Raw genomic sequence first — 533,365 nt, forward strand, 5'->3', positions numbered from 1 at the left:
TCAAAGCCTTTTATTTAAATGGCTGCTGATAAATGAGGTACAGAAAATGGCATTAAAGAGACTCATGATGTCAGCAAACATTGCTGCTTGGAAATGTCACATTACTGTCATTGCACGGAGAGAAAGGGACCCAGCACTGGCTGGTGTGTACAGTCAGTAAGGAGAGCTGATTCCTGATCCTCTCCTGCCCTTTGCAGAATAGAAGTTCTTTAGACCAAGAGAGATAAGGAGAGAAAAAGAAACATATAGCTGCATTTTTCTTTGTTAATAATTTTTATATAAAACAGAAATAAATATTTTTGTGACCTAAAATATAGTGCATTGAAATGTTTCCTGGTGAGTGATTAGAACAGCATGTAATATTGTCTGACGAGCAACATGAATTCATTGACAACCAGCTGTTGAGTCTTACATATTTGATCTGTTTCTATTCCTTATGTTTTATTAATGCCATCCTTCAGTTCTAATAATGCCTGATTCTGTGCTTCTCAGTCAGCTACTGAGAAATTAATTTTCTGGGACTTGTTCCTAAGGAAGAAATGATGTGGAATTGAACCTGTCATTCCTGAGGAGCATTAACCAGGCTTTGGTCTTGGGAGAACTCTTTTAGATCCCTCCATGCAACAGACTTTTTATAAGGATTGTAACATACAAGAAAGAAACATATTTTGGGAGCATTGGTGCTTTATATTTTGCTACAGTGGAGTCTGGTAGGAGAAACAGGACCACAGTTAGGTTATCTCTCTGTGTTAGAGTGTATGGGTATGTGTGGGGCCAGCTAGGGAGGATGCAAGGACCCCCAGCTCATTGCACAGCAATTAATGGGCAGAAATACAACCAATCACCAGTTGTGATAATGTATTAAAGCTTTGTAGATTCAGTGCCTCTGGTCCATGTGCAAACCGTGATGACCAGACCTCTGGTCAGCACAAAACGTAAAGATCAGGATGAAGACTTGCTCACACCTTGCACCTCCTTTGCTGCTAGAGGAAATCTGAGGATGCTGAGAGGAAGCAGAGGAGCTTTGGCACTGGCTCCATCAGCTGGCCTGGCCCCAGTGGGTGTGGGGGTGGCTTTTGCTGCCTGCACAGCAGAGCATTCAACAATCAGTGCATGGGCTGTTACACCACAGCCAGAGCCTCGCAACAGCCCAGAGCCACTGCCACAGACCCTGCCACCAGGTGTAGAGCTCTGCTTCTATTGGATTTGGTCTATCCTGATGTCTGCATACAGAATCATTAAAAAACATGTTAGGGGGGAAAGGACATATGGAGCCTGACCTGATGAGCTTTTCATTTCATTTAGATTGCTTCAGCTACAGCAGCCAGGCTTTGCAGAGAGGGAGGGCATATAGTTCTTAGAGTTTGTTTTTTTTTAATGTGCTTTTTTTCCGTGGCCTGACCTGATGAACTTTTCATTTCATTTAGATTGCTTCAGCTACAGCCAGGCTTTGCAGAGAGGGAGCGCATATAGTTCTTAGAGTTTTGGTTTTTTTTTTTAATGTGCCTTTTTCCCCTACTTATTTTTTTTTAATTCTTCTCTTTTAATTTATATTTGTTTCAAAATATAATTTATTTAAAGCTAACAGATTCTTCTAGTGGGATGATTTCTGGGGGGGAGGAGGGGGGTTCACCATTAAGGCAGAATGGGCAGCCCAAATTTAATGAAAATAAATGGCATTTGCTCATGTGTAACCATCTCTTGTAGAAACCCTACCTAAATGTGCCTTGATGTTTCTGGAATAAAATAAGCCAGCCAAAGTCTCCCCTTCATTTATCTTAAAAGCAAGAGATGACACTTCAGATATTGTTTTCTCAATTTGTCTTTAAAAGCGAGCATTTGAATGGGGTGTCTGTTTCTGCAGTAGAAATGTCACAAAATTTGGGCTGCATGGGTGCAAACAGCAGACTGTAAACCTTATGCTGTTTGTCTTTGGGATAGCCTACCTTACAATGTCAATATGTGTTCTGCTAATCAGATGAATGCTGTGTCCTTGTGCATGAAACATCCATAAAGTATGCATATCCCTTTGTGTTTTAAAAGCAGTTTTAGCCTAATGTTTTAATACACAGGCGTATTGCAGAATTGGTGTCACACAGCATGTCTTCATTTGTAGTTACTATGTTGCACCACAGAACTATTTTGTTTTCACATTGTAATGTACATTTCTGAGATGCTTTTCTGAAGGAAAAGTACACAATCAATCCTTTAAAAAATACTGCTTGAGGAAATAATTGTATTAATCCTACACACAATATCCTTCCTGTCATATAGTGGAATTTAGATGGCAGAATCAATAATGTAGTATTCACATGGGAATTGCTAATACACAAATTAGTGCATGGTGCTTCTGCACTTGGTAGAAAAGATAGCCTGTGTTCCCTCAGCCTTTTATTGCTGTGCAATCAAAGAGAATTATGGACATAAAAAATCCAGTAGAATATAATGGCATATTTCGTGAATTGCAATGTTTACTAACAAGAGAAAACGTTGCTCTTTTCAACGTGGCTGAACAGAGCAGCAAGCAATATTTAGAGTAGTAATAAAAGGCAAATTATCAGTGTTTTCCTTTAAAGCCTATCATGGAGGTAAACTAAAATCTAATGCAATCTGGTAACATTAATGCGTGCTCTTTATGGCGTAGAGTGTGAATACTGGAATACTAATTCATCATATTTATTCCACCTAGCAATATCCTTTTGTGTTATTGAAAATATAAAGGAATATAAATCAAATATAATGAAATAATTTAATTTCTGATGGTTACAGAATGATCTAAATATACTGAACAAGACCCTGTGACTGCCTGCTCTAGTAATTGCTCAGTTGTGTGCTTATTTTCATAATCAATGCATTACTCAGACTATCTTTGGTGGAATTTATTACCACATTTTCAGTTTCATGGTACTTAAATATGCAGTACGCAGTCCCACAGAAAATTGTGATCTGTAGAGCAAAGAATCATGGTGTCAGAGGTCAGAGTTCTTTGTTTTCATTCCCTTGAAATCGCTCTTTAATATTCTAAAAGGGGCAAAAAGCATGTAATTTGCATTTAAAGTACAGCTTTCCTGCATTACATCCCCTTGAATGTATCTTTTGGGTAGTGGACATTTATCATAGAATTCCTCTTGACTCTGGAAACAGTGCAGAAGGTAGCTGAGGAACCTTTGTAACTGTGCAGTACAAGGCAATAAATCTGAAGCTGCCACAGGATTACTATGGTAACCATCCAGCCTGTCGGTCTTCCAGCCTTACTGAAAGGTAGGTTCAATTTTCAGCTCGTCAACTCCTCGCCATGATTTACTTGTTGACACTGCACGTTTGATGTAGTAGTGTTAATGCCCTCTTGCAGCACAAGGGACTAATACTGACACTGTTTTATATGGCAAAGCACAGGAGCGGCCACAGGAAATCATTTAAAATTGTCGAATTGTATTCCTGTCAGCAAAAGCACAAAGTGGCATAAATTGCCAGATTTCGAATCCTGTTTTAAGCTGCTTCAACTTTGTATGGGAGAAGGAACTGTCTTCACATGGCAGCATGCAGTATGAGCTTAGAAATGAGGTTAAAATTGCCTGCTTACTAAAACATTTATAAGAGGGGATATGTGCAGGTCATCCTGGGGTGTGTATCCCTCTGCTTGAACCCTTTTTCAGTTCCTTACTGCAGAGATGGAGAGGGTTTTGGCATGCAGTGGGGTGATTTGTCTTTTTTGTCTTGTAGTATTCTCCATGGAAATGATCTGTGGTTTTAAATAAGTATGGCAAATGCTGTTATGCCTCAAAACAGATTACTAGAAATGTAATGTTTCGCATTTACACACCCACTTACTTTCTCCCTAGGGCAGACAGGCTGTCTCAGGTGAGCCAAAGAACCCAGGGACTGCTGACTGACATCTTGATATTTCTGTTTTTGAAGCTGTCCCCCAGCTTTCTGGGGTCAATCCAAATAAGAATGGTGTTTAACTGAGCTTAAAGTGCCTTTGTTGCTGAAGAAAGGAGAGAAACGTGTATTAGTTTTTAACACTGAAATACATTCGGGAACACTGAGGCTTGTGAAGCCTGGTTTACTAAGAGTATTTGTGGGTGTGGATGTGCATGTGTCATATGGAGTGTAGTTGGATCCTTTCACATCTAGTTAGAGGTGAAATCTGGTTTTCTGAATGGGGATAAAGGCAATTTAGTCTCTGTTATCCTATCTTTGATATGAGTGGATTCTTTTTTGTGTATTGAAAACCAGAGCCAGAATTTAGCTTTTCTCTCAATGGGGGTGCTGATCAAATTTAATGTCCCTGCTCTGATTTCTGTCTTCAAAAACACTGTAGAAATTTAGTAGATTTTTTACTTCCTCTCTTTGTCAAATTTGGTGGAAACTGACTGGTTGTTGCTAAAGGTAGCAGAAACAGGAGGGAGTTTGTACCCCCTCACATATGCCACTCTGTAATCATCTTTGGAAAAAACCAAGCGGAGAAAAAAACTCGGCATACAGCAATTGATATGCTTTAGTCCAGTGTCCTTTGAAGTGGAGCTTCTTGACTAGAAAAGGTGTGGCCCAGTTTGAAATAACTCTCTCAAGCCAAACCTTTCAATGCCTAATCTTGTCATTCACCCCATCTTTGATTGTAAGGAGGATTTAAAGATGTTCAGCTTGAAGGATCTTTAGATATGCATTTCTTCCTTTCCCTAAAATATTCCCTAAGATTCCTCTCAAAACGATATATTCATTTTAAAGAAATAAACCGACCAAAGCACGGCTGATAGTAGTGGTGATTTGCAGCAACATATCTGCATAAAATGTTACCCTTCTCCTGCTGTGAAATATTCTACCTGCTGAAAAATATTTGTTTGCTCTCCTTGGGACACTACTGCTATTTATCTGCTGGTAATATTCAGTTTGGTTAGTGTGAACACCAGATGAAGATAACATGGAAAACCACCAAATTGGAAGTGTGCTGTGCTGTACTCCTTCTCACAGCTGAATCTGGATTGCCTTCTGAGTGGTAAGAGCAGAAGCAGGAGTGGGTCCCTCATCAGACAGGCAGTGGCTCAGCCCACATGCTCAAGTTTCTGTTCACTGAGAGCTGGAGTAAATGACCTCTAACCGTCTATACAGGTGTGTTTTTGGTTTTTATTTCCACTGGTCTGGATTAGTTGCTATTATTGGGAAGCACAATTTTGACCTTGGCTGGCTGCTAGATGCCCATCTAGCTGCTGTCTCACTTTTCCTTGTCAACAGGATGGGAGAAGAAAATAAACTCATGTATTGAGATAAGGAGAGGGAGTTAACTCATGGATTACCGTCATGGGCAAAACAGGCTTAACTTGGGGGAGATTAATTTAATTTTTTCCTAGTTCAAATGGAGTAGGACAGTGAGAAAGAAAGGACTAAAAACCACTTTCCCCACCTCCTCCTTCTCAGTCTCAGTTTACTCTTAGGTGTTCCACCTCTTCCACACCCCAGCTGGTGCAGGGGGATGGGGAATGGGGGTTGTGGTCACTCCATAATATTCCATCTCTTCTCCTCCTTCTTCCTCCCACTCTTCCCCTGCTCCAGCCTGGGGTTCCTACCACAGGATACAGTCCCTCATGGACTGCTCCAGAGTGGGTCCTTCCCATGGGCAGCAGTTCTTCACAAACTGCTTTGGTAATACCAGTCAAAGCTTATAGTGATCAGCACAGAAATGAAGACCAGCACATTTCCCTACAGGGCAATGACTAAGACGTAAGAGAAGTGGTGGACATGAGAAGGTGTCAACTTTTGACTTTATGCTGGCACCATATACACCTTATATCTGGTGAAATTATGAAGGAATGTGTTTCTTCAAGGATGGCCTTCAAAAATGTCATGTCTTCCTTACCTTAATTAGACAGATCACTCCATCCCATGTGATGACTTAATCTCTTGTTTGAGAATCAGTAGCATATTGTAATTAAGGACGGTGGGCTTTATGAGGAAATGCTGGAAGAACACGAGAATTGCACTTTTTAAGGGATAGCAAGAAGGAAAATGTGAGAAAGGAGTAATGTGTTTTTGTTTAAACATTTGATGGTGATAGATGTTGGCTAGTGTTGCTTTCCAGACCACAGCTGCTTGAAGGCAGTAAAGCTGACTTTTTCTGGCAGGCCACAGCTAGAGCTTTGTTTGAGACATTGTTTCTTGGCTATGCTATTAAATAGAAACTTAGTAAGCATCCATATTTTTACAGTCCTAAAGCTCTTTCTGGTCTGAGATTTAGTAGATATATGTACCTCTCTGGAGTTGGATTCAGTTCTTCTTGGAAAGCTGCTCATAGTTTTCTCTGCATATTTTATGTATATCTCAAATTAGGAACATGCCTAATAAAAATGTGGTACCATTTTATAATTAGAGCTGTGTTCAAATAATCTTTTTTAGAAAGCTGCTAAGACTTTGAAAATAGTGCTGATTTCCTGGCATGAACATGGTAGATAATTTAGCAAATATCTTCTATTTTCTAGAATTGTATGTCTTCAAAATTTATCCTTTACCATAGCATTTGGTTCTGAAATCTGAACTTTTGTTTAAAGAGAAAATGGTCTCTTGACTCTTATTGCTGCAAAAACAATATTAAAAAATGTGAAGGGAAGTGTGCCTTCCTTCATTTTCTTGACAAGGTGAAATATGAGAACCTAATTTGAGAAGTTATTAACTCTGAAATTTAGTGCTTTGATATTTTTAATGCTTGCTCAACTACTTCACAAAGGACAGTACTGTCCTTTTAGTGGATGCTGCTTCTTTGCTGGCCTATGGTATCATCATTAATAGCTATATTGATTCAGTCACTTATTTTTGTATTTAATTCATTACAAAATGCAACCACTGAAGAGGTTACATAATCCAGAAATCTCAGTGCATTAAACTGGAAGTTGGAAGAAGGAAGCTATAAAATGCAAGGGACCCTTGCTTCCTCTTTATCACAGGAGTTGTCTTTGTTTTCTTGGTATTTCTGATATATTTTATTGTCATTTGGGTAGCTTTTGAATTTTCTTCTTCCCATCTCTATGTGTAGCTGCTGGGAATTTTTTGTTTGTTTGTTTTGACAGTGCTATTGGCTCTACGCCATCAGATTCCTGCAGTACTGCAGCAATAGGAAACCAGTGACTATATGGAAACCATGGGTGAAAGAGAGACGACATCATTATTTTGCATGTTTTTGCAGTTACAGAACTCTGCATTCACTAGTGCTATTTATATATGTGCCACTAAGCAGTCAATAATATCTCAGTTTATAATAAAACATGGCTTAAAAAATCTGTAATAAAACCAAATGTGCTGAGATGTGGAAGAGAGTTTCTTTTGTTTAAACATAGTTCCTTTTGGTTCCAAAGACTATTTTGTCCCAGTGATGGAGCTGGGAGAAGTAAGTGTTTGCAACACAGATTTACGACAGTCCTTCTTCCAAAGTGTAAAAGTTCGGAAGGGGTGGAAAATGGAGGTAGGTGGAGATTTGAGTCTTAAATCATGTGGTATATCAATAGATGGCTGAAGCATTACAGAAGGGGGTTTAGGGGGATGAAAAATGGAACAGGTGTTTTACAGTGCATGCAAGCATGAGCTGGCTCTCTTCAGGTTGGGGATAGGACTCAGTGCTCTGAGGTAAAGGATGCTTCTAGCAAACAATGTTTCCCATGCTCAGACACTTCACAGAGTGGGCAGGTGGCATGCAAGTATCCATGCTGGCCTTGGTTCCCTGGGAAGGACTGGCAAGGCCAGAGGAGCCTTACTTTGAGGACAGGCTTAGAAGAACTCCATGGGGGATAACTCGTGCCTGAAGCACAGTGGTTGTCCTCATAATGGAGAAGTACATGAGGAGAAATGCAAAGGGTATCTGGGAAGGGATAAACTCCAGCATGAGCATATAGTCACCTGTAGATTTCAAAAAATCCAATAGCTACTTCTCCTAAGAACACACAATTAATCTCCCTCTATAACAGGCAGATGAATATCACGTTGTGTATGCTAATTTGAAGTTTTCTTTATAACTTACTTCATTTGCAAATTGTGCCATTCAATTTCCCTGACATGCAAACCAAAGCTCCTGAAAATGAAATGAAATATGTTGTTTTAAGAAAAGGTGGACAGCAGAATAAATAAAGTATGAGAATGTCGTTGTTCCATGGCTCTTTCCCTTTGGAGAACATACAGGAATGAGATTTAGAAGGGGGAAGTAGTGCTTGCACTAGAGAAATGCATGGTGGTGACTGACAGTCAAAACATGAAGAATAAAGAGACCCATGTTTTCAATTAACTATGTCCAAGATCAGGCCTTGAAAATATGAGATAGTCTCTATGTAAACTATGTATAATTTTTACCAGTCTCTGTCCAAATGAGACAATATCACAATGTGCATTAGAATGGGTTGCCAGAGGCAAATGCTTGTGTGATAACTCCCCTAAGGGATTAAAGAAAAGAGCCAAACTTCCATGGTGTCAGCTGCAACATCTCATTTGTTTGGCAGCCATTTGCCATTTGGGAAGCATGCTCTGCAAGCATTCAGAAAAACACCCTTTACACCCAAGAAGAAGGGGCAGAGAAATAGAACATATTAGGCTATATATTTTTGTATTATTCTAATGGGTTTTTAAAAGTATTTTGCTTTTGGGGATCTTTGTCACTCATATATATATATTTTCACTAATTTCATACATTGCTAGTCAGTACTGCAGAGTCTAAATTTGTATCTGAATTGCCTTTTCTGTGATATTTGAATGATCTATTACAGTAATCTATACATTTTTCCATATGGATCTCTTTTATTGGTAGGAATAATAAAGTGTTTGATTTGTACCTGAATCAAAGATGGATTCTGCTTATAAGGAAAATCCAAAATAGCTAAACTATAGCTTAATATTGGCTGGTGGGTATATCTGACACTTGACATAGTACAGAGTATCTTGTGGATGCTGCAGATGTTTCCTCTCAGTTCAGAGAGGTGCAGCTAGTGAAAGTACCTTGTCTTTGAAGGTATTTCAGCTCCTCAGTTGCAAAGAGCTAAATTTGCTGAGCTTGTTGATTTACGTGCAGTATTGTGCTGGAAGATTCTTCTAAAGTGAAATCAATTTTTTAGACATAGACTGACAAATTTTCTTTGTGGAAGTGTGTATTTGCTCTGCATTTAGGTTCCAGTTTCAGAAGCTCTGTATTGGTCTGAAGTCTATGCTTTCTAACAGCTGTTAGACTGCACCCTCTCAGTAATGGTCCCAGTAGGAAAATGGCACTTTCTTTGAGATAAATCTTGGTTATTAAGTAGTTGCAAAGACTGACGTATTTGCCCCTCTAGCCCCTATGAACATCTCAGTGTGAGGCTTGGCTTTGTGCATAACATGGCTTGAGTAGAGGCTGTGTTCAGTCCCACGCTTCCTCCATCTCATCTGTTCCTCTGGCTTACGTTGTACTCGGTTGAGCAATCTGTGAGTGCAGAGTGAGTCAGTTCAGCCAACTGATTGGCTGGAAGACCTTTTGGCAGATGAATCTTCTGCCAGGCAGGTCACTGCGCCAGCTGGTGCTGCGCTCACATGGCTGCTCCTTCTGATGCTAGGGCAGAGTCTGGTGGGAGAGAGCTTCTTTCCATGGCAGCCCATGGTTTCACCAGCCTGGGTGTAACTTTGTACTGAATTTCAGGATTGCTGCCTGGATTTTGAGGCCTGGTGAGCGGATTTAATGCAGTCATTTGTTATGCAATTCATGCTGAACTGATTTTCAGTCTCCAGAAGCACTGAACTGTAACTGCCAACAAGCTCTGAAATTGCATTGGTCTTTGTGAAGGGATTTTTGTCTTTACATATTATGTGTGATTAAAAGCTACAATGAGTACTGTTAAAGGTTTTTTTTTTTTCTCCGCTGTTCATTGCTACCTGTATTTGTCAAGGTATTGATGTAAAGTTAGCTAGTCTGTAGTGTCCTGGATTCTCTGTGCATTTTTCTAAAGTTCATTTCTCAGAAAGTGTTTTCTTTTGCCCATGGACATCTCCTCTGTTTATTTTTGTTTTGGTTATTGCCCATAAACAAGTGAAGGAGAATGAATGTAAGCAGGTGGCCTTTTGTGTTGCATGAGAGAAGAGAAAAGTGCTCTTTCAGAACAGACCTGCATAAGCTCTCCTGCAGCTCTTTCCAGAGCAGCAATTACTGGGAACCATCACTGACAAGCACGTTACAGAACACAGAGATAAAGCGGCTGTTCACTCAAGGCAGCTCCTGAGCCCAGACAGGAACTTTCCTTCTGATCCCTGGGAAATCCTGAGATCACTGTTTAGAGTGATTGGTTGACTCTGTAAATGCAGGTCTTTCCCTGTGGGATGGATGATGCTCCAAAGTTTTTGGGTGCATTACTCTAATATTTGATCCCATTTTAGTACCTCCTTAATAGGTTTTTGGTGGAGAGAGGAAAGAACTCCCTCTAAGGAGAGGGAAAGAACTTGCTTTTTCTTATGTCATTTATCTCCTTTGGAAATTTATTACTTTCTTTCTCTCTTACCAATTTTGTTTTTCTCTTCCATTAATACTTTTATCACTTATTTTAAGGATTCTTGCCATCCACTTTTCTTATTTGTGCTGGTATTCATTCCTTAATTTGAGGTTAAGATATTTCACTTCCAAAGCCCTTCCAGTGGTGTATGGACTAATGTCTTTACAATGCCAGTTTTAAGACACTTCTGCAAAACTCTCATGCTATCACCTGAGTGCTTCCTCCACCCTTATCTGGTGACAGTCCCATAAGTATCTGCAAATGTGTTTTGGGGGTGTGTGCTGTGTATGTTTGTTTTCCATCAGATCCCTCCTGTTGTAATGTTTTAAAACCAATGGCATGCTGGTGTGTTGTCTTGGCTAGTTGTCAGACATACTTTCTCTGTTGTTTCAATATCTCTTTCCCCTCCTTTCTCATCTCTTCCCACATGTTAGCTCTCTAAGGCAGGAAAATTAATTTTGATTTCTTTTGAAGATAATCAGGCCCAATGGGGGCTTGGTCTATGATAAGGATCACTTAGTTGCTTAGGTGTGTAACTACTAACTGATACCATTAATCCATGGAAACCTTTCCTGCAGTACCTGTTCCTCAGCCTTAGTTCTTTATTTTCCTTCCAGCAGTTTTTTTTACCCCAATCTAAAAATTACCACTGTTGTCATTTACATAAATTTTGGAACACAGTCACAACTCAAAGAAGTCTAATTATTTCACCCAAAGTGAAAAAAAAAATTAAAAATCAAGTATCTTGTGTGTTCTTAGTTTGTTATAATCTTAATAATGGTAACCTAATTACAGTCATTGGTATTGGAACCTCTCTCATATGGAAAATTATGTATATACATGTATGGAAAACATGTAGAAGTAGAATTAGGATTTTGAAGCTGACAGGCTGTGCTTGAACAACCCAGCTGAATAAATGATCTGATTCTTGGGATGGCAAGTTTATCTCACCCTCCCAGATTTCTCTTTTTTCTCAATTTTATGATCTTCTGCTCAGTAACAAAATCAAAATATTCCTCCTTTTCTCTTAGTGTTGTCACAGTTCTATACTATAGAAATATATTTCTAAGGTCACAGCTGCACTTTTAAAATGTTCATTGCTATTTAGTGAAACTTGTTTCAAATAGCTTGATGAAAAGTTGTCTTAAAGGATATTGGTTTCTAATATAACTGGCTAAAAATGTGAAAATATTTATGACTAAAACATAGTTACTAGAGAAAGAATTGTGTAAAGCTGCAAAAACAAGATCAACTCAAAATTTCTTCAGTAAAATAAGAAGTCATTTGAAATCAACATGTATATAATAGAGAGTAGAAATAAATTCTTCAATTAGGAGCAAGTTATTTCTGATAAAAAGTAGTAATAAAACACAATATTTTCCTTTCTTTTAAAATATTTTTTTTTTATAAAAGGGGCCATGTTTCACTGTGATCATTGTACTTGCCTTGTACATGTATGAAATCAAAGTTTTTATTCAGAGAGTGCTGCTTAAGGCTCTGAACCCTGGAAAATCCCATATTTAACCTGAAGCACTTATGTAAGAAAATCTCAGTAATAAAGCTTAACTGCCTAGTATCTCAGTATCAAAATGTAACTTTATGTGAAAAACACTGCTGCATTTGGAACCAAATCTTGGACAATATCAGATGATGCCAAAATGCTGATCAAGTAACAAAGGCAGTGGATAATTACAAAATTAGTCAAGATCTGTGAGATACATTAGGTGATTTCCCAGGGCAATGTTGCTTATTTTATGAAGATGGTATTTGCTGAAGATTTTTATATGCATGTATATTAGCTCTTTTTTAGCCTTTCAAGCCCTTAGGACAGTTTATAATCCTTTGGGTTGTCCTTTGCTTTGATTTTTCCTTTCCCCTTGTCACATCTCACTTGAATCAAGTGCATAAAATAAATTTTGGATGCATGCAATGCTGATTCCATTCTTTTGTTCAAGACAGTCTTTCTTGCTTTATACAATGAAAGTGGAACATCCTCTGCTGGACCTTGAAAGACATTTCTGACATGTTGCACACTATTCCCTGATGTTGCGTACTCTATATTTCATAGTATCTGTTTCACTGCCCAGTATTATTTAATTCTCTTTACTGATCTCCATGTTCTACTTTGTTGGAGTTCTGGATGCACTGCTTGTTTCTTCTTGCCTGTCTGGTTGTTATAAAACCTCTCTTTTCCTCTAGCAAATAGAAGCTGCTCGAGTTCAGTAGTTAACTGATGCACACCAGATCAAAGAGCTGAAGATGGGTCTTTAATCTGAAAGTTCATTCAGTTGCAGTGTATGAAAGGCTCCTGAAGCTTCCTGTATCAAAACACTGAGATAGTTGCTTCATGCTATTTTTGCAATATGTTCAGGTATCTACTTGTAAAGAATCCAGATACTGACACAAATCACCCAAATACTTGAGCAAGGATGAAAGATATTCCCTCATAGTGTATGACAGGAAATGTGCTGGATGTGATTTCTATGCCAATGGGAGATCTGTTTCCTAGAGTCACTGACATTCTAACCAAGGCATTGACTCCTTAACTGAGGCCACTTCTCTCTGTCCTGCCCCAGACATCATAACAACAGATTCTTGGCTGAAAAGGATGGTTCCAGGTGGAAAACAGAATTTCAAAAGTTATATGAACATGAGTGGCTTGAGCCCTACAAGAAGCATGTGCATTAAAGTGCAGAGAAGGTTTTTAGGACAGTCCTCCAGGAACAGCATCAGTGCAGAGGCATTTTCCATCATCAGTCAATATAGCTCTAATTGTGGTTTAGGTTAATAGAGGCTTCAGTCATGAACAAGACAACTGTAATAATACTGTACATATTTTTTTATCATATTCCCTGCAGAGCAGAGCTCTTCCCACCACTTCTTTCCCTTTTTATCCAGCTTATCCATGTTTTCAGGCTATGAAATTCATCCTTGACTAATAATATTGATAGTGAAAAGACTATGTTTAATACAGTTCTCTGGTTGGAACATTAGACACTGGTTTTCAGCTTCCAGGAAGAAATAAAACAAAACGGTGTTGAAATCATTTGTGACAAAGCAGGAAATGGCTTGGGCATGCTTTCTTACTCTTGTCCTCAAACATGATTATGTTCTTCTCCTTATTGTATATTGCCTTATCAGCATGAGGATTAGACTTAGCAATGAATAAATTACGAGGAGAAAAGTATACTGCTGTCCAAGAATAACCAGTCTTCTGGATAGTGCATTCAGGAGGATGCTCAAGAAATGTTAGAGGTTGTTTCTGACTTCTGTGGTGTATTGTTGTAAGACAAGGGTACTGTCCCTCTGATTTTTCATGTTCTCCACTGTTACTGCTGTGTTCTTCTTTGTGTAAATCCGCTGGAAAAGTTATAGCTCCACGTGAAGCACGTGAAATATTTCTGCTCAGGTGTGTTCCTGAGGTACTGGCATCCCAAACTTAGCATATGCACAAGTTGGTACACATAACCTGTATGCAAGGATGTTGACAGTAAAGGTTTACTCCTGTCACTGTCCCTGGGAGCAGCCAGGCTCAGCCACACGTGATGAGACATAGGGACCCAACAGCTTTGTGGGCTGAACCAGGTTAACTCCCCACCACTCATCACTACTGGCTGTACCAGCTGTAGGAATTCTGTTCTGTTCTAGGAGAGCAACATTTCCAAACCAAACTGTTCTGTGATTCTGTAAGGTACCTGCTTCCACTCCCATGGAGTTTAAGCAACAAGACAGCCCAGGCTGGGGGGCTTCATGGCTGTAAGAAGTTCCAGTGAGGGTTGGCCTCTTCTCTCAAGCAGCTAGAGAAAGGACAAAGGGAAATGGCCTCATGTGGCACCAAGGGAGGTTCAAGATGGATATTGGGAAAGAATTCTTCACTGAAAGGGTGGTTAAGCATTGAAGCAGGCTCCCCAAAGAAGTAGTGGAGTTACTTGGGAGTGTCCATAAAATGAACAGGGCACTTTGTGATATGGTTTAGCAGGCATGGTGGTATTCAGCTGGAGGTTGGACTGGATGGTCTTGGATGTCTTTCCCAACCTTAGTGATTCTGTTCTGTAACACTGGAGGATTGAATGCTTTCAGATGGCTTCACCCTGCAGCTTCATGTAAGAAAGGGTGACTGAAGTCTCTCACCTTTAAGGGATGTCCAAATTTGTGCAGGCCACTCAGACACACAGCACCATACACTGTGCCTCAGAAGACTCTGTGGGCAGTAGAATGTCCTGGCTTAAACCCAGATGAAAACCCACATTTGTTTCTACAATGAGAAGTGTCAGAATAAATGTTTGGCAAGGGGAAGCTGCCCCACTGAGGGCAGTGGCAAGGAAGGAATTGCACATGTGGTTGGTACTTTGCAGTCACTGAGTGGCAGCAGGCGCCCTGTGAAGTTCACAGCTGCTACCTCTAAATCCTGCTTGTGCTTCCCTGTGGTCTTACTCAGGGACTCTGTTTCCTACAAGTAGTGCTGATTCCTCAAGGGATGCAGGGGCATGTGGAGGGAGAAAGGAGCCATCCCTGGCACAAGAGAGAAGCATCATGCTCTAACTTGGATCACATGAGTGTTTTCCAAGAGGGAGCTGGAATCATGACCCCATCTATCCAGCCTTGAAAGAGAGCAGTCTATCCCCAGTGATTTTAATCATGAAGGAAAGAGACCATTTAACATTCTTCCTCTGTGCCCTGGAGTCCTTGTAGAGAGGCCAGAAATAACTACCCTTCAATGGTTTCCAATGCAAATTTGATTTATTTGTTACTGCCAAAATGTGTACTCTCTGTTTTGTTTACATTTGGAGAATTGTGGTCTTAGACAAATTGTCATAACTTCCAAGTAAAATAACCTATTTTTTGATACTGCTTTTAAACTTCAAAGATAGACTGAGGGGCGGGAAGTGTCAATATGTTATTAATTTTACAGTGGCAAGTTCTTGGCACTAGTCATTCAGATGAAGAGCTGTGATAAAGTGGAGCAGTTTAAAATTACAGCAAGTTCAAGGCAGATGTAGTACCTCATTCACAGTATCTTCAGGCAAAATACTGAGATGAAATTGGTGAACTTTGGTTGATTGTTTGTTAATCCCACCAATGGACCGAGTTGATGAAATAACCTCTCCTTGCAAGGCAGCGTGCAACCATTCATTTCTGTCTTATCATTCATGCAGTTTGTGCAAGAAGTAACTTTTAAAAATTAATTAAAATTGATGCAAGTAGTAGGTAGTGCAGATGCAACTCATGTGAATTCCAGCAATACCCATTTCACAGGAGCAGGGGAGACAAAACACACTTTCATTATCCCACCAATCATATTTGATGAAGATGAACTAGATTAATGTGGTTATAGACAGGAAAATAGCTCTGAGGGAAGGGTATAACCTTCCCTTGCAGTTCAACCCCCTAGAGTGCTGAGCTGTATTTGCTCATGCCCATGGAGAAAAGGCAGTGCCAGTACAGCAGTGAAGCAGCAGTAGTAGTGTGTCCCTCCTCATGTGTTATACTGAAGTCTTTTTACATATACTGGCATCTCAGCACCTCTTTTCACACAAATTTAATGTGAAATGTTCATGTTTCAGAGCTTCTCTGAAGCAATGTGATTTTCCTGATTTTTCTGTGTAGTTACCTTTCACTGCCCCTATAATAGGCTTCCAGTTCATTACAGTGGTCAGAATGATGCTCTTTCTCGAGTTGCTGAGCCTGTCTGGTGTGTTGCTGCTGCCTGGAGTGAGAGCCGTGCTGCTGTTCTCTCCTGTCCCATTCCCATGAGTTCATTATCTACCCCTTTCTTGCAGTGGGTGTGCTGCTTTTTGACACTATAATCCATGGAAATTGCAGAAGACTCCCAAGTTTTCCTGCATGAAGTAGTTGTGTGACGTTTTGATGTTCACACACAGTGCTCGCTCTCACTGAGCAGGCAGTGCTGAGGGAGGAGGTGGCCCGAGGAGTTGGGGACACCTTACCTGGTGGGCCCATCTGTTGCTCACCCAAGTCACCTGAGCTCAGCTGACTCTGCTGAGCTAGCTCGGTACATCTGACATGTGAGCTTTGCAGCAGTGTCCAAGCAGGGTAAAGAGGTGGACACAGAGAGAGACCGTGCATTGCTCTGGTAGTGCTTGCACAGAAAGGGGTTGGACCCCTTCCTGAAAGTATTCCCATCTCCTTCTCCAAACAGCAGAAAATACAAATAATAATTCTTTGTATGTGTACTTGAGGAAGGGCCCCAGACTGCTCCTATTTCTACAGCTGAGGAGGGAACCACATGTGATGCTGAGGAGAGTGAGGGTGGTTGTTGTGTATAGATAAAGCTTTATAAAGTAAGGGCCTTGTTACCCTAGTAGAATCGTGGCTCAGGTCTGCTGCTTAGGCTAAGTAGAGGGGAACTATGGGAGAGTGACTGGAACAGGGGTAGAGAGAAGTGAGAGATGTAAGAGACATGAGAGACAAGAGACGTGCTGTGCGATGGCTGCATGTCCACATCATGGTGTATGGTGGTTGGTTGACTTGGGTTTGTTGTGCCTTAAAACTGAGCAGACTAACAACCAGCTAACTGCTTAAAAAGGCCTGGTTTTTGGCAATAAAGAGCACTCCTTTGCACCTGCCTGGGGACGTGTGCTGCTCTGCTTTGTACAGGTGGTGTGTGCTGGTGTGACCTGGGAATAGCAGCTCTCGCTCTTCTGATGCATTTGGAGGACATGACGGAGTACTGTGCAAGAGACAGCCCTGAGAAGAATTTGTGTTGAGAGTCCGTGTTGAATTTGCAGTACTGACAGCACAAAAAGTGTACTTTGATTTGCAAATGGCTGCATTCTACATGCAAATTACTGGAAAAAAGATAAATGTGGAACCCCACAAAGTTGCTTTTAGTTATCGTCAGAATGGAATCCAATTTTAATGAATACAGCCTAAACTTTTAAAGAGTTTTCACTTAATTGGAAAAATGTTTATTTGCTGTGTTCATCTTTTTTTTTTTTTTTTTTTTTTTTTTTTTTTTTTTTTTTTTTTTTTTTTTACCCATGGTAGTATTTTTCAATTAATTCTTCAATTTGAAAAAAGAAAAGTTTTCTTCTCCGACTATAAGAAAGCCTCTAGAATTAAACCACAAAGTGTTAGAGCTATGTGATTTGTCACATTCACGTTGAAATAAGGTTTTATTTTTGAACATAAAGGAGGTGGTATCAAAAGATCTTGTTATCTACTCAGTCCTCCAGTCTGAGTTTTATAAGGCTTCTAATTTTTTGATAGCAAGAATGGCATAATAAAACAATCATGAAAACTATTTAAATCAAACTTCCACCACTGGAAAGAGACAGGTATAGGACAATGTTTCAATTTAATTTAATTCTAATTTTACCAGGAATAACTGAAGAATTTTTTATCCAGATCCCCATTATTATTGAAGTTTTAAGTAAATATACTTATTGCCTGTGTCTGCCAGTAAAATTCTAATTTTTTTTTTTTTTTTTAATTCAAAAACATTGTGGTTATGGCCCTCCAGATTTCTATGGGAAAGTAAAGTATGATTAGGCAGGCAAGAAACCATCTTCCCAGCCAAATGAAATGGGCTTTCATGTTAATTATAAAAAACAATACTGTTACAATAAGATCAAAATTTCAAAAAGAAAAAATAAATACATTTATTCATTAATAAACTAAAATGTATGTGATGGTTAGTTTAGCAACAGCTGGAGATGGTTAGTTTAGCAAGTTTCTCAGTGAGTCTTCTGGCACCCTGACATTGAGGTCTCTAATGATAGATACTCTGACTCAGACACCTTGAGTTTATTGAACTGAGGATATAGATAATGAATTGCTTAAAACATGGGGGAAAAAAAATGTTGTATGTCCTCACCTCCTCAAAATGGTCAATCAGTCCTGAGTGCTATTTCTCTTATTTGGTCACTGCCTGGAATCTATCCTTTCTAATTTTTTTTTCTCCATAAATTTTATCCTCTTTCAGGAGCAAATTAGAACACAGATTTGTGTGAAGAGCAGAAACTGCTAATTTATCTGGGCAAGGGTGAGAACTTAGAAGGGTGAGAAGCCACCACACATTTTAGTTTAAAACTCCATTAATTTGTTGACTACTAATGAAGCTTTTCAAAGCTTTGTATCTGTTCTTTGTGTTTCTCCATTTTTGAATATTCATCTTAGAGGAGTGCAAAGTTTGAAGAGGTAATGCAAGTTAAGGTCATATGAACCTATTTTGAATATGCCCTTTGTGCACCATATTTAATGAAATATCTCAAATTAGCACATCTCAAATATAGTGACTTCTGACTGGCTGGACATTGCAAAAAAACCCTATTTAACTGCTCTCACTATTCACATACTTCTGAATCCTACATGCAAAGGTGGGATCTGACAGAGACTGTATTTTTCTGGTAGGTGGAGAGGTTTTCATCTTACACAGGCTGGGGTTTTAATTTTGTAGGGCAACACCTGGTTCTTGAAATCAAAAGTGTAAGAAAAATTAGAATGCAGAAATATTGCTTGAATAGCAGAAATGGATAATTTATCTTGGAAAGGATTGTGATTAGCAGCTGCCACACAAATGTACAAGATATGATCAAATGGTAATATGTGAACTCAAGTAGGTGTTTCAACCTCTCTAAAACATGTTATGAATGAGCTCTCCTGTGACTTAATCAGGTGGGTCTTATATCCTCTTTATCATATTTCACAATAAAATAAATAGGTGTTTCCTGTTGCTGATGAACTGTTGAAACAACATACTCAAGTGCAGAGAGGTTAAATTATCTATTCCTTATAGCACTTGGGCACTTCTTGAAGATCTAAACATTATAACTTGATATTAGCAATTTCTTCTTTTTATATAACCCAAAAATTGCATAAACTTGAGATGTTATCTGAACACACTTGATAACAGCTTTGCCTCACACCATCCACTAAGAAAAATTAAATTTGTAACATTTCCCTGCTTATTTCTGTCCTTACCAGCTGCCTTTGCTAGCACCAGTGGTTTTGTGTCAGCTTCATGAACCAGCTGGGGAAAAAAGCCCCATTCTCTGATCTGATTCATCACAAGCCTGTTGAGTAAGTGGCTAAAAATGGGAAGACCATGTAGGGAGTGAAAGTAATGGCCAAGGGGGATGAAGATAGGGGAGGACTGCTGTGTTTGGCAGCTGTGATGATGAAGGTGGTTGCTGAGCACTGTAGGTTCACGGGATAGTCCTGCTTCTTCTCCATCCCTACTGGTTGTAGGCCAAGCCTGTGGAAAGAAAACTAACCTAAATAGAAATTCTACATTAGATCTGATCTTTAAGTAGACTTGTAACCTCCTCCTTGCTATACCAAAGGCAGGTAGGAGTAGTTTTACCAGCAAGGTACGGGATGTGGAGAGGAAAGGTGATAGCCTCATGGTGACAACCTGTGTCTATGAACTGAACTCAACAAACAGCATGTGTCACTCCTCATTCTTTGCTTTACATTACCTGCTGAAGGTCAGAAGTTCAGTTGTCTTAGGTAGTGAGGCTCCATAGGATTTTTGTTGTCATTTGTTTCTCTGACTTCCTGGATTTTATTAAAATTTTTCATATTGGAGCTATAAAATATTTGCTGAAGAGCTGTAGACTGCTTATGTTGGTTCTTCCAAGACTTTAAATATCAGTAGTACTGTTATAAATTGTACCCACCAAGACTGACCTCCATAAACTAGAATACTAAAGCACAGTAAAGATGAACCCTGCTCTTAGAGTCTAACAATTTAAATTGTAAGACTGAAAGTTAACTTAAGACTGTTAAAAAAGTTAAAAAAATTTAAAGTTAAAAATTAATTTAAGACTGAAAAAGAAGTTTTATTCTCCTGATTAAAGGTGAATTGAATCTCAGTGAAATTAAAGAGGAAAATTTCCTTCTGCAAAAGTGAGTCAAATAGCTGATTTCTAACAAAAACCTTCCCCTTATTGTGGACTTGCTCAGAGAACAAAGCAAAGAAATCAGATTTTCTGAATCTCAGTCCTGCATCTTAACCAGTCATTCGGGTCATCTCTCTTTACTATATTCTTTAAAAATAATTAAATTGCCTTATTAAGAGAAGGCAGAATGGCTTCGTTAATGCCACAGAAACTGATTAAATTCCTTATGCTGGGAGAAAGGTGCATTGGTTATTATTAAACATGTCCTTGATGCAGCCTCAAGCTCAAAAGGTCATTAAACTATTGCCTGGAGCGGCTAAAGGAGAATTTCTCTATTTGCCTTTTTTTACACCCTTCTTCGAATCTATCCTTTCTAAGACCCTTAAAAAAAAAAATAAACCAAAAAAAAAAAAAAAAAAAAAAACCACACACAAAAAACCAAACCAAAACAAAACAAAAAAAACCAAAAAAACCCGAAACCCTATACCCTTAAAGCTGTCTCTAATTATGTGAAAAATAAACTCTGGAGAGTTTTCTAGAGAAAAATATTACTCTGTAGGGAAATGAAATAAAATAAAATTAAAACTCCAGATAATTCTCCAGACAAATGAGACCAGAATGAGTGTCACTAATTGTAATCATTATACTGGACTAAATTGTCATTTCGTTGGGAGAAGAGTGTGTCTAGTCTCAAAGTTTTAAATCAGAAAATGTTGATGACATTGATCAAGGAGCCCTAGAAGGCCCTTTCAGTTTGCCAAGGAAGATAAGCTCCTCTGACCTTCAGTAGGAAAGCATCCCTTTGATTTGTTAACATTTGTGTGCAGAAGCTGTTAATCTTGATTAACTGTTGCAGCCTGATTTAATACGGTCACTTTTAGATCAGTATGCAAGGAGATGGTTCCTGAGCGGCAGAAGGCAGGAAGAAAACCTGTCTGACTTTGTCTTTGTTCTCATATCATCCCTTTCAGAACTGTGATGTCAGTATTTATGTTTCTTCTTGAAACATAAACCTTGCCAGAATGATGACCACTAGTGTGAAAAGTGTCTTAAGAAGAAAGTTTCCTGTTCCCCTTTAGCCATTATTTCCTTTGCCTATTTTTGCATAGGTTGTCTGTACCAATCTGATTGTGACAACTGGTGGTAGCAATTAGGCTGCAGACTTCTGTCTAAGTGAAACCTGTTACTCATCCCATTAAGTCTGCAGGATGTGTTTTGCCTCATTAATCCAAACTAGGGCTGTAATTTCTTCTGCTCATTCCCCACCCCACCGTGAGCCGGGCATTAGTGCAGATCAGGACCGGCCTGTGCTATGTGCCAGGTGCAGAATTGGCTGCTGACGGCCGCTGCTTTTGTTCGTGTGAGTGGGAGCTCCTGGCTGCTCCTGGTCAGCCGGAGGGAGCCCAGGGTCTGGTAGGGTGGCATTTGTTGCGCTCAGTAATGGATGAACTCTCGGTGCCCTTGTTGGTCACTCAGCACTAAGAATGGAGGAGTTTGGCAGCCAGCTCACTCTGTGTGGAGCCCGTGTGGTGTGTCTGAGCTACCTGCTTTTGCAGAAGAAGGAGGGCACCTCTTCAGAAAGGCCCGTGTGCTCGGCGGGCACGGGAGACTGCCAGCCCTTCTTTTGAAGGCCGGAGCTGGGACTCCCGCTCGGAGGTGGAGAGGTGTCTCTGTGCCATTATAACTACCTGACAACTAAGGCACGCTGTGTTCTGTGTGCACCGGCTGGAGTTGCTCTCGCTGCTGTGCTGTAGTGCGGTTTGGGGCACGGAGCCCCCGGGGGCTCTCCGGTGGGCCCGGCTCCTTCCAGCGCTGTGCCCGCTGCAGAGGCGCGGGCTGAGCGAGCCAGGGCTTGCCAGAGGTAGGGAGGCAATCTGTCTGCCTTGTGTGCTTAATGCTGGCTCCTACCGACCCTCCCCATTCCACCCTGCCTCCGCTTTTTTCCCCCTGAGGAATCACTGAAAGTGCCTCTATGCTCTTTGGTGGGCTATTGCGACAGATTTTTGTTTTCATCTGTAGCTGGTGCTGACAGAGAAGGCTTACGTGGTTCATTCCTGTAAATTTGCTCTTTGTTAGTGCTATGGTGGCTTTTTTTTGTGTGTGTGTAATTACAGATATATTTACCTAAATTTATGTGACAGTAATGTTCTGATTTGCAGTAAGATACTCGTAAATCAGGAAGACTGTGCATTGCAAAGCAGCTGAGAAACACAACATATTTTCAAAGAAGTTTCATAATAGAGTATATTTTTTATGGTGTTGGAGTATATTTTTTGCCACAATTCTACAGAGAAAGCATTAAAATAAGTTAGAATGGTGAAACTCCTGGCAAGATGTTTATAAACGGTAGCTGTGTAGCTGTACACACATCATGCTCACTTTGGATCAATTTCCACTGTCACATTCTTCTGACTGCAGGATAATATAAAGCTTCGAAAGTAAAATAATTTTCATCACAATGTAAATGACTTTTGAGTGGAAAAAAAAGAAAAAAAAAGAAACTGTATAACCTGGAAACTCCAGTGTACAGATTTTTGGATATCAATTAAGATGAAATAATGTCACTTAAACATGAAAATGAAAATGCTGCCCCTTTAAGGTAGCATTTTTCTTCTTTACTTTGTCAAAGACAACTGCAGTCACTGTGCCAGTGCACCTTCAAGGTGCAGTGGTAGCACTCTGAAATTTGGCAGGTTTAAGTTTGGAGTTGAGTTATAGTGGCAACCTTGGCCCTTTATGCCTCCCTTTAAGGTAGAAATCCAGAAAACAGTACACAGTTAATAATAATTGTGTATGTTGGCATAATGTATATGCCTGAGAGAAAGGCAATTGGGCTAAAATGTCATGAGGCTGAAATGAACTGGCAGAAATTGGTTGCTTAATAGATGTGATTTTTTTAAAACTACTGGTTAAACTTAACTACCCTGGAAACTTTAAGGATAATTCAAAATGATCTTTTAAGATGATAGGCTGCCTATAGGGGTGATGATGCATGTGCTTTCAGCACACGAATTATCTGTTACCTAGACTGCTGCCTTTCAAGGGTGCAGTCAACTGAAGGTCTAATTTTGTTGGTATATGGAAAAACAAGATGCTAGATAAGCTGTTTTTCTACTCAGAAAACCTTTGCAGGGGCAATGAGGGCTCACCATGTCTGGGGAGTGTGATCGATGGCAAAAGAAAAGCAGAAATCATATGGCTGAGTAAAAACTTCCAAGCTCTATAAGAATAGCAAGGTTGGAGAGGGTTTTGGTTTATTTGTTTGGTTTTGCCTTTTTTTCTTTTTTTTTTTTTTGGTTCCTGGATGTGTGGGTGCTGGGCTTTTTTTTTAAATTATTATTATTTTGGTAGTTTTCTGTTGTTTATTTGTTGTTGTTTTGTAGATGCCTGGTCCTTTAGGATATACTCAATTTACACCTTTGTGGTTTTTTCCTGCTTAAATAATGAGATCCAGAAATCTTCTTTTTAAGTGGAAATATAGGGGTGTTTGTAAGCTGTTTTTTACTTCTATAATTACAGGTAGCAGATGATATGGAAAAAAATAGTATTTGGTGTCACTTAAATTATGTTGTCTAGCTTGGTCCCAGCTCCATTTATTTGAGAAGACTTCCTAGCATCTGTTTTGCTTTGGTCCTGAGACCCTCCAGACAGCTTTTGTTCTGCAGTGAGTAGGCTGAGAGCACGGGGAGTCAGTTGGTAACGCGATCCTGCAGATCCAGATGCAGGAGTAAGTTTGTGAGGGCAGCAAACGAGGCTTTGCCAGATGCTCTTGTCATGCATGTACTTTTAACAAGACCCGTTTTCTGGTAACTTCAGCTGTAACCCCCTGGGCTGGGCCAAGCTCTCAAAAGGCTGCTCTGACTGCATGAAGTGTCACTCTGCCAGCCAGGAGCATCTGGAGGAGTAGGCTCATGCTCTGCTTTTCATTGAGAGTCTTGGGGTTCCAGGGCAGGTGGGTGGGATGGTGGGCACAAAAGTCAAACTGTGGCTGGATGCAAATTAAATTTAAAATGTGTCAAGCTAGTCATAAAGCATTCTACTTCATATTGTGGATTGTGCTTTTAATTTAGTTTCCAGTGGAATAAGTATGTGCTTATTTCCAACCATGATGTAGACGTGATCAGAAATTTCATAAGACCATCTGCTTGGATTTCATTCTAGAGTATCTCCCATGTGATAATTGGTCTATTTATTAAGCTTTCTAGTAAGCTTTATTCTTCCTGAAGATAAAGCAGCACTGAAAAAAACAGCAGGTAGACTGTGCATTTGTAAAACTCCCTGTCTTAACTGGGAGCTTCCTTCTGTTTTGGTGGAGTGCCAGTTCTGCCATACTCTAAATAGCTTTTCATTATCACTTAATACCCATGCACATGACAATGTGAAAAGTGCTTATTTTTATGCTTTTTATCACTGCTAAAAGCTTGTTCTGTTATATGTAAGTTTATTATTCTGAACACATGATGTACATGAAGCAAGTCATGACAGCACTATAGATTTTTCCCTATTTCTCACCTGTACTGAATTTGAAGGAACAAACTTCAGGTTCTTTGAAGTCCATAACAGTGAATGCTAGATGGTTAAGGATATATCTGGTTGTTTCCTCTAAGTGTAGACAACATATGTATAGGAAGGCAGAAAGAAAATGGGAAAATTCTTGTCCAAAATCTTAGACTCAAGAGACAAAAATATTAAAGATGGTCTTATTTCTTCCTCCTAACTTACATTGTTAGTTTAAGTATTTCTCAGTGTCATTTTTCCTCTCCTCTATTCTCATGGGAGTGCAGGAAATATCTGAGATAAATGTGTGTTTGGAGCATTGCAGATCTAAGGTCCCAGAGTGAAATCTGTGTTTGCTTCTGCAGGTCCCAGAGCCCTCAGGTGAAAGGGTCCAGGGGGATCTTCTGACTTTCAGTTTAGCACTTTAGCGAGGCCACAAAGTGAAAGTCATCTCTAGGCAGAATTCAGACTGCTTTTCACACGTGTTGGTGCTCATCAGGGAGCAGAGTCTGTTGGTGGAATTACCTCAGCTACTCTGTGGTAATGCAGTCCTGATGCAGGAATTTGGACAGCGTACAGCCCTATTGCGTCTTCTCTGAGCCTGTCTCACTCAGAAGAACCACCCTAAAGTATCAGCTGTGGCATTTCAGCCTGCTGAGTTTTTGAGTACAAGTCAGAGATGCTCTGGCTCCACTGGAAGTAGCCCTGAAGTGATCCCTATGGGTTTCACCTCCTCCATGCCTGGGTTGTGGGCCAAAATGTTAGAAACAGTCCCTCTTTGTGTTCTTATTTCATTTTTTTTGGAGATCACATGATTCAGGTTTTATCTAGGTTACAGAAGTAATTTCTGGGCTTAATACAAGCTTCTTGCACAAATTTTTCTGGTTTTGTATGTGGTTTAAGGCTAATGTGTTTTCTTATATTTTGTATACACTAGATGGGACTAACTTGTTAGAGAATTTCCAGGCAGGACTTAGTAAGATTTTGGATGGTTACAGGCTCTCCAGAAGGGAGAGGAGAGGAAGGAGAGTTAGTGGGGTGGCTCTGTATGTTAGGGAGTGTTTTGACTTTATAGTGCTCAAGGACAGTGATGATAAGGTTGAGTGCCTTACTTGTGTAAGAATCAGGGAGAAGGCCAACATCCTGGTGAGGGTCTGTTACAGATCACACAACCAGGATGAAGAGGTGGGAAATGTGGTAGTCTGAGGCCATCTTGGGCACAGCCCCCACAAAATGATTGAGTTTTTGATTCTTGATGAAGTAAGGAAGGGGGTCAACAAAACTTGTACTTTAGACATCCAGGGTGGACTTTGGCCTGTTGAGGACACTGGTTTGGAGAGTCCCTTGGGAAACAGACCTTAGAAGCCAAGGGGTTCAAGAAGGCTGGGCATAATTTCAGAAGGAAATCCTAAAGGCACCACAGCAGGCCATCCTTTTGTGCCCAAAAACAAGTCAGAAGTGAAGATGAACCTGTCCGAGCTGGAAGCTTTTGCTGAAACCAAGGGGGAAAAAAAGAGAGCTTAGTACTTTTGGAAGAAGGGACAGGCAGCTCTGGAAGAGAACAAGGATGTTGCTGGCTCATGTAGAGGGAAAATTAGAAAGGCAAAAGCTATCTAGAACTCAGTCTGACCACCATTGTAAAAGGTAATAAGTGTTTTTATAAACACACTAACAACACGAAGAGGGCCTCCATTCTTCATTGGATGCAGAGAAAAACATAGCTAAGGATGAAGAAAAGGCTGAGATAATTAATGCTTTCTTTGCCTCAGTCTTTAACAGAAAGCCCAGCTATCCTCAGGGCAGCCAGCCCCCTGAGCTGGTAGACAGGGATGGGGAACAGACTAGACCCCCTGCAATCCAGGAGGAAGTAGTGACCTGCTGTGCAGGTCACAAGTCAGACACTCACAAGTCTCTGGGGCTGGATGGGATCTATTTGAGGGTCTGGAGGAAGCTGGTGGACAGGACAACCAAGGGATCAGGCCCAGCCAGCATGGGATTAGGAAAGGCAGGTCCTTTTTAACCAACCTGCTTTTGTTTTGAGACCAGGTGACTCACCTAGTGTGTGAGGGAAAGGCTGTAAATGTTGTCAGCCTGGACTTCAGTAAAGCTTTCAGTACTGCCTCCCACAGTTTTCTCCTGGAGAAGTTGGCAGCCCATTTTTAAGTGGAAATATAAGGGTGTTTTTAAGCTGTTTTTTACTTTTATAATTACAGGTAGCAGATAATACGGAAAAAGTAGTATCTGGTGTCACTTAAATTATGTTGTCTTGCTTGCTTCCAGCTCCATTTACTTGACAAGACTTCCTAGCATCTGTTTTGCTTTGGTCCTGAGATCCTACAGACAACTTCTGTGTCTTGGACAGGTGCACTCTGTGCTGCATGAAACCATCTGGGTGCTGGGCCCAGGGAGTGCGGGGGGATGGAGCTGCATCCTGGGGGCAGCCAGTCACTATCCTCTCTCCAAGGACCTGGAGGAAGGCTGTAGCCAGGTGGGGGTTGATCTGTTCTCCCAGGCAGCAGGGACAGGACAAAAGGGAATGGCCTCAAGCTGCACGAGGGGGGGTTCAGGTTGGACGTTGGGAAGAGTTTTGTCCCTGGAAGGGTTGTCAAGCATTGGAACAGGCTGCCCAGAGAGGTGGTGGAGTCACTATCCCTGGAGTATTTGAGACGCTGGACATGGCACTTAGTGCTATAGTTTAGTTGGCATTGTGATGTTTGGACAAAGGTTGGACTCAGTGATCTTGTAAGTATTTTCCAATCTTAATTATTCTATAATTTTGATTTTACAATTTATTTAGGTATGATGGTTTAGTGTCTTCGGTCACTGGATGAAAATTTTTTAAATTCCTCTTCTTACTTTTCTGTCTGAGATAAATAACAGTATTTGAGATTTCTGGTTGATTCAACCACCACAGCTCATCAGATAATCTTTAGGCATACCACTAGCAGATGAAGCAGGTACTTCACAGGCAATTTCATGGCTCTATCCAACAGAAGATTTTATCTTGTTCAAATAAAAATCACTCAATTTCAACATTGAAGAAAGGTGGTAGTGACTGCTGAACTGATTAAAAGAAAAAACCATAAACTGATTTTTTTGGTGGATATGGGTGCAGTGTTAGAATTGCCACTTATGCTGTGATATAATGGACTTGGCTCTTGTAAAATCAAAATCTCAGAATGAATGCTGGAGGACTGTATTCACAGTATTTAGAATGCAGTAAGCTATGCATGTGTCTTTCCTGGAAATGTTTACATCATATTTGTATAAATTAGCTTGAGTTGTGCTTTAAATATAAATAATTTTAGGCATCATAAATGGGGAAAACTATTTTCAACCTTTTCTGTTAGAAGAGAGTTACATTGTGTTGTCATGTCTTAAGTTGCTTGAAACTTTTCTGAATATTAAAGTTTTTGGTAAAATCATCTATGGCTCCTATTTGTCTCAAAAGATCTCTGAGGGCAAGAGGTTTATATGGAAAATATAGCAAAAGCAACTCTCCCATTTTGTAGAGCAAGTGTATGAAAAGTGAGTTGTTTTGCCCTTGTTAGACTCCCATAGGAATATTGCTGAAAAGCTTTTCTCTTCCTGAAGTGTTTTGTTTGTGTTTTTTTTTTTTTTTGTTTTGTTTGTTTATTTGTTTGGGTTTTTATTTCTGTGAAGTCATGTATCTTTTTGCCATTTTCTGAGGGGGCTTGTTTGTTGTGTGGGTTTAATTTTTAACAATAGCTCAAAGCTGATTATGAACCTCTGGAATCTGTTTTCACAGTTACAATATTACAGCTGGTTGAAACTTGGCATGCCTGTTTTCAATGAAATGCCAACGCTGAATTTTCTTTTGAATGAGGATGAAAATAAACATTAATTTGTCCATAAAACTGATTTTTCAAAACACGTTATTTTAGCTTCATTGAAGCACTATTTTAAGGAAATCAAAACATTGTATTCGGCTTTTGACTCCTCTAATTGTTCTATATAATAAGAAATAACATCCTAAATGATATATCTTTGAATGAAGCATGGCTTTTCAGAAAGAAGACAACCATAGGACTCAAAATTTTTTGACATTCTACTTCTGTTTGTTAATTTAAATCCTTAAAAGGAATCCTTGAAATTTCAGTTTCACCAGAATGGCCATTTCCACCCTTGGTTCTGAACATAACTGAATCATAATAATGTTCAGGAAATGATTGAAATTTCATCTTCATGCGACATTTTCCAAGTCAGGAAGCATTTACTGAACGAGACCTCTCTGTAGCTGCTTCTGTCTGTGGCCAGGAGACAGAGCTCAAGAATATTTCATCTCTCTGCTGTTACTTGTTCCTGGGCAGCAGGAGAGAATTTAGTTATTAAGGATTAAGTGTTAAGAGGATGTAAAGTACTTCCTTGCATTTAGGGAGCTGGAAATGGAATATTTGAGGTGACAGTAGACTACCTGTAGGTTGAAGATGAGACAATGGGATGGGTTAGGAGTGAGGGGCTGTGCTGTGGTGTCAGCAGTCACCCTGGGTTTGACCACCATCCTGTCGTCAGCAAGGATTACAAACGCCACTGACGAGGCATGTGTTGCTTCCCTTTTGTAGCTCCCAAAAGAGGGCTGTTTTGGCCAACCCAATGTGCACTGTGGTATTGTGGATCTAGCTATTTCCTCTGCTCGTGTTCTTCCTTGGGGGAAGTAAATAAGGAGCAGGTATTTCACTGTTTGCAAGGGGAGATGTGTAGAATCTACCCAGCAGTAAAATCTCAAGCAAATGAAAAACAAGTCTGTTCTATGTGACATGGTGTAGAATCTGTTGCCAGACAGAGTTTCTTCTTTTGATATTTTTTTAGAAGTCAGTGTCCCTATGCTTTGCGTTCTTGAAATTTCTAGTAGTTGTGACTGAATTGTTGCTTTTTTAAATGTATCATTTATTCCTTAGTTTTGCTGCTTTTAAGCTTTGTTTTTATTTTGCCAGTAATCATTCTCATTATGTTTTCCAGAATTCTTCTAGAAAGCTTTTAAAGCTAGTGTTTAACTTCTGTTTCAGAATTTTCATCAGGAATGTTTGAACATGGGCAGTATTGAATGCAAAAACTACTCTTTTACTTTTCTCAAAATGATGTTTGCATTTACCTGCCCTTTCTCCAAGTGTTGAAGGGAAAAGGGATGCGTTTGCTGCTGTATAAATGTGGCTTTGTTTTGCCAAATTCATCCCTTCCTTGGCAGGAGAGCCCTAGGGAGGCAGTAGCATCCCCGTGATTGATTAAATTTCCTGCAGTGTATGCAATGAGAGATTTGTGAACGTGGGGCTGTGTGGTCCCACAGCCCTGCATGTCTGAAGGGCTCTTGGACAAGAGACTCCCTGGGTAGCTGAAGGCTTTGAAGAGGAGAGAAGTGACATCCACAGAAGCAACTGCCTTCCTGAGCTGCAGCCAGACCTTGCTTTTCCTCTTCAGGTGGCACATTTTAAATATATATTCAGTTGTTTTCCAGGTCCCTTGATAAAAGCCACAGGGGAGATTCAGTGGCCACTTCTGGAGGAGTGTGAGCGCTGTCAGTGACTGCCTGTATTTGGTGAATTACAAAAACCAGGCAAATTTCTGGTTCACCTTTGCACAAAGGTGAAAATAAAATTAAAGGAAGCAGAGGTAAAAAAATCATGTGCAAATGAAGAAATAAAACTTGTGGGAATGTAATTCAAATTCCTATTTCTCATTAATATTGAGAGACAAGATATAGCCGCAAATCAGCTATCTAAATTAAACTACAAATGAAATTATAATGAAATTTAACATGGCAATAAGAACTAAAATGCAAGATTACAGCGGCAGTGGTAGATTGTAGATACATTTGCTGACTTGAAATCAGGTTTACAGCTAGAGGTTTTAAGGTGTTTTTCTCCAGTGAAGATACAAAAACTGTGTGAGGATAGATTGCTGGAATAATCTCTCACAAGTAAACCTTGAACTATGCCGAGCCCTATAATCATTTTACCTTAGGCTATTTTTTAACTAAGATTTATCAGCATTATTCAACAGCATTACAAAGTGTAAAGCTCCCAGGCATGCTTATGAACGATGCATAGTAAATATGCTGCCAAAGTGTTTTCTGCTCCCTTATTCAAACCCTCCAACTCTTCAAGTTGAAAAATAGTTTTCTACATGTACTATCTAATCCTTTGTTATTTAAATAGAAAGTGGTAGGGGCTGTATTTTTCTATTGTTTGTATGGGAAGTAGATTGCATTTCCGTGAGATTTGAATTCAATTTATAATTATTTTCCAGCTTGGCAGTTGGTGCATATCTCTGGATGCTGGCCAAAAGGGAAGGTGGGACAAGGGGTGCAAGCTTCTAAAGAGAGAATATTTGGTTTTAAACACCAGGTAACCACCCCTCCTTTCCCTTATCCTTATGCGCTAATATATCTTGGGGTTGATTGCAGTTTGAGACTGGTACCTGAATTTTAAACATTTATTGTTAGTTCTTACATGTGAACAGGGTGTCTGACTCCTGTTACATGGGCGGAATCTCAGGATTTCCTGAGCAGGCACCCCTCAGGCCTAGCACTGGGCACCCCTTGTGGCCTTTGGCTGTTAGTCCACAGACATGGGAGTCTTCCATCAGCCCCATCTGGTGTCTGTCATCCCTTGGGCACTTTAAATGATGTGAAACACTGATGGCAAGCCAAACTGCATTGAGCTTCAAGTCAGGACAGGCTACAGGGTCCTAGAGAGTGATTTGACTTTCCCTGAAGTAGGTACTTTAAATCCATTGCCTTGACTAGTGACTATACTGGGAGCTTGAATGCTTTTCAGAGACTCTTAAGTATGGATGTTTTAATCTTGGCTAGATCCCAGTCAGAGCAATTACCTTGCCTCCGATAACAGCTTGGGATTTTGGCTGCCTTAGTTGTTAATTCACATTATGAGAACTTAATTTTTGTAGAACATCAGCTTTCGCTAATAACCTTTAATAAGATTTTCTGTTTTAGTGCAGGCCTTCTTTATTATTAACTACATAATGTTGTTGCTAGAAAACCTATATATAGATGTGAATACCTAGCTGGAGAATACTTAGTTCAGTAATTGTTTGAGCTGAAAGTGGCTTGCTGGGAATAATTTGTACGTGGGCATGCATATAGTCTCTCTGTGTACGTATGCACTGAGAGCAGGTTTCTCGTATCATCTGATTTAATTTTAAATTATCCTAACAGCACTTAACATTATTTTACATTGTTTCCACAGAATAACTTATTTATAATATTTATATAAAGTATTTATTGATTACTTTTTTATGTGGTCTTGGTTAAAATAGTACCTGCAGCAGTAGAAATCCATCCAGGAGTAGCCTGCCTCTTAATCACTCTGACTTCAGAGCAGCAAGGCATATCTCTTTACTAGTAGTTTCCTAGGCTGCATATCACATGTTGCCTGAATTGTTGCCAATGTAGGTCCTATTTTATTTCAACAGTAAAGTTATTTAAAAAAATCAAAGAAACAACAACAAAAACCCCAATAGCAGCATGAATATGTAAACCACTTTATTTCCTGTTTTGTATTATTCTAATCACAGAGTCATTTAGGTTCAAAAAGACCCCCAAATCATAGAGTCCAACCACTGGCCAATCATTGCTTTGTCAGCTGAACCATAGCACTAAGTGCTGTGTCTGCTTGTCCTGAGCGCTTCCAGGGATGGTGTCCAGTGATGGACATCTCTCTGGGCAGTCCATTCCAATGCTTGACAACCCTTTCTGTGAAGAAATTCTTCCTGATGTCTGACCTGAACCTTCCCTGGTGCAGTCTGAGGCTGTGTCTGGTCCTGTGGCTGGTTGCTGGCAGAGGAGGCTGACTCCCACCTTGCTACAGCCAACAACATTGCTTTGTTGACTGTGTTTTACAGAAGAGCTGAGGTAATTTGTCAGTCATGGAATCTAACAAAAAAGATTGTCATTTAAAGCTGTAACAACAGAATCTGGAAGTCTTCGAATTCAGGGTGTTTTAAGTATGTTCCCTATTAAGTAACTAAAATCAGGTTTGTGAAGGGGGGTAGGAGAAAAATGCCATATAGATACAATTAAACCTCCAGCCCTAAAGAAGGGGTCTTGAATTTTCCCCTAAATATAAAGTAATACAGGCTGAAACATTTTTGCTAGTAACTAGCAAAAATAGAGGGAAGAATTAAACTTGAGTAGGATACTAAGGTTTCCTTTTGAGTTTTTTAAAACTTGATTTTGAAGAAACACAAAATAATTAGGAAAATGGGTGGAAAAAATGAAATCTTCAGTGATGAAGTTGAGTGAGATATTTAAGCATATGCTCAGCTTTTAACATTCATTATATTTTTGGGCTAGATCCAGCAAGAAAGCAAGTAATTTATTCTGTCTAAACTAAAAATTTAATATTTCAGATTGCTTGCTCAGTTACCATCTATCCTGGAGGGAAACAAATTGTATTTGCAGAAAACGTCAGTATTTTCAAATATTTCATATGAGAATGAGACAATTCATTGACCAGAAAAATGGTATGAATTTAAACTTGATTTTGCCTTTTCAGATTTTAATGCCATTTGGGTTTGGAAGCTGCTGTCCAATGTTAAATTAGGATTTATGGTTTAGACTGTACAGCTATCTGCTGCTAAGCTGACCCTTCCTTCACCAAAGTGTAAGTTCATTTGGTGCATAGCTCACTGGAGTGTTAATTTGGGCTTGCAGATATTTTATTTTTTAATTGAAAATTTTCTAATATTTGAAATAATCACATGTAATATAGCTTTATCTTTTTAGACTTAGTGCAGTAAATGCTTTGTTTACAGTCAGTTGATTTTTTTTTAATATTTTATTATGAAAGTTATGGTTTTGCATAAGGATACAAGGCAAAGGATGGTAGAGAAGTAAAGACTGACAGTGGAAAAGTAATCTGGCGTGTTGTTCAGAAAAATGCAGAGATATTTGTTTATGGAACATGCCACATTATCACACCAGTGATAAAATACAGCCAGGAGGAAGGTAACAGTTCCAACAACCTGGGTCATTCATTCAGCTTCTGCACATAGATCCCACTGAATTGGGAAAGGTATTTCTGGGCTTTCTGTGGCTGAACACGCACAAGGTGCCGTCTCTGGCTGCAGAGACCCAAGGAAGAGTTGATGGTTCAGGTTGTAGCTGAGGTAACTGTGATGCAGCTGGTTTGCAGAAGCCTGTGAAGTGCAACTTGTGTGCTTAGCTGATAGTCAGCACAAGTCAGCACAGCTGTACTTGGTTCAACCATGTTTCCTTTTGGGCTAAGTGAAGTCTTTAGCCCACACCAAATTAAAAAGCCAGTTAGCATGTGCAGAGATAGCTGTTCATCTTTTGAGCATCAAACTAGTAAGCTGCAGTAACTTGCTTTGTAAGTTTCCTTGTTTTGAGCCCTCTTTGTACAACTTGTGAACTTGTGAACACTACTTGCTTCTTCAAACTTGTAACTACCTTGAGAAGAGGGTCTAGAAAATAGTATGCTGACAGGGCATCTTTTCCTTAGGTTCACTCAGTGAGGAAAGCCAACAGATGTGTTCCTTGCAAAAAGTTCAGCATTTCTCATTTTAGAAAGTACTAGTTCTTCATTCCATCCTCACCACTGAAAGGCTCTTTAGAAACTGGGCCAGGATCCTTTGAGATCTCCCTAGAACTTTATTTTTGAAAGTCTGCTTTCTGCAGATTGCTCTCTTCTTTGCTGTAGCTGACTATACTTACCTTGTCTGTTTCTTGTCAAATCTTTGTCACATCTGTCTTTTCTTCTGAGTCTCTACTGTGTAATTTTTCAAATTTGTTTTTAATCTAACAATTATTTAAACTGTCCATGATTCAGTACATATGTGTGTGGGTCTACTTAGGAGAAATATCTATTTCTTCAAATTTTTGCTGACTTGCTATTCCTACAAGGAAGGTGGCCATCCTAGATTTTACCCGGGCATGACTTTAAATTGCTTGGGTTCAAATAGATCCCGAGTTAAATTTGTTATCTGACAAACGTGGCCATTCTTCCCTTGATTGCTGGTCAGAGCAGCTTTATTGGAGCAGGCATGCTGTTCAGTATTGAGCCTTAAACACTGAAGGAGTGTGATGCTCTGGGAATCACTTTTTTTAATGCAGGTTTCATAGCTAAGGTTGCAATTGGAAGCATAGTCTAGCTGCACTACAAATATTAGAGTAACTAACTGACTGTGCAGTGTGATACTGTAGAAGATGAATACAGTGTCCATATCCTAGCACATATTTAGTGTTTCATGTGATGCCCTGACTGATGCCGATGATGGTCAGTTATGGATGATGATGAATGACTGATGTCAGTGATGGAACAATATTTTCATTGCTTCTATACAGATTTCACTTGCAGACTTTTAACCTCTTTAAGCTTTAGTGCCTTTGAGAAAATAGTTGCTCAGCCTTTTTTTAGTCAGGTTTATGCCTGTCCAATCCATGAATAAAAAAACCTCTCCCTCAACACAGTTCTGCTCAAGTTCTGTTTTGTTTTGCATTTTATGTCTCAGTACATGGTGTTTGGATTACAAAACAATCCCAAGCCCTCACAAAATTCAGAAAACAGCACCAGGAAGTAAAATAAAATTTCCAAAGGTGGTGCAGAAAACAAGGATGACAAAACTACCAGCCATACTTTGCTTATAAATCAGGTGGCCTTTATATTCATGCTCAGCAATCATAATCAGGTTTCAGTGTTTCCTTAATGAATCATCTCTGATTCAGATTCCAGGTTTAATATGACTAACTCATGCTGCACCTCCATAATGGTGGGTTTAGAGAGGCAGAATGCTGCAAAGGCTGTCATTGCTGAGAAATTACTGATGCGGTGCCTCTGTGCCAGCAGAGTCCTTGTCACACTCTCCAGTGGTGGGGCAGTGATCGTGACCGTGTGGGATACCTGTTCTGCCTGCTGAGCTCTAGTACTGAGGAGGATACTTATCACAGAAGGGGTGTTGAGGACACATAAAGGTGATACAGAGACTCCATCAGAAGGCATGAAAAGACACTTTTTTTATTAGCAATCTACAGTTAATATAGAAACAATGGTGGATCTAAGACCTGATTGGCCTTTAGGAATCTTCTCTCACACTATTAGTGCACTATGAATAGCACACTCTGGAGAATCATATCTATAAAAAACAGTTACAGAAAGAGAGATAAGTTCTTCTGTGTAAGCTTCCCACAGCTTCTCACAAGAAAGTTTCCCAGGAAAATCTTGGGAGAACTATGTCTCTCTCTGTTCAGAGAATATGTGATTACCACAGATACTGTCTTCTACTGTGGAGCACAGCTTTGTAGTCAGGTCTTCTTGTCAAGCTGATTCACCTTACTCTGATCTTATTTTAATTTGTCAGGGCAAATAATGTCAGACTTCTGTGAGCAGTGCTGCTCATAGAAGCTGTGGATTTGGACATCATGATGGAATGAACATGTCCTTCTCTGTGCTCACTGATGATGAAAGACAGGCATAGTCTACAAAGATGAGATCCAACTTCTCATACATCTCAGTTCTAGAAGTGTTCTGAACCAAGGCTCTTTTTTTGTGGACCGTCTCTGTTGTGTGCTGGACTGCATGCCCAGTGTATGAACATATAAAATCCCAGATTCTTGTCTGTGTGCTGCTCCAGCTGGGGCCTGTTAATCCCATAAAATAGTGCACTTCTTCACCCCTGCCCTTAGGAGAATGTAAATCCTGACTTTCTCCTGTTCCTGACTACACTAGAGCTAGCCATATGGCCATTATTGGGCTATCCTGCAATACAGCTGGACTTAGAAAAAGTTGGAGTTTTTCAATGCCCTTCCCTCTCTGCAATCTTTACAGCAGGATAAAGCTAAAGCTACCTAGTTATATATAAATATTGGAGCCCAGATGTCCCACATGAGCCACAAAGAAAATTCTCTGAGGCATTTCACTGAAAATATAGTCTTTACTTTCTTAGACTGCAAGAAATTTTAGTCTGTGCAGAACTTAGAGTATTAAAATTCAGCATAGCATAGAATTACGTCATGTCACACATGCTCTCAAAAATAGCATCTTGTTGATGGCATTAAAGTAGCAGTATTTAATTGTGTATTTTTTCACAGATTTTCAAGATGCTTCGTGGAATTGTACATATTATAAGAAAGCCAAATCCTTTTTCGCTCTGTTTACAGAAAGAGATAGACTGCAGCCCAAGGATGGGAGAGGACAAAGCATTTCATTTTGCCCTCAAAACTTTATCTGCTCTATTTTAATTGGCAAAGCTGTGTCCAATCTACATTTCCCTGCCTCTCTTTGAAACCTTCTGGTTAGTAGAAAGCATTTGAGGTTGTAAGTGTTGCCCCCAGAGTCAGGCAGCACTTCAGCCAATATCTGCAGTGGCTAAAATTGTGACTTTTTCATGGGGGATATTGCTACAAGTAGAGATTTTCTCTGGCAAGAGCCAGGTTTTACACAGTGGGAGTTTGTTCTAACTTTAACTCTTCAAATAGCTCTAGGTCACTCGAGTAGGATCTTTCAGTAACAAATTTCTGCCATAGAGGAGAGAACCAATATGTTCTTTGTTCATTCCAAGCACGTTGCTCCCAGTGCAGAGCAGAAAAAAAGTTGAGACCAAGGCTTGGCACTGGCAGGTGTATGCTAGCAGGAAATCTCCTGGAATAGGGTTTTGGCTGGTGAAGTCTGGCAGGGTAAGAGCTTCTTTTTGCTATCTCTGTGTGAAAAGATGATTCGTGCTTGGGAATATGTCCCTGTGCCTTTTGCTGCATATGTAGGCACAGAGCAGTTGGCATATAGATTGTACCATCTAGAGATCCACACATGCAAATTAGCATGAACTTAAATACAGGATGACTCAAGATGGAGGTGCCATGTACCACACACTTGGGAAATGGTATTGCTTCCTGGGGAGTTCTGCTCTGCACGCTCTTGCTCGCTCTTCCCAAACAGATCTACTCTTGTCCTTAGACTAGGGCAGCAATTTAAGCCATCAGACCTGGTGTATTTGGACAAGGTGAACTCATATTAAAAGAATATTTATTTCATGGCTCTTTCCTGGATTTGGAATGTAGGCATGCACTGAGCACCTACTGGTTTGAATAGTGGGCAGGTTCTCCTGTTCTCTCATTAACTACCTAATGCTTCACACATCAAACAGTGAGGTAGTTGTAAAGAGCAGGAGAGAGGCCTTTTGATCATATGATCTCTGTTGGTTGCCTAAATATGGTGGACTCCATGTTTAGTTTTTGTTTACATTAGTGTTTGAGCTTGAATTATGGGTACATTTTTAAAATCAGTATTTCCATTTTGGTTCACAGGGCAGTATTGGAACACTTAACTCCAGGATGAAACTACATGTTCCAACCACCCGTGTGTGTTCAGTCCATGGAGTTACTTAGAAATAGCCACCTTCCCACGCACTGTGTGTGTACCATGGGTATCATATACTCAACACCAGCTGCTTTGCACTGCAAATCCTTTACTGGGATTTGCTGCTTCCTGATACAGCCCTAGAGCTCTGCTGACAGGAAGAAGGATGGGTCCTCTGACTCAGGGCACCATGGTGGGGGGAATGTCTCATCCTGGAAATACAACCTGCTTCTGCTTTGGGGTCTAAACTAACAAAACATCACTCTCTTTCTAGAGGCAGAGGGCTGGCTTTATGATCAGCGGAAGTGATAATCAGACTGAGTCTAAAAATCTGCATTCAATACACAATCCCTAATTTGTGAAACCCATCAGTTAAGGTCAGCATCTTATAGAACTATGCCTTGGCAGCTTAGAAATCTTTTAGTCCCAAAACTCCTTTATGCAACTATATATACCTATATAGTAGTGAAATTAAATGAACAATGTTAATATTAAAATAGAAGCACTTTTAAGACCTGTGGCTTGCAGCACCTCTGATCCTTTTGTCACAGTGTTAAATATTTGGCTGTTTTGAGCCTGTAGTTTGAGAGCCTGGCAGAGCTTTATTGTATGCCCAGGTAGATAATAATTCAGTTTCAAGCTTGCCCAGCTGTTTTTTGACCGCTTCACAAGTGCATATGACAGGTGAGTTCATCTCTCCATGTATCTGCCTGATTTACCAGTGCAAGATCATGTGCATTATATGCATTTGCTGATCTTACTTTTTCTCTCTCTTTATGTCCTTTAATGAATATATACTTCTCAAGGGAAAGTGGTGACGATAACAGCCCTATGTAGGGCAACTTTTATGCAGTTACAGGAAATTGTAATCCCTAATGAAGCTGAAAATTTGCACTTGTAGGTAGGTCCTTCTTTCTACTGGTATGTTCGTTGTACTCATCAAAAAAAAAGTCAGAGGTGGATTTTCCTCTTGCCATCCTTATTAAGAACTACTGTGGTGAAACCCTGTATTACTTGATTTTACTTTTCATTATTCTTTTTAAGCTCTTTACTTCTAAAATTCTGGGTCCATGGATGTGCTGGGTCTGAGGGGGTCTTGCCTGTATCAGAGGGGATAACATCTCTGGACTGGCCACCCCACAGTAGCTTCACAGCCCCACTCCCACAGTGACCCTGTCTGTCTTTCATTCCCCAGTGCCTCTGCTCACATATAAATCAGAGCAGAAGTGTGAAAATGCTCAGATGACTTCTGAAGACTTTCTGGCACATCCATGCATTGCTCATACCTCCAACCATGCCTGTGAACCCTGAGTGTTAATCCTGGGAGCTGCTGTTGAGTTGTGCACTCATCTGTGTGAATCCCATATGAATGAGTGCGTGTAACCTGTCAGGACAGGCAGAGCAGGGGGAGAGGAGCTTGCTTGTACTGCATGCTCCTCTTCTTGCCTTGCTGCTGCTCTAATCTTTACTTCAACCAGTGACAAACCCTTGAGCCTTCCTGGGTTTTTGAGTGCTCTGATATTCCTATTTGTGCTACTAATGCAGAACCAGGACTGATCAATTCAAAGCCTGACCCCTTTTTCTACTACAGAAAGATTATTTTTTACATAACCGTGCATTATTTTTACTTTTCTGTCTGGTAATGGATTTTTTGCAAATTATACTTTTCATTGCCACCACTGTTGAGCCCCCTATTCTGTCACCCATTGTCACATTACAATGTGATTATTGCATCTTGTCTCATCCTGTCCTGTAAGTATTGCAAGCCTCATCCCTTGTTAATGCCACAAAATCTTGATTGCTTTGGAACCTCTGTCTATTACCATAATGAAAATATTAAACAGTAATTTCCTCCTCAGAGGGCAATAGGTGTAGCATTACTGGCACTCTTGAACTGCTTATCAAATAGAAAATTTATCTTAGCACCTGTAGCTCAAGTAAAATACTTGGTGGTTGCTGTGCTAATGTTTCCACAAAGGAAAAAAAAACTGGAAATATATTCAAAACCAGTGATAATGTGTAGTATAAATGTTTATATCCAACTTTATGAATTGATGAGGGGAAATACTATTCTGAAGTATAGTTTGATACTGACATTTTTACAGAGGAGTGATTTTGATTGGCATTCTGTTGAGAGAAGAAACTATCGAGCATGTTTCAGCTGTGGGTTAAGATAGGATGATATTTCCATCTTTCCCCCCCACTCTCTTGCTCTTCTGCAAAAATTTTATTTTTTGATCAGTGCAGGAAAGGTAAATGCTGTCTGTAGTGCTGTTGGATTATTCCCAAGCTAGCTGATTCTGTTAAGGAAATTATTTTAAAATATGTCATAGCGTCTGAACAGTGTTGAAACATCTTTTGAAACTAGAGCCATAACTCTGCCTTTACTGGCAGACATTGGTGGTTCCTCAAGTTTGTGGTCTTGCTCAGGTCTAAGAAGCCATTGTGTCCAGTGAATGCAGTGCAAGGGGATGGTCTTTGAACAGGTACCTCTGCAGAGTTACTCACCTATTTGCAGACAGCTTTGCATTGTCTGCAGCAGCTCTTAACTTTAATTCTCCCGTGGTGTCGAGATGCACAATTTAAATACTATTATACTTTGATTCCTGTTTTCCCTGTCATATTATAGAATAGTATTTATGATGCTATGGCAAGAACATCTTTTATGAGTATCTGCTGCTCTGGGTGTATTTCAGTGTTTAATCATTCTACCATGAGCAGTATCCTTGAAAGGGTAACAGGATGTGAACATCTTGGTTCATGAAGAACATATGCAACGAGATTATTAAGCAATTAGTCTCCATAAATCATATTTTCTTGGTGTATTACTATAAGTTTTAAGCCTGTTCCAATGCTTGACACTCCTTTCCATGAAGAAATTTTTCCTAATATCCAATGTAAGTGTTCCCTTAAGGCTATGTCCTCTGGTCCTATGGCTTGTTACCTGGGAAAAGAGACCAATTCCCGCCCGGCTACCAAGTCCTTTCAGGTAGCTGTAGAGACGGATAAGCTCTCCTGCAAGCCTCCTTTCCTCCAGACCAAACAACCTCATCTGTCCCTCACAAAATATGTGTTCCAGACCCTTCACCAGGTGTGCTGCCCATCTCTGGATACGCTCCAGCACCTAAATGTCCTCCTTTTAGTGATGGACCCCAAACTGAACACAGTGCTCAAGGTGTGGCCTCATCAGTGCAGAGTACATTCGGAGATTCACTGCTCTGGTCCTGCTGGCCACACTATTCCTGATAAAACCAGGATGCCATTGGCCTTTCTGGCCATCTGGGCACAAGCTGGATCATGTTCAGCTGGCTGCCAACCAGCAGCCCCAGGTTCTTTTCCACTGGGCTGCTTTTCAGCCACAGTTCTGCCACTCTTCTGCCAGCCTGTAGCTGTGCACAGAGTTGTTGTGACTCATATTGCAGTATTTTCTTCTTCCCCACTTCATCCTTTAAATGTATGTAGCTAAATTCTTTCTGTGTCTTCCAGAGTTTTTAAGGGAGAAGAGCTCAGAAATTGACTGAGTTTTACATGGAATATTGCACCCTCCTTCTGAAATAATCGGTTTCATAACTTAAAAGAATGCCAAGCCTCTTAAACCTTTTGAAAAAATAGACTTGAGTATCTTTAATAGGAAACAGTATTAAAATTCCATTATACTAAGATGGCCAAAGTTCAGCTATCATTAATTATCACAGACCTTCAGTGAGCAAGTCCCATCTAAAAGTCTATATCAAAATATCATTCATTATTAAAGCTAACTGCTGTTTAATTATTCACAGAACTGTCATGGATTGATTTATCTACAGTCCTGGGCTAGAATTTTACTCAAATTTTAGGAAAATTGTACAAAACATTTCTCTAATTTTATTTGCAGCCTATGTAATTTTAAAAGTGTTTGTTTCGGTTCTTCCTTGAAAGCATTTTGGTTTGCCTATTAATAATCTAAATCTCAAAAATGAAGAGCACAATTCCTATCTGTGGATTGATTATGAAGTTTTAATTTGATCTATTACCTGATATTAAAAGACAGTTAAAGGAAAATTACAGGGCTTTGCAGTAACTTCTATATTTATGGCTTTTAAAGAACAATAAGATAACTTGATAGTATGGTAAATGTAGATTGAGTGGAAAAGTTGATATATATATTAAAGATGTTAATCCTGTCCCTCTCCTTTATAATTTGAGTGTATATTTATGTCTGAGGCTCTCAATGCAGTATTCAAACTGTGAACATGCAGTGTATATACATGTATATATACGTACATATATGTATATATATGTAGAATTACCTGCTGAAGATTTCATTGTAATTCTTCCCAATATTCTGTTGTCCTTTGGAAAGCCATCAGACTGAGAAATGTCTGTGGGGTGACTTTGGTTGTGTGGGGTTTCTTGTAGTTACTAAAGTGTTTCTTTTTTCTTATGTTAGCTGGTACATTTGATAGTGGATCTACATTACAGTCCTGCAATGGTAATAGCAAGTTTAGAGTTTATTATTGCTTTTGACAGCCAAAGCAAGTCTTGTTTATGTGCCTTATTTTGGTACTTGAATTTCACTTGCATTTTATTGCCCAGTTTCTCAGTACTGTGGGAGTTTTTTCTGTAGCTCTTGATAGTTTAGTTTTTTGGGAATTTCTCAGAGTTACTAAAGGTCCTTTTGATTCATATTCCTTTTATGATTAAGCACATATTAATCTCTGAGTTGATCTTTCCTCAGTTTCAAGATGGTCATGTTTTTCATAGTTTTTAATCTGTAACCTTGCTGGTTTTGTGACTGCTCTCCTGCTTCCTGATCAAAGGCATTTTGTAAACCCATGAGATCATCTTTTATTTACATGCTAGCTATTTCCTTCAAAGAGTTTTTAATATTTTTGTCTGTTATCAGTTCTCTTGCTAAATCTAAGTTGGCTCTTCTCCTGTATATCATGGATATTCATTAATCTAATGATGCTATTCTTTACTGTAATTTCCAGCATTGAGGAAGATTTAAATGATTGTACAAATGAGATATTGCACAATGGTTATGACAATACTTTTGCAATTTCATATAAGTCCTTCAAATCTCTCGGGTGAAAACCATCTGGCCTTGAAAATTTTTTACCATTTTTTATCAATCTGTCCTACAGCTATTCTACTGACACATTAGTTCAAGATGACATTCTACAAAAAAAAAGAATGAATTGCTATGAGATCATTCAAACATCTTCTAGGGCAAAAAAGTCTTGTAACCATTTTGCAAGCCTTACAAGTTCTCTTGTGCATTTCTCATTCACTTAATTGTATTTGAGGGAAAACAGTTATTGCTGCTACATCATTAGTAAATTGTCTAAAAATTATTTACTAATAAATCACCTTATTTTCCATTTAAGTTGCCAGAATACAGTGTGTTTTATTTACTTGTAACTTCTGTGACCAGTAGCTGACTTCTGTTGTCTTATTGAACAGGCAAACAAGATGATTACTTTGGGGTTTTTCTGGTACTTCTGTAGGGGTTTCTTGTTTGATTTGGGGGTTAGTTTACTTGTTTGTTTGCTTCTTCCCCCCTTCCAGATCCTTGTCTTTGATTCTTCCTTTTGTTGTGGAAATGAGCACAAGACTTGTCCTTACCTTAGCACTTCTGGACAGATATCTAGACATGTGGAGAGGTGCCCCCTCTGCACCCAGCAGTGCAGTCTGGGCTTCACTGGCATCGCTGGCAAAGCGCTGACCCTGCTTTGCTTGCCTGGGACTTGCATGTTACAGGGCAGCTTCAAGCATCCTGTTCAGCAGAGTGAGCCAGGAAATGTGTGAGCTCCTGCTGGGCTCGTATTCATGTTTGCTTTCACCAGTGGATTTTGAAGTTCTCTCTGATTTTTGTGTTTGTTCATTCCCTCTGTTCTGTTTCTCTTCTGGCACAGTGCAGATCTCCTCCCTTGCTTTAGTTTATGGATCTGCGGTTTTGTTTGGGTTTTGGCTCAAAGTCAGAAGCAAAGGTCCAATTAGTAGATGCACAATTTCATCTGGTCACTTGGGAAAGTCTTGCTATATGAAGTTTTTGTTTGTGAATGCTATCAGAAACTAAGGCTGTTTTACATAATTTTTTTGTGTTTTCCTTGCTGTTTTTTTTAAAGCTCCATGTTCTTGACGGTTGTTTTGTTGCTTTAGCAGAGCTTTAGGAAGAGAGTTAGAATTCAGTTTGTGTAAAGGTTTAGATAAAATTAGAAGTTGCCTTAGAGGTTCAGAGCTTTCATTTCAAAAAAAGAAAGGAGGTGTTATCTAAGGGGATGTGTACAAGTGATGTGCAATGCTTCAGGAGTATCAGACAATGCTTGAAAAGGTAACAAATGAAAACATCATGGGATTAATACTCATGAAATTAAGAGCAGGATATTATTCTTTGTATTCCAAATTACATCAAATATTTAAGTCTGATTCTTTTGTGATGTGATGGACACTTATCCTAAATGTGTTTCCTTACAGTGATAACATTTTTCTCCTGGTCCTTTTCTTTTATAAAAACCTGGCTCTTCTTTTGAGACATTCAGTAGCTTTTCAGATGTTATTACTGGAAGTATGTTATGCCAATTAGAGAAGGGAGACAGAACCATGTAAAATCAGAATGATGTACATAAAAACTTAGATATTTCTATCTAATCTGCTATTGACTTTTAACACTTAAAAAACCCATCCTCTCCCCCCAAACCATTGATGAATCCTATTTAAAAATATATCTTTATAGACTCTCTTTATGAGGTATCTTCTTTGTTGATGCAGCTTGTTACAACCCTGTTAAGTCCAATGACTTGCTTCAGTTTATGCAAGGTGAGGCTTCGTGTGTGTAAATCTTGAACTGTGGGAAGTGTTTAATTTATTTTTCTGAGAAAGCCCTTGCTGCTGTCTGAGCACAAACCATTCTTCTTACCACTGTCACTGGACTAAGGGCAGCAGGGCTGCAGAGTGCTCTTGTGGAGTTACTGAGAGCAGCTGCAGGACTGATGCAGAAAATTACAGTTGGTGGCAGGTTGGAGCCAGGACACATGTTTGAGGTGCTTGGGGAATTCAGTTGCCAACTCTTAGGAAGCCTTTGAGCATGCGTGAACTGATCCCTTTCACTCAATGGGGGTTTTCAGAGATGAGAAGTTGTGGTCCAGTCAGCAGAGATGCTGCCTGGCTATTTTGAAACCTGTGCCTCTCAAACAGCAATTCTCAGCTTGGTGCTGCTGTTGGACAATGGGATCTCCACCCCATTCATGGGATGCAGGATGCATGCCCATTCATGAGAATTTTTTGCAGAAAATCTGTGTCTTGTTGTGTGTGAGGAGTGTCCAGGTAATAATGGTTTGGATATAACAGATTTCACAGTTTTTCTGGTTATCTCTTATCCTACCTGCTCCTCAGCATTTTCTCACCCCTCCTGTTTCTCAGGGTGTTTCTAACCTTCTTCTCCCATCCAGTGGGTGGGGATGATGGTCTGGGACTGCAGGGAAAGGAATAGGTGTGGATAGACTTTGCAGACAGAGAAATTCCTCTGGTTGGCAAAGAGGGTTGTAAGCAGAGGAAGTCTTCCTCAGATGCATGGAACGCTCTTCTTTCATGCTTTAAATAAAAATTAAAAATTTAATTAAAAATGCTAGAGTTCCTCAGCCAAACCACTACCAGCTCATTTGGTTGATTTTAGCAGGGCTTTAGTAATGGAACTGCTAAGTCAGAACTATCTGGAACTCTGTACTACCATGTTAAATGAATGCATCCTAAAGTAGGTACTCTGGGTAGACTATTTCAGTTGAAATAGTTCAGGTTGTCAAAGATATAATTGATCAAAAGCAGTCTTAAAACAGATTGTACAATTAATTGAAATTGGTGTTTGCAGCCTCACCTCTGTGCATATGCAGATGTCTCTGAACACTTCTTTAAAAATAACAGCATACTAGTCCATAACTGCATAGCTCCTCCTTCTAGAGGCTCAGACAGCTTTGCGATCCAGGATGGATGATTCTTCAAAGTCTTTGTGAACTGGATAACTATCCAGTTTATTTTATGTATACCACATAGAAGTGGGCTGTCTTCATCATCTGGCTGAAGATTTCACTATAGAGTTACGTTTTTATTAGTAATGCTGTCATTAGTGAAAGTGCCAAGTTGTTAGTGTTTTGTGGCAGTGTTTGGTGAAGATATTTGAGTGCAGTGGAATTCAAGCAGCTTTTTAGCTGGAGAAAGATGAGGGTTTATAGGATTTATCATTTAGAGAATATTCTTATATCTAATAAGGGCTTAACTAAGACATTTGTCAGTCCTTCAAGACATCCAGGTGCTCAGATTTCAGTTAAAAATTAAACAATAAAACACATACCAAAGATAATAGGGAGCATTTAGAAATGAAATGTGACTATATCCCATGTACATGAATATATTCAGTTGATGTTAAACACATTACAGAAGTAAAGTTCAGTAGTAGTGCATACTGTCATGTGAGCCAACCAAAATATATTTTGTGTCATTACGTTTTTCACCCTCACAGTTTCTCTAATGCTACGGACCTTTTGTCTTTAATTTGTCAGGAGTGTCTTAGCAAAAAATAAAAAGGTACCTTTAGCTGAGAGGATAAATGTGCTTTAAAATATGAAATATGGCTACAAAAATTGCACCTTTCGGATCTCTATATTTTTTCTCTGTTTCATTCATTAATTTTAATGACTAAAAGGTCATATTTCACTGGGTTTTATCCCAGTAGGTTAGTAAACTGTCATGTAGCGAAAAATAGATTTTATTTTCCTTTATATTTAATCATTGGAGTTGATTGCTAATCCTCAGCTGCAGGGCCGATTTATTCCAAGTTTAGTCAGTCAAATTCCATAGTATAAATTCTCTTAAATGCTGGAGAACTGCATTGGAATAGCTGCAGATTAGTGGTTTTTTTTTCCCTCCGTGTAAGTCTGATAGCCTTAGCTGGGCAGAAAGGAAATTAGCTTCCTTCAAAACCCACTAGGCTGTGTTTTCCAGCTGCTAGATATGTACTTCTACAAAGAAATTCTTTAAATTAAGGCAATTCAGTCAAAATAATTGAGGTATTCCCACAAGCATCTTCAAGAATAAAAGCTAAGAAGAGGCGGGACTGGTTCATAGGACTTCAGTGGGCTTAGGACCATTCTTATGAAAACATTCTTAACTAGTTGTTGACATCATAAATAAATTTGCCTTGTAGTTGTTGCTTTCATGAGGTTTTCTGGGGCTGGCAATATGGGTAGGGTTGACATATTCTTAATTAATTTTTAAGATTAGATAAATAGTTTCTACTGTCTACTGCTGTTTTGACCACAAATGAGAAACTACCATAAATTAAAATGTATACTTGTGTTTTTCATTTATTTTTAATTTAGGCTTTCAAAGCTTTGCTTTTTTTTTCCTAATTTCCTGCTTCTGGTGACCTATTTTGCTAATATGCTTACCATCCTGTTTGTTGATTAAAATGACTCCCAACTAAATTTACTTTTATTTTATGTTTGTTTAAAGTCTTATGAACAAAAAGCTGTTCTGGTTGTTCACAGTGCTCACAAAGGGCTCTTCAGACATGGTTCAAGCAATGTCTTTTATGGAGGAACTTATAGATGCACGTAGGTTGAAGGCATTGCATTTGGACTACGGGATTTTCACTACAGTCCTTCTCCTTAGTCTGTAGAAGGGGATGTGGTAGAACTTACAGGTGCCTGTGCATTTGCTGCCTTAACACAGATGTGTTACTATGAGAGCACAAATTGTACCTAAGGTTGCTCTTGGAGTTTCTGAGTAGTGTCCTGAGATTTGTGTTGGCCAGCATTTGAAAGTTAGCAAGTGTCTCAGCTTCCTGCCCCCTGTTCACCAGATACAAATTGTTTTTCCCTTCTGGTGTGAGAGGTTCTGAGAAGTGAGAGTGAAGGGCTGTGGAGGGAATCTCATGTTTTCTTTGTTCAGAGATGTTGCTTCTGTTGCCTGACTTGAAACATTCAAAGGCCATTCTCAAACGGAGAACTGGGAATTGTTTTATCCTTTCCTTATTGGTATATGGATTATGGGAAAAGGGCAGACCTTGAATTTGATATTTCTATGTTTATTTTGTAAAGGTTATATCTGTACAAATTTACAGAAAGATCTTACTGATTGCTTCTGTGGTACTCTTTTGCTGGATAGGGAGCCTCTGACATGGAGAAATGAAGTTGTTGCGTGGTGTAACGTTTGTTGGCCTGGAGACAGGAGAGTTCAGTAACATAATTTCTCAGCATGTATGTAGTTAACCAGAATAATCAGATTATTTTGTTTCAAGGAATATGTGCATGTAATATAATAATGTAATTCATACAACTATACAACATAGAATAGTTGGTCGATTAATATATTTTTGCCATAATGAAGCTTGATTCAGTTATAACACTAATGTCTAGATATAATATCCAAGCAAGAAGTTGCTACTTTGATGTGCAGAGATTCTTCACTACGTCATTGCCTAACTGCTGAATGTTAGAAAAAATATTTCAGTGGCAGGATTAAGTGTTGGAGAGTAATTAGAGACAAAACTTGCTCTCTGTTATTCCCATTAACTACAGAATAACTGAGATGTTTTACTGAATTGCAGGGGTGTAATCTATAGCCCAAAATATTCTTCAGTGTTCTCTTTAACTAGCAGAGATCAGTTTCAGGTCTGTGTCTGTCTTCTGGGGCTCTAGAGTGGTTGCCAATGTGAATATTTGAAAACTGCATTAATCCTGTGCTGGCTTTTCTGCTCTCGAAAGGTGACAGCTACTGATGCTCAGAGACTGAGGTGGCCCTGGTACAGCTGCAGCAATCAGGTTCCTGTGTCTGCAGGCAGGTGCATCATCTCAGTTAGCATGGGAACCAGAAAAAATACTAGATTAATTGAATTCATTAACTGAATTTTTCCAGCAGCTTGCAGATAATTGGGTAGGAAGATATAATTGAGGATTCAGGGGTAGGTTTCTGAAGTGTACTATAATTTGACAGGTAATTGATAAACTTGGTTTGGCAGATCTGTTTTGTTTTAACAAATGAGAGGATACTTCTTTCTTCTGGAATTAAGTGATAGCATGCTCAATTTCCAGTAAAATAGCAGCTGTTATCTAAAGCATCTATACAAGTGTGAAGAAATCTTGGTAATATAGCAATATAATTTCTACTTTAATACCAAAAATTAGATGGCTTAGTTATTAAAACCAAGTCTTGAAGATAGTTACCTTATGTATGTAAATGCACATCCTGGAACTCCATGCTGAGATTAGACATTCAGATTGGCTTCAGCTGATTTACTTAACTTGCTAATTTATGCAGCAGCTGTGCTCCTATAGCAATCAGCAGAGGAACTCTGTAGGAACCTGCCTTTGTTTGGACTATATAAGGGAAATGTGGTGGACCAGATTAATTCCTGCTCTCGAGCTACATGTAGAGTTACTCTGTATCATGCAGCTGTAGGAATTGTTCCTATTCATGAAGCTTGAGATATCTGGACATCTGGGGAGTAGTTCTGATGAAACTCCCTAAGAATGCCAATGTGTTGTTTTGTTACAGAAACCTATTGCAGTGTGTAAAGGATAATCTGACTGGCTGCAGCCAGTGCTGTGGCCAAGGGCGTCACACAAAATGTACCTGCATACAAAACGTGATTCAGTGGAAACCTCTGGCAGCTGATTTGTAAGTAAGGAAAAGGAGCAGAGAGGAAAACAAGTGGGGTTTGGCTGGAACTAGAAGGTGACAAGAACAGTGGTTCCTGCAGTGGGAGCTGCAGGATTGAGACAGGAAGGGTCTGGTCAGAGGAACCAAGAGGACTTGGGTATTGCTTCCTATGGCCTTCCATGTACACAGCTCTCTCAGGAGCTGCAGACCTTAGCATCAGATAAATGGAAATGGTGCTGGTTTCTTTCTATTTGTTGTGCTTACCTATTAGTTTTGCCTCCACATGTTTCCTGTAATTTGCCCTTACTATTTTTGCATTTTGATTTTTAGTATGGAGAAGAGGAAGTGAAGAAGTCCCTAAATGCTTCAGGTAGAGCTGTTGAAACGCTAGATATGTAACTATGTGTCCTGTTACTACAGGCTTTAAATTATAAGGCAGACCTGTGTCTCCTTTTCCAGTTCTGAGAGTGGCTGCTGGGAAATCAACCCAAAAAAGTAAAATACAACAGATGAATCATGGCATCCCTTTCAGCATTCAGTTCTTTCTTAATCCGAAGTTATTCACCACATTTATTCTGAATTTGTATACAGTTCTTGACCATCTTAATGGTATTTCTTAGTGAATGAAAATCTATGTGGAAGCATTCTTTCTGTATAACTGACACTGGGGATCCTAAAAACAAATCAGGTTGGTATATAATTTATTTTCACAGAACTATCTGGCAAATGCCCCAGATACTTCTAAGTTCTCTACAGGCAGTTTGACAGACTACTTGGTTTTCCCACTGTAATTCTGCATTACTGATTTCTGCATAATTCAGCATTAGCCTCTTAATCTGTTTTGGTATGTCTTACTGTAATAGCAAGGCCATAAAAGCAAGACTTGAACCATGAGCATTTGGTTCTGCTTGTCAGGCATCTTCTCTTTTTAAATTTTATTTTACTTTAGAAGAACAGATATCTAAAATGGGGAGGGTAGAAAAAAATATTCGTTCTTTAGGTGTAGGACTTGGGTTCTGAGTTTTAGTTGCTGCAGTGTTTTAGAGGTAGTATAATCCTTAGAATTTTTTAAGAAGTTTTGATACACTTTGTTGAATGCATGTAGGTGATTTGGGTCTGCTTCCAGATCCTGTACTTTCATCTGCAAGGCTGACCCTGTGGATGAACTGTTGAGGATCCAAGTTTTCTCTCCTCAGGCTGCTTGCTGCTCTGCCTGGAAGTGGCCCCAGTACAGGACATTGATTTCCACTTAGTCTTTTCACAGGGATGCAAGTGAATGTCACCCAGTTAAGACTGAAGGTGATTTCTTTTTGTTTCTGTCATTTTGTAGGTGACATGTAGGTGCAGAGGAAATGGTGTACCTTCTATTCACATGTGCCCTATGTAGATTTGGTGCACATACTTGAGGTGGGCAAAGAATTCATATCTACATATAAGACCACAAGATAAGTTTTCTTTCATCCTGTTTACAAACCCAAGTTGTACTTTCTGCAGGTCCACTTGGTTTTTAAAGGTTATTGCAACCGTTGAAACTACAGTGGGTGATGTGGAGCTTTGTTTCCTTGTGGCTTGTTTGTGCCTAGGAAAGGCTGGCTAAGCAGGGGGAGGCACGTCTGGAGCAGTCTCCCTGTATTTCCAATTACAGTACCAGCAGCATACTGGAGGGTTCCTCCTACCCAGTTCTTGTCCCCTCTGCCTTCCCCCCACCCTGCCCCTTAAGAGGACTAGTTCTTGCCTCTTAATATTTCTTTAAGAGAAGATCTGGTTTCATTTTTATTGTAAAGTATTGTATTTGAAAATCATTGTGTGATTTTTATCCCTTGCTAAGAAATCTCTCTGGAGGCATAAATTTGTGGAAACATTTAATTTTTCTGAATCTATCTTTAGCCTATATTTTTTGAAAATAGTACTTTCACTTTGAGTCTATAAAAGCCTTTGTGTTGGTTTTGCCATCTTCATTCTCTGTATCACCTTTTTTTTTTTTTTAAATTTGCCTGTATATTGAAATAAAATTTTCAGCAGTGGAATAATGATGTTCTACAGAAAAAAGAAGCATTGGTAGAAATGGATCCTTAATTTCATGTCAAAATTTTTTAATAATTTTAAAAATAGATAATTATTAAAATTGAATGTATGAATCATTATAAAACAAAAAGAGCCTTTAAAGGTTGTAGATACTGCTTTTATTTAGCAGCATGTGTATTGGCAAAACTACTAATGCACATTGTTAGGATCAGGAGTAGATGGTTGCTGCATGTGTGATAAGCACTGGTATTTGGACTGATATGGAGAGCTCCTTGGAGGCAGCAAGTGGGTGCTCCCTGTGACCCATTTCTGTCATGTGAGAGGAAGAATTCAGAGACTACCAAAGCAGTTCTGGAGTAATGGCTGGTTTTGTATTTGTGTTTTTTGTACATTTGTATATTTTTTATTTTTATTTCTATGTTCCCATCCCTAGGAACACCATCAGATCAGAAGACATCTTTACATTCGTGGTTCTTTTCATTTTGGCAAAAGCCCTGATTGAGAATAATTTTAAATATATATAGGAGTATGCTTATAACAAAAAACCATTGCAGTTGTCAGGTTTTAACATTGGGTAAACTATAATTAAATCTTACGACTATTAAGATGTCGTAAGGCACACTTCATGCAGACACGTGTGGAATTATGGCTCAGTATTTAAAGGCAAGAAGGAAAAAAAGAAGTCAGGAAAATTCAAAGTGGTGGTTACCAAAGCAACTATGATTCTTCCACACTTGTACTCTTAGTGGTGTGTGCTGCTCAGTGCTGCCGAGTGCTGATGTGTTAACACATGCATGCAGCATAGCTGAGTTACTGGGGGAACCGAAGTTGTGGGGGATTTTAGATTAAAAATGTGTGCAGGTCTCCTAGCTCAGCAGTCAGACAAAAGCACAGGGTAGGAGAAGTGCAGCCTTTCACATGGCAGAATATCATTATTTTCTTGCTCCTGGTAAAGAAAACAAATTAAAAGATTAGATTAAAACCAATACATTTAAAACTGTCAGTTTAGAAAATGGGAAATGCTTTAAAGAAAAGGATCTAGCTGGAAGAGTGACACACTCTTCCCACCAGCAGGAGGCTGCCAAAGCATGGCACTGGGAGGCAGATATGATGTTGCCTGAGCTCTCCCTGTTCGGTAGAAGAACCATTCCGGACCAGTTTCTCCTCCGATGTGGTGCAGTGAGAGCTCCCCCTCCTGTTTTCTGCCTTTCCTGAGCTTTCAGATAGCACCAACCTTCATTAGCATTGCAAGACTATTTTGGAAATCTGTGAGGAGCTATGAAGCCTGCGGCCAACACTTCTGCAACGGGATAAAGGCCTTTTAGCCAAGAGAGAGCGTGACCCCATGGCACGCTGTGCCTTTGGGTCCTTGGGGCACCACAACAGGTGCTTGAGCTGAGCAAATACAAGCCTGGCAGTGCCATTCGACAAAACAGTTAACAGTTTTTGTACAAAAACACAGTACCTCTGTCCAAGAGGGAAGTTCTTCATGTTCTGTAACCAGAGAGCCTCTGCTTTTTCAGACTACTTCTGCTTTTGAGCTTTCCCCAGTCATCAACCCTATACAGTGAATGATTGTTTTCTTGCTGAGCCTGGCAAACAAGACTAAATAAATTGCTGTAGGAGAGGACATGATATGATGATGGGAAGAAAATCAGGAAGCTTGCAAGACAAGCTAATATGCCTGCTTTCTTGTATCTCAAACCCTTCAGTGGCAGCTTTATTCAAGCAGATGCATTGCTTTTGCGTTAGCTAGGAAGTGTGACTGAATTTTAGTCTAGCTTCATGGTTTTTGTGCCAGATAAAATACCTGATAAAGTGACAGCATTACTGAAAGGGTGATACTTTATCTATTGTAATGCAACTGCACAATTGAACTGTCACAATTGTTTGAGCTTAGATAAAATCAGTTATTTATGTCATGTAGTCATTGTGGTTTGTGTCCAGACATTAAAGTTGGATTTTCTGTCCTGTCAATTCAAATTCTGGGAACAATCACAAGAAAATAGGCAACTTAAACTTGCAGGCTGAGTCAGCGTTCTTCACACCTTTATAACTCAATTTTTTGGTGGACTAAGAAGTCAGGTAATCTTCATCTAGTGTGGCATATCCTTCATGAAGATGATAGGTTTTATCAAATATTGAAATTGTTTCATGCTAACAAACTGGAATTTATATACTCTGCTTTTTAGACTTCCCATGTAGGCTATAATTCCGTAGAGAAGTGCCAGGCAATTTGAACTTTGCCTTTTTATCTGGATTTTTTGTTCCTGAAGAGAAATCAGAAAAAGCTATATTGATGCCATGGATGCTGCATAAGATCCAAAATGTCCTTTAACATTGCTGGAAATAGACATCTGAATAAACAGCAGTGGTCTTTTCGACCATGATAAGCAGATTACAATAGTTTGAGAGCGGTTACCTTGTAGCTGTGCTTGTAAGGTAGGAAGTGATTCTTTGTCAGTACATAAGTGAATTTGCTAAAGGATGCTTCATTCAAGTGACATAATCACCTTAATGCTTCTTAAGTCAGCCCGGGATACCTTCTTCAGAGCTGCTCTTGATGCAAAGTGGATCACCTAACGCCATCCACGTTTAAAAATATTTAAATAACAGTTGTTTGCTGCCTTGTAACAGGTTTCCCTCCTCTTGATTTATTTTTGGACACAGCCTTGTTCTGTTTCTTCTTGAGCAGCACAGTAGCATTAATTCCATAAATAACTTGGCACTTTTGTACAGCATGTCTAGCAGACAGATTTTTTTTTTTTTGTTTCCAGTGAATATATTCTTGTGTGGGTTACCATTGCTAGGGTTTCTTTTTTTTTTTTTTTGGTGACTTTTGAATGAAGCCACAGTAATCTGATATTAATTTAAATGTCAAATTAAGAATGCATCTATGGGAGCCAAGTATCCTACCCTAGCTAATTATTCACTAGGGCGTCTGCATTCTATGTTAATGAGGTATAACACACAAAAGACAAAATAGCTGAATATCAAAGCTGCTATAAGTGAATATACAAGTGACTTAAAACTAAAAAAGCCCTGTACAGCACTTTCTCAATGTGTAGATAAAAAAGGAGGAATGTAGATGGCTTAAAGCCATAATAAAATATTAATTCACATCCCTATATGTCTGTGCAGTGAGGAAAGACTTCAGCTATCCACAAATCAGTGTATAGCACATATATGTGACAGCCCAGACATAAAACTGATAGAGCTATGTAGATGTGGAGGTGGTATTACCAATTTCCAAAGAGGGTAGGCCACTGTTCTGAATGGGTATGACATTTAAATAAGCTGGATGTACTGTAGGGAAACCTGCAACAAAACTGCTGCTAGAATCCTCATTTTCATGTTAGTGTTTGGCTTAGCAGTTTTTTTGGATAACCACTACAAAAAGGACTATGCATCTTTTATCTTCCTGGAGTGGAATATTGAAAGCTGCTGTCTGTTTTTCAGGTTGACCTTTCTCTGGTCCTTCATGTGTGTCTGCCACCTTGCAATCACACTGATCTCATGTGTTAGGTAAGAGCAGCAATTTCTCAGTGGCCTTCAGCAAAGCCTGCCTAAAGCAGTGGCTTGGGAGCTGTTCTGGCAACCTGCATGTTTCAGTAAAATCCCTGTTTTTTTTGCAATTTGAGAGCTTTGAATTTTTCCAGATTTAGTTAAGAGGGACAATATCTAGGCTGTTTTTGATAGCATTGACAAAGACAACAGTACTTTGGTGAACTAGAGCAGGCAGTTATTGAGGTATTTTTGTGAAATCACTGGAAAGGATATGGGAGTGTTTATGTTCCCCTGGTGCTTTGTTTGATCTGTAGACCATTATAGGGCTGTTTAGTGAGCATGGAGCAATTTTCCGTTTGTTGCAATGACATTGATTAGATTGTGATTCTGTCTGTAGCACAGGATTCTACACCACAGAAAAGGCCCCTCCAGAATGCCTGACATCTTCTATAAATCTAAAGAAATAATAAAAATAGAAAATGTGTGTTGTGCCCAGAATACACAGACAGTAACAGTTCACCTGGGAAATACCTTTTGACAGATTCACTGATTGGTAAATTGCTGATGGGATTAGAGAATAGTCAGGGACCAGTGGTGTAGAAAAGGAGGAGTTTTCTTCTTTGAACTTTAAAATGTTTGTCCTTTTGGGCCATTTAATCATAAATCAGAAGTCTTTGTTTTCTACAAAAATTGTTATAGATAAAGAGTATATTTTTTCTTTTATTATGAAAATTCTTTCCTGTTATATCACTAGGTCTTTATTATAAAGTGTACTGGTTTCAATGTGTGTGTGTATATATATGTATACACAAGTTTACATTACATTGAACTGCAACGTAATGAGGCAGTGGAATTTTACTAGAGACTCTGGTGTGTTTCATGCTGAAGTAAAACAATGTGAAACAGAGCCTAGCCCTGGAAATAAAGACTTTCCTTAGTAGAAACTTAGAACTGCCTGTGAAGGATAAAGGATATCCATGGACAGCCAAAATATTACCAGAATCCTGTCCTTGCTGACATGCCTTTGAAACATTCCCAGTGTTGTCTGACATCACAGGTAAGTAGCTATAGCAAGACTGATATCTGGATCAACAGACACATCAAGAATGCTGCAAGAATATAGTTGCTTTGCAAAGTTTTATTCTAAGCAGTAATCAGTAGTGTGGGTGCTAGTACTTTGTCAAATTGTATTGCACCTGAAAATTTGAAGAGTATAATAACCCTTTGTAGGATCACATTTGAGGTACCCCAGTTTGGTTTTGACACCTCATATACCTGAATGAATATTTACTCTTGCCATTCTACATTTTGAATTCTGATCTCTCTCCCTGGTCGGCATGGGTTGGTTATGAATTTTTCTGATGGTTTCTGCTTATCTCATCATTTATTGTTTTCTAACCTCATCCTTTCATCTGTCTTTCAATGCTTGGTGTTCTCACGTTATTTATATTTTCCCCCTCTACTTCTTCTTCATTGCTTCTTCATTGCATTGTCCTTTCACAGTATCCAGTGATTTTTAATCCTTATTTTCTTTTCAAACCCTTCTTAATTGTTTCTTTATTTTTCTCATACCTCATAAAATGTTCGTCCTCCTCCTTCCTGCCTTCTCTCTCCTTGTCAAGATGTTCACCTCTTCTCTCTAGATCCAATATCCCCTATCCTCTCTCTGTGAACTTGTTAATTTTTCATTTCTTCCCTATGGTTACAGTGTTCAAATATGCTTCCATGTGCATCTAAGAGATGAAAAAAAAAATTCAGTTCTCTCGGTGTTAATTATGAACCTTCTTACTGGTTCTTTCTATCCTTCCAAAGCCGAAAGTGCTTTGTGTGTGCACATAAAGTTGCACTGAGCAACAAGACTGACTCATAATATTCCTCTGCACATTCTCATTCAAACAGTAAATCAGATATATATTGAGGATTGGAGGGTTGAAGGGGAATAATATTAGGCTCTTTGTTTTCCACCTCCTGTTTTGAAATAGCATCTAACCTTTCTGGCCTTCTTTGGTAATATGTTCTTGAATAAATCAAAACAAAGGAAAAACATTTAGAAGGGGGAGTGAGGTTGAATGTATATTGCACAAAAGAACAACAAAAAAATCCACTTCTACTGAGGCAATACTGGATCTCTGATTAGTTTCAGCAGTGTTTTTTTCTAGCCATGTGAGCTACTGTGAGTGAGCCAGGCTTTCAGATATTCCACATGCATATAACACATTTTCACAATTTTGAGTTGTACCTCGCTATGTACATGTCTTCTCAGTGATGGAATTATTGACCTTGAAATTCAGTGAATGTTGAAGGAGACATATTTTTTCCCTTTTTTATTATTATATTTTAGTCTATTTGTGTGGTCTAAACCTCTGTTCATTTAGCTTTATTTATTGAGATGATCTGAGAAACATGTGAGACTCAACATATGAACCAAAATATCTGATTTTTATTATGAACTTTTAGAAACTAATACTTGTGCAATTAGTTGCCCCCAAGTTGTAAGCAGATCACAAGCAAAAATATTTTCAAAGGGCCTTAGACATACCAGCAGAAACTTATATGTAGATACTGATACACTGATTCAAATGTCAGAGGTCTCAAAAAGTTGCTGCTTGAAGCTGGCAGGGCACAGCTTGCCATATAGCTGGTTTGCATTATAGCTGCAGTGATTTTTATTCTGTGAACATCTGTTATTGGATTTTGCCTCTAAAACAATTCTTACTGTGAATTTTGATGAGCTTTTCTTCAATAGTTGTGTGTGACATCTGTTAATTAGGACATATTGACAAACCTGTCCTTATAGGCTACAAGATGATATAGGAGCTCTCACTGCCATATCTGTAGTTTGCCTATGAGGTTTTCTAAAACCCATCACAGATCCTAGGATTAAGATAAAAATGTAGGGTTGGCAGCACTGGGTAAGGTGTGGTAAGTCTGACTTCGAAAAATTATGGACACTCATTTGTTTTCAAAGAGCACCATTTTTCCTGTTCCATGGCAGTGATGAATTACAGGAGCTAGAGGTCATACAGGACAGTGCCTTATGTGCCTCAGCCTGCCTTTCAAGCTGACAGAAACAGTGTGTGCTCTGTAAACACTGTATTGCCTGATGATGCTCATTTCCCAGTGCCTCTAAAGGAAGGTGAGGGTCCTCAGCCTCTCTGGGGTGATAGATTTCTTCCTGTTAGCCCAAATGTGCCAAATTGTAGCTCTTCAGCCTTGCTGCAGAGCAAGGATTGTAAACTGGGGTGTAGGATGGGAGCCATCAGGATTGCTGTCCTGGTCCTCAGCAGTCCCATTTGGGTGCTGTTACAGAGCTCTAATGCACGGGCTTCAGCTGAGACAACTCCCAGTCCTGGGAGGTGGTGCAGCCCATAAGCAGATCTGTCACAGCCTCTGCTATGATTAGTTGATGCTGTGAAGCATGAAATAGCATTTGCTTGCTGTGCTACAGCTCTCAGATGGTGTGCCCTTCTTATTGCTCAAGAGGTATGATAAACAACTGTATTTCATGAACTGGCATTTCCAAAGAGGTCTTGCTTGTTGAACTGAAGCCCATTAACACAAAGTATAACCAGCAATGACACATAAAACTCTAAAGCTAATTAATTCTAATAGTGAAAACCCATCTTAAGAATGATTTGATGTCTGGATCATTAAAATATTGCATGCTTTAGTTGAATTTTCTGCAGACCTGCTCACCCTGTTGGATATGAAATTTTGACCTTTATTTAAAATGGAATTACTTACAGATGATCATTAGTTGAAGACAGGTTATAGGGATATTATATAAGGGTTATAGCTAAAATAGCATCACATTGGTATGATGGGAAGAACTGAGGGTCTGTAGTAGTTGGAAGATGCACCTGTAAGTAAATAAGGGGAAAAATGAAATAAATCTTGGTTTCAGTTGGCTGATTTTAACAGAAGCATGTTTTAGAGAGATAGGAGGTTTTGTCCTTGCCAACAAATTATTGCAATGAGCTTTCTTTTCAAAACACAGACTACTGGACAAAATCTTTAGCACTGAGCAGATTTTCAAATACCATTTTTGGTATTCAATCACTGTTTGAATGACACTCAGTACGTGTTTAATTTTGAAAATTTTATTTTGAATTAAAAGCTACTCTTGGTTTTGTTTAGGGAATGGGTCCATTAGGAGGATCGCAGCAGCAATCAGCCTCACCTTTTTCTGGACAATGCACTTATCAGTTGTCAAACACAGACAGAATATTACAACTTGAGCCTCTGTATATGCTCTGTTCACGCTTGGTTCTGGGGAACAACTACATTTGTTTTAGTATAGAAACACAATAACAAAATCTGATCATCTATTCACATAGAATGATTTATTTACATAGATTGCCCCTCTTGAAGGGGAAACCCTTATTGCTTTGTCTGCTAATTTTCTGTCAGCTTTGCTCATGTTTCTCCTATAGTGAGTCAGTTATATAAAAGTTACAGTGAATATTTGCCAAATTATTTTTTTAATATTAAAATAATATACAGCACAGTAACTTCTGATCTACTTAAATTCCTGTGTCTTGAATCCTTCAATTTTTTTTCTCTTTATATGATATAGGACTTGCTGAGATGATTACATTAATAATGCATAACTATAAAAATTAAAGTGCATTGCAGAGAACATACTAATAGGTTTAATTGATTTAAATTTGTAAATGGGTGCCAGCAATCAGAAGCCAGGTGCAAGTCTGACTTCAAATGAACTGATAGTGATAACAGTGCCAAAATCATTGGCAAGATTAATAGTTCTGGTGTTGAAGGGAAAAAATAGTTAAATGTTATGGAGTTACTTAAAATTAAACCTGAAGAAAGATGTGAAGTATATGCACTGAACTTGTACACTGATGCTTTTTATTGCTGTTATAAGTTTAAACCTCAATTTAAAAGTCTTACCCTTTTCTATTTAATTTATTTTTTAATTTAGTTTCATATTCTAAGATTCAAAACTAATTGTTGAGTAAGAGTAGTTTTATGCTATGCAGATGGTTAAAGTAATTTTCTAAAGAAGTAATTTGGATTTCAAAGCTTCAGAAAAACAGTGAATATTTAGCACCAGTTAAATGCAGGACTCTGCCATTATGTGTTATTAGTCTTTCTGCTTCTAGATGCTCTCTAAAAGCAGGGGGAAATGGTAATATCCTTCATCTCATAGAAAACAAAGCATTTACGAAGCTTGGCTGTTATTGACACGAAAGTATTTTTCTGTTTTAATAAAACAGAAACATTTGTAGAGATCTGGAGTTGTGATTTTGTGTGTCTCTAATTTTGATTTATAGTTGCACTTTAAGGTAACTTTGCACTTGAAACTGACTTTGAACTTCCTAACTTGTGTATGTGCTCCTGTTAAAATTTGGTCATGGAGACACTATTTTAAAATCAATTAAATATGAATCTTCAAATGTAAAGTTTACTGCTGCATAGTGGATTTCTTTAAGAGTTTGCTCCTGTCCAGATTGTACCATGTTCAGTATTGTGTCGAAGAGTGGAAACTTGAGGTCTGGAAATGAGGAAGTTGTCAGATGTTTTCTGACCACTTCAGATACTATGACTCAAATATTGGTTTTTGTTGTTTGTTTTTTTCATGCAGACCTCTTCTACAGCTTTTGTATTGTACCAATAACTTTGAGAAAAACCTACTCTTTGTTTACAGTATCCCTTGTTTAGGAGGTTTTCTCCATGGATTTTTGCTTTCCTTTATATTTTTCCTGTCTGTGCCATAGCATAATCCTTCAGAAAGCTTATCTAGAATCTCTGCAGCATGCAGGGGAATACCAATATCTTAAATGTACAGACCTGAAGATAAAAATGGAGGCTTGTGGAAAATCATGGAGGAAACTGGTATCAGATCTAGAAATTGAATCCACATTTTAGCACATAACTGTATACATCAATTGGCTGCTATCCATGTCCTTATTTCCTGCAAATTTAAATTTTAGACAGGAAGCTTTGCAGATCATGGGCAAGATTATAGCCTACTGAGATTCTTGTGGCTTTGTATAGCAGCACTCTTCTTTTTGCAAGGGATAAATCAGTACAAAGGTCCACCCTGTGAATTTGCCAAGTACCTGACCCAGATGTGCATTGCTATGCAGACATAAACCAAGAAACTCTTTGAAGAAAAGGAGAAGGGAAAAGTGAAAATAGAGAAGAGAATCCAGCAAAAGCAAGTATTGGAGTAGGCAGGTTAAATATACCTTGAAATTTGGTGGTTCATTAATTACTTAAATGATTGGCCTTGAAGCCTGCTTCACTCAAGCTTTGTAAGCTGCCTGAGAGGCTGGAGGCATGGAAGTGGGGGGTGGAATTGCAGAGTGGTAGGAATGAGGATGGGCTTTCAAAGACAGACAGTGAGTGTTAGAACAATATACTGTCTCTAAAGTCATGCAGTATTTAGATCCTTCACTGCTACAGGAATAAGTCTCAATTAAAGTGTTGTGGTCTGTATTGCTATTTAATTCCTCTGTTTGCTCTCTTGCCTGTGGTGGGGCTGCAGGAAAGAGGGCAGCTGCCCATTTGTCTTATCCTGCAGGCTGTGTGCCAACTTTGATGAAGACTCTGGAAGGAGGATGATGGCTTCCTCCCAAGGGGAAAAATAAATGTGCAGGAGGATGGCAATTCCTGGGAGCAACAAGGAGGAAAAACATGGGGAGCAGCTGGGGAGACTTTCCATGGACCTTTGGGTCTCAAGAGAGCCTGGTGAGGGAGGTCGAGGGGAGCAAGAAACCTCAGAGAAAGTGTAAGCATGAACAAAAGGGTCCTTTTGGAAAAGGCAGGCTGAGGAGAGGGATTTGAAAGTCTCCCTTACTGTTATTCTATTTTACACACCAGAGAGGAGTTCCCTCTGTTTTAAAAGGCCCTCCTCTTTATTCTAATATAAGCCAGCATGGGAGACTCAAAGCCCTGCTTGTCTTCTTTGGGATGCTGAGTGTAAGGAAAGGTGTAGCCTAGGTAATCTGAAAGGTCGTGACTCAGTCAGAAACCCAGAGGGCAAAGATTCCTTATTTTTCAGACCTAAGTCTCAAAGTTGAAATGACTCCAAAGCATTGCAATTGGTGGTGACATAATTATCTGTGGGTACCATACATTATTAATGAATAGTTGATTCAAATTATATTTATTTCTGCATCGGTTATTTATCTAGAAGCATACTTGAAATTCAGATCAGGAAGCAACATTTTCTTAATCTTGCCCTAGAATGGATTTTCTGATTTTCTTCTTTCGTAACTGGGCCTTGGCTAAATGGGAAAAAAAAAATAAAAGGTACTTGATAGTACATATTAGAAAGCTATGTGTGTAGTGGGAGATAAGCTGATGTTTGAAAAAATGCAGCAATTAATTACACGTCAGGTGGTGGTGGTGGGAGACTATAGAGGGTTGATATATTTACCTGCAGACTCCTGTTTTCTTGTCTACAATACACAAGGGAAAGAAAATTGAAAAAATAGTCCACAAACATATTTGTTTTAAAAAATGTTTTCCTCAGAAGTCTGTCAGATTAATTTCTAAAACAGGAATGGCAGTAGCATTATATATGCTTTACATGTCTCACTTGTCCTTTTTGCCTACTGTTGTTCAAATAAGAATTAGTAACTCAGTCTTCTTTTTTTTATCAAGATTTTCCTTCAAAAGGGGTTGAAAAACATGAACTCTAGTCATGAATTTATTATTATCAAATTATACTCTTGTGAATTCTGTTTATGGCACTGACAGAACAGAATAACATTACTGGCCTTTTAAAGCAGCACCCTATTATTATTATTATTATTATTATTTCCCGGTGTATTTAATTGTCATTTTTCTTACAGGTTTTGTGAGATGTGGATTAAAGGTAAAAGTCTCTGGAGCTGAACTGCCAATAGTCATCCTGTGGGTTTCAATTATAGAATAATTTCTCCATTTATTCTGCTTAATTTTAGGAAGCAAAGGTCACAGGAATACATTTTCTTTGTATGAATAAACACTGCGGAAATTGAGGACCCAACTGTTATCATATGAGATGACAGTTCTATCAATCTAGAAATATTCAGGTCATGGTGATGGCAAATCTGTGCAGTTCTATTAGCAATGATGCTAATGATCAGAAATTTTAAGAGAGGCTTTGAAAATGCTCTCCCTGGGGGTGGTTGCTCCAGTAAAGCCACTGCAGGATCTGTAGGCCTTACCATGAACCCAGATACAACAATGATGAACATTTTGGTGAATTTCTCCCTTCTTTTTTCAGCAGTGTGGGAAGGAATAGAGTAGTGAATGCTACAGATGTGTGGAAAGTCCTACAGCTCCTAAGACTGCATCAGTAATGTCCTTTCAGCTCTGTCTGATTTTACTCACCCTTGATTTAAAATTTAAGATAATTTCGTACTAGAAAAGATGGGGTGGGTTGGTTGTTGCTTTTAAATTGTTGACAATCTCCAAGGAATGTCTACAGCATAAGAATAGTGCAGAATATTGTTATATTTTGGTGTTTTAATCAAAGGTCATGGAGAATTCCTTTTGAGTGTCTAGAAATCCTCCTCTGCTTCTGTTTTGCTTGAATGTTAAGCAATCCTGTAGACACAGTAGTTGCTACTTGTTATTTCCACATCCATTAATCACATAAATGTAACATGTAGAGTGCCATGATGTCAGAAAACTCTTCAGGTGTCTTCTGCAGATACTGTTCAGTTCCTTGGACCTGGAGGGTGCCACATGTCATTGGTGTCTCTGAGCTTGGAGAAGGGGGTGGCCAGGGGAGGCTGGGGTGCCATTGGAGGCCTTTGGAACACAACCTGGCAGGACCTGAGCAGTGTGGCCTGACTTTGAATTTCCCTTTGCTTTGTGCACGGGGTCAGACCAGATACCTCCTTTCCCATCTGAGTACTTTTATAATCCTGTGACTTGGCCTAGAGCATGCCTTGCCCCACTTCTCTCTGCCCTCTGTTCTGCCTTCCTATTTATTTCTTATCCTATTTCCTTGGCTGAGGAAAGCATCCCCATCAGAACCACCAGACTGGAACAGAAGTGTAGCTCTCTGTTGTCTCAATTAGCTTTGCTGTGAATGCTGTCTCAGCATTGTGGACACACATACAGAGAGGTTTGTAGGGGCTAATGGAATACATCTGAATGAAAATAGATGATGCTATAGAAAGACTGATACTTGGGAACATGGGCAAGGATAAATTATAAAAGGCTTGCACTTTTTCAGATGAAAAGCTATAATGGAGATCTGTCAAGACAAGGCCTTAGGGTAGGAAATGAAGAACAGTTTTATTCCTGTGTATAAATAGAATCCAGAGCTCCCTGACACAGTGAAGTAAAAAGGCAAAGATTTGTCACTTGGATGTAAAGGAAATGTGGGAGATTTATGTTCCTCCACTAAAAAATTTCATATATATAAGCCGGCCAACCATTTTAGTTTTGTTGAATGAGAGGGAAATAATTATTCATTCTGGTTGATGTTCTATAAAGGAATGTGCTTATTCAGACTAGATGCATCTGATAGAAAATGAAAAGCTTTGCCTTTTTAGTCTATAAAAGTCTGGTTCCCTTTTTAATGGTGACATTTTAAAGGAAGAGAAAAAAGTTAGCAAGTGGTAGCCAAAAAGAACCCAACAAAACCCAACCCAAACCTCCAAACTGAAAATCTTTTGTGGCAGGGGAAGGGGGGAATTGTAATTAATTTTGTGTTTAAACATAAAAAAAATTAATAAATCCTGGGAAAAAGAACTGAAAGAATTGCAAGTGAAACTCCATTATCAAGTTTCAAGATGAAATTGTTTGGTTTTGAATCACTACAAATTGGGATGAAGATCTTAATCTCTGTTGAGCATTATTTTAGTTTTCCTCTGAATTATTCAAGTATGAATTCATTTACACATAGCTGGGATAGGAAGTCTTAAGAGAATTTTATGAAAGATGGACAGGATCACGTTAACAAAGGTGCTGTCTGAACTTGTAGCAAGTGCTCTAAAGTAACTGCAGATGAGGGGAGGCCTGGAGTCCAAACAACCTGCTGAGAGCCTGTGGAAGGGTGTTGTAAAATCAGACACAGCTGCTTTCCCTCATTTTCATAAGGGAAGTTTTAATAAGACCTTGTCAATCCTTAGGTTTTTCTTACTGGTCATTGTCACTTGACGTCTCACTTCTGTATGTGTTTGTGGTAAGGGAAAGGTTGCTCTTGCCAAACTTTAGCATAGGGGAAAATTAGTCACTCTGGAGAGGGAACTCTGTTTATGATTCTCCTGTTACTATCAGAGCTCCTACACTTCCATATTGCTGAGGCACAATTTTAATGCTTCTAGGACTTTTACTTAACTGCTTTGTTTTTGGAGTCAGGATTCAGTTCTGGCTGGTTTTCCTAGCAAAAATATGTACTCCAATATGATTTTTTTTTGTCGTGTAAGAGTTGTTAGAGGGAAAAGTGCTTCTTACCAAGACATTGCACTTTTTTCCACGCCTATATTTCCAAATCTGGGTATGTGAAAATAATAATTTTTTCAAAGTTTTGTGCATGCGATTCTTTGATGTATTTATTTCCTGTTTGAGGTGATGCCATGTACTAGGAGATATACAAGCAGAGATGGGATATTGCTGTGCCTCATGGGGATATTACATCATCTTATAAACTCATCCCTCATGACACCAAGTTCAGGTTGTGTTTCTTTTGTGCTGCTTGAATGTGAGCCTCACTGTGCAAGTGAAATCTGTGAATCAGAATATAGATAGCTCTGAAAGTGTTTATAAATGGAAGGCATCAAACTAGTTGCTAATAGGTGTGTTTAATATGTAATAGGTATTTAAGTGTTCTTATTGTTCGTTTAGATAGGCTTTAGTGGATGCTGGGCAAAGTCTGTTGCGACCTCATATGTATAAGAAGCCCAATGAGATTAGTGGGGAATTATGTTAAAAGAATGAACAACTTCAATTTGAAGGAGACATAAAAGACTTCCTGTGACTTCCTGGAAGCTCTAATGAGAGCTCCTTCAGTGATTCCTGTGATCTGGGGAAAGGAGAGAAGGAGGAGGAGTGTGTAAATGTCTGTGAAGAAGTGATAAAAATCTCTCTCTGAATTCCCTAAAAAAAACCAGCCATATGTCCAGAAATAATTTTATCAACTTGTTCCAATGTGTTTCCTGACAGAATGTATCTTAAAAGTGGAAACGCTCTCCCATACCTTTAAAAGATGAATTTCTTAAAATATAATTGCATTTTTAATGGCAGTGACACTCTTCTAATATAATATTTCTCAAACTTTAGATTTTTTTAGTAATAATTTTGAGCAGTTTTAGAAAAGTACAGAGCTTTCTTCCTGTTTCTTAGCATCATAAAATATATGATTAACATAGTTACCATTGTGCATAGATGACACTTTGATTTTTATAGCTATAGTTCAGTGTCAGAGCCTACTTTAATATTTTATTTCTACTTTGGAGAAAAGGAGAAAATGTGCTTATAAAACCTCATATCAATTATATTTTACCTTACTTAGGAGGATTGAGATGTGCAGGTAATATATGACAAACATTTTTTAAGTGTTTTTTTTCTGTCTTTTACTTCTCTCGAAAAGTCATTTGCTGTCATCTGCCTGGCAGCTGTGATCACTGTTATAACAAAGTATTTCAGCATTCTCACTCTTCAGAATGTTTCCGTGAATCTGACAGTTGGTACCCAAATAAAGTCATTTCCGAAAGCAACAGCAGAGAAGAGAATGTGCTTCTGCTATTACTTTTGAAGAGAAGATTTATTTTTAAACTCTGATCAGCCTGCTATTATGTACATGCTGGTTTTACCTTGTTATTAAAATATCACAACGGGGATCAAATTCAGCTGTGAAGAAGAGCCATGCTATCTGTATGTAATCTATTGCTTAAAAGTATGGTATGGTAATAGTCACCTGATGGAAAAATCCCCAGAGTCTAAGAATTTATTCAGCTGTATAAAGATGAGGCAGGGCTTAAATATTAATATTTTTTAGTTTTTAATTTTATTAAGAGATAGAAAGGAAATGCAGGTATCTGGGTCAATTTTTCAGGCACACATGAAATGTACTAAATGCAAGTGGTGTGGGGAGGTATCTCACCCTTACACACAGGGCTAAGAGGGATTTGGTTAGCTCTCACACAGCATGTGGTGGCTGAAGGCAGTTCTAGTTGATGCTGACAGTGACAGCCCCATCAGGGCTTTTGTTGGCATGTGAACTGAGATGACTTTCTGTCCCACATATATATTTCAGGAGTATAGAAAAGAGACTAAAACCCACTACTTTATCCTTTCTCTATGTTGTTTTCCTATTCTTTTGTGTTATATAGATTTGTATTTCAGTAAGCTGCCCTGAAACATGTGGAAGTTATTTAGGTTGCCCTTTTATAATCCAGGAAATGACTATTTCTTTATGAGAGGGGGTAGGAGATAAGGAGGGATGTGAATCTGTAATTCCCCAATGTTCTTGCAATCTTCAGAGGAATAGCTATGATAATATAATAAGCAAAGCAGTGTAATACTTCATCTTCTGTCACTGGCTATCACTGGCTGTCTTATTTCCTTTGTTTGCCAACTGCAATGCAACATTCTGGAAACTTGATTAAGGTACTCCATAGCCTTTTAGCACCTTTTTAGGAGTGAAGCTGGAGGATTTTTCACTCAAGACGCAGTAAATGTACCAATAATGGCTGGAGCATGGCTGCCTTAGTCTTCAGAAATTGTATTTGTGTGGGGGAAAGCACACATCTCAGTCAAATAGTCCTTTTCTTTCCCTTGGGCATTGGCATGCCTAAATGTTCTAGTGAGCTGGGACAAATGGGAAAGCTATTGTTTTGGTAGAACAGCTTTGATCCAGCTCTCTGTGAAGTCTGTGGAAAGAGTCCAACTGACTTTCCTGGGAAATACAAAGTGGATGAAAAACGCAGTCCATGGGAAGCAAAGCTATTGCATTTTCCTTTTCAAATTTAACTGAGACATATTAAGCATTTCTCTGCTCCAGTTTTCTTCAGAGAGCAATAACGTTTGTCACCCTCCTTCCCTCTTCTGCCTACAGAAAATGTGGTTTTGCTGGTGTCTTGTTCAGTTGGGTTTTTTAATGGAAGTGTGATGATACAGCATATACCTGCCTTATTTGCAGCATGACTGTGTGCTCTGTTCAGATGAAAAGGCCTCATTCAAGTTATTAAACAGGAAAAAATGTTAGCATAAATTGCATTTTTCTCTCTACCTTGTGCCAGTGGCTTAAAACTAGGTTGGGAGCTATCAGTTCTAAGTGTTGAAAACCTTCTAACCATTCTTTCCGTGGGTTAACAGAAGTGTAGCTAAGAGATGGCTGTAGGTAGCATTTACTGTCTGAAAATGCAAACTGTGCTTGTGTGTGAGAAAGCAGGACCAAATAAAAGCATCCATTGCCTAGAATATGGCACTTCACTCACTGGATACAAAACTCCATATTATCTTCCTAGTTGAGCAAGGCAGGCCTGAAAGCAGTTTGGACTTCTGGCTGGCTGTCTCTTTCAAGTGTGTAGCTGCTTGTGTCGTTTTTTGATCTCAAAGGCCTTTTCCAAACTAGTTGAGTCTGTAAAAATGAGGAGATGAGCCTTGAGGGTTCTGCAGGTTGAATGCTTGCATGTACTTGGACTGACCCCTCCTGATATAGTTTGTCAACAAGCTCTTGAGCTGTTCCTACCTATCCTTATCTGAAGAGGCAGGAAGGGAGTATGGAAGTCAGCAGAGTGTAGGCCTCCTTGGCCTTGCATTCTCTTGCTGTGACTAGTATGTTCCTGGAGAGAGCAGAGAGAATGAAAGGAAGGTGTGATTTCTCCTTCGTACTAGAGGGCTAGTACCAGGCAGGTGGCTGTGAAAATCTCAGCCTTAGAATAAGAAATGTCTGGCATTGTTAGTATGTGCATTTGTTAGGCAGAGAATAGGCATATTTCTGTGAGACCTTCTAGTTCATCAGATTGCCAGCCCTCACTGGCTCAAGATGGAGAGCACTTACCATCCCCTGGGCAGCACCCTTGCTGGTGCTCATTATGAACCTGAAACACAGCAAACTTCTCTTGCCAGACATAAAACTAGGTGGCTCCACAAACCATGTGCATGATCTCATTTGTCTGCAAGACTGTTACGTGCAGATATCACACTTTGAAAGAAGAGTATTCTCTTTCCCCTCCTGGAAGAGGGGAGAATACCTCTGCCAGGTGAAGACACCACCCTTCCTAACCTTCTAATTCCTCATTCTCCCTGCTCCAGTGCTGTAATTTAATGTGATGGGTTTAACACCGAATTTCACTAAATGCTGCAGCAAAAATTGCTGGGCAACTCTGTAAAGAATGCAGTGCATGGAAGTTCTTGTTTCCTACACAAGAATGTTTAGTGAGACTTTCCCTTATTTATTTATTTGTATTTGTAAGTCCTGGGTGTTTGGTTTTACTTTAAGGGAAAGTTAAAATCCAGAACACATAATCTTGTCAATTGTCAGCTCATTGAGTTACTAGAAACACTGCTTCATATTTGACTTCCAAACATCTTGGGGATGATGGGGAGTGAGAGAACAGCTGTGAAAAGGTCAGTCTTGGCATCATCATCATAATTAACTTTTGTTTGTTGACTAGCAGATGTTCCTATCATCTGGAGACAGAGGTGTATTGGTAACAAATGATAAAGCGACAGAACAAAGTGACCTGGTAGGGCCTGACAAGAGATTTGTTAAATACCTTCCCTGTAAAGATTTGTTTCGGTTTATCTCATGTAATTTCCATGTGTATAGATAAAACACAGTGGTGAACTTGGGAAAAGGGAAATTTCTCTCACTTAAAGTGTGTCACTTACATGAGAAAATAAGGAAGGACAGCAAAAGCTGTATGGAAAAGACAGGAGGAATCAGTAATACACATTTCCTGTGAGTCTTAAAAGGGAGAGCCCTTTTGCCTTAACCTTCCCAGGGAGCTTCACCAGCTTAATTTCCCTTTTTCTGGTTGCTGGCCTGTTTCTTATAAAGGTTTTGTTAAGGTCTCCCCTAGATTCTCTGAGCAATTTCTCAGCAGATTTGGAAGTTCTTCAGAGCTTGGTGAGTGACCCCTGGAGTTAGATTGTACCATAGATTACAGGACAAAAGCACCTACTTTATAGTATTAAGACGGTAAAATCACTTGTTTTCCATGATGCTTAACTTTCTGTTAACCTCGGCGTCTCTGCCAAGTTCTGCTAATAGCTGATATGACTGGGTCGGGTGGGTTGGAAACCCAGGCTTCTGCGGTGTGTGAATGCTACAGGATACCTGTCCTGGTAAACAAAGCAACATTCAAAATGTTGAGGGCAGCTGAGCTACAGGTTATGATGTTTGAGGGCATGGCACCCTAGCTGCTGAAAGGCACAGGCCAGTATTGCTACAATGTGAAAATGCTTAGTGCAGTATTGAAATTTGTCTGCCCTGAGGAGAACTTTGATCATTTGCTTCAGTCACTGAAGACGAGGTGAAAGAGTATATTTGGCAGCCAATTAAACAGGGTACCGTGAGAGAAGCAGCAGCTTGAACTGTACAGAAATTACAGGTAGTACCATTTGTAGTCTCTTAAATTGAGAACTTCTGTTTCAAAGGGGTGCTGTAAGAGGGTACAGATGTTGGACAGCATAGCCAGATGTAACCAAGTTCTGTGAGCTGAGAGCCATGATGAGCTTCTGCTGCTCTCATATGTACAAGTGTGGGGTTTTATTTCTTCCCCAATAAGTTTCTGATATTATCTTTGCATTCAATTTAACATTAATTTGATTGTAATGTTACTGACTGTAGTTCTTCTCTTGAGAGTGATAACAACAGGTATGAGGAGGACTTGATCTTTATGTAAGACCATATAGTGGCAATACAGGAGTCTACTTAAAATGACTGGTGTCTTACCTATCACTAAGCGTCTAAATTGGTGGATTTTAGAGGCTTTTTCATTAAACTAGGCTATATAAATTAAATTATCCTCATGTTTTCCTTTATCTTGTACATAGAATTCACCAGTATTTAAGTGGACTATAACCTCTGATAAAAAAATTAAATAGAAACATTTAGAATTTGCATGAAGATGATGTTTGAAGGAAATCTGTAGTTTTTAGATTACCTTACCTGAAGTAAACAAATACCTCATTAAACATTTCGATTTCTCTTTATTTTCTGAGCTGACTTATGATTCAAGCAGTGTTTGAACTGAGGCTTTAGGGATTTCCTGCATACAATACTTCAAATGACTTCCAAAAAGTTAGTTTAACTTCTGAGAAACTGGCTAAAAAGTAAAAGCTTATATTTACTCCTACTTGGTATATGAAATTGCTCCTACCATGTAACAGGGAGTTTTAGTAAGTGATAATGCAGGTGAGTGGGTTTTTATTATAAATGATTTAAATTTTTTTCTTTCCAATTTAGAAAAAGCCTGATTTCTCTTCTGTTCTACTTAACATGTTTCCAAAAGCATGCAGTAACACAGTTATAATGTGTTTAGGGATGGGGGAGGAAGGAAATTAATAGGATAAACTTTTAACCACTTGCAGCTTGCTTGAGCTCCTTTTATTTAAGAAAGGGAATGTAAAGTTCTAAATTGACCTCTTTGCATAATGCCTGTTTATTTTGGAACCACTTAACTTAGGTCCCAAGTAGTTCTGAAACATCAAAAAATATTTGGATAAGCGTTTTTCAGAGCAGATTTTAGGAGTTTCCCTGAACAATGAGGTAGGCAGGCTAGGTAGTACAGGGCAATATCCAGTTTGGGTGAGGAAGCCTTTCTAAGAAGTTCCTTGTGCCACCGTGAGTAGGAGTTTACCAGTTGTTCACTGGTATGGTGGGAGTCCTGTAGACATTGGGCACTGAACTGTAAATGAGCTCTATGGAAAAAAGCTGAGTAAAAAGTAGCACAAAATAAAGACGATTTCCCCTTTTTCATACATTTAAACATAGTTACATGAGTTCTTTGAACAAAGATCATTAGCTTAAGCAAGTGGATGGAAGTGTCTCCATAATACTGTATATTGAGTTTCATTTAAATGTCTGTGCAAGTACCTAGTAAAACTGTCATATGTAGTTGGATAAAATCAGCTGGTTATAATGAGCTGCTATGTTAATTTAAAACATATTCACCATGACAGAGACATGCCATGTAATTGTTGAATCTCCTTTGTATTTCTTATAATTGAATATTTAATTATAATTTTTAAATGATAATATAATTAGCATAATTTATTTTTAGAATATCCCTATTGCTGTCCTTAATTACATTATTTCTAACAATACTGCACATTAAAGATAGTCTGATAAGGGTTCACATACTTCTATGCCTTGGTACTTGCCCTCTAGACATCTCATAGTAATCCTTACATTTCTGAGGGAAAAAAAAATCTATCATTTCAACATTACAGAAATTCATGTAGTTTGACAAATCAATCCCATTAACCTCCTTTACCCCATTGGTTTCACTATTCAGAGTTTTTGGCATGAAACCATAAAAGCATAAAAATAACAGTAAAGTAGGTTTAAATCCTTCAGTCTGTTCTGCTTTCTGGATGTTTGTATCACTGCAGATGTTCTGAAAGAATGTAATCCAAGTAGCGGGTATATTGGATTGTTCACTTTTAAAGACTCATCTTTGAAGAACTGTCTGTTCAGTGGTATAAACTCCTCGTTGAGGCAGATGTCACAAATGTTGAACTGAACCAGGGTCCTTCTACGGCAATTCCTATTTATATCTTGTATAAACTGGGAATATTTGGGATATAAACATGTGGGGAAGCACGGACAGTGTTCTTGAGGGAGCTGAGGCTGTGCTGGCTGTATCCCTCACAAAGGGGCTGTCTGTGAAGGACTGCAGAGGAACAGCCAGCTCTCACACCAGCTCCCAGCAGTGGGAGCCTGGCTCCATGTGCCAGCTCTGTCGTGGCCAGGGTCACATTGGGAGTGAGCAGCTTCCTGCACGTCCCTGTGCCCTCCAGCTCCTGGGGGCACAAATGATACCCTGGGAGCTGTTGGCCAAATGTGGGAATCTGGTGTGTGAATGTCCCTGCGTCACCAGTCCATGCCTCTCTGCCTAAAGGTAGAGAATCTTTTGCCATTGGTACCAGGGAAGTGGACAAAGCTTTTCTCTGTCTATAAAAGATATCCATGTATAAAATATTTATTGCAATTAAGGAAATAAATGGTTCTTTGTCTGATTGAACTGTTCTGTGTTCTCTCTTTGCATCTTTTTTCTGGTTTTAGTATTTTTTTTTTCCTTTTCATTCAAATAGAAGCTATTTTTAGGGAGAAATATCAGTGAAGTCTAAAGGAATGCATCAAGTTGTCTTTGGAACTTAAAAATCTTGGCTGTGGCAGGACTCAGACTGTCTGTGTCTGGTGATGCTGGACAGATTTTAAGCATCTGGCCAGATGCTGTGGTTGACTGAAACATTTTTATTTCGCAACCCTTGCAAATTGTTGGTAATTTTAACTTGATGCTCCACTCTTCTCTGTGCTTATACAGCCCAGTATGAAGGAATCTTTTTTTTCTATTTTGTTCTACCACTACAAATAGAGGATCATCACAACTCATTAGGGAAATAATATAGTTTAACAATGTTATATATGTGCATGCATGCCACTGGAACAAATCCTTTATACTTCTTATTTTTGGTATGCTTTGTGATTATCACTGATTTTCTTTATTATACCATACAAAGCAACAAATTCAAGTATTCAGCTAATTCGGAGTATTAAACATGAATTAAATAGGAGAAGAAAAAAGCTTAAAACATATTTTGAGAAAATAAGGTTAGATAAAATAAGAAAAGATCAAGGTTTATTGGACAGAAAGTGAATTGGTAATCCTGTGAACTAGAGAGGCTGAGATAAAAAGTACAAAAGCAGAAGTAATGAGCATAGAAAATGAGTTGTTTAGGTAGGGAAAGATCCAGGTTGTATGCAGAGGTGGCAAATGAGGGATTAGGGAGTAAAATAAGCCAGTTACTGGATCAAATGTTGAGGAACCTGGATCAGTACAAAGGAGTGAAAATCTAGGCTGCTTGGGAAAGGATTAGTATTGAAAAGTGATAATTGCAGTTGAAAAGGAAGACAATAAGGCTTGCACAAGAGGGGAAAAAAGGATAAAAATGAATCTGAAAAGCAAAGTAGAAAACCCAGGATTTTGTGAAACAGACGTCTACTATATAATAGAAGCCTCTCATTTAATCCAGGAGGGGATGGTGATAACAAATGAATAATCAATTTGGTTTCAGTTTATCTCACATGGTGTATGCCTCACAATCTTTCCTGGAGGACAGAAGCAGGGAAGTCACAGTTGTGATCACAGGAAATTGATTTTGACCACTTATCATTTTCAGCTGCTGCCAGGTATGCTCCAAGGGGTAAATTTTCAAAACTACAATTGGAAGATGTGTGTACAAAAGCTTGATATTTGCTTGGAGAGGATGGATTTGGGATGCATCTCTCTTCCACTGAGTTTCAATCCTTAAATTTGTCAAGAGACCTCCCATTCTTCCCTAGAGTTATGCATTTATTTATTTAAATATCTATATTTGGATAGTGGTAGGAAATTTCTATGTAACCAGTGTGAATTTTGTTTTCTTCCCTTGAGCAGGAAATTGTAGTGGAAGAATAACTTTACTTGCTAATAATAGAGTTTGGAGAAATTTTGGCATTTTTCTTCATGGAATTTAGTGAAGCAATAATGCACAGAGGTAGACTAACACTAGTGAAAGTATGTAAATAATTCTCTGATTAGAGGAGTTATCATTGAATGAATTATTCATAAGCTATTTTTCACACACAGATTAAAGCAAAATGTATTCACATTTTATTTGAAGCAATAATGGGAAATTAAAATATGTTTGCAATTAATAACTTCAACAATTGTAGACATTGTTCATGATGATTTTTAACTTTCTTCTGTAACTAATATATGAAAAGGAGTAAGTCAGCTCTAGTGATCTGCAATGAAAATGTTTGTTTATGCTGCAGATCTGACCTCTTCCAAGGGAAAGAAACCACTGAGTCCTTTCAGAAATGTTCTATAACATTTTCACTTTTGTGTCCAAAGTTGATACTGTTGCTGCATTAATCTGCTTCTTTGCATGGAATAAGGTTATATGTAATGCTTTTGGTGCTCTTCAAGTAACATCTTGTAAGGGAAAGAAACCACTGAGTCCTTTCAGAAATGTTCTATAACATTTTCACTTTTGTGTCCAAAGTTGATACTGTTGGCTGCATTAATCTGCTTCTTTGCGTGGAATAAGGATATATGTAATGCTTTTGGTGTTCTTCAAGTAACGTCTTGCTTTCAGGGAAGACATAACCTCTCATTCTCTTCTCCTCTTGTCAGGTGTAGCAGTGATGACCCTTTTTCATTTTGCTGCAGAAGGCCCTCTGGTGTTGGTGTGCAGTGGAATAAACAATTATGTGAGTGGTGTGCAGTGTGTCCCATTGCTCATCCTCCCCATACTGTGCAGCAGCTGGTGGCAGTCAGACATCTCCTCCACCCCATGCACCTTCAGCACCCAAATTTTCCTCAAAACCTGTGTCTCCCAAAGGGGTACTAAAGACTAGGACTCGGCAAGCTGACATGGCATACATGGAGCACAAGGCTTGGGAGCTTGGGGCAGGATGGGACCCGGGGCCTGGTCAGGCCTGTGTCTTGTTGGGCATTGATAGGAATGTGACAGCTTGTACACGCTGACAGTGCTCTCCCTAATGCCAGTGTCTGGTGTGTATGTCTGCACACTTCCTTATGGAGTGCTTCTGGGCTGCTGCTGCAGTCTCACTGCTCAGCCCTGTGGCATCCTCGGGAGCAGGTGCCAGTCTGCTGTCAGTGCAGGTGGCCCTGCTGCATGGAATGGCAGCAGGAGCTACTTTTCTCTTTTTCTTTTCTCTTGGTCTCGTCTTGTAACTAGACACTGTAATTTGAAGTTAAAAACCTGGATTGTGTCCAGAGACAGACAACAAAGGTATTGAAGGGTCTGGAGTACAAGTCTTAAGAGGAGCAGCTGAAGCAGGTGGAGTTGTTTACCCTGGCGAACAGGAGGGCTCTCACACCTACCTGAAGAGCCTCTAGCCAGGTAGGGACCAGCCTTTTCTCCCAGTTAACAAGTTATAGGACAGAAAGAAATGGCCTCAAGTCGCAACAGGGGAGGTTTATACTGGTTGTTAGGATAGATTTCCCCACACAAAGGCTGGTCATTGGAACAGGCTGTCCAGGGAAGTGGTTGAGTCACCATACCTGGAAGTGTTCAGAAGACTTGTAGATGTGGTGGTCAGAGGCATGGATTAGTGGTGGGCTTGGTAGTACTGGGTTAATCATTGGACTCTGATCTTAGAGGTCTTTTTCTGCCCTAATTATTCTGTGGTTCCAAAAAGGCTAGCTGCAACCTTTTTAAATACAGGGCATGAATCCACATTGTGGTCTGTTAATCAGCTAGCTTTTGTGTCTTACTTACCTTATTTATTCAAACCAGGTTTTGTTTTTTCTGAGTATTTAAAAATTCATTCTTGATGTTGACACATAAACTATTGTTGTTGCCTTAGACGCTGTTGGTCACAGCTAAGTGCTCTTATACCTGCTCTTGCCTGGCTGCACATGCAGGGAAATTTGAGTTATTCTGCCCAGTGAAACTTATTTTTATTATTTAGATTTTCACTGTGCCATTTCTGAACTGTTGCAACTGGCTCAGGATATATTCTAATTAAGAAAACTATTTCTGCTCAGTTCACAATGGATCTGTATCTGAAACAGGGAGAATCCAGTGAAATTTATTCATCTTGTCTGTGAACAGCAACACTATAATGAAACTAAATGAGTTGAGGAAAAGTAGCTCTTCCTAGTAATGCACTGTGGCTAAAAGAAAACATGTTTACTGGCTTGCTTGGTTAAAATTACATGACTACATAAAAATAAAAGGTGTTTGAAAATTGAAATTTTTTTCTCCTCTTTTTTTTAGATACCTCCCATATTACCAAATTGAGAGCTGTATTGCTAGCCTCTAGCTGTAGGAAGTAATTTTTTTAAGTGATCTGGTGTTCTAAAATTAGGCTTTTCTTAGATTTGGGTAAAATGCAGTATTTCAGAATAATTAATCTGTTTGTGTGGAGTTTATTCTGGGGACTATAGCTGTATTTTAAAAAAGAAGCTATGAGGTCATAACACTTTTATGAAATAGGTCATTGATGGAAAAAGCATAGGATGAAGCAGCATTCCTGTAGGCAGTGTTGGGAGTGATTTTGGCACAGAAGCAGCACCCACAGCGACTGAAGATCAGCGCATCTTCCATTCTGCTGTCTTGGAGCACTGCTTGGTGAGGAGATACCAGCTGCCACTAATCAGGTATTGACACTTCTAAAATTCAGGGGTTTTTGGTATTGAGAGCTTAAAAAGTCTGTGGCTAAGTTCTTGTCTTCCATAAAGAGGAATCTTATCAGAAGTGGTTAAATTGTTCTCCCATGTTCTTTATTCTCTGTCTCTGTTAGCAGTATTATTTGTTGTTAGCAGTATTATTTGTTGAGTCCAGTCTGACAACAGTAGTGAAAGAGTCACATAGTAGTCTAGTACTACAGTCATGCATGAAATGGCTTGTGAAAGCGCACTGGAACATCTAAATAGCCTATATTTGTGTTTTGTGGGGTGTACTGGTTTGTACTGAGGAATGTCAGGTGGCAGTGTAGATAAATGGTTGTTATCCTGTTATTTTAGACACAGAATAATAATTAGACACTTCAATATTGGGCTTAAGCACTTAACAGGAGGAGAATAAAAAACCCCTAAGCATCTGAGAGAAATTTTTATTCCACTCTTCGCTTTCTTATGTACAAGCCCTTTTTCACATTTAAATTTTGCTGGCATTTTAACTTTCACCCCTTGCCTGATCCTTTCTGCCTGGGTCTCTCGATCTGCTTTGGTTAATATGAAATCAGTTTTTTCCTGTCTTGTTTTCTTAAAAAGCCTTGGTGAGGTTAAGTCTGTCTTTGGCAAAATCAATCTGTGTGATTTATTCAGTTGCTCTATTTTTAAATTTCTTCCTGCTCTGTGGGAGATGCAACAAGCAGAACCCTCATTTCTATGCAGAATCATAAATTCTGTAGCATTTCTAGTGCATATGTTCCAAGTCAGGCGGAACAGGGAATTGTACCTTTGTCTGCTACATCCAAGCTTAAAGTTGGGCTCAGCAGGACACAAACATATGCTTTTTTTTTGTTATTCCCCCCAGCTACCTTTGGATATGAGTGCTGGATGAATAAAATCAGCTTCAGAGTCTGAGAATTGTGGGGACTTGGTTGTCTTCTGGCACTTCCCTCAGAAGTGAGGCTACCTTAGAGAGGTGTTTTAGGTTTTTTGGATCCTGTGAGGGCAAGAAATTATTGATGTGTAGAAGGACTTGCAAACTTTGACAGGGAAAAACTGAAATGCCCCAGAGACTTAAGAAGTAACAGGGCGCTGAAATGTGGACAAAGTGTTTTGTGTGATTAGATACTTGTAAGTCTCTGCAAATCTCATTCTCCCTGTAAATGAATGTCTTAAGTAGCCTGAGGTGATGAATAGGAGCATGGATAAGATTTCCATGCATAGACTGGATTTGTCCATGATTTACTGAAAACTGCTAAAATTCTCAGAAAGGAGACTTAGGACTTTATTATGTAGCACTTAGCCCAGGAAATCATGGTCTTGACTAGAATCTTATGGCAGTACCACAGAAAAAATATATTATAATAACTCTTAACCAAAACAGCATTGTAGTCAATGCTTTCCAAACCACTGGAGAAAATGTTATCCCAGAATGAAGTAGAGAAATCCTGGTGATTTCAGCAGAAGCCATTTCTTGCCAATGCCATTGAGAATTGCAGACTTACAGCTTCTTTAATCAAGCTGCATAGATACAGTTTTAGCTTGCATTTTTTGGAAATGCTTGCATCCAAACACCTGTAAAACTATTGAACAGCAAATTATTTTTTGGTTCTTGTTGTAGCAGATAAAATGAATAGCCTCTTATGCTTACAGAGTATTAATCAGTCTTGAACTTGTGAGCTATAGGAGTAAGTTTTAAAGGCCTAAACAATTAGGAGCTAACATTCATATCTGTGAAACATCCTTCATATCTGAAGTCCTTCACAAATTTGAATAGTAGCTGAATCTGCTCCTGGGTTTGGTTTTCTCAGCCAGTTATCTTTAAGTGAAATGGTGTGTAATTCAGATCCTGAATTCTAAAATACAATTGTTGTTCGCAAATATCATGTAACTTGTTCCTAAGAGAATTCCTGGAAGCTTGTGCCATGAAAAAGTACACTGTGTAGGTTCATACTTCAAGCTCTTTTACAAGTATCTGATGGCATGAATTCACAACTGCTGGTGTATGTTTTTGTGGTGTCACTAGACCTTGGTTGTGTCCAGGTAAGTCTTCAGTGCTTACTATTATGCCTCTCTTGTATCTTTTCTATTTTCAACAATCCAACCTGTACAAATAATGATTTGGTTTTGCTGGTATTGCAGTGATACAGCTTTTGTTGGCACCTGCCTTCTCCTAGTTAGACAGGCTATAGACTTTTTTTGCTTCTCTTTCATACAGCCAACCTAAATAACAACAATAGTAATGTTTGCTAGGGGCAGAAGGTAATTTCTGTAATTTTTTGAAAAAGTAGAGTTACTGTGATGCTCCATATGCTATTCTGTTTATGGGAAATCTACAAAACTTGCTCAGAGAGAATCAGAAACATTTCTGAGATTTTTTTTTTCCTCATATTTTCTTTTTTGTTGATTACTTCATTTGGAAGATAGCTCTCTAGCAGGTTAAGTGCAGTTGTTTTCTGACTATGCTGCTTCATGGTTCTGTTTCAGTTTAAAATCTGAGCTGACTGAAGAGCTGTATTTTTGTCAGTCTCCTTGTGTTAATTCAAGCAACTGTTTAAAGATGCAGTTCCACAGCACAAAAGGCATTGGACTTTCTGGTGGAAAGGCTGAATAAGCAAACCTGAATGTGTCTGCGGTAATAATTGTGATCAATTTCTGTGCCTGCTAAGATGACAGAGGTTAGATTAGCATTGGATTCTGCCACAAATTGTGGCTTTGCAACAGGGTTTAGTAATATGAGCGTCTGCCTGTCTGTCTGTCACACTATTTGATACGTGTCAGGCTCTTGCATAATCTTTTCGTTGAATAAATAGGGCACTTGAAAATGTGTCAGAGAGAATAGTCACTCCACACACAGACAGAGTGATTGACTTGGTGATTTATCAGCCTCTTTGCTGTTGTTATTATACTGTGGTTTGCCCTATATATACATAGCTTTACTATCAAAATATGTTCTATTGTTGTAATTCATATGCAATTAAAGTTGAGTGATGTAATAATATCCTTATGCAAAAGATGTTTTCCTTCCCTTCCCCATAAAAGGAAACTTTTGAATTAGATTAAAACTGGTTTTTTACATATTGCAGTGCTTTCTGTTCACTTAAACACATGCTTAGTTTTAGAGAAATTTGTTTGCAGATGTCACAAAGCTTCGCTTCTGAGAAAGGTGTTTTGCTGGCTACCAAGAACACTGACGATTGGTTGCTTAAGGCCCTTTTCACATTCTTTTTTTAAGCTTCATTGCAGATCAATTCATGCAACTGACAGAGTAACAAACCTTTAGCTCCTAATTATAGTCCTATCAACCAAAGGGTTGTTTTTGAGAAGAATAGAATGCAAGTGACGGACCCTATTTTGTGCAGAGCCACCATTACATACAAAATTTTATTTGTGCAATTGTAGTGCTTGTATATTTGCGTATGTACTTATATCTGCATACAGAAACAGATCAGTTGCATTTTCGGTTTTTTAAAAAAGACGTGGCTCCAACATGAATCATATTTTATGGATGAAGTTCATTTGCATTAGGCTTAATTTTTGTTCATTTGCCTACCATTATCATTGTAATTTCCTGAAAATTACAGTTTAGTCAAGAGGGACTTCAGGATGAATAATAGAGGGGTGAATGAATGCAGCATGTATGTTACTGTTCCAGCCATCTGCTATAGGTTTATCCTGGTTGTTTCCACTCTGATTGAATCAGTACTGTCAACTTTGTGATCCCATCCAGTCTCTGACTACATAAGTGCAGAGAGAAATTCCACTTTTGCACACATCTGTGCTTTTCAGGGTTGGGTAGCTTTGTCTGGTGTCCAGTGGTATACCAGTCTGAGCTCCAAAGTTGCTCCATGTCTGTCTCTCAGTGTGGACATTTTCTCTTAAATGAGCTTTTTAACTTCCAGTCATGATTCACCTTCTTGGAAAGAAGCTGCTTGCCCTTCATAAAAATAAATTTCTTGATTTAATGGAAGGGAAACAGACTTTGAACTCTCTGCTTGTGTCAGGACACACTATCTGTTCTGGTCCTTGGATGGTGGGATGTAACATCTTGGAGCTGGACAAAGTATGGAATTGCTTAAAATGCATTATATTAACTTATTATATTAACTTTTGCAAGGAATTTTGCTAGGGAGCACTTTGGTTTATGACGTTATGTCCACAGATTTTGTTTTTGCTCTGCTAGGGGTTTTGCAGAAACTGAACTTGCACATCAGATTTCAGGGGAAAGTCTGATCTCCTGACACCTTCCATCCCTTAAGGGGGCAGGAAGAAATTCAACCATAACAGCATAATTCTAAGGGATAAAGGGAAAGTCCCTCAAAGCCAAGAAGCTTCTTAATATATGTAAAAGTATATAAAATAGCAAATATTTCATCTCAGAGTCCAAAAGTATGTAATTATATTTGGGACTGTAAGCTCATCTCTAAACTTAGTTGTGTAGCTGCCATGTACTTGGAAGTTGGTTATTTTCCTGTCACATTCACTAAGAATTGGCCTTTGTAATTTTATGTTTTTCTTTAGCCTAACAAATGTTTATATGCAGCAAGCATAATGAAGCTGACTTCACAAATCACAACAGTACAGCATTTAGCCACTGATTACTGTTATGGATCTCCCCATTTTTTGCCATGTAGCATTTACTCATTTCTTCTTGTCAAGTCTCTTCCTTTCTCCGAAATTTTTCATATTTTCTTAATGTAGTTAAATGTTTCCTAAATCACATAATGGAATTCTATTGTAATAGAAAATTATCATCTTGATTAAAATACCTGATTAAGCTATGTTCTTGGTCTTCCACTGTGTCTGATTTTTCACTTCTAGAGGTTTTCATGAATTAATAGATCTGCTTTTGACACATTAACACTTCTTTTGCATGTGATGCAGAAGCTGAAGGTAATAATAACTGTGAGAGCAAACACATTTTGCAGTGAAATTTAATATTTTATATCTTTCAGTTAGGAAAAAAAACCCCAAATAGTGTATTTTTTATCTATATGGAAAGATGCATTTCAGCTTCTTCATTTTCACTGTGTTGTTTGACAGGTGGGCATTGGTTTATTTTTATTTTCATGATAAAAGCAAGCTCATATGAAGTTTTCTTGCAGCTGGCTGTTTTTGGTTCTATACAAATTCTTGCTGCTTCTAGCAAATATACAATTGATTACAAATGAGTGCTGTCATAAAAATTACTATGATAAAGAATAATTGAAAATCTAGGTAGCCAAGAAAGTATTGAATCAAGAGAGAAACAACTTCTCAAAACTTGAAACAAAAGCATACCAAAACAATTATTAGGTCTGTGCTGAAAGACTCACAAAATTGCTCATATTGAAATTTCTTAATGTAAGATTATCACTCTTTTGTAAAATTCAACTTACTTTAATTGCTTTTGTCCAAGTTCTTGTTCTTTCATGTGGTTTGCCATGTAGTGCAGCACTTATTAGAACTGTCTGGCTTCAGATATTCTGCAGGTGAAGTAACACATCAAGAACTGCTGAGCTGTGTTAAGAGTAACTGATTCTCATGATAACTCAATGATTTTTTTTCCTGTGCTCTCAAATTAGAGCACTAGTTTAGCTTGAGGAAAGCAGCATTAGTGTAGGTATAGAGCTAAATACTATTATAAGATTCAGGAACTTTTAACTTATTTCCTAATAAGAAGAATATTCTTTAATCAGCAGAAATACATGCTGAGATATGCATGTGTGCCTTCTCTTTAGACCACTTTCTTGATTTTTGCCTTGAGGGTTCCTAAGAAGTATTCTTCCATTTCATGCAGACTAAACATTTCTTTGCAACAAGAACTTTTCTGTGCAAAAACCTTTGTCTGCCTCCTTAACAGCATTTTTTTTTTCAAATGTAAATATATAAATAAAGAAAGCCTAAGGGGAAAATGAGACAAAGTCTCAGGAAACTTTTGAATGTCAGATATATCCCTATAGCAACATGAAGGTAGGGAAACCAAGTAGAATGTGTAGTCTGTCCGGAGAGTAGTTTTATTTCTTGCTTTAGCCTAACTCCTGGATGGTCTCTTCAAATTCTTGCAAGCTCTAGACCAGAAAAGACCCTGGTTGTGCTGGTGACAGCAGGAGCACCTCATAAGCACTGTCTTCCTCATCAGCTTCACTCTTGTACTCTGTTGTCACACTGTTCTCAGGGAAATGTCACACTGAATCCCAGTGCACGGTTTTGTTCTGCAGGTGCAGGTTATAAGCTGGCAAAACTTGCAGAACTGTTGCAGAACTGTTAGGTGGTGTGGGAGTCTGCACTGCTGCTCTAGGCTTTGCAGAAGAGCCTGGGAGAGGCATCTTTCCTTGAGACTCCAGCAATGAGGTTGTTATCACTCCTTTCTCATGATTATTTGAGAACAGTGAATGTTTTAAAGCAACTGTCATACAGTGGGGCATATTAGATATGTGAAAAGCAGAACGTGCAAATTTTTTTGTGCACTTACTTTTAGCTGATTGTTGGGCTTGTTACTTTTGATGTCCTATATCCCCTGTGAACTCTAAAAGGAGTCCTCCCAAAGCACCAGTTAGCATTTCTCTTTCCTACAAATACATGCGTAAACATGTAGTGACTTTTTTTTTTTGAATGGCAGCAGTCACTTGTGACAGTAATTGCTGCTTATGGCTTCTTATAAAAGTATAAGAAGTCTTTTATATGCTTAATTATATAGAACTATAACATTGAAAAGTGTGGTCTTTTTCAAATTGTAGCTTGGAGCTGATGTGTCTAATTGGTGGGGAAATACAGTAATAGCTAAAAATGTGTTATTAATAAATCTGAGGATCTGTAAAGACATTCCTTCAAACAAATAATTTTCTGTTGGGAATTTTGTTTTCACTTTTGTTGTTGGATTCTTCCCTAGTAGAGATCATGCGAAAATGTGCTGGTTTACCCTGGTATGAGAACAGCTCTGAGTACATAAATGAAGTTTTGTGCTTAGCTGAAAATAAGAGATAAGCATTATTCTCTGATAGTTCACTGTGTGACTAATATGGTTTTTTAAGTACTGATATCTTGTAGAAATATAAACAGATATTCTTCTTCATTGGAGCTATGAAGCACCATCCAGCCAGTGTGTTATGAGCAGCAAATTAATAACTTTTTTACTAGCCTGTAGGATAATGCTGTTGTTTACAACTTTGTGATTTATTACATGCTTCTTGATTCCTGAGTGAGCTGTCAGAGGCTGCTCTGTGCCTGTTAAATGAACATATGCCATGAAAAGACACAACTCTATCCTGGTAACATGACTTCATTGTTACTGGTAATTTTCTGAATGCTTGTGGTAATACAGAGCTGTCTTTTTCTCCTTTTTATTTGTAAGCTTCTGATACTAGTAGTGTGTTCCTTATACTTTCTCCCATTGGAACTAGTGAAGAATGAATTGTTCTATGATGATATTCTGAAATGTATAAACATTTGGGGTACTGCATCACATCTGACTTTCCTTCAAAATAATTTTCTTTAATTTTATCACATATCCATAGTGGAGATGGGGGAGGAGGAGGAGGGAGGGAAACTGTCCAGATTGAAATGCAAGTCTGTGTAGGCTTTTAATTAATTTCCCAAGAGAATGATATTGCAGAAAGCATGGAAGAGAAATGCTGCTAATGGTCCTATTTGTGACACAGGAGAATGTAGTGATGGACTTATAACCTGCAAACAAAATGGTGGCATTTTGCTAGGGGTGAGCTAGTTTTTGGGAGCTGAACTTTGTTTTTACTATAATCAAGATCCCAAATGGACAAATCTTCCTCATTCCAGCCTGGGGCTGGATATCTATCCAAAGAGCAGACTGACTCCATAGGCATAGAGCTGCTAGTGGATAGAGATTGTGCACATCACGAGAAGAGACTCCATGATTCATCAGTGTAGTTATAGGACTGATGCTGGCAGCAGAGAGCAGTCCTTCGATGCCCTTGTGGGGAGAATGAAGTGGAGACAGTCTTGGACATGCAGGGTTGTGTCAGGTAAACTGTTGAACTGTTGCCTTGCTGCCTGTGGTCATGTGGCAGGGTTTGATTTTCTGTTTTTCTGTTCATTTTGGAGCTTTTACCATTGTAGGAATAAAAATGTTGAAATAAGTTGATTCATCTTTGCACATAACTGCACTTAAGGCTATGAGTCATGTGTCAGGATTAAACAATACCAGTCCTTCAGGCTCTGTGCTGTGCATTGTGCTACTTAATTTTTCAGCTCTGTAAATATTTCAGTCGCTTCATGCTAAATGTCTGTTTTCCCTTCTGCCTGTGACCTTAGCATTTATAATCAAATTAAGTTTTCCAGGACGGTTTTGTCAAATTGATCTAGATGTTGGAGGCTCCGGGATGTTTATCTTCAGCAGGCTCTTTGAGAAAACACCATTTGTTGTAATGTCTAATACTAACTGCTTTGAGAGGAGTAATTAGGAATATTAGGAGTCTCCAAGGAGGCAAAGTATAAATATGCCGTAGTCCAGGTTGGCACATGAGCTTCTGCAGAACAGAAGCTGTGGGAGCGTATGGAAAGACACATCAGTGTGAACAGCTCACTGCCCACAGACTCTGGGAGGTACAGGATAGATGTGTAGGCTCTTGTGCAGCTGAGCTTTTAGGGAGTTTCTGATAAGGCTTATCACTAAATGAAAACAAAGTAATTTTACATATTTTCCTAAAGAAGGTTTTTAGCAGTATCAAGGAAAAAATATCACTCTGATGTGAAAATATATGAGGTGCTGGAGGAAAGTTTCATTGCTTTCTATGGGTACTTGTTTCTGGAATAATCCTTCTGCTAAGATGGGACTAGTCCTCTATTTTCAGACACAAATGAGAATCATAAGCAACTCTACCAGATGTGTGGTGTTCTTCTGTTTCCTGAAGCATGAGGAGACTAATAGTCAGAACATCACAGACTAACTCCAGATGTGTTGTGGCAGTAGCACTGTGTGCTTGGGTGGTGTACAAATCCCATGTCATTAAGTAGTGGCAATAGCAATGTAGTGATGTGGAAAGAAATTTGTATGCTTCAAAATGATCAGTCCTGTGCTAAGATAATGCATCATATGACCTGTTAATAGACTGGTATAAAGCTTTTCAAGCAGCAACTCAAACTAAAAACCAATGGGCAAAGATTTTGGTATTTTTCTTTTCAGCTTTTCTTGACAGCTTTTCTTGTCCTCAGCTGTGTGCATTGACAAAGGCAAACAAAGCGATGACTTTTTACATATGTTAGGCCTTAAAAAATGCATGTGTATGGATGTTCTGCAAGCATAGCTGCATGATGAAAATAAAATGGCTTACAAGACAGTTGGATGGCTTTAGAGACTTAGAGGATCAAGACTCTAGTCTTTTTGCTGGAAAAGTGATCAATTCTGTACATGTGAATAGGCCTTTGAGAAATGATTCAGATATATTGAGCAGAGGACAGAATGGGAAAAACTTGTTTCCCAGGGGTGGACTGCAACTCGTGAAGTGAGGATTGAATAGTTTTCCATGGAGCAATAAACAAGACTGTCAAATCATCCCAATTGTGTGTTTCTCACCTTTTCTGAAGAAGCAGTATTTCAGAATGAAGCAAATTATATTTAATACATAAATTCAATGACTTTATGTGTAGCATGTGCCCCTGAATAGAAGATACTAATAAAAAAATTACAGTTTTACAGTATCTTTATTTTTTTTCATTGCATATGTTTTGGTGCAGTCACTACTTCACTGTCAGAAGCTGTATTATCTCCCTCTCAGTGTATTGTGTTTCATTTGGCCAATTAAACCTGCCAACTCTTCTGCCAGTTCTCTTTGTTTTTTTTAGATCTGAAAATTTAATAATCCAGAGAGAGGATGTTGCTAATTAACAGAGTCTTTTTCAAGGCAACCTACAGAATCTATACTTAAAGGAAGCCTAGTGGTGGCAGATGTATTAATTAAGATTTTAAACATAATTCTGGTAACTCTTCCTTCAGTTATAACTCAGACTATTGGTTTTCTGCTAGGAAGATCAGCAAAAGATGGATCAGTTGATTTATTGGAAACCAAGGGCAGGTGTGTTAGAAAGATACTGTTAAAGGCAGTAAAAGAAAGGATGCCAAGTAGTAAAGAGCTTGAACTTTTGGGGTGTAGTGTGTTTTCCCTTTTTAAGTTTTTTTTTATGCTGTGTTTCTAGATGTCTCTGTTCTTGATTGTCTATTTCTGCTGGTATGAATGCTCATTTCCTTTCTTTCCTTGTGAAGTTTCTGATGTACTGAAGTTTTATTTAGCCACTGCTGTTTGCTTTGATGCACTTCCTTCAACATTCTACTAGATACTGAAAACTTTCTGATCTTAAACAGCTTTTCTTGGCTATTTTCACTACAAAGTATGCCAAAATAATCCACTGGAAGTATATTTACACTTGTACTACCTTATTTATGAAGTCAGAGATTAGTGGGTTTTAAGTTTCATTTTTTCTATTTTAGTAATTAAAAATGATTCGAATATTCTTAGTCACCAATATTCAGTTTACTCATCATAATTTATCTCCTAAAGAATCAAAATACCAAGAGACCTCTACCTGGCAATAAATGTTATGGATGTAGAGCATTAGTGTAGCAGAGCACTAGTGTAGCATAGCATAGTAAGTGCCAAGTCCAATTCTACTCTGCTTTCCAGAGATGGAAATGTGGTAAAGACAAAACATTTGAGTTGAAAAGAAGATGCTCAGGCAAGACCCTATCACTATCTACAACTTCCTGTAAGGAGATTGTGACCAGGTTAGTCTCTTCTCCCAGGCAACCAGCAAGAGGACAAGAGCACACAGTGCTCTTAAGAGGACTTAAGCTGCACCAGTGGAGGTTTAGGTTGGACATCAGTAAGTTGTTCTTCACAGAAGGAGTGACTGGGCATTGGAATAGGCTTCCCAGGGAGGTGGTGGACTCACTGCCTCTGGAAGTCTTTAAGGAAAGACTGGATGTGGCACTCAGTGCCATGGTGTAGTTGACGATATTGTGTAAGGTCATAGGTTGGACTCAATGATCTCAAAGGTCTTTTCCAATCCAGATGATTCTGTGATCAGTTGCAAATTTATGAACCTTTCAGAAAAGCAATTATCTGAGGTTTTAGTAATAAGTTTCCAACAGCTATTTGATCTCCCTTTTCTTACTCATTTTCCTGCAAATGTTACGTTATAAAAACAGTCTGATATTTGATGGTCTGGTTGGAGTACAGGAGTGCATAACACAGATTTTGTCTCTGTGGCTGAATTTCAGGAGGTAGGACTAGGTGGAAGATGAACCTCATAATTCTCCCTCTACAGTTTGCATATTTCATTATCAAAGGGCAGACTGAATGTCAACAGGCAATATGGAAGAAGGCATAATAAATGTGTTACAGCACTATCAGTGATGACTCTGGAGATTTTGATGAGGAGGATGGTAATTTCTCTCTCAATAATTCCTAACAGACTGGAATGAAGTTGCATTCTCCTTAAGCAGAAGTGTAATAAAATATAGGCATTCTAAAATTTGTTTAGTTAAAAAACCCTACAAAACCAACAACAATGAAAACCTGAACACCACAGGAGTGTGCGATTTATGAATTTTCTAATCCTCTGTATTAGAAATATAGCATGGTAAGGAAAGGAATTTATAGAATAGAATACCCTGGAAGGTAAAACAATAGAAGCTAAGGTTGATTAGTCTGAGAACAGATTAGCTGGCTCACACATTCATGAAATAAATTGCATTTTCTGAAGAGATCTTTAAATGAAGCAAGTGTAAGGGAGTGTTGATGGCAAAGCAGGGGAAGGCTAGGGTGAGATGAAACCAAATAAATGGGTACATTGAAGCAAAAAAAAAAAGTGTATGTGCACATATTTCTTCATTTTGCTGCTGATTTCTAGATTTGGAAGTCTGTTTTCAGATTGTGAGTGAAGCTTCACTGGGTTGTGTTCCTTTTTGCTAAATTTTGATTTTGAGGAAAGAGAAGGAAGGCAGCATGACATCCAGTTGGAGGATTGCTTTACATGCATGGATTTATTGTTTCTTGATGTGATTGAATGCAGCAATACTGAGATATCAAAATAACGATGCTGTCTTGATCCAAAACCCACTGAGCTAAAACAGGGAAGAAAACAGAATGATGACTTTTTGGTCAGGCCAGAAAACTGCCCCTTGTAAGCTTGAAACCCAGATGTTTTCCCACTGACCTCGTGCTAATAGATCTGTCATTGCAATATCTTGGCTGCAATTACAGGGCTTGTTGGAGGTATTATTGCTCTGTTTCTACTGTGTGGGTTATTATCTTATGTCAATTGGAGTGTAATCCCCATCCTCATGCACAGTCTAGTAAACCATGGTGATCTGTGTGATGTGGGTTAATTGAAGGGAAAGGAAGTCCTGTGAATCAGTGGTAACAGGCATTAGCAGATTATAATGTTTTATTGGCTACTCATTATACAAGCTTTGAAATCTGGAGATTTCATTTCGGGGGGGGGCTGGGAAGAAGGATCGGCATTTGATATCAGCTGCCATACCAAGCTACCCTCAGGCTACCTTATTTGCCCTTCTTTTTATCCTGATGCATTCCCCCCCCCCCCTTTTTTTTTTTTTTTTTGGTTGGATATCTCTTTGTCTTAAGAGCCGGTTAATTTATTTTTGTGTTGTAGCACTGTTAAATTTTGCCTTTTGGAATAGTTTGAATGCAATGTGTGTTAAAAAAAGGCAATGAGAGCTTGGTTTTATTTTGGATAAGAGCTCTTGCTCTTGGGGGAGGCTAAAGAAAAGACATCCTGTAAAAGAATTACGATTCATCAGTTTTAGTGACTGACATGTATCTTAATAACCCTTTGCTCTAATTGGCATTTTAATTAAAGATGACATTTTAATTGGTTATTTTACCAATTTAGCTTGGTTATTAGCATCAGCTACTTCTTTCATTATAGATAATTTATCTATGCCATCTCAATATCCATACTAGATATTTTAAAACAGTTTTTGCTGTTTTGACAAAACTGAAATCCTTTTTTCTTGTTCCTCCAATGCACTTCCTAGTGCTTGACCTAGGGCCTGCAGTGTTTGCCATTGAAAAAAGTGGAATAAATGTATCATAAATAGTGCAAGTGACCAATAAAAATATCTCAATAGCAAATAAATAGAAATTCATTATCATTGTTAGTACATTAAGTCTTTGAAATGCAAACCAACAGTGCTATATTACTTAGAGTTTACCTGCCAGTTGTTGTCTGGCTATGGATTTTTCAGGCATTTAGAAGTATAGTCTCATAATTCTTTCCTTCACTGTTCTTACTCCATCCTGGTTTTGTGTATGATTTTAATTTCATATTTTGAATTTTACAAGAAGGTCAATAGAAAACATACTCTGAAGTCTGGCATATAGTAATAGGATATCCTTCTAGAAAGTAGGAAAGTGCAAAGTAATTCACAGGGAACAAAAAATGCCCATAAATACTGCACAGAGACTTCAAGAAATACTCAGATAAAAAAATGAAGCCAGGATGGGGCAAAGATATATGCTTAATAGCGTTTAATAATATTGAGATTTTCATTTATCTTTGAAAAAAGATCCTTGGGTTGATTAGGAAAGCTAGAAGCTTCAAAGAAGCCCACAGGAGCTCAGCTGGGGCCTTGAATAGGCTTTGAAAATTCAAGCTGAAGAAAATTTACCCTCAGCAGCTTTAGGTTCTCCATTATTATATTTTGCTTTTTAAGTAGCTGTCATGTTGTTGTCTCCACATTGTGCCACAGAGGATAGAAGTGTGGATGAAATGATTGTCTATTTTTTAAATATGCCTTTTGAGAGCTAATTAATATTAAGCACTTGAAAATTGTCTGGCAAAAGGGCACAATAAAAATTGACTAGATGAGAAAAAGTTTTTTTATCATGAAAACAGCAGACTATTTTTAAATACCTGTGCAAGAGAACTGAGGGCTCCTCTGAGGTGCCAGACTGACAATGTTGCCTGATCCTGTACCCAGAGAACATATGCACCCTGGGCAGCAGGAGGGCAAATTATCCTGCCTGTGTGTCTGCCCTGTCATAGATGGACTGCCTCCAGCTTCCAGCTTGTCTCCTGGCTCTGCTAAAACTGACATTTAATACCTGCTTTTGTGATCATAGCTTTTTTTTTTTTTTTTACTATGGGCAGTTGCCTGCTGTGAACAGGATGGAGTCTATCTTCTCCATTTCATTTTTCATTCTGTGCTAATGAAGGACATGGTGTTAAATGGTTTATCTAGCACAACAACAATTTTTATATAAAGGAAAGAGAGCTCACTAAACAAAGTGATGAAATGTGAATCTCATGGTCGTTGTCATTAATTCTTTCACCATTTCATGTGAAGATAGGAAATTGTGTTCTTGTAAGTGTGAATGGCTGCTAAGATGCTTTTTAACATGATTATAGGAGCAGGACCAGAAAGTGGTTTGCTTATAAAATGTTAGCATCGTTTTGATTATGTTTTACCTTTGAAAATATTATGCAGAGAAATGTTACTATAAGTACTTAATGAAAACAATTTCACGTCATAAATAATAATATGGGTCTCTGCACTTTGACTGTGTTATTGCTAGTAACATCTGTTGTAAACTGCACAGATAACCTTTGTTACTAGTCCAATTTTTGTGAAGCAGTCATGAAAACTGGCTATGTTTATTTGTTTCAATTAATTTTATTAAGGGATAAGAATAAAAAAGGGGTAAGGGGGTGGGGGGGGGGGGATGGGATGCATGACATTGTTCCCTTGCTCCTAGAAATTAGTAGCATGTTGAAGGTAAACAAGTATGTTCATAACACAGAGACCCTACAAGTTTAACCAGATTTTAAAAATTGCTTTAAACACAACTTTAAAAAAAAATATTTGTGAAGAACAAATTGCTTTTTTGGCTCATCAGAAGAGAGCCTGATATTGCTCTCAGTGATGTTTTCTGTATGTATTAATTCAAATATATTTAAAGCAGAACACAATTGTTCCAGTTGAAGGTATTGATGTTTAGTGTGTGTGTCCAGCACTGCAATGGAGTGCTAATAAAACTTGCTGATCTCAGAGCAATATGTTCCTCTAGACTGTAAATACTAGAGTACAATTTGAACTTACTGAGAAGTTATGCACAGAAATATCTAGCTGAGAGAGCTAGCAGAGGCTTTTTTTGGGTTATTATTTATTTACAGTATAGCTGAGTATATGTTTTACTGCTTACAAATTTTACTTACCTAGCCCTATCTCAAACTCTTATGGAGCACACAGCTTTTTGCTTGGTTCAGTTACATTGAATGACCGGCTTGTGAGTTTTCATGATGATTCTTGTGCAAAAGACTGTGTTCTGCTTCCTATTATCTAGGAATGTTGTGTGCGTAAATACTTAGTTGCTGAGTTAGATTGGTTTTCTTTCTGCTGTTGTTTTGGAGAAAGCTTAGTCAAATGCTTCTGTAACCCCAAATGTTTCACAGCTTTCCCCTTTATTTCTCTACTCAAGGGTTCTGTATTAGAGATCCACTTTCTGTCAGAGGACGTCTGTGCAGAATCGTCTTGCAGCCAATCGATACTGCTCCTAACGTGGCAGGATAAAGCTGTCTGTTCCCTTCCACTCCAGGGAACTGCCTCTGCTGCCTGTGCAGCTCCCCACTGCCTGCCAAGACCAGACTTGGCTTGTTGATGTAGTGGTATGGGGAACTAGGCAGTGGGCTGTAAAGGCTAACAGGCTCAAATTAAACAGAGGTGTTCTCAGTTTGTGGTACTGAAAAATACAGAGCAGTCTCTTTGTCTGAACTGCAGTATCTAAGCCAGCTTGGTAGGCTGCATGATTATGCTACTCTCTGAAGACAGCAGGTATCTAACGTGCTGAGGATTTAACACTCTCAGGCAAGTGCTTTCCTCTGTGTATCAATTTCTGTTAAGGATGAGCTGTCACCACTCTGTGTGTGGAGAACAGAGGTCTCCTGAGATAAGGCTTCATTATACTTCCTGAAGAACCATTAAATTTCTATCACTGCAATATGACCCCCTCCTTTGGGTAAAGACATTGTTTTCTGAGCTTTTTCTTCTGTCCTAGCCTCTACTTATATGATTTTTGTTTTAAATCTACAAACAGCAAGAATATAGAAATATATAAGTAGTAATAATTCAGTGTTTTCACAAAATCACTACATTGGAAGAGACCTTGAAGGCCATTTAGTCCAACCCATGCCCTAATATGTGAACTAAACCATGGCACCGAGTGCCAAATCCAGTCTTCTTTTAAACACGTGCAGGGATGGTGACTCCACCACCTCCCCAGGCAGACCATTCCAGAACTTTGTCACTCTTTCTGTAAAAAACTTTTTCCTAATACCCAACCTATATTTCCCTTGGCACAACTTAAGACTGTGTCCTCTGGTTCTGTCAGTTGCTGACTGGAGAAAGAGACCAATCCCCAGCTGACTACAGCCACCTTTCAGGGAGTTGTAGAGAGTGATACGGTCTCCCCTGAGTCTCCTTTTCTCCAGGCTGAGCACCCCCAGCTCCCTCAGTCGTTCCTCACAGGGCTTGTGCTCCAAGCCTCTCACCAGCCTCGTTGCCTCCTCTGGACGTGCTCAAGCATCTCAAGGTCCTTCCTAAACTGAGGGGCCCAGAACTGGATACAGCACTCAAGGTGTGTCCTCACCGATGCCAAATACAGGGGGAGAATGACCTCCCTGCTCCTGCTGGCCACACTGTTCCTGATACAGGCCAGGATGCCCTTGGCCTTCTTGTCTACCAGGGCACACTGCTGGCTCATGTTCAGCCGGCTGTTGACCAGCACCCCCAGGTCCATTTGTGCCTGGGCACTGTCCAGCTGCACTGTCCCCATCCTATCACGTTGCAAGTGGTTATTGCAGCCAAAATGCAGGACTCTGCACTTGGATTTATTAAACTTCATCTTACTGGGCTCTGCCCATCCATCCAACCATTCCAGTTCTCTCTGCAGAGTCCTTCTCCCTTCCTGTAGATTGACACACGCTCCCAGCTTGGTGTCATCTGCAAATTTACTGATGAAAGACTCAATCCCCTCATCCATGTCATCAATAAAACTATTGAACAGAACTGGCCCCAGCACAGAGCCCTGAGGGACACCACTGGTGACTGGCCCCAGCTGGATGCAGCACTGCTCACCACCCCTCTCTGGGCCCAGCCATCCAGCCAGTTCCTAACCCAGCAGAGTGCTCCTGTCCAAGCCGTGAGCTGCCAGCTTTTCTAGGAGTGTGCTGTGGGAGACAGTGTCAAAGGCCTTGCTGAAGTCCAGGTACACAACATCCACAGCCTTTCCTGCATCAGGCAGGTCACCTGGTCATAAAAGGAGACCAGGTTGGTCAAATATGACCTACCCCTCCTAAACCCATTTGGCTGGGTCTGATACCCTGGCCATCCTGTAAGTGCTGAGTGATGACACTCAGTATAAATTGCTCCATTATCTTACCTGGTACTGAGGTCAGGCTGACTGGTCTGTAACTGCCAGGATTCTCCTTCCCACCCTTTTGGTGAATGGGTGTCACACTGGCCAGCTTCCAGTCATCTGGAACCTCACCAGTGAGCCAGGACTGTTGGTAGATGATGGAGAGTGGCTTTGCAAGCTCATCTGCCAATTCTCTCATCACCCTGGGATGGATCTCGTCTGGTCCCTTGGATTTGTGAACATCCAAAACATTTTCATGCAGAATCTTACAGTGACATGATGAAAAATCATACGTTCTTATTTCATCACCTGAACAACATTCATATCACATTCCTTTGTATAAATTTGGAAGCAGTAGTGCGCTATTTTTAAAAAAAAAATCAATATTGTACAAGTATTTTGATGTGGTTGCTAGTATTATCCAGTAATAACTGGATTGTGTGCATGCTCTTTAATAACAGTCATTGAATTGTGTGCAAATTTACATTGAGTGTGTAAAAAAAGTGTGGAGTATTTTTCTGCATACAAACAATATTCTGTATATGCTGGCTGTATTTTTAGATGCAGTAATATGTTCAGGATTACCCTTTTACACTGAAATGTTATTAGCTGTCAAAAATTTATAGGACAGAGACATCTTTTTGGGATGAAACATTTTAATATTTGTACAAAAAATTATAATGCATTTAATTACAGAAAGTTCTTCAGGTAGATACTATTTTTGTGGTAGAATACATAATACATTTTATAGAACTGTTTCAGTCGTCTTTTTGCCAGTCTGTGCATCTGGCAAAATAATTAAATTTGAGTTTTTAATTTCAGAAACCAGATTTTCTTAAAAACCTGGCTGCTAAATTTCTCTCTGAGTTTTTTCCATACCTGATTTCTGATTCTGTAAGGCTATTGGTAAATTTGGATTCTTATTCATAGGAGATGCAGATATTATACAGCTAAATAATGTTCACAACTCCATGTGTGTTTTATCACATGAAGCAATTGTGTTTTTTTTGTTATTGTGGATGATCTCTGACCTTTGCATTTCTTTATCTTGAATGATACATATTCTGTGTGTTGGTTACCAAGAGTGTCTGGGAGACTGACAGTGTTTAGATGTAAATACAGCAGTGCAAGCAGTGCACATTTGTGGTCTAATTCAGCAGTGTGTTTGTGACATGAATCACATTTTAATAATTGGAAGGGCAAATTATGAGACAGCTGTCTCAGCAGAGAAAATAAGAATTGTTTGCATTGATAATTAGCATTTCTTTTTTCTTTAATTATTGCACATTTCAAATAGAGTTAATTTTTTGGCACTTTTTGAAGGGCTGGAACATGTGTTTGATTAAAAAGAGGAGCAGAACTTCTGGTAGCTCACCTCAGCTGAGTTGTAGATCCATCAGTTTTATTATCAGTTTTAACTAATAAACTGTTCTTATTTCAACATAAAATTTTTATTTAGATTTCCCATTCCATTCTGTCAAGGTGGGAGGGAGGAAGAAAGAGAGGTTGAGCAAACAGCTGTACCATGCTCAATTTTTCAGCTGGTCTTAAAATCACAACAACCAGAAATTCACTGTTACAATTTAGCTTTTAGGATCTGAGGAAAGTTTGATGTTAAATGTAAGATATTAAAAATTACTTAGGTATGAGAAACAAAATCAAAAGTGGTGCAGACAATATAATTCATGCAGTAAGTAACGGAAGATATTACAAATGGTATTATAAAATATGTTGCAAACTGAGCCTTTGATTTAAATGTCTTGAATCTGACAAATGTCTCTAATGTCTGACAAAGAATCACAGAATCTCTAAATATGAGCACAGGATATGGGTGAGGAGGGAGCTTGTAGCTAGGTCAGGGATCCATGTTACTCAGATATAAGGAAGGGTATTGACACAGGTAGAACTCATAAGATTGTCCCAGATATTGTTGTTTTTTCAGGGCAAGTAACTTGTATGATGCAATAAGGAGATTGTCAGTGTTATGTTACAGAAATAGGTCAAGCTATGTCTGCTAAGAAAAGACTGTGTCAAAAAAATGTTCTGCATATTAAGAGGCAAAAAAATTCTCAAAGCTGTTGTAAGGGTTTGAAAGAAAATAACCAAAGGCCTGCTTTCAAGTGTCCTACTTTTGGCTAGGACAGAGTTAATTTTTTGTAGGAGCTGAGAAGCTATGACTAGGAGGTTTTTCTGTATTGTCTCACAGTCAATGCCTGGAGTTGGGAAAAGGGTCTCTCTTTTGCTTTTGAGAAGGTTGTTCCTTCCAGTGGGAGAAAATGTAGTGGGAAAGAGCTGATTGGTATTTGATTACTGTCTACTATTGCAGGTTTTCTTTGGAAATCCTTTCTTTGTCTTACACCTTTCCTATTAATATTGTTGCTGTTACTGTTAATTTTCTTGTCTCATTGCTCTTTCTAGTAAACAGTTTTATCTTGACCCATGGTCTATGCCTTTTGTGCACCCACTGGCAGAGGGAGAGGGAAGCAACTGTGAAGTGGTTTTAGCAGGACTAAATTGGAGAGCACCATTCCTAAACCACAACAACAAGGTTTATTGTTGATTTGAATAGCTGTAGAATACACTTTCTTTAACATAAACAAATGAAAAACAGAAAAAATGGAAAGTACTTGAGGTGTATTTGTGTCTTTCCTACTTAAAAGGAATCAGTTTTTATGAGACTATTGAAAAGCTCTCTGCCAAGTCAACATTAAACTTTTAAGAAAAAGGAGGCATAGCTCTGAGTGAAGCAATTGTTGTAGGCAACTTTGTGTGAAAGGAGCAGATTCATTTCCCCTGGAGTAGCTCAGTTATTGTGGCAGCCAGTATTTACACCTGTGACAAACCAGAAAAATCTGTTGTTCTTGCACATCCACTCTGAATGAGGAGACAGCTGGTAGATTACTTGGTAGATTGCTCCAGTAGGACTCGATTAGATGTGTTGGCTTGTTTAGACTTTGTGGTTTTGTTTTTGGTTTTCTTTTTTTTTTTAATGGTTTCCTAGCATTTGTTTGAATGAATGAGCGTCACATATTCCATCCCTTAAGATGGAATATGGTTTGAGGGAAAAGATTCCTCTCACCTGATTTCATACATACAACAGAAGTCTGTGCATTACAAAACCACTTAGGTCATTGGTCCCCTAGGTCACGATTCATCTCAGCTAGTTTGAATGAGAAGAATTCCATTCTAAAAATGCCATTTATTTTCTCAAACTACAGAGAGACCACCAAGCCATGATTTTAGACTTATGCAACAATGTTTGTTCAGATGAATCCCACTCAAGATTGTCCCACGGACACTGGGTAATTTGGTGCACCTAGTGATGCAAATCTCTTTACAAGTGGAGTGTGACATTCTTTGAGTATGTTATTGTCTTGAGACGCAATTTAAGCATTCATGAGTGAACATATGCTGTAGGTAGACACAAAGACCTTATATTTCCCATAACAATTATTTCTTACATGTTACCTCAAACTCTTTTTAGTTCTATGTTTTCAGTAAAGCTTAGGACTGTCTAGGTATTCCTGTATTTCCAGTCCATGTTATTGTTAGTTAAAATTCTTTTAACATAACCAAGACGACTGGGGATAAAAGCATCATATAGTCAACCCAGGACACCTGTGAATAGACGTCCATCTTTGAGATTCTTGGGAACAACTAGTAAAGTGCTTTGACATCTTAAAATGCAGTTGTATATGTGATATTCTCAAGGTCTGTTTGACTTTCACTTGAATGGACTAAGACCTAAGATAAGTCAAAAATGAAAGTTTGCTTAGATACCTGTATTAATAAAAACAGATTTTTAATGTGTTCCAAATTGAGAGGTTACAGTCAGTATATAAAAATATATGGTGTTAGCAATAATCTGTGTTGGTAAATACTGAAATACTGAGCTTGAAGAATGTAAAATTCAGCTTAAATTTTAAGTCAATATCTTTTGAGAAACTTCTTAGAGGATTCCTTTCTATTGGGCTGTTTAACATTCTCATGTGGGAAGCACTGTGAGCTGTATCACTTGGGAATTTAGGGTAATAGCAGAATAAAACATTAGAAAATACAATGTAGTAATGTATTCTGCACTGGCAGACCAGGAGACAATTTGCCCAGAAGGTCTTTCCCAGCCCAAATTAAACTAGTTTCTGATGCAGTGGTTGTGAGGAAAAACTTCTACCATCAAAGGTCATCTTTTTACTTCACAATTAAGACAGCACTGCCTACTGATGCTTTTTGTTTTCAAATATTTGAAATATTTTTTGTCACTTGGGACTTTCTATAAAAAATATTTATAGTCCATTTTCATCCCCTTTTACCCCCTCCCTTTACCTCCTTCCCCTATCCTAAATAAGCAGTCTCATTTAGTCAATTATCTCTGCTCTGCAGTCTCTAGGAGTTGTTGTTTCAGCCACATATTTGCTTGAATCAATTGATTTAATTGCAGGAGAGGTCTGGACATGGATTGAATACTGAGGTAACAGAGCACTGTTTGCAGTGTTTGATCAGCACCTATATGTAATTTCTTGTGATGAGCATGGGGCTCACCTGGAAAGGCTCCCACTAAACAAACACTGATAGAATGAATTGGCAGCTTTTGAAGCATCTGTGAAATTGTCTGTGAGCATAGGTAGGATTTTTTGCATCACTTGTACCAGGCATTGAGTTAAAATTGTTCTGAAAATGCAGCTGAATCTTTTATCCAATTGAGCTATTTTGCAGTCCTTGACAGATCAAGAGAGGCTGTGTAATTTAATGATATTCTTAAGTTACAAGAACTTAGATTTATCAAGTTGGGGAGAATAAGTTCTTATTTCCGGTAAAGTAGGAGAGGTGGATTTAGGTGTTTCATGTAAGAGTAACTGGCAGCCCCTTCAGTATGCTGTTTTTGTGTTTGAATATGTAAATTGCTCAAAATAGCAACATATCTGAAACATTACATGTGCTCCTGTTGGTCATGTTCACAGCCTATGAACCAGAGAGAAAACACCTCCCCTTGGACTGCGTTCCGTTCATGGATGGTAGCAAAATTTTAACATACATGGGGTATTGCAATACATCAGATGCTTTAGTCTCCATTGGGCTACCGTATATCAACATATTTCCCAAAGCCCAGGGGCCTTTTTCTCCCTAGAAGTTTTGTAAAGTGCACTGAAAAAAGTGTTTAGCAATTTTTCTGGGGTTTTTTATGTCTTGGCAATCTGATTAGAGCAATAGCTGTAAATGATTGAAACTCCCAGAAGATCAGCCACTGCTCAGACACAGGTCAGCTGCATCTTTTTTCAGCATGCCAGTCAAAACTTAAAAGCAAGAGAAATGAAGGCTTAATAGCTCCCTAGGAAGCAAAATTTCAAAGGTATGTGAGCTCTCTTCTATTTTTGATTAGCCTTTCTCTTTCTCATGAGCCTCATAAATAGTTTTCTTGCATAAAAAGACTACTTTGATTAATGGGTCAGAGCAATTTAAGATTCTTATAGGTGTACTTGCATTGTTTGATTGAATTGTATTTTCTTGTTTTCTCTTTCTATTGCACCTAGAATACAAGAACATGCTTTCCATAATCCCCTTAATTTCCACCTTAGTGTTGTCTTTCTCTCTCATCCCATCCCATCCAGGTTTTTGGTAGGTTTTGGAGAATATTTGCCTATCTACTTTTTTAAGGTAGCTCTTTTGTTATACATGCTGAGTTATAAAAAATAATACAAATATTGCAGAGTATTTAGCATGTAAATAAATAAGGAATATTCATTCTTCCTATTGTTTTCCAAACATGAGAAATGTAAAAGCTACACCATGCTGTTATCATCTATTTCATCAGTAGTACAGAGGAACATTCAAAACAAGTTTGGACAGAAATGGACAAATATTCCACTGAAACTGGAGCTGGAATTGATATAAGGTGGAATTTGTCCTTTGCAGTATGTCTGCTGTAAGGCACAGTGACATGTAGACATTTCATGAATCTCTTAAGAGGCTGCATATGTAGCAGGGCAGTGCTGGGTAAGATAACCAAATATTTAGGTCTGATGCTCAGATCTTGGCACAGAGTACTGTGCGTGCAACAAAACTGTCATCCCTCACAACAAATCTTTAGGAGATAGCATAGTAAAAGGCTAGACTGGACTATCTCTTAAAAATAGACTTTGTATTCCCTTTCTTATGCTTCTTTATCTCTGATACTCAGTGGCAAAAGCATTGGATGATGGAAGAGAGAAGGCATTCCTGTCTGGTACTGATTCCAAACCTGAAATAAAATTGTCATGTCATAGCAGCTCTAAATTCTGTATAGAGAATTCAGCCTGTTTGATGGAGGCTGCTATGTAAGATAACAAGGATTTGAGAAAATATGAAAGATCTGAGTTGCTGTACCATTTATAATAATGGTTTCTGAATACAGAACAGTCTCATATAAATATGTATGTGTGTATTTATATATATATGATTTTTATTTTTTCTAATCCATTATGTGCACCAGTGTTAATTTGTGCATTGTTTGATGATTTTTGAGGCAATTGGCATTCTGCTTAGCAGAAAAGCATTGTAAGGATGTAAATATTAGATTGCCCTTTATCTTTTCCTTTAATCCATACAAATCTGAAAAGAAATGTTTTAATATGTATTGACAAGAGCCAGGAACAATGCAAACAATTATAATTCTATCCTCACTGATAATGTAGTGGCTCCACATAGCATTCTGTGCTGAAGAGGGGTTTTGCCTTATGAAGAAATACCGAGGATAAAGTGACACCACTTACAGAAATAATGCAAAATGTTTGAGCCATACATGCACTTAATAAAGGAAATATCATCTCTGGACTTGTCCTTATGGGGTCACTTTTTATCTAAGTTAAAAAAGAGCTGTTTAGAAAGAGCTGTAAGCACTGCAGCTTTTTGTATTGCTGTGAATCAGGCGTGTGTTTGGAGCAGAATTAATTTTGTATCAGAATAAATAATTCTGTAGGCAAGCCTCAGTGCTTAGAGATATGTTTTTGGCTCACCAGCTGCCTTCCCAGACTGCTTTTATCTGGTGCAGACAAGCCTTTCTATGGCACTTCTATCATATGTGTGTGCAGAGAACAGATACTGGCTTCTTATTCTGAATGCTGGCTAAAAGCAATGTTCCCTGGAATTGCTCTCAAATCCTCCAAGAGTCAACATCATCTTCTTTTTCTGATAACTCTTTGTGTGCCTGATCATAATGTTTGAAGTTAGACCCATACAGAGGGCCTTAACGCTTTCTCCCTGTGGGCAAAGACTACTAAGAAAGATGAGAAGCTTTCATGGTTAGCGGTTTTTCAAGGCTATTGTGAAACTATTGCTATGGGTAAGTTATTAGAGCCATACTGGGGTGCCGCATCACCTAGAAGATTCATAGGATCATGTGAAGTATGGAAGTTATACCCCTGATATTCCTGACCTGCCTATCTTCAATGTGAAGCTGAATCATTCTGCAGAATGTTAGTGGTGAGCCTTATCAGCGTCAAGGACAGTGGGGCAGAGTGTGCCTTGCACAAGATGTGCCCTTTGCCAGTCTCAGGGGAGTCATAGTGTCTTCATACTCTCCCACCATTTCTCTCAGCCATTCTGCCATCCCTGGGAACAGAACAAAGGCTGGTTTGTATCTGGGATCTCCTTTACCTGTACAATGAGGTCTACAGATGGTACTTGCTTTTGGTCCTGGTCCTGACACTGTCATGTTTGAAATCAGTAAATGGGTATTGTCTCCAGTTTTTTCTCCCTAGCAGCCCCAGAATTCCACATCTGTTATAACTGCACATAAACCATAAGCTCCATTTTAATAATGAGGTATTAGTACTGAAAATTGATATTGTGTCCTTCTAAAATTTGCATGGCATTTCCTATCAGCACATCCAGAAAATAATTTTTGTATCTATATTTCCAGAAATTCTTTAATAAAAACATGACTCTTATTAAGCATAAACCATTTTCAGTGCAGCTGATAATACCCAGGATACAATTCAGTAGACTTACCCTGTACACAAAAAAGAAAATTTGAAGAGTGCAAATTACAGTCATAGTTTTATAGCTGGACCTGTCTCAAAATTGCTTTAATGGTATGGCAAAAATTGAGAATGTCCATGTGGGCACAAGAGGATTTTGGAAAAGAAAGTAGTCTGTTGGGTTGCTAACATAGCCCTCATCCCCATCCTTGCCAATAATAAACACAGAGCAATGTTTTGGTGTGAAGCCTCCCAGGTAGCCATCAGAATGCCCCTTATGTGGTCATGGAGTTTTAATACACCTGAAGGCCAATGACAATGGGAAGTAACCTAGGGGAAAAAACTCATTATCTAAAGTTTTCCTACAGCAGCTTTTTCTTTGTAGATTTTGTAGAGCTATTAGAATTGACTAAAACAGTAGTTGCTTACGACTCCCCCTCCCTGAACATTCTCCTCAACCAGGTCGATTTGCAACATCCAGACTCTGTAAAGATATTTGCGTTAACTTCCATGAAATATTTAATGAATGTGCCACTTACAGGAGCATATTATTATCATTATTACTACTGCTACTACTAGTACATGGAAGAGGCTGCAGGGAGCTTGAGGATTCTGGTTGCTTTCTGAAAATCCTGTCAGTGTAAATGTTTTGAGAGCTATCTGTGATGACAATAGGGGCAGTATAGAAAGGATAATTCTCAGAATATATTCTGGGGCTGTTCCCCACTAGTCTATCAGCAAGCTGTAGCTCACAGAGAAGTAGAAGACATTTCAGACACATTTCACCTGACTTAAGTCCACCTGAATTTAGGCAAGTATTTGAGATACTTAAACCAGAAGCTTCATCACCCTGAATGCTTTCCATAGTTTCTCTAGAGGAGGAAGTCACTAACCTCAACCCCCCAACCCCAATTACAAATATTTTCACATAGTATTTTCTTCATTGTGTTGTTTAGCAAGAAAGTCTAAGGATGTTCCTGACTTGGATAGCTTGCTTCACTTCCTTTAGGCTTGTGTTTGCAGTGTTAAATGCATCTGGAAGACTATGTTACTATAAGTGTCTCAAAATTATTAAAAATTGTTATTGAATAACTTTTTTGTGTCTGTTAGGAGAATAAAATTGTAAAAAAGCACTAACTCACCTTGACTTTTATATTTGTAGGTGACCTACTGACAAACTATTATTTAGTCTGTGATCATCATGCTATCTAGGACTATGGATACTTTATTCTGTGATTGTGTGTTAAATATCAGTGTAAAATAGTGAATAATAAATTTGGTTCCACTGTAAAAAAAAAAAAAAAAAAATAAAGCCAGTGAAGAGCATTTAATTATAGCTGTTTATATTGAAAAGGCTGAAGACCACGGAACAATGTGCTGAATGGAACAAGCAAGAATTACCACCCTGTGCTTTGCATGTTAAAAGTAATGAGGGCAGTCCAAACAAAATTATTTGCATTCTGTCCAACTTTGGGTTGAAAACACCATGCAGTTCCACAGAATAGCTTAATTGCCTAGTTTAGCATAATTGCCAGGCATGGGAAAGTAATATAATTCACATGTCTGACCATGAAATGAACCAGAGAAGCTGATGGGTTTTAACAGCTTGGTTTTGACTTACCTTGGCTTTACAACTGTTATAAGCATGAATCCAGATGTTGATCCCTGCAGCGGTATCTCATGTTTCATCTTCCTGCATCCTGGCATTACAGTTTTGTGGATCTGTGAAACTCTCAAATGCGGGAAATCACAGGTGGGGGTGGGAACAGGCTGCACCTGAGACTGATATCTGGCTGTGTCCTGCTGTGCTTCAGATTATGTGAAAATGGGGTGAGAAAAGCTATGTGTGCTTGGGAAGGTTGTAGTATACTATTAAATCTGATCTGCTTCTTAATCCAATGAAATCATAAATTTATGGAAGATTTTAACAGCATAGTTTTAATGACTACTTCCTATTTTATGGGCAGTTAACGCCTTAGTCTTGTTTTTATTTCAGTGGCTCTCCCCAGGATGCTCTAAATAATGAATAGAAAAATGGTCTCTAAGCATTTTGAGTTTCTTTTGGTGAGTGTGTTTGTAATACACTGCTTATCTGCAGAAGGAGGTGATTCTCAGAATAGCAAGGAAAATTCAGTGTTTGGGTAACAACCTGTCTGGGTATGTGTTCTCTCATATAGTAGCTTAGTGTATGATTGTTTATATTCCTGTGATTTCCTGAGGCCAATGAGTCTTCTCTTTGTTTCTAGTTATTTTTGTAAAGGACTTGTTCTTATTGCTTGATTGGTCCTTTATTACTGTCATGTACAATTGGATGTGAAGATAAATATGAATAAGAATAGGTGCCTCACACTGTGGTGTTGAGAGTAACTACCATTTTGTTTCTTGTTGGAACACTCTTTAGTCTGGGGAAGAAATGGTATCTCACAGGGTACAATGCTTTCAGAGCTTCTTTGTATCAATAGTGAGCACTTGATTTTCTCTCATTTTTGGGTATATCTCACCCTTGTGCCTTTCTCCTATTTGTAACTGGATCACAATAAGAAAGCTTGGGGGTGGGAGTCGGCATTTTAAGGAGGATATTTCGGTCCATTTCTAATTTAGTGTTTTCAGCATTTTAGTCAAATAGTCTTTGCTTTTCTCTTTCCTATAACTTTTCCTTTACATTGGTAGCTGGAATTCACTAGCTGTTCTCAGTGAATACTCTGTGTGCTCAGAGGGATGTAGAGGGGAATGAACGGGATCATATATTACTTCATCCTGCCACGTACTCAATGAAACTCCAGTACCACTTAACAAAAACAAACAAATCTGAAAAACCAAACCAACACTAACCAACCAAAAAAAAAAAAAAAAAAAAAAAAAAAAAAAAAAAAAAAAAAAAAAACACCCGAAAAAACCAAAACCACACAAAATCCACATGCAGTAATGAAGACAGATAATATGAAGAGTGTCAGAAAATTGTAAATCAATCTTGATGTTGTTTTTTTTTTTTTTTATCTCAACAGGTTCACAGTCAGGATGTAACCTCCTGTAAAATGGAAAACTGTGAAGAAAGATACAGATAGCAGTTGGAGTTAAAAGTGGTAGATGAATATTTCTCTTCTTAAGCATCAGCTTTTAAAAACGCTATGGTGATTTGGAAAGTCTCAAGAGTGAACTGCAAAGTTTTCCTCAGCTCAATCAATGCATTTCTTAGTCATTTCTCCAAGTCATTGATGTTCAGAGATGGTGTGTGATGGAAAAAAGCACCATGTTTCTGCGTTTGTAGCCCCTGTTTTTTGGATTAGTTTGCTGTATTGCTGAACCAATTTCATTTTGAAGGGCAAGGAGTGAATGTGATGGATTTATCTTCAGAGATGAACAAACATGGAAGGAATCCAGTAAGTCATAAACTAGAAGATCAAAAGAAGGTAAGATTATTTTTAATTGCTTAATTATATTTGAATGACTTCCAAACTCTTTGATGATTTTCAGTAAGCTAGAAATGGATGTGTTTCGAGGATAAAATCATTTGCTATGCTCATATGATATTGCAATACAGAGAACTCCCTGAATTTGTCTAGCAAACTGTCTGTCAAAACCTGGACTTGCTGACCTGAAGCAAAAATCTGACATCAGCCTGAGACAGGGTGAGGCCTTTGTTTTTGACTGTGGATGCATAGGTAGACCCTTCTTATTCTGTCCTACATATAGTTCTGGATAATGTATTTTTTATCCCTCAGTATCTAAGGCAGTTTAAGCATGTAAATTCATGCTTCCATATATGGGAAGTTCTTTCAGAAATCCCACTTCTGCAACAGACTCTCCTAAAAATCTCACCTTCCAAGTTTGTGTCCTTTACTTTCTCATACTATGGTCTGGAAATATTTCTAATGCTTATTTCATAAACCTCAATTTGATGTCTTAGGCTCTTTGGGGATAATAGAAGGACCCATGCTTTATTGGTCTTTTGGTATTACATTAATGGATTTTTCTTGAAAAAAGCTTTTTGCTTGCTTTGTCTTGTGGGTTTTCTCAATCTCTACTTTATTAAAAGTTTAAAACACTCTAATTTTTTTTTGCCTGATTCTAAGGTAAGGCCTGCACTGATTGGCAGCCAGCACAGAGAATATGTTCTGATATAACATCTGAGGCTGTGGTGTGCTTCATACCATGCCTTGAAGTGAGATTTACTGGCCTCTTTGAGTTATTGCATAGGTTCAGTGGGACTGTCCAAATAATATATTGAAGTGCAGGTTATGTGCTTCATTATTACACAGACACAGTATATACTTCTGGCTTGGGTCTTTTTTTTTTTTTAAATTTTTGTTATGAATGTTTCTGTCTAATGTTTTAAGTATTTTTGATCTTATTTGGGAAAATAAGTAGAAATTGATGTAGTTTATGGACAACATAAAACAAGACCTATAAAATCAAATACTTGGTTTTAGTGTCTCTGAGATTTGTATATGCTAATCTAAGTCATTCAGTCCTAGCCAATAACCCTCTAAAGTGCAGAATTATAGGTAAGATACTATGTAACACACATGATAAAATTATTACAGAAAATTATTCAGTCTTTGAGCATTTTTTGCATAATGGAGGAGAGAGGTATATGATAAATGATAATTAGTTTAAAACATGGTACTTTCTCCATGTCATAATTCTCACCCTTGTGTGGCACAAAAGAAAAGCTGAGAAATGTTAGCATTAATCTCACCATCTTGTGAACTGTTTTCTGAACCATTAGTATGTGACCTGGAACCCAGAGTCCCCTTTTCCTCCAGCCCCCCCTCTTATTTCAAAAGAATTTTTTTCCTTTCATGCCTAATACCTGCAGATTCACTCTTAGACACGAGCTCTTTGGATTGCGTAGGAGGGGAAGGTTTGTTTCAAAGAGGATCTGTTGTACCTCAAGGTCAAATCTTTTCTTTGAGCCAGACTGTAGATATTTTATCCATCTGTAGAACTATGCAATGACCACCAAAGGCTTTGCAGTTGATAACACAGCTCTGCTTTTGTGCTGTGGTTGATGCTGAAGAAGTAAATGTGATGATAATAAACAGAAGTCTTGTTAGTTTTAGTTTCATTCAGGGATCTTTACTAGCAATTGAATATCATTGATATGCTAATGTCATTATAGAAGGCTAATATTTAAAAAAAAAGGGTTTATAGGTGGTGGTGAAACATAAGAAGTAGTAGTAATCTGGCTATCCCTTTTTGCTGCATTGTCTCTAAATCAAATATTTACATAATTTTGCATGTTACCACTTTAGGAAATATTGGCTGACTTACTGGCTGACATGAGTGCCTTAGCTGCATTCTACCTGGATCACACTAGGCAAGAGTCAAGATGTATTTCTTGGATACCTTATGTCCTTTCAATAAATAAAAAATATTGTATTCTGAAAAGACTCAACTCTTGTGATGCTGCAGAATATATTGTTACTGTTTTCTGCATGAGCAATTTAGGAGAAAAGCCAAACTGAGAAAAAAGCTTTATGTAAGACTTCTCAGGTAGCTTTAAAAATGCAGACTGTGCTTTGGGATGTAACTTTTCCAATAATTTTCGTAGCTATGCTAGATACATAATAGCATAGGGTTATTTTTCTGTGGTCTGGATTTAGGCTTGAACAACTATATTTAAATAATTTTTCATGTTGCTAGTATGTACGACATTCAAATATACTCCCTATCGCAAAACCCATCAAACATTATCACTTGCATTTTAAATAGGTGCATACTTCTTTTGTGGCTGCAGGACTGTCCAGTTCCTTGTTCTTCCTGTAGCTGCAAGATGCAATGACATTTTTATTGATTTCTGGCAATGGCTTGCTTATATTTGTGGGACTGGCGTGTGTCACTGGGCTGATGCTCACAGCAAAAGATGGACATTAGTCATAGGTTCATAGAAGTTAGAGTTTTAGTTTAGTAGCCATGTGGAAACACTAGTCTGATTTTTGTGGCTGAAATGTTGGGAAAAGGAGGGAGGTAGGCTAACAGTGCAGAGAGGAAAAAGGTTTTAGAAAGATCATTGTAATTAATTAACTTGACCTCTTACAGAAAACAGGCATAGGCCTTCCCTCTGCAAATTCTTCTGTCTGGATGCAAAGCCTCAGGAAACTGGGAATGAGCTGGAACAGGTAGTTCTAGGATGTCCATCATTTCTATCTGCCCAAGGACCACGTGTCCATGGTAACTCTGTCCAAAAGAAGCCTTCTCTTCCTCCAGGCTTTATGTGCCAGCCATACTGCTTCATCCACATAGATACTTCAGGTTAAATGCTCTGCCTCTGCATCTGTTTGCCATTTCCACAGTGTACTGTAATTCCTTATTAAATCAGTATGATGAAATTCAAGGCTTTAGGACAGACATGTCAGTGAGTAGCAGGTCCATATATTGCTGCTTACAGTATGGTGTGCAAGTTCATGATTTTAGCACATGGCAGAGAGAGCCACAAACTAGCCTTCTGAATAACAGATTTTTCTAGGCAACTTGTTTAAAATTACCATTTTAAAACCTGAAAGGGGCTGTCTTATCTATCTGCATTTCATTGTTCAGAAGGGTTCTTCTGTTTTCAAAATCAACAGTGCAATTTGTAATATTCTGCCACATACATGGTTCACGCTAGCCAATCTCCAAAACGCACATTCAAAATTTCCTGATTACTCATATAGTTTTAATGTTTTCCTTACAAAAAAAAGTCCCATTGTGGCCATTTCTTTGACAGGCTATCCAGGTTGCATTGTATCTTCAAAAAACACCTGCTTGCTGCAGGCAGGCAAAGCCAAGCCTTAGAATGCTGCTGCTGCTGCGGCACTGTTGAAGTGCGGAGCCTGGGGGCGGGAGCCTGGCTGTGGTTCACTGTGGGTGTGCAGATGTCTGTGAGGCAGCACACAAGTAAACAACACAGGTGGCTGTGCCCCCAAGTATCATTTATGCACTTGATCATGTGTAAATCTGTGAAATTGTTTCAGAAATACAGGGATGTACAAAATGTTTCCCAGTAACAGTAATAGTCTGTGCCTTAAATGTTTGGTGTATCTGCTTTGTCTGCCAACTAATTTACTGCTTTCTGTTCCACTATGTCTAGGGTGTTTCAGACAAACCCTCTGAGTCCTTATCCTGACTCACAACAAAAGATGTGTGCCTGGATTTGAAATCCATTATGCAGAATACAGTAGAAATTATATTCTTGCAGACTTTCTTGTTTCCAAAATAGGAAACTTTGTACCTCTGCACATCTTGTCCATGTCTTGGAATTCTGCACACCCAGAGTGGTCACAGGGTTAGACTTTCATCACATTTCCTTTAAACTCTCTTGACAAAAGGCTTTGATTTTTCTGTATAGAGACAGACCCAAACCAAATGAAAATAGAGGAAAGCTTTTAGCACTGCACCACCCCTCTGCAAATATGTGCTTTGGTGCTAAATATGAGAAAGTATAACAACCTCTGTTGTTTCCAGAACAAATGACATTGTTTTCTTTTGGTAGGTAGGTGAGCTGCTGTACCTGGAGAGCCTCTCAAATATACACCAAGGCTGTATTTCTGGATAATAATTAAATATAACTAATTAGCAGGAATGGCAAGCAAGCCTTGTCTAGTATTAGATGTTTTGCCATGTTTTTTGTTTTTGTCTTCCTGGTAGCCATTTGGAAATTAATTAGAAGTCCAATAATCAGTCAGGTTTTGCTCTTTAGGGTAAAATAATAGTTTACTGTCAAAAGCATCATGCAGTCTTGATACACAATTCTTTAAAACAAAAAAACAAGAGAGAAGGTATAGAAGGGACAGATATAACAGGAATAATCAGCATGTACATCACACTGTTCCTCTGTCCCCTGTCTCCTTTTTCCTAGTCGATATTCAGTGCACGGGACAGCATTTCAGGAAAATCAGATGTCATCCTCATGAGGCAGTTGGGCCAGAAGCATAATTTATTCTCATGAACACTGCTGTGTCTGTGCTCCTCATTTTCACACCTCAGTTTTCATTTTTATGGCTAAATCTGTAGTCATTCAACAACTGTTTTAAAAAATAATGGCATGAAATCTTGGGCAGGCCAGAGTTGTTGCTAATCTTGTTTAATAGTGCATTTCATTTGAAGACCTAGGATCTGAATGATGTTGCTTGTTATGTCAACAAAAAGGGTGATGTCTCCCCTTTTGTTTTTATTTCTCCAAGGCTGCTCTGAGCTTTCTATCCCTTTTCCTCATACACCCCAGTCCCTCCTATACATATGTGCATGTACATGTATATTCTGTGCAGTACTTGTCCATCTGCTCATGTGTCTGACAGGGCATGCTTTGCAAACAACAGAGGTCTGCAGAACTGCTGAAGAATCAGAGATTCATTAGGCTCAATGTTCACTCTTATCCCATATTGCACAACAACTGTCAGGAATTTTGTGGGGTGTTTTTCAGGACATATAAGTGTTATAACCAAAAATAGTGCAGCAAGGGAATGGTGAGGGGTCATCAGGGCTGAGGGGAGATATTTGTTCTTTTTTTTCTCTTTTACTTTAATGCCCTAGAATTAGGCACAGATAAGAAGAGCCAACACAGCTGATAAGAAGAAATGGACTGTAGGGATAAAACTACAGTTGCTTTTCTATATCAGCTTGTCATATATTACCTCTGTCATTCCTTCCCTTAAGCTTTTTCCCTCCTCCATATTCCATGTGTTTTCTGTTTCAAAAGTTTTGCTAGAAAGACTTGAGTTATCTCCCTGTCTATCAAACCTCCCTGGGGCCCCACCACCTGACTCTTCGCACTTTCTGAAATTGCTGCGTGCGCACTGCTAGGGAAGTTCAAATTCAAAAAAAAAACCAACAAAACCACACAACCTTTACAGTCTTAAATGAAGTTAAATATCATTTTATGGAATATAAATCCATATTGAACAATTTATGAAGTAAAGTCATGTCCTCTGCTGCATATTAACAGGGCTTTTTCATCCTTTTGGGGAACCATGATGTGAATAAGACTGTACATGTTTCTCTTTTATACTTTTTCATTGCCTTCCCTAAGCCACTATGTACAAGAAAGACTTGATTACAGAGAAGTATTTTGTTCCAGTGCTTCACCAAAACAGCTAGGAAATTAAATACTGATTAAATGAATTATTTCCTTAAAATGATACTGGCTAGCTGATGTAATTTTTAAAAAATATTTTGCTAGTATGCTTTGGTTTTGTAGATGGTTGCTTTCCTTCTCAATCGCTATCAGTTTTGTCTTACAGTTGTTGCTGTTAATGTGTGCCTGATAACTGAATAATACTTGGTTTTATTCAGGAATACCAAGTAAAAGTTGTGCAGGGTGTCATCAGTGCCTGGTTGGAGGGAGATCAGCTGCTTTGCAGCTGTTACTGGTGGCAGATTTTTGTGTAATCAGATAGCTGAAATGAATACTATTCTAGCTGTATGTACACAGCATGGCTTGGGGTATGCACTACAGAGTTGAGTGAGAGAAGAAGGTGGCTTCTCACTTGGGTTGATTGCTTCCCTCCCAGTCCCCACTGAAAAAATAAACAGACTGACTGGCCCTGCTCTTCACTTACTGCCAAAGACACAGTTTCCAGTCTCTACCAGTTACATTGCAAAGGTAGATCTAAGTGTTCTGTCTCAAATGGTCTTCTCTGATTTAGAGTAAGATACAATGGCTAAGAAGCAGAAAACAGCGAAATTAATGAAATTAGTATCTTATGATTATACAATGTTCTGTAGGACACCTTGGTGGTTAAAAACTACCTGCAAGGTTTAAATATGTCAAGTAGAAAAGAAAATTAAAGACTTTATACTATTAATCCTGTTTTTTGATTGCTGTTGCTCCTACTTTTTTAAAACAAAGCTTTTATTAGCCTCAGTACAAAGAGTATTTTAAGTGATAATAAATAGCTAAGTGAGTAAACGAAGCTTTCTTTTTTGTTGTTGTTTCTCTACAGTGGCACTACAAAGCAAGGAAATCACTGTAATTATTATTTACTCTTTTCCTGCTCTTAGCATTGTTATCTTTCAAACTGTTCTCAATAATATCTGTTTGGTTTTGTCCTGAAATCATCCTCTGGGAAAATGTTATGAACCTCAAGGATGAAATGCTGAACAAATCTGCAACCTTGTCCTATCTTTGTCTTCTAAGAAGGAGCATTAGCTTGAGAAGCAGTTGCATAGAACACTGCATAGTCTGAACTTGGCCTTCTAGCTGATCCCTTCTCTGGCACTGTGACATTGTTTTGGGAATTTTATCACCCAGCTTCATGAAGATCATACCTTCAAAAGGTGATTTGAGGTTTCTGCTGCTTGAAATCTCATCTTTGTGATACGTTCCGTAATGTGTGTGTTAGCACTCAGCTATCCTGCTTGCTGATTTTGAAAGTATTTTCCTAAATTTTATTGATTATCCTTTATCAAGCCATGCATTTAGAGGAAATGCCTATTTTCTTGTTCCCCTTCCCTTGAACTTGCACTTCCTATGGAATTCTTCACCATGTTGAACAGGCTTCATATAATAAAGACTAATAAAAGAATAGCCAGAATTCCTCCCAAAATGTTGGAAGTAAAAATCACCTGAACCTCCTGCTTATTACAGTTCTGGACTAGATTTGAATCTCTGAAAGACACAAAAATCACTAGAGCAAGGTTGACATGGATGCAACTAAAGCTTTGTTCGCTTTGATAATTTTTCTACTTTAAGTGAAAAGTGCTGCTGTGTCTACAAAGTAGTTGGGAAAACCTGCTGCTGCTCCTGTTGTTGTTATTTTTACCATATTTGCATCGAGTTCCTTGAAATCACTCTGTAATGGTACCTTGAGATTTAAGTGGATCCTAAATTCAGGTCAAGGACTCTGCAGCTTCCTAATTATCTCTGCTGTCTTGCAGTACAAGTAATGCATTGTAAGTGTTGTTGACTCTGTATGTCACATGAGGAAGTCCTACTGTTTGCTTCTCTAATTCCCCTGGAAGGCTAATTTTTGAAATTGGAAGGAGAAGCATCTGCTGCTGCTGCTATATTAGAAGTAAACAAGTGAGGGGCTGTACTGCAAGTGTGCCTTTGTGGGAGGGATATAAAGATCTTTTTAAGATTGCATTTTATAAACATTAAAGCAAGAATTTTCTTGTGAAACTGCACTGTGTGTCTGCTTATAGAGCATAGTTAATAACCTTTTAAACTCATTCTAGATAGGCCTAGCCTAAAGCAATATATGACAGGACAACCTTGCCTGGTACTGTGGCTTTTAGCTTCTGAATGAAATCATCTGGTGGAACATTGAGTGATTGCCAACAATAATTAGTAGTCCCAAATTAAACCAGTTCTTGTTTTCTTAGATACACTATGTAAATACACACTCTGAATAGGGAAAATGAGAAAGGCTTGTATGAATACAGAAATGATGCACAAAAAAATCTAAAGCCTAGCTTCTGAAAATGAGTTTTTTCCTAGGATTTTTGCATCCTTACTGAAAGAAATACACGTGAAAACCCTCCCAAACCTCAAAATTAGAGACAAGGTATACTGTGAAGGTTACATTAGTTTGTTACATTAACTTCATAGTGCACACAGTCCTTGAATGTGAATCTCTAGAGTCTGGGTATTGTGCCACAATGGAAGACTATGCTTTATTACAGCTTAACCTGAAGCACCAAGGTGCATTCATGCTGTGCATTCATTCAATAAAAGAATGCTGCTGGGAAGATGCTTCATTTTTATCTTTTTAATGGCTAGGTACTGATGGTGGCTGTTCTGCAGTACTCAAGTTAAAAGAATGCAAATTCAGGAAAGTATTCTGGAAATGGTAATCATTTTCTTCCTTCCTTTCAAAGCTAGTTACTGGCAAGCACATATATATATATTTTGATTTAAATATGTATAAATATGTACATGTACAAAGTAACATAGTTATGCTCTGTTTCCTGCAGGTGAATGAGAAAAGCTTCTTTGCTAGAGGAGAATAAAAAGCTCATAGAGCTACTGAGTTTAATATCAATGTTTCCTCTATTTCACGTCTAGGTTTTGTGGGGTTTGTTGGTTGTTTCTTTGGTTGCTTTTTTTTTTTTTTCTTCAGGATACTCTACAGTTAGTTAAGTGAGCCATAGAATATTCTTTTTGTAACATGTTAAGGTGTAATAAAATTGTATCTCAGTAGGTACTGGTGTATGCAAAATCCCTATAATTATTTTATACTAAAAGTCCTTGATGTCTTCCAGAATTGTCAGTATTGGGCACAGAAATGTTTCTTAATGGCACTTTTACCTAAGTGGCCGAATGTAGATTTTACCAGAGTGAGGGACAGCTTCAGAATACAGGGATATATCAAAGGTTTCTAGCAAAGAGCTGTTGTACCAGTTTAACATTTATTATTTTTGATGGAAAAATAAACCTGTAGTTGAAATGCAACTCAGCAGGCTGTCTTTATTACTTGGGCTTTTGGTATTATTTATTTTGCCTGCTTCTCCTTTCCTATTGTTGTTACTGTTGTTTTCTCCTTTCTCTGTCAGGAGTATTCTCATTCCTTGTCATCTTCCCTCTATCCTTGCTGCATGTTTGTTGCCCTCTGTTTTGTTTTTGTTTTCCTTCTCCTGAGCTCAACTGACCCCAGCTTATCACTTTTTTCAGTATGATGTGCACATACAAGCATGACGATAGCTGTGATATGCGTGTATGAACGAGCATAGCTGCATGTATATTTTTGTGTACAAGTATTTTGAGTGAGTGCTTATGTATATATACATGTAATATGGACAAAAATGCATAGGAAAATCTCTAGTGTGATTGGATCTGAAAATGTTTTTCTTTCTCTGTAGTCCATTTGTTGATTTTTCTGGAAAATAGTATCCTTAGTGCAAGGTCTTTGTCACACTGTGTACCTGTGAGCACATTTGTGCACTGCTTAGGACAGGAATCATGGCTGAGGGCTCTTGAGTCTTTTAAAACAATTGTAGTAGTAAGTATATGATTTAATTTTTTTTAATTGTATTTTTTTGGTTGTGGTGGTGAGGACTTCGTGTGTTTACTTGTTTCCTCTGATAGATCCTGTCAGTGTTCTCCACCTTAGTCAGAAGCATAGTTGTTGCTCTTAGCCCTTGACATAAGAGGTGCAAACTTAAAATACTCTTGGTCCCTGTACCATCTGACTGATATGGATTAAGAGGAACCTGTGCTATCTGACTGACATGGATTAAACTTTCTCTTCTGTCTGAATCACTATACTGATGCCACTAATAAGTTGCATGGTATGTACATGACAGTGAGTAGTAATTAGTAAGTACGGTGGAGGCATGGTGCCAAAAGAGGACTGGGGGGAAGATGCCAAAAATATTTTTTGTTGTTGTTTTAAATTGCCTGATGTAAACAGTGTGTCCATAATGTGTAATTTGGAAGGGATAATTTTCAGCAGGTGCTGTTTTTGGCTTGGTTGCAGAGGTCAGGCAACTTCAGATTTATTGTTGGCATTGCAAATGGGAAACAAAGGGAACTACAATGCACAAACACAAACCACCCCTGCAGATCCACTGTCCCCCTCTACCAAAATCTGGCCACACAAATCCAATACAAGGTTGCAGATCAATATTAAGTCACAGTTCGGGAAGGTGGTAGTTTAGTTTGCCTGAACATAGTCTGTATCTAGAGTGGAGCAGTTCCAGCTTTGTGAAATGTCATTTCTAACTGTAGGTATTATGCAATAGCTTATTAATAATATAAATATAATATAAATATTCTTGTTGCTATATGATAGATGCTGCATTATTGCTTTTGGGAAGGATTATGTATGTTAAGGTTTAGGCAAAAGACTGAAGATCTGTTTCTCTTCTAGCTTTGTCAGTTTTCTTTGTACCCTCAGGGAAGTTGCTTAAACTCAGTTTTATTCATCTGTAAAATTGAAAGATCTTCTGAATCATTTATAATTGAGTTTTCTCAGAGCATCTAGATTCTCACATTGAAGGTCAAATATATTTACCTAGTGTTTAAAATAAGTATACTGCACTTATGGCCATTTATTTGCATTGCAGAGTCTCAGTTATGAATCAGGATACAGTTCTGCTGCTGCTGTAAGAATACAGTAAAAAAGACTGTCTCGTTTAAAGACCTTACAGTTTGCTTGTAATATCCCTTATTCCATCATTGTATTTAATCCCTAAGAGATTAATGTATCTCTTTCTTGGTAGAATTTGATCTCCTATACAAAAACACATCATTTAGAAATATGTGTGAGGGAGAACGGAGAAGATTGTGCACAGAAAAGAGGGAATATACAGGCTTTTTGTCATGCCTTAGCTGTTACTGCATTGTATCTCTTCTTTGTCCTAATTTCCCAGTTGTAATCTACATATGCTCTCAGGAATACATGAACCTGTGTGATTGTGCATTAGATAGGGGAATACTTTCTTAATTAGTTCCATTTAGTGATAGCTAAAGTAGATGGCACTTTCTTGTCATTGTCTACTGCAACACAGCTACCTTTTACAATGCCACTTCTCTATGGATTTCCAAATGGTCACAAAAAGAAATAATTTCAAGATGACCAAATGGGTCAGTCAGAGAAATGGAAGATAGAAATAATAGAAGAAAATTACAGGATTTTCCTAATGTTTTCCTTTGTGAGTGTAGACAACTGAGATTGTGTTCTTTTTTGAAAGCAGATGGAGCTGGTTACAATTTGCTCTGGAGTAGCACCAGTCCTGCTGTAAAGTGAGACTTCTGGCTCAAAATTCAGAGGATTTCTGTTCTTAAAAATACACCAGTAACACAACCTGATGTTCAAAATTGACACACATAGGAAAAAAAAACCAAAAAACCCAACCCAAAACTATGCATGGAAAACACTCATAAGCTATAGCTGTCTTTTAGGAGTTAATATTACATCAAAATTTTATTTGCATCTCTTGCAAAAAAGGAGTTCAATACGCCATGCTATCCCATGTTCAACAGTAATGAGCTAAAATGGTATGTAAATATTATAAACAAAAATGATCCCAAGAGACAGATTCCTAAGTAGATCTATAATCCAGAAGTACCAAAGAGTGATTATGGAGACCTCAGAGTTCATTTTAGTCCATCATAAGCAAAAATAGTGCATGTCTGCTTTGCTCCCTTCTCCTCTCCCCTAGTGTTTGTGTTTGCTTTTGATTAGCATTGCTATAAATGAACTATTAACCAGTAAAACAGATGCAAAATGCCTTTACAGTAGTTAGTCTTTTCTTGCTCTTTACTTATCTGTGTATTTCTATCAAAGGATTAAAGCAAACCAAGTCATTCCTCCATAACCTGTATCTAATAATTGTGGCCAATCCAAATTTGATCTGTCAAAAATCTGGTGTTATCTTGATATGTCACAACTAGAAAGAAAGGAGGAGTTGTCATTCTGCTAATGTAGAACAGCTGGCATAACAGAATCCAAGTTGTGTGTTCCAGGAATTAATTTATTACGAAGGTAAGTTGAGTTTTTTAAACTGTTAAAACTGTTAAATTTTCAGCTCTGACTGTGCAGCTGGCCTGGGTGACAATAGAATTTCAAAGGAGATAAAAGGGAAACCATGCAAGATATGTTTGAGTGGTGCTGGTCTTAATTTTTTTCCTCCCCTGTAAAGGAGTTTTCTGTGACTGAAGTTGATTGCTCTGACAGCTGTGCAAGGAAACCAAAGACTCTACTGTGTTGTAGCCAGCACATGTATCCTATATGATTTTTTTTTTTAAATCTTTTATTCTCTTAGGAGAATTTTTCATAATAAAGCAACAAGTGATGCATCATTAAGGAGGAAAATAAGTCCATTGCTGCTATTTAATATTGTCAAAAAGTACTTGTTTCTTCCTATCATAAGATCCTTGTGAGAGGAAAAGGAGAGGCGGACAGTGATCTTGTCTCTGTGGTGCCCAGCGACAGGACCCAAGGGAATGGCCTGAAGTTGTGTCAGGGGAGGTTGAGGCTGGATGTCAAGAAAGGGTTCTTCACCCAGAGGGTGGCTGGGCCCCGGAACAGGCTCCCTAGGGCAATGGTGACGGCACCAAGCCTGTCTGGATTCAGGAAGCGTTTAGAAAATGCTCTCAGGCACGTGGTGTGATTCTTGGGGTGGTCCTGTGTTTTTTTTTTTTAAATCTTTTATTCTCTTAGGAGAATTTTTCATAATAAAGCAACAAGTGATGCATCATTAAGGAGGAAAATAAGTCCATTGCTGCTATTTAATATTGTCAAAAAGTACTTGTTTCTTCCTATCATAAGATCCTTGTGAGAGGAAAAGGAGAGGCGGACAGTGATCTTGTCTCTGTGGTGCCCAGCGACAGGACCCAAGGGAATGGCCTGAAGTTGTGTCAGGGGAGGTTGAGGCTGGATGTCAAGAAAGGGTTCTTCACCCAGAGGGTGGCTGGGCCCCGGAACAGGCTCCCTAGGGCAATGGTGACGGCACCAAGCCTGTCTGGATTCAGGAAGCGTTTAGAAAATGCTCTCAGGCACGTGGTGTGATTCTTGGGGTGGTCCTGTGCTCCTGGAGGATCCTTGTGGGTCCCTTCCAACTCAGCATATTCCATGATTCTGTGAGATGCTGGTTGTCAGTATTTTTTGTATTTTTGGTAGGCTGAACTCCATTTTTCTTCTTCCTTATTTATTGCAGTGTGTGTTTGGGAATGCTGTGGACACAATATTCTTAGAAGTACACCATTTGAATCCTGAGGATTCTAGTAAAGAAAAAGAATAAAGGGTTGCTAGTTCTTCATAGTAAACTGCCCACTCCCCTCCCCCCATTTTTAGACTTGAAAATTTATCTATCTGTGTGGTTTTTATTGCTGTTTAAGATTTTTACCATTTAATAACATAGCTAGTGATTGAAGGGGCAGGTACCATTTGTTATATTTGCAAGACACTTGTGAAAATGTTGGTACTGTATCTACAAATGCATCCTGGTAAGTGGTTTAGGCATGTGCTATGAGTGTTTCTAACATCATGTTTCTCAAAATCAAATAAGAAGCTGCACATGAATTTTTTAAAGAGGTGTAGTATTGTTGGCAATGTTGTGGTTTGGGCTGTGCTTGGATTTACATTAAAATACTTCACAGTTGTACTCTAAAGGTGTAATTACTCAGACCTCTAGATAACAGTGGGACTCTTTCCAATGATTTTTGGCAGGCTTTCTGTAGAAAACTTTCATTTCAATTTTTGATGGAACATTTTTTTTTTCAAGAGACAGCATATTGGTTAATTTTTTTCTGGTTGTTTGTTTGTTTGTGTTTTTAACTTACCAAACAACCCAAAACTAAAAAAGCAACAGGCCCAAATGTGTCTAGTCACAGCAGGTGAGAGTTACAATCCCTATCAGTTTCTAGTTTATGTGGATGCATGCAGTGTGTGACAAAACTTGGGCTCTGGGGTTACATTAAAATAAGATATTTGTAGCTGTTAACTTTGTTGAGAACAACCTAAATTCAGTTTGTCAGGCAAAGACATCAATCTGCCAAAGCTATTGCAGAGCCATTGAAGTCCACAGCCTTGTGTTACCTCTTGGAGAGCATTAGTTAACTGGATTTGAAAAAAAGAAGTCTTAATAACAAATAATAATAACAGTTGTTATTACAATATTAATAACAATTAATATAATCCAAAAGTTAGAAAAGGAAGTTGCTCAATAGCTTTGTTTTTAAGGCAACAATGCAGATTGCTTTTAAAAACTGAAAATCTTCCAAACCATGTTTTGTCTGAATGAGGCCCTTAAATGAGACTGACTCTTCAGACAAGGATTGAATTGGTTGAATTGCCTCTAATGTTGTTTGGAACAAACACATACTCTCTCTTCTAGAGCAAGCATTTTAGTGTTTCTTAATATTCTTCACTGAATGTAGTTTGCTTTTTGATTTGTTTAACAGAAGGTCCAGAAAGCAGAACATGAGCTGGTACCTAAAACCAAGATAATACTCTGATCTTACTTAACCATTATTCCTCATATAGTCACTTTGCTGATGAAAATTTAGACTTTCAGACTTCTCCAGATCTACTGACTGCTATCTTTCCAGAACTTCCCATCTCATGACTTAGAGTTCACTGTTTCCATGAGCAGTACACCCAACCTGCCTTGATGGAAAAGGGCAGCCTGTGAGTTAAACTGAGCGGGTTGACATCGCTCTGCGTGTTATCAGCATTCTACCCATGGAGTCAGCTGGGGGAGCAGACTGCTGGTAAGGTGCCTGTGCTCTGTTTTCTGGGCTGTCCCATCGGTGGCTGCCTCACAAGGCATCTATCTGGTCCTGTGTCTTGGGGCGTAGTCTCTTTAAGATAGAGAGTGTAGATGACAGCAGGGGGAGCAGCTTTTCCAGTCATTCCTCCTCTTATAAACACCTGGGAGTTTTTTTTGTCAAAGGTAGTCTAGCTGTTGGGTAGTGGATGAAGGAGGTTGATGAGAAATTGATGCAGATGAGGTTTTTTTTATTTGTTTTTAGAATTTATATGGAAAAAATTGTTGTAAAAGTGATTATACAAATTTCAGGGTAGAATAATGAGACTTAGACAACTATAATGACCTAGTTGACCTATATGACCATAATGACCTTATGACCAACCATAATGACCTTAGAGACAACTATGATAATTCCTTATATTCTCAATATCAAATCAAACTTTTTGTACAGTATTTTAATTTGGTTTGTGCTCTGATGCTTAATTTTTTTTGGCTTGTTTTATATCATGTTTATTACCTTTTATTAAAAGTGTGAGCTTTTAGCACTGTAGAAGCTCAGTTTCTGAGTGGTATTGACATTACCTTGAAAAAATTCATGCCACCAATATAGAAACAGCCGATGCCTTATTTTTCAAATACACATGCATTGCACGTTAGCTTTGAAAACCCAGCTGCAGTAAAACCCAGAGCTTTGGTGCTATAAATTATTCTCCTCATGAAAATACACTGGCATATTAATATTTCTAGTAATTTCAGATGCATGCAAATGTCAGGTTAATTTTTTCTACTTTCACAGAGTTTGGAATTGGGGTTTTTTGATAAGTTGTAAGTGTCCGGGTTTCCATTCATATGGAAATAAATGAAGAATATGAGAATATCTGTTCTACAGTTTCATGAAGCTGACTCTTCAGATAGTGTGGCTCTAAAGGCCACTGAAAAGAAAATCAAGCAGAAAAATTACCAGGGAAAAAGTACATATTCTCTTCCTTAAATGAAAATCTAAAGAAACTGTCATTTAACATGCATTTCATGTCTTTATCTACAGCCTGGAATTTTCAAATAAGCTTTTATCTTTTTTTTTTTTTTTTTTTTTTTTTTTAATTTATTTTATGTTCTTAACAGAAATAAAGAATCTTCTGATTATCTGGTTTGAGTAACCTTTAGGACTTGGTTGTGAAAGGAGAATTTTTTATATTAAGAGGCAATGTATACTTGCTTTTTCTTGCAGTTCACTATTTTTCAGAATCATAAATGCCTATAAATGTACTAGTTTTAACCAGTAATGTTGATATTATCTTACATTCTTTATGTGGTATCCAGTTTTTCCATTGTACAGTATTTTGACTGATAATTTGAGAAATAAAAGTTTTGGTCTTCATAGATAATGGGAAAAGATATAATAGTGAGGGAGAGACTGTCTACTCATAGAATCAAGCAAGGAGTGAATGAAAAATGAGAATACTAAGTGTTAAAGTGGAACCTCTGTGTTTGTGCACAGTACCTTGTGTGCTGGAGGACACTGACAAATTGAGGAAACACAACAATGCCTGTATGCTTCCACCATAGCCCAAACCCTTTGAAATTACTGAAATTGTGGTTCCAGCTGGGATTGAACTTGTTGATCTCCTTAACTAGCTGACTATTGCTCATCTTAAGAGTATTAGTCTCTTGTTACTACATAGGTTTTTTGCCTGTGTTTTCATTTATCTTCTTTTTTCTCTTAACCCCTACTCTGGTACTTTATCCTAAACTGAGAGCTCTTTGGGACAGTGACTTTTTTTTTTTTTTTTTTACAGTATGTCTATGCAGTGCTTGAACTAAATTTTCAACTTAATTTTTCATTTGTAGGTTAGCTGTCTTAAAGTTTAGAAAAAATGATTTATTTATTTATTTACATGCTGATAAGAGAATAAAGATGATGTGACTCATAGCACAGGGTGGAGATCCATGTATGCTAGTGCTGTCATTTTGCAGGTGAGCACCTGCTCGATATTTGTGTGCCTCTTGAGAATGAATCCATGTTCAGCTTGGCCTTGACAGCAAATGCCCCAAGGAAGAACAAATAATTAGTAGCATTATTGTTATTTCATAGTAATTTATATTTAAGAAGATTTTAGAATTAAGAGTCAGGGCCAGAAGATCCCATGGTAGTAGATATTCCTTGTATACATACAAATCGTAGGTTGAATTGAAAAATTGTCAGTCTAAAGCAGCATAAGTAAGGTAAGCAGCGTATTTTGAGTAGCTAGTCTACTTTAAGAGGTTTCCAAAATCAGACACCTTTCTTAAAATTGAAATTATGCATACTCCCACGGTAAATGTCCTGAATAAATTGTAGTATTTCAAGGCTATAAATCTATCAATAAACTGAATATGTTCTAGTATATTTTTAGTGTAGAACAATTTGACAGAATTATATTAGAAAGGTAGAGTGCTACTGAATAATCTGATTAGGTGGTGCTCATTAATAAATGAGTCTCTGTATTTCCATTTAGAGACATGATCAAAATGTAATAGAAAAAGTAGCTTTTTTGGGGGACCACATCAGGTGCTGTGTTCAAGACTAACTTATTACACTGATTTTCACTCACAAAACCTTGCTTCAATATTTTTAGCATTTATTCTACTTTATTTCATAAAATAAAACAAGTAGCTTAATCAAAGTGTGAGTTCCTGCATCCTTCCTGTATTCCCTCCTTCCCTCCTCTTTGCTTTGTGTCGCACAAACTTCCTAGCATTTCATCTCAGGGTTCAAAGTGAATGCTTTCAATCACAGAAGAGATTTTTTCTGTTGTTGTTTTTTCCAAAAAAATACATATGCTTAGATGGTATATAAATTACAGCAATGTCTTTCATGTTTAAGTAGTGCTGTTAATTAATGTTGAGATGCTATGGAAAGATTTTTTTATCTTCCTTTTACCCTGATTTAAGTGAGACTAGGTGGCAATGACAATTAGACAGAAATAGACTTTTGGAAGAAGCAAATGGTAATATGCAGAAAGTCCTAACTATCTTTTTGTGATTTTTGTATTACTCTTGCAGTGTTTGTGTTACAGTAGTATCTACCAGCCATGACCTTAAATCAGACCACTTGGTGCCTGTCACCACACAAAATTATATGGAGTAGTTTTTTTGCTTTGAAGTCCAAGTACCAGGCCAGAATCTGTGTGAGCAGGTTGGGAATTTGCAATTATTGTCTGTGATTCTACAGTACCTTTGTGTTTTTTTTTTTTTTTCCCCAAGAGATGGATTGTCCCAGTCATGATACAAAGGTGTGGTTGTAGTTGTAGTCTTCTGAGAAATGAAAATGCAGAGGACTTCAGGCATTCCTGATTTGAAACCCGTAACCATTCTCTCTAGCTTGAGCTAGAGAGAAGAGGAGGAGGGGAGGAAATCTTTCAGCTATTGTCAATAGACAGCATATTTGAATGTACTGAAAGGAGCCATGTAATTTATCCACTGGAATACAAGATACGGTGTGATGGCTATACTGTATTCTCCTGATACTTTGTCACAATTAAAGTGATGTCTGCCAGAATATCAGCAGGTTTGATGAATTTTTTCCTGCACCAGTATGCAGCTCTTGTGTTTGAAGGGAGATGATCCCAAACTGGAAGCACATATCGAAGTTTCTTGAGAAAGTCAAGTGAAGCAAAGCTTTTTATAATTAATAAGAAAATATCATATGTTGTTATGTATTCTAATTTAGCCTGAGAGTCTCTAGACAGCACGAGAGAATCATCTTGAGATGGATTATGTTATTGTCTTCTAGGTTTTTCTTATGAAGGATTCTTATTCCTCTTGTGGTTCACTTTTTGAGCGTGTAGTCTCAAAAGCCTTTATTCAATTTCCTTTCCTTAAAAGGAGGCATTTCTGTGGCTTGGGGCCCACATAGCAAATTCTTCAATAAGTGATTTTTACATCATTCTTACCACATTTTCTTCCCAGTGCTCTGAAAGCTGGTGATGTCAAATAACAAATAATATAAAGTTATGTTTAGAAGAGGTCACCATTGTGAAGAATTAAAAAAAGCACTGGTAGGTTATCCCACAATACAGTTGTGGTGGTCTACTGCTTGTAAGAGAATTTGTCCCAATAGCAGAAGACAGAGGCACCATTATTACTTGTGTTTACAACTGTCTGAATCTTTGTTATGTACAAATTTTCTAATTATTTGTGGTTGTACAGTTACAAATGCAACCATATTAATTTTTTTGGTTTAGGTATTATTATATAGCCAGTGTATAGAAGATAAAAGTCAATGGACTCTGTAGAATTTTTGGTACTGCTTTAAGAAAACTTTGCCTTTAGCTATATCTGTGCAGTTGCACTGGAAGATAAGAGCCTGTTGTCAGAGAACAGCTGAAGTCAAAATGTAAAGACCTTTAAGTCACACATCTGCCACTGAGAGTAAAATTTGATCAGCAGGAGTTGTTTTCCACAGTTGGCATTACACCAGCTGAAAAGAAAAAATGCTTGATTATCAGTTTCAAGGTGAGGTGGAAACCTTCTCTTCCCTCCAAGTACATTTGATCTGTGTATCATGGGAGAAGTCCAAAATGTTTTACATTTTGCTTTCAGAAGTGTCAGTAAGTGGTGTGATTGAATGCAGCAATATAAATATGCAGTATTTAGTGTTTCTAGCCCTTCCAGCATACATGATCAGCCACCTTACACTGCTGCTGCTGCAAGTGAACTCATGAATGTTGTAGGTTACACAGCCTGCCTGTGAACCATAAAAAAGTTCAAAAGGAGACCACTTCTGAAGAACCTTTTGGGTAGTTCTGTATTTTTAATGTTGTCCTACACCACTTCTCCCTAGTCAGGAAGATAAATGTGTATGTCTAAAGATTGCTTGTTAGAATTTAACTAGATGGCTACTGAATTAAATGAATAAATGTACCTTTTATCATTTCCCTGACTCTTTTCCTAAGAAATGAGACAGTACAAAGGAAATAAGTTTTAAATGCACTTCTAGCCCCCTAGTACTTAGAGTAGTATTTTTATGACCTTTCAGCAAAAGTAGTGGGCTACTGAATGTTCACACACTCATCTGTTTTAACAGGATTTGCTTCTGATGTAATTAAATTTTGGAAACAGCAGTAAGAGAGGGCTCCATACATTCAAAATAAAAGTTTACTAGATAGTATTGAGGTAGAGATACTTTTTTCATCTTTCTTTATAAAATTCGGTCTTTTGATTTTGAAGAATTTTATTATCTCATGGGAAATTTTTTCCCCTCTGGGGCTTGATAGGTAAGTCCAAATTGTACTTTGTCAAATAAATTTAGCTATCAATTTTCCTTTTATCATCATTTACACTATATTTGAAACTAATCTGTGTTTTTGATGAGCATTAATCTAGAATATTCCTTTCTAACAAAGATATGGTGTTAACAAGCTCCTTGTTATAGTTGTAATCTATTGTATATTTGTTCAGTAAAAAGAGTATTTTTCTATTTTTAATTTTTTGCTGATAGCCTTTCTGATTTAATATTTCAGATTTTACTGTTGGCTTAAAAATGTGATAAACATGGAAATAGAGATTAAAATTTTAACCATATAAATATTAATTTAATCTTTCTGGAAAATTATTTTATAGCGCCTAAAATGCTTTGTAAATGCTGTAATTACTATAGTACTGGCTAAATAACTAATTGAAATTATAATAGGGATATAAATTGAACATTAGCAGTCTTGTGATAACCATTTATCATCTTATTCTGTTATCAGTGTGCATATAAATTTATGAATATATGCACTTAGATTTGTGTATATATATGTAAATCTATGTAATATTTCTTTAATACTGCAGTAAGATACAGAAGTCAATTGTAGTCTTTCAGCATAACTGTGCTTCAGTGGATAGTGGTGGGTATTTGTACAGCACCAGTTTTTATTTAAATAAACACTTCGGAAGCATTTTTATCATCAAACTTGAAAAATAAATAAATGCATATAAAGAACAAGAACTGACAAAAAAAGACTCCTTCGGAAGGCACTGAAGGAGCTGAATCAATTTGCATATTCATTACTACTATTCTGATCTTGGTATTTTAAAATAACTTTCAAACAAGTAGCAGATACAGTGGGAAATTAATGCAGTTGTATCACATCAGGCCTACTCACAATGTACTCTCAAAATTAATAAATGTGATAAAACTCCAGAATTATGCCATTCAGATAGCATACTGTATTTTAACAGGTGTGCAGATAGGATGTTCAGGATCATTGCTGTGTAATGTCTGTGAGCCACTGTAAATAGCAGGGATGTCCCTGGCTATTAGAGGTTGTCGGGCCATCTCCTGCTGCCTCAGGTGGAGAACGGCCACACTGGAATGAGCCACAGCATTATCTGTCGTGCTCCCCTGATAGTCCTTGTCTTGGAATCAAGACAGGGGACCCCATGCACTGAAACACCTGGAATTTATCCTACTGTGTACTAGAAGAAACTGGACAATTCCTTCCACCCAGCAGACGTGTCTCTCTGAAATACTTTTAATACAGCCGTGCTTTTCTATGAGTACACCTAACAGGCCAGGTGGAGGACACCCCGTGGTTTTTATCACTTTGGCAGTGAACAAAAAAAATAGTGTTGACTGAGATGTTTCTGCGAAAGTAAAAATTTTGTAGTTATTTCCACTGTTTAGCTGACTTGTTTTGATTTTGAGCTTCTAAGCTGCAGGTGCTTATGTCCAGGCACACCATTCAGACATAAATTCAGTGACTTGTCTCAGTGAACCATCTCTTCACAAAGTCTTTACTATTAAGAAATCCATCTTGTTTAGAAATCCATCTTCCAATCTGTCCTGAAAGGCAGCAAATTGAGTCTCGGACATGGGATGCAGTAAAGGGATAGAATATATAGCTGTTGGGTTTGCAAAATGAAGATTCTGCAGGGACATTACATTGTTTTTATCTGAGAGATGTTTGAGTTTGGCAGTATAGGTAAGTGAGAGAATTTGGAAAGGGCTGGGGAGCTTTAAAACAAAAGAGACTTTGTAGCTATTCCTTATGTCTTTAAACTCCAGCTATGAAGCCTTGCTTTTCAAATAATTGTAAGCACTGTAGGAAATGGAATGCGTCAGTGTAAAGTGCTTTCTGGACCATGGTGGCTTTTCTCTCAAACAAAAGGTTGCAATCAAGGAGCAAGAGATAAAAATCAGAAATCTCTTTAACTGAGCACTCAGTTTCCAAGGAAGATCTAATCAAAGCAATGCAGAAGTACTGGGCTTTCTAGAAGAGCTGATGTAGTACTTATTGGGTACTGAATCTTTTCTTAGGCTGGCAAAAAATATTTCTCTAGTATTAGTTGTTCTATTTAATACTGTTTTATTCCTTATTTTTTTTTCCAATTAGTTTTCATCAGTGAATGAATAGTCATATAAATTTTTTCTAAATCTGAGTCAGACATTTGTCTTGGAATGGGTGTTTGACAGAGAATTTTTCTTAATAAGTGGTCACATTGGACAGTAAACTAAATGCTAGATTTGCTATTAAAATACTAAAAATAACTAATTTTTTCATTATCAAGTGCTAAATATATATGCAAGCCTATAAAGTGTTTTAAAATGTGTCCCTCATCTGGAAAATGTACGATTTCATATACATTACTTTCAGCACAATCAACTTAAAAGTATGGGCTTTCTACACCAGGATCTTGAGTTTTGAGTTACTTTTGATCTCTCTATTGTTCCTAAAAGGTTATCTTTGATTGTGTTTTTCTTGGGATAGATTTGTCTCATATTTGTTTCTCTTTAGGTGAAAGCTCTCACATTCTTTACTTTTCCCTTTCTGCATCTGTGCCATTTTATTTTAATGTTTAAATAATCACTTGGGCCTGAGCAAATAACTTTGGGCCAAAACCTTTGTTGTAGGTGTTGCTGTAGCAAGACATTACAGTTCACTATCATTGTGTGCACCTGAACAAACCCAAATACTTTTCACATCCAAAATTCAAGATCTTCAGCTGTTAAGGACACCTGTGTCACCTCTCAATGGTGGTAGCTCATTGATGTCTAGACCATGAATGCTGTTGTGGTCAGCAGGTCTGCTTCTCTATGTTGTCTTTTTCAGACACCTTTCTGAAGGCATGGCTACATATTTTGTGGGGGTTTTTTTTAATGCTTTAATCTGGTAAGATACAGCTCTGGATTACCATGGCACGGTGCCTGTGTGATTGTCTCTGGCAGGTGTGAATAGGCTTCTAAATGCCATCTGGCAGTGCTAAGGGGACAAATTATATTAGAGCATCCAGACAATGAAATGGAAAAGGTTTCATAGTAACCTTGCTTCACCTGGTTTTGTGTGCCTTGTATGCAGACATCAAATAGATTGTAATGCTTATTCATGCTGGACAAATAAGAGCATGGTGAGCTGCTTAGCCAGCAAATGTAACCTTTAGCTTTTCTCAATTCTGCAAAAATATTCATAATTTAATGTTGCAGTTACCTCATTTTATGAATTTAATTCCTAATTATTTTTTAAAGTGCTGCCTGCCTGAAGACCCAAAGCTTCATCTGCCTACTGGAGCTTATGGGTTATGATTCATCTGAAACCTGAGCTGTGGCATGTACTTTTTGAAGTCTTTGAACTGAATACAGCTTTAGTTTGAGTTCTGTCTGCTTCAGAGGGAAGGGAAACACTTTCCTATTCTGCTCACAGACAGCCTATGCTGGAGGGCTGCTGCCTCTCGTCTCACGACTGCAGCAGCTAATCATGTGTAATCCCTGTGTTACTGCTCACAAAGAAAATGAGTGTCATTGGGAAAGCATAAATCGGTGGATATACACATTTTACATGAGTAGATGCTTATATTTTATTTTATAAACCACATCCTTTCGGATTTGTCATTATTCTGCTTTTTATGTGGCAGGTGTCAAGATTTTGTTTGTACAACTTTGCTGTTGTGGGTTCCTAAAACATCATTGTAATGAGAGGCAAATCAAGGGGGAGGGGAAAAAGGGGAGTTTTCATTTTTGTTCTTTAAGAGAAAATGATTAACTGTTATAAACTATATAAAAAAACCCTATATAAACTGTATGCTTAATAAACAGGATGTTATATGTCTCAGTCTTTTTTCCCACCTTGTGCAAATACTGTTCATGGATATCTCTTTGCCAACCTGCCAAAAAATCTCAAAACCTTGGACAAATAGCCACTACAAGTAGATGAAGTGATTTTCTATTGCAGTGGGTCCAGTGCAGCAGGGCTTGTCAGAGTATGTGAGTTATGCAGTGCATTTTTCCACTGTCATTTCCAGAATTTTCCAGGTAGGATTTTGAGTCCCACTGAGTGTGATGGATTGCACCTTGACTTATAATATCAAGATCTGGATGGTTTGATGCTGCAAAGCAGATGGGGGTGTGAAGTTTCAACATTTGCAGATGATGATTTAGATGAGATTGCCTGTTTCCGTTATTGTATTCCAAATTGACTTGAGCACAGTTATATTTTTTTATTGATGGTTTGATAATTTAGCTCACTTATGGTGTCAAAGTACTAGCTACAAGTTGGCACTTAGGCATTCACCCTTGCTCACTATAGAAAAGTCTGAGACAGGTTTTCTCACAAAGATGAAGGGAACATAGATGTTTTGGGATATTCTTTTGTGATTTTTGTTAAATTCTTTTACACGTTAATTCTGGTATTGAGTATTAAAAGGTAGCAGAATGGTGTTTAAATCTTTCTGTTCTTTTATTTTGAAGGAGTTAAAGCTTGGTGACTTTTCTGTTCTACAAGCACTCTTATGCCAATTCAGGATTTAATTTTTCACCTCTTCTGGTGACAATAGTAGGTCAAATATGTTTCTACCCTATAATTATATCTGTGAAACAATTCTTGGAAGGATTTTGCTTACAGCTGAGAGTCTGCTTGAGTCCAAATTTCCTTTTGCCAAAAGCAGACTTCACTAAATATGGATTTTGTATTATCTTTATGAAATTAAGGCAGAGATAAAATTTATTTCAGCTTTAGTCTAAATCACGTAGAAGAATTTTTGACATGTGTGAACTGTGTATTTGTAAATGACAGTAGAGTTATGTTTCATCTACTGAAAGATGTTTCCTAGCCACTTTTAATAAGCTGAGAAGTTTATTAATCTTGATGAATATTCCCCATATATTTTTCTAAAATAGATGTTTTAAATCTATCCTTATCTATGTTATCTATGTTAGGGTGACCTTTTCTTCCAGATCGGCCTTTACAATCTTTATCCCTAACTTTGTCACAGACAGATTGAATCATTGTGTTCTAGCCTGAGTTTAGCAACATCCAAAGGGCAGTCAGAAATTCTGTTAAAAATAAGTAATTTTTCTTACTTAATCATGTCTCATATAGATCTGTACTCTGTAGATAGTATAGCTGATAATTCATTTACAGCCTTTAGAATGTCTTAGTAAAAGAGAGGGAAATCAGGTTTTTGAGATTCATTGTAAAACAACTAAAAACACTGGAAAAAAAATAAAATGAAAAGTACACTTGGTATGTATTTATTTATAATTGAGTCTGCTATTCTGGGTAATAAATGAGGTGGGATAGGGAAGATAAAGCAAACCCACAAATTAAAAACATATGTAAAATAACTGCAAGAGCATTCTGTACATAATTTTTATTTAAACATAAAATGAAGATATGGAGTGAGGTTGAAAATGAAAAAGAAAACGTTCAGGATCTTTTCTGCATGTATTATGGTTAGTCTGAAATCTGGATAGTTTTTCCATGAGTAATTGAAAATTGACTATGCTCCACATCTGTTTTGGCTTAACTGAAATATGTCGACTACTACTTCCACTCAGAGCACAAGTTCTTTGTATCTTGTTCAAAGGTGTCCTTTACCTGTGGCATACTTGTTGTATTTTGCAGATTGTAGTTGAGGCCCACAGCATAACCAAAATGATTGTTTTAACTGCTCTCCCTGATCCTTTTTTTTTTTTTTCCTTTTAATTCTATAGTTCTAATGTCCTTTATAAGATACTAAAGGGATTCTGTGTTTCCTATTAAGGCCATCTTTACAGTACAAAGATATCGTGAGAATATTGGTAAGGAAACCTGACCATTCTTAGCTTTATAACCAGGCAGACCATACAAATTTGCTTTGTTGATTTACTCCTGTCTTTTAAAATCACTCATTGTCTCTTGTTCTTTAGATGCTGCAAGTAGTGAAAGACTGAAAGGTAAATTATCTTAAAGATTTAGACTAGGACTTTTTTGTTATATTCTTGACATGATCTGATTTGATTTGTGCTTTCAGATGCTTCAATCACAGTCAGAATAAATTGTGTTACTGTTTGCTGTTCAGCCCAGATGTACTCCCTCTGTAATACAAAATAATACTCTTTAGATACTCTTCAAGCTATTCTTTTAGATAGAGAATATACATAGTAATCATGAGATTTTTTTTAAAAAAATTGTTTCAGAGAATATTTTAGGGTGAATTTCAGTTCTGTTTTAGAAAGAGACTTACGCTTTATGTGGAGATTCAGAATTTGCAGAAAAAGAGCAACCCTGCATTCACTTCTGCTCCTGTGCTACAGGGATAGGTGTGGTGCCACATTTTGCAGGTGAGTGCTATCCTTAGAAAGGATTGTGAAAGAGGTGAAGGAATCCTTGACTGCTTAAGGGATGACATCATGGGTTTCCAGCTGCTGAATCCTATTAAAACTGCCATGGCCCTATTTAACTATTTCTTGCTGAGGTGTTGTCTTTTTATGTGTATTAATCTACTTCAATATTTAACTGTATTCATGACTTTTCTGAACTTTGGCATACTTATCTGGTATTCTGGCAAGTTGCAGAAGCTTCTTTGCTTCCTGAACACCATTTCCTATAAACAGTCCAATCTTTGCTTGCTAGGGATCATGGCCATGCAAATGTGGATATCTGTGATTTCAAGCTGACTCTGCAGGGAAATGTGAGGGAGCTGTCTAAATTAGTCATCTCTTAGCAACTGTTGTATCAGACATGTAAAATATTTCTGAAAAGATCTGGGGGAAGGAGGTGGGGGCAGATTCTGACACTAATTGCCTTTACTATGTCTTTAAATAAGGTGCAAAATCAGCATCTGTACTGCAAATCTAGTTCAAAGAATAGAGGACTGCTACTGTTTTAAGGTTAGGAAAAAAACCAGAATCTTCGTTTAGAAGCAAAAGTTAAGAGGTGGTAACTTGTCTGTTCTCCAAGCTGTAGAACAACTTGAATTGTTCCTAATTCCTTATGCTCTCAGAAGGAGCACAGACCCACTTTGCCCAGAGCATGTTCCTTCATCTCCAAGTCTTCACCATCCTGGGCAGGGCTCATGAGTACTGAAGGCTGAAGGGGAGGCATCTTCCTGAAGAATGGCACCTGAGCACTGTGGCTGTTATCACAGACTGAAATCTGTGGTGGGGCAAGACAGAGAAGAGCTGAAGACCTTGTTCTTCACCACCTTTGCAACATGTCAAGATTCTGTAGATGAACAAAATGTGCAGTCCTGTGCTCACAGAAACGCATCTGTTTCACTCTCATTTTTGGTGCAAAAACATTTGTCTCTCATCCTGTATGGTCCCAGTTCAGCCTCATCCCCTTCTGCTACAACTCTGCCATCCCTCATCGCCAGGGTGGTCTCTGAAGTAGTCTGTCTATGCTCCCATATAACCCAGACTTCTGTTCAAAAGTACACAGTGAAGAAAAGATGAAGACAGGTTTTGGTGCGTGTATGTAAAAAATGAGGATCTCTCGGACATAAATAGCTGTACCATGGTTTGAGTTTTTACAGAACCCAGAAATCATCAATCATCCAGCAGGTGTGAAAATTGCTTTAACATTAAAGTTCTTCAAGGATCAGAACAATAATATAAAAGCCTCTCAAAACTTTAGTTCTTTGTTTTTACTCTTGGTGCCAGGTTATGGCTTTAATTTCAGTCTGACTTCCCTGGAATTATAAATGTGCCTCAGTCATGTTACATGTAGAGCTTAGGTGAAGCCTTGTAGGAAGACTGCCCTGCTTTTTGTAGCATCAATTTTTTGCAGTATGTTTTAATTCTGTCCCAAATAAACAATACTATAGAAAGCAATTAATTTTCTTCAATCGCTACCAGAAAATCACAACACTGTCATTTATTTTTGCACTTACAGACATAAAGTCTTTTTTAATATAAGCTTGAAATCCATAGAAATTATTGTTGTGTATATTGCTTGATCCATATGATCTTGGGCAAAGGCCATGGAGATGCTATTTTCAAATTCTAGACATCTTAATATGTCTGAATTTAGCAAGTTCTTCTTTAATAATTGACAGGTTTTAGAATGGAAAGATAGTATGATTCTGTGAAAGAATATTTCTGGGCAATCTCTAGATTTATCATAAATTTTTCTATGTTTTTGGAGGCACTATCTTCCCCACATGCAGATCTCTTTTCTGAAAGATAGACTCACAAATCCAGAGGTGAAGAAGTATTAATTGTTGGACTCTGAGATAAGTTTTTCACTTTCATTTAAAACCAACCCTTTTTGTTTATATAACAAATGTGTCCATATAGTTGGTAGTTATTTCCAAATTAAACTTTTGTAAAGGTAGTGTTAGAGGCCTTTCTGGTGGAAAAAAAGCAGAAGTCCTTTTGTATCGGTGGATGGGTATCCAGTCATCTATCCTACATACACAGAAAAAAGTTGTCTTTTTCCACCCCTTTCCCCAGGGGACTTTCTCCCTTTTAACAATAGATCCTGGTGGGCAGATAAAAAGCTGAAGCTGACTGCTCCAGTGTTTGTGAAGTTCACAGCATTTGGAAACTTGGACATTAAAACTGCGCAAATATCAGGGCAAATATTTTTTGATTCATCCAACTCTTTGCAGTACTGACACTAGCACCCCAAATTTGATTTATTTCCAGCTGTAATTGCTCTGACTGCTGAGAATGGAACTATTAATTTATTTGTTTTATTTGGAGATCCCTGCCTACTGAGATTAGATGCTATGGGAAATTAATTTTAATTCTCTTAATACTGCAGGAAACAGTTTTTTAGAAAGTCAAAGGTTATCCAGAGTCCTGGAACTTGCAAGGAGGAATTCTAGTATGGAAACTGGACCACAACGCCAGCTGAAATAGCACAAGAGAAAGTGCCATTTTGCAAGTGACAGCTGGAAGAAATCCAGGATGCAAAGTCAACAGCTGTCTTCAGTTGTCTCAGTACAGTGATTTCATCACTGGTTCACAGTGAGAATTGTGATTTTTACCAGCCTCTTGGTTTGGGAGAAAATGACTATTTATTTGTAGGAATGCTATAGCTGAATGATTTTGTGTCTTAAGAAAAAATATAGCGTGAGAGTAGATTTTTGGCAAGGCTTTTGATGCTCTCTCATACAACATTCTTGTGTGAAGGTGTTTGAAGTCTGAGTTGCGGTCTGAGTTGTGGTGAGGTGTGGTCTGATCATTGATCAGATCTGTTTGATCTGACTGATCTGATGTCTGTCATCATCTATCTGTTTGGATCATTGAGCCCAGAGAGTGATTTTAATGGGTCATACTTTGCTTGGAGTCTGGTGAGAGAAGTACTACAGGATTTTGTTCTGGTTGTGTTCAAAATCTTAATCTATGACTTGGAGGAGGGAACAAGGTGCTGCTCTTGAGTGTCTTGCTCCTGGGAAAAACAGTTCCTTACAAAGGTGCAGGCTGGGGTGTACCAGTCTGTGGAAAAAGTACTGGGGCTGTGGTAGGTAGAAAGGCAAGCGTGGGACAGCAGTATCTGCCTGACAGCAAAGGCAGCAAGAATCTCCTCAGCTGTGTGAGGAGACATACAGCCTGAGATGAAGGGAAGCGATGAGTCCTCTTTACCTGGCATTTCTTATACCCCATCTAAACTACTCCTTGCAGTTTGGGGCCCCTCTGGACAAGAAGGGCTGTAAATAAATATGCTGTAGGGAGTTCAGCAGACTGCTGTCTGTGATGAGAAGCCAAGGAGCTGGGGCTCCTTGGCTTGTGTCTGGAAGAAGGGATGACTTGAGGAGCAGTCTGTCAGCTCCTACTAGGAGGCCATCAAGGACATGGTACCAGGCTCTTTGTTTCTTGTTCTCACACCATGTTCAACAGGAGTAGATTGAAAAAAGAGGAGCTGTACTGAAAGGAAAAGGTTTTTCACCATGAGGACAGTGCAAGTACTCTAAGAGATGGCATCTCCATGCACTGTGCAGAGAGTCCTTGGAGATTTTCCATCTGGGAACAGCTCTGACCAAGCTGACCTGAGCAGACTCTCCTTGGAAGAGATAGGAATAGAGGGCTCTCTTGACATCTCTTCCAGCCAGTATTATTCTGTGATTATCCAGAGGGGGCAATTTTGAAATTATAGAACAGCTGCGTCTTGGTCTCATGACTGAAAGAGAAAAAGCCCAAACAAATCTCACCAAAAAAGTCATCAAAACCACCCTCATCAAAAACTCAAAACACTCCCCCTCTTCAAATATTTCCTATATAAAGACAGGGGCATCAATAGACATATATATCCTCAGAACAGAATGAAGTGCCCATTCCTCCATCCTGTTGCCAGACATGCAAAACGAGAAACAAACACAGAAGGGTTCTGTATGTGACATCTGAAGAAGAGATTGAACAGAGGCTTCTCCCTCAGCTAACTATTCCATGGGCTTTCTCTTGAAGAAGGGGCTTTTCGTCTTTGGTTGGGACTCCTGTTTTATTTTACTTTTTAAAATAGCTTTGATCATTACCATTTGATCTGACAAGAGCTTCCCCCAGGGCCTTTTCCAGAATCATGACAATGTATTAGTGTCATCCCTAAGGAAGAGGGAAACTAATATGTGTGTGTATGTGTATATGTGTACTTCCCGCAAGTGGGGGGACAAAGAGCGGGATGTAGTGATTGCAGAGAAGATGAACACAGAGAGCTAAGGCAGTCAGTCACAGACACTAAGATGCATGTTCAATCTCATCGCAAAAGAATGTTAAATAAAGATGACCATAAGAGAAGACAAGTGCTGCCACAGAAAACAAGATCCAGCTCTTTGTGAAGCATCTTGGGAATGCTGATCTCATACACAGTCATGGCTTAAAGAACCACTGTTCCCATGCAGCCCTCTCTGATCTCTCTCCTACCCCTTGTCCAGCTTAAAGCTTTGCCTCTCTTGGTAAGGTCAGAGTCCCATCAAATGCACCTCTGGACAAGTAATGCAAACCCAGGAGCACCACTGATTAATGATGAGGAAAAGTGATTTGTCTGTGAGAAGCTAGCTGTGCATGGTGGAGCTGGGGTAATAAAGGACATAGGGAACTACTGTTGCAGAGGCAGAGCACCAGTTAAAGAGAAAGCAATGTGTGGGAGCAGTCAGTTTTAAGAGTTACATCTTTCTCCTGGTGATGACAGGTAAGAGACATAAACACCAGTTATGTGGAAGAGGTATGATCAGACTGTCTGAATTACAACAAAAAGAAGACAAACCCAAATACTTGTTACCTGGATAGAACAAAATTCCTTACCACAATGTTTCATTTATCAGCTGTGTGATGAACACAAATACTTCCTCAGTGTGTTGCAATGGAATCTGTGCCTGAAATTTTCCTCATTTCATCATAAGTAATTCTTACAATTTCTTGACACATGACAATAGACTACCTTGTGGCCTTGTCCAGCTATCAGCACTGAAAGTACAAGACGATTATTTCTTGTGATGTTGCTTTCCGTTGCCTTCTATTGCCACATATATTTTTTTCTGCTTATTTATCTGTACATTTTCCACGGATCCACAGTAGACAGAAGACAATATATAAATCATGCTTTTCACACTCCTGGGTAGAGCTGCTGTTGGTGAACACATTCATAAGAAAATGACTACTGCTTCACAAAATCTTAAAAGAAATGAACCACTGAGATTGCTTTTTTTACTTGAAGCAATTCTGACTATCGCTAGGAAAGCTTTTGGTGGGTAGGCCAAAATGGTTGTGTTTTCTACAGTACAATAGTAAAATAATCAAAGAAGAAATATAGTGTTATCTGCCAGGTATTTCTGTAATATGTACCATAATTCCAGCTTTCCAGTCTCACAGAAAACAACCTTTAAACCTGTGTTATTTTTCTCCCTGCCTTATTCCAGAGACACATGTGGGGGTAGTATTCATATTCTATTGTGCTGCTTTGTGACAGCATGATTTTGACTCAGAGGTTATTATCCATCTGGGAATTTTTCTCAGGTTAGCTCCAATGTTATGTCATCAGTTTGATAAAGTAGATTCTGCCATAGACAAAAATCACTTCCCAAAATAAATTCAGTACAGTTTTTCTTGTTATGTATGAGTTCTCTTTCTAGAAGTAGTATCAATATCAAAGTGAAAAGTCAGGTCTCTGTTTTTTAGCCATTCAAATTCATTAAAACCTTATCCTATGTCCTCTGATGCTGATCCGCGTGTGCTGGTTGTTGCAGACACCCACTCTGTTCCTCATTACTGACATTTTGGGTATTTAGACTATGTTTTTTGTTTTTTTTCTGAATGAGAAATTCACAGCTGTACAAATCTTATTGTAACAATTCTCTAGACCATGGCCTTGTGTAGAGAGCAGATGCATTTTATCTGAATTTACCTCTCTGAGTAGTCAAGCCCACAGATATGACCCAATTCTGTAACAAAATCTTTATTAATCATTGATGTCCAAGTAATTAGTTTGTTGGTTAATCAAATTAGTTTTGTATTCTTCAGCAGGAGAGACTGAAATGGATTACTATTGACAAGTATTTTCCAAACAGTGAAAAAAACCTTTCAACTGAAAGATATTTTATATTCATCAAGTCATTCCTATTTGCCATTGACAGACTGATTGCTGTCCCCAAGGCTCAGGGAGACCAGTGTGTCATTTATAATGTATGTCTGGAGTTTGTAGCTGGAGGAAAGAATTTTCAAGTATTCGCATACAAGTATGTCATTCTGTCTGTATGTAAACCTCAAACATCTCTGGTTTATTAAGAAACAAAACAAGAAACATCAGCAAGCAAAAACAAACAAAAGGGTTTTGTTTTTTTTAACTGTTTTCACTTTTTTTTTTTTTAAATGATGAATATTTTTGTGTTTCTCTGGTTTGGTGTTGTATTTGCCCTACAAATACCTCATTATCCATAAACCCTTAATCAGAACATGAAAGGATCATTTTATCTCCTGTACTACTTTTTGTGCTCTATTTCCCAAGGCTTCTATTGATTTTTAAAAAATGCAAATAACTTAAAAGAATTTAATTTCAGTTGTTGCAAAGCAATTACCTTTAGTTAGAAAAGGCTTAATTGTGATTTTATTTGAATGCTATATTGGAATTTCTTCCAGTGGTTCATGACATTTCTGTGTTTTAAATGAATTAGTTATGTGTGTGTAAAAATACTCAAGTATTTCTATTAGATTTTTAAAAAAAAAATCTTATTAGAGTTATACCAGGACTGTGTAGAGATTCCCAAACTGTCAGCTGCTTTCTGAAGAAATTTTTAATGGCTGTTTCATAGGTACTGGGTTTTTTCTTTATAGCCTTCCACAAACGATCTTGTAAACAAATATATTTAATGTAGTAGGAATAGTTAGCATTAAGAAGTCTGAGGGTAAAGACTATGAATATATTTTTAGTGATACAAGAATGTGGGGATTTTTTTTAAAGTGTATTTATTTCATTATACTTCTGAGACAACTGGTCATATCCTACTTCCAGATGGAGAATTATATAGTGCCTGAATTGCAGGGTGATGTTTTGTGACAACTGATGTAACTGTTTCTAATGATATGAGTACATTTAAAGTTGTATGGAAAGCTTTCATTGTTCCTCCATAGGGATCAAGTTTCTTAACTGGTTAATGTTCCAGTAACTTTGGGATATTTTCATATAAGCACTTATATTTTCATATAGGCATTCCCCTTTGTCTTTTTAGCTAGATCTAATTCTCTGAAATTACACTATTGTTCTCCAGAATCCTCATTTCTACAGGGTTAGAAAGCATGGACTTCATTTAGGACACTAAAGGGCATTAAAGATGTTTGTCTGTGTTTGCATAGTATGAATATTTTATGTTTTAGCTTTCCAAAACTTTCTGGGTGATTTACCTGTGAAATAAATCTCCCTCTTAGTAGACTGCGTCAATGCCATGGGTTTGAGAATACTGAGAATATACTTACAGAGCTTGTTTCTTCTCCTGTACCTTAGTCTTATGTTGACACCCCTGTCTAGTGCTGAGGGGCTCTCAGTTTGGTGCAGCCTAAGGAGACGCAGTGATGAGGGGACGCGGCAGGAGGAGGCTGTATGGTGTGCGGGCAGCCCAAGGTGCACTTGTGGCTGGGTACGGAGAGAAGGCACAGCAGGAATGGCCTGTCATCAGCTGCTGTGCTCCAGCCACTGTCAGCTCTCTGCAGTCTGTGCCAGTGTGCAGCCATGGGCTGTGCTCTGCTGCCCCAGCAAGCAGGATGGTTGTCCGTGGGACAGGAGGGCTAGACAGTGCTGGCGGCTGAAAGCGCTCATGTCAGACACTGCCTGAAGTGTGCGTCTGTCTTTTGGTAACCGCTCAGTCAGTTTCAATGTCTTTTGATTTGTGCTCAACACTGTGACCGGCAAAGTTGCCCATGTCAGTGCTGGGGCACTCTAAATTGTGCCGAGAAATTTAGGGCTGACTACATTCTCTGTAGGTTACCTCCCACCCCCTTCCTCCAGGCTGCTATAGCACCTCTGAGTGCCTCACCTTTTCAGATCCCAGAAGTGACTGTAAGGTAGAGGCAGTTGCAAAAATGCCTTGAAAAGGCTTCCTAGACTGGGCTGCAGATCCTGTGTGCTGAATCAGACATGGACAGTACAGAAATGCAGCATTTCCATAATTATTAATCGGGGTTCTGTGAAAGGAATGGGGAAGATTTTTAGTGCAAAGGTTCAGTTTCAGGAAGATGTGGTAGTCCTGCTCCCCTGTGTCATCTGCTCCAGCAGCAAGGCAGACAATGTGAGTCAGAGCTTCAGGACAGATCTCTCTATCCAAGCTAATGGCAGGAAATAGAAGGTGCACTTTCTTTCTGCCTCTCCTCTTACAGCAGTTTGTTTCAGAGGAAGCCACTGATTTTGCACTACATTTGGAGTCAAGGCTCCAGGGATCCCAGTCTATATAGTCAGTTCTGTTTCTCTCTGTCCCTCCCCTTTATTGTCCCTTGCTTAGCCTTTTGCTCCTAAACATCGTTGAAACTGGGCTGAAAGGTCCTGTGTTCTGTATACATTCAGGGACAACTTTCTCAGGCAAGGAGCTGTTTAATCCCAGTGTGGGGGGTGAATAATAGAGGAATTTTTCTACCTAACAAAAGCTCTCCAAATGTTAGTGTTATCTGAGCAGTTCCATCCTTGATGAATCAACTGTCCCTCTTAAAGGGAGGGCCTCTTACTCTTCTACGTACTATTATTATGTACTTTTATTGTTGTAGGAGCATTTCTTGGTAACCCTTGATGTTGCCATTCTTCTTTATTTAGATGTTTTGACAATATTAGTGGGCTTACTGTTTCAAAGACAGCATTTTAAGGCAAGTAACATCTTATTCTCTTTGAAAATTGAGGTACTGTGCTATTTGTAGCTAATGTTTACTTTTCTGCTTAAATGCAGTTAGTCTCATTTTGAAATGACCCCATGTTTTCATACAACAGTCTCCTTGACACGAACCAAATGCATAGCACATGTGGGTTTTATGTATTCTTACAGAGCAGGATCACATCCCTCAAACAAATAACCTCCTTCACTGAATACAAGGAAAGGCTGAAAATTTAACTCTCTGCTGCTTGTTACTGCATTTATCTTCTATTTGTGGTGTACAACTGAGAAACTGTAAGAGCTTAAATAGCTTTGCAGCTGACCTCTTGATCTCATGAGGCTTTTTTTTCCTCCACCTCATACTTCTTATCTTTGATTATGACAGTGAAATGCAAGTATGGCAGGACAGTCTCAAAATTTTTAAGGAGCCTGTGAGATGCAGAACATTGGGGCAGGTATTTGCTTCTGCATTAGAAAAGCTATCATTTTGCTTCTGTTATGTACATCATATTGTTTGTGCTCTATGAAACATGGTATTTAGTATAATTTTTTAAAGTTGTGTGCATGTGTCAGCTTCAACTCTTGTTACATCTTGATTTTCATGTTATGATAATGATATCAAGGAGAGAGAATAGAAAGTTCTTTCCTTCTTTTCTGTAGTTTCACTGACTCTCACACAACAGCAGAAATTTATTTTTGCACCTTTTGCCCTTCAGTCTCTCTACGTAGCAGAGATAGTAATTAACTTTTTCTTAGTATTTAAAGAGATTTAATTTGTATCATATGCACTTCCTTGAACATAGGTATGCTGTGGGCATATGCTTGATCTATGCACATTTCTCTACTGGTAGCTGTGGTAAGTACTCTTACTTGAATTCACTGAGATTTTGTTTGTCATGTAAATGAAAGTACACGTGGGTGTGTAAAGATGTCAGCTGTGTCTGTTGCACACATCTAATGTGGCAAGACAACATGTATTTGGCACAGAACTGTATGCGACGTTTAGGTAAAACAGGAGAGTGAGTGCTTTTAGTGTTGCTCGCTTAGTGATTGCGTTGGCTTTTCTCAATATTTAAGATATAATATCGTCTGAACATGGGATTTTCAGAAGTGTTTGTGTTGGTGTAAACTTTGTTATTGTGCAAATCCTAACTGTGGATTTAAAAATTGTCCGTGTTGCTCAATATTGCTTAATAGTTTAAACTTCAGGAAAAAAAAAATCTCAGATGGGTGAATTCAACAAATTGGAAGAGAATGGATCCTTGTTCCCTGTACCAGTTTCTGCCAAGGGAGAGACAATTCTGTAGAAGGTAGAGTATGTTTCTGCTAACTTCTAAGCCCATTTGCATACAACAAAAACTTGTTAGCACAAATATGTTTCCCACTACACTACCCTAAAGATCAAAACCCGGTTGTCCCTGAATGGTGGTATTTCCTTACAACCTCCCTGCTTGTGGCTTTTAAATAGACACTTACATCATCTTCAGAGGGGAGTACTTCTGTTAGCCTAGAAGAAATTATGGGGGAGGACCCAGACACTTGTCACTGTGTCCTAGTTTTAGGAACTGCCAAGAAAGTGAGGACTTAATGATCTTTGGTTTTGATTGCAAATGCCTTGTTTTCAGACAGATGGTTGAGTCAGCCCTGATTCCAGCCCAGTTGAGGTGAAATGCAAAAAACCTCAATTTTTTTTAGAACATCAGAACAGTTAATCAGTTTAAAATATTTGATCCAGATATGAAGAATTTTAAGAAAATATCATTTATGTATCTGTATTCACCTGTATAGTCTGAGATCATCTAAAGATGGCACTCTAGGTTAGACATGGCATGCATTGTTTTTGATTTAAATGAGCATGAGAAAGCAACGTGGGGTCCGTTTGATTTATACTGGTTATGGAAGAACAGATCATATCTGGTTTGATGTAAACCCTGCTAGTATAAAGCTGTGTGTTCACACTGAATTTTTACAAGTATCTGTGTCTATGTGAAAAAGGGAATTTTGAGATTACAGAGGCACTAATCTGTTTTCAGATATCCTCTTTCTCTCCCCTCGTGCTGTAAATGAAGTTCTGACCATTGTTCATGATTGTTTTTACTTTCACAGTACAATTCCTGTTCAAAGAAATAAAATGCACAAAAAAATTATCTGTGACACTGACAGTGAATTTGGTCAGAATACTCTCAAGTGACAGTTGATAAATAATTTTTATTTATAACTATACTACAATTTCCTAGCCAACTGTGCTCTTTAAATGGAAGTTTTTTATTTTTAAAATAAAATCTTTAATGAAGATTTATGAAGAAAGTAAGTTCTTAAATTGTCTGCTCACAATTTATGAGCAGCAGAAAATGCAGTATAAAAACCTTTCCCTGTGTAAATAAATGTACGTCTCTGTGTTTAACACTAAGATTGCTATCAGTGACTTTTCTCTTAAAGTAAGTGGTTAGATAATTTATTTTATGCAGGTTGTCAGGATTTGATAGATAACAGCTGTACAATTATTTCTCAAAAGTGTAATAGAAGGTATCTCCCAGCTGGTCTGCTTGGTTTGGGAGTAAGTTTTGGGAGGTCACTATGAAAAGGGATTTTATAAATCATGTGCAAGTAACTGTGCTTTTAGTGAAACTCTGGTAAATATTTGGACTTATTCTGTGATTTAGTGAGAAAAACTTATATTTGTAGAGGATAAAACCCCTTCAGTTCTGTGCTTTACTACTGGTCATGTGTTGGAGTGAGGAAAGCATGAGGACTATATAAATCAGTAGCTAATTTAAGACCACTGGTTTCAGAGCAGTAAGTGGGAATGTTGCTTCTCTGAAAGATCAGAATACAATAGTTCAGCTGTTTTTCATAAAAGTACTGAGATAAAGCTATTACTAGTTTTATGAATAGAATGAAGTATAGTATACAGCCCTACCTTGAAGGATGAGTACACTGAGGTAGAAACAGGGAACTCCACAGCTTTATTTTAGTTTATTTCTTTATCTACAAAATGTTGCTTATGTTCTACATCAGAATTCAGCTCATATCATCTGCCTTTCTGAGTGGCTCTGGTTTTATCATTAAATACACAGATGAATAGCAACCAACTACTATAATTTGCCTGAGGAAGAAGTCCATAATGAAGAGTGTTTTGAGCCAAAATCTGTGCCCCTACTGACATCATGGGAATTGCAGTCAAGGCTAGAAAATGCCACTGATCACAAGGTCACACAGTATAGGTTACTGATCTTTAATGTAGTCCTTAAATCTTCTAAACTTTCCCGCCAGGTTTAGAACCGCAAATTACATTGCTTTGTTTAAAAATCTGAAGAAAAATATTTCCTGCAAGCATGAAAAGAAAAATTTTGTGTGAGAAAAATAAGAACAGCTGCAGCTAAGCTCTGCTTAATAAACTAAACAAATCCTGATTAAATGGAAAATCACCTTTGCGTATAGAGATGTACTTGTACAGAATTCATCTTGATAGGAAAGTTCAGTAAACTGGATATTGTGAAAAGTTGGGAAATGTATTAATCTCTGACTACCTGGTTTGTTTGGTTTTGGTTTTTTGTTTTTCCCCAGACTCTCAAGATACAAAAAATAAAATTAATTTATCATTTCCCCCCTACGTGCCTCACACATATCAACATACGCACCTTATGCTATCTAAAAATGTACTATTTTATGAAAGTATAAAAATATATAATAGTGCACTAAAATCACTGGAGAAAAACTTTCTAACAGTTGCTTTTCAGTGTTAGACACAGCAGAATTACTCATTCTGTGGTAGGATCATGTTCTCTTTTTCCTTTTATATTGTGTATCACTCAAGCATTTTCTTTGTTTCTTCAGGCTCTCCTAAGTTTTATCTACATTTTATGGAATGCTGATTTCACTGTGGGACAGGAATTCTTAATTCAGTCTTTTGGGACTCTTTTAAGAATCTGGGAGTCTGTAAAGGTAGAAGAACAATTCCATGTACACTTTATGGTATTTCACACTTGTCAGAGGCAGATCTACCTTTTGGAGTGGCAGTAACTATGAAGTTAGGTCAGGACTAAGCACTAAGTCTCAAATCTAAATGTCCATCTTTGGATTTGTGCCTCTGTTACCATCCCTAAACACATGGGAATAAGGAAGTTTATCATATTATCATGTACATTTAGAACTTTAAAGATATGTTATATGTTTTAGTTCTGAGTACTTTGATGATAGGCCCTTTAAAAATTCTTTGAATAACCATACCTGAATTTTCTGCCAGACAGAAGGCAAGTTGCACCACTATGCTTATTTAAACTCTCAGACATATTGGGCACTGGCAGTTTCAGAGAATGACAGTTTGTTCTTTCAGGATATTTAAGATAAAAATGGGAGCTGCTACACTCAACAGGCGTGAAAATAAGGACAGTTTCAAATTATCTACTGATAAGTGGGTAAAAAAACATGTCTTCAGACTCCTGGAGGTCAAAGGGGGGAGTCAGATCAATGGTGGGAGGTTGAGACTTTAAATGTGAACATATATTTATATACATATATATATATATATAATTTTCCTTAGCATATTAAAATAGGTATTGCAGATTCTAAATTATGCATGGAACAAATCAAAAGAAACATATCAGAGGTCATAAAGCTATGACTCTAGCAATATTTAATTGTTGAATATCAGTCCAGATGTATTCTGGTTGCATCTGTCCTTTAGAGGTTAATAGGGCAGTCTGACCTTCTCAGAAGGGAAAGGAAGTGCACAAAGAGTTCTTGACTATATTTTTCTGCAATACAGAATATCTGGTGCAACCCAAATGAGAGAAGTCAGTGTTGTATGTTCTTTATGACTGTTTGGGCTTCATGGCGTGAAGGTAATCTTGATTTCAGATTGAAAGAATTGTTAAGACAGTGTTTGTTCACCCTGTGAATTTCATCTGATGCATCCTACTGTTGAACTCAGAACTGTAGTTTCCCAATGTCATTATAATCTTGTCGACGTTGTTTGCAAATACATAAGTCCTGTGAGCTTTGCTTGGTGATGTAGTCTGACTCACTTTTAGCATGAGATCAGGTAATACATTGGCTGGTTTTTATTCTACCTTTCTAGAAAATCACAAATCCATTCATTAGCTAAAGTAAAACATTGAAAAGATACTGTATACAAAAGACAAAAATACCATTTGCTTGGTGATAATTACTAGTGTTCATTTTCTCACTAAAGTGATAAGGCACATCACACTGTTGCCATAGCAACCCTGATTCTGTCCCATTAACTGCCTAATGTGAATTTATGAATGCAAGTTTCAATGTATGGAAAGCTGCTGAAAATAGGGAGTGATTCATCATGTACAGCACAGACAGCTGAGTTGCAGGCTAAGTCAGGGCTGTCTGATTTGGTTTTCAGTGTTAAAAGGCTATGCTGTGGTGTAGGTATCCAATTAAAGATGAAGCAATTTGATATTTAGTGAGATGTAAAATGATGGTTGAATAGCTGTTTTAATTTTTGAAATGTTCTATACTGCATCACAACACTAAAAAAAATAAAATCTTTCCCAGTCATGATACTGGGAAAGATAATGACTCTTTCACAATGATTTTTTGAGATTAGAGATATTTCTAAGGTGTACCCATTTCAAGTTAGCTTGATAATGCTGAATATGCTCTAGGATACAGAATTGTAATGGGTTTATTCCAAGCTTTAATTAGCAGTTTACACCTCAAGAAAACAAACCTGTGGCTAAGGAACTGAAAAGATATCTTGGTTCACATCCTGCCTATAGACTTCCCTGATTTTGTGGTACATGTTTAGATCTGTGCATGCTTTTCTCCTGTGAAATAGAAAAAAAAAAAAAAAAAAAAAAAAGAAAAAAAAAATCCCCTCTTTACTTTCTCTTCTCTATGTCATAGAATTGTTAAGGTTGAAAAGGGCCTTGAAGTTCGTTGAATCCAACTCTTGACTCATACCAAGTCCACCACTAAACCATGTCCCTAAACCATGCCATAGCTATTCAGGCTCCAACCCTGTGCCTGTTTGCAATTTTCACACTTGTGACAACTTTTAGGAAATGCATCAGCATTTATAGGAATAGTCTTCTAGCTGAAATAGAAAATATGTCTCTGCTTACAGTCTGCCTACTCAGTCTCAGTGTGCTGTGCCATTCACCAGCTTTGTTCAGTGCTGAGGGCTGCTATGGAATAGATGTATCAAATGCAGAAAAACTGCATTAAAGAAATTATAGAATGGATATGAAGCTAATCATGTAGAGGTGGAATTAAGGTAGTTTATGCAATTTTATTTTGCATTTGTGCATCTGTATCGTGTTGCAGTCCTTTATTACATTATTATAAACGATTTTTAGCAGGTTCTTTGGAGTTACAGAAGTGCTGTATGTCCTTTCTAAGAAGCATGTTATCATTGGGATAATGAGTGTTTACTTGAGATAAAGAAATGTGCTTCCTTTTAAAATATAGCTAACTTTTGGAATTAGATTCATACTGTGGGGCTATACACTCAACCTTTTTTGAATAGCATAGCAGTGGAGTCAGACTCCAGACTTCATGCTTTGCTTTCCTGTGTATTATTACATTACCCTGAACATTCAGTTCCAGAGAAAGATTTCTGCTTTATTGTAGTTGATAAATTTGCCTTTGAGGGTTGTTCTGTATGGAAGCAAAGGATTCATTATTTCTGCTGTCGTACTTCTAACACATACAGTCAAACATAACTTACCCCATTCCTCTTGCTGTTTTTCATGGAACCATTATGGTCCCTCTGCTCCTGTGTGCCCTACTCATCTCTTCCAATCACTACTGGCAGCACCATTTAGTGAGGACATTCCCCCCAGCATTACTAGTCTTCCAGACAGAAAGGCCAATTTTGCTTACAAATCCTTAAACACAAACTTTCAATTATGTAGGAAAGGTTTTGTTTTCTTTAATGCATGAACTAGGACTTACAGCAAGTGCTTTGAAACCTCTTGATGTCAGGATATGCAGTGGAAATGTTTAAAGGATTAAAAAGCCTTGTAGTCCTAGGCAGCCATTCAGATTATCAATTCCCAGAAGCACAGATTGGGTCAGGTTGGAAGGGATCACTCTGGGCCATCTGGTCCAACCTCTCTGCCCAAGCAGAGTCATCCTGAAGACAATTAAGAAGAAATACTTATATCTTTGGTAACTTGTTGCACAAACCCCATGATATTACTGGAAGACAAATGCATATGGCATGTTTAAGCCACAAATCTACATTTACATGTGTAGTCTCATATATGTACATGCTTGCTGATATAGATGATCTACGCTCATCATTTTTAACAAAGGAAAACCAAGGAATTCATTGCAATTTATTGGCTTCTTAGGAGTTTAATTTGTTAAAGTTTAGTCCCAGTTCATAGATGGATATTCAAGGTAATTCAATGGTTAATTATCTTCTTATTATTATTATGGTTAATGATGTTAAAGAGAAGCCCACTATTCTTACAAATAAAATGTCACCCTTTGCTGCTGATTGGGTGGCCTTCTGAAATGTGTTGACCTCATAACTAAAATCCTGACTCCAGGCAGTTCACAATCAGCATCTCAAGGAGTTGTTGAAAGTATATTGAAGTTGAAAAGCTGGGAGGGGAAGGAAGTAAGCTTTGTAAGCAATATCACAGAATTTCCTCTATTTCAGTTAATGGAAATTTTGTAGAGCTGGTTGACAAGAATGTCTGCTAAGGATATGTGCTTGACATGGCTTTTATTTATTTTTAATTATTGGAATTGACATCAGGGTATAAAAGTTTTGACATTTAAAGACTGGCAAATCAATTGATAAGTTTTAAAGAGCACATTTTCTACTAAATGCTGTAAATATATGTAATATGAAAGCTCATGAAAGGTATTGCAGTTGACTAACAAATATTTGGAAAATGAAAACTTGAGAGGAGGTTTTCTACATTAGTTGCATGACTCAGAATTTGAAGCTTGATGTTTGGGGCCCAGAATTAGAAATATAATTAAAACATAATTAAGCTTCAATTGCTTCAATTTTAAGTGCAACTTAAAAATATTTTAAAACTTAAAGACACAGTAAAGATTGAAAAAGCACTGTTCATGCAATCCAGTAAATTACATTCTCAAAATTACGTTTAAGGACTAATCTTGAAGGTTCTTAGATGAGGTAGCCATAATGACACCCCAAACAATACATATTCTGAGGAATGTTAAATCTGAACTCTAAGGCTTGGTGAACCTGAGGCTGCAAAGGAGGAAAGCAGCAAGTAATTATTAGCACTGAAGTTGTGAAAATGTATGGCCTCTCACTCCTGCAACATTCTGTCACAGTTTTTTCCTGGCTATCTTTCCCAATTGCATCTGGGTTTAGAGCTGCCTACTTAAGGCAGCTGATGTTTTACCTGATTTAAAAACAAACTAATTTCTGAATCCAGTTGACAATAAAAGTATTTAGAACTTGTAGGAGGATTGCTTGAGAGGTCACACTATAACACTTAGATGGATCTTGGTGCTTGCAGAGACTGGGAGCAGACTTTCTCTCCAGGGACCCTGAGTTGAAGTTACACCTAGGCAAGATGTGCTGTAAAGGGCATACATATTTGGGCCATCTCCCTTTTCAGTGTGTGCTGCAGGGTTTTGCAGAGCGACCACAGCTGTTCAAATGGGTTCACATCTTCCAGTGCCCCTTCTGTAAGACTTTGATGATAATATGATGCTCTAATGAGAGATTTGTGTGGCAGCAGAAGTCCTTTATTTTCGGGTTTGAACTGAAACTTGAGAGGAGCCTATACTTTTTTAAAAAAATCAATATACTGGAAGTAGCCACATTACAGATAATTATCTTTATTGAAGAAATTGTACAGCAGTTTTTCAATTACAAACAGTAAATAAAAGGCTTTCACAGACAATAGGTTTCCTTTGATAAGCCAAGAAGGACCTTTGTCTTTCTGCTTTGTCAGCTTTTGCCAGGTTTGTTTGTGTAGTATAGAGTAACACAGACTAAGGGTTTATTCAGCTAGTGACCGTTAATTGAAAAACTCATTTCAGATAATCCCTATGAGTGAAATTAATCTCTTGGTTGTGATGAAGTCACACATGACCAATTTCATTTAAAAATGAATCAGTAATACTTTCCATTTCTTTTTAAATGTCAGGTTTGAATGCTTATTTTTTCATTAGCTAATATGACATAATGTTCCTGATAATTTAAGAAAGAATAGTACTATTGCTTCTATAAAATAAAAGCAGGATCTAATTTTTATGCCCTTACTTGCCTCACAAGCTTCACAAAGACTGTCTGCCCTTGTTTATTTTCTATCCCAGTAAAACTGTTCTTGAAACTGATTGACACAGTTCTCAGTCTGTTTTAATCTTATTGTGAATTAATTTTTCCACTAATAAATATTTAGAATTTGATCTAGAGAGGCATTTTTAACAATTTTAGCATAAGACAGAGTAGGGTACTTAGGAGGATCCCTCAAAAACCTGTAAGGAGAACTGATGTCCTGAAGCAGTTCAATGACATGTAATTATTTAGTAAACTTGAGCAGCAGTGCTTTCTTCTTCCCCTGATGTGTTTTAAAACATGTTAATTGGTGTACATTATGCATAGATTTAGTATCCAGTGTGGTGTTACATGGCTGCTTTTTGTACCTTGCAGGTGAGAGACCAACAAAATTTGCTTTTTCAGGACCATAAATTATATAAAAATCAGTACCATTCTAGTTGCCATATTTTTTTAATATAAATTAATGTGTTTACACATACATACTCATATTAAGAGCATTGTCAAAATAGCATTATCAAATAATCATGTTAGTAAAGACAGAAGTTGAAGGTGATACTCCTTAGAAATTGGTTGCTTAGATTTCCATATACCAGAACGTGCTCTCTGGCAGCTCTCTACAATTAATGCAGAAACTAGTGAGGAAATTTTCAAACCAAATAGCTGAATTTTGACAAAAGTACATACTATTGAAATAGGGGTTTTGTAACAAAATTCAGGTAACATTAATATGCCATGCTGCCATTCCTGTGGTTAGTATGAAGTTCAGTCTAAACCACAAGCTCCTGTCAGCACGATTATCTAATAATAAAGATTTAATGGAGCTGGTTTGGGTAGCTTTACCCAGTCATTGGCATAAGTGTCATGCTGTGCCCTTTGAAACAGAGGCCAAAGGATTGATTCCCAAACAGGTCCTGACTGGTAGATGCTGCTGTCTGCACAGAAGCATCTGAATATCAGAATTTCCACCTGACTTCAAGTATTAGTATGTGTCTGAATGGTCACAGGATATAGGGATGATATGGTTTGCAACTGCAAGCATGATTTGCAGATAAAGTAGTCTAGTCACTGTCCATTTAATTTTTCATGCTCTTCGACAGAAGAGGCTGAATTAGGTATGGACACTATGGGCTCTCTGAATATATTTTATCAGTATGTATGTTGGAAGAGGAGCAGTTTTGCTTAAGTATAAATGCATTATGAGCCCTAGCAAGGAAGATGGAAAAAAGGCAAGAGAAAAGTTCTGTAAATATTATCAAGAAGATTACTGTTGTCAGTGATATACATCTGACTTGCCTCAGGCTTGCCTTCAGTAATTTCAAGGCTTGTAAAAATGACAGACTGAAGTGATTACCCTCCATGAATGAATGGATGAAGTGATGGAGATACTCCTGACTTAAAATTGTTTTGGCTATGCGGGGAGTAAGACAGATATCTCACTTCCTTTCCATGCAGAAGGTTGTGGCATTCCCAACTTGCTAATGCTGGGAAGACAGTACAGACCCCTAGTTAGTAAACCTAATTAGAGAACTGCTCTGCTCCCCTCTCAACTGCAGGGTAGAGGCAATCTCATTAGTGTGACCTGCTGAATGCAGACAATGTTTGTGCCTTTTCAAGCTGGAATGCTTATTTTGCTGATAACATATTCTTCGTAATTATCCTTTTCTCCATCAATTTTATGTGTCTAGGGCTCTGGGATATCAGCTCTTCTTTAGTCTGTCACTGTTGAAAACATCTGAAAGAAATGCAGTGTGCCAGCCTTTGGTGCAGCTGGTACAGCTTCATTGTCTCTGTCTAGTCTGGCTGTGCTGGCAATGCAAATGCTCCCAGCTTGATAGGTGTAGGTGTGTGCAAAGGTTTTGCAGCACTGAGGATCATTTTCAAATGTTGTGAACTTACTCCTACAGTTTGTTTTTGGATACTTTAAACGGAAGTAGTCTTAGAATCATGCTGCAACTGGGCTTATTGAATATTTTGATGTTTATTTCCAATTTTGACTTCAAAAATAACAGGAGGCATTTTCTAAAAGCACCTGATTTCTTTAAAAAACCCCTCATAACAAGAAAATAACTTATAAGTACCAAAACAAAAACAATGCAGAAAAAAATGCTAGAAGAAAATAATAGGTTTTGCATACCTTTTAATATTTCTCTAGTACTAACAGCTGTTTTTAAAAATTGCACAATGTTGTTGACACAGCAAGAATATATACTTACAAAATGAAAAAAAAAACCAAGATACAAATTCCTCTTCTACTAATAGCTACTCTAAGCTCCTTTCTGTGTGAAAATCATACTGACATAATTCTTTTGTTTCTATTTTTTTATTTAGTTGGTTCTTTACTGAAGGGACAGAAAGTGGTATTTACAGAGCTAATTCAATTTAAAAATAGTGGATTAATTTCTTAGTGGATTAGAGAAATACAAAAATTGGAGGATTTCAGAGGGAAAAGATAAAATGTTATTAGTGTCATAAGAAATATATAAACCAAAAGCAATTTTATAGTAATTATTTATGTAATTATAATAGACATATGTATTTTCACTATATGCAGCAAAAATCAGTTCCTTCTTCTGAAGTCTGGTTTCCTGGTTTTCAATACCTCATTTCTCTGAGCTAATGGAGAACCAGTTTTGATAATTAAATGTTTCCAGAGATTCCTCCCTTGTAGGATACAGACTGCAGGTGTGCTCAATTTGCTCTGGTATTTCTCATGTGGTAGAAATTTATTAGAAGCTTAAAACAGGCACTAAAAAGTAAAATTAAAAAAGAGAGATTCCAGAATTATACTTTAACCTGATATGTTAATTTGTTTTTAAACAAATGCTTTTGAGACAAATACCTTTTACAACTCCAAGAAAAACCTAGATTTTAATTTAAAATCTTGTTAATTTTATGGTATTGCTATTGGCTGCCAGTGATGAAAGAATTACTACTACTAGCAGTTCTGATCTCCTTTATTATATCTGATTCTTTTAAAAAATCTATCTTTATAAATGAATCAGGTTCATCAACAAACTTTTTATAGCATATTAGAGAATTGTTCTCTTAAGCCCCATGTTCCCTTGGGTTTATAATTTTTTCTTTTACTTAGGTAGAAATGTAGGTGGCCTAAGCATAGCTGCATAAAAATTAGGTTTCTAGTCTGCATTTGTTGTCTAGCATCTCTGAATAGCAAACACAGAAAAAGGGAATCTTTAGAAGGTGAGTCACTCCCACTCCTCCTTTCCAATATCTGTAAGAAAAGCTCAAGTATAGATGCTAAAGATGGTTGAAATTTGTTAAAGCGATGCTGTCATTAGTGCTGGGCTCTTCATACTGGTATTTTCTACATTTCCCACCTAGCTTGAATTAGCATTGAGTAGATGTAACACAGCTTGCTTTATCTTTCCAGAACAGACTGTTTGCCATGATGATTTCAGGGCAGTCAAACAGAGTAGCTCCTGTGTTCTGTTTTCAAGCTTTCTTGTGATGCTGAGCTATCTTTTGAATTTTGCCTGGTCTGTCTTGGCTTGCTTAGCGGAGCTGATGATATGTGCTGTGATGGTTTACAGACCAGACTTTTCCTCTCTTTCCACACTGTGAACACTATAAACAAGCGAACAAACAAACAAGATGCTGCAGGTGATTAAAATAAGTTTTAAAAACTCTTGATTCAAATAGAGCAAGAACATAGTGCCTGAATTCTTTACTAAAGTTTGGATGGAAAAACAATGCCAGGTCCAGGCAGATTTACTTGAAAGTTCCTGTTTATGACAAGTAATCTTGCTGCTTCGCAGTTGTATCTCACAGTGACTTTAAAGGTGTTTTTATTCTTCTTTACCCATTGTGTAAGTTTGTTAACAAGATAATGACATATTTTTAAGAAAATAAATGATGGCTTTATTTAAATATGGGGCCAAGCTTGCTTTTAAGAAAATCGGCTTTATCTTCCCCCCCCACTCCATCCTCCCTCTCCCCATTCTTTGTTCAAAATCATACTCAGTCATATAATTACCTTGAGTTTTCTAATGGGTGTATCTTCTGAAAAATTATTAGTGAGACCAAAATCCTTCTGAGAAAATATGCCTCTTGCTTTATCAGAGGGACAAGTCCACTCCCTGAAAAGGCTCCTTACCTCAAGCACTTGGGGGGAGGTTGCAGAGTACTGTCTGCTGGTACTTCTGTCTCCCTTCTGGGACACAGAGGGCAATCCCAGAAGGTAACACCGCCACCTTGGGCTCCAGCTCTGTAAGAGCACAGGGAGGAGGTTCTGCCGAGAAAATAATTTTCTGATGCTGGAGAGCTGCTTGTTATCTTAGCGAAGGGAAGCACAAACCCTGATGTTCCTTCTAAAGCACAGTGCCCCTTCTCCCAGACAGTAGAGCAGTGACTCATTGCAATGAGTTTTTCTTGCTCTAACTGTAATTGGTTTCTTCTGGATGCTTTGTGGTGCCTTTAAGAATTTGCTCCTCAGTGGATGCTTTCAAAAGGAGTTCTAAAAGCTGTCTCATTTCCAGTAGCTCCGTAATTTAAGAAGCTTTATTTTCATGTACCTTCTATAATTTCATGTTTTACTGACTAAAAAAAAATTGCCTTTCTTCTTAAACACAATCTTAGCTTGTTTGCCTTCAGTTTGTATTAATTGATGTTTCAGCAAATGCAATGTGAATAGGCAGAAATTTGTATGGTTCTGCTTTCTAAAAGGTTTCACCACGGGAAAAGAACTTTTTTTTTGTAGTGAATTGTCCTATATATACTTTGGTGACATATTTCTATGCCAATCCCATATGAGAGTATGAAGAAAGAAAAAAGCAAGCTAACACATCAAGATTTATTTATTTTTTGTATTAGACCCTGAATTATGTCTCATCAAACTACTCCAATAGTTAAGTGTGCATCTAATACTTCCCTAATTATTAGAAGATATGGGAGAAATTAAGGATTAGCATGTCTTTCTTACAAAACAGCCCTCACATGTATGACTAGAATATAGAAGGGTGCACCACTTCAACTCCATGTTGAAGATGTTTAAAAATCAAATCCAATTCACCAGTATAATTCTTCTAAATTTTGCATACATATTTTTTCACCACTTGTTACTTGCACTGTTCTGGTTGTTATTTATATCTGTGAATGATCAAGGACAAAATAAATGAGCTGTCTGCAGGGCAAAGTAATTATGGGAAGGGTGTGCACCTGATGCAGCTGGGGAAAAGAACTAAAATTTTAAAGGTCAGATATCTAATTAAAGATACCAATTGCCTCTAAAAAATGGGGAAAACACACCTTTCCTCTGCATATTAGAGCATTCTCTCCCATTACTCTGGGTAAAATAACATAAATTATTTCCTTTCATAAAATAAGTATGTTTTTCATGCACTGTATGTAAATGATCCTTCGAAATTGCCTCATCTTATTTAAAGAAGTCTAGGCATGGATTCTGTATTTACCTAAATCATACATTTATATATATATATATATATATATATATATATTTGTGTTATATAGAAATAAAAAATACTATATGAGTAGTATAAAAACATTCTGCACAAATCTTATGCAATCTATTCCATGGCTTTATTATTCCTATTTTTTTTTATACCTAATTGTGCAATTATAAAGAAAGTGAGCTACACCCTTGTAGCTGGAGTGGTGATATAATAAGAATATGTGTCTGAAACAAGAGATCTTAGATACATTTTAAAGAAAAGAACTAACAATTGAATATGAAAAAGGTAAGCATTTGTTCTGTATTTTGGGACTTGTATATTTCAGGCAACTGCGAGAAAAATGCTGAATTAGTAATGAGGAGTTTTGACCGATGGCTTGTGAAGCACTCTCAAGGGAGTTAATAAACCATTAATGTGATGTTCATTTTTTTTATGCTGGTCATCTTTTCACTTGAGTGCCCGAGACAGTCTGTCCCTATGTCACTTCAATAAACAGCATGTTTTATTCATTCTCTTAAAGAATAAAGGCATTATGGTTACTCTCATGTGCAACAATAGTGGTAGTGACCTTTAAAAAGTTTTTTTTACAGTGATGGAGATGTTCAGTCACATTTGTATGATTAGATAAATACTACAAGACATCCAGCCTATAGTCTGAGATAAGTTATGTTTGTGGGTAGAATACCAATTTGGCATCTTGGCCATGGTAGAATGGCAAGGTGACTGTTCATGGGAGATCTTTGCGGAATTCTAATTTTTCCCCCTGTCTTAGAGGAGATTGATCTATGGTTATAGTTACTAATTTTTCTTACCAAATGAAAGAATTACTTTCCTGCTCAAGCATCTCAGTATAATCTAGCTCCTGCGTGTTACCTCAAATGTAATCTTGCGCCCACTGCTTAACAAAATTGTTAGCTACATTGCAAATACAAGAACTAATCTTCTCTCTTTGAAAAGCTGCAAAAACAGCATGGATTTGCTTTGAGGATAAAGGGAAAAGAGTACTCCCCAAAGCTGTTTGCAGCAAGGAAATCTGCTCTTTAGTTGCTATTATGCTCCAGGAGCTTCTGCACCCCTTGCTGTGGCCTCAGGATTGCTTACATCTAGTGCCAGCAAGGCATTTAATTGTGTGCTTAACATTTAATTCAGCAAGACCTATACACATAGTTAACTTCAACACTTGCCATTATTGTAAAGAGTGGTTTGCTCAACTGAGATTACAGGAAGGGAAGACAGATTCTCCTGATAAGGTAGATATATGTGGATGCCTGCATTTATACCCACATCCAAGAGGTCTTTTTTCAGCTCGGAAGCACTCAGATCAAAACCACAGTGCTTCCTTTCCATGATGGGCATAGCAGAGGAAAGAAAACAGCTCTTGCCTCTCTATAGAAACCTCTCTTGTCATTCCACATCCTGCATGTTCGTCAGCAAAAGTGAGGGTGCTGCAGAATTGCCTTTCTTCCTCTACTTCTTTCCACCACAGAGTGACTGGCATTGAGATGCTATTTTTTCCATATTGCCTCATGCCCTTGATGGTGCCAAAGGTAAGGGTGGAAGGAAGGCTGTAGTGACCTTTGTACAAATTACGTTATTTCTGTTATTCTCTCAGAAAATGTCAAGTCTCAACACTGTACAATCTCAACATCACAACTTCACAGATGCTTACTCAGTGCCTGTCCATTTCTGTACTTAACATTTGTAGGATAGAGCTTACTGCTTAAATTATTAACAAAAAATTCAAATTAACAGAACCAACCTGCATTGACTTACAGTCTAATGCAGCTCCAGCTCAGCTGCCACATATTCCCTTGGGATTCACCTGAACTGCTACTATAGTCAGCTCCCTGCCGAGCATGGAAAACCACAGCCACAGAGATTTCTGACAAGGTAAAGGCTTCAAAAGAAGATCAAGTGTCAGGGATGCCACACAGTGAATAATTGGGATGGAAGCATATGGTCATTTTTAGTGATAGAGGCTTCTAGCTGATTCCTTTAAGGATTTCTGCTGTTCATGTGAAAAGGTCTGTGAAAGAGAATCAGCACTCAGCTGACAGAAATTTTTATGTGATACAACATTATATACTGTAATTCATTGCTGCTAACTTTATTTTCTTTTATTTATTTATCATTGGTGTAAGGGGAACATAGGCATTTGAATTCCTCATATTTTCTAATTAGAGAGTTTATGCATCAGAATTCAAACATAAGTTATAGTTTGCATTTTGTTGGCCAATTATTCAGAAACTATGCCCAGTCTAACAGCTTTCCTACTGGATCATCCTGTATGAACACCCCAGATCTTAGGAGCAAGCTGTCCTTTCGTTTTGCAGTGCTGCAAGGAGTAGGTTTGAGACCTGGACAAGCTGGCACCAGAAAGTTGGAAGGAATTCAGAGAAAGCCATCAATGATGATTAAAGATTTAGATTTCATGAAGACTTACTAAAAACTAATTATATAGAATTCATCCAAATGATGAAATAGCAATATGCCAGTGCAGAATTATCCTCACAGGAGAAAGGTGAGAATCAGTAATGAAGAAGATCAATTTCCAGTCCTCAACACCCTGCCTCCCCACCAAAAAAAATAAAAACAAACAACCAGCACCAAACCTTGTGGAGTACACCACTGCTTTCCAAGTGTACAGAAACGGCTTGCTAGAAAGCAGCACCATTTGCAGGAAGCAGCGTCCTTGTCTATGTTACTTTGTAAAATCAACTTTATGTTACTTAATTTGTAGTTGTATTCTCATGTCCATTGCTGTTTCACACTTCTTTCACAGATTCTGAGAGTGAAGTTCATAGTAGATTAGCCACTCAGTGTGCACTGTGATTGCCTGCTGCATAATTCACAAATGTCAAACGACTAGACAGTCAATGTAGTGGAGTTTTAAGCAGTCAGTTGGAAGTTGGAGTCCCTCAAACCTTGCAACTCTTGATCAGGGGAAAAAAAAAAAAAAAGCTTTGTGCAGCTATTAAACACCTCCAGGATAACAGGATTTGACTCTGATTAGGTGCCTGAGCCCTCGGAAGTATCGAGTGCTTGTATTGGGTTTTTTGAATGGATTAGTGCAAGTACATAGGATCTTGAAAATCATAGTGTAACCACAAGCTCAGTAAGTAGCAGAACATTGTTTGATTTTGACAGATCCTACAGAGTATAGATGGAAGATCCCATAGATTTTACTTCTATGAACCAAACTCCTCAGTGATAGCTGCTCTCAGCCTAGACTCTTCCAACCTGCAAATGAAGTCTGCGATGGAGGGTATACCCCTGCAACCCCAATCAGCCCAATAAGTAGGTTTTTCTCTACTCAATTAAAAACGAAGGATTTCACTTTTTTTTTTTTTAATTTCTAAGATGTTTTTTGTTTTGCTTTCAGTGTGAATGGGTTGCATATCTCTGAACTGTGGAAAAAAAAACTTGCATATTTCTGCCTTTGTAAAAGCTCATTTTCATGCACATCGACTTCCTAAGGGATAAATCTTTTTAATAACTATATTATAGTGCTGATCACAAGCCCTGGTGAAGATCAAGGATATGCTTTCCTTGCTTGTCTTTTTTTTAAGAATATGGTCTGAAGGAAGGTAGCATGTGAATGATGGCTGATGAAAATTAACCCAGGTGTCTTTGCTTGCGTGAGATTTAGCAAAAATAAAAAGTCTCAGCTTTGGAAAAGTAATGGGCTGTCTGCAATCCACTTGACAACAGCTGCCATTGAAAATGAAGACAGCACATCCTCTTGCTTGATTTACAGGTTTCCGCTCTGCTTGTATTATATTCCGCTATCCTCCTCCAATTGTAATGTTAGAAATGCATACCTTCATTTCTTTTTAACTTGTGAAATATAAAGCACATTCTGTAAGAAGCTGATAATCAAACAGCATGGGAAGTGAAAAACCTAAATACTGTACCTCATGATAGAATAAAAAAAATATTTAAAAAGGAAAAAATGCAGTGAGGAAAGAGCACAGTAATAAGCTTTTAGCTGTTTTACAGACACTCTCAGAAGCATATTAGCATTAGCCTAACGCCTGTGTACACATACCAAATTTCCTCTTGAGCACTGCATAGATGCCCATGAAAACAGGCATGACTGAAAAACAAAAGCCAATGAAGAGCTACAAAGGCAGCATGGAACAATCCCGTTTTTACTGGTTAAGTGAGTTAAAGCATGAAAGAGGAAGCTGAAACTATAATAAGGTGAAAGACATGCATGAAATAGCAAAGAATATTTCAGAATGCTAACAGTGATGAGTAGGCCAAATGAATAGTTCAAGCAACAAAAGAAACAACCTTTAAAAATCTGCCTGTTTAATATGGTTTCCTGTAATTATTTAATCTGACCAAGATAATCCACTCAATGAATGCTCACCAAATTGCAATTAATGTCAAATACCATTTAAATAAAATCTTGAGTCTTTAAATTTAGGACTTCTTGTCTGTCTTAATAGTTACTTATGCCACCAATAGTGCTCAGAGTCCATTAATTTTTTACACAAATTTTATAGTGCTTCAAAGCAAGGTTTATTCTTTAGCTCTGTAAACTGTTTTGGCAATACATAGTTGTACAAAACCATCATCCAGTGATTCAAAGTATCATTCTTCAAGAAATACGAAACAAAAATCATAAATCATATGTAAAACTTGATTCCTTTTGCCTTCTAATTTTTCAAACATGAAGAAGCACCCTCCATTTCACCAAGCCAAGCAATCCAACTGCACTGAATAAACACCTGATTAAAACCTTAATATCTAATTCACTTTGTGAGAGGGGGAGAGGATAAAAAAATAAGCCTGGTTTCTAAATCTTTAGATCTCCAGATCAGTGCTTAGCTGTCAATGTGAGCTGCATCTTAAACAGACAGGAAGGACTTGATTTATCTACAGTGTCTGCTTTGTATGATAAAAGAGATCATTTGACCTAGCTAGAATGTGTTCCTGAGACACAGAAGATGAGTGTTGCTTTAATGGCCTTCAAAATTAAAAATGAAATACAAGTGATGTGAAAAGTACAGTAGTCCTTGCTTGTAAGTAAGCTCTCAGTATTGTTACTGTAGCTGATTTGACTTAAAAGAGAAGGGAATACTGGAAAGCTGAAGTCACAATAACAGCAAGGAAATTTACAAGTCTTACCTCTGATAATGGAGATGATAGCTATGACATTAGAAGATCTAGTTGGCAGTGCAGGCTAATGAAAGGGCTGGTTTTACGTTTAAACCACTAAATAGCAGGATGGGCAAGCATAAGTTTTGTGCAGTGTTTATTGTGTCCTCTGGAAAAGTCACTGTGTGGAATTCAGGATAAAATTGTTCAGCTTTATATGTGACATTTTAAAAACTTGGATATCTACATAAATTTTCCTCTGACCCCCTGTACGGCAAATAATCTCTCTTGTGTGGAAAATGGGCAGAGGGAGTCTCCTCTGACTTTTCCTCTGCAGTGTGTTTATGCTACCTTCCTCTTCTAGGGAGATGCCTTCTCACCCTCTCTTCAGGACTGGCAGCAGATTCTTTAAAGAAAGATGTATGGAGGTGTTTTGCCCCCGGGCCACTTCCAGTCCTCAGACCATTAAATACACCATCCTTGGGTCAGTCTTTCTCTTCTTGGCTCCAATTTATTTGTCAAGGTATAGTCCCTAGACACCAGGACCCCAACACAAATGGGTTTAATTTGTTCAAATTGGAATGGGTGTGACATGTGAGATGTCCTAATTCTTTACATTTGTGTTTCTTAGCCCATGTTTTACTTTATCTAATTGAGAATTGTTTTTATTTCACTACAGTACATAGTGTGGCACTGTAATGTCATCTGCCTTAGTCATTAAAGAACTTCAGTGCTGGAATATGCTTGACAGACATGGAAATAATACTTACATCCATTAGATCTGTTTGACTTATGGTTAATTTTAAGTGTTTGCTCTCTTGAAAGAACTTGCTTTTTCAAATGTGTACACAATGTATTTTACTTTCACAGCTGCTTCCTTTTTTACCTCTGCTGTATATTGGTGACTTTGTATTTATATTTTTTTGGCCTTTATTTTCCCTTCCTGTTCATTCTGTCCCCTTATATTTAAAGAAGAAAACAATTTCAGGAAATCAGAGCAGAGCTGCAGGCACCATATTTGAATCCTTAAAATGTGACAGAACTTCTGGGAATTGGCTTATTATTAGCTCACTTCTCCATTCATTAATATGTATTAGAATTCTTAATTTGGTAATCTTTTCTTTTTCCTTTCTTCTTCTTACGTCCTGTCCTAATGCCTGCCATAGTTTACCATCAGGATGGGTCCTTTTCCTCTTGAGGCAGTGACTGATGGTCAATGGTCACCATGTTCCCTTTCTCCCACTGCAAAAACATGGGCAATCTCTCATTATTGCCACACGTGAGAACCTGTGTGCTAGATTTATCAATACTGTGATGAAGCCTTGTTTCATGCCATGAACAGTGCTGAATGTTGTACTAGCAAGAAACATTGTAAAATTAGCATCTTAAACCTTTTTTGTTGTTGTTGTGATGAAATAGTGGAGAGACCTCTTCAAATGTGGCTTTTCGATTATAGATGTGGCCATGGAGAAACTGTCCCTCCAAAAGATGGATAATTGGCTATGATTCTCTCCACTCCAAGCCTGTTATTATAACATAATAAATCTCAGGCAGTACTACTGTAATGTCTTTCCTTTTATGAAGAGTGCACTGATTAATCCATAAATGTATAACTTAATTTTTGGGATGTCAGCTGTATATGTCCCTCAAGTTTTACTTCTGTTCTCATCGGGTGACAGTTTATACTTTAAGAGACTGAGATATGTTTATTGAATTAAACTGATTTACAATGTGATGCGGCTTTCAAATGCAAACCTCTGGGCAGAGAGGTGCTCTGCCTTGTTTTGCCAGTTTCTGTATTTTTGTGTCCTGCAGTGAGAGCTCTGCCAGGCTCCCCTCTCTGCATTTCCTAACACACAATCTATGTTTACTGGCATAAAATATTTTTGACATCTTACCTTGTCAATGTCAACCAATATGAAGAGAATGAGGAGAAAAAAAGGAACAGGTGTCTTTTCTGAGATTGCAGATGCCTGAGGTGTAGATGCTTGTATGACCTTTCCATGTATTCCAAAGGTCCCTTGCAGGTGCTCGCTCTAGAACACTAGTAGGTGGCCATGTGCTCAAATGATGACAAAGCAGAGATGAAAAAAAGAACTTTGTAGGCCAGAACTTTTTCTTAATTAAGCCTGGTGAGTTTAGTGAATCTCATTAACCTAACAGTTCAGTAGGGACTGAAGGAGATTACTCAGCATTTTGTAAGAATGCATTTTTAATGTACACATACAGTCAGCTAAAGTCAGGTTTTGTTATCTGCAATTTTCAGTATAATCTGCAGAACAGTGCTTGGATAAGTGCAGAAGCACACAAGGTCTGGAAAATTCTAAACAAATAACAGAAAAAAGTTAACTGATACTGAAAATGATAGTTTTAATCAACAGGCATTTGTTGAATAAGTACCACTTAGTATATCCACTGGTTTTATTGTCTAAGACTAAATGAATGTCTCGCTTCTGTGAGTTCTTTTTAATGCTAAAAAAACCATAGTCATATCCTGAATCAAAGTTGATACCTATGTGCACATACATTAACTTAGACAATGTGGTGATAACAACTTTTGGTACAGTGATTCCAAAATTTGCATTCCAAATCAGAGTCAAATTAGGATTTACAGCAGACTCCAGAGAGAAGAGATTGAATCTGAAAATGAGAGCATTGCAGGTGACTTTGGAAAACCCATGATCAAAAGAAACTGGTGGCAAGGCTCTGGAGAAGCAGAGCTGAGAGCAGGAGTGGCACTGTACCCTATGGATTCTGTACAGTGCTGCTAAATGGCAGGAGGGCTCAGGGAGCCAAAGCACCACAGAGCAGATCAATCTGATGGGCTTGCCCAAGCTGCTCCTTCCCTACAATCAGTACAGCCTGACTCTGAGCAAGAAAGACTGAACAGAAATCACCAGGCTTTTCTTCCAGCCTCCAATTTAGCTGGCAAATCACTGTTCCACGCTTATTACAGCCTTTGCAATTCTGGTTTTGTGTGTCTGGGCTCTGGCTGCATGATCTTGTTGAATAACTCCCTACCCCTCTGAAGGGCATCAGAAGTGAAAATATGGATTAAAATTTGCAAGGCTAATTAAGGATTTTAACCTAATGTGCTCAGTGATTTTTTTTTTTCATGGAATGTTTGAGTATATATCTTCAAGGTACTTCCTTCAAGAACAAGTTATGAGCTGACAAAAAATGGCTTTTACCTTTTCTTTTATATGGGTTATTCCTGTTTGCTATTCTTTTCTGGCCTATTACTATTCTTCATATTTCATTCCTTCTCTTTTGAATGCAGTAAGATACAAAGTGATACAAATTTTCACTCTAAAATGTGTGGCAGCACTAGAAGCATGTAACTTACTGCGTACCAGTTGATATCCAGTAGTATTATTGATTGATTGATTTGGGGGAGCTTATTGCTTAATTTATAGGTGCAAATGCTATAGTTGACCTGAAGATTATCAATTTAAGTGTCAGACATATTGCTAATGAGACAGAACACCCCACAGGAAGACTTTAATGATGGACTTTGATAACAGGCTCTTGCAAATGAATTCTTAGACTGTGGAGATGTTAACTCATCAGTGTATGAACCTTTGTATTTACTGCTGAGTATTATCTGGAATTATGAAATAATGTTATTGTAGGGCAGGAATTCTGCATATTGGAGGTATTGCAGGGATGGATTCAATATCTTACATATTTGAAGTAGAACATTGCAAGGCCACAAATGAATTCATCATGTCAAGAGTAACCTCAGATGTACAAAGAAGAATACAATGCTCAGGGTAAGAAATTTAGTAGCATATAATTCCCTTTCTTCTCATTCTCCTTTAAGGTACCTTAACCAGGTAGATATGAATAGCTCAGAAGCTATGCTGATATTTTTTCTGTCTTTCAGAGACATCTCCATAAAATAACAATGAAAGATAACAAATATTAAATATGCCTATAGTACACAATAATTTGTTACATAGTAGGATTTAAAAAAAAATCTGAACAGTTGATACTATATTAAATATACATACACTGTATAATGGTCTCTGTAACATATAATGTTTCCTCTCACAGAAGTTTGAGAATCTTAGTTTCTACCTAAGGATATCTTTGTATTTAAATGAAAGATAATGTATTCTTACGTATATTTCTGTATGCAGCTGGATTTTTTTCTGTAAGCAACAGTTAATTATGAAAACACTATCACCAGCTTACTGGTGTCTCAATTTTCTCTTGCCGTCTTGGTTTGTTTTCCTCCTCCTCATCCCTCCTCCCCCAGATTGTAAAAATAAATAAAGGATGAGCTTCTGGTGTTTTCCATAGAAAGTCAAGCTTCACTGACACTGAGTAATTTCTTCTACAGCTCACATGCACTTTGAATTTAAAATTTAATCTGTTCAAATCAGCTTGCATTACCAGGGAATTGTGCTTAGCATGTTCCATGAATGATTCAGTAGATCTTAATAGCTACCTTAGTAATTTCTTCTGAATCATTGAAAGAGATCACATTAGTAAACATCACTAGTAAGTGCTAAGTGCATTTTTCATAAAATTGTGTTTCTCGAGTACTGTTAATTCCAATATCTGTTGTGTAGCTTTCTCAGAGTTGTATGTTGTACCTTAGATTTATTGTGGTTGTAAAGAAGAGTACTTGATTAAAAAAAATAAATTTAACTCTCTGCAACTGAAACAAACAGTCTAGCACAGCCACCATGGCATTGTGATGGCTAGCTCACACAGAGTGCCACACTCCATGGACCAACTCAAAAAGTGATATGAATGTACCTCTGGCTTCCATGTGGAGCTTTTCTTATGTTGTACTTACCACATACACTGGTTCTGATTTCTGGGAAGACAGAGTGCTATTACCCACTGGAGAAATAAAAATAACATGTGAAAGTAATATGTATAAAGGGAGGTGGATGTTTAATAAACTTTATGTCCCAATGACTTTGAAGTAGCTCCTAATTCAGCAGTAAGAAAATGGAGTGATTTTTCTTAATTATGATTCCCTTGAATATTTAAATTATGAATGAAGAATGCCATTGTTTCTTGAACAATGGTAATACTTATTTAAATTCAGTCCCATTAATAAATAAACCCAGAAAGAATAAATATTTTCACATTCAAAAGCTTCATTAAACTGCATACTCACAGTTGTCATGTATTAATGACACTTAATATCTTCACTTTTATTTTGAATTTATAGAAAACCTAATACAAGAAACTTTTAAGAGCTGTTTTTATTTAAGAAAGATCTATGCCACTATGAAGGAATGTGTGGGCATTATTATCATCTATTATTTGGATGTTTTTGGTGAACTGTTTCAAGTGTGATTTTAACATTATTATTGACTAAATACATGAGCCATAAAGCTACAAGAACACAGAATGGATAATTATAAATTTAAAGCCTAGGAGTGTCAGTGAAACTATCTATGTATCTTTTGAACATTTTTTTGCTTAGAGTAATTGCAATAAAAATTAACTTAAAAACACAAGCATATTTCTTTTTGAAGTGTGAGATGGGAGGACAAGGATCCCAAACCTGAGGACAGAGCTCGATCGTGTCTGTGCTCACAGAGTTACCTGTGGTCAACAATGAGCAGGATCAGAAGACTGAGAGCACATTGAATCGCTCTACTCTTCTATAAAGCATCAATAAATATATATGTAGCTATTTTTGCATTCTCATAAATATCCATCATTCATAACAGTCCTGTTTGAATTTTATAGTTCTTGTGGTTTCATAGCATCCCAGAATGCAATTCAAAGTATGCAGAAATAGGTGCATAAAGGATTCTGACACATACACACCACTGGCATACATCAGCCTGTACAAATAAAAACAGGGAAGGAACTCTGGCAAGCAGCTCTCCTAAACGTCCTGCAAAAGAACAATCGGGACATGCACGTATGGTGTGAATGGGATTCCTTCCTTCTCGCTCTGCAAAGTTGTTCTGTGGGTAGAGACTTCACAGTTTTGTGGTTGTCCTCTTATACGACTCTCAATTAATTTAAGCATGTATAAAAGTGGTTTTGTCCTGGTGATAATGTCTGTGTTTTGGTAGTGAGAATACATCCTGGTAATGAGTACTGTGCGTGTGACTTATGGTTTGGAAGATCTGGCTCTAATGCATGATAATGCATTAATTCCTAGAAGGGCACACAAGCAGGGTGAATTAAGGTGGGACAAATAGGCATAATTTTGACATTTCCTAAAATTTTTAGTGTTTGACTTCGCAACTACAATAATTTTTATTAGTAAAGCCTTTGGTGAAGCCAGAAAAAATCATTTTTTTGGAAGCTGTTAGAAGTTATTTGTCAGGTGTGAATTTTCCTCATGAACAGGAGCTCAAACTACACTACAGGAGTAAAAATTTTCCTTGATTTTGAGATGTAAATAGAAATTTAAGTTAAATGAACCATGTGTCAGCTGACACTCAAGAAAGTCTGCCCTTTTCTAAAAGAGATCCATTGTATTTAGCTTGAAACCAGGCATTATATTTCATCTTTTCTCAGGAATTTCTTACGTTTTTAGTTTCTATCTTAATTCCAGACAATAAAAATAGTGTGCTTTTCAAGTAAAATTCATCATGTAGCTGTGTAAACAGGATTATATTTAACTTTGTCTCTGGAAAGCTTATGCTGGAAACCATTGATTTATATAGGCATAATAAAGGTTAATGTAAGCAGCAATAACATTTATCTCTGACCATACAGAGTCATCACTTTTTTTTAATAACAATATATACACATATTGTTGACATAGTAGTAAATCAAAGACTTCAATAAGGATTGGATTGGAACAGAGAACTGTACTGGAGTACAAAAATTTGCTACTTTTGGAGGAACAAAATAAAATCATAGCATCAACAAGGTTTATGACAATATACAGGCACAAAATAATGTGCAAGCAGAACTTTTGCCTTCTTTTCCTGTATTGTCAGCCCTTGCAAGGGAGTTTCTGTATAGCTGAGTACAAAATAGGAGTGTTTAAGTATGGAGGCTATATTAAAAAAAATAAAAATTGTTTTAGTTGAAAAAAATGGATCTCATTTCAACAACATTTCTTGCAGTTTTTTTTTTTTTAAGTAGGTCAGTGTTGAACTAAAAATCCTTTTCCAGAACAAAAGGTTGAAACATTTTGTTTAGAAAATTGCTTCTAAAAAGTCAAAAAGCTGTCCCAGGATTTTCCTTCAGCCAGAATTCTTTGCCAAATCTGACTTGAAATTGTGAGTAATTTGGCCATGTCCAAAAAAAGCATTTTTAGTTAGACTTACTCTCAGCCAATAAATTGTTTCCAGCTCTGTTATTGTGTCCTTACTGTTAGCAGAATGGAGACTGTTAAAGCCAAGAAAAACATCTCTGTATAGTCTTCTAGGCCACTTAAAACATGTAGGGCACCACAGCCTGCAAAAATACCTTAATAATGTTGTTTAAGGAACAGTTGCAATTAGTTTTGATTACTGTATATAAAACTAATCAGAAGTAGTGCCAAGTAAAAGCTTATACATACACAAACCTTTTCAGTGTTTCAAATATGCTGAAGCAGGCATGAAAAGCATGAAAGATAAAGGAAAATTTGGGGTATTTTACAACCACATTAATTTTCAGAACAGATGCAGGGGCTTTCTTTTTTGTTGTTTGTTTTTATCGAAGACGTTTCATCTACAATGAAAGAGCTGCTTTTCCAAATGGCATTTTTTAAGGTAATTAGCCTGTGATATTTCTATACTTCTTGTTGATATTTCAGAAATATTTTTAAATAATTCAGCATTTATTGTTTTCAAAGTCCTAAGACTAGGTTTTTTTCCGTGCATCTATTTCACAGTAATAAATTACATGTTACACTATCAGCATATAAATTCTGTTTCATTTATTTGGAATGATTGCAGGCAGTGTGGAATTGAATGCACCTGCTAATTCTTCTCTCTCATACTCCCTTGCATGTGCGCTCATAATTTGCATATTTTTAGAATTTGTTGTCCATAGTATCAGAAGTTTTCTGTACATGGATGCCTTGAGTCATACCCCTTCATCTTGGAGCTCCATGTGGCATGGGGAGGGTCCCCGTGTCCCTGAGGAGCAGTGCTGCAGGAGTAGCTGCTCCTCATGGGGTCTGTGGTGCCAAGCCCCTCACTTCTTCGCCTTGGTAGTGGGTGCCTGTGTCACGTAATACTGGCAATTAGAACATGCCTTTAACATTTTTATCTTGCATTTCTATCATCCAGCATGTATTTTGAGTAGCCTGTGGTTCCCCTTTTCAGTCAGATAGCTTGAGGATTACTGTAGCAAGAGCAGAAGCTTGTGGTGCTTGAATTAATTCCTTTATTTTAGAAGGAGCATATTCAACTATCAGCCTGAGATGCAGATTGGAGAACATGTTACAAAGAGTCTGACCTTGGGAAAGTACATTCTCACATGTGGTGTCTGAGATTGATATCACTTAGAGATAATGAGCTGTGTGCTACATTTTCAAAGGAATGACTCTCATTTTAGACATTTACCTAAAAAATGTTACATGTCATTTATTTCCCAGCTCACGAGCGAGAGAGGAGATGTAAGGCTCAGAGAACTGTAATTTAATTGTGGTTGTCACCTCTTGCCTTCTTGTTGGGAGGAACTCTGAGCTGTTAGCAACCAAAAATTAATTATTATCTTGCCAACTGTCTATTGTGTATAAAATAACTTAGCAATTGTGCTTCAGTTTTCAGTGCCAGGTATCCTCACGACACATACAGTGATGCCAGTTGGTCTAAATTGTCAATTGTCCATATAGTCAATTGTTTGTAAAGTTTGGACTTTTAGAGAGAAGAAAACCGAGGGAAAGAACTGACCTGAGCATAAAACAACAGGTTGGTCATCTCTGTTCATCACAGAAACTACAGGATGCTGTTGAGGAATACTAAGCCATTGATCTCTTTTGATCCCTTTGAACGGATCAAAAGTGAAGAGCTTCTTAGTTTTCATAATTTTGTAATTTCTTAAGCAATTTTGATTATACTTCTTCAGTACTCCTATTTATTTAAAAAAATATTTTTTGTTTGCAACACTAGATATTTGTGAATGTCAGTATCCCAAAGATGTTAAGTTACTTTGCTGCTGGGCTGATTATTTCGTCATGTTGAAAATAAGGAATCTTGCTTATTAAAAGTAAATTAATTATTAAAGAGATTTATCATTGACTTCAGTTTGCTGAGCAAAAGATTATATCATTGTATTTCTCACCAAGGAAAACACATGCTGTACTTTATTCAAATTTGACTTTTTTTAGCCTCTAGCAGCTTAGAAACATCAAAAGCTCTGTTCTTGAAACTGAGAAAGTTGTTTCTTTAAGAATAGTTTTATATAGGTCTGAAAAAAATATTTAGAAGCAGAAAGAAGGCAAAAAAAAAAAAAGAATTCAGACAATTATTTTTAGTCCTCCTCCTCAAAAACCCTTAGGCTCAAGGAATTTTGATGTATTTTAATTTTTCTTCACCTGTAGCTGCAAAAATGTTTTTATTTCATAGACTCAAAGGTGAGCTTCTACAGAGTAGCACATAATTTCTGATTTCAAGCCATGTTAAGAGTTATGAATTTTGTATTCTGATACATAAAAGCAGATCTTTGAAGAGTCTTGATGAAGACAGTATTAGAAGCCTAACACATAATCTGATCTATGCAAATTCTTAAAGCAGTTTTCCTCTGCTGAAGGACAAGAGGCTCATTAGGGTACTAGAAGCTGGAATAACTTGATTAGTGTAAATACAAGCCATAAATACATCAGCTGAAAAAAAGGTAAAATACTGATTAGTTAGATATTTTTTCCTCAAGAATAAATTTGCTTAAATAAATACAAGCTAAGAAGCACTGGCAAACCTTTATTGCAGAGTCTTGTACTCACAGATGAAGACATAAATTCAAGATTAAAACTTGGTTTTGGAAGGCTCTAAAAATGGAGAAAATGTGGCTTCATCCTGTCTTTCCAGTTGGGAATATGGACAGGTGGTATGGAGAGTCAGGTGGGATTTGAGAATTACAAAGCCTGATTACACACAGACATTTAAAAACTCAGTTAATGTCACGAGTCATGCTTGGACATGGACAGTTACAGTCTGTGACCTTCCCTTTTTGATTTCATCAGTTACCTCTGCCCACATTAGCCTAGTCTTCATCTCCAGCTATTAAAGAATAGTTATGTTTTCATTTTAAATGGAAAAAAAATTGTGACAGACATCCCATGTTGGCACAATTCATAAGACTGTGTACCTCTTTTTATATAGACAGCTTTTCAAACATTAAAGATAACCTTAATGTTTTAAGACCCTTGAAAGTAAGTGAATTTATACTTTGAGTGAAATTTCAGGGGGTTTTCTTAACAATTTATGTGTTTCATTATCCTTTCACAAATGTTACAAAATCCTGAGAATGAATATCAGGTTTTATAAAATCATTATATTATCAGTTTTTTTATTTAGTGTTCTTTTGATCCTGAGAAAGCACATGGTGAATTGTGCCTTGTACTGAAAACCATTGTGTTTTAAGAAAATAAAAGAAAAAAAAGGTTTCCATTGTTTGAAAGAGCTTTTAGGTTTGTGCTTCAGCTTTACATGTTAATTACATTGAGATTACATTGTTAATTACATACTTCGGTACTTTATACATTTAAGAATTATGTATAAGGACAGGTTAACTTTTTTTAACTATTATCAATGTTTTTTCAGAGGGTCTTTTTGCATTTCTGTAATTTTACTGTATTGCATGTGGTATCTGCCACCTACTGGATATTGTCAGAATTGCCAGTTGTTTACATACTCTAAAATAATTGCAAAGTGCCTTCATCCCCCAGCTATCTGTTACAGAAATGAGTACAATGAATATCCTTGCACAGGTTAATGCATGAAAGGAAGTAGCCCACAATTCTCAGCCAGCCACTTTAGCGGTGTGTAGTGGTTTTAGATTGAAATCTGGTCAAGTTTTAAGCAGTGTTTACATGTCCTGCATCATTCTAACAAATTGATTGTTGCTCTAAAATAGTTATGCATTTTGACCAGGCAGTGAAAAGCAACATATGAAATAAAAGCAGTAAGCGATCAAAAAAAAATATCCAAACCAACCCAGATGAGAAACATACAGAGTTGTTCTGGTGGGAGGACTGTGCTCATGTTACATAAAAATTGGAGACATGAGGTGAAACCTTTTCAAATTTAGGTATAAAAATTCTGAAAATAATTCTCAGATTTTATGTGTAGCTGCTGATAAAAAAGTGGGATTTGATTTACTGAGTCTAAAAGTGAATTAAAGTGCCTTGCCGAGTCTCTATAACTGCGGTGCCCTTTAGTCCCTGCCATAATTCATTCTTTGTTCCACATGCATTAATTTGCAATAACCTTTTCCCAAATAGAAATATGCTGAGTCTTGTGCACTGCCCTTCACAGTCCTCTGTTGGTACTGGAAAATTCTTGTTCTATGTCCCAATCTCATGCATGCAAAATGACCACATGCTGCCTTCTTGCTTAAAATGACAAACAGGAATAATTTCTTATGTGCAATAATAGTTGAACCTAGTTTTCAAATTAGGCTGCTACCTAATTAGGGCTTTTTGTCTGGAAAAATTAAAGTTCCAGCTTTCTCAGTCTCCTAGACTCCATCAGTATTTAATTCAGAGTAAGCAAGATCTTTGTTTGCTTCTACTAAGTTTTTTACTTATTTTCATTTGTTGCTATTACCAGGCTTAATTTTGTCTTTGTCTAGTTTCCAGTATAAGCTGTTCTCTTTAATAAGATTTAAGTTCTAAATAGGATTTTAGATTTCATATATGGGTTGCATACAAGCTCAAAGATAATTGAAAGATGAGCTTTTTCAAGTCGGATGGGTAGTGAAAAGGAAGCCTGGACTTTATAGCAAAGCTTGTAGCTTGACATGATACAGCAGAAATTTCAAGAAGAAATGCATGAAAATTATGTCAACTCTCAAGGCTGTCCCTTCAGATATTCTTTCTCCAACTGCTGTTTCTCTTAAAGAGTTGCTCTGTGCAGGCTGTTGAAGTCCTCATGGCAGCCAGGAATTAATTCTTTTAAATCCTTCCAGAATATGTCTTCCTGGGGGAATTTCAGCTTCCAGTTCAGAAAAGCAAAATGCTGGGTTTTTCTCCTCAGTTTCCTAGTGTCAGTGTGTTGGCTGATGAGCTGAAGGAATTTTACACCCCACTAACTGCAAAAGAAGGGGGAAAAAAACCTCTGCCCTTGAGATTTGACTACTGAACTCAGTTAATTTTTTTAAAAATGCAAAATAGGAAGCTAATGTAAGACTAAGTGCCTTAAAGCCAAGCTATGTGTGTCTCTGCTAGTTTAAGCTTTTAAAGCTCTAGATGTACATTCTGGATGAGATGGAAGGAGAATTAGGAAAAAATGTAATATAAAGAATAATAGCTTTAAAGTGATTGGTATGTAATTGGAGCAGAACAAGTAAACTATGAAAAAGCTGCACTCAATACTCAGCAGTTCATTTCAGGCCACAGTCAGTTACTGCTCTTGAAGAGATTCTAACCTGAGCCTACAAGAAAATTAAGCACTGTTCCATGAACATGGAATTGAAGTAAATATCATAAGGCAAACCAATATTCAGGTCAGATTTCAAAGTACATCCTAGACCAAATATTCCTTTAAGTTTCTGCAGTACGACTTCAAGCATTTGCTTCTTAGGGAAGATTTTCTTGTTCTTTGGGTAGAGTTCTAACACTTTAGGATACATAGAAGACAAAAGACCCTTAGAAAATTGTGCAGCACATCCCTGCTTTCTGACATGTGATTCATTTATGTGGCAGCTTCTAAAATGAAAGTTGGTTTGAATACACTTTTTCCAGAACGTTTGGTTGCATTCTTCTTCACTCAAATGCAAAACAGAGTTCATCCCCAAGCATTGTTAGCCAAGGGATGCACAACCATGAAATGTAAACAGTTTAAAACACGAGGTTAGAGGGTGAAACCAGAAACATATCAATTCTCAGCCCTACATAGTCTTCCTATCTCAGGGGGGTGAAACAGTCACTCAGAGTTGTATTTTGAAATCCTCTGGAATATAAAAGCAACTTCAGAAAAAAACCCAAAACCACAGCTCAAAACCTGTTCTCAGAGGAGTAGCCAATAAATATATATTTTATATACAGTCAACTTGCTCTCCATTAACACTTTTGATGTACCACATTAAAGCAAGCATATGGAATTAGGTTCACTTTCATGTTATATTTAACTGGTATTTCCTTTAAAAGGAATGTTTTCCCTCTTACCCTGTAAAAATTAAGGGACCCATACTTGTCTCCACTAACTCTTTTTCCATGTTGCAAACAACAAATACAATGATTAAAAGGGATTTGAGTCACACCATCATATAATGAAGCATTTACAATTACCTTTTTAAAAAAAACTTTTCTACACTAAGGTTTATTTAATGACTCGATGGAAAGGACTGTTATGCTTTTGTTTGTACCAATAGACACTGGGAGATAAACTTGATAAAATATAAAACTGCACTCCTGGTAGAGCATGAGCATCAGTTGCTACAACTTGCTATTTCGTTTTCTTCATCTGATGACGGTCCATCAGAGGAATAGATTTTATCTGATGTAGCTCAGATGAAAATCTCTGGGTAATGTCAGCTGGGATTTGTTTATGTCATGAGTGTGGTACATTCAGAATAAACAATTATACAAGCCTAAACTGCATTCACAGAAATGGGTGCCTTCATTGTGGATAGACTAGAGTTCTGGCTTTGGCATAAATAATTTTAATATAAAGAGAGGGAAGAATCAGGTAGTCTTGCAACCCATTTTTATGAAGTAGAAAGGTGGCAATTAGATGAAAAGGGGCTGTCATTTTGACAGAATGAAGTAGCAAATGTAAGGAAAGCAAATATTTATGTGACTTTTGAGGTAAAATGCATAGATAATGAAAGGGCCGTAGTTAGAGTGGCCTGGAACTGACTGTGCTCCACCAATCACAGCTCAACGGCTTATGCCTAAATGTGAAAAATCTGGAATTATTTTTGACTTTGAAACCATGTATTGTTTGTTGAATTAAAGTATGGTTGAGGAACTAATACAACTGGCAGAAAGACTGAAGGATTTGGTATGTATTACTGTGGATGGCAAAGAGGATAGATAAAATAAATTTACTTGGATCAATTTAGATGAAAATGGGATAATGAAGACATACAGATTTTAATGTACAATGTGGTACCTTTAGAGTTGTTAGAGAGAAAAATACTTCTGAAATGTGAGTCAGTATGGAAGATCAGTCCTTAGTTATAAATTTGAGAACAAACTTTCCTAACAAATGTGGATCCTAGTGGTCTCAGAAATGAGAGCAGTGTTTCTCACCACACTGCTGGTGAACCAGCAAAGAGAAATTTTATACTTTTGATTCTGTTAAGTTGTGAAGACATTGTAGAACTGTGAGCAGAAAAGATCCTCAGCTAATGTGATCCCACATTGATACCATTTAAATGAAATATAGACTTCTATCAGCTTTCATTTGTAACATAGCAAATTTTGGGGAATTAAGGAAGCTTCCCAATAAGGTTGGTTAGGCTTGAGGTTTGGAGAACTTGGGGGTTTTTAGTCAAAACTGAAGGATTTAGAACTTTTACTCTCCCTCCCCTTTCCACACCCCCTGACTTCCCCCCAAAAAAAGAAAAAAGAGGTTTGTGTCTTAACAAAATAATATGAATGTTTGAAAGAGGTATCTAGATATGCAAAGAACTTGAGCAAGAAGTACTGTATGTCCATTTTAAAAGTCAGGAAGTACTGTGAATAAGTGAGATTCCTAAAATGAAGGTGATTAAGCATTTTTCAGGAACTTACGAGAAATTGTGGTAGGGTCTTTAATCACTTGAAAAGAGAGAGAAGAAAGGTGGGAGATCATTACACTGTGACATTAACATCCTCATTAAAGGCAAAGTCAGTGTGACCTCACAACTCAGTGAATACTTTGAGTCACTTTTCAGTAAGGACATTGATGTTGAACAAGTGACCAGAGGCCAAGTGACTAAATAACTGGAATGAGTGTATAAAATGAAAATTACCATACCCAAGAGGCACGAAGGACTGTATTCTCAGTAAATGGACTGGAACCTTTTGGTCATAAGGTACAGAATAGGGTGAGAAGGAGGTGGGGGGCAAATCTGGCATATATGAAACTGCTTGCTTTGAGTTGTACTGGCTATCAAACCAAGGATGGCACCGGATGAACAGACAGTGATGAGTGTTTCACAATATTTTAAGAAAAAAATTAATTCAAGAAGCCATAAAACTTCATAAAGTGCTCTGTGAAATTCTTGAGAAGAATGAATGTGGGGGTAAATGAAGGATGAGGAAGAAAGTGACGTGGATTTAGCAAGGTAGGTTATACCTTCTTGTCTTGACTAGACATTTGCCCCTCTCACTGAGGGATATGTAATAGACCATGGAATGTGAATAGTCATCTGACAAAGTATTTATCAAGACAGAGAAAGTTAAAACTAGTACACGATTAAAAAGATGTGTAAGGAACATTAATGAGGAAATCTCATACTAGGGTTTGAAGCAGATTGCTTGAAGACTTGCTGTAGGATAGGTTTGGGGGTGGATCTTATTTAACATTCTCATTAATGACTATGGCACAACAAGGTTTTTACCAGTGGCATTTAGAGATCAAAAAGTTGAGATGCGTCATCAGAGGAGGATCAGAACATCATGAAAGAGTCTCTAAGGTCTGTGAAATAACTTGAAATGGGGCAAACTGACTCTGCATTTAAAATTTATGAGCTGCTTCATCAGAAAATAAAAGAAAATTATACCTATTGATCATAAGATGAATATGACCTCTAAGAGGGATGAAAAGCCTAATGTGATCCTCTATCCAATGTTCAGTGAAAATAATGGCATGAAAACTTCCCTATCTGTGGTGCTGATAAGGTGTCATTTGGAATGTTGTTCTCAGTTCTAGCCTTCATAGTGCACTTACTAGAATACGACTAAAGGGCTGCTGGGATGGTCAGGAGAATGCTCAATTTATCTTGTCTATTTCACAAGAGCTTGTCTAGCCAAATGAATCAGAGGTTGAGAAGGGAAATAATTTCTCTTTATGATAGGGAGAAATGAGCATTAGGGAAAAAGAGAAACTTAATGACTCTTCCAAGAAAGAAAATTCCACATTAAATGATCCTAAAAAAAATCAGGGTTAGAAATTAGAACCATAAGAGAAATGAAGTTATGGAATAGTTTTCAAATTTATATACTTGGGGGGGAGGAATTACTTATTTCAAAATGGAGTAGGGTAATAATCTATGAAAGGGATGTTGTGAAGTGCTTGATCTCCATCCTCTGAACACAAAAACAAACAAAAAAAATAAAATGTTCATTCACTTAAGTAACTGTTATATAACTTTTAAAAAATATGCATTTATTTCAGTAGGACTCTTATTTATACCAACACATGTAGTCTTTTTTCCTGTTGCTTCTATAAATGAGTTTCTGCTTGAAATATTAAAATTTTGGCAGTTTTAACAAAGAACTCCAACTTTCTGTTTCTGTAATCCTACGTTTATGTCCATAATCCTGTTTGTTTCTGGAAGTTCCATTTCTGTTATTTGAGTGCTGGTAAACTTAGTTGTTATGAATAAGGATGTAAACACCAAGAAGAGAGTGGAGTTATTTCATGTTGCCCTAGGAGAAAGCTGATAATAATAGGATAAAACTAAGCAAAGCAAGAGAGGTGAATACCAGAAAGCTCAGAAATCCCTATCATAGAACCACATAAAACTCCACTGGAAAAAATCCCTAATATAAAGTGTAGAGAAGAAAGATACAGTCCTGTGGAAATGAAAAATTGGACCACCTGATTTTTCGGTCTAATCTTGATTTTTTTTTTTTTTTTCCTTACTACTTTTCTATTTTTTTTACCAGTGCATTGTTATGTTATTACAATGTACATTTCCACATGGTGACCGCTCATAACACTGTACGCACTAACACAACTGACTCATAACAAAATGTGACAGGAAGAGAGGAATTACCCTGTAAGATCATCAGTTAAGCTACAAACAGCTTTACTGGTTTGACCACCCTGTTGCTCCTGATACATATTTTAATCACTAGTCAAGATGCAAATGAAACAGCTATTCTCCCTTAAAATCTTAGAGTAAATTAGTCCCATAAGAAGTCATCAGTTTGTTGTCTTGCCCCTAAACCTTCAATACTTGTTTTTCTGAATCATTACTACTGCGTGTCAGTGCTACTGTATGTCATTGTACTTTGTTCCTGTCTGCACACTGTCCTGTCCTTCCATTCTGCTTTATTTCCTTTCCTGGACTAATTCAGAATGAATGGATGAAACTAAGCTTAGTGGATTTTTGTTTTGTATTGATGTGGATTTTTCTGGCAGCTATTTTCATCTTATTTGAAATGTCTTGGCTTTGTTCTTATTTGGATTTTCTCTCTTGGCATGAATATTATACTATTATACTGGCTAGTTGATTTCCAAATCAAATAGTTTATGAAATAATTGAAGTAAAGTACTCTTATAATGCTGAAATACTTTGTACTGCACAATGACATTTGGAATGAGCATAATTGCCATTTCTGAATACTCCTTTGTTTTGGGACTAATTGTGGGTTGTGGATTTTTTTCTCTGTAATTTTTATAAAGCAAAGTAAAATCATTGAAATTCTGGGCATTTTAAACTATATATTAGCTACCAAAAAGAACCTTGTATGGCAGCAATGTCAGCTTCCTTGTTTTATTCTGGTTTGGAGCATCGTGGTTTCACCAATCTTCCCTTTAAAACTGTTTCTGAAGATCCTAGAAATAGTCAGGGGTCTTTTCACCAAAGCATTTTATTAATATCTGAGTACAGACTTTTCTTCTTAACAGTTTAAGCAACAAGCTGAGAAGAGTTCACTTCCATCTTAGAACTCATCAAAATCCCAGCAGGAGAAACTTCAGAGCAGACAAGAAAGAGCCTGAATGAAACCGTGCAGATAGAGCACTTGGAGGAGAGGCACAGGAAATGCTCAGAGCCCTGGCCTTTGCTCTCTGGGGTTTTTTTGTGTCATTATCTGATGGAAGTCTCATGTAAAATACATGCAGTTTCCAGGAAGCTGGGTCTGTCTTCTCGCAGTTGAGTGTCCTGATCACATGGTCAGGTTTTAGTTGATCTGCACTTCAGCTGATCACAGTTTTTGCTTGCATGGTGGACTGGAGAAGAGACTGCTGTGTACCTGCAGGTGGCCTGGAAGTGCAGGGTAGTCCTCTGTGTTACAGGAGATCTAATTTCATTGCTGTGCAAACGGAATACATCTGAGGCCTAGACCTCCCTCACTCGGGAATCTGCTCTTCAGCCACAGTCTTGACCTTAGCTCTTTTGCAAGGACCTTTCTGAGCAATTGGAGTGCAACGCAAGCTTGTCTGGGTGAACCTTGGCAGGAAGAGAATTTTGTCCTTTCGGGACACACTCCCAGTTGTCCTATTGATAAAATTCAGAGACTTCTTGTTTAATCAAAATGTTCAAAATGCATATATATATGTTTTTCTCTTCTTTCCACCATTTATTAACTAATGTAACACAGCATTTTTTGCCTCAAGCATACTCTGAAGATGGAGAAACTATTAATCACTTTAATACAAGTAAAAACTGTGCAAAATGAATCCAGGCTGGCCAATTCTAACAAACTGAGGTCTGAATTCGTAATGGTATATGTCTGGATTTTACACAAAATGAAATAGTCCTTATTAAAAAAAAAAAAAAAAAAAAAAGAATCCCAGTGAACTATTATACCATTGTGCATCTTTTAAAAGCCATTTTTTGGTTAGAAATGGTGTACTTTAAAACAGAAAGCTATTTTACAGTATTATATAACTGTCTTAAAGAGCACTATGGAATTAGTGCCAGTAGAGGATAACAATAAAAGTTAAAATGAGGAAATTATGGCACAATTATTTTGTATATTTGCATTTCATCTTTCTGTTGTTTTTTTAAAAAATGATGGTTTCATAATAATATAGTTCTTTTTAATGCCCAGTGCTGCAGGTGGTTCTGAGTTTCTTGACATTTGAGCTTTTATCAGATTTTTTTTTTCCTTTATGTTGCTTATATTTCTCTGTGGGAATGGCAAAAAAAAAATCTGGCAGAAAATAAAAGGAAATGTGCCCTGAAAGCTTCACCAAGTGTGGTATTAGTTTAGATGTCTCAAATAACATAATCTTTTGGCTGGAAATATAGCACAGAATCAGAATTACTCTTCTGTCCTAGGGGGAGCTCATGTGATTTTTCTGTAACCTGTTGACTGCTGTTTTGGTTGCTGTCCTGTGGGTTTGTGTGCTCTGGGACTGACACAGGGTGACCACAAGTCTCATGACTTGTCACTTGCTTCCAGCTCTCAGTATTTACTGTGTATGAGCAGAGCAGGAGAGGATGGAAAATCATGACAGTAGCTATCATTTTAGTAGTAAACAAAGGTAGTAGAAACAATTAGGCATCACAAAAGAGCTATTATCAACTTGAAAAGAATTTCTACCGTGGTGCTTTACAATCAATCAGGAAAAGAGGAAAGAGACATTAAAGCAGAGGTGCAGTCATTCTATGGCAATTCTCTTGATGTAAGCAATCACATATGACATAATGAATAGAGAAATAAGGCAAAGATTAAGAAAATGAGGATGTTCAATTTATCTTAAAATTAGCATCAACAACAAGCATGAAAGTAAACGGCATAAACTAAAAAGCTCCAAGTTTCCAACGTCCTGTCCTCCAACCAACACATTTTATGCCTATGTGTGTATAAATGGATGAACACATTACATTGAATAAACCCCTTCTTCTCTGTTTAACTTCATTAAAACGCATGAGCACATTAACAAATATGCCTGCTGTCATGGAAGCATCACAAAACTTGATCAAGAATTGAATAGCTAAGCATAATGAACCATAAATCTTTTCCTTAATAAAAGTAAAAATATATAAAATTATTACAGTGTAGAAAACAATATGAGTATTTTAATAAATGAAATAGAGCTTGCTATTGCCAGCAAAAGGGTTTTTTTTTAAAAGTACACATTATTGATGAGCTTTGAGATGGTATTAATTTTTTTCTGTTAGTTTTTGTTAGTGTACCTCAGGCTTTATCATTAACTAGCTAACTAGCTCAGAACATATGGTCTGAATATTTGCTGACATGGTTCTCTTCATTTCAAGTATTTTTGTGAACAGCCATATGTGAATTCTGCTGAGAATGAAGAAGTGAATTATGATAAAGTTCTGTTATTTTTCCTGGAGGACTCAACTTGTTTACAGCCTGATAATGTACAGTTATGCCAAAAAACTTTTGTTTACAGGGCCTATTTCAGCTTCTATAAAACAGAGCATCAGTAGGAGAACAGTGCAAAGTTCAGGAAAGGAGAGTAAAGTTAATATGTATTTACAAGACCTAAGTGCAGCAAGCATTTAGTCTTTCACAGCACAGCTTTAGAGTGCTGGTTTAAAAGTCTTCACATTTACATGCTTGTCAGAGGTATGAGTCTCTGTGTAATATATTTATCTTGTATTTCTTTGTTGCCCCTTCAAGGTCCCTTAGAAGTAATGCAGAGTTCCCTTGAGTTTCTTGGACTTGCTGTTGACAGCCACTGCTTAGAAAACTAAGACAAACACTTTAAAAAGAAAAAGATGTCTACCAAGAACTGAAGTCGTTTTACATACTATAAACAATGGTAATATTAGTATTTATATAATTTCTAGAGGAAGAGAAGGTTTTAATCTCAAATTATACAGTCACATCAAGATATTGAAGCTTATGAAAGTCACTTTATAGTAACCTGCACTATTATACCTACATCAACTCTCAAATACAGAATAATTGGCAAAGTCAATAATGTTTAAAAAAAGGATCAGTCTCTTCCTACACAGTAACAGACGTAGCATAAGGTGTATGCCTGTAGAGATTACTCACCCAAATTATGGGTTAACTACAGACAAGCAAACTAGCAAGTATGGGAAAACCTGGCTGAAAGCAAATAAATATCAATCAGAAAACATATTTTCTTCACATTGTTTGAAAACTGTGATAAGTTGCTTGTTTAAGTAAGGATTTCGAAGCGTGCTAGAGGACAACCTCCAGTGGGATGGAATGTAGCCTTTGTGGTGGGACTTCTGCGTACAAGCCTCGTGCCCAGAAGTGGTTGACTCAGGAGCACACACTGTGTAGCTCTTGAGAGTTTCAGTGTTGCCACTACAGTTTAGAAAGAGTTGAGGGTAAATTTGCTCAGAAATAAGATATGTTTTCTTGTACATACAGTTTCCATTGCTCTTGGATACAAAACAGATGGACTCTCAATAATGAGATGATTTTACAACTAATTCTTGACCTCACCTATATAAATACTATTGTGTTTTAGTTAATTACCTTTGTTTCTATGATAGATATGTGACTAGATGGTAAAGAATTGGAAACCTCTAGTTAATAAAATTTATGTGAGGAGATGCAAGAATCTGATATGAAGGTCTGTAGTTTGAAACTTCTTGCTGATTATACTAAATAAATAAATATCTTAGATATTCTTCATATTAATGGTACATTACATTAGGTTTTGATTAGCCTTAATGAGATTTACTTCATGTCTGCAACAGTGTTCAAATTACATCAAAATTACAGAAATGGAATAAAATGAAAATACTCTCCTTCAATTTGGTTGAACTAGTCTTAATTTATGTTATTATGCAGCCCATTGAGCTCTTTGAAGAACATCCAAGCTGTTTCCACACTTATTTTTATAGGGGTATGGTTTAAATAAAAGAACATCAGAACTGTTCTTGTATTCAGCCACATACATTGTCATTACTGGCAGAATATCATCCCATTCCTTTAAAATTGGAAATGTTTGTGAGATATCACAGGTTTCAGCCACTCTTCTCTATGAATTTTAATTAACATGCTATGTTTAGTGAGCTGCCCTGAAGTATTTGCCTTGTTTCTGTTACAAGTATTTCCAGTGCCTGCTTTAGGATTCAAAACCATGATACAAGGGTTTTCCTAGGAGTTTTATGAGTTTTCTGCATTGATTCTCACTTTTTACCCTTTTGATTATTTGTTATAACACTGTTACCTGAAGTTTGAGCTGATCATTGTCCATTTTGCAGGATATAGTGAAATGGGGAGAAGAACATAGCCCAAACTGGTCTTTAGAATCAGAATGAAAAAAGAAAGAAAAAAGCTGGAAAAATCCCTCTCAAAACCCAGCAGACAAACAGTAGGCAAACATTAATGCTAGAGTCCCATGGCAGCCTAACCACAAAATCAGCAAGGGGCTCTACTCCCCTGACTTGCAGATTGGATCCAGCACACTGGCATATGTTTCCAGAGAGGCCCCACGGGCATTGGCAGGGGTCGGTGTCTGAGCTAGCTGATCTGGTCCCATTGCTTTTTCAGTCACCTTGTCTCTTCATTTCCCAGAATTACATTCTCCCCAGCTCCTGACCAGGGTTAGCTGCGCATGAAAACAATTTCAGGTCCCTGGCTCTTCTGTCAGATGAGAGGGTTTGCTTGCTCTGGGTTGCCTGACAGGTGCACACCCAAGTTTGATGGTGAAAGGAGTGGAAGAACTTAGAAATTGGTCCTGCAGACATCATGTCTGGTGGACATTGAGTTTGAGAAAGTCTGGTCTAAGAAACAGTCTTTATAAACATACTTCCAGGCAGCAACTTTGAGAGTGCCTTAATATGTAGATAAGACTGGGAGGACCATTTAAATTCTCTCCTCACCTTGTCCATTACACAGTGCTGTGTATAAAGTGTGTACACTTGATATTTAGTTGGGAGATAAGTTTCTCTAAGATAAATTGCTTGAAAATATTTTTTCCATTCAAATTAATTTCTATTTTGTTTGATATTTTCAAAACATGGCTGCATTTCCAGTAAAAGTAGTTCTTTTTATTATACCTTTCGTACAGTTATATGGGATTTTAACTGAAAAGCAGAACTGAAACTACATTTCATGTAGTAAAATCAAGTATTTTCAGCAAAAATCACAATCTCCTTAGAATTCTGTCTTAAATTAAACCATATTTTTAGCCTTGAAAGCTTTTGTAGAGAAAACGTTTTCATCAGCTTTGCCTGCACACAGGAATTTTGGAAGAACAGACTGTGGTTTACACTGAAAGGAACATCTGCACCCATACAGAGCATGGCAACCTGCGAGTCCATGTGAGCGCTGGTGTAGCCAGCACAGTGGGGAGGGTGACAGATGTGCCAAGCTGTTAACAGGCATACATTGATCCAAATTGTCTGCTAAGGGGCAGCAACTACTATTTCAGTCCACAGCCAGCAAGAAATTGAACGGAGGCTGTGGCCTTTTAGTTGCTTATAGACCAGTTAGTTTGTCTTCACATACAGAAGGGTGGATTTCAGCCACAGTATGTTCTTTGGATATTAACAAAACATCAGCCTCTTGCTATATTTATATACAGCATTCAATTAAGATTCACGTCTTTCACTAGAATTGCAAGATGCTCTTTTCTTCAAATTCATTGTCTCATAGATTTTAATGCTGTCATGAAGTGTCCTAACTTCACTGCTGGGAACTTGGGAGGTACACTGAGCTGTTACAGCAGATTTACTCATAGAAGACAGGGAACTATTACCAATGTGGAATTACTGGATATTGTTGCTAAAAGGAAACCCTAGTCCATTAAAGACAATTAAATTTAACCACAAATTATTTATTCTCATGGATATTTTCAAAATAAAAAAAGATAATTTACTCTATACCACTGTCTGTGTACGCCTATCCTACCTTAAGATATGACTACTGCAGATTTTTAAAATTTTCAATAATTATCTGTAATTTTGTGGTCTAAAGAATCTTTTTTTATGGCAGATAGAATGAAGCACACGTTGCCCAAAATGTGATCAATAATTAAAGCAGGTTGCATTATTTAGACTTGCTTTAATTCCATTTAAATACAAAATAGCATATTAAATTGTAAGGATGGTCAAGTTGTGACACAGGTTGTCCAGAGAGATCTTGGAGTCACCAACCTTGGAGATATTAAAAACTGGACTCTGCATGGAACCTGAACAACTTCCTTTAGTTTGGCCCTGCTTTGGGCAGAGTGTTGGACTAAATGATCTCCAGAGGTCCCTTCCATCTCAATAACTTGGTGATTGTGTGAAATTTTAGAATTGTAGGCCACTACCTCTTTCATGTAACTTAATTCACTGATACAATTCTTCATAATGGAAGCTCTGTAAAGTTTGATAACCAGCAGAATAAAAGGCAGGCATTTCTAAGCTCAGTAATTTCATGCACTGTCTCCTCCTCATGGCTATCTCAGCATGCTTAGTCAGTTCAATTTAATTTTGAATAGCTTGATTTATTATCCTGTGCTAAAACATAGCATCTTTCTGTTCCCTTCCTCATACTTGCCTGGCTAGATAGTCGTCCCAAAGTGGTTCTTCACATAAAAATCTGAGAAAAGGGATGTGTTTCTAAATGCTGTTTATAGATACTGTATTATTAGCCTTTCACTACACCACTACGATCAACTGTGAAATCAAGAAATTTCAGGTTTATTTGTGGTGTTTTGGGGGTTTTGTTTACTTGTTTGTGGAGGTTTTGTGTGGTTTGGGTTTTTTGTTTGTTTTGTTTAGTTTTGTTTTGTAAATAGAAAAATCTGTTTTCAAACAGTTCTTCCCTTGCAGCTACTGCTGCTAGGCAGAGGTCAGTAAATGAATGTGTGAAACTAGCATAACATAGCATCTTTATGTTCCTATGTAGAATATAAGTAGCTGCGTCTACATGTTTCCTGCTGATGACAGTGTAAATTCTCTTTTGAAATTTTAATAATTAGAAAAGGAGGAATGTGGCAGATATCATAGGCAGTATACTATTCATTATATTGATGTGGGAACCAGCAGTATATGTGTTCAAGTTACAAGACATCTGTGTTCTTGGGAACACTAAAGCTTGGGAACACTGAGATAGAATTTAGCCAAATCGTGCTTCATTTTAATTAAATTTTGCCTTTTCATCTTCTGTCAGAAACTGGTCCTGAAAGTTTCAGTCGGCCACTCATGTTTAGAAAAAACTGAAAAAAACATTTTCTTTAGAATTGAAATGATATTTCAATTTCAGTAATTTAAAATATGGTAGCCACGTGACCTCTGTGTCGAGCCCATGATGTTTTCGTAGTTGTGAAAACCTGTCCAGATCTGAGAGATTAATAAGTCTTTGAAGATTGTCATCAATCAGACATGTTCAGTAAAGGCTTCTGTGGCCTGTTCTGTGCTGGCACAAGTTCTTGTCTGGAAGACTTTCATGTGTCCACAAACTGCACAGGAACTATTTGCCAGAGTGACTCTGTTGTTTTCAGCCCAGGCAGGTAAAGCAGGATTTTCCTGAAATGTTAGTGTTTTGTGGAGGCCATCAAGCACTCTGCAAGTTTAGGCAACCAATCATTCCTAAATTCTCAACAATTGTCCTGTTCCTCCCTCTGCTAAAGCAACAGTCTGCCTTAGTTAGAGGGCTTGGATAGGGGATGAGAAGACTGGGACCAGAAGATAAGACAATGGGAAGAAAATAAAAGGTGAGGGGCATTATGATGGAGAGGTTTGGAAATCAGCAGCAGAGATTAGTAGAACTGGGACTGGTTTTGAGTGGGAAGGAGAGAGCTGTGAGCCAGCCACGGGTGAGGGCCCTGGAGATCACGCAAGCCTAGAGGAAGGGGAAGAGTGTGGCTGGACAAACAGAATATCCCTTTACAAAATTCCTTATTCCCTAGTCCCCTATACATGGCATACATGCATGTCCCAAGTAAATTATGGTTGCAAAGGATGACTTTTTCTTCCTTTGCATTGCACATGTACATTTACATTGTCTTCTTTGCAGAATTGCAACCCTTTTTTTTTCCTCATGTCTGCTTAATAGATGGCAATTCTAGGTTCAAAATATATTCTTTTTGTTTACAGGGAGAAATCACTAAAAAATGAAGCAAAAAAGAAAATAATACTAAGTCCCTTTTACCATTTAGAGCTTTCTCAGGTCTCTATGTATTTTTGCCTTTTAGGAAAACTGGCAACATTGGTGCAAGATGAGATTTGTGTCTTTGCTGTGATTTTTCTGGATACTTAGTTTTCCAAGGCATCTTTGAAATGTCATTACTTTGCAGAGGCAACCACTGCCCTTTTAAATGGTTCTATTAAAATAAATTTGAGGTGCCCTGAAGCTTTCTCAGACAAATCCCAGCAATAATAAATTGAGCTCCCTTAGTGAATGATTGATATGATAGGCCTACCATTCAAAGTAACAGATTTTTCCTTCTGCTTTTAAGCAATACAAGTAAATACTTGTCTTTTTCTTTTTCTTATTTTTTTTCTTTATTTCAGAGGAGTAAATTTTAAATAAAATCGATAATGACATCAAGAGATTTGCCTTGGTATAACCTTTACGTAAGGCACCCTTTTGGTTTCTAGTAAGTTACAGTACTAGCAATGAGAGTCAAAGTATGATTTGATTGAAAAAGGGAGCTCTAACCACAGCTTTATTCATGGTTCTGCATTATTAGTATGTAGGATTACTTGTAATTATTTGTATTATTTCCCTTTCTACTCCACAGACAATAGCTATTCTAAAAAAATTTGTGGGGAAGGCATCCTTCTCTAAAGTCAAGGAATTTTCAAAGCTGGCTTTTAAAAGGTCACTAAGACATTCTAGTGTCTCAGAGGCTCAGAGGATCTGTCATTCCTACCCACCCCCCCACCCGCCCTCCTTTTTTTTTGGATCCTGACAGAAATATGGAAGAAGAAAGGGAATTCATTTGGATTCCTACCATGTGAAATTCAATGTAATTGAAGACAAAACCAGTACTTTTTATAACTGTTGACATTAATAGAAGCATAGAATGAATTTTTCCAGAAAAGCTGTATTCAATTTCCTTTTCCTTATTAAAAAAACCCAGTTTTCAGATGGTTGACGATGCCCAGTTATGAGCAGCATGTTTCAAGAATATTATTCTTAAAATAAGATCAATAACCAGATTTGTTCTGATATTTTTCAGATAAATTTCAGTTTAGTGAGATATTTAATTCTGTAGCTTTTAACAGATACATGATCGAATTCCACTGCTTGAGCATCTAACTAGCATCTTTACTGGGAATTGTACCAATAGGAATACATGTGTGTAGGTACTCATCTGAATACACGGTGTAGGGCTTTCCCTGACTCAAATGGTAACTGTGGAAAGCAAACCAACTTTGGCATGAAATTTCAATAATCTCACCTAAAATATCATTGGAAGAAATATCATGGCACCAAGCAGCATACATTTTATTTACATGCAAGTGAAACTCTCATAAGTCATCCGGAAAAAAATATTTTTCCTGCAGAATAATTGCTAAGTGCTTCGTATATTTAAGTACCTATTAATTTTTGGATAGGTATTATGAAAAAGTATGCCAGAAAAATGAGTAAGTAATATAAGTCTTCATATGTTCTCTTTTTTCCCTTTTTTATTTGTACCACTGAATTTAGATTTGAGGTTTGAGCAGAAGTAATGGCCAATTATGGTAATAGTTTGAAGATTGTTACAAAGCTAGTCATTCAACTGCTAAAACCATCACCTCTCATCTCTGTTGCAACAGCTTTTTGATGTTTGTTACAGACTTTGAAATTATTTTTTTAAATGTTACAAATCACTTCATATATTGCTCATAGAAAAGCTGTTGTATGGCTGCAGAGATTTAAAATTCTCCTTTCAGTTCATGCTTATATTTACTTAAAAATAAGGTGTTAATGCCAGTATTTTGAAAGGAAAAATATTGGCTTAGCTGAAGACTGCGTCTTCTTGTGCATGAGACAAATCTGACTCCATCTGGTAAATGTCAAGGCTGTCATGGAGTAAAGACAATTCAAAGGAGAGTGAAAGATGCAGTTGTGCTCCCTCTCCCTGCAATTCTAATTGCATGTCTGTGTGTCATTGTATTTTTTGAATATCTGCCTCAAGGCCGACATGAGGAGAATGTTGTTTTCACCTTATCCACCAATATATCCAAACATATTGTTGGCTTTTCTTTCTTTATTTTTTTTTTCAAAAAAGAAATCCCTGACATTTGTGTCACTGGAAGGTTAGAAACATTTTCAAATCAGCTGCATCTTTTAACTCTTTGTGCGCTGTGTGGATCCCAGTGGGAGGAGCCGATGAAAAACATAGAGAACATTGGCAAGGAATTTACAAGCCTAATGTGATGAAGGATATATATTCATAATGTGAGATGACTCGGGCATGGCAGGCTGCCCATTATACTGTTCTTCGTCTCCTCTTCCCTTCTCCCACCTTTGTTTTAATGATCAAAGAGTGAACTTTTGAATCGGTGAAACAGGCTCTCTGAAGACCAAAGTGGCTTCTCTTGCACAAAGTGCACATCTTGAATGACAAGAATACCTATGCAAAGGTGGAAAAATATTGCTGAAAAGCGTCACTCCTTGATTTGGTATTCTGCATAGGAGTAGTAAGAAAGAATGACTTCTTCCCTTCATATTTTTAATATAGACTTTTGTTCCTTTATTGAATATGTACCCAGATATGTATTCCAAATTACCTTGCTGGAAGAAGGTCCATAGGCATTTGAGACCTTAAATGGTAACAGGGATTTTGATGGCAGGCCACTGCTGCAGATGCTGGAGCAGATGTGTCTGCAGGCACCTTTTTCCACTCTGCATAGTAAGTCAGAATAATGTTTCAATACTCCATCTCATGGTGGAGAAGAAGGGTTTGTCTCTTGGACTTGATTGGCTTGTTTAATAACTCTCTTCATATATTTGTTTTTGTGGAAATGTGTTGGAGATAAGGTAATTTCTACATATTCTTGGCTGAAATACCAAGTTAAGTATCTCAGAAGGTACTGGACTTGGATGCTTCATTACTTTGTAAAACCTTGAGCCATTTTATAAATAAGAATAACTTCAGAGCTCTGACAGACAGTAACTGATTTGTCTCTGCTGTGTGCTACAACTTTCATCCAGGCCTGTGCTGTCATTTTGCTCAGCAGTAAATGGGTAACTTTGGGCAAAAATTTGCAAAATTAGTTACCATAACCTCAGCCATTTGGTGGGCCACTGGGGCTTGAACAGACTTCTGTTTTTCAAAGCTGACTTTTTAAACCCAAATCGTGCCACTGCACATGATCAGGTTGATATTTAACTGTGAAACTTAAGATTGCAGTGTGCCTGTGCTCTCAGTTCTGCATCTGTCCTACTTCAGGCTCTGCTCAAGAAACTTGCCTTTGACGGTCCTGACTCTTGAGGATGTGGTACTTTTTTTTTGTATGTTTACTAAATTTTACAAAATATTTTATATACTATACTCGCAAATATAATGCCATCTAAATGCTTGATCTTATCCTTGAATATAACCTTAAAAAAACCCAACCAACCAACCAAACAAAAAACCCTTTAAATAACATCAGTAAGGAGGAACTGCAAGTGAGTTAATACAGATGATTAGGGTAATTTTATGTCTTCAGAAATAATTTATGGCTTTTAATAAAAATGGACCTAATGAAGTATGACCTTCAAAATGTATTTATTAGTTTGTATTTTTCAGTTAATTTCGTTTACCAACATCATCTAATTGGGAAGATGCTTGTTTGTTGATTTTGCTGGGAAATATTTATATTTGTGTGTCTTCTTCTCCAGTGTCTGAATTCATGGTGTCTCTGCAATCCAACTGTGAATGTTTCTGCTGTACTAAGTAATATAAGGAGGGAGGTAACAAAGTAGAAGGATGCAACAGAGTGGAGCTCTGGGGATCAGCACCCCAGTTGCTGGCACGTCTTTAGGGACCTTGCAGCACCCAGACAGTTTCTCACGTGGCACTTGTAGCCACTCAGCACACCAGATGTGCCCCTGCCCAGCAGGGCAGTCCACAACCCAGGCTGGGGCCATGATGTCAACGTAACACTTTAATGTTAGATTTAGAAAAAGAAAATTATACATTTTGCTCTCTCTTTCTTCCTCCACTCCCCAGATACTGGAAGTGCAAGATTCATGTCAATATTTCCAAAATATTTTGGCCCTATTTTTTTTCTTAATCTGTTCTGAACTATTTAGGAGTTGTTACTTATTTTTTCTGTCTTGCTTGTTTGCTACAGCAATGAGAGAAAACTTTGATGTATGAATATTCACTGCACTGTACAAAAAAATTATGAATCATTGCATGTATTTCTGCTTCCTAGAGTACAAATATCTTACTCAGTGTATTTCATAATGAAATATATTATTACATTTGCCTGAAGCCTACAGTTCCACTAATGGGAATCATAGTTCCCATATGAAAAGTTGACAGAGTTTCTGTCACAAGCAGGTTTTAAGGGATTTTGAAAGAGTCTCTACATTATTTTTGTATCTGTGTATGTTATTTAATTGTGCTTTGCTCTACAGTAAAGTACTGTTAGTAAATGTTATTTTTGTGTGTGGTGGTAGATGAGAAGATGTCTCAAAGAAGATGGTGATGAATTGACTTTGGCAATATATATGTTATTTGCCTCCTTTTTGTTATAAATCCTACCTCATTTTCTTTATTCTTGGGCAAAATCACCATTGCTTCCTAGCATTTTGCTGAAACATAGCACTAGCATGTCACTAGATGAATAGGAGTTAATTTGAGTCCGAACATAGATACACAGGAATATGTTTCATAGCAATTTGTGCTTCATCTATATATTTATTCTAGTGAGAAGAAGCTTCCAAATTACTAGACTTTTATAGGTAGTCTTAAGTTTAGTGTGAAAAGAGTGTAGGAATTCTAAATAAGGATCAGTCATCACCCAATTCTTGCATTCTTTGAAAAAGAAACATCAGCTAAGTCTTCAAGTGTTTATTCTTCCATCAGAATAGTACGTCCAGCATGCACTTTAAAGTATTGTCCCACATTTTACAATGACAAAATTTAAAAGTAACCTGTTTATGGTTTTTGTTTTATTTCCATGCAGAGAAGGAAGTATTAGTAGTTATTATCTGAAAGGAAAAGTGACAAGTAATTTATAAAAGGGACTTACCTGGATTTAAGACAAATTACTTGAAGATCCAATATTTCGTATCCTCTTGCAACACAAATCAGCATAGTACCTTTGTGTCCCTAAAGGCATTATTGTGCTCATATCAGAGCTGTGAAAAAACTGTTGTGTTTCTGCCCCCAAGGCATTACAATTCACTGCCCCCTTTTGCCTACAATTCAACTTCTCACTCACCTGTGAAGTAGGGTAGCTGAGGTGTAGGTGCATGTTTGCTTCTGTCAGTTCTAGAGGTGTGATAACCTCTGGCAAAGGAATGAGTAAGATAACAGAGAGATAACGGCAGTCGTGTATTTGAGAATATGTAAAATGAAATTACTAAAAGATCTGCTAGGAGTTCCAGAACTGTAGAAACTGTCAGAGACGTGAGGCAGGATGTGTTGGTGCTTGACTCTTTCACTGCTCCTGACCAAGGTTATAGTACCTAATTTTTTCTTACTGTTGAATTTCCTGTGATTATATTCCTGCCAGGCAAATGAGTAAACATGTTTATAAATGACACCTTATGTGAAGAACAAATCAGGATGAAAATCTTCAAGGAGAAGAAATAAGAAAATTAAACCAGACTCAAATTTTCTAAATTCTATGAAAAAAAGTAATTTCCTTTAGAATTGTTCTTATGTTCCTAAGAAGAAACTTAGTATCTAAGGTACCTGGAGCATATTAGGAGTTTTCTCTATTTCTTTCTTTAGCTTACTCTTCTTCTCTTCCTCCATTCCTCCCTCCCTTGCTCACTCTTTATATCTGTGCTCTAATAATTTGGTCTAAAATGCATATTGCAGTTCAAGGCCAGTCATTTCCTACTATTCACAAAGTAGTAAACTATTCCATGACATCAACTATTTTAAATGATCCTTCTGCTTGATTATTTGGTTGGTTATTTAGGAGTAATATTGGAAATATTAGACTACTTTGAGAATATAAATCATATACCGCCAGACAGACGGGAGTTTGCCTTGTCCAAAAATATAAGATATATATGACTCATTTTATCTTTGGTTTTCCACTGTAAAGAATGGGTGTCAGCTTCCTGTGTAATTTTGATTTGTTTATCCAGCAGTTTTGTTTGTCCATGCAGTTTTCTCTTTGCCAGTTGTGGTCTATATTTGGTTTCCATAAAAGGTATGTTTTCTTTGAGGCTATCTTTTTTTTTTTTACTATTGCCAAAACCACAAGTGATGCACCATTACTTGGACTTTTGTTCTTAATTTAAACTTGGCATAGTGTCTTCCTCTGGTGTAAAACATGAAATAAAATCCTTTCTGACATAAAATCTAGGAGGTAACTCCTCCATTTGAGATTGAGTGTGGGTTCTGTTGTATCGAGTGAGCTTTTCTACTTTCCTTGCATTAGGAAGTGGGATATAAGGGATAAGGCAAGAATATTTACCTGATGGTTGAATATTTACTGGGGTCAATTTGTCTTATGGAGTATAGGGGGAAGGCTGTAATAAGACATATAGAAGTTAAAAGTTGGGGAGAGGTAGTTTATTTTGACAAGGGTGTTCCATCAGAAAGCTGTACCGATTCTTTCTTACTTTTTTCCCTAGTCTGAATGACTTCGGTGTCTTTGAGCAAACTGGAAATATGTGAAAGTGGAAAAAATTGGTTCCAGTTGCTAAAACATAAACACATGTGGGTTTGTCCAGTAGCAATGGTAATAAGAAGTTCTGATGTAAAATATTTGTTAGACTATGACAGCAGTTGAGAAAGTTTCTTTTCCTTTCCCTGCTTTTTTATCCTCCTCCTCCACCCCTCGTCTCATTCCTTCTCCCCTTCATCCCCTTCCTCCATTTCCTTTTCTTTTTCTTTACTTACTCTCTTTACTTCTTTTTTGTATTTCCTTCCTTATAAGACCAAACTTGAAATGCCAAATTGGTGTGAAGCATGACAAATATGGAAGAGTGGACCGCAGGGAGGTAATAGATGTGAAAGTCCAAAAGTTTCCTGTATTTCACCTTGTATTGTAAATGCAATTTATTTATTCATCCTGGAAAGAAAGGAAATTGCAATATCATATTTTATGTTATGCAGTGTTAGCCAAGCATACCCAAAACAATCTGTGAAGAGCATATACAAAATTTCTGTGGGTAAGATGGTGAGCTTGCTTACCTCCTGCAGGCTATGGAGACCTCTTATTTTGTCATGGTTGTCCCATCTATTTGCCCACTCCAAAGATGTGTCACTGCAATCTCAGACACCACCTGCTAAAGTTTTTCTGAGAAGGGGCTGTGAAAGTACAGCCTTTGGCTTTTCTCAGCCCTTCACCTCTATTGAAATTGGTATGAGTTCAGTCTATGTTTGTTGCAGTACAGAATATCATAAGCTAGTTTCTAATTATTTACCTTTCTGCCCTTTGTTTAATAATTTTTGTTCTGAGAGAAATAGCATCAAGTTAGAGGCCAACACAAGGCTGTTGATTTATCTTGTCTTAGCCACACAGAAGTTGCTGTGTTTGAGCTCTTTAGTGCCGTCTCTATCTGGGATACAGAAGGGAGAAGACTTGGTTTATACAAGCTATGCTGCTTTGTCACAGAGTCTCTTTTCTTGCCTAGTTCTGAAGTGAAAAATGTTGCTATTTGCCTTCAAACAGTGGGGAAAAGAGAGTATACCTTTCTATTTGTTAGAGCAACTCAGTTCAGATATAAATAGTATCAGCTTGGAACTTCAGAGGGATGGTTCAGCTACACTTTATAAATAAAGGTGAAAAAACAAATGAAACAAATTGAATAACTAACCTAACTCCTCCTTAGAAGAAGATCAAATACTGTGCTACTTGGCCTAGACATGTAAACATGAATCTCCAGGTGTCTGTATCCTTGCTGTTGGGATGTTTGACGGTGCAAGTCATTCCAGCTTCATTCCTACTGACACTTTTAACTGATGCTTTTCTGAAATTTTCAATGCAAAACCCGCAAGTGATCCTAGTACTAGCTATACCAGATTTAATATTGTCACATGAATACAACAGCAGGGTGGGATCTATTGGAAAAGCAAAATTTCATTTTGTAGTGTACTAATTTCTTCATATCTTTATCAAAATTTTCAGTCAGGTATAGTCTGCATTGAAAATAAAGGAAAGAAGTCTCCCATTTATATAAGAGCACAGTTAAATAGTGCTTTTGGCATGCAGGGTGTGACTTGTCAGTGTTTGAATCTGAGTGATGAAGAATGCAGGTATGCAGTTCAAAATCCCCATTTCTGTGCACTGCAACTGAGAGGAGCATGCCTGAAAAGTCTGGGGAAGGCAGCACTCTGTTAACTATAGTTCTGGCTAAAGTCTCACAATTGGTATAAGAAATTTCTGTTGCTTTAGGGTTCTCAAGTGTAAACGTGGTAGTTTATTGCCTTCAGTACAAAATACTGAAATGGCTAATTTTTGTAATGATATCTAGTAGTAAAAGAGACGTAATACATTGAAACTATTGAAATTCTCTACAAATTTAGATTTTTTTTCCCCAAAAGAAAGGCCTGCAGTTTCTATGGCACTTTGATTTCTTCAGGATTTCCATGTACAGTTCATTGGAAAAATCACATACAAACCACAGTTATGTAGCATAGCTTATTAGATCATTTCTTTTTTTGATAGGTTTCTATATATGATCTAGTAGAGAATCCATGAGAGCCGCATTATATCACTAGGTATTTCTATTGCCACTTACAAGAATAACAAAATTGAATTTTTTTTTTAGCAAGGATCAATTAGAAAAATGAAGAGGTAAGACTTTAAGCACAAGTCAGAGGATGCTGTAGTCAAGTGAACTCCCCAAAGTATTAGAAGTCTGCTTTGTTGCTCTTAAGTTCCTTGAATTTTTTTTCCTCTTAATCCCATCCAAGATATTCTCCAGCCATATAAAATGAACTTTTGTTTTTATGCTGTTCTCAGGGCTTAGTTGAGAAAGAGGAGTGCAGCTGTGATGGCCTTGGCCATAGACTCCTTTTCACTGAGACACATTCCTTTCTCCTTGCCTGCATCACTGGGCTCTTGTCCAAAACCAACTACATCGTGTTTATATTGTGTCCTCCTATGCTTTAGCCTTCCTTAGGATCCTGTCCTGCTCAGCCCTCACACTATGTCACATTCATTACAGCAACTTCTTTATTCCCCTTTCCTCAGATTAACTTATGAGAACTGTGTCACATCACTTTGTGCTGAGAACATTTAATATTTTTTTGGTTAGAAAAGATATGGACAAACTGTTACATGGATACCATGGGAAAAAAAAAAAGTCTTCATCAGCAAAAATTATTAATACTCTTCATAATTTTAGCTTCAGCTTGATTTTCTAAGGATGTTCAGGTTCTGTCAGTCAGAATTTCTAAAAGAGCTAAAGCTTCAAGTGCCAGACTGTCATCCAAGACTTGTCTTGGATTGCATCGTGCCTTTCTCCACTCTTCTGCTTTGGATATTGCCACCCTTGGTCCAGTGTTCTTAAGACTGAGCCATTTGCTTCTTTCAGCAGAAGTACATGGCTGCTCATGCAAAGGCTTTTTACTGGCTGAACAAAGTAGTGAATACAAATCGACAGGTAGTTCCATTTTCATGTGCCTTTAAAAACATTCTTAGCCACTTTACTCTTACAATGAAAAAATTATGTGAAACATTCTAATAAATTTGTGTTGATGTGTCTTGCTGCAGAAAATTAGGTTAATCTCATTTTCATTAAAAAGTTACTCTTTCTTGTGTGGTTCACTTCTGGGTGTTTATTGCAGTTCAGGTTTTCAATAATGTGACAACTGCATGCTTTCTTTATGCAAAAGTGGAGAAAACAAAACTGCCAAAGGTTATTGAGAGAAATGCATATAGCTTGCACAGCCCTGCAATTTAATGTACCAGTGATTGATTTAATAGTTTGAGCCTTTCCTTCCCTTTCTGATCACCTTCCTTCTTTTCCATTCCCTTTCCTTTTGATCAAATAAAAATTACATTGAAAATCTAAGTCTCCCTAGAGTACTAGGTCACTTTTTACCATGAAAGCCAATGATATTATGAAAATATATGAGGATCTCCCTGAGGCCCTATGTTATAGTTTTGTATCTAGTGTTTATCAGTGATTTATTTGTCTGTTATGCACTGCTCCATCTCTAGATATTGCAAATATCTTTTCCAGCTGACATGTCTCTTGGCTCATAAAATTTTCTCTAAATGAAAAATATTGCAGATCTGGCCACAGTAAATAGCAGGGAAATAATTTCATGGTGAAGGGTTATCCATAAACAAGTTATCCACCACATCTTCCATCAAGTATCACAAACATAGCAGTGCATTTTCCTATCTACATATGCTGTGTGTTTTGTCAGAAGCATATAAACACAGCCAAATGCAACTTAATGAACTCTTTTTTTTTTAATTTATTTTTACTTAGGAAAGAAAAATATTTCTTCCCATCCCTTTTTAATATAAATGACAAAACACATGAGACTTCTTAATATTTTCTTTTTTTCTTTTTGGATGTAAGGGAGGAAGAGCATCTAATGTTGAAATTTCAGTGACACATCATGGCAAGTGTATTTACCAGAAGTTTTTATAGAATCTGATTCACTACACAAATATCTCCTTTTGGTGTTTTTAAAAAAATTTTTGAGGTAGTTTTAAAATCCAGTCACTCAGTGACAGTCCATCAGGCTATAATCTGTAAAGTGTAAAGCAAACTGGGTACACTTGGAGTTTTTTGAAACTGAGGCAAAGATTTTTAAAAGTGCAATTAGCATGTAGCTACATATAATTGTGTAAAAGCCCCTTCTGGAAATTGCCTAGAGTGTACTCTGCCTAGATGATCCACTGGCCTTGAGTGCTGGTGTGTCTCTGCAAACCCAACTGCATGGCTGAGATAATGCGAGTAGTCCACACCCATCTGTGTATCGTCACCCAGGACATTTGAATTGAGGGCTCACAAGAATTTTTAGAATAAGAATTAGACAAAGCAGTGTATCATTTAGTGAAAAGCCTGATCTGGAAGACATTAATGTTCCTGATGCTTTACTATGTCCTTTACTGTGACTCCTGTGTCACTGTGTTAATGCCACTAACAAACTGGATGGAGTCTCATGTTCTTGTGGCAGCAGTTCTGCTTCTCCTGAAGAAGACTGACTCCTGCTTCCCATTCCAGCTGTACATGATGCACTCATCCACTTAAGGTGACTTTTAGCACTTTTAAATTGACAACCTTTTGGCAGTTTGCAAGATGGAAAGTAAAGAGAAAGAAAATGAAGAGTATAAAGTTTGAATTTAGATTTTTGAAAACAGATTTTTGAGTCCCTGAAAATTTATCCTGGCCACCAACTGACACAAACAGGCATAAAATACCTGTTGGGGAGCACCTGGCCATAAGGACATTACCTTATTAAATACAAATTTCTTTTAAATGTTGCACTTAGATATTTTTTGGATAATTGGATGGAAGACATAAAGCTGGGTCATCCCATTGGGCTAAAACTGCTGGACTTCCTGACAACCATGGCATTGTTCACAAGGTGAAACCTCGTTTGAAGAGTCAGGAAGGTTCAGACTCTGGGTGGGAAAGAGCAGGAATTTCCTGTGTTCTAGACTTAAGCTTCAGCCATGGGATTATAGCTTACCTGTAGAGGTCAGTGTGTTAATACATGTTATTTGATTTAAACTTAAGTAATATTCATGAGTTTACCTAATTTCTTTGTATGCATGAATAGTGCTCAGGGCCCTCTGCATCTACATGTACCCAAATACACACATTTTTATTATTTTTATGTGCATGGAGTAGCACAATTTTCCAGGAAATTCCCAGCTAAGAAATGACTTCAGGCTGCAGATCACTCTTCTGATCTTTCTTCTTCTCATGAATTTTAAACCTGCAGGAAATGCATTCTCACACAGCTGAAGGGTGAAGTAATTATAGGTTTTCTTTGCTTTGGACACTCTTATTTCTCTGGGGGTTCCTTTCCTAAATGTGGAGCACAAGAACCAGCTAAATAAACCAGGTGTCAGAACTTGATTCACACAATCATTTTTATACTGAACTGAGTAGCTGAGCTTTCTAGACTCCTGAACTCTGCTAAAGCTATAAGGATTCTCCTGTGTAAAATTAGGATGTGAGGCATTTAACATTGCAAAAACTGTTTTTCATTAAGTTAGGCCCAAGCATTGCAGGATAAATTCATGTGTGTTAGGAAAATTGTTGTTTGAATTTGATGTGATTATGTAGACGAACAAAACATTTCTTTTTCATTTTGCCTACTCTCATTTTTGGCAGTCATTATTAGATTTTAAGCTGGAATCTTTTCGTTAATAGGGAGTTGCTGAAGTTCAACCCTGAATTTGTATCAGTTTTTACTTTAACAATTATGAAAAACAGATTTGAAAATCTCTGGCCCATGCTAGAAAGTGCTCCATCATTCTTATCTCATGATTAGCTGCTGTCTTATAAAGAAAACAGCATATTGCACTTTACACTTGAATGGCTATAATTTATTAAATAAGAAATAAGGTACATTTTGTACTATCATCTGCATTTTGGACTATGCTGTACTTACCTACACGCAAAGGCTTATCCTGCGGCTTTTAAGAATGGTGGGAACATCACTTGGTCTTGAAAAAGTAATTTAGGTCCTTTTGACTTTCATGGATGTTATTTCCATGGTTACCCATAAAAGAAAGAACTTTGATAAAAATACTCCTTAGCTGAGGTGTTGTCTCAGGTTGAAGTAAATAGTTTGAAAATACTAAAAAAATAGACAAAACAATTTTCCCTTGTTTTACAGTTTGAATGTGAGTTTTAGAGGAGAGAACTTGCCAAAAGCAGACTGCTGGGAACAGAAGAACATAGCTAAGAGAGTGAGTGGCTGTGCAGGACAAGAACTGGGTTTTGGGATACATTTCTTAATTTCCAGTCTGTTCCTCTGAAATAAGGCTCTGATCCTTCAATTCTATGCTGGTTTTCCCACTACAGGATTGCAGTATTCATCCTGAAACATTTGACATGAAACTGATGGGTGCTGATGCTTTTCAGGAGGATTGATGTAGTAGCACCAGCTACAGCACACTTAGAAGTATTTCCATTTCTTGATTAGTAAAATCTACATAGGAGTTCTACACTTGCCAGATAGAACTGGCAGCATGTCCTAGTGTTGTGTCCATTGGTTCAGTTTCTTTAGTAGAAACAGCACTGACCCCAGTGTAGAGCCGGGGTAGCCCAACAGTGATGCAGCCAGTGCTGGCTGCATGCTTATAACATCTGTTGATAAAAATATTTCAAAAATCAAAGAAGTAAAAGTGTGTGTGTATATAAAAGCAATTCAAAACATTACACTGCTGCTCCAAGAATAGTGGTGCTATTGGCCATTTTGTTTTTCTGAACTGTGTTGCTTTTTAGTCAGGACATACTAAGTCAGGATATATTAAGGCAGTGTTATATTAAGTGGTACAGCCCTTAAAACTGGCTCTTAAAATAGTTTAATGTAAATATAGTTACAGGTAATAGATTCTTCTCTCCCTTTGAGGAGTGCTTGTCTTAAGTTCTTTTTAGAGGAACTGTAAGGACTATAAAGGGATGCTGATTTTCTGAACTCTTACTTTCTTCTTAAAGCTCCAGTGAGTTCAAAATGCTTCTCCTTATTAAAAAAAGTCATTGTGTAGTGCATTGAGCAAACTTTAGTCCTAGAAGTAGGACATCAAATATTATTCTATTATTAGAAACTTCTTTATTATTTAAGAAGCAGGAGTAGCACATTCTTAATGTAAATTATGCATGGGAATTAAAAAATTCCTGGGTGACTGGAGGTACAAAGCCAATTTAAGCTCTGAATTGTTGAGGTAGTTTGAATATCTCATTTTAAATGAAGTACAGAAAACAATTATGATCTTGTGGTAAAGTTCATGAAAAAGCTGCAGGGATTTATAATTTCTGGTTCTACTGTAAGGTGACTTGTTTGGTTTTGGAGAAACAGTTTTCTCTGTGCCCAAGTTCCATACCATTAAAGGAGAAATAGCACTGCAGAGACAGGCTATGATGATAAATGTGTTGGGTTTTAAAAACAGTTCCTGTGCTGATTGCAATTTAAAAAAAAATTTAGAAACCCTATCAAAAATGCAGTACAATGATATCTCATTATCTCTCTTTTTAAAATCAGTCTTGACATAAGGCTGCTGTATGTTGGCTTCAATTTCTTAGTTTTTTTTTAAAATCTCCTTGGCACATACAGAATGCTTGATTGCCAAGAACAATCAATTTATAGAGATGAGAATGGCTTCCAGAACTGTGAATATTAAATGATGTCTTAAACATTTTCTGTAAAAATATATTGGTGGTTATGTTTGAATGGGTGAATTCTGACTGCTTCGATCGCTCCTTCAATAGTTATGTAGTAATGTAAAACTCCTCTTCCTTAGTTCTTTTTACTCTCTAAAGACCAAATCCAGTTCTCATTAGTGGGAGTGTTAAGAGCAACTGTTTTCAACAACTGCAGATGAGGTCAGTGAGGGCACGAAGTTAAAAAAAAAAGTTGAATTGCAAATTTGAAATCCCAGATTGTACTTAACTGTTTGGTAAAGATGAATGAAATGTGTGGAACATTCAGCAATCCCTAGTGGCAAGATCCTCAAAATTGTCAGGGCCTTCTGTTTCCCTCTTTCTGTGGCAGTAAGGCATCTTAATGTTTCTGAGAATTTGGATTTAATTGACATATCTAAAGCCCCAGTTTACAAATAAAGGCTAGGTTTTCAAGGTGTCTTATCATGCAAATAGGAATTTGTGGAGTTTTGGAAATACCCTTAAGAATTTACCAGCATGCTAGGCAAGAAATGCCTTTAAAAACCAGACAGAAGTGACTTCTAGACTAGAGTTAAACACAGATGTTTAAGATTATTGACTCCTTTTTATGTCAGTGGGAGTTAGTTACAGATGCTTAAGCACCTTTGCAGATTTGATCATTGGGATGTGAGAGTACTTTATACTTCTGAATCCATGTCTCTGTATGCAGTCATCTAAATATCTATCCCTAAGGATGAATACATGCTTCATCCCATGTGTATTCAATGGCTTCCTGTGGGTTCAATTTTAAACTGCAATAAATTGCAAGCTTCCAGTACTTTTTATGGGAATTAGATGATAAAACATCTAATAGTTTTTCTGTTTCAAGATGGATTGCAGCATGTTCCAGATACAAATGAGCTCTGCAGGTTTCTGAGCTGTGTAGTTGAAGTGTCAGGAGTGGACAAACTGTTTGTAACTTGGTGTTACAAACTTTTAACACCAAGTTCTACACAAGTTACATTGCTTTGTCAAATATGTTAACCCATAGAAAGAGCCATACTGCCCTGGATCACTTAAAGCAGCTGCAGTCTCTTTTAAAATAAATATTTCAGTGCTTTCAAATGCTTTCTTTGTTTCTTGTATTTGCTTAAGCACCACTGTTATGAGTGCAATGTAAATCTGGAAGTATTAGACATGTAATAGAATGACTCCATCTTGGCACCACTGTAAATGCAAATATAGTCATTTGTCACCCCTGGGGTAGCTAAACAATAGGGTGGGTCAATATTCTGTGTAAAAGGAAAAGAGGTGGGCACAGAGCACCTGTAACTGCATTACTGAGGGTATATCAACAAGGCAAAATAGTCAGGAGTCCTCCTGAAAAATTAGAAATGTGAAGAGAAATCTACTATTATGCCATTAGGGGAGAAATATTAGATGAATATGGAAACTATAAGCAAGAGTTCTGAAAAAAGATTTCTGGAATCAGAAGGGTTCAGAACACCACAGGAAGGACCTAAAATCAGAATTAATATTAAAAAACTAAGGAATTGATCTTGATCCAGAACTTCTACTAAGGAAAAAATTACATAAAAACAATTGACCTAAAACCTAAAATCTTGCCTTGCTTAAGACAATATAAATCTTTTAGAAGGTCCTGATTCTGCATATATTGGATGCAAGTGAAGATTCCTTTTGTGTTTAATGGATTTACAAATCGGTTTTAGGCTGCTAGATCATACTTGCTTGCACTATGGGATAGAAAAAATTCTTGTTCTTGGAAAAGAGCTAATGAAAGCAATATCAAGAATACTCTTGAGAGTTACTGGGACTATGCATATGAGTGAGTGTACAAAGACTTGTAGGATAAGGACAGGGAAAGTAAATTATGTGGCTCTCCAGTATCTCTGTGTAAACTCAGTTTTAATATGAAGATTTTTGTTTTTCTTGGCCCTTCACAATTTCTTGCTTTGTTTTTGATAGGTTTTTGAGTGTATTTATTTTGGTTTTAGGGGCAGTAGTTAAAGTAGGGAAAGATGTAATTGTCTTTTCTTTTTGCTTAATATTTTAAGTCTACAAAATAAAACCCATAATTATTCAGTTGGCTAATTGCATATTTTTTCTGGCTCATTGTTATCAGTGGACAGTAATTTGTTGTCATAGATGGTCTGTTGGGAAAGAGAGTTAGTCTAGTCCAGTGGTGATAGAACAGACAGGAAAATGAATTACTGAATTACCTCAGCACACATTTCTTGACTGCTTTGAAGATTCCATGCTTGTTTCTTCACTCTGTGGAGAATGGCACAGAATATTCCATGGGTAAAATCAGTGAGAAACAGTCCTTCAGCAGGGCCAGACTTGTGACAACAAACTTAATATGCTTAAAAACCCTTCTTTTTAAATAGAGTGATATTGGTTTTGTGTACTAATTAGGATACATGTTGTTCAGAGAACTTTATACTTTGAACATTTCATGTGACAGTGTTTAATTGTCACAGATGAGGATTTTCACTCTGTGGTCTGTGGTTTCTTGAGGTGGCTTCCAATATACTACACAGTGGTTGAAGTACTTCCAGGAGGTCCACACAGAGGCCTTTACTGCTAGCAAAGTATCAATTCTTAAATCTTTTGTGGCTCCATTTATAATACTTTAAGTTCCAAAATAATTTTTGTACCCTGCATTTTAAAATAGGAATATTTCTTAGCCTGCAGATCAAGTTCTTCAATATTAGGGCTATTGCCATCGAGATAACTGTAGTCGTGCTTTTTCTGAAAAGTCAGGAGAGGACAACCATAGAATATGTAAATATTGGTGTGAGTGCTAAAGTAGAATCCCATAACCAGGAAATGAAAAGTTAACATTAGGAATACAAGGAAAAAAGATGGGTCATAACACTTCATAAGTGTTACCCCCATTGATTTAAGCCTGTTGCATCTAACCCCCTTCGCACCATTCTAATGGTAATTTTAATACAATCATGCATGCACATATCCAAAGAAAAAGTGCATTGGAATTGGTGGCTCTGGGATAGGCAACTTTAGGATATTTCCTTCTTAAAAAACGGTCTTCAACGTGACCACAATCGAAAAGCAGTACTCCAGGTTATCTTTGGCCAGACATTGAGTATAACTGAAAGAAAAAAATATTCTGTGTTAAAATATGTGGCAAGGAGCAGAGTCTTGGCTAGGTCCCAGGCAGTTAGTGGTCACAGGTGATCCTACTATGTAAGAGCATGAGAACTATGAGTTTACTCCATCCCCTGAAAACCAGCAAGGGATTCTCCATCTTGCTTCATGAAGTTTTTTTTGTGTCTCAGCATAGGATGGCTAACCCAAGGGTTTCTGTGCCTCTTATTTCATGTTTTGAGGGTTTGAGCAGGACCAAAGTAGAGACTACATCTTCTCTGACCTCCTGTGTTAAAGTAAATTTCACCCTAAAGGCCTCTTTTGGAATAAACAGCTTTTATTTCCTTAAGTAAAAACAGAGTTTCTTCTGATTTGCTGAAACCAGATAAAAGAATCCAAATCCATTCAGTTCTGTTTGGTTTGGGTTCTGAAGAAAGGTTTCATCTCAGTTGGGTTCATACTGCAATTTATTTTTTTGAGGATTTTTTACATTAGGGAGAAGAGAGGGGATGTGGAAGGGAGAGATAACTATGTTAAATCAGAAGCAGCTCTTTTCTAAAAAGAGTTGAGAGTTCCTTTTTCCATAATTAGCACGGTTTTTAAACTGCTGACAGGGCTGCATTGCTGCTTATTATGAATAAAAGCTGGACATGGATAAAGTTGGGTTGAAATCTTGCCCGGAAGGTTTTGAACACAGAACTATATTTTATGTTCAAATGTTATATTTTTATCTTAATTTTATGTCCCTTTTGACTACTATTATGAGATTAAAGTTAGATGGATAAAGTCATTTGAGAAGCTGGATAAAAGTTAAATTGCCTGAGTCAGTTCAAACAACCAGAAACAAAGATGCATTCTTCCTGGATTGAAAGGATTACTTCTGATCATTAAAATGGTCTTTTGTGACATTGAGATGAAGCAACATTATATGATAGTGCTCAGACTTGATTCTCCCCATTCCACTGGAGTACTCTTTCCTACCAGCTGTTACTATCATCAGTTCATTGTTTTCAGGTTGGCTCTAAGGATCTCCTCTCATTAAAGAAACATCAGAATGATCCTTCTGGGCATTTTCGGGGTATCAAGACATGAAATAATTTAATTAGTGTCATAATAGAGAATGTTTTTCTGTAGTCTGGCAAAACATGATAATTAGCAGAAAGGCTGCAACTATACAGTGCTACTGTCAGTCAGGCTTGACATAGAGTGCTGTGGGGATGTTGTGTGCATCGATTTGTATCTGAATGCTAGTGGTAGCAGTAGCAAAAAAGCCCCCAATGGCAGTATTTAAAGCTTGGGTCTGATTTTTTGCTTTGTATCTTTGCATCACTCACCTGCAGTTTGAGGACAGAGAAAGTTTGGGGTTTGTTTTGTGAAGATATGTTTCTATTTAATCAAGAACTGTTGCTGGGAGTGTTCAGGTGTTCAGTCAATATTACACAATTTATTTCCTATTTAACTTATAAACGGAGAATGTTTGATTGTTGTGTCATGAGCAAAATGCATGGGAGATGTGGAGACTTGACTGAATACCTGAGAAAAAATGGAATCCGTCCCTGCAGAAATGTCCTCTTGTCGTCCCATCAGTTCAGCAGAAGTGTATCTAGTAGGTGAAGGTGCAATAAAAAGTTCACTTGCAGATGAAAGTACAAGAGACACTTCTCATCCCAGTGTGTTGTCTCTGCAGAGAACTCTTAGGAATGGAAAACCTGGGAGTTGCAAGCTAGAGGTGTCACCACTTCAGGGATTTCTGTCCAAGAGGTGTCTTGATGGCTCATATGGAGATAGCATAGAATGAGAAGAGAAATGTAGCAAAGAAAATGTGCAGAATGCTAAATGGTTCAAGTGTGTGTATATATATATATATATATATATATATATATATATATATATATATATTTTGGGGCCTGTGTTATATTTTTTTACCCTTTTGTTGTTCTTGATAACCTCTTTTCTAGCTCCTTCATTTTGTGTGTATGGGAGCAATAACATTTCATTGCAAATTGTGCATTTTAGTCCAGATGAGAGTCATTTTCTTCCTACATGTTTTCTGAGATGCTGAGGACAGATGTCACAAACAGTTCTTTGCAGTGGTTAGCTTAGGCAAATCATTAGAGCTGTGTCCCCTATGTGCTATGCACAGCAGTGCCTCAGTGCCTCTTAAATGTCCTTTAGTAGGTCATCTGTCTAAAACCTGGGAGAACTGTGTTCTTGTTATAAAATTTATTTCATCTGTGTAATGAAGAGACAATTTAAAAAGAATGCTTTTTGAAATGCTTTTATTTCACTGTAAATCTTGTCATATGAAATGCTGTTTTGTACACTTGTGCAATGCATCAATAGAAACATAGTTCAAAGACTGAAGATAATTTCTTCAGTGTTTTAAGGCTGCCTATACTGAGCAGCATTCTGGATTAAGGATATTTTAATGGAAACTATTCACCTAAATTCAAAATCTTTGCTGCAACTATTGCTAAGCATTCCATAGAGCCATCTTTTATCTTTTCCCAGATCATAAGATAGATACTTTTTTTCTGTATTACTTGTTCAGTATTTCAGATATTTCAACAAGGATATCATTAAATGGAAAATCTCTCAGTATAACTTGTACTCCTTATGTCTAGCAGCTGTCAGTCTAAGGAAAACCCCAAATATAGAATCTTCTTTACTCTTTGATGAGAATGCTTTCCTCAGTGACCTTATGCTCCTAATCAGGAAAATTGAACTAAAATATTTCTTCTCTTTCTTCTTCTGTTTCTTTTTTTTTTTTTTTGGTTGGTTTGTGTTGGATTGGGGATTTTTGTTTGTCTGTAGGGTTTGGGGTTTTTGAAATTGTATAACTTTCCAGATGCAACTGCTAGTGCCCAGGAATTACAAGATGTATTTCTGCTTCAAAGTAACTACTCATATGAGATTCAGTATGAAAAAAGTAATATTGCAGGTGCCTGCAGATTAGCCTGTGCATTTTTGAGTAAAATATCTTCTATAGGTACCGAGAAGTCCATAACAACCATCCGTGGGAGTAGGCCAAAAAAATGGGGTTAGAGGATGTCGTGCATCATGGCAGGCTATCAAGCTTTGCTTTGCCTGCTTCTAGCACTGCATGACATGTCAGGTGTAAATGCAGGTGTTGTGGGAGGTTGTTTTTGTCTCTTAAAATAGCTAACATTAGAGTCCTATGGGTAAGTTTTGGCTTTTCTTGCTATTTTTACACATAATCTATGACACTTTGCTCAGTGTTGGTCTTTTAATAGTGAAAGTAACTTCACTACAGCTAATGACTTTGGAATAGGTATCTTATCAATATCTGGAAATTGTAATGCTACTGTGAGACAATAAATCGAATTTTTGGGCTTTTCTGTATGTGTAGGTATGAAGACTGAAATTTTTGAGATGAAATGTCAAATATATTCTGGGTTTTTTTCATGGAAACACCAGATTATATTAAAAATGGCAAAATGTTCTGTAATGCTCTCAGTAGTAATGGAGCTTTTCAGAGAACAAAACGCTCATGTTCAAGACTCCCAGCAGGAAAACACTTTCCACTGTGTGATCTGGTATCACCTGCACCTAGGGTAAGACACCTTTTTCTTGCTAGGAATCACTGAATTACAGAATAGTCAGGGTTGGAAGGGACCTCTTGAGATCATCCAGTCCAACCCCACTGCCAAGGCAGGGTCAGCTAGAGCAGGTTACACAGGAAAGCATCCAGGTGGATTTTGACAAATATACAAACGGCTCATGGGCAGCACTGCAGTTATGTTGCTGCTTCCCTCCAGGTCCCAAATCACTAAATCTCAGCAGATGCCTCTTCTGCCCACGCCTGAGTGCTCCGCTGGTGCTCCTGGCTCTGCGTGCCATGGGGCAGGAGATGCCACATGGGATGTGCCTTGTCCAGAAGCAGCAGCTCCAACTAATTCACTCACTGCATAACGACCTTGGTAAGTGCAGCTTAATGGGATTTTAAAGGGATTTGAAGCAAGATGTTGAGGTCTCATTTCAGTGCACTAGAACTCAACGGGAGAAAACCAGCAATATTTTCTTTTCATTTCATTTGTGGCATACTTTTCTAAATTATCAAAGCTGCACCCTTCCAAGCTGAAATTTTGGGGAACATACCTTCTGGAAGGCGTTTGGATAGAGTGCTTCCAACTGGAAAAATGTTTTGGCATGTCTCTAAATTCTGGGTCTTGATAGAAAAATAGTGGAAAAGCAAGTATTTTTTTAATGTGGGTAAACTCCTGGTGAAATTCTAAAATAGAACCTTTCATTTTATTTGAATTTTATCATGTTACAATTTGTTGTTCTAGAGGAATAGAAGGCTAAAGTGAGAAAAAAAAATTCTGGAAGTTGTTCAGTGTTCCATTAATAGTCCCTGATTAGGAGAAAATGTAAGAACAATACAGTAACAATAAATTATTCCAAGAGTGGCTGAAAAATGTGCATATATTCATGGAAAATCAGGGACATAAACTATGATACTTCGGATTGAAGAAAATTCATTATTTACTGTTTTTAATTGGGATTGGCACACTGCGGGAAAGGCAGAAATTCACATGCATGGAGAGAGGAAAGCTATAGTTTATACAGTCTTAAGAAATATTTGTGACAGCATGAATTTATGCACTCATTCCTAAAATGAGACTCAAGTAAGACGTAAGAAGTACACAAGTCTTGTGCCAGCTCTCTGCACAGGGGTGAATTTAATCTAGAATGAATAAGGGTCTTTTACTTATTTTATTTATTTTTCGCAGTCTCTCTTGGCCATTTCCTAACACTGTTTTTTAGACAGTATTTTGGAGAGCAATGCACCACCTGTAAATCAAATACCAAGGGCAGTGTTTGTAGGAAAGTTAATATATTACTTTAATCTAAATCAACATCTTGCCTTTATGGCTTACTGAAATGTTAATAAATACACCAATAATTTTTAAATGCTATAGTTTAGAACAAGTGCTTAGCATTTACAAACTAAGCCAAAAGACAAAAAGAAATATTTACTAATAATTGGAACAGAACTGGACTTTTTTCCCATCAGGTGTGTAGCTTGTGGTGCAGCACCTGATATTTTTTACTAGCATTATTTGTTCTGTGAGAGCATTTTGTGTGATATCCTGTTTAGTGCAACATGTGGCTGCAGATTTTGCCACTGTTTCACCATTAACCCTTGTTGTGAACTGTGATTTCAGCATGCTGAGATGTAAATTCAGCCATTTAAAGATTTTAAATATTAGATTTCTGAATGTTCATGGGAGTAATCTGGTTTCTTTTTAATATGACTGCTGTAAATGTTGTTAACACAGCAAAATTTTATTTTAATATTGATTTTTAAAATGCATCCTTAAAAATGTAGAGCATGTGAGAAACGTATGGGTAGTTTGAAGGTAATTTGCCTTTCATCAACAATTACTTTATGCCTGGTGTTAAACAAAGTAGTTCGCACTAAGGGCCTAGGGGGCAAGTTTGGACTTTTTTGCTTGAAATAAGGTATTAATTTTTATTATGAAGGGAAATATAATGGCCTTCAGTAATGGAGTTGGATCACAATATATCTCACATATTATTCTATTTGGACGTTTCTTCTGTTCAGCTGAGCAATTACTCTTTTAAATTACTTATCTTTGTGTGCATTTTGATATATGTGCATGAATGCATGTGTTTTTAATTTCTATTTCTTCAAAATTAAAGTTTCTTGGTAGATGCACTTTTGTAAAGACAGTTGTTATATACAATTTTATTTTGTCCAAAGTTACCCAGGGTTGGAACGGTCTCCAATATACCCGTAGGCACAAAAGTCACAGAACTTTGTAACGTAGGTCTTGCTTTCCTTTTGTGGCAGACATGTTTTCATATTAATTCATATTAATTCTTTGGTTGATTTTAAAAACTGAAATCACCCCTTTTTTTCAATGCATGTAGTTCATACAGATTGCAGGGGGGGGGAAAACTTTTGGCTATTTTTAAGCAATCTTAATCTGTACACATGCAAGCAATCTTCCTGCTGAACTCTGAAGATAAAGTCTAATTTTTCAAGGGAACTCTCATACTTGAGGTGGAGGTATGCATCTGCTTTTTTTTTCAAATATCTAAAAGCATCTTGACTTTATGGATGTTAGAAATTTTAATGTAAACATTTATCTAAGCAATGGTAAACTTTGCCTCAAGCATTTTTTCAAAGAAAGTTATTTTCATCCTGCAAGGATACCATACCTTAAAAAACAAGTGCATACAGCTGTTTGTGGGGGGGACTGTATTCAGGAAGACCTTTTGTGGCACTAAGAAACTTAGCTTTGGGGCTGCTTTCAGGTTACCTCAGTGCAAGAAGTAGTGTAAATATTTTGCTTTCCTACTGTGCTTTACAAACAATTCATAAAATGTTGTTATGTGAGGATGAAATGCACTTGTCCTCAGGCTTCTTCATGGAGATCAAAATGGCCATGAAAAAGGCATGAACTTTGAGCTTTAGGTTATCATCTGTAGGATATAAATAAGGAGGTACAACTGTAGTCTTGTAGTGGATACTTTCTGCAATTCTTTTTGAGGAAAGTGTGCAATGCCTTGTGGTAACTTCACAGCTACGACAATGTCTGTGATGGATGTGATGCAACCCTTTACACTTTAAATAGGGGGTCAATTCTTAAATAATGTTACTTGAAAGCTCTTTCTGTTCAGGCTTATGTAATAGCCACTTTAATGACACAGCCAGATCAATATTTAAGAAGGTGCTCAACCATAGTGATTGGTTTGCCGAAGTTTATGGACAAGTTATAAAGGTCTGGATGTAGGAATTTAAAACAAAAGGACTGGAAAATCCTTAACTGTAATGGCCTCCATGTCATCAGGCAGCTCTGTCATGGTTAGAGACGTGTTTTACAAATGGAGGTAATTACTTATTGGTGACCTTTTCATATCCTCTTCTTCCTTGTGTTCACACATCATATTATTTTCCTTTAGTGATCTTACATCCAAGTTAGTATTGGGAACAAACCTCTCAGATAGGTGCCAGCTAAAGTAAAGGGGAGTAGTATATGTGCTACCCCTAGAGTTGAATACTATTTTGTTTTAGAAATTCTAGGTTTTATACTAGGTCACAGTTGGACGTGGAGTCTTTTCCCATCTACCTCCAGCTGTATAATTATACAAACTCACAAACATTCATAGAGTGTAATACTCTTTCCTTCCTCCTCCCACCACTCCCATCTCCTGTCACTTGAAAAACCTATAAATTATCTCTCATCAGACTGCAAATGCATGACTGCTTCCTCCTATCAGAAAACATACAGTCAAACCTGCCAGATTTGATGGGATTATCAAGAAGCAGGAGTAATCACAGAGGACATTTATTCAGGTAGTTACCAGCTCAGTGCCATAGCTATAATGCTTCTCAGCCCCAGTATTTCACAGGAATCCCCAAAAATTCTGCCAGTAGCCTAAAGTAGTTATTCTAGTAAACTACATAGGATGAAAGTGGTATATTTTCTTCTCCCATTTTAAGGAAAACCCACAATGACAGCTCCAAAGCCATAAGGGTGCTCATGGTGTCTGTCTCCTCTTCCTCAGATTGCACAGGGTAACCTGCTGTGACCCAGACCTCTCTGGAGGTGGTGGGGTGGTGCTCCACTACTGGGAATCAACCTCATACCACTGTAAGGGGGGAGCAAGGCACACTTATTATGGGGTGTGAACCCTGCTCCTTCTTGTACTGCCACAGGATCACACTGATTACACATCATATTTTTCACACCTTTTAATATTTGTGAGGCTTAGGTCCAAGCAAGGCATTTGAAACAGTGCTGTTAATGCACAGTATTTCCAGCTGCTGCTGGATTAACAGGCCTTTGTGGCCTGGTGTGTCCACCTGCAATAAGAGTATTTAGCTCTTCAAATGCTGTTGAATTTGGAGGTAGAGAAGATACTGTTGAGAAGCCTTGATTCCTCCAGCAATATGCACCTAGCCTTGACTCACCTGAGGCTGGATTGAAACTAGCTCAAATCACACAGAAACTGGGACCAGACAATCAGAAAACCAAAGCAGTCGAGTGTCTGCCTAGGTTCTTTTTTAACAATTTTTCATTTGTTACAGCTTTCATTTTTTCTTTGGCTTCCACTGATATCTGCCTTTGAGATTTTTTTTTTTTCTACAAGATCTCATCAAGTTGTTGAATGCCCAACACTTGTTTCTTTTCAGCCTTCTGAATTCAACATTTTCCTTTGTCAGAGGGAAAGTGGTGCTTTCAGCTACAGATATTTCAGCTCTCATTGATGAAAGCAGAGCTTATGGTGTATAGGGAGATGTGCTATCTTTTATTATAACAGCTGATACAGCTGAAGGAAAAGACAAGCTTTTGAGCTCACAGCCCTGCTCAAGGACAAGCTTGTGAGAAAAAAAAATTACTCCCTGCTTGATCCACATTGAATAGAATGTGGATGAGTACAAGCTAGGAAAATATCTGAGCAGCAACAGCTGCTCAGTGATTTGCAGTAGTTCAATACAGAAATGTTATTTCAGCCCCAACTCCCCCTTTTTTTAGCAAGTAGTCTTGCTGTGTTCACAAAAGGAAAGAAAGTAAATTCCCTTCCACCTTCTTCTGCAAGTCTCCCAGTAAATGTCTAGGTGAAGACATGAAAATGTTTTATTAATGTACATTGTGGTTTAGATTACTGGAGAGATTGTATGTATATAGAGACAGGTAAATCCCATGTTTACTGTGGTCATATTTGACATTTAGATAAACCAAGCAATATCTGCTTGCTTTGATTCCTTGATAAATCAAGCAATTGGCCTCACCATCAGTAAATAAAATTACTGCTGGGTCCTGGGATGGAGGTCAGCCTTGTGGCAGCTGTAGTCATGCTAGAAACACCACAAAATCTCTGTAAAGCAGAAGTAGCCCTTCCCTGAATCAATCTCTTTTTCTATGCCCAAAGCTGGAGCTGGAACACAGCCCTGTCTACCTCCAAACATTCAGGATGAGGAGTAACCAACTCAAGGAATTTCCCATCCTATTCAAAGGACAGAGAACAGAAAACACAAAGGGGAGAAACTCCCATCTTTCATTCTCTGGTAGTTGGGATAATTCAGTATCTTGGGGCTACCCATGTTATGTCAGTTGCCTTTTTCTCTTCCTCTTAGAAAACAGGCTGAATTTGAGGTCTGCACTGTCAGGGCTATTTCTGCTTGAGGAATATACTGCATGCACATCTAGCTCTCAGTCTCTCTCCTTTACATTTATAGTTGCTGATTGGCTTTATGGTCAGTTTCTTCTTAAAACTGAGGTTGCCTTCTTAAAACCGACACAATAGATGATGGGAATACTATTTGATATCTGGTCTGGATTTCTGAGTCTCCAATAATTATAGCTGAACTATGGTCTGTCTTTTCATCAAAAATTTAGTGTTACCTAAAAATTTGCTGGTAATGAAGAGATCATCACAACCGTTGAATATTACATGTTTGTTGGTTAATTATTCTGACAGTTAAGACATACATATCTATTTTCTGGTTTTAAGCTGGGGGCTTGAGCTTTCAGCCCTCCTACACCTTCTTTCTACTTCGCAGTAAACTGTCTACAGATGAGCTTGTGTGGTATTTGCAGCAGCCCACTTATCTCAGTTGTGTTAAGTCCGGCCTTGGGAAGAGGATTTTTCTCTGTGTCTATTAATCTGATCACAGCCTATAATAGGTTGAGACAGCATCTTCTTTTTTATGTTAAAAAAACCCAAGAAAATCTATCAATCTACTCAAAGTATTTATTACTTTAGAAGTGATAAAAATCATGACATTTGGAAAAACATACTTTTATTAAGTTCATTATATGTTGGAAGTAGCACTTATGGTGATCTAGAGTTTAATGCTGGGAACAACTGGCCTATTTTTGGGAACTGGTTTGCTTTGATCTCTTATTTCCTGGGGATTTTCCACAGCTTCTGTGTCATGAAAGCTGCATTGCCTCTTTGACCTTAGTGGAAGTCATATAGCACGTTGTTTCCTTGTGTTTGTATAGCCTGAAGTTTCTCTTTTTCCCCCTACTCTTTCTGTTATGTAATCCTTGTCTACTTTTTTTCCTTACATAAAATTTTCCACATATCCATTCTAAATGCCTCCTTCAAATTAATAAGATCTGTCTTGTCTTCATTCTTCTTCACTAAAATGGCACTCATTTCTATGCGCTGTCAGTGGACTAAGGCTTTTGCAAGAAGACAGAAGACACTGAGTGGAATTTGGCAAAATTCTGGCCTTTTTAAACCTAGCTGGAACATATGTAAGAACCAAATCCATGGCATTTGTTTTGGGCTAGTTCCTCAAGTTTTAAACCATATATTTCAGACAGTTCATTGCTTTGCTTCTCTGAATCTTGCTGTACATCCCCTTTTTGTCTTTCAGCATGACATATAATGATTCTGTTGTTTTGACATGAATTTCCTGTTATTTCTTCCTCTGTGTATTTTGAGTAGCAACTTCTAGATAGAGAGAGATATTTGAACATGAATATGCTTTTGGAAAAATACAAATATCCTGGATGAAATAGCCAAGAAGGTAATTTTGTATTCTGTTAGAAACTCTTGAAATTAAATGCAATTTTGACCCTGATGCTGCCATATTTATTGAGACAAGACATTCCTCTGGAAAAAAGTGCTACTGTAGTCAAATTTTTTCTCTTGTCCGTGGCTTCTGTGCACACACTTTATCAAAGCTTTAAGGAACCAAGTTATTCTTTTGTTCAGTTAACATTTCAAGAGTTTTATGTGATACAATGGCTGTGTGGGAATGTACAGTTTAAGGAAGGGGTGATTTTTCCCCCTCCTTTTTTTGCCTTAGTTTTTGCTCTCCTGAGACAGTTTTTTCTTTTGGTTGCGAAATATAATAAATCCAAATAAAAGACAGTTTCTTTGCAATGCTTTAATTTTATTTTTTTTTTAAATCCTTTCATTTTATTTTATTTTTTTTTCTTTTTCTCTTTTTTTCTTTCTCTTTGCACTCTGTCGCCAAAATTGCATTGAGATGTTCAGTCCTACTTCATAGCAAACCCACAGTTTTGTAGCTTTTTCCATGGTGAATTACAGATCAGTTTTTCTTTCAAGGATGATAGACATGGACTTGGTTAGACTATTGTATCTGTCTTAACTTGGGTTCATTATATTCCACTCTAGAAAAAGAAAAGACTTGCCAAATATTTTTATTGGCTTGTCCCCTTTACTGTTATAAAAATGTTAAATTGAGAACCTATTAAAACCAGATTTTAAAATGCCTGAAAATCATAAGTATGTCTTGCAGTAATATGTATGGGGTAATTTTAATGAATGTCTGATTTTTCATTAAGTTTTTGTAATTTTCAAAATCAGCCTGCCTAATTTAAGAGTTCCTTAGGCACCACAAATGCTGTCTTTTACTGTTTTATGAGGGAATAGATAATTAGTCTGAAAGCTGTGAAAAGTTTCAGCTAAATTTTCTCTCTGAAATGTCAGGGGAGGACATGGTAGGAAGCACTGCCCTTTGAGCAAGATGATCAGCAGTGTCACATGGAAGGCAATGCCATATGTCTGGCAGAAAGGCTCCAGGAGACAGACACTAGGTCAGATTTTCAGAAAGGGAAAAGGTTGTAGGGAGCAGGAGTGTCTGAGCCATTTGAACGGAAATAAAATAAGAACGAACTGGAGAATTACAAGTTGTCTTTGTATTTTGGATGGCATATGGACCTGGATACCTCCTAAAGTTGTGGTGGACTTGTCCCCATTTACAATAATTTGCCAAAACATTAGAGACATATACAGTTTAGTAAAACTGAGTCTTTGTATAATATATGCGAATTTTGATTTGCAATACTCTCCTGAGGTGCACTTTTTGATGAGGGTTATGATTAAATGGAATATCTTTGTATAATAGCAGAGGTATTAGCAGTGGTTTTTTCTTCCTTCGTGTCACAGAGGTGTCTCTAGGCCACCAGGTACTTTTCTTATTTTCTTCATTTTTCACCCTTTTGCATTGGTGAAATCAAGATTAAATTACCCAAGAATTAAATAAGAGGAAAGGCAAAACTGAGTATGTTTTAGAACATTTTTTAAAGTTAAAAATAAAACCAATTTGCACACATGCATATGTTTACAATCTCTTGTTGATATATAAATTAAATAAATACAACCTGCTTCTTGCCTGTATGCCAAATTCACTTAATTCGACATTGATGGGAGCCCAGGTACAACCCAAAAACCAGTAGACCTGACTACCATAGACTAACAATTCCACTTGTGCTCAGGTCTGCCAAGAACTGCAGAGTACAACCAAAAGACCAACCTTTATTAAAGATATCTTACATTGCTGTATAAAATTGTTGCAATCAACTCTCAACATAGTAGTCTTATCAAATGTTTTTTTTTGGCTCCTTGACATGATATGGTAGGAGAAATTCAAATGGATTTTTAAGTTCTCTCAAGAAGATTTAGTTGCACAGCTCCCACAAATTAATTTATTTTGCCAAAATTGTCACTTAAATTGTAAAAGAGTTAAATATACAAATTTTTTTTACAGAATCAAGGACTTTTTTTTATGTATGCATTTTAAAAAGTGTTTGTCCTTTATCTGGACAATCTTTTGCTTAATTTTATTAAAAACTGGTTTTGTTTGCTTTCTGTGTATATTGGTAAATTTTCTGTTGAAGGGCAGACTGTAGTAACATTGTATGAAAAGAAAAGTAGTTAGTGGATTTTTTTTCCCCACTCTGGTCTGAAATACAGTGGAAAAGTTGCCATGTGAGGTGTGATAAAATCAGTACCCAGGGATTTAGACTATTTAAAAACATGATCAGTGACAGGAAAAAAAAAAAAATTACTAAACTTACTGAGGTGTTGCCCACAAGTAAGATTTTAGGGCAACTTCCCAAGTTACAAAAGCAACAGCCCTAATACTCCCTGCTGCTAAAGGCCGCTCCCATACACATGCTCCTTTGCCATCCAAACCTTTCCCGAGCCAGAACTCATGCTGTTACCAAAACACCACGTGCCAGGAAAAGCTTTCTAATTGCTTTGAAGATAAAATACTGGAACAGGTTGCTTAACAAAACTGTATTATCCCCTTCATGGGAGATGGTGAAGAAATGCTCAGGCAGTGAGCTGATGTGTGTGGCCCCTATATTTAATCCCTCTCTGTGCTTGGTGGTTGACCAGGTACCCTCTGGAGAACACTTCTTAGGCAAATTTGTAGGATTTTTGTGATGGCAAACAGATGTGATGGCAACAATTAGTAGATAATTGGCATTGGTATTCCTCATATCATTAGTGTTAGAAGGACTGACCCATTACTTGGATAGAGTGGAAAATTTCCCCAAAGCCCTCAACACGGACCCAGTTTGACTTGTAAATCAATAAACATTTCAGTTAAGGCTACACACAGCCCTGTGATCCTTATGTGCAGGGAGTGACAGGAAGTGGAACTGTCCTTCTAGTTAAAGTAATTGCAGTCCTTTTTTTGTCTAGATAAAAATGCAGATAACTCAGGTTTTGCCACCTGTCACTTCAAGCCAGATGAGGTCACATGAGCTCATAACATAACATATATTCCATATACATCTGTGCTACTTTTCAGCTGATATCCTTGGAGATCTTTTACCCTGAGGGCAGAAAACCTATCAAAGAGAGGAAATTAAGAGTGACAGGAGCCTTTGAGCCATCCATGAGCCATCCATAAGCCATAACACTGAAAGAGAAATTTGTGATAAGATACTTCATAATTTCAACTCTATGTGGCTGCATAAGCAACTGTTTTAAATATTGGGGTGTGAACAGAAAGAATTAAATGTGTAAAGTACAACCTAAAGTGGAAAACCACTTATTTGATTGACTATTTTTAATTGCTTTTTTCCTGCTAAACACATAAAAGCTGTTCCCAAAAAGGCTTCTGGTTTTTATATATGAATACTTTTTGATGTGCTTTAATGAAGTTTGCCTATAACCTGATGTCCTTCAGACATGTAAATTATAAAATAAATTTATGCCATTCTGCTGTAATATTCTGGAGCTAAAGTACCTAAATAAACCTTAAAGATTTGACAGATTGTTTAAATGCACAGAGCTTATGTTGTTAAGTGTGCCCAGGTACAGATATTCCATTTGCTGCATTATTAGTTGTTGAAATTCTGAGAAATGAACTTGTATTTTCATATATTGTTGCTATGTGGCTAGCAGTAGATGGTCAAAGACATGAAGTACTGGATGGGAAGCACTTTGGGAACAATTTTCCTTAGGAATTAAGAGAAGAACCAGAGATTATTCAATTCATGTATGGGTTTCTTGTGTTTCACATAAAATTGTTAATCATCATTGAAAGATAAGAGGTTGTTGCAAGGCTATGTGTTTGAGTTCACAGTTTGACCATCAGAACCAATTATTTACTTGCCAAAAAATATGTCTAAATTTGTGGATATATGCAAAAGTTGCTGAGACTTGAGATTGATTTTATGCTGAGACTAATTTTTCCTCCACAGGAAATGTGCAATGGCGCAATTCTCTTATCACACTACAGTTTTATCTAACAGTATTCAACACATGAATAATCCCATATGTATGGTGAAGAATAAAATAATAACACTGTGGGTTTGTTGCTGTTTGGGGTTAGGTTTGTGCTTAAGCAAACCAGTCTTGTCGTGCTACCTGATTCAGAGCTGTAGCTCTCAGATTATCACAGGGCTTGTGGCAAAGCCATGCTTGTGTTCAGTGTTGGTCTTCAATAAGTGTTTTGTGTTCTGATCCTTGTTTTCATAATCAGGATACATGGAACTCTGCAGAAGGACTGTAGGCTAAGAATCATCCAGAAAGCTTGGAGACCATCAGTTTAGAGATGTGCAATATCAGCTATTGACCTAAGGAACTTGCAGTCTAAGTGGATGCAAGGGACCTCCTGTGTGTGGCAAGTGGCACCATTTAGTCCCATCTTGGCTTTGGATGGAACACAATCACTGTCCTTATATATGGGACCAGTGCACAGTCCCAGCCTCAGAACATATCTTTGAGGACTGGTGGTATAGGATGCTTCTGTCCTTAGCACCAAAATTTGAGTTGTCATGGATGATTGGATTGTAACCTGAAGCTCGTGTATCACTGAGTATGTGATCCCCCCCCCCCCCCCCCCAAAAAAAAAAAACAAAACAGGACAATCAGTGGCATCTTTTTTTCAGAGTCAGCTCAGGAGATGGGGTGTTTGTCCTTGTTCTGGCTTGTCCAGATTTAATTCTGTCTTCTATCAGGCATGATCTGAAGCCATATTTTCCATTCTTCACAAAAAATTGTTGGCTGTTCTGGAGTTAGATAAGGTAAATTATCATACCCTTAGGAAATACTAAAAAAAAAAATAAAAAAAAAAAGAGAGAGAGAGAGAGAAAGAAGTCCATGGGGGAAAGAAGGTTTGTTTAGAAATGGATCAATTCAATTGATAGTCACAATTGGCACTGCCAAGGAGAAGAGGCCTGTGGCATACAATTGGGAGTAATGTTGGGGTCAGGAGGTGTGAATAGTCTAATTGAGTAATTCAGTGGTTTTGCCTCATTTTTTGTAACTTGAAACTGTAGCCTTGTCATACCAGTCCAGTCAAACCTACAGGAGACTCCTAGTGTTTGGTGGAGGGAGCAGTCATCTTGGGAGGCTGCTTAGTGTTACACTCAAAGCAACCTCTAGTTTCTCTCTGTTGAACATAATTACAGCTGGGGCTGGCTTCCTTGGACATAGATCTATGAAGATGCATGAGATGAATTTTGCATGTGTCCTAGAACAGGCAAAACCTTTTCTGCCTCTTTAATCCTCTTACTCTCTTGTGTGATTCCTTTCTTTCAGTACAGACTAGATCTTAACTATGACTTCTACTGGTCTTCTCAAAGGCTCCCTTTCCATATTGAGTTGCCTCCTCAGTTCTAGTGACTCCTTGCCTAGCATTAAATATCTGTTATATGGGATAACTTTAGTCATCTGTCAGACAGATGAAGTAGACTTAACAGTTGAAGAAGTAGGCTTCAAATTGCAGTTTCAATGGTTTTTCAGTGTTACTGTCCCACTAAGATGTCAAGCATCTTTTGCAGGAAGGGCAGCTGTCTGGCAAGGAATTTGATAGGTTTGCTTTGGGCAAGATTAGACATGTGTTCTAACATAATACAAAATGTAGTTCATAATTTCATAGAGACATGTTCCTCTCTGTAACGGATACAACAGACAGATGGGGGAGCACAAGTTTCAAGAGACACAATTATGATTCATTTGTGAAACAGGCGTGTTGCACAACAGCTGCTTGCCAACATCAACTATTCTTCTTTTGCCTTACAGCTGTGCAACTCTATTTTAATTTTTTTAAATTGTTTCAGAGAGAGAAGAGTATTTTGTTTGATCTAGTATGTCTTAAATGCTTTGTGTAAATAAATAATCTAGAATGTTTTGAAATGAAACACTTTCAAAATTAAGAGTAAAATATCTGGAAGAAATGTGGCAAAGATATGCTTTTCAGTGCTTTTTTAAAATGTAATTAGTCGCTGAAATTTATCACTCTCTGATTTAAAATGTAACTTAAACAGGTCAGTTTGAAAGAAGAATTTTGAAAGAGAACAAAGTAGTTTTCAGACAAGAAGCAGGACTACTTCTAAAAGTAAAGAAGGAGTAATTTTCAGTCGGGAATTTATATTTTCTTAATATATTTTACCTGGTTTTTGTTGAAACATTTCTTTTGTTGCCATCTGTCTTCTCATCTCATGTTTATATAAATTCTCTTTGTCAAGTCCCACTCCAGATCTGAGTCTCTGATGGTCATATGTCTTCAGAGTTGGAGGAATATCTAAATCAATTTCCTAATAAAATCACTATTGTCTGAAATGTAACAGCCTGTGTTTTTACAATTATTTATTAAGTGCTCAGTAGATACTTTATTGCTCAGTGGATTACAACCGAACACAAACTCTGCTGTTATACTTGTAAGTAGAAAGTTTATTACTCCTATTACAATTTTTCTGTCTTTATTAGAGAACTGACTAACATCTATACATAAGGGTAGTAGCTTTTAATTGTTTCAGAACTTTCCTGGAAATGTGGGATGATTTAATATTTCATGTGGTTTTCTTTCCTGCTTTTGTACTTCAAAGGATGGCGAACAAATTAGCAAAAACCTCAGAGCCGGCTACTGTCCTATATCTGCACAACTCCCACCAGCTTCAGCTTGCAAGTTCTGCTTAATGACTTGAAATGGATATGGCTTTGTAGTCTACATGTGATGACTGAACTCACGATGGTGATGAGAAATGAGTATGTGCTAGAGCTGCAGGATCAAACCTTTAGGAAGTACATTACCCTAGTGTGCAGCTGAAAGCTTCTAGTATGCCACAGCTTTTTTCACTACAATTGAGCTCACGTGTTTTAATCAATACCTCATCATATTTGAATAAATGTGAGAAAGAAAATTTAAAACTTGCTCATTAACTACACGTATTTATGCGTACATCTGACAAACTCTATAGACACATTGTTTCAAAACAGGTTCAGCTGCAAGCAGAAAAAATGTCTGGTGACTCTCAGTTCTCCTCTTTAAGAGCTTATAAAACTTGGATTTAGTATGGAATCTTTAAAGTAAAAAAATTATGGTGAGTTAGGATTTTGTAAAAGTGGAAAAAACCCCAAGTATTAATTTCAAGCTGGACCCATAATAGTTATAGGGTACATTTTCAAATCTATATAATTAAGGGCTCTAGAAGGATTAGAAGGAAGCTTAAATCATAGGATTTTTTAACTGAAATGCAGTCATAGGCTATGCATAATAACGTGGATTTTTTCCTACGTTGATCAGCTGAAGAACAGTAGAATGGGTAATGATGAAATTACTGTCAAGTCCAGGTCATGACTCATAAACACCCATTACTGTAAGCATAAGAATACGACAGTACTGTTTTCGTTTTCAAGAGATAGGTATACAAATAAAATGAACGTGAGAATAATGAGTGGCCATAATATTTTTGACATAGATAGATGCATGGATGGATGAATGGATGATGGATAGTGATAGGCTCTCATCTTGCCTTTCCTGCAAGTAGATACTTTTTCTGAGTATCTACTCTGTTCCATCTGAATTCTACTAACTATAAGATCATAATCTCTCACAATATTTTTCTTAGTATCTAAGTTATGATGATTTCCTGATTTGACAGTTCAGATCTCTTCAAACAGACTAGCATATGTTGAGGTATTACTAGCAAAATCTGGGTGATGTCTCTCACCCACTATATTCCCTAAGGGTGGACAGACTTTTTTGTTCTCTGTACAGATCTTGGGGGTCCTGTGGTTGTGATTCTTATCTTGAAACAAATAGAAAAAGACTACTGAGGTTTAATACTGCTTTCCATGGCTATATAGTCTCATCTGTATAAAATTAATAGCTATAGGAAGGTTTCTAATAGACTTCAAAAAGACTCTGGGAGCCCTGCCTTTAGGGTCAAAACTCCAGGGCATGAGACTTGAAATTTGGAAGGCATTTGGGAATAGACAATTTACTCTTATATCATGGCAAAAAAGCAATGGCTTCTCTCAGTGACCTCTCTCCAGAAGGGAGAAACCAACATATTTATATGGATTCAAAATAATTTAAAAAGTATCTGAGGCTTCCAGAGTCTAAATCCTTTTCTGACTTTTCAGACTAGCACTATCAATATAACATTCACAGATTTACTTCTGGGCAAAAAGGCTCAGCTTTTACATAACCCACTGACATTCAAATGACTTTTTCCAATCAGAGCTGAGTTTTGACTTCAACTTGGCTGCCAGTAGCATAAGAGAATTTGAATAAATAAATCTTTAAAACCAGCCTTGATAAGTTTTTTAATCAGTTCAGAAGAGCTTCTACTTAAGCCAAATTTGTTTCAAAGAGTTTATAGAAGTGATGTTGAATAGTTTAGCCTGCCAATTTAAGCAAATCTCATAGTGGTCCTAAAGTTTATACCATTCCCACTAATTTCTACATTTTCTTTGAACTCATTTACATAAGTGAATAATATAATCCCAGCCTCAGAGTCCTTGAGTGAGAACTATTTAGCACATGTGGCCACCAAAGTCTACGGAAAGATTTCTGTCTGTGGAAAGATTTTTGTGGAAATTGGGCTTCGTTCTTGGGTTCCCTGAGACCACTGCAATTAGGAATGGATTTTTCCTCTCCCTTTCATTGAAATCAGTGAGAATTGCTTACTCAGAGACCTTTAAAGTAGAGACCTTTAAAATTCTAGCCTTTCAACAGCCTAGCTTGAAGCCATATTTGAGAAATAGTTGTTCTGTAAGATTTTGATTTCATTTGTATACTGTAAATCCAGATATTAGTGAGAAATTAAGGTGGCCTAAGCTGAAGTTTAAAATGACTGGATACTTACACCCTGCTGAGGGCATGATCCAAAAGATATGGCACTAAGGTTTGGCTCACTTTATCTCTGTTTCCTGTTGGGAAATTCTCCAGTTTAATGTTTTTATTTTTTTTTAAATTAAAACCAACTGTCTTTCCTCAAAGAGCAGGAAAGTGTAGGATTCTTGAAACCAAAGATCAAAGAAAAGCAATTCTCTAGTCACAGTAGGACAATGTCAGAATTTCTGAGCTCCAGGTACTTTGGTGTTATGTGAACAAACAGGGTGGGTTGAAGCCACTAGCACACTCAAGAATATCTCTGAGACCCTGCTGGCTTCTGTGAAGAGCAAACAAAGGGTGACATTATCAGCAAAATTGTTTTAAAAAAAAAAACCCTACTGGGATACATTTTTAAACAGAAGTTATAACATAAGAAGGATTCACATTTTGTTAAATCTAGCAAATTGTTGGCATGTAATATAAACAATAAATTCTTTCCTGCTGGAGGAAAACTCACTGGAATTAATTAAACTTTTACCAGGGATAAAGTTTATGCAGCACTTAGAAAGTACACTTAATTGAAATAATTTTTATTTTTAATGAGTTCAGTGGTTACAAAATAGTTGTGTAACAGTTTAAAGATATAGATTTAGTGAACTTTTTGAGCTGCTTGCTATTTGAATAATATTAGCAGTCTAGAGAATAATAAATAATAACAGTTCTGCAGAATTGAAAAAAGAGCTGGACAGTCATGCATGCAGCCTGTGTCAGCACAGAAGAATGCTTCTGTATTGTTCTTAAAGATTTTCTCTGAGGAAAAATAAGCTCCTCTTGATACATACTTTCTCAGTAGTTACATTTTCCCTTGATTTGGAAGTAAAATATTTCCAAATATGATTTGTATTAAAAATTCCAAATATTGTGTCAACTTGTAGAATAGCTTAAAGAAAAGAAGACGGGGCTAGGGTGAAGTTGAATAGTCACAAGTGTGTTGGAGGATAGAAATCTTAAATAGTATAATATCTGTGAGCGACCAAGAGGCTACATTCTGCTCTCAATTACTCTGGCATAAATCTAGAATTACTCATTGGAAGTTCAAAGTTCTTGCTGCAGATTTACACCCATATAATGAAGAACAGAGTTCAGTTATGTAAGGGTGGGAAAATCAATTTGGCCGGAATGTAACTAGCCTGGAACGCAAACTCCGATCACAAAAGGAAACCTTTTCCAGGTCAGAAAGCAGACTGCACACTGTGTATCCCTCTTTTATTCTTCCCCTCCTCCTCCAGCGTCTTTAGCTAATATATTCAAGCAAGTGCAGGCTCCTGCTCCTTGCATTAACATCCCATGGCATTAGGCATTGGACTGCTTCACCTTTATTATGTAAGGCAGAATAAAAGTGCTCAGGTATATTGGAGTCAAGAAAATCCATAGAAAGCTAAAAAAAATAGTGCAATATAAGCAAAAGTGGCTGGATTGTAGTTTAGGTGAGTAAAATATAAAGCTAAAACCAAAATAATGGGATATTGGGAAATTTCCTAAATTGAAGTAGGTTTCAGAGAAGACCAGAATCTTTTGACAGGTTATTGGAGGAGATTTTTTAATAGTCTCCTAGTTACACATCCCAGTGTTACTCAGGTGGTTTGTACTGCAGAAATTGTAATGCTGTGCTGCAATGGTTTCTGAAAAGATAATAAAAATACTGCACATCTTGTTCTTATTCTGGAGAATATTTCCTCACTGTGTGCAGAGAAGGAAATGGAATGAAAAATAAAACTTTCAAGGAGAATATAAGAAAAAAATAAAGGAATAAAAAGGAATAATGTATGGAATGTAATTATATATTTTCTAAACAGAGAGAGAGACTGTACTGTATGTCTTGTACTTGGCCTAGAGAAGTAGTGGGAATCACACAGTTTTGTACCAATAGAAAATCTTCCTGGATCTGTCAGGAAAGTTACTGCATTGTTGGCTGTGGTGCTGCATGAAAGTGTAACAAAGACCTTTTATTTCTAAAGATATGTCTATCTGAAGAAAATAGCTTCTGCCTTTGTCACCATTGGAGGTGCACGTGCCACCAGTGACATTTTCACTAGTGGCTGTTAACTTAGTTCTTGCTGATTTATACCTAACACTGTCTGTTTAGCTGCATGCTGCAGCTAAATAACCAGTTTAGTCTCCCTTCTGGTTTTGATAAAACTCTGCTTTCTTTGTAGCTCATCCTAGGGTTATTGTAGGTGGAAAAAAAATATTTTGGCTTTCTGTTTTATTTTTTAATTTGTGAATGCTGATGTTGCTTTTATGGCTGCCAAATGCTTGTTACATATGTCAGTTCTAAAAGCCCAAGTGATGGATGAAAGCTGGGAGAGGAATTGTATTATTTGTCTCCCATCTAGCACTTTTCTTGCACTGGAAGGTAAGACTAATATATAAACATAGCTGCTTTTTTTTTTTTTTTTTTTTTTTTTTAATAACATGCCACATCTGTAAGGTAATATTTCTCCCCAGTATGCAGAAAAGCAGGAAGGAAGCATCTAACATCTGCAGGATTTGAAGTTATTTTTGACAGCTGTGTGCTATTGATGGTTTGATGGTTTCTATTTTCTTTTTTTCTTTTTTTTTTTTGGTGAAAGATAAAACAACCCAGGTGAATTGCTCAAAGGGCATTAATGTCTGTCTGATATGTTAAACATGTGTACTCATGTGTACATAGAGATACATGCAAAAGATAAAATCATGCATCTATAGACGGAGTAGTGGTGAGGAAATACAATTTGCTGACTGGAAAAGCTGCAATTGTAATTTACTCTTAGATTTTTTGTCAGAATGACACAAGGTGTATGGTTTAGCATAGATGGGAGATGTTTGGTAATGAAGAACAGCAGTCCCTTGACACTTCTTGATCAAGAAATGGGAAGGTTTAGTCTAGTGACATACAGAGCACATTTCAGAAGTTGGCCTGGAGCATGCTCTGATCACAGCAGAATGGAGAAAGCACAAGCTTTCAAGGCTCACTGTAAGAAATGTTCACATATGGCCAACAGGAGATAGAGGCAGATGGTTGAGATTTTTAGTATGTGCATTAGGCCAATTTTTATTTGAAAGAAAAGAGCACCCACTTACATCTCAACTATACGTGGTCAAGGTTTTTCATTCATTGACACACAAGGCCTGTCTGCTTAATATTTCACAGGTAGAGATGGGTGACTATCTCTGCCAGAGTTCCAAGTTGGCCAAGCACAAGACAAGAGCAGGAAAACCACAGCATGTGTAGTGATATGCCCTGGTGAGGAAGCACTGTTGAAAAATGTGCATTCTGAATAGTGTTATCATAACTCCTCAATGAGAGCAGGCAAGTGGCACAAAACACATGGTTAAAAGAGCAGATCTGATGATGAAAACAAAACAAAAACCTTAGAGTGACTTCAAGGTACAATATCTGTTCTTCATGTAGCAACTTGAGATCCAAAATGAAAGTACTGGCCGCAGAAAAGATCCAGCACTCAGCATGGTGCCTCTGACCATTAGCAAGAGATAATGTGTAATGGAAGTGTGCTGCAATGGGGCTATAGAATCATACAATTATTTAGAAAATAATTATTTAGAAAAGACCCTTAAGATCATAAAGTTAAGCTGCAAATCTAGCACTGCCATGGGGCGTAATGCTTCACCAGTACATCCACCCAGCATGAGAGCACTGTAAATGCCAGATTTTCTGATGGGAATTGTGTTAGGGATCTTGTAAAGCTTCACCAAAAACTACAAGGTTTTTTCATTCTTTATATTGAGGTGTTATGTTTGCCAAAGAAAATCTTGCCTTTAAAATGTGTATCAGTGTCTCCTGAATTACTGCAAATCACAGGAAATGTAGGATAAATATCAAATATTTATGTGGTTGAAGAAGATGAAAATAATATGAGCATTGTAGGAAGGGTTACTTGATAACAAAATTAGTTATGATGACTATCTGCAAAGGCCAACAGGAAACCAAAAACATTGCTGGGATCATTCCACTATACTGATAAGCAGTGAGGAATAACAGTAAGTATTATGCAATAATTGCTACTTAGATCAAGGTCTGGGGTAGCAGATAGGTAGAAGTGGTATAGCTGTAGGAGGTATGAACTGTGGGGGATGCAAGTTGGCATTGAATGATTACAGTCTCAAAGCAAGAAGGAAGCAGACAGTAGATCATCAGTCAGAAGTGCTCCTCCATCTGCAGTGCAGCTTGCACTTGTTTAAGGTCAAATATCAAAGCTAATCCTTTAAAATATATCCATCTTCGTTTTCATGAAGTATTCTCTAAGTATTAATGTAGTCTCTTTTTTAACACCTATTGCTAACCTTTCACTCCTAACAGTTTTCATGATAAAACAATTGTTCTTTTCTTCATTACTGTCTATATACACTTTTGGCAGAGCAAGTTTTCTTCATATCTCCTAAACTCTCTGTGCAGTAATTTCCACTGGCTGCAGGGGTATCTGCTGGTGATAGCAAAGCTGATTGACTTCAAAGTCTCTTACTGTTGTTTCTGCACTTGGCCAAGAGTCTGATCATGACTGTAGCAGATGTTTCTAAGCTATTTTTCTACAGTAACTTTTTTTTAATAGACCAGTGGGAACCTTATGTAGAAGTTTTTCGCTGCAATGCTAAAGTGAATGCCAACATAACTGTGATTTTGAAACCCTCTATCAGATCCACAGTGCTCATAAGAGGAAAGTTTCCTGCAGATGAAAGCATAGGTTTGCCACTCTGCCAGCCACCTGATGGCAGATAATCAGCAGATTCCTTCCTGCTTAGTCGCAGTTTCTTTTTATGAGTTATTTTTTACAGTTTGCTAGGAAATTTCATCGTAAGTAAAGCAAGTGAATTTCTCTGAAGAAATTTTGGATGAAAGTTCTGAACAGTTCACAGTATCAAGAGTCAGAAGAGCTTTGATTAACCACAAATAACACCAATTTTCTTCTCATCTAATGTCATCTAGTGTCTCATCCTTCTCTTATAAATGTCTCCCTAGCATCAACTGAAATATTCCATCAAAATTTTGGGGTATATATACATTGGGAATTTTTTTCCAGGGGAATTCGTATTGAAAGTAGTAGTGATTGCAGGGAATTCATGAGGACCATGTTTTGAGAGGAGCACCAGATAATTTAAACTGATCAAAAGTTCAAATGGAACAATACTTTTTCCATCAATATCATTATTAAAACAGGCTAGGAATTCTGTTCCTCAACACTTCCACTGAAAGTAATGTTATCACTTAAGAGTCCATAAATGTCTGGTTTTGTTGTGTCTACCTTAGACATTTCTCCAGCAGTTCTATAAAGAGCTGAAGCTCTTAATTACCCTGATAATTGGGAGAAATACTCTTTGACAATGCAGCACTGAAGTCATGTATTCTAAGACAGAAAAATATAGGGCAAGCAGTAGAAATCACAACTCACCAGGGCCCACCAAAAGTGATACAAAGCCAGAAATCCTTTCAGAGGAAAAAAGACAAATTTTTATTTATCTCCAGAAATGGAGAAAGGCGAAGATACCTGTCAGTGTCCAGGATGATACTGGAGAAGCCAATGTACCTGCTATGACTGTGTCCTGAGAGGCTTTGTAAATGAAAAACCAAGAGACAAGGAAAAAAAAGATAGAAAAGCTATCACTTCAATCCTTAGGATGACTGTTAGATTTCTGAACTGTTTATGGTGATTGTGGGAATAGTTCCTTGTTAGCTGCAGTTAACATCAACTTTGAGAGTCTTCAGCATTTGTTGTTTGGGTCATTTGCTTAGAAATGAACAAACAGAATATCCTTTTCTTTCCCTTTTCCTCTTTCACCTCCCAAAGAGAAAAGCTGATCCTTTCATTAAGCTTTACCAGCTGGCTGTGTGGTCTAGCCAGTAGATCAGTATGTAAATACTTACATAGTGTGTTCAGTTGCCATCAGTTCTTTCTTATCCTCATAAAATTTTAGTTTATGTTTTCCAATCCTATAGTCTTTAAGCTCAATTCCTTTAAGCCAAATACTTCATGATTAAATACAGTGGACAACAAAGAGAAGAAACCATAATTTTTAACTCACACAGATTTACAATTGAAAAAAACCCCACTACTTAAGAAAGAAAGTACTGAAGCCCCATATGGACCTGGGAAGGTCATTTAGCCTCATGGTTCCACTTGACAATATTTTAATATACCTTACATACTTCACAGGGTGGTATGGTACTGAATTACACATGAAAGTTTGAAACTATCTGGTGGAAGATGCTGTAAACGTATAGCATGAATGAATTATAGAAGAACTGATCACTTTATCAGTCACTGCTTTCAAATCCTTAAATTCCTGTCTGAGTTTTGAAAGGCCAAATTGTTCAGACAATAAAAATATATCCTTATTTAAAAGTTGTCCTCTTTGAAAAACTTCCTCAAACATTCAGCCAAAGCAGAAGGATTTCCTTTAGGAAGCCGGATGCACTTTTTTCTGTGAGTGTAACTGGGCTTTGGATTATATATATTTTGAAATACAAAACTGTTTAGAAAAACAACATCAGCTTACTCAGTAGCATTACATACTTGCAGATAGGATTAAATACTTGTTAAATGTCTTGCCTTGAGACTAATGGTTTCACCTGATTTTTGTAATAACAAAAATAATGTCCATAGAAATTTGCTGTGAAAATGAGTCAGAGCTGAAGGATTTGTCTCATCAGTATCTGACAGGTTGAACATATTTTGTTACACTAAACAGACATGTGGTGTTCATCTTATTTGCATTTTTAAAGCTTAAACCTGTCTTATCTGGAGTAAATAAATAAATAATCTTGCTTCAGGTACCTTCAGTATTTTAGAACCATTGGTTGCAGTTTCAAGAGTTGTCCATCCGCAGCTCTGGAAGACTTTCTGTTCAACCTGAAATCAGTGAGCACAGAATCTTGAGATTGTATGGGCTTACTCCAAAGTTGGCCTGGCTCACATAAACTCTATACACAGCTGCTACACCAGTGGGATGAAGTGTGGAGACAGCTCAGAACAGAGCTCTGCAGTCTCTGGACCGCTGACATTTCCTGTTTGACCCTCTATGCATGCAACAGCTTCCTCGTTGAAGATCATAGAGCAGAAGGAGCAAACAAATATCTTGGCTCCACTTTTGAGGCAGGTGTCCCCTCTCTTGATATTTCCTGTGCTCTGGGACACACTGCCAGCTGTGTGTTCAGTTCATGCGAACAGTTTGTCTGAGGGCTGGGGGTGCAGAAGGGGAACAACCTTCATGGGATTTGTACTGGTATCAGACTCAATGAAGGAAAGGGAATATATGCTGGGGTGTTGTGCTGTGAACAGTTATTTCTGTTCAGTCCTGAGAACAAAAATTCACCATAACATTACAAGTGACTGATACCTTCTTTTATGAAGTGTTTTAGACTTCAGGTGTGTCAGCTCTTGCTATTTGAAATAAATATTACTTTTTCTTTTAGGATGTGGGGACTATTATACTGGATGCATACATGCTGTCTTACTTTGAGGTACAGCTCATTAATATAATCTATTATGTCTGTAAAAATGGGTTGTGTGACACTCACAGTCATGTTTTACAGCCAGATTTTCACTATTTTATCAGCAAAAACAATGGCCCTACCTTCAACATATCACTGGAACTGCCACTGCCATTGACAAAACTACTAAAAATTGTGTTTTGACCTTTGCTCTGTTTTCCTATTCTTTTGGTTCCTCTTTACACTTTTATCTTCTTTCCTAGCATCCCAACTGAAATGTTGCCCTCTATTTTTTTCCCACAACTCAGTTTTCTTCTAGGTTCCTTGTAACTCTCCAGCCTTTCCTGCGCATCATTTCCCTTGTGTCAGGACATCCTCCTGAGTCCTGAATCCAGATGATGTCCCCTACCTGTCTGGCTGGAGGATGTCTACTCTAAAGTCTAAGAGGATAAGTGATAAACCTACAGTTCCTCTCTGAACAATGCTTAGCCTGACCTGTTTCTCTGCAGTCCCTTTCTAGATATATCAGTTTAATGGAACCAAGTGAATATGTGTGCCCCTTATTTCTGTCAGTCATATCTTTTAACTCACTGCTTTCTCTATCCTGACTGTAATACTTTTGACCCTCATGCCAGAATGTTGTGTTTGATTTCATGTAACTACAGGTTATAGCCTTCTCCACCCCTATTTCTCACAGATATGCCTTTTTTTCTGTTTGGACATTATTCACACATACCTAAATCATCCTCATTGTGACTTAAGGTTCTCCCTGTCTGCCTTGCTTGACAGTCACTTAGCTCTCCACTACAGAGATACTGAGGAAAATATTGCCAAACTCACATGGTCAGCTTGATGCCTGACAATATGCCCTTCTTTGCAGCTTCCAACTTTGCCCTTTCCCCACAATTCCTTCCCTTACAGAATCTTTGGACACCTTCTGCCTGCAGAGTGATCCCACCAGCACCTGCATCTGGTTACAGTTTGTGTATGTTGTCCACAGATGCTTTATCCTGTACTTTCCTATTTGTGTGGAAAACAGTACTGAAGCTTAGTTGTTAAATATTCTTTCCCCCGAGATAGCCTTCATAAAACCCACATTCACCATGAGGTACACAAGGGCTTTCCAGCAAAAACTGTAGTTAAGTGATTTCAAAGAGTAGCAGATGTTTGTTTATTTATCTTTTTCTTAGAATTAGAGAAAACAAGAAAAGGAAGACGAGGCTTGTAGCTGCATTCTTACTTACAGAGTAAAATTGTTTTTCTCCATTATTTTTCATGATTCCTGCAAAGAATCTTCCATACTCTTCTTCGCATCTTCAACACATCAGAAGCACTTCTGTGTTTTATCATTGTACAAATTCTAGGTAGATGGGGTTCTGAAGTTGATGGCCCTGAGCTGGTACTAGCTTTAAAGTCAACATATAATGAAAAATTATTTCAAAAGAGTAGCAGTAACACCACCCTCACATCATTGTTTCCAAATCCTGTTGGTTATGTATTACAGATGACTCCTAGTAAGTTTGCTTACTTATTACTTTCAGGGTTTCTGTGCTGGGAAAATGGGTTGCAAAAGAGACTGTGGGTATCATGACCTCATCATTCATATTCAAAAGAAGATCAGCAAGATTACCAAAGTGCATTACTTTGTAAAATTATAACCCCGGGAAGTAATAAGATTAAATTACATTTTTTTGGCAAAGTTCTTTTAAAGAAAGTATCTGTCTCATGGCTGTAGTTTATTCTTTGTCTTGATCATTGGGTAACAGCTCTCATGAGGATTTTTCATCTTCTCAAACCTTGCAAGAGATAAATCCCTCTTTTCCTGTGGTCCACTTCAGTCTTTGCATGTGTGCATTTTCTGAAGCGTTAACTGTTAACAGTTGTGCCTAAGAAATCTAAATTCCTTACACAGCCTCAGTGCTTTATAATGCTGGAAAACAAATGCAGACTGCACAAGGAGCTTTCTTCCCCTTTGCTCTGCAGAAGAGCTCAAATACCACACTGAACAAGAATATTCCAATCATTGGAGCAAATTGATGTTTCCTGTGGGCTGAACTTGTCTGAAATGCAGAGCAGCTACCTTGGTGCATTCTTGCACAAACCCCATTGCATCTATTGTTAATGGTGGCAAAACCAAATGGCAGATAAGCAGAGGATGCTGAAATGTATTTGCTGATTCTCTGTATTCTCTCTTCAAAACTCAGGAGATTACCACCACAGGTTAAATTCACTCCTACAAACTACAAACAAGAATGGAGTAGTTTGTAAGTCAATACAGAGAGCTGAATTTTACTGTGTCAGTGTCACCTTTGTAAATGAATGACAGAGGACAATACTGCAGGTATCACATGTTTGTTCTGCAAAATAATTTTAAAGCATGATTTGAGATCTTTTTAGTCTGCTTCTCATTTACATTATTTTCAATGCTTTTTTAAACTTTTGTCATCCTTGTTTTGAGAACATAAAAGTCCAGAGGGCTCTTATTTTCTCTTCTGCTTTTATCTGTGGTGGTAATAGTACATACTGTTCAAGGAAGGTATAGTTAATACCATGTAGTATGTTGGGGAAGAATAAATCAAGTCATCTTATGTTTTATTTTGGAAGACATAAAAAACCCCCATGTCTATAATGCTGGGTGATAAAATCCCATAGGAGTTGAGTGGTGTGATGTTTCTGCACAGGTTTTTTCCTCATGTCAGTTTAAAAGGGTTTCCCCTGCTACAGAATCTCAAAGGAATTTACAGTTGTTCTTTTAAGTAAGTGTTTATGCTGCTCAACAATTTGGACTGTCCATCGTGACTCATTTTGGAGCCTGCTCTGCTTGCCTGACTTGTATTTCTATGTGCAAGGATTTGAGGTTGCCAGAAAGAATATTTCTGTGTGCAACAAGCAGAAATGATGCTTTGGACATGGACTTCATGGAGCTTTCAATGTTTTTAGAAAGGGAAGTGTTAACACTGAATAGATGACGTTAACACCACCAGCAAGAAAGAAAGAAAAAAAAAAAAAAAGCTCTGAAAGCTGTATTGACTAAATCTTCTAACAATGCTTGCAATTCTCCTATATCCTGCTCTGTTTTTGTATGGATTTTTCATAGCACAGACAGACGCTACCCACAGTGTGATTCAGCGTCTGTTTCTAGCCACGCTCTTGCACGATTTTAACCTGATTTCACGGGAGGAACAGAGAATGAAACACCGTAGCTCATGGTTGTCAGTAGTGAAAAATAGCCAGGAATCAGACAAACAGCTTCATTGCTGAGATTATTTCCGGGATGAAAACTCGTCCAACAGCTGTTTGCTTTGGCCACTACTCAGGTCCTTTTTTTTCCCTTAAACAGAAAAAAAAAAAAAAAAAAAAAAGAAAAAAGGAGGTTTGTTTTTTTTAAGATGTGGGCTGGTTATTTATGTAGTCAGGAAGAGGTCTCTGCTTCCAGTGTTGTGGTCTCTGAGCTGTTTTGACAGTTGGAGTACAGGGAGGTTTCCTCTCTTCTCTCTCTCCTTTTCTCCCATCCTTCATTCACTTAATGCACAGACCTGGAATGCTGTAGGAAGAAGAGAAAGCGAATTTATGAGTTCTTTAATCCCAGACAGGCAGCTCTGTGGCAGTTACCTTCAAGAAAAGTTCACGCCCCAAAGGAGCGTTTAGTCTTACAGAGCCACTGACTCACTGAGCAGTGCGTGTGAGTGGCTGCGAGGCAGAAGGGGAGAGATGAAGGAAAAATTCTGCTTCCTTGTGAAACTCGCAATATTATTGTTTTAAGACTTTTTGAAAAGATGACTGCTACTTTTGTTTAAAGCATTTGCTCTGAAATTGCTGAAGCTGGAGCCTACCAGACTGAGGTCAGGAGCATTTTCTTTGGCAGAAGGAAGATACTTTTATAGAAGCCATGCCTGTGCTTGGGGTTGCCTCCAAGCTGAGGCAGCCAGCCGTAGGGTCAAAGCCTGTCCACACTGCCCTCCCGATACCCAACCTTGGCCCCGCCGCCTCACAGAAGTACTCACCAAAGTCCTTGGAGCTTACTGGGGCAGAGAGCTCGATGCTTTCTTGTCAGCTTACGTTAAAGTCAACCTGTGATTTTGGAGAGAGGAAAACGCTTCAAGGAAAAACCCAGGAGATCGAAGACAGCAAGGTTAGTTATAAACTTTACCTGTGGAACTCAATTATAAAAAAAAATTTATTTGCTTTAAAAATAACCTTTGATATAAACTTTCTGCATGCAGAACTTGGGGGTAAATGAGTAAATAGACTTTTGCTGTCATCACTGAACTCCCACAGCAGCCTTGAAAATTTGTTTTGCTCAGTGCTGCTGTCTGAATAAATATTCTGTTTTTAAATGTTAGTGTTATTCACTTCAGAGATGAATTTTGATAAGGATCAGTAGAATCATAAGGAGAGAAAAATCATTCTGGCACCCAGTAAACAGAGTATTTGAAAAAAAAAATCTTGGCAACTTTATGTTATATTATGAAATTTAAAAAGAGATCTCACGCCCACACCTATTCCCACAGGGAGGCTCTTTTAAAATAAAAACATGCAATTGATTTTCTTTTCAATTTTCAAATGATCTGGCTATTCTTGCTGCAGAACTGCTGAACCAGAAAAACAGCTTCTCAGTGAAAAGTACTTGTGCTTTTCTCCTCTGCAAAATAGCTTCTTCCTAGCCCCTATCTAGCCCCAATTCATTGTGATTTAAAAAAATTGATTATCTGAAGTAGGATGCCACAATATTTTTTAGACTGCTTAGGGTTCTTTTCTTTTGTAAGGGGATTATTTTTGAGTCCTAATTAACTTTTAGGAACACTTTTGCTTGGTTTTCAAGTAGGCTTGCTGTCGTAGTTGAAAACATTTTTCATGCTTTGTACATGAGTACTGAGTCCCTTCTTGTCAGCAGCATATATTTCTGTAGATCTTTCAGTCAGTACATTATGCCTGCATGTGTGGTTTACACAGCTTCTGCAAGCTGTGAGGCTACTTCCTCTTGCTTTTCTAGTACTCTTGGTTTGTGGAACTGATTACCACCCTGGAAGTAAACATATATATTTTTAATTGTGTCTTAGTTTGAGAACACTTAAATGCCATTGGAGTTGTTACAGTGACAAGATGCACATATGTACTTGTTTTTTCTTTGTTTTTAGTTACTGGGTTAATTCAATTTTAGTGAAGAAAGTTGGTTTTGTGGTTAAAGCATAGAGTTGGGATTCTGAGCATTTGGTTTCCTTTTTAAACCTTGCCACATATTTGCACATGAGATTTTGGTCATGCCACTTAACTTTTCCCTGGAGTTTTCTGTGTCACATCTCCCTGTCTCCCAGAGATGATGCATTGGTGGTGTCAGATATCCTATACAGAAATGTAAATAAAAGAGCAAACTGTTCATCTCTTGATAACCACAAGTGATGAACAGCCTCTTTCTAGAATGTGAGTATGAAGATAAGTTTGAAGATAATAATTTTTCAACACAATGCAATTCCTGCTTGTTTACTTATTTTTTATAGAAAATATCCTTTGCTTGTTTTTTTAATGGTGTTCCTTAATGGATAGCCCACTAGATTAGCAAATTAGATTAGCAAATACTGTTTTCCATGAAAAAAGCAAAAGGTTATGTTGGCTGCTGAGAAGTGTTTCTTGTTTACTTATAAAAGTGTGGAGAAAGATATAAAGCATCTTGCCTTCACTATTTAAACCACTTGGGAGCTATTTTGTAATTAGTGTGAGACCAATTGGGAGTCATAGCCTTCCAAGGCATCTGGTCCTGAACTCTGCTGAACTTCCAGTGAGTAAAATAACAGCCTGGATGGACACAAACTGTGATACCAATTTGCCATTTCATTGGTTTGACAATACCTGTCATCTCAGAGACCGTTTTTCTAAAGAACAAAAAGCAAACCAACTTCCTAAAATCAGCCTACCAGCCGTGACATCCTTCTCTATGTATGCTGTCAGTGCAGGCTGCTGAGCAGTTTTAGATGATGATCCATAAAAAGTAAGACCAGACTGTGCACATGATGGTCTGAAAACTTCCCCCAGCCACCTGGATTCATAGAAGTGCTGAACATTCAAAAAGTTACTAATTTCGGAAGCATTTCTGTGTTACCCCATTGTAAGTCTGACATTCCCAGTAAAGCTTAGCTGGCAGCTCTTTACTCTATTTTCTTCCTGGTACATTTTTTAAAAGATGCTCTTTTATTCACCTTTTAAGCAAGTTTCAGGAAATCTTTCTGCCAAAGGGGTTTGGACTGTAAGGTGGATGGGTATTTATGAATATGACATTATTTCAATGCTTTTCTTACTAGTAAGCTTCAAAGGATCAGCCTAAAAGTGTTAATGCTGTTTTCTTCATCAGTGATGGAGATCCATGCCACCTGGGTAGCCTCAGAAATATGTGTAGGTTATTTAAACGGTAGTTCTAAGCAGAGATCTGAGGGAGCTGTTAATGTCTCTTCAGGTTTGCTGAGCAGATGCAAGTTCTTCACTACAGGTTGTGTTGTCCCAAAGCTTGACCATTTCTAAGTGCTGATTTCAATAGACCTTTTGTTAGCAAACACATGAATCCATGTGATATCTCCGTGTGACTGTTGTATGCAGCACTGTACATTGGGACTGTGTAGCTATAGAAATGGTCAGATAAAATGTTTTCCATCAAAATGTATTGAATACCTAGTCTGAGTTTCCAACTGAGAATCAAATCTGACTAACGTATTTCTTGTATGCTTATGTTATATATATCATTGCATATAAGGCAGCACTGATTTTTGAGGGAAAAATGCGGATCTCTATCTGCAAAAGACAATGGAACATATGAATTCATCACCTGGTTAACTTTGGCTCTTGTCTGCTGAAAGCAGTGCCTTTTGCATTGCTTGCTTTGGTGTTTTACATTTGCTGCACTGCAGGTCACAAGATTTCCCATCCCTTCTGCAAGGCACTGAGATTGACACGTGTAGTCACTCTGACATATCCTGTTGCTATCTATTAAGTGCTAAGAATTCTAAAATAAATTTGGGTTATACATGTCAATACAGTAGGTCATTGCCACACAGCTGTTTCCTCTATGAACTTCACTCTCACCAAACCTGATTGTTTGAGAATTTTGTTGCTTGTGTTGGCATTCTCACAAGGCCAAGGCTGGTTGGGAATACAGCAGCAAACATCAGTTCTCTTTTCCCTTGCTGTTTCTCTCATTTTATATGGTTTTGTTGCACTTGCACATGTAGTCTTGGTTGTTTTCTTGTTTGTGGACATGATGAAGTTTGAGGTTTAATAAAAGTGATATTGTCATAAAAACTGTGGTAGAAAAACTTTGAGGTGATTATTTACCTTTTTTCTTAATTGTATAGAACTTAGCTAAGCTTACAAAAGCAAATAATAAGTTGCTAATGATTTAAATTATTCTGTGTATAGTTTATTCAAATGCACTTTTGTTCAAGATTTTAATAATTTGTGCTAAGTCTCATACAACAGGTCCATCTGCTTTCTTGCTAAACCCACTAATGTTTAGGCTGACTGCATAAACACTTTATGCTGTGAATAGTCATGCAAAATATTTGAACACAAGTATTCAGAGCACATTCTTTTTCCCTGAGTATCATATAGACAAAAGTTTATTCCTATATATGTACACAGGAACAGAGTCCAGCTGCTGGATTCATGAGGTGAAATGCTGGCTGTCTTTGAAGCAGATGGAGTTTTGCTGTTCAGCTGGACCATAGACTATTTTTATGCAAAACCATGTCTGAAATCACCACTATATTTTCCAATATTTTTCTAACTGTGGATATAGTATTCTTTTTATTTCTTTACCACCATTTTTATACTGCTTGCGAAATTATTCATCACATCATGGTAGGTTGCTTTTTGCTTTTGAGCCACTAAACAGTAATAAAGTGAAAAAATATCCATTGATATTGTAGAAAGGTAAATTAAACAATGACTTAAAACTATAGGAATGAAGAAAGAATTTCTTTGCAAAACCAACTTATTTGGCCACTGAATCCTATCTCTGCACTGTATTATTTTAAGGGTGGGTGTTGAGAGGCTGGGGCCAGACTGTTCAGTTGTGCCTAGAAACAGGGCAAGGATCAAAGGGCACAAACTGAAGCACAGGAATTTCCATTGAATTTCAAGAAAAAAAATCTTTACTTGGAGGATGACAGAGCACTGGAACAGGCTATCCACAGAAGTTGTGTGTGAAGTCTTTTCCTCTGGAGACATTCAAAACTGTATAGGTGTAATCCTGTGCAACCTGTTCTAGGTGAACCTGCTTTAGTAGGGGGGTTGGACTCCAGGGCACTCCCTTCAGTGACTCTGTAATATTGACCTGTAGCAAAACGCAACAGTGTTTTACTCCAGGTCACCTGAAAGTGTGATTGATTTCAGCTATTCACACACATTTGATGGTGTAGTCACAAGTGTGTTGCCAGGAGTCCCCTCCAGCACAAAGCTGTGCAGCTGCTGGGAGTCAGCAACCCCTGCTAGGCACACTGGTCTTCTGCTCTGGCTTCCTCAGGCTGATCCTTGCAGTGCTCTGCTTTATGTTCCCAGAGTTTTCCTCCCATCATTACACTTCCTTCTTTCAAGTGCCCTGCACCATCATTTATGCTTCTAAAGTGAATTTTCTCTGAGATTAATCTGATATATTAATTGTAGTGTTTTGATTGTATGACTTGGATGATAAGATTTTAGCCTTCTTTCTGAGTTAATGAATTTCTTTAGTGTTGTATTATCATATTTCTTTTGGGTCTTTTTTTTTTTGTTTTCAGTTTCTCTTTGTTCGTGCTATCTGTCTGCTGCTGTCTGCTTTATCTGCTTCTTCCTTCCTGTTGGCAGACATCTTTACAGGCTACTGAATATGACTTATTTTTCTCTGTATCCCCTAATCAAGTCTTCCTGTCTTGCCTGCCGCATTTTTTGTATCACTGTTCATTATCAGAAACTGCTAGTCAGCCTTCCCAGCTGATCCAGTACACGTATGTAAACCTAAAACTTTGCTGGATACCTCAGTTGTGGGAGCTTGCAGTAAGATCCTAGTAGTATGGAGATACTGGTATCCAGAGGATGAATAGACAGTTGTTTGTGACCTCTCTCACAGGGGTCCAGCCCCACAAACTTCATGAAACTATTCAATTTTTATATGGGAAGATCTTAGGGGAGCTCTGAAAACTGATCTTCTGCAAGGCCTTCTGGAAGAAAAGACAAATATCGTGTGTCCACCTGAGTAAAGAGACACAACTAATTTCTTTAGAGCACAGAAATCTGAACAATTAAGCTGGGGAAGTAGTCCTCAGTAAATCAGCAGGACAGAGCAGTGCTACCTGGGGAGCATGTCCAACAGAGAATGGGGTCCAAAAGACTTAGTTGTAGCAAGTGAATGTTGTTAAAGTAATCTAAAATAAATGTCAATGTCACAAAACCAAGCTAAATACTTTAATCTGCTTAGGCAAAAGCCTGTGCTGGAGCTGTTGAAATGACTCTTAAAGTCCTTTTAATTTGGCATCTTACCATTGCATCTCAGTTTTACTCTGAGGCCTTCTAGTGTCATTCAGCCAGCCCTTTTGCACTAGGTCATTAAAATGCGCATGGAAACCTCTCATTTTTCCCTCATCAATTTTAAGTAGTTTGTCAGTGATGTGGTAAATCCTGCCCGTCACAAGACACCAAACTTGGAGAACTTTTTATAAAGATAGATCTCAAGACAAACATGTTTGTTTTCCATACATGGGTGGAGCTCCTGTTCTCATCAACGGGAGTGCTGTGCACATTGGAATACCAGATGTGTGCCATAAATGACTTCCATATCTCTGTCTTTCCTCAGCTAACCCTTCCACACCACTTACTTAGGTTTCATGTGACCCTTTCCCACCATTCCCCAAATCTCTCTAAAGCAAGACATCTGTTGCAATCACACATTTCTTTGACTTTTCAATTTCTTGGATACATTTTTGTCTGGTCTCTGAGGGCCAAGCTCCTCAGAGTTTCTTGACACACTGATTTTAGGGAACATAAATAAATGAGTTTCTTTCCCCATTTTGTCATACCCTTGCTTTTCTCAGTACTAGTGCCCTGGAGGTATCTGCCTTGTGGGTTGGCAAGAAAAGAGGCTGCTCCTTGTGCCGGGTGTTTCATTTACAGCACTACAGCCAAGGCAACAGAAAGAGCAGTAGAAGCAGCCAGAAACTGCCTGTCTTCTCCCCATAGTGACCACTAGTGATGGGAAGCCAGCAGTGTATCAAAAGCATTGAACTAGCTGCCAGAAATTTCAGTCAGCACTGTGGACACCTGGGACTATGTGTGTTTAAAATTCACACAGCCCCAGTGAAGCCAGGACAGTTGGCAGGAGTTCAGATTGTCAGCAATTGCAGCTTCTTGTCTAGTGCTCTGAATTATTTCTTTATCAAACAGATAACACTGTCTTTAATGTGCTTTATGTATCCAGTACCATCTGTCTACACTATACTATAACTGATTTAAGAGCTTCATTCTGTATGAGCTTGGACTAAATTTCACTGTTACATGTTTATTGTCTAATCATCTGTATCAAGCACATTTTCACAGAGTTGAGATTAATGAAAATCTTTTCATTAATCTCCTAAATCTTTTGTATTTGTGAACAAGTTGTATTGAATCTAGGTAGAATGATGTTTCTCGTCTGTAATTTGTACTTGGGATCATGGATAGGAGGGTGTTCATCAACCTGAGCATAAGAACTCTGCCTAAATTTCTACTGCTTTCATGTTATTTCAGTTACAAAATAAGAACATAGAACTCAGCTTACTTCATATCAATTGGTGAGTTGTGAGTTGGTATTACACATCACCAGAAAATGATCACACTTACCCTTTTGTATTGCATTTGTGCCTGGGGAAGCTGCTTGGGGATCTTCTGACCAAACAACTATTCAATAAAAAATCCTTTCCTCAAAAATGTGTGTCTGCAGGATGATGCACTGTGAATGTACCAGCAGAAGTGTGGTACAAAGAAGCAACCCAGCAACATTTGCTCGCTGCAGCACTCTTGCAATCCCCTGGGATAATGTGTTCTTCGTAACGACGAATGGAGATAAATGGTCTCCATCTTCAGATAAAAATTATGGGCTTATATTGTACCCCAGGAGGTTCTAGTTAGGCTTTAGTAAAACTTCCCAGCCATAATAGTAGTTCAACAGAGGCACTTTGCCTGTGGAAAATACAGTATCTCCATCACTGGAAAACCCAATGTGTACACTTGCCAGTCATAGTATTATTAGCAGAGATTCTTTGTTGTGGAAAGGAGTTGGTGACAACCTTGATGGTCTTCTCATTCTCTTCTGTCATTCCTTGGTTCAGCTGACTTCAGGTGCATGGTAATGAAACCATACTTCCCTGGGAACCTGAGCTGACAGCACTCTGGCCCATGGTGATATAGATATGTAAGGACTCTCTGGAGACAGATTTACTTCCTTAGAAAAAGTGCCATTGTGCAGTGTGAGTGTTTGTGTTTCCAGGGGCATTGCACTGAAATATTGTTCCTGGTAAGTTTCCTGAAAGCACCAGTAGGGTGTTCTTGGAGCCCAGAAAGCTTGGAAACACTCATTTCCCTGGCATGTCAGTATTGGAGTGTCCTCATGCCTCAACAGCCTGTGAAACAGTGGAGTGACTCTTGGGGGCTCAGTTCTTCATAGCAAGGAACACAGAGGCCCTATGAATTTTAAAATCTGTAATTTAAAATCCCTTCAGGAGCACTGTAGTGAATATTTCTTCTAGCTGCATTTTATAGGGGGTTCCTAGAAGACGAGAGCATCCCAAAGTACCCATCAGAGTGAGGGATGCCACTAAGATTAGGGAGTTTGGCTGCACTGAAAAGCATTTCTTCTCTCAAATAAAAATAATATTTCTGTGGATTTTTCTGTTTATTTCAACCTACCTTGATCCTAGAAATTTTTACTAGATTGATGTCCTATTATGATAGGTAGTGTGCATGTGTGCAAGAGTCAGTCTAGCCCTGTAGAACATATGGCTGTATTATATGGACTGTGGGAGAAAGGGAAAAACATTATCCCCATAGTGCAGAGGGAAGGGAGAGATTAAAGGGAAAATTAATGATTTTCTCACACTCAGGCTGGGACTTTGTGGCAGGACTAGGAATTTCAAGTCATATATATCTCAAGTTCCAATCTCCACATCATCGCCACAAGCCTTTGTCCTTCCTAAAGGATCAGTTAAGAATGAAACATCCAAATAATGAGTTATTTTTCCTGCTTGCCTCATAAGGACAGTTTTGGCTTTGTCATCATTTTAATGTCAATAGCTAGCATAAGTGTGGGCCCGCCTTTGAACTGGAAGTTGAATTTTACTCCACTAGACATATTCTCTTGATTTTGATGTATCCAACCAGCATAGACTAGCACAATTTGTTAAAGATGCAGAATATTTTGTGCCCTTTGTGAAGCAGTATAACACTCATCAATGGTCCTGTGTGTAATGATGTTGATAGGCTGCTGACTTGTTAAATATGATGTAGAAAATCTAAGTATTTGTGAAGCAGGCCTGTTTTGAAGAAAAATGGCTTTTTTTGGGTCCTAATTTCTGCCTTTGACTACACTGCCTAGCTTCTTTGTAGCAGAAACTTGTATTTAGTAAATACTAACGGCATGAATTACAAATGAGAACTGCTAATTTTTTTGACAAAGTGTTCATTCTGGTCTAGGTCCACTGTCCCTTTTTGTCTAGTATACTGGACTATTTTTTGAGTCCCACAGTTTTTCTTGCACTTACAGGGCACGCAAAGAGCAGTTCATTTAAATCAGCTCTGTGTTTCACTCTGACCTGATTCACAGGATGTGGTCTTGGAGGAAGCCCATGCCTTAACAATAGCCTTTTGACAAGTGAGGGTGTTTGGGGATTAAGCTGGAAGAGGAGGAAGCATATATCTATTCTCAAATCTAGTAGTGGACTATTTTGTGTGAATCTTCACTTGCCCATGATGTTTTTAAGGTCACAAACCTTCCTTTTTGTTTTTATTGGCAAGAGGATGTTGGCTGAAAGATAGCATAACTTCTTTAAAATTCAGAAAAAGAATGCAGAGTGTTTTGTCTGGTAAATGTGAAGGGATAATTCCCTCAAGTAAGATGTGCAGATTTCTGATGGCTCTTGTGTATGTTCTGTGTAAACCAAGCTGAAAGAACTTGGAAAATAAGCAAATCAAAGGGAAGCATAATTTTGAAGTGGTTAGAGCTGGATCATAATATTTCTGGATATATAAACTGAGAAGGTGCCAGCCACTAAATGTACTAACTCTGCATAAAACATGAGAGAATTTGACCAAATATAATATTAGTATTGTCCTAACCTACTTTCAGCATGACATTTGGTCTGACTTATCTTTTTAGTTATAGTTTTTCCTTGTAAACCTTCCTTTCCTGCTCTGCCCATATGATCTTAATTCAGCAGAAAGCATTTCATCCTTTAATATATCTCTCAACAGTTGATCAAAATATTTTGTTCAGGTGAAACTCTCCAACTGCAGCAAATGTGAAAACAAATTGGAACAAAAATAGTTGTTGAGCTCTCTTTTGTGTTTTCTATTTCAAATTATCTCTCTATGACAGTTTTAACACCTGGCTGTGTATCTTGTTGATGTTGTGTTAAGCTCCAAAAGATTTGGCAGTGAAAACTTCCTGTTGTGCATCAGGATTTGAATTACAGGGCATGAGTAAAACCATCACAGCTTAGTAATGAGCATGGCCATGCACGGAAAGATGACTTCCTAGCAAGTGTTCTAAAACATTTGACCACTTTCATTAATCAGGAAAGGCTGCATGGCTCATACGTGATTTAGGGGTGAGTAAGACATAAGTCAGGGTGCAGGATTTTTACTCACTGCTACAACAATGAGATTTCCTGGCAACACATTTATGCAGTAAACAAGTTGGTTCCTTTTTTTTTTGGGAGTATTTGTGTTTTGGTTTGGTTTTTGTTTTTCAGGCTCTTTTTTTGTAAGCTGTCTCTGTAGCGGAAATAAATAGGCATTAAATAAGAATGTGAAATAACAAATAAAAGTTCAAAAGGAGTTTAGAAATTTCCTCAGCTGAGCAGTCTGCCTGCTTTCGTCATTGCTGGCCAGCTCACCAGCCATAGACAGAGTGCTGGAAGGAAGAGCTGAAGGAATCTGTTTCTCATGAAGGAGCAGCACAAATCTAAAAGCTTGAGAGCTGCAGGTTCAGATTTACTTTTGAAATGCTTCTGAGAGGGAGTAAGGCTCAGCAGCTCACATGGGAATTCACAATCTAGTTTCATTTCTGGTTACCATCAAATACTCCTTGAAATCAGCCCATATGTGAAATGGTAATAATGAATGGATTTTTGAGAGTGAAGTTGTTTCTTGACTAACTGTGTATTGATTATTATTTTTAAAATACTGAAGAAATAATCTAATTATCTACTTTTCAAAGTGTTATTTAAGTTACTTTTAATTATCATAGAAAAATGATTTTTTTTTTAAACCTAATCTGCTACTGATGTTTTCAGCTTCCTGTCTGTCAGGCTAATAGTGCATCCATTCTTTTTTCCTGCTTGTTATAAGAAGACAGAAGTGGAAGGCATTTTATATACAACACACAGTTTTTCCTGTATATCCTTATGAGATATCCTGAGAAAAATAAGGAGAGAATAACAGTGTCTTTGCTGTTTTATTTACCTTGCTGCTTTATCACTCTGAAAACTGGTATGGTTCTATATTATTAGCTGAAACCTAAGAAATAGGTTGCTCCACAAAGAAACTGTTGTAGTGATTGACAGTCAAGTAGTCTGTTCACAGGTGATGCCATCTCCAGATGGGAGATGTGTGGGAGGTTAATACAGTCTAATTTGCAGGACTTTCACATCCAGACTTCTCTTTTGCAAGAACAAGTTTTCTGCAGCTGGGTGTTGGGAATGGGTTGGTGTTTGTGTTACCCATGAACGAGGGCAAAGCAACCCTCCCATGTGTGACAGCTATGTCAGTCATAGCCTAAAGAGTTTTGGTTTATAAGATAAGCTATTAGCACAAGGGAGTGGGGAATAAAAAAAAAAAAAAGTGTGGAAATGAAAACAAGGCTTTTTCCCAGGGCCCCAACAAGTCAGTGCAGGATTTTTTCTGAGTTATTCAGCCTTATTTGTGGACATGATACAGAGATATAGAGTACTGAGGGGAGCTGATTAAGCAACTTTTCAGAAAAGGGAGAATGCAAATCTGAACACACTGAGTATTGGTGTGTTGAATTGAATAATGTCATTCAAAAAATTATTTAAAGGTGATTTGGCAAAAAAAAAAATATTATACAGGAGATTCAGATCAGCAAGATAGATACTAGCCTCCTAAAAGCAAGGGGATTATGGATGTATTTCCATCTATGGAAAATATTTTCTCTTTTCCCTGGACAATTAATAGTCTCATTTATTTGAGTAAAGTTGCAAGATTTTATTTTGACATACTTATATAAATGGCAGCAAAGACAGAGTGACAGTAGTCAGATTTCAGTCTAAGGAACAACACTTCGCAGTAAAAATTTTACTTTGCATGACAATAAAGTGAGTATTTTCAGAAATAATTTTCACTCAGATGTACATTTGTCTTTAAAGGTCTCAGCAGCCTTTGCACAGAATAACACAAGATTCACAACACCATTTGTTATTTTGTCCTAATGATTTCAAGAAAAATATTACATATATCCATCAAGCGACACATATCAGTGTCATATCCAAATATTAGTCTTTTGGAAGGTATAGATGAATTTTGGTTTCTGCCATATTGTAAGCCTGTATTTGTAATTTAGTCAATTTCTCAAAAAATTCTGCATGGATGCAGTAGTTAACCTGACCTGAAGGTTGAGTAGAGCCTTTTTACAATGTATGAAAACTGCCACTATTTCAAAGCAACAAAAGGTTTTGGATCATTTTGGAAAAGGCTGGGGTATTACTTCACATAGATCCACTATGAGGCAAAGTGTAATTTATTAATAGTTCCTGAGCTGCTTGGTAAGATTAACATGGATTTATCACTAGCTGTGTGATTATATAACTTTTTTTGTTTTTAATGCTCAAACATTTTTACAGAAATATTCAAGTAGAGCCTTATATACAAAAATAAGAAATTCCAAGTGCAACAGCACTCTTCTACAATTACCTTTGGTTTTCTTATTTAGACTTTAGGAATGATGATATTTCAACTAATATTTGATACAATTCCAATTGGATGCTTAAGAACTATGTAAGGCAACATTATTATAAAGTGCTTTTTAATTTGAGATCAACAGAGTGTCTTCCTTTGAGTGCAGCTTGGGTGTTTTGCCCTTAACAGTGAAGCTCTATAGAACAGCTATTTAACTAATAATTTTTGTGCTCATGTGATTAATTTTGTTCTGCAGCTGCTTTTAGGATACTTTTAAATGTGTTTCAGTGTGGCAAGCATTGGTTTGCCTCAACATTTCTGGAGTAACACGATACAGCTTGGATGTGACTCAAAGTGTTAAACCAGCAATTCATGGAATAGATTAGTACAGCTCCTCTAAAGCCACCATGAGATTTAATTTTTTAGCACACAGATAATAATCATAGCCTTAGCATTTTGGCACCAGCAGTGAATCCTACATAGAGTGAAACCTCTCTACATATTCAGTCTATGGTTCATATTAAATACAGAGATGAGTATTTGTGCTCATATACAGATACCTGTTAACATTTATCTGTGTATTTACAGAAGTTTAAAGTGTAGTCTATACATTTGTTTTAATATTGTGGAAGGTGGTTTAGAGATGCATATATGGACGTTACACCTGTGCACATATATCTACATATACATCACATGTCATATATGTTCTCTTTTTGATAAAGAAAGGATAGAATTTTGAAAGAAAGGATAGAATTACTGCTTATAGTAACGTGCAAAGAAGTGAGATGTAGAGCATACCTTTTTGTTTGTCGTTAATTGTAGCATTAACTGATATGTTCGATACTGACACAGGCAAACCCAGCAGAAGCACTGATTCCCTGCGCTGCTCAGACCATGTGTGTCAGTCAGTGCACCCCAGCACCCAGCAGCAACTCAGCAGCCCACAGTCCCAGTGACAGGCCAGGCTCTGGCAGGTGCTCTACTCTGTCCCTCCACTATTCCTCTCCCAGGCTGCATTACCCCTCCAGCTCCTTCCAGTGCCAGTTTCCAAACAGACTAGATTCTCTTACCCTGTATTTGTATGATTCTGCAGCTCTCTTACCATCTTTGTGATGTCTTTTAGGAAGATGTCTGTTGTTTGCTCCATCACTTTGAACTCTTCATTCTAGACACATGACAAAATAATCCATCTGAAATTAGAACTTGCTGTGTTCTTTAAATCAGTGGGAGTTTTTCTGTTTGCTCACTGGAGTAACAACATGATCCCATTTTGTTGTGGTTAAACAATTTACAACCTCTTACATTTTCACAAGGTAAGATTTTCAAGCCATGATTTTGTGTCTCATTTTTGGGAATGTTGGGCTATGTTTGTATCCTGTGAAGTTTTATGTCAGCTGACTGGTACTTTTTGGTAATCATTTAATCTGAGATTTTTATTCAGGGAAATCATGCACTTAAAAAGAGGAAAGAAAAGGAGGAACTTCTACTTCTTTACACACTGAAAACATTCAGAATTAATTGTTTTATGACAGCTGGGCTTCTTACAGAATAAAATAAAACTGTGTCCTTTTAATATTTTTAAAAATTCTATCTGTTTAGATGACCTATGGGATTTGGTTAATTAAAAATTCCCAAATATTTAGGTTATCCTTGTTGCTGAAGTATTTGGACATTTAGATATTTCTTATAAGTGATACCCTGTTGTGGTTTTGAACAAAAATTTAAGAACTATGATTGGCATGTCACTGCCTTTAATTTCCTTGTATGGTACAGTATGCAGTTCATGTCCATTTTATGCACTGTATAGCCAAACTGCAGTATGCAGAAACAGTATAGGGAAAGGGTAATCAATCTGACTGCGTGAAAACTCTGAGGAAATACTGATAAGTAAAACAGCTCATAAATTCTGCAGAGAGAATTGTTCACAGACATGGCTCTAAAGATTAAAATTGAGGCTCCTTCTGCCCCACCCATAAATGACTGCTAGCAGTAGAAATGTGGTCAGCTAATCCATGTCAGCTTTCTCTGTCTCATTCTGTGTACCAAAGAGTCCACTCTATATAGGACCATTGTCCTAAAATACTGTATTTGTTGAAGGAAATCTTTCTTTCTGAGGTCAGTAATAGTCCTGATAGCTGAATGTTGCTGTTAAGTCAGGACTAAGTGTGTGTGATTAATGGTCAGTATGAATAGAATATGTGGAGCACAGGCAAGAGGCTTTTTAGGACTACTTTTTCCTGTCTGCAGATAGCTTGGGACCAGTGGAAAATATTAGGAAATTTCAAGAGAGTCCTAGCACTTTTTTACTGCATCGTAGATCACTGACGTTTAGAATCAACAAAGAGTGGGGAGCACAGAACAAAAACTGTTTGAAGAAAATTGTTAATTCTGTCTTGTAATTTTTGTATTCATTGAAAATTAGAACCCTATTAATTATATTTGTCAGTTTAGGAATGGATGGAGGTCCTGCTGAAAACTGAGAACTCTCTACAGCTACCTGAAAGGAGGCTGTAGCCAGGTGGGAGTCAGCATCTTCTCCCAGGCAGCCAGCAACAGGCCAAAAGGACAGAGTCTCAAGCTGCGCCAGGGAAAATTCAGGATAACCATCAGGAATTATTTCTTCACTGAAAGAATGGTTAAACAGGGTAGATGGTGGATTTACTATCTCTGGGAGTGCTCATGAAACAACTCAGCGTGGCACTTAGTGTTATGGTTTAGTTGGTGTGGTGGTGTTTGGTCAAAGGTTGGACTCAGTGATCATGGAGGTTTTTCCAGCCTTAATGATCCTGTGATTCTATGAGGCTTCAGTCAGAGTGGAATTCATCTTACTTCATTAAAGCCAGTTAAAATGTTGGCATCTAGTCTGAGCTCCTACTTTATCCAGATGGCAGAGATAAATACTTCTTGAGGGCAATTCCTTCATTTTTTCCGAGTTGTTTATGTAAATGTAGAATGACTCACCCTCTGGCAGTTTGTGCATCTATTGCTTAATTAAGGGGAGATGTACCATCTAATTTAAATTAAACACTTGATTTTCTGTGTCTGAAATTAGCTGAGATAAATCTTACCTGTAGTACAGAACTTCTGTTTGTGAAGTTCTTTTCAGGTACTCACTAATGTTATCATTATTATGACAGATTGTACAATTGCATTTCAAAGTACATTATTTAAATCTTTTGAGGCTACTTTGAAAGCTAGTGGAAACATAGCCCTCATAAGGGTAATGGATCTGGGCATGCTTTTATCAGAGGAACATCCTCTTTTTGATTCTTAAAACAGATTAGGAATATGAAGATACGGAAAGTCCCTGAGAAGAAATAGGCAAGTAAAAATAATATTCAAAATGAACCATTGCATGGGAGATGGAGACATCTCTATGAAGAAGACAGGTTTCATTTTGATATATTCTCACAGCTTTCTGCTTAATGCTGCAGAGATTGTAGAGATAATGAAATGGATCATTAACCAGAAATACTGTAATGAATCAGTTTACTGAATGTATGGCAGTCCAACTGTGTATATAAACACATGACATGTGCACACACAAGGAGAAATATTTAATGAGTTGGTGGGCAATCAACTCGCACATGTGAATGTACACATGAGTATACTTGCACAAATGTTGAAAGTTCTCTGCTATTTCTGCAGAATCTCATACAGCTGTACACAGCACCTGCATTCATCTGCCAGCATTAGAGGCCCTCCTTCTTCACCTTGCTGTCACAGTCCTTCTGAGGAGAAGGGTGGCATTAATCTAGAAGCTGCTCTTATACTTAAAGAGACAGAATCTGAAGACAAGTAATTCAGCAAGTTTAAAAATGGGATGTTTATGAATGTGTTCTCAGCCTTACAGAGTATTGCATACATCATTTTAGGAAAGTTTTTCTTGAGGATTACCACCTCCCTCGTGAATTATTTTTCTTCTTGTTAGGAGCTGAATGACATTGCTGTAACTGTTACAGCCATTGCTTATGGGAAAGGATATCATTAAGGAATTGTGGTTTCTGCTTACAACTTGAAATAAGCAGGAAGACTTATAGCAAGTGACAGGGCTACATGCAGGCTTAATCAAGTTGGATGTGTGCTCTGCAAAGGGTGCTGCTCGTTGGCTGTAGTTGCTGTAATCTCTCTGGTAAATCCCTCATGAGCTGTAAGCTACTTTGCTTGGCAAACTGTCATGAAGTAGAAATGTTTGGCAAGCATTGGAACTGTCACCTGTCTAACCAGTCTGCTTATTTTAATTTTGGACATTGTGTTTGTTGTCTTCACTAGAGGGAATATGCAGATTTTTTTGGTCTGAGTGTGCCCTGCAGGTGTGTGCTGTTCCTGACAATTTGGTTGCTGCCATTTGTATTTGAAACCAGGCAGTCCCAAGAACACAGATGCAGAGCCTCATACCAGTGTAAGGAAGAGAAGGCATCAGTCAAATTATGATGATATCTTGAAAAATAGACATCAAAAGGTAGCTAAATGCCTGCCATTTCAATAGTATAAACATTTTGATGTGTAAGTGTTAAAGGTGTATGGGAAATGGCTATATTAAAGGGGTGACTGGCTTTTGTATCTGAGGGTTTAAGGTCTTTACAAAAGCACAGAAACTCATTTCCTTTTAAAATTTTTAAGTTGGACAGTCTAATATTTGAGGCTATACAGTTCACTAGATACATCTAAAAATCGCTTCTCTTCATTTAAAGCACTGCTGATCCTGCTAAAGAACGTGCCTACTACTGTGTTAGTTTTCTCATGTCTCTTTCATTATGTTAGAAGTGAAAATAAAACATTAACTCAGAGAAAAGTAATTCATCAAGTTGTTAATATTTTCATGTTCTTTGGAATCAGTTTTAAACAACTAATTTACTTTAAATTGTAGCAGACTGAACTTAATCCTTTTTGCAATTTCTCCAAAAATGTTTGGTTACTTATGGGAAACTGGTGATGTTTTTCACTTTTGTCCACTGTGGCAGCTGTGATACAACTACTGTACAGCACAGCTTATTCTTAAAGGACTACAGTGCTTATTCTTAAAGGGTTCCAGTTCTTGCTTTGTGTTCTCGTATTGTACCTGCTTCCAGGGTATTTCTTAATAGATCTTCCAAGCTATCTTTTTAAGGCTGAGGAAGTTATATTCTTTAGCTTCATGATAATAAATTTGAGAATGTATCAGAAAATAAATATGGCATACTGTAGACAAAAGTTCAATTAAAAAACCCCCACCTTTTATCTTCTACCATCTTATGACTTAAAAGCTATTAAAGCACTTAAAATGACAGGATCAGTGATACTAGATGCTATACAAGCGGAATAGTGATCTAAATTCCATTTGCATCATTTGTGATGTAAAAAATATCTCAAGTGAGGAGAGAAGGAAGCAACTCACAGATACATAAAATTTTTTATCTATGTTTATGTTAGAACATAAATGTTTAAATGTTGAACTTCTTTTGGCCCTGCTGTAGTATGCTAACTTATTTCTTGTCAAATACCTCAGCAGAAATCACTCTGTGGAAGAGGCAGTCAGAGTCCTAGAGGCTTTCAGGGCCCTGAGGATGGGGTGAAAACTGCATGTATCTTTGGGTGAAAACTGGATGAGTGAGGAGCAAGGCTCTGTTATTACTCTGAAGACAGTGGAGCAGTGTTAGCAGTTGGATAGCTATGTAAGGGCTGTGTCTGTTTGAAAGAGCCTCAAGTTAAAGACTAGAAAATTGAACTCCACTCAAGTGAATCGAAGGAAGGATGTTCAGAGAAATGGACAAAAAAGTCTTCACAGCTGTCTCTTCTGTTTGGCATGTCCTAATTGCTATGATTGTTTTTTTATGCAGTTCTTTGATGATTAGGGGAATCTTTTCTAAACAAAGTACACATTGAGGCTGATACTGCAAAGTTATCTGAAACTGTTTGTATGAAAATGGCTGCAACACAAATGCCACAGTCATTGCATTCACTTGCTTGTTCAGGCAGCTTTTACATTCTCATTGAAAGAGAGCTTTTTTTTCCTAACTCCACAGGAGGGTAGAAGCAAAGAAAGCAGAAAACTAATAATAGATTCTCCTATCTTATTTGTCCTGTGTCTGAGTGACACTGTGCTTAGAACTAGCATGTCCTTCCCAAATTTTGCTTGCAAGGCTCAAACTCATCACTCAAAAAGGATTTTAAGGAGGAGTGAGCAGGGAGAGAGGAAGATGGGGACCTTGGCAAGACAGGATGGGATTATCAGCTACAGAGGGTTGTACATCTCAGTGATCAGCATAAAAGGCTGACTCAGTCTCTGCCATGACAAGTTTCACAGACACAGTCCAGCAAGTTTTCTATGTGCACTGACTTCATGTGCATTTAGTTCCCTCACTTTCTACATTCCTACTTAGAGACCTTATGACCTTAATCCCGGAAATGCAGGATATTTGAAATGTATTTCTGTACATTTCAAATGATCAAATGATATTTGTAAAGGAAATTACAACTTGACTCTTATCTGATTGCTTACAAGAACTGAAATTCAACAAAGGCAAATGCAGCGTCCTGTACCTGGGGAAGAATAACTCCAGGGACCAGCACAGATTGAGGGCTAACCTGCTGGAAAGCTGCTTTGCAGAGAGGGACCTGGGAGTCCTGGAGCACAACAAGCTCTCCAAGAGCCAGCAGTGCCCTTGTGGACAAGAAGGTCAATGGTGTCCTGGGATGCATTAGGAAGAGCATTGCCTGCAGATCAAGGGGATTGATCCTGCTCCTCTACTCAGTCCTAGTGAGGTGAGTCTGAAGTGCTGTGTCCAGTTCTGGGCTCCTCAGTGCAGGACAGACATGGAGCTCCTGGAGCAGGTCCAGCAAAAAGCAGCAAAAGATGATGAGGGGACTGGAGCACCTCTCTTATGAAGAAAGGCTGGGAGAGCCGGGCCTGTTCAGCCTCCAGAAGAGACGGCTGAGAGATCTCATCAATACAGAAGGCAGGGGTGTCAAGAGGAGGTTTCCAGGCTCTTCTCAGTGGTGCCCAGCAGTAGGACAAGAGACAATGGGCAGAAACTGAAGCACGGGAAGTTCCACCTGAAAAAGAAGAACATCTTTACTGTGTGAGTGACTGAGCATTGGAAAAGGTTGCCCAGAGAGGTTATGGAGTCTCCCTCACTGGAGGTATTCTAGAACTGTGTGGATGCAGTCCTGCACCATGTGCTCTAAGGATGACCCTGCTTGAGCAGGGGGTTTGGACCAGATAACCCACTGTGGTCCCTTCCAACCTCACCCATTCTGTGATTCTGTGAAGAGTAAATCTACCCATTTATTGGAGTGTTTTACACTTCTATAGCTGACCTAATTAGAGTAACAATTTAACTGAGCAGTCAGGTAAATACCTTTTGTTAATTCTGCTCCTCCATTTCTTAAAAAACCCTCTTATCCAAGGTTGTCTCAGAAATATATTATGAATCATCTTTCAAAATTTACCACTAAAAGAAACAAAACCTAACTTTTTCCTTTGACTTTACATTGGATGGTGTTTGTATGAAATGGAGAAAACGGTAAATTTTCCCAAGTTAAGGACAGGTGCTGTAAAATGCAGAGTAATGAACATTTTCTATCAAGAGTACTGGACACAGCTGCTCTAGTCTTTGCAGGTGAATGTCCTTTCTGATTCTTCATTTGCCCATGCACAAAGGAACCAGATTGTGGTGCCATCTCTGCTGCTCTGGAAAAAATATTAGATGGGGTGGTTCCCGAAGCACCTCAGTGAGCTCTTGGTTTGATTGGAGAGGATAACTTGGGAAGAGCACCAGATGAGTCATCCTCCACCCCTGCCTTCATGGACTGAATATTTCCCTTACCCAATCCTGTCAGTTCTTGTTAGGCTACTCCTGCTGAGTAGAGCTGTGGGAAGCGTTGCCAGCATGGGCTTCTCTCTAGGAAGCTCTGATTCTGGAAGACTATGGATGTCAGTTACACCAGATTTCCCTTCCTGAGGCTAGTGAAAATTTCACTAGTTTGTAACTGTGGGGCCCTTAACATACAGGAAAGTGGCTGACTGCAGTGTTTGAAGTCTGTGTCTTACCTGACTGGAATGTAAGCAGTCATTGGTGCTCTGCTGGATTCATCATGCTGCTTCCAAAACTGGATATAGTTTCATATACTTCTTTTTTTTTTTTTTTGGCTTTTTAAATCCATAGATATATTTTGGAGTATTCATTATTCTGCCTATACATGGTAAAACTGTATGTAGTACCAATACGAACAATGCTGAGCTAAATAGGCAAACTCCAGCTTTTAGGGGCAACTATTCAATTTTGAACCTAGAAATAAAAGCTTCAGTTGTTCAGTTGTACAGTTCCTGCGTTTGAATACATCAGCATTATGCAAGAAGACAGAAAAACAAAACAACATAAACTGTTTGGCATACTTTATAGCAATTCAGTTGAAGACGATGAATTTATGGTCAAAATATTAGAAGCAGCTGTGGATACCTTAAGCAGGTTTAAAATTTTAAGAGAAGTGTGTATGGCTTTAAAAGGCAGCAGGGTGTAGCGTTGGCATTGGCTCATGCAATTTTTGAATGGCAGAGAACATAATATTTCAGTAAGTCTTAGTCAAACTGTTTTAATTAGCCTACAAAAGAAAAAAGACCTTATGAACTGAAAACATCTTGCACTGAATGGGTAAACTTGATCAGTTTAGTCTGAATTATTTGGCTTCAGTCTACATGTCTCATTTGATGTTTGTTGGCCTTTGTACAACTGCAGAAGAGTCATGTAGGAGAGAGGGGCTGGAAGCACTGTAGACTGTTCTTTTTGGAGACATTTGTCCCTCAAATTTGTGTACTTGAGCCAGAAAGTTCAGGGTAATGCTATGAAAAATAGTGCTTCTTGAAGCATAGCCATATTTATCTGGCATTAATTCATATACAGTGGATACAACACTGGCACAATTACAAAAAAGGAACTGATTACAAACGTGTATGGAGTGGTGATTTTAATAGAGTCACAGTTTATTAAAATCATTACAAACAAAAGAAGAAAACTCTTTAGAAGTATTTTCTTATTTCTCCTCCTTCCAACCTCTCTTGTATTTGTATTAATCTATTGCTATATACTGTTTTTTAATTTTAAATCCAAAGAGAAAAAAATATAGTATCTTTAAATGTTTCATTTTTTTAAGGCTTTTCAGCCATCCAAAAAATCAAAAGTTCACTCTACCACACTGTTTTCATTTGTGTCACAGTGATGAAGGCAAGTTCTGGAAGATTAAAATTAATATTATGTAAAATGCTATCAGTTGTCCTTCCTCAGAATCCATACCTCAGAAAGCATTTGCTGCTGTGTAAAATCTGGAGATACTCTGAATATTACCTAGTTGATCCAACTTTTCTAGCTTTTTAGAGCTTAATTTAAATCACTGGTGAACAGAGGCCAGAAGTCAAATATATATATGCACATACATAAATGCATTTTTGATTCAGAAAGGACTTTTGGATGTCTGCAAGTGCACAGACACTGTTTGACCTGAACTCTTCTGACATTAGCCACCTGTTGCATAAGCTATACGACTAATAAAATAGAGTTGCAGAAGTATTCTGTTCATTTTACTTTCAAGACAGCAAAGCATTGCAGCCAATTTTTGAAAACTGAGCGGGAAACAGAAAGGAGGCAATAAAAAAAACCCTCTAGAGATATGGAGTGTTTTTCCTCATGGTTGTTTATGGTATTGTCAAAGGTATAATTGTTCTCTACAGAAAGGAGTAAAACTGTGTTACTTGGAGCCATTAGAAAAAATTGTTGTTTGGACTCCGTCCAAAAATCTGCTGCTAATTACAGGTAGACCGTTTTTTATCAAATACTCAAAGGAGAAACTGTGTCTGAAATGATTTTAAAGTAAATCTCCAAATCATAATATAATTCACTCTTAATTCCAAAATGTACTTATATTTACTGAAAATTTAAATTTTTTTTCTTTCTTTTTCCAGTCTTTCTGGTGTTTTCTTAGTAGACATTTGGTATTCTTGCAAGGTTTTTAAACTTGGCTTTCTGTAACTCAGTTTTCTGTAACTCTTAAGGGGCTTTTCCAGATGTTGGATGCTCATTAAAATGAATTCTGTTCTAGTTCAAAAGTCTTTGGAGAAGCACTGAGTAAGGCAACAGTCCATTGATTCTCTCATATTAGACTCAGTGTTGGGTTCATTTCACGGACTTAAGTTCAGCAAGTAAAAATGTGCAGCTGTTAGTTCATTTCTCAACAGTGTTTTTGGCCAAAGAAGACTTTTATGTACTATTGCAATGACTTATAGGTTTCTCTCTTTTTGTGGTAAAGGATGCTCCTTGCTTCCTTTGATCATTGTTGTGTGAATCTGATGCACCAATGATGAATTGCTTTTAAATACACACTGACAAAATTGAGTTTTCTGCCATTGGTTAAGAAGCTAGAAACAACAACATGACCAGACTTTGCTGAGTGTTCTGAGTAATTTTAGCATGTTTAGATTGGCTTATTTTTATGATTGGGAGAAGAAAAAAGAGAACAAGAGTCAACTTGAAAATTCATTTTAAGAGCAAGGTAATCCCACATAAAGTCAGAACATATTACAATGGAAGGAAGTAAATTCAAGAACACAGAGGCTATATCCTACTTCCTTTGCTTTTTATACTGGCACATAGTAACTTAATAGACTGTACTAGAGAAGTTGATAGGGGAAATATCTTTTTTATTTTCCTAGGGAAGACAATTTTTTTCAGATTTGACTGCTAACTGCAGCCTTATTTTTTACCTAACACACATGAGTTGCTCAGGTGTGTTATTTTTGGGTTAGTAAATTGCTTATCCCAATAAACGTCTTTATTTTTAACTTAAACACTTTTTTCCATCTTTTGAAACAAATTGATTCTTGCTATCTTGGTGAGATTGTGTCAATGCCAAAAGAATTGTCCCTTTTAAAACATTTCATTTAAAAAAGTTTCTAGAGTGTAGGGAATAACATGAGTTACTTATAATTAATACTCAGGTAGTTTTAATGCCAGTTTTAAGTATTCCCCCTGCAAAAATCACAGATTGTTGATTTGCCTGTGAAGTTTGTTTTGATCTCACTGTTCCACTGCCATCAAAAGAAAAAAAACCAGTTCATGTTAGAGCTGTTGCCATCAAATGATAACTAAAAATTTCCTTTTTGCCTGATAACTGAATTTAGCTATGACTGCTCACATTGTAAACTGGATAGTGTAATATTCAGTCTGTCTGATACATTAAATCTTTTAGTATGCTAAATCTTACTGCATTAGATATTCTTTACTTTTGGCCTGCTTTTACTGAATAGAAAAACTTTGGGTTTTCTTATAGGGAAAAAATATAAATTCACTTGATGCAAAATATATAAGATGCTTCTGGCTGGCTGACTGCTGACAGCATTTGAGGACACTTTTAAAGGCCTATATGGCAGAAAGATAGTTGGAATATGTGCAGAAGGAAAAAAATTATTGAGCTGAAAACATTTACACTTAAAATATATACAAAGAAAGTATGGGAAAGGCACCTAAAATTAAGAAATGTCAGCTTTCAGATTAGCTTTCAGATTGAACAAGTGGTTTGAAAATAGCTTTCCTATAGCTTACCCCATTTTCATGGTTTACTAGAAAAATCTTGTAATTACTCTGTGAAATCTATGGCAGATAATCTTAAGGCCTCCTTGCAAATAAGGCCTGTATTCATTAGCCCTGAAAACTTCTAAACATTAACCTATATGAATAATGACCACAATGCTAATTACCATTAATCCAAGGATTTGGATTTATATTTCATTGTTATCATGTGATAACATCATGTGCACGTTTTTCTCTGTAACCTAAATGCAAGGAATAAAAACCACCAGCTTACTTCACAGTAACTGGTTCTTGTTCCCAACCTTAATTACAAATATTACTTTGGTTTTATCAGGGCACACGGGAGGACAGGAACCACTGTTACTGTGTGTAACTATCACCAATATCAAAGGCATTTTTGCAGTAGCTTCAGGGGGGCCCAGATTAAAGCAGATGTGAGATGAGGCAAAATTCACACCAAACCTGACATCACTTTGGGCTGAGTATTTTATCTGTGAGTACATCTGGGATCCATGCATATCCAAGGACAGAATACCGTCCTTTATCTCTTTGCCAGAAGTTAAGGATTTGAAAGTCCCATTGGCCTCATGGTTGTTATTTATTCTAATGAAGCTATCCTAGCACTTAAAGAATATATTTATAACATATATTAGGAGTTATCTTTCTTCTTCAGAAGACTGCACATGTGCACAACAGCAGTCTTATAGCGGTTGGCAGGTATCCTTGCCTCACTCAAGCATCAAACTGTTGAGTTTTTTTTTCCTGAAATTCCTGCACAGGAGAAGATTATACTCATGGTCACCATCTGGTTGGCCACATTCTTTTATTTTCAGATGGCAGGGAAATCTGTATTAACTGCACAAGGAAAGTTTTTGAGACCTGATTTGACTGTACTGATTGTTGTGTGTAGGTCTGTTTCCAGTCATCATATCTTTTAAAAAAAGTTTAATGTTTGTATTTGAAAACCTGTTAACATCTTAATATAATAGACTTGAGCATGAGGATACATATTATAGACCTACCCATAAGATGGAGTTTCCTTGCAGCCTAATTTTCTTGGAAAACTTTATTCTCTTCTTTGGGCAAAGAATTGCTTTCTGATAAATATTAGGGTAAAATCTTAATATTGTTCCTCTCTGCTTCCTTCACTGGGTCTTTTGGTGAAACCTGTGTTCTTCTGCACTTCAGCAGGGTGTAATACTTTCCTTTGCTGTCAATGTATGGCATCCACAACGAGGATAGGATGTGATTCAGCTTACTGCTGAGCCACAGATATCTGTACCTTTCCATGATTCTCTACTCTGAATCTTATAGAGAGAGAGAGGGAACCTATCTCTGCATGCATGACCTTTGGGTGTACACCAGGATGCCAGGAAATGCAGGTCTTTGTAAAAACTGAGCAGCTCTATAAGGTCTTGATGTACATGATCAAAGTACTGCAAATCCTGTGAGCATAATAACTCATAATTCTGCCTAAAAGACTTTGGAGCAAAGTCTTTTCCCATTCCTTAGCCAAAGAATAAAACTTTATTCTTAACAATTTCTGCATGCCTTCTTGAACAGAAGGAAAACTGCAGTTTTCACAGTGATTGCCATTGCAGAAAATTAGAAGGGCTGATGGACATTGATGCCCATAGTAGCCTTGGGATGGAGCAGTAATTCAGATTCTCATTAGTTCATGCCAAGTTAAAAGATGGTGCACCTCACCTCACCTCACTGCAGATGGGAAGATGGATGATCTTAGCAGACATCAGCTCTTCCAGAGTTCCTGTGTGCTTATGACATGATTCCCTCCTCTCTACCACCCACTCACATCTGTTTAAAAATTTTGTATGATTTTATATATCAGCACAGATCCAGAGACAACTCAGAGCTTCCCTTCATGATGTCTTGTGGGCTAGGAGTTGCTTTGGCACCTCTTATACTTGCTCCCTATGCAACAGCAAATAAAAGAGGCCTCAGTAAAGGTGTTGTCTGTTTATCTGTTTTTGTCTGTCCCGTACTGAAGCCCTCTGAGGAAGCTGACATTGATCTTGGAGATGAAGCTAGTTTCTGGGTCACTAATCCTAATTTAGACTTTGTAAAGCAGACTTTCTGAAAGGCAGCATGAGGCATCATTATGCATTGTAAATAACATGGTGATGAGGTCTAAAACAAGAAAGAGGGCGTGCTTTGGGTTCAGTCTAGGTATCTCTCTTAATGTTAAGTATTTCCTCCTAGATAAATAGTGTTTCATTTTCATCTAGCTTTATTTTACTTTCTTTTCCTTTACATGGGAAAGGATACTACCCTGACAGTTGCAAAAACCCACTGAAAACACTCAGTGTTGTCATTCAGCCAAATTGTAATCCATTAAAAGTGTGGCAGAAATGAAACACAGATTAGATATCAAATGCAAAAAACATGATTATTGATACTTAGGTTTAAGTCCCTGTATTTCTGTTTTCTTTTTTGCCAAAGATTATACTGAGTTATGGATGGTCCTGCTCTTGAATGGTCTTCATGCTCCTCATAAGTGGGCAGGTGAAAAAGACAGTGTAATAGGCTGGTAACCTGGTTCTGTTAAATCATCCATTAATGTCTATCATTACAGAATTTGTTCAAATATAAACACCTGAGGAAAATATGGTTTTGACCACTTTGATCAACTGGCATTTTCTGAGTAATATGTACCACTTCTGTCATGCTGCTGTAGATACAGAAAGAGGATGCTTATAAATGGCCGCATCTGTTTATTTGAGGACATTTCTGCTAGTTATAGGGGAATATGTAGAAACTCACTCATGTATTATATTATTTTTTAAAACTGAGAGGTCTGTTTGATTTTAACAGGGCTCTGCTGATACCCAATAAATTTTATTAAGCAATTTACTGAACCCATTTTTATCTCCTTAAGTGTTTTATACCTTTCAAGTCTAAATGAATTTAATGTCAGGTTCTCATCAGCACACATGCAAATCAGAAAGGCAAGTACTGAAGGTTAAAAAATTTTCCAAAGAGCTACCCTTAAAAACAAGTTCATATTTTTGTAGATTGGTCTGTGCCTCTTTGAGAAAGTTACCTAATATTAGGCAAAATGGTTTTATAAATGAGAGCTTAGGAAATTCCCTGGAAATTACTGAAACAGTATTGCTTATTATGCTTTTAACTACAATATCCTACTGGATGTCTAGTGTGTAGTCAAAGTTATGAAGAAAGAGCAAAATGGTTTCATTCCTAAAATTTAAATGGTGCTATTTTCAGTAACATTTATTTCAAACGTACATGTTGGACAAATAGTTTCATAATCAGACTATGAACTACACATCTCCCAAAGGCTACCTCTCATCCACAAATTACTTTGAGTATTTCCTGAAGTCATGTGCAGTGCATAAGGCATTAGTGCTTTTCCACCTGCATTTTCTGGATAATGATTAGAGTCTCTCCAGTCCTGCTTTTGTAAACACTTAAGTATGGCTGTTATTCTCCTTTTGACTACTCTTAGGCACAGTCTTGAGCTAGCACAAGTGTTTGAGTAGTCATGTAGACAAATAGATCAGAATTAATAGACTTTTACCACAAGTTAAATAAAAAGCATGACTTAATCTGGATCTGTTTTCTAGTACTGTTCACAGACTCTTGTAACAGGAGATGGAGGAGTAAGCAGTGGGTGTAGGAAGTGGATAGGACTTTTGAAGCAGTTGTCAGTTTATATCAATTTTAAGCGTACCTTAGAATAAGACTCAATAGCCTCAGATTAGAAATAAAAGCACCTAAGATGAATAGGGGAGGCTTTTAAAAGTTTGTGTTTATTTCTTTGATGGACAGGAAACTCTTATTTGAAAGTACTGTGGGTAGACTTAAAATCACTGTGGTGTTATTTCCTATATTTATCTAGAATCACTGGAAGATCATCTGCTGATCAGAAAATCTGAACCTGAATATTTTTGGCTTGAAAATTAAGCATTATATTTATACAAAATAAAGCCATGGAACTGGGAAGTTGTATGTCAGAAATAAATAAGAAAGGAATTCTACAGATGATGCAGGATACTGTGTATTGCAAGCTTTTTATAAAATGACTGCCAGATGAAATTACAGCTCTAAAATGTCTGGATTTTATTTTATCTATGCTAATTTACATATCAACAGAACTGCATTACCAAAATCACCTTTTTTTTTTTTTTTTTTCCCTATTACAACAAACTGTAGTTGAACCTGTGCTAGGCCTTAGGAGTCAAGAATAAATTTTCCTGTGGATCTAACATATTTAAATTAGCGTTCATAAAGTTTTGTGCATTTATATAGTTTTGTAGGAAGATCTGTAAAAAAAAAGAAGGAATGTTAAATTCTGTTTTAAATAAGAAACATGATGATGCTTCAAAGGAAAAACACACATAATTGGAAGGAAGGAAACATTTAGTTGACTGAAAATTTATTTTAAATTAGTGCCTAACAATGAAAAACAGGTATATATGTATATATGTTTGGGAAACAAGAAGGGACTTATTTCTGATCATTAAGAGCAAGTCAGCTATTTCCTTAGCTAATCAAATTTATCTCCCTTTTTTATTGTCCTTTTTATGGGAGCTACTAAGCAGATTTATGAAACAAGTAATCCTTTTGAAATTTTATTGCCAAATCAAGATGAGATATTTCCGAAGACAATAGAATTATTATTATTATTGTTAATATTATATTTTAGTATTGTCTGACCAGAGGTCAGCTTGTTTCTTCTGCTCTACCCCAGGTTTCTCTTTTTATTGTCCCTATGATGAATTGCTCAAGAAACTCACTTTCTTCAGTTTGTCTTTCCCTCCATTCCTCTTTTCTGCCTTAAGATCCTCTGTTGCTTCTGAAATAATTCTCTGGCTTCATCCTTTATCTCCTCCATTGTTTACATTCCTTTTGTCTTGTCACACCTTTCTCTTTCACCTTCATGGTGTGCCTGAGTGTGGAAGAAAAGCAGAGCAGTGCTGATGGGGTGTTTGAGGAGAAAAGGGTATTTCTGATTCTGTAAGAGCTTTTTAATTTCCCTAGCATGTCAGTCATAAGAGGAGAATTATACCATCTTGGAAGTAATTTTAGAAATACAAGAGAGACAGAACTGTGAACTTTGGCTTGTTCAGATTTTTCCTCTTTGAGTTAATATGGAAGGAGGACTAGTCAGTTGCATGTACTACCTTTTTGTCCAAATAATTGAAGCATTCTATTCCACTCTTCATCACAGACAGTAACCGCATGATAAATACCTTATGCAACAAAACATTTTTCACTTAAGCTTGTAACTCTTATGTGCATAAAAGAGATTTGAACCACAAAATAATCATTATGGTCTGTAATCTTCATAAAAAATATAAAGAATATGCACTGTGAAGAGGAAATATTAAATTATGTATGAACATAATTTTTTAATTCATATGTGTTTTTACACTGTGGTAAAAATAATGCAAAAGACATATGTGGGATTTGGGCATAGAATGTAGTTACTTTATTTTGTTACAGCTGTGAATAGAAGTTATGGAAGGGAGAGAAGAAAAGGCTTGAAAAGGAGCAGAATAAATTAGAGAGTCTGTCAAATGTAGAGCTCTTTTTCCAGGAGGTGAAAGATACACTATGGAAGGGGAATTAATCCCATTCAGTGGCCAGACAAAGAGAGGCATTGGAAAAAGAAGACATCTGTTGATGAAGTAGAGCATAGATTGGCAAGAGATGAAGTGAGATGACTGAAGGAAAACTTTTTAAACATCTCAGAGGAACATATTTTAAATGATATTTTGGAATGGAACAGACTGAAGATTGTAATGCATTTTGATCTGAATATAGAAAGACGATGCCAAATGAGGAAAAAAACCCAACATTCTGTGGTGGAATTAAATATTGAGGAATTAATTTATTCTAGATGAACAGTGGAAAAAAGTATATAGTTTTTTTTTCAAAAGTAGGCGTGTGATTGTGAAAGTGAAAACTGAACAAGATTCTGATTGTCAGATAAGGATCCATGCTCTGAGCCTCAGGTAGAAGGCATTTGAAGAATCTCCTTGATTAGAAGTGCTGACTAACAGTGGCAACATTTCTAGCCGCTGGGACAATGATTCTTGATACATTAAGCCAATATGAGCTCATCCATCTTGATGTGAGGGAGGTGGAAACAAGGGATGTGTTTACAACCTCTTTGAGATTATAATCATCTAAATAAAGGACATGATCTTAAGAGCAGTCTTGAAAATAGTTTAGAGGTAGAAACAAAGAACACAGTAGTTAAAGCTAAAAGATGCTATATTAACAGTGAGATTACAAATTCACAAACTGGTACAACCCCCAGGGATTTATCCTAGCAATTTTGCCTCATCTTCTAGCCAGTGGCCGGCACCCTTTAGTTTTTCCTCAAAGAACCTAAGTGCCTAAGTGAAAAATTCTGTTAGTCTGGGTGCTTCAGAGAGTGTCCCTGTGGTCAAACTGAAAAGCTATGTCCCTGATTTATTCATGTTGCTTTCGGGGATTTGCTAGTCCCCAGAAGGTTTTAGTTCTTTGACTAAACTCCAAACACATCTCTTATTTTTCTTTCAAATTATTGTAAAAGGAGGATATGTTTACTTTGTGTTTAATAGTTGAATATTGTACTTAAATGTTATACCCACAGCAAGAAACAGAAGACATGAATTTTAGGGATTTCTCAACTGAATTCACAGGCCCCCCATTTCCTTTAAGAGTGCCCTATTCACTTCCTTCTGAAAGCATTAAAAAAAAAGTTTATATTCTCTAAGTGAATAAGAATAATTCCTTTTGAGAGGATCAGCCTCTAGGATCAAGTTTGAGGTAAATTGAATGCTATCAGATTACTTGATGAGAAGGTTAACAAAAGGAAGAGACATGTTCCCCACCAGGCTGCATCTATGGCCTGAGCAATGAGAGTGAGATGGCTGCTGCAACTTGCAGAACACAGACCTGAGAAGGAGCTGTAATTAACCACTGGGGACTATTCAAAGTATAGCTGGTGATTAATTAAAAGGTAAAGAAAACCCATTGCCTTTATATATGCTCCCTACAGTATGTAGAAAGGAAATCAGTTTATTTGAATTTCAGTGTGATATGATCCTCAGGTTCCTATTGCTTTACTTCTACAGAGGATGAAACATGTTCCTAGGGACTCAATATATTAAATTGGTCCAGTATAATGTGTCTATGGAGAAATGGAGAAATAGGTGCCTGAAAGCCAGATACATGAAATAACAGGATAAAGGCCCTTAAATACTGCTCCTTGTGAAAGCTGGCTTTGCACAGTAAAAGTGAAGAGGCAGACCACCAGTGAACAACTTGATTTATAGATTTATAGCAAACATTACTTCTGTGGGATTAGATGACGTGACAATTTTTATAATACTCTAAACTTTTTAAGAAAATACAGAAAAGAACCACTTTTTTTGTGAGAACAGGAATTTCCACAACCAATCCCTTAGTTTTCTGTTTTATTTTCCAAAAGAGCAAAATGGATTTAATATTAGAAATATGTTCTCTCTGGATCCAATTTCATTCTCAGCCACACTCTCTAAATAAGAACCTATAATCCAACTGACTGCTCTCACAAAGTTCCCTCTAATGCATCTGTAAATGAAAATATGTGTGCTAGAACAGACTGCATAAGTTTAACTAAATTGGCTTGAAACACACATATTTTAGCTGAGTGAGTGCAGGATTTTGTGCAGACAATGTCTATATCACCTGCCTATGTGCTCTGTTTTAGTTAGGAAATATAAGAATGGAATGTCTGTGGGGGGAGAAAAAAATTCAGTTATAATCAGTCATTAAAGGGTTTTTAATGCAAGCCACATTATGGAGGGAATAGCTACCAGTTTTCAGTTGGTTAGTATGAAGGTTACTGTAAATCTGTAAACTTTGTTACTGATTTTTGAAAAACCGAAACAAATCCCTTTCTTGCTGGGAAATATTTTTCCACATTAATAGGAGGAATAAAAAGAAATATCCATTGAGATAAACAGAAAATAATATTTGAATGTTTAGCACTATAATTTAGATCCTTTCAAGAAGAAAAAAAAAGAACCAAAATCTGCTCTTGATTATACATGATTTTCAGTGAGTCAAAAAGGGGTAGCACAAGCACATCCAAAAAATAGGATTTGGCTCATGGGATGTAAGACAAAGAAGAAACTTGAGAAACAAGCATCACCATCATTATTATAGTAACACACATTTGAATTTTAGAGATTATTTGAAATTACTAAAAACAAAACAGCAACTAAAAACTATTGCTGTTCAATAACAGGCACATTACAGGGTTATCTGCAAATTTACATGAGGCATATATTTTGAATTGAATTATTCCAAGTTATGTGTCATTTGCCTTTGAGGTAGTGGTGTGGCTTTGTGGTTTTGGTTTTTTAATATATATTATGCATTATATTTAACTTATAACTCTTACAATAAATTCTTATTTAAATGTTCAAAATTCAGAATTGCTTGAAAGGTGAATTTTTCCATTAAGAACTGCCATGGTAGAATCAAAAGAATGGTGAAAGCCTTTGAGTGCCACATCTTTGTAACTCACGTGGCACCTGTGCAATTTCAGACCAAGAAGGAGCTGCTGTGTGTCTGGTTGTGCTGCACAACAGTAGTTGTACCAAGTGTCCATAGCATTGAAAATTTCCAAGCTCTAGGGAACTAGAGTTGTAAAAGTTGTTGGCAGAACTGTACTTCCTTCCACCACTTGCAAATGAAGAACACAAGAGAGTGGAAACTAAATAAATAGCTGTTCTTTTCCCTGCTTGATAGGTTGATCCTATACCAGAAATCTCCATGACAGTGCAAAGTATTGGAGACAGGAGGAAGGAAGGTGTCATGAGCTCTCATAATGTGAAAAAGTTCCAAAAAAAAAGGTCATCTGAGCAGGAGGACTGTTGGTGAATAAATATTGCAATATGTTTTTGTGGTCCTAAGGGGAAATTATCATAGTTCCTCTTCCTAGAAAAAGGCTGGATACTTCAGAATAATGTTTGGTAAAAGTAACATACACTGTTACTTTTATGTAACAAAAAAAATCAGATTATAGAGAGAGAGAGCTTCTCCAGAGGTTGATTTTCTGTCCATTTCAGTGTCCAGCAGATCTCAACATCAATCCTCATCTTGATTGCATTCACTGGAATCCTGATTATTTTTATTTTAGAAGTCAGGCACACAGAGCTGGTAAAGCCTAAGATTTGTTTCTTTTATTTTCTTTCATAGATTGTAGTGCTATAGTCCCATTCATCAGGCTAACCTTTATTTATTTTCTGAGACTTGAGTCAATGCATTTCATTCCACATTCTTAGTCAGAGCTGATAGTGACTTGTGGAAGGGAGTAGGTTTCTGCTGATGATTCAGAATTAAAAAAAAAAAAAAAATGGATAGGTCAGTGAATACTCCTACATGATTCATACTGTTCTTTCAGGATTGGAAGAATGCTTGCCACACTTGAAAGGAAGATCAGAGACTTGGAATGGAAAAGGTTTTGAATATTTATTTCAAAGATACTGGAACAGAGATAGCAAATAACAACCACAAGTCTCTAACTGCAGTCTTCCTTTCACAGAGCTCTCTCATTGCTAATAACACCCTGGTTTTAAAAAGTGTTTGAACTTTGGATGTCTAATGGAATGTCCCTACTTGGACCACACCTGTTGTTAATATTTTGCTTGAAATAGACAACATTGATGTGAATTCATGTCCAATCTAAAAAAAAAATATATATTCTTCAAGAATATTTGTTATTGTTTTTTCAAAGAATGTTTTTTTTTCTCTTCATGCCTACTCTCTGTCAGTGCCAGGGATAAACGCTGCCAACTCTGCTGGAAACTCTGTTTCCTGCAGGAAACACAGACCCCAGCAGAAACACCCATGTAGATCACTGCTATTTCTCCCTGTTTGGAGTCTGAACTGCATGTGTTAGTTCACATACTATTCACCAAAGCCAAGGCTTGCAGGAATGCACCATGGCTGTTTGAAATGTCAGTTATGGCTGGGGACAATTTTACTCTTTAGTTGCTTTGTAGAGAAAAAATGCATTGGTCTGGCCTTGCCTCAGATCAAAAATACTTTTTTTTTTTTTTTTTTGCCATTCATTACAACAGCACAATGTTGCAAATAAGATAGGTAAAATAATTTTCCCAATAAATTACACAAAAAATGCTGAAGAATGTTTGTACTATTTAAAAACATTGCAAAACCTCTTTCTTTGAGGAAATAAAAAGGCTGGGCCCAAGCCAAAATATTTGGTGTTATCCTGATGTGTATTGTACCACTATATTCTTTTATTCAAATAATAATTCAATTTATTGTGGTAATTTAAATCATTAACATGCAAGGAATTTTGAAACATATTCACCATTTGCTGGCTTTTTGCAGCTAGAGCTGCAAAGGAAATGCATGAAAATAGAGACAGCCCCTAACAATGCATTGGAAGGACAGTTCATAAAACTTTGGCTGGGCCCTTGCACAGTGGAGAAGCTGATCCTAGGCAAAAGTTATAGATTTTATTCATGCTGAAAATAGGTTGATTATTTGTAGAATCCTGCTAGATAATTATTTAAATGAGACAACATTTGTAAGTGCTAAGAGCTGCCAAAAATATTTGCAGTTCAAATTGCAGTTATGAGTGTGCAGCTAAAATCTGGAAGTAATGCTTAAGTTTATCTCTGTATGTGATGAGAAAAGCTCACAATATTTTACAAAAGACATCAGAAAGACTAGTACGACAAGATTTGGTGTTTTAAATTTTTTATTCAATTTGAGTAAAAGCTTGTTTTAATTAAAAGGGTAGGTGAATCGGAGTAAAGAAATTCTGTTCATTAATTCTATACCATTCTTAGTGCACTGTGGATTACAGATGAGTTCTGCTCTGAACTGGATGAAAAAGTTCCCAAGAATTTTTTCATATATCCTATACGAAAAGGTGGCTTATCCAAGTTGAATATTTCATTGAAATTTTATCTTAATCTCTTCCTTAAGTAGGACATTAATTAATTTCTGAAACTGAATGCTTAATCAAGACTCATAAGTGCATCTGTGGGCTGATTTGTCTTGAAAAATCAACTAAGAGAGAAAATTGAAAGTGTGCACAAAAAAGAGCAGTAAAGTCAGATTCTTAGTGAACATGGGGAAAGACCCTTTAGTTTGCTCTTAGTAAAAACATCTTGATGGGTAGATATTGTCAAGCAAGGAATTTTTTCCACAGAAAGACCCTTTAGTTTGCTCTTAGTAAAAACATCTTGATGGGTAGATATTGTCAAACAAGGAATTTTTTCCACAGAAGATGGAAAGGATTGTCGGGCTAGAAAAAAATAAAAGATGTGTCTTCAGCAGGGTTATTGAAATCTTTCAGCCTAAGGTTTCTTAATATCTCAGCCTTGAGTGTCTTAAATTTACCAGCTGTAAACATTAGAGCCCACTGTGAACATGACTTCTGGCTCTGCAGCAAGCCCGGGCTGTCCAGCTCTTCTGCCTGCAATGAGTCAAAGACTAAAAGCTGAACAGAAGATCCTGTGTCCTGCTCCAGGAAGGTATTCCCACCAACCAAAACCTCTGAAACACGCATTTTGCATTTTTAATGTGAGTGGATTGACCACTTTTGGTGAGGGGTTGTTTTAAATAAAAAGGTGTGAAATGTGGCACTCATCCTCTTATAAGAGTCTGATGATTACAGATACCTGAGAACAAGAGTCTGAAGTTTTGAGCTGAAATCACTAGACTATGGGCAAATGTAGCATGAGGTTACTCATCTATTATTTTTTTAATTACTGCCAATAATGGAAGACTTGGGAAGCATATCTCACTGAGTTCGGTTTTTTTTTTGGAAAAGGTGGGCCCTGAATTCCAATCTTGCTTTAAGCCTGTTTACTTAGTGTCTGTTTAATGTGCAAGTTAAAGAAATACAGGGAAAATGAACATATAAATGATTTCAATATACCAACTACTGAAGTAAACACCATCTTTGCTACCTCTGATGTGACACAGAAATGTAAGCCTTACTTAGTTCACAAATCCTGTGAGAAAAATTCTCAAGAAAGTGGAACCTTCTCTGAGCCTTTTACCTGAGTTTCAGTCTTTGAACATGCTATGCACTGAAGTATTTCTTTAGGCATTTGTAATTCCAGTATGTGGATTATTTAAACTGGTTTTTGTTGATGCCTAGTTTTTCACAAGCACTGTACAAGTAGCCTGGGTGACTCAGAAAGATTTATGGATTCTTCTTTGTAGCAAAATGTTTAAAGTTAGGCAATTAAATATCTGATTTCTTGTACATTTTTAACAGAACTGCTCTGCTTTGTTAGGGTGCTCTATATCTCAGCTTCATCTCTTCAAATATGCTCTTTTATGAGATGGAAAATAAACTTCCTTGTATGAATCAGTACATATTGCTGACTCTGAAAAATGCTTAGGAGACCAGGAGACACAATGTTCCTGCTTAATCCAGAAAACTAGGTCATTGAGAAACATAAAATATTTATGGTTATATATGGTGTGGAAAGAGAGGTACAGCAGATGCCTATAGTGGGACATGATGTGGAAAAATAGGTGCAGCAGATTTTCCCTTTGTAACTGTTGAGGTGATTCCTGGAAAGTCTGCATCAGTTTGAGCTAGAGGCCACCCAGCTTCCCTAATGAGTCAAAAATCTTGTGAGAAAACAGCCTAGGCTGTTCTAATACAGCGTTTTATTTGCTAATGAGTCTTTACTATCATGTTCTCTTTTCTCCTCACTCCAATTTATCAGGGTTGAATTTAGTTGCTGTGATCACTGAAGGGAAAAGAAGGATAATTTGATGCCTAGTGTTCTAGGTTAAATCAACTAATGCATATTAATGACTTCATTCTTCTTTAATCAAGCTAATAGTGACCTCAGACCCTGCTAAGCATGGCAAAAGCCAACTAAAACAGACCTCTAATAATTTTGTAGACAAAGCAGAGTTTTCACATAATGTAGGAATTCCATTTGGCGCCTCTCCATTTTGATGAATTTTGCTGAAGAATGAGGAAGAACACAGTATTTCTAATAAGGATGTTTAGTTGATGAGTTTTCTTGCAATCTCTTTTTTTTTTTTTTTAAAGCATTAAGGATTCTTACATGCTTTAAAATATCTTCCTGTGTTTGAAGAGATTCTCAGAGAATATTTTAAGAAAAATCTCTCCAAAACATGTCTGAAAGAGGAAAAAAAGCTTAAAAACGGAAAATCAGAAACTAAAATTAGGAATTTAAATGGATTTAATGGGAAACAGTAACTAATGAAAAGTCAAACTAATGTGAGTATTGTAGAGACTTTTACTTCTAGGAGGCTGTGATTCAGTTTAAGTCCAGATCAGTCATAACTGGCTGTATTAGGCCTATGTAGGATAAGTGTGTGGTCTTGCATGTGAACAGATGTTGATATTCCAGAAGTCTACACTACAACTGCAACTAATTAATACCATGCTGAAGAACACAGCGAGGAGGCAGTGACTGAGATAACTGAGAGACTAAGCTGTCCTCTGACCCAAGAGATGACTTTGCCTGTGGCAGCTGATATAGTCATCATTAAGGAACTTGCTGTCCTCTGCATCATATGCATGCTTTGGGTAAACAGCGAACTTACACATTTTTAGGTTTCAGAGGCCTTTAATGGTTGTTACACTTGTATAAAAGAGGATATGTAAAAATGTTGAACACCAGTGTCCTTGTTTTCATGCAACAGTGTTGATAGTAATGATTTGCATAGTTAAAGTAGTGTTGCCAGATCTTGTAAAGCCAATTAATTATAAATCCTTATTTGTAATGATGGTAATAAAAGGCCCATGGATACTTTACCTGAATTAAAATTTATGTTACTTTTTCAAACCATGTATGTGTACAGAGAGGTGGAAACTGTAGAACCTTAATAGAGATCCCTTTGTATCCAGAGACATTAAATGCTTAAATTATATGGCAGGAATACCTGTTCATTTAGGGAACAGCTTATAGTCTTGTGGAAGATTTCAATGTGGAGAAATTAAGGTGCTTGACTAAATAATTTGTGTACAGTTCCATACAGTTACTTTGAAATTTTGGGACCCATTTCAAAAAGCAATAGATGTGTAGGGTACCACACTGATAGCAGTTCATTGTCCTGCCAGTGTATTAAATTTCAGCTTTCTCATTGGAATCTGAGGTAATTTGTGACATTTTCAAGATGGTGAAGAGGTGTACATCAATTTTGTGTTTGTGCAGTGAGATGCTGTCTGCCAGTGGAAAGCAGATGTGTGACAGAAGAGGAGCTGAGTTTCTGTGTTAGATTAGAAGTTACAGGCTTCTCCCCACTTGGGCCACTGATTGTCTTAAGCAAAGGTGATTAATAATTGCCAGTCTTAGAGCTGTCAGAATAAGGTATGTAATTATAACTCTGTAAGACAGCAAGTGTATGCACGCATAAAGAAACTGTGGGAGATTTTTAAAAATAGTTAGGACTATAAAGTGACTTTCTGAAATCTTCTTGAACAACCTCAGTTTTGAGGACAGGATTTTCTAACCAGTTTGGAAAATTTTGGTCATTGCATGTAAATGATGCTAAAAAACTATAAAGTTACTATCTCTAGCATTATTTAATTTGATCTATAAACATGCAAACACTTATTTCCTTCTACTTTGAAATGTTTCTTCAGTCATGACAGTAATGACACAATAGGTCCTCAAGTCTCTCCTTTTGCCTATTGGAAGTGTGTTTCTTAGCTTTTTTTTTTTCCAACTGTTTGGGAAAAATTGCTTACCTCTGTGTGAACATGCTTTGCTCTTTTACATAGATAGTGACTAAAGATGCATGTAAACACTGAAAAGAAATAGATTTAAAGTGTGGTCTGAGTCCAGCACTTCCATTGCTGACCCATCCCAAGGTCCTTGTGTGAAGCTCTAACCATTTGTGCAGTGCTGGCTGGTCATCAGCAGTGGCTTTTGGGCTCTGTGACAAAATACTTCAGAAAATATCAAAACAATGTAAGCTTATTTCAAAGGACAATGGTATGCTTTACCAAAAACTGATAATAATAGACATAAGGATACAAGAATGCTGGTTTTATGGTAGGTCCATCTGTAAAGCCATCTAATAGAAAAAATTCTTTTCAAAACCCTGCAAAATACATTTTGGATTTTCAGATTGCCATTACTGCTTCTCATATCAGATTTTATGACTTTGTTATAAAATACGTGCTGAATTGTTTTACTGAAGTTAGATCTGAAACTGTAAGTCTGGGTCAGTGCCATACACCTGGCTTCTGTGTTATTATAATCTGAGCTTTGAGACGGAAACCAGCTGAGTATCGTGTTTTAGGGTACATCACTGTTTACATGGCATATGTTTATTAACTAGCTTTTGGTATTTCTTTCAGAATATCAAATCAAGCCCACAGATCAACAGAAGTCAGTGACTTAAACCAGTTGTGTCTTACCCAAAGCTCATTGAAATCCTTGAAAAAATTCTCCTTGACTTCAGCGTGCTTGGAAATAGTGACGTTTAACTAAACATTGAGCAAAACTCTAATATTGTGTTTCTGAGACATCTAGATTTTTACAAGCAGTTGTACATGGGAGGTGGTTATGCCTTTCAGTGCAAATTGTTGTTTGACTTAAAAAACCAGAGTTTTTTGGGTTTTTTTAAATGCTCTGGGTCACTGCAGCACGATAGCTAAAGGGTCCTTAAGATTCAGAAATAACATATGGCAGTTGCTGGGGTTAAGCAACAAATTGGGTTTGATTGTACATAGTTAGTCATCTGTTGGGTTGCATCCCATCCTTTCCAACAGAGGAGCCAGAGAGAGAACAATTGGGTGGAAAAGATATAAACAAAAGAGTCAGAGATGGCCCTGAGGCATCCCCATTTAATTGGTGTGTGCATTTTGGATACACATAGATGCTGTTCCCTCTTGCTCGTGTGCATTCATTATGCTGCACTTCACAACATTTACTCAAGTGTGTTGACTACATGTTACCGTGCAAGGATCAGGACAGGAAAGGTAAAATTTTTGTCACTTCCAGTTGCTAATAGTCTACAGAAATTTCATTAGCTACTACTGTTAGCTGGCTTTGATTTGATTTTTGTCTCTTTTTAAAAAATAATAACAGCATGCGAGCAAAGCAGGCATTGTATATGTTCGCCCAGTTTAACTGGAAAGAAGGTGTGGCTTAAAGCTTACACACAAGTAATAGTCACTGTATTGTGAAAGCCTGTATTTAAATATGTGCCAGTGAAGATTGAGCATATGTATAAGCCTAACTATTTAAATGTTATTCACAGGATTCTTTGCTACTTACAATGTTTTATGCCGTTTACTGTGTGTTTTCCTTACGAATACATTCTTTTCTGGTGTTTTTCTGAAAATTCTTTGAAGACATAAGCTTTTATTCGCCAGAAATTTATACTCTGTTGTTGTGACCCTTGACCTTGCTTCAGAGGTAAGTCTGAAGCTAGGAAGACCAACAGTAAATAAAAATTACATTGTCCCAAAATAGTGTTTAATGATAAAGCTCAGCAGAAATCATGTTTGTTAATGAAGAGGACATTTTCCTGCTGCCTCCTTTCCTGCTCAAGACCACATACTCTCTTCTTCTGCCTATGGCCAGCACTGATGCTTGCCAGACAGCTGGATTGATTCAGCTTGCCCACCTTTTCAGTAATCATTTCTCTCTGGTTGTCAGGCTTGTTTCTGCTGTATTAAATTTCATTTGTTCAGCAAGGTGGGTGATGGCTATCCAATTTTGGAGAAGACACATGGTGGCAATAGGGTTACAGGAACAGGTGACAGATGAATAGAACAAGACATAATTCTGTACTGTATCATTTGACATAAGCCTTGATGTTTCCTCATGTGTCTGTGTGGCTTGATAGCCACAGTTTAATTGCCTACATGTAATGTTCTTTATTTGCTATATAAACTAAAGGAACGTGAGGAATTCCATCCATACATCACATATCCATTTTTGATGTTAGCTGCCTACCCATCTCCTTAGTAATTCTTACTTTCATTTTGTGTTTTATCTGCATCAATATAGGTATTTGATATTAATTTATTGTAGCAGTATAAAGTCTAATTATCTTTCTAAGAGAAGACAAAGAGAATTTGAAAAAAATATCTGTATTTTAGTAACTTAAAGTAAGCTTTCAGCTTGATTGTAAAAGGGAAAAGATTAGCGGGCTGTGAGTATAAGAGTTACTCCGCATAAGGTTATATAGGCAGCTTGGAGTACCAAGTGTGCTGCAGTGTTTTTTCCCAGGTAGAGTTTGATGATGGTTGAAAAATTCATGCAGAGTAAAAGGGTGGTTTTAGGTCCCAGCTGAGAAGCAACAAAGGTAAGAACATTTGTGAGCAAGCCATTTTATGCTAGCGTAGGTTTGCTGACCACTTGGAGGTGATACAAAGGGAACTTGTATCTGGAACTACAGATACTGCTGGAAGCTTAACATCAGCAAGGAGCCCAGAAGTGCTCCTAAATCAGGTCTGAATTGAGAAGTTTCACTGCGACTATAAATAATTTTATATGTGCTTCCTTTTCTTTTTCCTCCTCCTTGCTCCAGCTGATCTTCCCATGCAACAGAGTACTCTTCAAACAAGTGTGACTCACAGAATAAGTGTCCTTTTGCTGATACTTTTGAGTTCATGTTATGTGATTAGTGCACACAGATATTGCAAATGTTTGGCAGCTGTTAGAATTCCTCTCCTTGTGATGCCTTAACGTAAGCCCTTTAAGTTGGCAAATGGTTGAGTTTGGATTTTTATTTGTGTTAAAACTCCCCATTTGCCCCAGGTTTCAGAAGAGTTTAAAACATTTCAATTATCAAATTATTCCACTTTATGAAGTAAATCATGTTCCTTGTCTGAAGTTCTGAGCTTTGTACTCTTGTAACTTTTCCTTCGGAGCTTATTATATGTTTTTATATGATTGTATCCAAAGATAGATAATGTGTGGGAAGAGGTTATCAGTGGAGATATTTGTATATCTGTAAAGTGAATTCAATGTCTCCAGATTGATTCTTTTTCTTATCATCTTCTCTCAGTTTTTTAATCTGTTTTTAATGTTTTTATTTAATTTGGCTTGGGATATTCTTGAGATATTAACAGAACACGGTGATTCTGTACTTTCACATTTCTTTCTGCATTATGTATGAAAATTAGAGCAGTGCACAAGTGTTATCTCTGAGCTCACTTGGATGTACTGATCATTTAATCACTAAGTAATCCAACTTTGGAAATTACTAATAAGCAGTTATTTCTGTATTTCAAGACCATGCCAGAGTATTGTTCAGAGGGAATAATCAAGCACAGATTTCTTTTACTTTTTGTGCAGAATGAAAAGCTATGTTCTTTTGCTCTTCAGATGCTGTATAAAATGCTGACTGTGAGTCTTTCTATTCCAATACAGCATTTTTTTATCATTTCCTTGTACTTTCCATCAATTATAGTCTATGTTTGATGTTCCTCTCCTGCTTTTATGTAGTATCTACAGGTGCTGTCATCAAAATACCCATTTAATGCCATACAGGTAAATTAAGACTGCACGTCAAAACTTCCTTGCCAGCTTTTCTTCCCGTTTTGTGTTTTCCTTGGGATAAACATTTGTCATTCTTTTTCCCTCTTCTCTCTTTTTTTTTTTTTTTATAGCTCAAATGGTATACTTACAGACTTACAGTATATTGCACTTTCTAAGGTATACATTCATTTGTGAGAGAACTTTCTAATGACTATCTAAATATCAGTAGGTATTGGTTGATGTTCATATTATTCTTATAACAATTAACAATGTTCTTGGTGACTGCATGTGAAATTCTGTTGTTTGAGCCTCAAAGGACTAAGAGCTTAACTGCAATTTAAAAAATCTTAATGAGCAGCAGAAAGTGTAATGGTTTAGAAAGAAGTATGGTAAAACAATAAGCACAAGGTGACTCATTGCTCTTAAATCACCTTAAAATTAAAAATGGTGACTACTGGAACACTGCATGTCCAATATTCAGTGAATAATAATTAAAGGAAAGAACATAGGGCATTGAGATTTTTTTTCAATTTTCATCACAGTACTACCTACAATATGCAATAATCAATAAGTCTCTACATAATATTTTCTTGATAGATTTTTTTTTTCAACAGAGCCCTATATCTAATGCTGCCCAAAATTATCTGCTTACACATATTGTATTTGTGAATATTAAAAAAATGTGTTTGAAGACTGGCTTTACGCTTTCCCTTAAGGATTACTTTTTAATTACTAACAGAAATTATACAGCTGTTAATATTTTTATTATACAACTGTGGAGAATTACATGGAAGCTGTGTTGCTAAAATTGCAACAGCACGCAGTCTTCTTCCGGTTACATCATTGTAAACATGAAGCACAGATTTTAAGAAGTTAGTTTCAGCTGCAAAACCATGTACCTGCAGAATACAGGTACTCTTACTTTAAAAAATCACAAATGAAGAGTGACATTGCATATGATCTTCCTAAACTAGATGGCCACAAAAGGACAATGAAAACAAATTTAATTCAGGAAATACACAGTCCCCTTTTTCTGCTGAACACATAAAGCATTTCATTGACTTCCATATGGTTTTGTGGTTCCCCTTCCCCCCTTACTTTCATATAAAAGAAGACGGCTTTTATGGAATTTCCGGGTTTATTGCTGTATTTTTAACAACTGAAAAGCAATTATTACGAAGGAAAAGCATAACAGGAAAGCAGATCCGAATACTCTGAGCCTGAGTGTTGGTGGCTCTATTTGAATAAAAACAAACCCAAAACCTTCCTGTGGCCACAGTCTCATGCCTGCTTTTGCTTGAGCATTGTTTAAACTCTGAGGTTACTGTGAATACTGTAAAACAAATGATGCCAAAAGTGAAATGACAGCATGTTTTTCTTGAAAAAAATTGCTCCCCACTGTTAGAATCTACCCATCTCTTGTCAGTCAGTTAATGGCATAGAGTAGCTAACGCTGCATAAAGATCCTAGCAGACTTCACATCAGATAACAAATGGCTTTAGTGATTTCCCCAGTAATGACCAAATTCCTCTAACATATTTATTGGGCTTTTACAAACTGTTACTTCTGCCCTCTTGTGCTTTCAAGAGTTTAAAGTGTATGCTTGCCCAGTTCTGCTTCCTTTTCCTGTCTTCATTCTTCTCCTTAAGGGTGACTTATCCCCTCAGGCCAATATGTTCATCTCAAGTTCCCACACAGACCTTTACAACGTTTTAGTTGCCCATAATATGTTTTTTTTTACTTCAGGTAGTGTTTGATGCTGCAAATAATCTACATTCAGAGAAAATAATCAGAACTTGTGGTGCCTTTCATATAACTGGGGAAAACTTTTTATTGCGGGTGTTTTCATTATGAAAACAATAAATATTTTGAGAAAGGAGCCTTTCTGAGAAGGCTACTTCACTTAGGCAATTGTTTCATTTATAGGCCTATTTTATAGTTGATTGAGAAACTTGAAGAAATGCTATTTTTAGAATATGGGTTGTGGTCTGCTGGGACTGACAGAAAATTATAACTCGTATTTTGGATGGAAAAAAACCAGCACACCCTTTATATTAAATGCTTAAAACAATTAATGAAATAATTTTGCTGAACTATGGATTATACTTTGGGACTGTGTTACTCCATTTCTGAGTGCCATAATGTCCATACCCCATAGCAAAGGGGGGTGCAGTTACCTCCAGCTCAGAGGGCTGGGCTGGGGCCTCTGCTGAGCCTGCCCAGCAGCTGCAGGGTGCTTCTGCCACATCTGGCTTCTGACTCAAGGGCTTATTTATTATTGTTCCTCCTTCCAGCCAGCTCATTAGCACACCGGACCGTTCGTGTGTTGTGGATTTTAATTCTGATTCCGTCTTTTTCCAGCAGAGGATTTGTGACTGCAAATAGATGATGCACATGCTGCAGTTAAAATAGTCAGGTCCTGGAGGTGAGACATCTGATCATGCAGGCTCACTGAGGTTCTGTACACAGCTGTCCTAAGGTGGGATGAAGGGTTTCTGAGAGACTTTCTGAAAGACTAGAGTCTCTCACTGACTTTATACTTTAGTGATACCCACCCTTTGAAGTAGACTGAAGGAAGGAGACAAGAACCCTCTAATCTGTCTCTTTATTTCTAGAGAGGAGATAGTCCACCTTCCCCATACATGCCATAAAACCTCCCAAGAGATATAAAGCTGAAGTAATGCTTCTGAGCAAATTTTCAGAGTGATTTAGGGACCTAGCATCTAGGGCTCAATGAAATTCAGTGCCATTCTACCAGATATATTAAAAGTTGTAAGGATGATGAATATCTCTGTTCATCACGAGGCCTTGTTTTCAGCTGTTTGTAGCTTTGACAAGTTTGAATACATGGGCTAGTACTTTTAAGGCAAGTATTTGCTTTAAGCAGAAGTTTTAGAAGAACAGCAATCAAATTATATTTCACTTATTTAAAAGAATGAAGATGGAGATAGGCACTATGGTGCTGGATACAATGAGGAGAGTCTTATGACTGTTTCACTGTGAAGCTATGACAACTCTGTTTTGGAGCAGTCTTCAGATTTGGCAGGGGAATGCTGGAGGGTCAGCAAAATGCTTTTCACTCCTTCCCTGTGAAAAATCCTCTGCTATTTGAGCAGGATGTGAGCGTTGGAAAGTCTCAGTTCACACAAGCTTTCTAAACTTGGAGATTAGAAAATAATCTACCCATAATTATACTTGTACTGAACACACTCCAGTGCTTGGGCTTGCTTTTCCCAGCAACCAGAGGTCACTGCAACACTGGACGTGGGCACTGAGACAATTAAGGTTCTGCCCTGAGAAACAGGATTTATCTTCCTCAGGCCTGGTTGGCATCTGGGGGAAACAGCATCAATGAAATAATAAAGAGATTGTGGTTTAGAGCTCAAACCTATTGAGAAGAGAAACTAAGTTTATGAGAAAGCTGGGGCTAAAGAAATGGCTAAGTGAGGAGAAAAAAAAAAAAAAGAGGTCTTGAAACTTGGATGAGAAGTCAGAAGGAGTGCCACCAGTGAGAATTAAGTTATAACATTGATCTTAGCCATTTATAGTAGGGTCATACCAGGAGTAGAAAAGGAAGCAGTCAAAACTAAGTTTTGGGAACCCTAATTTGTCAGAATAAATGTCCTCAGAGCCCATGATATTCAGGTAAATTAAGAAATTGCTAAGAATCCTTATTATTGAACTAGAGACTGAACTGTAAAAAACAAGAAGGCTGTCTGAGGCACGAAATACTGGGAATGCATTAACTGTGGCTCCCCATGGTGCCTGGCTACTGTCACCTGGGCAGCACAGGACTGCTGCTCTGGAAAGTGCCTCTGTCCCTGCTCCTGGGGGCTGCCCCTCCTCACCTGTCAAGCACAGGACCCTTCTGCATACCATTAATGGAGGTTCTCTGCTAAAGTGATAAGAACATTCTGAAACTGAAAAAGAAGGACACGCAGATTTTTCTGAACACCAGATTAAAGCCCTAGCTAGGCTTTGTAGGATTCTTCTTAGTCATGTTGCTTTTAAATTTTGTAAACAATGGATAAACAATGTAAACAATGCAATTAAAAAAAAATCATTGTACAGATAATTTTTTAGTGGCTTCAGGCATAGTCTTGACACTGTTTCCTAATTAAATATAGTTCTGGTTCACTCAGCTATTTCTCTGCTAACACTAAAAAATCCAGTGCTTCACAGTTTGGCCACACATCCATAGAGCTCAAAACATCATAAAACTTTTCCCCTTTGCATAGTGATTGCCTTCACTTCTAAATGGTCAGTACATCCAGCTGTAGAGACTGACCTCTAATGCCAAATATTGAGAGCAGAACATGTGCACACTTTCTTTACTACCTTGCTGCACTACAGAACCTGTTTATTTTCCCCTCAGAAAAGGTAGATGTGGATTTTACACAGCAGAGTATTTTGAACACTACATTTATGTTTGCACATAAGTCATGGATAATTTGCCTTTCAGTTAACCTCATTCACTCTGTGAATATTGCAAACATTTTCTTTTGTAAACTGTGCATTTGCAAGAGGATCTTGAGGCCCCTGATGGGATTCATTTGGATCTGCATGTAGATAGTAGTGATTCAGAAGAGTGTAAAAATAGGGTAGCTCACAGAGCTGTCTCTGCATAAAACACCACTGGGATTGTGTCTTGTAAGGAAAGGGGTGGAGTTGCAGAGAAATAAAAGCTCCCTTATGGCTATTTAAATCACAGTTTTTGCCCTATTCTTACTTTATTTTCTGAATGCCCTTTTCTACAGTCTGGTGCCTAACACTTGCTGAAAAGTGAGTGTGATTCATTTTTCTTGATGTTTTGCATTTTTCTTGCTCCTCTGCTCTTTACACACATTTCTCTCAGTTCATTGCCCAAGGCCCCATCTCCACTTCCCACCTCCTACCTGCTGGAGGAAAAGAGGATCCAGTCTTCACAGTTTTCTGTCTATTGGCAGAAAGTCAAAAGTACCAGTCACAGCATGTCTCTTAATTCAGAACTGTGGAAGAGCTACAAGGATGAACAGCTGCTTTGGAAGGAGGGAGGTGCTTAAAAGGACAAATTTGTGAAAGAATTTAGGTCTTTCTGAAGCAGTTACTTTTAGACAGCCATTCTCCAGGCAATTTGAACTCTCACATTCACAAAATAATTCATCCTAAGAATTCATTTAAGAAAGAAAGGGTTGATGGGGTGTTTTTTTTGTTGTTATTGTTGATAAAGAGTTTCAGTGGGGGTGATTTCTTGGATGGTGTATCAGCTGGTCATTTAGATCTGGGACAGGTACCACTGCTATGGAAGAGGATTTTCTCAGAATGCAACAGCTTCACAAATTTCTTTTTCAGGAAGCTTACTGTTTTAGAAGGACTGCAATTGTTGTCCTTTTGCCTTTTCCTCCTTGCTTTTGTGGCACTGGATCAATAGAGTGTTCAGCAGAATTCCAGTATGTTACTTTTTGGAGAGAGACTGTAAAATAAGATATATTTTTAATTAGATGACATACTGATGTGAATAAAATCCTATTCTAGCTTCAACTGTCAATATTTTCAAATAATAATTAAACTACTTTCAGTGCCAAGCCACACCTGATATGAGAATCTTTAGAGTGAAGAAATTTCAGAAGATGAGTAGCATGGTTGTAAAAAATCTGAGCAGTCGTTCTCAAAAGGGCAAAATATAATTTAAATAGCGTTGAAAAGTAATCCAAAAGAAGTGAGGCAAAACAGGAATTATATTGGATAGATCATTTGAGAAGATTAATGTGTTAAAGAATACATGGTGATTACTCTAGTTGGAAAAGTAGAAGCCTCTTAGCTAGAAATATGTTATACACTTAAGTTCCAACAATATAGGTATGAAGTAGCTTCCTTCCAATATCAACACACCAAGAGAAGGACTTTTTGGACTCTGCAGAAAAGAAGATATAAACCATTTGGCGTTTTCTTATATTCATCATATTAACACTGAAAACTGCCTCCTTAGCAGGCCAAATAAGCTATAGAGTCTTGTCTGAGCCTGCATGACCTGAGTCTTAAAACACATGGAGTGTAATGCCTAAAGTAAACCTGATGTTCAGTGTGCTGGTGATGGCAGTGACTGTGTCTACTCTAGTCACCCGTGTTAGTGTCCCATGCATGCCCAAAGACTGCTCTCCTTGGCAAGGCAGACACCCCATCCCAGTGAGCTGACATGGTAGTTCCACATCTTGTTGCACTTTGACCTGTGCATTAGTGCTTGTGCACCAGCAAAGCATGAAGATATCACAGCTGGAGGCTAGGAGTCATTCCCTGAGGGACAGGACATTTACCCTTCAGGAGTATTTCCAGGGTGATACAGTTTATTAGAGTGTACCTGCACTTACAGAGTGGGCATGTCTGGTGTTCTCCTAAAGATGTCTTTTTCTATCATTCTGCAATGTCCTCTCCTGTAGATGGATCTTCCACTATCTAAAGCAAGAAATAATTTTTTATTCCTTATTTATGTAGTTGCATTGAAAATCCTGGAGTGTAGGAGGACTTCTTGATGCTGTAGTACTTTAATTAGTAACATACACAGCACTTTGTTCAGCTGCTCTAGAATATTTTTGAATCTCTGTGTTGGGGGAGTGTTATAGTTTAAATCATTACAGCTGCTGTTCTTTCTGAAATGCATTTCGGGAGCAGTGCAGTGGCTGAAACTCTCTAGATGTTTCTCTTCATTAGTGGTGCTGCACTGGCTCTAAGAGCCATTTGGGGAGTGTAACAGGTGCCAAAAAGAATGGACTTGCTGGTGGAATTGCAGAGATTGGGCAGGCTACAGGGAGAGAGAGGTAATATTTTTTGGTGTAAATTTTACATGCTAGAAGTGGTCTTAGTTTCATTAACAATTTTCCTTCTGCTTACTAAGCTGAGATACTTTGGGCTGTCACTTGTTCTTCTTTGGGAGACAAAATACTGAATTTTTCGTTTTGTCAGCATTTTGAAAATGTTGATTTGCATTACAATATACTGAGGAAAGAATTTAAAGCTCATACAAGACTGTATAAGCTGGCAGAAAAGAAATAATGTAATCAGCACCAAATGTGTTTTCTCCAACGTTACTTATTTTTTCAGTGATTCTAGCATATGTTCCTGAAGTTTTACTTTGAACATAGGATGCAACTACATCCTGAATGCTGAGAGCTTCCCCCAGGCTCTGTTTGCTGCTGTGCTCCCTCCTCAGCACCTCTCCTTATGCTGTCAGCTCAGTGCATCTGAGGGGCTGCCTAAGTAGAGCTGGCAAGCCGCTCTCACTGGAGCTCAGGCTTTCCTTTGCCTTCAGCTTCCACACAATTAAAATGAATGATACACCTCGATGCTGAAAAGGTGCAGGCTGTTCCTGGGAAAGCATCCTGGGCAAGCTGAGTACATTCAGATGGTTCCACAGATTTCCAAGCAGAGGACATGGGTCCTGCCCTTAAATTAAAGCTGTTCTGCTGCCAGTGCAAAGTGCTCTTAGTGATGAGAAAGGCTCAGGAGTTTTGCAGCAGCTGCTTAAGGAGATGTGTCTTTCAGCTGTGTAAGGAATCTCCAACAGTCAGGAGCTGATTGATGCAGAGTGGAGGCTTTTGGGACAAATGGCTGATAGGATGAGGGTCAGAGTGGGCTAAAAGCACATACAGAATGTTATTAGTTTGCTCCAGCAAACATCTGGCCTGCTTTGAGAGGTGTTTGAATGCAGCTATTGTGAAAAAAACAGGATTAATTTTTTTTATCAAAAACACATTCCTGGCATAGTGGCCTAGTTTCCTCCCCCTGTTCTGATTTGTTTTCTTACTGAACTGTGAAGTTGGTGGTGTGGGTGGGACGAGATGTTGCTTTTCTTACCCATGTGCACATGCTATTTTTAATTTTTTTTTTTCAATTCCAGTTAATGCATTTTGGTTTTTTCTCCTTAGTTGACAGGTATTCTGATGACATTACAGTTCAATGAGTCCAAGTTAAATAAGAGTCAAAAATATAATATATCTCTAGTATTTCTAGAGCAGGATTTTCAGCTCAGTCTTTGCTGCAGTGCTTTGGATTTCCATCATATTTTGAGAGAATAGAAATAACAAATTCACATGTTATTACCTGTACAGCACATATTTCCTCATAACCAATTAATTTTTTTTTCTGTATTTGAATATGCCATGGTATTTGACACTTTAAAGCATCGTATACTTTGTACATTGTATACTTTGGTAGTAAGATAAACAGGCAGACCTGAGAACAAGTGCAAAGACTGAGGTAGAATTTTTAGTTGGTAGACCAGCCAGCCAGTTTGTAGTTTTTCTCACATTTTTTTCCAGAATTTTTCCCTGGAAAATTTTCATGATCCCAAATGGAATAGTATCCAATGGAATAGTAATAAGGAATACAGAAAAGGCAAACAGACTGGGGTCTGCCTCTGCCTAATGGCAAAACATTCTTCCCTGTTAGTTGATAGCAACTACACATGTAAGCCAGGAAAGATTTTTGAAGCAGAAAACTTTAAACAGCTTATACTGATTATCAGAGTGTTTTTACTTGCTTGCAAGACTGTTCAATTCCTATCACCAATATGCAAATGTGAAATATGTTTCCTGTGATACAGACTCTTATGTGATACTTTAGAATAAGAGATCAGGTGATTTTACAGTGATCCTTTCATGATGTGAGTCTGATTTCTTTCACATTCTGATCTGGTTTGGGACAGTTTTTTCTTTCTCTTCCTGCTCTATATTCTTATTGACTTTTTCCAAGCAGAGAATCAGGTGCTCTTCTAAATTTTAACATCATCTTAAAGATTCTGGCTTGCAGTATGTCCTGGGAGGTTTGTAATAGATTTCTTCATATGCTATTTATGTACTTTTATTAATTCTTTTAGCCTTGTGCAATACAGTTGATGATCTCATTTTATACTTGTTTGATGTGATGGAAAAATAAATGTTCCACATTGAAAATAAAATAGATTTTTTAACAGGATGTCATGAATGATATCTGGATTGATTAAGTTGCAAGAGCAAATAGATGCTATTGGCTGTTTAGAATACACCGTGCCTCTGGCCTGCTTATAGATGCCACATATTTTGTTTGCATAAAGCTCCTCTTGAAAGAGTCCCTTTAGAGTTAATAAACATTTGTAACCACCTGAGACTTTGAAGTGCAAATGATTTGACCAAAAGTGCCCTTGAAGCAATAGTGAATGAGAAGGTGGAGACAATCAGGTGAATGAGAGTTTGGCAACAAGCTGAGAGTCTGGAATTGCTGCTGTAGAGGGGACGCCAATGATTTAAAAAGAAAATTGAGGCTAGGAAAAGGGTTACAGCTGCACATCAGCAAAAGTCAGGAGGAAGTTACCTGTTGGTTTGTCTTGGGATAGTAGTGCCATTCTTTCCTGCAATCTGAAATGCTTTACTGGTCAGTGTAAGTGGACGTCAACACAGCCTGTAAGCAATCCAATATAGTTCTTACTCCATGTGAAACACCCTGCAATTGAAATTATGTACAGAGTCAATTTTTTTACCAAAAAACCTTTCCAAATTCTTTCTGCCAAAAATGCAAGTCAAGAAAACACACCACTCCCATAACACTCTAGGCTGCTGCTTAGCAGTGGCATAACAGTGGCTTTTATCATACACCTTCCAGTTTTCACTTTAGACATTTGAGTGACTCTTTCAAGAAACAACCACAAGTTGTATGTAGTTTTCTTTTACACAGTGTAACAAACAGTGAGAATCCTACAATTCCTTTGGAGACAAAACATTTGTCTCCAAAGACAGTAATTTTTAAATGCTCTTTGCAGATTTTCCTTTTGTAAATAAAATATGTGCCTAGAAACAAATGGCCTACAAAACCAGGCTGAGAACAATTCTCTCACTAAATTATTGATTTGTTCAAAAAGTTGATGTAGATATTAGAATTGATGGCAGCTTATCACACTGATAATTTCCTTCCCTTTTCTCTCACTAAGGATTTACACTAAAATAAAGCTCACCAGCAGCTTTAGTTCTGTATGTGTGAACTGTTTAATTGGAACTCAAAACACCAATCAAAGTATGACCCTTTCCCTCAGTATTTTCCCCCAGTGCCAGACTCTTAATATTCCCTTATTGTATAGCCAGATGAGTAATGATACATACAGTTTAGGTCAGACTTGGGAGGATTCAGAGCAGCACTTTCACCAGGTAAGAAGGTTGTCATTTGATGAGGGTCCTGCTGGGGGACGCTCAGTCTGGTGGGCCATGGAGAGCCATGGTAGGGGTGGTAGAGCAGCTGTAACTTGGGACTGCTTCAGCCACTTAATTCATGAGAACTGTAGGACAATTTAGTCAGCTGGAACAAGGTGGAGCATTCTAAAGGCTACTTTAATTAATGCCAAAACATTGGCCTGATGCAGAGTTGGGCTCAGGATCAGAGGAGAATGAAAACAATTTATTGCATTCATCTGTATATGTCATATAAATGTATTAATAGTGCTTGACATATTTATATTTTTACATTGAAAGGATGGATAACTCTACAGTAAATTACTGCTATTACTTCATTTCTCATATGTAGGGTTTTTTTAATTTCCATAGATGGAAGAAACTGAATTTGCTAGAAGCAGTTGACTGCATTTCTATGCTCTATCAAGTTATTAGGCAGCTGCTTAGGTATACGTTCTCACTTCTCTCTCCATATCACCTCCTTCAGTGAGATAAACCCCCAAACAAAGGGTTTGCCACATTATGAAATCTTGTTTTCAACATATTTTTCTGTATTTTTATTTCTGTCCTTCAGTTCCTACTCAATATGTGATCACTTATTTGGAAGTATGATCAGCTTGTTTGTAGCAATTTATGTGCCAGGCCTGGTATACATTTTGATTCTGCAGGTAGAAAAACAAAAAGGGAACAGTGACACAGTGAGATATCCATATTCCAGGAGTGTGGCCCTCCTGGAATACTTGCATCTCCATAAGCTCCTGCTTTGCAAATTCCTGCTGTCCCTTTGCAGGAACAGAACAGATGTACTCCATTCAGTCTTGCTCTGGTAGAAGTCACCAGAAAAATTAGCAAAGATTTCTCTAAAACTGTGAGGAAGAATGTCTGCTGTGCACTTTTTCTACAGACCCTCCTATTCCACTTTCTCAAAGAGATGCTCCAGAGTCAACCATAAAATTAGAGTTTAAAGATAGTTATGCACTACATGTGGAATTAGTCTCATCAGTTTTTGTCCTCTAAAAAATAGGAATTTTACTCTGGAGAGGAATTAGTACTTCTTATATTAGGCTCTCAACCTGCTTGGGTTAAACTGTTTGCAGCTTCCTGTTTCTGTCACTACTGACTGTCGATGGAGGCTAGATGCTTACCTCAGGCTAGATGCCTGCATTTTGGAGGAAAATATCTGTTTATTAAATACCACCAACTTTAAGTGATCATCCGTATTTATTTCCATATCAGACAAACTGGTATGGAATATACATATAAGTATAAATAAGTTAAATATGCAGATATAATCAAATATGCGAAAATCAGAAATACTGCAGCATAGTTATGCAAGGTTATTATAGTATTTGATATATCCTGTTTCAATTAGTTGGTGCATTCATCTCTGTGAGCCCCTCAGGCGTGGGAGCAGCAGAGGTCACAGATCTGGGCTGGGAGTGTGTGCCACTGTTGGATGCAGCCCTGCTTTTCCGTGGGTCCCTTCCTGTGTAGATGCTGGCTGTTAGTGCTCTCCTGCATCCTCTGTTGTCACTGAGCTGTGGGGTGAGTGGCTCCCATGGTGTGGAGGTGGGAGGTGACGCTCCTTCTCCAGCAGGGTTAGTCACAGCACGTCCTGCTTTCCCCGACTCACCCGTGGCCTCATGCCACCCCCTGTTCCAAGAGCTCCGACTCAAGAGCTGTGCTTCTGGCAGTGCTGGGCTTCTCCTGCCTGCCTTGAACTGATTTTTGATGCCTGGCAAGGAATACAGTGTTAGAGAAAGCAGTTCATTCCACCTAGTTCCACATGAAAAAGGATTATGGCAGAACAAAGTTTTGAATGGCATTAGTGAAGCAACTGATCCAGCACAGAAACAAGGCGGCTTTCTAAGTATCTGCAAACAAGACAGAGCATCAGATACTCATTAGTACCATAAGCTTACAATAAGCTGTGATGAACACTTCAATTTGCTCAGCAGTGCCAAGGGGGGATGTGGTTGGTTGGGTGGTTGGTTTGTTTGTTTAGCTCCAGGCCCTACTTCTTACTCTAAATGCAACAATTCTTCTCTTTATATGTTGTTCTTTAGACAACATATAGAGATATTTCTGCTTTCTTATGGTACAGGTAGGGGGAGGCCAAACCCCAGAACCTGTAATAAAAGATCCAGCTGAAAATGAATGCATTTTAACTCCTTTGTGGGGAGAGGAATGTTATTTATTTTTCGCATCAGTATATGCTGCAGTTGGATGTTCTTGAGGGAAGTGAAGATTTTGCCTGTACTTGATGTCATGACATTGGGTATCCTGCTAGTAAACAGATTTACTGAAGCACATTCCTAACCCTTTGTCTGGAATAGCAAGTAAAAAATTTCAGATTTTAGTAGGTTATTCCTGGCTGAAGGAAGGAAAGAGAAATTTTTAAGTTCCATTTTCTACCTTCCATGATATTAGGAAAACTTCCTATCTTAAGAAGTAAAATATCTAAATAATCCAGGCTGATCTCCTTGCCTATATCCTAAGATTATCTTAGCCACAATCTTAACATGAAATGTTTACTTATTCTGCACATTGATACTATTCAGATTATTCTGTGATTTGGGTTTTTTTCCTGCAGTGATTTTTCTAACCCTGAGTTTTGTTTCTGCTTCTCCTAGTCAGCTCATTTTTCTTTGTTCCATCTCAAGAAAAACAATTTTCACGAAGTCATTCTGACAAATTTATCTGAATCCCTGAAAACCTTACAATTGCCTTTGCTCCTAGCAAAACTCCATGCCTAGCTGTCTCTTACAGATATACCTTATCTCTTAATTTAGATATAACTTCACAGAGACAACTTAAAACATGTCAACCTGCTCTCTTAAGGGAAAAAGCAATAATGAAAAATATGATACAAGAATATTTTATGAAACGATATCTTCTTTCCTAATTGTTTCCCTCCTTAGTTCTCAATATTTGATGTTGTATGAAATATTCCCTCCTTATCTTAAGATTTACAAACCAACATGCAGCAGACCTACATGAATCAGTGAACTGTTTTTAAGGCATCTGTGAAAAGGAGTTGAAAAAACGCTTACTGTAAGTCACTTTATATTGCTTTACAGAAGATAAAATGGTTCTCCAGGAAAATGTTTTGAGGCCATCAAAGATTTTGACAGCCACTCAGGTTCTGGATTCAAGGTGGAACCATATACAAGGTCTGTCAATAATATAACAAGAAGTGACGGGAAAAATGATCTTTCATTGAAAAACAGGATAAGTAATTATATGGAAATATTTTCTGTCTCTGCTCTCTTCAGGCTGAGAGCAATTTACTCTTCCCAAAGATGAGTGCAGAGAGTAAGATTAAAGGGCATCTTAAAGCTTAAAAATGATGGTGCTAGGAATCAGAAGCATCAGTAGGAGCTTGTAGGTACAGAAAGACAACAACAGGATAAACACTACTTTTGAAAGGTTGCTGTTTTAAAGGGACAGAGCACTTTCAATCAGCTTACACAGGAGAGGTGGATACAGAGGCCCTGCATCTCCTGGATCCACATGAACTGCTTCGGGGTTTTAGAGAGCATTTCTACTTCAAGGAGTCCAGTTGCAGGCTTGGAACGAACGAGACCATGTTGTGTCTGTCATGGCTCTCTAAAAACCCCCCAGTCACAGTGACAAGAGAAAAGATGCCGGTTCCTCCCAGCCAGGAACAGAGAACAGACTCAAGTGACTTTATAAATGCTTTCAAGGAACATTGAAAACAGGCAAGGGGAAAAAAAAAAAACCCTGTTTGTGGCTTTAAGCCTTTGCTCCTGACTTCAAGTGAATAAATACATGAAGTTTGTTTAGAAGTGTTTGGGTTTCCCTGCAAAATTTGATTCTGACAGCTTTCCACAAAAAAGGATCACTTGTGCCAAAGTCAGATGGTCTGGTCAGTTGAAAAAACAACATGAGAAACTGAGCATGCCACAGGAACTTTGAGGTGTTTGCACCACCTGTTCCCATGAAGGACACCAAGAGGGGTTTGTAAATAGCTGAGGATTTGCACAATTCTACAAGTTGTGCATCAACATCATGCCTTCCCTAATTTTTGTTGCCTCTCTTCACATGGCTTTGCTGTTCATTTAGTTGTTAGATTCTTCAGGAACTCTGCCTACATAGTGTGTATTCAGTGACTGAAATATATGTAGCTAAAACAACTAAATAATAACCATATTGTCTTCCTGTGGATTTAAAACATTTTCTCAGTTCTTGGCTTTCTTCCTGTGTATTTGGGGTCATTCCATCCAAATGCACACTGTAGGTTTTATGGTTTTGTGCTTTTTTAAAAGAAATTTTACCTAGTTACTGCTGAAGGACATGGGTGAGCCTCTCATGATGCCAAATAAACGCATAAATTTTGTTTTGCAAAGAATGGACAGTGTGCAAATACATGTGCATGCTACTGCTTTTAAATAACCTTTGCTTCCTGTCAGGTACATTCAGATGGGTTCCCCACTCTATGGGCAGTTTGGTGGTTGAGCATCATTTCAAAGCTGATTATGCAGAATTGTCCCGTGCCCTCTGTATCACTGTGGCTGTTTTGTGATTGGAATTTGGAGTGTGCTGACACAATTAATTGAAATACATTGCTCTTAAGATAATTATTTACAAAAACGTGTTGTACCACTGAATATCACTGTGAGCATTTTAAATACCATTTTTAGGGTATAATACTTTTAATGGCTTGCAGTACAAGACAGTTTATTATTTTTATGCTGAAATACATTTTTTACTGCAGTATTTTCATTTTAGAGTGTTCTTGGGGATTCAAATCCTGCAAGCTTGTTTGACAAAGTCATCTATTTTGCACAGTTGCTTAGAAGAGAATGCTTCCGTGGACTGGAAGTTGAAGAAATACAGTAATCCATATATACATATATATATGTATATATATACATATAAAATATTTTATATATATATATATATATATATAATTATGGTGAGGCACATTTAATCTATCTAGCTGAGATGGGACTTTTTGTCCTGTAAAACCACAGACGAGAGAATCCATTTGCCCACTTTCATTCTTCTTTAATGTATGGAACATCTTTTTTCGGTCAAAGGGACACAGATGAACCTTAAGTAGTTCAGCAGATCTACTCCAGATCAGAGCTTGAGACTTAAAAGAGTTTTACTGCTGTTACTCAAGAATAATTATTAGGCAGATAATGCCAATACCATTACAACCTGTAACAAGATAATGACAGTAACATAAAATGAAGCTTTGGTGTAAGTATGGGATTTTATTCCGTAATGATAGTGAAGTAACATTAAACTGTCCAGGGAAGGTGAGAACAAAGCCATCTGGTGCAGTGTTTGAGAAGCCTCTCTGTGGGACTGAACAACTTGAGAGATATACCAGTTTCATAAAATTTCAAACTTCATTTTCCACTCCAAGTTCCCAAATGTAAAAAAAAAATGCATTAGGGTTCTTTATGTTCTCAGGAAGTTCCTTCCAAGGCATTTGTCCTTACATTTACATCAAATGAGAGATATTCAGCAAGTGCTACTAAAAATCTGCAATCCTCTGTTACCAGAGACCTTCATGAGCAACTATAAGAATTAAAGGAAAAACTTGTTTTAAGGACTATTCTATTATATATTTATGCATTAAATAATGTAGGAACTGGTTGGACTTTTAACAAAGGATATCCTTTATACAGTAATTCCTGGAATATGATCTTCCCTCCTCCCCCAAAGAATTTATGTTCCTGTGACCTATCTCACTTGCATTTTAGGTGTCTATATCCATCACTCTCATCCTCAGAACTCCCACTCAGCAGCTGTCAGTTTTGGCAGTGCTCATGTTCCGTCCATAGCCATTGCAGGTTTTTACATCAAGGATCTGCACAGACATGAAATTGTACCTCTGAGAATGCTCAGAAGCTGCATTGGCTTCACAAAGTCAAGCACCTTGCCAGCAAGGTTTATTTAAAGGGCAGGTGAAATAAGCACCTGCCTACTTTAACAAAATTTAGAGCTGAGGAGAAAATAACCTTTCCAGCATTTCAGAATGAAATATTTATTATTCATCAGCAATAAGTATTTCTGTTAAAAAAAAAAAAAAAAAAAAAAAAAAAAAAAAAGCTTGCATGTGTAATTTATCTTTTTTCTTATGTTATCAGGGAATTAGGAGGTTAATGGGAAAAGGTCCAAAAAACTCCATTTTTCTTGTTGAAAAAGGTAGACTAAATAGAGGGGTGTCAACAGAAGTCCCCAAAGTAATACTCCATGTCCCTGTGAATGATTGAACTGTCCTGGATTGGGCTATCCTGGAGCGCCAGCCTTCTCAGAGCTACCTGAGGAGCCAGCCATTGGTGCCATTAGTGCTGTGCAGCACCACAGTGCAAGAAAACAACTGAGCCTGACGTGGGATGGGACACAGGGTGGTAGGCAGCTGCGTTAGGGACTCATTTGAGAGGAGACATGATGCTTCTTTTACTGGATCATTTCCGTTTCTTACTTACATTAGTAGGACAAAATATAAAAAGGCTCTTGGAAGGAATGGCTGGAGCATAGTTGCCTCTGTCCAAAGTAAATGCTATTATCTCTAGCCAGCAAAGTTATTTGTTTGTGTTTTCAGTGAGTCCTTTTCTTCCTTTCTGCTTCCTGCTCACAACTTCCCAAATCTTGAATTATTTTCTCTTTAGTGGTATGGCTGCAGTGAGAGTATCCCCTTCCTAATCCTTTACAGAAGCCTTTAGTCCCAAGGGGTGAATGTGTGGGAGGTGGAAGATATGGATTTAATTAAATTTACAGGCAGTGGCCCTTTAAAGTGAGTTAGTCAATCCTTATCCTTCATTTCTAGTCTGTCATCCAAGACACATGGTATCACCAGAATGTGTATTTTAAAAGAAAATACAGGACAGTGAATGAAGAGTTGCAGATGTGGAAAGCAGTCCCCTGAGGAAGAGAGCCCTGTGTATGGGCAGTCATGAGGACCCAGAGAACAAGCCCCAAACACTAAAGCACCACTTTGTCTCACAAAAGAAGGGGGTTTCATTGTCTTCAGAGGTAAATAATGTGTGAAAAAATTTTGAGGCCTGGATCATATATCTTTGGGGCTATTTTGAATGGTGCTGTGGTCCTGTAGAAGGGTGTAGGAGAATCAAAATCTGGTAGAAATGTGTGCATGGGAGACTGAAGATTGAACTGTGAACGAAAACCCCCATGCCCTAAGGTCCTCCCTCTGTGTGACACTGCCTCTTCTCATGCAATGTGCAGCCAAAGCACTCACTAGAGGCATTTAGGCACTTTTTATGATAGAAAGGAAAAGTGTTATGGGCATTTTTAGCAGGAATCTAGAACCTTTTACTTTCCATTGTAGGAGCCTTCCAAATCTGCTTGTGTTACAGAAGACGTGAGACACATCTTTTATTAAGAAATGAGAAAGATTAGAACACTGATTCCCAACTGAGATGAAAAGTCTTCTGTTGTCACAACTCTGATAAGATTATTTTCTCCTCTTAATTGCTTAAGAATATTGACTGACAGAATTTACTTCATACATAAAATTATTTGTCCTGAATGATTGCAAATTTAAGTATTATTATAATCAGAATGGGTAGGTATTATGGGCAGTGCTTTCAGTGTTGATCAGAGGAAAAAAAGAAAGTGTACTGAAGTGGTATCCCTATTGTACCAAGCTGCATTTTTAAGCTTTCAGATCTTTGAAACACTGTATTTCTTGAGCTGAAGAGATGTAAGTATAGGCAGTCATCTGTGTAAGCATAATTTCATTTTCCTAAGCTTCAGATAGGTAGCAAAAGGCTAAGGGATTGCACACACGACCACTCCAACTCTCACACTCACCACCAAGACCTGTTTTAACAGAGATTCCTGACAGTAAGAGTCTCAGATCACAACACTTCAAATCATTAGCTTACTCAACATTACTGTGTTACCTATAGCACCTGAATGGTGTTCTGAATGTGTACAAGACCATACTTGATATTAAAATCATACAGTTGGTGAAAAACAACTTTTAAACAACAAGGCACAGAGAAGAATTACCCAGGAGTTAAAATATCTTCTTATAAAATATGTAGCTCAGAAAGCAGTGTATTCTTTTAGTTTGATTTATAAAACTGTTCTTCCACATGAGAGGAACCTAGACAATTTAAATTCGTTATCTAAGCCTCAAAAAGTGCTGAAGACTCTATATGTAAAGCTGTTTATAGCCTTACTTGCTACTGTTTTCTCACAAGAAGAAAACAAATGTATGTCTTAATATTTTTGTATTTTATATATCAGAAATTTGCCTTTCCACACTTAAAAAGAAGTGCTGGCAAAGAGGGTTATTTTGATCCCTGGGCCAAGTTCTTTAATGCCAAATTGCAGTGTGGAAAAAATCTGCCTGTCCAAGTTATAAATCCTTAAAATGAGCTTTGATGGAAAATCTGGAGTAGTTTCACAGTGGAATCTTCTCAGCTACATGCGAGGAGCCCCATTGCAGATTTGCAAAGGCAGGTGTTCACCCAGAAATGGTCTGTTTTATAGCAAGAGTGGTTTTTTGTTTGTGAACAAAAACAAAAAACAACAAAGCAATAATGTTTTTGTTCTCAAAAATTATTTCATGCTTTCTACGAAGATTGTAGAAGTCTGGTGAGCCATAAAGAAAACCTGTTCAGATTCAGTTAAATTTTCCCTTTATAGGAAACTTAACTCTGCTTACTGTGGGTTTCGTTAATACATATATGAGACTGGAGATTCACACAAATGGGGTTTCTGTTATCCTGGAAACCAAGAAAACTAAAACATGGCTTTCTTGAAGCACTTTTTTCTTTTTATTTTTTTTTTCCTCTCTTTTTTTTTTTTTTTTTATGTGAAGGGGATTTTTGAGAGAGTCCAAGTGATAGGAGACTTTACAATCACACTGCTTATCTGAACTAAAATGTTGACACCTTATTAGTGGTGTCTCTAGGTGTAACACTTATGCTCACTAGGTAATCCTGGTCTTTCTCACTGTAATAAAACCATCCCAGATATTAGTTTAAATCAGTGTTTTAGATAAAAGCTGCATTGAATAATTTTATTTTGCTTTCACTATATGGATGCTGAAATACACTTTAAATACTACATATATATATGTGTGTGTGTGTGTGTGTGTGTGTGTGTGTGTGTGTGTGTATGTGCATCTATCCATATCTATATCTAAGAAATAGTTCCAAGGTTGTATGGACAAATATCTGGCATATTTATAACAGAAAGTCTCCAGGTCGACTGCTTTGCAGGATTGCTTTGTATGGGTGGCATTTAATATTGCCTCCTGATAATTCAGGAAGCTTGAGGCCAGTGGTGTTAATAGCCGTGGTGCTGTTGCTCCCTTGACAAGCACCACTTCCCCAGAGCCCCGGCCTGTAGAGAAGCAGCTGTCTGTTCAGGGTCCCCGCAGCTACAGGACGAAGATCTGGCTCCTTCCAGTGGCATTTTATTGCTATTGCACAAGACTGAAGCCAGTAAATAAAATGATATTATTAAACTGTAAAGCAAATCAGTAGGATTCTTTTCAAGGTACGAACAAGTGAATTTATTCTATAAAGTGTTGGATTTTTATCTCGGCCAATATACAAATTACTCAGTGAACCTTACACATACACACACAAATACACATTCAAAGAAGCTTATACTGTTACCTTCCATCTGGCACAGAAGCATCAAAAGCATTGCTCCTGTGCCATTGGTGAGTATTGGCCTCAAACATGTGTGTTAAATAAATTCTGAGTTGGGGTTTGGGAAGAAGTGAGTAGAAAGGGAGCACAGTAAGCCAGTACTAATGTTACTTCAGTGACTCGATCACAAACTGCCTGTGGAACTTGGAAATATAAAACAGCCCCTTTAAAGTTGGGTAAGTCATCTAAAGCTTGCCAGTGATTGTTGAAGAGTATTGTTTCTACTAATTTTCTTAGCTGGGATTAGTGGAGTTTTGTTTAATTGTGTTTTTATCTGTAAACTGCTGAGTAGTGTTGATGGATACATGCTGCTATTTACAAAATAGAATTGTACTACAGGGATTCTGACATTTTGGTTAATTGGCATGTATCCCTCTAAGTGGTTTCTATTCCTTAACTCATAATTGTTCTCATTTGCTCAGTGGGATTCAGAAACAGGGTTGGTGGAATGTCATTTAATACTAATTTCATTTTGTTAAATAAAGTGCATTGGCTTCCATCTTGCCTATAAATTAAGTCATTCTAGTTTCATTTTCTGGCTATATATTTTTAATTGTGTAAATATTTTTCTTCCTCATGTAATTTGCTTAATGTTACAAAAAGTGCCACCCCCAGACCCTAGATTTACTTCAGAGTAAATTAATTGCAGAGTATTTTCTATAGCCAATTAAATCAAGACATAAATTGAAGGGCTGATCTGTCTTTTATGGCAGTCTAAATGTGAACCATTGTTTTCAAAGTTAGTCTTTTTACTTGCTAAGTGGAGGACTGAAACTAATAAATTATTCTTCTGCATCCCAGAGGCATAACCTTCAATAAGAAAATATTTAAAAGGTCAGATCCTGCCTTCCAGTTGAGATTTCCTTAATGTACAGGCAATGGGAAGGAGAAAGGCATCTCTCAGCAATCCGATTTCCTCACCCTAATCTAACACTAAACAATGTGTTGCCCAGCTTCTCTTTACACATACAAACTGCTTCAGGGACACTCTAACACATGCTTTGCTACCCACAATTTATTAGCAAGAATAGCTAAGTGGAAATAAAGTTGTGGTCATGCCCTCTCCTCTGGCAAATCCTCTTCACAGGGACTCTGGGACCGTTACGCGGGCTCTGTTGGGTATTCAGCATCCAGGGTAGGCCACACACTGGACACCCTCCCAGGAAACAGATATACAGCCTTTACAGCTCATTTTGTAACGTACTGGGCAACAGAAACCACTCATTAATCTCTTCTTTTTCAAGGGGAATTTGAAAAAGTGTCCATGGGTGAAAAGTTCCAAGTGCTATCAACTATCAGTTGTTTCCAATGGCAACATTTTAAGTAGAGTGAAAACATTACACTAGAAGTCACATAACACTTTTATAAAGTTAACAGTGCCATATTTCCATTTTGGCTCACTGTTAATATTCTAGTCTTGAGGCTATTTAATAGTTTCATTTTCCTTTACCCTGTTTTTTTGTAAAGAAAAAAAGATTATGAAATGTACTGTTATAATCCAAACACAGAATAAAGGACAGACTCTCCCTGCTCTGCTGAAAAGTAGCATTGTGCATTGCTGTGAAATATGGCAACCCAGGTATACTGCTAGCAACGTTTTTTTTTTTTTTAATAGATAAATTTTCCTTCCATTTGTCCAACTGTTATTTGCCACAAAATAAACACTACAGACAAATGTGTGAGAAGCTTGCTCTTGCCTACAGATTCGTTTTGGTAACTGGAGGTGTTAAAAAGCCTCCCCATCCAGAGGACAGCATTTCGAGTCTGCCATGCTAATGAACAGGGATACCATTGTCTCCTGCAGAATATTTTAAAGGACAAGCTGGATTCTGTCTGTTCATTTCACACGTCTTTTTAATTTAGTGGAAAATTATTTAAATATTTTTGAAAATTAACCTATGCTCCTAAATGGCATGGAAGTCTGTCATGGTCTTATTGTACCTCAACTGGCAGCAAGTGCTGTTCTCCCTGAGCAGCACCGCAGGCACATAAGGGAGTGACAGAGGCATGTGGAAAGACATCTTCTTGATAGCAACAGGGGACCATTTCAAGAGCTTAGATTCTGTATTCTGTAGCCAACAAACAAAAATTCAGGAAGTATCCGAATTCTTGTAATATGCATTTTCCCAGCAAGCATTTTTCTAAGAGTACCTGATATAATAGCTCACAGAAGAAATTATTTTCAACTCAGAATATCTGGGATGTAGTTCCAACTGTTTGTCCTTGAGTGAGCCACATCAAAAACCTCCCTCTATGCCTCAGTTTCCTCACATCTACCGAAATAATAAATAGAAGGAGTGATCTCATTTATGCCTGGAAAGCATGCTGAGCTCATCTAGTGAGAGACACTGACGAAGTGTCATGCATTATTATTGCATTAGGCTGACTGCACTTCTGAAACCCATCTGACATTTCCCACTTGGCCTCGATCGTGGGCGGTAACATTTCTGTATTAAAGAGGATGCTTTATATCACTGCCTGATGTAAATTACATGGTTCATGATTAAACATTTTCCAAAAAGGCAGTAACCTGTGAGATCCTCTCCCTTTCTCACTTCATTAAGCTACCACATTACAAAGTGTTATGCTTCATTACGGATCCTGCCAAAAAGCTCTACTGTGCTCCTTGTAGCTACATGTGAAGTATCGAGGTGAAGTTCATAACTATATTTGGGTATCAGGGTTTATTTCCTCTACTCTGTTGAAGGGGAGCATGACGAGCAGCTGAGGAATGCTAGGGGAAACCGTCGTTAGCATGAGCAGCCCGTGCCAGGGCGCGGGCTGCCCCGCTGAATCCCGTTTGTGGTGCGAGCAGTTCAACCAGCAGGCTTTGCCGTGGGGCTCGGACCACACAAACACACGAGGATCAGGTCTGCTCCGTGAGCGTGCTCCTGACACCGGTGCTCCGCACGGCAGGCAACACTGGCTGTCCCCTGCACTGCCAGCTGTCACAGTAACAGCGGCTGTCCCCTGCGCTGTCACAGTAACAGCGGCTGTCCCCTGCACTGCCGGCTGTCACAGGTAACAGCGGCTGTCCCCTGCGCTGTCACAGGTAACACTGGTTGTCCCCTGCGCTGTCACAGTAACAGCGGCTGTCCCCTGCGCTGTCACAGGTAACACTGGCTGTCCCCTGCGCTGTCACAGGTAACAGCGGCTGTCCCCTGCACTGCCGGCTGTCACAGGTAACAGCGGCTGTCCCCTTCTCCTCCGGCGGCGCTGGGGCGGGCTCTCCGGCCGGCCGAGCCCGCGGAGCAGGGCGGCAGCAGGGCGGCAGCAGGGGAGGCCTGCGCCGGAAATGAGTCAGGCCCGGCCCGGTGCGTGCTGCAGCGCCGGGTGACTGGGGCAGCGGAGAGGGGAGGAAGTGTTGCAACAGCTAACACTCGTGTCTGTATTTCTCTCCGAAATAGCCTCGTTATAGAAAAATCTAAGATAAGAGGATTTTGGGGAAGCATTGCTGCACAATTAATGCAAGATGTCGTGACCTATTGCTAGTTATGGGAAGAGGGAAAGCATGCACAGCTGCTCCTTCGAGCTGCTCTGCACCCAGTGGAAGGGGAGCACCCATAAAAAGGAGACTTTCATGAAGTTACTGATTTTTGATTTTCTGTTCTGAGTTTTCTGCCATGATGGCTGAGTATTGTGAATGATGAAGCACACTGGAGCTTTATATTTTTCTAGAGATTTAAAGATAAAACTTATGAGGTGCATTGATACTTGAAAACTGTGAAGGGGAAAGTCTCTATTTCTCATTACTTTTACGTGAGAGAATTTAGTGTAAAAAGATTATAGTGGCATGTGTACATTCTTATAATTTCACGTGTCTTTCTTCATGCTTTTCATTTTTTACAAGTCTCCTGACCAGTTGGGTCCCCAGAAGAATGAGATGAATGAGAAAGGCATCCTATGGGGAAGGGGGTGGAAACAGAAGCAAGTGGTATTTCCTACAGAAAGAGAGGAAATAAAGTGTGACATTCCACTGCCAACTGGGTGTTGGTTTGCTATATTGTCTCCATCAATAAATCTCTGACTTCTTGATTTTCTTTATAATACATCTGAAGTGTAAAAACTTCTCTTTTAACGCAGGCTCCTCCCAGTATTGTTTTTGTACCACTGCATGACTATTAAATGCTGACCATCAGAAAAATTTTGGTATGATGTGGATAATCAGCCTTTGCTTACAAAATGCTGTTTGCATTCTTTATGCTTATAACTTTTAAATTAATGAAAAAAGAAAATTATGAAGGGGTGGATGGATCAGTGAAGTCTATTCTTTGAGTACTAGACACTTGCAAAGCAGCTGCTATGTTGAAATTTCCTTGTCTGCTTAGCAGGAGGATAGTTCAAATTGTAGTCAGAATTAGGACTGATACACCCAATTATGTGAGGGTGTGACAAATGAAAAAGGAAATGCCTGGTATTTTTATTTGTAATATGAAACTAACCTATAATAATACTAGTGGTATTAAATTTTGTGTGTTCCAGTGGATCAGTTTCATTGGAATACAGAAAATAGTTCTGCTTATATTAATAGAGAGTATTTTTGAAACATTACTTTAAAAGTATGACTGAAGTTGAAATACTAGTAGTAGGAATATATGATGCTATGGGTGAGGTATGTGTCTTTTATCATCATGGTTTCATATTATGTTAAATACGTGTTCATACAATCTTTATAGAGACCCCACATTCGCTCCATATGATTGTATGGCTGAATAAACACTTTCTTAGCTACGGTTTGCTTTAAAAATCCCCACATTTTAATGGAGTCTTTTATGTTACTCAGCTCTAATAGAGAAAAAAGAATATCAATTAGGGAAAACACTGATTTCAATCAGTGAAAGCACAGGAGATTCAAGTGGACTTCTGGGTGTAGCAGGGAGATTAAGGGTCCCATTCAACAGCAGCATCCTTTGTCTATAGGAGACCTGAATGCACTTCCACAGTTTAATTCTGTGGAGTTATTTAAAGTTCTAAATCTGTCAAGAAAGCTATGACAAATCAACTGGTGATCCACCTGCAAGAATATGGGAAGAAATAGAGTAGATCAAACAAGTTCTATTTTTCTGCCTTTGAATAAAGAGGGAGAAAATCTGTGGCAAAGGTACTCAGGTAGCAAACGAGCCCTTGGCAGGTGAGCATGAGCTAAGTGGTTATACTTTTGTGGGGTGGAAAGCAGGTAATGGTTCTCTGGGTTAGGCTCTGACCTGGGAATTGCATCTGTTTTCCCACCCTGGCTCTGCCACAGATTTGCTTGATGAAATAAGCAAGCTGTTAATGGATTTGGCCTCTGTTTTCCTCTTCTAAAATAGGATTCTGACCCCTTCCTCTCCCAAGGGTCTATGAGTTTAAATCAAAGGATGTTTATAAAGTAAACTTATATTTTATTTTTTTAATGAAAAATATGCAGTTTCAGCATTTTCAAACAATATTCTCAGCAGAGAAAGACTCTTGGTTTTTATATTTACTCACATGGTGGTGCTATCATACATGTGTGCTTTCTCTTAGAGGTATCATCCCACAGCAGTGGGAGGCTTGGGAGGTTCTGTATGAGTCCTGTTTTCTGGAGTGAGGAAAGAGGTCACAGACACCCTGCAAAAGGGAGCCAGGGCTGGCTGCCAAAGGCCACAAGACCCTCCTGTTGTGTGGCAGCCCCTGCCAGTCTCCACCTCTGTGAGCTTCTTCTGCATGCTGGGACACCCCAGTAAGGTGTGAGAAGCTCTTGGGGTGCACTCCCCCTTCAGTGTAGAGGGGAATGTGTCCCTCTTTTTCCACCCTAAGTAAACCTGGTTCTGCTTGTGTGTGTGCTGTAGGTGTTGCCAAATGCTCTGTATACATACACGCCTTATGAAATGCCTCCAACCTCTCTCTTCATGCCCCTCTCCTCCCTTATTTTGGAGGATATAATTCAGCTGGTCATTTTCAACTTTTTGTTGATAACTGCCATTTTTGTGCTGCCAGTTGCTAAGTATTTGGTGCTGCTCAGTCTCACTGTTCCTCCCATCCTCTTTGGGGCACAGCATCTCTCCAGAATATATGTACTCTAATTTCAGTGATATGACTACTGTGCATCTGGTGCTCTCAGTCTCCTCTGTGCTCATTAGAGCCCTTTGAACTGTAGGCAAGGGGTAAATGACCTGTCCCTGGGCAGTGGGACACAGTGGTTACTGCATAAAGTGTTACAGAGGCATCACCAGGTGCAGGAACACCAGTGACACCCCAATTAATCCTTACTCAAACACAGGCACATGTCTCTTCTATCACTTTCCCCAGAGTATGAATGTTGTTGGCGGGGCATCTGTGGAGATAGAAATGTGGTGGGAGGTGGAATTTTGGTAGATGTGATTGATTTACGACAGGAGTTTCCTTTACAGTCATAAGGGGAATTTTGCTTGGTCACAGCAAGTTTGAACCCTCGTGAAACAGCCTGAATCATTTGAAGCTAAAATAAAACAGAGGATGGCAGGGGGAGGGGCATGACCGTTAGGGAGAAAAAAAAAAAAGTCAAAAACACATTAAAATTGTTTCCCTTGGTGCTGACTTCTTAAATGGGAATGTGTTCCAGAATAGTTCTGCTATGTAAGCCAACATTTGTTTTAAGACTTTTTATTGTCTTTTTTCCTCTCTTCCCCTTCTTCCCCTTGCCCTCCCTCTCTGCTCTGCAGATTTACACTGACTGGGCTAACCACTACCTAGCAAAATCTGGCCACAAGCGGTTGATCAAGGATTTGCAACAGGACATTGCAGATGGAGTTCTGCTAGCAGAAATCATCCAGATCATCGGTAAGACCAGGGCTGAGGGAAGCACTGTGAGCTGACTCCTTGCGTGGGGGAATATATAATTCAACTTGAATGTATTTAACAATAAGATGAACCCTGAATAATACAATTTGACTGCGTCCATATGTCTCTGATATTTGTGTGGTTCATCCTTGTCTTAATTAAAAAATATGTTTATGTGAGCATGTTTGGAAGTTGCTGTTTAACCATACTTTAAATGGCCAGAACTGTATCTTACACACTTTGAATTGTCAGAGATGAATGCTCCATTAAACCATATGTCTCCCATGTGTGCATTTTGTTAGCTGGAGTGGCTCATACTTTCTGGGATGCCTTGAAACTGTATCCTGACCCTGCAAAGACAATTGTGGAAGATTTCATGTCAGCAGTTATTTTGCAGGGGCTGAAGAATTAGCAGCGACCTCCTTCGCACTTCCCCCTTTGTATGATTTGGCATATGGAAGCAACTGCTGCTAACAAGAGTGTTGTTACTGTACGACTGAGCTTTACTTAGAAAAGAGCTCTCTGTCAACAAAACCCTCTGCATTTTATTGCTGTGCCTTTTCTGCTTTTCTTCAGGTTTTTTTTTTTTTCTGTTTTGATTTTTAGGTTTTTGGGTTGAGTTTTATTCTTTTCTTTTTTTTTTTTTTTTTGACCAGGGGTTGGAAAGGAAAGTTTTATCTCATTGTTTACCTTTGCTTTTCCCCTCACTGTTTTTGTTTAGCAAATGAAAAGGTTGAAGATATCAATGGCTGTCCACGGAGCCAGTCTCAAATGGTAAGAATAAAATATATTTTTAGTTTGTGTTGGCACCACTCCACCTCCCTAAAACGCTTTTAATAAGGATTTATATAGAATATGAATATTCTGTCCCATTTTTACCATAAAGTCCTAATTCTCATACAGGTTCCTGATACTTATTTTTCACACATGCTTAATATTTTTAACTTTGTTTCTGTGCTAACTTTGGATCTTGAGATAACCTGGCAGCAAAACTTCATCACTTCTAATTAATCCAGAATTGCCTTATCAGACCTGTTCTTCTGTGGATCCAAATAATTTCATTTAGCTTCATTTTAAGGACAGTGAATCCAAGAGTAAATTATTAAGTGGAGTCTTTGTGTCTGGAAAACTGGTTTGATAAACAACACTTGCCAAATTATTTTTAAAATATAAATAGCCTTTTGGATTGTCCACTGTGAAGTCCAGCTTGATGAACTGACTCCAAAGCTTTCAGAAATAGCACTTTAGTCATATAGCTCTCTGAGCTATAGCTGGCAGCTGTCTAAAGACTTTTTAATACTCTCAGACAAGAAGCATTTAGTGGCTGTGATTCATATGGAGTCCTATTAATCTTGTACTGTGTTAATGGCTAGTCAACTACATTTAATAAGATGAAACCTCCTTAGAATACTGTGAAAGTGACAGACACAAAAGCTGAGTCTCAGTAAAATCACCATGCATTTATTGAATCATTTGCAATCCAAGTCATGTTCTCCCATGCTGAGGACTTTGCCTTTCTGTTCACATTCAAATAATATATAAATAAGGTGCATAATTGTGTAGCTGGCAAGGATTTTGGAGTATAGTGATTTGCTTGAACTTGCATAATAGTAAACTGCTGAAACTGGGTTTAAAAATGGAAATGAAACAGAAAAAAAAAGTCCATTTTTTCAGTGCATTTTTAAAGGTGGAAGGTGTTTGCAGCTTTCTTCTCAAAGCATCAAAAGGGAAAGGGAAAATTTTTGAGTACTAATGTAGTGAATAATGGGGTCTTTTGGTTCTTATTGTTCAAAAAATTTACAGGTTTAGAATAAGTTTTTTCTCTGATTTTCAGACTTTTTGAAACAGTCCATAGAAAGAATGCACACAATATCCTTAATAATAGGTATTATTTTAATTACTCATATTACAGCAGCACCTAGTGGCCCTGGCTGAGAGCTTTGGGAACTCCAGCATGGAACTCTAATATTACACACACAGATCAAGAGATAATTGCTCTCTACTTCAATCATGTTAAAACTTGCCATTCCAGACAGGCAAGACAAACAAGGAGACACAAAAGCACAGGGAAGGGGTGTGATTTTCCAAGGTTGTGTAAGTGGTTAGTGGCCATCTAGGACTGCTTAGGGACCCACCACTCTGTTGTGTGTCATGCTTCATTTCCATGACAGAGATGAGCTGCAGAGAGAACTATCCATTCTAGCAATGTTTGCATCTCCAAAACAACACTGGTGTATGTTCCCTGTTGCATTTTTATGTGGAAAAGGGATTCTTGATTTCATCTCTAGCTCCATGCTGCTATGGAGGAAACGTGGTCAGTGCATGCCCATGCTGCAGCAGTACTTGTGGCTCTCCTTGTGTCCATCTTTCTCCTCCCATAAGCCCATGCCACAGCTCAGCCAGGCCAAAGAATATGTCCCAGGTGCTCTGGGTGTCAAATCAGCTTTGAAAGCTGCTGTGCATAGTCATAGATCAGTATTTGCACAGAGACTAGCTACTTTAACTTCATAGTAATATATTTATTTATCTGTCCTGTGACACAATCTCTTTACTGAATTGTTTTATCTCGACAGACTGATCAAATTATTCTCCTGACTTTGCACATGCCAGTTCTACACTGCTGATTTCTTAAACGAGTTAGGAAATGTAAATTGTACTGAAGTTGAAGTTATCCAAACTTGTCAGTTTTTCTCTCAGAGACCCCAGGTTTTGAGCCTGCTCTCCATTTGTTTCCTTTGGGCTCTGCACTGGTCTAACCTAGCCAAAGGCTCAATTTTACCATATTTTCAGGTAACTTTCCTTGGCAGTGCTCAATTTTGCTAGCCTGCTCAGTTAATTGTAGGGCAATTCTCTTCTCCTTATAGCAGTGGACTCTTGAGGTGTTTGTGATATGCAGGGTAAAAAAAAAATCTAAAGTAGTCAAAGCTAGTTTGCATGTTGTATGTTTGTCATACACCAGTATGTAGCAATATGTCCTGTCAGTGCAAGCTAGAACATCAGCCATTAAACCAGCAACAGTCAAAATACTCCAATAACATGTGTTAGCCATTCATTCACTACTTTAACTTAAAAATTTTTAGTTAATAAACCTCAAGAATCCCACTACCCTCTTCTTGAACATATATTTTCATAATCCTTGTTCTCATAACTTGCAGTTAAGGGGAAATGTTTTCTCTATTCATCTGCCATTTGATACCCTTTCCAGGAGGCCTTTGATACCCATTTTCAGGAGGTCTAAGATATTTTATTATTGGCTTTAAAAAAGCTGGGGAGCACTGATATGGATTGTCTGCTGTTGGAAATTCTTGATGCTCTCTGTGGATGATATTGTTAGCAGTTCATAATTAATCACTACCAATATTCCCAAAGTCTGTTTCACTCATAATTTGGTTTTCCTCTTGCCAATGGCATCATCTTTCAAGTGAATGATGCCAATGGCATAATCTTTCAATTGAGACGTCTCAATTCAGCTGTTACTGAATTAAATTGTAAACATATTTTAATATTTATTTTAAATGTATATAAAATGCTTAGTTTTTCTTTAGTTAGTTCTATTGCAATTGTGCACTATGCTCATTTTGGCATTGACGTATAAAGTACTTTCAGACAAGTTGAATTGGCTCCATAGGCCCAAGTTCATAACAACTAAAAACCTGTGAAGCCCAGCAGCACCCAGCTTCTGCATAGTTAGCTTTACCAGGATTAATTATGTTTACCCTTTTGATGTTGCACACAGAACCTGAGTATCTGAGATGTACTGGGGGATAAATTATTTCATATTCAAATCTCAGAAGCTTTAAATGAATTAAATTAGTAAGAAAATTGGGGAAGTTTGCTTTTTTGCTTGGTCAGTCTACTGTGCTGAGAAGATTTTAGTATCTCTTATTAACTGTTTTTGTAAATATAATAAGGATTTAAATCTCTGTGTATTACAGCATATGTCTGTCAATGTGTCAATGTAGACACATTCCTTACAGCTATGCTTCCAAGGAGCAATATAGAACTTGTACTTTTTCATCATCTCTTTGAATCCCTTCAATGGAAAATAATGCCACATGAATTTTTATCTCTTCCTTGTATGAATTATTCCACAAATCTGTCAATTAAGGACATTTCAGATCATCTTTATTTAGAAAATAGTGGAATTTCAAGGGTTTACCTTTTGATAAAATCTAAAGCTAATTCCTTTTTGCTTCTTTATATCCCATTTGTTTCTTTATTTTCTGTTTTAAGTTCCCCCATCATTAGAGAAAGCGAGATAGCCTTCTGGGTAGAAAATATATATAGCTTTTATCTAATTGTTCAGAGAGAAGGATTTCAGGTTGTTTTTTTTTTTTCCTCCTGAACAAATAATAAATATAATGGAAAATCTCCAGTGTTTCAGCTTTCAACACATCATATCAAACACACAGTAAGCACACAAAACATACCAATTCTATCCATCCTGGGGTAGTTGGAGAAAATGCAAGAGAATCAAAAGGTGTTGAACTGAAAATCCTCTCATGGTGCGATTTTCAGTTTTGTCCCTAGTGACTTTTAAAAAGCTCATGTTTCTATTCTTTCCTCACATAGTTTACAGTGCTGTCAGCAGCATAAATTGTAAAATAAATTCTAAGTTGACAAAAATTTTTAGTTTATTAAACTTCAACTTGATTTTTCATTCAGAGATTAGTGCTGCCTTAATAGGTGTTTTTTAGAATTAGCTCTTGCTGCTTCCCACAAGAACTGTCTCTGCCAATACCCATCTAGGTACAAAAGCATCCTTAATTTTTGTTGGTAGCAGGGGTTTACTCATAGTTGTGATAGTGCTGGAGAGACCTTTCCTATTAAGAGTTTCCTGTTGTTGTTGTTTGCACTTCATGAAGACTATTTTTTATTTTGTCAGTCTGATCTTTGGCACACTTTTCTACCAGTTTTTACAACCCAAGTTATGCATCAAAGATAATTTTTATGATTTAGAATACAGATATGCTGCAGTCCCACAGAGAAAGTTGAGTTCGCTAAAAATACAGGTCTTGTTCATCTGGAAATCAGGGAGTGGAGAAAAGGTGCTGGAGCTTTAGAACATTGCCAAATGGATAAGAATCTTTAGTAAAAAGCTTTAGTTCTCAGAGCTAGCACCAATTTTGGGTGAGCAGCAACTTATGTGATAAAAGTGGGAATTGGTATGACTTTATTTAGAACTAATAAGATAACTCCTACAACATAGTTCTTGATTTCATTAATAATGCCTTTAAAAAGACGCTAATAAGTTTAACATGTTTTGTAGAAAAGACAGAAGAATGCCAAAAATGTTGCTTTATTGTTTGAGACTGAAGATAAGTTGTGTACATTAACAAGAGGAAGGTAACAAGAGTAGGTGAATCAGTCTCTGCTTTTAACCAGGGAGCTTTTTCTGTGAGAGAGAGTTGAAGTGTATGAAGCCTAAAGACAGACAAAGTTACAGTGTATCTACTGGTAGATATTGCTTTGTAATTTATTGTGCTAGATGTGCTCCATAGTGTTCCTGTGGTCCTGCAGAAGCCCATCGTGGCTCCATCTCTGCTAATATGCTTGGATTTTTCTCTGGAGGACAACAAGGTTGCAGGACGATGGGGTGCATGCAGATCTCTTCTTAACAAGGAGTCAGCCCGTGGACAGGAAAAAGGGGTGGAAACTATAACTGCTAAATGTGCCATGACCCTCTCTCTTCAGACTTTCTCTGATACAGATGTGCTGGGCAGACACTGTGGAGTAGCAGCCATCAGTGTCCAGCAATGTCAATATCCAGGGATGAGAACATCAGCATGATATTCTGTGTCTAAAAATTGTTGGTGAAAAACAGGATAATTGTGTATAAAGAATGGAGGGTTCTACTAAGGTCCATGAATTCCCTGTGAAAATGTGTGTGATATGGTTGTGTGTAGCTCTTTGAGTAACAGGAAGGCTGAAAATGTCATTCCTGTGTTCATTGTCAAATGGGCCCACAAATGTGAGCTTTTCCTGCCTGCACAGTTTTGAACTGTATAAGGATTTCCTGGTTTTACTGGTGCAGTTGTTGGTGAGATAGGCTGTATGGGTTCAAGATATACTTTCTGTATATCTTTCTTATAGAAAGATGTACTTTCTATATATAAGCTTTGGAGAAGCTTCAGATGAGCCTTCCATGCAAGCTTGACAGATTGAAATATGTACAGAAATTTGGCTGGGTGAAGAAATATGGTCCCTTGGGAAACTGGGAATTCAATCTCAGTTTTGAAAACTAACCCCAGCTCCTTCAATGTGTAGGCCAGTTTCTTCCTGCAGTGACACCTGTATGACCACTTTTGACATCTGTATGACCCCCGTTTTTTAAATTCAGACCATATTGTCTACACTTTTGTGCAGCTTCAAGCCAGGTTGTTGTCCAGCTGGGAATTCCATGAGGACATTTTGCCCTCAGTGTAGATGAGCCTGTCCCCAAAAGTTAGCAAGCTCCCATCAATTGCATTTCTTCCTTGGACTTTTTAAGTGGTGGCAGAAGCATTATGATCCCCATTCCCTGGGAAAATTGGGTCATTGTAATGCACAGTTTATATGTTCTTTGGTGTCCTGCCTCACAAGGATTTACTTACCTGTTAATTACACATTTCTGAATCCAGCTCTTGTGGTTTGGCAGAATTAAGTCTCATGCAATAATTTTATGGGGGGAACTGTGGGTTAAATACACATTAGAGCCACACTGGTAACAAACACTTCTTTTCACAATTTGTTCTCTCCTGTTTTGCAACACTGGCAGTGCTAGGTGGAATAGCAGACAAGGCTGATGCAGCTCCATTATGAAAGGATATAAGCAGATGTTTTTCTGTGAGGGAAATGACACTCCTCAACCTGATACATATTCAGATTTCCCATTTTCAAGTATATATTTTTGTTTAACTAGCTGTGCTTTGTGAGTTTCTTCACTAGGTAGGTGATTTACATTAAACTTTTAACCTTTCTGGGATTCCCGGAACCCAAGGGCCCAATACTGTCATAGCCAGGAGCATGTTGTAACTAGCCTTCTGAAGATGTTTTCCTAGACAAGTCCTCTCATTTCCTAGGTAGGTTCAGGGTGTGATCTTCTTTTTAGGAACTAATCCCATTCCCACATCCTTCCCCAGTGATTGTCCTTAGCTGTTTGAGGGAAGACTTTCTGGAACATGTTTGACACATCCAGACACTTTCAATCCACTGTTCAGTGTATAATGTATGAGATGGCTTCAGGGCATTTGTAACTTGTTTGGTATTCAGTGAATGCTGAAGCCAACTATCACTAAAGTCTCCCATATTCCAGACTCTTGAATCATGAACGATGAGTGTGGGGCAAAATTTTAGAAACTGAACTTCAGGATTGGAGTTTCTTTGTTTTAGACATCAACAAAGCTAGCCATTTTATAAACTTGTGTATGACTTACAGGGGGCTCATGCCTTTAAAAGTAATCCTCTGTGCCAGAGAAATTTAAAAATTCTCTGGAAAAATCAATGCATGTAGATACAACAACAGTGAAAATATGCAAATAGATAATGCAAACTGAAGGATAGTTACAGGAAGTAACATCTTCATTAGTGTAGACATTGAAGTTTATTTTTTTGTTTGCAGGTGAAATTAACTTGACATAATGGCTAGACTAAAAATGAAAATGAGTGTATCAAGACTAGAGATATGTGTAACCTCAAAAGAAAAAAGATAAAGAGAATAATGAAGGTCTGTATAAGAATACATTTTGGGAATACATGTGACTGTATGAATGGAGAGACTAAAGAAAGGAAAGAGAACAATTTCTCTAAGGGTGAGGTTAAAGGTGTAAACGATGGTTGAATCTCAAGGATGTAAATGTTTGAATTCTTGTTTCAAGTTTTGTTGATAAGAGATTATTAATGTTATTAACACAGCCAATTTGAGTAAGATGAGAGGCAAAGAGGTTTAGCATAGAACTGGAACAGGAGGAATTCCAAGTGCTTTTGTAAACAAACCCTAAAATTTCCAGGAACTGAAGAAATTTAAGAGAAAATATAGATGGGATGACAGCTGGACAGACAGAGTAACAGTTGCCTTTTTGTGGTAGACCAAGCATATTTTTACTCTGAGAGAACAAGGAAGCTGAGGAAAGGATGGAAGAACTGCTGGAAGTGTGAGATTAGTAGAGAATAAAGAATTCATCTTGCCTAAAGAATGTTACTGTCTTAGAAAGGCAGGGGAGGAAAAGGCAACAAAATAATTTCTTTTTTTTTATATTGTTTGATTCTAGTTTGACTTCTTGTGAGACCTCTTTATTTTACACTGAAACAAGCTCTCTTTACATTTAGGAGAATTACATTACATTTGAGAACATTAAAAGTACCACAAGATTTCTAACAATCTCTCTTCACAGAATAGCTCCGAGTTACTCACTGGTATCAGGGACTGAGATTCATATTCCCCTGAGTCACTCACATTTGACTGTCTGAAGCCATAAAAGAAAATGCTGCAGGAGCACATCTCAAATTATTTTACTGGGCTAGAAGTACATTATTCATGAAGGATAAATCGTGCGCTGTTATTAGGCATTTTGTTTATACTTTATACAAATCCCTTGTGTTATTGCTGTGTAAGATCATAAGAGAATAACTCATCTAGATGTTAATGAAATAACCATGTAATGAAAAGTACATATATTGTGATGAATACTTATACAGTCTCCAGGAAATCTAATGAGTCATTAGGTTATAGTTGAGTTTGCTTGGTTATGGCTGGAATTAGGGTTTTGCACACTTTGCTTCTGTAGACCAAGACTACAGAAACACTAAAAGATCTTTTTGTTCCTTAAAGTCACCTGTTTTCCCTCAAACACTGCCTTTCTTCTCCCTGTCCCCCCTGCAGTTCCTTGAAACCTACCTCTCCTCAATCTCAATCTGGAACATGCCACTGGAGCCCCTGAGATATGACCATCTCACCCATCTATCTCTTCTCCTCATCCCTCAGCTGTGTTTGTCAGGAATGTAAATCAATCAGAAACTTGACTTAAACTGTATTGGGAGGACATGCAGAAATTAAACGCTGCAGTATACTTGAAAACTAATGAGTGATGCACACTTTGAAGTATTTATTGTTTGAAGAGATGCAGTTTACAGTCTCTCCATTTCACCCATCTGTAATTAGCTTTCCATGCTCTTCAATTTTAGTTGGTTTTTTGTGGGTTTTTTTCCTCCCCCCTCAAAAATGTCATGTGAACATTCCCTGGAGACTTGGAATAGGACAAATATATATTAGCAGTGCATATGCTTAGACAAAGAGGTGAGGAATAAATGTCCTTGAAATCTCCATTAATAGCAATACACTGAAAAGTCTTAACATAAACATGCAGTTAAATACATACACACAAATTGACTATGACATACATTCCAGAAAGCACCTGTGGTTATAAGACAGTAACAGATTTTTCCCAGATAGCAGCAGCAGATTACAGTAAATATGTCTGCTTCGTGATGGTGTATTTTTATCATCTTCTATAGGGAGAGTATGTTATAAATACCAGGAATGTCTAGAATGTTTACTGGACTTAAAAATAGAGAAGAAAGTGTGTGATATTTAGCTGAACAGCAAAAATGCATATTTAAGCTGAACAAGAAAATAAACAATGTATCTGAAGTGGTTTTATTTTACAGTATAACCAAACAAGGCTTTCTGGTAATGTTGAGATTTTGTCAGCTTTCTAGATTTTTTTCAAATGTCTGATTATTTTGGAACTGTGGCAAAGTGCCAGTTCTCTTATAGTTGAGGACTTCTATTTAAATATATTCTAACTACTCCCACTTCTGCTTAGACTTTGATAATTTTGAGTGCTGTATGTTATTTCGCTAAGATTATTGTTCTATATCTGTGGAGCTTTGAGTTTCCATGTAGAGGTAGACTTTTCACAAAAGAACATTTCTTTATATTGAGGTGAAGTACCCAGGCCTTTCACTCATCCTTCTTCCTAAAATAATCTGCCACTGCCTTTCCTGACAGTGGAGAATTCTGAAGCTTCAGTAACATGCAAGCCTCTTGAGAAACAGTGTGACTGTGTGTTTTAGTGTGCGGCTCACACACATGGCTGTACATCTCTGTAAAGTACCTTGTGCAGTTCTGATTGAACTCTCAATGATTTTATTCACTTTCAAAGGCATTTAAGCCCCTCTGCCTCTCATCTGTGAATCAGCTATTGGAATTTCTGTATTATCTGGACATCTGTGAGAGCATGAGATAGCCAATCTTCTACAGATTTGCCAGAACTAATATCTCTGTTCCTTAGAGTGAGTCCAGATAAGGTTTAGAAAAGAACTACTAGAGAGATTTTGAGAATTAAACATACACATCTATAAACAATAAATGAGGGCACATACCAAGTAGGAGCATCATCAGCTTTTACTTGGTTGGGCTGGGAAATGCAACTACTGGCAAGATGTTTTATTGGAGACACAGGAACTGTGCAACTGTCCATAAAATGCTGACTGTGGTGTAATGTGGAAAGCAGCAGAGGGTGCCAGAAAGCAACAAGTTGTGGCTTCCATTGTAATTAAAGGAATTAGCAATGTTAGGGTGGAACAGGGTTTGTATCGTGAGTTTAGCTGCAGAAGGGAAGAAAGAATACACCCTTCTTGTAATTTTAACCACTTATATATGTTTAAAATTAAAATAAGCACTATCCAACAAATGATCAAACTTTTGGAGTCATTGTGTGGTTTATTATGCCTAGGTGACAGTACTGGTCACTCAATCATCTTTTAGCCACTCTACATACCTGGTATTTAAAACTTTGGTCTTACAGCAAAGAGACTGCAAGACATGAGGCTAATAAAGTAACACAGAATGTCCTAATAATCTAGTTGTTAATTACAGACTGATGTGGCAACAAAATTTATCCTGTCTTACTACATTTAGAATTATGACGTACATTAGAAAGTCTTGACACCCTCTCCCGGCTCGTTAGAAAGTAAAATATCAAAAATTTGTTGCCTCAAAAAGTTTGAGTTTTTTCAGCAGTATTGCATTCCAGCATATAATACAATTACAGTGTTAGAAAAGGAATAGAAAGAATGAAAGTAGGTGCCTATTGAAACTACTGTGATCTGTCCAGATGTATTTTCTCACTCTGTCCTTGATCTTTGCTGGAACAGAAGCTGCCTGCATCTGCTGCAGCTTAGTATGAGCTGGTTTCATGGAAAGAATGCCAAATCTATTGGATTTTACAGTGTCTTTTACATACTCACCATTTTGGAGTTCCTTGACTTTTATGCACACTAACCCACCTAACCTTGTGCTTTTATTTGCCCTTAATTTTATTCCAAGAACAAACTCCTCTTTGAACCCTGCTGCAAATCCCTTCCACTTACAGCCTCTCCCCAATGTGCTGTTGCTGGCACACGTGACTAGCACACAGCAGTGGTCCATCAGGTCAATATTCCCTCTCTGAGAATGACAATGTGAGGGATGACTTAAAAGGAACAATTGACCCTGGCATTTTTTTTCCTTCATTCTCCTCCTCTTACCCCAATATCTAAAGTTACAGTGTTAGGGAATTAGAATGTACTTCCTTGCCTGCTCTTTCAGTATATATTTATGCACTACTGTTGTAATCATCATATTTTCTGTGAAATGTCAAAATGAAACATGCTGTATTTGTCAGAAAATGTCTCATGTCCTTCACAATCATGTCCACAGCCATGAGACCAGATGGAGACTAGTTAGGGATTTTTCACTCATTGAAATAACTGCTCTGGCAGCCGTCTCCTGCTGTAAGAGCCCATGGATCTGACCACTCTGGAGTGGCAGCAGATAGCATGAGGCACCTGAAATCCTGAATTAGTAAAAATTTAGACAAACTTTGAACTGGACTTAAACACTGATGTTAACTCAAAATACAAACTTTATTACAGCTGGTGACCCTATTATAGGCAATGCTATTAAGCATTGTAAATTGGCTTAAATTAACAGTAGAACAAACAAGTTATCAAAAAGACTGCTTATTTCAACAGCATTAACTAATCGCTTTTCATGTAAAGGCTTTTGATCAAGTGAATTAAGATATTAACACAATATCCTTTTTTTTTTTACTGTAACTTGTCTGTTTAAATCCACCGTGACCTGAAACTTAATACATAAATAGTTAGAATACAGTACAACCATTTTTGTTTCAGCAGAAATAAATAGTATAAATGTAAATATAGTAATCTATTTGGCAGCTATCTGATGTGCAGGAATTATTTAAAACACTCCTAGTCTGAGGAGGCTGCTGACCATATGATCAACAGATGACCACATGACATAAATCAGAGGTATACTTATTTAGAGTTGAACTTATTTTAAGTTGGCCCAGTGTCTGGATATCTAATAGTCTGGGCAGGGTTCATTTTCACTGTCTGTCCAAGATTCTTTTTTTTTTTTTTTTTTTTTGGGATAAGGTTATAGTCAATCTCACAAACTGATCACAAATATTTATTGCCTTTTTGATTGTTTATATCAGCTTAAAGCATTTGTTTACCTATGCAACTCTTTGTATACCAAGCAATGCTTTCAGTTGGCATCCAAGACCAACACCAAACCCACGAAGTTCTGAAAGGTAAATCTGAAAGTCTTCCTGAAAGTGAAATATATTTGTATTTTAGCGTGTAGCTTTTGGCAGTCTTTAATTCTACAACAATTAGATTATATTTTGTTTAGGTTTGTATTGGCAACTAACTAGAAGCTTGTTTGGATTATTCATACCTTGATTCTTCAGTCTTTCTTTGGAATTACAATGGGACTGTGCAAATGGCTTTTTCCTCTAGGGGATAAAAGCACCACAAGAATTTTCTTTGTCCTTTGTTTTCCATACTTAAGAACTGAGACCTATTTGCATGTAATAGTTCATGTTATTTTTTTTTCATAAATAGTAGTTCATGGAGTTAGATAGTTATAGTCCTCTGTATTCTAACTGTACACATAACTAACCAGCATCCCAGCCCTGTGAGCTGTTTTGCCTGTCACACAGATTTTCTCAGTAATTCCTCCCAATAACAACTTTAAATTAGGTGTTTGTTTTTTTTTCTCTTCGTAAGAGTTCTTACTTAGTTCATGGGCAGATCAGCAGTAACACTCCAGGGTAAACATATGTGTAAGGGTGTTTTCACAGTTCTTGTATATATATTCTTGTATAAAGCTTCTATTTAGTTTTCTTTACATAAACAGTCTTGAAAGATTTAGATTGTTGCATCGTACAAATTAATGTATTTGAAGATATGTGCTGCCTCTAAAGCCCCTCTAAATTTTTTTTTTTTCCAAGTAATGCTGGAGGTATTTTGGAACTTTAAAACACTTGGATGACTATTTAAAAAATTGTTTCCTCCTCCACTTTACACTTCATTGACTACAGTTGGGAGTGATGTGACAACAAGCCCTAAGTGCTTGTTAAGGCTTCATTTTATAGGCTTGAGCACTTGGGATATTTCTCTTATAGCATTTGGCTGAGAAGTCAAGAAAAAAAATCGGACCCTGTTAAGCTTAGAAGCAGATATCCCACTGCCTTCTCTGGTTCCAGGTGCTTTTATTGTCCCTGACCAAGAATCTAGGCTCAAGATCTTGTGAAAATGTGGAAAATTCTTAAGCATAGTTATGCAAAAAGGGCAGAGGTAAGCAAGCATGAAAGCTGTTTGGAAGCATGGCATGAAAACATATACAGCGTGGGCTCACATTCCCATGTCTGCTCAACATGGTTTGAAATGCAGTGCTCAGGTACACTAGCAAAAGTGGAAGCCTGAGTGTGAGTCTCCTGTATTATCCCTGTGGGTTTTAAAGACGTCTGGTTTAACCTGAATTGTTTTAATAACCAGTGATGTCAATTCACCATCAGGTTTTCTTGTCTTTTTCTTTAGGGCTTAGATCAATTTGAGTAAGTAATATGAAAACTAAACATAGAGGAAAACTAGTAATTTATGTTCTCTAATGCATAGCTTCCCAAGGAATTTAATTTCCAGCTGGAGGACCAGCAACATAACCTTAGTCCTACAGAAAACTCTGTACTTTTAGAGGGTGCTAATAACAAGTATTTTTTTATCCCTTTCATTTGATGAGCTCAATGTTCTACGAATACTGTATGTTCTATACATTCCATAACTATTCCCAGGGTAATATGAAAAATATATCTAATTTTAAAAAACTTAGACTGTTTATAAAATCAAAAGGCCAGATGGATAAGAGCAAACTGCTAGTGTCTCTCCTGCACAAGCTGTAGCATTGACTTCTGGTGCAGTCAGGAGGGAGGGTTCAGAAAGCACGCAGTGCATCTGGGTGGATTCCAGTTGCAAAGTTCAAGAGATGAAGTGAAATGCCTCGTAGTTTACTTGTTTACTTATTTTTAAAGGATTCATTCTGTCACTGCTTGTACTGTCCTTATTTCTAAAAGCTGCTTTTTTGAGTGAGCTGAATGAAGTTCCTATGCTTTAAGTAGTGGTGAAGGAGAGAACCGGAATTCTTTCAAAGGTTCAATTAAATCTAATAAATGAAGACTCTGTTGTAGACTCTCTTTTGACCTAATGGAGAGAAGCTCCTCTGTTTTAAAGAAGCGTGCTTTTTCACATTGCACTCCAGTTTTCAGAAGTTGCCAAGTTCCACAAATATTTAGCCAGTGGTACCTTGCTGACTCAGAAGTGTTGCATAATTTAAAAAAAAAATCGTAAAAAGTCTCACTAGAGTAGAGCATTGCTTTAGGAAACACTGTGTTTAAACACAGAGTTCTTTTTATCGTTGCCTTAAAAACAGGTATTCCCAGAATAGTATTTATCTTCAATTTTGTGTTCTTAGTGCATGTATGAGTCTCTTTCATAGTGGGGGCCTCAGGCCTATAGAGATGGGTCCTGAAGTAGCAAGTTATTTGCAGACACTGGAAAAGATTTTTGCCCTGTCTTTTCTTTTGATCCATTCTGGTGGGCAGCCATAAGCTCTCTAAGAAATTTGTGCAATGTATTGAAATACTTCCATGGTTTTCTGAGTTCGAAACCAGCACCATATTCCAATCAAAAATCCAAGACTTTCTTCTCACAATTTCTATTACAGTAGCACAAAAGCATTTCAGAAATTACCATTACTGTATTTTGTGCCTTACAATGTCTGCTGCAGAGACTACTGTATGAAAATGGGGAGAGGAAATGCAGACAAGACAAGGAACAGAAAGAAGAGTGAGTAAAAAAGTGGACAAGCAATCTGACACCAGTATCACACCATTCTCTTATGTGGTGGAGGGTTTTTGGTGTTTATGGATAGACTATTTTTTGGTTTTTGGTGTTTATGGATAGACTATTTTTTGGTTTTACATGAAAATGACCAGCAGATGTTTATAATGATCTGTTTGGCCATCTAAAAATTATCATTAATGTTGTTTTTTATTTAGAGTAATTAAATTATTCATTAACTTGCTGGTGTGTACAGACAGAAACAAACAGACAAACTGTGTTCTGTATTTGCCATTACAGAAATTATCTCACATTCACTCTAAGGTTTCCAAGCACCAAGTGAGGAGCTAGGTGAAGAAATTGCAGGACTAATTGTTGCTTTGGTCTTCCTGACAGGGCTGACAGTAATTTATGCCAGAAGGGATCCAATTCCCACTGTACCATTTTCTTAAAAGCAATACACACCCCAGCTTATGCTTTGACCTCAGTAGTGACCTCATACATTCTTTTATCAGCAGGTCACTACATATGTCTGTTGAATTCTCCAAGTACTTGAGAAGTTGATTTGTTTTCACATTTCTGGGTTTACTGGTCATATTTCATGTTTGGACTGCACGTTGGAAGTATTTGATGTGCATGTTCCTTAATATCTCTTGGAAAAGGAAGTGGAAGCTATTTCAGTTTTAAATAAGATTGTCATTTTTTCCTCAAAAAATAACTAATAATTAAATAACTCCAGCATCATTTCCTAAAAATTTTTGCCTGGGAGGCCTTCTACATACCAGTAGTTATTATTCTCTAAGGTAAAATTCTCCCCAGATGCCTCCAGTAAATCAGTTTTTAATTTGCATGTATGGTCTCTTATTGCAAAGTCAATGCTTAGTTTGGAACAGTGTCCTGGAATGAAGCTACATGGTTCACTGATAGATATTTTTATTAAGTGCTCCTTAAATTATTCTATTGCAAAGAATGAGGAGTTTGCTACAAAAGAGTTAAGCCGAATGTGTCTGCGTGTCAGTGTATTCTGCTTAACCCCCTAAAATGTGTCATAATTTTGATAGAAACATGGAATGTTCCTAAATCTAGGCCACGTGCAACAGCAAGTCAGCAGAATGCACGAAACATCTCCCAGCAGGACTGTTAACACCTGTTTTGTCTGGGTGGGTTCCCTAATTTACACCACCCATGGAAACTTGACATTACCTTCCAGTGTAGTCACAAGAAGTTATTCCAGTAAGCTCCCATGGTAGGAGCTTATAGGAAATAAATTACCAGAAAATAAATAACATGATTTTTGAGAGCTTGTTTATCTCCCAATTTTCTCTTTCTTCAAATTTCCCCATTTCTGCGAGGGAAACTGAGAATTCATGGCAAATTTCACTCAGTCTCAGCAGTCTGTGGCCAAGGGAACTGTGTAACGTGCAGCCTGTCCTACATCTTCCACAGAAACTGCTAATTTAAAGCTAAGCAGCTTCCTCAGAAGAGTCATTATAAGTTTTGCATTACTCTGAGCCACATTTCTTCCCGTTGCATTTACTTTCAGATTTGGAAGAATTTGTGTGTATTTTCTGCTCTTCAAAGTGTCTTTATTATGCAGTATTAGGAAAATAAGAAAATTATTACATAGTAATGCTTTGTACACTTTCTTCACAAGGAGTCTTGGTGGAAATATACAATTTTTAGACAGTCTTGCTTAAAATTAAAAATCTGTAAATAATTTAGTATGAACACATTTATATGTTAATAAGGACATACAACTATGAATATGCAAGAGACAAGAAAGCAGATCTCTTTCTGACACTTGTGTTTAAACTGCACTATATATATATAAAAATAATCAGCTTGCTTCTTCAATTATAATACTTGCAAAATGAGCCCATATGAGTCTGTTTCACATTGTTCCCTTTGAAACACTACTCTTAAATTTGTAAAAGGATCCTCCCTTTTAGAGTACCTATGAATCAGCTATTGGGGACAACATACAACATTACAGTGTAGTGAAAATGGTACTACAGTTTTGCAAGTACAATTTCTTGACAGCTTTTCACAGAAAGCAGGTAAATCAACAACAGTGTCAAAGGGAATGGAGTACATGGCATAGAAGGTGTTTCTTATAATGACTGAGGTTACTGATTGGTACTTTTGCAAATAATTGAAATAAATCTTACCATGTGTTGCAACAAATAAATCATAATTGCATACTTTTTATGGATTAGATGCATTTTATCCCACAGGAAATGTACAATTATGAAGGCATTAGGGGTTTTTTATATTTTAATTGTATTACCAGTTGCACATCTTTCTAAAGAGATGAACAGAATTTCAGATGTGCTGAACATCTGTCTTATAGTGAAAAACAGGGAATTCTCACTACTGAATATTGTTTAAGCAGTCATTTAAGAATCACCTTGACTCCCAAACAGTAGCATAGTTGAATATGTAGCATTTGAAGAGTGGATAGGCAGGTGGATAAGGACATTGGTCTGGGTAATCCATTTCTGTATACCAATTTTAATCTGGATGGTGCTTTTGACCTCTTCAGTTGGACCTCTTCAGAGTAAGTCAGCTATCAAAAACGTACTTCTGCACCAAATGCCCAGCCTTAAAAAATTATGGTGCATATAGATATGTATAAAGCAAGCATGCTCATAAGTAGTGAGCAGTGTATTCCGTTATCACTGAAATGGAGCAAGTTCTTGACTTGCTTGTTTATTTTTTGGTGAAAGAAGTATTTGACATATGTCCATCTGTACATAGTTTAAAAAAGCTAAATGTCCACTGGCCTAGTTTATGAAGCCTGGTTTATGAAGCCTGCTTTTGTTAAATAATCTGAATGATAAAACTGAGGTTAAAAACATGGCTCTATAGAACAGCAAACATATTCTATTTCTATTTCTCTGTCTTGTAACTTTTTAGTTCTTTGTTTTAAAGACTGGGAGAACATAAATACAAACTAGTGAAACCAGCTGGGAGGAAAACCCATAAGGAAAAAAATTACAAAGTGAACCGAAAATCTGGGTGTTTCCCACACAAGTGAGTTGTCAACAGATCACAATGTGTGCAATGGATGAGTCATTTAAGAACCGAAGGTGAAATAAAGTTGTCCTTTTAAATCTCTGAGAACACCTATGGGCATAGCAGGCTGTGAAAGTTTATACATTTGGCCAAAGAATAGTCTGTTTAGGGAGTGTGTGTACGAGGATTAACCATGTGTTTGTGAGCATGTACATGACCAATTCTCTTACTGCTATTAGACACAGGAAAATCAGAGTTTAGGCCATTTCCACCTTGAAATACTTTTCAGGGTTTCCCAGAGCATTCTTTATAGCTAAATCTATATGGAAAGTTTAGTTCTCTTACCAACTCCAACATGTGCATCAAAAATGATTTTATTTACTCATGAAGGTGTCTTGGTTGCTTGCCTGAACTTCTGATCTTTCTAGAGCCTGCAATTGAGACCAGATCACTGGCACTTCACCTGCTGAGTAAGCAACCAGATCTCAAAAGCTCGTGCATCTCCTTACGTGACTGATTCCTGTTAAAATCAGACAAATAGTATCTGCTTTTACATTCTTTAATTTTTAATAATTTTATGCAACATATGAATTGTAAATATTTAGAGTCCAGGCTGCTATCTGTGAGGCCTGAATTTTATTTCATTTTGGTTCTACTAGTGCACCAGAACTTGAAAGAGAATGAGATGTGTAACAACAATAATATATTTTCTAATTCTGCATTCATTTAAATCCTCCACAAATTGTATTAGTGAGGAATATCCATACCAGAGGAACATTCAAATGTATGTCTCTCAACTCAGGTTAATACTCTGGGGACATTTAGGAAGAAACATGCTGGTAAAGTGTGTTTGAAATACAGATATTGTGACACATACTATCTTCTACCATAATATCAATTTCAAAGGAGTACTATTTATTATATGCAATTAAAAAGCAAAAAAAAAAAAAAGCATCAAATACTAAAGAGTTTTGTGGAGTTTCTGTTCTCTGGAAAGTGAGTATGTATGTGATTCTCTGGATTTCTGTGGAATATTATTTCCATGGATGTCCTTAATCAACCGTCAGCAACATTACAAAACTTCTACAAGGAAAATCCTTTGCCAAATTTGATCTGGGAACTGGGTCACGAATCAGAATGTCAAAAGACACATATGGAACTGTGGAAGATAGCGCTGAATGAAATGCTAATAGAAATTATTGTTTTAATTTTGCTGCCAAAATAATCAAGAGTATTTAAGAGCACATATGTATAGAAACTCTGTGTGGTTATAATAATTTGTTGTTTTTATAAAGGTGTCCCATTCTTCAGGAAGAATCCAGCTCAAAGTAGGCGAACAGTAACTAACTTTTGTGTCTGTGTGTTCTTGTAAACTCTATTGTCATAAACTTAATAAGAGGGAGTTAGTCAAAGCAAGATATTTTTTGAGCTTCTTATACACACAGAGAAACACAATGCTGTGTTAGTCATAATTACATGTCTTGTGAGCATCCCACAATTAAATTTATTTTTGCATGTGAAGAAAGGGTCTTTCAGACAAAGGAGATGAAAACTAATCTTGGCAACAGCAAAAATAATAGGAATAAATAGACATATTCTATGTGTTGAGTCACTGGTGAGTACATCCCACAAATGAGCTCTTCCAGTAAGTCAGCTGGGTATTAAGTACTACTGCTATGCAAGTCCCCCAGTCTGATTTAATTCTCACAATAAATTTCAAATAACTTTCACTCAAAAGCAGGTTACCCACAACTACGCAATATAATATGTGTCAACATATTTCCAGTGTATCTTCTTTGCATGCTACCATCTATTAATATTATCAGAGCTGTGATATTTCTACATCATCATATGAACTGTATCCCCTTATACATCAGTGTAAAAATATGTTGGAGATCACTAATATTTATGGTGTTAGGTATCCCAGGTACTTTTTTGTTTATGTTATGTGTATGAATACTATCAAAAGGATCAGATTTATGAAGAAAGCTTAACATATTGTAAGCATAACCTATTAGGCTTAAATTAAAAAGTATCAAATGGTATTATTTACCTGATGATGTCCACAAATTAATTCCTAAATTATCATAATCTTCGCCAAGCGTATCTTTACCCTGGATGCTACCCTAATGCTGGAGCTACATTTCAGAATTTGGCATAATATCCTGGAGTTTTGGCAAAGAGGTGATTGGGTTTCCATATTAGGTTTTTGTTACCTCTGAAAAGCAATTTCATGTAGTGTTGATTGACTTTCAGCATGTAATTGAATAGCTAAGTGGCAAATGTCTATATGGCAATGAAGGTTTATTATATTGGTAATTATTTAACCTATTTATAGTTGTTAAAGTTTTTAGTATTGAAGTTTCTGCTATTCAATGTGCTACATTTATTCCACTCTTTTGAATCTTTAATATAAAATTAGAGCTTTGGAACAAAATAAAAATCAAGGCTTGACAGCGGTGGAGAACTTTATCAACAGCAACAGTCTGATCTTGGCAACATGTACCTGTACAAACAAATTTGCAAATGTGAGACTCTTCTCTGTCATGATATGTAAGATTTGGAGTCAATCTGTATATCCTGAATTCTGTACTATAATGAGAGATATAATCTGCTGCAATACTTTGTAGTTCTCATTATACAACTCACTATAATGATAAACATAATCTCTGCTAAAAACTAGTTCTTTTTGCAAGCAAAATTCAGTACAGAATTGTGGTCATATGAAGGGTACAAAATTTGTCTGGTGTCTATGTTGTGTTACACCACAAAATCTTCAGCCACTGATATATAAGCAGCACAATTCTACACACACAGTGTCAGCTCTAGGAGGAGTTTACCCCAGTGAATAACTACTTATATAAACATGGACTTCAGGAATTCATACCACTCTTGATTGAAACAGTACTGAGGAATGGAAGCTGCTTGAAAACTCTTGGAGCTTTTGTAATTGCAAAATTACTCTCATCTGTGAGTGAGTTTAAAGAAAAAGTGTTTGGGGCTGCTTGGGTTCGAGTTCAAAGAATAACTGTGGTTTGCCAGGGCAAGAAGTAGGTAATTAAAGCAATATTTAGAGACACACTGAGAGCTTCAAAATGGGACAGTTTTAAGGCTAACATTTTCTAGACTGGAGTGGAAGGAAAGTGAAAATAATCCAAAAATGTATTAATGCATGTCTCGTTGAATCCCCTAAGAGTTTCTGAGAGTTGTACAGTAACTGCAGTTATTATCAGAGAACTGACTGCAAGAGTTGTTTTCTGACATTTTCAGGGTATTATGGGTCTGTGAGTTGCCACACCAAACTTGCTCAATTCACAAGTCAAAACAAGACTTTATTATAAGGCTAACAGTGCAGCCCCAGTCCATTGTCTGAAAGTTGGCCACTGCTATTGCTTCATACACCCCTACCAAAAGGGTGACTTTGGACTCAGGGTTTCTCTTACACTTCTCTTGGTGAACTCTGAAGCCAAACAGAATTTGCTTTGTAGTTCTGCAGCATACTGAGTCATTGGTGTTAGTGGTAATGATTAGTTTTTTTTCTGAGAGTTTAGACACATGACTTCAAAGACACATGCTGTAAAAGTAAACACGTAAATTAACCAGGTGCTGTTTCTGTAGGATGTTATTCACTAAATGTATGTGAGGGTTTAGGTAGTAGGCTTGTTATTTACTATTATTTGGTTTGCAGATGGATATTGAGATGTTTTCACATTAGGGCTTAAATATTCTCCAGTGAACTGCGATTTTGTTATATCTATGGTCTCCTGAACTACTGCAGAGGGGACATGCCCATTATCAAAAATTACTTGATTAAGCTAGAATACGTGTTAGGAAATATTGTTCCAGTTATTTGAAGATGGATGCTACTGATTTACTGTACTGATTTTTCTTTATTTTCTTTTTTTCCCCCCTCCCTTTGGCTTCTAGTACTTATAGAGCAGAATTTCGCATCTTTGAAGTAATTGATAGTGCATTATGGTACATTTGAAAGTCCAAAGACACAATGAGTTATTCAGCTAATAGCCCACCAAATCTTCATTTCTTTTCAATTTTTCAGAGCACAGAAATTTCCGTTCAAATTTTTTTCTTACGTGGTTGACATTGTTTAAAGGTTGAGTAGAAATATTCTCTCCATGTGCACTGTTTTCTCAGCTGATGCAGGGGTTTGGTTGAGCATCAGGGTTGAGCCAGCCCAGTGCCTTGCCACCGCCTCCAGGAGTGGCACCATCCGCCTTGTCCCTCCTTCCCACCTCCCCTTTCCTCTCCCAAGCCATGCTTTACTCAAGCTGGGACACACCCTCCCCTCTGCTGGCTCCTGTGCTTCTCTGGCTGCATGGAAAACTGGAATGACTGAAATCCCTTTGCCTTTTTGCTGGGTGAGTTCTCTGCGCGGAGCCAGTTCCTGGTGCGCTCAGAGAAGCGCTGAAGCCCAGCAGCAGCAGGGCCCTCACACCTGGGAGGAAGAGGAGGTGAGGAAGAATCAGATCTTCCTATTTTAGCCACAGCCAACTTGCAACTGATTTAGCTGTGTCACCTCTCTATGTATTAACAAAATTACCTAGGTAATTTGGGGGGTTTTCGTGGTGTAAAACTACGTAAACATTTAAGAAAATGACAGTTAATGCCTGGGTTGCTGCAGTGACTGTGCTGGGCCAGAGCTGGAGTAATCCCACTGATTTTAGGGTGGTTATTCCACATTCTAAGCTGTGAAAATTGGTGACACCCACCAAACTGATTTAGGAAAACTTTATGGTGGACCCCAATTTTTTAACAAATTTCATTGGTTTAACTGCACATTTTGAGTTTTGGTTTCCTTCTGTAATTGACTCAGTAAAAAATTGTTTATCATTCACTGTAAATGTTCGTATGTTCTTGAAATCAAGGTTTGAAAAGTCTTCTAAAAATGTGTTTAGTAGTGTATCGACCTTTATTGTCCTTGAAGAGTAGATCTGAATAGTTTTCACGTATTTATAAATTTATATATTTTTACCCATGGATCAAGACAGTCTGTAGACTCATCATACATATTTCTAGGGTCAGTAGTAAAAAAGGAATATTTTTATTCTTTTAGCTACTACCATTTCCAGAGAACAATGGCAGAACTCCAATATAGAAAGATGACACTAGTAAAAGACTTTCCTGGGTGAGAAAAGATACTGCCAAGGATGAGGTAGCTTTCATTCAAGGAGTGAATTTATCCCTTATGTTTTGATGGTTGAAAACCATTGACATGAGACTTTGTAAAATGTGTAAACATTCAAATAAAATAACTGCATGGGATTGAGCTTCTGCAGCTTTATGTTTTTAGTGTTGAATATTATTTGCTTTATTTTTGATGTTCTCCAGTGATAATAGGCATTTAAAATTTATTGTTCAAATTTTGTTTTATTTTTGTGGTCCTGATTGCCTTGAAATAAATGCGTCAACCTAAAATAGTGTTTTAAAATCAAACCTGTTGAAACCACTTGAAACATAACACCTCTCTATACATAATTTTTCTGTTTTCATAGAAGCATATTTATAGACAAAGATAGTAATTTTTACATTTACAGCTGATTATTCCTTCAGAGGTCCTGGAAGGATTGGGGTAATCAGCTGAGGATGGTGACTTGAGAACGTTTTGGAACACTCTGTCTCCATCATTTATTAGACACATGAAAACAGTCTAATACTCTGATTATTCATTTTATGGGCAGAAGCTTTATCCTTTTATTGATCTACATTTAGGCTACATTTTTGTATGTAAAGCTCTCTGTGGTAGCTGTAGATTTCTTCTAAATCACCAAGAGAAGCCAGCACCATGTTCTTTACTAAGCAACAACTCTTCTGAGGAGCATAAACAATAAATAAATTAAATTTATTTATTGTATTATTTGAAGGAAAGAAATTAGAGAAACAACCACTAAAGAGAGTAATATCATTTTCATAGAATCCCACATCATCCCAAGCAAGTACCTTTGCTTACACCGTTTTTGCTTACATTTTTTAGTAAACTGAGCTGCTCACATCTCTAGACATATATTCAGTGTCCAGTTCTCTATGAGTGCTTTCACTGCTGCTTGTTTGTAGCATACAAATCCAGTTTTATGTTAACTAGGTGGGTTGTTGAGTTGCAAGCATGCCATTCTGGATTGGGCATTTGTGAATTGTTTTTAAGCACCAAAGCAGACAATGAAAGCTTTATCTCGATTCCCCAATTAGCAGTAATCATTCTTGCTAAACTTTGATAAAGAGCTGTAGTATGCAATGAATGTAAAGTATTCATTCCTGAACAGTTTTTTTTGGGTTTTTTCCCCCTCTCCCAACATTTCTGTGTTTTGTAAAATAGGCTTATCCTTCTTGTTATTTCTATTCATGTTGCAGATTGAGAATGTTGATGTCTGCCTTAGCTTTCTGGCAGCCAGAGGCGTAAATGTCCAAGGTCTTTCTGCAGAAGGTAAGAGAAACAAATCATCAGAACAAATAACAAGATTTTCTTCTGAAAGCTGAATTTCTTAACACAAATCACTTGCACCTAAATACCAAGCTCCAGCTGTCTTGAACAGCATGCAAATATAGATTAATGATAACAAGTGAGAGAGTTTCCTTTTAATTTTCCCTTGAAATTGAATCAAGAAATGCAATGTTTATGAATCTTGAGACAATGTTTTAAAACAATATTTTTTCAATGGTATTAATCTTTTAATGTTACCTCCACAATACTAGATAGGCACAGAACTTCCCGAGCATACTTTTTTTTTTAACTTGTTCATATATTTGATTCAAAACAGCAAACAAGAACATAAGAATCCTGCTCAGTTAAATAAACTCAGGGAAGACTATTTGCTTCAGCAAATTTATTATTAGTAGTAATGCTGTCCAGATGAGTCTGAAAATTATAGTATTCCTTTTATGTCTTCTATTAAGTCAAAGAGTGAATGGTTTTGCTGCTTCAGTTGTTCTGCTGTATTAGTCACCTGAAATGATTGCCTAATGTGGTTGCAACTAAATTAATATAATAAATAAAAACGATTAAAAATACCAGTTGTCTTAATTATTACATAATATTGCCTTGCTCATGTAAGAGGCAAGTGAATTAATAAAATGTATGTCTTTGTCCTGTAGCAAATTAAGCAGTTCTACAAGGTATTGCACACCTTCAAATTCCCTTTGACCTCTATGGCAGCTGAAGATAACAGGTCCAGAGATGCATCCCTGTATTTTATTTTGCTTATAGCATAACTAAAAGCTGGAAGGAATTTTTTTTTCCAGAGATGGTAATTTCAGTTGAATTCTAGAAGATTCATGGAGAAAAAATTTAGAATGCTAAACACTATTTTATTTTTAAATTAACTCAGAATTACTATCTTTCACCATCTGAATCTATCTAGGTTTTTAAATATGCAGCACAGACATGATATGTACTATCTATTCACCTTGATTGTCAAATTGTGAAAAGCTTCCTAAGTGATTTAGAAGAACCTTTGTGTCTACTTGTAGATATCTTGTACAAGATATCTTGTTGCAAGAGAATACTGAAAGTTTGCTTGCTCTCATTCACTCAAAGCTATTTAGAATCAGAATTTTTAGAGCAGCCTATTCTTACTTTGATATAAAGTATGAATTAAATGTTTGAATTTATTTTATGAGGATACTCATAATTCTTTAGTACTCTGACATGGTAAGTGACATATTTTCTGTACTTTTTAAAATCAGAATCCGTCTGCATTCTGCAATGCCTTTATTCCTACCTTTGTTTTGCTTTGGACAATAATTTTAATAGGATATATGCTTCAATTGTTTATCTTTAAGTTCATATACTACTAAAAGCAATACTACTACACAGGACTAAGTGCAAGGACTATGATTTAAAATGCTCTTTATTCTTCAAAACCGAATTTTAACATTTAGTGCTGAAGTAAGATTAAAATTAATTCTGCTGTTATGCAGTTGATCATGAATCTGGAGTAAATCCACTACTATCTTCATAATGATATTCTTCAAAATACTGCAGAGTTGTGATTTCCTTAAATATACAATTTTTACTGTGTATAATCCTGAATATTACAATCTTTTAGGGGGAGAAGAAATTGAATTTCTTGTAAAAAGCTTTGGTAAATTTGTCTTCTTACTACGGGGTCATTTATTAATAACCACAGAGGTTGTGGAACAAGAAACCATTAGCTTGACAAGTTTTGAGGATTTCACAACCAGTTTATGACCTCATTTTGACAATTGAACAAAGAGGTCTAGAAAAAAAATAATTTTCAAATCTTGGCTGCCAAATATCTGCTTGAGAGCCCAGTTGATAAATAATTGTCCAGTTGCTACAAAGAAAAACAATCCTCTCATTTTCAGAGTATATGTTTAGTACACATTAGAAGTTCCTGGATTTTTTGCTTTTGAGAAATATTCTAACTTTAACTCTATTAAAATTAGGAAAGAAAAAGTTACTGATAGCATCTTTCCCTAAAAATAGTAAAAAATATATTAACGCAAAAAGAGCAAAATTTTAAGATTGAAAAATGTTGAGTGAGATTTAACAAAGGATCCTTCTTCTCAGCATGAAGTGATGCAAAATGATGAATAAACTGGTGTCTGACAGTCTTCTCAAACTAGAGCCACTTAAAATGGATAGTTACTTGGTTTTTTGGGGGTGTGTTTAAGATAATTTTAAATACAAATTTCCTGTATTACTTGACAATGATATTCCTTGAAACCAACATGACTGCAAAAGTCATACTGCCTAAAAGGTTTACTTGTTGTGGGAAAGTTCTACATATCTCTCATGGTCTCATTGCTAATCAAAGATCCTGCAGCATCTTCACAGGGAAGATGAATAACTATGGCTGCTTAGAACAAATTTACATTTTTAAAAGTATATTCCAGTGTCCTGGATTAGGTTTGCTTTTGAAGAATAGGTTGTAAGCATAAAAGCTCCAGTGTTTGCTGCCTTAGTATGTGTATTAACATTTCACCTAATCCTATTGAAAGAAAATCAATATGGTTTAAGAGACATGAAAATGACAGTAATTTTGTATAAATTCAACTTGAAAATTTGCCTAGGAAAGCTGTGCAGCACACACAGCTCATTATTTTGATTTGCAGGAAAGGCAGAAAGGTTGTGGCATTGCATGTCAGGTTGCAAGTATATAGGTCTAGTAAAAGCCTTTTACAAGGTGGTCAGTGCCAAAGAAAATTAATAATGAGATTATGAACAGACCTACATGCTGCAGATAATTTCATTAAAGTCTTCTGAGGTTTCTTTTTGACACTGAGATCATTTATCAGCAAGGAATGACAACATCCTTGTAAAATCTTCATCTCAGGCTGGGAAAAAGCTAAAAAGTGATGGGAGTCATAGGGATGCTGCTGGGTTTCACCAGAATTGTATTCAGGTAGCTGTATAGCCTCATCAAAGCTGTCATTTTTGTCTTCATTATCAGTAATAGCAGTATAAAATGGAAAGCTATAAAATCATGTCATTCGAAAGTTCAAAGATGTAATCATGAGCATTACAGTCACCTTTTTTAAAAACAACCTTCCATTTATTTTCTTCTCTCAAGTTCCCTGCGCACATCTGTATGAATGGATAGATGCTCACTGACAAGAGCCCTTACCATGCAGTCTTTTTGATTTTTCCAGAACTCACTGTTTGTTACCAATGTGTATTGCTCCAAAAGCAAAAAGAGTAATTTAAAGTCATAAGGTTTGAAGGGATGTATATTTAAGACTAGAAAGAACTCAGATTTTCTGAATGAGCTTTTCCTTAACTAGAATATTTGTACTTTGTTGGGACAGGAGTATTAATTTCAAATTATGTGTCTTATTTAAGGTTTGATATACTCTTGTTTATGACCATGCAAAAGACTCATCACAAAGACATTGTAGATACAGATGTTTATTGCAACACTGACAAATAAAAACCCAAAAATTATAATAAAAATATAATATCAGTGACACCTAAAATGTCTCTGATATTACAGGTAAATTAAGAGCTATAAGACATAAACATGTATAGCTATAGGTATGTACAGACATACTTTAGTATGACTTCTACAAAACTGAAGTCTAAAACCAAAGTGTTTTCACTTCCTTTTCTCTTTTGTTTTTTTTTTTAATAGAAATAAGGAATGGAAATTTGAAAGCCATTTTAGGGCTGTTTTTCAGTTTGTCTCGGTATAAACAGCAGCAACATCATCAGCAACAGTACTACCAGTCTTTGGTGGAGCTACAACAGCAAGTCCCTTCAACTCCAGCTGAAATCAGCCAGTCCAAAACACACCAAGATATGCAGTCAAGGTAGGTTAAAAAGTTATCTTTCTCAGGTTCAAAAGCTTTTTATTTTTCTGTTTGAAAAAGACAAAATTGTGTTTTAAAAAAGGCTATTTAATATTTTTTTAGCTATTTACACAATGGTTTCAATGTGTTTTTTGATAGTAAGCCCACATTTCTTGGGCGTAAAGTTAGAGCAAGAGCAGAGAGCAATACCAATTAGTTTTAGTTCCAATTTTAGTTAATTGCAAGCCTTTCTTTTACTTTATTATTGATTTTTCTGCACATTGCACAATAAGAGGCTGCTAGCACACCATGTGGTTAGTGTACTGGTTATTTTCATGTTTTCTTCCCTTTCCCAGTTCCACATGTAAATGAGAAATTTCCAATGATCAACAAAACAGATGGGGAAAAGGCACAATTAATACTTCCATTTGTTATAGACTCTTTTTGTCCCCACACATTCTGGTTTTTGAGTGCCTAATTCTATTCAAATGTTTTGTACAAGGGAGAAGAAATAGCCTAAATCTAGTTGTTTCTTTTAAGAGGGCAGATTTTATTTAGTTTTAAGAAAACAAAGCACTCATTGGAACTCAATAATTGCTGAATTACATTGCTTTCAAACTGTATCTGAAAACATTTTCAGAAGGTAGTTGCTTGAAGGCCACTATAGAAAAACGAGTTAGAAACAGAAATATCTGTTTAAATGGAAAGAATGTCAACAATGTATATTTTATTGGGCAAATTTTAAAAAAGTCAACTTCAGATCATCATGAAGAGTTTTATCTGTTGCTTTGTTTGGTTCAGTATTTGTTCCATTTTTTATATCCTTGTTCAAAATGTTTTTGTGGACTTATTGAACAAGTGTATGTCAAGAGTGTGGTAAATCAATGATCTAGATTGGATTAAAAGTATCAGACTAATACATTGAGATTCTGGTTCTTAAGTCTGTTGATATATAAATTACACTTTCATGTATATAATAAACATATTTCTTCTTTAATGGACAAAGCTTTAACACTTCAACCTGATAGAAATCTGTGTCTTGAATCTAAAAATGTTTTAAAAAGATATTTTGGAGCAAAGTGTTGCTAATAGCATGTTAATTACCTCATTTGATGCAAAAATTAAGATACATGTGTTTGGCTGGGGCATTATGAAGTGCTTCTATTTTCTCTGCTGCTGAAAATTAATGTCTTTGAAGGTTTTTCCTGTGAAGTATACAATTAACATGTAATCTAGGAAATTATGGTGGGGTCGAGAAGAGTCTGACCATTCTCAACATTTTCCAAAGCTTAATTTCTGCTTTTTGGAGGATATTTAATACTGCATGAGAGACAATAACATCTTGTTATTCAGGAATTAAGTGTTCACAGCTTTAATCAGGGGAATTAAGAGCTTAGCCAGCTTCCTATAAATACCTTTGGTTACTGTATTTTGTTTTTAATTTAGTGAAAGAACTGAAACATTTCCTGATTTTATAATTTATCCATGGTGAATTGTTATTAACAAAAAAATATACATCTTTATACATCTTGACTATTGTCAAGACTATGTCTTGACTATGTCTTGTTCTTTATACATCATGACTATTGCAAGAGTTTGTCCAAAAAAACCTGGATAAAGCACGTTTTTTACTGTTCGGATGATGGTGATTCCACATGGTAGGCAAAGAGGTGTTGAATGTTTTATTAAGCTTTCCATTATAATTCCTTGAGATCTCATGGTCTTTCTGCACTTTTTTATTGTCTTCTATTTTGCTATGTTAAATCTTGCTTCTGTAAGAAGAGAAATTATTCCATGTCCCAGATTCTCCACATTTATGATTTTGTCGAGTGACATCTAAGGCTGGTTTAAAAAAATTTCAACTTCCATCAGTGTGCTTTAAACATTCCACTTTAATCTAGGAGTTTAAAATAATTTAATTATTTGATTGAATTTCTGTTCATAGCTAGGTTTCAGATGTAAAATATTTCTATGTAAAAAATTACCTGACCAAGATTGATGACATCATTCTTATTTCTTATCTTAAAATTGAAAGCAAGATTTTTTTCTATGTGCTTTCACATACAGAGAAGTTTGATGCTTGTTACTGTAAAGCCTGTATTGCCTGAGGGAGTATGGTTTCTTCTATCCATATATTTTTCATTTAAATCTTAAGGGATAAAGGCGCCTGCCAGAAATTTTCTCCTATATGAAAATTTTCTATCTTCCACTATAAGTATAAATATATCTAGTATTGTGAGCTGCTAGCAAAACAAGGAGCCCTGGAACTTAGAAACAAACAGAAATACGACTTTTTTTCAATGGTGATTTTCTTTTTTCTTTATTTGTCAATTTTTGAAGTAATATAAAGAAATTAGCATAAAATAATATTTACCTTCCAAAGAAAAATGACTGCATGTGAAAACAAGTTTTCTACTAATAGATGGGCATATATAGACATACACAGATGTGAATTCTCTCTGGTGGATTTACCAACACTTCTTTTCATAGCAGCTGTTTATTTCACTTCTTGTTTTCCCAATAAAATAAATATTTTGAAATATTATTTAAAAATATGTACCAAATACCTTTCTAGTTTTAAAGGTGATATGAGTAAATAAAAGCTTATTTTTAGAAAGAAGCCAAAACATTAATTAAGAAAGAAAAGATTGCTTTGTTGAGATCTGTCTTGCCTCTTGCTCACTTTTTGCTGTCTGTAATGTGGACAGGTAGCTTACGTGATTCTTGTGATTGCTTTCATGTCAGGTGTGTCTCAGCAATAATTAGAAATGCAACCAACATAACCGAGCTGGGGGAAGCTCATGATTTAGAAGGTCCTTAGAAACTCACATGAGTGCTGTATCGAACACTTGAGATCTTTAGATATTTTTGCAAAAAGTAGTTTCATACTAGTACTGTAGTACTGAAAACTACACATTTCCCTGTATGGAGAATTTTGGAAAGTGATAAAATCTGAAGTGTATATTAATGCACATTCTTCACACTGTCCATATAAAATTAACTTAATAGATAATCTAACTGCTATCAATCAAAAATTGAGTAATTTTACTTTTTTTCTGAAGTGCTGTTGATAAAAAAGTTGTTTTATCCTTTCACAGTAAAAGTTAATCTTTACGACTATTTATTATTATACAATTATTGTGCAGGTATGTCTTTTTTTATTACCATGTTGCAGTTCTGAATATGTTTTGAAAAATTCTTAATTCTTTCTGTTTTCTAACATTTGTAACATAACTGTGGAAAGGTTTGGTATGCAGAAGCCTTAAGGCAGAATATCCCTTACGGTGTATATTTTGGAAAAAATATTTGGCAAATGCACAAAGCAGATAATAGTTTCCATTAAATTGACCTGTGGTCTTTTAGAAATAGTTCTTTCAGGTTTTTGAATAGAACAAGAATTATCTTCTTATTATGGCAGAAGCCAGATAATGAATGTAGCTGCTAACACGTGAATGGGACATTCGTCTTTTTTTAAAAATGGCAAAATGCTTCAAACCTAATTAGAGTAAATTTTCAAGGGTAATTGGAAAATCATCTTCTTACACGATGGGTATCTTATTTTACTGGAAGACTCACACATATTTACTTTTCATATTTACCTGAGAAATAAAGATGTCGTTTTGACGCACTCTGTACATTTAAGTGAATTTGAGATCCATGTGCTTGTATATGTGCCTACATGTAAGCAAAAGCAAAATATATACACTGAATAAGGTGGGTGCTTTTTATAGACTTTATACATTTTTTAAATCTTCAGTAATCAGTCACGTCATTTTGTACTTTAAGTATTTGAAACTATGTCTTAGTTTGTATTAATAACTGAGGTTATTTTAGGTTAGAATATTCTATGAGAAAAGTTACCTTCTTCATTGCTTCCAGCTATTGTATACTAAGCATATTGTGTAATTTCAACTTTATTTCCTAGGAGGTAAAAAGTTGTTGTATCTTCTGTATTACACAAATATGAGAAGGTGATGCCCTTCACTTTTTTTCCAAGAGAAGTAGAGATTATACATGGGAGAAGGAAATACTTCTGAGAAGTCACACTGAAAATGGTCAGATTACAGAGGTTGCTGAAAACCAAGAAAGTTTTGTCTTTGTATGTGCAGAGCTAGCATCTCACTCTCCTGATTTAAAAGACTGGTCCTGCTGGTGATGGTGGTGATGATGATGATGGTGATGGTACTCATCCCCATTTCCAGGTTATGATGTCCTCAGTAATGATCAATGTCTGTGATCATTACCATGTTTGAAAATTTCTGTGTGCCGCTGAAGACAAGCTACTTTATACAGTGTTTAAGCCCTTTGTCAACAAAAACTGAAACAGGCACCAAATTATATTAGGTCTCTACAGGTTTCATACACAGGTTGTTTTGCTGAGGTAAACAAACAGAAGCCCCAGGGGAAGGTTATAATCAGAATATCACAAGACTGGACAGGTTAGATTTGTGCAGAAATGGGGAATTCAGGAGACTGAGCCACCACACTTATCCTAGTGTGACTAGGAGACAACACAGACAGGAATGTAATTAAACCAGTTTCTGGAGGAACCTCTCTTTCCTAAGTGCAAAGTTTGCACGGGAGGATAATGAATATTCTTTCACAGGCTCCTTACAAAATTATCCAAAATTGGTCAGTGTGGCAATACTCTAACATTGCTATTTCCCATGTGAGCTGTCTGTGACCAATGTCACAGGATTGTGAAAGCTGTTCATACAGAAGGCAAGCAAGATTCTGCTTGTGAAAGAGTATTATTTGCCTATCTAGTCCTGTGGCTAACAGCAACATTTCAAATTCAATGTGAAAGGAAGGAAAGGAGTTGATTCATTATAAGTGAAATTGCCTTGCAAAAAACTGCCTTGCAAAAAACATTCTTTCTTTATGGAAGATCATAGTTTTGTACTAGTAATGATAAAAACTCTGAAATTATTAGACTATTAGTGAAAAAAATCTGCAGTAAATAAATAGTAACCAAATGCAAAGAATAGTTTTAGATTTGATTTCTGATTTCTTTTTACCCTAAAATTTCTTATATTCTTCCATTACTAACTGTGGGAATTGAATATTTCGAAATCTGAAGTTGGCACTTCACTCTTTCCTTGTGACTTTATTGCAGCTCTCAGATTTATTTTTAAAAATACAGTGCTGGTGGCCTTATTTATATCTGTCAGTACAGATAGATGACAACAATGGCTACATTATATTTTTATGCTTTGCTTTGGTAGTGGATTCCATTATCAGAGCAATACATCTGTGGTGATGATCTTTCAACCACCCAGATACTAAGAGAAAACACATGTGGATGAAGGAAGTTCTGTCTCATTTACAGATTAGACAGTAACTGGTTTCAGTAAGCTGTCAGAAAATTTCCCCTAGACAGACAAACTATTTTATCATGTACAGGAATGATGAGCACAGCTTGAGGTCCAGATGGATTTTGTTAAATTTGTTATATTAAAAGTGCGCCCTGGTTTTCCTGAGCATATAAACAAAGTTAGGTAGCTGATTTCTGCAGGCAGTTGCATATATAACTACTGCAAGGAACAGGGTTTCATGTTGCCTGCTGCTCAGAAGTACTAAGGAAGAAATTATGTGTGTTGGATGCAGAGCTTGTGCTGTGTGAAAGACAGTAATGAAAATGTAGTGCTTATGATTATGAATTGAAATAGATCCATGTCAGAATAGTGGGAATCTGCATAGCAATCTTGATTACATCACTCTGTTTAGAAAAAAGGCCTTCATTTAAATATTCTGAAGGTTTAAAATATGGTTTCAGCAGTCTACACCAAGTGTGTTGCACTGACATAGGCTGGAAAATGGAAGGTGTACATAGTTGTGTGTGTTGCTTGTTTAATGTACAGGGAAGGGATGAAACAAGTCCCTTTGCTGTCCTTAGCTCATGCTGTTGCTAGTCACTTGGTTTTGGTGAAAGGAAAGAGGCAGGTAGTTCCTGCTTTTCCCACTGTGGAATCATTGTCAAATCACTGATTCTGAAGAGAAGAAAAATTAAGCAAATATTTATTCCTTCTTTCTGTTCTCTTTTTGCTAGTAAGGGTCTAAGTGCTATTAATCTAATCTGATGTATTTTTATATGTCTGGGAGATAATGCAGAATGAGTTGCTTTATGTGATTGTTCCAGGATCTGCAGGAAGCTGACCTTTAAATGGCCCTTAGGTATTTAATTTTCTTTTAACCTTTTCTTTTACCTTGCCAATCAGCTGTGGCTCCATTTTGTTCTACTCCCCCAAGATGCAATCATTACAGTCCTCAAGGTTCCAAATCACAGAAACTTCAGAAAGGAGGCTTTTTCATCGTATTTGTCCTGAAGTCCAAGTAAATAAAGCATTTAGTGTGTCTCAGTGGCAAATGACTAACCTGTCTAATAATCTTCCCACAGAAAAGATAGAACAGAGCATTAGTAAGAACATATTTTTCATATACTTCTTCCATGTAACCCATCCTCTCTAAGAAGATATCTAATAACATTTCTTCAGCTTAAAATAATGGGGGAAAGGGTGTTTCAAAGTGACATTCAGGTTCTAAAATAAATGGTCTTTTCCACAGTTATAATCCACCAATCTAGCAGACTATTGCATGCCTAGAGAGAAAATAAAAAATATAAAAAGCATTTTTAGTCTCTTAATAGCATTTCAGATTTTTTCAAACGGTTCATCCTCTATTGACCATTTCACCACAAGTCCTTCATAAACTGCTTGTATCTTTTACCTTATTAGCTATTTCTATGGGTTGGATCCTTCAAACTTGTCCTTTACTGATTGGTATCTCCCCTTGCTTGTTGCACACAGTTTTTTCTCCTTGCAAAGTACCTGATGTATATCTGACTTTCTTTAGGAACCTGTGGCGTGCAGTTACCCTGGGTTCTTCTGTTTATAAATTACCTCTGTTCAAGAACAATAATTTTTCCCTAACTTTTCTGCTGTTTGCAGTTCAAAATGCAATGGTCATCTTTTCTCATTATCTCTTCTTGCAGTTTTCACAAGAGTGTTTTAAATCAGTTTAGTGGAAATTTTAATTTTGTTCATTTCAGATATTCTCATTGTCTGGCCTGTGTCATCCTTGCCACTCATTACTTTTTATCTGTCAGTTTCGATGCACTTTGACCATAATTCTCACTGTTGCTAATCCAGATCATGTAGAATTTAATGGGAAGTGTTCCATTCATCCTTGTAGCACTCGAATCCAATCTTTTATATATTTCCTTCTGAAGGAATAGAAGCTTTATAATGAAGTTATTTTCCCTTCAGACATTCTTTGTTGCTTTACCCTCACTTTCTACTGAGATTCGTTAGATCTCCTGATTCTTTGAAAATGAAATCTGATGCAAATGTACATACATTTATTACTTTCCAGGACCTGCCACCAGTTTAATTCTGACACCTTGTGAACACTGGAGGTTGCTTGTAATTATTTGTATATGGCAAATTAAATTTCAACACATGTAAAATGCAAGGGTAGCCATATTAAATTAGCACAGTCTTCATTCTTTTTTTCTTTTTCATCAGATGATAGGTAGCAAACCTATTATGAAGCAAATTGTTCTTTCTTTGTTCCTATTTATTCCTTAAAAAACTCCTTCATAGCAATGTGTGACCCAGTCTTTTCCTTGAATTTTTACATTCATTTAGGTCATAGCTTTATATTTGTACTTACTTTCTTTGCTTCTGTCAGTCCTTTTAATATCTATTATATCTTACTATTTTCACAGACTGTGCAACAAATTTGATATTCTACATGTTGTGGTTTTCTGGGTGTCAGTTAATGAAATAACATTACAGTTGGAAGTTGCTGTGAAGGAGATGACTTTCTTTCTTAATTTACCAAAAAAGCTCCAAAATAAAAATCTATACAAATTCCAAAGAATCCTAGGCAGCGCTGTTTGGCAGTCATTGCCTGTGGAAAATAGATTAAATAGAAGTGAAAAGAAAAGGTTTTTTATATTTATGATTCACCAGACTTACAAGAATTTATTTGTGTTTTGAAAATACTTAAGGAAAATAGCTGAACTGCTGGTAGAATCTTGTATTTTCTTCATATTACAAAGCCATTTTAAAGTCAATAGGGAGACTCTTTGCCATTTTAAAGTCAATAGGGAGACTGAACGAAATGCTTACAAATGTATTTTACTACTGTCAATAGAGACAGTTAACCATGGGATACTTTTTTGACTGATGCAGGTTTATAGCAATCCCAACCATACATTAGGTGTGTTGCGAATGTGGACTTTCTGGAAATCTATGCAAAGATTCAAGAGATAATTAGCATAGATTTGAAGAAGTAAAACCATCAGCATTTCTGTCACCTCCATTTTCATTTCCTCTAGGAAAAAAACCTTTTTTACAGTTTTATTGCATCAAACTGTAAAGTAGAATGGTGGCATATGATTCTGTGAAGATACTCTGATATAATTCTGTTCTAGTATAAGACCATAAATGACATGGAGATAAGGTCATAAAATGGTACATTTGGTTCCTAAGGGCCTAATCCTAGTTCTGGCAGCACACTGTAATCCATTTGTCTAATTTGCTCAGAGAAAAATAGTGAGGTTTAAAAGATGGCATTTTAGGTGTGCTGCAGGTTAGCTTAAGCACAGTAGCGAAGTAACACAGTCTCCTAAACCACAAAAAACAGTTACTGCTAGGTATCCATTTTGTTTCTTTAATGTTGTGGTTCTTGTACTCCTTCATTAAATTCCACAAAATATCTGTACTACAATACTGGGACCAAAGCAGAAAAGCTATGGTCACTGTGTATTCGTTCTTATTAAAAGGCTCTGTATTCTGCAGGAACATAAATATTGATGCAAAACTGGGTTATCTGCATTTTGGTTTATGAGTTGTGAACAATAGGAAAATATTGAAAACATAATTTTGCTTGTACCTTCAAGCATGAATCATTTGGAGACAGACTACTTGAATAAGATGCCAGAAGCTCAAAGAGCGGAAAGGAGTAATGTCCAAATAATTTAGAACAGATGACAGGGTGTGAGCTAGAACTGCCTGAGCCATAGATATTTCCTCTTGTGAATGAAAAAAAAAAAAGTGTATTTATGTGTTAAATATGTAATATTTATCTCTATATTTATATCTGTCTTTACCTATATCTATATCTTTATATCTATATTTATGTCTATACTTATATATTTATATATATATTTATATTTGCCTCTATCTGTAGATAATATACCTCTATCTATAAAATACACATTCATAAATAACGTTTATATAAATGTTAAATGTTTATTTATTTATAAATAAATAGGTATAGGTATAGATATATGTAGTTAAATAGATACATACAGGTGGATATGGCCATATATTAATTGACCAAGGCTGGACTAAAGAGGGAAAAGAAATGTCTGAAAAATATTGTTTGTACAGAAAATCAAAGTTTTTTTGGTTTCTTCCTCAGTGTTCCTTGAAAGTACATTTGGGGATCAGGGATCTTCTACCTGTTCAAACTGTTTTATAGTGTGAGGGCTTGGAAACTTTTGTTTCCTGTGACATCTTTCCAGGCACACTTGGAATTTGGAGTCAGGTTTACCTTAGAATGTTATCTTTTGTGCTTTTCAATCAGTAGGATGATGAGCAGCTAAATAGAAAAAATTAAAGAAATTTTTTTTTTTCTTATTTAAGAAAAATACTTTAAAAAAAAATAGGCGCACAGGGCAACTGAGACCTTCTGGTAAATTTTTTACATTGAAAAAGCATTCTTTTTAAACTAGTCTTTTCCAAAGAATTATTCTAATACAAAAGTCTTGAACAGCTCTGGAGTGCATTCAGACTAGAGACTAAATGCATTTTGTAAGATCAACAGCATATTAAAATTCAAGTAAGCCAGTAAGGAAGAAAGACTTTGATTATGTTCTACAAAACCCTTTCTCTTTTTCTAATTTCAACATAGTGCATAGTTGGCATTTTAGAACCACCATGTGACTCTTAACATTATAGGAAAAAGACAGTGTGATGTAACATGATCCTATTGATCCTTTGGAGGACTTAATAAAAAGTATATGATATTCAGGGTGTCACTGCATGGGTTACTTTTTGAAGACAGAGGTTAAAATATTTTTAGCTTGATTCATGCTCTTTTCAGGTTTATAGAAGGTTCATGGTTCAGCTTTATGTGTTAACCCACTTTCAAGGGCCTGCTTCTTTTCTGACATACTGTATGGCAACAAGTTAGAGTTTCTGGTAGTTAAGTCCAGTGTCAAACAATCTGTTGCCTTCCTTCTGCATAGAATCATAGAATGATTTAGGTTGGAAAAGACCTCTAAGTTCATCAAGTCCAACTGCTAACCCAGCACTGCCAAGTCCACCAGTAAAACCTATCCCTAAGTGCCACATAAAGTCATTTATGTTGTAGCCTACATTGATTTCCTAGTCTCCTCTACACCTTTTAGGACCATTTTGTAACCGTGTCATGCCTGCAAATGAATGACCCTGTCAGCTCCTCATCCTGATGGAGCATGGTGCACAGGTCCCCGGTGCAGCTGGCTGTGCTGCACAGCCACGTGGCACTGTGCAGAGCCCTGCTTCCTGAACCACTCAGCACAATGCAGACATGGGGTTCTCCATCAGCACCTCGGGCTCAGCAGCATCACTGTCCCTTCTTCTCAGCTACTTTTGTGCTGAACTGCCTTTCTGGGCAGCCTCAGGATGTTGCTCACAGCAAAAGAAATTTCCCAGTTGTCGCCATTTCATATCTGCTGTGTTGACTAGTGTTTCCCTGGTTTGTAAAACAAAATATTGATGACTTCCACCTGGAAGACAAAGTCCATATTATTTTGCAGAGTCCAGATTATTTCTAAGATTTCAGATGCCTATATGCCATTTTACCTGTTTTGGACAGCATTTACTTGGCTTCCCCTATGTGTTATTTGGAAGACGAGAGTTAAGCGTGATGTCCGCTCCTGTGTACATGACATAGCTGATTGCTGATATGAGTATTATAACTGTGTAAAGGGTCTTGTAAACCCTGAGAAAGGGTAGTAGACAGCTGAGAACAAGACGCCTTAAAAATGCCCCTTTCCAGCCCTGTGACAAGTAAATCCTTCCTTGTCCTGAATGCTGTAGCATTAAACTGGTATTGTCTGATATGTTAAGATCCATTTACTGCTCTATTGCAGACACACACTTACTATATCGTGGTGTGGATTTTTAGACATTATAAATAACTGTTTTAAGCAAAATGGGTTTATTTTGCTGACTGACAAATACTACCCAAAGACAATTACCTGATAGGATAGAGGGCAGTATGTAAGTACTTGTTCATACATTTAGACGAGTGGGTAGGTTAAAGTCTAGTCTGAAACAGCATTGCAGTTGACATCCATGAAAGCGAGATGAGCAACTGGGAAATGCATTCGTGGAAAGCTTTCATGGGCTCAGCACGTCCAGAGCTAATTGACAAGGAAAACCTAAAGTCATTAGAACTTGATGCACCTGCTTTATGAGTTAAATTCTCTTTTTGCCTTTCTCTTGTCACATTTCTTTGGAAAATAAATTTAATCAGTCACAGTGGAAATCATCCTTTACAAATCATGTTTTACTGATATTGACACGTTCATCAATGCCTGTCAAGCCTGTCTGGAAAGTTTGAAAGTAGTCTATAGGCTGGTGTTTCATGAATTTGCTAGTGGATAGAGTCCCAAGCCACAGAAGGGAAGCATTCTAGCAAGCATTATCAGACAGGTATTTTATGCATTTATTGCTATTAAATGTATGTGGGCTAGTTTATCAACACTGAGATTAAGGGTTTTGATCTTTCAGTTTAGTCTTGAATGTATTGTTTGAGGTAGAAATGCTATGATACACTAAGGCACTGCAACCTACTCACTCTCTTTTCCCATCTTACTTTCTGTGTTGATTGTACTGTGCATCATTCCACCTTTTACAGCATAAATACAAAGAAGTTTTATTTGACAACAATTTTTCTCACAAATCTCTTATTTTAGTCAACGCAGGTAACCAGCTATTAATTTCTAGATTCCTTCATTTTAAATATGTTGGAAAAAAAAAAAAACATAAGAGAAAGATCTCATCAAAAGATGGACTATTATGCCAGGCACAAATGTAGCAAATTCAGTAAAACAAATTATGTCACGTTTGCATTGTAAGTCCAGGCATTATTAAGAAATATAGCCATAAGTGAGATATAATTCAATGTACTAAAAACTAGATAGATAAAAATACATAAAGTGTGATTATTATGAATTTTGGTATTATTATAAGTAATATATTATATTAAGTGATATTATGTATTATAATATCCACAGAAGCGATGGTCATATAGAAAAGCAATTTGTCAGCATTATTCTGAAGATATATGTCAGAGAATTGAATGCTGCTTTTACATACTGAATGATTCCTTTTTGCCCTCTTAAGACTGAAGTACTCTTCTTACTTTTATATTCATCCTATGCAAATGTACCATTTTTAATTGGCAGGAACAGAGGCAGCTCTAAACACTTTGTTGGGGTTTAATTTAGTAAAGTAGCAATAATCTCACATCTCATTCCAGTCTCACATTGTCCCTTGGTTTGTACCTCCTTTTCACCCCTTTTCAGCACTGCAGTACTAAGGAAGGGAAGACCTTTCTTACCTGACAGCTTCTGCCATCTGGTTTACACTCAGTGTACTGGCAGAAATTGCTTAACACTGTTCTGGTAGACTCAACACCACCAGGTGCTTCTTAAAAGTGCTGCTGGTCTATAAACCTGGCACTAGAGCACTGAGGTTTTCTGCTGCTACTCAGAAGAATTGCTGGAAGATGCAGAACTCTGAGAAACAAAAGAAATCTCTGACTATCAGTTTCTGCTTCCTCAGTTGTCCATGACTTCCCTAATAATTCAAGGAATTTGATGTTGTGATTGCACCTGGCTTAGGCACCTCTCTACAGCCTTAGACTGTGTGGATGCCAAAGGATGCACCTGTCTATGAAAACTGAAATTGCCTGACAGAAAGCTGTACCTTGGCCATGCATTTGACATATCCCCTATGCAAATGTCTAAAAGATTAGAGAAAATAATTTGCTATCTAATCATGCCAGGTTGTTGGATGTCAAAAGGAACATACAGTTTTTAGTCCTGTAGCATAGCATGTTTTCTGTTCCAGAAATGCTACTTGGATGCCTTAATAGACAAAGGTGCATTTTCCTATGAATTCCACAGTGAGTCTAAGCACATGCCAGGACTTTCTTAATGCAGCCTCTGCTTCATTGCCTGGGTCATCACATATGTGACCTGTGCTGTAACAGTAATAAAATTTGTGACAGGGTACTTCGTCCATATAGCTCTACTGTCAAGAAAGTCACCTTGCTTTAGTGGGATTTTTTCTGAGTCCACATTAAATTTGGTATAGCAAATCTGTTCCTAAGAGCCCTACTGTGAATCCAGTCAGGTTGCTGGAGAGACCAGTAGGAGTGTATTTGTGCTTAGTGCATTTCATGGGGAAAAAAAAAAAAGCAGCACAATGTTTTGAAGTTCACATTCTGTGTGAATTGAGCTATACTTCAGGAATTCAGTCACTGTGGAAATTTGCTCACTTTTTCTATTGATAAGATAATTTCTAGCAAATGAGACATTTTATAACAATATCCATTATTTCATAACCTGTTCATTGCATCTCATAAAAATCTGCATGTTTACATTGTTTCATATTGTTGCCAGTTAATTTGCATTTTTATCCATGTTCAATTTGCATTCATTAACTCATCATTTGCTGGTAAGTGTGTTCTTTCTATACATATTCAAAGAAATTCTTTAATTCAATTTCTCTGTTTCTTCTCATACAGTCTCACAGCCAGATATGCAACTCAGTCTAATCACAGTGGAATTGCAACCAGTCAAAAAAAGGCTTCTAGGTCAGTTAAATATCTCTAATTTATTGCTTGTTAGTGATACTCAAGCAAGTATATGCCAATTGATATTTTATCCTTTGGACTTAAGCAGACACTAAACAATGTGCAATTTTTGTTATGTGAGCAAGCTTTGGAATGATGAGCTTTGCCACAGAAAAGCCTTGTATTCATTGGCTTTTGGCCAATTGGCTGATTTCTACTATATATTAGCAATATTTCTGGTTGTTATGTATCCTGCATCTTTGTATTCTGCATGTAAAATATTGGATGTGAAGGATTAGTTGGTGATTTTAGTGCTCTGTTCTTTCTGGCTCAATTCCTGACTTTAGTTATGAGTGAAAAGAAGTTTGGGAGTCCACCCCAGTTCCAACTAGATGTTTTGCATATATATCAAGCCCACCTGAAAGTCTGAGTTCACAGAGTCAAGTTTACACAGAAGCAAAACAGAGCAGAAAAAAAGCATGACTTCTCAGACTTCTGCTCCATCAAGAGTAGCCTGCACACAGTCCCCATTAATAAGAGGCTTTGTTTTGGCAGGGAATTTGACAGAGCTGTGTGTAGGAACTGACTTGTTTCAGATTTTGTCACTACTTTTAGTCTGTCATTTCCATGAGCACTAAAATCTACATACCAGATTACAGAAGAAAGAAGCTGAGGTCTAAAGCTTACTCTTTTTTCTAGCTTTTTTTTTTTTTTTTTTTTTTTTTTGAGGGGGGATAATTAATGTGTTCATTAATTATACCTTTTGCTTTACAGTTCATTGGTGAGACCGATGAACTCTAAATTGCATAATCTCCAATAAAGATTGTGTTTTGCAGTGTAGAACACTAACACAATGGGTGTTGCTGGTGATAAGTTGAAATGAGCTATACCACGGTCCAGTTGCTTTGCACCTGCATTTATAGGTCTTTGTTTTCCTTATTGCTGATGCTCCTGTCTTGTCCACATTCAACTTGTCAAAGTTAACAGTCTTATTGTCTAATACTTTAAATCTGTGGCAGTGTTTCCGAAGCCTGTTCAGAGGTATGTGACTTGTCCCTTATTTGTTATACTCTTCTTTGCATTTCCTTAGCTGCTTAACATGATTCTGCAAGAGCAATTTAAAACCTGAATTCAATTAAGAAAGTCAGCAGATGAGGTAAAGTGGAAAGTGTGTAGAGAAAATGACCTCATGCATTAATGTGCTTATTGTAGCAAGTTCTTGAATTCTGGCATACAGAATATATGCAGAACTATTTTGTATTTTAACAGATCAGATGAGTTTCTAGTGTTGCACATGCCTTTTCATTGCTTTTGTCATTACCTTTGACAAATGGTCTCAGGGCTCTTACTGCCTGTCAAATTAGGAAAATGAGAAGGAGCAAATGGATTTTTAAGTTTGTTTTAGTGCATTCTTCAGGGAACAGAAGATCACTCGAATTCACGGGTCACGGTAAAGGTTAGCACGCGTACTGCTGCAGAGCAGAGACTGTCTGCCCTGGGCTCGGCACAGACACTAGCAGGGCAGGCTGGCAGCCAGAGCGAGCCATGAAAATAACCAGTGGATTAGTCCTCTGAGGTTTAAACTGGTAAAGAAAGAGACTATGGAGTTGTTTACATATGTATGCAAATGAAAATGAAATTATTTGAATATTTCTGTATGCTAGTGTATTAAACAAACAAAAAGAAGTTTGAAAAAAATCAAATGTTTTGTACTTTTCTGTAATGTGATTTTTTTTTCTTTCCTTCTAATGCTGCTCTTTCATAATAAACTGAAATTAACAGAATTTGATAACGCTGGTAGAATTTGCACTGCTATTATTAAAATCATTCCAATAAGCAAGAAACAGAAGAGAGATGCTCTTCTATGTCAAGAGCCTATCACTGATTTAGCAATTAATTTTATCTAAGAAATAACAAAACTAGAAGGGACTGGGGGTGCCCACAAAGATGCTTCAGAAAGTTTGAAGTAGGCACATATTGAGGAATCTTAAAACACAAAACAAATTTTAAAAGATGCAGGCTTACACATGCCAGAAACAGCAAGAATCTACATTTTTTCCTTAGCATAGCCACATAGTAAGGTTCAGATGGTGGCAGCAAATACTAAGAAATGAACTGTATACTCTACATTGTATAGTTCTATCTAAACGGTATCTCTATCTAAAGATCTAAGGTTCTATCTAAAATGCATCTCTATCATCTAGATAAAATAAGTATTTACAATATTTTTCATTTAAAATAGTAAGGAGGAAGTATTTTAGTCAATAGTCTTCTGAAAAATAACTGAAGATGATAACTAAAAAGCTTTTATGCTAAACACAACTGTGAAAAATTTAATAGAGTAAGAGATACAAAATATTTATTAACTATGTATTGCTGTGATTTTAAATCTATTTCTTTAATATTTCCTTTCCAAAAGTGACATATTAATAAAGGTTGATATTGCACTTTAATATTTGATAGGGTGAATCTGTTTTAGCAATGTTAATGGCAAATGCAAAGCATCTTCTTACATGTCTTGTGACTCTAGAAAGCATCTTTTTCCCTTATGTGTGCATAAGGATAAGTTTAAATTTTCATTTGTGGAGTCTAACTAATTTGAATCCTCCTGTTTGTTGTTGCTTCCTGAATTCATTGGGTTTAGTTGGTTTAAAATTGTGATCCAATATTTGCACACTGTCTCGGCTATATGTTGTCTTACATAAAATGTACAGATTTCTCACTGGTTCCTCACTGATTTTCTCACTATTCCAGGCTTCCAGGACCCTCAAGGGTGCCAGCTGCAGGCAGCAGTACCAAAGTCCAGGGAGCTTCCAATTTAAATCGGAGAAGTCAGAGCTTTAACAGCATTGACAAAAACAAGCCTCCACAATATGCAAACGGAAATGAAAAAGGTAAGGGATTAAAGTTACTAAGTTTACTCTCCATAATACTCAAGAAGAAAAAAAAAAGAACCTTCCACAAGGGTCAAAGAAGAAAATGTAGTATTTAGACTTGGTAAGGAATACCTATGGGAATTGGGGCCTGAATTAGGACTTGTGTTTCGGTTGGGATTTAAGTTCAGATGCAAAAAAGTTCCAGATGTATAATCATATTTTATCAATCTTTGATGAAAATATCACAGGGTGACTTTTACAAAGTAAAAGTTAATCCATATTGGATGCCTGTAATTTTATTCCATAGTCTTCTCTTACCCGAAGGACTACTGCCATCATTTTCAGGGGACTTGGCATCTTAGCCTCTAATGGAGAAGAATCAGAATATTATATTTGCCTCAGAATGTTACCTGTATCTATTCTTTCAGAACATGACCTAGTGTGTGTATAATACTGAATAAAGGATTGCAAGTGAAATGAAATTTTGCAGGGATTTGGAGCAGCCATTGCAAGAATTAGCTGAGTACCCTGGGTCCTTCCATTTCTCTCACCCTGACTCTGTTTTCCTGGAAAATGTGCCTCTTCAGGCTTTATCTCAAACAGAATAATGCAAAAATACAGCTTTCTGAGTTGTGTAACTAATCCATCCCCTTCCTCCCCTTCTTTTTCCCTTTGTGTAATGAACAGCATTTTATTCATATCTCTGGGTTAGAACCGAGTTGAAAATGATACAATATACATAGTACCCGTTTGCATCCTTGGGGTCTGTGGGAGGAACAAGTATGCAATGAATGTTCTTCATCCAAGCAACAGGCAGCTATCCAGATTTTTTTTACAAAATTCTGATGACCATGCTTTGCCCCTAGCTGTATCTGAAGATATAAAACCATCCTTTCAATAGTTATTCCTTTATTTTTACTATCAGGATTGAATGTTTCACGTAGTTCTATAGTGGGTTTTATTTTATCAAGGAATTGTTTGTGTCAAGACATCCAATCTAAAACTAGAAAAAGATCAGTGTGAAAACTGAGCATACACTGTATAATTAAGAAATACAGTAGTGAAGTTATGGAGCAGGAAATGTGACTACTTGAGTGAAGGTATGTACAGCAGTTTAGGTTTTCTAATTGCTTCATAATGTTGACATGGTTGCTACTGAAATGTGTGAGAATAAAATGATTCAAGGTGAGACATGAATGTAGATAATATTCTTAGCTCATTACTTGGAAAATGTCTTTTGACTTCTAAGGCTTGCATTGCATTGTACATTTATGTGACTTTTTGCATGATGTATTTCTTTACTTCCTCATTTTTTACAGCAGAGAATGAGAGCTTTGATGGGGTTTTTACTGAAGTCACCACTTGCAAGAGGATAAGGGGTGGCTTTTTTTGTAAAGTCAATCAATTCATTTTACAGAAAATAGAATAAGTAATACTGCATATTTACAGACTACTGTATTTGATATGTTTCCATGTGGGTTTTTTCCCTATCAAAACAGCAGAATAGATGAAAAACCATTAATTTTACACGATAATCAAAGATACATATAAGTTTGTTTTAGGGTATAAAGCAGAAGTTTATTAGAGAAAAATATTTCTGTGAATGCAAGCGCAGCAAAGTGATATTCTTTCATAATATCCTGAAAGAACAGAAGAACCTGTATTTGAATATGCTGTGCTCTGCTTTTCCTAAACAGAAAAACAACCATACCATGCTATATTTTAAACTTAGTTGTTATAGTGACTAATTTTTGAATATTATAATGAGATTTCCAGGTACTTTTTTCTATATTTTTAAAAGTATTTTAGTATGTTCTGTAACCTGAAATTTTTGAAGAATTTGTTAAGAAACAAACTTCAACCTTTACAATAGTAATAATTTAAAACCCATCTTTTTAAAAAATAGACCATACAATTTTGTGCCACCATACAATAAGAAACTGATTGTTTCCCTACAGTGCAGCACAAATAATAGACCTTGTATTTAATTTTTACTTCTGATGCAGATACTTGGAGCAAGATAACTTTATCAGCTTTTTTTGAATAGATGCACAGTTCATATACCTTAATTTCTAAAACAAAGAGGTGACTTGTGCCAATTAAATAGCTGTTAGATATTGGGACCATCAAACTTCTTCAAGGACAGACCACTGTTGTTCTGTTCCCTGCTCTACACCTTCCTGTATATGCAATAAGGAGACCTCAGAAAATACATACAGCATAAGATTTTTTTTTAAATCCAGTTGTAGGTAGTACTTGTAATCCATTCCTGCATAACACAGTCACTCATTCACAGTGGGGACTGAATATGTAGTCACAGAGTTAAAGAAGACCTGAAGGTGATCCAAAAGAAGTGATATCAGCCTCTTATTTAGTATTCCATTACTTAGCTCTCATTGATATTACCTCCTTTGAACGTTGCTTAGGGAGCAGTTCAACTCAGTAAGAAACCTGGCTCCCCTGAGCAAACGCCGGTTTGCTCTTTATTAAGCAGAGCAGTTTTCACCGACAGACCCGATCCATTGTGTGACACAGGTGACTGAGTGTAAATCTGGTTAAGTCTGAAACACAGAAAGCACCAGAACATTAAACAAGCCATTAGCTGAAACTTGTTTGTGGAGCTTTAGTGCAACTCCTTTTTTTTTTTTTTTTAACTGAATTTTGCAGCTGACGTATCAATTTCAGAGAAGATGCGTGCTTTTCAGACATGTCAGATTTATCTGCCACTGATTTAATAACATAAAAGAAAATTAAACTATTTAAATGAAGTAATTATTCAGATTGCTAATAAGGTAGAAAAACAGTGCATTTTGAGTACAGCAAAGAAATAACGTTCTGATTCACGCATTTTTAAAACAAATCGTAATCCCTTCAATCTTAGAAACAGTGTATTGGAACACTGATGAAGGTCTCTATGTCATGGAGTTCTATTTCCAGCTTTTCAGTATAATTTAGTAATATAAGATGGTGTTTCTGTTTTCTCCAAACTCAGTTTTAACAGTATTTGGTTATTTTGCCCATATGAACTCTGAGAAACTCTGTCCTGGAGCTCCATTGTGTGATGATGCTGATGCAAATTGTTCATCTCTGGCCAGTATGTACATCTATAGCTAGTTTGTGTACGTTTCTTCTGGTGCCACTGTTTTTCCAATTGTCCCTGGTGGTGTTCTCCTCTTGTGCTGATAAGGGGTAGCTACTTTCTCAGGGACAGCTACAAAGGGAGAGTTGAACAAGCTGAATTCTTTTAATCTCACTAGGTAGACCTCCCATTTCTTCAACATTCTTACAGTAACCCTTTGCAACTCTTACATTTTCTACTAACCTTTTTTATTGTGACTGGCTAAAAATGGATAATCTGGACACCTGCCTGCTACAGAATATTTAGATTATCATGAGTAATTTTGCTGCAGTGGAGGAGCTGTTGTTAAGAGGTTGTCTTCTCCAGCAGCACAGAACACAGAAAAGGTCACAGATGAGAAGACAAAATAGGTTGGTTATGTACTGGCCCAAGTGCAGGTCTTCACATGTCCTTTATTTGTACAACGGCCTATGAAAAGTGGATTTGAAAATGTCCATTCGGTCATCATGGTCTTGCTGTGTTATGAGAGAAGTTCCTCTTTTTGCATTGAACATCTGAGGGTGTTGTGTTTCTGCTGTGCTTTTACAGTGGAGGTTGAGCTCTGAAGCACTGAGTTTTCAAGCAGAATGCAAAACTGTTTTTACCAGAATCTGACTATGCATCTCAGAAATAAGGGGTTAAGCCCAAAACAGAAGACTGACTTCTTGTAAAATTTAGTTTACAGAAAGAAGAAATCCTTTTCATAGGTTGGGTTCACTCTGTCTCAAAATCACCACAAGGTGGGGACAGGTTTCATGTAATGAGCAGCTAAAGCCAAGCCCAGTTGAACACAGAAAGTAGGTAATTGTGTGCAGCTTCAAGTAATGCAGTTGTGCTGGAGGTGGAGGGGGAATAGATCTTTTAATACCACATCTTTGAACATACAGATAAGTTGTCAATATTTCTTGAGAGCATTCAGGTCACATTCCTTGCAGAAATATTAAGGATGCCATTTAAATTGAAGATTAATGACAAGCTAAAATTCTCTAATTTTTTGTTGCTGTTTATGATTTGTGACATAGGGATCAAATAAATACCAGTGGGTCTAGGAGCCTGTATTTTTTTGCTATGTATATAGCAGAACAAGCTGCTGTTGAAACAGTAAATACTCTTCTTTTTACATTTTTCCCTCAATGAGTTCAATATTATACAGCTGGAAAATATGGCAAAGCAGGCATTCTTCCTTGTAATCAGAACAAGGATTTTCTTTTTTTTTTTTTTTTTGTTTTTTTTTTTTAGTAGTAGTAAAACTAATAGCCTGAAGCCATAAATATGTAGCATAACTAATACAGTAGAACATAGTGGCATCACACTGTTCACAGATTGTTACATGTATTCTGCATTAACTTTGCATATTCTTATGGTGAATTGTTCTTCTGCAAAACTATTGGTATAGCTTAAGACCCCAATCCTCCTGTGTATTTAGGGCTAGCTTAGCGCAAGGCAAGATGTGTGCAAGTGCACACCCACTTCTGAGCTATCAGCCCTGTGGCTGATTCCTGGTATAAATTATGTTTGAAAAAAAAGAAAGCCTGAGGGCTGCAGTAATTTCCAACAGCTGTGACTGGCCCCAGGCTCTCTTACAGCATCTGAGGCTCACTAGATGAGAACAGGGGCCCAGCCATAATTCCTGCCTTGCTCCCAAGGGATCAGCTATGCAGCTGCCCACCAAAGGTGCTCCATGGTGATAGCTGGAGCCTGGGAAATATTCTGTAAGTAAGCCTGTCACAAAAAATACTCTGAAGCAAGCTTTACCTGTTCTTGCTTAGAACAGGACTTGGCAGAGCTGCATGAAACCTTTTGTGAAGGTGGAATGAACTCATCTGCAGAATCACAGGATTTGTCAGGTTGGAAGGGACTACAGTGGGTCATGCGGTCCAACCCCCCTGCTCAAGCAGGGTCATCTCACAACACATTGAATATGAGTTCATCTACATGGTTTTGTAGTATCTCCAGTGAGGAAGACTTCATAACCTCTCTGGGAAATCTGTTCCAGTTCTCAGTCACCCACACAGTAAAGGAGATCTTCCACATATTCATGTAGAACTTCATGTGCATCAGGGTCTTCCTGTTGTCTCTTACCCGATTGCTGGCACCACTGAGAAAAGCCTGACTTCACACCCTCCCTCTAGATACTTGTACACACTGGTGAGGTTCCCTCTCAGTCATCTTTTCTGGAGGCTGAATAGGCCCAACTCTCCCAGCCTATTCTTGAACGAGAGGTGTTCCAGTCCTTTCATCATCTTTGTCACCCATGTAGCACTGTGGTATTTGCATACCAGGCTGAGATGCACACAAAAAAAACGCTGGGCAGATGGAATTATGTAGCATCTGTTAAGGTGGAGGTGGTTTGCTCAGTGGAACAAGTTACTAATAGAGTTAAGCAAGTAAAAATTTTACTTGTTGTCATATTACTTTTATTCAGACTATTTTTTAATATTTTTCAGCTAGAACTTCTTAATGCTATTCAGAGCAGTAAATTTTGCTATGTTTTCATTCTCTTTGTTAAAGGAAAAACAGCTTAACTTTCAGCATTCTCAAAGTGCTGCCTTTCCTGAATGTATTAGCAGACTTCAGACTTCCAGATGGGTAGTTGAATCTTTCCTTGAGGTTTAGGGCTGAGACTGCAAAAATGAAAGCAATGCATAACTTTGTGCTGAAGGGGCAACTGTCCTCAGCCTTCTCATTTATGGTATTATTCAGACAGGGGGGCCCCAAGGTATAACATACTGCATGTATATGCAAAGCATCAAGCACTCTTTTTGTCATTACACAAACTATATTTGAATTGTATGTTTCATGGGCTTTTTGTAGTGCAGAATTCAATATGCTATAGACTAGCTTACATCTAATTCCCCAATAGTCCCAATACTGAATGGCACGGCAAGATGCATCCACTAAAAGAGCATATGTCAGCTGCTGAAATAGCTGTGTACCACATGATTTGATTGCTATTACCGCTTCATTTCTCTGGTGTTTGAGAGTGATGGTGTTTATATACTCAGATGTGTCTTGGGAATCTGAACTTCATACAGAAGAGTTTAACCCTTTCATGCATTGGTCTGTTTCGCTTAATAAGGCTGGGTGACAAAAATCACAGTTATTAATTGGCATAGTTTGATTATTGCAGAAGGAGCCTTGTTCTCATTTATTCTGAAGATCCACTGAAGTTCCTGGATGATGCAGATGTAGTGAATGTGCCAGAGCCTTCTTTGCCTACCTAAATACAGTTCATTGCTGTACCCATGCAGATGATGTATCACTGTAACTTTCAACTACTGACACTGGTGAAATTTTTGATTAAATTTTTTCCTACCTATGAAATTATACTGATAAGTTCCTGAAGTGGGCTGCTAAATATTGTTAACAGTACTTAAAACTAAAAAATTTATTGCTACCAGCCTTTTTCACTTTTGTGACTATTGATTTTATGCAATTAATTTCAGTATTACTAAGAAGGATCTCCTCTTGCCCAAAACCTTAGCTTTTTAGGACATATTTTTCTTTCACTAAACATCAGACTCTCTTTGTCCAGTTTTGGTTTTCTGCCATAATTGTAGCATATTTTTTTCTTCTTCGGTGTTTTGTTATGAACAAGTGATTGGAAAAATAAAAGATTAAAATATTAAAAAATAAAATCTTTACTTGGAAGGCTTGATTGGCATAATGCAATTGTTGTAACAAAGATGTTTCTGAGGCTTTCTTGGACTTGTGGAAGTATCAAACACTGTGATGATGGAGGAAAGAAAGGTGTATTCTATTAGCATCCTTCATGTTCCATGCACATATAAATCATGTTTATTTTAGATCACATGTAAGTATGTCTTACATGCCAGGGAATATGACATCACCCTCAAGCATGAGATGGGAGAATAACTATATCACCATGGCTTTTTTCTGTTTTTTTAAGCAGATTCACCAAAAGGCCCTCACCCCTCTTCAGGCATGAATGGAAATGTGCAGCATCCCACCACCACCGGGCAGCAGCAGGTCTCTGCCATACCCTCTCCAAGTGCCAGCAAGCCTTGGCGCAGCAAATCCATGAATGTCAAACACAGCGCGACCTCTACCATGCTGTCTGTGAAGCAGCCCAGTCCCGCAACCTCCCCTACTCCAACTTCAGACAGGCTCAAGCCACCCCCTTCTGAAGGTGTGAAGCCCCCTTCATCTGGACAAAAATCTATGCTGGAAAAATTCAAGCTGGTTAATGCTAGGACTGCTCTGAGACCTCCTTTGTCACTGAGCTCAGGACCCAGTGACAGTGGGAGAGAGGATGACAACTTTTCAGAGTGTGGTGAAATGGATGTCTTAAGTGGTGGGGTGAACAGCGGCGGCTCCACAAGTAGCAGTCCCAAAGTATCACCCAAGTTAACCCCTCCGAAAGCTGGCAGCAAAAATCTCAGCAATAAAAAGTCTTTGCTACAGCCAAAGGACAAAGAGGAAAAGAACAGGGACAAAAACAAAGTTTGCACTGAGAAAGCAGTCAAGGAAGAGAAGGATCAGGTCATTGAATCATCTACAAAGAAGAGCTCGAAAATTGCAAGCTTAATCCCAAAGGGAAGCAAGACAACATCAGCCAAGAAAGAGAGTTTAATATCATCTTCTAGTGGGATCCCAAAACCTGGATCAAAGGTGCCAACAGCAAAGCAGAGCACTTCCTCCGCATGCACAGGGAGTAAGGAGGTTGAAAAACTGAGGACTACAAAAGGAAACCAGTCCCAGTCAACACCAAAATCTCAGCTTAGTGAGAAGGCTTCTCCTTCCTCTGGTCTTGCTTCTTCTGAAGGGAAAGAACCAAGTGCTGCTCTCACCCCAGGATCCTCCATTGGTCTGTCAGCCTCGATGGCTGCAGGCAGTGGCCAAGGCACAGGAAATGGTGTAGTCCAGCTTCCTCAGCAACAGCAATACAGCCACCCCAACACTGCCACGGTAGCTCCTTTCATTTATAGGTAAGAGCATGGAGAAAACTGGGGTTCGTGCTACTGTTTAGGCAAGAGAGCTAAAATGGATAAAGTAATGGTGGGTCATGCTGTTATCCCCCAGCACACTGGGGATAACAGCACTGCTGTGATTCTGTCACAGCATCATGCCAATGTTTTTCTAATATTATTTTTTAATTAATGTTACTGTGTGAGCAATTTCTTACAAGAACTCTGAGTCTTTACCTTGTACAAAAGCAATCCACTGCAAATATTTGCTATTTAACATTCAGGGTGTTTTGATTAGAAATAGATCATGTGGTACATTCTCTGTGCTGCTTTTGAAAGGTCACAGCTGAATCAGGTTTCTAGTGTGAATATTCTTGTTTGCATTCTAAGGACCTCATCATCTATTTGCTGATATTCGATAATATTTGCTTAGAACTCACCATTCTTTTAAAAGATCATAAAATAAACTCCTGATGTTTTCAGAATGCGTAACAGTACTGGTGGATATTTGAAGAAAAAACATATACAAACTTCTACAAGTATTCAAAAATATTTCAACAGTTTGTGTAGACAGAAAAGGTTGATGTTTGCAGTTCTTTTCCTGTTTAGTTTTCTACATTAAATAGGTGTAGATGAACTCCCTGCAGATAGTTAATTTTTACAGGCAATAGTAACTCTTCAGAGGGCCAAGGTTCTGGAAAAGAAGAATGAACAGTTCTGTATCAACAGAACTGTATCAACATTTCTCTGAATTTAAAAAAAAATCTATTTTGCTAAGTGATAGAGCAGTTGAAGAGAAGCTGGGAGATTCATTGTTGTACAACTCAGAAGATAGAAAAAGTATAGAAAGATTGACAGGCTTATTTGAATAATGTTTTCAGTTGTCAGCTGTTGGAGGGTTTTAGCTATAGTTGTGAGTAAATTTAACATCTGATAAAATGACAAATACATTATTAAGCAAAATACACTGCCCGTTTTTGTTAGTGACTAGTACTCTGGATAATCTTGGCTAAAGATTAAAGAGGTGATGAAGTAGGCTCTGAGGAAGTATATATATCATTACATGCAACTAAATAGCTTCAAAACCAATCTGGATGACTGATAAATTCAGAAAATCATATGGAAGGAAGAAAAGGCTCAGTATGGGTAATATTTTTTCTAATATGCAGTGGAGCCTCTGGAGTTTCAATTATATGTGTCACTGGATGCACTTAATATGCATGTGATAATCTGGAATAACCTCAGTGATACACAGGATTTCTAGTGTGGTACATGGGACAACCTACATATGTGTTAGGGTGCACATACAAGGAGAGAGAAAACAGAGCTATGCTTTGCCTTCAGATGTGTGTGCTGCTCAATGGCTGTTTTACTACATATTGATGCCATTTCACTGCATGATGGAGATGTCTTAATTTTGTTTTAAGCTTCGCCTTGAAGCAGTATGTATTTTGAATATTAAAGGGTGATAGAAGCATGCATTTTCCAGTAATATTTCTTATTCATAATTGTCTCTTCGATTCAAACAAACAGCAAAGGAGTATTTGAAGTTGAATCTCAGATGAAAATAAAATTCTCAGACCCAGTGTCTGATCTCAAAATGCCATAAACTCAGAGCAGAAAACTGACTTTGATGAAGTTGCTTCAATGTGTATCTCTCTAACTGAGTGCAGAATCTCTCTAAAAACTAAATTTCTTTAAAATCTTCAGGGGTTTGTAATACCACACAATGATTTAATAGAAAAATATAACTATAACCAAGGATAAAATACCCAAATTTTTAAAGTCAGCACAAGTATTTCTGTGGATATATGGTAAGTACAAATGAACAAGAGGTGGGGTACTATATTTACATTTTTGTTCTTCAACATAATTGTTTTCAAAGCAGTCACCACATTAATACACAGAATTTTCAGGTGTGTTTTCTAACAGCACAAGTAAAGTTACACTTAAATTAGTAAACAATGATTACCATTTAGACTATCATGAGCTATTTCTTACACAGGTACAAGGAATATCTAGGCTCTGTTAGTTTGTGCTTCACTCCTTGTGAAAAATGTCAATAAAATTTAGTAAAAATACAGTGCATTTTATCCAGAGTTCTGCAGAATCTTGTAATATACTTGTGTCATCTATTTAGTCTGTTAACACAAGCATAAGTAAGCTAGTGCTTTCTTGATTTGTTGCTGATACCTGCAGACACCATGTATTTTGAAATATTTTTTTGTTGACCAAGAGGATATTACTGTAGATTACTGTGAGGAAAATGAGGTATTTCAAGGACTTTTTTTGAGACTGCCATGTATTTTCCTTAAGTAACGCAAACCTATAATAGTTATTAATAGTCATGTTTTCAAGAAGTCTATATTTTTATTGACGGACTGTTTTAGTGGTAAGGTCTCAAGTGGGATATTGCACTATTCAGCTTTGCAGTCTTGCTGCTTTGCCCTGTCTGATATCACATGGTATTTTTATTCCTCTTAAACACCTGACATTGAAATTCATATGGGATTAAAATTTCTTAAAAGATTAGCAGTAACTGTCAGAGTTGCATTTGAGATTGTCTAAACTGGTATAATTTAAATTTCTCCATTCTGCCAGGAAGTGATTCTTTATTTTCAAATGTGGCTGTGAATATATTATTTACAATCCTGTATCTGTCCCTTCTGAAGTTGATTGCAGGGTCCAACTGATGTAAGACTGAAGAAGATACAATTTATTTGCCAGAAAGCTTGATAAGACAGATACAGTAGGAAGGTATAAGAGACTTTATAATTGTTTAAAGTACCCCAGCTGCTACTTAAAATTACACATTCTTCTACTTAGAATTGTAGGAGACTGGAAATTGTACAATTTTCCTAAGTTCTTTAAACTTGTATTGAAATTGGTCTTAGAATTTAGCTGTATTCCTAGTAGTGCTTAAATTTCAAATGGAGAAGACTAACACAGCAGTTTAGTACTTAGTAGGCTACAGTGCAAACAGGAGGGAAAAGGTACATTAATGACAAAAAAAAAAAAAATCCTACTGAATTTCAGTAGGAGAACATTGGGATGTAACTGTACTGCACTTCTTTTATTTTAGCTTTTATTAGCTTTATTTTATTAACTCCTCCAGTAACCACTGTAGGGGTTTAGTAAGTCTCTTTCCCATGGCTGAGATACAGAATCTAAAGCTCTCAAATCCCAGGGCCTGTGTTGCTCAGGAATTGCTTACTGCCCAAAATGTTGAAAGTATAGAAATTGCTGCAGAGAATTAGCTGACCACTCATCATCCCGAGCTGCACTTTTATGTTGTGCATTGCTTAAATTTCCATTTTTCAGCTTAGTTTTACTTTGATGCTAGCAACATATGGAAGATGTTTCAGTAGTGTCTGAATTGCAGTCCTGCAGAGGTATTCTTTCAGTGCTGGACTACAAATACCAGTTTGGCACTTCTTTTGTCCCTGCAGAGTAACAAACTGGTAACTTCAGCTACCTAATATGTTGGTGTAGAGAAGATGTTGCCAAACTCTTCTCTGAAATGCAGGGTGAAAGGATAAGAGGTAACAGATGCAAGTTACAGCAGCAGAGGTGCTGATTGAAAGTTTAAAAAATGGTTTCGTTTGAGGGCGATGAAACACTTGCTGCAGGCTGTTGAGCAAAGTGGTGGAATCTCTGTCCTTGGGCATGTCCAGGATCCAACAAATGAAGGCTCTGAGCAACTTAATGTGACCAGACCCTTTTTTAAAAAGTCGTTGGACCAGATGGCACCTAGAACAACTTTCTGATCTCAGTTACTTTATGATACTGTAAGGACTAAAGTATTCAATAGATAGGGCAGAAAAAGGACATATCAGTGTAATAAATAAACATGGGAATTTTTTTTAAATAAACTGGTTACTAAAACTTTCTTCCCAACTCCATTACTATATGGTGATTAATGCAATTGTTTTACTAGGCCGTAGTCTCAAAGGTGAGCAGGAGGTTCAGAGTAGTGACAGATGGGAAGGAGGATATATCTGGTTGTATTTCTGAAAGTACAGTGAAATACAATTCCAGATGCCTATTCAGGATGTTTTTGTATAGGCTTAGGATAAAAATTATACTACTCTTCAAGGATCCTGCAACCATAACATGTGCAGGGTTTCTTGAAGCCATATTGACGCCCTGTTTTAATGACCAGAAGCTACTTCTGTGTCACTGATTGTGGAGTTGAAACTAAGTGTATATAAGAAAAACTTTCTGTCAGTTGTGTTTGTTAATAATAGATTATGCTGCTAAATATACTTTCTTCAATAAAGTGAGGACTCAAAGTCATACTGCAGTACTTTATTGATTCCTGTTATTTACATTGCTGCTGAGAAAATAAAGCAACTGTCACTACCAAAGTTTTGCAGGCATAGGTAGTGCTAAAGATTGCCACTCACCAGTTTTACTTGTAATAAATACATGGTCTTTAGACACATCCTCCTATTTTTCCATGATAGATTTTCAAGTAATTGTGCAAGAAAAGTTCCCTTTGTAAAGGTGTTAGTTTAAGAGATGGGAAGAAGCGTAATAATTGAGGAAATCATTATCAACACGTATTTGATTCATTCAGTCCTTTGACTGAAAAGATGTTTTCCTTCTCTTTGATTGCTCTTTTTAAATATGTAAGGGAATAATCACATTCTCTTCCTTCTCTTTTGTGAAGCTAAACCAAATCAACTCTTTCTGGTTTTGTGTTTGTTGGTTTTTTGGTGTCTTTTTTGGTTTTTTTTTTTATTTCCAGAAGGGTTTATTCTTCCTCATGAGCATCCTAGTAGCCCTTCATTGCATCTGTTCCCAATTTAACTCACAGTTCTTGAACATGGGTGATCGAACTGCTCATATTGCAGACGTGGTCCTGCCAGTCTGTTACACTGACAATGATACACATTCAAGACAGCTGCATCTCAGGGAGCTGTTGGAAAAATGCCATCATATTCATCTGATATCTTTTGGAATGTCAGCTAAAAAGCAAACAAATCTTTCATGTTGCCTGTGTTTATCTAAGGTTGGCTGTTTCTTTAACGACAGGAAATGACTGACTGTGTTAGAGACCATTTATTAAGTAGTGTTTCAAATTCTGTTCTTAATTATCCTGTACAGGCTCATTTTAATCAGAATTAATAAGCTTGTGCAGGTCTGACTGAAAGAAGGATTTGTACTATTAAGTGAGTTTGATACTCTTACAAATAGGTAGCATGTAACTCAGTGGGTTAGGGATAAATACATTCTTTGATTGCCATGATTGAAATAGAAACAGATTGTCATGTTTTCATGAAGGTTGCCTAAATTAACCTCCACTATACATGCGCAGCACTGGAAGAAATATCACTGGGCTGGCTTTGATTAACTGAAATTCTTTTCGCTTTTTTTTGATATCAAGAGAGATGCAAGAATTTAATTCTCTTTAAGGCAGTGGGCTGTGAGTAGGTAGAGCATAGAGGATCATTCATTTAGGCCAGTGTGCAAGGCTAATGAGAAGATCACTTAATTTACTGTTTACTTGCTTTGTGCTTAATCTGTGCTGCAGTCCTGCAGCAATCACTTATCCTGTTCATAGGATTAATATGTCCCACTGAAAGACATTAAAGCCAGAAGTATGGAAGACAAACCTCACCATTTCATTTCCCTTTTTTTTTTTTTTTTTAATTAGAAGAGGCATTTATATTCTTGGTCCAATGTATCACAACCCAAATTGGGCCCACAGCAATGCAACATGAAGTTTTAGGTACCCAGTGAGTACCTGGGCCTCCTTGTTTCCCAAGAACCTCAAAATCCAACATCATTTTACTTGGAAATCTTCACCCCTAGTCTAGTCTTTCAGCATTCTCAGTGCTTCTGGGCTAAGCTCAACTCTAGAGAAAATCAGGGCCTTGGCCATCTTGCATGAAAAGGCAGGACTGGTGTGTAAGTGCAGGCACCCAGCATTCTCTTGGAGACCTTGTAGAAAAAGAGCTGTTTGTGAAAGACCTGTTCCCTGTTCCCTCCCTGTGGTATCTCCATCACAGCTATCCCATGGCTGGTGCTTTCTAGTCCATCTGTACCACAACAAATAACCTGTTGTCTCAAGCAAGCAGAACTTAGGTTGCTGCGAAATCCATAGCCCTCCATGAGATTTCTGTTGTTTCCTCAGCCAGTTAAAATTGTAATGATTTAAAGCCCTTTGGAAAAGCAAGTGGGAGTGTGGAGTTTCAGAGGGTGTTCACTGCAGAGGGATAGAGTGAGCTCTTTATTTACTTAAGAGACTCTCCTCTCAAGCATCAAATGTAAAACTGCATTAAAGGTTGGCAGGACATAGTTAACCTTGCAACATGTACTGAGCTTGTGTTTCCAGTAGTGTGTGACAGACAAGAATCAAAAATAGGTTTTTTTATAGAGCAGGTCTCTGTTTCCAGCGTCAAAAAATACAGAAGTTGGTAAGAAAGCATTGCATCTGATCAGGCATAATTTACATTTCTATTTCTGAGTTAGATGGCTCTAATCAGTGGATTCCACCATGTCAGTACTTGTGCTGCTCTTTGTGCAGATATGTTTCCTCATCTATTGTTATGAATTACTGAACAAATTCATTCCGTAAATGTAAAGAAAATATTAACTTAAAATATATTTAATAAAATAAGTTGCTATAAAATTATTTTGATAGATAAGTCACTGTTTTTATGAGTTTTATTTATAAAATACAGATACATCACACAGTTAAATATTTCTCTTTTAAGTTTGGTTGGTCATTGGAAACACTTTATGGTAAATTTTGAAAATTGAACTATAAATGTCACACTTTAAGATTAGGATATAAATATTTCACTAGTCTTTTAATAAATCAGAAGAGTGGCTGCTATTCATGTCAGGAAAGCTGGAAGAGCTTAAGCTTTAAATGAAGATCTTTTAAAATTTTATTTCAAAAAGTGGCTGTTATATTTTTAGATGTGTTCTTTTACTGTATACACATGGTGGTACATGTTGCTGTTTGATGACATCATAGTTCAGCAGTTCCAGGGTAAAGTAGATTCCTCAGCTGTTCTGTAAGAAAAGGCAATTGGTGTGTGAGATATTTTTTATTATAACCAGTGTGCTCATGTATTTCTTGCTATTTACCTTCATATAACAGAAAGTAACTGTATTCAGTGAGGGGTTCCCATTATAATTTATCATTGATATTCACAGAAATATACCCTCAAAGCAAATATGAGCTATTTAGTAGCAAATTAATTGAAAAACTTATATTATCCTATTCCCCAGGGTTTTATAAGGGGCATTATCAAAAGAAGCTGCACGTAGATTTAAATATCTGGGCCAAATTTCCATCCAGCCTTGCATAAGCTTTTTCCCACATGGCCTTTCTCATTTAATATTTCATCAATTACAAGTTTTTATTTCCTTTATGTATGTGCAGGGATGCGACTTAACCAATGTAAATGGATTCTGACTATATCTGATTGACAAATCCTTCAGAAAAAAAGTGAGGAAAAAAAATGGCCTCAAATGTTGCATAATTAACTACAAGTTGTTTCTGCAGAGAGAGACAGAGAGAGAGAGGGAAAGCCGAGTTGCTTGTATATTTGTGTAGCTGGACTTTAAACTAGCACAATGAGAATGTGGCAAAAATTGTATTTTCATCTTATAGTGATATGATTCTAGATGGAGCTGCAAGTAGCACTTTTTTCCATGAACACATGAATGATAGATAATGATAATCAATCTTCTTGCTTGATTTCAGAACTCTCTCAGAAAATGACAGTACCTCTTTACCACCTGCTGACTCCTGTACCAGTCCTACTAAAATGGATTTGTCGTTTAGTAAGACTGCCAAACAGTGCCTAGAGGAGATATCTGGTGAGTAACAATGAGTCAGGAGAATGTGAACTTCTTTATTTGCATCTGTTTCTTACCAGGAACTTTGTGATGGGTTGAAATAATACTTCTGACCTCTAATCATGAAGGGTATTAAATACACAGAAAGTTTAGGTCATGCATATTTAGGGCTTCAAATCCACTGTTATCTATTTGAACTTGTTCCTTCTGCTCAAATACCCTCTTCACCATTTTGCAGAAACAAGGCTTTCACAATCTAGTGTTTCATGTAATTGTTATTTCATTCAATCGTACTGAATTTTCCAATATGAGCAGTGGAAACTCAACTTCAGAAAGTTTAACACTCTCATTTAATAACATCAAATTATATCATAGCATCAGAACTGAGACATAAATTACATAATATACATATTCCTTTTATTAATGAATCTGTATTCAGAAAATAAGCGGTTTGTCAGGTTGTGCCTGACTTGTAAACTGCTGCTAGAGCTAAGCTGCTAAAGATTGTGTTACGAAGAATTCCTTGTAAACGTGGATTAAAGTCCTTACTAGGTTACAAAGCTGAAGGCATGGGGTATTTTAGTCATATTGGAATAATTCCTTTGAAGTCAACAGAACCATGCTGAGTTAGATCAGCATTGGATTGGGCTGTGACTCTGCCTATCCATGCAAAAAGCAAAGTGTGCCACACCTCACTTTCTCATCAGGAATGAACTGTGCTGCAGGGTTGTGTACAAGTTGTTCCAAAGGGACTCTTTGCAAGAGCTGTTACTTGGGGGTTTAAAGGTGTATTTTTGCTGTTGCTTTGTTTTGTGTTTCATTAGCATCCTTAGTCTTATAATTTTACAAAAATTAAAGGTGATATCCTATCTCTGGTTTTACCTACAGTTTTGCCGTTCTACCACAAATTGTCAACATTTAAATTGATTTGTAATGAGTCTTGGTTCTTCTCACACAGGATATAACTCACTTAAAGCACTAATTTGACACATCAGTCTAAAATTATCTCTCCACCAGAAGGGAAATCAGATGCCCAAGATTTATGGGGACTGTCTTGACATTTAGCTGACTCCTACTGAAATAGGTTTTGTCCTGGTTTGTCTCAGTCCCTTTGGAAGTTTTCTGACATCCTTTATTTTCACAGCCAACTTCTGTGATAAATATGTCACTCTGAAATATGGTGTAACGTTCTTTGGAGGTGATTCATACCTGTTAAACTATAAAGGTATTTTTAATTACTCCAGAAATTGGTCTCCTTGGTCTAATATAGATAAAGATTTTAATTGAAACACTTACCACAAATCAAGAGATGCTTCAAAGAATCATCCAGAGAGAAGCTAGAAAAACCTCTAACAATTCAATACCTGCTGAAATGATCAAACGGAATATCATGTCTGATGACCTTTTACTGTTCTGAAGAGAAACTAAATAGCATCAAAAAGAAGAAAATGAAAAAACTAGACACCAGAGGTGTTCCTAGTCTGATTATTTAGACTCTGGCATTAGCCATTGATTGGCCTAACAGGCTGTAAAGCAGAACCACTGGGAGAATGTGGTCAGTGATTTGCTGTGTGCATAGGGACACAGAGGTGTGTCACCTGTATTTAACTGTTAGCAGCAAAAGGAATAAATGGATCATGTACTATATTTGCTGACTAATCCATTTCCTATGTGGATGAACTATCACCAAGTCATTGGTGATTCCGTTGTTAGATACGTGTGGATAAAAGCTCATGTGATCGTTGCCCAGAGGAGTGTTCCATCATGGATTAGCTATAAGAAAGAACAGTTCAATTCTTTTACTTAAGAGCATCTTTATTCTGATATAATCAAGGGGTTACACTAGTAGTAGCAAAGAGATAGCAAGGTTAATTTCCGTGATCTGGTCACTTATTTTCAGGGTATTAAGCAATGAATCAAGTTTCTTTCATTTCGATATTACCTTTTTCCTGAAATTGCCAACTCTTGCTGTGGGGGAGCATCATCTTTATCTTATCTTGATCTTCTTTTGAAACTCAGTAGCCACCACTCTAGCACAATATGTTTGTAAACAGTAAGGATCAGTAAGGATAATGCAGAAGAGTGAACATCTGGGGAAATCACTAAACAGCTTGGAGGAGTGTGTTCATAAAGTGCTGTCCCACCTGTATTGTGTTTCTGCTTCATTGATCATTATTATTTTTAAAGTGCCAAATATATAGAACTAAGGCTGACATCCTCAGGACTAGAATATTTTAGCCAATATTGTTGTATAAACTGTTTCTCTACTTTCTGAATATTTACACATTCCTGTTGTTATTGCTTCTTGGCTGAAGATTACTGCTCCCATAACCAGCCAAGCTGTTCATATCAAAGCTCCTAATTCACTTCAGAGCAGTATCAGCCAACTGAACCTAAACTTTAAGCCTGTCTAGTTCAAGATTTCTTTGTAATAAAGACAAAAGTTGAATGCAGAAAAAAAAAATCTTAAAATTATTTAGGAGTGGTTGGCCAGGCACCATTCTCCTGGTGTAATTCAGAAACCAAACCCAAGTTAATTTCCTTGCTGTAGTGGTGAAAAGTCATGGCTCTGCTTTCTGCATCCAGCAAGGCAGTTCACACCCTTTTGCTACTGTCTAAACAGTGGTGCTGGGAAAGTAGAAAGTAAAGCAAGAATCTGTAGAGGGAGTTTTCAGCTCTCTTCTGCTCTGTCTTCCTCCTCCAAGGGAGGTGGTTACCTTTATAGCCTCTCCGGTCTTCCAGCTCAGAGCTGGTGAAAGGTAAAGTCAGAACTCAAACCCCATGTTTCCTGCCCACTGCTTTGCAAGTGATTACCTGGCTTTTCCTGCACAGTCATGAGAAGAGAATAGTGCTGGAAGGCAAGGGAGGTGGGGAGGCTGGTGTAGGCATGGACTCAGAAGTGTGGCTTGTGGTTGTCCCGATAAACTGGAAACCCTCTTTGTTTTTATATTATCACCAATAATCTGCTGCTCTTGGTGATTATATATATGGCTTATGCCTAAAGCCAGTTCTGCATTTTGGTAAAGGTATTGTAAATCTGTTCCCCTGTCTCTGGTGGGAATTTGTGCTAGATGTGATCTGAAGTGCTTTTGACTTTTTCCTAATTTTTTTCCCCCTTTGAATATTCCATAGCTCAGCCAGAGCAGCCCCAAGTGTTTCCACAGTGCACATGCAGATCAGCACTAGAGTACACCTAGAGCAGTTTTTCATCTTCCTGCACACCTTGAATCCCCTCTGTGTGCACAGTTCCAGTGATACATGTACTCCCACTGAATGAGCCCTGTTTGTAAGCATGAGACACCTGAGGAGTAGTTCTGGTGTGTTCTGTGTGTGGCGGGCTTATTGCTCACGTGGCACACAAGTGTGCAGACCTCTGCCCAGGAAATCCCAGACAGAATCTGAGTCCCCTAAATAAGGAACAATTCTGCATTCAAGTATGAACACAATTTCTTGTGTGTGCTTTATGTACCATTTGCCTAAACAAGATTACTCAGTATCTATCCACTCAGTTTCTACAAAACTGGAATATACCTTTATAAACAGAATTATAAAATGATCATGACAGTAAAGGTTAGTAAAGTAACACAGGTTGGTTGTTGTTATTCATGGTATGGCTGGAAGCAAGTTGTTCAGACTTTCTTACCAACTATTGCTTCTTAAAGTAGCTGTGACATTTATCACCTTCTGCAGCAGGTTTATTGGAGAAGGTTGTCAGCAAGTTAATTAGTTAATAATCCATTGTAAACTGTACATGTCAGTAAACTACAAAGTATCATTTTATGAGATCAGTGATAACATTTGGCTTTCACAAGTGCTGGAATGTTCTAAGAGCTTAATGCAAAGTGTTTGATTAAGTAATTATTAATGAATTTATAAATATTGACTAATTATTTAAAATCTGAGGGATGAAGCAGAAATGAAACAGTACTTTTAAAAGTTATAGGCCTATCTCAATGGCAGGATTAGCATAAAAACATTCAAATTTAAATATTTTATATTTATTGTGCTTAATTTTTTTGTTCTCAGAAAGAAATAATTAATACATGCAGGAATAGTTTACATCTTTTTTCAAGTAAGCTTAGCTAAAGCGATTCATAATCTTATGCATTTCCAGATCTATTACATAATTCATTTGTAGGGCTCTAAACCATCCACTGAGACTTCAAAGAAAGTCTTATCTGACAGCAAAATTTGCCCAAAGATTATTAGTTCTTAAAATAATTTTTATAATTCCTTTTATGAAAGAGACTGTGAAAATAAAGTAGTATGTTACATTGACTGTGATGGATTGAGGAAGTTCCCTAAGATGTTCTTGATGTAAACATACTCCTGCTTGGTGGGTGGAGAACACACTGAATTGCAAGGTAGTTGGGGAATAATGCTGTCATGACATTTGCTCTCCTCTAGGTCTCCTATACTTTCTTCTTACCATAGAAAGATGTATTTTTTGGTTGCTATATCTAAACATTTTAAAATGGAGAGCTGAGATTTAGAAAGTTCTTTTTCAAGAAATAAACCTAAGAATTTTCCACATTTCAATTTTATGTTTTGGCAAATGACACCCTGCAGAGAGATGTGGTAAAGTAAAAGGATAAATTCAGTGCTGTTTCTACTGAGTACTTGGTCTAAGAGATATAAGTATTCACTGTATCTGGGGATGATCACAATGGCCTGTCAACCAAGTGAGGCAATGGAATTAATGGGAGAAAAGTTCATATAACTTTCTAATTAAGAGATGTAGTAAAATGTCTGTACACAGGAAGGCTGAATGAAGGTTGTGTGATTAGCCTCAGTACCTCTGAAGGAAAGCATTGGACTCATTGTGTTTTCAGTGTATTTCGAAGTGAGGCAGATGTGTGCTGCAGCTGCCAGCTACCCTCACATGGCTCTCACACAGTCCAGGTGTCATTCCCTTTTCAGTATGATGGTCTGTGGACTGGAGCTGGGCTGCAATGAACAGCTCAGCTGGGAGGAGTAGCAGGTCAGCAGAGACACTGAGGCCCACTGGGTGGCCCAGGACACAGCTGTGCCACTACCAGAGACCCATCCAGCCTGGAGAGGTGTGGCGCCTATGGACAGCACCGTATGTGAGGTTTGGTGTGGCTCATTGGGTGAACATTTTTCATCCCATAACATTTTCTGCTCCCAGCTCGAAAGAGGACTGACTATACCTGCCCAGTTCTGGCGGGCTTGTGTCTGGTTTCTCGTGTTGGAGCCTCGCAGCCGTGCCATGCACTGCTTCCCTAGCAGAGCAGTGCTGAGCACAAGGGCTGTGCCCTGCCCACAAGGGTTCCTGAGGCCAGCTGCAGCTCTGCAGTGCAGACTGCTCGTGTGACCATGCGTGCTGGGAACCTGGAAGGAGGCAGAGCAGGTCCACATCTGCCTACAGCTTACCATGGAGAAAGTCACTGCCTGCAGATGTTGGGGTGTGAAAGGGAGGATGGGGAAGTTATTCATGGATTTGAAATATCAGGGAGAGATTCAGACTTGCTCTTTATGGTAAGAAAAGAGCCTGTTCTCTTGATTCCAAGACAATCACCAAGGGAACTTTGGCATCACAGAGCCAAATCATGGAATCACTGTCTGATTTGGTTTGGAAGGGACCCAGAAGGATCATCGGTTTAGAAGGGACCCAGAAGGATCATCAAGTCCAGCTCTTAAGTGAATGGCCCACACAGATATTGGATCCATGACTTTGCACTGTGCTCTGGCCAACTGAACTAAAAATCATTATCCTTCCGGTTAATTCAAAACATAGCAATGGAGAATACTGTACCAATTTGAGTATAAATTTAGGATATAAAACCAGTTAATGCAAAAAGAGTGAGACTGCCTTTCTTTTTTGAAATTCTCTATTGTCAATACCTCCCTGTGAGGACTTTCTAGTAACCACAGATTAATCAGGCATATTGGACAGGCTGGCACAGCCACATGGCACTGTCAGTGCACACCAACACAGGAGTGTGCAGGCAGTGCTGGAACTCTGTGACAGCACCAGCACCACAGCAGCTCTGAGACACCATTGGCATCCACACCACACCTGCTCTGCTGCAGGCAGGCACCAGCACCTTCATAAAAACCTTCCGAGCCCATATGTCACTGCAGCTGGCAGACCCTGGAGTAAGCACAGCAGTCTTATCTTTTGTTTCCATGCTGAAAAAGTGATAGGTGTTTAATATCTGGGACAGTTTTGTGCTTGGGCAGACAGACCATTCCTCTTGTCTCCTCTTCAGCTGTGTGTTCTAGGTGGGGATGGGAGTGGTACCTCCTCTTGATGTGGAACATGTCTTTCTCAGAATTCCAGTGCTTTAATATGGAAAACCACCATTACTTTAGACTACTGATTTTTTTTTTCTGAGTTATTCCATGTTTCTGAGAGTTATCTAGGAAGAAATGTACCTTTCCTTTGAAATTTCTGAGAATTTTCCCCTGTGTATCTCCAAAAACTGTAAACTGAACCTGTGAAAGGCAAGAAATACACACTGAGGCTTCTGTTAACATTTGTTTATTCATACAGGAAATCTGTGAACAGCTTGTAATTCCTAGGGTGGCATTTTTAAAGGTTATTTTTCTGTCAAAGTTTCTCAGGTTTCTCAGAGGCTTGAGATGAGCATATTTTCACACTGACAAAAGCAGTTTATTTTTATGCAGCAATTTTATTATTTGTAGATTTCTATATAATGTTTTGTGAAATTAATTTTCCCTGGATAAAAAAGTTTGTATCTTAAAAAAAATTACAATTAAATTCAAATTTCTTTGTTCATCCGTCCATTATTTCTGGGACTAATATCTTTTTCTTTGTGAGAAAATACATACATTTTAGTACAAGTCTTCTTTTTCTCTGGATAATGAATTTAAAAATAGCATTCAAAATTGCTGAACTTAGATCAGACACAATACCGATTTGCTTTATTAAAAAAATTACTCCTCCAATAATAGGTTTTCTTCAGAATATTGTGAAACGATGATTTTTTACAGATTTTATAATTCTGTACTAGCCTCTGAATCTTACAGAGGTACAGTGTAGCTTTCTAAGGAGAAAGAAATTAAATATTTCCTTTTATGAATCATTTTACCAGACAAATACTATTGCGTTCCATGTCTTATCTTATGATATTAAATTACATTTATTTTTTTATTTAGAGCAGAAATTGCAAGGCTGAAGGTCCTTTTGCAAGTCTGCTTTTAGCTTCCTGCATAGGGAGTAACAGTGATAAGGAAGAAATAGTTTTTCATCCTTACCTTTCAGGGAGAAAAATAGGATTTGACCATGAGCTAGATCTGTTACTGTAGCATCCCATTCAGGTGAAGCTTTGTCTTGAAACCTCTGGCACTGTAAACTGGGCAAAGGCTTCTGTGTCTCAGGTTTAATTCACCAGGATGTTTGCTGCCATGGCAGCCAGCAGCATTCACTGCAGTAGCAGAGAAGAGTCATATATCTGGGAATGCAGGTTGAATACTAAAATGTAAGGAGGCTTGTGCTTCAGTGGTTAATTTTGGCTCTTTATTGAGCTCTGACGTGGAGGCTGTACTTGCAGCTCTGTGTCAGCCCATCTGAAGTGAAGAGCTGTGCACTAGGATCAGTCATGAGCTGGTGAGAGGGAGGGAAAAGCCCGAGACAGTACTTGTGCCTACTTTGGATTTCAGAAGGCAGCAGCTGTAGAAAGAGATGCAGGCCCACCGCTCCGATGGGACTGGTGATTGGATGGAGAGGGGAAAACACAGTTGGCTTTTGGGATTACTTCTGTGCTGGAGCAGAGTGTTTGATCAACTCTCTTCTGCTTGAGAGAAACCGAAGTGAAAATGACTGTAAGTACTGCAGATTAATGTGACGGACGAGAAGTGGCTGAGCAGAGACTGCAGCGTAATTTTAAAGAAGATGACTGTGCCTGTCTAGTCCCTTACAGTGGCAGAGTGCACGTGGGAGCTGTGCTTTCACTGCGAGTGCAAGTGTGTGCTCCCTGGGCTGTGCGGCGTGCGGCGATGCAGGGAGCACTGCCCGCACCTTTCAGGGGAATTGAGCTGCTGTCCATCTCAGGAATATGAAATCCAACTGAGGTGCAGCCCCAGCCAGAAAGATGCAGCGATCTGCTGAATTGTCAGTGTTTAAAGGCACGGAGGTTAGAAGAGGGTGTGTTCGTCTTCAGAAGCAGAAGTCTCTAACCAATCTCACGCTCATCAGTGAAGGGGAGACCAGACGATACTCATACAGGGAGAACTGGTTTGGAAACGCCTCCAAGTCCAGCCAGAGTTACCAACAGCGGCATGCAGAAGCTGGGTGCAGAGGCTCCCTGTCCAAGGCATTCTCTCAGTCAGTGCACTCTCTCTGCCACTCCGGCTTCACCACAACCCAAGCATTTCAGGTGATAGCACCTGCTGGAAGCAGGACATCCAGGAGGTCAGGAGACCGGTGTCCAGGTGAAGGCTTTCAGACTGACAATGAGGAGAGCAAAAAATCCGATGATGAAAATGCATCCTGCACATCCCATTTCCCCAGCAGGACCTGGCCAGAGGAGGAGGAGGAAGGGTGCTTGCGTGAAGGGACTGCACATCTGGATGAAGATGTCATAATAACAATGCTGGGTGACCTAGAACAGGTCCTTTATACTGATATTTTAGGTAAGTTAACTTTGGTTTGACATCAGGAAGGGCAGGAGGAGACCCAAGTGTTAGCACATATCTGCACGGAGCAGATTTTTGATCTTGACAGTGATTTCCCAAGACAGAACTGGGTTTATTTGCAGTAGTATGCAAAAATAGGGTCTAGCCATTTCTTCTTTCTTTGCTTACTATGACCTCTGAAGACTGTGTGAAATGAAGACAATTGTCTAAATGGCTTGTGATGGGTGCAGGGGCAGCAGCAGCAGTTCAGTGAATAACTGAACATAGTTTGCTTAGCTTTTTGAAAAATAAGGTGAAATATTTAAGTGCTATTAGTTTATTGTTAAATATTTAAAATATTTAATAAATATTAAATATTATTGTGCTATTAATAAAAATATTTATTTAGCACTTAAATATTAAAAATTTAAGTGCTATTAATTTATTGTTAAATAAATCTATTTTAGTTATATTTTTCCTCATTAATCTGAAATTGATTTCTTGAATCCAAGTTTGGGTGGGACAAAACACATCTCGGCCTTCCTACAAAGTGACCCTCCAGTATTTCTTCCCCCTTCTCTACCCCCCCTGCAGATAACTGCACCCCTACATGTGGAATTGTGAGTGCCAGGGTTTCAGTTTAGCTTAAATAGCCACTTTTGTTGTATCTGTGCACGCCAGTGAGTATTTGAAGTCCACAGCCATAGATGCTTCAAAGGCTTCTGTGCTACTTTTCATCTCTTAGCCCTTTAAGAGTGCTCAAAGTGTTCATTTCCAAAGCTTTGTTCTTCAGTCAGTTAAATGGTTGAAGTAGCTGCTTGCTTTTTGAAGGTTATATGCCATGTGTCTAGCCTGGAGCTTCTTGCTGGTTGATATGTTAGCCCTGATTGTGTTTAAACATTAAGGACAAAATTTTTGCTGTGTATGTAGTGTAAAAAGCTGTTATCTCAAAACCAGAAAGAAATAAGAATTCTCTTTGTATGCATTCCTTTTATTATTAGATTGTACCAGTAGGTTAAAAGGGCTTTTGCTAGAGATCAAAAGCTTGCTAGCACAGAAGACTGAGCTCTAGCCTGCCTCTGCTCCTTTTCAGCTGTTTGTCACTGACAAATCCCTGCTCTCTTGTAAGCCTCAGTTTCCCTGCTTGCAGGGTAAAACTGGTACTTTCCTTTCTGAGTTAATATCTCATAGTGGACAATTCTCTGGGGAAACATTTATTATTTGTGAATCCTTTCATATAAATCAGACAACTGATGGAATTGTTACTCTCCCATTTGATTTGGGCTGTGCTTACATGTGCAGAAGAACAGGAATTATTATGAACAGTAGTATTGAATGTGAAATTATGAGGGAGCTTCAGAAATGTGAATGTAAGTCTGACCTGGGTATCTAGTGGTTTCTGTAAAACATCTGTTTTGATTTCCTGTGAATGTATCTCACACAATGTAAGAAATCAATGTATTTTTCAGAAATTTACTGAAGGACTAATGATTCACTGTTTATAGTCAAAAAATGTGGGGACAATATTTTGGAATATTCACATTTAATATAAATTATGAAGCTACAAATGAATGGAGAAAATGGCCTTTCTTATAAGAGAAACAGAATTTTGACAGAAAGTTTCAAGTTACCCTAGTTTTAGTCTTATCTCAGTCCCCCATGTGTGAAACAGAATGGTTTTTTTTGTGTACAAACCAGAATCACTTGAGATAACAAGACCGGGAGCTTTTCTGATATGTTAGGTCCTGCAAATATGGGCAGACTCTATGATGACAGTGTGCCATAGTATAAGAAACAAGGTACCCAGAGGAGTCTGGGATCCCTTTGAACCCAGTCCTGGTGAAATAAGCACCACAGTGTCTCCACTAGCAGGCATGGGGTGGCTAGTTTTCAGAAAAATTAACATATTCATCATCCCTGTGGTCCTCTTTACAGAAGGAGGCTTGATGTGGATGGGGAGTCAGTGCAGTCATGAAAACATAGGATCTTGTACTCAGTACAGAAAATTTCTTCACTGTCAACTATACTTTCTTACTTGTTCAACCATGGTACAGCAGGATTCCAGTGACATTTAGAGAATGATGGAAAGAAAAAAGAACTATTCCTTTCTAATCACTCTAGCAGTTAGTGTGAGATATTTTAAAAATAGTACTATGTAGTATTTTAATATAATAAAACTTCAGTTTTAACTTTTTTTTTTTAGTTAAAACTGGTGGAAATTATCTGCTGTGTCACTGAGAGATCAAAAGAGATTAGGTCTCAAGCTTTTCACCTCTGCAGGATAGAATAACAGCAATTTTATGGTATAATTTGTCTGAAAGGAAAGTATTCTTCCCTGTGAAAATATATTTTGGCAGCTTGCCATATATGTACCTTTTTTATTTAATGTATTGCAATTATACCTCAAGGCTTTGTTATGCCATTTACTGTGCAATACTTATTTAAAAAGACAGCTGCTGTCATTTTTGCTGCAAGAATTTGCAATGTTAACATACAGCAAAGGACAACTGACAAGGATAAACAAGGAAGGAAAAGGGCAACATCACTCTCAAATATGAATTGTCTTCAGTTCCTCAAATAAATACAAAGGTAAAGTATTGCTTTGCCTTTAATTCTGCCTGCATAGACCCCAGAATTTGTTTCTGTGTAAATAGATTTTCTTATACCGTCAAGCTACTTTTTCACCTCTGGTTCAAGGCAGGGCAGGTAACATTTCCTGGATCTTCGCTATATGGGTATTATGGCAGGAATATAACATGCTCCTGGAAGTCAATTTGAATGCATTTGGCAGAGCAGGGAAGGCAAAGTGCAGTGACTGAGGATCTGAGGGCACCACAGACAACTGGCTGGAGGCAGGCATGCACAGTGTGCCTGGAAATTGTCTGGGCTTTAAAAAGCAGTCTCAGTCTAATAGGATGTAAATGTCTTCAGCCTAGCCTGGCCATGAGCCCTTTTGCCTCACAGGAATCTCCAGGGTGTTGCAGAAACTTCTGCAAAGAACTGCTGGGGTCCATGAGTACATTGATTGCCAGTGCTTTAGCGAACACATCTAGCTTGAAACACAGGAACAGTTGTAAATAATTTCAGTGACTGCAGACATTTGTCTCCTGCAAGACACTACATGTGAAAACCTACACAGGTAGTTTATTTTATGAAACTAAATATTGTGAACAGACATGGCCTTGGGGTGTGGCTTGAGAAGAGAGAATTTGGCAGCAGTGCAGGGCCTGTATTCCCACTTCTTTTTTCCATCCTGCCCAGGTGTTGATCCCACTGTCAGTTCCATGGTGCCAAACCAGACGTTTATAGACATTAGCATCATTAAAGCACTGAAGAATTTTTTTGTCAGTGATGAAATAGGCAAACATAATTTCCCAAAGGACTGTTTGGCTGCAGCGAAGAAGACAAAAGATAACCAGGGCAGGGTAGATGGGAAAACGTCAAAATGGCATTGCTGTGAAAGCTGGTTTGACATTAAGCCACAACTGCAGGCTATGTTGGCTAGTTCAATGCATTGTTTGCCTGTTGAGGAGCAATTAAAGTTTATATGGAATTTATATGAAATAATTTATTTCCATTTAATGTCAGGATTTTTCTTAGCAGCCTACAGAGTTTGGGCAATAGGACCTGACTGCAGAAGGTCTGTGAGATATGATGTGAAATTTGTAATTGATAGAGTCAAAAAGGAATTATTTGCACTTCAAGTTCAGCATTTTACATGTAACTCTAATACTGATGCTTCTTGCCAGCCTTCTCACAAGCAACAGATACAGGACATGATCAGAAGTATGACACTAACCTTGAACAAATCAGAGATTTTTGTCATGGAATTTATTTTGAAATTCTCTTGGTGTTCAAAAGTAAAATGAATTAAACTTCCTTGATCTATGAATTCCCTAGAAAACCTGCATTTCTGTTTTTTTGTGTATGACCACTGGAGGCTTCTTTGAGGTTTATGACGTTTCTCTTTTGTAACATATCATATATAACTTCTCTCCTTTTTAAAATTTATTTTTTAATTGTATGAAGTAAACATTGTTCTGGATGTGTTCCAGGTGAAGTTCTGAAAGCTTCATTATCTGAGATATGAGACTAGCTTTTCACAGTGGATCCCGAAGGCTGTTGAAACATCTAATTGTATAAATGATGCGTGTGCTTAGAGTGTTCAGATTGTATCCCAAGAAGCATATTTTATTTTATCCCATATGAACAATAATGTCCCTCTTCAGAAAAGCATTACAGTCTAGGAAAGATGCTTTATTAAGTGCCTTACTTAAGAAGTACTTTCAAATAGCCTGTGTTAATGTTAAGTGAATGCTGAAGAGTTATTCTAAGAGTCATCCCCATTTTTTCTGGGATGACAGATCACAGATTTACTGTGGCTTTTTTTCCTACTGAGTTATGTAAAATGTCAAGGACTAAAAAGGGACTTTATAATGTATCAAGTGGTCTGGGGCTGCATCATGCCTTGATTACACAGGATAAAAATCCCAACACTGTAAATCAGAGTTTCATTAATAGATTTGGGACTGCCTTAACAGGAATACTGTGGTGGTTTTTTTACATACCACATGTTATTTATGAGTGTATATGTGAAAGGATGAAGTTTTGTTTTTTTAAAAGATTAAAAGATTTTTACAATCATATGTGTGCATTGTCAGCTGGATACACATGTGCACTTTATTCAACCTTTCACATGCTAAAGTGTATGCTGGTTTTACTGTTTTCTTCCAGGGGAAGACCCTGAAACAAGAAGAATGAGAACAGTCAAGAACATTGCAGACCTGAGACAGAATTTGGAAGAAACCATGTCCAGCCTTAGAGGAACCCAGATAAGCCACAGGTATGCTGGTTTTGTGTAGACTAATAAAAATATGGACCATGGGAGAGTATTACTCGTTGCTGAATGTATGAGAGACTTGCAAGGGAAAATTAGCTATGACACTAAACTGCCTTAGCAACTTACATGTGACTTTAATATACTATATTGTCAATATGTTTTATACAATCATTCATAAAGACAGTTGTTGTTTCATACACATTTATTTAGAAGCTGATAAAATTGATTTTAGGTAATTTTGTAAGTAGATGTTGGGGATGAAATCAAATGCAAGGAAAAATCTAAATTTAAAAAATAAATATGTCAGAAATGAGAAAAAGACATTGGTGTAGTGTTACAGTTTTGAGCTCTCCAGGTATTTTTTTCCTCTCCTTCCCTTTTCTTCCCACATGAGCTCCCTTTTAATTTTGTTACAGATAAACCACTGCCTTCTGATTGGTCTCTGCTAATTTTGTAACATGCAAAACATGTCTCAAGCATTCCATGCATGTGATTATGTTCAGTCACACACTCGTGTGGTGTATTTTTCACCAAAATAGTTTTCCCACAGCACCTTCAATCACATGTAAAGATTAGTAAAGCCTCTAGGGTCAATATTCTCTTGTTCTAATCTTGGTTAAGATACCAGGTGTTTGGCATGATTTCCACAAGTAGAGGAACCATAAAATTGTTTAGTTTGGAAAAGACCTGTAAGATCAGCAGGTCCAACCATTATCCCAGCACTGCCAAATCCACCAATAAACCCTGTCCCAAAGTGCTGCATGTACAAGTCTTGTAGATACTTCCAGTAATGGTGACTCCACCTTCCCTGAGCAGCCTGTTCCACTGCTTGGCAACCCTATCTGTGAAGTAACTTTTCCTCATATCTACTGTAAACCTCCTCTGTTACAACTTGAGGCCATTTCCTCTTGTCCTGTCACCTGTTATCTGGGGGAAGATGCCAATCCCTGTCTGACTGCAACCTCCTTTCAGGCAGTTGTAGAGAGTGAGAAGGTCGCCCCTGACCTCCTTTTCTCCAGGCCACTCCCTAAGCCACTCCTCATCAGACTTGTGCTCCAGACTCTTCAGCAGCTTCTCTGGACACACTCCAGCACCTTAATGTCTTTCTTGTACTGAGGAGACCAGAACTGGACACAGGATTTGAGGTGTGGCCTCACCAGTGCTGAGTAGAGGGGGAAAACAATTTTCCTGCTCCTGCTGGCCATGCTATTGCTGATTCAGGTCAGGATGCCATTGGCCGTCTCCGCCACCTGGGCACACGCTGGCTCATGTGCAGCCACTGTCACCGGCATCCCAAGCTCTTTTTTTGCTGGGCTGCTTTCCAGCCACTCTCTCCCCAGCCTGTAGCACTGTGTGGGGTTTTGAAACCCAGGTGTAGGACCTGGTTCTTGACCTTGTTGAACCTCAAACAATTGGCCTCAGCCTATTGATCCAACCTGTCCAGACCCCTCTGCAGAGCCTTTCTGCCCTCCAGCAGGTCAACACTCTTGCCCAGATTTCTGTCATCAACAAAATGACTGAGGGGGCACTCAATCCCCTCATCCAGGTCATTTGTAAAGATACTAAACAGGACTGGCCTCAGTTCTGAGGGCATATACAAGCATATGTGTGCATATGGTGAAAGCACATAAACACAGAGAATTTTTGAAAACAAATATACTTTCCTCCAGCCTTCACTTTTCTTGATTTCTCAGGAACATAGAAAGCACAGTTCACTGACTTCTCCATTCTGTTTGGCAGCACATTGGAGACAACTTTTGACAGCACTGTGACAACTGAGGTGAATGGGAGAAGCATACCAAGCTTATCCAGCCGTTCGACCCCTGTGACTTGGAGGCTGGGGCAGGCCAGTCCTCGGCTGCAGGCAGGAGATGCTCCATCCTTGGGTGCTGGTTATCCTCGCAGCAGTGCAAGTCGCTTCATACACACAGACCCTTCTCGGTTCATGTACACCACCCCGCTCCGCCGAGCTGCTGTTTCTCGCCTTGGAAATATCTCACAGATTGACATGGGTGAGAAGGGAACTGGTGATTTGGACATATCCTCTGAAGCTGATGTTGGTGGCTACATGAGTGATGGAGACATTCTTGGGAAAAGCCTGAGGACTGATGACATCAACAGTGGGTAAGCATCACTTTTTCCCCGTTTGAACTAATGCATGATTGGTAGGAGTAGAAGGATTTTTCTAAAAATTTTGGCACACAAGCAGAAGTTGCGTTATAGTTGGAAAATTTACAACATATACATATAAAAAAATAAAACTCTAATCTGCCAGTGATACTCTCAACTGCCTTCAAATTCTGTTCTCCTTTAACATCAAAATTACTTTGCTGTGAACTTTGAGTTCCAATATTACCTACTGGAAAATTCTAGTTGTCCTGTGAGCCATCATTTTGCATCACTTTCCCTGGGTTAAGTCTTCTTTTGGTATTTTTATGTTTTGTTTGAGATGGTATGTATGGCATTGGATGCAGCTGATGAAAAGCAGTTGTTGACAGCACTGACTTTCTGTTCCCACTTCAGATACTGTCTAGCATAGTCATTGTAATGGGCCTGTATTGTAGGTTTTCAGCTGTGCATATCATTTGAGCACCAGCAATATCTTTTCATTAAAGACTAGACCAGTTACTCTTAGTGTATCCAGGAGGAAGAATCACAATTTTTATTTTTGTTTGCTCAGGCAATTGGGGTACTGCAATTTGAGGTGCTACATTCTTCCCTGTGTTTCAAATTCAATTCTTATATCAGTCTAGGAGCACAAGTCACTTCAGTCCTGTGTATGTTAGTGCTCCTAGAACATCATTAAAAAAGAGTAGCCATGTTACAGTTTTACTCATACTTAAATTACTATTCACTGCTGCTGTTGGCATCTCAAGGCTGCTTGCTGACTGATGTAACAGTAGGTTAAATAGAAGTTCCATGGAGTACCTGGTCATGTCACACCACACTGCTTCACTCTATAATTTTAGAATTCTTGCTGTCAATCTAATCTCTTAGTTTGAAGCATAGCTGTGATTAGAGAATAGTGGGGGATGAAACTGAGTATTATACATTCCTAAAGGGAAATCTAAGTCTGTGATCAAAGCTCTGTCTAGAGCAGTGTCTCATCTAAAGCACCATCCAAAGACAGATCTCTAGAAAAAGCATCATTTTAAAGAAAGCATATTCCTGTATCTCCCTGGTCTACTTTTTCAGTGATCTGTGTATAGAGCACTGCTGACAACATTGTCCACAACACATCATTAATGACTGTCAAGTAGGATGCCATATTTATATGTGCTACAGAAGAGAAATACATATGGAAAATATAATTCTTTAATGTCTGAGGACCTCTTATCATAAAGGAAATATTAATGCTGTCTTCAACAGATGCATGGTTTTATTTAAAATTTTAAAAAAGGGAATCCTTTGCAGTGCTTCATGAGTTGTATTAATTAGCTTATCACATTAAAGGGTGAATATAGTCATCTTATGTGACTTTTCTTTGCATCTGTAATAAGGATAACTCAACAGATAGTAAGTTGCTCTGTGCTCACTTAACATTTTTAGGTGCAGTAAATGTTAAAAACAAGTTGATAAGCTCTGAAATTTCAAGATTTACTGAGGCATGTAAAGTCTTATCTCCTCTATGCCTCTTCCATTATCAGTTTAATTACTTTAAACACTTGGGGAAAAGAATGCAGCAGTAATTAGAAATTAGTGTGAGGAAGGCCTGTTGCACTTGTCAAGTCTATCCTTACTTATACAGGAAAAAAATGCATATAGTCTGGATTGCATTCAAGCCACAGCTAAATTTAATATGCAGTTCTAGAGTCATGGAATCTACTGGATCATTCACGGCTAACTAAATAATCTGTCAAAAAAGTCTGAATTTTGTCTTTAATAAAATATGAATATAATATGTAAATGTGACTGTTAATTCACCTTCGCAAACAAATGTGAAGTTACCTTCTCAAACTCCAGATACCAAGGCTTCAGAAACACTTTGTAAATTGCCGGACAAATCTCACCCATGCATTAAGTACTGTCAAGTAGGATGCCATTCAAGTTTTGTTGAAAATAATCCAAGGAACCCTTTGTGTTTTAATGCACTTGAGGTTGCCTTCACCCATACTGCCACCCAGGACATGATGCCTTCTCAGGCTGGAACTACCACTCAGGGCTCCACTACTGCAGCTTTGCTCTCAAGGCCTGCCCCTGCTCAGCCACTCCCAGCCACAGGGATGGAGGCAGAGGCAGGTGCTCCCAGACTGCTGGATTGGCCCTCGGGTCTCTGTCACTGATGATTTCAGTTAAATCTGCTCCCAGAAGGAACCACAAGGAGAGGGCCAACAGAACAGCTGGAGTAGCAGCAGTGTGTCTGTGTGTCCATGCCTTGGTTTGTGCCTAGGATTCTGTGTAATTACTAAAGTTAAATGTTTGTGTGCTTGCATACATGCTTAGACTGAAAGGTGCATTTGTGTGGCACCATTTCATGGCTCAAGGAAAGCTTGTGTTGAAGACTGAATCATAAGTAAACTCTGGGAGATCACTTTAGCCATCATCCTAACATTGGGACTACACCTATTTCAGTCTGTGTTTTGAATAGGTTCAGTTAGGTACAGAATTTTTTTTCTGAATATGTGTGCTTCTATATTCAGTGCCGTACATGTATGTGCATGGTCCTTCAAAAATAAATTTATGCTAACTTTGTTGGTAAATTAAAGTTATCAGAAAATACCGAAGGGAAACAGAAAGAACAAGAGCCTAAGAGGAAGGACAGTTTAACAAAAGGTCCTTTAGGAACATATTGGAGGGGTCCTGTGGGTAAGACAGGCTGGTGATGCTGCTCCATTGTAAGAGCTAAGACATCTCAGAGAGACAGACAAACTGTAGGCAGGCATTCCAGAAATTATTGCTGGTACTTTCAATTCATAAACTTTTAATGGTTCTCTAGTGAGTAAACAGCACTCTACTCACTGTTTCACTCATTAGACATGCATTAGAATGTGAAGTGGTGAGAATCAAATAGAAGGAACACACATTAAAAATACTCTTAAATATCATTGTACGGTCTTCAGTGAATATCTCTTTCATATCTGAATAATTGCATCCCAACAGGGACTATGAATTTGGGTTCCTAATCTCGGTTCCCATTTGGATAAATGCAAATAATTTTTTTTTTTTTTTAAGCTGGAGTGATTTTTCTTGCACCTGGTGCTATTTTTTGGCAAAACCACAGTATTTAAAATGTGCTTTTGAACGTAATTGAGGGCTTCAGTCTAAAAATATTTTAGTAAAAGAGGCTGGCCTGTAAGCCATCACAGAAAAAGGCAAATGATCCCAGAAGACAGGCAGATACCCAATCTCCCTGTGCCAGGCACATAAAGTGGGAATATTTGGTATAAGTCTACCATCTAATAAGACAACCTGTGCCTTAAACATTTGAATTTCACAGACCATTAACTTTAAAGTGCAACACATTGCCAGATGGCTGCATTTCCCATGCATTGACCACAAATTTATTTTCAGGTACATGACAGATGGAGGACTCAACCTATATACAAGAAGTCTGAACCGAATACCAGACCTTGCTGCCTCTCGAGACGTCATCCAGAGAGGGGTTCATGACGTGACTGTGGATGCTGACAGGTAACAGTGCTTTGCTAAGTAAAAACCTGTCTGAGCTCTATAAATATTTTGCATTCTTCGCACTTGCTAAAATATCATATAAGGAATTGGAAGCAAGCTTCTGAGGCTGCAAGTTTTCTGAGCACCCAAAATAGCAAATACCACAATGAGTGGGGGAAAAAAGTGAATTTCTCACACAGGAACAAGGCTCAGGAAGAGCTTCTTTTTATAGATGTAAGAGAAAATAGTAACAAGCCCAGACCTTATTTGCAGTCTTAAACTTCTGAAATGGGATGTGATTTTTACAGGTCGCCTTATCAGTTGATGAGCAAAGGTAAATCCACATGGTCTCTGGGCAGCAGACAATTGTGTGTGCTTGGTGACATGGTTCAAAACATACATTTGGATTTGGCTGGAACTAGAACAATAGTCTTGTTCACCTGTTTTGCCCTTTGCAAGTATCGGAAGGCGGCAGTACCAACAAGTAGTGAGAATTGTGGTTCTATCTTGTTGTTTGTACAGCGTGAAAAAGCAAACTCCATCCTGCCCTTATATATGGGTGTCAGCCTAAAAAACATGCTCCCACTAGTACGTCTGTTCCTTTTCCTAAAGCTTAAAGTAGATTCATGTTGGTGGCTTTTATCCACATCTGAGAAATAAAAATTCATAACCCAGCTTTTGCAGAACTTGGAACTGTCAGCTCTGAGGTTTTGGTCAGACCATCATAGAGATAAGGAACAGCTGTGAAATTTGGCAGTCTAAAATGTTTTGGGGTCGATTTGAGTGCCCTTGTTTTAAAATAAAGTTTCTTCTAGGGGGAAAAAAAATGTATTCAATCACAAAGGGGGCAAAGGGGGAAAAGGTTCATGGAGTGGTTCTGGTTTTATAAACCTGGCAAATTAGTTGAAGAAGTTCTAGGATATTTATCTAGGTATGAAATAATTTTTACTTTTCACACTTTCTGATGAAAATATGCCTGTGATGTAAGTCAGGAATAGTCTGCATAGGTCAAACAGTGTAAGCAATGCATTGGGATAAAGGACATAATTTTCATCTAGGAAACCAGTTACTTAAGAAAGAAGGTTGCTTTAGCTGACATCAGAGCATTTGTTGACCTTGCAGAAAAACCATATTTTAGATAGAAATTCCAATGAACACGGATAGGTTCTTTGGAATGCAAGCACTGACATGATGCAAAGACCAGAGAAAGTGTACAGTAGGCGTTTAAGAAAATAATTTGGATAGAACTCAGGCAGTAACAGAAGGAAGAAACGAGATGTGGGCAGGAGGGACTTTTGTGGAGCTCCATATGTGAGAACAAGAACCTTATGCTCAAAGTGAGAGAGAGGGTGGAAAATTTAGAGGCTGGCAGTCATGTAATTAGAGAATGTCACTAGTGCCCACGTTTTTGTATGTGTCTTTTTTTTCCTTGTAAGTGAAGTTATTAGAGCTCTTCCCTCCACACAGTATTCACACCCAGGTTTCAAACCATGCAGATTTCCCCTGGGGAAAAAAAAAAGGTGCAAAATAAGGGATTTTTAAATTTTTCTTAGTATTCCTCAAGTTCTAGATGCCACTCAAACACTGTATGCTTATTTGTGCTTACTTGTCTTAATATAGGTATTTGTTTGTTGTGTACAGTGTGCAGGTTCATACATATTTTTCAGAGTCTATCATCTACAAATGTGAAGTAGAACTTCAAGTAATGACTGCTTTCCCTTACACAAAGAAAGAAAGCTGGATTCCTGTGTTCTTCTAGACCTTCTAAATGAGGCTTCATGAAACATACTATGTTAATATTTAATTGAAAGGTTTTTCATAAGGCTCAGGCATAAGGTATTTAAGTTATGGCTATTCAGACAATATCTGGCATTCCCTGACCTTTCAATACACTACTTTTACAAACTTAATCATTCTTCGTGGACATAGTGGGGAGGTTTTTTACGTATAAGTGCATGTTACCCCTTGAAAAAGCAAAAGTTATTTAGGAAATGTAAAATGTAAATAATTTTACGAGTTCTGATTATAATAAAACCCATGCTTACCAAAACTGGTTGAAAAAAAACCTGTGGTGGGTAGAAAAAAATTGTTTATGATGATCTTCAAGAATGTGTGCCACATTTATGATGTGAAATCAGGGAAAAAAAGCAATAGAGATTGCTGAGACCTCAGCAGGGTAAGCTTCGTTCCTTCACAACAGTGTGAGTACCTAAGATTTCATCTGATCTCATATAGCCTTTTGCAACATTTTTTGTCTACTCTAAACAAAAAATAATAGGGTTTATGTCACAGCTTCAAGGTATGCCTTGCCACTGGGATGATGAACTTCTGTGAAAGAGGATTATTTTCCTCACTGTCATCCCCATAGATATGTGAAGGACACATGCATTTTCTCTGTGGTATCATTACTATAAGCCTTTTTCATAATTGGCATGATCTGCCCTTGCCTTTCTGTTGTAAAGGACTCTTCTGGCATCTTTTTTCAGCAGAAAATAAATTATATGCTGCAAATATCTGATTTACATTAGCAAGGGGGAGAGAAGTTTTGGTATTTTGCCCATTACTAGTGGCAGCAACTTTTGCTGACAGCAGTCCCATGTTCATGAAAACTCAACCTGGGTTTTTTCTGACAATTTGAGTTATATCTTCTGCTTATATTTTAAAACTTTTTCTCCTTGTGAGCTGGCAGTACCATATTCTTTAGAGATGTGGACTGATATCTCTAAGGGTAATGCCATTTCTGGTAAATTTATACTTTCAGACTGATTCTCATTTCCTGGATTGTGTAAAAAGACAGGAAGGTCCCCAGTGTGATGATGCTAAATTGTTTCAGAGAGCACCTGGATCTCCACATCTTTCCAAAAAGCAAACAATTGAAGGACTTCCACATTGGAAACCTAGCCTGAGAGAGTTCATCCCCATAATAACATTGAATTGCTCTTTGAACTTCATAGAAGTTAAATTCAGAAAGTCAACCTAAGCCAAGGCTTAAGTGTTGCTTTCATAAAGCACTGCTTGCATAAAGCACATTGGTGCAGAAAGTAGTACAGCAAACTTGCTTGTTCTGGTGAAGGAATTGTAAAGGCTGAACGGACACTGGCAGCATCAGATGTCAACAGTTGTTTCATTAAGTGTAGATTTTTAATTTATTTGTGGGTGTTTTGTTTGGTTGGTTTTGTTTTTGTTTTGTTTTGTTAGTTGGACACTATTTTGTTTAAATAAAGGCCTATTCCTTCCAATTTACCTTGTTTCAGTTACCATAAGAAATTAATCAGAGTGGAAGATGGATTTTCTTTATCGGGTATAACATGGGATATGGCTAAGAGAGTTCTCAGTGATATTGTATTACATTTCATTTATTGTCCTGTTACTTCCTCTACACTCTAGCATTTCCCTTCTGGGACTTGTAGAGGGAGTATTTGAGGAACGTTCTTGGATTTCAAAGCCTTTTTCAAAGTAAGATGAGCCAAAAGAGATTAGATATAAGCACAGAGAATGAATTATGTTCTTCGGAAGAATAAGGTTTATTGCAATGTAGGTTGTAACATTTCCAAACCACCCTGTGATGTTCATGAAAACTGTTAAAGAAGTTTAAAGTAAGCACTATTAAAAGGGGATATAGCTCCACTGAGTTCAAACATTATCCTTCCACTCCCTATACATGCAGTGTGTCATAAGTCACAGCTTTCTTCACCTTCACGAGTCAGCATGTACAACCCCTTTCCCCTCACTGCTTCCCTTGAATGCAGTATTCTTTCTCTTTCACCTTTTTTTTTTTTGATGAAACCCAAAGATTTAAAGTTTATGCTGCTTAGTGTGCTTCTAGCATGGTCCACTTCAGCTACTTTGCTGTTGCATTGAATCTGAGCTCCTGTAATACAGAGTTCTTATGCATAAGGAGACTCCCAAAGGCTTCCACCATCTGCCACATGTGCAGAAGATTTGGCAGTTATCTCAGACTAGCTCAGGCTGGCCTGGTTGTTCTCAGCCAAACCATAATCACCATAATACATTATTAATTATAATAAAATAATTCCAGATTTTGCCTGTAGTTTATTAGCTAACATCCTGCATGAATGACTATGAGTCTTCTGGTGTTTGTCTGAGTAGATGAGCCTTGAGTTGGAATACTGTGTGTTTGAAAAAGGAACTTTTCTAGAGATTGATGTGCATTGAGCTGGGAGCTCTGTTTCATAAGGTTGGTCATATCAGAAAAGGCTGAGACATTTTGAGCAGTAACTTGAAATCCAAATAGAATACAATGCCTGTTCTCATACTGTACAGTTCTAGAAGCACATTAAAATTTCTGCTGTCATTTGGAATTTACCCCATTGGCATGTTGCTCAATGGAGGAGCATACTTTGCTTTCTATCCAGATGAGTCTGTGTGATGTTTGTTTCATCACTGTACTGTGTTTTCTGCTGTGTGTCTCTGCAGTTTCTTATTGATATGACCATTTTTCGGCCAAGTTGCAACTATTACCTGTTGAGCTTGCTGCTTCTGGTTGCAGAGCAGGATTTACTATGGATAAAGGAAATATATATGCCACAGCATTGAACTATTCACTGTGTGCACACATTCAGCTATCAACCCTTTCCTTTGTCTGCCAACATTCCAGGTCTCTCCAACACTGGGTTCCTGTGTCTATGGCAATTAATACAAATATCCATCCCACAGATATGAAATAATAAATAATAAAACACAGAAACAGATATGCCTTCTTCTTGCTGTCTAAGGTTTTCTTGGGCAAAACTGAGTTTTGCTGTAAAACTTCACTGTGTAGGGAGGCTTCCAATATCTTTGCATCTGCCTTCACCACTCAGTATGCCTGTGACTTGCTCTGTTCACAATCTAAAAAAAGTTATTGTAGGTCTTAAAGTCAGCATGGTTCATACAGTTGTGTGATCTGCTATCATTTTCGTGGTTGTGATTTTATAGTATTAGTAAATTCTTAGTATGTTGGTAAAATTTAAGTATCTATGCCTCACTGTTTTTGCGGTTACTATTCAAATACCTATAGAAGCCGTAATTATAGAATCTCTTATGTGAAGCAATTTAAATTTTAAAGAGTTTTTACTATTATTGTTCTCGTCTATACTTTTAATCTTCTCTAATTTCTTTTCACAGCTGTTGCTGTTAACATTTCCCACCATTTACTTCTTTATTATTCTCAAATGATCCTGCATTTTCATAGTCTCTGGTGTAAATCTTTCCTTATCTTGGCATCTGCTAGGCTATCAAGAAAGTTACTAGTTAGAAGTATCTATTTCAGTGTGTATCTTGGCTTTTATTGTTTCTGCAAAGTATGGGTGCTAAATTTAAGTACCTAAAGCATAAATATGTGTGTATCCATGCATGAAGGGCAGAATAATTGTGTCAAAAGGAGCACTCCTGGAGTTTTGGCTCATTATGTTGTTAAGTATTCAGAATTCTTTGAGGATGAATTCCTTATTTTCAAAAGCATAATGAGAAATAAATTTTTCAGTAATACAATTTTGTACAGCATTATTAATTTAGAAAGAATGTTATTTGAATTAGTATGATTTGTTTCTGGTCATGCCTTCAAAAGTCAGGATTTGAGCAACATAAAATAGGCAAAGCAACTGGACTTTGATCTAATTTTGTGAAGTTGACCCTTCCTTACTCATTTGAAACATCTACTGTAATTGCCCACAGAACCACAAACCAAAACATGGAAACATTTACCAGCTGTGTGGTTTTAGGTTCAGATACCATATTCGTATCAGTGACATAAACAAACTGCATTGTTAGCATGCTGTCATTAGTATATTAAACTGTCATGATCCTGCAACATCATGTCTGCAGACACATTTTTTTTCACCCAGCTTACATAAGAAAATCACACTCAGAAAAGGCAAATGTGAATGGCAGATGTTTACCTTAAAACAAGACCAGGCTGCAAATGACAAATTAAGTTTTCTCTTTTTAAAATTTTTAGTACTGGAAGAAAGAGGGACAGCTAGTTTCAGTTTAGATTAAAAAGGAATTATTAAAAAGAAGTATTTAAATTTTTGCAGGATTACAAGACAAATACATTCTTATGCCATGTGAAATGAGTTGAGCATATGGTTTGCTGCAGGTTTATTGAACCAAAGGCTGGCTCTTTATAGATGACATGTATAATATTTTCATAAATGTACTTTTCAAAAGTGGATGGTGTGGAGCTAGGTATTACTGACATGCAGTATGTTGGCTTTTCTGCTTATTTCAAAATTTGGTTTAATAATTTAAAGCCATTTGAAGTGAAGCAGGACTTTATCTTTTATTAACAGATTTCTAATTCTTGACTTCAGGCAAAGTGTAGATGGTTTATTTTGATTGCAACCTACTTCTGAAGAGAGTATCAATCTATTTAATAAAAGCTTTCTAAGACTCAGCTTACAGTTTTAGCAGCAGCATTTTGGTCCACTACTGTACTTCACTGTTACCAGCAAGGACTACTGTACTACCTCTTTGTGTTAGAATAAAACATGGATAGCAGGATTTAAATCATTAACCAAAATTCCCCAGGCTTAAATATAAAATTCAAGAACTTGAATCTCCCATGTGATACCTACTTGCTCCTGGAGTCAAGAAACAAATTAATTTCTTTAAAATGTCTTGACTAATTAGATGGCTGGAGGAAACAAATGTTGTCATTTTATTCTCCTGCATGGCTATTTTTTTAGAAATCATAATGAAATTTGTAATAAAATGGTTGCAATTGATATTACAGTTCTAACATTAACAAGCACATGGTATTTTAGACAGAAGTCTCATAAAACTGGACATAAAAATACGGATTTTGATGATTTATTACTGGAGATAAAGCAGCTCATGATTGCTAAGCTGTCTTTTGTTCCAAATTGCCTGAGACATACTTCTTTCTTGGTTAAGTAATTTTTTAAAGAACTGTTTTTATAATAGTTGCATTCCAGACTGAGGTATTGCCTGCTTGTCAAAATAAACATATGAATTATCAGAACATTCCAATTAACCCTTTCATGGAAAGCAATTAATTTGTAACACTATAAAAATCCTTTGCCTTGGATTTATTGTGTACTTATAGGTGTAAGTAGTTTATTTCAAATAAAATATGAATTTGATAAATTCAGCCAATCTCTAGTACAATGAGAAAAAGGTAAAAATGGAGAGTCCCATCAGGATGGGCTTTTTACACTCATGAGATGTCATGAAAAAGGGGTTAAATGTACTGTTGTTTTGTACACCTGGACTTTCTCCTAGTTGACAGGTGGAAAAATAGTTAAGTGAAAGGAAGACTAAATTTAAGTTAAACTAAACATCTAAAGTGCAAGTGCACTTTGCTGCCCAGGCTGTAGGGCTGCTTACAGTGCACAAGAGGAAAATGGAAAGGTTTTGACTCTTTCCTTTGCAGTGTGCTGCTGTTGAAGCAAAACTGTGCTGCTCTGTGCTGGGCCTCCAGGGAAGCAGTGATGTTCAATACATTTTGGAACTGAAATTGCATTGCAAGGTAACTTTATCATTAGTGGTTAAAGATAGCTGGAATCCAGATGGAAACCGGTTATGGGTTATCTACGATTAAATAAAATGAAAAGAAGGATGTCTCTAAAGGTGTGCAGGTTAAAAAACATGGGAGCCTTTTATTTTCTTTGACAGAGAAATAGACTTTGAGCACTGTAGGCTGGCTAAAGAGTGAGTTCAAAGGGAGAGAGCATGAAGGGAAAGCTGGAAGAACACCACGTGACTGACAACCTGCCAGCCAGCACATAGAATACCCTGTGCTGCAGAGCACAGCATGTGTTAACCTTCCCTTTTGGAAAAAAAAATCCCTCCATTTGCTTATATCAACATTTTACTTATAAATCTTAATGATGTCACCTCTGAGTCTTCTTTTGATGGAGAGAGAAAAAGACAAGCCTCCCTCATCAATCTGTTCTCCAAGTGCTGTTGTGGAGGCTTCCTGCCCCTCCTGAGCCCCTTGGGACAACCTCAGCTCCACGCAGGGAAATGTTTGGTGCAGCAATATGCTAGGAGTTTGTTTTCTTTTGATGTTACAGCACTAATCTCATCTGCATCTAATTGCTAAAATATTACGTCTTCAAAGATTTCCTTTGTAAACAAAAGACTGTCATAACAATTTAAGCAGGATCAGATGTATAAATTTAGAGTGGAACCCTCAATGAATTCTACAGAAGTTTTTTTGCAAAAGAATACAATATACTTATAATTCAAACCTGCTTAGTGGATTGAATAATCTAAAACAATCTGAAATACATTATTTGAAGAAGATTTAAAAACCAGATTTACCTAATTAAATTTACCTTAATAAACAATAAACTTTTAATCTCTTACCTATGTGCATTAGCCTTAATTTCTGACGTGCTAAATGTTCCCTTTTATTCCTTTTGAATGTATTACACTCTAGCATGTTTCATACTGCAGAATAGAATGTAAAATGGCTGCTAGCCCTATCAACTGCTGTGAATGTAAATTCATAAAGACAAAAATTGCTTTACTGCAGTTTAAATATATGTGTGATGTTGGAAATAATTGCATTGCCCTGGGAAATACAATAACTGTTAAAACAGGTGTTTGTCATTCCTGAAAGTGCTTTTTCTAGAAACAAATCTTATTGATATAAGCTAGTGTTTTTTATGTTTAAATACCCAACAGTTTTTGATCAGACACTTGGTATACTGATTTAAAAATGAAATTAGAGTATTTCAAATGGATAGGATTTCAACCAGTTTCTGGAAAAGAAACTACAGAGTCAGAAAACACTAAGTTATGTATTCCATATCTTCTGAGAGTTTATCAGTGAACAGATTCATACTGATAGCCAGGACATAAAAGCTGAAAATTTTGATTCAAACTGGAAATGCACACAAAATTTTAATAGCATTGTGAACTTTAGGAACAAGATATGAAGTATAAAGGTACTTCATTGTTTAAAATCAAGCCTAGATTTTTCTCTAAGACATTTATTTACTGATTTAAGTACTAAAGTAGACAAAATTCAATGTGGTCTGCTTCTGGGGTGACTGGAGGACATGTAATGCTTTCTGAGAAGCCTGAGATCAGCAAAGGTGTATAATCTTCATGTTTCATCAAACACCATCTGGAAGCTCTTATCTCTGTCAACTAGCACATTGCTAGACATCTAGCTTTTGTGTTATATTTCGATGAAACATAACTGTTTTGAAAAATTAAAAAAAAATTTTCTCTTAATTTTAAATAAAAAAAATTCTAGTAGAGCACTGCAGTGAAGTGATAGCCTGTCACCCAGTGATAGTTCCTTCGTGGAAGGAGTTAACTTTCAAGGGTTTTTAAAATGATTTTCCTAAAATGGAGTCTTTCTCTATACATCAAAGTTATTGAAAGAGAAATCAGCATGTTTTTTAAGACTGAAGAATTATTCTTTTTCCTCTTTGAGTTAAAATCATTCCCCTTCATGAAAAGAGTTGACTCAGTCTTCCACTTTTAACCCAAATGTTCTGATGCATAGTAAATAACTGAATTGCTCTATTTTACAAATCTTTTTCCTTTATTCAGTACAGAAAGAAATTTATGATCCCTTCTTTAGCACATCTTTCTTTCTAGTCATTTAAATTAATGATACCAGCCATACTCTTGGGAAATGGATTAATATCAAGTGGATAAATTCAATGCAAAATCATGTAGGAAAAATAATTTTGTGTATTAAAAATAATAAGTGTTCACAACAACAATTTAGAGCCTTCCAGATAAATTTTGAAACTTAATATCCTAACAAGATTTTCAACATCTTTCCCTAAACAGCTTATTTTCACTAAAATTATCCACATTTTCTTTTAAAATACATCTGTTGGATTGGAAATGTTGGAAACTTTAAGACAACCAGGCTTTTGTGTGTGAGTGTGTCACTCCAGCAAGCCACTGAGCTGCAGAGTAGTGGTAAGTGAGCCCCAATAACTCTGAATCAATTTCTGCAGCTTTCCAGTAAGAACAGCCTACATCACAGAAAATTGATGATAGATAGTTTATTAATTTTGGATTGCTGCCTTGGTGATGTTTTGTCAGATTCTTGGACTTACTGCAGCTATTTGGTCCAAGTCAGCACAAAGGCAATAAATACTGAAAGTAGCTGGTCAGCAATGCCACATGTAATTTTGGTTCTCAGTCTGTAGCGGGTTTGACTAATGCTTATTGAGGTAACCATAACTATTTCCTTGACAAGTGCTCCTTTCCTTTAACTAGCCATAACTCTGCTACAAGGGAGAACTGAACAATGTGATATTTTCTGTCTCAATGCTGCAAGGAAATTCTCCTATTTCTGCTACCAGTTTCTGAGAAACCACCTTCTTGTATTTGAGTAGCAGCTTTGTGGGTTTAGTTCCTGGTATTTGCAAGGAGAAGCTGGGATAAAAGCTTGAGATAAATCCTAGGAATACTAATCCAACTTAAGTATCTCACATCTGGTTTTATAGGATTTTTATTTGAAAACCTGAGCTAGGTTATCAAGAAATAGGAACCGTCTAAAAAGAAAAAATAGGAAAATTTAGGCAAAATAAATAAGAATCCTTTGATTAAAAAAAAAAAAAGAGAATTGTTTCAGGATGGCTTACACTATGGAGGTAGAAAAGCTGTAAATAAAAATAAATCTTCAAGGACAGTGTTAAATCTTTACATATTTACTATTCATCTTTTAGGCAAACAGAAATGCTCCTGAGTTAACTTTAAACTGAATCTTTCCCAGTTAATTGTTTTCTATTTCACCTTTGAATGTTTTTCCAAAATACTGTTTGCAGAAGTTTGCCATAATGTAGAAATTATGCCAAACATGTTGTCAGGTCTTTCTGAATGGACATGATTAGATTCAAGAGCTGAATGCTTAAGCTGTAGATTTAGCAAATTACATTCTCTTTTCATTTGACCCTCGAGAATTTCCTCAAGAGAAATTTGTGGATTAATGTACATGTCATAGAAAGCCATATCTATTTAAGAAAACTCAGTTAGATATGAATGTTTCTCTCCTTCCCTGTCTTTTTCTATTTCTGATAGGAAAATAAACCCCGTTATGTTGAACAGCTATGACTTTAGAAGATGTGGAACAGTCTGATGAGAATATTATGGGTCTCTAATGTATTTAAACAGCCTAAATTTGCTATATGTATTTTACTACTCAGTCCCAGTGAAAAAGATGAAACAGTTCCTATACTTCCTCTCCAGTGCATACCCTACGTGCAATACTACATTTGTCATTCAGATATTTCCAAAAAGGATTTTATTAGCTCTAAATACTCTTTACACATGACCAAAATTATTCAGTGCTTTCCTTAGCAGCTCTTCAGGATGAGTTTATGTACAAGGGCAGTCAGAAAGTGACCTGCTGGCTGGGCTAAACCAGGAGCAGGAAACTTCCAGAGAGACAGCAGGGAAGGGCCTTCATCATGGAGAGGATGCAAACTGTGTTGCTAATTATGTATCAAAGCAGAATTATTATATATCTCCTAACACCTCAAGGTCCTCTAAAGAGACTGCTGAAGCTGTGCATAAAAGATATCAGAAGGGTACTGAGGAGACTGCTGTTCTCAATAGGCACAGTGTGCGTGCCTGTGTGGCTGCCCTTCTGCTCCAGTTAGTGTGCCAGCAACATTAGACCCTGCAATATCATCATTCAACTCAACTGGGATATTCTCAAATTATTTTATAGGCTGTTGACTAAAAAAAAAAAAAAAAAAAAAAAAAAAAAAAAAAAAAAAAAATCAAGTATGTGTTTTCTGTTTGGCTTCAGCATGGATGCTTTGACTTCTTTTAGAGACACATGATTGGTCTTTTGTTGCAGGGGATGTTGGCTGGGTGCAGAGAGAACCCTGAGCATCCCTGCAGTGCTGCTGGCTGTTCAGAGAGGCCTGTGAGCTCAGCAGAGGTGGTCTGGCTCCCTGAGCTTCATGCCTCAGCACTTGCCAGTTGCTACATGTAGCCAAGTGATTGCAGAAGAACCCTTTGCGATGCTCTCGATTACAAAAAACATTTCATTAATTGCCAGTTACCCCCAGATTGTGGAAATCCAGACATGGCCTGGAGGCATCATTGTATTCTGTGTGCAGTTGAGATGGAACAGGGGATTTAACCTGCAGTAGTTGAGTATGTAAAACTCAAATATATAGTACATGAGAAAAATTGTATTAAGTCTAGATAAATATCTGCTTATTGTGTCAGGAATGGAAAGACATTTATCACAGTAGTTCTTCAGAGTAATATCCTATAGTGGCAAAAAATTTACTGTTAGTTTTTCTTCGTACTACATCTTCAAAGTTCCTTGATACATTTTTAGCTGTCAGTTCCATCAGGACTTCGTGCAAACCCTAGGAATCAGCTGGCTTCTTATTCTAATCAAAGATCTCATGAAGCTTATATCAGAGGCTCTATATAAATATATGGCAGCAACAGTTTTTAAGAAAAAATACATAATTGAAGGTGTGATGTGTAATAAGTTGCAGTCTTCATACATCAATTCACTTTAATGCTTGTGTCGCTTTAATTTTCTGTCGGTTAAACAAGGGAAAGACTTTTTTGGTTCCCAGTATATTTTCATTTTTACATTTTTAAAGGATTTATTTTTAGCAGAGAAAAAAATAAATTTTTGGACAAGAACATATAGAATCATTCATGCATTTCCTGAAAGCTAGTATTATGTTGGTATTTCTCTATGAAGCTTTTCCATCTGATATTTTCTGTAAATTCCAAGAGAAATCTTAAAAAAAAAAAATTTAAATTGTCACTGGTAAAGCAAGGATTCCTTAAGAACAAATTTTTGGTTTTAAGAGTTTTAATTTTTTTCTTGTTGGAGATGGATATTTTAAAATAAGCAGCTACCTCAGTTATTTCTGAATCACTGCTAATTTAAAGTTAGACCCCCTTCCTTAATGGGTTTCTCTTCCTAGTGCTAGTTTTTTCTTCTGATATTTTTATAAAAGCCTTCTGTATTCCCATTTGGATAGCATTACTTCACGATGCTTCTTCTCTGGTGTTATCTCTTGCCTGCAAGACTTTTCTGAAGCCATAGTACTAATTGGTTTCCTCCCCATTTTTCTGTTACAAGAAAGGACTTTTTTAATCTTCGAACTTTTAACTCATTTTGGTCATTTCTTTTTCCTTGCATTTTTCCTTTTGAAGAAGTACTGAATTCCATTACACCTCCTGGGGAGTCTTTTTTAAGTTTGACCGGCTTTCCTGTATTCCAGTAGTTATTTGGTTTTTTTCTCATTTCCCACTAGCTTCATTCTTATATTCAACATCTGTTGTTTTGTTTGCTTGTTTGTTTGACCAAAGAAAAAAGTACCAAGCTCTTTCCTCTAGTTGCACCTTTCTAGGATAGACTATAATTCAAAATAGACTCTGATTCTCCATTTTAATAGGTATTTGATTCCATTAGTTACTCAGCAATTAGCTGTAGGCCTTTCCATAGTAATCCTCTCTTTTAAATTTATTGCCATAATGTTTTTGATGGTGAGATTTTAGGTCACTGATGATTCCATTTTAAAATGTCACTATTTTTTCTGTCCCTTTCTGTCTCTGCAGTAAATATGAGAACCCACTTTTGCTGTTCAGTTACATTTATGAAGATGATTACTGTTTGTTTTCCAGATTGGTTTTGTTGTCTCACATTTTTTTTTCCCAGTGTACTAATTTTCAGTAGCTCTGTCCTCTTCCAGCTTATCTTTCAATCTCTTCTAATATCAGAGTAAACTCAAGTGATAAACACTGGCTGGACTTTGGGAGAGAGGAACAGTAGTCAGGAATGAGAAAGAACTGCAAAAGGCTGTTGTCAGTGTTCAATTTGGAAAAAAGTCTTTGACATATTGCTGCTGATGTGGAACATTCAGAGAATTATTACCTTTTGCAAAGTGGGTGGTAACAAACATGACAGCCAAGAAGTCTGGAGCGTGAGACGAGGACAAAGTTTCCAAAGATGGCAGAGACTTAATTAATTGCAACAGACTTCAAATGTTTTTGCTGTCTGCAGCTATATTTTTATTTCATCTGTCACCTGCTAGTCTGCTCTCCAACTTGAGTATTACATCTATTAATGTAGGAAGTGGGGAAAGTATTTCATTGTAATGGGGAGCTTTTACATTTGGATCTTTTTCACCCTACATAGTGAAGCCATTTATGGCCACCTTCCATCTTTGTTAGTGGTTCACTAACTCAGAAGTTTAGTTGTCTAACTGGAGTAATTAATAGGCTAAAAGAGATGTGCAATATTGCTGGTATGTCTTCTTCAATATTTCTAGCTGATAAAGGGGTTTTAACATTTGTTTTAGTTTGGATTTGGGGTTGTTATTTTTGTGTATGTGCACAGCCAAGCAGTAGCCCTGCTTTTTTTGTCTTTTCTGGCTTTAACTCAAGATGACATTTATGGAAGATGAGAGAGGTTCAGGATGCTGGGGTGAGATCCTGGGTGATTGGCTGCTGTTTGGCAGTGATTTAATAAAGCAGCTTGCCTTATCTCCCGACTGTGATCCTGGTACATTTACTGCTATAAACACAGGTAGCCAGAGGTCCCATTACCTTCTCAGCAAAATTCTGTTGTGTCATAGACTTAGTCATTCAAGTTCTTAGCCTATGAGATATTTAATTTTTAATATAAAACATTGATAAGTTCCAACTAAGCTGTGGAAGCAATCAGCTATTTTGTATGCACATTGCCATTTTTATAATTTAAATGCAAAGTCTGCTTTGCTTTCTCTGACAAAATAGCATATGTTTTATAGAATTTTTGGAAAAGGATGAGTGTGCTCTGGGTTTCAGCCAGACTCTTTGTATTATGTGCAGGTGCTTTGGGACTTTAATAATTAGAGTATCTAATAAAATAATCAGAGGATAAGCCGGGAAAATTACTACAACGTGAGTTCTCTTTGCCGTTACAAAAACCAATCTTTCCTGTTTCACCTAATACAAGATTGGAGACTTACAGGTGTATTTCAGCCCAAACTTACAGGAAACACATAACAGAATTGATGAAATCATTAAATCATTATATAGTAGCCTCTATTTCAAGCTGCCTGGATTTAATTGCTTTACCTTGAAAAATAAACACCAAAATCCCCAACCAAATAGTAAGCTATAATTGAACAGGCAAGCAGAGCAAAGATCTGAAGTTCCTGGGTTAATGCTATGTCACTTACTTGTTTTAAATTGTCATAGTACAGTAAATCTACATGGGCTGTTTCTTTTTCCCTATACTGACTGAAGAAATGGGTATGCTTTTTGTTGTAGGCAACTTTTCAGAAGGCAAAATCATCACTTTTTTCTTTACCATGTCTACTCCTAAGTCACACCAGATTTAAACAAACTCAAAATGTTGCTTTTCTGTTCTGCAGAAAACCCATCACTGCACATTGCCAATCAGCACATTATATTTGCATCAGCATACCTATGCCTATGTGTGTCCTGCCTGCAGGTGCTTGTCCAAGTGGTGTGAGCATGTGCTCGTGGTCCACACCCATGAGTCAGTGTCTCTGCGTGTGTGCAGTGAGGGATCAGGTCCTCCGTGGAGGAAGAAGTGGTGTTCACAAGCTGTGCTGCCTCTTCGTGCTGTCACCATCTGTGCTGGCTCTTTGCCTAAAGCTGGTTGACTTTGAACATCACCCTGAAAATGGATAGGTGTTAAAAACTAAGAGGTTGTGACCTTAAGTGGTTAGCAATGACACAGCATGATAAGTTTTTAGCTCTTGAAGGATAAAGTATAAGGCTTGGAAGGTAACGGATAAATAATGACACTATGAGGTAAGGAGAGAAAAAGGCAGTGAAAATGCTCTCCTGGTGATTATAGGTATGTTCTCCAAGTGATTACAGAGAGAGTAAAATTATTCATCAAAGAATTTTATAAAGATGCATTAGGTTCCAAAAGCTATTTTGGCTCTTCCGGTCTGATGAACTAGATAATTAAAAGTTTACTCCGACTGTGTCATTCGGGTCTGCTAATTATTTACCAATTTCTGCTTGACAGCATAGTGCTGTATATTAGACCTAATTTACATTATCTTGCTGTATATTTCAGAAGTAGAAATGAGCAAGCAGCATATGCTGATATTTTCCTTTTGTTACAGTTACAAAGGAAGGAAATATTCTATTATCACTCTGCCATCACCAGTTTTAGGAAGCATACGGTATTTAATATTTTTATCTACATATACAAACATTCCCTGATACTACAAACATCCCAGTGCTGAGTATTTTCCTTATTTTGAAATCAGGGAAACAGAAGAAAAAGAGCTAGTCTTTTCTTAAAAATTAAAGTTCTAAGTCTGCTGTCTTTGTAGAGTGGCTATCAACCCTTTTAATCCTCCAGAGTTAAGTTTTCAAAAGTCATATACCCATTTTTCCTCAAAAGTAACCATATATTACCTGTGCTTTTTTTCTGCACTGTAAGAATGTATTCTTTTCATTAACTGTGATAGATCTGCTCTTTTCACCCTTACTTCTCATTTTATTGATTAGGCAAACAAATTCCGTCTGGCTCTTTCATCTGCTTCTTTGCTCAGTTCTTGCATGTGGTCACCACTTACGCTTCTATGCTTATGCTGGCTGTTTTCTCATCCTCTCGTGTCCTAAATGCTGTGGAAATTATGAATATTCTGGGGCAAAGATTTTAGTTGCCTGTTGCTCCAGTGTGCAGGGAACATATTCAACTAAAATATTTGAGTATTATTTCTAGAGGACACCATAATACATCTTATGGCAACCATTAGTAAAGATCATCTGAAACCACTCCTACAAAGTTAGCGTTACAGCCATTATTCAAATTCAGTCAAAAACATCAGCTAATGTTATTCCTTAATGATTCAGTCATGCTGGGCATTGTTCCTTTTCAGCAGAATTCTTCTTTAAAATGGCATGCCTAAAATAGATGCAATAATTCATGAAAAGATAAATTGAGGGTATTTTGTACTGAGATAGTAGGGCTGTGAAATTAGAGATTTGGATTGGAAAGCCCCTTTGTTTCACCGTGTATTCTAATTCAGCACTGTTACTAAATAATTATCTTTGGCTGTTCTCACTTGAATATTCTATTTCCCATAGTAAAGATTTTATGTTATGCCCAGAGCACCATGTTAAATTGACTCTTCTCACTGGGTTGGGCTTTTATATAGGTTTTGTCAAATGCAGTAACATAAAATACTAAAATAAAAATTAGCAATAAATACTAGAAGGCAAGAAATTGCAAGGAATATCTGTGAGAGCGCTATCAGAAAAGAAGTCAGAGCATAAAAGGCAAAAAAGCAAAGCATAATATTAGAGCCAGGAGTCAATAATATAATGATCATGATGGAATAAAAAAAGTAATAGATTTCATAATCTTACTAATAGTGCATTAGAAAAGAGGCTTTTATCAGATAGTAATGTTTATGTCCATTTTGATAAAGTATTTATTGATTTTCTGCAAGGCAGTGGTTGATTAGAAAGGTACAATTAGCACTAGGTAAAAATGACAGAGAGAAATGTTCCTTGATAACTTCATAATCCAAATGTGTCCATATGTGGACAAAAAGAATCCTAGCATTTTGAAAGGAAAAGCAGGGAAACACTTTAAAATTATACTCAGTGAATTCTTGAAGGCAGGAAATTCATATTAGTTAATTTGAGAAAATAAATGCAGAACCATGCAAAGGGAATACAACCCACAGGGAATCAAGAAGTCATTGTTTAGTAATCCTGATGCTTTATGCAGTAAATTCAAGTGTATAGTATTTACATAATCCTCACATGAGAAGAAGGCCTGCTGTATTTGACAAACAGCCACGATGTGATGAAAGAGAATATGCCAAGCATATTTCTGCTTTCTGTAGTGCTACTCCCTCATATTTGCTTTAGATTTTGGGAAAAGGGGATTTTATTAAGCTTTCAATACCACCTCTCACTAATGGTTGATTTCTGCTATAAAATAATGGAGGCCTCCCAGGCTTGGTACATGAGAAGTCAGAATAAGCTCATTATCTAATCAAGGAGAGGAGTCTCCTGACTCACTTGGTGGTGTTATATAGCTGTGTGCACACTATAGGTGGTCTGCCTATTAAATCCTAACCCCCAGAGCAGTTTGTTAGACAAAATGGTAAACCAAAATGAGATTTAGCAATTTCAAAACTCTTTTTGGCGCATAAATCACAAAGAAACAGGAGAATATGGTATTTCACAGTGATTGCTCTCACTGGAGACATTTTTAATAGTCATTGCTCTGTTAATATATTACTAAGTTAATGGAAATATTAATAGAATAATGAAAAAAATTATAGTAGCAGAAAAATGGTTAAAGAAGTTCTCATCCATCAACTATCTGAATAGCAAATTAAATTAGAGCAATTCACAGTAAACTGATTAGAAAACAGTGAGAATGAAGTTCAGTAAAATAATTCAACCTAGATCAAAACAAGATAAATTTTCCAGAATGCTGATTTCAGATTCCATTTTTCTGCAGGCAATTTCTTGAAAATAACTGCAGCTACCTCTTTAAAATCTTTTCTTTAATCAATATTTTTTACAGCAGTTGAGATTAGGTTGTTCATTGTAGTGACAACAATGTCGATGAACTTATTTGGCTTTAATGATTTGATTCTGGCAGCAGCTACTAATTCTGCTTACCACGATACGTAAGGATTTTGTACAAAGGGTAAAGATAGAAGAGGCTCCTGGGACGGCTGACAGGGTGGATTAGTGCTGCTGAGCCCTGCAGGAAAAGGTCACCACTGCAGTTCACAAAGGAGGGTTGTCACTGGGGGAGGTGAAGTCACAACCAGCCTACAAAGAGGGCTTTGGGTTTGGGTAAATTAGTCATTGGCAGGAATAAGTAGGATTTGGTTGTTCTCTCCTGCTTATCTTTGCTTTTGCCTATCAACACTGCTTCTAATCTTCACTGCCAGGCAGCCATCATGTCAGTGGGTCTGTTAGCTGTTCTTCCTTCTCTCTCCTCCCAATATTATTTGTTTGTGCCGTTTCCAAATAGAACATATTGAGCCAGCACAGCACTGCTGGGTGAGCAAGGGGAAATAAAAGACCTTTTTCTACTGGCAGAGGTTTTTAAGCTTATGGAAAGTTCCTCTTGGGTTATAATTTATTTTTGAAGTTGCATACAATATTCTGCACTCATCTATGTCTCACTGAGAGTTCATGCTCAATCCTAATAATGTCTGTGTCCCACTTTCAATAAGGGAGTAACTGAAAATCTCATCACTTAGGACTTTACATGATTAGTTGTTGGGATGTAGGTTCTGGACAGATTCATAGGACTGTGTAGCATGTCGTGGCCTTAGGAGACAATTTCTCAGTTGCACAAGGTAATCTTGGCTATGAAATATGGCTTGCTAGGAAAACGATGGCTCAGCTGTTCACCCTGAAATGTCACACCATTTCAAAGGCTTATCTTTCACAGTGCTGCATGTTGTGAACTTACTAGGCTGTACATTGAAGCCTACATACCCAGTAAGAATATTATACGTATAATATATAATATACGGCAGTGCATGAAAAAGTGGCAGTTTGCAAAATGATGCCTGAATTATAAGAAATAAGAAGTGATTGCCAGCTTTTGATTTGCCTTTAATGGTACCAAGCTGCAGTGAGATGAAGGCTGCTATCTGAGTTTGGTGAACTGATGGTCTGATCTCACTTAAGTGGACTAATTTTTTTAAATACTGGATTTCTCCATCTGAGAGGTGGAGAATTTTTTTCTTATACCAGCTCCATTATATGCTCTCCCATCAGTCATTCAGAATGTTCAGATTTTGGGGGTTTTTACTGACCCTGTATACTCTAGTTGTGCTGCAGTATGTTGCAATGTAACAGTAAACTTCCTTATTTTTTGGTGGAGCAATTTCAAATCATAGGAGATGTTCCTTCCCAGCCCCAAAAAGTAAACTTCAGTGGGGAGAATAACCTCTTAAAAGACGTGTCATAAACTTCCACTGATTTTAATGAGATTACAGAGAAAAGATGTGGTCTTGAAAATGCAGTTTAGTGCTTCTGTTTGTCAGTTGTCACCCAGCAAGAAGCACATAGGACACATCAAAAAGGCAGAGGAAACCAAATGGCTAGTTTGAAGAGCTTTAAGCCAGTGAATTTAGTTTTGGAACATGAATATTCATCAGATCTTATTCCCTAAAATAATCATCAAACACAACCTTTCTTTGGGAAAGCTGTCAAGATTGACATACCATGCATTCAGAACCTGACTCAGAAATCATTAACTTTCAAATGGAAGGATCTTTTCAAGCAGCATTAAACAGGGCATTTTAGCATTTCTCATTAAATTTACTTGAGTATTTGTGAAGTTCATTGATTCCAGAGAAATAAAAAGCATCCATGTATGAAAGACGAACACTCAGTACTCAGGAGTAAACCAACTCCTCCCCCTTTCAAACTTTAGAAGTAAAAAGAGGCTAAGAAATTAATTCAGATAATTTAAAGTGGCAAATTAATCTGTCTCCTATTTGGGAGCAATAGATAGAAACAAAGAAGTAATAGGAGACCTTTCTGCTTTCCCTGCCCAAATGCATTATTTACCATAATTTTTGGCAGATTGTCTGCCAACAGACTGAAGGGTGTGCAATAGCTGGGGAAATCAGGCCATTTGGTGGTGTCCTTAAATGCTTAAGTGCCACAGTTTTAGATGTGTGTGGTTGAGAATGATCCAACCTAGACTTTTTGATTGCTACCTAAATCCTATGTCTCATAAAGAAAAATGATGATACATAATATCAAGAAACTTGTATTTTGAATCACTTAGAAGTAAGTGCTGAAAATCCTCTACATTACAGTTTTAATAACAAAGGCAATCTCTGTTCTCTAAGGAAAGTCTTAGGAAAATGCCAATCCTAGGGGAAAAATATTTAGGGATCATTTATACCTTAGAACATAAAGGGCTTTTATTTTTACTCTAATATTTAAAATGTATATTTGCATTATCCTCATGAATATAAAATTCTTTCAAAAAGGTTTGGTAGGATCAAATTTATTTGTGCTCTGCTTTATGAAATATATTTCAATGTTTTCAGTGGGTATTTTTAAAAATTTGTCAAATTGGTTTATGTGTCAGTTTGTTTCATTTCTGCCCCAAGAGATTTCCGCTTTTGTGAGTGTCTCAAGTAAGGGATTTTAAAAGAAATTACTTTCAGCGATTGAACTATAAATAAAATAGTGAAAATTTCCTTCAGACAAACTCTGGTAAAAGTTTTTATACCATAAAAAACAAGCAAACAAAAAGCCAAAAATTTGTTAGAAAAATGTAAAGTGAAGAATTTGGTAAGACAAAAGGCAAATAAACAGAGAATGAAGTATCAGTAGATGTCAGAATTGGTTTTGCTAACAAATAAATATCTTGACTTCTACTGACAGACTATTTTGATATGGAAAAGAATAAATATAATGAGATGGACTCACATGCTGCACAATCAACAGGAGAGCCCTTAATAGCTTGTTTATTTTCCAAGGATGCATGCTCCAGCATTCCCAAGTGTAAGCCATCACATTTGACGGATTTGAGAATGACCAGAGGCCTGAACTAGCAGCTTGCCATGTTCAACTCTGCCAAATGCTTTTAATAGCAGAGTAACAGCAAAAAAAAGTGGAGTCTGAGTGCCTTGTCAATCTTGGGATTTACTGTGTTGCAGACAGGCAATGCCTGACTCATACCCATATTTTAATAAGAGGAGAAAGGAGTAAATTAACAAATTTTCAGAGAAAAACTTGAATAAGTTAATGAAAATTCAGTGGAGTCTTCGTGTTTGTCACAAGAAGTAATCCTGTGATGTTTTCTGTAATTATCTGTAACAACCAGATTCTGTTTGCTTTATGTGGGAGCACCTGCCAAGAGCTGGACAGGTCTGTTTGCAGGTGACTGGAGCTGGCTTCCAGCTTGAACTTTGATTTGGCACTCTCGTTTTTACTCGTCACCAGCATTAATTACAGTGGCATTTTGGCTTGATGCCTAGATTTCTGTAGAATGAATCTGAGGCCGAAAGCAAGTGTGTGCTTAAGCCAGTGCATGTATCAGGTGCCTCAGCAGGGAAAGAGAAGTAAGACCAAGGGAGGGGCAGGCCACACGCAGAGCTTCGCTGTCAAGCACAGGGTACCCTATAGCCACTGGGCTTTTGAACAGTGTGCATATATCATCTCTAACATCCAGTTTTCATATTGTTACTAAAAATGAATCTTTAACCCATTGAACTAGCATACTTAAAACAATCATCTGTATTTAAGTGTCTAGCAATCAGAACATGAGAATGGTATTACTTGAATAAGACATGAATTTCACTCTTAGATGCAATGGCAGTGTTAAGAGGTGCCAATTGAAAATCAGAGATTTTAATGGAGGATAAGAGAGCAACCATCTTTATTAAGGCAGTGAGTTAGCAAAAAGTGAAGGTCAGAGGTCCTCTGACTGTTTTCTCTGGTGTTGTCCTCCTTTGGATAAATCCACAAAAAATAGCAAGGCAAGTGAAGAATAGCCTCTGTGATACTGCTGCCCCTTTGCAGCAACTGAAGCAGTGTAGTGAAGAGAAGGGGGTTGTGTTTTTTGCAGAATTTTCTTCCACTCTACTGCAAAAGAAAATTGTAGTCATCATTCATTTTTCTAGAAATTTAATACTGAAATAAATGTTGCTTCTCTCAGAGTTGGTCCTATCTGTTCCATTTTAGCACAATAGTCCTATTAGTTACCCAGTATAAGATAGGTACGCCGTTACTCAAACTTTAGTTCTTCAAAACCCTTTTAGGATGTTTTGTGTTTCATATTTATGCCAGTAATTCTGTATCTTTCCTGGAAAATGTAATTTTGGGGGGATTACATATGGAATGGGAACTTCTTATAAGGAAGAAAGCTAGATGTTGTAAGTATTGATTATTTGTAGAAGAGCTATCATATCAGTAGTAGTACATACTGTATTATGTGCTGGGAATTTTAAAAGGTAAGTTTACAATAGAGTTTTTAGCCAGCCATAACCTGTTCTCACTACTCCGATATACTCTGCCCTTTAATTTCCGCTGCTTCTGATAATTTTATGTGGTCTGTCAGAGAGCAAAAATTATCTGAATTTTAGGTTAAATGGGAGAGAACAGGGCAATTTCAGCTGAAAAGTAAGTAAACAAAGTACTTGACTGATGTAAAGACAACTTACTTTCTCTGCTGGAAATGCATGGGAAGGTTTTTGCTGCAGGGCCTGTGCTGCTGTCTGTAGTGCCCTTTGTCTGGCTGTATGTGTCTAGGGTAGAGACGATGCAGCAATTCAGTTCTCCAAACTCCCCTCCCTGCTAATGTCTAGAGCTCTGACCTTTGTAGGTGACATTCACCCTTTTTTTCATGCAGGATTTGAGCTTGGTGTCCCTCTCTTCTGCAATTCATCATACTTCCACAATCTCTTGCTGTCTGGTCTTTTGTTGCCTTTCTTGCATCCTAATTATTTCTGGAACATTGCAGATGAGAATTTTAATTATCAGTTCTCCTAGCAGGTGATAAAGAGGATTCTAGTCCTTTCTGTTCTCTTTCCAGCAGGACTACAGGTTTCATGCCTATCCTTTCTGGTTTGGTTTTTGGTTTTTTTTTGGTTTCTTTTGTTTTGTTTTTCATGTAGAAAAACTGAACTGAAAGAACAGTGAGCATGCATTCTTTCTTTTTCTTTTCTCTATAATTTTAGATCCACTTCCCCACTTTCACAGCCTGCCTGGGGTTGGGGTCTTTTGGGTGGTGATAATAAATACTGAACTTACTCTTTATATTACTAGAATTAATTAAATATTCACACAGCTGCAAGGATAGCTTGTACTTAAAATGTGTCTTGCTTACAAGCCCAATGGAGTCATCATCATTTTGGAGGACATTTAGACTGGCTCTGAGATGAGGCGTCCGATGCAGCAAAGTGAGCTGCCTGGAGACATCCTGCCCCTGGTGCCCAGCAGGATGCAGTGGGACTGACAGAGCACATACACCTTGACAGACAGTAAAGATCTATCAAGTGCCAAAATCTCCTCCCCTACGGTCTCTGTCTGCTGCTACCATCCTCAAGCACATGTGCACGGCCGTGGAGGGCTGGGGAGGACCAACCAGAGGACTTTTGTCTCTGTTATTCACAACTTCTTTGGTCCTATCACAAAATTCTTTTTCTGCCCCTTGGTGTTGACCTCAGTGTACTTCCCAATCTTCCAGATTCCATTAAAAACAGCCAGAACGGAATTCCTTAAACATTTGATAGATTTTGATATGTTAGGGGATTAAATCCACTCAGACAGTTATTTATGTGTCTACAGGGAGATCAGGCATTATTTTTCTGCTGCTGAAAATGTTTACAGGCAGAATTGTGTCCTCTTTTTAAAACCTGCCGTTCACACCACCCCTACAAGCTGTGTCAAAAGCATCTTGAATCCATGGGCACCACTATTCTCTATCAGAAGATCTGGCAATAATAGTAATTTCAGTACTTTCATCCCCGGGAAGGGGAGACCTCATGGTGAGATACATTAGTGCAGCCACCTTTTCAGCTGACAGGGGTTCTTGTAATGTGGTGTTTCTCTGAAATATGAACTAAAAATAGCCAAGGTAATTATTCTATTATCCAGAAGAAGGACTGCAACTTTCTGAAGGGTTTGGGTTCTTCATTTTTTGAAGAAAATTGTTTACAAAACAGAAGGTAGCAACGCCTCCGAGAAGTATCTGTCACTGCACTAGGAAGAATGCCAAAATGTTTAGTGTGTATAAAAGTTAGTGTTTTTTGGTTGTGTATCTTTAGAGATTTGATCAAAATATGTAATTTCGTTTTAAAGGAATTTTTCATATTTTGGCTCTGGTTTTACATTCAGTTTTGAGGGTTTGGTTTTTCTTTTTTTTTTGGTTTGTTAAGTTATATTTGAAAATTTTGGGTACCATTTTGTGTTATCCTTTATTATTTTATTATATATACATTATTTCATGTGTCTAGTATATGTTATAATATTTCATTGAAGATGCTTAAATTTACGGAAAGGTAGTTTTATTCAATGTTAAATCATTTCCACAATGATTTGAAATATCAGATGAAGTACATTGAACCATCTGAAAGCTAAGATACAAAAAGAACATTTGTAGTGTTCCATTACACCTGTTTTCTCAGTGCAAGAAAATTATTTCTGATTGCAGTATGACTAAGTATAGATTGACTGTAATTTAAAAATTAATTCCTAAACTATTCTGTTTTTTGAGAAAATAATTATTTTTTTAAATTTTACAAGATGTTTGATTTTCTATTAAAAAATAGTGTACTGTCATCTATATTTTATTTGAAAATTTCCACCTATTTTTATATCCCCACAGCTCCATGATGGTTTACTCTTTCATAGTCCAGAAACCTAAGCAGTTTATCTGGCCTATAACTTACTCCCAAATCCCTGCCTTCTCCAGACTCTTAAAAATTGGATAAGGATTAGGTTGAAACCTCAAGTAACAGTTCCTTAAGTGAGCTCCTACCCTCATTGGCGAGATAATAAGCACATGGCAGAGGGACTTTTTAAGAGATTATGAGAGCAAGGATTGGGTACCACTGGCATATGGAATAAAGAAAGATGTTTGAAAATGTCTGATGATAGAATAAATGACAGCTGTGATCTCTGAGCACCATTAAATTACTATCACTGTCAGTGACTGCTGTTAACAACCATGTGAAAAGCAGTCATGTAACATAAGGTACAAATTATTAGCATTTATATTTGCTGCAAAAACCTGGCACAAGTCAGTATTAAAGATAACATTAAACCCTTCAAACACAATTTATCTTAAAATAAGCAGTGTCAATAACATAAATTCCAAGATAGCCCTTTAATGCAGAGTAAAAAAAATCTTGAACATTTGAGATACTGAAAAACTATAAAATATCAAATAAGTGCTTGGATGGCTAAACCTTTGTAAATAAGTCAGGTTCTGAAACCTGTGTTTTCTAAACTCAGCACCCTGACCATTGTGGGCGAAAAGGCTAGAGGGTCTTGAAAATCTTCAAATCTCAAACCTGAATAAAAATGTTCCGTGAACCTATTTATTAAGAAGAGACTGAAGATACACCTGAACTGAATGAGCTTTTGGTTTTGCTGATTTATAAGCAGTCTGATTTTATGTATAGAATCATGAGGGTCTGATACATTTCATTCATATTGCACATTCCCTCTCAGGAATACATCTGCTTTGCTTCTGTCTTCATGTGACTGTGTAGTCACTTGAGAGTTAAGAAATATAATTTTTTGACCTTTATGTTTTTTGCAAATTTTTGTCAAAATCAGTCAGTAGTTTTGTCCAGGCAGCAGTGATGAGCAAGAAACTGAAGGCCAGATGCACAGGGAGTGTGACCACGGAAGCCTTTAGTCCGTACTGATGCTGAAAATCAGGTCATGCAGATGCAGGTTTCTGCTAAAGCTGTAACCTGTGTCATTACTCAGCAAAATTTGGGAAAGAAGCAAGAGATATGAGATACAATCCTGGCAAACAAAACCAAGAAAAGAAGAACCCTTTTGTTCTGCTTAACTTGCCCTTAACCTTTGCCAGACAGGTTGTTGTCATGATGCTGACTGCAAGCAAGTAATCCTGCTGGGCTTCAGGAAATAGGCTTACCTTGTTATCTGAAAATATTTGGGTGGATCAAGCTCTCAAAGAAGTTCAAGGGAGAAGATTTTACTAAGTTCTTTAGGCCTCGAATTAGCACCTTTTCCCATAGTCACAACTTAATGCTAAACTGAACAAACCAGCACCTCCTCTTGAGACTTGCAGGGAGAAAATACTTTGCACGAGGCAGTGTGTGAGGAAGCCCATTGTCCCCCCAGACTGAACTCACTTTGCACTTTCAGAGGCACTGTTTTTCCAACAGTTCTCATGTGTTCAGGGATGCATCCTGCAGCTGGAATGCTCTACTTGGATGGCGGTGCAAGGCTGCCAAATCTGGGACCAGGATATGGTAAGAAGGTTATTAGGGGGTGCTGCAATAAGGTGACAGGGATAGGAGGGGTCCAACTCTGTGTTGTTGCTGCCTACACTTGTAAAGGATGATTTTAAAAATCCCAGTGAAATTACAAATTTAATATAAAAATTTTGGTTTAGTCTCTGTCTGCCACATCTTCCTATTCTAAGGCAAAGACAGTGGGGGGTAACAGATACTCATCACAAGCCAAAACCACTCCAAATTTTGCTGTACTGCAGCAGCAAAGCTGTATAAAACTGCTGGGTTTAAGACTTAGCTACATCATGGAGAATTATAGGATGAGTATCATGACCAGAATGAAGACAGATTTACTTGTCATTCTGCTAACATAGTTATGTACACTGTTTATTTCAGACTGAGTTTAATCAGGTGCAAACAGGAAAAATAAATCCCTGCTTCTGCTCATAAGCAAAAACAAGACAGGTAGTTCTAGGAACAAAGATGCTTAAGTGTGTGAGACTGTACACAGCAGAGGAGATTACCAGTAAATCAGGACTTTGACATTGGGCAAATAATTACTGGGAATAGTTCTCCTCTGAACAATTATCAGGAGGGTCTGTTTGGTTTCTTAATATGCTGTAGAGACAAGGTTGAGTAAAGAGGTTTGATATTTCAGTGCCTTCCTCCCATCTGAAGCAGCTGACTGACAGTTTGCAAAGGTGAATGGCAAATTCTGCTTATCTCATGGCTGGTTTAATTGGCTGGTTTTGGTATGATTTTTCTTTGACTATAAATGCAGATACCATGAGGTACTTTGTGTTGGGGCATTTAATTTACATTTTCAATTTTGCGGATGGGAATTTGCCGCATACAAAGTGAAGAATGCAATTTTTACTTCATAAAGTGATGAGGTAACAAGAAGTAATAGGGGTTTATATTGCTTTTCAACTTCTGAAGAACTGTATGGGCAGTTTGTATTTTGTTTATTTATGCTCATTCAACTAATTTTAATTAACTTGTCTGAATCTGCATTTGAAAAATGTAAACATCTCTTGCATCCAGTGTGCAGATAACAAGCAGCAGTGGGAGGATGATTCCATCAAATTATTTTCTCCCTTTGTTTGTTATGATATTGTCAACAGCTCTTGATGAAATTACTTTCTCACATCTTGCTTCAGCTCATACATTACTATTTTGCAAAGATTGCTAAAAATATAATTAAAAATGGGTGCTGCTTATGTGCCTCATGTCAAAAAAATAAAACAACGCTGTACATTCCAGAAATAAAATATCTTCCTAGATGGATATATATTGTTTTATTCACTTCCCTAAATTTCATTTTACAAAATTCCTTCTTATGATTGTTTATACATTCTGTTAGGAATTTAGAGCTAGGTAATGGCTTTCTGCTGTCCCTATCATGTCAGATTAAGTATTGTATTCAGAAATAAGTGGAAACCAGAAGGGGTTCTGGCAAAGACTTATTCAGATCCTGTGGTGTGGATATGCAGGTTTTGCAAGGTATGTATAATTATCTTAAGGAATGTAAATCTTCCACTAGTTCATTTTTTCCCCCCACTGGGTCTAAAACCAAATTATTTCTTAAGGCACTTATGAAATGCTTGGAAGAATATGGAAATTAACTGACCTTGCAAAAATGCATTTTTCTTTAATTGTTCTCTTGGGCTAGATGTATTTCCTGTAGCAGGATATAATTTTCTAATTGGATTTTCTTATAAAATAAATTTCTAACCTGAAACCAAAATAGCCTTGCAAATTGATACTGCATTAAAACAGATGCATAAATGCATTCCTATTATTTTTAACTCTAAAAAGTTTTCCTTCAAATATGCTGAGTGCAAGCATTTTGAAATGTATATGGGATGATTTTCTACCTTAAAGACCTCAAAGTAATTTAGGATTAAGGCTTCAGCAGTCGCCTTGTTTCGGTATGACAGGTGATGCATTGCACTTGCTGAGGAAAAAGCGGTGAAGTATGATCCCATCTGGCTATATTTTCATTTAGCTATGAGCACAGAATAGCTATAGGGAAATTTATGGTTCCTGCAAGTTTTTAGTTTGATTCAGGGCCTCGGTTTTGGCTCTCGCGGTCTGTGGAATGAAGGAAAGTATTGATCTTACAAACTCTGTGCCCTCTTGAATTTGTCTGTGAAGGGTCAGGGTAGCTGTTCCATGAATAATGAGCAGCTGAGATCACAGTAGAAGATTTAAAAAGGATTAATTCATGTTGAATTGAACTTTGAAGGAGAAATTTTGCCAGCTGATATATTGGCACGTTAGTGAGGAGCTGCTTTAAGTAAAACTGTCCAATTATTTTCTTATCTCTTCCTCTTAATGAACTAAGATGACATTTCTGTTCTCAAAAGTCAATTATGGAAGTAGCTATAAAATCTTTATATTCAGCTGTATCCTGCCTTACTCTCCTGAAACATGACCTGAAATACGGATGTCAGAGAAGAGTTCATGGCAGCAGCCCAGAATGCATGCTAATATTTGCTTCACTGGCTTGTTGTAGAGAAGTAATGACCACCTGCATGAAGTGTGTTGTGGAGGCTGATTTTTACATTTTGTTCCCTATTTTATGGATTTTATGTGTGTAGAAGTAGCTTAAACCATGTCTTCCACTTGCAGGGCTTAATTTGTGTGAGTAAAGTAAAAGTGTACTAAGTTCAAACTTTCTAATGTGGGCATATAGTTTGTCTTTTACTTTGCTGTTATCTTTCCAGTCTTTCCTGCTTACCTTTTGGATGTACCTGCCTTTGTCTGTTGACTACCTAGGGGATTAAATACAGCTTTTATCTCCTAACTCACATTTAATGTAGATGCCTCGCACTGACACCAAATGTCTTACCTGTCTACCCCAGGTAGCTGTTCACCTCACAGGCACCTAAATCTAGGGATTTTGTATTTTTAGAACTCCATAGTTTAAATAGGTATCCAGTGTAACTGAGGATGTCCAAGTCCTATCCACTGCAGTAGACTACTGTACTAGCGTCTTATTTGGCAAACATGGAAGTATGCTATACTAATCAAAGAAATTCTTGGTGTTTCTCATACATCTGCTGTTTCTAAGAAAAATTGTGTAGTGACATCCAGTGGCTCTAAGAAAGGGACAGGGAGACCTGCATCCTCTATGGATTCATTGACATAAAACAATGAGCTGTGTGCAGGCAAAAAAGAAGGGGTAACACCTTACTGCTCACTATTGATCTGCTCTTAGTATGGATTTGTAGATCCTCAAACATTCAGAAGTCAAGTTTTGGTTTAGCTCTGAATGTTACTCTTGTGTCATGATCTCAGTTTTCTTGCTTGTCCTCTAAGACCATTCCCCCCAGCAGGAGAAATACACCTGGGCACCACCCTGCATGTAGCTGCCGTGGTAATGTGGGATTTAGAAGTGTTTAAAAGGGCTTCACAGTTTGAAAGACCAAAGTTACTACAAAAATCAAGTAAAGGTTGTTTTGCTAAATGTGTTCAGATTCCTTGAATCACAAACCCATACAAAAGTCTCTGGGAGTATGTGAGCTCCATTGGCATTAGCAAGAAAGTGACTAAGGGTTTCTCATTCCAAATCAAGTATGTGTGTCTAGTGCTGTGGTCTAGAGCTCTTCATGTGCAGTACAAAACATGTGACAAATACAGTGCTACTTTTCATTCAGCTACAGAGAGAACAGTTATTCTGATTAAATGAATTCTTTAAGAGGAAAGATTTTGGTTTTGTTTTCTAGAGCTGTATGTTTGAAAGCTGTAGCTCCTGCTTCTGCTTACAGAAATGGGTAATGAACCAAAGAAAACAATGCCAGCAACTTGTCAAATTGTGCAAGGACTGAGTACATTGAAGGAACCATAATTTTCTGGCATTCATGATAGCACATTGATTGGGGTCTTGCTGTGTCTGATGATCTTCTTGTAAAAAGCTTCTTTATTTGCATACTGAGGCACTTTGGCTGGAGGTGGTCTCAGAAATTAATGAAGTATGCCAATATTCAAACAAATTCCAGGCACTGACCCAGCTTAACAGTATGATGAACTTCAATAAGCTGGCAAGTTTAAGGGCTTGTGGGAAAATTCTGAAAGTAGAAACAGGAAGGGTGGGTGAAACAATGATCATGGCTAAGTGCTCTGTCATGTCTTGTCTGCAACTAGACTGCTTTGATTTCCTGAAACAAGTACTTTGAAAGGAGACTATATTAGGTGTCCATGGAACTAATACAGATTGTTGATACCACTTCCTTTCATCACATGCCTTCATAATTCATTGCTCTTCTAATCCGGTGCATTTTTACTTACAGGCATCATGCAAAAATCTATAAAAATGTGTTGCATATTATCTGCGGGTCCTCAGTATGTAGGCTACAGCCAAATTGCATCTTTGCCCTAAAGCTCTATTGCTTGCCTGCCTGATGCATGAAATAATGTCTTATTTTTTATAAAATATTCCTCATTTGGTTCATATACTTCAGTGTGTGAACTAAAAAAAACCCCCCAGATAGTTATGGAAAGCAAATGAAAAAGTTTCATGAGCACAGCTGAGTGCAATTTATCTTTCTATTTGAGGATACTTGTTGGGATAATCTTTTTGTTTGTAGTCTTTGTTCAGCTTTACGTACTGATGTTAAGCACCGTGTTTTGCCTTCAGACACCTTGCTATTTCCAGAACATTATGTGGTAGGGAGGTCAATGAGGGGATTATTATGAGGAGATCTTATCAGTGCTAGCACACACTAATGAAAGTGAGACAAAGAGTGATAGTGGAGACTAACCAACTGTGTAGATAGGAAGTTGTGGATTTCTCAGCTTTGTGGAGTATTTGATATGGTCAAGAAGCTGAAATGTGTGCAATATTCATAGCCACCTTTGCCAATTATTGACAATGTCTTGCATCAAAACAGGCAAGAATTGTTCAGATTTGAAAGGTGCAAGCTAGAATTAGGGGATGAGCTTTAGCTAGTGCAAAATTATCTCATTTTCATAACTAGTACATCAAAGGAAAACAGATCTAAGCAGAAAGCAGACTGGCGAAGTTACTGCTAAGAGTCTGAGCAAAGTCAGAGGGCATGAGGTATGTTTTTGGATGAAAGCTGTAACACAGCCATCATTTTAACCATTTGTGCGTGTATTTGTCTCCATTTTACAGATGTAAAACTGAGGTACAGCAATAGTAAGGCCAAAAAAGAGGTCCTGGATTTTGACATGCAATTCGAGTTGATAGTAACCTAAATTTTAAGGTATCCCTGAAGCAAAATGTAGGTTCAAAGTACATATTTCCATGCATTACATCTTTGCAAGTTGAATGTAAACCAGAAAAGTAAATTAGAAGCCCTTTATTAGTGTCCAATTTATTTTAAAATGTTGATTAAAGCAGTCACCTTGCAGATTTCAGGAAGTCTGGTACACCAGGGGCTTCAATCATGCTTCATAAAGTCCCTTTTGTTAGAGAACTTTCAACTTCTTTGAATGAAGACAGAAGGCATCTTTCCTTAATGCAAAATTCAGATTCATCCCTAAAGGAGACCTCTTACAAGTCTTAAATTAATTAAGCATTTCTAGAGAAAAAAAAAAAAAGTGATTGTGTTATCAAACACCATGGTGTAATATGCATTCACAATGAGAACACTGACTGCTGGGCTGTTTGCTTGTTCTGTGTTTGCTGATTTGAACCCAGACAAAGCAGAATGAGCTGGGCTACTGAAAATAAAAATCTATCAGGTACATGCAAGCAGTGATTTTGAAGACGCTTAAGAATTATCCATATTTAAGAAGATTTAAGGTGATTTCTCTTAGAAATAGCAAAATTCATATTCTTAATGAGAAGATTATGTCTTCTGAATATCAAGGTTCTTCTTGAGATCCTGTTGAGATCCAGGGGTTTGTCAAAGAAAAATTTCCAGAACTTGTCAAAACAATGCACTTTTCTCTTAGCTTCAGTCTCCCAGATAGATGAACACCATTTGCTGACATTTTCTTTTAAAGAAGTCAGCCTGAGTCTGACACCAAGAAAAACGAAGCAAATTCTGTCAACATTATAAGTAGTTAAAATGTGGTTTTTAACAGCTAAGTGGTGTAATGCATTAATGAGCAGCAGTGCTAACCTGACCTGTTATAGACTCTGTAGAATGTGTGAAAAAGAGAAAAGTAAATGAAAAATAAAAAATGAAAGACAAATTTCAGCCAGTATATTAAAATATAAATGAATATTGTTTTGATGAAGGGTAGGAGGAACAAGAACTAAAACTGGAGTTTGTTGTAGACTCCCACAAATGGGTTTTCAGTCTTGAAGTGATGCACAATAATTTTATCAGATATTTTTGTCATGAGTTTCTAGTTTAAAGGATACATTAATATGAATCATCAAGAATTTTTTTCCAAATTATAAACAAGGCATTTTCATTATCAAAAACATACATTCTTGTCTGACGGCAGCGCTACTATCTAGGTTTGGGGAAAGAGGTCTATAAAAGTAGAAACAGTAAATACTGAAATACAAAAATTTAGCTGCATGAACAAGTTAAAACAATTCTGGATAATACATTAAAATATGTAAAGACAACAGTCTTCATTGCCAAAAGGGTATGGTCTGTTCTTTTGGAGTTTTTGGTTTTTACCATGTCTCTTCAAAAGGCTGGTATAAAACATTGTGTCTAGTAGGCATCAGTTTCTGTAACAGTCCTTAGAATATGCCAGAAAGAAAGTGGGTTCCAATATTCCTGGTTTTTGTAGGCATACTGAATATTGTCAGACATGTTGGTGTATGAAAGTCCCCAAATTTATAAAACATCTCAAACACCTATCAGAAGAGGAAAAAAAATCCAGGCAAATACAGTGATGATTCTGAAGGGTCAGTAGTAGAGGTGTCAGAGCTATCTTCTATACAACTTACAAGATGGCCATGAGTGTTCCCCAAACCCACTAATAATCCACTGGTGAGTGAGGTGTGATGAGTGTGAAACACCACAGAGAAGCCATAAATCAAAACATGATCACAGTAATATTTGCCTGAAAACTTTGGCTATAGAGAACATCATTATTTTTTGTGAATCAGCTGAACTATTCCAGAATTTAGAAAATGTAAATTCTCTTACAGAGAAAAAAGGAGCACAAAATGAAGTATGAAAAATTAAAATAGAGTATAATAACAAAAGGACATGGGAAAAGAAGATGAAATTTTATCCCCAGGGTCTTAGGTAGACTCAGAAAACCGATGGTCAAATATTATTTGACATGAATGTCATACATTAAAAGCTGATGTTCCTTCTGGAAGTATCTAATATATATATTTTTGGATTTAGTTTATGATCATTTTTTTTCTCTTTTTTAAAGACCAGCTTTTCATCAGGCAATACTACCTTTCCTACAACTTAATCACATTTATATTATTTATGGTTTTATCCATTCTTAAGGTTCTCAGTCTTAACACTGTTCTAAAGGTATATTCCCATGTAGTACACAGTGTTTTATTAATGGCTTTTTATCATCAGTGAAATTATGCGTCACATTAGACAGTGAAAAACACAGAAGGCCTAAATGAGTAGTGCTTCAGAGATGGTTCTTAGATGAATGTGGACAGCCTATTATGTATGACATTATAATTTCATTATTAAATCATTAATGTGTTTATCATCTGGAAATGTAGCAAAAGACATATTTATTTGTATCATTGCACTCAGTGGTGTAAAGTGCAGCACTGTAATAAACTCTTGCCCTCTGAAATGTGTTTATCTTGTCACTGAGCTGGCTTGCTAATGTGATTTTCTACCTTTTGCAAAGAAAGGTAATGCTTGCTGCAGTTGCTATGATACAGGACTAGTGCACTGAACTTTATGGTGCATCAGCACACATTTTGTTCCATGCGGTTCCCTGTCACTGCTGCAGTCTCACAAAACTCCAAATGTAAAATAAGGATTCACTGATATTTTTCTTGTTTGCTCTGAATGACTAGTGCCAATAGTGCTGAGTTTTAATTTAACTAGGGGGTTGAATTACATGGGTTTTTTTTTCTAAAAATTGTCCATGAGGCTACAGCAAAACAAGGATAAAATGCACTCTCTTGTGTTTGGGACTTTATCTGTGGGTGTAAACACCTAGCTTTTTCTTGCTAGAAGTTATATATCTAAAAGAGGCTTGATCAACCCTCTCCTCTCTAAGAGAGAAAAAGACAAAAAGAGGCACCTTCAGTGGATAGTTTATCCCACAAGCCTGAGACATTTTAAGCCAGGATGTGTTACCTCCTGGAGGAGGCTGCTTTTAATACTGGTTAGAGAGGACACCTAGATAACTGAAATTAAATGAGATACCTAACTTTTATATCCCTAAAATTATAGGAGATGAATCCCATTGGAAGTGATAAGGTGAATTTTTTTTTCAAACTTTTGGCCTGTGAATAATCCAAAACCAGATGAACAGATGGAGATGTAGCAAAATACTGGAAGTATAATGCTGTATGTGGCAATGAAATAAAAGTCAAAATGTAATGCCATAGAGAAGCAATACTGTAGAGAAAAGTCTGAGAAATACAGCTCAACCTCCCTTTCATCCAAAAGCAAGTCTTTTGTGAGAGTTGGTAATGACATTCTGTAAGAGAAACCTCTCTCTCATTTTCATCCTTTGCCTCAATCTCCCAAAGCAAAACAGTTGACAGACTGGGTTTCTTCAGAGATCTATAATGTATTTTCTGTCAGCTCCAGTGACTGTATTCTCAGGGATTCCTATTTTGATGACATTGCACCAGCTAGACAGATACTGAAGACAAGAAAATAAAACTTTTGAAAATACTGGCTTCTTGCTGACAGTGAATTAGTCTGCAGAAAAGATACTCCTTTAACTTTTATGTAGCCTGGCAATTCATCAGGTCTTCTCTAAGATATTATTTTTTTTTTTTTTTGACTAGCAATATCAGGTAAGCTTAATGGATTTCCCTGCCGGTGTAATGAATGTGATTGCAATGAAGCATGAAACAAACTGTTTTAATGGCTTACACTTACATCTGATGGTAATTTTTTAAGGACACCTGCATCTTTCATTAATTGAACAAGCAACCACTTGACTGAAAGTGAATAATTAATTTAAAAGTCTGAAGAACAATATTCTTTGTACCTTAGGAAATATTACTGAAAAGTTTTTGGTAAATCACTTGAAAAATAAGTAATCACATCTATAGATTTTGAGTTGCTTTCTGCCTGTTGAGACACGGTATGTAAAGTAGATGTGCTCCTTTCTTTGCAGCTGGGATGACAGCAGCTCAGTTAGCAGTGGCCTCAGTGACACTCTTGACAACCTCAGCACAGATGATTTGAATACCACCTCATCTGTCAGCTCTTATTCCAACATAACAGCCTCTTCAAGGAAGAATACTCATGCCCAGGTGAGTAGCTTTGTTGCCATTTGTTGCAACACCCCCATGCAGGATAGAAAATGTTTGGTATCAATGCCTCTAAATGAATGTATTACGATGGATTTTGTGTTACAAAATCCTCTATTACACCTGAATGCAAGAAGCCACAGACTCCATTGACCCAGCCTTGGGCTGTGAGCTGACATTCCAATTTACCTGCTCCCAGGGCATTTGTCACTGCTGAAGGTGCTGGCTGGTGAGACCCAGCTCTGCCCACCCTGGGGGAGCAGCCCAGGTCCCAGGCTCTGCTGCACCCTAACACAAAACAAACGCAATATGATTGGATCTGAGACTGTGGATATCTACTCACTTCAGCTCATTTGGAGTATCTCTTGCAACAGATAACCCAATAAAAAATAATATATTTTTTGCTTTTTGTGAGCTGAAACACATTAGGGAAGAAATGTGCTATGCTGTGCTTTCAAATGGCAGAGATTGTCTTCTCCCCGCTTGGATCCAGGGATGAAAGTGTCAATGCAAGGTGACAATGCATAGTGTCAAAACAGAGTTCGTAATAGCATACAGCCAAAAACTATAAAGATCATGCATACATGTGTCTATGTCTGTGTATGTAAAGCTCTTGAGTTTCTTCCCAACTCCCCTCAAAATTGCAAGTAACAGAGAAGTCAATACAGAATCCTTGCAGGACTTGGTTCCCTCCAAAAAAGAAATAAAACCAAAAAAGTTTGTCTCAGTAGGAAAGTATTCTCTGCCATGTCATTTCCTGTTCACTAGTAGGGAACTTTGAGACTGAACACTCAGCACAGGGGAAGAGTGGCTGCCTCCAGTGATTTGATGTCAAGTATGCAGGACACAAGACTGACACTTCTGATTCCATTTAGACTCCTGCAGGCAGCCAGTGTCTGCAATTCAGTGGTCTGTTTTCTCAGTGTAGATTTCAGCAGACTCTGTGAGCAAGAGAAAAACACGTATTTTTTATTTTCCCCAGACAACAGGGAAATATAGTTACTTTTGGAATGAAAATTACTTTAATATCCAACAGGACAGATACCAGACAAATGCTGTATTCATGCAAAGGTAGTCACTCAAATGCCAACATTCTTCAGCTCTTACCATTGCCTTTCCCACTCCATCAGGGACTTCCATGGTTTTTAACTGGAGATCAGCCTCTTCCCTTTCACGTCAATAATGATGGCCAGCTAGTTCTGGCTTGCTTGTTTCACTGCATAGTCATCAGGACTGGGAAATCTCAGGCTGACTTTTTAACTCTGTGGGCTTTTTTTTCATTTGGATTCTCTCATGCTCTAGCTGCCCAATAATGAGCCTCTCTTTTATTTGCAAATTGTTCAGCGATAGACAGAGATGCAGTGCATGTTCAAATTTTGCTTTCATTCCAGAGTTTGTTTATATTATGAAGACTAGGAAAATACCTTTGTCAGGTATGGCTTTACCAGGCACATTAAGCAGAACTTGCTGTATTCCATGCTAGCTGGCAATCTCAGTCACAAGCTGAGATGAACAGAATACTCATTTTGACAGCTTTTTTTCGAGTCTTAGATACACTGCAACACAGAGATCCCTTTCTCAGTCTTTTTAAGTGATTGGTTATAGACTGAGGCCTGGCTATAGACTGAGACAGAAATTGCATATTTTGCTGTTGCTTTCTTATTACAAGAACTATAATGGTGAAGAGAGGCTTTTAGAAAGTATTGTACTACTCTCTTTTTATTTTAAATTAAGCAGTTTGCTTTAAAAATGTATGACTGTGTTTAGAGCCATTCATTTATGGTAAAATGTAAGCATGCTGTTACACATTACACATGTTGTAACAATAACTTCAATGAAAATTTGCTTTTGAATGACCCTGCAATATTTTTGTAGATATTTTTGCTTGGGCTTTCTTCCCATTAATCCTTACCCATAGTCTGTGCTAGCATGTCCAAAGCACATACGTCATTATGGAAATAATTACGTATTATTTTTAATAGCGAGCTTTTGCCTTTTGTACACCTCAGCTGACAAATATGTAAACAGTAACTGATTATTCTGTCGGTCATGTAATTGGTATTAATCCTCCTTACGGCAGCAGTGCTTAGGACACAGCCACAGAGGGGTCTCTGTGGTGAAGGAGCTGTGACAGCACAGGATAATAAATAGCCTGTCCCTCAATGAGATCCATTTTGCAGCCCCTCTTTGGCTGGTGATACCTGAGAGCAGCACCACATTTTTGCTGTTAAAGAGGGGCAGAGGCAAGCAGGAGTAGTGAGAGGGTGATATGCAAATAAGGCTTCAGACTGAGGTCAGGAGGCTGCAGAAAACACAGAAGGAAGGGTTACACCAAACAGCCTGTCAGCATAAAGAGCACCAGTCTTGTCAAACACAGAGGCTAGGGTCAGTCTCTGTTTCTGTTTAAGCCACTTTCACAGCTTCTACATTGTCTTGTTGGGCTGCTCCTTCAGCACTCCCTTATCAGCATGCCTCAGGGACAGCAGATACCGCAGCGGGGTTAGGTCCTCACTGGACCATCCTCCACATGGGTCTGAGTTTCAGAGGGAGCACAAGCCCAGCTGGTTGCCTTCACACCACAGATGAGTAGTGCTGGCATAAGCCTCTCTTCTGCTCTGTTATCTGATACAGCTAGAGAGAGTTTCTTGTTGGAAACAATTAATTTCTGTGGAGACAGACCAGTGGAAAAGCCGTCAGCTGTAGCATAAATATTTTTGGAGAAGATGCTATCCTTGCACGCTGGTGGCACAACATACTCTGTTCTGCTGGAAAAATATTCCTAATCCAGTCACTTGGGTAGGAAAGGAAGTCTTGGGTAGGTAGGAAGTCTTGGGTAGGAAAAGGTAAGAAGCCAGACTGAGGTAATTTTAGTAGCATATTCAGAAATTTGCTCATCCAAGCTTTCAGTAAACCTCTCAGCACAGTGATTCACTTCTGAAATTCACATTGAACTGAGGAACAGTAGAGTATTACCACTGATTATTAGAGTGAATTATGTTTCACTTTTTTATAGTTTATCTGTAAAGGAAAGTGATTAAATATTTTGCAAATAAAAGAGAGAGAAATGTCATCACCAAATGGCTATATTTTGTATGTTTTTAAACTTTTGGAATCAGGATGCTAATGTTCTAGAAGGAAAGTTTCTGTGGCCCTTGCTGCAAATAGACCAAATTCTCCTCCCCTACTATGATTTAAGAAATCAGCAAATAACAGAGGTGCTGGGACTGACCATTTCTCATGCGGATCTCTTGTAGCTGAAGACAGACTCAGAGAAGCGCTCAGTTACAGACAGTGAAACTTGGGGCAGCACTGAAGAGCTGAAGAAGCCAGAGGAAGACTTTGACAGCAGCGTAGACAGCAGTGGCAAGTGGAAAGGCCTTCCCTCAGGGCTGTCTGAAGAGTCAGAGAAGGGGGGGCAGAAGACATCTCTGTCTGTATCACAGACTGGATCTTGGAGGAGAGGCATGACTGCACAAGTAGGAACAACTCAGTCCAGGCACAAAGCAGGAACAAGTGCACTCAAGACCCCAGGTAGGAAACTTCTGCAGTTCAGATTACAGTGGTCTTAAAATAATTGATGGATGTTTTATATATGTATACATACTATATGCATATTGTTCTCTCTTCCCATAAATGACTGCAAGCTCAGATTTTAGTATTATATTAACTTTTTCATTTACGTAACTGTTAGTTTGCTGCATGCATAATAATAATTTATTAAGTACACATGGGTGCATCCACAACAAAAACTGTGATTGCATTTTGTTGTGCTATCATCTGTGTATGTCAACGTCTATTAATTCTTAGAAGTATTTTTGGACTCATCTGTGCCTTATCCTTATTCTCTAGAAAAACTTATCTTTGATAATTCAATGTATGCATAGAAATAGCCAAGTATTAGGAGATGAGTCAAAAGGATTTAATGTTCAAGGGAGGGGACTCCAAATGATATTTTTAGTTATTTCTGAACTAAAGCTGAATCATCACATTCCACATACTACGCGTGTTCTGCAGACCACTGTTAAGTGATTGAAAATTGTAAAACAAAAGTCTTTTTACACACTTTCAGTGCTAAATGCCCTCCTACCTAATTTTGGAAGGCCTCTCAGAAGTAGTAATGTACTTCTGCAATGTAGTTTTGAAGCAGATAATTCTTGATACCATCTAATCCTAATCCATCATTTTACTGAGGACATGTGTATTCCCAGTAGAACATTTTCTGGAGCTTTTTCATGTCCTGACAAAACGATGCATGCTTCCACCCCTAGTGGTAAAGGCAACTGACAAAGATCTCCTTAGTATAAATCCCCACCCTTTGTGAAACCCTTTTGTTTCTTTGCAATTTGGAACTGCCAAACATTGCTCAGTCTCTGGTCTGTGAGATCCCTGAGGAGCACTGCATGGTGATCATAAGGATACAGAAACTATACCCCTCTACTAACAATTAAAAATGGAGATACTAAAAAGTTTGCTGTACACCAAGCTAATCTTTCCAGATCTGTTTTGCTCAAGGTGATCAGGCAGCCACTGTGCAGCACAGAATTGAGGCCCTAACTACTATGTTTGCTGGGTCGGAGTCTGATCTGTGTCATGGCATGTGTATCTGTTGTGTAGCATAAAATGTGTGCTGAATAAAAACATGAGTGGAGTTAGTTCTGCTTTGCAGGTGTTACTCTTTATTACATTTTAGTTTCTTAAGAGAAACTAAATCATCCACCTCCACAGCTTCCATAATTACTTCAAGAGTAAATTAAAAACTTTGGTATGTTTCAGGAGTTATACAACAGATGCTTAGAGAGAAATTAGAATTGAAATGGTAGTTTTTATCTATTTGCAAAACAGCAAGAGGGTACTTTCTGGTGTAGCAGAATATCTAACTTCGACCTTCCTGCATGCAAAAATAAAGTTATAGGAAATATGGAGGAAATGTATAAATATATGTTATATAGTCACAAGCCTGCACAGGACTGAAGAAAACCTCTCAAAAAAAAAAAAAATCTTGAGAAGTCATCAAGGATATGACAAAGACTAATTAACTTATGTAATTGATATTGTTACAGATCAAGATGATTCATTGCATAACATAATCTTTCCATGATAATTTTGTGTAACTAAAACCAGAACAAACTTATTCATACACTAAAAAGATGTAATCAGTGAAAACCAAAGAACTCTATAAGTACCACTTATTTCTACACACATAATTGATGTCATCCTTCAGGAGATGTTTATCACATGTAAAGTTTTATTTTTAAGTATTATTTATTTCATGTAGAAATACTGTTAACAGAAAAAAAATCAGTCAAAATTCCTTATGGTTCATTCAAGATCATTTTCTACAACTACATTTTCCACCTATCTATGAAACTGGAAGTCCTCATAGGAAATTCAAGCTTTTAATGCTTTAAGCTTACCTGTAGTGTGTCATACCTACTACAGATAGCTGATGGGAGACTAAAGACCAAACTGTTGTGTTTCCTTAGGGGAATTCTATTTGTATATTTTTTCATTTTGAAAGGGTAATCGTACAGTGTTGAAATTAGATATTTAGACATTGCAAGTGATACAAGTGACCTTTTCAAATATACTTTTCCTTAGGAAAAACCGATGATGCAAAAGCTTCGGAGAAAGTGAAAACTCCACTGAAAGGAGCCTCTATACAGAGATCTCCATCAGATGCAGGGAAGAGCAGCGGTGATGAAGGGAAAAAACCTCCCTCTGGCATTGGAAGATCAACTGCTACGGGGTCATTTGGATTCAAGAAGTCTGGGTTGGGATCTTCTACCATAATCACCACAAGTGGAGCAACCATCACAAGCGGGTCAGCAACACTAGGAAAAATGCCAAAATCTTCAGCCATCAGTGGGAAGTCCAATGCAGGGAGGAAGACAAGCTTAGATGGTTCCCAAAACCAGGACGACGGCGTCCTGCATGTGAGCTCCAAGACAACTCTGCAGTACCGGAGTCTGCCTCGCCCATCGAAATCCAGCGGCAGCGGGATCCCTGGCCGGGGCGGCCACCGCTCCAGCACCAGCAGCATCGACTCCAACGTGAGCAGCAAGTCTGCAGGTGCTGCTGCCTCCAAACTGCGAGAGCCAAGCAAGATCGGGTCTGGGAGGTCCAGCCCTGTCACCATCAACCAGACTGACAAGGAAAAAGAGAAGGTGGCCGTGTCAGATTCTGAAAGTGTCTCACTGTCCAGCTCCCCTAAATCCAGCCCAACTTCAGCAAGTGCCTCTGGCACACCAGGACTTAGACAGCCAGGATCCAAATACCCAGATATTGCTTCCCCCACGTTTCGAAGGTTAGTGCATTTCTATGATTCCCTGAAGTTGCAATATATAAAGCAGGGATTTTCAGTATGTTGAAGTACTGTGCAAAAAGCCTTTTCAGGGTGTATTTTGCCACAAACAAATCAAGTACAGGAAAATAAAAGGGCAGTATTTTTTCGTACAACACAATGATTTCTTTGAGATTTGAAGGCCTTCCCAGACCTGAAATGGCTGCTCCCTGAGGTTTAAGCATTTTAGGTACATACCCATAACCATAGTTTGAAGCTTAGAAGGTGGACTCACTGATCCTTATGGGTCTGTTCCTACTCAAGATATTCTATGATTCTAAGTTCAGCCACATGTGCAGTTTCTTCTCAATACTGCGGTAAACCCCCAAAGGGAAGAAGGACCCTATGTTCAGGCACATTCTCTTAATGGAACAGGCATTGCCATATTCTGGATGGAGAACTGAAGAGCTCTTTAAATTGCAGAGTTAGATTTGCTTTCCCATTGTTGGCAGCTCCAGATACAAACACTTCATTATCTTAGCAGCTTCGTTTCATTTTTTGACACAAGCATTGGCAAGGCTAAATTTCAATTGTAATTGCTCTATTGTAACATTTCTGGAAGTATAAATCTGGATGAGCACTCCGTGAATTGGGATAGAGCACTTTCACTGCTGGAGAAAAAGCAAATAGTGCCCTCTTGTGCCTACTTACCAAGACAGCATCTCCAGGCAGCTGGGGAGCTGCAGCTTAGTTTTGTGGGCTTGGTAAAATGTAAAATGAATTCTTATGTAATTAGACGTGCTTACTTTACATCATGATAAGTTTTGTATTTATTTACCTTTAATTTATGAGCTGTACATTAACTGCAGCTTAAAATATTTCCAGAAATACATTAAAACATCACATGACCTTTTAGTTAAAATTTTAGAGGACTGGCAGTTTACTTTTTCATCATCACTATAGAATTTTCCTATCTAGAATTGCTGGAAGATGTTATGTGAAATACACTTTTATCATTCCTGCCCTTGGAGACAAACTGAGCCCATTTAGCCATGGTGCAGTTTATTCTGTCTGAGTGGTTACTACATGACTGATGACCACATGACCATCTGTGCAAAAAAGACAACGAGAGGGGAATTTTGCACAAATACTTAGATGTTTATTAAACTATGAAAGATTTTGCAAGAGTTTGTTGCAATCATTTAAGCAGATTTGAGAAGTGAGGAGTTTAAAAGCTGATGACTGGGGCATGCTTAACTACTGAATTTGGGTGAAAGTGTAATCTGTTTATGAACTAAGAAGACAAAAATTTGATTATTTTATCTCTCTCTGGGAGGGTCTGTGCAAAGAGCGCATCTGAATAGGAGTGAATAAGAGTGGTTACTAAAGAAACAAACCATGATTATTGTGATATGGTTAAGTGAATTTAAATTCGCGCTGCGATTGATCAACTAGGTAGGCGTGATTTTCGTAGCAGTAATTAAAATGTGTAGTTTGGCTCTTAGGATGTTGCGCCATGAATGTTTAATGTGGCTATCAGTTTCTCTAAAGCTATTTGTTTTACATTTAGGTTGTTTGGTGCCAAGGCAAGTGGTAAAGCTGCCTCTGCACCCAGTACTGAAGGTGTGAAACCCACATCGGCAATGCCCAGCCCTAGTACCACATTGGCACGGCAAGGCAGCCTGGAATCGCCGTCCTCGGGCACAGGCAGCATGGGCAGTGCAGGTGGGCAAAGTGGTAGCAGCAGCCCCCTCTTCAGTAAACCTTCGGACTTAAATGCAGATGTTGTAAGCTTAAGTCACTCCCTGGCTTCCAGTCCTGCCTCAGTGCACTCTTTCACATCAGGTGGTCTTGTGTGGGCTGCAAACCTGAGCAGCTCTTCAGCGGGCAGTAAGGACACACCAAGTTACCAGTCCATGACTAGCCTTCACACCAGTTCCGAGTCCATTGACCTCCCTCTTAGCCATCATGGCTCTCTCTCTGGACTGACAACAAGCACTCAGGAGGTTCAGAGCCTGCTCATGAGGACTGGAAGCGTCAGATCTACTCTGTCGGAAAGGTGAGCTCGCCTATAGATACAGTGACCACGAAATAAGTGAGAGGCAAAAGGACAGGAGCCAGAAAAATAAACCCTCGGCCTGTTTTGCTAAAGTGACACTCTAATTAGCAGCTTAGTCCTTTATGTAATAAAAGGAAGGAAGAAAGGAGAGCTGAAAGGCATGTTAATGTGGAATCAACTGCCTTTTAAGGTTATACAAACACTTTTTCTATCTTTAGAATTTTTTTGGGTTCCCCTTTTCTGGAGACAATGAGAGAAAAGGGGGAAAATTGTCTAACTAAAGGCAAGTGTAAACAGCCAAGAAGCACAAAATGATTCCTGCAGCAGGATCCACCTGCTGTCCCAGCATTTGGCAGTTCTAAAGCAAGCAAACTTCTAGCTGTGGGACCCCCGCTTTTCTCTTCCCATTAGCTGAAAGCACAGGCAGAGCTGGTGTGTCCTGGTCTTCAGCTGACCAATTTGCCTTAAAATACTCAGTCTTGACAAGTTTCTTCCTACATGGTAATCATTACACAGATCCTTACTGAAGTGCAGCTTCACTGGCAGGGAGGCAGTTTACAAGATGAGATCCTTGCTGTATGGTAAGCCCTGGCAAGTGCCCAGAAAAGACAAAGAAATGCAAGAAAATGGTTTTTTGTTTGCTCTATCAAAGAATTTTTTGATATGCAGGTGTTTTACCATTTAAGTTACATTGTAAAAGGTGCAACCAGCCTGGCACAGTTGAATGAAGATTTTTTTTTCTTTTTTTTTTTTTTGGAAACATTTATTTGGCTTTGGCAGGAGACAAAAAAAAAATAATCTTTGCTAGGAACTAAGTAACTTCCACTTCCCATGAAAATTTTCAGGATGTGACAGTTAAACTCTTATCTCACATGGGGAGTGTTAAATCAATATTAAATATTTCATTAGCCTTTTATTCAAAAAATAAAATTTTACTGAATCAATCAAAAATATTTTAAACTTAATTAGTTTTTTAACATCACAAACATTTTAAGGAGAAAAGACCTCTAACATACAACATCAAGTTTTTTTGCCTTTTATATAAACTCAGAGATTGTTCAATACCCATCCTTTGCATAGAAGGAATTCACTTTCAGTAAGCCAGCATTTAAAAAAGCCTCATAATCAAAACCTTGAGAAAACTAGATGGAAACTTTTCATAGGTTTCATTTTCTTGTGTTACATTCATAAGTATTACTATATCAGCTAAAAATCACACCTCTTACTAGTGTAATTACAAATTATATTATGATTATATACTAATATATTATTTCAATAATTATAAAACATATATACGTACTGATATAACGTACACTAACAATACAGTAGTATTGTTAACAATACAGTAGTTGTAAATGCACTGACACCTGAGCAATTTGTAGTTTGCACTGTGCCTTTAATTTTTAAATAGGAATTTGAATTTGTCTACTATGAACTGAATGTGACAATATTATTAATACTAAGCTTACAAAATCCTCCACTGCCACATATATGGATGGTGAGGTCAATAGAATGATGTGAACAAGTATGAATTCATGCCAAAAATTATATTGATATGCAGGATCTTAAACATCACATTTCAAAAATTAATGGCTTGGCAGAAGTTTCTGAGCAACCCCCACTGCTAATACTTTATGTATTTTTTCAGTGACTTAATTTCAGTCATTCCAAATACTTTGCTGTTAGCAATATTTTTAAGTTTCAGATTAGTCCATATGGGGATATTATTACTGAGTCCAGAGAGAGCCATTGTTCATGTTGATCTGGCCTCAAAACAAATATATGTACCTAGAGTAAATGGTGTCATTCTTGAATTATAGCCCCAACAGGGTTTTTGCAGTTCGATTTTTCTAAGGTCTGATACAAGTGCTGAGTTTCTAAACGCTTTTATACATTAAAACTTATTTGTAGCAAAGTATTTTTTCACAACAAAAGCATTGATTTGCAGTGTTGGAGACAGATATGTTTGGCAGCATATTATGTCCTTTTTTCTTTGTACTCTCATATTTGAAATGCCTTTGATTATACTAATTATAGCATGGAATAGCATAAAAAATTATCTGCAAGGAGATTTTTTTCTTTTTCTTCAGTCACCCTAGAGCTTGCAAAAGACTGAATCAGCAGTCCTAATAATTGGGTGTAATATAATGTAGGGGCAAAATCAGAAAGACCAAAGTGCACAGTGAGATACAACTAGCAAGCAACATAAAGTCTATGCAGAGAAAATGCAGGAAAAACTGAAAGAGAGGAGAAAGCTAATGACAGATGATGTAAAAAATGTATAGCTTTGTTTCATTGAAGCATTAGCTGTAATTTGGTGGATAAGTATCAGTAATCGGGAAGCATACTAAAAGAAAATGAAAAGGTTAAAGATGTCTTTGGTTTACTGGTCCTGATGAACTTTTCATTTCCCTGCTTCAGACAGAGCCTGAAAACCCTGCAATCATTAGAATTGGAGAAAAGTTTTCAAAGGCTCCCTGCTGAGGAAAAAGAGAGGAGGAGAGCTGGGATGGAGAGCAAGGGGATTATGGGAAGGCCAGTTTGCCTGCACAAATACAGAAGACATTAAACAAAATAGGTTAAGTAACAGATAACATGAGATTGGTCATTAACAGCCTTTTAAATAATAAAGACTAATTTAATTCATTTGCAGGAAAACATGATCTCTGAATAGCAGAAAAATAGTAATTGCAATAAAAATCCTGAATTTACTAAAGCTTTAAGTGCTATTCCTAGTAACACTCTCTTAGGCAGATGGGGAAAATAAAAGTGCTAGTTGGTAAAGAGTTACTGAAGATGAGTGACCAAAGGCTTATTAGTCTGAAGGGACATAACAGGGCAGGATATATATTTGCGTAGGTACAAAATGGAAAATAGTGAGGCTATCTTGCAGAACATGTGTACAGAGTTGTAGTGCCATGCTGGAACAAAGCATTTTGAAAATTAAAATATTGCATATAAGTTTTAGAAAGTAGATATCCCATTATACTTGAGACTTTGGGACATCAAGTTTTAGGAAAGAGCAGCTGGAAAGAACACAGAAAATGAGAACAAAATCTCAGGGTACATCTACGTTTTCTCTGAAGGAAAGTAGCCCTTGACTGCCTCCAAAAAAAGTCACCTGTCATGGAGACAGCAAATCTGCAAGGTCTCTGCTATATTTGCCCCCCTATCCCTCCAGGGATGCTCAGACATTGCCCAGTTTTCAGGCTGCCCACGGAGTGATGGTACAGCATCAATGCAGAGCTGCCTGACAACTCCTGGAGTGCAGTGTCAAAGTTTTCTCTAGCCAAATTCTACATCATTCAATGAAATTCTGTTGCATTGTAACAACCAGAAAGTAGACTCAGTAAAAGCAAGCAAAATTTTAGTTTTTTCAGAAAGAAGGCAGATTTTGCATCTTTCTTAGGCCTTTTGCTGGCTTTACACTAGCAATATTTAGAAAAGTCTAATTCTACTGTCACAGCATATGTCCTCCTATATGGGAGGACACTTGTATTTTACCTTACAGCAATTTAGAGGGATTAAAATAATCATGCAGGTACTTGTACTCTAAAATAAAAACATCTTCTGGGGTTGATTGAAAATATTAGTGTTTTAGTTGTAAAACTTTCCAGGTGGACACATGACCAGTAGTTCTTTCAAACCCTTAAATGCTGTTGAGCATTGCAAATTTTAACTTTCTTCTGCTTAATCTGAAGGACACAGCAAGGAAGGCATAAAAATGCAGAAATATAGAAATAATAGCAGTAATAGCTGCATTTTAAGATTAGCAGAGTGGAAGTGGTTTTTGGTTACATGACTGGCTTTCTCTAGTTTGCTTTAAAAGAATGTTTAGTTTTGAGTGCTATGAAAGTCCATTGAAATCCACTTAAGCCCTTCAAGACTTCCAATTTTTTTAAAATATCATAATTGATAGTTGTGGTTTTAAAGTGTGAAATAGTGCATCATGTATCGAATTCTCTTATATGCCTAGCCTTTGTAGAAACTAATTTGTAAGACCCATATCAGCTTGGCTCAGCCTGTCATGGAGCTCTCTCATTGTTTCTTAGCTTTAATAATTTGTTTTATTCCCTAGCAGCTCTGAAAGAGTTAGATGTAGCTCAAGGATATGCTATTGTGGCCCTTTCCCAAGATAACCTCATGACCAAGGGCGGGTAGAAAAATGAGGAATGTAAGACTTCCTGTAATTTCCCTCATAGAAGTTGCAGTGAGTTTCAGCAGTGTAAAATAAACAAAAGAGGATGAGATACATTGGGCTTGATAATTTCAGCCTACATCTTCATTCATCTTTTTGCAAGATTGCTTTTTCCAGTTTACATGTCAAAGGAAAATATCAGGAATATTATTATATTCTCATCCTCACTTTATAATGCTCTTTGTCCATGTATGCATTGCTTCTTTCAGGAAAGGACTGTCTTTATTATCATTATCAACTTTAGAGATGTGAGGTAAATTAAGTTCTATTTACCAAAAGTCCAGTTTCTGTGGAAGCAATGAAGCCAGCTTTTGGTGGATGAATGATTTCAGATATTAATAAGATAAGGACAGTTATTGGTCTGAAGTAATAGTTACAAGAAACTATGCTTAATGGTTTTGTATAATTAGCTAAAATCTAGGAGCATCTTTTTAAGCTTTATTTTAAAAACACAAAATGAGCATTTGCTACGCTCACTTTAATGTAGCTGCAATAACTCCATGTTTATATTAAGGAATATTCATCCCTATTTCATTTGATCATCTGAATTCAAAGATTTTTTGGAAAATTCTATGGTCACTCTTAACGTACTTTTACGACTGGCATACCTTTTGGCTTGTGGGTTGGTTTAAAGGAGAACTGACTCCCTTATTTTTAGATAATGTGCTATAGATTACTTTTAAATACATATATCTCCAAGTTAAAGTAATATTGGAAAATACATTGTTCATTTGGACTTTTAAGTGTTTGCATAAGAAACTGGTGTTATGATCATGTTTATTCATCTTGAAATATAGAGGTGCATAAAGGTAAATAAAGGAACATCAAGCCCCCATTTTTCTCTGTGAAGAAAAGAAAAAAAAGTGAATCATTCATTCAAATTTATATTTCCTTTTGGCAAGCCATTCTAGGTCCTGTTAGTTATGTTGGGAGCAAAATGCTGAAAATACAGCATTTTTGTCTGATATGCAACTGCTCTCACACGGACCATGATAGCTCGGCCTGTGCTGAAATACTGCTGATTTTCTCCTTCCATTTGCTTTCTCCAAATGCAGAACAGGGCCCTTTATTTAACTAGTAAAATTGTCTGTAAAATTTCCTGGTGGTAAGAGTAGTTTGCTTCCACTTGCCCAGCCCCTGATAGTTATGCATTCTCTATGCCATCAGTGTTTTCACTGCCTTTATCTACTAAGATCAAGGATACATGACAGTAGGACTCCTGTCACCCACAGCACAATAGGAAACACCTTTAATAAGGGTACTTCTTGGGTGGCCAGGGTCCTAATTTACTGCTGCTCTCAGAGGTGTGATTATGATATGTAATACAGAAGCTTTCAAACACCATTTTGCCATTTAATCCATATGGCGACACTAAGCTATGTTCTAAAGGGAGAAAACTTTGCAATACTTGATGATAACTGGTTCAACCCACACCAACCAGAGACCAATATACCAAGACTTTATGATGAAATGCTGAAATGACACTTGGAAGGAGGGCTAGACACTTGGGTGCTCTTCTAGTGATGGGGTTTAACTGAGGAAAACTCCATCCATGTGTTTTGGGTAATCAGCCACTCTGACACTGTGTGCAGCAAAATGGAACAACATTGCTCTGGTGCCACTTTTCATTGTCCCCACCATTGACTTGCTGTGTGAGCCCCTCAACAACAGAAAGCCAAGTGTCTGAATTTTTAGGACATATTTCTACATGCGGAGCTGTCATTTGGCTTCTGGCAAGGCCATGCTGCCTCTTAGCAGGTGCCACAACCTTAATTTCTTTTGGAAATCTATTGCTTTATCATAAGCAACTGTGAAAAATGAAGGTTTGTACTGTGACCATATGATTCTCACACAGACTGCAGAGCAAAGCTGAAGCTGTAGAAAGGTTAGAAATGGTGAAGAAGCACTTCTTTCTGACTTGGACAGTCTCCAAATTACTATTGACCCAGCCCAGAGCAGTCTAGATGAAAAAAGAATGTGCAGCAGTCCATGTCCTATTGTTCCTTCCAATGAGTAAAGGATTTATCATGAAAGTTATATTAAAAGGCATTAAATGACCTTCTGTTATTCACACAAACCTAGAGCTTTAAGATTTGTAATTCTGAACAGTCCTGTTTACTGTATATCCTTAGGGATTTTTTTTGTTTTAACAGCATGCAGCTTGACAGAAATACACTACCCAAAAAGGGATTAAGGTATATATTTTTTTGAGCATGACTGCTGCTTCTCTATTTTCTTGTAACCTTTTCTATGCTGCCTTTATTTTTCTTTCTCCTTTTGTTGATCCTGTTTACAACAGAGTTCTTGGAATTTCAATTCAAACCAGAAAATGTAAATTTTAACAATGGACTTTTTTTTTCCATGTCTGCCTAAGAAATAAATCTCCTTTCAAGATATACCATGGAAAGTAAATACTATTAGGAATCATTTCCTTATGGAATGAGTCTTAAAAGGCATTGAATTCTGGAGAGCTAAAAGAGATAGAATAATATATTTATGCAATTCAATAGGACTAATTATTGAAAACATTATGGAGAGAAACAAGCTTTTAGAGGTGGATCTGACTTTGGACTCATGCAAACACTCATGCAATTTGAACTGGAGAGCTATTGAAAGGTAGGGCTAGAAAATATTAATTTTACTATCCAAGGTTTGTAAGTATAAAATACGTGCTGCTCCATACAGTTTTCTTGGTCCTTATCCAGCAATACAGAGTCCAACTTTGCTACTAACTCTTCACTGAATTCTGTCTTCATCACAGAAAACAGAATTTATCCACCCTCTTCTCTCCTCCATGGTGAAAAGAGTAAATCATTATGTAACTTGGCTAGTCTCACGAAGCATGGAAGCCCATCTCCCCAATCCAGGAAGAAGATTTGGCAAGCAAGGATATATGTGCATGCACACAGACACTGCAGCTTTCCAATAGCTGAAATTGCAACATTAAATCTCATGAGTTAGGAATAAATATTTATGAAATTTTAAGATAGTGCTAAACTATTGTCACTATAATGCACTTTCTGACCTTCTGCACTAGCTCTTCCTTAATAAGAATTTAGTCAAATTTTTTATAATCACTCAACAATCACTATGGATTTGGAGAGAATGGAAAAGGTGGAAGACATTTAAGGCATAATAGGGACCCTGTGAGGATACTATGGGATGATCAAAGTTTGTGGCTGTACAGCTGTAATGGTGGCTGAAAACTGAAAGTGAATTGGAGTGGGAATAGTGCTTATAGGCATATAGGAATGATCAGTTAGCCCAGGAAAAAAATTCAGTTTGATTTAATGTGCAGAGATCCCAGTCCAAAACTGAGATCCTGAATTCTCATTTTACTGCCTTTCCAATCTGATAACCACTCAGTAACTCTGTGCTTTACCACAATTATAGGCAAAGATCATAGCTGTATTTTTGAAAGGAGAAAGGAAGTAAATATTTAATAAGGACAAGATGGTTTACTGCTGTAAAATATTGTACAAAACCCCAAGCACAACACAAGAACATACATGTTCATTTAATCTTCTCTCTAAGCAGAAACACTTGTCCCTCACAAGCCTGAAGCCAGAATATCAAAAGCCCTTTCTGCTCTGCTGTTTTGGGGAACACTGATGGCTCATGACAGTAGCAAAGAAAGTGTTCATTTCTTAGCAGGATATTGTCTGAATGAAGCATTTAATTCAGGTTTTCAGACATTGCTGAGAACAAATCTCTTTGTCTGCACATTTTAATGTATAATCACTGCCAGAATTGCCCTTCTTCCAGGTCAGCCAAGGCTGGACCAGTGAGTTGCCAGTTCTTCCTCTTGGCCCACAGCTTACATTGCACTTGTTTTATTGGTTTACCATAGGAAGCAGTTGATTAATTATTTGATTGCCAAACTTCTTCCTTCCAGAGAACTTGTTTCTGCTAATTGTTTATTTTTCCTGTCCCTTTCCCTCCCCTCAGTTTGGGGCAGGACACAGTCAGGTAGCATTCAGAGTGGCAGACCTAGTGCATATGACCATGAGTAGCTGTCATTACCAATGCAAACTCCTTTTTCAGAGTTGTTGATCTGTTTCACCCCTGTCATCTAATCAATCGCCCACATGTTGTGTGACAGATGTCATTTTGGAAGTGGCTACTAATGTTCCTTGGCTTCTATTCTGCCCATTCCCCATCCTAACCATACAGCTTCCAAGCTTTTGCATCAGCCTGTACACTTCCTATAGCTTTGAAGTCCTTTTCTGTCAGCTCAGTTGTCTGTCTGCTATGGTTTATCATCCTGTCTCTTCAAAAGAAGGGAATGCTGTTTTGGGGAGGGGGATGAAGAGTAAGGGGGGTTCAAGTCCTGTATGTTTTCGTTGTAACCCAGTGTTAAATTGTACCTAGTTAAAATCTCTGGTGATAATCACTTGACTGGACTTGATGTTTTCCTAGGGATTTGTTCTATCTAACTGGTGAAGGGTATTTATGTGACAGCTGTTTCTTTATAAGACATCACCTTGTCATTGTCTTGAGCATGCCAGCTGTGGTTTTTCAGATATACACCATCATCCCGGCAGACAAGTCAGGAGGAAGGCAAGGAATGGCTGCGCTCCCATTCAACTGGAGGCCTGCAAGACACTGGCAGTCAGTCCCCGCTTGTTTCTCCTTCAGCTATGTCTTCATCTGCAACTGGAAAATATCACTTTTCCAACCTGGGTAAATGCTGTTTCCCTTCACTGTTTCTCCCCCTCTGTAATAGAACCATAAAATTCAGCTGTACATATTTCTCAGTCTGCCAGAGTAGGTAGTTTATTTTTAACATCGTCATCACCATATTGTTGAACCTCACTAATGAGGGGAAGCTCACAGTGTGGTTAATGAATTGGGTCGAGGTGCCACCTATTTTGCACAGAGGAAGAAAAGAAGCAGAGATTCTTTATGACTTGACCAAAGAGATAAATTTTGAGGGAGAGCTGGAAATTAGCTTCTAGTTCAAAGCTATTCATCTTTTAGGTTTCACAGTCAGTTAGATTCCTTGCAGTGATTTTAGTGAATGTCAGAAACAAAACATTGCATTTTTCCTACATAGAGGTTTGCTTTGAGATAGTCCTTTTCAGTGTGTTTCAGTAGCTGGACCTGGCTGTAACTGCACTGGGCCAAATCCAAACCTGTCCTTGAATGCAATATAGTATTTTGGTATGTGAGTGACATTGCAGTTTTATTTGATTATGAACCAAGGTTTATCTTTGGTTCTTATGAAAATTATTTCAAATTAATCCAACACAAGTTTACTTTTATAGTATTATTTATTTTTTAAATTCTGAATAAAACCCACTTACCTCCACTGTACTTGACACATACTTAGGTTCACAATGAGCTTTTAATGATTTAGGCCACTAGTAAGGAATTACTAACATCCTTTGAAGAATTAAGGCTTCTATCTCTCTGTCACAGCTTATGGCATCTATACGTTACAACCATTCAAAAAAATTTGATCAGACATACACCTGTTAGTCTTTACTACACACAGGAAAAGAAGTTGAGCTAAGCTACTTTTAAAAATGAAATTGGATCCATGCTAAACAAGCCACTGCTTTGAATTTTCCTCCTGTAATTTTAGACACAGATTTTTCTGTATCACAGTTCTAAGCAGTGTTTTTTCACTATATTATTTTCTGTTTACAATTATCTCATTTTCTTTTTGTTCATAGTTCTTGTGAACTCACGATAGAGAGAAATAAGATCATGGGGTTTAAAATTTATTTTTTCATTGTCCTTTGCTTTATTTCAGTTTTCATAGCCCTGTGGAATAATTTGCTCTCACAGCACAGCTGTCCTGGTAGTTCATAACTTAGGACACATCTTGGATGATCTAAAATAAAAGTCCAAATACTGAGGCTGAATTTGGCTAGACAGTTAGCTTTTTTTTCTAGGCATTGAGGTTGTGTGGTCCAGGAGAACCATAGCCAGGCTTTCCTTCCTACTGGCAAAAGAGCTTTGTGAAAGCTTAAAGTAGGTTCATCAACGCTGTTCCTGATTTCAACCGTGTCTGACTTCACCTGTTTATTAGGATGAGATTCAACTGAGGCCTTTGGACAAATATTTAACCCAGTATAGTGGTAGGTGCTCCTGAAAATCAAAGGATAAATGTCTTGTATATTGTATCTTGTCAAATAAACTTTGGCCTTAACAGCAGTCAGTAATACAGGTATATAACTATAAAGTACACATACTGATTTATTAGAAGAGCTGCTTATAAAAATACTTATGACTTCTTTTTCCTTTTTAACTTTTGAATCTCCCCCATTGATTTTCTATGGGTTGCCAAAGGGTGTTCAGACACCACTAACACCAGTCTTAGTGTTACCATGTGTTTTAGAGGATCAGTGTCATCCACCTCCAGCTCCTTTCAGGCCATCTGCTCCACCTTTTAGTTGAAACTTTAAATGTAGGAATAAAAGCCTTCCATTACCTCCACAGCATGAAGTCCGCCTAACCATGCTAGTCCTACATTGCAATTTTGTGCAGAAGCAAAATTCACTTAATGGAAACGTGCTTCATTAATAAAGCTTTTTATTCCAGTGAGTCCAACCAACCTATCACAGTTTAACCTTCCTGGACCCAGCATGATGCGTTCAAACAGCATCCCTGCACAAGACACTTCCTTTGATCTCTACGATGACTCCCAGCTGTGTGGCAGTGCTACGTCCTTAGAAGAGAGACCACGAGCAATCAGTCATTCTGGTTCATTCAGGGACAGCATGGAAGAAGGTAAGACTGAATAACTACTTAGATTGGCAAACATGTTCCAAAATAGATGTCCAAAGCATAGTAAAATTTTAAAGTATTTCTTCTGCACCACAGAAACTTAAATGATTTTGAGAAGTTTTTATTGATCCTGTTGAGTTGGACTCACAAGCCTTTTTTATCCTGAAACATGGAAGTTATTACTTTCACCCAGTAATAAGCACTGCTGTATGTATCTCATACATGTACAAAACCTCTATGAGAAATTTTGGAGGAAAAGAAGCCATTCTTGGAAAATTATTCTTTTTTCTTCTAAATCCAAAATGTCTGAACATACCTTGTCTACTGTGTTTCTCTGCTTTCTTAGTCCTATTTCTGTGCTTCCTTTTTTTTTTTTTCCCTAAACAACAGTGCTGCTTAACATCTCCTTTCTTTTGTAGTCATTTAAACTCCCCACTTTCCTACAGCCTTCTGCAGCAAGCACCATGTGAATTTCTTTATTGAAAGTTTGTAATTTAAACTGACCTCACTACTTTATGCAGACTATTACTGTCTGCTTTCTTTAAAGCTATCTGCAACATCTGGATCTTGGTGAATATTTATTTGTTTGGTTTTGGGTTTTGCTCTTTTTTTCATCCACAGAGAACCTGACAACTCCTAATTAAATGCACTGTAACATTTTCTTCTGACTAACATTTCTGGTAAATCTGATTATTTGCAAAATTCCCATGAGTGCAAAGTCCTTAAATGCTCTAATTAAACAAAGAAGACAAGTGAAATTCCATGCAATTCATTCTGTAACATTCATTTTGTTTACTGCTAAGTAATGACAATGTAAATCATCTTTATAACAGGCAAATTAAAAAGGTCTTGCCTTAGCCCCAAAGGTCATAGTTATGAGATAAAAGGGAGAAAAAAAAGGCCTAGATAAAACAGCAGACAAATAATGCTTCTACTTTTTTGATTCATTTTACTGTATTTTAGATGATATATCAGGCAGACATCTGGGTATGTAATACTAGCAGCAGGGTGCAGGACGACTCAAGCTGTGAGTTGTCAGCACAGAGAGGATGGCTGACTGCACAGAAGAGTATCACATAATTCAAGGACAGAGCTGACTACAGACCCTTTGCCGAGGAACAGAATTATCAAAGGAAACACTGGAGAATAATAGAGAAAACAAAGCAATTAATGCACAGAAAAAGAGGTGTTGAATGTAGAATTTCAGTAATGGGCCACCAGTGGGTTTGATGAAAGCTGTTTCATTGGTTCTGTTTCATATCCAGCTGGAGTGGATAACTGTGATCAACCTGAGTAAATGAAAGTCATTGCAGCAGCAATAAACAGTTTTCAGCAGTTTATGATTAACATGAAATGATGCTGTTAGAAGGTCAAATGTATTTTAAGATAGGAGCTCTGAGGAAGGTTAACGTGAAACAAGTGAGGTAATGCATACAGCCATGGTGTATTGAGTGCAGAATGCAGTTTAGCTCAGACATTTAAACCAGAGACTGAAAATCAAACATTGGAAGCCACTCCATTTCAATGGTTAGTGTACCACATTTCTATAAATACAAAACTAGATTTAAAGTCCATTTGGCTAATCCAAGTATTCTTTGAATGTCTTTTAATGTTTTTTGCAGACAGGTAGCTATTAAAGCAAAATACATTTTTTTTATCAAACCCTGGCAAATTATAAATGTTTTTTTAAAATCTTGTAAAACAAAAATAAAAAGAGGTAATGACATATATCATCCTTGAGGTTATCTGTGGGTATAGCCTTCCTCAGGAGAGTCATCAGAAGCAGAAGGGGCTTTTTTTTTTAGTTCTAGTCTTCATTTGCCATTTCCACGAGCCCCATTTCTTAAAGTGCAGTCCTGCAACATTCACTCAATTCTCTTGAGGCTGACTCCACTGAGGATTAAGGGAAATATGTCACTCCCTCTCACAGTTAACCCTTCCCAAAGACTACAACTACACAGGTCAGCCTTTCTGAGGAAAGCTTGGGAGCTCACCCCACAGAATGTGAACTGTTTTCCAAAGCGTAGTCTCTTACCAAAATAATTTGCTCAGCTTAGGAGAGGTGTATAAACAGCTCGATTTCTGGTTTCTCTGAAGAGTGTATTTATCAAGTGATTTCTTCTCAAAGCAACAAAAGTGATGCTTGATTTGCTGATAATAATACAAAATGTCATTGGCTTACTCATCTGTCCCATATGCAGGAAAATGTTTTTTTCTGTGTCAGACAATCTTTCTAAATGCAGGGAAATCTATCAATAGCTATTCTATACTGATAGCTCATAATTGCTCTTTGTAGAAAATTGGTTCTCATTTTAAAAATTTGTTTACTTATTGAGCTACATGGGGGAAGTTTTGTGCTTTCAGCAATATTTCATGTTATTTTCCTTTTCTTAAAGTACATGGGTCCTCATTATCACTCGTCTCCAGCACATCCTCCCTCTACTCTACGGTGAGTATTGATAATTTAGAAAAAAGTTCTGCCTGCCTCTGTTCTTTTTCATTGTTTGTGAAAATTTCAATACTTTGAGATCTAGGAGAATGAGAATTTTGCTACAATAAAGTAGGAATGTTTGTTTTCAGCTTTGTACTACTGCATAGAATTTTAGAAAATTTATGTGAATTGCTTATTAATGTTTAAAATCACCCAGTATACATTTTGAAAGCTAAAAAGAAGGTGAAAGTCTAAGAATGCCTCTCTTATGGGGGTCCTTATGCTATTGTAGTTGACCATTTTGAGTCATTTTGCTTACGTTCAGCTAGTGCATAACTTAGAAAATTGTTTCTATCAATTGTTACCTTGTTTGAGGTAAACTTCTTGAAAACCACAAGATTGCCTTAGTGTAAGGGAGATGTAATTTGGAGTTTAATTGTCTACTGATTTTTTTTTTGCAAGTGGAAGCATTTAGATGTTATTTACAAAGAGAAGAGAATAACTTTCTAAAACTTTAATCTTTATTAGTTAAGTTAATTAGATGAGTAATATCTGTTTCTGTCTCCAGAAATTATTCTGGGATTGATTTTTTTTCCTGTGTTTTATTGTTTGGTTTGGTTGTTTTGTTTTTTGGTTTTTGGTTTTTTGGGTTTTTTTTAATAATCTTATGGGGGATTTTTTATATATTTTGCATCATTTATAGCTTTGGTTGTTCTACTAACAAGGGAGTATTTGAACATGTTTGGACGTTCCCTTGCTGATACACAGCAGTTGCTTTGCAACCTCCTCACTAACTACACCTACATGCTGCAGTAACCCCTTTTCACAGGAGAGCAGCCCACTCACCTGCTTTCACCCCATGCATTCATGAATAGTGGGTGTCCTCTCCATATGTCCAGCTGTTGAATAGTGTCAGCTGACGTTCCAGACATGGACTCCTCTACCCAGAGCCAGTGCCAGCTCTTGCCTAGGAGTACCAAGCTCCTGCAGTTCGATGCATTTGTAGAACTGGTAGCTCTGTCTCAATGCTAAACTCAAGTTAGCTTGGGAAGTATGTTGTATCCGTGCACAATGGTGCCTCTTCTAACTCTGTTTAATCACAAAAAGGTTCTTTCAAGGGCATATCTAAAACATCAAGTACACTTGCTTTAGGTTTTTACAGGCTTTAAACTGCAAGTTGCAAGCCATTCTAGTCCAGACAAGTCCTGAATTATTTGGAAGCAGGAGAGGGGAGGTGTAGAACGCCACATGTGAGGCATGACTTACATTCAGCGTTAAGCTTCTCACTTATGTTTTGGTGGTTGAAAAAATCTTTAGAACTGTTTCCTGTCTATGAGACGCAACAATCAGTTTGCATGGGAAGGTGTGTCAAACATTATAATTCAAGCTTTGATGTCAAATTATAGAAGAATGTTATGAAACTAATAGATGAGAAAAATCAAGCTCTAAAGTGACGCAGGATGCTTTCAGCACCCAGTAAGTAACTCTGAAATATCTGTGTTCTGATATTGTGTAATGTGGCAAGAATTTACTAATACTTACTATTTATATAACCTTTTGTATTTCAACAGAGTATCTTGGAAATATTAACTAAACCCCATGATATTAAAGAGTGGTATTTTCCCTGCAAAATAAACTTTAAACTGTTTACCCAGGTTCATACTATAAATATCTTCTGACTGTGAATTCACATTGCAGCTGAGCACCACTCCTTAAGCAATGGATTATGTAGGCAAGATAATGGAAACTGCAGAAAAATCTGAAAAGGGCCAGACATAAATTGGTATAAAATAATTACTAGGACTGACTTTTAGTGAAGATTTTTGATTTAAATTTCTTCTGCTTGACCCCTCTTTGAAAATGGTTCAAACTTTTCAGCAATTAATCAAAAGATGATGCACAAGTGGAGTAGGAACCTGAAAAGTTTAACACTCAGTATCACATCAGTTGAGAGGAGAGCAATGGGATAGCTTCACAGGGTTATCTCAATTAAATATATTTATTAGATTTCTCAAGCATTGTCTTAAGCCTTAGTGCTAGTGTTTTCTGTGACCAGATCACTGGCGAAATTCAATCAAAGTACTAAATGAAGATCAAGACCTTCATGTATAATTACCAGAGGATAGTTGAAAATCTTCAAGTTATTCTCTGAAGATTGATTCTTTGAGAATTAGAATATGAGACTCAGAAGAGACATTTCATTATTTTCTGCCATTGAATAAGTCCAATCATGCAGACGTTCTTCCTTCACTACTCTTTTCTGTGTATATTGGCTTGCATTTGGGTTTTCAGGACTTGACTTGCATAGACTGGAAACCTAGCTTATAGAGATATGCATGCACAGAGACATCCATTTTGTTTCACAGAAAAATACACCATGTGGGCAGATGTAATAAATTGATTCAGTTTTGGCAGTTTCAATTCATTTAGACCTGTGAGTAATTGAAAAAAATATGATACGTTGTCTCCTGTTTCAGTCTCCTCCTGCTCAGTAGGTAAAACACTTAAATTTTCCCATATTTAGTTAATTGCCAATTTCCTGCACTGGCTCTCAGCATTAGCTACACTGACTCCCTATGCTACATTGATTGTGCTAGGCCATGCTCAGAGGAGTTCTATTTCATTTGTACCTTAATATTCTAATACTTCAAAAAAAGAAAAATAATCCTTGCAAGGATGGGATGCATGCATATAACGCAGAAGTAGAGTGAGAAAAAGAATTTTTTCTTTTTAGAGGCTATTGGAACAATGGCTGACTCCTGGGTTACCATGGTGTGAGCATAAACTTAAGTAAAAACTACCGAGATGCATTTGGTTGTCAGATTCTATTTTCTTAAGCTGGTAGGATGTCCAAAGTCCTGGTCTTTCTCATTCATTTGCTTCCTTCACTGCCCACAAAATCTGACTTGTGAGAGCCACCTCTCTGAACTCGGGAAGAGGCAACACTTCCTTGTGCATTGAGGGAGTTGTGTGGTAAGGACATGTAGCAGTGCCTTCATCAGCAGGTTTTGTGCTCCAAGGACAAGGACCGTGTCCCCACATGGCAGTTCTAGAAAAAAGTCACCAATCCTAATTTTTTGCTTTTGTTGTCACATAAGAAATCATAAGAGGACATTGTAATCTCAATCCCTTTGTGACCTTCCATGCACTACATATTTGATGTAACAATAATGGGAGTAGAATATATTTTTTTTTTCCTGTAGGCAGATCTCGTTTTTTGTAAACATTGATCAGAAAGTTAATGTGTCACATCTCTGATGGGAAACAAAAAATTCATTATACTAAATCATCCTCAAATAGTGATGTGTCAGGTATTAGATTAGTATCAGCCAAAAGCATTTCTACATGTTGCCAAGGCAAACATCATAGCATCACAGTCTGTTAGTGACTGCTAACAGATAAGCATGTATGGAAAGAGGCATTTTCCAGAAGTCTTCTGCCCTTATGCAAGGTAAAGCAAAAAAACCATTTCTATTACAAATCATTAAAATGCTATCAGCCCAAAATTAGTGCCTAATAGAGGCTCAAAGTCAACTATACTAATCTGTAATAACACCGAACAAGATACATAGACTGATGCCAGAGAACTTTTGAAGAACCCTTACCTTGGGTTCTAATGTTCTTCTTGGTGTTTCTAATGTTATTTATAGATAGTTGCTCTACCTACATTTTCCTTCTACTGCTTACTTCTCTTCCAGATAATGTAGACTGCTTCTCTGAACGTGGGCCACTTCATACCATGGAGTGGATTGATTTCCAGTACATCAACTGATTCTTGTTTTATGTTATGAAAGGGTTCCTTTCTCGTGGCATGCCATTCTTTTCCATTAGAATCCCACTGAAGCAAGATTTATCTGTCCACCAAATGTCTCCTGAATCGGACTGATCCAATGCTTAGAAACTGAATGACTTTCAAAGGTTTGCGTTGCAGTGGTTTAGTCTCTTAGCTTGTTGAAAAAGACTGCTGAGTAAAAAGTTTCAGTATGTGACACAATACATTGCAATATGGAAAATACTTAAATTATTAAATAATATTAGCAAGTTTAATTGAAAACTTTAACATGCCTTGATAACCCTCAATATTTTGGTCAGTACTCTGTGTGGAAGAAATTACATTAAAATGCAATTTCCCCTCCCCTTTCCCAATGTATGTTTTACAGGTATGCTGTCAACTTCTCTTATCAGAGATTACTTATTATTATATTAGGAACATGTCTTGGTATGCAGTATAAAACAAATATAAATCCAGGAGCCCTAATAATCATTGCAGAATAAATGGTTTTTTTGTGTCAGACTAAGGCCCATGCAGTGAGAGCATAGTGAATTTTTGTTTGTATCTTAGAAATGTAGCTGCAGTTTCTGCAGTTCTGCTCCTGCTCTCCCTTTCTCCACCATTTCATTTTTTCAGTACGCTGGCAAGCTCTTTGGGGTTTCAGCTGGAACGTTGCCAAGCAAGTTGAAAAGAGTTCCATTTATTGTTTTTACTGGATATCTTCCTTAAATGTAATGGATGCGTGAAGCTATTCATTTCACTTCACTGAGGCTGGCTTTTATGTTCTATTACCGCAATTATGTTGCACACTGATTCTAAGCCATTTCTTCTTCGTTTTCTTCCAGGCAGAAGAAAAGGCACATTCAGAGGTAAGAACATTTCTTCATTTTTACCCTTCTGTATTGCCTTACATTATTTTATAGTTTATTGTTTACCTGCTTTGGCTAAACTGCGTAGTTGGTAGGGAAAATACACCCTGTGTCTTTGCATCACCTTTTAAGAAATATTGGTGGAAACCTGGTGCAGCTTTTAGTGTACTAGAAGGTGTTTTCTTAGCATTGTGCTGAAGAAAGCCTCCTGGCTGTCATTCTGAAAAGATGAAAAGAAGCAATGAGCACTGGGTGTTGAGTGGAGGAGTTGATAGGTCTGATTTCAGACTTAATACCACTCTGTGCAGGATCTAAGGGATTGTGCAATTCAAGGTAAGGTGCTGCCTTTCAGGAGGAAAAATACTTCAAATGATCGCTTTGAACTTCTCTCCCTCACATTTTGAATTATATTGAATTTCTGAAACTGACCACTTTGATGGATTTCAGAGCAATGCAGATTGATTTCAGATATAAATCAAATTTGACATGGAAAATAGCTTCTTTCTCCTCACAGTGTATAAGAATGGGTGACAAGCCTGGGTCAGCAGCTGGATACAATTACAGCCTTTCTCAAAGTGAAGTCCTGGTTGTATTAAAAGGGCACCAAAGAGTAGCTGCAATAAAACACAGCACCAAGGGGTGCATTTCCACTTCACAGAGCTACATGCCTTCAACTCCTGCATTTATGCTGCTCCTATTTTTACTCTTCTAATCAAAGAAAAAGTCAACAAAAAGATATTTTGAGGAAATTGAACAAATAAACATATCCTTCCCTCCTTGCTGCAGTATATTTCAATATAATTTAGTCTAAGCTCACATCTCTTTAAGTTAAAACAAAGGAGGTAAAGAGGCATGTTATAGCTCAGTAGTGTAAATTCCAGTTCCTTATTTTATTGCCTTTATGTAGGTCTGAATATAAAAATTAAACAACATTTATTTCCTCTGTATTTCTACATATTTTCTCAGTATCTGGGTCTGCTTGAGATGCTCTTACAGAAGATGTTGAACAGCACTTCATAAGACCTACTTTTGTGAATTTGCAAGAATATGGTGAAAGTGTAGCTTAAGCTGGAATGTCAAATAATTGCATTTAAAAACCAAAGAGAAAACTTGGAAAAATAAAAGGGTCAGTCCAGGATGGAGAACAGCTCGATAATCTGCCCCTGTTGCATTGAGCTAGTGCAAATGACTGAGCTATTTTTGAGTTACAGAAGTACAGGAACATGTTCATGTTGCTTGTGCAGTATTTCTTGTTGGTTTTCATGGGAGTCATAAAACTAAAGTATTGCAATGGTCTTTACTAGTGACTGTAAATGTTCTCTTTCCTAGGCTGGTTTTACCCATTTTGGTTCTCTTGTCTGGAATAATTTACATTTGAATATGAAAGGCTCTTCGAAGTGAAACTCCATGCTGTGTTTGATTTCAGTACAGTGCCCAGAAGTCCCTGTAAGATCTCAAATAGGGTTAAATGAGCTCAAAATGATGTGCGAGCTTCATGTTAGGTATCTACCCCAGCTGAAATGGAAACAGATATTTTCCTAAGGATTCTGTTTCTCATTAAAAGATAAAAGAGTCTTGAGTTTATTTTTATGTCAACAAGCACATTTAAAGCTACATTTATTTTTTTTTTAAGTTGGCAAGCAAGTTTTTGAATACTATATAAGATTTAAAGAGGTTGCGTGTTTGAATTTCAGGGACTGTAGGAAGCATGTGTTAGAGAAAAAAAAATACTACTTTACCTCACCTAATTTTAGACATGCATAAAGAAAAAATTTGTGTCTGAGGTAGCCATCAAAGTCTTCTTCATGTTAGGCAGCATGAGAGTACATTTTTCACATTATCTTAGTTTAATGTAGACTTTCAACATATGCTGGTTGCATCATGTCTACAGTCAGGCACAGTGAACCTCACACAAATGCACTCGTGTTTCAAAACCTCAGGCCACATCCAGGGCAGCTCTTCTTGATTGCACTAAGCATATGTTTGGGACTTGTGGGGCTTGGTAAAAACCCATGACATTTCCCTTGCAAGAAAGGGAGTTTTTAATTACAAAGTTATTAAACATTTGCCCATGTGTGCTCCCTTAACTGGTATCCTGGCTCATACACCGATTAAGTGCTAGAAAACAGTTGGAGCAACACTGAAATAAAACTTTTAATAATTTGTATTTCTGGATAGTTCTGAGATTAAAATCTGAAGCTAAGACATTGTAAACCTATTGGTTGTCTCTCAAGAAAACATGCAAAATAACTGCAACAAAAACATTGCTGAAATACTGACAGCAGTCTGTTGTTTCTCTAGCAAATTCAGAAACTACGGAGAGAGTTGGTTGCATCACAGGAGAAAGTTGCTACGCTTACTTCTCAACTTTCAGCAAATGTAAGTATTTTTGCTTGCGATGATAAGTAGTATCAACAAATACATTATCAATTGCTCTTACTCAACACATAGTCTTGGAGACATTTACTGTTTATTTATTTAGGGTTTTTTTTTTTTTCTAAGTTAATGACTTCATTGAATTTCTATATTGTCCCAGCTTCAAGAAAAACTAATCTTGTGGAAATGGAAAGTAGACAGTGGAAATGGAGAGTTTCCACACTTCGAATGTGACAGTCCTGTCCTGTTCAGGTTCACCCTTTTCTCAGAATCAATTATAAAAAATGGCCAAAAGTAAGGAGACACAACCAAAGAAAAGTATGATTTGCATATTCTAATAGAACCCATTCGAGTTTCATTTCACAAAGACAAACCCTGCAAAATGCAGTCAGGTGTGAAGAGAAGCACAGTGTACTAGTGTATATAGGATTTATATGCTACAAAAGTAGTGCTGATATATAAGTAATTAAAACTGGACTATTTCACAGAGAGCTTCCTGGTGTTCCTTCCAATTGACATATATTGGTAATATGAGTTATGGAACGTGTCATCTGAAAATAATGCCAGATACAGAAAGTGAGCTCCAATCCTGTCATGTTGATGTGGTTTCAGATGAAGTTACTGAACAATGTAGTATTGTAATTTTTAATGCAGTTCAGACTATAATTATTGTTACTACTGTGAGGAAAATCTGAGATGCAGTTAGAAGAATGTATCATTTTGCAGCTCAAGAAAGCACTTTCCTGATATCTTGGGCAGTCCATGGAGTGCTTTTCTTTGTAGTGTAGATATCCTGAATATTTAGATTTATAAATAACTGCTGATTTTAAATAAATTATTTCATGATGAGAGAAAAAAATCTCTAGCTCCGTGAAGACTGCTTGTTCATGTGTGACTTCCACACATGAAAATGTGGAAAAGCTATACTTAGAACTTTCTTCTCTGTTCAGATGACTGCAGAGCACCTGTGGATATTTGTACATCTGTAGCAGTGTAGGTTGCCAGACTCCTCTGAGTACTGGGAATGAACTAGTGAATCAGATGATGTGGGACATTGCGATGTTTGTAAATTCAACATCTGGATTCTGGGTTGGGTTTTTCATTTGCGAATGTATAGCTAGAATAGCCAGCATATCTATATTGGGTATGGGGTTCCTTTGTTCACATGTTTTAGACTGACCTTCATCTTTACCAGTTTGGGCAGTTCTTCATTCACCTATCCTGAAAGCAACAAACTAAAGCCCACACTGAGAGGAGAGAAGAGCTAAAATAGCATGCTTTGGGTAGGTGTGTTTGCTAGTGAGTCTGTTGTTCTCTGCAGGGCCCTTTTCTTTCCACAAGAAAGGCAGAGGTACAGCAGCTCTACTTGGAAGTGGGGAGCACAGGAAGGTGATCCCTGGCTGGGCTTGTGACACAGCACAATCACAGACATGCCCACATCTACTCTAAGTGCCCTGGAGTTATCTAGATGAGTTATCCTGATTCCAGCAAGCCCCTGGTTTAGTGAAAGATGTGTCTGCCCACAGTCAGAAGTTGGACTAGATGATCATTAAAGGTCCCTCTCAAACCAAACCTTTTCATTATTCTAAATAGAGGTGTCATATCAGTCAAATTAAACTGTTTGCCTTTGGTGGGCTTGTGCTCAGTGCCTGTTCCAGATGATGACTCAGGCCCCTGTTACCACTCCTCTCTTTACTCTGCAGGTAGAAAAACAGTTTTCCCTTCCCTCCTTCCACTGGCTCAGAACAGAAGACACCAGCATATTTTTTCTAACTGCTGTGTTGAAAGGGAGAGGTGAAAGATTATTCAGTCTCCGTCACTTTTCAGTCAGCCCAGAAATGCTGTAGTCTATAATACGGCAACAAGTGCAATAATGTCAGAACATTCTCCACGCTATAATTGGATTTGATCCATAATTCAAAGAAACTGAATCAAGTTAAAAATAGGTGTTTTGTCTTGGTTTTTACTCAAACTAAATCAGCTGCATGGGTAAGAAATAAATTTGGGTTGATCTGTATAAATCAGACTGGATTGTTGGGAATCTGTTCCTATATGCTGTCTCTGGGCTTCTGAACAGCTAGCAAGAAGGTTTTTCTATGGATCTAACTGTAAGGACATTTTCAATAGGATGGCTAACAATATATGCATAGACATCTGGTTTTCCTATCCAGAAGTACCACATTTGGTTAATTTAATTATGTTCTTTTGACTGTTACACACCTTCTAATCCATCTCCATGGAGATATTCTTTAAACTCTAAACCTATAAGCAACCCTAAGGCTGATCCATTTTGCACATGCATTTTTAAGTGATACAAGAGAAATCTTTCCTCTTGCCAAATTCCCAACATGTAGAAATTCCTTCAAAATTAAATTTTTCAGGAGCACGAAATGTAGAGGCTTCAAAATCGCTAGGCATGAACAAAATTATATTCACAATGAATACCATCTTTAAAGAAAAGTAGAGATTACTAAATGTCGGGAGTAAATATTTTTGGCAGGATGTTCTCATGAGATACATACTTTACAAAACCAAAAAATTGAGAAATATTTCACAATAAACCTGGTCTTGAGTTAATTTTCTGGTGTTTCTGGTACAGAACTTGTAAAGTATTAAAACAACACTTCCACATGAATCCAAACAATCAAAATAGACTGTTTAAATGTTTTAGCACTCCTTCTGTCAGTCCTTTAAGCACTTTATGAGAAGAAATTCTACAAAGTATCTCTTGAACATCATAAATAAAATCCAGGTGGAAAGCAGAGTGTATATTCAACTATTTAGTTGTGATAGAACCACTGAAATGTAGTTACTTACAGAATTGATGTTTAAATGCCAGATATTAAGTACTTTTCATAAAAATTCTGAGAGATATTAACAAACAATTGATTTAACTTGGCAAACTTACAGAAGACCTAAAGGACTTTCTATATTTCATGAACTTGTACTGCCTTAGCAATGTGTTCCTTTCGTGTATTCACTTATCATCTATTTTATAGTCTAAGAGACATATTTCACCAGTCACTGCCTTTTAAAGGAGAATTAGATTCCTAATCACAAAATATGCAATTTATTCTCAGAGAAGAAATCAAATCTCTACATGGGTAATACTACTGTGACCCTCATTTTGAGTCATGTTTGCTCATCAGTAAGGCTAAAATTTGAACGAACATTAAGTTTAATTCGGAAAAGTTTGATCACTGCCTGTCTTCTCTGTCAAGACATCCATCTCTGGCAGACAGAGAACTGTATGAACAGGCTATCTTTTGTGGTGCTTTTGCTAACCAGAAAAATGCTCAGTCCTTTCTGATGCTTTGATGCTTTTGCTACAAATGCATTCCTCTTAACATAAGTCCTTAGTGTTAGTTCTGAGCTCCTCCTAATTTCCATACCTTCACTGTCTGAAAATAGGCAGAACTTTTTGCCTTGCTGTGGTCTGGAGAAGGAAAGTGTTAATAGCAAGAAATCTTGTTCCTTCAAAGTTCCATCTTGATGTGAATTTGTCGTTAGCATTTCCCTTTGTAGAACTGAGCAAACGTATTGTACACGAGTGAAAAAAAGAGCACCTTATTCAGCTCATTTCAACACTATTTGTGCCTTTCTTTGCTTCTCCACAGAAGATTGTTGGTGAAATTAGTGTGTAAGTTATTAAAAGACTGGCAAGTTAAAATTTGACATATTTAATCAAGCCTTTGCTTGATACATTATTTTATTCCAAAGTCTGTCAATTGGAAGTTATAGCATTTCTCAGGCATTATTGAAAACTCTGCTAAAAATTTTCTTGTTTGGTTTGATTTGTTGTTCAGTTTTCGTTGGCTGGACTCTAGTTCTAGTCTTGACTTCAGCAGTTTATTTCATTTGATTAAGCCCAAATGGCCAAAGTGTTTTGCCTGCATATGATTAAATTCAAGCTGGGTCCAACTGTTGTTTGGATGCTTAATTTACAGATTTTCTCTGAGATTCTTGCTTTACCCCTGGCATCTGTGGCTGAAGTGTGGCTCAGTGTGGCTGAAGGGTAAATCTCAGTGCTAATTCAGAAAGGGCCTGTTTTCAGTGCGGAAAATGTCCAACCAGCAGACTCCGTATGTGACTGACAAGGGCTCAAATTCCAGCGAGCAGCCTGACCAAGCCTGTTCGGAGGGACTTTGATCAGAGCTTTGTACTGTATAAAGCTGAAGGGTGCATGCTTGCAAACTGCAGTAGAGCCAGGATGCCAGTGGAAAGCGGAGGGGGTTTGCTGGCTAATGCTCTTGTTTGGCCAGCTCTGAACCGCTATCCTACAGCCAAGCAACAAGGTGCTAGCAGGCAGCAAACAGAAAAGGTCACCAGATCCACGGCTGCTGCTTGCAATCAGCCCGATCTCTTCTGGCCTTTCACACCTCCTTTCATTCAGCCATGTCAGGTGGGAGGAACTTTATTTATTTACCTTTGTTTTATAAATCCGAGTGCCACAGGTCGAATCCCAAAGTGTGTTGGAAGACAGATGTTTCATATGTGAATGTCATGTTCAGGATAGGCTGTAAACCTGAGAGCTGAGGTATTTGAGGTTTGCCTGGGATAGTTTGCTAAGGAAATGTTTAAAAACAAATCTATCATTTTAGCACTGAAGTCATTCCCTAAGGATACATCTCTTTGACTATTTCCAGTGGGCATTTTGCATGTTAATAGAAGTCAAAATTAATTCATACATGAAGGATATTTACAAATTAAGAGCTGTATATCTATGTATCTAATATGTATGTCATGTTAATGATGGATGTATTTTGCTGAAGATACTTCAAGTAATTCCCAGTTACTTAACTCTAATTCCAGGATGTCTTTTATTCAAGTACAAATACTGCATTCAGTTTTGAAGACACACTTTTACTTTAGGATGAGCATTATATAAAGCACATGTAATATTCAGGCTACTCTTTGAAGTATTGCAATGATGTGTTGTGTTGTATGCTATGAATTAAACTTCTGAATCTAACACAGAGATTTCTAAGGTGTGAGAGACTGGCTGTATATTAAAAAACCAAAGAAAACAATTAATAAATATTTTTAAAAGAATGAAAGAATGGAAACTTTTAGATAAGTTAAATCATCCTCAGAAACTGAGGATTAGCAACCCAATCAAAATAAATTACCAAATTTTTAAGTGTAAAAAAAGTTTCTAATTAGAATTTTTAATTTCTGGTGAACATTATTAAAGACACATATACTTCTTTCTCTTTGCTTTAATTGTTTTATGAATTGTTCTGCATTTAACAGTTTAAATGCAAAACCTTATCTCAAATGGAAATATACACATATACATATGTTTTATGTATACTTCAACACACATATAAGTATACCAATAATTTAGCCTTTATCAAACTAAATTTTCTTATTTTGTTGTATAGTATTTCTATAGGGAAAATCTGCTTAAGTTTTCAAGTCTGAACTCCTAGACACCTGAATAAATGAATATTAGCTACCATGGAGAAAGACAGAACAGTTTATTACTCTGAATATAAAACCAATACTTCAGTAGAAGAGTGCTTTCTTGTAATAAACATTTAAAGTAATGAACAATGCAATTAAAAGATTTTCTTCTTGAATAGTTTTTGGTCAATGGGACTTTGAATTACATTTCTGTATTATTAGGAAATCAAAATCTAATAGTCTTTATTTGAAATGAGTTAGAAAAAATTCATCATCTTGATCCAATTACATTTATGATGCGAAAAGTTTGGATAATATTCCAAGAAGGTAATGTTCTCTGTCACTGGCTGAAGTTTAGTGAGAACCCTTGTGACATGGCTGTCTTTCTCTAAAGGCTGTCAGAAAATAACAGTTTCAGTGACCTTTGATAACATTTTTAATACTGCTTTTTAGTACTTAATTTTTCCTATATGTTCTTTGTTGTCTATTCATGTGCAATACAGGATGAAGTTGTAGCTATGGAATAGGAAAATACTTCACACAACTATGCATAGTTTGGTACCAAAGTACTGTGGTTATTACTGTCTAATTTCTAGAAAAGGACAGAAGCAATGCATAATTAAACAAATTATTCCTCTTTCAAGCCCTCAGTCCCCACTGTAATTCTCAGAGTAAAACAGAACCATGGGCCATCAGCCAAGCCATAGATTTTTTATGAGGCAGGGAACAGTGAGCTCCATCAGTTTCCTGTTAAAAAAACTAATGAAGAGACATTTGGCTAAAATTCTGTAGTAGTGAATCTATTTTGTCTCTGATAGTGTTCTGGGTTGGTGGTCATCATCTTTGGAAATAAAACACCATAGATAAATCTGGATATTTTTAACATGTAGCTAATTAATAAAGTTAAAAGTAAGTTTAAAAGCCACTTATTTTTATTTTCTCAGAGGAATAGAGTAGTAAAAACAAACAAAGGCTGTAGTATTGATTGACAGGTTTCCAGGTTCATTTTATCAAAGATTATAACTTCAAGAATGTAGCCTAAGTTGTAGAAGTTAAAATAGGAATACATACAATTATTAATTAATCTTTAAGAGATTGTATATTTGTCTAGTCTTATGTTTATCTGGAGTTAATCCTTGTGGTATGTGTGCTTTACCACAAGGGTTATCCCCAAGATATCCCTGCAGATGCAGAAAGCATCTGCAGGTCAATTGACCACTGCATCCATAAGTAATTGTATATCTAAGTATATTAATAGTGTAGTTTACAAGGAGTAAACTTTCAGTAAGTTTAATAGGAATAAAATAAGAGGATTTCAAGATACCTAAATATTTATAGCAACCCAAAATTATTTACAAGACACAAAAGTCGCTCGTCAGTATAACAGCTCTGAAGTGGAGATGCAGAAGTAGCTCATTATTATATATATGATAATCTTCTTCTATTTGAGGGATAATATACAAAGCAAGGTGGCAAGAAGCTCTTCTCCCTCTCCTAAAATGCAGAATAAAATCCTTTTTGAACCATGTCTTTTCTTGATTAAACCTTGGATTCATTACAACCACATACATTCAAACAATTTCAACTATGCTTGTAAAAGCATGCAAATCTGCAACTGAAAAATTGGCCAGGCACTGTGTGTGCCTGAACTGCTATAATAAAAACTAAATTTCCTCACTGAGGAAGCTCAGTTAATCCATTTGTGCATATAAATATGGTGGGTTTGAGTTATATTTCCACATGCCAATGTTTGGAGACTTTGTCTATTACCACTTTTAGGATGGTAATGAGAAAATAAGCATTTCCTTATGCTTTTACTGTTTGATGTTGAGAGAGAAATGGATGGGATTAAATGGACTTCCTTAAAAATTAAATCTTTACTTTCCCTCGGCTGTACAAGCTGGCTTAGCATATTGGAATTTATATGACCACTTGCTCTTTGCCCTACACAGCTCAATGCCAGTTAGATCTGATGAAGTACAATTTGTATAAATTTAGCTTGCATACAGTATAGAATGCTTAGGGTTTAAAAAAAAAAAAAAAAAAAAAAAAGAAAAAGAAAAAGAGGTTTTTTTTTTTTAATATTTTGGTCTGTTTCAACTTTATTGCTTTTTATACTGAGAAGTAAGACTTCCAGTTTTCAGGATTTTATTTTGTTTTATATATGTATTTGCACACATTATAAATGTTATATTTATATTTTACAAAATATATTTTATACACACAGAGACGTACATGATCAATATAATATTAATAGACTAAACAATGACATTTTATAAGACTAACTGTGATATTTTTTGTTTATGCTTGGGATTTTTCTGAAGTGTTTTATTTCTGAAGTTAAAGTTGGGTTTTCAAGATAAAGTGCTTGAATTCCTCTTTTGAAGTGTCCAGTAATTGAAAATAATTGCTCCTGGACTTCTCTTTGGGAGCAGACTACTTTTGGCTAATATATCAGTAAACTTAAAGCCAGGCATTAAATCCATAATTCATTTCCAGAGATACCTGAGCTAATCTCATTGGGGATTAAGGAAGCCTGAGGAATACTGAGTTCATTTGACTGATTCATCTATCCAACTTAGCTCAGTCTGAGTTTGAACTAATATTAAAGAGCTGGCGAAAATGTGCTTGAAGGAAAAACATACTTCTAAAAATCAAATAGATCTGGGAAAATTGCCCTATTTTGTCTTTCTTTCACAGGCTCATCTAGTAGCAGCTTTCGAAAAAAGCTTGGGAAATATGACAGGCCGATTGCAAAGTCTGACAATGACTGCTGAACAAAAGGTAAGTTTATCAAAGCGGAGGCTTTACTGTAGAAAATAGTCGTAAAATTGTGTTAGAATTTTGTTTAAAAAACACTGAAAGGAAAAAGGGGCATCTGTGACAATAAGACAGATTTTTCTGTAATGGTTACTGCGATCAATTTTTCATGAATGTCCAGCAGCATGTGGAAAAAAACTATGCAGCATCAGGTTTACACAGATAGTGTCATAAAATAGTTTGACAATAAAATCTTTCATTTCCAGAATTCAATGAAAGCATGCATGACTTTAGGTTTAATCCATACTGAATGATCCTGTAGCAAAAATTTATCATAAGCTGCTGCTTCATTCCAGCTACCCAGCACCACCAGAATAATAGAATTTCAGGAAACAAAGTTTAAGTAGAAAAAAATAGCCTCATTGAGAAAGTTAACGAAGGTTAGGCATCCTACCCGTAAGTAGACAGTTTGGATTTTCACTTTTTCACTGTGCTCTTTTGTCTAATGGGGGGAAAAAAAACTCTAAACCTGATGCGAAGAAATTTAATGTGAGTCCTTTTACTAAGCTCAGGATTAAGAGGCTGCTTAACACCTTCCAGGATTGAACTTCTGCAACTTTCTACCTTAGGAATTTTGAACAATGTCATATTAATGGAAAGACCTTCTTGACCTAAACTGTGAAAGAAATTGTTTATCTGTGAGCTCGTAGTCACCACTGGAGTCTGTAACTGTCTACAAAAATAACATTTCAGAGTCTGGTTGAGCACCAACAGATGAAATGTGACAAGACTCATTGTGAACTGGATAGAAAATAATTGTATTGTTTGCTTTTGTTTCATCTTGTGGGGGGGAAAGAAAAAGAACACAGTCACAACAGAATTTTCTTTAACTTTTAACAAAGTATAATTCCATCAGAAGGTTTTCTTTCCAGAAGGGGTTAAGCAATCGCATTAAAACAGATCATCTCCAAGTCCCTTTGCCAAAAGATTTAGAACTTATTATTTTCCTTCTCTTCTTTTCTCTATTGTTGAGTTTAAATTCCTTTAACCCTAATTATACAGGAAGGAGACTGGAAGGACAGGGAGTAATAAATAAAATATTGCTTATAAAAGCAGTAATAAAATATATATTTTTAATAAAAATCAGCTCTACATTCTAATACAGAACTTTCTGCACTCAAGTGGAGTAATTTTACTTCAACTTGCAGGACAATTTCTATTAAACAGGGGCTTTTTAATTAAATTAGTATTTTACAAATTAAATCTTTTGAGTTCATCCATTAAACAGTAGCCTCACATATTAATGGATACTTCAAATGGTTTCATTGTCTTTTGCAATACAATCATTGAGCTTTTCGTAATTTTATATTGAATAGTCAATTGAGACCTTTTTAGATTACTCCTTATTAAAAATGTTTTCTTCTTAAAAATAGCATGATTGCTTTATATAAAGTAAATGAAAAACAATATGTTAGTTAACTTCAATATCTTTGGAGCGAAAGTATGCATTCTTTCTATTGTTGCCCTCATGTTCACCCAAGCAGTCCATGATTTTTAATTTGAATCCACTTCTCTTGCAATTTTTTCTTTTAGCTTAGACAAACATTGTTCTTTTTGCTATTATTTTGATCTCTCTTTGCTCTTCCCACAGGAATCTGAGCTTATAGAGCTAAGGGAAACCATTGAAATGTTGAAAGCTCAGAATTCTGCTGCACAAGCTGCTATTCAAGGAGCCTTGAACGGCCCCGATCATACCCACAAAGGTATGGGTTTGTCATTATCAAAATAAATGCAGAAGTTCTCCCCAGGCAAAAAAACCCCTTAAGTCACTACTTTTCTGTTGTTTGGGAACTCTGTTGCAAGGCAAAGCACATTCTGAAGTGAATGGTAGGCATACTTGTGGTATTTTCAGAGCTGGAAACCTTGCACAAGTTTCCTGTCTGCCGAAGTTCCTGGAGCTTTATCTTCTTAGAGCTGGGTGGCCAGCAACTGATCAAGAGTTAACCGTGTTCCTGCAACTGATTAATGAAGTACACCCAAGACACAAGTGAGGTCTTATGGTATAACATGGTTATAGCTTGGGACTCCAGTCAAAGTTGTAGCTTTGTTAAATTGTTGTTCTCATTGGTGAGACAGACTGACAGAAGCTCAGCTCCTTCATGAGGTTCTAAATCAGTGTGGGAAAGCAAGTTTTAAATTCCAGATGTCAAATTAATTTGTCATTGCAAGTAGGCTGATATTGCATGATAAATACGTTCTTCAAAAGTGCCTGCTGATAAGCAACAACAAAGGAATTGCTTGAAAAAAAAAAATCACGGTGTGTGTTTTTTGAGAGTGTTATTGATCTTCCATTAGAGAGGTCATTATTTAGGTGTTTGCCTTAAGGTCATTTCACTGCATGACTTCAGTGTAGCAAAGCAAATTTCTAGGAAGTAGAAAATAATCTAAAATTAATTTCCCTTGGTATTAGTGGGCATGTTCTGCAAGAATAATTTCCAGTGATTAAGATATAGTTATCAGAGACTTTTAAGAAATTGAAACTCAGAAGCCACACCAACCATTTCTAATATTCTCCACTTCTTGGTTATTTTGTTTCATTAATTTTTAATGCACTCCTGCCTGTTTCTTTCCATCATGGTATATTAGAAGGTAGCATCTGAACGCTGATTAGGGCTGCTGCAAATTGAGCAGTGCCTACACTCCTTAGAACTGTAGTACATGTGGCACTGAAGCGTTGAGTAATCCATGTGCTCAGTTATGAGGATACACGTGCATAGATTGCTGTGAAGGGTCATTGCCTTCAGGGCAAGAACAGCCTGGTTTGGAGAAGCCCCTAAGTATTGGACTAATTGTATGCATCCCCCTCGGTCCCCATATGGTTTCTCAATGGCTTCAATAGCTTGAATCTGAGCCACTGCAAACATCAATGCCATTTATGTTCATTTAGACTGCCTTTGAGGAGGCAGATGCTACATAAATATAATTATTATTATTATTATTATTATATTGAAGCAGATTTCACAGTGACTTCTTTTCTTTAGATTTACGTATAAGGCGGCAACATTCTTCAGAAAGCGTTTCCAGTATCAACAGTGCTACAAGTCATTCCAGTATTGGCAGTGGTAATGATGCTGATTCCAAAAAAAAGAAAAAGAAAAACTGGGTGAGTACTCAGCAGGTTTAAGCCTCACTTTTAGCCATTATGTCACTTCCTAGTGTCTGAGTTAACATATTGGTCCATTTCATCTGCAATGTTCTTGTGGGGCCAGATGGATATCAAGAAATTCATGTGTATCCATACTGTGAAGCTACCAGCAAACTAAAAATTATTGAATATCAGCAGGGTTTTATTTGCATAAGTCAGAGTAATTAAAACAAACAAAAGTACAAGCTACAATTGCAACAATAAGAAAACAACGACAACATAAATTTAAAATAGCTGTTCTGACTAAAAACTACCTCTGGGCCGCATTGAAACCCTGTTTGATTTTTCTTCAGTTGGAGTTTGGTTCAGAAGCTTGACTCAAATATTTTACCCAGCTATGGAGGGAGTTGAAATCAGTTAAGAATTCTCACTTAAACATACTACAGTGTTTAAAGAAATTAAGATGTTGCTGAACCAGAACATACAAATACCACATACTGCTGAAGATTTAATTAAATACTTTCAGTAAAGAATCAGAAAATATGTGTTTATTGTTTTAAAAATATTATCTGCATAAACATTTGTTTTAAAATACTGATGAGCCTTCATTCCCTTGATTTGTAATTCCACACTCTTTCATGTTTCTGCAAGGTGAACTCTAGAGGAAGTGAGGTGAATATAAACCATGGAAAAGTTGGCATGCATCTATAAAAAACCCTATCTTGGCATGATTGCTATTTATTTTGGCAGTAGGCTTTTATACCTTCTAAAACCAGATTATCCTGTATGTCTTCTAAGTTTGTCTTTATTCATTTTAATCTCAAAGTTTAGGCTATAGAAAGGGGGAGTGTAGCCAAAATCCATTTCTTTCTCTTCAGACATCATGAGCTGGAAAGGACTTAAATATTGTTTCTCATTAAGATCAGTGGTCACACTCCCCACTCTCCAGTTTTACGGTGAGAATAATGTGTTTGAAGTCCTCATTTTTTCGTAGAGGAACCAGCTGGTCGTTGTGTTCTGTACAGTTTTGATTAGAACAACTCTCTGAAAATAAAAATAAAACCTGTATTTTTCCTAAAATGAATAAGTTCTGTATTTAGACAAAGGTATGAACAAATGAGATAGTTAATTTTAACTCCAGACAAAACTGTTGCAACATGGCTTCTGAAATAAATGGCTCTTTGGCTATTCTGTCCCTTTTCAATACTGGATACAAGCTTCTAGAGGGAAAAGGCAATGCTTGTATGTTCAGAGATCTTACCACTCTAAAGGAATCTGCAACAAACAGTGTATACCTTTCAGCTAACATTCTTCTCAATAGTACAACAAGGCAAACCTCATGTTCCTGCTTAGATCCTCTTGATTGGGATCCAAATCGTAATATTTGCATAGTTTGACCGTTCAAAGTTTTAATGGGGAAAATAAATTGGCAAACCCTGTAAATTGGACTCATCTTTTGATTTCAGCATTTAGTTCTGCCTGTACCTAGATGCAAAGTGGTTATTTAAAGCCATCCCTTGAAGGGAATGCCATGGGAATGGGATTCCGCTGGGGCTTAATGGCTTTAAATGAGCACCCCTCCCCAATAGCTGTACCACTCGGTCCTGCACTTTTCCCATAGCATTACTTCTGCACTGCGCTGGATTAATAAAGTCAAAACAAAGCACTGTATCATGTTTTTAGAGATACTGTGTTGCATATGTTAATACCTTGCTTCTGCATACTGACCTCAGGCAGTGGCTAGGATGGCATCTGCAAACTAACTCTTCAAAACATGAGCTGCACCCAAAGTGCTGTGATGAGGAAAATAATCTTGCTCTGTATTTGTTTTCCAGCTAAGAAGCTCTTTCAAACAGGCCTTTGGAAAGAAAAAGTCCACCAAACCTCCTTCCTCACATTCAGACATAGAAGAGCTGACAGATTCCTCCCTTCCTTCCTCACCTAAATTGCCCCACAGCTCAGGGGAGTGTGCAACAACATCGATGAAACCATCACAGTCAGCATCTGCGTAAGTGTCTCTTGGCACACGGGATGGGCTGGGAAGCAGTGTGGCCGTTTGCAGTTCAGAAGCCATTGTCAACAGCTGCGATCTTCTAATCCTGAGCTCCATCCATTCGCCCGATTTCTCGTGAGCTTCGCCATTTACACACTGGTTCTGCAGCAGGTCTTTATTCAGTCATAATCTTTCATCCTTTCACAGATTTTACCCAAAATCACCTAGCTATACAAACTTCGAAAAGCTTATTTTGTGCTCTCCCTGCACCATTAGCAATTTTATCATATCCACTTAGCAAAAGCCGAATGCTAACATTTCTTTGTTACCTTTTTTCATGACATTGTAAAAATAAAAAATTCTAAAATACATATTTTTATTAATTTTTACAGTATACTCATTCCTCCTGTTATTACTTTATCTACTTTGTAGCTACTGATGTATATAATTTTTAATCTATTTCCCCTCTTTTATCAGCTTGAATTTTTTGTGGGATTTTAACTTTTATATTTTATTCAAATCACCACCCTGAAGGTTTCAGGTCTGAGAACAAGTTATCAGTCAACAGCTGTCCGATTTCTTCAGTATTTTTTGAATATCTGATATGTTCTTACAGAGTTCCCAGCTCTTACTCATATTCCTCTGATCTTTTTTTCATTCTGATAAACTCATAACTCTTTCTAATATGGGGTAATCAGCCTCTTTCAACCAAAAAATGCCTATTGCGGATGCTAGCTTTACTTTTCTTCTCCTAATTGAGAATAATCAGGTCACAATTACTTTTCCTTAAGGCACTCAAGGAATTCTAGTCTCATGACTGTTTTATTAGATAATAAATGGAATATGCATGGAAATAAAATTTCATTTCTGATTTGCTTGGCATAGGCAGGTGTGGACACATCACAGAAGGAGCTGTACCATAATATGCAGGGAAAAAAAATCCCAATGTATATCTTTCTTAGTCTTTAATCCCATTTAAAATATTTGAGCATGTTTTGAATTATATTCATTATTTTTCTTCCTCTATTTGACATGTACTTTATTTGCCATGAACTTCATCTTCCCTTTGCTTACAATTTCTTCATATATTTTCTTGATGGAGTCTCGCGTTCTAAACCATTCCCTTTACTTTCTTCCAATTGCATCTGTCTAGTACATGTGTGTGCAGGTCACCTCTAGTCTGGGCATCAAAGAAAAGGCAAAATGGTCGCATGGTCTACAAGCATAGATCCCGGTAAAACTGAGTGTGGGGCATGGAGTTGTGTACCCAACTGCTGACCTGGAGAGTGCTGCATCTTCTTTCCCAAAATGCGTTTGCATGGATTCTGGCAATTAAATGCTGATCTTTGTTTCTTTCTTTTTTGGTTTTTTTTTAATATTAGCAGTAATAATCACAATAATAATACTTATTTTCATAAAAAACTTTTCATATTGAAATTTTTCAGAAAAAATTAACTATTTATAGTCACAGTAATAAAGAACAAATAACATTTACTGAATTGACTGGAAATACTGCTCAGTGTAACAATGAAGCCAAAGTTCAGTGTTTTATTTTCTACTGGTGGTTCTGATGATACAAAGAAGCTGAACAATCTGACAGGAGAGCTGGACCATTGTGGGTCCCTGAGACGATCATGTTTCAATCTTTTCTTACACTATAATGGTTTCTTCCTTCAAAATAAATGCTTATGAGAAATAACCACATGGTAATCCAGTCTTTAAGGGAAAAAGACAAAAACCAACCCACATGATTTCATATATAGTACATTACAAAATGTATAGGCAAAAAGTATAGGCAAAACATCAGCCATCACAAATCAAAACCATTACAGATCAAAATCTTCTAGACTATAAATTCAAGGACTGTCCCTTTGCGTAATATTCATATCAGAGGAAAATACTGATGCCTAACAAATATCAGCAGTACAGTTTAATCAGCACACTTCACTTCTGACTACTGTTATGTAGAGAAATCATAAAATTTGCACCAAAGAAATTATGTGAGTATAAAATCCAATTAAAACCAATGGATGATAGTCACTCAAAGATACCTGAAAAGTAGTTAAGAATTTGTTTTTCACAATAGTGAGCTAAACTAAAAAGCTATAAAGCAATCTGATCACTTCTTTTGGAGAGGGCTTTTTTTTTTTCCTCTTTTAATTTGCAGTTTGATAATTTTCAAGTTTCTTTGATAAGTTTCTGTCTTCACTCATAGGTTTCACCAGCAGCAAGCATTTTTCTGTTCTTTGATATTTAATAATGACACTGCTTTGGGGAGAGAGCATTCCTTTAATCTCCTGCCTGTTTCCTGCTCCTCTTTAGGATCTGTGAGTGCACAGAGGCAGAGGCTGAAATTATTCTTCAGCTAAAAAGCGAGCTGAGGGAGAAGGAGCTCAAATTAACGGATATTCGTCTGGAAGCCCTCAGCTCTGCACACCATCTGGATCAGATCCGGGAAGCCATGAACCGCATGCAGGTCAGTGCAGTAGCTTTGATGACAGAGATGCACACCAAAGGTATGACTGGTGGGTTTTCTTTCCCAGGACTTTGTTTCAGGCACCAAAAAACTGTCTATTAAAAGTAAATTGCTGGACTGACAGTACTTCTGAAGGATGGGTATGATAAGTGCTCACCTTATAATAAAGACATTCTTAGCATATATATTAATAGCTAAAATGTGTTTAAGAGATATGGAAGAAGACATAATCCCTGCCCAAAGGATATTTATTATCTCAAGCCTATAACTGGGGTTAGCAACATGACAGAGAAGCAGATCAAAAAGTGATTTCTACAGCGTTTTAAATCCTTGAGCCATGGACGGGCCAGAATATTATGTGCATACTCTTTCATCATTTCTGTTTCCTAACTCAGTCATGTCTTGCCAAGGCAAAGAATGTAAAATTGATCTAATTACTGTATCCAGCATCATAAAATTTTACTACATTGTTTTGTTACTCTGCCTCAATTCCTTTGTGAACATATTTTTTCATTAGAAGATTTTCCCTTTCATGAGGCTGAAAGGATGCAAAAAGAATGGCAGCGTTCTTCAGTGGAGCACAGAGCTTTTTGGGACTTGATTCTGTTGCTTACATGCAAATCCCCAGTACCACGGTGGGTGTCCAAAACTACCTATAATATCCACACATTGTGACATAAATCCTTCAGTGGAATTGGGCCCTTCGGATTGGCAGCTAAGATACCTATGTCAGCCCTGAAGGCACTGTAAATCTCTATTTGAGGAACAGAATCAAGTCCATGGGCTGGGGATTCAGGGTGAGACAGAGTTGGCTACATTTAAAAGTCTGGGAAAGAGCTGCATGATAAACTTCTGTTGTAGTCAATCCAGTTTTAGTCCTGTAGTAGTGAGGGCTAAAGAGCTATCCTGAAATTACCCCAAAATAGGTACAGAAGGTGAAATGGAGTTCCTTGAGCATAGGCACTCCTTACCATTTGAACCAACCTCAAGTATTTACATCTGCACAGGACATGAAGGTTTAGCATTCTTCCATGGAAGACCATATTTATCATGCCACTGGAAATCCACATTGGCACAGCTGAATCCAGCCCAGTGCCTTGCCAGCTGAATTGCTCTGTGTTGGATACTTAGGTCAGGTGCACCTTTAGGCACTTGTGTGTAGATGCCTATGGCACCTAATTTCATAACTACAGAAATGGTGTGCTTGATGTCTTTTCTAGACCTCTTTGTTTACACAATGCCTGTATCAGTCTCAGCCAGATCTTTAAACATCTCATCCATGGTACCTGCCATCCTCCCAGGTGCTCACACCACTAGGTACCAATATTACTGTGGGATATTTGGCTGAACTTCAATTAGAGGGAAGACTTATCAAGAACTGGTCCATAAATATGGTTTCATTTGTCCAGACATAAGTAAGGCATTGATCTCAAGGCACTGAAAGGTTTTAAGGAACTGTGAGGAATAGAATGCAGTTAATTGCAGCAGTGGAAAAAAGGATGTGAAGGCTTATCATCTGATGACAGTCTCATATTCGGGAGATGAGTGTCTGAGTCAGGTGAACTCCCCACAGGGAGGAGTCTGCTGTGGGCACAGTTCTCCAAAGTCTGAACTTCGTCAAATCTGGACAGAGGCAACTAGTTGAGATGCTGTTACTGGTAATCACCATTTCTGAAGTTCACCCAAAAGAGCAGGCGGCTGCCTTGGCCACAGTTGCCAAACTGTGATATTTGAGAGGATTGATGAGGATTGGTAAGGGGAAAAAACAGGACTGGTAGAAGTGATACATGAATATTTTTAGATTCAAAGCACCTTAAAAACCTAAAGCTCAGGTGAATGGAAGACCGCTAAGAGCTGTGTAATTAATCAGCATAAATTGCAGAATGGCTCCTGATTTGAACCCTAGACTAAATTGATACACCCATCTATTGCCTTCTATTACTATTATTTTGGTTTGTCCCTTCCCTTTCACTGTCTTCTCAACTGTGTGTATGTGATCTAATCTTTTTGTAGCTGAAGCAGGGTTTTTTATGATGCTATCTATCCCTTATGTTTTTACTTGTATAATACAGCTGTGCAACCTCCATTAAAAAAGTAAGACTTGTAGCAGGGTGATGTGAATGTAGAAATAAATTTGATGTGCAGAACCATCTGCAAGAATAAGCAGTTGCTTTGTAATGCACTTTGTGAAGCAACTGGAAGCTAGATTTAGATGGTACCAGGCTGTTCTCAGGCTAAGTTTTCCTTTTATTATTGTACATTCAATAATCACTTGGCAGCACAGAGGATTTAGCTAAAAAAATTCCAGTTGTTCTGATTCATCTGTCACTGTCTGTTTTCATCAGAGGGAGTTTGCTCACTGCTATGTTAACAATCCCCTGTTTGAATGATTAAAATACCTTATTTGATAGCAAGAAGGGTTATGAAACTGTTAAACTATCAATTTCTAATTTTTCATTTTTAATTTAATTTCTTTGTGAAGGTACTGCTTAAATTTTATATTCAATGACAGTAATAATTTTCTGTGACTTTAGAAACATTGACATATCCAGTAACTTTCTTAACTAACTGTTACCTTAGGTATTTGACAATAGAAAGCAGCTGAAAAGAAGGGGGATAGCTGGAAAAATTCTAACCACACTCACATTATGGTCAACTGTACAATAAGCACAAAAGCTTGAAGCTGATATTGTTTAGGATCTGTCTTGAGGCAAAATCTAAAACAAGGTTATTGGGTTATTGGTTATTCATCTAAGAAGTAAAGGCAAACCAGTTTTTGCTGTGTTATATCTCTGTTGTCAAAGTGGTAAACCAGTTATCTGGGTCAGGGGAACAGCATCACCAGACTAGCCACCGATGTTGGTTTCCAAGAATAATCTCCTGTGCTTTGGTGTTGATTTCTATTGTGCATAGAATGAGATTGAGATACTGAAAGCTGAGAATGATCGCTTAAAGGCAGAGACTGGAAATACTGGGAAGCCTGCCCGGCCATCATCAGAGTCATCAAGCAGCACATCATCTTCTTCATCGCGGCAGTCACTGGGACTTTCTCTGAACAATTTAAACATCACAGAATCTGTTACATCAGGTAAACATACTTTGGGCACATGCATGCCTCAGCAGTTCATAAGAATTTTTCAGCCCCTTAATGGGCTGCATAGGAGAAGCACAACTGGAAATTAAAACGCCTCATATCATTCAGGTTAACACAAGGTATGCATTCAGTAACAGAGAAGAGGAGGAATGCTGGTGGTCATGTCTGAAATGTAGCTTTTAGAAGCCCCTGAGCAGCAGTAACAGACAGTTCATTATGTTTGCTTTGTTCCTAGCTATGATGCTCTCTGACTATGTAGGTTATAATACTCTTTGATCATCCAGTTTACAATTTCTTGGAAAAGAAATATCTGTTGAAGTATACATTACAACTGTGTTGATATATTATTTTGCTGATGTGAGATAAATATGAGTATAGTATGTGAAACTCTATTCTTTTTGTTTACAGGTCTGATCATTCAGTTAGCTCCCTTCACTTCATATTTGCAGCTAAGGCAGGAGGTGGTCTCAGTTAGCTTTGTCCCTTACATTTTTTTTAATTTGGTACAGCTAGCTAGCCCATGTTTGACCAAATCACCATTTATCACAGGAGCCAAACCCTTCCTGATCTATTAGGCACTCTCATTGTCTGCTGTGAATGAAGGAAAGCAAGCAGAAGTTTGGTCCACATCCTGAACATTAAAATCTGATTATTTTCCATGTCATGGAGTTTATGATAATAAGCCTTGTACATTAGTTTTGATAAAGTAGCCAAGAAACAGAAGTGCTGTCTCTAACATTAGAACCAGGAGTAAAGCAGGAGCAAAGCAGCACTCATTAGCTGCTTTCATAGACGCCACAGAAATTATAATGCTGTCTCTGGAAGCAATAAAAATGTGGCTAATAATTGTGGAAAGAGTCTAGGCAAGAATACATCTGGGAATATGCCAAACTGACTTTCATTTGGATTGGCAGTGAGTCATATTATCTTGCCAGTCATTGATTACACGGATATTTGAATATTTTTTTCTGGTTAATATCAGATTTTGTATGAAAATTAGTATATTTTTTATTTACATTACAACTCTTTGAAGGGTTTGACTTTTAGCATGGAGGATCCTGAACTAGGCCTCAACATACAATGGGCTATTGCAAAAGCAGGGAGAAAAAATTAACTGCTCACAGATCCACACATATTAAAAATAAACAAACAAAAACAAACAAAAAAAAGTAAGATTTTTTTTGCAATACGGTGATTATGTATGTATGCTCTTTCACAGATCCACACATATTAAAAATAAACAAACAAAAACAAACAAAAAAAAGTAATTTTTTTTTTGCAATATGGTGATTATGTATGTATGCTCTCGTGAGCAGCAGCCATTAGCACTTTGTTGATTGGCATTAACTCTGTCTAGATACGGTAATAAACATGTGGGAAGAAAGGTCTGAAGGAGGGGGAACTAGATGAGAATACAATGGGTGAAGAGGAACAGGGGAAAGAAAAGGGAAGGTAAAAGATAAGATAAAAGAATGAAAAAAAAGAATATTAGGAGGAAGTGTTCAGCAAAAGAATAGAAATAATAAAAGCTGGAAGAAAAAAGAGGAAAATACGGGAAAGAAAGAAGGAGAACAGGATGACTGGGAGAAGTGGTTGGATGGGTGTTTCCAGCCTAAATGATTTTATTATTTTGTAAACTTTATATAATTTTGTGTGTTATTGTTCTAATTGTTTTTCTCACATGAAAAGTGATTACTTTTCATTATAAGAAATTAAAGATATGAGAGTGCCTAATGAGGAGTGGAGAATTTAATTTGATTATGAATCTAGAATTTTTGATCATTGTGATGATCATTTTGTTGCCATGCCAGAGAACTTGGAAGGGTGAACGCTTCCCACCAAGTCTTGTGGGATTTCTGAGACAGCTGGAGTACTACTGAATAAAAGTCCCTGAGATATGGGGAGGTTAATCATGATGAGGATTAAGCTGAGAGAATTGAGTGGTTTGGCTCTTCATATTATAAAAATACCATTGTACTTTCTGGGAGCAATGTCTTCAATCAACCATGGTCATCTGGAAATGACCAAGCTGTCCACTGTCACTTCCTAAGGGTATGATGATACCCTGTGGATCAGTGTGAGTGGCAACCTGGGAAGGGGTGTGGTGGTCGCAGACACCCCTGTTTCAGTCAGTTGTCAGTCACTGGAGTGAAAGGAGCAAACAAGAACCAGTACAAGACTGGCCCAGAGTGCCAGACCTCTGACAAGAATTGAACTGAAATAATTATAGCATGCCTAAAAAGCAGACCTGGCAGGGGGTACTTAAAACAATTAGTACCACCATGAAATTAGAGGCCCTTGGGCATCTTCTCAGCCCCTGTATCAGTGACAGAGAGAGCTCTTAGAAAGTGGAATTTGTTCTTTTGCTACGGAGTGGTTCCTCATTCCTAAAGACTTAAAGAAGAATGAGTTTAAAGGGCTGCATAAGGGTCATTTAGAGATTGAAAAATTTCACATCATAATTTGATATCACAATTTCATATCTTAATTTGCTCTCAGACAAGCTATGATGATGACGTTATCAAACCTCTTAGGTTTCTCAAAGGTTTGTCAAATATGCCAAAATATAAGTGAAGTGAAACATTCAGTGGTGACACAGAAAATCTGTCTGCCTGGAATAAAACAAGCATAGATTTATTAAAACCCACAAATAAAAAAACCTTCTTTGTTAAATGAAAAAAAAAAAACAAAACCCCAAACAAAACAAAAACCAAAAACAAAAAGCAAGACAAAAAAAAAAAAAAACAAAAAAAACCTGCAAAACAACAGCAGAGTCTACATTCCACATCTGGATGTAAGTTATCAAACTTTTAAGAGGAAAACTTATTTTTAATACATTAATGAAATTATATTCATAAGGCTTCTTTGGTTTTCCCTTGAACAAGTGACTGAATCTTACTGGGACCTCATTTAATTTGGATGAAATCTGACCTTGTGCAGACTATGTCATGAAGTCAATGTTTTTCACACTAATAATGAACAGGGCTTAGGTTAGTGGATTACTGTGCTGGCCTTTGAAGAAAATGCAAATCCATAATCTCATCTAATTTTACAGTTAGTTTAAATGTCTACCAGTAAAGTCTCAGAGAGAACTTCTAGAAGAAAGCAGCAGTTTTATCACTTGCAATAAAGCTGTAGGCCCAGCCTTTAACAGGAATACATCTGCTTTCTCATTTTAGCAGTTAATGAGGTGGTAGAAACAGCAGTGTAGAGCAAATCAAAATCACCCTTCACCTCCAAGAAAAATTAAGCCTTTCCTTAGAGAAATGGCTGAAAACAGAGTCCCATATTCTGGAGGAGTCCAAAGTGGTTTTCTAGTGGGGGTGAAAAGAACTCTATCCATGCCATATGTACAGAAGGCAAAGGAAGCATCTGGAAAGTGAAATTAAATGCTATTTAACTTAACAGGAAAAAAATATCAATGCAAGGATTTCTTGTTTTCTCTTTGTACAACATTCTAAAGGGCACAAATGAGTGCCCAAAGACATAAATGTAATTTAGTTTTTAAACAACATTACTTTCTGTACATATTCTAATTTTGAAAAAGTTCCAAGAGAGAAAGCAAAGGCAAGACTATAATGCAAGATTTTTTTTTTTTCTGGCTTCTCTATCCATGTCTACATGATTAAAACTCCTAATATTCCTGCAAAAATTGACAACTTGTAACTTTTTGCTTCCAACAGAAACGGTGAACTAGGAATAAATACAGATTACAACAATTGCAAGTTGTTATCATGGCAGCCTTTCTTTTTAAATAAATTTTTAACATTTAAATCCTTTGAACAAATATTGAACTGATGATGTGAAAATAATTGATGTTTTCATACTGATCGCTTCCCTTCTTTTAATGTAGATATTTTGCTGGATGATGTCACTGATGGAGCACTCCACAAAGAAGGTCATAGTGTCAAAATTTTAGTAACCATAAACAAAGGCTATAGTCGAGCCAAGGTAAGTGCATTACCCAGAGCAGAATTATAGCTCAAGCAAATGCTGGAGTACAGTATGTCAAATTTTTTTCAATATTTTAAACCAGGAACTGAAGGGGAATATCCCACAGATTGCAGCTCTCTTCTGTCATCCATGCTCAATACAGTTAGGCACACTCCATAGACTAATGCCATATGGCCTCTTTCTGCCTTTGTGGTGGCTTAGATACTACTAATTCTTAGTTTAATTAGTAGTAAGATGTCCTGGGACTTGCTGTCTCTGTTTTTAAGTCATTATAAATTAGATCTATGTATTGGTCTCCTTAGGGTGCAACTGTGAATTTGCTGCTGAAAAATAGTATTGTCATGTTTTCACGTTCTGTGCTATAAAAACTCACAAATACAGTGCAACCTTTATTTTTAGTTAACTCTTTAAAAACACAGATGCAATCAAAGAGCAGAACAAGCTTCTGTATTCCCTTCTTTATAAAGATGTATCCAAGTAACACAATCTATACCTACTTCTGGCACAGACATTATTACCAAAGTTGTAAACTCTTATTCTAAGTAATATTCTTCATGAGGAAAACTATGAATCTTCATAGAAAACTAATTAGCACCATTTTTACTCCAGTTTCTAAAAATCTCTCTTTACAGGATCAAAAGCCACATGCATACCTGATAGGATCAATTGGTGTCAGTGGAAAGACAAAATGGGATGTTTTAGATGGTGTAATCAGACGTCTCTTTAAGGTAAGACACTGAAAATTGCCTTAAGTATTATTACAATTTTCTTTTTCACTTTAGAAAATTTATATATTCTTTGAGTTGTCTTACCAAGTTTTTGTTTTGTTTTGAGGTGTTTTTGATGTATAGCTAACACCAACCACTATTAAGCTTTATTCTCAATGTCACAGTTCTTTTTTTCTTTTTTTTATGACTGTAGGTAGTTTTCCAAATAGCTTTCATTCAACAAATATTTTTATTACTTATGTTTTCATATAATTTCAGGAGTATATTTTTCGAGTGGATCCAACTACTAGCCTGGGTTTAAGCTCTGACTGCATTGCTAGCTATTGTATAGGGGATGTAACTAGAGCCCATAGCCTAGAAGTGCCTGAACTGCTGCCTTGTGGATATCTGGTTGGAGATAATAACGTCATCACTGTGAACCTGAAAGGTAAAACCCAAGGAATACTTCTGCAGATTCTGTAGAGTTCTACACTGCAGTTTCCTATCCTTTTATGATTATTCTTCTTACACCTGACCTTTCTGTATTGTTTCTAGTTTGAGGCCACATTTATCACATAAACTGTCTGTAAGACATTGCATAATATCTATTGCAGCCTTTTGAGGAAAATCTAAGAATATCTGTGCTCCCCTGCCTGACTGCCAAATCACAACAAAGTACTGATTTCTAAACAGTGGCAAAAATCCAACCCCAAAACAGAGATTATGATGAGAAATACTTATGCTTTATTCAGTTCCACAGGAAAAATTCTATACATTTCAAAAGCTCTAGGGATTTGCTATTGGAGGGGAGAGGGGACCTTCAGGAGGACTTTACATATGCTGATGTGACAACTGGTAACCCTTGTGACTGTCACTTTGACCTTTTTTTGTCATCATTGCCAGTAAAGTCTGCAACATATATCTTTGCCTCACTGAGCCTTCTCTTCACATTTACTTTGTTTGCATCTCTCCCACTCATCTCAGCTCTCCACTGCTGTTTAATTTTTTGTGGAAGGATACCAGTATTTCTACAGTAAAGAAGTTTTTAGCAGGGATTTGATTTAGAATATTTAATTTAAGTGCTATGCTTTGGGCATAGCACTGGTGCCACCAGATGCTGGGCCAAATAACTACCTTAGCAAGAATAAGATAAGCCATTTTTCTTTTCTTTTATCCCCAGGAGTAGAAGAAAACAGTTTGGACAGTTTTGTGTTTGACACGTTAATTCCTAAGCCAATTACCCAACGGTACTTTAATTTACTGATGGAGCATCGCAGAATTATTCTGTCAGGACCCAGTGGCACAGGAAAGACCTATTTAGCTAACAGGCTGGCTGAATATGTTATAACTAAATCTGGCAGAAAAAAAACTGAGGATGCAATTGCAACTTTTAACATAGATCACAAGTCAAGCAAGGTAAGTTACAGATGAAAACATAATCTATTGCCCAGTTTGTAGAACAGATTCCTTTAATATGTGTACTCTTATGCTGTTCAGTTAGCATTTCTTCCTACAACAATTCAGTCTTCAATCCCAGTGATGTACAGGGACCAGATCTTTCTATTCTAAACAAACCATTGAAGCACTGCCAGGGAAGTCTCGATTTTTTCCCTCTTCAGGAAACCAACTTTAAGTATAGATGCAGAGTCCAACTCCTATGTAAATTAAATTTTTGAAGTGTCTGTAATTCCTTTGTCAGAAGGTTTGCTATATAGTAGTACTAGTGTAACTTGCTTTTTTATGATGATAACATCAGCCTTTGTTAGCAAAGATTTCAAAGGAGTGATTTGAATTTACTGTCTTGGGCTCGGTTTCTTAATCAGCACTGGGGAGATACAACTGTGATGATTTCTGGTGTGCATAGGTCAGGAAGCTGACCGTACTGAAATTGCCTCACACATCATGTCACATTCCCAGTGATTTACATAGCTCAGATTATCAGGTTTCTGGCAGGACTACTGTGCTAGACACAGATAATACTATTCACCTGGCTGTCCTGAATTGAGTGTACTTCTAACTTGGTTCCTGGGGGGGAAAAAATGAAAGGGTTTGCCCGGAGCTTTCTGATTTGCACAGAACATAATGAATGCTAATGTAAGAAGGGAGAGCATACAGATCCCAAAGGGGCAAAAGGACCATTCTGGCAAAAATAACTGCTTTTCATTGTCTTTATACAGAGGATTTGTGATGCCATTTACTTTGGCAGAGAATGTGTTTGTGTTCTTTTGTTATACTGTACACATCTGTGAAGAAAATTGTCCCATAAAAGAGCAAGCTTTTGGATTTCTAGTAAATCGCTTGGTCTATGTGTTTTGGTGTTTCATTGTTGTTTTTGGGATTGGATTGGTTGGGATTTTTTCCCCCTTTTTCTTCTATCAAAATTCATATAGAATTTTTTGAGTTTGTGATAAAAAAACAAAACAACAACAACAAAAAAGCAACATTGTCAAATACCAAAAGTGTTTGAATAATATAGATGGTACTATTCCATGGAAGAAACTGATAATGTTCCCTGAGAGAGAACTGATCATAGGCAAAGAAAAATCTTTCTTGAAATAAAAAAGGTGCACCTTCCCATTAAAGAAGAAAAGATTCAGCTATCCTTGATCCAGAAAATAAAATGGCAATAGGAACTTTGTCCATAATACTGAGCATTTCCAACCCTGACAAAATTAGATACCTCTAGGGATACAGCTGTAGAACTTGACTAGCCCAAATTCTCAAGAGCAACTGTTGACAAAATTATGGAATGTTTGAATTGTAGAAAGCTGTCTTTTACTGCTGCACTAAACAGCAGCCAGACAGCTGACAGGAAAGAAGAATTTACACACCAAATTTTATTATGAGGTGTGATAAAGCATCTCCAAGAAGGCAGGCAGATTTTCAGTGAGAATGCTGAAAGGAGATACCTAAAGGAGGAGTTCAGTACACCAAAACTGTGTGATGGTGTGGTGGGGTTTTGATATATAAATGTGGCACTCAGAAGAACAAAGGTCCAAAAATTAATATGAGCATCTCAGCCCATTGGAAATGGCATATTTTATTGCAATGTATTTTCCTCTGGATATAAGATATTTTACCAGAAAATTTCTAAGGAATGTATCCCCCAAATCAGAATGCTTCAGTCATTTGCCTTGTGTTTAGCATCTTTGTTTTTTCCTAGCGTGAAGCTTTAATGTTGCCCTGTGCAAGCAGCATGTTTTCCTGCTTGTGCAGTTCCAGCTGAGTGATCCACAGGAGGAAAACTCTTTAGCAGTCATTTTATCTTTCTGAATTTTTTTTCCAGTGAAATTACATCTATGATCTAATTAGATTAATCTTTTCTGGGCTTGGGGCTTTTTTTTGTGATTTTGTTTTTGGTTTTTTTTATTAATTCTGCTGAAGGATCTGCGACAGTATCTAGCAAACTTAGCTGAGCAATGCAGTGCTGACAACAATGGTGCTGACCTCCCTGTCGTCATAATTCTTGATAACCTCCACCACATCAGTTCACTAAGTGACATCTTCAATGGTTTCCTCAACTGTAAATATAATAAATGGTAAGTAGTACCTTTTCTCTCTCCTTGCACACAGATTTTACAATTAAAACAGTAAAAGCTGCTTGTTATTTTGCAAAATAAAATGTCCCAGTGAAAAAACTTAGGCTCCTATAGGCCATCTGCAAGACTGTTGTGTGCTTCAATAATTTTAGCCCCTTTCAGCCAAGAAGGTAGTTGTCTCCTTTGCCTCATTTACATGACTTCCATGCTTCTCAGTGAGATGGAAATGTACCACAAAATTTAAGAATATACTTAAACACTTGACTGAATTATAGGGTTATCCATTGCACCCTGTCAGATCACACAAACTCATTAGTACTATAAGAACAGTTTATATATTGTAAGAGGGGAATTTGCGATAAACCATGCCATACAGAAGCAGCTGTGAATCTAGCAGATTTTCCCTTCTCAAAGTTTTCCTGCAGCAGTAAAGAACTATAAAGGTGGCTGAATGTCCTTTATTCTCAAGCAGGCGTAAAAATAATGTTTTCTAGAACTTTTACTGGCCTATAATGTTAGTTATTTCTGCTGTAAATGTGATATCATAGGGACTTCCCTTCATAAAATCATTGCATGCAATGTCTTACTCATGAGATTCACTGGCTTTTGAAATTAAAAAACTAAGCGTACTGCCAAATCATGAGTTACATTAAGACAGGGTTGCTTTATTTATTTCTTCATTACAGGTGGGCACTAGTAAACTACATATGTGCAAGAGGGAAATCATACAGGAATAAACATTTTAACAAGGGTACTTCAGAAATATTTTAAATCTATGACCATAGTACACCCAGACTCTTTTGAAATTGGCCTAGTGCAGATAGTAAGAAGGAATATACTAGGAATATTTGAATGAATTCTCCATCAAAAAATCCTACTGCTTTTATATTTCCAGTCCCTATATTATTGGAACCATGAACCAAGGAGTTTCTTCTTCACCAAATCTGGAGATGCATCACAATTTCAGGTACATTCACTCTGTATTTACTGTGGCCATGTTTGCACAGCTCCCTGCTTCTGAGCCCAGTTCTTTGACAAATATTGGTCTTGTGTCTCATCACAGAAGAACATTTCAGTTTCAGTGTCTCTCCTCTGTTGATGGGTCTCTGAATCATGTTGGGGAATGGTAAAAGAAATAAGATACTGTCTAGCACCTCTAGCAAGTTGCTGAAGATTATTGCATTTCTGCATTTATTTTGTCTTCAGCAGTGTCTTGAATTCCTGCTGGAACCTGAAGTGGCTGTATTGAAACAGTGAGCAGTAATGAGGTTTATTGGAGCAGTGCTATACTTGCTGACTAATGAGACTCTGTGACATTACTTTCATCTATATGTTGAAGAGGAAATAATGTATTTGCTATTTGTATTTGTATTTGCTGCTTGACATTTATCTCTTCTACCCAGGTGGGTGCTGTGTGCTAATCATACAGAGCCTGTTAAAGGTTTCTTAGGAAGATATCTGAGAAGGAAACTGATTGAAACTGAAATAGAAAAGAGCATGCGCAATAATGAGCTCATGAAAATCATTGACTGGATCCCCAAAACATGGCATCATCTCAACAGCTTCCTAGAAACACACAGCTCTTCAGATGTAACCATTGGTGAGTCCACTGTTGGAATGGTTTGAAATAAGGATGCAGGCTGAGCATTTGAGGGATTTGTGAAGAATATATTATTATTTTTTTAACTTTCCATATCTCAATGGGAAGTACAACATAGCTGTGGGGAATTTGTCTAGTTGTCAGCAAGATTTAAAAGAAAATTGAAAGTTTAATGAGAGAGTATATCTATTTCCTGGTAGTTTTTGTTGCTAAATACTTTCAAGTAAAATATCTCTATTTTCAAACTAAATTTAAAAAAAAAATACCCCGATAGTAACTTTCCTAAGCTTGATTATTTTCTCCTGCTTTCACACTGCAGTATAATTACAGCAATAAAAACCCTTGAATCTGAGGTCTTTTAATGGAATAACTATGTTAGCAAAGATGTCAGCTTTTACATAGCTTTGCCATAAAACTTGTAAGTGTTCATTGGGCCCTACAATTCCACTAAGTGACACCAGTTCATTTTTAATAACAGGAGACTGTTAATGTAGTCCTGTTTTAGTATTCTCTGAACTTGAGCTTGTCCCAGTACTGCTTTTTTAATTTTGAGAATATTATTTTCAATGTGTTTCCCAGTTATACCTTTTCTAATGCACAACTTGACTTCTCAGGTCCCCGCCTCTTCCTCCCTTGCCCTATGGATGTTGATGGCTCCAGAGTGTGGTTCACAGACCTTTGGAACTATTCCCTGGTTCCATATCTTCTGGAAGCTGTGAGAGAAGGACTCCAGGTATGACATTTGTTTCCTAGCAATTTTTTTATTGCTGAAAGGCTTTCTCCAAGCTGTTTTTAAACAGTGCATCCTGGTTGCATTTGCAAGAGGAAAATCTTAGGATGAGTTATAGAAGGCAGACTCAAATTCCTTTTGGCCTGCTCTTACTCTGGTGTATAATTTGGCTTTGTCTGTCCAGCACTAGCATATCTTGTATTTTATGAAGAGGTTTTCTTCTCTCTGTGACTGGAGGAAGGTGGGTTTTTTCCATTGTTTAAAGAGTTCCCAGCATAGTTAAATACAGCTCAGATTGTCACTCTGAGTCAAGTCAGTCTCAGCCTACCCCTGAATGGAACAGTTAATGAGCTTTACACTGGTGCCAGAAAATAGCTCCTACCACCTACATACCCATGTAGGCACACAGATTTGTGGGGAAAAGTTTGTGAACAAATTTGTTTTCATAGAATCATAGAAAGGCTTGGATTGGAAGGGACCTAAAAGATATCTAATTCCTGGCCTTGAACACTTCCAGGGATGGGGCATCCACAACTTTTCTGGGCAGCTTTTTCCAGTGCCTCACCACCCTTACTGTAAAAAATTTTGTCCTAACATCTAATCTAAAATCTCTCCTGTCTTAGTTTAAAACCATTCTCCCTTTGTCCTAACACTATCTGCCCGCATTAAAATGTTATTCCCCCTCATTTTTATAAGCCCCCTGGAAGGTTGCAATTAGGTCTTCACCAGGGGGAAAACTCTCCAAGTTATACCAGAGGAGGTTAGGATTTTGGGTAATTCCACATCTTTGGAGGAAACCTAAATATTTACATTAATCCATTCTCTCATTTTTTGTATTCCCCCGCCCACCGCCCACCCCCCCTTCAGTCTTTGATTTGCTTTCTCCCTTTTCCTTTTTTTCTTGGTTTATGCAAGGCAATTCTATGTCATTTTTTTTCCACACATGACACCAAAAGATATTACTGTATAGTTCAGGGAAGATTGTTATGGACTAGGCAAAGAACTGTGTAAGCAGCTGCAGTTTCTTTATCACCTGTATTGACACAGTGACATACTGATGCAATGGAGGTTTAGAATCTTGCCTGTTAAATATCTCATGCTTTCCTAAAACTGCTTATCTCTCTGGGAATTACAGTGTTTATGCCTTGTGCAGAATACTGCCAAACATTTGATAGAACAGCCACAGTGAGATTAACAGCACTTGTTTAGACCAGCTATAAAAATGCAGTGATATTCTTCATGCTCATATTTTACCAAGCATACAGGGTAACTGCTTAAAGGAACACTTCAGTTTTGCAGCAGAAGATGGCAGCATATAGAAGAAAATATGTTTGTTTCATGAGCTGTACCAGTTTTTAGGTGCTTTGGATGACTTCCATAGAATAAAGTTATTAATAATAAACAAAATTTTTTATATCATATAATTAAGTGTTCCTGGAACCAAAGATGGATAAAAACTGCCCTTCTGGTCAGGTACTTTGCAAACTCACTTGTCAGACATAGGATTTACAAGCCTTCCTCTAGATTCCAGAAAAGATTTAGTCACTGTTAATCTCAGATGAAGGGAAGTGCTACAGCCTGGAGTTAGCCTGCTACCTCTGAGAAACATTTCTCTTGGCTTATTTAGGCAAATCCCTTTTGTAGCAGCCTAGCCTCAGTGCAGGGCAGAAAAAGTCTGAGTATCTCTATGCCTAATACAGAGAACTTGGCTGCCTAACCTGAAGCTGTGCATTCAGCAAGTGCCTGGCAGCAGGTGTTGCAGTCATAAGCACAACCCATTCTTCTGCCTTTATCACTAAAGTCCTCCCGTGTTATACTCCCTTGAGGAGTGCAGCCCACCTATATCCTCCATGAGGGCATGCCCTGCCAATAGCATAGTGTTCCTTGGATTGTGTGAAACTGAGGCAGGAGAAATTCCAAAAAGCCCTGGTGGATGGCTCCCCATCCCAGTGTATCATTGTCACAGCAAAAGGAAATCTTTTAAGCAGCTACCAAGGGGCTCTTATTTAACATGCTGCTTGTGAACAGCAATACAGAGAGGGGTAAATTTTAGTGAGGATGCTGCTACATCTCTTAAAATTACGACATTCTCATTCTTCCTCTGTCCTCCCCTCAGATACCTAAACATTTTATGCTTCCCAGTGAGGAAAAATATATCCCTTGTGAAGTTCTTCTCTTAATGTTCTGAATGTTATCACATTTAGGATGTGGACAGATGTCTGCTTCAGCATCTCATTTTTCTAGAAGTGAACAATCTGTACTTCTAATTCACTTCAAACAAAATCCAATTAACTTGAATGCTTTTGATAGGTCTGTGTTAATTTCCCTGATATGCCTTAAGCAAAATACCTGGAGGTCTCATTTCACATTGTATCAAGCACTTGCTGTTGTCTACAAGTGTCACTAGTTATGGAGCATTTTCCAACTTGCAGCCACTCTGTGTAGTGAAGAATCATTAGTGGAGATGATCCAATCTCCTTAAGGTCTTATTTTACCTGAGTACTGAGAACATCTGAAAGCCAATCTCTTTCTAAAATGGTTTTGATATTTGTGATGACATTTTTTTCTGCTGTTACAAGTGGTACTGAAAAGTCTGTGAAATACTTACCTGTGTTATATCCATAATGCAGATGTATGGTAAGAGGGCACCCTGGGAGGATCCCTCCAAGTGGGTAGCTGATACCTATCCATGGAGCTCTGCAACTCTACAGCATGAGTGGCCATCACTACTGCAGTTAAGGCCCGAAGATGTTGGTTATGAAGGTTATGCATCAGCAAAAGAAGGAACAACCTCTAAGCACGTTCCACAGACTGATACAGAGGGGGATCCCTTGGTAAGATTCAAACTTTTGGGAAAAGGCTTTTCAGTATGCACTTCACTCTCACATGTTAGACTGTACACTGTGCAGTAAAAAAAGTACTGTGCACCTGTTCCAGAATAGGCTTTTAAAATGAATTCTCCTATAATTTATGAAAATGTTGAAAGGAAGTGGGAGGGCATGTATCACCAACATGTTAATATGTCCTTACATTGTTTCTATTTCCCATCTGCCAGATGTATCTGGTATCTGGTACCATGTATCAGGTCTTCATCATTACATTGTTTGGGAACCACTCTTCAGCAGCTTATTAATCAGTTTTATCATGAAAATATCTTTCTTCATCAGGCAGTTTTTCATCTACATTATACAAATGAAAGACTGCAATTTTCACATTATCTAACTTACCTATCATAGAGAATTTAGTGAAAATAGAAATTAGCCATCCTCCCATTTCTCATATTTTCAGATAACTGATGACTGTGTAGTCCTAATGTAGAAGGAATGCAAGTGTGGTGGCATTAAATGATAAGAAGTTGATTTCCCTCAATGCCACCTATTGTTTTATTTAAATATGATCCCAGACATTCAGGTTTACCATTGCCTCCTCTGATAATGGACTATTAAAATGCATATGTTGAACTGCTGTTCTTGTGTAGTGCTTTCTCTGTGGACTGCCTTTATCATAATTCAAAATACCATTTTAGAGAACTGTATTTCTAGAATAGGCAGCCCTTGGAAAAGGGAATTTCTCAGACAAAATTGCACTTAACTCTTAACTGTATTAAGAAAATGGTTCCTCAGCCTCAGTGTTTCATGTTCAAAAACAGCGTCATGAAGAAGTATAGAAAATCATCTTATTTGAACTTCTCTTCCATTCCATAAGCTTCCAGGTGATATTTTGGCCCTATGATTTGAGCTTCCAGTGAGTGTGTTGGACAGGCTTCCAGCACAGCATAATCTCCATTATGGTGAAAACCCATGATGTGGGCAGCCTGAGTTCAGTTTCCATTCATCCCTGCTCCCTGAACACTGTGGTCAGCATCTGTACCTGAGTAAATATCAGAAGCTTGAAAGTTGTGACTGGAGGGTTTGCACCCACCTCCAGTGGGGCTCATGGGTGGACAGACCCTGCACTTGTCAAAGCTGGACACGTCTCATGCAGGGTGTATTGAACACCCACTGCAGATATCCTGTGTTCACGAGCATGGATACATGTTAAATTCTATTTAATATAATTTCTATTTTCAGCAAAACCAAACAAAAGTGTTGAACACTGTTCAGTGCCTAGAGAAACTTCACCATGCAAGTTGAAAGCATAGAGATGTAAGGAACAAACTGGAAATAGGGGCTTAAAACACAAACTGCTAGGAATACATCTTTGGCTTTGGTTTTTCTTTGCCTGCTTTTTGTAACTACAGTGTATTTGTTCCTTGAAAAACACTGAAGTACTGTCTACATTGCTTGCAGTCCCTAGCATGCTGGCAGAAGTGGATGCTTTAAAAATAAAATCCTGACCATTATATAGTCAGGCATCAAGCATCCAAGTAATTTTCTGGATCTTAATGTTGCTATTTGATTATTTTCAGATGGTTTTCAGGTACCAGTAATCCCTAAATTATGGTGGGATCTACTCTCCTGGGTAGGAGGATCTGTTGCTGTTTCACTCCTGAGGGCAGCACCTCAACAGCAGATGGGACTCATTTATGAAGCAGCTGGCATCAGTCCACCCCTCTCTCATTCTCTCCCCATCTTTCTCTAGTAGAGGGGGTATGTTACTGTGATTGTTTTCAGTTGCTTTTCCAGTGTAATGCATCTACACCATCCAAAAATTATCTGGAAGCTTGACTGTCTCCAAATATGGGCCCAGATGTCCAGCTGAGATATGGCTTCCTTCCTCTGCCAGTGTTGCAGCTGCAATTAAAGAGCGTTATCAGGCAGCTCCACTGTATCCCTCTTTGGACCTTTAAACTTCTATTTAAAAACCAGAAGGCAATGAAAAGAGTGCCAGTAGGAGCTGCTAACACCCTGCCCTTTCTGAAATCCTTTTGTACAGTCCCTCCTCTAGGTATCAGCGCACCTCATACAGCAGGGGAGCTTAATTAAATTTTAACACAGTCACTGCAGTTTTAAATGAGACGAGATTATGTAAACATTGCTTTCTTCTTTCAGATGAATATGCTAATGAGGCTTCAAGAGGCAGCCAACTATTCGAGCGCACAGAGCTGTGACAGTGATAGCACCAGCCACCATGACGACATTTTGGATTCATCCCTTGAATCAACTCTCTGAAAGGGACAAATCTTGCTGTAGGATGATGGTAAAATCTGTTTCCACTAGACCACTGCCAGTATTAAAGCAGCACACCGAGGTCACTCAGTAAGAACGGTGTGTTGTAGGGAGGCAGGAGACCTAACTCTGCTAAGTCAGGAAGAAAAATTGAAGTGGAAAGCTTGAATTAGTTTAATTTCAAGGCATTTCAATACCTATGGAGCCGAGTGAGACTCCATTTGTCGACTGGAAAGTGCCCTAGACCAAGGGCATCTGAGCAGATTGCACACGTGTTAGCCAAACTGGAATATTTTTTTTCCCTTATCCTCTTTCTCTCTTTCTGTCTCTCTGTGTTTCTCTGTAAGAGTTTACAGCGAAACTTCTTTGGATTTTTTTTTTTCCTTTAGTTTATCCTGAGGTGCTGCATGAACAATGCAGTCTTCTAATTATCTTCTAACCTCTGTTGTGCCACATGGTGCTGGTCACAGGACGGCAGTGGTGTTTGTGTTATACACTACTGTCCATTCCAAAATGAGTAAAAGATGATAGTAACTCAGAAAGCACAAACAGTATTGTGCAATCACCAGAAAACATGACTGTGATATGCTGGATAAGTGCCAATTTAATTCTAACTGCCATGGTCACGGTGATGCGCTCCATAAAGTTTTTAGTACACAAGTCACAGATTTTATAAAGTTATTTTTACCACAAGGGTCTTTTTTAACCGCCTGCCCACTCCTTAACAACAGTTTTCTACCAATTACTAACCAACACTGATTAAAGGCTTTTTAGGGCTTCATTTGTTTGAGCCTTTTCAGTGAAAGAAGGAACATTTCTTATGGTGCTGTCTCACTGCCTTAAAACAGATTTCTAGAACAGTTTTACAGTTGGTTTTAATTCCTAAACCATTGGTAATTTACACTGTTTTTTTCTTCATTTACTAACGAGAAAACATCAGTTAACATAGTAGCCTCATATCTGTATATCATGATTTTTTAAAGTAATGGATACGAGAAAGAACAGTTGCTATATAATATTTTTATCTTGTGAATAGATTTCTCTGCCTACCCTCAGAAGTACACAAGGAACCCAAACCCACTTTCACTGCCACTTAAATGCTGACTAAATCGGCTCAAATCCATTTGGTCCCATGGAATGGAATTTTTGGGAGGATAGATGTTTTGAATACTTATCCAGTGGAGCTGGATGCACTTGATGCAGCATGAGCACAAATATATGGGTTTGTTTTTCTTTTCCTTTTTCTAGTTTCAGCATGTTGTTTTGATTGCTATAGTTGTACATGAAGAATTCAGCATAAAAGAACACTGAAGCAGTGATGTCCACTGTGGAAGAGGAAGAGTTTATACTGTAAAAGTGGGTTGGTTTTGCACAGTCTACTGGGTGGGTATTGTAAATATAGAGAAAAAGAAAAAAAAACAAAAAAGAAAAAAAAGCCTTGCACAAATCAAATCAAAAGCAAACAAACAAAAATATTGTATTTTATTCTGTTGGTGTTAAGAGATGTTTCACTTGCTGAGATTTCCTGTATGTTGCAAACAAATACAGAATGCAAAACCTAAAAGCTGTTATTACCTGGTGTGTTTGTCCTGTACTTACAGTTGTTACGACTATGCAGGAGCTATCAATGCCACAGTTAGCACGTTTCAATATCTGTATGAAACCAATACATTTTGGGGGGAGAAGTCTGAAAATGTTTGAAGTTCATATGTCACAGCAGGCTACAACCAGACTGCATCCGGACTGCTCAGAGTAACCGGAAACACACTCTTTAACCACAGAGCCATGAGGTTAAAATAGGTGCACGTGAGCAAGAAGGTACCTAAGGGCTCTGGCATTGTGTAGTCATGTACTGTACACCTCCGTGGATGTTACCTTCGGGATGTGTATCTGGTGCTATTCACTCCTCGTGGCCACCCCGTGGCCGCCTGCTGTAACTTAAAGAAATCAATGCAGTTTCCAAATGGCACTGAGCTGCATCTCTGAATCTAGAGGTTCCTACACGGTGCTATTGCCCTAACAAAACTCTGAATTTATGCACGTAGGATTCAGTCTGACCAACATCGTGCCCCCCCCAAACCTGGATCCATTTCTGATGCAAAATGTCAGTTCATACACCTTGACTGACTCAAAGAACTAAAGCAAAGCTGCTCTTTCTTGTACCTGTGCTCTGAGCAAACCTGCAAATCTTTTCCTGCCATATTTAGCTCACAAACACACAATATTACATATACAAAACTTCCTACAATACATCTCAGTGAGTCCACCTAGTTTACAACTCAGAAATTGTTTGTGAAACATTTGTCTGTACACATTTTATATTTTGTACATTTTTGATGTAACATATCTTGTAAATAGACAGAAACAGTGAAATAAATCATCTGAAAATTTTTGTAGTCTTTGTAAAACCCTAATAATAAGTATTTGGTGTCATCGGACTTAACTGGATGATGTATTTTCTATTGGTTTATTGTTCCTCTAGCTTGTAAACCAGCTTGCGTATATTTTTTTTGCAGGTGTGCACACTGTATCTGTCTAAATTATTACTTTGCCATTAAAGTGGAATTATTTATTGAAAACACAGTCTGATGTTTTTGCAGTCAGGACTACTTAACAGATATTATTTCAAATAGATGAATACGAAAACAAAATGACATACTGAAGGATGTGATTTTTCTGTCTTCAGCACAACTAATCTCTGTAGAAACAAAATTAACTACTGTTTCCAGTTCCAGTGATTCAGCAGGATTTTTGAATGGCTGTTTCCTTGGTGGGAACATGTTATGCCATTCAGAAACAACTTCACAATCTCCCCATTCTCAGGATTATTTTAAAGTACAGACCTATTTATTTTAGTGACAAAAAATCTGTCCAAAACCAATGAAGTATAATGTCTTATTTTGAAACTCAAAGAACTTAGAACTACTTCCTCAGCAGGTTTACATCAATATTATTTGAGGTAATTCAAACAAAGAAAGTGTAATTGTCTTAGTCACCTAATCATAGGCTTTGAGGTTGGAAGAGATCATTATGCTCCTGCAAGTTGCAGCAGCTCAGATGTAAGTCTCAGCAGCCGGTCTGTAATTTCTCCTGGAAGTGCAATATCCCAGGAACGACCTTTAGACATATTGGTACAGAGCAGAAGATTCATCACCTCGTTAAAATGTGGCTAATTATTCACTGGGTGGTTTGGGTTTTTTAAGGGCTTCATTTACAGTTAAATCTTACATATCACTTTTTCAAGAGAATAATATCCCATATTGTCCTTTGTTATGCCCTTTCTTCTTATACTAAAAAGCCAGTCACAATCAAAAACATCTTTTACAAAAGTCTTCTTTGCTTGTCTTTTTGATAAGACAGGCAGTTTTCTCATTCCTAGCTTTTCACAATAAGCCATGCCTTTCAGGCCTCAACATGTTTATTGCAGGTGTTTATGACTATGTGTTTTATCAGACAGTCCATTCTGAAATGTGGGTATGAGAGTTGCACACAGCATTCCTGTCATGGTTTTACATTTGCTATAAACAGAGCTAATATCACCTTCCTACTCCCACTTCATATTTTCCCTGCTTAGGCTTCAGGGCTGACATTCACTCTCTAATTGCATCATCCCACTGCAAGCTCTTGTTCAGTTAATTATCTACCAAGACCCTGACTTCTTTTCATGTTCTATCATTTTGAAATACTTAGTCCAATCCTGTCTATATAAACTATGCTCTTTCTTCCTTAGATATATGAGTGCAAATTTATCTGTATTAAAACAGGATATTAAAACCAGCCCACCCTACTAAATGATGAATTCTCTACAGTTATCATCTGTTTAATTTACAGCTTCAGCAGCTTCCATAATTTCCAAAACCTGCATTGTCATTTTACTTTGTCTTTCAGTTTGTACATAAAGGTAATAAGTTATGTTTTGTCAAGAGCAGAGCCCTGTTCAATCCTGGCAGGACCTTCCATGAAATTTTCCTGTTTACAGCTACATTGTTTACAGCTACTCCTGCCATGGGTATATTTGTATTTCAATATTTATTTGTATTTATATATAATATTACGAGAAATACAAGTTTAATTTCATGGCTTCTCCATCAGTGTAGGTCTCCAAGGATGGATTAGATTCCTTTCTACTGAAAATTACATATGTAGAGATTATCTTCCACAGAAAAAGGATTAGACTAGGGTGATCTCAGTGTGCCTTTCTTATAATTCAGTTCTGCAGTCTTTGCACGTTGTCCAGCTGCCATTACTTAAGGGAAAAGGCATAAAATGTAATTGTTAAACTCATTTTGTGTCTCCTGTCTCAGCATATCTACCTATTAGCCTTCATCTGGAGACCTGCTTGGTGAATGCCCAGGTTCCCACGACAGGAATGGGATAGTGCAGCCTCAGAAAGAAGTGTTTTTAGCAAAGTACTTGAGACATTGCTCTCACTTACAAGAACTCATTTTTTATGCTATCATTAACTAACTACAGTGTTTCTCAGCACGCGCTTTTTCTTGATAACTGAATAATGTCACACAAATTAAATGCTACCACTATGTTTGGCAATGCAAGAGCTCCAGATGCACTGTCATGGGAGAAATGTAATTCTGGTAATAATACTAGTAGCAGAAAATAGAATCTGTCATGAAAGATAAATTAGCTAATGCCAAGGCCATGTGACCTTGCCTTTATACGCTAAACTGCATTTACTATTCTTTGTTCAATTGCAACCTTAAACAAATGCTGATAAATAGCAATGAGAGCGCACTGAATAATCATGTCTTTAGTGAAAAATTTCATATATGAAATAATGTTTCACCTTTGTTAGTGCATTTTCTTGTTTTTCCAGCAGTTTTTGTTAAATTACATTATACAGTTTAGGAAACTTAAATGCATCTTGACAATTAAATGCCAAACCTTGAAGACACCTGGTAACAAAATAAAGCATTTATGTGGTGACACATAACCAGCACTAATAATTTTATCATGCCATATGTGGATGGCTCTGACAGAGCGAAGAAGCAGACAAAATACGTGTTACCTGTATGATGAAAGCCCAAGGACTTAGTGAATGAAAAAGTAGTTTAAATTATTGAACTGTATTTTAGCACTGATAATTCAATACACCTTAGATACATTGTGTTGCACTCTGCAAGTGCAGTGAAAAGACATACAGTCTGAAAACAGACTCTGCAGTGCAGGTAAGGCGTTCCACTCAGGCAGGCCACATGCCAGAAAGACATATGGCTTCTGTACAGCAGTTCCTGAGCTACCAGACATAGTTTGTTGGCAGAATGAATAATTTAGCTCCATCATTACCACATTCTTCATGTAACTGCCATGATCTTTAGCCTACTCTGTCCCTGCTTTTCCAGGTCAAGCTAGAGGCTCGGTTTTGAGCTAATGGTACTGACTCTTGATTGTGGCTGTGCAAAGTCACACTGGAGGCAGAATTTTCGTCTTAACTAACATTACAATGTAAATGTATTTTTCATCAAGAGGAAATAAGAAACGTAAAAGCTATATAAGAAAACCTTGTTGTCTCATTAGTAATTACTCATGACTACTTAATGTCTTTGCATTACTGCTTTTGTAGAGTCAGTGTGTCTCAAATACTTTATAAATAGTTTTCTTGTAAAACAAATTATGTTTTCAAGTATAAAATTATACTGCTTGTTTGAGAGCTGGTTATTACCTTGTATCAATCTACCAGCCTGTTTAACAAACTACATCTACACACAGTAAATTTCATTTCTAGCTTAAGGGTCCCTGGGGTTAAATAACATGTTTAGTCTTGCTATGTATTCTGAATAAGTCATGTTCTTTAATTTCTGTCCTGAATGTAGTGTTAAGCATGTGAAGTGCTTCCCTAATTTCAACTTCAGTGCCTGCAACTTATTCCTCCATAAGCCATCATCTTCAGAGAATAAGATGGTCAGCTAACCGCTTCAAGATTCAGCTGAACATTGTAGCAACTGTGCACAGTATTACACTCAAGAATTATAATGTCATTGCATGCTTAGGCACAGTATTCAGTGATTTGCCATTTTGCCAATTGTAGTGTTGAATAAAACCTTCAGACCATGTTGGTAAAAAGAATGGAGGGAGGCCTCCTCTTTTTCTGGAGTGGAGCAGCTGCTGGCAATAAAGCCTAACTGCCTATTTTTAGCTACAAGACAACAGAGAGGTTACTCCACCTAAAGACAGACAAGCTATAGCATAATGTTACAAGGCATGCTGGAAGAAGTGGTTTGTATGGAAAGAATATCACTATCATTCAGCTGTTATCAGTCCTTGATAAGTCAGGTAACTTTTTAAACTAATCATAACATTTTCTTATCAGGTGTCAAAGATATGGGTGGGGTGGGTTCTGAACTAAGCAGTACTCAAAATGTAAAATGTAAGACTGAAATTCAGTGTGAACTTTAGAACAAATATCCAGGCTTTAAGGGCTGGTATATTGAAATTTTCTTCCTTATTCTTGGGGACATACTATGATGCACAGAAATTTCACCTATATCCATATAATCCTCCATATTTGCTCAGTTATGCTGAGTTATACTAAGTCCTGTTCTTGTCCTTCCTCTGAGGGAGCAGGATAAAGAGAAAAAAAGGGTCTGGTTCATTTGCCTATTTATGTCTATGAATTCTCTCTCCCCAGTTTTATTAGCAGACCTGCTAAACATTAGACCACTGCTGGTCAGGAGGTTTCCAACTAACAAGGCTGTCCTTTGAAGCCAAAATGGTGCACCAAAGAATGTCAGAGTAAATAGACTCTGGATGTACCACAAGCACAGAATATTTTTGTCCTTGTTTCCTGCCAGCTCCCCAGGCAGATGCTTCAGAACCGAAATGCAGAGATCTGCAGCTCTGGTAAAGTTTTGTTCATGATCCAGAGCATGAAGCTTCTTGCTCCAGAGACAAAGATGCCTGTTGCAGAAATCAGGTTCTTACTCCCCTGGAAGCTCCAGCAGCCCAAGTGGATTAGGGTATCCTGGCATCCCTCGCTATGAATACCCACACAACCCTCACCTCCCCTGGAGGAACATATCCTAAAGTTGATGATGGGGTGGAAATTGCTAAGATGTGTGGGAGGAGGAGACGACAAAGCAGACATTGCTCTGATCTGTTCCAGACAATATGAGCAAAACCACCTATTCCTTCTAGAATGAAAGAATGCAGAATTTCTTCCCAGTGGTATTTTTTAGATAAGCTTTTACTGAAATTATTTCCAACACATACAGATAGAGGCTGTCACTGTAAAGGTAATTTCTACATGGATCCAGATTTTTGTTAATACAGGGTCCTTAACAGTCTGTTTGGACTGCAGTGTCAATGGTAGCTTTGTTGAGGCAGACTTTGCAACTTGCTCTGAGGAATGCCATTTCCAAAGAAAGGAAGGCATTTTGTAACTCCAAGCATTGAGGTTTTAGCCTTTTTTATTGTTTTTTCCTGCTTGGATCCTTTCATAGATAAGAAAACATTTCCTGTCACTGTCACAGGTTCTTTCCCTCCCTCAGCATTTTGTTCACTCCCCTCTCTGCCCTTATGCCATTTAGCACATCCCTTCTTCTTTTGCCTTTCTCAAACATGTTCCTCTTCTCTCTGCTGTTCCCATTGACACTCAGTTTGGCTCCCCTTCTCTGCCTGACACATTTCACTTGTCCATCTCCTCACTCCCCAGAAGGCTGCTGGCTGCTCAGAGTGTGCAAGGACAGCATCATGTCCTTTTCTGGCTCTGAATGCTGAGCATATGCTGTCACAGCTGAGCAGAGTGTGGCAATCACAATCCAGCCAGCAACATCCCCTCCTGGACTCTGCCTGAGTGCTGACTCCTCTGCCAGTGCCATGGCAAGACCCACTGCAGCAGCAGGAGAGGTCAGCAGCCTCTGAGAAGCCCTGTACCTTACCCATGGCAATAAGTTTGCAGTGAAAAAGCTGAGTGACTTGCAAGGTCGTGGCCCCTCAGTCCTCCCGTCCATTTCTCTATACCCCCATCTCTGCTGACTGAGGAATATTAAGTTAAAAAGCAACCTTTTACTACTTTCAGTACTCTGCCAAAACTAAATAGCTCATATTTTGAGCTATTTAGTCTTCTAGAGGAAGGCTGTGGGATGTAAGATGGGAGAGACACAGTTATCTAGGATACAGGAGAGTGGGAGCAGAGGCTCCAAAGTTATTCTTCTGCTCTCAGAGTCTTTTCAAAGGAGTTTTATTCTCTTTCTTTATGGTTGGCTAAAGGAAAAGAAGGATATCAGCACTACCACTTCTGTGATCAAGAAAGGTGATTTTTTTATTGTTAAAAAATTTCAATTTCAGAAATTACAAGCAGAAATATCTCATCTTGAAAGTGAAGCAAAGTCTCATTGGTAATTTGAAAGAAAATTAGAAATGGTCATGTTACTATAGTGATATTTGTTAAGTGGTCATTAGCTCTGGGCAAGCAGAAAATATTTTTCCATGGCTGTCACAGGAGTTATAATGATCAGGTAATATTATTTAATACTTTCTTAGTGATTTTGAAGCCTCATGCTGAAGTACTTTACAAAGACTGGGATGAGCATTGCTTTTAAGGACTGAAAGGGAAAGAATTCTCATCAACAGCAGCAGGGTGCAGATGACAACATAGCACAGCTTCATGTGAGGACTGTGTGTCAAGGTGCTGCTAATGAAGAAAGCTCTGGAACTGGTTGGCACTCCTACTGTCTATCATCCCTTATTTCAGAGGGTATTGTATATAATATGCAGCTTTAGAACATTTTTTGGATTTTATAGCATAAGATACTGCTTTCAATATATGAAAAAGAAGATTCTAGGAAAGCCTTTTAGACCCACATTTCTAGTTGCTCCTAGAAAGTATGAAACATTTTGTTGTCTGTGAGAACATATTCAATCACATGTTCACATATGGAGAAGGAGAAGGGGAAAATGAATCACTGGATTTGGAGATTTTATAAATGGGAATTTCACAGGGCTGTTGATGTTAGTTGGTGAAGGAGACTGAATTGTTTTCAGTGGTGGCTCAGGATTACCTGAGAAGACTTCATATTATCCCTTGATAGTTTTTAAATTTATGGTCGTTTGTGACAGTTTTCCTCAAAATTTCTATGCTCAGGGTTAAATGAGAGAAGGTAAGCATTTCTTCTTGGAGTCCCAGCAGCATAAATGTCTCTGAATTCAAAATTTTAAGTCTCCCAGTTAGCTGGACTTGGAGGCCTCCATGGCTCAATAGAGCAGAGATTTCCTGTGTGCCTTTGGGAAGCAGAGAAGATTAATCACATCCCATACTGTGATCTAATGTTACGTCTGCAAATGAGATTTCCAGGCAACTGCTAGACATGTGGGTTTGGATCCCATATTTCTAGTTTGATAACTGTAATCTTAGATATAACTCATTTACAGACTAGTCCAGTCCAGCCAAAAGACCCCATTTCATTAGGAAATGGTTAGGCAGACATTCTGGCAGCAGCAGCAGCTTCTGTAGCTCCATTAAACATGCTAAATCTAGCTTTTCTCAGGAGATGGCAGCAGCAGCATTCTTGAATTGGCTGCAGCCATTTACTTTGAGTGGCATGAGGTGTAAAGCAATAGGTAGGTGGGAAAAAACCTCTTGCCCTTGAAAAATCCTCCCTGCAGCCATGTGGAGCATTATGTTTAGAAATACAGACCTGTGGGTGTTTCGTGCAGTGAGAGTGATGGCTGAAGGGGTATAGATAAAGGAATACAAGTTAGCTGGGCCTTACTTGAATATTTCATATGTAACCCAAAACAAGTTTTTCAATTTTTGAGCCATCCAAACAAGGTGTTTCAAGCAATGCTGTGGCAGGGTAGCACCATTGCACTGCTCCCAACTTGCCTACAAAGGTCCCCTCTGCTGGCAAAGCAAAGGGCTGAAGAAGGGGGGTGAGGAGACTGACAGTGCTTGTGCTTGCTGGTGAGCAGGATTTCACTTTGCCATGGGAGACAAAGATGAGGCAAGGGAGAAAAAAGAAGATAGGCATGACATGACAGAAGCAGGCAAGAAGCAGAGAAGGCAATTTTATATTTTAGTCCATATGGGTTTTTCCTGATGCTGTATTGAGAGTACCCGAGCACTTACATACCATGACAAACAACTTTCATGTCTTGTTTGTACTATAATCCTTCCCCAGGAGGAGAAGCAGGGGCAGAACATTTTGTTTTCTGAAGACATTTTCATTTGTTTTTCTTTAAATCCACATGCTGCTGTGAGACTGGAGTGGTCAGAGGTGGGTCTCTGGCAGCAGTAGGTGAGGAACTTGCTTTCAGTGCAGGGCTCCCAGCGGGCATGCATGGGCAGGATCCAGCCTGCTCTCAAAGATCCTTTGCACCAAATGCACAGAGAGATGGAGGACTCTTTTCCACTCAGATGTAAAGAGTGAGATTTGTTAATATATCTTGGGCACAACTTCACTAGTATTTTTATGATATGAATGTGTTTAGTTTTCTTTTAAATGCTGTGAAAAGCTTGTATGCAGCTCAGAGAGAGGTTTGCTACGCATGCAGCATCCTGACTTGGAGACAAATGTAGCTATTTTACTCCATGTTGCCTGGAATTTTCTAGGGCTGTGAACTTCACACTCAGACATATCACAGAGCCTCAGTCCAGCTGGCAGGTGACAAAAGCAAGAAAAACCATTGCCCTGTGTTGTATCGTGCTTTTTGTTTTATCAGTGGGTCTATGGTTCGATTTGTGATTTAGTAGTTTTCCTTGGCGCTGGTCTCTCTTTTGTCTCCACCCTTTTCCCAGAAATGTCGTCAACTAGTTTCTAGTTTCTATTTCTCCAAATTTTACCCATTTTCTAAGACTGTTTTTCTTCCTTGGAAGTTTATTGGTTCGTTACCGTTATTCTCCGCCTGGGTTTTTACTTCCAACTCTCCTGATTTGTTGGAAGTTGGGTCTGCCCCTGCCTTTCCCCTGAGATATAAGTCTTTGTCGGCCCCCGAATCGGGGCCCAGGAAGAAAGAGGGGAAGAAACACCATCAAATAAAGTTTCCCTGGGACCCCTGTGCGCTGCCTGTGTTTTATTCTGCGCCGAAACAACTGACAACTGGGATTCAAGGAGCTCCAGGGGGAAAACTGCCGCCCCTCACTCTCAACATCAGCTAGCTGGGGAAGCAAAGCGGCAGAGCCCTGCCCTTACCCTCCGCCCTCTGAGATGATATTGATGGCAATGATATAGCGATCTGTGACAAAAGATGAGTTATATGTATTTTTCACGTATGGTTGCACATGACTCCAGACTTATTATTCTTGCTTAGGAATAAAAAAACCTCAAAAAAAAAAAAAAAGCAAACAAACAAAAATCCCAATAACAAACAAAGAAAAAAAAATGGACAGACAAGACCATAATGCTGTGCTTTTTTTCCTACTTAGTTCATCTAGGAATCCCATGTAGGGAAACAAGTTTTCCTACATGAAGATGATGGCTTGTCTGAGATCCATAGTCAGACCCTCCATCCATTTTTGCCGTCTTGAATAGGCTGTAGGGTGCTCTTAACCTCAGCAGTGCCTGAGTGTCTGATCAGTGCCCAAATACTGAGTGACCCTTGAAGCTGCTTGAGTGCATCATCTGTGATGAGATATTTAACAGGAGTTGTTGTCATTCCTTTTGCTAACCCATGCAATAAATGTGGCACATCCCAAGCCTTCTGACACATAAAAAGCCTTCTTCTGCCTGACGCTTACAGAGGGTGGAAAGGGTAGGTTTTGTGTAGGCTCCAACAGGAAACCTGTAGATTTTAGGTATAGCTGTGATCCTAAAAGGAGAAAGAAAGAAAAGAAAAAAAAAAAAAAAAAAAGACAGGAATGATATCACAATTGCTTTAAGGTGGAGAAATGAAGCATCACATTTATTTTTTTCATGTCCTTGGGGTGCCAACTAACTGAACAAGAATGAAAAACTGAGTTTCTTCAGGGAAGTGTTTCTCCCTTTCTTCCCAAAGCTCCTAAAAGAGATAGCTCCTAAGATGGATATGGCAGGTGACTTTTGAGGAAATAAAATTAACATGTTTTCTACAATCATTTATTTTACTCCTGTCCAGAGCAGGCATGTGAAGAGCTGGAGTTGATACATGTAGTTTATGTGACAGCTGAAGAGTTATCATTTAAGAAGGCCATAGCCAAGACTGTGATAGCAATTATCTGTAGGAGAGGCTACAGAAGAGGTATTTTGTGGGAGCAGCAGTCTTTATCTAAAAACTCAGGAGCGTTTCTGTACTTCCTTTCATATCACACCCTTCTGATTTCAAATGCTTAATGGTGTGGTGAGGTGAGTGGTTTCTGCTTAGTTGTTTCTAGGTGGCACAGCTGATCTCGTCTGGATCTAGTTCTCTGAAGCTGAGAAACAGAGATTATTAGTGGTAGAGGTAGGGTTTTGAGAGAATAGTGTACAGAAACATTAAATACTTGCTACTAAAGAACTACTCTCAATTTTCAGACTATTTTACATTCTCTTTTGTCTTTGAAAGTAAAAACTGAGCAAGAGGACAAAATTTTAGCTCTGCCCAGCTAGAATAGTAGATTGTAAGACAAAAAAGCTGAGTAGGGATCAAAATGAAGATGGTGAAACACTGGAAGAGCTTGCTCAGGTGTTCTAAACCTGAAAGAATATGACCACAAGCAGCCTGTTCCAAGTTAAACACGATTTGAGCAAGGAGTCAGGCAATGTAACATTCACAAGTTGATTCCAGCTTCAGTTATTCTGTGATTCTCGTAAAGAAGGATCAGGAAAGAACAATGTCCATAAAAAGTGACTTTATTTACTAAAATGAAGCACTGCATCTAGCTGCAGCCAGCTGCAATCCTGCTCTAAAAAGAACAAATAGGATAAGCAACAATTCCTTTGTACATTTCCTTTCAATATCTCTTCACTGCATTCCAGCAGGAAGAACTAAGATAATATTCCCATTTTCTGAACAGAAGTTTTTCATCCTCTTTAATCAATCATCTGTGCCTCAGGCACCCTCTTCTTCTTTACCAAATTTTCAGCTTTGTTACAAGATGTGAAGCTGATTGCTTCACACTGGGAGACCTATAGATACTCCTTGATTATTTTAGGGTGTGGGAGGTGAAACAGTGAATTCTAGTGGTAATGTTCAACACTGAATTCACTGTTAAATTTGCTGACTGTGATAGACAAGAGCCTGAGAGGCTTACAGACTTGTGCTCTGGTAACACTCTGCACCTAGGAGGGGCAGCATTTAGAACTATATCACTGTTTATTGTGATTATTCCTGATGTGGAAATGATGAAAACAGTCATAGGTAATTGCATTACTTGGTTTGTAATGTCTGGAGGTGGTCACCTCCAGAATATGGAGGTGATAAGATTTTCAGAGGATTTGGGAAAAAGGCACATAATGGCAAATGAAACATGCCTTAGGAAACAGAAGTATTTCCGTCATTTATAAGCACATGGAATTATTCATATACTTGCTAGGTTCTCAATTAATGGTAAATCTTGACCATCTAAAAAACCTCTGCGCACTTCACAGTGGTGAAGGCATATGGATTGCTGGGAATTCTGAAAAAATGGACTGTAAAATAACACTGGGGTTATTATATGAAAAAATACTTTACATTCAGCTGGTATGCTGATGACCCCCTTTCAAAATGATAGTAGAAGAAGAAAATTATTAACAGTATGTGAGTGAAGATGAATAGCCAGGGAATTATTGGAAAAGAAAAGATCAGTAAAAGTATTATAAACCATGAACAATAATACAGAATAAAAAATGAATGCTTTTCATTTCCTGTTTCTGTGCTACAAGTGAGGAAGGAGAAGGACAACCAGTGAACCAAATTATGAGTTAACAACCTGGCACTGCTGGCAGGCAGGATGCATTAGACAAACACAGCTGGGCAAAGGATATCTGCCACCAGAGTCCAAGGGTCGGGATAAAGAAACAACAATGTGCTTTAGAAAAAGGAGGCTCCCATTAGGTCCACAAACATTTATTGCGAACTGCTGAAACACAATGATCAGAATCCCTACCAAGGGTACACATTTAGCTGAGTACTGGGCTCTGTGTCCTTCTACTGGTTGTGCTGTTTCTCTGGGAAGCTCTGTGAGTCTAGCAAAGCACATCTCTTACACAGCCCTGGGATGATGCCTGGCACAACAAGGAAGGCCAATCCTGCATGCTTCCAGTCTCCTCTTGCTCTGATGTTATTCTTTTGCTTTTTTGGCATTGTTTACTTAAAGGCGGGGGAAAAAGAGAAACACTGAAAACACAAAGGCAGCCAGGACTCACACCACCTGTTTTCCCCTGGTGCCTTTGTGTAGTGTTTGACTGGGTAGACTTTGGCAACAGAATTGCACATTCATTGACACGACAGGTGGTTTTAGCCACAGCCTTCAACTTTGTTTAGCTGTTATCATAGAAAATCAGATTTGCTATGACTTTGTGTCTGTAATATTACAGCAGTTCACCTTAATTAGACACAGAAACTAACTTTGAAATCCCTGTTGTCCTTCTGGATAGAAAGATCAGCCAAAAGTCTTGTGTCTATATTAAGTATTTGAGATTTTGGTCTACCAGTTTGTCTACTGAGGACATGAAGATGTGGAGCAAGCAGAACTGGCGGAGTGCTGACGGGATTGGTAAAAAATCACAAATAAGGAACAACAACAAAATTGTGATGAGCCTTTACTTACAGTTGACAAAAACTAATAATTTTAAGGAACATTTTTAATTGATTTGACTTATTTAAGCATTCTTCCCCCTCTGCAGAAGTGTTTCACTTCTCAGAAATCTCTTTTTCAAACATGTACTCATAAACTATGACTATGCCATCTTTTAATCTTGCTCATCAAATAAATTCCAAGAATCTTGTTCAAAAACTGGGCTTTTTACTCTGTTACACCATCTCATGGTTCCTTCCTGACCCAATTCTTATTTACAAGCCTCCATTTTGAAGTCTGATCTTAGGAACTGGACAATCTGTTCCAGGTAATGTCATTCATATCACCTTCTAAATCCTTCAGATTTACTCCAGTCATTATTATATCTTGTGGGTGCTGCTCCTGTTCAAAAGTTTTTAACCATGTCTAGTATCATTCTTCTGGAAGGATCTGGAGTTATTCTGTTTGCCCTATTTACTCCTTTTTAAGTTAACATAATTGCTTAAGTAGTCTAAGGTTGCTAAAAAAAATTCTCTGATCAGTTTTCACTTTTGAGAAGTTCTTGCATTTTAGGTATTCTGCATTTTGTAAATTGCTTCTGTTGAATCCTTGCTGTTTAACAAAATCCTAAAGCACTCTGGGAGATAAAGTATTTTATCACTGTATGACATAATTTTACTATTTGCTGTCTTTCCTTACTGTGGATAAATGTAGTTCTATGTTTTTCCTTGTATCTATGATTACTGGCAATTCCAATCTGTTAATTCTTGGAATTTTCTTTGTTCAAGCTTTGCTTAATGAACTTATAATCAATTCATATCTTCCTGCAACTGGTTACTTCTCCTTTTGCCTAACCTCTCAGTGTTTCTCAATTCCTTCTTTCTGATTTATATAATTAAAAATATTAGAAAGGTCTTTTCTTGTGAATATGTGTATAATATACATACCAGAAGACAAATGTTTCTAATGTAAATATAAATGTAGACATAAGTGTGCACCTAGACACATAAATAAGGGCTTTATTTTTCATTATTTTTTCACCTTCTCTCTTAACCAACTTTGTTTTCCACACATTATTTTTTTCATCTGAGTAGAGGGATTATAGTTTTTTATGTTCTTAAATTTCCAGTCACGTCCACATAGTTCTGTCAAATTACTTTTACAAATGGCTCATTTCCCTATTTTTTTTTTTTCAGTTTCAAGAACACTACCTCTTCAAGAAAATTTTTATTCCTCATTCTCTTTGCAAAAAGCCAAAGTAAAAAGTCATGATTTTATCTGTGCTATGTCACATCTGCAAAATCACAAAGATCACAGCGAGGGTCTTTCTGTTCAGTCAACATATCACGGGTTAATCCTGGGTTCTGATGCTGTGATCCAAACCCTATTATCTGTCACGATGAGGCCCAACACAAAGTTCCTTTGTGTTGAGTGAGCATATCTGACTTTAGACATAAACATGCAAATATAAGTTAGTATTGGCAGTGTCATGCAGAACAAAAGCTCTCATGATGATACAGTATTCCCTCATTTCTCTCAGCTAGTAGTAGATATGTAAGATGCTGCAATATTCTCTTATCTGCTCTGGGTTTTTTTATGTTCCGAATTTATAACAATTCCTGTTTGCAGTCTTGGAATAGGTGATACTGCACAATCCAAGACACTCTGTTACCCAGATACGAGACCAGTAATTTCTGAGCCTGTCAAATTCTTGCCCTTCAGCCCACTTAATTGACCTGAAATTGAATCTACCCAATAGCTGATCATGTCAAAGTTTCCACGACATCTCAGTAATAGTTTTAAGGTGACGTGTATGCCCTTTAATGAGCAATTCTTATTACTTCTGCTCATTAATCAGGTTCCTCATATTTCTTTATGTGCAATTAGAGTTTTTTTGCTCCTCATGTGCTTTCATATCTAGATTAATTTTGATTGCAAACCTTATTCTGGCACTCAGCTCCTCTTTTCATCTTTTCTCTTTCTTCTCAATGCCTTCTGATTTGTTTATCTGGGCTGTTCCCTCAAAGCTTTCATTACACTGACACAGATTCCACCCAAATCGTATAATCCGTTTACCTTGTGAAAGGCTAACAAAATGCCCTAGCAGAAGAGAGAACATCAGTCTTGTAACAACTAACTTGCAAGAACAAAGCAGCCAAAATAAATTTAGTCTCATTCTTCAGGTGCTAGTGGAAGATGAAAAAAAACAGGAAAACCTCCTGGTTGTGTCCTACCTTCAGCTCACTTCTCTAAAGTGTCTCTAAAGCAGTCCATGGGACATGAAAGTGCTATTGGGCAGCATCCTTGGGCCACCACCTTCAGTGTATCCTCATTACACATTTCACAAGTCTGTTGAATCTCCAAGTACACTAGAGACAAGAGTGCAGAGATACCCAGCCAACCTTAAATGAACTCACTTGGCATTACAGTTTGCAATGGCCGTAGCCCTAAAATTGTCATTTACTGAAGAAGCAGGGACAATTAACTCACTTTGACTTCTTTACTGCTTTCTCCCCTGCTTCCAAGACACAAGCAAGACTGACCTTTACTTTCTTCTTCTTCTTCTATTTTTTTTTTTTTTTTGTGTCAGTTCTGATGCTGAAATACCTCACTGCAGACCTGCCAGTAGCTGTACTTAGAGAGTGACACCTTGTGTCTCTGCCTCAGGGAGATAGCACACCATCTGCTGTCTCGTCCTTTACAGGATGTTCTCTCAATTCCATTTGGGGGAGAAGGCATCACACCAACTCCATTCTGATCTGCAAACTTGTTTTAAACATTATATCCTTGGACAAGAGATTAACCTAAACTTTTATTTGAAATCTTTGTTTTAACCCAACACTGACAATCTGACTATTGTTTCTTGAACCTGACTGGTTTTTTTCCCTTGAAATTTATGAAAAAAATGTAAACAAAAAAAATAATCCAAACCGAAACCATAAACCTTCTATCACAGCTGAGTTCAAAACAGGTTGGACTGTTTTGGACAAGTATGCGTGACTTTTTTTGGATTGACGGCATCTTGTTTATAGATTTAGTTGCTTTTCCTACAGCTGAGAATTGTGTGCCTGTGTCTTCCTTTCCTCTTTCTTCACAGTAGCTTTTCTTCCTTCTTGGCCGACTCTCACCTACAATAGCAGCTGCAGTTGTCAAGTCTAGGACCTAATGATCCAACATCAAATTCTCCTATTCTCCTCTGTGTTGGCAAGAATGCAGCCATTCTTTTCTGGCTCCCTGTCCTGGCCCTCAGCTTCTTATTTCCATTGGTTATGAGTCATAAATCTCTCTTTCCCATTCCTCAGTAGCTAGCTCTTTCTCATTTGAAATTTTGTCTTATCTTAAATTACTCATCTTTACTTCTTGGTCTAATTTATCACTCTTCTGGAACAGCCATCATTTTGCATTTTATACACAGGATGTTTCTCCTGGCTTGTGGTAGGGAAAACCCCAGCTCATCCATTATCAGAAATAACCACTGTTGTTTATGACTTCTGAACTCCCTGGAGAATCTAACTGCTAAACATATTTCCAAAGTAAATATTTGAAAAGATATAATACATCAGCATGGGTTTACATATAAACTGAAGACCTCATTGCTGGGTGTGATAAGGAATCTACTCTTTTGGTTGTTCTGTTTTTATAATTCATCAGATGTAATATCTAAAATTAGCCAGTGGCTGTTTGTAGGGGAAAAAAATACTGGATTAGATAATATCACTGAATTGTAATGTAAGGAAATTTTTTGAGCTCTATGTGAAATACCTTAACCTTGACAAGTCATTATGTGCCAAAATATTTTGAAGGGGTTCCAAATGAGATGAAGAGCAAACATAACTGCTACCTTTTCAGTCTAGCTGTCAACAACAGTAACAACTAATGGTAAATATGGAAAACATTTTCTATATAGAGAGCTAGATAGAAATCATCAGATATTTCTGTGTCCTCACAAATGCTTTTACATTATTTCCAATTTGCATAATTTTATTATTATACTACAACTTGAAATTAATAATCAGATGAAAGAGAAAAGGCTTCTTAATAAGTATATTGTTGATGGGGCAAGAATAAATCATGGAGGATGTGAAAAAAGCACTCACAAAAGAACACAGTACAGTTAAATATTCAAATCAGTACAACTACAGGAAGAGTAAGGTGAGGTAAGTAAATAGCAGCCAGGATTTAAACTCCCTGTTGTACGTCTTCGTATTGCAAAAGCATAATAGCACTGATGTGGAACAGGGCTGCCCAGGCTTACATGCTCTGAAGATCCACCACTCATAAAATTTTAATAACCTTTATTACATGCAGCTTTTCAGAGATAAAGAGCCTGGCTGTAAAATTACAAACAATCTTTATGGAGTAAAGGCTAAAATTGCAGAACAGCATCTGGACTAAGATGAGCTTGAAGAAAATACACATGCTTGCTCCAGAATGAATCAGGCGACACTGTAAAAATTTTGACTTTCAATATAAATTAATTGAGGGAGGGAAGGTTGTTGGGTTTTGGTTCATAGCACTCTTCACAAACGTGATTCCTGCCACAACTCCCTTTGAAGTACAGAGGTGCTGCTATTAAAGCCAATGTCCTATCTTAGTACTCTGAACTAGCCTCTACTTCAATTATTCATATGTATTTCATATAAATTGTACTTGAAGGAAGGACTTCTGCTCTTGAAAACAGGCACTCTACTGGGTAATTTCTAACCCATTTCCTTCATATTATACATATATATATATATATATATATATGTATGTATAATATATATTATGTATGTATATAATATGTGCGTGTATATATATATACACACATATATTCATAGTTCTTCAGCGTAACATTTTAGCCCAATTCTTTGTGGTACATGTATCTTCATATCTTCAGAAGTAAGAATTTATAAAAACAGTTGCAGCAGTGAGGACAGTGATCAGGCAAAACTGATTTTGGGGCAAGAGGGAAGGCCCTTCGCCATGTAGAGGTCATACAGGAGGCAAAGTTAAAAGAGAAAACAGAGAAGAACCAGAAGAATGGAAGTCACAAAGAAGTAGGGATTCCGGTGAGGAAATTGGGATGCATAATGACCATGGTAAAGGACAGACCTTCACTGAAGATGCAATCAAATTGCAAGAGAGAACCTAGTCCCACCAATAAAATGCTTGACAGCAGAGAAACTGTAGGGGAAAGGAGAAATTAAGCTGGTGCCTGAGAGGACGGTGTTTGCTGGAGGCTCGTGACAGAATGTCTGTTGGCAGACATCAAGTCTGCACCAGCCCTAGAAAAGATTAGCCAAATGTAATCACTTGCATTTGGTACCAATTCACTGCCTTTCTAAGAGGGCCTGCCCTTCTCTTTCTGTCCTGCAGCTTTCAGCATCCTGAAAATATGTATGCTGCTCTCCATTATGTAAAAAGCTTTTTTTTTTCCCCTGTTCAGACTCCTACAGCATGCCAGGTGGCATGGAAGGCAGAACAGTTGCACAAAATACCCTTTTTACATCAGACAGCATTTAAATAGTGCTGTTCATAGAGCGTGGCCCTGTTCCCACTGAAGTCAGTGGGTGCTATTGAGCAAAGCTACCACAACGAGTTTAGGCCTTATGCTTTTGAGGCACTGTCCCGTTATAGTCCACACCTCAAATAGCATCTTCCCTCTAACAAACAAGCAGGGATGGATGGGAGCAAGCTGCTTCCCTGGCTGTTTCCTGCAGCACTATTTTATACTCACCGTCTGCCCACCCATCTGTTCAATCTCTCTTACAAAAACTGAAAACATTCCTGCTTTTTAAATGGGTGAAAAATGCCTCAGAAGAAGAATGAGTACTGTGAGATCTCCATGCAATGACTACTAGGCTTTTCCCAATTAAAGGAGGTAAAACCTGGAAATTAAGAACATTTTTATTTGTTAAAGGTTATGGTCTTTTTTGAGAAATTTGTGAAAGCAGCATATTTGTTCAATGATTTAGCAAAAAGCCATCCACTCTGGTGCCACTCAGTCCCCATTTATGGATTCATGGCTGATATTGAAGTGTTTGATGGAACAAAAATGCTGGCTGATGTTTCTAGGAGCCTTTGCCTGTAGAGTGAGCCCCAAAGCTCCAACCTGAGTTCATAGGTTGTCAGGAATATGCCCATAAATACTGGGAAGCCACCAGCCCTGGGGAGCACTTCACAGTCAAGCTCCAGATGATGGCACCATCAGTCACTGGTTAGTTCTTGTCCTCTGTGGACCTCGTTTTAGTCACAGATAAAATTTTGGAACTTGTGACCAGACCTTGGTTCACAGCTACTTTGAGGATGACAGGCTGGTCTGATTTGTGAAACAAGACCAAGGTGAGGCTCAAAGTGGGCAATGAGAGCTGCTGTCATGGGGAACCCTTCCCAGCATCCCAGGTGCCTGTAGAGGCAATCCTGAGCTGGGAGTGGCAGGGCTTGGTGCTGACCCTGGCTGATGTCTGGTTTCTGTACTGTCAGAAGCCACCTCTCTTAAGAGGGGACTACTCCTTGTGGGTAGAAAATCATCCTTAGAAAAGTCAGGTGATGGCAAGGATCCTCTCTTTATGAGGTCATGGTCCTTCTGTAAACTGAGCAAGAAGAAAGGCTTTTGGGTCAGAAAAGAGATTTTCTAAAGCAACCAAATAAGAAGGCCCATTAGGAACTTCTTGGAACAATTAGGTAAGGCTACTTGATGTTTTGCCATGGCTCAGAGAGGCACATTGAGCTGCTAAAGAGTCAGTAATACTCCTTGAGCAGAAAGGAGTTTGCTTGCTTTTAGACACAGTTATAAGGATCACCATTAAATCATCTAGACTCCAAACCTCAAGCCTTACTGCTGGCTTTGCAAGTGGCTGGGGAATGACCTTTCTAACACCACCAAACAGAAAACTCTAGTAGGGATTAGGTCTGGCTGTGCATGAGGAATGGCTCATTATGTTTTATGGCCCTTAAGTTTTGGTCTTCTGGTAATTAAATCATTTTATTCATGAGTTTTCAGGGAGGGGAAAGAAAAGATGGACTGGAGATTCTCTCTGTGACAGGAGGAAGCACTGTTGTTGAGGCTACCTTGGCTTTTGCAAAGATGAAGGCAGGTGGACATGAAAAATTGCTTGTATGGTTACAGACACAGCTGAAAAACAGCCTCTAGAAATCACGTATTTCAGAGCTGTATTTGCCTTCTTATAAAGGAGCCAAGTTCAAGCAATGTCTGTCTCATATGGAGCCTTTATAATGTTCTAGTCTTAGACAGGGAACAGCTACTAATGACAGCTGTTCATCATTTAACAGAGAAAAAGATACTTCTTGTTTGCCAGAGTAGGCTGGTGCTGAACTTCATCTCCTCCTGACTTCTTATAAACCAAAGACAGCTCAGCACCCTGGCTGCTTCTCATGCAGTAAGTAATCCCTTGTTTCATTGACATCAAGGTTTATGAAGGAGTCTCTTCCAGCTTTCCCATTTGAAGCTTATGACTTCATCTCTTATCTGAAGAGAAAGAATCATGCACAACACAGGAATTAATTTTAGCTTGAATTATAGAATGCAGAGTCAGATTCCAATGAAAAATAAGCAACTTGTATTTGGGATATTTTTAAACAGTAGTTTCAAATCAAACTGTTGACAATCTTTTCTGCACAGAGGGTATAATATATTAATGCAGCAATGCTGCATTAAAGAACAGGCTTATCAGCAGACTGTGTGCACTTCAAAGACTTATTCTCTTCCACTAGGCTTGTCTCCCATTAGAAAAATAAATATTAGAAACTGCTGAGCAGCTTCATGAGCAGGAAAAGATTCAGACATGTTTCTAGCTGAGAGAATATTGTCTACTGTAAAATTTGGAGTGCAAGAAGGTTGAGTACTCCCTCTGGAACAAATGGTGCCAATATTCATCTTGAAAGATCAATCCAATAAAAATTACTCTCATTTTGTGCCATTTATAGACTACAAGTCCCACTCTGCAGTGCTTCACAGTGCTGCAGGTCAGAAGACAGCTTGCAGGATGTTGAGTATTGGCAACTGTAGTCTGTACATGATGAAGCCCTATATTAAAAGTTTTTACAAAAGAGCTGGTTTCTGCTGGCAGACTGCAATATTTCTGACAGATTCTAACCCACACTTTGCCTAAAAAAGCAGTCTTCTGGTCCTTAGTTAAAGGAGAATATAATTCTGCAATTTGAAATAATAGTGTGTCTCAGGGGAGAGAAGAATTTTTATTTTTATAAAATTATTTTCTTGTTAGGAAAGCAAAAAGAGATTGACTAAGGCAGACTGCCTAAAACTAACTTCATGTGAGGAACTGGTGGAATACATGGTGCAGTCAAATGTATTTTTTATTTCCTAGGCCCAAATATCTCTGCATTTCAATTTTCGCCTAAAGAAAGTGCAGCTGATCAAAAGAGGTTCCATATACTAGAATAAAGAGGGGGAAGACAGTGGGGATTTGTGGAATCAGAGCTTGCTTTGGTGTTTCTGATTGGTATTTATATGCTGAAGTCAGAGTGTTCTCAATACTTCTGCAGTAGGAGGCAAGGCTGGTGTGTGCCAGCCAGAGCAGAATGCTGAGGCCACGGTTTGTGCCACCCCTGCTCTTCCCAGAAGTGCGTAAAGCAACCCAGAAGTGTGTAAAGAAACCCAGAAGGTTTCTAAAGCAACCAAATAAGAAGGCCCATAAAACTACTGCTCATGTCCAAGTCCCACATGGCTGGTGTAATCTTTAGATGTTGGAGCTCAGCAGTCATCACAGACCTGGAGCCTTGGAGCTTCAGTCCCAGACTCTGAAGTGCATTGTGGGCTAAATGAGATCTTGTGCTCTGTGCCTAAGACTGTAATTGCCTTGCCAGCACTGCAAGGCTGCAGCTACCATCCATCTCCAGGAGATATAAATGTATGTGCAGAAGGTAGTAAAGGAAATCTTAATGTGCATAAAGGTAAAAAAAAAATTAGCTGGAAGTCTTTAAAGAAAGAAGATAGATTACATTAAGATAGAAGCTGCCTACTCCCAGAGCAAATAACAAGTTTTCAAAAGGTTTTCTTTTCTCCTGTGTTGGCAGCCACTTTGTTAGATAATTGCTGTGTTCCAGCCAAATGATACTCCTAAACAACTTCTGGAGATTGTCTGTTGCTTATTAGGGCAGAGAGATTGTCCTTCTTATAAGAGTTGCAGGCAAAATAATAGCAAACTTCTAACATTCTGTCTCTTCTGTTGTGCATACTTTTGGGACTTAGAAATCAGTTTTGCGAATGAGAAGTGCATGTAGTACAAGCAGTTGCACTAGAGATGTATTTATTTTCCTCTCAAGTGAAGAGGTCATTAATTTAACTTTGCTATTAAGATGGAATTTCTCTATTAAGAATGCAGATAATAGAAGATGCAGTGAAGTAGTTTCCTTCTAGACTAGGGGACTATGCAAGTAAGGAACTAAAGTGTTTCTTCTCACTGGTCTGCTGCTATAATTGTGATGGAGGAGTACAGTCTACCTTTTCTCCCAGACTCTCTGAGGGGTTTTATAGGAAGCATGTAGTATGGAGGAGGACAATCCGTATGGTGTGCTTGCCAAGTTAAAATGAAAGCACAAAACAAGTTGCAGCTTTTTGAAACAGCCTCCTAATAACTCCACAGCACAGTGGAGGGAGGCAGTCCAGTATCTCTTGTAAGACTATTTTAATCAGCTGGCCCAAATACCAAAGTAAATCTCTACCAATTTCCCAACAATGTTGTTTAAATGCGAGCAGTGCTTATTTTGCTCAGCAAAACAATTTAGAAGACCAGAGGGTGAGGCAGATCTGTCACTTTCTTGCAGTTATGATAAAGTTTGGTAGAGTAGTGTGGCACCCTGGCAAGTTGCTGAGGGTGCCAGATCTTATTAGGCTCCTGATCCATCCCTGAAAGTGCATTAGGGCAGCATTTCCTTCACTGCAGCAAAGCACTGGCACCACAGTATGGATTCAGCTGGTCAGGGTATATCTGAGATTTTTTTTCCTCTTTATTCAAGGTCAAATCCTGAGCCCTCATATAACGCATGTCACTGTAATCTTCCCTTATCTGGTCACGTAAGGTCCTCTAAGAATATTTTTTTATAAAATATGTGTGGTAGAACATGGTCAGTGGCTTCTCAACATGGTTTCTAAACTAAAGAGTTAGAGATTTGGTAGGGCAAATGATCTCACCTTCATCTTTGAGCATATTTTCTTTTTTTCTGAAAATGAAAGACATTTTCTTCATCCTAATGTAGAAAACCAACCAAAGAAACTTTCTTCCAAGAAGGGGTCATTAAAGTTCTGATATCTAACATTAATCTAGCTACCACTGCCTCCTTTTATAGCAATAGTTTTTCTAGAGAGCGATTTATCTCATCCAAGGAAAGACATCTAATGTAGGTCAAATGAATTGCTCTTTTGAGGCATATATCTTTCTTCCTTGATTACAAAGAGGACTTCGGATGAGTAACACTGGTGCCTAAAAGTGAAACATTTAAGCCAGGGTAGGTGAATCCCACTTGGAACAGGGAGACAAAGAAGCTCCATGGGGGAAAGTGTGCTGGACCTCATCAGGAGACAGAACTCACCAGTGTAAGTGCTCAGTGTGTATACCATTAACATTTATTTTATGCTGTTGTTTGGCATGCTAGTGACTCCTTAATATTAAATTCTTTTGTCTCTGGCTTTATATAGTGCCTGTATCTTTTCTCTCTACATTCTCTGATGATCCCTTCCTTTTCTGTCTGTTCTTGATTTTCCCCTCTCCCTCACTCTTCCTTCATTAGGTTTCTCCTGACAATCTTTTTCTCTCAACCACTTGCAGGCAAGGACCCTCTAGGTGTCTAATGCATAACTGCATGAGTTCACAGCTCATCCCGTGATGAAGAGCTTGAAGGAGTTGTAATTGCACAGAGGAGAATCTGGGGGTTGAGGACTGTCCTTGGCAACATCCTTTGCATTACAGGTAGCGCTCCTGTACGAAACACTGGCTTTTTTTATTCCTTTTCTGACTCTGGTTTTTGTATCCTATTTTTCTGTCAAAGGGAACTATGCTAGCTTCCTGCTTCTGCAGATGGAAGCAGCTGCCTGGGAAATTGGCAGAGCTCACTCAGAACCACGGAGAAGCCAAGTCTGTTCAGCAGGGAGGCCAAAGAGACTGCAGGCAGGAGGTTTTCAGACCAGAGACTATTTAAGCAAGTCACTCAGGGATAGATGTTTCTCTTTTACCATAACAGCTTCTCTGAAAGATATTTAGGTAGTGAAACCTTTTTGGAATTTCACTTGCAAGGTCACAGTACTTACTGCAAAGCCCATTCCACATGAATCATGGGTTTTGAGCATTCATGGCACAGATTCTGGGAACGTCTTCCACAAGGTCATCTCTCTTTTTAAAGCAATCCTTTCTAATACCCTGAACAATTAATGGTATTATAATTTATATTCTTTGCCTTAAGGTTTTTGCACCCTTACCAGTACCGCATACATAGAACAAACTGGAACGCAGCATTTTCCCCTTAGAACAGCAGGGAAAAAAAAAAAAAAAAAAGAATGAGAGTGAAGTCACACATTTGTAGAAGCGTTCTGTATAAGTCCTTGGAGAGATTAAATGGATGATAGTTGTATTAAGTCTTAATTGGGTCTGCCTCCTAACAGGTAATAGTCATGAGAGAGACAGATCCTTCTGTGTGTAAATTGCCGTCATTCCATTGACCACCTCTGAGCTTCACAAACTCCAGCAATCTGAGAATTGGGTCTATGAGGCCTCCCTGAATCTTCAGAGTTCATTGTAAATGAATCCCACTGTACCTGAGACTGGCATTAAGGAGTTTTAAATCATTTGTTTTAGTGAGAGCAACCTCTTTATTGTTTTCAGCTTTTGCTTCTTTATTGTTTTCAGCTTTTGCTTTCTCTGTTATTCCTGTCTGTTAGCTTGTGTTTTAGGGGTTTTTTCTTGTATCTTTGTTCAGTGGCATTAATTTTGCTTATTAGTAAAAGTTATGCTGGAAGACGTTGAAATAAGGGGAATTTTCCTATGCATAACATAGTTTTAGTATTTGATACTGATGAAAACAATTTCTTATTGCTTATTTCCACTGCATTACCTCTTACAACCTTAATTAGGTCAGGGCCCCACTGTACTAGATGGGGATGCCATAAAAGACAGTCCCTGAAGCAGAAGACCTAAACTGTAGAGATAAGAAACAGCAACTGAGAGAAACGAAAAAACAGGGAGGACATGAAAAGGTCTAGATAGGCATGAAAAACAGATTCTAATTTCTATCTGCACAATTCCTGGGTGTATTAAGCCAATCAGAAGCAATGATAGCACCTCTGTTATTTGCTTTTCCAGTACAGCTAGGCTGAACAGAATTTAAATTTCAGAGCACTGCATAATAATTGTGTTTGTATTACCCACTTGCCTTTTTCTCCTTTTTTTTTTAAATGCTTTATCACAGACCTTGTATTAATTAAAGCTTTGCAATAGATAGGATTGTTTGGGCTGTACAAATGTGACTTAAAATATCAGCCTCTTTCACAGCATTGGCGAAGCCATGGCCAATTGCTTGGATAATGACCTGAGAGCAAGGCCCTCCCACCATTATGGTGCACAAGTTGGCCCTTTTCCCTTCTGACAGACACCAATGGAAAGCAGCCAGTCCAAAGCCATCACACCTCAAAGGCACCTTCCATGACTGGTATGTCCCTGCAATATAGTTGCTCCGTCCACAGTGCTCCATGATTTTAGTGAATGCAAAAAGTGCACATTTAAAAACAGTATAATAATGGAGACATGGGTAGGACTCTACATTTGCTGGGTTGTTTAACTCCTTAAATCTTACTTGAAGACACAGCAAAATTAGACTGTACATAATTAACCTCGGTTTGACAATCAGGAAGAGTTATCCAGAATCTCGACTCATTTTCACTGATGCTGCCTGCTATTTCCGTTATTTATTTCAATAACCAACATAATTCACATAGTCAACTTTCCTGCTACCCATTTTCCCAATCATTAACCTCACAGACTTATATTCTGTGTGTTTCTGAGAGCAAAATCATTGAGGTCCGGAGCTTAAGAGGTCAGTATCTAGTCCAGCAATGTTTTGAAAGAAATAACAAGCAAGTACAAGAATTAGCATTGCAAAACATATTTGCTATTATCTATTTGACGAACCAGAAGGTCACAAAGGAAATGTGGTACGTCATATACAAGAATACTAAGGTCAAAATAGTTTCAGAGTGGGAAAGTAACATGACTGAACTAACTGAGCTGCAGCTCCATGATTTTGCATCTCAGCTAGCAGTCATAATCAACATGATCTGTCCAAACATGTGCTGTAGTCTGTGGCATTTTCCAACTGGCCCTCCTTACAAAGTTACCCCAGCCCAGCTTGCATATAGATTACTTTGTCACATTAACACATTCCAAACTGAACTGCATCTCAGGGGACAACGTACTGGAAAAAAATTAGTTCTTGTATATATAAAATATGGCTCTGGTGAATCTTTTTGTCCTTTCTATCATCAGAGATTTTTAGCAGGATTGTGCATAAATGCCTGTGCCTCTCAACAGAATTTTTGGTAGCAGGGAATTCTTTATGGAGTTTGTATTTACTGGGGTATAATATCTACTGATGTTAGTGCTTCAAAGGACAGGCACATTTCTTGGCTGAAAAGCAAGCATCTTCATTTTAGGTTTTGACACAGCAGGAGATGTATGGCAGCAAGAAACTGAAGGAAGGATGCTCTTTGTACATAATTAACTGAATCACTCAGACAGATATCTTTATAAGTGGAGTTGCTGCAAAACCAAATTTTTATTGTGTTTTCATTATGTCTATATATCAATATTTATTTTATCTGATGCTACAGAATCCAGAAGTCACATATTTCCAGCTTGAAAAACCTTCAGAAACTAAACTGATTTATTTCCTGACCTCTGCAAAACAAGATTTGTTTCATTCTTAGATATTTTTAGTAATTTTTGGTCATGCATACTTTTGAACTGAAATTAATTGTTGTGCTTCAAAATCTGCAAATTTTTCACTTCTAGAAATACAGGTATATGTTTAAGCATTTAAAAATGTGACATTTTTTCTTCCTAGCAATAGGGCTGTAGTCCATTTATATTTCCATTCAGCAGCTTTTTTCTCTGGTATCTTCAGTCTTCAATCTCTGAGAATATTTCTAGAAATATCAGCAAATTCTTACAAAAATGAATGTGTATTGCAATATCATACCATAGGAAAGAGATAAATATAAGATAAAAACCCCTACAGTCCTAAAATCAAATTACCAAATCCTGAATTTCCTTAGACTGGATACATTTTTCATCTTAAAGGAAGGAAAAAAGCCTTGCCTTACTTCTTGGAATTGTGGTACACAATCTCACATTTAATCTAGCTCTCGTGCCTTACAGCAGCGGGTTCTAATCCATGTGCAAAACAGGAAGAGGAAAAAAGTCTGGTTGGGAGCAGATTTTGTGAAGTATAAACTCTGAATACTCTCAGATTTCCAAAGTCATTCTAATTTCATTCCTACTTTCAAAATACAATGCAGTTGGACTCCATTTGTATTTCTTGTATTCTTGCAGACAGTCTAAAGTGCCCCTAGGAGAATCAATTCTTTATCTCAGAAGTAATTCACACAAATAGATACTATCTCATTTATTTATTTTTCAGACCATTCAAATGTGCAGCATCAGTATTATCAACTCCATGTGGACATAAATGCTTTGAATTCATGCTTGAATGGTAACCATGGTCATTAACATGCCATATTATTTGGCTGCAACAGTGGGATTATAGCAGAAAATCACTGATAAGTGGTGTTAGGGCAGAATTCATTACCAGAAGATCCAGGAGTAGAATAGTTAGTGGATGATTTTAATAACAATAATAACAAAAAATTATCCCCTCGAAAGTTACGGTTATAATGATAATAATAAATCATCCTCTCATAAGTGCTGAGCTACTTCAGTGTCATTGTGCTTCTCAGGTATCAACCCCTGGATGACTGTTCCAAAGTGCACTTGCTGTGTGGAAAGGTACACCCATTTGTCTGCTAAACTGCATGTGCAGCAGTCCCCCTTCCACTTAGGTTTTGTAAATTCTGGAGCTGCTCACAGGAGTTTTCACAGTACCAATTAATCATATGTTTATGAGATAGGCCATAAAAAAACTCAGAAATATCCTGGGTTGGGTGTTAAAATCTAGTGACTGGTTCTGCTTTCAAAAGACACTTTGGGCACACGAGGGTTTGACCAAAAAGTAAATTAGGATATGTACAATTATCAGAAGACAAACATAATTTGGTGTCATCATAACAAATTCCAACTTGGTTAGATTTTCTCTTTTCATCCTCATTTTAGGCTTTTATCAGCCCATCGTGAATAAAAGTAATGTTCCTGGTCTTTCAAGTTTTATTATTTAGCAAAGACTTAAGAGGAAATTAGAACCCAGCCTCTTGTTTGGCGAATGATCAAGACAGGACTTACTTTATTCTCACCTAGTTACAGCCATTTTAAGAGCATTTTGTCTCAGTGTTCAGGAGATTTAGTCAATATACAGACAAATGAAAAAGCAGGGGATTTTAGTAACTTTTCCCTGACCTTCAAGAAGGATTTAGAGTATCCAGTTGTCCCCAAAAAGTCAAATGAAAGCTCAGGGACAAATTCCAGCACAAAAACAGGGATATGTGTTGAGATTAAACCACTGTTGTCTCAGTGATACAAACATTAAAGCCTGTATGAAAGAAAACCCAGTATAAAAATGGAAAAAAAAAAAAAAAAAAAGAAAGAAGTTGAGAAAAAGTCTTGGGCTGATAAAATGACACAATTCTTCTACAGGTTTTCATTAGGTAGTTGCAACCATATACCTGCCTTTCCGCCCTTAGTGAGAGAAAGCTGGTGAGCTTTAAGGCAACTTCCTTAGTGGGAGACTGGCTTTTCTCACTCTCCAGTACCTTTACCTAATGGAAGCACTTGTCTTCCTCTGGGGAGAGAATACCATCACTCCGTTAGGAGTGAAGTCAAACAATTGATATAGGCTTGGCATTTTAGACTGTGAGTAATCTTAATGGGTCAAGTTGCCACATGTGGGCTTTTACTAGCTTTTCCTGAGGCAGTAACCCTACTGGATATGGGAAATTCTCTAGAAATATGTTCTCCCCCTTTTAATTGTAAAACAAACAGTGAATTAAACAGTTTCATGCTGTGTAGCAAAATTGTAGGAACTGTACTGTTAAATCATAAAAGTCTTGCTTTCAGCAGGGAACAGGGTACAGTCAGGGGCTGCTAGGAAGCTGAACTGCTGGCAGATGAAGCTGCTGATGGGGTTGAGGAGCTGGACTCATAGGAGCTCTGCCTTAAGATTTTGGTGGCATTGTGTGGATGCTGGCTAAGCTTTGCTGAATCCTCTTCTGTAATGACAATTTTAAAGTGACATCGGGGATGAATAAACAAGTAGTCCTACAATAAGAATTCTTGCTATTTTTGTGCTTAATGAGAGAGTGTGCATGTGATGTACCTGCATGTGTTTTAACCAATAAATCTTTTTCTTCTCCTCTGAGGGAAACTCTGTTCTGGAGGAGGGGAAGCAATGTGAACAATGCTCCCAGCCCCTGTTTGCTTCCTCTTCTCTTTATCTTTTTTTTTTCTTTTTTTTTTTTCCTTTTCTTTAGGCCAAGGAATGGTTAAATGGCATGTACCTTAAACACAGCACATTTATAGAACAGTGACCTTAAGAGCTTTAAATGACTACATTGTTTAATGTGAAGGAAAAGAATACCACAGATCAGTGGAAATGTCAGCAGTACTTTTAATGAATCAAGTTTGTTTTAATCGATAGCCAAGTCTTCTTTCCGTTGCCCTGAGATTGTCATGCTTTACAAAGAGATAATAGTAAATGTCATGCTGTGGAAAAGCAGTGACTTGGTTGCTATAAATCAGCAGAAGCACTGTTCTACTGGATGTGACATATGAAAGACTGAAGTGCTGTCTTTCCAAGAAATCATTGTTTCCATGCCCCGTGTAGAAATGGGGTTTGAGGAGTATTGCTCAGAGCCTCACCACTCTGTATCCAGATGGACTCTTCAACAGCCTAGTGAAAAGTGGGAAAATGCTCACAGGATACCATTGAATCTGAGTGGAGAACTACCTGAATTACTCACACATAGAATTCTTTTTGTTTGTAGTCTGTACCATGAGTTTTGAGGTTCAGTTGAGAGTTTAGCTCACATAAGAGCTGAGAAATAAACTTGGCTCCTTTTTTACATTCAGATGAAGCAAGAAACAGCAGAACCACAGGGTTTTCCTATACAGGCAGCTGAAGGTTATGGGAAAACCTCTTTGCGTTTTCAGGGATTTTTTGTTCTTGTGGTAGTTTGGGTTTCGGTTCTTTTTTCTCCCTAGCCTTTACAAGAATGTCTGTAACTTGTTCTATATCTTGTTTGCTTGTTCATTTACTTGTTTGTTTTATAGGTCATTCTGTCATGCTTTTCTGGGATATAGTTAGGAGTAGGAGCCTGTAAATTTTATAGCAAAGCAAAGAGATATCTGTCTTCATAAACTCCATCCATCTCTAGCCCTGCCAGTAATACAAATGAGAGAAGGGGCCTGTCACCTAGTTCAACACAAGAATTCATTACTTTAATGCCCAAAGCTGGCAAAAGTACGCCAAAGTATAAAATATATTTATTTTGGACCTTGAAACTAGGACCATTTGGATTTTACATTTACTTTCTCAACATTGACTTTATACCCCTGCAATTTATGCAGTAGTGTAGAATTTGAACAGACAGCACCTGTCTAGGTTTGTGCTCCTGAAACTTTATCAGTTTTATAAACCCTTGGAGTGCATTCCTCTCAATGCCATAATTTCATGCTCTTTGTTTAACACCTTACAGATGTGTTGCTTGACCAGTTGGGAAGCAGCAGACTGCTTGTTGTTGGCTTTCTCTCTCTGCTCCCACTAGTCACAACAACACTTCTTCCATCTTCTGCTTGGGACAGTGCTCCAGCAGAATTACTCCTTATCCACCTCTTTCATGCCTGAAACCTTTTTACAAAAACTTTACCTCATGACTTTCTGTCATATATTTCTGAAACTAGCAACTTTTCTGCCTGGCAGCTCACTCCTGAATTTACACCAGCTCTATTCAGCTTGAAAAAAAAAAATGTAATCCTATCAGGACTCGAAACTTACAGATGGAGAGTGGAAAAAACCCAGAGCACAGTAATGCAAAATAGTATCAGTATGCACCAGACTGCTGTTATTCCCTAGGAAACAGGCCAGTTGTTTTAACTTCTTGACAACTTCCTCAAATCTCCCTGCATATGCCTATGATTTTCCAGGTTAGTTTGTACTTACACCAATACCAAAATTCCCAGAGTAAGGGGAAGCCTGGGACTGAGAGAGGTTGGCTGAGAATCAGCTTCTTGTCTGTGCTGTACCAAGGTCTGAAATGTTCACTTTTAAATATAGATCTATTTGATGGCAATTTTCTTCCTTCTTTGTTGTCTTTCAAAGATAGCTTCTGTCTTACTGCAGTGGAAGGATAAAAAGTACCATAGGCAATGCAGTTCTTGCTGACCTACTTCCTTATGTGTAAGACTGGCATCAGTTCTGGGGTGGGATAACATTCCCTTAAAATTCTGCATGCAACACCCAGACTGCAAGTTTTGCATCCTTGTTTGCTAGCAGGCAGACATTAGTGACATGTTTGGTACCTAGGAGAAAAAATTGTAATGGTGGTTTTCTGATCCATGCAAATATTTTACTAAATAGGAATCATTTTGGGTGGTTCATTACATGGATAAATTTATAAGACTCTAGACAGGAAAAAAAAGCAGAATCATATGACTACATTGTTAGAATGAAAGACCTTAATTCCTATATTGTATAGAGAGATTGATAAATTTGAAGATCCAAAACTTCAGTATTTCATTGGAAAATGAAATTCAGAATTTCATTGGAAAATGAACAGAACCTCCTGACTGAATGAATGGGGCTTTTTTTATTTGTTTTTGTGTCACAAAGGCTGTTAAATTTAGAGGCATCTTAGATGTTATGAGAGTATGAGTTATAAGAATAATTACCAAATTGTAGGCCAAACTGTGACCTTTCCTTCTGTCTTGGTTCAGATATTCTGATTGACAAGCACTCTGGGGTGCTACCTAAGGCTTGGTCCTTTGGGAGGTGGGGGTGAAGCACTCTTCACACAGATCTTCTTCATCTTCATAATCCCAAAGTGGCTTATAGACACCTTTTCCTGACAGTTCCATCACTTGGGTGAGACAGATTTCTGCTGTCATACTTTCTTTTTTTTTTTTTTTTTTTTTTTTTTTTTTTTTTTTTTTTTTTTTTTTTTTTTTTTTTTTATTTCTCATTAATTATATATACCACATAATAAAAATCTGGCTTCTTCCTGCACACTTGCAAAGAGCTGGTAGAGTACTGAAACAAGAAAAAACAAATTACTAGTCCTCCATGAAAGGATAAGCATGCTGAGGTGCCCCCTGTGATATAATTCCTTTTGGATGAACTAGATGTTGTGCTGCATGCATTTGCTCTGAGCGTGCCCTCTGAATAGCTTTTTCTGTCAGCAAGTCCCATCATGTTTATAGTAAACTCTATTAAGTGTTCTGGGAAAGCCAGGAAATGTATTTGCTTTAAGCATAATGCAGAAAGACTTGTTAAGGCAAAGAAAATCTAATGCTACTACAGTATGCAAAACTGGATCACAAGATTGCAGTTGAGTTATCATCCTGAAGCAAAATAGGGGACTGAGGAAGAGGAAATGTCACTTTGTGAGCATTAGCAAATTAGCACATTTAATCAAAGGTAGGAGGCACAGGCAGTATTTAGAATCAGCTTCATGGAAGTGGGCTGCATTCCTCAGGCAGGTATGTATTCATCTATGTCAGTACCTTGCTGTCCAACCTTGGATGTTCTGTTCAGGCTCAGATCAGGCAAAACAGTGATTTTCTGGTTTGAATATTAAGCACTGTGTAACAATATTTAGAATATGAAGCACTATACAAGAAGCATTCTGCGATGCTTTTTGGTGGGCCACCAGGAAATAAATGAGTCTTCTAGAAAAGATCTGATACCAGTTCACAGGGAACTCTGGCAAACCATCAGCAGTAGCTTTGATTCATTTTCCCTCAGTCTAAATGAGCAGGTTGACCCATTCTATGGTTAACAGCATTCATAGCTTGTCCTAATAATTTGTGACCAGGCCTTGCATTCTTCACATACCTGCAGAGGCTCCTAACTCCTTCCATAACTTCTTGCAATTCTGCTGCTTTACAGGACTATTCACAAAGCATCTCTGTGTCAAGAAAAGGGAAGTAACCTGCTGAAATAGAGTTCCGTTAAAAAACACATAAAAATTACTTATCAATACCCATTCTCCCCAAAAGACCCTTCTCACTTTTAAGCATATTTGCTTGCTTGTAAACTTGCAGATACTCACAAATTCCCAAGAAAGTGAGTAGGAAGGTCAGAATACCCAGAGACATGAGGTTGGCATTACATCTGGCTTTGAGATGTGGCTTCTACCGACTGACAGGACAGTGGCTGACATTTGAATTGTGGTGGCTGAACGTACCAGATCTGCAGAAGAAGTGTTTTTGCCTGCATGCCAGTGTCAACACAGCTCCTGGCAGCTGTTGTAAGGAAACTGAGCCAGTGGAACAGTCTAATGTTGCTTATACTGCTTAAAACCATTGAAAGAATCAGCTTTTACTACTGCTTGGTTTCTCTTTTATCACTTGATTTTGATTGCATCACTGAGTGCGCCCACAGAAATGCAGAATGCAATCATACAGCAGGCAGAATATAGGACCCTCTAAGTGGAGGATGTATAATGAATTGTAAAATGTACATATAATAAACTATAAAAACATAAGTGGAAATATTTAGGAAAATAATAATCTTTAAATCATCCAAATTATATCAGTTATTAGTAGGACCTAACACTTGATGCAAGCCAGAATATGCTTTTGAGGCTGGCTTCTAGTTTGCTCTCACAACAGCATCATTATTTATCATCCCTGTCTTACCCTGTGTGTCTCAGATGCTGTAGACTCCATATACAGGTCAATTAAATGTGTCCAGGAACATCTGTAGGCTGGGAGGCACAGACCTGGGAAATTTTCTTTGAGCCAGCTGTGGGAGTGTTCCATGGAGGAAACAGCACCCAAGAAAGGCTTGGTAATTGCTGGGAATAGGATAATTTTGAGAGGCCAAAGTAGTTCATGGAAATATTATAACAGTTTTATTAATGTGTTAACAACTGATTTTCCTGAATACTTTGATTTACTGGTATACCTTCAGCTGTTTTTACTGGTAGGCTTAAATTTGCTCTTCACACATTATAAACATATTTTATAGTATTTTACAGAGGCTATTGGATGCTATATAGTATGTGAATATATGCTAATAGTATATAGCATGCTATTAGTATGCTATATAGTATTCACATACTATATAGCAACTAATAGTATGCTATATAGTATATTAATAAGTCTTCATTTTAATTCAGCAATTCAGCTTGAATTTAGAGATAATTTTTTGGGTTTTGCAAACCCGTTATTTGGTTTAGTACCTTTTTAATTATGCCTGACTGTACATTTTAATGATAGAAAAAAAATTGTAAAACAAATGTTTCTTGTGTTTTCTTCCTCGCTACTCCTCTTCGGTACCAAAAGATCTTTGTTGCTTGAAAAAGAGCTTGTATGTCCCTTGTCTGATAGAGAGATTGAGTCTTATGTGTACACAGATATTTCCTTTTCTCTCTACTTAAAACACCACAGAGCTGTTTACAATCATCACATGTAGAAATTTGAAGAAAGACCAAAGGGGATAAAACCAGCCAGTTAATCCTGTTAGCTGATGCTGTGTCACTAGATCATGATGTATTTGCCCAAGTTAATTATCCCACTGATGGCACCCTAATGGAGAATTTAATATTAATTTCCCTGTTTGGCAAATGGCATATCACAAAAATTTGTTTTATAAGATATATATCACATTGCTGTGGTACCTCTCAAAATGGTGGTGTCATTTGATGTCCTATATGGGATAGAGGAAAAACAAAGAAAAGGTGGTTTTTTTTTTTCTTTTTGTAGGAGACAACAGGAGAGCAGACTTGTCCATATCAGAGCTAGGTGGCTTCTTTGCTCCCAGCAGTGCTCCAGTGGCTTCCTGATCTTGGAAACCTTGCAGGGACCTTTCCTGAGTTTCAGCCTGTGTGGAAATACTGCTAATGGTAATTCTCAACAAAGCAGAGAATGTATCTGCTAATATGATCCAAGAATAAAGCCCCTACGCTTTTATTATATACAAATATATTTGAAGAGATTAATCAGAAGTGTAAATTTGTTCCAATAAGGTGAGCAGAAGAGATTTAGTCTGTCTATTTGCCAGAGTTGTCACTTTCAATTTACAGTACCTGGGGCCTAGAGGACTGAATCTTTGCAGCCATTGAGGGCTTCAATAAGGCTCATATATGCCATACATAAAAGTTAAGAACAAAAATCCCCACCAAAACTAAATCAAAATTTTCACAGTGGGGGATATCCTGATAAAACTATCAGCCCATCCTTTTATAAGTAAAAGTGCCACCTTAAATAAATATTGTATAACAGATGTAGTGCACTTAGTAATTAGCCCTGTAGAGTGCAGGACTAGAAAGGGTTATTTGAGCTGAAAACATGCATTTCCATTATTCACAGAACCATCCTTCCAGATTAAGAGTCCTATCTCTGGTGTAGATTTACAGAATTGCATATCACTATGGTTTATGTTACTTAAATATCCAGTAAAATATTTGTGCTCATAGAAAGACATTTTGTTTGGAGATGAGCACACTATATTTCTGAAATGTCACCCTTTATAAGAGTGCATTTTGAAAGAATTAATAAGCCCCATCTTCCTAAAAAGGAAATACATTGAAAAGCAGCAGGGTGTTTTCCGAGCAACCTAAATAGTACAGCATTATTATCAAATTTCTAAAACTCATGATCCATAATGATGGGCAACAACAGTTTCATGCTGTCATGGCAACAGGAAATCTTAGGGTTGCAAATCCATAATTTGAAAAGATTATTTTGAAAGAGCAAAGGGGTTTTACACTGCAGCTGCAGCCCTAGCAGACACAATATACTGTTGCTGGCTACTTCACAAGCGGTATATACCTATGTTTAAAATTTGTGCTGCTTTTCATGGTCTTTAAGCCTCATTTGTGTGTGTGATGTTCTTTTCTTAAAAGATTTGTTTCTCTTTCATTTCACTGTGAAGTTTTCATTAATCTGATTTCATGCTAGTTTATAATCTGCTTTTATGAGAAGTCTGGGGTTTTGGCCGTATATTTATTTTGTAATAGCAAATTCAGTTCTTCTTTTAAGTGACATGTCATTTTGTGTCAGGAGCATTATTTAATGTGTATTATCTCACCCTTTACTCCAAGCACTGATGATTGCTACATAGCCATTGGTGTTGATTTGGGGATTTGGGGTTTTTTATCCTCCAAAGACTGGAAAGAGTAAGCAAGGAGTAACAAGGAGCAACAAGGAGCAACAGGGATTTAGGTGTTTTTTTTTTTTTTTCCCCCTGTAACAGTTACCCTGTTTCAAGCTGATTTCAGCAGCTTGACTGTCCCACTGTTTGCTTTTTTTTATGTTGAGTAGCCATAGCATTAGTCATATAATATGTGGACTGCAAAATGTTGCCTTTTACTGTGATCGGTTGCAAAATTCCTATAATCTTGTGGGGAGCCAGGATTTTAAAGTAAAATGATATTTTGTTCTGAGTAAAGGATGCATGAACAAATTATGTAATGTCTCTCCTGATCTAAGATGCAAGATTGCTCTGCTTAGTCACATGGAAGAGAATGTCTCTGCATCCTAAATTTGTCCTTAGATAGCAATCATGGAGGAGGAGCCCTATCTGAGTAGATGTACCTTGTTAACACATTTCATAAGGCTGAAGGGAATTCCTGGATACGTGCCATCACAGAAAATTGTGTCACACAGTTAATGAAGCTTTATCCTAATGCTATGCAAGTTGTTTGCCTCCGATTACTCATACTGAAAGGCCATGCCTGTAAATATTCCTAACTTCCAGCCTAAACTGAGTCATACCACATACCCATTTGTTCTTGTGTTAGTGTTGCTCCTTAGATTTAATAGGCCTTCTCTCCTTCTGCTGTCAGCCTCTAAAGCATTTATAGAGAAAAATCATGTCTTCCCTCAACCTTCATGTTGAGAGCTGAGCTCCTTGTTTGTCCCGGTGATTCTTTCCTGTGTTCCTTTCCTTTTGAGTTCAACTGTCCTGAACAACAAGGAAGGCAGACCACTGCATTTCTCAGGGTTTGCCTGGCAGTGCCACACTGGGTTTGCATGGCAGAACTTACATAAAATCTCCAGATCCACTTTGTTCCCAAATATTTTTTTATTCAATACATCACAAAGTGAGATTAAGTTCTTATGTGGTTATATCTTTATCACCTCTTAGGATTTGGTTTCTTTCACTGAAGTGTCATTATGTGTAGAAATGAAAAAAAAATAAATCTTACCAATAATAAAACTCCTAATAAATGTGAACAGAAGCTGTGACCACATTTTAATCAATGGATACTAATGGGAATATCCTTATATAGTCTATGCAGTGCATCACATGAGTTCTTAATAATATGACAGGTTCAGTTGCCTTGAAATCCCAATATGGCATAGTATAGACCTTAAGATGAAAGTTAAGTTCACTGAAGGTCTATTCTACATGGTTCTCTGAAGACAAACCTCTAAATATTTATGGACCACAGGTTTTTCTACATATGAATAAAATTCATTTGTAGCTCTGTTCAAACTGGATCACATATGCACCTCTAAGATCCATGTATGTTGGGAAATAAGGATTTTGTATTTCACAGAGGTAAGACTGAGCTAGAAGACTACACCTATATTTGCAAAACCAAAAGTCTTAGCAAGGACTCACAGTAAAACTGAAATAATAAATATTGCTATAAGATGGTTACTGACTAGATGATAGATAGGGCTTTATCTTTTTAAGTTCTTATCTAGAACAGCACATAGAGAATACAGAACAGACACAGCTTGAGTTTATCTTACTCATTTCACAGTGCTGTGGAAAGTTATAAATTCACTCTTGAGACTCCAGGGCTTTTTCATAGCTAGACTGAGGTTTGCATTAGTGCACACATCCTGAGGCTTTGCTCCCTTGGCGTCGCTCTAGTCATAAGATCCACACAGAGCCACAAACTCATTTGGGCTGAAAATCATGCTGGATGTCTCCTAGACAAACTTCCTGGGTGAAGTGGGGTCAACACTGAACTCAGTGTTGGCTTTTTCCACAGCCCTGGGCCACTTATTCCCATGCTTTGTTTTCCTTATTGAAGTTTTTATTTTTCTATATTTAAAGTCAGTAGCTCCCATTTTGTGACCACTGTTGTTATTGTTTCATCATGCACCACAGTAAAGGATTTGTTTCTGTCTTGCTGGTAGCCACCTCGCAGGTACCAGGGGAAGCTATCAGGTCCCCCTGAAGCTGTCTTTTCTCCTGGCTGAACATGCCCCCTTCCTCACAGGGCAAGTGCTCCAGTCCCCAACCATCCCCTTAGTCCAGATAATCAGATGAAAAGATTGATTCAAATGGCTTTACTTCTGCACAAGCAGTTATTATAAGAACTACAGAATGTCTGTGTGATCATGATTGCTGAGTAACTGGTTATTAAATAGTGTTTAAAAATACTGAAATGCATGAATACCAAATTGATGCTGGGTGAAGGGGATTAGGGTGATTTCACTTTGTAGACTGGTTTCAGTGAACTGAACAACGCTGTCACATTGGTTAAGAAACAAGTGGTCTATCAGTGACTCACTTCTGAAACCTGTTGAAAAAAGTCCCACATGGGTACCTCTCAGCAAAGCTTAAGATACCTGTTTCTGGCTAAGTATCCTACTGTTCACAGGGGATGCCTGGTTATTTCTCCCTCTCTGAAGAGAAGCTTTGTGCAAACCTTAAGTGCAACTGGACCAAGGGCTGGACCAAGACCCTAGATTCTGTATCTTACTGCCTGAAGAAAAGCAGGAGTGTCATATAAAGTATAACGAGTGTCAGTAACACTGGTTCTGATGTCAGACTCTAGTTTCCCCTTCGCTTGTCCTTTTTTGCAGCTCAGTGTTTCAAGCTGTGTGAACTCAGCTGCTTGTCTCTTCTGCTCCTTCAAAGCCCTGCTCCTGTGGCTGCTCAGTTCTGTGCATGGAAGAAAAGCTTTGAAATCGATTCTGTGTGACCACAGCATCCAAGTAATGACTATTTAAAAAGAAGATATGAGAGCACTGGGGAAAAGGAGAAAAGGATGGGCTGAGGAGGGAAACATTCATCTGTTTGAAATGTCAAGGCTTAAAATACTGCTCCCAAGGAATTTCAGGGAGCTTTGAGCCCAGTCAGGAGCTGCCTGCTTGTCCTGCTTAAGGCATTTGTTCATCAGACAGCTATGGCCTGCTTAGAATGGGGACATTTTTCCTTTTTTTCTGCGTTTGAATGCTCCATAACACTGCTTGTTTGGAAATCCTGATTTATTTATTTTAAATTATTAAAATATTAATACAATAGTATACTATTCTGAGTGTATATTCGTCAAGTTGAACTTAAACTTATATGTTGAACAGATGAGATGCTCACAAATCTAATGGGTACACATAGACGTTAGCATATTGAAAAAGTGTCTTTCCCACTGGCTATAACAAAGTTTTGATGCTCCCCACCCACTCCCTCCCAAACTTTCTGGTGAATGCATTGTGTGTTGTTCCTTATGACTTGTAACATTGAAATTACTGCAATTTAATTAAAACAATTAATATTCATGTAGTAATAAATAGTAGGAGCAATTTTGTGAACAAAATTGGTTGAAAGTACCCTTTGTGCATACAAATGGTTTAATTTAAATAAATACTATAATTAATGTCTTATAGCATAAATCAGGAAATGTTTGCAGAGCTCTGTGTTGTGTAGCACTTTTGAAAGACAAAGCTCCAGGCACTTGCAAACATGCAAAGAAACAGGGATGAGGGGACAAACAATACAGCCACTGTACTCTTTTCTCAGATTTAATCTTCCAAGACACATATAATCACAATTAAAAGCAAGATGCAGGAACGAAAGGAAGGTAAATAAAGAAAACTGAAAGACATAAATCACATTGCTGTGACAAAAGAGATTTGATTGAAATTCTTGTGAGGAGGTGCTGAGTTTGAATCCTCTCACTTGTCACCATTTCATTACATTATTTTTAGCGAGAAGTTCAATATAAAGCCTTCACTGGATGACAAAAGTCACTTTCTTCCTGCAGATCTATAATTCTAAGCTATCAGGTGTGGAAAAACAACTGACATGCACAAGGACATCCTGTCACTGCACCAAGGTGGGAGAGCGCTTGGAATATGAGTGCTGTGCTGTGACTTCTCCATAAAGGTCATGCTGTCAACATCAAAATTTTTCCCATTTAAATAAAGCTTCATCTACAATATTTTTTGTTTGAATGCATTCCTCTTCATTAAAATTATTAGTAAGTAGCATTTGGACTTGGGGGAGGAGCAGGTGAACCTTTTTTCAGGAGCACTCCATCCTCCTACCTTTCATTAACAGGGCTTTCTGCTGGCCTGATTTCTCATTGAAGCAGAGATGATCTGCAGAGATGATTCTCTTTGCTCTGTGCTGATTTCCTCTACAGTAATATGACTCCTTTTTTCATGTGGGAGATATTTTTCTTATGGTCATTCCAGTTGTAGCCTATTCTCTTTCTTTCCTCCTTCTTCCCTTGCCTGCCAGTTTGCTTATTTCTCCATTTCTCATACATCATTACTAGACTTTCAGAGCAGACTGGACTGGACCCACCCTGTGTGCTCCCACTGTTTCCCTAGGAGCATTTAGCCACCATTCAGAATATAGAAGGATTATTGTGGGTTTTTTCAAGTAGACATTTCCACTACATCAGAATAAGTCCTAAAATGTCAAAGCTAGAGTAAAGAATAAATACTGTTATGCTGCATGGATCTAGAGTGTATCCCTTTTCCCCTGGGAACCTGAAAAACCCTGTTCAAAATCCTGATTGTATCCAGCAGTTTGTCCTAAGTTGCAAGCAACACAGATGTAGAGAATTTGTTCCTACTGCTGTATGAGTTCTGTGTGAGTTCTCCTGTGGGCAGAGGCTTCAGAGTACTGAGCTAGGGGAATTATCTTTCTGCATCCTGAAACCCATGTTGAGATTGCGTTGGTCTTCAACCAAAATTGAAAATTTTAAGAATCAAGATACAAACAATTAAAAACCAGCCTAATCTGCAGTCTAACAATTAGAATATTCATATTGGGAACAGGCTAGGCTTCTGCTCCTTCCAGTTTGGTCTTTATCTAATAGTAAAAGGCTGTGTTTGTTACACAGAAGACAGAAATCCTGACTAGCTCATGGTCTCTGCCTCTTTTGATAAGAGGCACAAATAAGCCTTACATCAGGGTAGACTGAGAGTGTTATGCCTAAAATTTTACATACAGTTACCTTCTCATCAGTCTGAGAGATGGAATTTTGACTGGATGCTTTGCTGAGAGAGTCACAAGAGTGGCCATATCTTTATTCTGCTTTATTATTATTTAGATTGAGAATCTGTTTTCCTATGTAGAAAGACAGTATTTCTAGACATGCAACAAGTATTGTAAAATATTTTTACCTGTAGATGCAAAAGGGATTGTAGAAGAGGTATCCCCATAAAAGTGCATAGATTAAGCATAAAGGTAACTAAATAATTATTGACTTGCAACAAAATATATTTCAAAGCCTATTCATTCATCTTTCCAGGAGTTTTATTGACTCTGGGTCTTATTTGACTTATTAGTGATATTTTTTGTTTAATTGTAGTCTAACCCTTGCTAAAAAAAAATCTTGCCTGGTGAAACATTTTCTGGTTTTGAAGCTAGTACTCTTGTGTGATGATAAATATGTTGTGAAGATGGGGCATTTGAGGGCAACATTTTAGAGGATTTTAATACAGACATAGAAGCAAAGTATAGAAGAATCCACTGGTAGCAAAAGAAAACTTTGTATTTAGCACAGAAATGGGATTCATTTCCTAAGAAGCTTCTCATTAGGAAGCCTGTATGGTTTTAATGCTTGAAGAGTTGTGAAGTAATTTTTAGGTTGTGGCTCTTCCCTCAAGGCAAGGCTTATTTTTAAAACATCAGTGTGATATAACTAATAGACTTCATTTAGAAGAAAGGATAAATGAAAATATCATGTCTACTTCTTTCAGAAAATTCTGATGCATTTCTTCATTTGTATTTTGTCTCATTGAGAAATTTATTGGCCCAAGGAGAACTGCCAGGGTTTCATTTGTGTGAATGGTTCTTTTTTTTCCCTTCAGTAAAGTGGCTTAGTAAAACCCAGTAAATTGCTATATGTTTTTGTTTCTTTATCCCTTTGCAGTATGCAGTTTCCAGCTGTATTTCTGGAAAGTGTTTATTGCAGAAACCTACTGCAATAGGTTTATGTCATGTTTGCAGTTCAGATTTAACTGGAATTACATTGTCTCTTCAGTACAAAAGCAACCTCTGTTATTGGTCTTGCACAGTATAAAAGGTATTTAGCAAGAAAAATAAAGTAATTTCAACTATCATCAACAAAAGTGCTTATGTGGATGTCCTGGAAAAGTCTTTTGGCTGTTTACCACATCAGCTTAGAAGTAGTTGCTTGATTTTTGCCCACTCCATCAGAGAAATACACAAAATCTGTTGTATACAAATCAAAGTGGAGATCCTGCACTGGCAGACACTGAAGCACAGGGAGATCCTCCTGAACATGATGAAGATCTCCCTTCCTGTGCAGGCAGCTGAGCACTGGCACAGACTGCCCAGAGAGACCGTAGAGTCTTCCCTCACTGGAGATATTCCAGAATCATGTGGACACACTCCTGTGCCATGGGTTCTAGAATGAGGCTGCTTGAGCAGGGAGGTTGGGCCAGGTGACTTACCTCTGTGTGTGACTCACCTCTGTGTGTGACCCACCTCTGTGTGTGACCCACCTCTGTCTGTCCCACCTCTGTATGACCCACCTCTGTGTGTGACCCACCTCTGTGTGTGATCCACCTCTGTGTGTGACCCATTGTACAGGGCAGGAATCAGATAGTGGGCAGCTCATTCAAAAGGTATCTCTGCAGCAGTGGATGCAAGAGGCAAATTAAAAATTAAGCCAAATACACTGACTTAGTTTTTAAGAATCAGGAGCAGAACAGGAGGGTAAAACCCAAGCGACAATATCTGAGGGAAGAAAAGAGCCGAGCACTTCAAGCAGCGAGCCAATGGTACTATTTGAGAAGACATTAACCAAAGAGGAGGAAAGAGGCATCAAAGCTGTAACATACAAAATCGATTGGCTGCTCCCCACAGATCAGATAAACTCATCCCGTTAGCCTAATTTCTTTGTAGTAGCAGCAGTGAAGGCCCTGGCAGTGAGAATAAAGGTTAATATTTCTGGAAAACTGTAGCACTGAACTTCCTGCTCTCCAGAAGAGGGAGCTTAACGTGGCTTGATGCAATCTTGTTAACCTGTGAGTCCCAGAATAAGGTATTCTAAATCCTTGTCACAGCTGCAGCAACCATCTCTTTGGAACCTCTGCCCCAAAGCACTACCCAGGGTGGTTCCAGCAGCACTCAATCTTTGCTCTAACCATTTGCCTGAGGTGGCCCCTGACTTCCCTGCTCCCCACTACCCTCAAGGGGAAATTTACTCATGATTTGAAGTCTGAGAGACTACTCCAGATCCCATTAGAGTCAACAGTTTCCTAAACCCCTTTTTCATTCATCAACTATGTAATGTTGTCTATTCTGCTAGGTTCACTGACAATTTTCTCCAACCTCTACTTATTGATCTTTCAGGAACTCTTGCTTTCAGGCTTTCCTTCAGTCACTTTCTGCTGTGGGAAGGAAGTGTTGAAAAGGAGAAAGCTAGTCATTGATTTGTTTAAATCAATTGCTCTGGGTCTTGCAATGCTTCTCTTCTGAAGTCTTTCTCTTTTCTTCATACCTTTCATCTTTTGTGACACCAGGTTTTGAATTTCCCTGTTCTTATGTAACATTTGTGTAGGAGTCCTTTACTTTCCGGAGATCATGACTTTCCCGTACTTCTTTCTAAAGAGTGAAAGTCCGCATTAATTTTTCCTAATTTTCTTAATTCCAGAATTTTCCATTTTCTTGAGACTCAGTTTTATTTACTAATGATAGACATAACTGCTGTATCAGTGATTTCCCTGAAATGTTACAAAAATGGTCTAGTAAACATTGAGATTATACTACACTGAGAAGGTAATAACAAAAATTGTTGGAGCACTTAAACTAAGCTCTATGAAAGTAATACAAACATTATGGATGAAGTGATTGTTTTTCTTGTTATGTTATTTTTTTAAGCTCTACCCTTAACACTTTCATATGCCTCCTAGGATTTCAGAGGGTTTATTCAAAATCTCATTTTCTACAGTTACCAGCTTTTTGCATAAAACAGCATAAATATACTCTCAGAATAATTTACAATAGTTTGACTACTGCAATTATAACCATATAACTGTGTAATGTGCTATATTACAAACAATTACTTAACTGTGCAGAACAAGATAAGACAACTGGGTTTCTAAAGACAAAGACATTGACTTGATCTCAGTGTTATTTAAGTATTTGATTTTTGTCTGGAAACAACAATGTTCCATTAGTTCTTAGTGGACTCTACTGTTGTACAAGAGTTTAAAAAACATTTCTTTTAGAGGGCAGAGGATATATTGATTTGCAGTGACTTTCAGAGGTTTGTGTTATGCCCAGGTGTGAATGTTTCCTCTCTAAGGGAAGCATCTGTATTGCCCTATGATCCATCTTGTGTCAAGAGAAGATTGCATGAAAACAGCCTGGGCCTTTCAAGAGGAGATGTGGTCTATAAGTGCTTTCCTACTACAGGTGTTTCATACTTGGAACTTGGCAACGGAGCAAGGGATGAGGAAGGACACCTAGAAATGGGTTATTGTGTTTGTGTGTGTGTGTAGATGCTGAATTTGATATCTGTGTTAGTGGAGTTATGCATAAAGTACCTAAGGCAAATCCCTGTCTGGTTTTATCCTGGTAACGCAGGACATCAGTCCACCAGAGCAATTTTGTTACAAGAAGGGTCATTGTGGTATCCCATGCTGTGATTCATTAAGGAGGGAGAGGGGGAAAGATGGGGAGGGGGAAAAGGAGCACATTAATTCTCATTTATCATTTATCCATGGACAGTGATCTCTACAATGTGGCACATATCTTGAAAATAAGTTCTATCCCTTCTTCATCAAGTAATATATTTATCAATTTATTTCCTCCTGGAACCTTGCATTACTATTCAGCAAATACTAAGCAAGTAAAACTGTTGGCTGTTTTGTAGACTCCCATTATATTAGATTGGTTTCAGACATTCCAATTGTGAGATGTGGCAAATGAAAGGTGACTATTAGCATTACATTTGCATTTTAATTAGTGGATAATTAGTGTTCTTTAGTATTTGTATTAATGCAATTTAGAAAATAACTTACAGGTGATAATTAAAGAAAATGTGTTTATTCAGTTTTTATCTAGCATGCTATAAAAAAAATCAAAGGGATTTTTATAGCAAAAAGTGAACTAGAAGGAATCATTCATATTTAATTCTCTTCTTATCATTGTCATGTTCAATTCCATTCATTAAACAATAGCTCTTAAGCTCTATCTTTAGCACTACTTTTTCCCATTGTAAAGCTACTTCACTCCTGTGATGGTTTGAAATCTTTTCTCATTTCAAGTCTAAATGTATTCATGACTGCTTTATAATCATTTATTCTTGTGCCAGTACTGCCTCTGAGTTAAAGAACTTCCAGTGTCTCTACATTTTCTCTTTCTTCCCCCACCTTGCGTATTATTGCTCAGAAGTCTTATCCACCCTCATCGTTCTTGTAGTCTAGCTTAGCAGGCCAGGTTCTGGTAGGCTCTTCCAACAGCTCCAATCTTTAATTCCCTGCCAGTCCAGGAAAAGCATACTGCTTCTGCTTGATCTGCAGCATTTCCACTGTGAGTCAGGTATTTTGAACAAATGGAAATGAAAACATCTGTCTTGCAGATGAGGTCCTGGTAGCAAAATGTATGTGAAGCATAGAGAAAAACTGAAGACTATAGTATATCTATCTCCTGCTGATTTTTTAACCAGGATATCTTGTTTTTTGTGTCAGTGTAAATTACAGGTTAAAACTTTCCTGCATCATTTTTCTTATATCTCTACAGTTTTAAAGATACTGGAGGACTCTTTGAGGACCAGCACACCATTTTGTTGATATGTTGTGTACTGTTTGTTGTTTTTTTTTTCCTTGTTTGCAAGTTGTCATGACAAATTGATTAATTCAAGTGCCTTGCTTCTACCTCAGATCTGATGCTTTCACTTCCACTCCCTCTAGGAGTCTATAACATTTTCTCCTAGGACAAAAAAAAAAAATGCTTTGACAGAGGCTTCTTAATTAAATGGTTGTGACTCAAACAAAAAGCTGCTTTGTCTGTGTTATTCATTTTACCTCATGTCTCATTATATCATTACTTCAGGTTATATTTTTGCCTACATTTCTTTGTTTCCAAAAGAGACTGTGTCCTTTGGCTTGCCACCTTCTCTTCCACTAGGTTTTATTTACCTCCACACCACCACTTTTTATATTCTAAATCAGTGGCTAGAGTTGTTCCTTGCAATAGTATCCTGGGAGCCCTCCCAGACCCAGTTAGCTTGAAGGACTAGCTACAGCCACTTAATTTACACCACTGTCTCTCTGAGCACTGATCTCACCCATATGGGTACCTTCTGCTCTTTTCAGCTCTTTTCTGTTCTTCTCTCATTAGAAGTCTGAATCAAAACCCAGGGCTCCTCCTTCCCTAGCTGAAGGGAGTGATAATAACAGTGACATAAAATGAGACTAGGCACAAGCACAGATGGAAATTTCCTGTAAGAATAACCATTGTGATTAATCTGCATTTCAAATCTGTGTCCCCCCCATCCCCTGTCATTTCCCTCCCTCCTCCCCCTACTCCCATGGCAAAGTCACCAAAAGGTTGCAGGTTACACACTGATCTTTTGCTTTTCTATACATTTACACTATTGTAATAAAATGGTGATCAATAGCTCAGTTACAAAATAGTTTGGAGGGGAGGAGAAGGTTTGACTGCTCGTGAGCCAGACAGCTCATCTCACGCAATGAGGCTGAACAACTTCTGTTTGATGATCGTCACGGCTGGGTGAAGTGGAGCAGGGAGGGAATAAATGTCTTTCAAATTAGATTGCAAAACGACAGGGCCAAAATGTTGCCTTGAATTTTTAACCAGCCAAAGATCTGGTTAACTAGAATTATGGCTTTATTTAATTTGATAGCTACTTCTCTCATTTACACTTAAATTACTATGGTACAGCCCTTTTTGAGAGGGGTCTGTTCTGAAGCTGGTTTTGTCTGCACAGTCCTCCATAGGTACCACTAAGGGCAGTTTTCCTGCCCCCTCTTCTCCCAGCTTTCAGTGAACGCAGTTGTCTCTGCACAAACCAGGAGTGGGGGGGGGGGGGGGGGGTCTCTGGAACCT

At 37.5% G+C, this 533,365-nt stretch overlaps 1 protein-coding gene across 2 annotated transcripts; it reads left to right on the top strand.

Moving 5' to 3' along the window:
* The first annotated feature begins 235,428 nt into the window (after positions 1-235,428).
* Positions 235,429-486,672, top strand: NAV3 (neuron navigator 3). 2 transcript variants are annotated; one of them, XM_041465666.1, is made up of 38 exons: positions 235,429-235,837; positions 304,394-304,511; positions 305,233-305,285; positions 329,055-329,127; positions 332,795-332,972; positions 346,764-346,832; positions 349,566-349,705; positions 356,716-357,754; positions 365,457-365,572; positions 378,887-378,995; positions 380,733-381,116; positions 384,504-384,623; positions 420,734-420,872; positions 424,124-424,400; positions 426,468-427,173; positions 428,720-429,208; positions 435,560-435,601; positions 437,929-438,089; positions 439,956-440,144; positions 442,538-442,590; positions 447,190-447,213; positions 449,515-449,592; positions 457,696-457,779; positions 459,407-459,518; positions 460,797-460,918; positions 462,736-462,908; positions 465,216-465,369; positions 468,283-468,457; positions 472,317-472,414; positions 473,050-473,145; positions 473,404-473,572; positions 474,305-474,540; positions 476,509-476,663; positions 477,559-477,630; positions 478,067-478,263; positions 478,878-478,996; positions 481,624-481,827; positions 483,985-486,672. In XM_041465666.1, the coding sequence occupies exons 1-38, from the start codon at positions 235,595-235,597 to the stop codon at positions 484,102-484,104; spliced, it is 7,086 nt and encodes a 2,361-aa protein (XP_041321600.1). In that variant the 5' UTR covers positions 235,429-235,594; the 3' UTR covers positions 484,105-486,672. The 2 variants fall into 2 exon arrangements, with proteins under 2 accessions (XP_041321600.1, XP_041321601.1); XM_041465667.1 differs by having other exon boundaries at positions 356,719-357,754.
* Positions 486,673-533,365: the final 46,693 nt, after the last annotated feature.

The sequence above is a fragment of the Pyrgilauda ruficollis genome, unplaced genomic scaffold (genome assembly GCF_017590135.1).
Source record: "Pyrgilauda ruficollis isolate IOZ18807 unplaced genomic scaffold, ASM1759013v1 scaffold19, whole genome shotgun sequence".
NCBI lineage: Eukaryota > Metazoa > Chordata > Aves > Passeriformes > Passeridae > Pyrgilauda > Pyrgilauda ruficollis.

Excerpts from the sequence above, each read along its gene's own strand:
- NAV3 (XM_041465666.1), top strand. The coding sequence starts at position 235,595 with ATGCCTGTGCTTGGGGTTGCCTCCAAGCTGAGGCAGCCAGCCGTAGGG. Across the intron at positions 305,286-329,054 it reads CACGGAGCCAGTCTCAAATG|ATTGAGAATGTTGATGTCTG; the intron begins GTAAGAATAAAA and ends TTCATGTTGCAG. Across the intron at positions 459,519-460,796 it reads CCCCGATCATACCCACAAAG|ATTTACGTATAAGGCGGCAA; the intron begins GTATGGGTTTGT and ends TCTTTTCTTTAG.